This window comes from Culex quinquefasciatus, chromosome 1 (genome assembly GCF_015732765.1).
Source record: "Culex quinquefasciatus strain JHB chromosome 1, VPISU_Cqui_1.0_pri_paternal, whole genome shotgun sequence".
NCBI classification, from domain to species: Eukaryota; Metazoa; Arthropoda; class Insecta; order Diptera; family Culicidae; genus Culex; species Culex quinquefasciatus.
In genome coordinates, this window is record NC_051861.1 from 1,992,886 (window position 1) to 2,551,704 (window position 558,819).

General features: G+C 37.1%; 12 protein-coding genes across 16 annotated transcripts; 6 read left to right on the forward strand and 6 right to left on the reverse strand.

Annotated features, from left to right (window-relative positions):
- Positions 1–5,826: 5,826 nt before the first annotated feature.
- On the reverse strand, positions 5,827–10,689 carry LOC119765053 (transmembrane protease serine 9-like). The gene is made up of 5 exons (XM_038248138.1): positions 9,946–10,689; positions 7,040–7,135; positions 6,586–6,799; positions 6,345–6,526; positions 5,827–6,279 (listed from the first exon to the last, which is right to left on the reverse strand). The coding sequence occupies exons 1-5, from the start codon at positions 10,583–10,585 to the stop codon at positions 5,876–5,878; spliced, it is 1,536 nt and encodes a 511-aa protein (XP_038104066.1). The 5' UTR covers positions 10,586–10,689; the 3' UTR covers positions 5,827–5,875.
- Positions 10,690–19,824: 9,135 nt separating this feature from the next.
- LOC6035169 (nucleolysin TIA-1) lies at positions 19,825–271,039 on the reverse strand. The gene is given in 11 exon segments (XM_038257767.1): positions 19,825–22,670; positions 24,363–24,510; positions 24,576–24,899; positions 24,974–25,166; positions 45,413–45,515; positions 72,607–72,682; positions 117,489–117,576; positions 241,058–241,198; positions 269,189–269,461; positions 269,464–269,488; positions 269,491–271,039. Coding segments are annotated over 11 exon segments (1,467 nt in total). The 5' UTR covers positions 269,545–271,039; the 3' UTR covers positions 19,825–22,628.
- LOC119767907 lies at positions 34,925–36,002 on the reverse strand. The gene is made up of 2 exons (XM_038257827.1): positions 35,792–36,002; positions 34,925–35,732 (listed from the first exon to the last, which is right to left on the reverse strand). Exons 1-2 carry the CDS (start codon positions 35,937–35,939, stop codon positions 35,458–35,460), a joined length of 423 nt encoding a protein of 140 aa, XP_038113755.1. The 5' UTR covers positions 35,940–36,002; the 3' UTR covers positions 34,925–35,457.
- LOC119767910 (elongation factor 1-alpha-like) lies at positions 38,276–38,891 on the forward strand. The gene has a single exon (XM_038257835.1). It carries the CDS (start codon positions 38,285–38,287, stop codon positions 38,621–38,623), a length of 339 nt encoding a protein of 112 aa, XP_038113763.1. The 5' UTR covers positions 38,276–38,284; the 3' UTR covers positions 38,624–38,891.
- LOC6035171 (serine protease grass) lies at positions 75,630–76,767 on the forward strand. Its single transcript, XM_038257778.1, has 3 exons — positions 75,630–75,974; positions 76,032–76,222; positions 76,279–76,767. The coding sequence occupies exons 1-3, from the start codon at positions 75,655–75,657 to the stop codon at positions 76,689–76,691; spliced, it is 924 nt and encodes a 307-aa protein (XP_038113706.1). The 5' UTR covers positions 75,630–75,654; the 3' UTR covers positions 76,692–76,767.
- On the forward strand, positions 91,205–92,357 carry LOC119767898 (CLIP domain-containing serine protease 14D-like). The gene is made up of 3 exons (XM_038257787.1): positions 91,205–91,353; positions 91,406–91,613; positions 91,672–92,357. Exons 1-3 carry the CDS (start codon positions 91,344–91,346, stop codon positions 92,228–92,230), a joined length of 777 nt encoding a protein of 258 aa, XP_038113715.1. The 5' UTR covers positions 91,205–91,343; the 3' UTR covers positions 92,231–92,357.
- On the forward strand, positions 92,982–94,015 carry LOC6035172 (phenoloxidase-activating factor 3). Of its 4 annotated transcripts, none has more exons than XM_038257798.1 (3): positions 92,982–93,122; positions 93,175–93,382; positions 93,443–94,015. In XM_038257798.1, the coding sequence occupies exons 1-3, from the start codon at positions 93,113–93,115 to the stop codon at positions 93,996–93,998; spliced, it is 774 nt and encodes a 257-aa protein (XP_038113726.1). In that variant the 5' UTR covers positions 92,982–93,112; the 3' UTR covers positions 93,999–94,015. The 4 variants fall into 4 exon arrangements, with proteins under 4 accessions (XP_038113726.1, XP_038113727.1, XP_038113730.1 ...); XM_038257799.1 differs by having other exon boundaries at positions 93,181–93,382; XM_038257802.1 differs by having other exon boundaries at positions 93,193–93,382.
- Positions 271,040–286,705: 15,666 nt separating the features above from the next.
- On the reverse strand, positions 286,706–293,406 carry LOC6035175 (prostasin). The gene is made up of 5 exons (XM_038266806.1): positions 293,289–293,406; positions 287,757–288,446; positions 287,464–287,680; positions 287,209–287,396; positions 286,706–287,135 (listed from the first exon to the last, which is right to left on the reverse strand). Exons 1-5 carry the CDS (start codon positions 293,404–293,406, stop codon positions 286,735–286,737), a joined length of 1,614 nt encoding a protein of 537 aa, XP_038122734.1. The 3' UTR covers positions 286,706–286,734.
- Positions 293,407–325,239: 31,833 nt separating this feature from the next.
- Positions 325,240–327,093, reverse strand: LOC6035176 (serine protease easter). Its single transcript, XM_038266817.1, has 3 exons — positions 325,940–327,093; positions 325,692–325,882; positions 325,240–325,637 (listed from the first exon to the last, which is right to left on the reverse strand). The coding sequence occupies exons 1-3, from the start codon at positions 327,034–327,036 to the stop codon at positions 325,240–325,242; spliced, it is 1,686 nt and encodes a 561-aa protein (XP_038122745.1). The 5' UTR covers positions 327,037–327,093.
- Positions 327,094–418,432: 91,339 nt separating this feature from the next.
- On the reverse strand, positions 418,433–421,080 carry LOC6035178 (polyserase-2). Its single transcript, XM_038257759.1, has 5 exons — positions 420,392–421,080; positions 420,106–420,336; positions 419,978–420,051; positions 419,835–419,926; positions 418,433–419,782 (listed from the first exon to the last, which is right to left on the reverse strand). The coding sequence occupies exons 1-5, from the start codon at positions 421,044–421,046 to the stop codon at positions 419,170–419,172; spliced, it is 1,665 nt and encodes a 554-aa protein (XP_038113687.1). The 5' UTR covers positions 421,047–421,080; the 3' UTR covers positions 418,433–419,169.
- Positions 421,081–421,183: 103 nt separating this feature from the next.
- Positions 421,184–422,751, forward strand: LOC6035179 (serine protease grass). 2 transcript variants are annotated; one of them, XR_005277774.1, is made up of 3 exons: positions 421,184–421,953; positions 422,011–422,277; positions 422,332–422,413. XR_005277774.1 is itself a non-coding variant. In XM_038257773.1 (2 exons), the coding sequence occupies exons 1-2, from the start codon at positions 422,153–422,155 to the stop codon at positions 422,723–422,725; spliced, it is 519 nt and encodes a 172-aa protein (XP_038113701.1). In that variant the 5' UTR covers positions 422,023–422,152; the 3' UTR covers positions 422,726–422,751. The 2 variants fall into 2 exon arrangements, 1 of the variants encoding a protein (XP_038113701.1); XM_038257773.1 differs by lacking the exon at positions 421,184–421,953 and having other exon boundaries at positions 422,023–422,277; positions 422,332–422,751.
- A 40,343-nt stretch (positions 422,752–463,094) lies between these two features.
- LOC6035180 (phenoloxidase-activating factor 1) lies at positions 463,095–465,196 on the forward strand. The gene is made up of 3 exons (XM_038266892.1): positions 463,095–463,954; positions 464,005–464,434; positions 464,492–465,196. The coding sequence occupies exons 1-3, from the start codon at positions 463,159–463,161 to the stop codon at positions 465,078–465,080; spliced, it is 1,815 nt and encodes a 604-aa protein (XP_038122820.1). The 5' UTR covers positions 463,095–463,158; the 3' UTR covers positions 465,081–465,196.
- Positions 465,197–558,819: the final 93,623 nt, after the last annotated feature.

A 558,819-nucleotide genomic window follows, 5' to 3' on the forward strand; every position in this document is an offset into this window, starting at 1 on the left:
AATCCATCAAAATATTAATAAATCTGGGTTTTGATAACGGCTTGCTGAGCGTTTTGTTGTCTTGGGCAAAGTTATAGAAAGTGATAGGAAAAGTTTCCAAAAATATATTTACTCTCATTTGTATTGAATTTTTTGATACTTATGTTTTCAAAATAAAAAAAAAGTATTCATTTTTTTCTGTATTCGGTTTTTTAGAGTTTTAGGAAACGAAAAAAGAATAGTTTAAATTATTGCGAATATCCGGAAAAAACTTCCCTTTTTTGCATTTGAAGTGCAACGCTTCAAAATTTTAGTTTGTTGAGAAAAGTTAAATGTTGCGCATTTTCAAAAAACAGAGCTAATCTCTACAATTATTATTATGTTGTTGACTAGACAGCTGGTTCGCTAATTAGATTATTCGCTTTTTTAACGGACGATGTCATAACAACTATTCTACGATCACATAGTGAATCACATAGTGTGTGAAATTTGATTTGAGCCCATTTCAAAAGGCTTTATGGTGTGTAAAGGTAAGAAAAGAAATTGAACAATTATTCAATAATATTTGTGTCCTTTCTACCCGAACTGAAAGACAAATGGGGAGAAAAAAAAAATACAATTGAAGAAAATCTATGTCTTTTATAACTATTTAAAAAATCAGGGTTATAAGGGTTAAAATTCTTCAATATTTTTTTTTAAGTTATCAAGCAACTCAGATTTTAATGAAATCTGGATAATTGAAATGTTAAATACTGCTTCTGTTCGCATAAATGTCTTATATGCAAGATTTTGTGAAAATGTGAAAATGATAGATTAATTCATAAGCCTTTGCAATGAGGGGGTATTTTCAACTTTTTGTACACTAAAAATGTTTAAACTTTTCTGAGACTCGATTATTACAGTAATTTCTGTTCTGCAAATTCATTCTAGATAATATATGCTACGAATCTTTGCGAAAAGTTTAGATTAAAAATGCTAAAAAAAATTTAAGAAGAATTTTGAAAAAATGATATGGAAAATCCCAATTTTGGTGTTATTATCGAAACTGACGACCGAGATAAACATTATTCTATGATGTAGGATACTAGAGGCATATGCAGGAAACTCGGAACTTATGTTTTGATGAAATAACATCAAAAAACATCTTTATTTCAGCGATTTATTTGAAACTTTTTCGAAATTTTAGCTTAAATTTATTGAGCAAATACTTCAAAATGAGTTAAAACCAATTTTTACCGATAGAAGATTTTGATAAACAGTTTCCCTGACACGGGACAGCCCCCCAAATAAGCTCCATGGTAAATAAGCGAGGTTCATTCAAGTTTTATAAAAATAACCTTTAGACAAGCCGTGATTATGTTTAGATATTTGCTAGTTTTTACAGAAAACATTTTTGTTGATCCTAGAATATTATTTTTTAACCACATAAATCGAATCTTTTTCTTATTTAATTTTTTAAGTTCTATACAGTTGTACTGTACAACACTTTTTTCTATTGATAGTTGTTAGTTATACTTTTGCGAATTGTTTGATGAACGTTCTTGAGTATTAAAACATGTTTGTATAATGCTCAATTTTGTTCAAAAAAGCAATCCAAAATTATGCTATCCAAAGCAACGATCTACAAAAGCGTCTGAAAATTACATCGGATTCTAGATTCAGCGGGGCAAATTTTTTTTTCGTTTGGGTAAATTTACGTTATTTTCATCGGAAATTTACACGATTGCAGAAAAATTTTCTTAGGCACATTTACGTCGGATGAAACCTAAATTTCCAATGAAAATAATGTAAATTAGCATCATTAATGAGATGCACTTTTGGTACATCATAAATGATGTAAATTTACCGGATTTTTTTTTCTGTGCAGTAGTACCTTAATTTATTTCAGTCCTTGTTTTTTTCAAGTATTGAAATTGTTATGGGTAAATTATCTTTAAAAACATTTTTTGTTACACATCAAAAGAGCTTTTGCACCAAGATTTTGGTTACACAAATTTTCGTATCTTCAAAACAACGGGAACTATCGATATAATTTTTCATTCATCCCCTTAACTACTGCCTACAAAATAATTTACAACAAAGTTTGAATGTTTCAACAATCAGTTTTTTGCAGGATTGGGTTCGTAAGTTTTACAATTTTGGAGTAAGAAGACAACAACTTTCTTGGTTGCTGTGCATCCCTAACGATTAATTATTATTTTTTTATAAAAAGTTCTACAAATTTTGAGTCGTTTATTTTTATCTGTTCACGAAAAAGTGTTTAAAAAAAAACACATATTTCACCAGTCTATAACAAGATAGAAGTCAAAGTGGCGCTTGCTTGGATCGTTTCTGTGCGCGCACATATTGTTGCATTTGGCCGTCGCCATCGCTGCTGCACGATAATTTTTAATATCGCGGAACGATATCGCGCGGCCTGCCCCGTTCGCGTTATCCTGCCTGGGCATGGCATGCTTTTCCGTGACTTTTTCCTTTTGCCAGCCCCACCACACGTGTGTGGATTAATGGCGGTGGGCGCGCGATATAAGGTTGGGGGGTTGTTCCTTTTTCTTGGTTTATTTCGGAGATGTGGTGTTTCGTAGGAAAATATTAGTTTTTTTTCTTTTCGTAGGAAAATGGATTAAACGATGGCATCTTCGTGACCGAATGTTGGGCGAAAGAGTCATTTCGTGCAGATACGAAATTAGTGGGATTTGTTTGAGCAACGTGATAATGGTGCAATATTAGACAGATTTTTAAAGTGTATTGATTTGTTTTAACAACAAAATAATCAAATTTATTGAAATCAAACGAAGACAAATACATCCGAACATAATAAAGGTTAAATACATTTCAAAGCTTGTCAAAACTGTTGGCGGAATGATAAATGTTTCCGACTGAGCGGGGCAGGGCGACATCTATTTATTATCTTCCGGAGGCATGTCCGTCTGTCGTTTAGTCGTTCTACACCGCTGGAGTTTAGTTTTGTTCTCGTCGATGCAGACAGAAAGTGCAAGAAGTGAAGGTTTCGATCAGATGTCATCATTCGTAACTGCAGGCGGATTTCGAACGAATCTGGAACCAGAAATTGGCTTTTACTGGCCTCAATTCAAGTTTGATTAGTTTTTCTGAACGAAAATTTGTTTGTTTTTGATAAAAAAAATATTAATCATATTAATTATTTAATCTAAAAATCGAACAACTGAACAAAACAACATATTTTTCCAAAAAATTCTCACCAGCATAAATTCTAAATCAACCCAATCAACAGCCATCACACAACAGCACTCCCTCAGCGCTGACGAGGACAACGATGACACGCATTGCCATCGGACCTGCTATTCCGAACTCTGTCCTGCACTGACGATGACCTGCCATCAGGCTAATTCCGAAACGACATGCCGGCCCTCTCGTGGCCAACTCCACTGTCAGCAGCACAGCGAAGATAAGAGAATAAATATGCAATCACACTGTTAGGCATCATTACCGATTCGGATGATGAACTCCCCCCTCCCTCCCTTTCCTTAATCAAAATTTTGGAACTGACATGAGCAGCAGCAGATAGGTAGTTCCTCTGGCAAAATAATTATGTCCACTTTTTGGCCCAAATCAAGTCCGCAGCAGCTGATGATTGCTCACATCGCAACCAAAATTCGTCTACCTGCGGGGCAGAAAGGGTTGTTTGCAGCGGAATTGAGGCATCTCCAGTAATCTCGTGATGCCGATGGTCATTTAAATAAGCTCATTCTGATTGCAATTAGTGTATGGCAAACGGAGAAACCTTCATATTTTAATTAAAATACATCACTTGATGAGCATCAAAGGATGTCGTGCCATGCTCACATGCTTAGTTCGGGTGTTGTTTTGTTCTGATCGAAGCAGGCTTTGGTACAGTTTTAAAGGGCAGAATGGAGAACTAGTTGCTTTAAATTGCCTTTACTTTTATTCACGGTCTGATGTACTAGCGTTATTATTGTACCGAGATGGAAAACCCAGTGGAGCTCCACTGTCCGATGTGCACGAATAACAAAACTTTTTATAAATAACATAAAGTTTTATCGGTATAATTGAATAAAAAAAAATTCCTTAGTTATGTCCTTTATTTATTATTCCGTTTTATTTTGCTACCTATAAAATCCCATAAATAGATTTTTTTTTATCAATATTTGTGTTATTTTTGTCTGAATCTTCTATGGACTGACGTAAATTTCATAATCACGAAACGAAAACTCCTTGCCACCATACGGAACGTAGCAAACACCGTGCAATCGTGAAACCTTTCCTAAAGTATGCACCCTAGAGTGTAACAAAAATGACTTTTTGGCGGGCATTCAAGGGTTTGTTCCGGTGGGCATACTAAGCCCAAATCCAAAATATGAGGTTGATATCCAAATCCAAAATATCCGACGCCATTTGATTTTGCCGGGCCCATTGCCATGAAGCAGTTGGGTTAGTATCCGCTGATTTTTCGGGTAGTTTTTACCCAAGTAACCGCGAGGCACTAAATAGCGGTATTAAATCAGCATTATATTGGCATTTATTACCAGCAAATAATGCTTCAAAACATTTAATCAGCACTTTTCCCTCGAGAAATATTTCAAGTGGCGCACAGTGATGCCGATTTAATGCCTCACCGAAAGCTCGAACGAAAATAAACTACTTTATCGTCGTCAAGGCCAGTTGTAATGCTGCGCAGTTTTGGTACTTTGAGGCATTCGCAAAGCTTATTTACTACTTCAAAGTATTCCAGTGCTGATTTGGTTACTTGGGTACACTGTAAAAATTTCAAAATTCAATCAGTTTTTTGATAATCATTTTCAAAAATCATTACAAAAAATCTCTCGATTTGTAGCTTGATTTTTTCATTGAGCGCTGATTTTAATTCAAAATCTGATTTTCCAAATGTTTTGTTAGCTGTACTGCTCAATGTACAATGCAAAGTGGTCCAGATCGCAAAATTAAGTGGAAATGAAATTTCCGAAAAATGGTGAAGTGATGTTCAGCGTACTTTTAAAGATCTAAAAAACAAACATTTCAATTAATTGACAATTAAATTTGGACTTAAGGGTCAAAAGTTATATCCATTTTAAGCTAAAAAGTTGAAAATTTAAAACTTAAATATCTCGAAAAAGCGCAGGCCAAATTTTAAGCGCCAGGTTGCTTTCGAGATAGCTTCATTTGACACTGTCCAATTTTCACACTAATGAAATTCGAAAATTGTCCAAACATATGTGTACTTTCAGATGCTTTGTTTGGTTTTCTCCAAAATGCAAAAAATCCCAAAAAAGCCTCAAATTTGTTTGCTGTAATCGCCAAAAATGTGTAGTTTTATGTTAACAACAGAACACAGTATGCCGCCAAAATGCTAACCTTTTGAGTTATAACCAAAGAAGTGCCTTCTCGACCCATTTTAGCAAAAATGGCGTATATCTCGTGTAGATCAAGAGCTAGAAATCTGGCATCTTCGACAAAGTTTCATGATTTTTTCTCCTCTGCAACTTTGCCAACACATCGAAGCTTTAACGTCATCCAACAATGTTAGATTTTAGTTGACACCCTAGAAGGTCATCACCCTGTAAGTAAATAATTATTAAATTATTATTATTATTATTCGCTCGAAGAGATTTTTTTTTTCAACCTTGACTGTTATTAAACCCTTATGCAAAAGTGGATTTTTCAAGAAGATTCGATAAGACTTTCTGTTATTGTAACAGTATTTGTTATTGAAATGGCATGAATTTTGTTATTACCATCTGCCCGGGTCTGTCAGCCTTTTAAATTTAATCTTAATTCAGTGTTTAGTAGTTGCATTCTTTTATATTGATTAACATAAAAATCTCGATTTTGCTTAGGGAGGGATGGGGTTAAACATATTTTTCTGATCCATTGACTTTTATTTCAATTTATAAATTTTTATTCACGGTCTCAGATTGGCCAGTATCCAGTCCATGTACCTAGGCACATATGTAATGATTGACGGCAGGGTCTCACATCCGAATATAGAAGTGATCCCGTATTGGACAAATCGCACCCCACTCTCGTTGTACCGCGTTGGATAACCCAGCGGAGCGCCGTCTTCCCACTCGCACATGTTGGCCGTTCCGTTGCTCCCAACGCAAATGACATCCCGGCCGATGTAAAAACGATCGTCACTTTTATCCTCGCACTCGGATCGGTTCGTGACTTGGACGGATGCCTTTTGCAGGATGTTGGGATAGTCTTCGTCCCAGGTGGTTCTTCCCCAGCCGGCGACGATGTACTCTGAATGTGTTTGCTCTTTCAACGACTCGGTCACCGGGAGGCAAATTGGCTGAATGTTGTCTGGAAATGTGAAATTAGGTAAGTTTGAAGTATTGTACTAAAATGGAAAACTTAATTTGACCCACCCTCGAATTCGACGTTACGGTTAAGACGGACCAGAGCGATATTATTCCGAAATGTGTCGGAGTTAAACTTTGAATGGGCAGTGATGCTGGAAATGCCAGCAAACCGAGGTTGTGGGATACAATCACTGGCGTTAACGTAAACGTTACAATTGGTGTCGTATTCTCCCATGTAGATTTGATCACTGTTGATTTGAAATAAACGTTTTGTTATGAAACTCACCGCACCGAAGGCATAACTTACGGCTTGTAGTTCTCAGGGACACAATCCACGCTGGTCAGAACGTAACGTTTGTTTATCAGCGACCCGTGGCAGCCACGGAAGCGCTCGCCAGTTGTTTTATTTGTGTACACTAGGCGAACTACCCACGGGAATTCGTACAGTTCAGCTTTTGTTCCACGGAAAATCCGGTTCACTAAGTATTTTCCACAGTCCGCGGGAAGTAGGGCGATACTTTCTGGAATTGTACAAACTGGCGTTAATTTTATTTGTAATCCTTTGAGTCTCCAAATGTAGATTTTTTCGAATTCAATGGCACTTTTCTTCCAAATCGTTAGCAATTTGCTCGAAATCGATGCAAGTGTTTTTAAAATTGGCAACATTGCAAACGATTTTAAGAAAAATATCATCGATACGGATTCTCTCACACAGTTTCTTTCCATTTAAAAAATGTCCTAAACATGGAACAGTTACATACCTTCTTTGGAAATGGTAACATTAATTGGCTCCGGAGTCTTGAGAGTCAAATCTGGGGTAGGATTGGCAGATATTTTCTCTGGTGTGCTTTCCTTACCTAAGAAAAAAAATAAGACCTACTGAAACCTAAACTAAACTATATATTTGCGTTTTTGTGATGTGCCCGAAAAACGAACTTTTTGCTCCTTGAAGTGAATGAATTGGTACAAATTTAAGTTTTTGCCAGCCATTTCTTACAATTCTGACACCTTAGGGCGTGCGACCTATGGAATGTTAACTTTCGCACTAACAACAATAGTTGAGTAAAAATTGCCGCTGAATCCGCTTGGTAAATGCCGGCCCCGATACTCTTCAAATGTGCTCCTCTTTGGGAAACTGGGAAAGATTTACTTATTTACTTTGCGTAACAGGAAAACGACAGGAGCAGATCTAAGAAAAAATCTCTCGTTCCGCTTTTTTGGATTTTTTTTAGATTGAGTTATGAAAACGCGTTTAAATTATGTTGCATTTTTCAAATCCAAAAAAATCAAATCAAAATCAAATTATTCGTTCTACAGCATTGCCTTGCCGTTCTCGATTGCGAGATTCCTACTCGAAACTAGGTATTCGATTGCTTGATTGTTGAGGCAATTGCAAACCTCTTTTTACACCTTAGCTTCCATCCACCCCGGGATTCGAACTGACGACCTTTGGATTGTTAGTCCAACTGCCTACCAGCGACTCCACCGAGACAGTACCCAGGGAGACGACTCCTACACCTGGACTGAGCTAACTACCTAACCTTTTTTTTTAGGTTAGTCCGGGGCCAACATTTACTTCCCGTCCGAAGGAAGGCGTGATCAGACAAATCTCGTCTCGAAAAATGCCACCGGGACCTTCTGGGATCAAACCCAGGTCGACTGGGTGAGAGGCAATCACGCTTACCCCTACACCACGGTTCCCGTTTCAAATCCAAATGAAAATTAAAAATCTTTCATATAAAAAACACATTAAAAATTGAAGAAGTGAAATCGTGATCGTATCGTATCATTAACATCGAGCGTGACCTTAAGTCATCTTTGATTTGCCAAACATTTCTAGTGATTTGTATCCGGCAGCTCCTTATGAAAGGATCTATCGTAAAACGATGGAACATAAACTCTCGATTCTCCTCCCACGTCCAACCGCAAATTTTAACAGATCAATTCAAAAAATCTGCGGCTTAAATCTATACACAATTCAAACCAAAGAGTCATCCGCATGCTTGAGCACTGAGTTGAAAAAAAATCATCAAGAAAATTTGAATTGTCAAGCTATCTGAATCACAGATTGCTTGATATTTTTATTTGAACGCGAATTTCTTGCAAAAAAAAAAATGGTCAAAACGACCAAAATGACCAAAATGACCAAGACCAAAATGACCAACATGACCAAAATGACCAAAATGACCAAAATGACCAAAATGACCAAAATGACCAAAATGACCAAAAAGTCCTAAGGAATGATTTTTTTTAATTTTTAAAAAAGTTTCAAGTTTCATTGAACCGACAACTCAGCAGATATGTGTATTGGTGAAAGGTTGCAGATCGCTGACAGCTGACTGACCAAAATTACCAAATTACTAAAATTATCTAAATTACCGAAATTATCGAAATGACTAAAAATACCAGATTAACAAGATGATCAAAATTACAAAAATGATTAAATGGCTTAGATTACCAAAATGTCAAAATGACCAAAATTACCAAAATGAAGAATGGGTAATTCTCTACCAACTCACACGAAATCGGGAAAAGTTGCCCCGACCTCTCTTCGATTTGCGTGAAACTTTGTCCTAAGGGGTAACTTTTGTCCCTGATCACGAATCCGAGGTCCGTTTTTTGATATCTCGAAACGGAGGGGCGGTACGACCCCTTCCATTTTTGAACATGCGCAAAAAGAGGTGTTTTTCAATAATTTGCAGCCTGAAACGGTGATGAGATAGAAATTTGGTGTCAAAGGGACTTTTATGTAAAATTAGACGCCCGATTTGATGGCGTACCAAGAATTCCGAAAAAACGTATTTTTCATCGAAAAATACACTAAAAAAGTTTTAAAAATTCTCCCATTTTCCGTTACTCGACTGTGAAAAATGTTGGATCATGTCAATTTATGGGAAATTTAATGTACTTTTCGAATCTACATTGACCCAGAAGGGTCATTTTTTCATTTAGAACAAAATTTTTCATTTTAAAATTTCGTGTTTTTTCTAACTTTGCAGGGTTATTTTTTAGAGTGTAACAATGTTCTACAAAGTTGTTGAGCAGACAATTACAAAAATTTTGATATATAGACATAAGGAGTTTGCTTATAAACATCACGAGTTATCGCGATTTTACGAAAAAAAGTTTTGAAAAAGTTGGTCGTCATCGATCATGGCCGTTCATGGTCACCCGCGACAGACACGGACGACGAAACAAAAAGAAACGCAAAAAGTAACTTTTTCAAAACTTTTACGCCATCAAATCGGGCGTCTAATTTCACATAAAAGTCCCTTTGACACCAAATTTCTATCTCATCACCGTTTCAGGCTGCAAATTATTGAAAAACGCCTCTTTTTTCGCATGTTCAAAAATGGAAGGGGTCGTACTGTCCCTCCGTTACGAGATATCAAAAAACGGACCTCGGATTCGTGATCAGGGACAAAAGTTACCCCTTAGGACAAAGTTTCACGCAAATCGAAAAGGGGTCGGGGCAACTGCTGTGTGAGTTGGCGTAGAATTACCCGAATACAAACGTAAACACTCAAAAAGAAGACCATATCCAGCCGTCCCGTCCCAGCTGGCGACGATTCTAAATTGTAACATGCACAAATGTGGAGCAACATTTGAAAATGGGGGCCAGCTATTGTTTTATACTTCCAGTTTTGTTGGTACTGATCATATTTACCTGCACTCTCGTCCTCAAGACCAAGTCCAGTAACTTTACGAATCCATGGTAAAAAGTGATGCACATCGGTGAATCCAGCGTACCAAACTCCGTTTCTTTCAAAGTGAAGACCTCCTCCGCTATCGCCATTACAAACGGTGGTTCCGTTTAAATATCCAGCACAGAAGATACCACTGCCCAGCACTGGTCTTAATTTGCCATCATTACTTTCAAGGCATTTGTTTGTACTGATTACCGGCATTCGTTGACTTTTTAAAATCGGTGATGTTTCGTTAGTTTCGTCGACACCCCAACCAACAGCGGTTCCAAACTGACGAGTCAGATCTTCTTCTTGGTTCACACAAGCAGGTTGAACGTATTTAGTAAATTCAATCACTGTTGCCAACTCAAGTATCGCGATATCATTCTTTAGCTGATCTTTACCCTTGTAGGTCAGTATTTTGTCAACTTTATGTTGTTGAAATTTTCTCGGGTTCAAATCTCGCAGATAGTGTAATCCGAGTCGAACCAAAACTCTTTTATTAGAAAGCACAGCCTCATTGTTATCTCTCACGCAATGATCGGCAGTTAGGACATACAGTTCACTGATCACAGTTCCACCACATACATAATTTTCCGAAGAATCATCCAAGTGCCGCATGTCATGGCGGTGTTCATCGTTTGAATGGGAATTAAATCCAGAAATTTTGGAGAAAGTCACTTTTATTTTACGAAATTGGGTATAAATTTGCTTATATTGGACCAAAATTGATACTTTTCTCTGCTTATATTGATCCAAAATTGATACTTTTTGTATGGAAATTGTTCAGAAAACTGTTCTCTACAATGTGATTGATTCGAAAATGCTTTAAATCATTTTAGTGTTGTATGGCAGAGGATTGAAAAGAAAAAAAATGGGAACCTTTTGGGTAATAAATAGCTTTTAAATGAAATACTCTAAATTTAGCAATGGTTTAAGCTCGAATTTGTATCCAAGCAATCTGTTGCTGTATTTTTATGACAAATTGTACAAAGAAAAGATTTTTATTTGGTCGTTTTGAGGTTTCCAGCTTGGATATTGGGGTTATTTCAGAGAAAGCTAGAAATCTGGTAAATTTGGGTTGGAAACTTTTGATTTGAGGTCAAATATGTAATTTAAAGTCTCTTGAGGCACATTCATAAGAAATTTTATGGATATAAACATGAACCCATAGATTTCTATCGATTTTTCTGAAGAAAAATCCTATGAAATCGAAAAAAAATCTTCAAAAAAAAAGTTGCTCTAGACCCCCCGACGAATAATAAAAAAGAGCCCTTCTTTCATGGTGCCAAATTTCAGACTTGCCGATTTTTTTATCTTTAGTTTGTTCTATGAAACACACCGTGAGGGGTATTCAAAACACCCGAAAAACTAAAGACTGAACATTGTGTTGATTGAAACCTTTTAAAAAACTATTTTAATCCACCTATGTGGTTGATGCCTTCCTCATTTTGAATATAAGTGATTTGCTAGCTATTTTTTTTAGATCCAGAAAAATAATTACACAGATATAAATTAAGTGGTCATAACTCGAGACATGGTTGCCAGATCATCAATGTTGTGGACTCGTTGGAAAAGTCTCTCGATTACCTAACCAACGATGGGTCGGATGATGGATCCGGACAGCGTTTACATACATTTAAGTGAGATCCGGCTTCAAAAAAGTACATAAATATCACTTAAGTGGTCATAATTCGAGACAGGGTTGCCAGATCTTCAATGTTGTGGACTCGTTGGAAAAGTCTCTCGATTACCTAACCAACGATGGGTCGCATGATGGATCCGGACAGCGTTTACATACATTTAAGTGAGATCCGGCTTCAAAATAGTACATAAATATCACTTAAGTGGTCATAACTCGAGACAGGGTTGCCAGATCTTCAATGTTGTGGACTCGTTGGAAAGGTCTCTCGATTACCTAACCAACGATGGGTCGGATGATCGATCCGGACAACGTTTACATACATTTAAGTGAGATCCGGCTTCAAAAAAGTACATAAATATCACTTAAGTGGACATAACTCGAGACAGGATTGCCAGATCATCAATGTTGTGGACTCGTTGGAAAGTTCTCTCGATTACCTAACCAACGAGGGGTCGGATGATGGATCCAGACATCGTTTTCAAACATTTAAGTGAGATCCGGCTTCAAAAAAGTACATAAATATCACTTAAGTGGTCATAACTCGAGACAGGGTTGCCAGATCTTCAATGTTGTGGACTCGTTGGAGAGGTCTCTCAATTACCTAACCAACGATGGGTCGGATGATGGATCCGGACAGCGTTTACATACATTTAAGTGAGATCCGGCTTCAAAAAAGTACATAAATATCACTTAAGTGGTCATAACTCGAGACAGGGTTGCCAGATCTTCAATGTTGTGGACTCGTTGGAAAAGTCTCTCGATTACCTAACCAACGATGGGTCGCATGATGGATCCGGACAGCGTTTACATACATTTAAGTGAGATCCGGCTTCAAAAAAGTACATAAATATCACTTAAGTGGTCATAACTCGAGACAGGGTTGCCAGATCTTCAATGTTGTGGACTCGTTGGAAAGGTCTCTCGATTACCTAACCAACGATGGGTCGGATGATGGATCCGGACATCGTTTACATGCATATAAATGAGATCCGGATATATATGAAAACACATTTTTATACATAACTTTTGAACTAGTTATCGAAACTTCAAACAATTCAATAGCGATGTATGGGACCATGAACCAAGTCGAATGCAACCGGTTTGATCAAAATCGGTTCAGCTAGTGCTGAGAAAACTCAGTGAGAATTTTGGTCACATACATACATACACACACACATACACACACACATACACACACACACATACATACACACATACACACACACAGACATTTGTTCAGTTTTCGATTCTGAGTGGATATGTATACATGAAGGTGGGTCTTTGAGCTTTTAATAAAAAGTTCATTTTTAGAGCAGGATTATAGCCTTACCTCAGTGAGGAAGGCAAAAAGGGGGGCTGTCATCAAAGTAGGTATCGATAAGAAGGTGGAAACCGGGTTTTTTTTTGTTTACCATGTTTATTGATAATTTTTCTTTTCATATATAACGTTATTACTAATATATTTTTGTCTGCATTTTTTTGTTCTTCTTACTTCTGTTACAATAATTGTATCGTCATCAATCTCATTTTTGCTTAACCTTTTCATTGTTTATTTTTTCTGTCTTCACATACTACTACTGCTTCTTGCCTATGATTAAACCCATATCTTTTTTGTGTGTCAATTCAAATCATACAGCACGGCTTGTTTTTTTTTGTTAGTGGCGGTGTTTTATTTTTAAACATTTTTTTTCGCTTCTTCTGGCGCAGCGTATGCTGCAATCGCTGTTTTTGTTTTCTCGGTTAAACAATAGTAAAATGTAAATTTTTCACTCATTTTATTTCTCAACGATTTTTTGGTTTTTTAAACACTCTCTGTTTGATTTCATTTTTTCTTGCGTTGTTCTCTTTTCTTCCAATCTTGTTTGCTTTTTTCGATTTTAGCGTGTGTGTGTTTTTGTGTTTTTTGTTGTGTTTATAATTTATCTTCTTCCTCCGCCTGTGGCGACGCGTACGTGCAACTATACTTCCGGGGGGCGTTCACGCGTTTGGTTTTTATCAAATTTTATCAAAATGGTAAAAAATCGTTCATTTTTGGAAAAAATATGGTTACCACTATCAAAAAACGGTTTATATTCTGTCTTTTCCCATGTGTTCTCTCCTTTTGATTTTGTGTTTCAAGTTTGCGCACCGCGGCGCGACCAACTGTCAACGCTACCACGTGCGCGCGCACACGTGAATCGAAGCAGGCGCGCGCGCACATCCACGTGGCAGAAGTTTGACGTTTCGTCGCCCGTTTTTTGCGTGTTGGTTGTGGGTGCGCGACTTGAGTTATTTTTTTTTTTGTTTGTTTGTTTGCCACCCCCGCCGCCTGCCGTTCGCTGACGTTCGCCCTTCGTTCGGAAGAAAAGTTTTTAAACAAAACACCGTTCGTAAACCACAGCCTACTAAATGTAGAGTTTTTAATAATTTTCCCAATCTTTTTGTTGTTTGATCTTTTTTTTTTTTGCTCTTTTTGGTATCATTTGGGATTTTTGTTTCTTTTTTCGTGTTTAGTGTTTTGTTTGTCAAATTTACATACGCTTCTTGTGGTTTGCTGCGTGTTTCTGTCTTTTTTTAAGTGTGCTGCACGATGCCGCTATGATAGTTTCGCATTACGCTCAATTTTCGACCTTCTCGTTTCTTCCACTTGTGTGTTTTCTTTTTATAACAATTTTTATGTTTAATCATTGTTTTTGTTTGTTGGTGCTTCTACATCTATAGTGTGCAAATGTTGTAATTTTTCCCACTTATGTCAATACTTTTTTTTGTTTTTGTTTAATTCACTTGCTTTTCTATTACCGTCATCAGGGGTGACATTGGGTCTGGGGGGTGAAATTGGGTCATACAAAAATGCTGAAATTTGTATGACCCAATCTCACCCCCCAGACCCAATGTCACCCCTGATGACGGTACTTGCTAACTTGTTTTTTTTCTTCTTCTCCATTCTCTGGCTTAGATATTTTTTTGGGAGTGTTTGTGTGTCTGTGAGTGTGTGTGTGTTTGCGTTTCGAAAGAGGCGCTTTGGCGGGTGACGAAAACCGATAAACAAACGAAACAAGATGGCCACCCATCGTCGTCGGGGCATTAAGGGGAAGCGGGGTTTCTTGGTTAGTGTTGTTGTTGGGTGTGTTTGTTTGTGTGTATTTGTTGGGGTGTTTGTGTGTGTGTGTTTTCTTTTTGCTGCTGCAATAATTGTATGCTATTGACTATGGTCTCGTTTAACTGTACTTGGTTGTTTACTTACTTTGTTTTATTTATAAATATAGTATGTTTTTTTTTTTGGTTTTTGCTTTCGTCAAAATAATCAATTTATGCTTGTATATAATTCCTTTACTTATTCACATTTTGTTTTTGTTCATTTATTTAATTTTAATTTCGTTATTTTTGCGTACTTTTCTTCCAGTTTGTTATGCCATTTCCATGCTCATAATATATATTTTATATGTGTGTTGTGTATATATATTGGTTTGTCCTTTTTCTTGTTTTTTTTTTGTCTGGTAAAAAATGCCTTACATTCAATTCATATATTATTTTCATTATATAGTTATTTACCTTTTCTTGTTTAATGTATATATAATAAATTTATATTTTCATATCAGTTATGTTGTTATTTCAAGTATAACACTATAAATAAATTCATTTTACTAATATATGTTTTTTCCTTTTTCCTTACCTTTCACTTTAATATATTTTCATTAAAAATATTTATCCACATTTTGTTCCATTAATGATAATTGCCTCAAAGAGTGTGGTGGAACAAACCAAAAAAACAAGAGGTCAACCAAGAAAGTAGTTGGGACAGAAGAAAACGGGACAAAGTTTAGATTTTGAATCTACACCGGAGTGAGTGAGAGGAAAAACACAACGCGCACGTCCCAGTCGTTAACGTAAACAAACAAACGTCAAAAGAAAACAAATCATAGCCGTAACCAACAGCCAACAGTAGTTTTATTCCTCATTTCTCATGTTTATGTTTTTTTTTTGCACTAATTTCAGCTAAAATCACAGGATAGTAAGTGTGAGTGTGTGTAATGTTCTTGGAATGTGAGATTTTTTTTGCTTTCTTTCGCTATTTTGCTTGTTTTTCCACCACGTTTTTTTTTCTTCGTTTATTAATTTCTTTTTGCCTAGATACAAAAACCAAAACTTAACACGACCTTGGAACACAGAGGAGAGACACACCAATAGAGAATCAATAATCAATAGGTTTTAACAGGGACACAAGAACAAACCATGTGTGACTTTTACATTCCTTTTTGGGGGGGAGGGGTTTTGCTTTAAGTATATTTAATGTTGCTTTCCGTTTTCTGGTTGTTTCTCTTTGCTTCACCTTTCCTAGTTTGCTGAGTTTATTGCTGCAAATCAATTCTTGAGTATTGAGTGATTGATTATTTTTCGTCATTGTTTAAATTTACTTTGTCTTGAGTCTTTTTTATTGTAGCGTGTACAACAATTGCCTCGATTGCCATTAATTTATTTCATGTTTTTTTGCTAGTGTGTTTTTTTGCATGTGAACATTTTTCCTAACTTTGATACTTTGACCTTCGCACTCTGCTCCCACTAAATTTGAATAGTCAACTCAAGGGGTAGTGAAGTATTTTTTTGGGATATTTTGATTTCTACATTCCTAAAAAAAACTCAACCAATAAAGTTTCTGGTATAAAATAGACTCCTCCTTGACGAATGGATTTGATTTCTGTGTTTTCCTCCTGGAAAATAAAGTTTTTGCATTCACGACGATTTCTTCTTTACTTTTTCGTTTAAATACACTCGCGCAGGAGGTTGTTCCAGTCACAACCAAAACTTGTAAACGTATGTGTTGTTGTTTCTAATGTTTGTGTCTGTGTGTTTTTCTTAACAATCCTATGTTTTGTTTCTTCCGCTCTGAAGCTGCTGCTGCTGCTATTCCAATAGTGTTTGATTATACTGTTTTGTTTATTAGTTTAGTTGTTGCTGTTTTGTTGTTGTTTTGATTTTCTGTTGTATTTACACTGCTGCTGTTACTTTTGTTGTCTTTTGATTTGCGGTTTGATTTGCTGCTTGAGAAAAGCTACCAGAGTGTTGGGCAAAGTGTCGTAAGTGCCAAATTGAGCAAATTTAGTTGATTTTCGATGATAAATTGTTCAAAGCACATTTTTCTCATAATACAGAGTTCAGGGATGGAATAATCGCAAAAAAAAATCGAACTTTCTTCACCCGCGAAAGAGAGAGAAGGCAAATCATGAAAAAGAAAATCACTCCCGAACTTCTCCAAAAAAATTAATCTGCTGATGATTTTTTGTGAATTACCTTGTCAGCACCACTTAAAAATATTTATTTCACTTTGTTTACACACATTGCCCATCTACAAAATGTGACAGGTAATTGGTCGACGTGTGACGTTACACTTGCAAGTGCAGTAGTGAAAAAGATGATCCGCTGAATAATCAAGATGATGATTTTTTTAGATTCCTATTACCGATCTATGGTGCGCGAGAGAGGAGAGTCATGATCCCTTTGGATTTTTCTCTTGATAAACGTCCAATGATTTTCTTTTGATGATGATTATTCCATCGCTGACAGAGTTTATTCGTTAATTCAAAAGGAACTCCCTTCGAGTAAGCGCATCCGCATTCGCTAATTGAACAACTGACAGCTGTCAAAAGCACGAAACCACGTGCTTGGAAAAGTCTGACAACTCAGTTTTGACGTTTGTGTGCTTTTTAATTCGAATATGTTAGAATTAGCAAGCATTCGAACTAACGAATTCGCTCTGTACTTATAAGGTTGAAATCAATCAAAACGATTTAAATATGCCAGTGTGAATTTGTGAATAAAAATGCAACACGGAAAGAGCTTACGCAGAATTTTCGGCAGAATCCCATATTTTTTTGCATCAAAATAAACAGTACTGGAAGCTGTGACAGACGAAACATGATAAATATCAGTAAAGCGGAATGATTTTACATGTAATGGTATTTCTCATCGGGTAAAACTTTGTTGGAAACATTTTTAAAACCCAATTTTGTAAGTGTTAACCTGGGTGATGAATAGAGAGAATGCGTAACGTGATTTTCGAATGATCCCACATTGTTTACATCTACAAAGTAGGAGGCTGTTCAAGCACAAGCATGACTTTTTTCTTACTGGTAAATGAGCTGTTTTGTGGTATTTGTTTTATTTTGTCACATTTGACATTTTTTTGCTGGAAAATTGTGTGTTTTCAAGTTTCGATCAGTAAAAGAGGTTTTTTTTTTTCTTTTTTACGGGTGTTGAAGAACTGCGGCAAGAGTGTCATTCTGCGATGTCGCAGATAAATTCTCTGACAGATTTTGGAATCTTGCAGCTCTTCCTGATCCAGCGAAAAAACATCGCTTATTCTAGCAAAGCTGATCCAACAAACAGAGAAAATTTTTACCAGTAGTTTTTTTTTCAATAATTTTAATGATCGATAACAATACTTGCTACTTTTGGCGAACAGTAAATTGGTTCCACTTTGACAGTTCAAAATTGAGGCCGTTTTGCGAACCACTATTCAGCACCCAGGTGTAAACAAGTTGGCAAACAAATTTCCCCTTCACAGTACTGGTTCTAGGTTTTTGGTTACTTTAGCGTTGGAATTGCTGACTTTTTGATTAACCAGCACTATTCGAACATTGTGGTTAAATTGAGTGATCAATTCCACACAAATGATGCTTCTATTTTTTCCATAAACTTTTTGAGTTCTGTCAATAAAACTGAGGTGAGCATGATGACAACTGTCACTTCTGCAAAAAAGCATGAAAATTGCTAGATTTTGTGCTGTCAGATATTTTTGGCAGTAATTAGCGAACACAAAATAAGTTGCTGGTTTTGGCAAAATATTTCGCTGAATCAGCGATTTTTTTTTTACAAATACCAGGAAAATCTTTCAACCAATATAGCGATGGATGCCCTTTCCGTGCATCATTCTAATTCTTCATGTAAGCATTCATTGACGTTAGACATCATTCATTTTTTTTTTTGCTTGAAATAAAAATATATAATAAGTATGGTCTTGTTTGAGGTTATGAATGCAAATTTGAAACATTAATTCACTAGAATTTACTGTAAAAGTAGTTTACAGTGCTTTGGATCGCGCAAGGAATCTCCGGTTATTTGGCATTTGATTTCGCCCAATTACCTAAATCGCTTTGAGAAGGTATGGCGGATATTTTCCCCCAAAAAAATGGTAAGGGATGCGAATTTTGAACGTTACTTTCAGAATAGCAAATAATCGACCATTTTTTCAGTTTTAATCTAGTTTTTCATCGTTTTTTGAAACGATTTTTAGCATCCTTAACCAGGACAAAAAAAATGATAGGTCACTGAAAGAGATTGTCTCATATATGACAGAGCTTGTCAGCTATCAGCATCGACCAGATTGCGTCGGTCATGATCGTTAATTGTATGCGACCGTCAGTTGACACACACAAAGTTGATACGAAAGAATGCCGAGCTCAACACTCTTAAAGCCGGCTGAGACGACGGCACATGCATTCTTTTTTTTCCGTTTTCCTATGTCATTCTCGTTTGTGTGGTGACAGCAATCATTTGAATGCAGTGATGGCCCAAGTGATTGCTCAGCGCGAATGAGAGAAATGGCGAGAGTCAAATGACTGTGTGAGTGAATTTGTGTTGCGCTCATTTTTTGGATGGTATCGAAGTCTGGCGGACGTAGCGAAAATAAATGCCGGACTCTGACAACTGTCACAAAACTTAAAATATCCGGTGGAATTTATTTCTTAAACAATTTTCGAAACTTCTTTGACACTTACGTAACTTTGCCACTCATAGTAAAAAACAGACGCTGAGCAATGGTCCAATCGCAGTAGTCTAGGAGATTTATCTCTCAGACTACCAAGTATTTTTGCTTGTGTTTTGTGAAAATTCGCGTCCTGCGCTTGCTTGGATGCAAACGTGGTTGGCATGTTTATGTTTGTTTTATTTTTCCTTTGATTAGTTTCCAACATGTTTAACCAACTAACTCGCTCTAATCTCTTTCTTTCTTGTTTCTTCTCTCGCTAAAAAACGTCCTAATAATATCATTGTTTTACTTAGTCGCGGGGGGCGGGGGGAAGTGGTTCGCTTCTGCCGCCCCAATTTAGTCTAGGTTGCTAAGCTTGCTGCGATTCCCCAACTGCTGCGATTCGTTTATCAATATAATTGTGTGTTAGTGTGCGTAGGTTTGGTTTTTTAAATGTTAGTTTAGTTTAGTTTTTTGCTGATAACTCTTCTGTTTTTGGGGGGTGCGATTAACTCAGCTCCAGCAACGAAACGGTTCAACTCAACTGGTATATATTTATTTGTATGGTTGTGTGTGTTAGTGTTTTTTTTGTTTTGTGTTTGTGCACACTGTTTTTTTTCGCTTTCTTTAGATTTGCGCGATTTTCGCGACTGAAACTGATAATTAGTATAATATTTCAGCTACCACACCACGATCGCCTGTCTAATTTTACCTCTTTCACTATGTATATATAAAGATATGGTTGCCTCCTTTCAAAAAATCTGGGAGTGATTTTCAATAATGTTTTTTTTTGCCGCACTTGCGCTCGCGCCCCGTTTCGTCCACATTTCTGTTTACACTTTTAATGTTTTTGTTTTCTGTGTGTGTGTGTATTTTTCTTTTTTCGTTAGAAGACTTGTTTACATGGCTTGCTTCGATTTGGATCTTCCGTTCGCTTGCTGTGTTTTTTTTCTAAGGGTACGGAAAAGAGAGTGTCAACGTCTACTGCGCAACGCACTACAAGCTGGGAACACTGGGTTTAAAGGGGGGGAAAACGGGACGGCCTACCTTGTGTTGTGATGATTTGCGTCTATAAACATACAAAACGGTTGAATTTGTGTCAAAACCAAACGCGATTCGCCTGTCAAAACAGACAGAACGGAACAAACACTACGGCACTACGAACGGCTACATTTTGCGCGAATCGTTTTGAGAGTTTTTTTTCCAGCTGTCAAAAGTAGCAATGTGAGCGGGGGGGGGAAAGGGGAGGAAGAGGTTCAGGGTTAGGAAAAGGGAATCAGCACTTACATCGCTCCCTAGAGAAACGAATAAACGTAACGGTCGCCATTTTGCTTTCCACCATCTTGTTCGCCGCACCAAGCGCTGTTGTTGTTGTTTTGAAGAACGGGTTGTCAAAAAAGAAATACACTAAAATCATGTGCACGCGCGTGTGCGCGGCCTACTACGAGTCGTTTCTACGAGTTTTGCTTTCTTTGCTTAGTTTGCTTTTGACTACTTTCAACATAGCTTTGGGTTAGTTTTGTTTAGTGTTTGTTTGTGGGTGAGAGTGTGTACGTGTGTGTGTTTGCTCTTGCTTTAGGTATATACTTGTTTTTTGTTCGATAATTGTAATTCAAGTTACTATATGCTTTAAACATACGTTGGTTGTTTTGCTTCCATTAGGATTAATTGTTTCTTTGTTTATTTTTTGTTTACTTTCTCTAGGTAATTGCTTCGTGGTTTTATGTGTGTGTTTGTGTTTTTTGTGTTGTGTCGCTCTCTGTGAGTAGGTTAATAATTGTCTATTCACTAACTTGTTTGGTTGCCATTTACTTTCGGCAGAGATCTTTTCCACTCTAGTTCGTCTATTGTTTGTCTGAATGTTAGTGTGACAGGTGTGAGTGTGTGTGCGTGAGTAGAAATTGTTTGTCTCTTTCACGAGTATTCGTTTAAAATAATTCCTATCTATGTTGCTTGTTCATTTTGTATATGTATAAGAGTGTTATCATATTGTTTATTTTCTGCTTCTGAGCCGCGAGCCTGCTCAATCAATTCTTTTCACTAAACTTATTTGGTTAAATATTAGAGTAATTGTTCGCTCCCACCCGCTTTCCACCCTCCGCAGAGGGCTGATATCGCGCTCACTTTGCTTTTCAATAAAAAGGGGCTGGTTGTCTCTTTTGTTGGCAAAAAAGTAAAGTAGAAAGAAGAAAATCGGTGTAAAATTCCACAAAAATCAAACAACGGGCTGATTGTATCGCGTACGGGGTACTTTGCACTGCTTTTGTTTTTTTTTTCTTTTTATTTTGACATTTCTGCTGTTTCGCCAGAGTTTCGGACTAAAAGGTAACGTCGAAAAATAATTGCTGTCGTTGTTTTCATTTTCTGTTTTAAAAATCGTCGAAAATATACAGAGACCAAAAACAGTTTGGTACCGAAATTATCAGATTTTCTTTTGGTTGGTAATACTTTAATCGTGATGGCCATTAGTTTTTGGGAATGGGAATGTGTTCTGTGAGTGTGTGAGTGAGTGCATTCGAGTCGAAGTTGAAATCGATCCAAGTGTGCGCGGGGTTTTGCGGAAATTACAGCACGCCATGACCATTCGCTGCGCGCCAATACGCTTGATGTTTGGGTAACTCTCTGTGTGTGTGTGTAACTTTGATCACGGGTTGCTTTGTTTTTTTTGTTTGTTTTTTGTTAATAATCACTCTCTAGATTGGGTTTGCTTTGGACGATTCAGAGCTGTTTGTGTGTGAGTCTGTGTTTTGTTGTATGTGAATGATGCTAGTAGTTGTTTCCTTACTTGCTACTGTTTTTCATCCTCTGCTTCTCTCAGAATAAGATTGATATCAATTGCTGCTTGTTTGCTTGTTTTAAACTCCAATATTTTGTTTTTTTTTTCTTCATTTTTTTTATCACTATTTACAAACGTCATTAACTCTACAGCTTTCATTGTTACTATCTAAGTGTGTGTGTATTTCTTAACCCCTAATATCAATATATATATGCCTTGTGTTTGTGTTTTTTTGTTTTTTTTTTGCTTTTTTTCTTTGGTACAAATACCAAAACTGTTTTTTTCTACTTTGCGCAACTCATGTTTTTTTTGTGTGTTTGTATTTTCATATAATACTTGGATTTTATCCAACGCCACCCATTTTCTTTTCAAGTAGATTTAGTTCCGTTCCCTGGCGTTTGCCGTCGTCGTCAAATTTCGGAACGATTGATGGCGGATGATTTTTTTGTGATTACTTGTGGTGATGTTGCTGCGGCTGGGACGGCACACAACCGCACAGGGACGATGGCCATCAAGGGAGCTACACTAACAGGCTGGGCGCCAGCCATTCATCGTCAGCTAACTGAAATGATCGGAAGAAAAAAAAAGGGGGTGGAAATCGGGTCAGAACTTTGCTCTTTTAATTTATTTTCAAAATGACAAAAAAACTTGTAATGAAAAAAAAAAGATAAATTTGTTTTTTAAGTCCAAATTTGAACATGTCCGGGCTTTAAATTTTTTGGAAATTTGCAATATTCCAGTTTTGAATTTCAAAATGATTTTTCTGATTTTTCATTAAAAAAAACATATTTTTTTTGGTTTTCAACATAAGTATTTTTTTTAATTGACTTTTTTCTAAATTTTTGAATTCCTTAATTTTATTTTAATATTAAATTTGATATTTGTTTTGAATTTTCAAAATGATAAAATTTTTGATTTTCATATTCACATTCATATAAAAACAATAAAAAATATTTTTATAATTTATGAATTTAAGATTTCATTATTTTTAGGAATGCATATAATTTGGCGTTTTCCGAATTTTCAGTGTTCTTTACAAATTTTCAAATATTAAAATTCAAATAATTTCAAATTGCAAAATCTTTCTATTTTTGTTTTTTTTTCAAATACTAAATCTTTAGAATTTGTTAATTTATTCATTTTAAAATCCCAATTTTTTAATTTTAGAATTAAAAAATGACGAATTTTCAATAAAATTTATTCATTTAAAAAAATAATGTTTTTATTGTAAATTTTTATGTTTTGAAATTCAAATTTTTTTTTGATTTTTATTTTTCATAAAATTTATGGATATTTGGACTTTTTTTTTAATTTTCAAATAATTGATTTTTTTTTTGTTTTAAAATCCAAAATTTTCAACTTTTCGAATTTTTAAATTTAAATTTACTAATGTTTGACATTCTTGGATCTTTGGATTTGAAATGGTTTGAATATTTTAACTTTTATGTTTTTGATTGTCCAAATAAGTTTGTTTTGTTTTCGAATTTCTGATTTTTCCAAATGAATTATTGTATTTTGGATTTTTTTTTTAATATTTGAAGGGTCGAATTTTCAAATTCTTTTTTCTTTCAAAATAAAAAATGAATTTTTCAATTTATGATTTTTATAAAAAAAATATGGTTTTTAAATTGCTAAATTCTCAAATTTTCAAACCATAATATTTAAAAAAAAATCGATTTTTTAATTTTGGAACATACTTTTTTCTAATTTTTGTATTGTTGAATAAAAATTCAAAAAATAAGAATTCAAAAATTTTAAAATAAAAAATATTTAAAAGAAATATAAGCTGAAATTACTTTTCATTAATTTGGCTTTTTATTATTATTTTGCTTGCATATTTTTATTTTTGAATTTTTATATTCTTTAATATGTTTTTGCATATATTCGAATTTTAAAATTTTATGATTTTTATATATTTAAATATTCAAATTCAAAATTTTTAGAACTTCGGTTTTTTTTGTAGTTTTCAACATTTGCATTTTAGAATTTTTTTTGTTATTCCTAAATGAAATATGTTTATAATTTTTGATACTCATATTTTTATTTATTTATTTATTTATTTATTTATTTATTGAGCATGTTCGGGCACGTTCGAAAACATTTCTAATTTTTGTGAAATTCCAATGTACAGTACAGCAAGAAGTTTTTGTTTCACTTAAAAAAAATTATGATGCCTAAAATGTTAAGAAATTTCTGAATTCTGTTTTAAACACACATAAAATTTCTCAATGGAACATTTTCTAAGATAACTCACCTGAAACTGCTGCATCGGATAGGCGACCACTCCGGCGGCCTGCGGCAGAGCGCCACCGACTCCGGCCTGCGCCAGCTGCTGTGCCGTGGCCGGAATCTGGGCCTGGGTTGGTACTCCGGGCCACGCTCCGGGCAGTTGCATTCCCATTCTGTAATCGAAGTCGTGCAATTAGTTTTCGATCAATTTTCCTCTTCCGCAAATGGTTCATCTTACCCCATGTAGCCCTGCTGGTAGCCGGCAAACTGGCCGTACGTGTAGCCCTGCATGCCCTGCAGGAACTGACCCTGCAGCGGAGCCGCAGCTGGGGCCGGCGTGGTCGGATAGGTCGGTGCCGGCGGGTACCAGTAACCGGCCACCTGCTGGCCGTACGCCGTGTTGAACGGGAATCCGGCCTGGCTCAGGGCCTGACTGGCCAGCGAGGGCGCGTTGTTCGGATCGCCACTTTCCTTGCCCCACGAGCACTTGACCGTCTGGGCGTTGATCTCCGAGTTGTGGACGGCCACGATGGCGTGGGTCGCCGCCTCCTTTGTCGAAAATCTGTCACAAAATAAAGAGAAAAAAACGCCCTTCAGAAACCATCCTTCAACCAGCAGGACTTAATTAAAACTCACCTCACGAACGCGTAGCCCTTGTCCTTGAACACGCGAATCTCCTGGATGGTTCCGAACGGCGAGAACGTCTTCTGCAGGATCTCTTCGCTCAGGCCGCCGGCCAGGGTGCCGCCGACGCCGCCGCAGTACACGGTGCAGTTGGTTGGGCTGCTCTGGTTGTACACCTCGTCGAAGGTGAGCGGTTTGGCGTTCACTGAAAAGGGGGCCGTTCATGTCACGGGGTTAGTTTGGTTTGGTTTATTTTTTTCGAGTTGAGTTTTGAAGAAATTTTGCTTAAAGAAAAAAAAATTGTCATTGAGCGAAAATGTGAGACGTTGGAAAAAAGGACTTCAAAATGAATTTAATTAGAAAATTACGCCAATGAAAGTATACTTTTAGCATGTGTTTTCATTGCACTTTCACTGGAGCAGATGTTGATGGAGGAAGATTTACTAATATTTTAAGAAAACTAGTTGTAAAATTAGACTTGAAAAATAGTAACAAATTTCACCCACAAGCCTCGAAAGCAGCAAGTCATAGCTTTGCTTTTGGTTGATTGTTTGTCAAAAGCGCCTTTTGCATGGTCTTTGTTCGAAACTGTTGAGCTGATTAGCACGAAATTTGAGTTGAAATCTACTTTTTTTTTTGCTGGATATCAGGTGATTTATTTTGATTTTTTTTTTTAATTATTTACTAAGAGAATTACCCAGAGGTTGAGTTTTTTGTTCAGTACATTCAATAGTAGCAATTATGTTCGATATCAGGTCTGAAAACGGCACTATGTTTATATTTATGTACTGAGATTAAATACGCGCCTAGAAACTTTTTCGAATAAATTTTGTATTGTAATTTAAAATTTAAAAAATCTGAAAAGGCCTCTAACCAAATTTTCTAAATAAATTATTTTAAACTCGATATAGCGTGTCACGCTTGATCTGTCTGAGTAATGAAATTAGGATTTTAAAATTGATTCTAGGACACAATTTAGTGATTCACAGTTATGAAATCAGAAAAGCAAAGATTTGTAAAAAATGTAAAGGTCAGCTTTCCGTCTAGTATGGGTTTAGATTCAGTAATCTAACTAGCCAATATCAATCAAATTTATCAAAAATTATTCTATTCCACGCCATCTAAGATCCAAATTTAGATTATTCTCTATTAGATGTTTCGAGCAAATTTGGATCTCTGAAAAATCAAACTTAAAATTTCAGAATACTTTAAAAATTGTAAAAGTTACAACAAATAAAACAAATATTTCGGATTCTCTTAAGGCAGTTCTGAGAGAAGTTATTTTTTAAGGCTCCAATTTTCCTGATTTCAACTTTTCCAGGTCTGATGGTCTGATTTTCAAAATCAGCCTATATTTTTTGTATTCCCTTAAAAATAATTTTCCCATCAATATTAAAAAAAAAAAAACAAAATTAAAAATGCAGACCTAAAAGAGTCAAAGGGTAAAGTTTAAGGACCACCCGAATCAAATTTGAATATTCCTTAACTTTTGCTTATGTTTATTCTTTGTAATTTTCAGCATTAAACAGTTTAATGAAAAAAATCGAAGAGGACGTAGGGATAAACAATTTCAAGCATTTCTCATTTTTTTTTTGAAGTTTTTTTTTAAATAGCGTCCCTAAGTTTAAAAAAGCGCTCTCATAACTGAATACAGTTAAATTTACTGAATTATGCTCTTCTGAAATTTTCTGAAATTTTTGTAATAATTGACAGTTAGGTTTTTTAGTATTCAGTTTTCAATCAAGGTTCGTGGAAGATCTTTTTAATTTTATTTTTTGGTATTCAAGACCCCAGACTCAAGGCGGTTTCAAATCATCCAGAAAGTGAAAAATAAGAATCAATCAAAAATCAAAATCACAGTTAAAATTCGAAAATCGCAGTTTTAATCTGAGGCAATCCATTAACCACGTGGCAACTTTTTTTGGAATTTTAGACCCCCACGCCTTGTGGACTATTGTTCATTTTTTTTGTATGGGCGTGGACAATCGCTAACCTCCCTTTGTCACGTGGTTTATGGTTGACCCACTAACAAACTCGTCAATTGTGCACACTCAAAAAAATGAGTTCGCGTAACAGAGATTTAATGCCACCGGGAACCAGGAAGAAAACTGTTCAACGTTTATAGTGCATTGCACCATTAAAGTGAACAGTTTTCTTCCTGGTTCCCGTTGGCATGAACTCTGTTCACGTTTACGCGACCTCATTTTTTTTGAGTGCACTGATTTTACAAACGCCTACTTTGGTTCTTGTCCTGTTAATTCCAAAATGAATCAGCATGTGCCGGTTGTTGCCTTCTTGAAGCCACTGAAGGAATTTTTGGTCTATATAAAATTTGTTTTAAAATTTATATAATTTTGTGGTACAGCCATTGACGTCCTAGTTGGCACTCATTGATTAACATTCCAACGCCCAAGGCTCTAAAAAAGTTGGAACGGTAACTTCAACTCGCTGGTTCTCGGGCATAACTCACCCAATCAAGACAATTCTTTTTTCTAGTGATTTGTTAGGATGTCTAGATGATTCTAGAACTTTGCAGAACTTAATTTGATCAAACATGTAATTTTAGCGATCAAAAACATCGTTCCAACTTTTTTTTCGCGTGTAAAAAAAAATTCGCCAAAAATTCCGCGGAGGCAGTCGTTTTGAAAAAAGGTGGAACGATGTTTTCGGTCGCAGAAACTACAGATTTGATCAAATTAGGTTCTTCAAAGTTCTAAGATCATCTAGACATTCTCACAAATAACTGGAAAAAAGAATCACCTTGATTGGTTGAGTTATGCCCGAGAACCAGCGAGTTGAAGTTACCGTTCCAACTTTTTTGGGAGGCTTGGGCGTCCGTGTAAGTTGGACATGCGTTGGGCGTTCCAGTGTTAATGACAATTTCCATAACTTTACAAGGAATGGGATAATCGTTACCAAAAAGTATCAGCCTGTATAGGGCACTATTCTAAACATCTTGTAGAAGGAATTTCGTCATAAAGTTGATAGGGACGCAAAATTTATATCTTTGAAGGAAAAATCATGGCAATGATGCAAGTCTTCACGTTAAAGCTTTAGAGGAAATCCTGAACAACTATTTTTTCTGGAGTTTTTTTTTTAGAAAAGGGTCAACAAATTTTCCAAATTTTGCTTTTTGGGTGTAATTTTGTTTATTGGACCTCAAATATTTGTTTTTTGTCAGGGTTTCGGATAATAAAGTTTGAACTTTAATACAAAATAAAAAAAATAACAAGAGTGAAATGTACACATAATTTCTAGAAATGAGTTTATCTCAGTTGTTGGTACTTAGTTGGAATTTCAATGGAGACGCATGATGTTTCATACTTCAGTCTGGACATATGGCGCATCCATCAATTTATTAAGTCATTATTATTTTTTAATTTTCACGAAACAACATGCTGATCAATTATCTTACAAAGTTTCATCAAGCCAAAGGAATGAGGGAGGCATTCTCTACCAGTCACACGTACTTGAACCACATCGATAGAAAAAGGCACACGCACACAAACAGACATACACACAGACAAACACAGAAAGAGACAAAGAGAGAGAAAGGGGGAGAGAGATAGTAACATCAATTACGGTTAATCTATATGTACAACAAATCCCCCCCGTGCGCGAATCACCACAATCAGGTAGTTATTGTTTTATTCATTTTTTACGCGATTTCAGCCGGCGTCGTCGTCGTCGTCGTCGAATTGGTTAGGAAATTATGCCTTAATAGGATGATTAAATAAAGTAGAGAAGGGAAAAAACGAAAAAAAGAAAAATTCAACGGGGCAATTGAGCAATTTGAGAAAGGAAAAAAAAGTGGAAAGCAATACAAAGTAGTAGCGAATGAGAGGTAGGTTGGAATTAAAATAAATTGGAAGGAAAAACTTTGTAGGAATTGTAATTAATTTGAGGTAAGAGATTGATTTAAAATGAAAGAAAAAGACAGACAAAGATAAAGAGATAGAGAGAGAGAGAGATAGTGAGTGAGTGAGCGGTAACATGCACCGTTAAACTTACATAAAGCATTATTCTGGCCGCGCGCAGGTAAAGAGGTCTACGGATTTTTGTTTTTCTAGGTTTTTGATTGATTTTTTGTTTGTTTCGTTTTGAAATTGTTTGAATGTGTGTGGTGGATTCAACTGAAGCAGTTAAGCTCTACTGCAAAAAGGCGTGGGTAACATAAACAATGTCAGAATTAGTTTTAGTATTCTCCCTCTTATTTTTATTTATTTAATTGTTGTTTTTTTTTTGTTTGGGGAAAAATTGTATTTAGACACATTTCAGGGACAAACACAAAGTCACAACGTACACACACATATAAAGATAGAGAAGAGAGGGGCGATGGTTAAGCAAAACAAGTCAGTGTTTTAACGTATTCACCACAGACTAACAGAAAAGGGGGCATAAAACGATTGCATCAAACTCGAAACTGGGGAACACTTGATTTTTTCTAATAAATTTCCCCCGCATCTCTCCGCCATTGCCAACGGAGTGTCAAGTTGGGAAACATGGCCCGTAGAAGAAAAAAAAAAAAAGACATGGAAGGGATTCCGAAAATGTTACCCCGATGAATAGCTGTCGTCCACAAACGTACACACATACACACACGTACACATTTCTCACGAAGATAGATTGACAGAGACAAACAGACATGGAAGCGAAACGGAAGGACGACACTCTGTTTTTTTTTCTGTTTGGGGTGGGGGTTCCCCTCGAGGGGTCGAAAGTGGACAGAGAAAGAGAGTTACATCAACAAGATTTATGTGTAGTTCTGAATTTTGCATGAAGTGCACACAAACAAACACACACACACACACACACACAAATGTGATCGTCTTTACTTTGAAGGGCTTTTTTTTGGGGGGTCAAAGGGGAGGGGAGGAAAACGATAGTTGGTAGTTGTTGTTGATTTTGTTGATGGAGACACATGGAATAAAAGTCCTTTTTTCACTCGGTTTTTTTTTGTGGAGCTTGGAGATCACTTGGAGCACAATGGATCGTCACACACACACGGGGTTGTAAATCCCACTCACAAAACACACACACACACACAAGGACGGAAGGCTGGTTGAGCTGGTTGCTGGGTGGCAATAGAGAGCAATTATTTGAAATTGGAACGGGAGTTCGAGGAGGTCGAGAGCAAGCAATGTGTGCTTTGGGCATTAAAATTTTAACAATGTTACTTTGGTCGTAATGAACTTTATGGAACACAGCATTATTGACCCTGTTTTTGGGTGTTTTACAGTTTTGGAGGCTTGCGTTGCCTCAAATTGAATTGGAGAAATCATATTAATGCTTTACTTTGAAAATATTATTTTTATGGCAGAAAAAAATACAGTTTTTATGAATTAAAAATTTAAAAAATTATTCCTTAAAAAATTATCTATTTAAATCATGTTTGAAACCGCATCTTAGTATTTTTTATTAATAGAAAATGATTTAATTCATTCAATCTTGTTGTTTTATGAAGATCTTCATTTTGATGATTCAATGATAAATACATCAACATAAATAGTTCCTCAAATGTTGGTACAAAAATCATTGAACACGATGGAAATGTTTTTCGTTTTGTGAAGGTCAAACATTTATCTCTAAAATGTTTTTGTAAATTTATTTTTTCTCAAACAATCCCGCTTTTTTTCTGCGCATTTTTCCATTTTAATAATGAGCAATTTTCCCAATTTATTACCATAATTTCAAACGCTTTTTTTTGTTTTTCAATTCCCGCAAACATTTTTTTGTAAGTGTTTTTCTTGATAGTTGTAATATTTGTGTGAGTTTTTCCATTCTTTCAATCATGCAAACAGAAGTTCTTTTGAATGACTCCAAAAATATTTTTGCGAGTTTTTCTATTCTCGAAAAAGAAACTAAATTACCTTTTCTTGACTGTCGTAAAAATTTGGTTACCGTAAACTGGAGTCAATCGGGACACATGGGGCGAATTGGGACAGCAGTTTTAACCATGTGGGAGCACAATATTTTGATTTTTCTGGTTGGTTTTGGCAAGAACAGACTCAGACCAACAAAATGTGTACATCCATTTCAAAATTTTAAAGCTTTAAGTGCTCTAAAAACTGCTGTCCCTATTCAGACTGAAGTCTCGATTCACCCCATGTTACGGAAGTTTTTTCATTCTTTCAAATATGCTAGGTTCTTTAAAGAAGTCGCATTTCTATTTTTTGTGATTTTTTCCATTCCAAAACAAACAATATTTTTGCCAGTTATATTGTGCAATTCTCACTAACTTGGAATTCGCACTAAATTATTGCTATCGATCGCACTATTGCGACTTGTCAAACTGGCTTGGGAAATTTTAATTTTCTCAAAAAATTATCAAAGCGAGCCGACGTTGCTCACCTGTCAATCGTAATTTTAAAGTGTGAATGTCCAGTTTGGTGGAAACTGCGACTGAAAATGAAAATAAACAACTTCTGGTTGCCTAGTTTTTGGAAATTTTGTTGTCAAAAGTGCGAGAGAAAAGTGCGGGCTAAATCCAAGTTACAGTGCAAGGATCAATAATATTTTTAAGAGTTTTTCCATTTTTTAAAAATAAGAGCAGTTTCTTACAAAAAATTGTACTTATAAAATTTTTAGTGATTTTTTCCATTCTTAAACAAAAACTAATCTGGCTTGTTGTAATTTTTTTGTGAGTTTTGCCAAAAAAGTTCAAAAAAGTTCAAATTTTCAATTAAAATTGAGGTGCAATCAACTGAAATCAATTTGATCATTTTTAAGCATGTTTGGGATGATTGAAAATCTTTTGAATTTTATTGAATTTTCGATGTACAAAACAAAAAAAAAAGATTTATTGTAGCAATTTTTTTTCGTCAAATCTTACATTTTTTTTTTGAAAAAAATGATTGTATATCAACTGTACGGGTGTATAATGCATTTCACAATGTTTTTTTTTCATTGAAATGTTTAAATTCTGGCTTGTAGTTTGAATTATTATTTTTTTTTTTAAATTTTTACCCTTTGAAAAATATTTGGATCGGCCGAATAAAAACAATCTAAGCATGATTGTCGTTATAAATTTGTGAGTTTATCCATTCTTTAAAAATAACTCTGTTTGATGGTTGGAACATTTTTGGGTTTTTCCCATTCTTTAAAAAATAAGAAATTCCTAAAAAACAAGTAGGAGTTCCTTTTTTAATCCATTTTTTATAAAAAATCTATTCTTTGCATCAAAAAATCAGAGGACAAAAAAATCCAAATTTGTATCGAAAATATTAAAGATAAATGATTTAAATCAATATAAAATAAAATAACAAACCTCGTGACTTGTAGTTTGTCTCATTTTTGGCTAGTGTTTTGCCTTTTGCTGCATGCTAGTGTCGAATATCTATTCGTTACAATTTGAAAAACGGCGTAGTTTGCGAAACGAAACTTTGATGTCTTTGACAAAGTTGCTTGGTAAGTCCAACAACTTTCTAGGAGACATCCAAATTTCCTAATTATCCTGAAAAGTTAAACTCACAAAATCACCCTAATCGTGAACCACCCTTATTTTGTCACCAAACCAACCTCCTTTTTATTCGCAATAACTTTCTTTTTGAAAATCCATTTTCCACTTAATTTTGCGATCTGGACCACTGTGCACTGGTCGACACTTGGACACTTGCAATGCAAAGGTCTTCGGTTTGAACCTCGGAGAGGTGTGAAAGTGGATTTGATTGTCTAACTTAGCAATTCTCAACGGGGGTACCGGGCCTACTTGGCCCACTGGTCTAACCAGTCATGCCTTCGAACGTGCAAAAAAAAAACAACAACTTTGGTTCACGTCCCATCTAGCCTAATCTCATGGCATCCTAAGACCATTAACTCAAGTTGAAGATTTCACGTTTTGTTATTAAAAAGCGTTTCATACTGAAATCTAGCTTGTTTTGATCACCCTTTTTGCAAATATTATATTTATTGTTGTCAAATTTGACTAAAACTTACCACAAGAAAAGATAACACTTGGTTATATCTTTTCTTGTGTTTGGCGTATGGAAACAAATTCTACTGCAAGTATGTCTTATCAAATGAATTTATTCTTGGAAATTCGAGTTCTAAAAATATGAGAATTTCTCATGCAGCTGTAACATCCAGTTCTGAGTTGATAACGGCTGGGCTCAGTTCAAAGAAAGCAGTCAAGCCGAGCGATGTCATTTCTGCGGGTCTGTGCCATAGTCTGCGCGATTCTCGTCGATTCCGCCGAACCGTTCGAGTGTGGCATCCGGAAGGTTAGAACCACCGAGGTGATTGTGAACGGGCACGAGAGTTCGCCGGGAAAATGGCCCTGGCACGCGGCCATCTACTACCGGGAGGATCGTAGAACAAACAAGTACGTCTGCGGAGGCACACTGATCAGCCGGAACTTTGTCCTGACGGCCAAGCACTGCGTTGTGGGTTCGAATGGGAACGTGCTCGGGAGGCGTAGTTTGATGATCTGGCTGGGAATGCACAGCTTGGACGTTATGAACCCGCGGATCATGCAGCAAAATGACGTGCGTAAGATCCACTGCGTTGGGAACGATGGCTCGGGGAAGAAGAATGACGTCGCGCTGCTGGAGTTGATGACGGAGGTCCGCCTGACCAGCTACATCCAACCGGCTTGCGTGAATCAGGTCGTGGACCTGTCCGATAAGGTGGGAACCGTCGTCGGGTGGGGTGTCACTGAGCATGACGAGCTTTCGCTTGTGCTGAAGGAGTCGCAAATGCCGGTCATTGATACGAGAATCTGCATCGAAAGCAATCGGGCTGTGTTTGGACAGGTTTTGGATAGCAGCGTTTTCTGTGCAGGGTTCACCAACGGAACGACGGTCTGCAACGGTGACAGCGGAGGTGGATTGTTCTTCCAGAGAAGCGACGTTTGGTACGTGGGTGGGATCGTTTCGTTTACGGAGCAACGGAAAGGAAGCCAGCTCTGTCAAACCACAGGCTATGCCGGATTCACCGATTTGAGTGGGCTTCTATCGTGGATAAAGAATGTTACGGAGTTGGGCTACTTGCTGGAGCAGGACGAGGATCGAGTTGGTAGGGGTTCTGAAGATGATGATGATGATTCTACACCTACGGCAATCAATCTACTGCCAAAGCAGTGCGGTATTTATACTGTGAACAGGATAGTGGGAGGTCAAAATGCAAACCTCTACGAGTTTCCCTGGATGGCCATTTTGCTTTACAACGATGACGTTTTTCGTGCCACGGGATCGCTCATTAGCAAGCGTTACGTCCTGACGATTGCACTGTGCAAATACCCCAATAAACCGTAAGTTTCGCCAGCTGGGTTCTTCAAATGCTAAATTTCTATGTTTTCAGTGTTCAAGTCAGGCTGGGGGACCACGTGCGAGACCAGTACAAGGATTGCAGCCCTAACGACGCTACCTTTTGTACGCCTCCTGTCCGTGATTACGACATTGAAAAGTGTGAACAGCACATAACCTTCAAAAGTAGAACCACAACTGCAATGTACGACATCGGGTTGCTACGATTGAATAGAGATGTGGTCTTTGAAGGTAATTCCAGAACTTTGTAATCACAATTAAAATTTCATGAGAGCTTGAACATCTCAATTTCAGACCACATTCAACCGATCTGTCTTCCGGTTACGGACGCCTTAAGGTGAAATCGGATCAAAATATATTTGTGCTTCTTCTTCTTAATCTTCTTCTTCATAATCATCATTGAAATCATTAATCATTTACATTGCCTTTGTGTTGGTAAGATCATTTCACACACCATCACTATCCTGGCAATGTTTACAAACACAGATGAAACACAAATGTGTTTGTTTTGTTTGATGAAAAATGTAAACATTTTACAAAAGATTAATTCATCTAGCAGTGTTTTTTTCGGTGTTAAACCGTGGCATAGAATGATTTAATAAGTGCGTTTTTCAGAATTTCAGCGTGAAATGCTATCTTGCTATTTTCATAGGTTAGTGTTGCATGTACATTAGAGGTTAAAATTTGTACTAATTGAAATTTTGAACAAATATCGAAAAAAAAAATTCGCAATCAGAAATCAAAATCAACTTGATTCGTTTTGTGCCTTTTAGAGCTTGAAATTGAAAATAAAATAACTTGCCGTTTACTTCCGCGTCCCATTGATCATCGGCTGGAAACTCAAACTCGGAGTCACCACTCTCGGACCTCTGGCCGGAAGCTGCATCTGCGACGTTCTGCGATAGATAGTCGTCCGCGGAACGCAGACCTGAAGATCCAAATGGGGCGCACAGCGTTTCATTTTCGAATACTTCAAAAATTGGTTGTCCAAGTCGGGAGAAGATAGAAATACCGCATTCGGAACTTAAGCCGGAAGCTGCACCTTTGACATTCTGCGATGAATCGTCCTCCGCCGACTGCTGGCCAGACGATCCATTTCCGACTCGTGAAGCCGGAGGCACCGTTTGATGCAGATTAATCACTTGGGTTGAAGGGACGAAGTAGGCGTTCCCGCTTGGGGCCTTGGGCTGGAAGCTAATCCAGCGATGCTCAAATCCGGTATGAAAATTTCCGTCAGATAGGTTGAAGATGCTGCAAAGAAGTTGCTGTTGTTGTTCGTGGTACATTCCGGCATCTGGATTTCCGCAAGATAAATTGGCAATCCGTCGGGAAGCCCTCATCCACGGTGCTCGATTCGGACACTGAGCCTCTGACGTTCAAACCCGGTTCTTGGATATCCGGAGGCGAAAAACACAAAGCTGGAGAGTGTCGCAACTGGTCAATCGTGTGCTCCTCATTTTCGTTGGTCATTTGTGACGGATTAGAATCGCCGGATTGTCGCAGACAGGCTGTGGAGGAATAAAAAGTATCGTAAAAACAAATCGCGTCGATTATGATTTCAACCTACCTGACATGTTGATATGTTCCTTTCTTGCATTCCAGGGGTTAGTAATGGTCCACGCTAATGGATCCGGTAACGATTCGATTTGTTTCGCGATTTTTTTCTTGCTTTCACGCAAAATAGCAGCTCGACGTTGCTTGTTTACACGAGGCATTTTCAAGAATTGAATGGAAGAATCTAAACGTCAAACTACCAGGCAAGGTTTTTGATATGCGAAGGTATGGCAGATTTATTTCTTCGTAACAAAGTAAATGCGGAATTGGAATTTTGCCTGATAATTTGAAAGAAAAAATATAATTTACCATTTTCTCAACAAATAAATTTAGATTATTTGTTTCCAACATAAAAAAACAACTCCAAACCATGTGTCAATAAAAAATAAAAGTTTTTTTCTTTTTTTGCAAAACAGAAACTGTCACACCTTATTTAATCTATCAACTTGCTAAGCAGTGTCACCGGCTTCAACACTGCATTCGATGTAATATTCCAAAAGGTCATAACAAACTCTTTAGAAAATGTTTTTTGCTGTAAAATCAATCAATTGTCTTTAAAACAACATTTGTAAAATTAGTTAATATACTAAAATTACTCAATTATTATTTAATTAGTCTTAACCACTTAAAACTTCAAATATTTAACCAAAAAAGTGTGTTTTATGCTTAAGCAGTTACGACCTTTTCAAAAGTGGATGATGAAATTATCAATACTCACACCATGATGTGTGTTGTGTCTGTACACTTTTGAATACCAAGACAGTTTTAGTTGGACAAGTTCGATAGCAATCAAAATTGGCCAGTTTAGAGAAGAAAATTGATTTTTTTCGAGCCAAAACTATAATCAATGTGAAGATTTCATGAATAATTGACGTCTTATGCAATGTGTGGATCAGCCGTGGAATAACCGTGACGAAATCGAGTGATGAATAGAAGTGGTAATTATGTGCGAAGAAGAGTGCTAAAAACGATGAAGAAGAAAACATCAATGCCAGAATTTTGTGATCTGTGCTCTATAAGTAGTTTTCGGGAAAATTAAGCCAAAAAGCCCTTCAAAAGTTAGTGAAAATTATAAATAGTGTCACTATTATGCTGGAGATTAAATTTGCAAAAGGTAGGTGCAGTAATATTGGAACAATGTCAATTTTTCTGGTAACGAGTGACGATCAACGGGATTGTCTAAGGTAGCAACACAAATCATTGATGAAAATTAAGGGCAAATGACGGCCGCCTTTTCGGCCATTTTTTTGATATCGACGAATTTCACCTTAAGACAACTAAAGCTGTCGAGCTACATCATCGCCGGCTGGGGCAGCACAAGAGCTGAAACCGCGACCTTGGTTCTGAAAAAGGCAACCGTTCCAGCGGCGAGCTGTTCCACCTACCAAGCGAACTGGAAGTGGTCGGATTCACTGACAATGACGCGTTGCTGTGCGCTGGCGGTAAGGGAACGGCCACCTGCTCGAGGGACACCGGAGGACCGCTGGGAAACCTAGTTCAGCACAACGGAATGCGCTTCGTGCAGTTCGGGATTGCGTCGTTTTCGTCCAAAATCTGCGGCGTTCTTCCCTCCGTGTACATCAGTGTGTCCCACCACATGGACTGGATTCTGGCGATCGTAGAGCCTTGATCCAGGTGATTTGGACTACCTTCAACGGAATAAACCAAACAAACAATGTCCTTGTTGCACTAAATCCATTACCGACAGATTTAAAACTTATTTCAAACTCCCAGTTAAAGAAGTATAAGCCACAAATGGAAACTGTTAGCCAAGCTTTCCCTGCTGTGAAAATGCAAACAGACACAATCCCTTCCAAAGATGGTGGCTCAGCACACTCATACACATGTGAACTTGTGCTCGCGCGCTTCCCCGAGCTTGTACAACTTTTCTCATCAAACTTTTTTGTTTCTTCACCGCGTGCGCCTAGAAAATGAAGAAAAACTAACGCCGCTGGTGAACCCCACTGAGTGAAGAAGGGGAAAAAAAACTCAACTCACTAAACCAAGGGGTAAGACACAGAGTAACTGAGTGACTCAATTTCACAAAATTACTCATTGTGGCTCAAAGTTACTCAGAGTTACTCAATCTTCCCCATGATTTTTTTTTCACCGAGTTGCGGAATTTGTGAATAAACCTGTGTTTGACAGAGCTTGACAGAAAAGCGTGTTTACAGTTTAGTTAGAAATATTTTAACGCCACGATGCTGCTAAAGTTTCCATAGTCATCATTCAACGAAACCCGGAACAATCTATTCCGCCTGTACCGGTGAATTCAAGGCCCAAGAGAATGCCCTGCTCGTCTTCACCCCCCGGTGTCAAACAGCTGATCGTCGATGTCAACAAGATGGAATCGTACGAGGCCCCTTTCGAGAAAATCAAGATGGAAGTGTCGTCCTATATCAAGAAGATCGGCAACAACCCGGCCGCCGTCGCTATCATGCCCATCTCCGGATGGCATGGAGAACAACATGTGGGAACCGTCTAGCAAGATTTACTAGTTCAAGGGATGGGCCATCGAGCGCAAGAGGGCAAAGCTGACGGCAAGTGCCTGTTTGTGACTATGGATGGCATCCTGACGCCGACCCGCCCCACCGACAAGCCCATGCATCTGCACCTAAAGGACGTCAACAAAATCGGTGGCAAGGGAACGGAAACCGATGTGAACAAGCTCGATATCGCCATCGTATTCGCCCCGGTCAAGTCCGTCGAAATGCACCAAAAAGCCATGCCGGAGGCCGTGTCCGGAAACAACGTCAAGAACGTGTCTGTCGAGGAGTGCGTTGTGGTACGTCGCCGACTCAAAGAACTTACCGCCCAGGTCATCGTGCTGAACCACCCCGGTTAAATCTCCAACGTATACATCCCAGTGCTGGCTTGCCACACCGCAAGTCCACCAAGGATCATCCAAAGTCTATCGAGTCTGGTGATGCCGCTATCGTCTTCCGGGTCCCACCCAATCCTCTTTGCGTGGTAGCCGCAAAGGCCACCAATCAACATTCGATACTAGCGACCGCGAGGACAGTTCTCTTGAGTGAACCAGAAGACGACTTCCGTTTATTTCCTGCGGGTACTTGAATTCAGCTATTTTCAAAGGAGTCAATCAAAACTAATAAATAAAAGTGTTTATTTTTGCTTGGTTTTTTTTAATGCGGTCGGTTTCGATACCTTTGGCGGCCGATGGCCTGGTTGAGCAGGTTCTTGGCGCCGTGACTTAGGAACGTGTCACACTGATTTGAAACCATGTTCCGAATCGCCCACGAACCGTTCCGCTGAATAAACTTTCTGGCCGTATGGATTTTCATAGTTTGGGCGATCGTCTCGGTGATGCCGGTTCGAAGAGCGATTATTGTCACGCAGGCGACGGCGTGGGCCTCCATCCGGATGTTGTCGTCCAGGATGAGGAAGCGGAACAGAGAGGAAACAGGCGTGCTTTTAAGACCCTTAAAATGCTTCAACACGCGAACATCGTCAGATCGCGTGGCGATTCATCTCGTAAAGGCAGGCCTTTGCAACCATTGCACATAATTAGGTTTTACGCCGACTCGATTTGGAGGTTAGAATGGAGTGCACTGTTTACATGGACTTAGCACAGTTCGATGCGCTCGTCGATTTTGTTCGGGGAAATTCGTCGACAATCGACGAAGACCATGTAAACAGTGCACACCAGCTGTCAAATTACGTCACGGTGTAAAACCTAATGGCACGATCTTTCGACTCGGACTACAGCAATTTGATTTGTGGGTTTTACAAGCTTGTGGTACGTATCACAAGTGAAGATCGAAAACGGCTGCCAGTAGTCGCGGGACAGTACGGGGAACTTGATTTTATACTAATCCACTAGCGCCCTACACACATTTAGATCATCCTCCTCCAGATGACGATCCGGAGACGTCCTGCAGCTGCTCAGCGCAAAACAAAATATTTCGTGTGTGAAATGCCGAATTTTTTTACGCTCCACGTTGTTTCTGATCAGGCTTGGTTTTTGTGTCTGTCAGTCGTCTCTGGTGCTAAATGTCAGTGTCAAAATTCGTTACGTCGTTTGGGAGTATTGAAAAACTTTGAGTGGCTCAATGTTACTCAAAATTATTCAGACTTTCTCAATATAACTCTCTGTCCTACCCCTTGCTCTAAACGAAACACACACACAGGAATTGTACAATGCAAGATGGGTTTCTTTTTTTTTTTGCTCAAACGACTTCTTTTCAGTCTTCTTCCTTGTGTTGCGTTTCTTGAACTTTTGCACAGAGGAAAAGCTTGTCTTCTATTCTTTTATTAATGTAGTGTGGTGCCGTGAGACTCACATTCCCTTCCCCTTTTTCACCCAACCAACCAAGAAGTCTCTGTTTACCCATTTTCTTTCGTTTTTCTTTTAAAAAAAAATTCGCAGTGCTTTGTTAACATTATGATTTCCTTGTTCCTCTCTCCGCTTCTCCCTGTGGTTAATCCTCGACGGCCCACTTTTTTTGCCCCCACCAACCAACCAACCAACGCCGCTGTGGGAAATTAAAACTAGTTTCAGTTGTTTTCACAATTTATGGCAAGTTTCCTCCTTTTCCCTCCCAGCTTTACTTTCCGAGCAAGTTCCTCGCTGTTGGCGCGCGCAAGTTTTTACACATTTTTTCCTTTCTTTTCTTTTCCCAAGGTTCTGTGATTTGTTTTTCCCAGCGCGGCTTAGGATCTGCGCTGCGGGATCTACGCCACATGCTGCAGTTTGGTGCAGCGATTTGATTGAGGGATTTACAAGTTTTGCGGGGACTCTGATTAGGGGGAAATTGAAAAACTGTCATCATTTTAAAAAGATTTCAAAGAGTGAAATGCTCTCGATTTTGTGTGATTTTGACATGCTCTCAACGTGAGAGCAAAATCCTCTCATTTGTCTTGTTGAACTCAAAAATTCACGATATCTTTTAAGCTATAATCAATCAAAATTATCAAAAGACGAGCCTTTAATGCGTGACTCAGCTTAAAATCTTACCTAATTTTAGTCACATTAACAAAACGAACTAGTTTTTCACCCCTCTTGCCAGCACTCGCCATCAAAAAACGATGACACAAAGACAAAATTTTGATTAATTTATATTTACTGCTAACACGCTCATTTTCTCCGAAGCTTTGTCCTTTCCCTCCCCCAGGGGACCTATTCGTCACCCCCTTCCTCCCCTTCAACGTCGTCACGCTCAACTGACGCGGACGTGAGCAAAATTCCGATAATTAAAATTTAATTAGGCAAGTCTCGTTTTGAAGACAGTCCATCCATTCGCTGCTCCCGTTTTTGCGCGTCGAGTGTCTAATCACCCCCAAAATTTGAGCCCAAGGCGGAAACCCCTCTCCCTCCCCCCTTCTTCGTCCCGATATTCAAATCAAATTGGTAATAAATCATGCCGTGATTATTGTTTTATGTAACTAATAAATCACAACCAGTAAAATTAATATTTTCGCTTGATGGCAGGATCTTTGGGATTTGCGTGCCTTCTTCCCCGTCGTAAAAGTTGCTCCTCTTCCGTGGACAAAAAGGGGGAAGGTGGGAGGGGGCGTCGCGACGCCCAAAGCTACCCATATCCCCCTTACTTATTGGTTGACATTCAGGGAGGGAAGAAATTTCCCGGAGTCCACACAAGACAAGACGTGAAGCAAGTTATTGTGTTTTCACAGAAAAGTTGATGATATTATGTTTATTATTCACAACACGCAACGCGGGTTGCGAAATATGTGCTGTGGAGGAGGCCTCTTGGTGAGCTGTTGGCCTTTCCGCGAAACCGTGGGGAAGATCAAATCGGGGTGACTTGGTTGGGGAATTCATCGGTTTGACCGATATTCAGCAGGGCTTTTCGAATATGTACGAGACAACTTAAAACTAACTTTTAAACGACAGACGTTTCGGCGATAACTTTTCAAATAGCGCATATCAATACGCTTTGTCAAAGGAGAGACTGGTTAAGACAAATTCATGAATCGAATGAAATTTGTGTTGCATCTATTTGATTTGCCCTAATGATTGTTGATATTTAAAAAAAAATCTATAATAAAAAATTAAAAACAGCAGCTGTCGCCAGCAAATATGTTCCTAATTGGATAGGTTTAGGGGTAGAGTTAATGTTTTCAAGGAAATTTTTGAAAAACCGTATTTTTTTCCGGAAAGTATTAATAGAGTTTATTTTTTTTCAAAGAGTGAGTTTTTAATAAAAAAAATAAACGCTTTACAATTTTGTCGAAGAGTGCAAAGCGATCCAAGTTGGCCGTGAAAAGTTATTAGCGATTTAGAAAGGACGTTAAAAAGGACATTCTTCAGCAGTTCGTAAATCTTAACCGATTTGTCCCAACATTTTGCCTAGAGAATTAAGCAAATCATGTTGTTTGTTGTCATCCTAATATACTTTTGTAGAATGAATCTACGGAGACGCTTTATCTCGGATAACATGGCAAGACAACTTTTGTGTTAAAAAAGATGGAATTTCAAAACAGAAAGTGATGAAAATTTCATCAGCAATCATCTTTTAATTATTTCAAATTAATTTGATTTAAAATACAAAAAGGGCGAATTATCACTATTTTTCAAAATCGAAAAACTCCAAATATTTGGCTAAAATTAAATTAAATTTTCGGTGGATAAGAGATCGAAGTAAGCCATGCGCACGGTCGGACGCGATTTTTCTGACGTTGTAATTTTTTATTTCAATATTTTACTTTGAATTAACCGAAAATTTAATTAATTTCGAAGAATAACTTCCGGAAGTGACCAGTTATAACGATTGCAATGGAAGTGTACGAAGGCAAAGTTGCAGACAAGTGAAAACAGCAGTCTTGGACGCCGGGAGTATTGATCCTGAGGTCACGCGTCCCGTTTTATTCAAGAATCTCCAGCCCAAGGCGCTAGCGATCCTGCTGTTTTTGGCATGTTTCCGGAAGTTCAGCAGAAAACAGTTTTCTCAAGACTGAAGCTTGGAGTTTTCGATGCGATAGAAATGAAGAATAATCTGGATATTTGGTACATGGTGAGATCTTTCCATTTTATCATTTTTATTTATTTATTCTTTCATATTTGTATTTGTTGAATGATCTACGCACTACTTCATTCGTCGGTGAAGTATCCCATCAATCCCTTTCCCCTTCCAAATCCGGATATCTTGGAGGTCGTCTAAGTTCTTAGGCATCTCTATAGGGTATCCAATCATCAAATCCCTCCCCCACTTCCCCCGTTGATCGTGAGGAGTCGACCAAAAGGAAAAATGAATGGTAATGTGTCATTCGGCACATTCCTGACGCATTTATTTTCCTTATCGGCGCCAACCTAGCTTTTGCGAGCTTTTTGCTCGGCTAGAGTACGGTCAACCAAGCTAAGCTAAGCTAAGCTAAATTAAATTTTCGGTGGATAAATCTTGAAAACGGGGCACTTTAATCCAAAATCTGTAGAGCACTTTTTGATTGCAAATTCAATTTTACATAAAAAATAGGAAAAAAAATATGTATGAAATTTCGATTTTTTCCCAAAAACTACTTTTTTCAAAAAATCATAACATTTTTCATTACACCCTTTTGAAATATAAGTCTTGATTTGAAAATTTTGAAAATATTGTTTTCGAAATGATCGGAAAATTTCACGAATGTTTCATAATTTAACATTGAAAATCGGACTGCTGAGATATCGACATTAGAAAATGGTGGGTTTTTTGGGTGAGACTTAGATAACATCAATTTTCCTGATTTTAAACCTTTGCATGGCAATATCTCAGCAACTAAGGGTCGTATCAACAATGTTCAAAAAAGCAAAATATAGCGAATTTTCTCAGCTATTCAAAAATATATTTTTTCAAGAATGGGCAAACATGGGTACTAATTTAAAAAAAATAATAACTGCTACTTTTTTTTTAAAAAAAAAAGTTACCTAAAAATGGCTATAACTTGAAAACGGTGCACTTTATCAAAGTTTCACTAAGGTACTTTTTGATTGCAAATTTGATGTTACATCAAAAAATGAAGTTAACAAATTTTTGCAACCAATATTTCGATTTTTTGAAAAAATCTGTATTGATTCAAAAAATCATAACTCGGTCAAAGATTTTTTGACCTTTCTAGAAATTTCTGAAAAGTTGGCATTTGATGTCCTATAAAACATATCAGAAAATAAAAAAAAAATAAAAATAGTGTTTTTTTTTTGCAAATCAAGTTTTAGCGACAAAAAATGAAATTAAAAATCACAAAAAAAAAAATTTACCGTGTATCATTTTTTTTCACTGTAGTCCCTATCCATACCTACAACTTTGCCAACAACACCAAATCGATAAAAAATCGTCAAATCCTTCAAAAGATACAGATTTTTGAATTTTGACGTATCATTTTTGTATGGACAGCTGCTAAATTTGTATGGAAAATTATACGAACGAACTAATGATGCAAAATTGCTTCTTTGGGCATACCGAATGCACCAAAAAAGTTTCAGCCGGATTAAAAAATACCAAAAATTCGAATGACCTAAATCTCAACGAATTGCTCAGCTGCCGAAATTGAATGGGTATGGAACAACCATTGACACAAAACAATTCATTTGGTCATAGAGAAGGCTTCCACAGAGTTTGAGCCAAATAAAAAAAAATACAAAAAATAAAAATGGTCGAAATCGGCTGATTTGAAAAAAATACAAAAATATTACAGGGCCTTGAACTTATTATTTTCAAAAAAAAAATGTTGGATGTAAAACAATTTCAAACTTAATTTCAAAAATCTTCCCATGTTTGAAAGAAAAGAAAAACTTTTAAAAGATTACGAAATCAAAACTAATTATATTGAGAGAATGGAAGATGAATCAAAAAAAGTAAGGAAGGAATACCAAAAAGATAATTTTTAAATTATTGTTTGAAAATCGCTCCCAATATTCCATTTGAAAAACGACCTAAAACGCTTCAAAATGGGTCGAAACCCATTCCCACTGCTAAACCATCTAGCCTGCTTTGTTTGGCCATCAATTTGTGATGATGTACCTGTCCAAACACAAACTCACACACACACACACACACACACACACGCCAGGCCAGCTCAACCGGAAGCACAAAACAAATCCCTTCCTCCATCACCTAAACTCACTCAAACTCATCCAACACACACGCACACACATTCCGACACAACAAGTAAACAAACAGAAACAATAGCGCTTGCAAGAGGGTGGTGGTGAGGGGGGCGGTATTCAAACAGTTTATCGAAAGAGAAGGGAGGGGGGGGGGGGTCGATTCAAAAACATCACACTCACACAAAACTAAAAGTCAGTTCACAGAGTGAGGGAGAGAGGTAGTGGGGGGTGGTGGCGGGACAGAACGAGACAACACTCAACAGTTTGAACAGTTTTGTTTGGTTTTGCTTTGTTTTTTTTTTCAGTTTTATAGGGTGAGCGGGGGTAGGTATAGATTTCCAGTTTGGTTTGTTTACTTTTGACGGGCAGCTTCATTACACCGCCGCAGCACTGGGCCAAATTTTCGTCACAGAAAACATCGACACACGTCAACAGAAAAGAAGATCTTTATTTTTGGGCGGGAGTGGGAACCGGGAAGAGTGTGTTTGTGTGAGAGAGAGACAGAGATAGATGGATAGAGACAGAGAGCAACTATTGGGTTTCGTGTCTGGAGGGTTAAACGGGGACACTTACATTCAGCCTTGGTCGCCGGGGGTTTTCTGGTGGCCCAGTTTGTCCTAATGGATCTCGATCCGAGCCATTGTCCATTCATGGCAGCAATTGCATTTTCCGCTTCCTGGAAGAGAGAAAGAGACAGAGAAGGAAAAGAAGGGTAAATTTCATGAACTCTGGATGAGGATCAGTTTTTGGAGGCAGTGAACGTCAAGCGTCGGTCATGAATTCAACCAAAACATTTGTTTCAGTCACCAATCGCAGTAGAGTTATCTAAGCCAGATCTCACGCACACTAGCTTACCATTTGATTTTGCTGGCGACCACAAATTTTAACCTAAAAATCCATCGTGTACGTACACGCAATACATGCGCACGTAGATAGCTCTGTAGGCGCGCTGCTAAAAAAAACCTTGCTACACTGAAAAAAGTCAACACATCGTACTCATGGTTGAAAACCACTGGCCGTTCCGGTAAGTTTACTGCCTAATGGGACACCGACCATGGGACGAAGAGGAGAGAAATCACAAAAGTGCACCGGGACCAAAGATGAGCAGAGAGTTCCTGCCGGCTGGGTGTCACGATGGCATCACAAAAGCTGATGACCTGGCACTTGACACAGACTCGACTCTGGCTGGGAGCATTTCTTCGTACTGGTCGTGGTGGCAGGACAAAACTTCCTCTCTGCGGAAGCGGAACACCATTTAATATTAAAGTGCATCGCTCATCTCGTCAGCAGTTCGTCCTCCTCCAACTCCTCGTCTCATCGCACAAGTGTGAGAAGTGAGTGTTATTGAGAGATCTCCTGCTGCGTGTGTCCCCACCCCACATCTCAAACCGGGACTCCGGACACCGAGAGATTGAAGCGGCAAAAAGTGACAATATTGTGACAAATTCTTTTCCTGGAAGAGCTCTGCCACTGTCTCACACCCCGGCCATTCAGCGTCGCTTCAACTGTGGTTTGCGGACCTGTCGTTCTCAGGGTGTCGTCGTCATCATCGTCGTCGGTGGTTTTCCAGGAAATTGAATCAAATTGAAGGACGGTGGCGGTGGCGACAGGGGGGGGGGGAGCTTCTTTTGATTTAATGCTATCAATGGCGGTGTTCGTGATGATTGTTTGATGACTCGTTCGGGAAGGGAAGCGATTTCCAGATAATAAAGCAGATTATTGATGTTGCGTTGTTTCTTGCTCGTCTTGCTCGCCCGCAGGGCAGGCGGGGTCTGGTCTTGAAGGGTCAATCGGGCGCGGCTTGTGGCTTGTGTGTTTTTCCGGATGAGATTTTCGTCTGATTCGATTTTCGAGTTTCTTTGAAGCGACGAAATCCGTTGGAATTGGATGATACTTTTGGGGTGAGATTTTGGAGCAGTGCAAGCTGTTGAAAGGGCAGCAGGCCATGACTACGATTTTTGGGTTGTGTGACACACTTCACTGGTAAAATTATTTCAACCAATTTGGAAAAAAATATTGTTTTTTGCCTTTTGGGTGTTTTTGAAATCGCATGATCATATTAAAAAAAACCCCCAAAAAAGCAAAAAAAAAAGGTTAATTGTACCTTTAAAACCTCAGGAAATGAGTTGGTAATTAATCCATTCTTTTTAATTTATTTAATTATATTTTTTATTTTATAAGGAAATTAAATTAAAACAAAATAACAGTGATCTTTTATTGACTTTTTGCTTTATAAATAACAATAAGGTGGGATTCGTGGAATTAATTAATTTTAAAAATGCAATTTTAAATCTTTTTTTTTATTCATAACAATCCACAGTAAATGTTGAACATTTTAAGATATTTAAGATTTCAGCACTGAAATGGGTGCTGAAAAGTTGAACTTTTCAGCACTTGTTTCGAAAAGTAACACTTTTCAATATTTTTTTGATTTAAACGATTTATTGACAAAATACATGAAAATTTTACTTAAAATTTCACTCAATGGGTGTTTTTCGGAATTGCAAAAAATGTTGTATGGAACTCGTTGCAAAACTTGATTTATTCAACACTCGTTGTATTTATCCAACTCGGTGAACCTCGTTGGATAAATGTACGACTCGTGCCGAAAAAATCCTCTTTTTGCAACTTGTTGCATAAGCTACTATTATGATCATTTAGTTCTGCTTTGTGGCATTATTTTAGTTTTTCTCACAGCAACTCTTTGAATTGCTTTACGATGAAAACAAAAAAACTGATTCCAGCTTTATTTCAATGAAGTCTCTATTATCTAAATTTATGATATTTGTCATATTTAAAATGAATAAATTGTTCTTGTTCACTATATTTATGATTATTTTTATGTACAAGTATGAAATTCAATAAAGCAATTACTCATGAAAACAGCATGATTAGAAAAAATGAGGCTCAAAATTGGACTTGGGATTCCTTGGCCAAAATAATTAGACCCGTATTATTTTTTTGTTCGGCCCTTAGGATAACCTAAGCTGTGTTAGGGTGGTCTAAAAAATGACAGTTTCCGCAAAAACCACATTTTTCAAAAAATCATAGCTCTCTAGATGCAAATGAAAGATGTTGAGGTAGGCTTTTTAAGATTTTTTTAAAGTTTTAAAAATCTAGCTTTATATCTGTAAAAAATCTTAGAATGCGGTTTTTATTGGATTCCTTAAACCATTTTACATAACATATCAAATAAAAGTACAGTTTCATTAACAGGATTTGGAGGTATCTTTAAAAAAAATAAAAACTGGGTTTTCGACGCACTCAAAAACGGGATAATGAAGGAAATGAGAAAAAAATCAACTTTGTTCATTAAAATTGCGATAACTTCAAAATATAAGCAATGTCCTGATTTTTTGGATACCAAAAGTTGCGTCTTTCAATTACGAAAATATTAGTACCCAAAAATGTATAGGTCATCGCTTAAATTTTAATTTTTGACCTTAAAAATGATCATAAGGATTAGGAAATTTTAAATTAAAGATGGCTTCCAAAATGGCGGTAATGAAATGTTGAGAAAATACATTTTTCAATGTAACCACGCAAAATTGACTAAAATGGGGTCGCAGAGGACGAATGTAATGTTAAGTTTCCGAAGTCTTCTCAGATAACTTAATAAAATATTTGGTCATTCAATTTGTGTGGCAAGCTACTTAAAATTTCCTTCCCAAGCATAGCTATAGATTTAATAACAATTATATTTCTTCAAAATTCTGTCTTCAAAATTTGTACTTTAAAGTTCAGGATATATAAAAAAAGATCTACTTTTCTGGAAAGAATTTCCCATCTGCTGGTCAAGAACCCATTTCCGTCGCTTTTGTGTGCAGAGTTGAAAGCGTTCCAGAGGTGTCATTTTCTTTGGCCCTTTGTAAAGTAAAGCGCTCGTTTGCACGACGTGTGACACAAGTACCAGCTATCGTTTGCATGGTCACGAACACAAAACACGCTGATGTACATCAGAGAAAGTTTCTTTGTTCCGGGACGTTTCGTGTTCAGCTCGGGCGTCCTTGCCAAACACTACATTTTCGAGCATCCCCAAACGCGCTCCACCATCACCATATCAAAGTCCTAAAGTCCTCGATCCGTTGACGTCGAAAACTGCACTTTATGGCCCATTGTTGCACTCTTTGTCCTGTTTTGCGGCTGATGCAATTCGTCCCGGCAAACAGCCCTCGAGGGTCTGTCCCCCACTCCCCTCAGCTTCCCCTTAACTCCTCAATTTTCCAATCCAAGCATGCCACGACGAAATTGGCGCGCTGTTGTTGTGAATGGCGAATCGATAGCAAATAAAATTCTCCTCGTCCTCGTCGTCGCCTGCTTCGATCGCATCCGGTTTCAGGGTTCACTTGGATTGAAAAGTCGTTCTTTTGTTGGAGAGTCAACCGATCAGTTTCGGCGGCGGTGCCTTTTTCCGACTTCTTCTTTTTCTTCTCCCCATTGAAAGCCAATCCGACGACGACGAACGACAATGGCCGGGGTTGGGAATTACAAGCCAGCACAGAGCTCCCAGGAATGCAAGATAAATGTAGAAAAACTCAATAAAAGCCGGATATTGTTAAATGAAAAGTTTTCTGTTAAGTTTGTTTATTATATAGCTTATTTTGAAAGTTGGTCTTTTCTGGTTTGGGTGGTGGTCCCTTTTTTCGGCGGGGGCCACCCCTCTGACAGATACCGGAAGTGCTGTCTATTCTGACTGGTTGAAGTTTAAGCCCTTCTTGACCCCCCCCCCTTTCTCAGCCACAACAGCAACCGGAAGGAGCCCCGGCTCGGTTGAGATATTTTCACTGGCAAGTGTTGAAATTCTGTTTGTAAGTGAAATGATCCTTGGCCGGGGACGAAGGGGGTCTGTAGTCCCTCCATCTTCTCTTTCAAGTGGTCGAGGCGAAAACATTTGCAACTCCACTTGAGAGATTGGTTCCTGGTTCAAAGAAGAAAGGGGGGACGGAAGGGGGTGCACTACCATGAATAAGTGATGGTTGTTTGAAACCATTTTCGGTACGTTTTTTTTGCTGCTGCTGCTGCTTCGGTGTTGCCACCAATTTTCTTCTGAACAGATAGTTTCGGAAAGTGGGAAAAGCGTTTCAGAGTTGGCAGCCGGCAAGCAGTTTGTCGAGGTTTTGTGAAAGAGAAACTGTTTTGGTGCAGTTTTAAAGTGTGTTTATTCGGTGAAACATTAAGTGTTGGCAAATATTTGCCTTTCAATTACGCCTGAGGTGATTTTTTTATTGGATTTTTTTTATTTTGTGAATGACGATCAAGATGGCGATGGCAGCTTGCTATGATTGTAGATTTTCTAATGAGCTTTCAAAAATGGAATCTGGAATCTAAAGTGAAGTAAATAGTTTGGACCAGAGGCAATGAATGTTCTCCTTTAACTTCAATATTGATTCAAACAGACTTGTATTAGTTTGTTCCAATTTGTCACACAGCAGGCCAGATAAACCAGACGGTCATATTTGGACCGGGATTTTGGTTACAAACTTCCCCCTTCCCAACACCTCGACTCAATGCCCGTCCCAAAACCCCCCACAATTGTGTGAAACTTAATTCCGAACGCATACGCAATTTGTGCACCACCACCGCCAGAAACGACAGCGCAAATTAATAATTTAAAGCCCGCCGGAATAATTCATGTAAAGTTTATGGACAATCCAAACCGAACACGGCTCATTTGCCATTCTAAATGCCAGGTAACGACAACGGCGGCGCTCGCCGGCCACCAATAAAAACCTTCGTGGACACACCATACGCACCACCGCACAATATTGGATTGCACTTCTGGTCGCGAAAAGACACACAGTGAAAAAAGTCCGGTGAAATTGGCAACCCGGCGAAACGCTTTTGACAGCTACGCCGGGTCGCTAAACCCCCTCCTCCCAATTCGCAGGTGACAAGTGACCTTCCCTTAAGTCACGCGGAAGGTAGCGCGACCGGACATTTTACGACCTTTCGGGATAAATATTTTACCCCCGATGTCAAGCTGTACGGTCAACCCACCACGGCACTGCGATGTGTGACAGTTGCGATTTCAAAATGGCGCGCACACTTCAAAGCGAGCGCGGACGAGGTAGCAGGCCATGACCGGAGCTTAGTCGCAACACGGGGCTCAATATTGAGCTGGAACGACGACCAGAGGACCGGGGCAATCTTGTGGCCAGCAGTGCTGGCAGTTTTAATTGGATTACGGTGGTTAAGAATTCCCTTTTAGTTTTTTTTCTGGAAATGAATTACGACAGTGCTGACAGAAGACTCATTTCTACGGGAATACTTGAAATTCCAACATACTGGCAACCCTGCCAACCCTTTGAAACGGCTCAGGTGGACTTTGCGGGGACGCCGCGCGAATCTCCGCCGCAGGCCGGACAAACGAAGAAGCCTCGTCGGCGCCTGGCCAAATGCCGGCCAAATGCCGGGGGTTTTCCCGTTCGCGCGTGATATTTCCGCAATTCAGCCTCGGAAATTATCATTTGAATATTCTAGAACGCTTTGCGCGTCCGACGGCCGTTATAAACATGCGTCGACAGTGGTGCCATCCATCCATCCGCCGGGTCGGTCGTTCCGTCGCCGGGTTCTCTCTCCGGGTGTGTTTCGCGTTTTCAATTATTTACAGTTTCAATAATGAATCTCGTATGCAAATGCAGCCCCGGGAACGCAGCAGAACCCGTTGACGAGCCTACGTCGTCGACGCATCGCAGCAACCATTGCTCGTTGCGTTTTCCCGTGTACCTGCAGCAGCAGCAGCAGCAGTCCGGTCGGTCGTCGGTGATTGTGCACACACGTGGCCGCCTACTACGATGGGACCCAAGCCCCGCTTTCGCAACACATGATTGAATCAGAAAATGAAACATGAACCATTTAAAATTGGATTCTGGCCCGGCGAGGCGAGGCCTCTTCTGATGGGTTCCGGGACTGGGTCTTCAGAAATTAAGGGGAATTCTCACGCGCTGCACCCTCAATATGTTTTCGGACCGACAATACGGACTACCTCTCCAAGAGGCTTCCCAGCAGCAGCAAATTAGAGCACACGATCGCAATGCAAACTGTTTGAGTGAAATTAGCAAACGAACGGGTTTCGAATGGAATCCTGCCGCGGAGAAGTCCGGGTTCATACGACTGTAGGGGTCCGGAATGATGATGATGATTTTAGTGCGTGAGCGTTACGAGCTGAAAATTTGAAATTATTAGCGCTTTCTGGAAAGCACTAATTGAGGATTATTAGTGGGCTCCCGCGAATCGAGGAATGAATCGATGGTTTGGCCAACATTTCTGGCGAGGAATCATTGCTGCGATTTTTACAAGAGAATATGATTTTAAAAAAATAGTTGCACAAAATATCAACAGATTCTTTTTTGTATAATTAGCTTAAAATTTCTATTAACTTTAACAATATGAAATTGGTTACAAGTTGTAATTTTCGTATTTTTGTTTTTTTGTCATTTTTTGTCATTTTTGTCATTTTTGTCATTTTTGTCATTTTTGTCATTTTTGTCATTTTTGTCATTTTTGTCATTTTTGTCATTTTTGTCATTTTTGTCATTTTTGTCATTTTTGTCATTTTTGTCATTTTTGTCATTTTTGTCATTTTTGTCATTTTTGTCATTTTTGTCATTTTTGTCATTTTTGTCATTTTTGTCATTTTTGTCATTTTTGTCATTTTTGTCATTTTTGTCATTTTTGTAATTTTTGTAATTTTTGTAATTTTTGTCATTTTTGTAATTTTTGTCATTTTTGTAATTTTTGTCATTTTTGTCATTTTTGTCATTTTTGTCATTTTTGTCATTTTTGTCATTTTTGTCATTTTTGTCATTTTTGTCATTTTTGTCATTTTTGTCATTTTTGTCATTTTGTCATTTTGTCATTTTGTCATTTTTGTCATTTTTGTCATTTTTGTCATTTTTGTCATTTTTGTCATTTTGTCATTTTTGTCATTTTTGTCATTTTGTCATTTTTGTCATTTTTGTCATTTTTGTCATTTTTGTCATTTTTGTCATTTTTGTCATTTTTGTCATTTTTGTCATTTTTGTCATTTTTGTCATTTTTGTCATTTTTGTCATTTTTGTCATTTTTGTCATTTTTGTCATTTTTGTCATTTTTGTCATTTTTGTCATTTTTGTCATTTTTGTCATTTTTGTCATTTTTGTCATTTTTGTCATTTTTGTCATTTTTGTCATTGTTGTATTTTTGTATTTTTGTATTTTTGTATTTTTGTATTTTTGTATTTTTGTATTTTTGTATTTTTGTATTTTTGTATTTTTGTCATTGTTGTATTTTTGTATTTTTGTATTTTTGTATTTTTGTATTTTTGTATTTTTGTATTTTTGTATTTTTGTATTTTTGTATTTTTGTATTTTTGTATTTTTGTATTTTTGTATTTTTGTATTTTTGTATTTTTGTATTTTTGTATTTTTGTATTTTGTATTTTTGTATTTTTGTATTTTGTATTTTTGTATTTTTGTATTTTTGTATTTTGTATTTTGTATTTTTGTATTTTTGTATTTTTGTATTTTTGTATTTTGTATTTTTGTATTTTGTATTTTTGTATTTTTGTATTTTTGTATTTTTGTATTTTTGTATTTTTGTATTTTTGTATTTTTGTATTTTTGTATTTTTGTATTTTTGTATTTTTGTATTTTTGTATTTTTGTATTTTTGTATTTTAGTATTTTTGTATTTTTGTATTTATGTATTTTTGTATTTTTATGTTTTCTTTTCTAACATGAGTAAAAATTAGTTCCAAGAGTCATTTGAAAATGAAAAACTGTTATCCTAAAAAGATAGCTTTTGTGACTACCGACAGCCATGATTAATTCTCAGTTCATCAAAGTTGGCTTGGCGATTCAAACCACATTCAACCAATTTCTCAAGCCGTTCATCAACCGAGATCTGGGTCATCTTCCCGAAAGAAGTTTTATGTAGTGAGCAAACAACACTTGGTTGCCAATTCGTTGCAAATTCTAACAACCTCGAAAAACGGTTTTGCGAAAATGCGCACCAAGAGGCAAACATTTGCCCCTTTTTTCGCCCCATTGCCCCTCTCTTCTTTGGGGCTGACCATCCCCAAAAGAGAAACCGCTTTCGTACGTACACACTGCAGCAAAATTCTCAAGTGGTGTAATCTAAATTATAGATCGTTTATTTTGCTCGATTTGTGTGTGTGTGTGTGTGTTCGCTAGCTTTAAGAGCATAGAAAGAAAGCACTATTAGCCTTCTTTTCGTCGGACGAACCTCCCTCCTCCCCCAGGACTTCGTCCTGGTCCTTGAGTCCAAAGTGCCTCCTGATTCCTGGTCTGATGGTCTTTTGCAGTGCCCCCTCCCCTCCTCCCGCCCCGAAAAGTCGTTCCCAAGAAGGAGAAAATGGAGAAGAAGAAGGAGAAGAAGGGTAATCAAGATTCCACTCCATGCTCACTAGCACTCACTCAACTTTGTCGGATTGAAGACGGACTCCTCGTTTCGATGGCCGGGGTCAAAACCATGGGTGTCCTTGTAGAAGGAAGAAAAGGGGGGGGGGGGGGCTTTTCTCTGGAAAGCAACTGATGATGATGCACTATAAGTGGCGTTCTCTCCTTTGCCATAAACACACACACTCACACATGTCTTTATCTTCCTAAGGATGTAGGATTTTGCTCTCATGCTGGCACTAAGGATGCTGCTGCTGCTGTATTTCGAGATTTATATACGGCGGCGTTACAGAGGGCTAGAGGCCAGAGTCTAGAGTCTGCTGCATCACACGAAGAAGGCCCTTATTTGCTGAAGCACGTCAAACATAAATAACACTATTTGCAATCCAATAACGTACAGAAAACAGCCTAGATTCTTATGCAAATACACAAATAAAGATATTTATTCGAATATATGAGATGTTTGCCCATCGAAGGATTATACGCTATACATTTCTCCGTGGGGGTTGAGGAACGGAGAATGCTGGTTGAGCTTGTTTTCGGCACCCAGCAAGAGAGAGTCCTTCCGAACTTTGATATGCTCACTCAACACCCACGGAGTTGGTGGTGGCTCTAAGCAGGACTAAACTGCACGGAGGAAAGTGCAGATTTTGGGCTGATGACAGGATCTTTTAGTTTTTCCTGAACTCAATTCGCCAATATGGCGTCATCCATAAAGTACGTCACGCTTTAGGGGGGGAGGGGGGGTTGTCGCAAGCGTGACAAAAGTGTGACAAGGGGGAGAGGGGGGTCCGTGAGACCGTGACGTCACGGTAGACTTTTTCCTGAATACTAAAAAATTCAGTCAGAGATTATATCTAAAAAAAGTTTTTTTTTGATAAAATTAAGAAACAGAGTTTTCGATGATAGATTTAATATGATTAAATCATTAGATTTTCAAAAAAACTGTTGATTATGATTTATATCACTACAACATTCAACAAAATAAAAATAAAAATCTAAACACAACCTGCAAAAATTAAAAACTTTCTCGAATGAACTCCGAATTGATAAATAATCCTATTTATAAATCATGTAAAAATTATTCAAAAAATCAATATGGAGGGGGGGGGGGAGCCAACAGAATGTGACGTACTTTTCGAAGGGGGGTTGGAGCCAGCGTGACAAAGTGTGACATAGGGGGGAGGGGGGGTTAATTTTGGCCGATTTTAGCGTGACATACTTTATGGATGACGCCTATCTACAATTTTGTCGAAGCGAGTCTAAAACCCGTTTCTCAATCTTATCTAATCTTATCTAATCTTATCTAATCTTATCTAATCTTATCTAATCTTATCTAATCTTATCTAATCTTATCTAATCTTATCTAATCTTATCTAATCTTATCTACTCTTATTAATCTTATCTAATCAAATATTATTTTATCTAATCTAGTCTCAACCACGTGTAGTGTCATTGAATACTTTAAAAACTAGAAAAGGAAAATTTGATAAAAAAATTGAAAAATAAATTCTTTAAAAAAATGTAAAAAAAATCTCAAGTTTGGTGCTGATTGGACCATCTCTCTATGTTTGGCACCGCCCTCTTTTTTGACGATTTTCTAAAAAACTTTTTTTTCTTCTTTTAATCATAACTTTTCAACTATATGAGCAAAAGACTTTCTACAGGTTGCATTTTATAGAAATTTGTCCAAGGAATTCAATAAAAATAAAATTTTAACCCTTAAATGCCCACTAATATTATATTTTTACGTTTTAAGTAATAAAATGCCGTTTTGACCAATTCTTTATATTTTAATTTGTTTTATTTTATCACCATCGTGTTCCCCGGACAATTTTACATAATAATCAATGTAGACCTCAAACTAAAATGAACTATTGGCGAGATACAGCGATTTTACTGAAAAAAGTTTGATTTTGCGCAGCACTCGGAAGTACATGGTGTACTTTTCAACAAAAAGGGATGAATTCCGCATAGTTCGGTTTTTATATGTGAGAAACTTATTTCGAATTTGAATTCATAGGACAGAGTGCAGCGCAAAATCAACCTTTTTTTAGTAAAATCGCTGTATCACGCCAATAGTTCATTTTAGTTTGAGGTCTACATTGATTATTATGTAAAATTGTCCAGGAAACACGATGGTGATAAAAAAAAAACAAATAAAAATATAAGGAATTGGTCAAAACTGAATTTTAATACTTAAAACGTTAAAATATAATGTTAGTGGGCATTTAAGGGTTAAAATTTTATTTTTATCGAATTCCTTGGACAATTTTCTATAAAATGCAACCTGTAGAAAGTCTTTTGCTCATATAATTGCAAAGTTATGATTAAAAGAAAAAAAGTTGTTTATATCTTTTTTTATAAATCGTCAAAAAAGAGGGCGGTGCCAAATATAGAGGGATGGTCCAATCAGCACCAAACTTAGGATTTCTGTTAACTATCGATAGATGAACGTTCCCTCCAAGTTTGGTCCAAATCGGTGAAGGTCGAGTCCAAAAGTGTACTCAGTTGACATGGAATGACATACATTGAAATAAATTCTAAATAACCAATTTTTTTTAGTTAACATTTTGCAGCAAAAATATTTTAAAAATAAACGAACAATTAAAATTTTCCACCGTGCATGGAAAGAACAAGCCAGCTCGTCCAGGAGCAAGCCAACACGACCAAGGACGAAATGAAACGGATTGCTGGCCGCAGACGAGTACACAAAGCCTCCCCTCCTCTTCAAAATCCTCGCTAACCAAAATTCTCTCCCCCTCCACTCTTTCCCTCTCGTATGTTCATTTGGAATTTTCCCGGAATGCGACTGCAAATACTCGAGTGTCAGATTTAATAGTTATCGAGTACTGGCGTACACACCCACATTGGCTGGAAACATACTTTGGCCAAGGGAGGCAAACTCGAAGAGTTGCTGCTGTGAATACATAAAAATCGTGATCTACGAATCGGAGGGAAAATTGGAGCAAGCAGAATCAGTCAAGTCGTTATGTTTATGGAATTTCGCCTTGCTTTTTTTTCGAAAGGAAAGGGTGGTGTTGGTAAGTAGTGCGGGCTGATTTATTAGGGGAATATCATAAACACTTTTTCGACCATCACTTTTGTCGCAATTTGTTCTTGTCAAAAAAAAGCTTGAATTTAAAAAAAAAATGTGGATCTTAAAGCAGTCATGAAACGAAAAAAAAAAAACAATCAAAACGAGAATTGATTGCGGCATTTTTCCAGCCCCACCGTAAAATGTTCCACTTTTCTCCACCACACCAAGGAAAGAAAAGCACGAGAAAGTGCGGCGCGTAAAAGGCAACCTTGAAGAAAAGGAAACAACAACTGGAAAACTGCTTTTCCGCCGCGACACGCCGGTTAGTGCTCACTTGATCAAATTATCAATTTATATTACGACCAGTCACGCACGCAGCCAGCGCACCGTAAATAAAACAAGAAAAGCTTGCCATGACTTACTGACTATTTTGTGTGTTTTCCACACTTTTCCCACCAACCCGAAGAAATTCCAGCCCCGCCTACTGCGACCACACTTTCCTCCCCGCTTGGCTCCTAATTTGTTTATTCGAGTTTTATATTCTCGCGCCAAGTTGTGTTCGGCGTGGCGTGGCGCGGCTTGCTTTGATGGACTGCCATCGTTTTCACTCCCACTCCCACGCAATTTCCAACCATATTAATTCAATAGCCATCAATTTTCTTTCTATTTGCTCGTGTCGGTCGGTTGGTTGGTTTGTTTCAGCTGGAGTGTCGAACGAGGAAATTTATTGGTTTTTTGGGAAATGGAGGAAGGGAAACTCGCAGCATCTTAGGTTGGCATGGCGCGAAAAAGGAAAAGTCTGGAGGAAAAACATCAACACCATTTGAGAGAGAGCTTTTTCGGGGGGAGTTCATTTGGAGCAGTTGTCGCGAAATTGTTGGATTTTTTTTTGCATTTTGATGGTATTGAAATTTAGAAAAGTGAGTGTTTATGATAGTAATGATAACATTTAGAGATTGTTTGCTCAGATTTCATACTAATTGCATCAATTTTAAATGACTACAATTGCTACACTGAAAGTAATTCAGAATTCAAAACATTGTGTCATATATCTTTCCCCAACTTGTTAGCAACTCGTTACATTTTGATACTCCCATTCACCACCAGGGGTGCACTCAGAAGCAATTGTGTGGCCCGACCAAAACCAGACCATGCTTTCACACTTGTTTAAAAACTAATTAACAATTTCGTTCCAGGTCATCTACACAAGTGTGTGTGTGTGTATGTGTGTTTGTTCGCTCGAGCACCAGTAACATTATGTAAAACATTATGAATGACAAAAAGGAAAACATCACCCGAGTTATGTTTGGGCTATTGATTTCGTTGTTTTTCGCCACGTGTGCAGACCCTACACACACACAAGCAGTTCACACGTTTGTCTCTATTTGTTCGCATTGCATACATTCAGGCGTGGTGGCGTACAAAACGCACGTGACGTGACTATGCAGCTGGTCGATCTCATATGAGCTGTGAATAATTTTATTTGAGAGGTGTCGTTACTCATGTAGATTGCCGCCCGCTTTTCCCCCCACACCGTGTCCCACTTCAGATATTTTAATTTGTACAGGGTGGACAGGGTTTCCAAAACATATTTTTTTTTGCAAAACACAAAATTATAACAAAAAAAAAATCAGAGTAAAAATAAAGACAGTGAAAAAATCTGTCAGCTCAAAATTTATCCGAAAAATCTGGCAACCCTGAGCGAGGTGCGGACAATTCGTACACACAGCTCGGAAAACACAAACAGACAGAAGCAATTTTCGTGTGCGTAACGAGCTGTTAACATTCGTGTTGCATTGTTGCAAGTAGTTGTTGTTGTTGCTGTTGGGATTGTATAAATAATGTGAATGGACTTTTTCCTGTGGGTTTGCTACTTGGGTTTTTTGGGGGCAGAGGGTTTCCCTGAATTATGTTGTCGGACAGGATTTTTCACCATGTAATTGCGAGACAGAGAGAGAGAGGATATGTGGTCATTTGTGTGCACGTTGTAACGAGGTTTTATTAACTGATGGTGGTTTGGTGGTGAAAATATTGCTCATTAAATGTTATTCAATAAGGTCCGTTCTCGAAAACGTCAAAAATAGCATTCAATTTTCTTAATGACGAAATCGTTTAAAATCCTTTAATAAAGAATATATAATTGTGATTTTTAAATCCTCCTTTGTGAATACCTATCGACTCTTTCATCCTATTTACTTAAATTATGTTGATTATTACTATATAAGCAAATTATTGACAAATCTTTGCAAAGAACCTTGATGGCTATCATCTTTTAAATATTTTTTTTACATAATTTCAGCTGAAAATTCTTCAAGAACCTGTGATCGAATATCAATGCTCCCATGGACAACAAAATTATCCCGATGAAATTATATTTTTTATCGCTGAGCAATACTGTATGAAATTTGGCTTTATGAAATTGTAATTTTTGTAGTTTTTATTCTGGCTGGAACATTTGGGTTGCCTTTCCCATACAAACTGTTTATACAACAAATAGCATTTGAAAATTCAAAAATCTTATTTTTATCAATTTGATGTCTTTGGCATGGATAAGTATTACATGCAAAAAAATGACACACGGAGATTTTTCTGAATTTTTTGTCACTGAAAATTGATTTCCAATAAACACTATTTTAAATATTTTTCATATGTTCTACGGGACATAAGAAGCCAGTTCCAGAAAATTCAAGAAAGGGCAAAAAAATTATGTCTTAATAACGTTGTTTTTATTGAAAAAATTGTAATTTAAAAAAAATCTTAAAATAGGCAATTAAAAATTGACTTCGGGTACTTTAGGCCAAATTTAACCCCCCCCCCCCCCACCCCCATAGTGGTCGGAAACGCAAATTTAGCAGGAGTAATTTATTTCCGCTTCAGGAATGCATTTTCGAGCTTCGGTGTCTAAGAAGCATTTGTTAAAAATGAAATTCTACATGTTTTGGTCAAAACGATATTAGGGTGGTCCAACAATTTCTAATATTTTCAAAAACTATCTTCGCTTCTAGATGAGATAGAGGTATATTTTCTTCGGCAGTATTGTAGTACTAGCCATTTCAAACAACTTTGTCCAAGACACCAAATCTCTATCTCTTAAACTGAAAATTCTACAGCATTTTATATGGAAAGCATTAGGGTGGCCCATCAAAAAGTGTTTTTGTTGCGTATCTTTTTTGTATTATTTTTGGCAGTTTTGGTGTCTTCGGGACATATTACACCCAAAACTGGCAGCGCTAGTCCGAGAGAATTATGGTCTCGAGTCGAGAGAATAGTGGTACCATTCACGGACGCAGAGAACACAGCTGGAGATGGGCGATAGAACTATTCTCTCGAGGTTCATTTGCAAAAAAAGTTCATCCGTCAAACAAAAAACCAAAAATGTCGACAACGGGAATCGAACCAGAGACCTTTGATAAACCAATCCAATGACTTAGCTGCCTCGGCCACCACAACTTGGTGACCAACGAGAAGTCAGAAGTCGATGTATGACACTTGTTGGAGATTTATTGATTCAACTAACGAATGAACTCATTTGTTATGATGGTGTGAGTTGGTACCATTATTCGATCGATTTTGGCACTGAGCCCTCAATAAATTTTGAGAGAACGATTATATCGACTCTGAATTTTAGGTGTAAGAGCATAAAAATACGCGTCTTTTGAAATGTCAACGAAGTCGCTAGGTTGATTTGGTTACAGTGTTTTTAAAGTTTTTAATGGGCCTTTTTCAAATGTTTGTATCTTTTCGAGGGGGAAACAAAAAAATACACTCCGCGGTGCATCTGAAATCTTAAAACTTCTTCTTTAATATGAATATAACAGCTCAAAAGGGTTTTTCTTAAACCCAAGTTACAGCAATTTAAAAATGGTCATTTTATGAGATTTTGTACCATTCTCTATGAGAAAATTTACATGAATGTCGCATAAATCAGTATCAAAACTGTCCTTAATGAGCTCAAATACAGGTAAAATTGGTTTGTGGACAAACGTGGTCGAACCTGGTTTTTATGGCAACTAGGGTGGTCTTAGATGATCTAGGGTGGTTCATATTCGTTCACACTTATAAGATATGATTTTTTTAATTCGCATAGAAAGAAAAATAAAAAAAAAACATTTAACAAAATTCAAATACATAACCTCTTTTAATTTGTTAAGCAGCTGAGGATATGATATCTGATTAGGGTGGCTCAAATTAATTATAAAATAAAAAGATTAAAGATTCAAAATTTTATTTGTTAGAAAATGTATTTTAAGATATTAGTATTTGTCTACGTTTTCGTAAATCGACTTTTATTTGTATTTTTTTAATAGGATACAACTTTCCATGCATTTCCTTTGTTAAAAGGTGCCATTTTGTATTATTAGTATGCCAATACGAGGATCCTTTTCCGATTTATATCTTTTTACCTAAAAATGCAAATAATGATAACGGTGCATTCAATCAAAAAAAGTTAGTACCTGGTTTGACAACAAAACACTAGCCAAAAAGATGTTTCCTAACAAACAAAATTTTTGATTTTCCCAAAACCAAAGCTAACAGTCGCGCACGTTCATTCGAGTTCGGGAAATCTGTTTGCTTTTTGCCTTTAGCATTTTCAACAAACAGGTTATTAAATAAATACTGAATTTTGGTAATTTTAACTTAAAATTGGCAGTAACAAGTACGTTTTTGTTAAAATTTACGAAAGTAAAATCATCAATTTTAATTGTTAAAATTTCTTAGCACAGTCTCTCCGTGTAGTTAAACATTTTTAAAAAATCTTGCAAACTAGAGCTTAAACTTAAAAATTTTTGCAGGATAAAAAAAAATAGACATTAACAAAAAAAACCTACAAAACATGCCACGAAACTGTGCTGCAAATTCCATGGCAACTCCGATAGAGCAAGGTTGTCAAATTGAGCAACAAAAAAAAAAACATTCTTTCGAGACAGCAGCCACAGTCGTTGAAAATCGATTGAAGTGTGACAACATTAACAACCCTTCCATTTTCCATCATCGCTCGCGTTGCCCTGGTGGCGGCTGGCAGTCGAGTTAATCCACTTATTTTTCCGACATCCATTTGTCACCGCAAAACGATGCGACACACACAAACACAAACACACCCTCATAAAAACACTTTATGTACACACATATTCGACTCTGTGTGTGTGTGTGCTCTTTGTGTGCCGGGAGACTCAATTGGAAAACCGCGCATTACCTCATATTTTTGTGCAAAATAATTCAATTCATTAGCGCCACCGCCATCACCCCCTTAAGGGGGCGGGGGAGGAGGTGGCTTCAAACCACTCGGAAAATCCGGAACAGTCAGCCAACCAACCAGCTAGCCAGCCAGGTAAGGTTATGTTCCGGTGGCACAGGCAGGGCAGAGCAAATTCCCAACGGGAAAAAGGCTCTGCTTCGCGTGTCAATGTTTTCGGCACACCTCATAAATTTGACAAATTAAATTTTCATTATGCGCGCACCTTTTAGCCGAGCGCGCGCGCGATACCCACACCTGTGTGTGTGTGTTTGTGTGATGGCATATGACAACACTTTGCAGTGCCGCCCCCACCACTGCTGACGGCTCAATTTTGCTCGGGTGGTGGCTTTTAGTTCTGGCCTGGCCTGAGAGTATTCCCAGTAGGCCGTGACCGACGACGACGACAACGAGCCTTTCAACGCGCGCGCCGGCTTCTACTGTTTTAATGCCTTTTGTATGAGTAAGTGGGTGCGTGTGTGTGTGTGTGTTCACGGTGGGGGAGGAGGCCTAATCGGGAGTTGGCTTTGATGGAAATTGGGAATTATGACGCTTTCAACAGGCCGCACAAAAGCTTAAAACCAAATGATGGTGAATGATGAGTTGTGTGTGTGTGCGGCGGGCTTATGCGTCACTAGTTCACCACTCAATGGTGTGCGATAATGACGCGGAAAGGGTTGTGGCATTTGATGGAATTAGAGGCTTAGTAATCCTGAATGAGGTCTTATTTAAATTTTTGAGAATACAAACATGCAATTTACTTTTTGGCCACAACTTGTCTTTTCCTTCAAAAACAAAAAAAAATTAAACACATTTATAAGGCAATGTTTGAAAATAAAATTGAATGGCATAAATAATATCAAAATTATACTTGTAAACCATTGGAACAACATTTGCATGAAAAAACTTTTGAAATGCATTACAATTTGTATGAAAAACTGTTTTAAAATTACTGTAAAAATATATGTGTAATGACGACATTTTTTATAATATTTTCTTTCCGCCATACCGTGCAATAACTGTACATCGGAATTTCACAAAAAAAAATAGTTAAAAAAATAATCGTTACCGATCATGGTAAATATGATTCTCAACGCAGGGAAATGCATTTTGAAATGCTTCCAATTGATTGCAAAAAATGTTTGGCCGAAACAAGCTTTTTTTCAATTACATACATAAAAACGTTACTTAATCCACCTTTAGGTTGTTGGTGCCTTCCTCATATTCATAAAGTCAATACATTCAGTAAAAATAGCAACATTCCCCCTTAACATGTTTAACAAATCAACTTTATTACTCATTTCTTTTGATATGGTTCGCAGATCATCAATATTTCTGGCTCATCGGCAAGGTCTGATAAAAAAAAAACCTATCCAACGATAGTTCGCATGGAAGATTCAGACAATATTTGTATCACAATATCTGAAATCAAACCTCTAAAAAGTGTATAAATAACACTTAAGTGCCAATAACTTTTAATAGGGTTGTCAGATCCTTGATGTTTTAGGCTCATTTGAAAGGTCTTTTTAATAACTTTCTGAAAATGTATAACATGACAGGGTTTCTTACAAAAACCACCCTTTTTACAATCTTCCGGACATACGCCAAAATCGTTTTTTTAGCATAACTTTTGAAGTACTTTACTAAACTTCATAATTTTCAATAGGGACTTATGGGACCCCAAGACGAATCGAATGAGACCAAAATGGTCCAAATCGGTTAAGCCAGTGCAGAGATAATCGAGTGCATATTTTTTGGTGCACAGACCCACATCCCTACACACACACACACACACACACACACACACACACACACACACACACACACACACACACACACACACACACACACACACACACACACACACACACACACACACACACACACACACAGACATTTGCTCAGAATTTGATTCTGAGTCGATAGGTATACGTGAAGGTGGGTCTATGAGGTCAAATTAAGAAGTTCATTTTTCGAGTGATTTTATAGCCTTTCCTCAGTAAGGTGAGGAAGGCAAAACGGAATTGGACAAAGAATCATGTTTGGATGTTTTATTGATTGGAAATGTAAGCTTTGTCATCAGGGCCGCGATTCTTTGAACATATCGTCGCTTGTGTGCTATCTTGTGACACGTATGACGTAAAAAGATAGGACGTGTCACAAGATAGCACACAACCGACGATACAGTTATTTTCCGAAAACGTCTAAAGTTTTATTTTTTACTTAATAATCAGGTAAAGAATCAAAGTTAAACCCATCCTCAAAGAACTTGACTGTATAAAATAGTAGTTTATGCAAAAATTGCAAAAAGAATTTTTTTTCAGCACGAGTCTTACAACAAGGTTTACCGAGTTGGAATAATACGATGAATGATGAAAAAAAAACCAGTATTGCAACATTTTTTTGGAATTCTGAAAAAACTCTTTTTGAATAGAAGTAAATTTGGGACCATCCATAAACCACGTGGACACTTTTTTAAGCATTCTCAACCCCCTTCGTGGACAATTGTTCATACAAAAATCTTTTTGTATGGAGCGTGGACAATCGCCATACAATCACCCCCTCCCCCTAAGGTGTCCACGTGGTTTGTGGATGGTCCCTTTACCGCTCAAAGCAAAAAAAAAAATGAAAATGTTACTTTTCGAAACTAGTGCTGAAAAATAATGTATAAATTTTCCTTCCGGTAATTTTTGGTAGTGCAAAGTAGGCCGTTTCGTCGCGCGAGAATGACAGGAAAAGTATGTAGTATCGCAATGGAGTTTAGAAAACTTTTCCAAAAGGTATGTGTGCCATAGGGTTCGTTTGTTGATAGGACCTTTTGATTAAGTTAGCTAGCAATATTTATTTAATGACTTTGAATTTGAAGTGTTGATAGGTGAGCAGTTCTCTACGGAATCGGTCTTATTTCTTTAATTTTAATTTTTGTATTTTTTAATCCAGCTGAAACTTTTTTGGTGCCTTTGGTATGCCCAAAGAAGCCATTTTGCATCATTAGTTTGTTATATAATATAATATAATTTTCCATACAAATTTGGCAGCTGTCCATACAAAAATGATGTATGAAAATTAAAAAATCTGTATCTTTTGAAGGAATTTTTTGATCGATTTGGTGTCTTCAGCAAAGTTGTAGGTATGGATATGGACTAGACTGAAAAAAATGGTACACGGTAAAAAAAAATTGGTGATTTTTAATTTCACTTTTTATCACTAAAACGTTATCTGCAAAAAAAAAACTATTTTTATTTTTTTTTATTTTTTGATATGTTTTAGAGGACATTAAATGCCAACTTTCCAGAAATTTCCAGAATGGACAACAAATCTTTGACCGAGTTATGATTTTTTGAATCAATACAGATTTTTTCAAAAAATCGAAATATTCGTCGCAAAAATTTTTCAACTTCATTTTTCGATCTAAAATCGAATTTGCAATCAAAAAGTACTTTAGTGAAATTTTGATAAAGTGCACCGTTTTCAAGTTATAGCCATTTTTGGGTAATTTTTTTTGAAAATAGTCGCTGTATTTTATGTTGAAAGTATCTAAACAACTATTGCAAAGTATTTCAAGTACAAATATTTCAAATATTTATAAAGTCCAGAAATATATAAATTTTAGAATAAAATAAATGAACTCATTTGATTATTGATAACATGTTTATTAAATTCTAAAAAGTATACAACTTCAAAAATCGCATGGTTCCTTACATTTTCGAATTTTGATTCTAGTTTTAAATACGCAAATGTAAAGGGAAAACTAGCATGTTATTACACATTTATTTTGAAAAAAAAAAAAAAACGAGTTCGCTACAGATAAAATATTATGGAATACTCAATGGAATACTTCCTGAATTATTCATAAAGAATAATTACAATTCTATTCTAATCGAGAAAAAAACAAATGGATTTTTTTTGCAACAGTTCCACCTCAAACCAGAATGATCCCGATCAAAATTGGTCAAATTTGGCATTCAAGTTCTTTGCTCAAATAATCAGACCCGTATTTTTTTTATTTGGCAATTAGGTCCTATCAGAAATAGGGTGGTCCAAAAGTTGCATCTGAATGAATTTTCGCAGAATCTAAATTAGAAAAAAAAAACATAACTCCGGAACACCTGAACAAACTTCAACTCACCACGTTGTGAAAGAAAGGTGATTATTTGGGATTTTAATGAAAAATTCTAAAATATTCTTAAAACATAGCTGAATACATTCATAGAACAAATGAAAACGTTATCGGATTTCAATCGAACTGAAATTACCATGCTTTTTCAACGCAACAAGTTCTGAGTCAATTTTGTTGGAGACGCATGGTGCTTTATGTTCGGTAAATATTCTGAACATCAAAATAAAAAAAAAATCAAATCTCAGAATCATATTGTTATTGAGCTTATTTTCTGATCATCAGCTATAAGGGTCTTGAAAAGTCATTAATTAAGATGTTTTCACAAATCCTTCCAAATCAAATTTTATTTATTATTTTATGTATTTATCCATTTTCATAAGAAAGTCTTTACATTTACGTGCATACGTCTCTTTTAAATATTTTTTTTGCAATTCCGTCGTGAAACTACTTACATTTTCTGTCATTCTTGAACGACGAAATAGCCTACTTTTCTGTACCAAAAATAACAGAATCGAATAGCAACACTTTTCAAAATAAATGCTGAAAAGTTCTACTTTTCAGCACTGAAATGGGTGCTGAAAAGTTGAACTTTTCAGCACTTGTTTCGAAAAGTAACACTTTTCAACTTTTTTTTGATTTAAGCGATTTATTGACAAAATACAAGAAAATTTGACTTAAAATTTCACTCAATGGGTGTTTTTCGGAATTGCAAAAAATGTTGTATGGAACTCGTTGCAAAACTTGATTTTTTCAGCACTCGTCGTATTTATCCAACTCGGTGAACCTCGTTGGATAAATGTACGACTCGTGCTGAAAAAATCCTCTTTTTGCAACTTGTTGCATAAACTACTATTTTGAAACCCTGCTACACCAAAAACGTAATCCACATGACAGCAACACTAATGAATTTTCAATCACAGTTCAAAGTTCTCCGGGGGTGAGCTCAACGGCTTCAACACAAACGTGCAAATTGCATTGCACACCTGTGTTCACCAACACATTCCAACCGCGAGTCTAATTTGAGGTTCCGGGCAGGTATTATCTTGTTGCGTCCATCACGACCATCCAGACCAGCAGCAGTCTGGTTCTAGCGAGATCAAAAAAACTTTTTCACACTCTGGCACACACACACACAACTCACAGGCTAGTCAGTTTAATTAATTTTGCTCCTTTTGTTTACTCACATATCATTAAACCGACCGAGCACACGTGGAAAATCAACGAGGTCGGGAGGCGGGATGATTCCCGGGGTTTTTTGGAGGTACCCCATTGGGACATGACCGCGTGGCAGACCTGATGAGGGCCATCTGTGGCCATTATTGTGGCCATTGTGTCTGCTCTGTGTGTTTGTTTGGCTTGGCTTGGCCTGGCCCCGGTCACATCAAACATGTCGTTGGGCTCGACCCCGGCGGCGGCGGTCTGATGGCCTCTTGTGGGAATAAATGTAAATATCGCGCGCGCGCTCGTTCCAAACCACAATTTGTGTCATCATCCGGCATTATCCGGAACGACGACGACGACGACCGAACGTCAGTGTCCCAGCTTAAGCTGGTGGGAATTGCTGGCTTCGAAGAAATCGTATTTTTTTTCTTGCGAAACAGAAAAAGAAACCATTTAATTAGATGGAGTCACACCGAAGAGGCGCCAAAACCAGCCAAAAACGATCGTCTCAAAGCTTGAAAATGAGCTTGGTCGTCGTCGACGTCCCCAAGCGGATCGCAGCATGCCAAGCGTCTTCACAGCATCCTAGCAGGCGGCCGCGTGGGTGGTGGGTGTTGGAAAAACACAACAAACGAAACATCATTACACAGCTTAGATACAATATTGAAAGGAATCTCGTTTCGCTCCCGGCTTGCTTAGATCGTTTCAGCTTCTGGAAGAGTGGCGGTGGAAATTGAAAGGGATTTTCCCCGGCGCGGATTTTCCCACTCAATGATGGCGGTAATAGTAGAGAAGGAGGGTGCAGGGAGAGATTTAAACGATTTTCATCATGAGTACCAAAAGATGAGCGGGAAAACACAGAGAACGCCAGTCAAGATGTGTGAGTTTGAAGAGTGGCAACGGGCAAAGTGGAACAACATTGTCGACGATTGAAGCCGTTAACTCGATTCTAGGGTTTCTCTGCTAGACTTCTTGGTAGGTATATTTGGTATACTTTGATCAATTTCGAAAAAAAAAATGTTATCAATCCGATTTATTTTTTGAGTTGGAAAAAAAAGAATTTCTGTTAACAATTTTACTAATCAGCAAAGAAAAAAGAATGTCTGACAACACATGTAATTTTTCGAAACATTTTAAAATAAACATAATTGTATCTTTTCGTTAAAACAAATAAATGTAACTGGCAACACTGCTGTCAATAATCTTAGTTGTTAGTATTTCCTTGATGAATATATTCGAAACTCAAATAAAGTTGATTCTTCTTGATGGATTTAACAAAATACAAATTTAAAGTAAAAATAAAGGTTAACTTGCAACACTGCCGTCAAATCGTCCAACCCTCAACAAAAACAATCTTTTCCCCAAGAAAAGATCCAGAGTTTTTTTTGAAAAGGACCAATAAACTATTGTCTTTCATATGTTTATAGGACCTAATCAAAAAAAACTCTAGAGATTAACTCAAAGCAACCCTAACCCCAATCTAAGAGTGCCATGAATGAAAGTGTGAACCACGGTCCCGAGAAGAGCCGTGGCCATTCATTCCGGGGCCGGGTTGCCAGCGTTCTCTTTTTTCTTCTTCCATTCACTCTTCTTTTCTTCTACTCTGGCGGGGAGGGGGATGGGAAAATGAGCAAAATTGCGCACAGATTATTATTAGAGAAAGCGGTGGCAGACTGGCAGAGTGTGTTCGGTTCGCTTATAGACAGTGCCAACACAGAGTGAATGGACCGTCGTCGTTCACTTTGGCTTCATTCTGCCGCCGTCGCCGCCGGCGGCTCCTTTATTTTATCTATCAGAATAAATCTTGTAATCTTCTGCTTCTTGGCAGGGGTTTCTTTTCCGTTGGCTTTCTTTATTGGGATTTTTCTTTTGGGTCGTGGTAATGGTCAGTTTGGGCTCGAATTGAGCGAAAGTGGTCTTACGTTTCTGTAAAATGCATTTTTTTATTTTTCAAAACAAAATTGTTTTTATCAATTTTATTCTGAATATTTTAATGATGATCTCATAATATAATTAATTATGAAATTAATAAAAGATGCTGAATTGACTTCCCCACTTAATCAAAAGTTAATGTTTATTTTTGCGAGAAAGAAAGAAAATTCGGCAACTCTTTTGGCAAACACTGATTTCAATGTTCGATACATTTAATAGTTATGTAGAAAATCAATCTTGAAGCAACATAATTGTATATTATCGTCGTAACAAATATTCGTCGTTAAATAATTTTCAAAATAAATAACAAATACTGGCATCACTGTTGTCTCTAAATCTTCAGAAAAGAATATTTCTTTAACTAAGAATAGATTCAATCGGGTTAACTAGTTTTCGATCGCGTAATGTCACATATCTTTTGTTTCCTAAAGGGGAAAAGATAAAATTGTTGGCAACACTGCTGTAAATTAATATTGTTTTTGAATGTTTTCTAGTTGAACTTATTCCTTATTCAAATATAAATCAATCTTGTCACTGCATAATAAAAAATGAATTTATTTCAAGAAAAAAGTAGAAATATCTTGTTTCACTTACTTACTATTATGTTTTATGATAGAGCAATTCCAGCTCAAATCAGGAATTTTTCTGGTACTTTTGTACCCGACCCTATCAGATTTCAATGAAACTTTGTAGACATGTTATCCTAGCCCTATATAAGCCATTTTTGTGTATATGGAGCAAATAGCACTCGAAAATAACATTTGAGAAGGGTGCAAGGTTTTTAAATATTTTTGTATTTTGCAATTTAAAAATAACTGTATCTCGAAGCCGTTGCATCGTATCAAAAAGTGGTCAAAGACAAATTTGTAGGAAATTGGACGGGCTTTCTGAAAAAATACACTAAACCAAAAATACACGCCACTTCTATGAGATTTTATGATTTTTAAGTTTAAAAGTTAAATTTCAAGGTGATGTCACGATTTTTTTTCGCTAAAAATTTATGAGGAAATAGCCTAAAATGTTACAAAAAGACTGACGAAAAATGCAGGATGGTATGTCTCTCCTAAAAAAATAAAAAAATCATTTACTGAAACCGTTTTTTTTGCAAAGTGGTCTAAACGTCAAAATTTTAAAAAACCGATAGTGAGAATCGATTCCCCAGACAATTTTACATAAAGGTCTTCATATTGACCATTGTCCTAAGTCCAATCCATGGGAAGATACAGCGGTTTTAAAAATAAAAATGATGAAAAAACTGGTTTTTTGGTGGTTTTTGGCAATTTCTATATGACAGACTTGGTTTTTCAGTCTCGTAAATATTTTTACCGGAAAGCTCGTCCAATTTCCCATACCATTCATTGAAATCGGAGAGGGTCGGGTACAAAAGTACCAGAAAAATTCCTGATTTGAGCTGGAATTGCTCGATAATGATCATTTTCTCTCCACAGGGTTGCCAGAGTTTAGAATTTAAATTCCCGTTATAAATTTAAAGGAAGTTTTTTTTACTTTGCATCAAAAATCATGACTATATTAATTTTTCACATATGAGAAACAATTGATTTTTGATTTTTTTTAAATTAATTTAAGCTTGCCAGGTTATCACACTTCGTGCCTGGGAAACGGGGTTTCGAATCGATTTGGTGTCTTCGGCAAAAGTGTTTGTTTCGATGAGGAAAATTTGGGAAAGAATAGTAACACTTAAAATATATACAAAACTTTTTCATAGAAAAAACGGAATTGCAACTTATCAGTTAAAGCACATGACGATAAACATTCATTTGGCAGTGCTGCCAGTTCTAGACTAAATTAACGTTAAGAAAAAAAAAAACAATAAAACAAATGTAAGAAAGTAAACAGTGATTTACATGAGAAAGCCACATTAAAATATATTTTTATGTAAAATCCTTAAACATTGCTACGTCATTTGTGGATGACAACTAAGCGGGTCCAACATGGCAGACCAAAGAACTTAAATAAAAAAAGGTTTTGTGAATTTTACAAACTTCTTACAGAAACGGCTTTTCAGAAGTTTTTTTAAAATTATTTTTAAATAATTTAAAAATCCCTCTTAAGTGACTCAATCCAATTTTTTCCCTCAACTCGCTTCATTCTCCGGTGCGGGCCCTTTGTTCATATCCGCTTGATTATTTGTTTTATCTGTACAACACTGGGAGCCTTCATCGCGCTAGATATCTGCTGCTTATGTCTGAAGCAACCAAAGAGAGTGTGTCCTTTTCAGTTCAGCACCCTGGCCCAGGCTGCCAACTCTCCTTTTGCCGGTGAGGGTGAAAGTGGATCAAAGGAGCAGCAAGCGTGGAATGCAGGGGTTGGGGGCAAAAACGAGGCACTTTATTTCCTTTTCGACCGTCTGGGGGTCAACTATTGAAGTTGGCAGGGTTGCCAGAAACTAGATTTTTTTGTTTGATCTTAAAAAATGATTTCAAAATCTTAAAATTGTAATGTTTGAGATTTGCCCAAGACAAAACAGGTTGAAAAAATATTTTGATTGTGGCAACCCTGAAAAGTCATGACCTGCTACGCTGCCTCGATCGTGGCAAGGACCCAGCCAGTCTGCCAGCCCGGAACGACACGGTTTGTATTTCGTTTTAATAGAATGGACGGATAAAGTGTTATGTGTTCATCATTGCATCTCACTGTATCACAATCCAATGATTAGAAGAAATTCGGTCTGTAATTTGATTCCTTCCCCGCACAACCCTGAGGCTTCCCTTCCTGCCTATTTGGGTTGAGCCTTTCCGGGAAAATTATGAGCACCATGCATGACCGAGCAGTGAATTTCCCTCCCTTCTTTTTTTCTTCATTTTCTTCATGCCAACTGCCAGAGCAAATATGATTGAAGGAGCTTGGTGATTCCGCCACTTACCGATTTCTTCACGAACGACACAAAGCCATAGCCTTTGGATTTCAGCGTTTGTGGATCTCGAACGACGCGGCAATCTCTGCAAAGGAAAAAAAAATCACATGAGAACGTGAATCTGTGCGTGACACATGTGTGGGAAATGTTTGTGAAAAGGTGAAAGACGGTGTGTATCAGCGCGCCTTCGTGCGATTTGTCGGAAATAAATCCACGTGGAGGGTGTTTAGAAAAGGGCTCATGAGCTTTTCGGCGGGGGAGAGTTACGTGCTGTATTATTGTGATTTATTTTAATCCCGAGCGACACGGTTTTGAGCCTGCTGGATTTGATGTGATTTACTGGGATTTGAGCTTTGGAGAAAAAATAATTGATAAAGTGGGGTGGGACTCGAACTTGGGACCTTTAGATCACTAGCTACGAGCGCTCAAAGCTGTAATCACCATTTGCGCTGTAGCGTCAAGTCTGCACTACATCTGCACTGTTGTTCATTCATTTTAAAAATATTCTAAAAAGAATTGCTGGTTCGATTTTAAGCAAGGAGGAATGATTCCCAAATCAATTCTCCATGAACAACAGATTTCGCTCACCAATTTCCATTAAAATTTTCACCCCAACAAATAAAAACAGCTTTTCATCCACTTATTCCCTCCCATTTAGTACAAGCTGACCTCGCAAATCGCAGCCAATTGCGCCCGCTTGATCTACGCCCGCGCTAATGATAATTCAATAAACAACCAAACGAGGCAAAAAAAAAACTATTAAAGCACTCAAGATTTTAAATCTTGGCAACACATCCATTTATCAGCGTCGTCGTCGTCCCGGTCGTCCAGCGATGGCGCCACCGGATCACCGGGTGTAATTCAATTGTTTCCGGATTTTATTTATCTTGCACGATGACAAAGCGGTCCTCCGCTGGAAACCATCGCATTGGGGGAGAGGTTGTAAAGCAATTGAGCTCGAAAAGAAGGAAACAATCTTAAATAAATGAATTCTTGAGGGGATAGTTTCGTTTCGGTTGTGCGAACTTGTGCCGGGGTAGCTTGCGCGGAAAAGTATTGCGATTTTGGCGCGAAATGAGCCTAAGCTGTTGGTATCAATGAATCGTCGTTGCGATTAACCTGACGTGGTAGGGCTGGCCAACTTTGTCCTCTCTCTACTCTCTCGTAATTGTACAAAGCAACGAACGCATGGATTGCTTTCAAAACTTGGTAAAAACGCTAGGATTGAAAGTAGATTTGATTGGCCAGCCCTACCTTGTATTTTTGACCGCATGGACATTTCTTTGATTTTATTCTGTTTCAACCATGATAAATTTAAAAATAACTCAAACTTCCCCAAAAACTATTCCCCCAATAGATGGAAGCAAATTTCCTCCGTTGCAACCCCTTGGGCAGCACAAAGAATTCCCCAACTTTCCCATCGTAAAATAACCCTGCTAGCGGAAAGAATCCCCCGCGCTTGCTGCTCCAAGGTCTGGTGCATAGTTTCGAGTGCTTCGTATACCAATTTCACATCTGTTGGTTTTCTGCCGCCGCCGTCGAGAATAATAAAGCGCAAAAAACGCTCAGTTCCAACAACTTTTTCTCTCCGCCGGCAGCAGCAGCAGCATTCCCGGATTCGGTTCGTTGCTTTCGGCACGGGCCAAGAGGCCACCACCCCCGCACACAGACTCCCAGGGATGCACTTGAACGTTTATTGTTTAAGTGGGTATTATTTTCTTGGTCTGATTCTTTTTTTCGGGGGGGCGAAAGAAAAATGCAATTTCTCTCCGTGCTCCGCACGGACAGACTCCCTAAACGAAGTGCATGAATTTGGGGGAGCAATTTTTTTTCGGTGCACCGCCGGTGTAACTCATACGTGGCCTGCCTCGATGGAGGCAGGCAAGAGCGGCGTTGAGATGCGCCTTGATAAATTGTATCTTGATCTTCTCGCCGACAACGACAACAACAACAACAACAAAGCAGGCACTGACGACAGTAAGGAAGCTCAGGCAGGCAGCCTGCTTCGTTGCGAGGTTAGGGCAAACGTGTTGATCTCTGAACGAGTTATTCCAGAAATTACACTCTGGATGACATTATCCGTCGTTCGTCGTCGAGCGGGGGTTTGAACTGGGAAGGTAGGTTGATGGTGGTGGTGGTGGTGATGATGATGACGATGCCAACAACCGGTAAAGTGGGAGGTGTGTAACAAATTGCCTCCGGGATTTAGCGCGCTACGGGGCTGCATCCGGCGGCAACAGCTACGGCAAACGGTTGGAACCGATGTTTGGGGAATTTCCCCGGGAGTAATTGGAACAGTGAACGATTGAGTACCGGGTGTTGTTACAAGTCAGCACGTCACGTTGATGGGTGCTTTGGGAGACACCGAACGGGTAGGAAAACGGTCCGTGATCGATGGGGGTTCGGTGATTGTTTGTCTCGGGAAGGGAGTCGTTTTGGGTAGGGAGGAAGTCTGTCTTTGTGGCATCGTGTGACAGCTAGATTTAGAATAACACCAAAATAAATTATCATCAAATTCGTATCTATTAGCTATTTTTCAAAACACGGCTGCCATCTGCAGTTTACGGAGATCAAGCGAATCCGATTCCAGGTCTTCAAAAAGATCCTCCGACTCCGATATCAACTTTAACACAAACATCCAGACCATTTTTTTTTCAACTCTGAATCTGACTCCGACTCCGACTTCAAACTCGTCTTTAAAAATAACCGACTCCAGTGACTCCAGTTCCAACTCTACAGCTCGACTATAAATTGATGCTTATTGATAACATTTAAATTCAAGCAATTTTCAAGATCCAGCTCTGCGTCAAACGCGACGCAGTGGGCCTGGCTAATACAAAGCTAACGGAACGGTTTGAAGTAAGGCCTACTGAGCAGCTTTCGCCGGAGATTGTTAGGAACAAGTTTGACGACCAGTGTTCAGAGATTGTGTTATCACGCCTTTCAGGGAATTCCTTGATCAGCTACAAAAAACATAAACTAATGCACACTCTTCTTGATAGGAGCGAGGTTCGAATCAGTTTCAGTTGGAACTTCACCGTGGTCAGTTCACTGAAAATGGCACATTTGGCGGTTCTTATCATCCTGGGGTTGCTCCAGTATACTCAGCAGCTACCGACCGAACAAGTGCAGGTCAAGCAGGGAAGTGAAGTGGATCCAGCGAGGGAGCTGAACTTGGATCTTCTACCAAGTACCACATGTGGCCGCTACATCCAGAACCGGATCGTGGGCGGACAAAACGCCTCCCTGATGGAGTTCCCCTGGATGGCGCTGTTGGGCTATGTTGGACCAGCGGGGACAGACCTGCACTGCATGGGAACGCTAATCAGCGCGCGTTACGTTCTGACGGGAGCAACTTGCGTGTTTAGGAAAGTGCCGTAAGTGCTTAGGTTAGGTTGGTTTGACTTTGGGGTAAAATCATGAATATTTTCAAGAAATTTCGTTCGATTGGGCGAGCACACCATCGGCCCAGATAAGGATTGCAACGTGAACGACGCAAGCGACTGTGCTCCACCAGTGCAGGATCTTGACATTGAGTACATTGTACGCCACCAGAGTTACAATCTGCGCCCGAATCAGAATGATATAGCGTTGATTCGACTAAAGGAGGAGGTCACATTCGAAGGTATTTGTAAGACTTTTCTTAGAAAAGGTTTGATTTAAGCTAAATTCCAAATCCAGATCACATCCAACCTGTCTGCCTCCCGGTGACATCGGAACTTCGAACCAACAATCCTGCCGAGTACATCATAGCCGGATGGGGTCAAACGGATCATTTGATTGGTGAGATAACTGAGACCCTACAGAAGGCAACGGTTCCAGCGGTTCCGGATCGCGACGAGTGTCAGCGGGAGTTTGGAAATTCCAGTCGAGTAAACATCACCGATGGACATCTCTGCGCCGGAGAACGCGGTGGAGCGGATACCTGCAACGGGGACAGTGGTGGCCCATTGGGATATCCAGCTCAGTTGAACGGGATTCGCTTCGTTCAGTACGGCATAACTTCATTTGGTCGTATTTGTGGCAGAGGACCGTCAGTTTACACAAACATTGCCAAGTATATCGATTGGATCGTGGCCAACATGGAGCCATGACAAAGCTCAATAAAAATTTAGATCCGTTCAAAGTGCTGTTTCAATCTAGTAGTCTGCCAGAAGTACCATCCCGGGGCCTTCTTTGATCCTGCACGCTAAAATAAACCCCCCCCTCACAACTCCCGTGTTCGACATTTCTGTAACTGCTCCACTGCATACGTAATTATGGTCCTTCCATTCAATTTGAGTCCAATTTCGTATGTTAAAATCGGCACTCCACGCCGGTCCGGACCACGCCCGGCGGCAACACCTCAATTGATCGGTAAAATGCAAACGACTACGTCGTTCCGCAAAAAAGCTCGTCCAAACGAACGCCTTTTTCTAGCGGTAATTTAAATTGTACAAACGGCGGAAAGGACCAACTTCTTCTTTCGTTTCACCCCGCCGCCGTTCCCCGCCCCGCACCCCAAGAAACAAGTCCATTTGTATGGCATATTTTAAACCGACATCGCCGAAACGGAAAGCCGTACAAGCTCTCGGTAATTTGCAGCTCTCCTCAACAGAAGCTCGAGAGCGCAATATATTTAAATTTCCATTTTAATTTAGTTTTTTTTTTTGCTGCCCGGACTTTATTTTCTTTCCGCAATGCTTCTATTAGACGCTCTCATCTTTGTTTCGTCCTGCAGGTTTTCCCCCGCCTACTTCGACCCACTTGGATCCTTCCACCTTTCCAGGTGTTCCGCGCGCGCGATGGTCGCATGTGCTGCGCGCTCGGGAAATTTACATAACCATAAGATCTTTTTTTCCTCTTCTTCTTCTTCTTTCCAGGGAAAAATACACTTCCACCGTGTGGAGCGGGATGAACAATAACAAGCGCTGCAGCGGAGGAAATGAGGGAAAAAAGTGCACGCCTAGCAGGAATTTTCCCCGGGAAGTCACACACACAGCTGCACTAATTCACCTAAATGTGGTTTTTATCCAGGGGAAAAGTTTGTTTACGGAAAATGTAATTGAAGCGATTTCATCGTTTTTCTTTTCTTTTTTTCTCTAGAGAAAAGATACAAAAATCGCAAACGAGAAAAAAGCATAATGTTTATTAAAAAGATTCCGCAGCTGGTGAGTAATTGTGTTATGAACTTTCCACACGTTTTCCACGTGGTCATAATTGTGTGTGTACCGAGAGAGACACAACCGACCACGGATTCGCGGCACCTTTTTTTTCATTTAAACTTGCTCTTGTCGGGGCCCTTATTTTGTTGGTCCGACTCCGTGCTCACGTGACCATGTGAAAAATTAAGAAAAGAACTCGCTTCACGAAGGGTCACTGCACGGCACGGAGGGAAAAAATTAGATTAAAATTAAAAGTAATAAAAGTGTGAATAAAAGTCGTTTCCCGCCCTGAGTAGGCCATGCCAAAGTGACAGCGTCGAAACGACCCTGGCTTGATGGCCGTCGTCGTTGTTCTCGGTCGGTCGTCCAAGGCGGCGCTTGCTGAGATTGAATGGGTTTAGTGTGTTCACGGGCGAAACTATTGGGGAGTAGTACCCATTTATAGGCAAACAGGCGCCAAAATCGTTCGCGAAAGTGTGCGACTTTTTATGGTTCTGGGCGTGAAGCACAGAGAGCGTTTTAGTGATGAGAATGGACGATTTAAGCTGTGCAAATGTGAAATAGTGCAGTATGTGAATGTCGTGTGAGTTGGTAAACCATATTCTGAAGATGATTCAAATAAAATTATATAGCAATTCTCCATGATAACAGCATGATTCGAATAAAAGTTCTCCGATCGAGCTCAAAATTTGTCTGAGGGATCCTTGGCTGATATAATTTGACCCGTATTTTTTTGTTTGGCCATTAGGGTGACCTACGCCGTGTTAGGGTGGTTCGAATAATGGCAATTTTCGTCGATTTTCGCAAAAACCACTTTTTACAAACAATCTTATCTTTAAGCCATTTTATCCGATTTTAGCTGTCCTAAACGCAAAAGAAAGATGATTAGTTTGGCTATTTGGGAAAAATAGTAAGAAGTTTCAAAAATCTAGCTTAACATTTGAAAAGGTCGTATGAAAACTTAAAATGCTGTTTTGAAGGTCTCGAGACCAAAGAGCCTATGTCTGAAAATATTTTTATCGGATTCATCGGAAAATTTCACATAACATATCAAAAAATGGTGAAGTTATGTTTTCGATACTCTGAGATACGATTTTTTGAAAATAAAAACTGGGTTTTTCGTCGCGCCACGCGCAAAAATGGGAAAATGACGAAAACGAAGGTCTTGGTCTTGGCGGTACAGTCCAGACTCGATCATTCGAATCCGATTATTTTTTTGTTTACGATTTCAAAACCAAAAAATATTGTAATAGCTTTATTTTGTTAGTTAGGCTAAAAGTAAATCCTTCTGTAAATTGATCGGGACCAGTGTCATTTTTTTTAAAGGCTCGTTCATGGTCTGGACTATGAATAAAGAAAGGAATGAGTGATGAAATTGTAAATAAACAAGTTTTCAAAGTTCGAAATAGGTATTCACCCTTTTTTCAGGTTTTTTTTCCCTCTCAGTAGGTTAATCAAATAGATGAAACTTTTGATCAAAACTCTCAATCGTTACGGAAATTGGGAATGAAAATGTAAGCTATTCGATATACTCAATCAGGTTTTTTTCAAGTCTTAGAATATAGATTATGAGAATTCAACTATTGTGAAACAAGAAGTTCATTTTAAAAATAAGTATTTTTTTTAATTTGGGAGAAATAAAAAAAAATCTCATGAAATCGGTTGATTTTAAGGTTACTCATCTGCACTAATAATTTTAATTTTAATTTAATTTTTTCATCTCAGAAGTGGTTACATGCAGGTTAATATGTATGTTTTGGTTTGCACTAATATTTAATTTTTTTTATATGTCAGAGTACTTATCTGTCATTTAAAACTAGGGGAAGTTGCTGATTTTTGTTGAAGCAATATGAGCAGTTCTCTAGGATTTCGGTCATTCTTTTTTTTTGTATTTTTTTATCCGGCTGAAACTTTTTTGGTGCCTTCGGTATGCCCAAAGAAGCCATTTTGCATCATTAGTTTGTCCATATAATTTTCCATACAAATTTGGCAGCTGTCCATACAAAAATGATGAATGAAAATTCAAAAATCTGTATCTTTTGAAGGAATTTTTTGATCGATTTGGTGTCTTGGGCAAAGTTGTAGGTATGGATACGGACTACACTGGAAAAAAATGATACACGGTAAAAAAATTTGGTGATTTTTTTATTTAACTTTTTATCACCAAAACTTGATTTGCAAAAAAACACTATTTTTATTTTTTTTTATTTTTTGATATGTTTTAGAGGACATAAATGCCAACTTTTCAGAAATTTCCAGGTTGTGCAAAAAATCATTGAGCGAGTTATGAATTTTTGAATCAATACTGATTTTAAAAAAAAATCGAAATAATGGTCGCAAAAATTTTTCAACTTCATTTTTCGATGTAAAATCAAATTTGCAATCAAAAAGTACTTAAGTGAAATTTTGATAAAGTGCACCGTTTTCAGGTTAAATCCATTTTTATGTAACTTTTTTGAAAATAGTCGCAGTTTTTCATTTTTTTAAATTAGTGCACATGTTTGCCCACTTTTGAAAAAAATATTTTTGCAAAGCTGAGAAAATTCTCTATATTTTGCTTATTCGGACTTTGTCGATACGACCTTTAGTTGCTGAGATATTGCAATGCAAAGGTTTAAAAACAGGAAAATTGATGTTTTCTAAGTCTCACCCAAACAGCCCACCATTTTTCAATGTCGATATCTCAGCAATTTATGGTCCGATTTTCAATGTTAATATATGAAACATTTGTGAAATTTTCCGATCTTTTCGGAAACAATATTTTCAAAATTTTCAAATCAAGACTAACAATTCAAAAGGGCGTAATATTTGATGTCCTCTTAAACATATCAAAAAATAAAAAAAAATAAAAATAGTGTTTTTTTGCAAATCAAGTTTTAGTGATAAAAATTTAAATAAAAAAATCACCAAATTTTTTTTACCGTGTATCATTTTTTTCCAGTGTAGTCCGTATCCATACCTACAACTTTGCCTAAGACACCAAATCGATCAAAAAATTCCTTCAAAAGATACAGATTTTTGAATTTTCATACATCATTTTTGTATGGACAGCTGCCAAATTTGTATGGAAAATTATATGGACAAACTAATGATGCAAAATGGCTTCTTTGGGCATACCGAAGGCACCAAAAAAGTTTCAGATTAAAAAATACAAAAATTAAAATTGAAGAAAAAAGACCGATTTCGTAGAGAATTGCTCATATAATAAATCCGATTTCATATTCAACCAGTCTTACAGTACAAAAAAATATACCCAATTATCCAAAGAACCACAATCCCCCAAAAATCGCATGTCCCAGTTCAATATAACTCCCTATGGGTTTCGCCAAATTATTGCCGTCCCCCTGCGCAGCTGGCCAGCTGACGCGGCCGTCCCAACACCAAGCCACACGCTGAAAATTGTCCCAATTCACGCCACTCGCACCCCAAACTCACACCCAAAAGTCAACCAACCTTGGATTAGCGTGCTAATTAACCAAGAACAACAGCGCCGATTTTCAGCACCGTGTAGAAAGGGGGGGTACACTGGAGGGAGGTAAGGTAATATTTCACCGATGCGGCATCACTACCACCAGTAAATCAGCACTGCGTCATTGATTGCGTGATTGCGTGCGTGTGACAATTCACACTCGGAATCAATACGGCGGAGGACAGCAGGTGAGCGCGAGCCTGCCGAGTGTGTGAAATTAATTTTAATTCATTCCGGCAAATGAAGGTTCGAACCCTTTCACCCCACTGCGATCCCTAATTGATGGATCATAATTAGATAATTTATGTTTATTTGTTCACAATGATTAAATTTAATACGAATTTATTGTTTCTTTAATGATCGAACACGGTCGGGCCGAGATTTGCAAGGGGGGTTGTGGGTGGGGGTCAATCGGATGCCATTATCTTCACGACGACCCCCGTTTACTAGCGCCACCTGGACACCGCATCGTTCACGCAAAACGGTCGTCTAATAATAATGAGGCTCCCACCGCCATGTTCCATGGTTTTGCGGGTGATTAGCCTGAAACCGGACACGTTGAAGGAAGATGGGAGGGGACGATAAATATTCCGTGTATCGACGCACATCTGCAGCGGCCAGCCTGTCCACCTTCCCAGGACTCCTCTCCGTGGACCGTCTTGAGTTATGCTTCGACACTGTTGTATCAATTTAATTTAATTAATATCCTTCCGGTCACATTTGCCACCACACCTTGTCGGTGCACCACCTTGCACCCTGTCGCCATCGTGGCGCGGCCTACCTGGATTGATTCGATGTCTCTTCGTGACACCGAGAACATGAAGTTTCGTGTAACAGTTGGCAAAACTTTCTTGCCAGCAACAACAATAGATTATTAAGAGTAATGGCGTCGACAATAATTGAGACACAATAAAATGTCCGTTTCGACAGATATTATGCATTTGGCAAGGACGACGACTTGATCCTGGCTGGTCAAAGCGACAGCTGCCAGAGTCGAGGCCCCTACACCAAGTCTGGGGAGTCTCCGCTCTTCGGAAGGACAATATTTTGTATAAATTATGCATATGCGTTTTCGTTCACTCCGGAGCACCGAGGTTCTGCTCCCTTCGGAATAGTGGCCTACTGTGCTCAACGCACACTGAGATTCGTCATCGTCCTTGCTGTTGTTATTGTTGCTGGACAAGATAAGACCGCCCTCCCTCCCTGCCTGAGTTGATCCCGAAGGTTGGCAACACTGCTGGCTGGCGCACATCTCAATCTGCTATAGTTTATGAATATTTAATGCAGCAAATAGGATGTTACAGAGGATGTCATAAAACAAACTGAAATATGTAAAGTGAGGTGAGGCTCACTCATATCTGAGCGGGAGGGGGGGAGGGGGGGCACTGATTTGGCCTCCGCTCGGAGAAAGCCCCCCGAACGTCCAGCAGGAGGTCACCGGTGGGGGAGGGAGGGCAAGAGCATTAATCAATTATCCATGATATTTATGGCGATCTGATTGGCTAATGGATTCCGAATGGGAGCTTCCTGCAGGTTGCAACAGCAGCAGCACCAGTTCAATTTTGGGCGGAAATTGAAGCTGAGAGGGTGGTTTTGAGGGGGGCGGGGGCTCACTTTTTTTTTCGGGGGCTCACTCGGAGTTGATCAATTACTGCAACCTGCGCTCTGCTAGTGCAGGTGGAAAACTGAGTTGTGTATGAATTATGTATAGGCTTGCGACTTTTTGGGTGAAGCACTATTTGTTGGATCAATTTTAGAACAGTTTTTGTTTTGTGGTTGGAATTGGAAAACCCATATTTTTTTTATTTCATGGGAGCAAATTGGAGGAGTGACTCAAGGCCAACATGATTTTTTTTTCTATTTTTGCAGATATCTCAGAAAAGATAAATATTTGGTCGTCGTCGATCATGGCCGTTCATCGTCACCCGCGACAGACACGGACGACGAAACAAGGAGAAACGCAAAAAGTAACTTTTTCAAAAAAAAATTCGTAAAATCGCGATAACTCGTGATGTTTATAAGCAAACCCCTTATGTCTATACATCAAAATTTTTGTAACTGTCTGCTCTACAACTTTGTACAACATTGTTACACTCTTAAATAGAACCCTGCAAAGTTAGAAAGAACACGAAATCTTAAAATGAAAAATTTTGTTCTAAATGAAAAAATGACCCTTCTGGGACAATGTAGATTCGAAAAGTACATTAAATTTCCCATAAAATGACAAGTTCCAAAATTTTTTAGAGTTGAGTAACGGAAAATGGCAGAATTTAAAAAAAATGTGTTTTTTTCGATGAAAAATACGTTTTTTTTCGGAATTCTGAGTACGCCATCAAATCGGGCGTCTAATTTTACATAAAAGTCCCTTTGACACCAAATTTCTATCTCATCACCGTTTCAGGCTGCAAATTATTGAAAAGCACCTCTTTTTTCGCATGTTCAAAAATGGAAGGGGTCGTACCGCCCCTCCGTCAAGAGATATCAAAAAACGGACTTCGGATTCGTGATCAGGGAAAAAAGTTACCCCTTAGGACAAAGTTTCACGCAAATCGAAGAGGGGTCGGGGCAACTGCTGTGTGAGTTGGCGGAGAATTACCCAATTACAAATGTTCACAGTAGTCTAACCTGTACGTGCGTCAAACGCATCCTGATCTGAAATCACTTTGGCCAATTGTCACACTTACATCAATTTTCAGGGAGTGATAAGATAGCACGACAAGATTGAAACTTCTTTCATATGAGAAGTGACAAAAATGCACGGAGTTCTTTCGGCTTTTGTTGAATATCTCAGGATTGAAATCGAATTTTGGGGATCTGTGAAGGTCAAAAGGTGAGGCATTGTGAACTGCACAAAATGGCGTTCTTAACTCAATTTGGCCCAAAATGCACGTACGACAAGTTAGCACGATGGCGATGTTCTGAGACAACAAAACCGGAAAACTTGCTGCAAGTGCGACAACTGGCCAAAGACAATTTAGTCTGAGGACGTTTTGTCACACGTGCTTGCCCTACTACTGTGATCATTTTTAATTTTAACTCGGGGCTCCGGAGTCCAAATTTAATCAAACTTCGAGACAATGCACAGTAGGTTATTTACTAACAAAAGTTTGTTATTGTTAACATTGCGTGCTCTAGTTTTTGTTTATCATTAAGAAAAACACAGGAAAAATGTTATTGGCTAGAAATTCTTATGTTTTTCGTCTAATTAAAGGCATAATCGGTATTTAAGCTCAGAATACCTATAAAATTAGTTTCTTCAATGGACGACGTAAAGTCAAGCTTGAACCACCTTTGTTCATAAATTTAAGATCTTTTAGCTATAATTGAAACTATTAAATGGCAAAGTTCCCGAACCAAACCACACTGCCAACAGTAAATCAAACCCGGCAAACTTAACAGTTTGCACCAAACTACCTCCTCAAACAAATAGACGAGACACACAAAGTCTCTTACAAATAATCTTCCCCGAACAACTCATAAGTCCTGCTCACAGTCGAGTCTGTGGAGCCACGTGGTCCTTTCTTGACTTGCACCCACAAACCCCCACCAAAAACCGGGAAAGTTTGAACAAACGGCGTACTCGCTCCACCCCAGCCCTGCGGAAGCTGGGGATAATCCCACTTCAAAGGAAAACAAAAAGACTATCAATTACAACTCCCAACGAAGAGCGCGCTACCTTACATTGTAGGGCGGTTGAAGAAAATTGTTCGCCGACTGCAATAAAGCCACCAAACTTGGGCCAATTTCACGAGCGTCGACGGCGCCTCAAAGTGAAGAGTGCAAAACTTTCCGCAAGAGCAATTATATTCAAATCAGTTTTAACTACGTGAATTTTAAGCATCGTAAAATATTTTCCACCGAGCGTCTTTACAGACCAAATTTGCTGGAAAAGCGCGCCCGCGACCAGCTCAGGAAAACTTTTGCGTTTATTGGACCAGTCAGGCTCAACTCAGCACTCTCTGCAGCAGGTGGGTTGCGAGCATCCTTCAAAAGGAGAGCACTCCAGAAGCCGATTCATCTGGAATTAATAAGACACCACCGCCGAAGGCGGGAAGGGGAGAAAGGGCTCTCGATTACTTCTTTCGGGGTGGGGGCGACGTTGTTTTACATCAGTTCTCTAGTTACAGAGTGTACAATGCTCACTGAAAAGCTCGAGTTCTCGCGCGCGCGCCAATCATCAGCTTTTTCGCATTAGAGGAAAAATTTGCATATCGTATCAATTTAGACTTAAATTATTCATTCTCGAATTTTTGGGAAAGAGGGGGGGGGGGGGGAGACGGTTAGGTGGGTGCAATTTGAATATTACCAAACCCCCTTCCATCGTTACTAAGGGAGAGATACACTCGCGAGTGTTCGTTTTCCCGGGTGTAATTTTCATTTCGGAATTGCTGGCTTTTATCTTTTCGCGAGGAGCGCCTTTTTTTGGCTGCCTAGCGAGGTTGGTTGGTGGCGAAACGTTAATGGGTTGAATTTGGAAGTAATTTATGTATCAATAGCGGACGGGAACGATAGTTTTAATTTTGGGAAGCAGATGTTTGAAGGGTGTTTTAGGCGGAGAGAAGCCGGTTGAAGAATTGTGTATTTTTAAGTGTTGCTTTCTAAAATTAAATGAAAAGTAGTATTTTAAAAATTGAAATCAACTCATGCAATTTTGAAGAAATGACTTGTTCTTTGCAAAACAATTAATAATTCTAATTCTAATGACAAACAATCAAATTAATTAAAATAACAATTATACATTACTTTGTTTGTTTTCAAAATACATTTTTGACTAATTTTATACTTGCAAATAACATTAGAAAGATAAACATCTCAACTTTGTACATATTTTTGAGTTAAATGACTAGATTTGATTTATATGATTGAGTCATGAGCATGGTTGCTTGTAGGGCATCCAATTTTCCCGGGTTAAGAATTTCCCGGGAAACGGGAAAAATATTGTAGGTCCCGGGAAATTTTTGAAACAGTCATAACTCTATGTTTTCATTATATTTGTTATGGTTTTCAAGCTAAAAATCATACAATAGTTCAATACTAATAATTGGTGATGATCTACACTTCAATCTAAACAAGGACGACAATTTTTAGATCACTTGAAAGAAATTAAAAACTTGTTTTTTTTTTGTTCTTTGTTGTGCACTGGATTTTAAATTAACCACAATTTTTTATCAAATATGATTCAAATTAAGTAAGTCTTCAGAAATCAATTCCTTTATATATTTTTTAATGTGAAATTACTAGAAAAGCTTAAAAATGAAAATGTCAAAAAATAATAAGCGACAAAAAATAAAATGATACCAGTCAATGTAAAAATTAAAAATGTTTCTAATTTTATGTTTTATGTAAAACATATTATCTTAAAGTTCAGTCTGAATAAGTACAAGAGATTTTAGAGCAGTAAATTTGGAAATCGGGGTAGTATTTTTTATGTTCTGTTCCTGTTTTAACCAAAGTCAATCAAAACATTATGCAAACGAATTGATTTAAATAGCTGTCATTTGTCCTTATTTGCCCCAGATGCCTGAGTTTTATGAAAATCAACTTTATGTGATATTTTTTTCAAAATTTGGAAAAATATCGTAAATAAATAAAAGAGATTAATTTTAAAGCACAAGGCATTTTGCAGATCTGCAAACTAAAATTATAACAAATTTTCCTAACAAGCCAAAATGCAGAATGTAAATTTTAATGCTGAATTTATTGACTAAAAAGTATTCAACTGTTCATCTTTTTCCATAACCAAATCTGAATTTCCAGACCAATATTGTAATTTTTTCAATTTCGGAAATTCCCGAGACAAATTATGAAAAATCCCGGGATTCGAGAATTCCCGGTTTTTTGAGAAATCCCGGGAATTTTGTCCCGGGAATTCCCGGGATGGACGCACTAGTTGCTTGTCTTGATTTTTATGATTGAGCCAAGATTTTTTTTTATAAAATGTCAATTTTGATTGTAAACTTGAGCTTTTTACAACAAAACAATAGAATCTCGATAAAATGACTAAAATAGCCGTTTATGCAAAAATTAAAAAAAATGATGTTTTTTTTCAACGCGAATCGTACTCTATCAAAAGAGGCTCTTCCGAGTTAGAACAATACAACGAGTGATGAAAAAATCAAGTTTTGCAACGAGTTGCATAACACTTTTGAACAGGATTTTTTAGTGAAATTTTCTATTCTGGCGCCTCTGAGTTTGGTCTACTCAAAAACCAAAACAGTGTCGAAAAGTATAACTTTTCGATACAAATGTCGCAAACACTCAAGTGAGTGCCATAATGTAATTTTTGCAATTCCGTCGTGAAACTACTTACTTTTCCTGTCATTCTTGAACGACGAAATAGCCTACTTTTCTGTACCAAAAATAACAGAATCGAATAGCAACACTTTTCAAAATAAATTCTGAAAAGTTCTACTTTTCAGCACTGAAATGGGTTCTAAAAAGTTGAACTTTTCAGCACTTGTATCACTTTTCAACATTTTTTTGATTTAAACGATTTATTGACAAAATACATGAAAATTTGACTCAAAACTTCACTCAATGGGTGTTTTTCGGAATTGCAAAAAATGTTGTATGGAACTCGTTGCAAAACTTGATTTTTTCAGCACTCTTCATATTTATTCAACTCGGTGCATCTAGTTGGATAAATGTACGACTCGTGCTTAAAAAATCCTCTTTTTGCAACTTGTTGCATAAACTACTATTTCAGGACTGTTATTTCTAGTGATTATTATTATTATAGATTTTTTTTTCAATCGAAATAGCGAAAAAATCAAAATTGCAGAACGTATACAAATTAATGGTTATGCTTTGAGGAAACAAATTTTGGTCGAGTTTAATCCTTTGAGAATGAAAAGTATTAATTAGAAGTAAATAAATGCTACACAAATCAATGCATATTCAACAGTAACACTTTACAAATTATAAAGCTTAACATGTATTCAAAACAGTAATTTTTTTTTATTTGGCTAAATATCCAGCGTATACCAAAAAAATGACATTGTTATGTGCTTACTAGGATATTCTTCCAAGTTTGGGTCTACTACTTGCAGACTTCATCAGTGTTCTGTTCTCGACTAGTTACACTGATGAAGTCTGCAAGTTCTGTTCTCGACTAGTTACACTGATGAAGTCTGCAAGTAGTAGACGATATACGTATCTGTCAAGATATTAAAAATATATAGCGGAATTAAAAGGAACAACTCGTCTTTTTGTATTCATAGTAAACCAAGCTAGTCAAAATCGGAGCAAAAATTTAAATTTTCTAAAATAATTCCAGAGAAAGTTCCTCCTCAAAACCATCCCTCCTTTCTTGAGGCTCTAATTTACTAATCAAATAATGCACATCAACAGACATATCCGGAAAATCCAAGTGAAAGCCTTTCCGGTTTCGGAACTCCCTTCTCCCTCACCATAATTCTAATGGTTCCGGAGTTTTCACTTCGAAACCAACTCGTTTGCCGATAGAAACCAGACCTCTCTGGTGCAGCAGCACAGCATCCCGGCCCAGGCCGGAAAGGGTCCCGCTGGCGCAGAGATGAGAATATTCAACTCTCATCTCAATTATGTTTATAATTCATTATGATTCCTTTCCTTGTCTTGTCTGTTTGCCACCAGGATCGAAGCCTGGGCTGGTTGGTGGAAAATTTATATTTCCCTTTTCATCGCCTAATTTGGTCCTGGCGGAAGGGAGGGGGCAGGGTTGCACTTGGCAGCGGCAATAAAAACTTTCAAATTATCCTGCCCCCCCTGGAAAGTCGCAAATTGTGGCCTGCTGCGATTGGAACAAATGTGGCACCGCAAAGGTGGCCCATAAACAACATATTAAATTGCTTGCGGAAGTCGTCGCATTGTTTCCACCAAATAAACGCCCGAAAAATTAATCCAATTGTCCAGCGATCAATATGCTATCGAGATTTATCGTCACATTTTCCGAAAAAGGGCAAATCCTTATAAGCTTTGCTGACCTCCTTTTCGATTCTTCAAAAAAGGAGGGAAAAACTTTCGCATATGGCGGCGGCAAAAGTCACCCACAAAACACTCAACCAGAGCCAAAAATCGTCTGGAACGCTAAAAAGTGGGGGAGAGATTCCAAGAAAAAATCCTTTTAACATGTAAATTTATTTATCCACCTGTTCCTGGCCCCATGGAGAACGATTTGGCTTGTGGCGGTAGAGCGAAAAAAAAAAACTCCTCGGAAAGGAAAATTAAACCACTTTTCATAATTCCATTTCCTTGGCGGTACTTTTTCGGGGGTTTCCCTTCCCTCACACACACACACACACACACACACACACACACACACACACACACACACACACACACACACACACACACACACACACACACACATATATATAGACTCAGGTTGAACTTGTGCGAAATTTTTCGTCCGGGAGGCAATCGTCTGTGGCTGAGCAAAAAAAAAACCCCACCCGGAAGCAAAAAGATCGAGAAAGAGCAAAAGTTTGCTCTAAATCAACGTATTTAACATATTTCTTTTATCGTTTTGGCCGAGCGTCGTCATCGTCGTCGTCGCCGTAGCAGGCGCTGGGTAAAACTTTTTCCTCTTTTCGTCGTCCGGAAAAGTGCGCGACCAGTGTGCGAAGGTGGCCACCCTCAAACATTCACCTCAAGGGACAATAAATTTCCGGTTTTCCACCGACCGCCACGGGGGACTCGAGGCAAGTGTCGCCAATGTCCCCGGATGTTTTCATTGTAATTGGATTTGAACTTTCTCCACTTTTGAACTTTTGCCGAAAATGGCTGCGAGGACCGCGGTAAGATCTTGTGGGTGGGGGGGGGGGGCCTACTACGATTGGTGCGACTATTCTACGGGACGGGTTCGGTTACAGAGTTTTCGAGATTTCAAGATTTTCTGATTTCTCAGCGGTTGCTCAGTTGGTGTGTGGAAGGGTTGCCAGATTGTTGATTTCTATTCTATTTTTTCCGATAAAAAAAATTCTTTCTAAATCATAAATTAAAACTGTTTCAATTTTTGACTCAAATAATATTTTTTTAGTCAAAAGTTTGGCAACACTGCCCAAATCTGTCTTACAAAGGGCCAACAATCAAAAACTATCCCAAACTCCTCCAAAACCTGAAGATTGGCTGTTGTCCGTCGTGACAGTCTACTTCGATGTGTCCCGCCGAAATAGTCTACTTCACCAAAGTAGCCGCCTGCAAGCTCACTTGAAGTTTGCGCCAGCCAATTTCCAGCGCGCTTGCTGAGACGTTACAAGAAAAAGTTTTGGATATAAATAAGAGCGGGATTTTTTTTTTTTTTTAATGTTTATCCAACAAACCCAACTTCAAGTCGGAGGGGTACTTGGAAAATGGAGCTCATGTGGAAAATTCTACAGATTGCTTTTTTTTTGCCTAGCTTACGCCGTGGGGAGTCAGTCAACTTGCGCGCGCGGGAAGTGGGAGGAGTTAATTTTTACGAGAAAAGCCACAAACCACACACGTGGCGTTTTTCTTGGATATCTTTATTTTTTGGTTGGGTGGGAAGGGAGGGAGGGGGAGGGGCTCAAGTTACGCGTTACGGTTTGATGGTAGCAAAACATAAAATATTTTTCGTTATTGTTATGCAAATTAATCTGTGGGAAATATTTTCTTGTGAGGTTGTTCCACTTTGGAGTTTTACGAAAAGTGGTGGGATACCACACCTTGGGGAGGACTTTATGGACGGTTGGCAAAATTAGAAATAGGCACGAAATTGGGGGGAGTTTCCGTTTCTTGAAGTGCCATCATGAGGTGTAGTTTATGTCATAATTGTTAGCGGGAATTGAGTTATTTTTGTTGATGATTTCTTGGAAAGTGTTGTGAATTCGAAGAAACCGCACTCTATAATCAACAAAACAGCATTTGTTTACTCAAACATGACAAAAACATTCAACAATTCTATCTGAATCCTTGAGAATTTCCTGTTTGGCTTGGAAAAGATTGCGCTAGCAAAATGAGGTTCAGTTTAAGCTCAACTGTTGGTCATGGAGAACGTAAAAAGCTTTAATCGATTGATCGAGGATGAAGATCAGCCGCATAACAAGTACCGTTTTTGGTCAAAAGTTGATCGGAAAGTGATATTTATTGCTGCAAGTGCAGCAATCAGTGCAATCCTGGTAGTTTTGTTAATAATGTTTGCAGGTTTGTTGTGATAAATTCTTCAATGAAAGTTACGTTAATATGAAATGTTTAGTTCAAGGCTCCATCCCAACTAATAAGCCCAAAGTTATTTCAACGTTATCTTGTGGTCAACGTCCAGGTGCATTCCAAAGGCCTTGGATAGCAGAAGTTTACTTCCGGAGAGAATCGTCTTGGTCGCGCCCGAATATAATGGGGGTCATCCTTAGCTCACGATACATTCTAACTCCAGCTTCCGCATACAGTTATTACTATTTTTTTGGGTAAGAAACCATTTCGTAAATAGTTGATCGAGTTTCAATTTGAGTTTTTATTCAACAGTGTCCGAGTTCTTTTCGGCGAAATCAACCATCCTCACACGGCAGAAGATTCGTACTTTGCAAATCGAACTTATCGCGACGTAATGAACGCCAATTCGGTTATTCACGAAAATTTTGTTTTTGGCGCCAGTAGTAAGTTCAATCTTGCTTTGTTACGTTTCGACAAGGACATTGATTTCAACGATCGCATCCAGCCAATGTGCCTGCCGAATGTGCGTCCAGAACCGCCGAAAGTATTCACAATCTTGCCGGATGTGGTTGACGTGAACTCCACCGTGACCAGGGTGGACTTTGGTCGTTGTTCGGCAATATGGCAGCGGTATAGTTTTCGCGGTAATCTGGAGTTTTCCGAGAGTCACACGTGTGTAAAACTGGAGCGTGAGCATGACGACTGTAACGGAATTGAGGGATCGCCCCTGCTGGGGAGCTTTGTGGATCATGGAGTGGAACGATTTGTTCAGTATGGGTTCAAGTACTGTGACAATTGTACGGTTGGACTGCAGATCTATACCAATGTGAGCTATCATTTGGATTGGATTTTGGAGAAGATTAAATCGTGATGGTTAACAATAAGTGATGAGGCTTAATTAAACCATAAAACCTGGTAAGAAACTTAAATTAAGATTGCATTTTTATACAATACATCATCTGAAAGTAATATCTAAACTTTAAAGTGAATAGCAAAAGTCCGAATTCATTGCTAAATATCACGTAACCCAATTCGTTCGTATTTTTTCAAACATGCATATGATGACACCCTAAAAACATTTCACTGGTTGATTCCCTATAAAGAGTTAATCGCAATGTTTTTTTTCTTTTAATTACAAAAATTTAGTAGGGTAGAGTAGTCATCAATGAGACACGGGGAACAGTGATAAAATTGCTCTAACAAATCGTAGTTTTATCCCCACTGGGCCCCACCATTGATTGGCAAAAAAAGCTTTGGGAATCAGTGTTGTCCGACATGGCACTTGACAAAAAAGTGCCGAAATAATAACAACGGTTGTGCCAATAATAGAAATTGCATTCTTCTAAAATGCTTGTAGAAGGAACTGAAATAATTTTTAAGTAAAAAAATAAATAAACAGAAATGTTCCCAAAAAGCTGTGAAAGGCGCACCTTGGGGAGGACTGTATGGACGGTGTAACGAGTTCAAAGAAACAAAACAACGTTTGTTTACTGAAACACGTCAATATTAATCAAACATTTCTATCTGAATTCTTGGGAATTACCCGTTTGGCTTATAAACGGTTGCGCTAGCAAAGTAAGGCTCAGTTTAATCTTAACTGTTGATCATAGTGAACGGAAAAATGTTTAATCGATTGATTGAGGATGGCGATCAGCAGCTCCAGAAGCATCGCTTTTGGTCAAAACTAGATCGGAGACTGATATTAATTGCTGCTAGTGCAGCATTGAGTGCCATTCTCGTACTTTTGATAATAATGTTTGCAGGTTTGTTGAAGTAAAATCTTCATTGAAAGTGAGTTATACTTGAATATTTCAGTTCAAGGATCTACCCCAGCTAATAAACTCAAAGTTATTTCAACGTTATCGTGTGGTCGTCGTCCAGGTGCATTCCAAAGGCCTTGGTTAGCGGAAGTCTACTTTCGGAAAGACTCAACTTGGGAACGCCCGAACATAATGGGGGTCATCCTTAGCCCGCGATACATTCTAACTCCGGCGCACGAGTACAGCATTTACTCCGAGTTTGGGTAAGAAATCAGTTTAAAAAAAGTTGATCGAATTTTAATTAGAGTTTTTTTTTTCAACAGTGTCCGTGTTCTTTTCGGCGAAATCAACCATCCTCACTCGGTAGAAGATTCGTACTTTGCAAATCGAACTTATCGGGACGTAATTAACGCCGAGTCCGAAGTTCACGAAAACTTCAAGCTTGGCGTCAGAAGGTTCAACCTTGGCCTGCTGCGTTTAGACACGGACGTCGAGTTCACTGACCGCATCCAGCCAATCTGCCTGCCGGATGTTCGTCCTGAACCGCCGGAGCGGTTCACAATCCTGCCGGATGTGGTTAACGGGAGCTCCACCGTGACTAGGGTGGACTTTGGTCGTTGTTCGAGCGAATGGCGACGGTATGGATTCCACGATAGACCGGAGTTTTCCGAAAGTCACGCGTGTGTCAAACTGGAGCGCGAGCATGACGACTGTTACGGAATTGAGGGATCGCCCCTGCTGGGGCGTTTTGAGGACCACGGTGTGGAACGATTTGTGCAGTATGGGTTCAAATACTTTGGCGATTGTACGGACGGGTTGCAGATCTATACCAATGTGAGCTTTCATTTGGAGTGGATTTTGGAGAGGATAAGGGTTTGAACTTTAAAGTACCAAAATATAGTTGTATGTATGTATGTATGTATTAGCACCCCCGTCTTGGCAGGACTTGGCCGTGACCACAGTATGTTTCAACTGAGACGGTACCAAAAGTACCAAAATATAGTTGCAAATAAACACCAATGCCGATTGTTTAAAATCGCTACATTTAACGATCACATACAACCGATTTGTCTTCCGACGATTAACATTGGAAACCTGGATTATATCACTGCCAGTTGGGGGGCATCTGCCTTTGGTGAAGCAGATTCCGGAATTTTAAAGAAAGCGACAGCTCCTGCCATGAGTCTCTCGGAATGCAAGCAACAATATGATAACTTCAGCAAAGTTTACGTTGGTGAGGGAGTTATATGCACTGGAGCGGCCGAAACTCCAAACACGTGCGAAGGCGACAATGGTACCAGTATCCGGACAATAGTGTGCGGTTTGTGCAGTACGGGATCACGTCGGTTATATGGTGTGGCGAAGGTCCGTCGATCTACTCAGTGTTTCTCAACCGGTGAGGAATTCCCCCCTGGGGGGGGGGGGGCGTTCTAAGTGGGGGAATTAGGGTTCAATAGAAATTCAATGACTTAAATCATTATCTGACACATTCTTTTCAACTTTCAGTTTCTTTGATAGAAATAACAACATTTGTTTTTTCTCAAAAAATAATTATTAAAGTTTCAATTTTTTAGAATTTTGACATTTCTCGAAACAATAAAATGATTTTTTAAATATTTCTCAGGCATTTGATTTTTTTTTTTGACACAAGCAGATTTTTTTTTGCTGGGGCCTATGAGATTTTTCTAAAATTTTTAACAAATACAATTTTTGAAAAATAACTGGAAATTGGAAAAAAAGTTTTTTAAATAATATGTAAGATTGTTTGCATTCTTCACATTTTTGAGAGTAATCTATCTTCTGCCGCAGATAATTATTATATAATTGTATTTATTTATTGTAATTTAAACAAAAAAAAAAGCCTTGAATAGTGGCTTTTCTTGTTCAAAAAAAAAAAAAGATCAAATAAAATAATCAATCAAAATCAAACCTGTGTTGTATGTATTTTTTTTTCAATTCAATTCAATTCGGTTTTATTGGTGAATTGTCAATATACAATAAGTTCTTTTGGAATACATAACAGTGTTTTGGAGTTCCTTTCAGCTGTGTGTTACATCATAATCCATTTTGGAACAGTTGTTGCTTGTAGTTAAGGGGTTACCGAAAGTAAGAAAAAAATAAGAAAAAAAAAAACTTACTAATGTGTTGTATGTAAATTTTATTAAATTAAAATAAAACGTTTTCAAATACCTACTACAGTTTATTGCATAATTTACACTTTAATTTGATATGAAAATTTTAATCTTAAAAAAAATGTAATTATATTTGTGCATTGATACCAGTAAATAAAAAATAAGGGGGAGGGGGGGGGGGATGACGTTCTAGCAAATCAGTCAAGGGGGGAATGGATCGCAAAAGGTTGAGAAGCACTGATCTACATCGATGTGGCCTACTATACTGCCCACCATTGAAAAAACGGCTCATATCCACTTTTGGCAAAAACGAGATATTTGCACAAGGTAATAGGGGATGTTCCAACGCATCTTCTGGAACATGAATTTCACTGAAATAGTGCTTAGACTTGGCTGCCGATGCGAAAAACCAAACGGCTAATATGCCACTCTTATGGGAATTTGCCTTGACGGAGATTTTGTGACAAACACTAAAACGTGTTTTCTCGGAATACTTGATTTGGCATAATAGCCGAATTTTCAATTATGGGCAGTATATGAATTGGATATTGGTGAATGTTAGCCTTGAATAATAATCAAATATCACAATAACTAAACTAAGCATTATTTTTGCTAATATTTGTGGTGCTGATTCTCAATTCAGTGTGGCTACCCGGAGTATTTCTAATACATTTCTTTACTTACTAAAGCTGCTTTTGATTTTCTGTGAAACAAGCATGTTCAACTTACCTGGAAAGAAAGAAAAAATAAGAGTTAGATTGGTAGATGATTTTTGTAAAGCAAGCACTTTGATCTCGACACAAACTCTTATGATTCATCCACACAAACTGCGCCTCTCGGCGTCACTCCATTTCCAGAGAATTTACATTTCTTGCGAACTACACCAACTGACAGATTTGCTCACAACAATTGATAAGCCAGCGTGTTCGAGCCAAGTGAGCTCAGAATAGTTCCGCGCGCCAAACGACTCAGTCCCAGATATGCACGAACAATTGCTAGACGACGCCGACTACGCTCATGCGGTCAAATCTTGGTGGCTCAACGCGAACAAAACCAAGATTTTAATCGCATCCGGAGCAGCGATCTTCGCCACAATTCTCGTCATATTGATTGTAATTCTCGCTGGTTCAGCGGACGATGTGGAACCTCCGGGGACTCCGCTACCGCGAAAGTGTGGCCAGCGAACCGCCGCATCCGACTGGCCCTGGACGGTGGAGATCTATGCGCGGGACGCGGATTCCGACGGCCTACGAACTAAGGAGGTTCGAGGGTAGCGGGTAAGTTCCAAGATGTGTTTTTTGAGTTTTTTTTTGTGACTTTCTTTAATTATAATTTCAGTCTCAGAGCATTGTTGAGGGAAACCACGTTTGTTCACATAGTTGAAGATTCCTACTTCGAAAATCGCGTGTATCGAGAAATCGTCAAAAAAGAATTTATCAGCCGCGACTCCTCCGAATTTGATGCAAGTATTAACATGGTCCTGCTTCGAATGGACAAAGAAGTTAAATTTAGTGAACGAATCCAGCCGATTTGTCTTCCGTGGGTACATCCAGAGATTCCGCAACAGCTCACGATCTTGCCGGACGAAAAGGACAAACTGTTCAGTTCTTCAGCGCACTTGGTAGATTATCAGAACTGCTTTATGGCTTGGTTTTCCCATGGATTTGCTGGGGATCGCGGATCGAAAATTATTCATTTGTGCGCCAAGCAATCAAACAGTAGTGAGCACTGTTACGCCCTTCGTGGATCGCCCTTGCTGGGAGTGTTTGATGACAGCGGGAAAGCCCGATTTGTTCAGTACGGTATCAAACACTACGGAGATTGTACCAAAGGATTGCAGATTTACACGAATGTCACCCACAAAATGGAATGGATTCGAGAGGTTGTCAATCGAAAAGAAGAAAATCAGCAAGAAAAGCAATAAACAAAATTCTGAATGAAATTTTGACTCAAACTGACTCTTAAAAAAAGTTCAACCCAGGTCATGTTTTCCCGCCGTAACTGTTGTACTCCCCCAGAACCTTTCGTGTGTATTTATATGAATGTTTACTCTAAGCTTTTTGTGTGCGGTGGGTTAAATTTTTAAAATATCGTCCACATGCACATAAAATGCGCTACCTGCGCAGCACAAAAACCGGCCTGCAAAAGAGCAACCAAACAAGGGTGGTACAAACCAGAGGAAGGGGGGGGGGGGGATAAAAACAACCACCCTGCCAGCAAAATATGCAAAAATCAACAGCATGCATCCCACATTTGAATTTTCGCAAATGCCAGCTCGAATGGGTGGGTAACCGCACTGCCCCCCCTTCTCTCTGCTACGCCTATGGTTTTTGTACGGTTGGCCAGAAGTGAGAAAATAAATAGAGCTAGAAAATTGTTACCTTTGCAGAAAAGTGCTGCCAGGCTGGCGAGAGAAAAAAAGGCTGCAAATGCAAACACATGGTGAGGACAACAGCAGTTTTTTTTTTTCGTTTTCGGGAGAGGAATATTTCACCGGAAATGGTGCCTCGATTTTGGCTGGGAGTTTGATCGCCACTGGTTATCGGTCCGCATAAATCGTGCCCGGCTGATGGATGGTCGATTTTTTTTTTTTGTGGGGGAGGCTGAATGTTTGATATTGTGATTTATAGTTTTTAAAAGCGATTGTTATTTTAAAATCGCTGAAAATATTGGTTTTCTGCTTGGCGAAGAAAAATAAAGGTGCGCTTCCCAAACACGGACGTCGAAGTCGAGGTACCTCAAGCTGATGGAATGATTCTTTTCTGGTGAATGAAAAGTGAAGTGAAGTGTTGATTCCGGATCATGGGTAAGTACATCTGTCAAATCTGTCAATGCTGTCAAAATTTAAGGTTAGGTCACTGAAATCTCCTAAAGAGTAGAATTCGGTTAGATTCTTCAGCCTCCAATCTTTGCTCCCGAACAAAGCAAGCCATGTATGCATTCCGGCTTGCTTTGACCAAAACTCTCCCCGCCCTCCGGCAAACATGGCCACATTCCGGGAAAGCTCGCGCGCGATGGTTCCGCACTAAACACAAAGTGTATTTGCTTTCATCCTGAATGAGCTTCCCGGGTGAAAACATGCGGTCCAAGACTGCTGCCGCCGCTTCCTGGAGGTGTGGGGAGAACCATTCATGGCCGGCCACCAGCCACGTGAATTCGGAACCGGGTAGAGTGCAGGAAAAATAGCTTAGGTGTGCACGAAAAGAGGGAATTCGGCTGCTGCTACCTCTTTGTGTCTGGAGGTGTAGCTGAGTGTGTGTTTATTTTTTTAAAAGTCTACCTCGTTTTCGGATTTTCGGTTGCCGGCGCTCCGGAATGTCGATGCATACACCGGTCTCAAAGCAGACGAAAGCGGTACACAGCAGTGGATCGCCTCGAGCCAGAACGCTACTGGTTTCGGTCCTCGTCGTCAGAATCCACAATCCGAAGCGACGTCCGGAATGTTTGGCAGCAATGGAAATGGATTGTTGAATCTCGCAATCAGCCCGGGAGGAATGTTGATTGTTGGCAGATATTGGTTTGAATTTGGAAAATGCATTTACCCCAGACCAGCACCAAAGAGGACGTGGCCCACTTCCGCCTCCGGGCGGGACACGGCAGAGCGAACTGATAACAATAACAGTTTTCAATTTTTGCCACCTGAATTGAAGGAGACGACTTTTTTTGCAGTGTGCGCATAGTTTGTGTGATCAAAGTAGGCCGACGCGTACGAAGCTGTTGCTTCGGGCGGTGGCCGTGCCCTGATGGGAATCGGTACCAGAGGCATTTTGACGTCGCAGTTGGCGATTCGTTGACAGTCGGGTTGATCGAAACTTGTATTGTGGTGGCCTTTGGGGTCGTTGCGGGCTAAAAGTGATTCTAAAGCAGATTAGGGGAAATTCCCATAATTCTAAGTGGTGGTGTCTGACTGGTGCTCGATAAAAAGAGGCGTGCCTTGAAATATTCTAAAAACAGTACACTAACTAGTAGAGCAGCTCTTTGTGAACATTTTTGTTTAATTTGACTTTTACCAAAAGATATTCCTATTTCTTTCACAAGCATTTTACAAATATTTTTAAAGTCTATTCTAGTCAGTCGAGAACGCACTAGAGCCCACAAAATTTCTATCGTCGACCGAGTTCTTTTTTCTTTCAGCGCACTACTTTGCATGGAAATTTGGTTTGAGTCGAAGTCGCTGAAAAAGTTGCTCAATTCCGCATAACATGTTATGGAAACAAAACATATCTGAATCAGGCGTCAAATTCTTAGGTCAAAAAAACCCTGAAATGTTCGACTAAATGAGCTTTTGGAGGCGCCTTAGGATCAAACAAGCCCTAAATCAAATCACCATAATTCCCGTCATATTCATGACACATTTTTTCCTCCTATTGTTGACAAATTCACTGCCTCCGGGGGTTCGATCCCAAATTCCGCGAACCCGAAAAAAAAAAACGATAAACCATCACATTTATCCCGTGACAAATTGGGCCATCTTGTCTCTCCGGAGGGGCTACAAGAAAAATGAAATCGTCTCCCGGATATTATCGTCATATCCTCTCCCGGAAAGGGAACCCCGAAGAAGATGAAGAAAAAAATTAGCCGCCCTTCTCTCATCTCCTGTCACCCAGCTCCGTGACATGCCACAAAGCGTAGCAAAAAATCTGCCGACAAAGCTCTAATCTTCGATTTCGCTCCATTTTCGCACACACGCGAAAAAGAAACCTTTTGGCAGTTTCATCACATTCGTCGCCGTCGCCGAATCTTGATCGCACAGTGCTGCCAAAAACGAGGTGTCATTTTTCTGTGCTCGAAAAGTGCTCGAAAATTTGTGCGCGATTCCGCCGCGATACAAATGATGATTTCTATTTAATTTGTTTCGCCGGGTTGCCAGATAAAAACAGAATGTAGTAGGCCACGTGACAGGAGTCGCGAGCGATTCTGCGGTTCTTTTGTGTGTGTCTGTGTGTCACGGACCGCAATTCGCTCGCGCACACGTACGCACAAACATAATCACACCGACAGAAGCAACCCTGCGGTGGTATATTATTTCGCGTAACAACATAATTTTGAATCAATTTATTTTTCATTCAATATCACATCAGGAGCCAAGCGGAAGGAAAAGCAGGCGTTGTAGAGGGGGTCACACCCAGCCTACTTTGCCAAAGACATACACGCACACACACACACGCACAAGGAAGAGGAATGTGCGCGCGGTTAGAGGTATTAGTAATATATACGGAATATACATTTGGCGCTATATTTACGGCACCAGCAATACGAGATAATGATAATTTATTGCTGAAATAAATTTATTAATCCGTGCGCTCTTTGGTTCCATCTGACAGGCCGGCAGCGACTGTGTGTGCGTACGAATAAGCTTCTTACACGCAGCGGCAGCGCCTCCTGTGCGATGGTCAAACTATAAAGAAGCTCGAAGGATGACAACGGCGAGGTCGAAGCAGGCGACGAAGCGCCCGAAGGGCGTACGAGCATTAGTTTTTGACACGACTGCATGACAGTTTGCCGCAAGTACTCGAAAAAATTAGCCAAGGGCACGCCACGCCACTTTTTTTCGGGAGGGGTTTGCCGAGAGAAAAACACTGCTTTGGCTCGTAAAAAGCTCCATAAAAATGGCCATCAATGGCGCGAAGGACACACAGCAGGCGTTGCCCGGAATGGTGCTGTAAAAATGGGCACTTTTTTGGCAACGAAGCGATAATAGAGTGAGTAATTGAACGGTTCCCTAACAAGGATTTATTAATCAGGTTGCAGAGTTATGATCGGGAGAACTCTGAGTGAGTACAAGGTCCTGTCACTGCTGTCAACTCTGTCATTCCGTTGGAAACGGTGAGGTTAGGTTCCGCACCTCAATTAAGGTTCACATAACCTAAACCTTTCAACCAACTCTTTCTAACCTCGAAAAAATGCACAGAAATAGCCCCAAAACAAAACACTAAACCACTATCATCCAGGTGTGGTCTGTCGGTGTGCTTTCTGTCATCAGATGCATTGCGGTTTCGGCCTCCGTCCCAACCCTGCAGCCTACCCCGGAGGAACCTCCCGGAGCAAGATTAGCTCCCAGAATGTCCCGTCCTCGCTTAAGCCAGAGAAAGAAAATTTGTTTAGCCATTTTCGGGCTGGCCGGACCCAGCCGGAAAACCAAACCCCACTAAATCTGGCATTCGTTGAAGCTTTTTCCGGGTTCGGCCCTCCCCTGGCGCGTTGGTTTGTTCTAATTCGCACTGTTGGTCCGGAAAGTTTCATTCCCTTCCCGCGATCTTCGAGCCCCGCTCCGCCCTGCGGGAACCCACGTCGACGACATCGTTGAAAACAAATTTAGATAGCCCGAAAACCGCAGAAACCACTTTGTTGATGATACTATAGGTGATTTTTGTGTGCTGGCAGCCCTGCGATAACACAACGCTGGCAGTTTGGTTTGACCCGTTCGATTGGGTGAGTTTGTAACGCTTGCTTCTCGATTGCGGACTTCAGAATTAAGGTACCTTGCGGTAGGTTTCTTCTAGAAAAGTTAAGTGAAAGTTGCAGCTCATCGGTAAGTACATCTGTCAAAACTGTCAAAACTGTCAATTCTGTCAATTCTGCCAATTCTGTCAAAACTGTCAATTCTGTCAATCAGCTTGTCTCAAACTCACCCACGGGGATGCTTCGGCTGTCATCTGCATACAATGTCACTGAAGCCTAAAAAGTACCAAAGTTTTGGTGTCTAGTGTCAAAATTATGGGGAGTAACATGACGAAAAGGGCGCAAAATCGAATGAACGAAAATATTTTTTTTCTTTATTTTTGTTTCGTTAGTTAAAATGAAATTAAATGTGTACTATTATCCGGGGCAAATCGAGACACATGGGGTGAATTGAGAAGTGATTTTAGCAATGTTTTTGCACAATATTTGAATATTTTTTTATTTGTTTCAGTAGGTATAGACACAAAACAAAAAAAATAGTTTCTAAATTTGAACTTTTATGTCTAAAAACAGCTGTTCTGGCTTTCTTGTCGAAAATTTACCAACACATTTGTTTGTTTGACTCAAAAACATGCTTTTTGGTAAAGCCCCACAACGTCCCTAACAATGGGCTATGCCCTGTTCGTGGACTCGCTCTTAAGGTTTCCCAACAACATGGTTGAGCTCAACCGCCTCAAATTGTAGATTTAAATTAACATTATGATGATCTGTAAGTTCATTGGCCAAATAAGAATTTTGCGGAAGACATTTCAGAGGATTTGAAAAAGACACCTGCTGGGAAGCTTTGCCTGAGACCTGATGCTAAACATATCTTGACTTTTTTTTGATAAGGTCCTATAAACAAATGTAAACATTGAGTGTATCCCTTTCACACCTTATGTCAAAGTCCATCGGAGTAAGCGGGATACACTCAATGTTTACATTTGTTTATAGGACCTTATCAAAAAAAAGTCAAGATATATTGTTGTTGGCGGCATTTATGGTTTATTTTAATGAAAAGAATCAATATGAGCAGCTACAGGATTATTTTCCAAAAAATTAAATAAGACTTATTATATTTTGATTTGTGACCCTCTGAAATGTTATTCCCGAAACAGCGCCACCAAACATTTGGTGGCGGCTTCAGCAAGCTACGTCAGTATCACGGGCCTGAACTCACCCCACTCGTCGGTAAACAGACAAACTGTTCTGCATCCTAGTAGTCGTTTACTCCGAAACCATTTTCCTCCTCCCAGTAAGTGCCCATCAACGAAGAAGAAGGATCATGGTGGCGACGCCAACTTGGATGGGTCGTATTATTACATCGTCGTCGACGACGACGACGACTTCTTTTTCCACTTCACCACAGCTGGCGTGTCGATTTGTGCCCGGCAGTGCCTACTAGATGATGGCTGCTGCGATGCGAGGGAGTGTTCGTTGTGTATTTAAATGGCCGGGGCCCAAGTCAAGGGCGAAAGATCGAAGCCCGAAATCAACGCCTGCTTGGATTGCCGTTTGGACCGTTTTTTTTCCTCGCTTCTCGCTTCTTCGAGTTTTGTTTCGCGTTTGCTTCTGTTTCATTAAGTATCTTGTTTTACTGGAGCCCGGCTAGATTGGGGGATATTATCTACTGCTGATGGTCTTTTGGCTTCTGGAGGCACATCATCTCGGAATGATGGTCTCTCTGGGAGGGATGGTGGGGTTGGTGGTGCCGCCAACAATGGGCAAATTGACCGCTAAATCATTTGAATTTATGACCGCAGAGTGGCGCTGCAGAGTTCCCCGGAGTGCGGTCCTCCCCAGGGGAGTGCTGGCAGGATTAGGACAAGCGGATTTCACGAAACACGGATTTGTGAGTTGGGATTTTGACCCTTTGGATTTTCGCTTGAGCGTTTGATAACCCTTCACGGTTTGGAGTGTTGAGATAATGCGATGATGTTTTTAAAATCAGTTGATTAAGTGGAAAAGTTTGCGGACTTTTATCTTGCTGGCATTGGAATTAATGAGTTGTGGCATCAATACAAATCATCAGATAATTAGAAATAACGATATCATCAACAAAAATAATGTTACTCTCGATATCAAGCTAACTATTTATTAAATAAAAAATGCTCTTCAAACATATTAAACCGGAAATGTTCAACTTTCCAGAATCCACGCCTCATTAAAATTATCAAAATTAATTAGCGCTCAATAATCGCTCAATCCAACATACGAAATTTCCCCAAATTTCCACGGAAACATCCTTTTAATGAATCCTTCATCGAATTTCCCAGACTTTCAATCGTTTTCCACGCAAACCGGGCTCGCACTCACACTCGATTGCGGCTCGAATTCCCACTTTTGTCCCCCAGGTTAATTGAAATGACTTTAGCAGCAGCCCCGAATCGACTTGATATCGCGCGCTCGGAGCAGCCCAATTTGCATTTCCGTCCCCGGCAGCGGCTTCAATTTCGGTTTTGAGTCAGAACCGCTCGGGAAAACGTTGAAATATTAATTCAATTATGTTCACATCAATAACACAACTTTCGGAAGGATCCGGAAAACGTGGACGGGGAGTGTGGGGCCGAAAAAAAAACAAAAGATGAAATCAACTGCGGCGAATTTTGATTGATGGCAAACATAATTTGGAAAACAAAAACCCCCGGCCCGAAGGAGAAAAACAAGGCAAAAATCCCTTCAGGCCTGTGTCAGATCTAAATTTTCCAAAACCGAACGAGAGACGAGTGAACGCTTCTGCATATCTAACAATCCATCTTCGGGCCCAAACACGGGCTACAACATCGCCCGCCAAAAAGAAAACTAAGCGGGAAAAACTTCCAGTGAAAATTGCCATCTCTTGGGACACATCCGGAAATGGCACAAGTTTTTTGTTCGGTCTGTCCCACCCCGTCCCCCCGGTTGGTCACCGCTGGTCTCTCCACCTCAAAAAAAAAAAAAAACCCCGACCAAAAAAGGTCTGTTCCGTGTCTCGTTTTGCCCCACTTCTCGTCGGCCGAAAAGAACAATCGATAGAGATGATGAAGAGGTGGTGGGACGGCCCCCTCTTTTCGGCGAATCGCCGTCGTCGTTTGGCCTAGACAAATAGTGCAGTGTGTTGGGAGAACAACCAACAACAGACTCCCGGGGTTATTACGAGAAAAAAAAGGAAAGGGGTGAGACCAGACATCACAATCGTCGTCGTCCCGTTGCTTTCAACTGGGAGTGGTGGGACGGAGGCGCGCGCGGCGGTGACGCTATTAGGGAGAACTTCTTTTTTGCTGGACCATCGCTCTGATGCCTGATGGTGTGTTCTGGTGTGCCATTTCTTCTCGGGCTGACCTCCCTATTGGATTTGGCCGGGACGGCCTTTCTGGATTGCTTTGGCCCGCTTTGGTGAATTTGTTCGTTTCGCTCGTGGATTGTTTTTGCGATGCTGGGACGGCGTGCCAAGATTGAACTATTTCACAAAAAAATATTGATTTTGTTGATAAGAGACTCAGAATCAACAAAGACTTGGTCAAAAAAAAGTTCTTTTAAATCACCCAAGAATGTTCCACCGAGCACAAAAATTCCCCAAAATTGCACAAATTCATCCACCACCTCAAAACCCCAACAAAAAGAAAGAGTGATACACATTGGTCAACCCACCGCTGGAGAACGAGCCATGTTCGTTCCGTCCTCGCTGCACAACTTCCTCTTTCGTCATCTTCATCAAAATGAAACGAATTAAAATTCTGACAATAAAGAAATAGATTTGGCCGTCCCACCACCCCCCACAAACACGATTGCACCAAGGATAAAACCCCCTCTCGCTGACCCGAGAAAGCCCTAATCGAAAATTGAGCTGAAATTGAGCGAGCCTGGCCGGAATAAAAACGAGAAAGCACCACAAAAAAAATAACTTTATAGAACAGCACTATGCAATCAACTTTTAAATGTTTACCGTTTTTAATTTCAACCACCACCGCTCACCTGAGACAGGTTTTCGAAATGACGACGCCGATTTCTAGCTAGGCTGTGGGGGGAAAATTAGTTTTCGTGTCCTTCCTGGCGAGCACGAGCAGCAAAAAATCCACACGAAAACCTTTATAATTGCAAGAACACGATATTCAACCACAACAGAGTAGCAGCAGCGGTGGTGGGACGACCGCGTTGAAATGGCCCCAAATGGTGCACCTTCGAGGGGACGTCGTTCGGCGACGGCGCGATGTCCAAGAGTGGGGCTTAAGTTAAACCCCATGTTTTGCTTACATTATTATTATCGTGTGACCCTCCCCAGCGCATACACGTGACACACATCTCACACGGAAAAGGAGAGGTCGTCGTCGTGACCGGTGGTTGACATTACTGCAGTTTTACCCCCTCCCGCAATGATCCTTCTGTTTAAGAGGGGCTTCTGGGAAGGTGGCTTTTAGTCTCGCTAGGGTAGGTGGTGTGTTGTTGGTCACGGAATTGTACGGTGTTTACGCTTGCAACTTGTTTGCAACCTCTGTGCAACATATTAGAAACCTTAATTCAACATGTCAACATTCTGCTTCAAATGGTTTTCTTTAAATTTTGTTCGTTTTACAAATTTTTCATTTGAAATTTATTTGCAACTTTTGTGCAACATATTTGTAACTTCAATCAAACATCTTGAAAACAAAATTTGTTTTATCAATGTTACAATTAAAATTTATTTTTAAACTTTTTGGAACATTTTTGAAAAATAATTTTATTTAAAACGTACATTACAATTTTCCATGTGAAATGTCAGTTACAATATGTTACAAGATTGTTACTTAATCGGTTTCAAAAACAATTAAGCAACTTGTTTGAAATTTAATTCTAAAATTGCTTCTACTACCGATTTCAAACCAGTTAAGAACGTGTAAAAAGCAGAAAAGGAGCAGCAAAAAAAAATGAGAGCGCAAACATTAATTTACATACAATTTACATGCATAAATATTGCCATAAGTATAATTAAAATATTTCAATAATTTATGTGTACACGGGCTGGATGCCAGTGGCATCGTGGAAAAGAAGGGAGTGGGGGCAAACTTAAGGGCTAAGTGAACCGGTGAATCGTTGCAGCTCAATGTACAAACACACACAAACACGCTTTCCTGTTTATGGTGCTTAAGGGGATGCAATTTAAATTAAAGTACAGCTTGTTTGGCTTTTGGGGAGGGTGTGTGTGCACCGGCTGTGTTAAGGGAGAGTGCGCACACGTGTGTAAACGAAACTTATTGGGGCTGGGGCTTCGCGTTACAAAGGTGCTTTGGCGATTCTTGGAACAAGGATGAGCTGAGGAATTGTTTAAGGAAAATTTCTTGGCTTCAAAATTTTCATGCAATAACTTTATATCTAATCTTATTGTTATATTCATACAATATATTTCAAATGCATAACACTCTAAAAACTAAATATAAAATCCGAATTTTAACAAAAAATTAAAAAAAAACAGGGCAGGATTGCCATGTTTTCAATCTTTTTGCAAATTTATAAAGTAATCTCATTTAAAATTTGAAGCATCTGGTTTGCAAAAGATTAAAATTCATTTTTTAGCCTTCGGGAAATTTCCATTAAATTTTCAATAAAATGATGTTTAATTAAACGATTTTACCTGTTATTAATATATGAATTCATGTCATAAGGTTTTCTAATCCTCTCAATATTATCTTAAATCAGGATTGCCAGACTGACGGTATTTTTTAGGTACATTTTCATGTAAACAAAAATATTTGTACTCAATCCTCCATCTTATTTTTTTTCTTCAATTTTTACTATTTTGTGGTAATATAGTGTTGCCAGTTCATCCAAATTTTATTTCGATTATTTTTTCAAATGTTAAATGGTGTATAGAAAAGTGCTTTGGGAATATATTTTTTCCCAAATTCTTAGAATCGTATTAAATCACGATTTCTGCTGCCAAATTTTTAGACTTCAAAAATTACAAGAAATACATATTAAATAATGTTAACAAGGTTTTTTGTGAGCCATTTTCAATTAAGTTTTTTAAATGATACTTAAGTTATTATATCTTAGTGTTTTCAGATCAACAAACTTTCTAACTTATCGAAATGTTTTTATATAATCAATTCAGCAATTTAGAGGAAATTCACTCTGATTAGTAACATTCAACAAGATTTTTATATAAATGAAGAAAAAAAACATTCGAATCATTTCAAATCTATCCTCAATGATAAAAAAGCCGAACAAAAACCATTAATTTTAATTATTTTTTATTTTGAAATTTTAAGTTTCATATGAATTTTTTTTTCATTTCTGAAAAAAGTGTCTAGAAAATCAGGTTTACTAATATTCATAAATTATAAAGGAAATTGTCAATTCAAACAAAGACAGTCTATGGTCAAATTCTTGAAAGTTGTTTCATTTAGTTTAAAGATTGCCACAAATCACACAACAATATTGCACTTTTTGAATTCTTTGAAAACTCAAGAAGGTTATATAAAGCAATGCAGCTTTATGTTAAAATCTAAAACATTTTGAAATTTTTAAAAATTCAAGCAGCTTTAAGCTTTAAATATTTCAATAAAATAAATTTCGAAATTCAATTCCAATCTCATCCAAGTCTTGAATTCCCTCCCACTCCCAATCCAAATGAATGCAATTGTAAGCCACACACAAAAACTGCTTATGCTAATTAATTTCACTTTCAGAACTCATTCAATTTCATAACCTTTTGAAGAGAGAGAGAGAGTGAGCGCGCGCGCCAAAGAAAGTACATAATTGCGCGCACGTTCGCGACTCCATCAGTTAGATTAATGAACTTAAAACAGAGAACCCCTCCCCCACACCCCAAACTCGATTTTCCAGAGTGAAAATTTCTTTTGAAGACACGAAAAAAAAAAATCGAAAACGAGACTCAACTCGACTGATTGCCGAAATTTAATAATCCTTTCCTCTCTCACACAAACACACACACGCATTAGTAAGTACTTTTGGCTTCTTTTCCCCCCTTCCACACATTTTCCACTTGGCAAAAGTTTTCCCACTTTTCCCGAGTTGGAGAAAAATATCAAAATCAAGTTAAAACACTCAAATGGCGCACACAAACACACACACACTCTCTTACCATGTGGGTAAAACTTCACCAATGTGCCAAAACCCTTTTAAGGAGCCAACTCTAACTTTACCATCTCACGATACTTTACGATTATTAATTTGTCGTTTGCCCAGGTCGAAGCAACCCTTGGCAGAATAAATCCACCCCCCCACCAAACACAGGCTAAAAGTGAATCATACACCTGACTGCGGCTGGTTGGAAAGGAAACTACTTCCATGGCATACTACCGGGGTGTCTCATCTGTGGCCTACTGAGACTATGGCAGTCGGAAATTTGGCCAAAAAACACAAACACACAGGCTCACACGAGCTGTTGGGATCCAGTTTATAAAAAAGGAGAGTTTATAAAAATGGAAAACATAAACGAAATCAATACACCCCACCGATAGCGCGCGCTCGGCTTGCTGCGTTTGATGGGAAGATTTTCCTTTGGGCAACCTTGGGCGGGTGGAAGTGAAAAACCGGTTCGGCTTCAAAGTGCCTCTTTTTTGTTGTTGTCGACGAACGAAATCTGGCTCTTTGGTGTTCTTTACACCGCGCGCCCCGAAGGAAGGCGAAATCCTCCCCCAGTCGAAATATATGTACACGAAAACATATCATAACGTAAATATAAATAAAATAACGGGGCGATTTGGGAAGGGGGGAAGCAGGTAGGAGTACGTGGGGAGGTTGAAAAATTGGGCGAAATGTCTACAGGGGGGGCGACTACCAACCAACAGGGTGTATGATGATGATGGGTTCTGGCAGAATTTTTGGGAAGGTCTTACGGGCGAAGGAATGGAAAGAAACGAGGTCTGTAACAACAACAACGGCAATGAAGGTGTGTGAATCTTGATCATTCTCGTCGTTTGAGGAGCCACGTGAGGTGCAGCTTAAAAAGAAGGCGGTGAGAATTTCCGGGAAATTATGATTGGGTGAAGAAATTGTTGTGGAAAAATTGTGGTGGGAAACTTTTCAGTGGAGGTTGTTTATAAGGATTTAGGGGTAAAAATACATAATAAAATTTTACTTTAAAATAAAAACAAGATTAAATTCTTTAAAATGTTTAAAAAATAACTTCACCTGTAAATCGTAAATCGGAATATTCAACACAATAAATTAAATTTGAGCGCGACCAAATTGGTAAAATATTGAAGAACTGGCAACTCGATCTTAAGGGGTTACATACATGTAGAAAATCACAAAATGTCATATTACAGAAAATTTATTAAATCCACTTAAAAGATGAATTTCAATCACTCCTGAAAGTTTCATGAAGATATTTCATGATTTAACTGAGTTAGAGACGATTTAAGCTTGAATTTTGCCATGCGCAAAGCAAACTATCTAACTACAGTAGTTGTTCGGTAACTGGGCTGAGAACGTAGCCCAGTCACCGAATGTTGCTCGTTAACTTGGCTGAACAAAAAATAACGAGGGGACCACCGATGCATAATATTTTCCAGATGAAATATAAGAATAAAAGTTACTCAAATTTATTTACAATGCTTACTTTTCATTTTTCTTTAATTGTAACTTGAAATGGAACAAAAGTTTGTAAAAAGTTTTTTTATTTATTGAATATGATTTTTGCATCCATTAACCCCTCGGTCATTTTGCTTTGTTTTGGTTTTTTGACGTTTGTCTGCTTTTTAACTGGGCTACGGCCCAGTTATCGAGCGCCCAGTTAAAAAGCAGCCCAGTTAAACAACGCCCAGTTACCGAACAACTACTGTATTTGAACGTTTTTCTCTAAACACTTAGTTGATTTACGGGTGCCACGATATCTCGAGATGGGACGGACGAAATTGGCTGAAATTTTGGGTGAAGACTCCTAAGACATATCCCGTGTGCATGACGAAGCCCAATGTTGAAATTATGAATTTGCCAAAAATAAAAAAAATCAAAAACTTTTGTTTTTTTATGAAAAACCGAAAAAAATATCTATTTTTTAAATAAACTTTTCGAAAATCGGCCTTCGTCATGCACACGGGACCGGTTTGACGAGTCTTCACCAAAATTTTGAGCCGATTTGGTCGAAGCAATGTTGAGATATTGTGGCACCCGTTTTTTTGAAACTGCTAACTTCAAATAGCTATATCTCGGCAATGATACAACCAAATGACATCAAATTTGTTGTGTTAATAGATGAAAATGTATATTTTAATGCCCTCAAAACAGATTTTAAAAAAAAATTTAGTGTGTGCTAAAACCAACCTCTGACATTTTTGCCGATTTACATGTATGTAACCCCTTAATTTATACAAACATTAGTGATAAATAAAAAAGACCAGATATTTTCTCTTTTTAAGTGAAAATACCTTCAAACATTCAACATCATAACATTGGTTGATATTGTAACTTTATATAGAAATGAGCTTGTTCACCTTTTCCTATATGAACTGTTCAAACTTTGTAAAAAAAAATCTGGCAACCCTACAGTTCATGTGACTGGAACAATCCATGTGTTGATTTCAGAACTTTTTTAGAAGGTTCTGGAATTATTCTATTAAACAATACATAATTTGAAAAATCATACAATTCACGATTTCTTCAGCTTTGGGTTAAGATTTTTTGAAATGTCATTTAGTTTTTTTTCTTCAGAATTTTATGGATTATTTCTGAATCATTAAATTTGTTAAGGAAATGGTCAGCAAAAAAAAATTTGATACTATTTAGCATAAAAATGGTTTGTGTGCGAGCTGAGATTTAAACTCAAACTTGAATTAAAAAATCACATTTTCTCAAAAAAATATATAATTTTCAGATTTCAAGTACTACCTTTAATTTGTTCAAGCAAAAAATATCATTAAATGCTTTATGCATTGTTACAGTTCTGCTAGGTACTAAAGTAAATTTGCGAAATATCAATAACTTTATGAACAAATTTTGTCCTATGTTTTATTTCATTTTACGTTCTGGATCCAAAATTCAAAATTTAAAAAAGTCTAAAAGTGAAAAATATTTTTTATAAAATTTATATAAGAAAGTTTGCAATCAATTTTCAGCAGAAATCATTAATTATTGGCCTTATTTTTTAGGGGAACATAAACTTGAAATTAAATTTGTAATGGCCTAAAATCTAAGAAAACAAAAAACAGATATAAACTTATCATAGATTTTAGGCTAAATTTCTAAATTTCAGGATCTGGTAACTCTGTAATTCATTAAAAAAAATGCAATGAAATTTAGAGCAGAAAAGATCATGGGGGACTTTGGGAAGACTTTCATAAGTTCGATAGTTGATATTCGAAAAACAATTGTTGAATGTGAATTTAGAAGATCTGGCAAACCTGCTCTAAGTCATTTGTTTAATCTTGAAAATAAATTGAAGTTTTTCAAAATCTCACTCAAACAACCAATATCCCAGTCCAATTTTCAAAACATTTGTGAAATTTTCTTATCTATTCGAATAAATTATTAATAAAATTTTGAAATCGAGACTAATTTTTCAAAAAGGCGTAATATTAAATAGTTGGCCTATTTTGCAGAGAATTGCACTCCTGTGAAGTACAAGTGTATAGAAATATAAAAATGAAATTCTTCTCATCTGAGAACACTGCCTGGTAAAAAAAGATAAATTTTCAAATATAACGTCATATAATTGTTAGAAGGAAACAATCATCTTATAATGGATAAAGTTACTCAATTCTATACGATTATAATTTTATTCAGAAAAGTAAAAAAACAGGATTTGAAGCTTTCAAAAGTTGTTTATTTGGAAACCTTTAAGACTTTAAAAATCTACTCCACAATCTACCGTCCTTTGAAGCAGCAACATTTTCTTCCTGGCAGGTTGCCACCGGCTGGTTCCCTGTACCAATTCAACCAACCTGGTTACCTCAATCCAATCGGCACCCTTCTTCCTACTTCCAATTTCTTTCAATGAAAAAAAAACCCTCGTTCCCCAACCCAGAAACCGAGCAAAAAAAAAAAGAACCTTAAAGCCCAACACCTTCCCAAGAGGTGGAACAAAATTGTGGCAAATATAAAAGACGGGATTTTCTCGAGGCTTTTTTTTGGCTTTACCCCGTGAGGTGAAATATTCACGCGAAATGGTTATAACACTAATATACCTGCTGGGTTGTTTTCTGTTTTTTTTTGTGTACCCGTCGCGAACCAAATTTTGTAGAAATGCAAGAAAATACTGCTTGTTTATCTTAATTTGTCAGCCGTCAATTTCAAGCAGTTTACGTAATTTAAGACATTAGTCTAATAACTTTCATCAAGAATCTCAATCATCAAGATCTCACTCAAGTTGCCAGAAGTTCTGGACCCAATCTAGCACCAGCAAATTATATTACCAAGCTTACGCGGGTTGCTTTGATCGCACACCCGTACGCCGCACCGTCACGTGTCCCAAATTGATTCGTCACCGCCTACTATATATAATTTGCCGATCCACACAAACACACACACACACACACACACCAACTCGTACACTCATTACCATCAAACAGAGTGCCAAGGGGCTAATTGTTGCCCATAATCCCTCGCCGTAATCTAATTAGGAGCCAAAGTATTCCCCAGGCAAACATTCATCATCGTTCGGTTCAGGCAACAAACACTTTTGCTTCTTCATCCCTTCGCCATTGTCACCAGAGTGTCATCAGCGCCGGGGTATGACACAGGGTGGCGGGCGACGACTGTAAAAGGGATGAGTTTCCCTCACTCTCCAAAACCCCAAACCCGAACCATCAGAAGAACTTGCTTGCCGTATAGTTCGCCAAACTCAATTTTCTTGTTTATCTTGGAAGCGAGGCGAAACCACCCCTTATTTGCGATTTCGGTTGATAAATCAGCATTCATTTGCTGTGGGGCACACCAACTTGCTGGCGAATTTCGTGTGTGTCATCGTTGTCGTGCATTGTTCTCGTGCAAAGTTGAAGAACCGACCCTCTTTTAAAAGTCGTCAACCAGAAAGCCAGGATAATCCTGCTTCTTCAAAGGGGGGAACCATCCAGAGGCAACGAGCGCAGATAACAACATTCCTAACCTCGAAAAATTATCGGTAACTAGGCTACCGCAAAGCAGGCTATAAAGACGTCGTCATAATACAAACACACATCATATATTCCTCAAAATTTGAAAGGATAATCCATCTTAGGAGGCTGCGCTGTGGTGCTCGTATATGTATTTGTTTTATTACAACAAGCATTACCACACCACCCCTCCCCTCGCTGGCGAGGAAAATCTAAGGTAACTGCGATGAGTCTTTTGCGGGTGCGGATTCCAACCGAGAGGGCAACGACGACGTTGCCAGGATTGGCCCAAGGATTGCTAGGATCAACTCGCTCGTCACACGACCTAATCCCGCTCTGTCATGTGCTGCCGGGGTTGCCTGCCACCAGGGAAGGGCAGAAAACGTGTATCAAGATGTATGGCTGATGATAAGTGTGATGAAAACTAATTCAATAACAAAACTAAAACAAAAGGGCGCGCGCGCACACATCTGTCCCAAACTTTTGCGGGGTTGGGAGATGGATCACACGGTCAGGTCGTGTCACAAACGCCCTAGAAAGAGGTCGCGCCGTGTCTCGTGTCGAACGGAGATTTGATTAACACTCACTGATTTTGGGGCGGGCTAATTTTTGTCGTGTCTAATCACAAATTCGTCGTGAGGGGGGAACCTCGAACGGGGCCAGAACAGATAACATCGCGGAACAACGACGAGGACGAGCCACAGAGATAACCTCGAAAATGGGAAAACATTCAAAAATCGTGTTTTTCGGGGCTCGGGAATTGTTTGTTGGAATTGCTTTTCCGTGATGAGGGGGGAAAACGAGCAGGACGAGACATTTACGGAATGACTTGGGGTTGGGTTTTATTGTCTCTGGCTTTTGATCCAAATTAAGGGTTGGAAATCAGGGGCAAAACATTCATGGGAGATGTTTGATTGTGGGAGATAATATGCATATTGAAATCGTTACTAATTTGACAGAAGTTTTGGAATGATATTCAAATTGTGTATCGATCAAACCTTACAGTTAGAATTGCTCGTTAAATAAGCTTTACAGTTTTTTGGTTGTGTCACAGTCAGTTTGAAATTTAGATTTAGAATTTCAAACTATTTGTTTCTGGTTTATGATGCAAAAAGTTTCATACTTTCATTTCTAGATTAAATTTTCAAAACAACCTATCCCTCATGGGTTTCCTATGCAGATAGGTCCTTTTGAAAATTTAATCGAGATTTGAGCAACTATATTTAAAAAGTTTTCAGTATTTGAATTGATTTCTGCTTCTAATTTTACTTTTAATCCATAGATAAAAATTACAAAAAAAATCTGGTTTTTGCGACATTGGATGGCTATTTTTTTTTTGTTGCACAGTTTGGTGTTGTTTAGTGCAATAACGATTCTGGTTTTTGGTTGCGTGAAATGACACAAAAAGTAAAATGAGGTTTTCAAATTTAGTTTTTTTTTATCCTTTTATTTCAGTAAACTATTTAGAATAATTTTTGAAAAACCCTTTTTTTTTGTTAGATAAAATTATGTTTATTTACTAAAGTTTTATGTTCATGAATTCAATTTACAGTTTGTGTAGCATTTTGATTTTATTTAAAAAATTAACACAATTCTAAAAATTTAAATTTATTTAAAAAATCTTGATTTCGAATTGCACCCAATTGCTGATATCCTAGCAAAGAAAACTCAAGATTATCAATTGTAAAACGCACGAATTGAAATCTCTATTTCCATTTATAAATGATTGACTTTTTTGGAAGATTTCTAATTCACAAGAATTCGAATCATAAAAGAATATCTGATTAATTTGCGAAAAAAATCCGAATAAATAAACTCGAAGCATTTAATAATAGTTCACCTCAATCGTTTGCAGGTTTGATAAACAGATACAAAAGGTGAGGAAAAAAAGGGTTTCGAAATTACTCTATCAAATAAAAGTTTTCTGGAAATTCAAAAAGAAATGAAAAAGAACTTTGTGACAAAAAAAAACTTGTTGTGGTATTGTTCATCAAAATTTTGCAAAAAATCTAAATATGTTTAAACTGGTTCAATCATGCTTTTCTAAATATGTTAAAACTGGTTCATGAAAATGAATTGTATATTGTTTTCAGTTAACTGCAACTTTGAAATTTCGAAATTTTTTGAAAAAAATAAATATTATTTTGACACCTGATTTTCGGATTGAAAAACAAACAAAAGCAAAACATGAAAATGTGATTTGTTTGACTTGAAAAAAAAAAAACTCCAGAATTTGATTTCTATGGCATGGCATTAAATAATGGATTTTGAATCATTATATTTTTTATATATTGCTAAGTTAACTAAATACTGCCATTTGAAATGGGCTATTATTGATTTTTTTTTGAAGAAATATTACTTTTTATTCAGTGAATTTAGGCTGGTACAAATATTTTTAAAAGTTTTTGTCACCCCCCCCCCTCCCCCCCCCCTTCAAAATTGGCCCGAAGAATCAGGGGGCAAAAAAAATATTTTTACAATAAACTTCAAAATTTCAATGAAAATTCAAGTGCAACCAATTGAAATCAAATTTAAATACATTCTCCTGCGTTTAAAATCATTTTTAGCATGATTGGGTTTATTAAAAAATCTTGAGATTTTTTGAAAATTTTCGATGCAATTTTTTTTTTTCGATACAATTTTTGTTTTTGTCAGATCTTAGATTTTTTGAAAACTAATGATTGCAAAACAACTAAACTAGTGTAAAATGCATTTTAAAACACTTTTTTCATTTAAATGTGAAGACTATGGCTTGTTATTTAAATTTTAATATTTTTTTATTTTTTTGACAAAATAAAATACAGAAAAATGCGGTATCACATTCAGTTTTATAAATCGGGAATAACCAGAGATTAAAATATATCGAATAATCAATATGGATAATAATTTAATTTTTGCACAAAAAAAACCTCGATTTCCTTTCTCCACTTAAAAGGATGATTTCAATAAATTATGTAATGATCTACTATAAAGTCAAAGAATTTTGCAGAAATAATAAATATGAATTGTCAGTACAAACAAGTTTATATGACAGATGAAGAAAAGTACACAAAAACTTGTTGTTGACAATTCTCTCAAAGTTGTTTATTGTATTGAATGTAATTTTCAGTAACAGCTGACAATTCCATAGCAAATGCTCAATTTAGATTTCCATTTCGCACAATCGCGCGCTCGATCAGTCCAGTCAATTTCCCGTTTTCGATACTCACAGATAATAACAGGACGGGTCCGATTCCCCCCTTAAACTCGCAATAACTTCATCAAGTAGAAGTCACTCCATCGATCGGCCGGCCACATTCCTACCCGGAATTAGGATTCCCAAAAAATCGAATTCAAACTCCCCCTCAACAAAAAAAAAAGGTCAGAACTTTTGCACTATCTGAAACGGCTCGATCTAAACTAGTGGCTCTTTCCGCGCGCAGAGTGAAACTAATAATCTCCCCTTGATCGGGAAAAACACTCACAAAGCGGAAATCATCCACTCGAGTGGGTGGGGGGAAAGGGATTTTGGACATTTCCATTCCGTTGGGGGAATGCAAAAGTTGACCCGCTCTCTCTCTCTCTCTCGCTCTAACAAAGCTGATTTTTATCACGAAAATTAGTCGTCCCAAAGTTTTTCCCGGTTTTTCTTTTTTTCCCTCCTCCTCCTCCGACAATCGTAGTAGGTTGACTTTTGCAGGCGAGCTCTCGCCCACTTGGATTTGGCCGCTCAAGGACGAACGAAAACGTCACACGGCAGTTGGCGTGTAGTAAAAGGTGAGTGCTTCATGGCATGCTATACTTACGATATATCCCCAAAAGGAGCGAAGGCATCTTTGAGTGTCTGCGTTTCGATTTCCGGACTGAGATCACCGACAAATATGTGATAATGCTCTGTAAGAGAAAAAGAAGAGAAGAGGAAAAAGTTAAAGGATGAGAAATAAATTAAATTAATCTCTATCGTCTGCTCAGGATTGCCCGGGAGCTGGACGTCGACGTCTGGTTTGGTCAGCCACTTGGACCACGAACCGACGTAAACGACGACGACGACGACGACGAGGGGAGAGAAGATTGAGTGTAACGAGAAACACGAAGGAAAATTAGGATTTTCGCCCCCCAAACACTCTTTTCACAGCTTGCTCTGTTTTCCACCCGGGGTTGACCAGGCGAAGGTTTGGCGTAAAAACAAAAAAAAAAAAAGCAACTTCCATCGAAGGGTGAGAAACCGTGTCGTAATATCCTTTCGATTGACTGTCCCGATAAAGGACGGTTTTGGTTTGGTTGGTTGGAGGTGTTGAAGAATTTTCCGGGATCCCGGGTTGGGATCGGGGTTTTTTTTCTGTCTGTGTGTCGGGATGATACGAGCGGGTAGGGGGGAGAAAACCCGCAGTAAATAAAACAAGCCAACCGCGCCGTTTGTGGGAAATACGAGAAAATAAAATAAAAGAGCACACACACACGGATCTAATCGGCACGGTGGAAAATGAGCGGGTAGAATTACATGGAATGGTGTGTAAATTTACTTGAAGCTATAAATTTGTAAATTGTTTGAGTAAGCCATTTGTCTTATTTAAAAAATGTCAAAATCTTATTGATTACGTGGGAATGGAAGCTTCACGTAAGTTTACGTGAAATTTTATGTACCGTAAAACGGGGTGACTTTGATAGCCGGGGTGACTTTGATAGGTTTGCGATTTTTCCGCAAAATGAAGAGTACAATTAAAATACGTAAGGAATGGTTTAGAAACATACTGACCGTGGTAGAAAAGTGTTCAAAGTACCTCAAGAAGAACTTTTCATAAAATGTTGACAAGTTTTAAAAGTTAGTTAACTATAGTTAAGAAAATGTTGATGAAAGTAATTATTTTAAACTTCTCAAAGTGTCATGATTTTCTCAATGAACATGATTTTTAATCGGAAAACGGAATGCATTTTCGGATTCTTTGGACAATTTTCCACTAGGAGAAGGTTAAAAAAGTTTGTAAATAATAAATAATATGTGTTTTTGAAACACAATTAAAAAAATCTTCAAATTTGTAGGCAATTTCAGTTGAACAAATTTCATGTAAAATGTGAAAACTTGTGATTTGTGCTTCGAATTCAGTATAAAATGCAATATAAATCGATAATTTTATAAACATAACTAGTTTTAACAAATTTCAGGCAAAATTCCGACTTTTTAACATTTTTACTTAAAATTTATATGTATTTTGCTAAAAAGCTTATAAACTTAGTTAACTAAATATAAACATTGATTTTTTTTCTTAAAAACTATATCAGCTACTTTAGTGATGGTACATTCAACGTACAAATACACACAAATAAAGTTTGAACATCTTAATTATGATTTTAACAAGAAAAACTATGACTATCAAAGTCACCCCGGAATTAAAACTAAGAATTTTTAACGTAACTATTTTTCTAAACATTATTGAAAAAACTTTTTTTCCGAAATAGCGCTAGACTTTGTGTGGCCTACTCCAGTACATGTTTTAAAAATAATAATGTTGAGTAAAACCTTACCTGTTGGAAAATATTCCAAAAACAAATTGAAATCATATCAAAGTCACCCCGGTTTACGGTATGATCAAAATGAATCAAAATCTAATTGCCATTAAACATCCATTTTTTTTAAATTGTTGGGTTGCTTTAAAGCATAATTTCTGAATAGTTCAAAGACTGCAGTGTTTCAAATCTAATCAACCTTCAACCTGAATTTACATGCAATTTGATGTATGGTTACATATATTTTATGTATGACCAAAATGTATCAAAATCAAATTCTAACAGAAGATTTCGTTTTTTGGAATGCTTTGAAGTGTAATTTCTGAATAGTTCAAAAACTACGTTTCAAATCGCATCAATTTTCAACGTAAATTTACATGCAATTCGACGTATGATTTTCTCAGCCCTCCTGTTTTTTGCAAACTCAGAGGTAATCAAAATCGCAAAACATCTCCCTCGAAAAAGTGTTATTCCTAGCTAGCACTGTTTACCTTTCATTTTGGCGCACCAAATCGAATTATTTTACATTAATTTCCACGTAATTTTCCACCAGTGCAGGTTCACCATAAAATCGCGCTCGCGCTCTTTTTGTTATCATTCCGGGTTTTTGTGTTATTGGTTTGTGCGGCACAGCAAAAAAAAAGAAAAGCTGCGGCTCTGCTGCAGGGAAACCGGTGGAAAACAGGTGCACCTGGTGAGGCAAGAAGTGGTAAAACAACACAGAACGGGAATCGTTTCCCGGAAAATGCCACCGGCGTGGGTGGAGGAGGGGGGGGAGCTCGGAATTGGTATTCGGTTCGGTGGAACGTGGAGTGCACACACACACACAGATACAGACAGCGGCGCGCGGGGTGGCGGGCTTTTAGGCGGGAAAATAAATTGAACGACGACGATATGTTCAATTTGTATTTAGATTAAACAATAACAAACAATAAATGTGAATGAATGGTTCGACGGTGCGCTCTTTCTCTCGCTTTCTGTGAATGTGTATGTGTGTGTGTGAATTGGAGTGTGTGGGTGTGGGAATGTGTACCTGTGGCGTTTTACTTTGATGGTGTTGGCGAGGGGTTGGAGGTTGGTTTTGTGTGCTGGATCGTTCGGAACGATTGTCGGAGTGATATTTCAAAGGAACATCCCGGCTGTGCACAATCGAGCTGGGGTTAGATACCGGAATTGATACCGGGTCGGAGATTAATTGCTCTTTAATTGGAAATTGATAGTAAAAGTGTTTAAAATTTATCGATTCGGCTCGAGTGGAATGCTGGAATGGAATCGTTCTGGGAACATCAGATCAAAAGTTATCCCTTTTTAACAAGGACTTCAAAGTGAAGCGTAGAATGTAAGAGACATTGACATAGTAGGCTTTTGTATAAGACTTAATTACATTGATTTTGATCAAGTTGTGCTGTGCTGAAGTTCGTATGTAATTGTAATCAAAATGAATAAGAAGCTTAAAAAGATTTTTCTGTGAAAGAGCTTTAAATAAAATGAGCAAGATATTTCAACCTTTATGCGATGATTGTATGAATAATCGTCTGATAAAAAAGTGCTGACATTTCCCAATTTATTGCCACAGCGATTAAGCACCTCTGAGCTATTTATATATAAAAAGCCGGATAAATTTATCATATCCGACCATTCGATGAAATATTCGCGGCTCATTTGTTCGTTGATAACCTCCGGTCAAGACGCAGAAAAAAGCCCACCCATGAGTGTAGTAAAAGCTCATCACTTTATCCCAACACTTCTGGCTTTTTCAATGCCAACTTCCGCCACTGCTTCCTTTTCCTCGAGGCCGAATTTCCCCAACCAAAAAAAGTGGACAATATTTTTGCAATCCCCAGAACACCGAATTAACAGCTTGAGTCCCCCCCTTTTCACCCACTGCACTGCACTGTCCCGTCGTGTTTCGCTTTGGTGCCATCGTTAGCGAATCATGAAGCGTGAAGAATCGTCCATTTCAGCCGTCGCGGCGCGGCCCTCAAACGTCAACCAACCCCGCCAGCCTACTTGGACCGGACGACACTCTTGGATCATCCCGCGAAGCTCCCCCGAGAGAGAGAGAAAGACCGGCCTGCTAGTGTTGCTGTTCTGATGAAAAATTCTTTTCATCGCCCACTGCCGCTGGGGGATCAGCTCCCATCCTCCTCCTCCTCTTTGCTGGCCTACGGGTAGGTCCGAGCCCCGAAAATTCCTGATGCGTGCGAAATTCTCGCAATATTACCCCATAACGCACCATCGGTCAAGCAGGTCTTCGATTTTTTGTTTGGTTTCGAGTGGGAGCTCGAATCCCCTTTAGGGGATGGAGGGTGAAGGGCGGTGGGATTGGGAGCAACTTTATGTGGCACTCGGTGATCAGGCGGATTGAAGTGATTTTGGACGGAATTTGAATATCGTGAAAAATCGTTTTTTACTATTTTAAAATAGTAGTTTATGCAACAAGTTGCAAAAAGAGGATTTTTTCAGCACGAGTCGTACATTTATCCAACTAGGTTCACCGAGTTGGATAAATACGACGAGTGCTGAAAAAATCAAGTTTTGCAACGAGTTCCATACAACATTTTTTGTGTTTCGAAAAACACCCATTGAGTGAAATTTTAAGTCAAATTTTCATGTATTTTGTCAATAAATCGTTAAAATCAAAAAAAAAAATGTTGAAAAGTGATACTTTTCGAAACAATGCTGAAAAGTTCAACTTTTCAGCACTCATTTCAGTGCTGAAAAGTAGAACTTTTCAGAATTTATTTTGAAAACTGTTACTATTCGATTCTGTTATTTTTAGTACAGAAAAGTAGGCTGTTTCGTCGTTCAAGAATGACAGGAAAAGGAAGTATTTTCACGACGGAATTGCAAAAACATATTTTGTTACTTTATTGCTGCTTTCAAAATTCCAACAAATATATTTGTTTATGTATATGTTTTTCTTTTTTTATTTTGATTGTATTTAAACAAGCCAAAGTAGTTGTCTTTTTAAATGAAAGCATGACATTGTTTTTTATAGTTTTTTTTGTGCACGGAAAAAGTCAATTCTCTAAATCCTGAGTTGTGTTCATGAATTTGAGAACCATTAAGGAATATATTCACGTTAATTGCGCAAATGCACCATACTCATGAATTAACTCATTCGTGGTTCTTAAATTCATGAACACAACTCACGATTACGGAAATTGTTTTTTTTTTTGTGTGAGCTGTTTTAAAACTTTTAAAACCCACAACTGAACAGAGCTCGTCCACAGAGAACACAGTTCAAGATGGTGGAGAGAAGGTTCTTTTGCAAAACAAGTAAAAACAAAAAAAAACAAAAACTGTCGACTACGGGAATCGAACCAGAGACCTTTGATGAGCTAACCCAATGACTAAACTGCTTCGGCTACCAGAGCTTGGTGGCCAAAGAGTGGTCTTGTCTTGTTGGAGATTTATTGAATGAACACATTTGTTTTGATGGTGTGAGTTGGTTTTCTTTCGATTTTGGCACTGATCCCTCAATACACTTTGAGGGAACGATTCTCTCGACTCTGAATTGTGGGTGTACGAGTTTCAAATCTAGAGTTTACTTTGCAAGAATTTACATCAGCGTTCTTTGAATAGAAAACAGTTTCTTATTTACTTTAAAATATAGGTAAGAATTTGGAAAAATCAATTTAATTCAGCTTGCATGAAAAAAGCATTTACCTGTTGTTTCATGATTTTCTCCATCATTCTGAAGAATCGTAAACATCATTTTGCAACCTTAATTTAATTATTATACTTTAAACGATGACGTAAATGGCAGTTCATTTTTTCAAATAAAACAAATTTTTTTTTGTGTTTTCAATCAAAGCAGTGGATTTTTTGTGTATTTTTAATACGTTGAAACTCTGTGAGTATTTTCTCATAGACCAAAGAACGAATTTTACAAAATAAGATCGTCAATACAGATCGTCTCCATACAGTGTAGTAGATGTCCATACACAAGAATTACACAGATGTTCAAAAATCTGTATTCCAAAACGGGTTTTTATCGATTTGATGTCTTCGGAAAAGTTAGAATCCGGAAAAATAGTTGCAATTTACCATCTAACGAAATAATATTTTTGATAAATCACCCCTCAATTTTTAATTAAAAATATTTCATTTTTAGACGTAAAATAAGATTTGCAATCGAAAAGTAGATTACATGATTTTTAATATTGTGCATCGTTTGCAAGTGTCTATTTGACTGTAGTCATAACTAGGCTTAGTGATTTTTCACGCTCAAAAATAGCAAATTTCACGGGGACCTCAATTTCAAAACACCAAATTTCACGCAAATTTCGCGGAACGTGAAGAATGTTAAAATAACTCTGAAAATCTATTGTTCAAATCACATAAACTATTTTTATGCTCATAATTTTCAAAAAAAGTTACCACCTGGATTATGGATGAGCTCTATTTTTTATTTAAAACAAAATGTAGGACATGCGTATTATCAAAAAAAAAAAAACATTTTACATTTTATTGAATTTCATTTCAAAGCAAGATTCAACAATCTTGTCCAGTCAAAATGAGTAAAAAAGTTTGAATTTTCTGCGACATTTAGCCCTCTCTTACTGTCGATCTTCTCGATATAAATATTGCTCCAGTTGTCAAAAAAATGTCAGTCCATTCATGAAGATTGCTTGGATTTTTCGTTCTATAATTTGATAACTCCTTCTCTCGACGGTCCCTTCAATATCAACAACGAAAGAATCCACTGTTATTTTTAAGGATTTCATCTCTCTTTTCAAAAAACTAAATTTAAAATTATTATGTAAAAATAAAACAATTCGTAACGAAATCGAAATTTTTATTCAAATTGAGAACAGAAAATAATAAAAGGTGGCATTTTTTAACTTTCTTGGGAAATGTTTTTCAAAGGTGATTTTAAAGATAAAAAATACTCTGCATTTAATTTTGGATAAAACAAAGCTTATTTCTCATAATTTCTTTTGAAATTTTACATTTCAAATAAAATAGTAGTAAAATTTTTATTAAAGCAAAAAAAAATATCACTAAATTTTGTTAGTTCATTAGAAAAACTGAAAAATCTGAACAATTCTTCAAATGGTTCATATGAAGCTATTCAATTGAAAACTTATAAAATTTACTTAAATAGTCTTTATGGTTAAAATATTGAAATAATTTGAAGAAAAAAATGATTTCCAGAATTTCACACCGTCCGCGAAATCATCAAAATTCACTAACACAATATAAGTAATTGAACAATGGTATCGTTACAGTTTCACACAAACATAAAATTTCACTGGATATCGGTGAAAAAGATAAATTTCGTGGATTTCACGCTGTCCGAGAAATCGTGAAATTCCACTAACCCTAGTCATAACCTATACGGTGTTTTCTTTGGCAACATTTAGATACCTTAAAAATAAAATAATTTCCATGGTTTTTAATGAATTTCTCTACTGAAAGCAGCTTTAAAAATTGCACTCAAAATCAAAAACATCATCTTGTAAACAACTTGTGACACCCTAATGACCAAGCTTCATCACTTCTGCGCGTTACTTTTCAAAACGTCTTAAACAATTCACTTTGGACTTTTTTAAAGTAGAAACTTTATTGAAACTTTTGAAAAAAAAATTGTCGAAAAGATTGGCAAATTTCACCAGCTTTTCATTTTTTTACTTTTAGAATCGCAATAGTTGCAAAGTCATTGTTGCCTGAATATTGGATGCTATTTTGTTGGCTCTCTGAAATCATATTTTTCCTATTTGTTTTTTGTTTTTATCTAATTTCTTATTGATTCTAAAAATTTAATCGCATTTTTTTCGAAGTTTTCGAAAATTATTTTTTTTTATTGGCAATACTGCCTAATGAATTATAATCATCTGAAAAGTCCTAAGCAATAATTTGCTACGAAAACCCCAAATTCAAGATCCTGAACTGTCCAAATTTGATACAGATTTCGGAGGTTGAAAATCAGTTCAGCCATATTCTAACATTTTGTGAAACAGTAGAGGCGAATATTATAAGCTACATTTTATGTCAAAAATGTATGATCGTTTTCCACAAAAAAATTCAATTCAATTCGTTTTATTTGATCTTTAGCTGTTCAACGGAATTTCATAAAATTCAAACTTGTGTTGACATAGTTTTTAACGAATTTCATTATAACTCAGCTAAAATGTGATTATTATTTAACTGAAATTAATTGTTTATATACCAGGGGAAATCGATATGGATTGTTTAAGATATTTGAAAAAAAAAAACTGTTCTATATTGTCTACATTTGAATTATTAAACATTTTATTAATTCAATTCAAGAGAGTGTAAAGAGTGAAATGACCATTATGTTAAAGCCACTCCACATTACGGCCACCGTATCCCATTTTTATTGGTCCCGCTGCCAAATTTAACTGTTTTCATTAATCGGAACTATCCAATGGCCACTTTTTTGTGTGTGCTGATGTTGCTACTGCTGCAGTGTTATTTTCAATTCCCGTGCGCCATTGTTCCGGCTCTCCTCACGCAGTGGAAACTTTATCCACTTGATTATCCATTTGAAAGGGTTTCGCGAAAAAATATAATTGAAAAACATGCCACGTGGGATGCCCCCGGAACTACTACTCTTCTAGTGATGCAGCGCGCGATAGCCGGATCAAATTCCGGTGGCCGGGAGCCGCGGCTTGCATGTTGATTCGTGGTTCGACTTTTTTTTTCCCCTCTCGATGCATTATTATTTTGCACTGGCATTCAACACACGTTTGAACAGCCTCGGGCACAATTGGTTTTTCGCGTATTGTTTAATTTTACCCCCCCCCCTCCCACCTCTCACAATAAACAACAAAAAAAAAAACTGGGGGGAGCGAATCGGTCAGCTAAAAACAAAGCTCCTCGTCCAGAATGAAAACAGCGTGGCGCGCGAAAACGCAACACAAACCCTCAAAGGATGCTGTATTATTAACACACACACAGCAAACACACGCTTCAATGGGTGCACCACCCCCACCCACACCTCCCAAAACAACTCCACAATGGACTGTTATCGCGTTATGATGAAGTTCGGATAGAGTGGGAGGGGGAGGGGGCGCGGAGCAGAACCCACCTCGGTCGAGCAAACATTCCGCGAGAAGCTTTTTCGGATGAAAAAGCAGCAAGAAAAAAAAATAGCCAGTACGCAAAACTCACTCAAGCCAGAACCGGGGCCCCGAAAAAAGCCTCCAGTGTTTTATTTTTGCTCAAACAATTGCGTTAAAATCCACCCTGCCAAACACACACAAAATAACACACACACATCGGCGGTGGTCAAATTCCGTATGCACAACCAGTTTTTCCCGCTCACAATCGATTTGGTCGACCAGCGAAAAAAAAAAAAAACGATGAAGCAAATAAAACCATGCGAAATGACAAGTGGTTACATTTATTTTCATATATTTAATTTCGATGCGTGTCGCCGCGGCATCACGTGCGTTTTTTTTTTTTGCTCTTGTTCAAACTGTTTTTGTGTCCACTTTTGGTGCAGCGATTTATTTGCTCAAATTGCGGACAAATGGGTTTGCAAGTGGTCATCAATGGGAGGTAGGGGGAGGAGGGGGGTAGTTTTGTTGAGGTAGGTTTTTTGGAACAATTTTGGGACTGTGAACGGTTCGGTTTAGATGTTGATTAAGCGATTTTTGTTTGGGGCCATCCACAAATGGCATGGCACATTTTCGTCAATTTTCTTCCTTAGCTTGTAGCCATAGAGTTTGAGTTATTTTCCTTTTAAAAAAATGTTAAAAAGTTACCCAATACAGTTCAGACTCGATTATCCGAAGTCCACGAAAAAAAAATAACATTGGATTATGGAATCATGTAAAATGAACACCCAAAAATGCTATAAAAAAATTCCAAAATTTTAAATCCAAATCTTAAATGGCGGCCAAAATGGAGGTGAAGAAAGCACAGAGCTTATGGGATGGCAGTTTTCTATAAATCTATGAAAAAATATCAAAACTTCTAAAATACAGTGCTTTGGAAACGAGGTGATGTAAGCAGACTATTGCAATCAAAATAACATGAAAATTTTCTCTTATTGGTTTTTTTTTCCTGTATTTTTACAAATAAATATTTCTCGAAAAATATAGTAACGTAATTTAGAATATCAAAGGATCGAAACAAATATTTATTTCGAAATATTTTTTCTGATTAAATTACTCAATATTTTTGAAAAAAATCATGTATTTTTGAAAAAGTACTCAAACAAATATTTTTCATATTCTGGGTATCACATGTGTGTGTGTGTGTGCAACCAACCAAACGGAGCCACGCGGCCACTTCTTACAAATTGAGTTGTTTCCATGTATTTTAGATTTACATTCTATACATGGGTCTCGTGGCGCAGGGGTAGCGGCTTCGGCTGCCGATCCCGATGATGCTATGAGACGCGGGTTCGATTCCCGCCTTATCCACTGAGCTTCTATCGGATGGTGAAGTAAAACGTCGGTCCCGGTTTCTCCTGTCTCGTCAGAGGCGCTGGAGCAGAAATCCCACGTTAGAGGAAGGCCATGCCCCGGGGGGCGTAGTGCCAATAGTTTCGTTTTTTACATGCAAATAACTCGCATAGGCATTTGGAAAGTGTTAGCTCTGTCGAGCTTCGGTGACCCATTTCTACGCAGGCTAGCCGTGCGCGAGGTACCTCAGCTTGAACCGACAAGCCCCGCCCTAAAGAACGTTTGCATCAATCGGATTCAAACGTTATTCAGAACTTCCGGATCCTTGCCAAATGGGCAAAAACCCAGCGCGTATTTAGTTGGTAGTAATAGTTTTCCTAATTCCAGTCAAAGCTCACCAAGCTGTGATGGCGCAGTGGTTAGCATTTTTGCTTACCAATCCATAGAACGGGGGATCGAACCCCGCCTCAAGCGACTTTGATTTTTAGTTCATATTACGTATTTCAAATATTTTTAAGTCTTAAACTTTTTCGTTGGGAGCAGATGGGCATCGAACCCAGGACCATTCGCTTACAAAGCGAACACCGTTACCAGTCAGCCACGGCCACTCCCAAATTTTTGTCCGTTCCGTTCCGTGAAAATTAAACGAAGATCCAAAAAGGAAAGAGCTCACCGGGATAGGACAAAACGATCCAGGACGAAACATAGAGACAAATCCAAATCATTGACTCGATCATCTCGACCATCATTCAGCATCAATCGCTTCCGACAGCACCGAAATTTCCACCAGCAGCTTCAAAATGTTCTGCTTCTAGCTAGGGCAAGCTCACCCTCGAAGGTTTACGTTTTCCAGTTTACGAATCACACTTCTCTTTGACTTCCATTTTGAAATTCCGTCGCTCAGCACTCGAAATCCGATTATGAACCTCCCGGGCAATCAAAATATTAAACTTAAAATTCACTTAGAAAACTATAATAATCGAAATAAGAAACGAAAAAAAAAACGTGGAGCAAAAATTCTAAACGTCACGACCTTTTCATATTCTGGGTATCACATGAATTCAAAATCTCTATACATTTCAAAAGCAATTTTTTAATACTTCTTTTTTTTTCAAAACTACGAATTTACGAAAAAAAATATGTTCGTTATTGCAAAATGGGTATCAATTGATCGGGATTATGTCATTTATTTCGTAAGTAATGATTCTCAATTTCACAAAACTACGTATTTTTGAAAAAAAAATTACAGAGAATTTTAGATGCTTTTATTAGAAGTATCAAATTATCAGGAATTTCACATTTCTTTCAAAAGTAAAAATATTTTTATTAAATTCTCAAAACTTTCTCAAAACTACTGATCTTTGAAAAAAATAAAAATGTTAGATATTGAAGTATGGGCATTTCATGATTTTGATTTTTCATACATTCCAAAAGAAATTATTCCATTTTCATTTTAAAATTTTCACAAAACTAAGTATTTCGAAAAAAACTTATATAGGGGCAAAATGATCGGTAAATGTTCATACAATTTGAAAGTTATTTTAAAAATGTTTAGAAATACTCAACATTCGAAAAAAATATCAAGACATGATTATCTTAAATTCCTAGATACTTTCTGATAATCGAATTTTGAATAATCTGGACTGGCCTGGACTGAAAGTAAAACGGTTCGGTAAATCTCTTCGCAATTTATCGAGGAACTCTCAATTTTCTGAGTTCAAGTCATTTTTTAAAATTCTCTTTTAGAACAGGTATCTGTTTATAATTGTATTTCCGAAATCTTCTACCAATATTTGTGTTGTTTACCTTGCATGCATATAAATATGAAAAAAATATTATTTTATATTTTATTGTTAATGTAAACATCAAATTTTGTTGTGTCTCATCAATGGACGCGTTACAAATTGAAAATGAAGAATCACTATACGCAGCATCCTTAAGGGGAGACCTACCAACAGTTACCTCCCTGCTGGAACTCGTTACCACAGTTGATTGGACGTCAAAATACTCCGGCATCACCCCGCTCATAGCGGCTTCCGCGAAAGGTCACGCCGGGATCGTCAAACTATTGCTCCAAAAGGGCGCCAACGTCGACAAACTGTGCGACTCGCTGGGCTTGAGCGCACTTCATTGGGCCGTTTTCGGTGGAAGTTTGGACACTGTGGCCGTACTGCTCGAGCACGGTGCCACAGTTGATACGGCTTCACCTGATAATGGAAGCACTCCGTTGATAGCGGCATCGCTGAGTGGTTACGTCGAAATCGTTAAATTGTTACTTGAGAAGGATGCAAATTTACACGCAAAGACGAAAAGTGGCGTCACGGCACTGCACGGTGCTGTGCGGTTGAACTACTCGGAAATTGTTGAGTTGTTGGTTGAAAAGAGTTATCAACTGTGAACATTGTGGGAATAAACTTTTTTTGAACCCCAAACAAAGAAAATTCACTGTTTTAATCAAAACTTCACAGCAAAAAATCCGATGGTAAAATCGCATGCAAAAGCATGCACATCACCTTCGTCAAAATAAACACTTAATTTTACACGCTGCATGTACAATTTTTGTAAACACAAAAAAAAGTTGCAACCGACGGGATTCAAACCCAGCACCTACAGTAAGGACTGGCGCCTTAGTCCGCTCGGCCATCAGACCGATGAAAAATGTAAAGGATAAACGTATATGTGAGCTCCACATTTCGGTCATGTAGGTTTCCCATACTAATGGGCTACATATTTCAGGGTGTAATATTACACAGAATCTCATAGAATAATGCAAAATTTATTTTACACCCAGGCCTTTTACACGCAGCTGGATTACTACTTTATTTGCTGTGTTGAACAAACCCTAAAAATGTCTCATTTCCTCATGGAACCATAAACTCTCCTCTATAAATCTGTAAACTATAATTCATGGTCCCCAAACCGTTCCCAATCCCACAGGATAACCTTCGCCAGTTTCTATTGTTCCCTCGCACACTGTAAAGTAAGTTTCCATGCCGGGTGTTTTTTTTTCCTCTTCTCCCATCGTGACGACATTCGAAAAGATTGCTGCAACATTCCATAAAATCACGACAACATGTGCTCACTTCCGGACTGCAGCACGGCCTACTACTGCTCAGTGCCATACCTTATTTACGATGTAATATTGTTCTGTTCCGCTCACCACCGCCATCAACCTGGCCCCAGCCTGCTTTGTTCGACGACGCGTCCTCCCAAAAGGCATTTCTTGAGCTTTTGTTCGGTTCAGTGGAGTTGGTTTCTTTTTGCCTTTTTTTGGGGGGATTCTTTTTTACTCTCTGTGGATTAACTTGTTCAATTTGCCTACCGTTTGCTGCGTTCGGACTTTGGACAGAAGAGTGGTGAGGTTATGTTATGCATACTCACAACCTCTTTTCTTTTCTTTTTTGAGTTTTCCTTTTTTGTGTGCAGAAAAGAAATTTCGTTCCTTTTTTTTGGGGACGGGAGTGCGGGGTGAAATGCTACCGCCAAGGGATGATTTTATGCCCTGTCTCTATTTATTCTTGAGGGGGTCAGAGCAGAGATTGTTATCAAATTTATATCCGACTAAAAGGGTTGGATTATACGGTTCCATTCTCTTTTCGGGGTCCGGAGTTACAACTTTTGGCGCATGAAACGAAACGAAACGAAGCTTTCTTTATCTTATCTTTCGGTTTCTCCGGACCAGCAGCGCGGCGCACACAAATCTGGAAGGAAACTCTGGCCGTCTCTCGAGGAAATCGCTTTCCACCACCCAGTGCTGGGAAATTCTTTGTGAGTTTCGAGCTTCAACATTTTCTTGTTTCATTGCAAAAAGCTGCACGGAGAAAAATCAGGTTTCCTAAACAGTGAACAAGTGTTCATGAAATTCGTAACCGCGGAAAAGTCTTTAAAGTGCATGGTCATGTCAAAGGTTTGTGTCTTATCTAGTTTGCCACCAAACTCTCCCGAAAAGGAATATCACCTTAAGGAAAACCTACCGTGCCCAACCTTTGACGACCGTCGCAGCCTGCTGCGATCGGAAAGAAATCGAATCACCCTCACCCGCACACACACACACACATGTGCTCTTCAACGGAAATGACTCCTTGGTGTTTTCCATCATTTTTACGATACAGTCCCCAAATCTGGCTCGTCATTTGAATAACGTGAGTGCGGGCTGGCACGCACGGAGGGAAAAAACGACCATGGTCGTCGGCGTCACATCGGAAAGCCCTAAAATTTTAGTTCTCCCCGGGGAGTAAAATTTATGGGATAAATCAAAGCTTTCACATCGTTATCTGGCTCTCGGTATCTCTGTGTGTGCATGTGTGTGAGGACACATAATGCAATTCGGGCTGGATTCGGGCATGTTTGAGCACACAGAGAATAATTATGATTATTATTCAACGTATTATTTTGCCCTCCCCGCTATCCGAATAAGGCGATTTGGTTTGCATATACAAACACAGAAAGAGAGAGAGAGAGAGGAATGAATTATTTAAAATTCATTTTATCGGATTTTGCGTTCAGTCTGTACTTGTGTGCGTGTGGATCAATAATTAGGACACGGAGGGAAGTCGGGATGGGGGGGAATTTGCAAATGCTGAATGCGATTATGTCGTGCCAAGCAAAATCGTAATTCATAAAGTGCGTGTCGCGTTTTCAAGCTTCGTTCCGTTTTAAAAACATGCCATTCTGGTGAAAATTTATGTGACTCGGTGGAGACTTCAACGACAAAAACGACGCTAGTTTAAACGAGTTTATCGATTAAAGAAATTAAAAACATTTGTTTAAATCGAATTACCACAGTTTATTTCAAGACTCTTTTCCACCAACTCCGTTACAATCTCAGAATAACCAAACCTCACCGCGGCGTGCAACGCCGTCAATCCGTCCTTGGTCAACCCATGAATATCCGCTCCCTTCTCAAGAAGCAACCTCACCACCCCCAAGTGACCACTCAGTGCTGCCATCATCAGCGGAGTGCTCCCATTATCAGGCGAAGCGGCATCAACTGTGGCACCGGCGTCCAGCAAAAGTGCCACGGTCTCCGGATTCCCTCCGAACGCCGCCCAGTGCAGTGCTGTCAGACCGAAGGTTTTCGAAAAGACGTTCAAGCTGGCACCCCTTTCCAAGAGAAGTTTAGCGATCTCCGTGTGGCCTTTTATGGATGCTCCCATTAGCGGGGTGATGCCGGTGCAGGGTCGTGCGATATCAACTGTGGTACCCTTTTCGAGTAGAGATTTAACAACTGTCAAGTCGCCGTCCAGTGCTGCCGAATGGAGGAGTTCGTCGGAGCATTTGGGTTCCGGCGTGGTGGTGATGAAATCCATTGTATTCTTTATATATTTAACTATTTAATTCTTTAATTGATGCTTTGAGTTGCAAAACTGTTAATGACTTCATTCAATCAGGCCTACTTATATGAAGCCATGGTAGATAAATTGACAGCTTTAAAATTAACTTACCTTTTGACAGGTAAACATGAGGTTCTGCACTTCTCGCCTACTTGATCAGTTTTTTTTGTGTTTTAGTGTAACTCTTGAAAAGCTTTATCAAACTTTGTAATTTTCATTTGAGACCCGAAACTGGACCAAATGGAATAAATCTGGCCAAAATTCGTTCTGCCATTGTCGAGAAATCAAGTGCATATTTTTTATCAACATCGTCACAGACTTTGCTTAAAATTTGATTCACAGTCGATTTGTATAACTTAAAATCTCTCTCAAAACACCAACTTTACTGCACCACGACTCCCGGATTTCGCACTTTAAAAAGCGCACGATTCCTTCACGCAAAACCGTTTACACTTTCAGAGATTTTGATTACCATCGGGCCATCAAGAGTGGCCACTGTCGACACCACCACCACCATCACCCAAGTGAAAGTCAAATAGAACCACGTACACGTGCAAACAAACGCAAAACCCCCTATTCTCTGAAGCAGTGGTGAGGCAAGCTCCACCTGCAGGTACGAGAGACGGTTCGTCGAATAATGTTTCACTTTATGGCCACTCATTTATCCAGCCAGGACTGTAAACGACGGACTTGGATGGACGAAGAGAGCCTGGCCGCCACCGAGATCAGGGTTATATCTAAACATCACCGCGCCATTATGAGGGTATGGTCAATCCTTTTTTTTCCTCGTTGGTTTCGTCCTTTTTTCCAGGATGGTCTGATGGTCGATTACCTGTGGCTGGGACCCCCTCGTCCTCGTCCGGAACCCCTCTTGAAACCATTTTCTTCCGACCAAACGGACCAAATTAAACCGATCGTAAATATTCAAATGTGTTACACGGTTCGTCGGTTGATGGGACCACTTTTTTTCTGCAAAACAAGGTGGGGACCAGGGGCGCCGACTAGTCCAAAATGTTGGGGGGGCACGGTTGTTTTCCGAAATCGATAGGTAAGAGTGGCGATTAGATGTTAAAGTGTCTTGTATATCACGAATTTTAAAAAAAAATATTACGATGTGATACGATTTTTTTTATCCGGAATCCATTTTTTTTTAGAAATAGATTTCTAAATTATCGTGATTGAGAATGTTAATTGGGGGAAATTTTTATATGTTTGGAAGGCAAATTCCTTCTCATTGGCATATTCTCACTTATTTTCTAGAAGTAACAGTCAATAATAAAAATAATCAGATATTTAAAAATTCAACAATACAAATATTCTAAAAATAAAAACAAAAGTAAAAAGCAAAAAATTAAAACATCATAAATTTAAAAATACAAATACACAACACATTGAAAAAACATCCATTTTTTTTAAATCTGCAATTTAGAAAAAAATAACAGATACACAAAATTCAATATTCCAAAATAAAAAAAATCAAAAGAATTAAAAATTCTAAGGTAAAAAAAACTCATGGCTTGAAAATGTTAAGAAATCAAAAGCAAAAATTCAGAAATTTAAACAATCAGAAACTCAGAAATAACAATAAAATTCAATGTTTAAAAAATCGATAATTTCAAAATTATGATACATCAGAATTAAAGAATTTAAGAATTTAAGAAGTTAAGAATTTAAGAATTTAAGAATTTAAGAATTTAAGAATTTAAGAATTTAAGAATTTAAGAATTTAAGAATTTAAGAATTTAAGAATTTAAGAATTTAAGAATTTAAGAATTTAAGAATTTAAGAATTTAAGAATTTAAGAATTTAAGAATTTAAAATTTAAGAATTTAAGAATTTAAGAATTTAAGAATTTAAGAATTTAAGAATTTAAGAATTTAAGAATTTAAGAATTTAAGAATTTAAGAATTTAAGAATTTAAGAATTTAAGAATTTAAGAATTTAAGAATTTAAGAATTTAAGAATTTAAGAATTTAAGAATTTAAGAATTTAAGAATTTAAGAATTTAAGAATTTAAGAATTTAAGAATTTAAAAATTTAAGAATTTAAGAATTTAAGAATTTAAGAATTTAAGAATTTATGAATTTAAGAATTTAAGAATTTTAGAATTTAAGAATTTAAGAATTTAAATTTAAGAATTTAAGAATTTAAGAATTTAAGAATTTAAGAATTTAAGAATTTAAGAATTTAAGAATTTAAGAATTTAAGAATTTAAGAATTTAAGAATTTAAGAATTTAAGAATTTAAGAATTTAAGAATTTAAGAATTTAAGAATTTAAGAATTTAAGAATTTAAGAATTTAAGAATTTAAGAATTTAAGAATTTAAGAATTTAAGAATTTAAGAATTTAAGAATTTAAGAATTTAAGAATTTAAGAATTTAAGAATTTAAGAATTTAAGAATTTAAGAATTTAAGAATTTAAGAATTTAAGAATTTAAGAATTTAAGAATTTAAGAATTTAAGAATTTAAGAATTTAAGAATTTAAGAATTTAAGAATTTAAGAATTTAAGAATTTAAGAATTTAAGAATTTAAGAATTTAAGAATTTAAGAATTTAAGAATTTAAGAATTTAAGAATTTAAGAATTTAAGAATTTAAGAATTTAAGAATTTAAGAATTTAAGAATTTAAGAATTTAAGAATTTAAGAATTTAAGAATTTAAGAATTTAAGAATTTAAGAATTTAAGAATTTAAGAATTTAAGAATTTAAGAATTTAGAATTTAAGAATTTAAGAATTTAAGAATTTAAGAATTTAAGAATTTAAGAATTTAAGAATTTAAGAATTTAAGAATTTAAGAATTTAAGAATTTAAGAATTTAAGAATTTAAGAATTTAAGAATTTAAGAATTTAAGAATTTAAGAATTTAAGAATTTAAGAATTTAAGAATTTAAGAATTTAAGAATTTAAGAATTTAAGAATTTAAGAATTAAGAATTTAAGAATTTAGAATTTAAATTTAAGAATTTAAGAATTTAAGAATTTAAGAATTTAAGAATTTAAGAATTTAAGAATTTAAGAATTTAAGAATTTAAGAATTTAAGAATTTAAGAATTTAAGAATTTAAGAATTTAAGAATTTAAGAATTTAAGAATTTAAGAATTTAAGAATTTAAGAATTTAAGAATTTAAGAATTTAAGAATTTAAGAATTTAAGAATTTAAGAATTTAAGAATTTAAGAATTTAAGAATTTAAGAATTTAAGAATTTAAGAATTTAAGAATTTAAGAATTTAAGAATTTAAGAATTTAAGAATTTAAGAATTTAAGAATTTAAGAATTTAAGAATTTAAGAATTTAAGAATTTAAGAATTTAAGAATTTAAGAATTTAAGAATTTAAGAATTTAAGAATTTAAGAATTTAAGAATTTAAGAATTTAAGAATTTAAGAATTTAAGAATTTAAGAATTTAAGAATTTAAGAATTTAAATTTAAGAATTTAAGAATTTAAGAATTTAAGAATTTAAGAATTTAAGAATTTAAGAATTTAAGAATTTAAGAATTTAAGAATTTAAGAATTTAAGAATTTAAGAATTTAAGAATTTAAGAATTTAAGAATTTAAGAATTTAAGAATTTAAGAATTTAAGAATTTAAGAATTTAAGAATTTAAGAATTTAAGAATTTAAGAATTTAAGAATTTAAGAATTTAAGAATTTAAGAATTTAAGAATTTAAGAATTTAAGAATTTAAGAATTTAAGAATTTAAGAATTTAAGAATTTAAGAATTTAAGAATTTAAGAATTTAAGAATTTAAGAATTTAAGAATTTAAGAATTTAAGAATTTAAGAATTTAAGAATTTGACGTTTTAAAATGGAATCCCAATACTCAATAATGCTGATTTCCTGTCTTTTTTTCGGCATATTTTTTGAGGGTGCAGTTAAAATTTCTACAGCCTTTTTATTTTTTTTAAATCGAACATAAATGGCAGAAGGCGATACACTTGTGTTTTGTAAGATTATAATGTGAAATTGTCTCAGATTTGGTTTTAATTTGTCTGTTTCTCAGTAAAGCGGCGCGCTAGTTTTCAAAAAATTACTTTTTTTGAAACAATTGTATTTTTCGGCTAAAATTGGTATAGAACGGTTAGCGGTTAACAAATGTATTTGAAATCTTTTCAAATCGTTCAAATTATCGAATTTATCAGCATTTTTATAAATGTAAAGCAGTCAACAAATGACCATTTTGAAAAGTGTTTCAGTTTATATTCGCTAAATCCTTATCTACAATGGCAAATCGCTGAATGTTGCGTTTGAAAACATGATGATTGTTTTCTCAAGAGTTTGCGTAAGATTGATTGTAGATGAAGTGCTATGGAAAAAGTACATTGGTTTTGTTTTTGAAACAACATGCACAGATAGAAATCTTATGAGCAAATCCGTTAAATCTATGTTGACGACATCTCTCAAATCATTTACCGATGACTCTGTGCTCTTGTACTAAGCTTACTGATTTGCCCTAGAGAGCACAGTGGTATAGATAAAATGTTGTCGACATAGAATAAAAATGCATCTAAATCCAGAAAATTGTAAACGATTTTGTTCAAAAAATTTCAGCGATTTCGGAAACAACAAATGTTTTTGAACTATTTTACGGATTCGCTTACAAGAATTCTATCCGTGTGTACAAACAATGTTCCATTTAGGTTTTAGATATTATTTTCAATTATTTCTGTGATTTTTTTATATTTGATATAAGAAAATTTTTCTTCCAAAATTTCTGGGGGGGCACAATGTATGGGGTGCCCCCCCAGCCAAATTTTAGGGGGGGCAAAAAGTACCGTGCCCCCCCAGAGTCGGCGCCCCTGGTGGGGACTATTTGTTCAGCGATTGCCCGGTGTCCTCGACTTTCCCCTGGGGGACTCCCGTCCCCACCCCAGCTAGGACACTAGTTAGTTAGCGAGAGACCAAAAGTGCTAGGTCAACATCAGCACGACCCCAAGAAGAAAAAAAACCACCCAACAAATAACAACAGTAATAAAAAAAACTTTTCTATCACCCCTTTTTTTTAATATTCATCTCATGTTCCCGTGTAATGTGGAAACGTCATAACGGTCATATTTATGGCTGCAAAGTGGCTCGGGAAAGCCGGGCCATGCCATGCTGCGGCGGTTGTTTGGTGTGTTGGCTGGTTTGGGCTGCTTACGGGGAAGTCTCAGCAGCAGCGACACTAACCCGGAGTAGTAGGCGACGACTGACGACGGTGGCGGTCACATCGGGCCTTGGTGCAAAAATGGGAGAAAAAAGAGTTACAAAGTAGGCGATGGGGGGCACGGAGGGAACAGATCGGAAGTTGAGTTTATTAAATCGTTCCCAAATTTTTTTTTTAGCTTTTAAATAGAATTGAGAATTAAAATGAGAAAAGATACATTGCAATTGAAAGGAAAATATCCGAAATATTTTTTAAAGTCTACTTGTTTCAAAAAATTTTCAGTTTGTAAAAATAACTGACATTTTATTAAGTTTCTTAACAGTGAAAAAAAAAAATTTATCTGAAAAAATAATTCTATTTTTTTATGTGCAAATTAAAATTTCAATAATATTTTCCCACAATAATTGCGGTGAATTTGCATAAAAAGAGGTCGTTTTTTATAAAGTTGGAAATTGCTAAGATTATGATATGTGATCATTTGTAGCATATTCTTGAAACGTCAAAAGAATACGGTTACACATTTTGTTATTATTGAAAACAATAGCAATTTTGAAAAAACAAATGCGAAAACATTAAAAAAAAAATGTTAAGTTTCATGTATTTTTAATACTTTAGCTGTTTTGTGTTTTTTTTACGAGTGTTTACTTTTTTTTAAGTTCCGAGGGAAGTCCAAATTATACATTTTTAAACTTTTGTCACAAGGATATTTTAAAATAAAAAAATATATAACTGAAATGACAAAAAATGACATGGTTTAAACATTTTAATAAAAAAAAGGTTTGTGAAATGTCCATCCAAATCAAATATTTTGCGTTACGTAATAAATGAACGCTCCTTTACCAAGGCAGAAAAATGCGTTTTAAATAGTTTTCAGTGCATTGAAAAATATATTAATTGAAATTTCAAAGTTATTTTTATTATTTTTTTGCCTTCTGATTTTTTTTGCAACGTCCAATTCCAAAAACTGTTATATTGAGTTTTTGAAAATAATGCTTAGAATAAAAAACTAGTGTTTTTCATCAAGAAGACAGTAAGACATAAATTAAAATTGAAGTGGATTTTTGTTTCAGTGAAACGATTGTTTACCCACTTGAATGTTATTTGCCATCAAGTTAACCCTCCACAACCTAACCCCGCCTTTAGACGGGCTTCGATCTAAAAAATCGTCAAAAATCAATTTTCCAACCCATTTTTGATCTTTAAAAAGCATTGGAAAGAAGAACTCTTAAAATTTTAGAAAATTCCAGTTTAACTTGTTTTATGTGACTTTGCCAATGTTTTTTTAAAATGTCATTTTTTTAGGGGTCAACTTTGGCTGTGTTTTTACTAACATTTCCTATATTTTTAGTAAAATGAAGTATGCAGTAATTTTTTCTAGTGCCCAGACTATGCCTCTACGTATTTATTTACAATTTAAATGACAATGGTGCCATTTAATAGCAGAAATTGTGAAAAACATGCAAAAAATGGAAAGGTGACTGTAAAAACGTGAAAAAATTAGATAGGCAAAATGTAATTATATTAGGTGTCAGAATAGGCCAAAAACTATCAAAAACAAACATAAACTAAACAAAATAAATGCAAATTAAAATACTAAAAATAGAACAAGAAAAACATAAAACAAGAGAAGTAAAGTTTTTCGTAGAACAAAAGTTGCTCAAAATGACCTCCTGAACACGGAAAAATAAATATTTTCGAAAAAAAAATTTGGGCAGTAGAGGGTTAACTGTCAATCTCGAAAACAGCATCGAAAAGTATAACTTTAAGATACAAGTGCTGAAAAGCTGAACTTCTCAGCATTAAAATAAATGCTAGAAAGTTGTACTTCTCAGCACTAAACTAAACGCTGAAAAGATTTGTTTGCATTCCATTGTGAAACTATTTACTTTTCAGCACTTGTTTCGAAAAGTAATACTTTTCGACATTTTTTTTAATTGAACGGTTAATTGACAAAATACATGAACATTGATCATATAATTCCACTCCAAGGGTGTTTTCGGAATTGCAAAAATGTTGCATGGAACTTGTTTCAAAACTTGATTTTTTCAGCGCTCGTCGTACGCATCCAACTCAGTGAACCCCAACTCGTGCTGAAAAAATCTTTTTTTTGCAACTTGTTGCATAAACTACTATTGTACTGTTATTTTTCGTGATGAAAAGTAGGCCGTTTCTTCATTCGTCGTCAGAAAAGATAAAAAATAAATAGTTTCACGACGGAATTTCAAAAAAGATTTATCGAAAACACAATAGTTTTTAAAAGAAAATCGAAAATATAAACCAGAAATCAAAATTGCTACGGTTGAAGTTTTTTTTTAGAAATATTCTTATTAATTTATATCAATTTAAGCAAAACTAAACAAGTCATGAACCAAATTCGACCACCCTCCCACTATTTTCCCTCCGTGCCAGGATAGCAACCGCAAGTGGGTGCGAATATGCGCGAGAGGGGTGCCGTCCGCCATGGCTTACTACGACCTGACTCTGCTGCATACCAAAAACCCAACCAGGCAAGTCAACCCAACCCAAGCCAAGAGAGCAGCAGGCCGGCTTGACTCCCAAAAGGTGCTGCGCCTGAATGTATGCCAGGCCGGTGGTGGCGCACTCTGGCGGTGAAAGTGGTGGCGTCGCGTTGCGGAGGGAAATGAGAGTCATTAATATTTTCCTCATTAGCAATTCTAGCGGCGAAAAAAAATGGGAATGGGGTGGGAAACGAAAGAGGGGGTCGACGGAATATCTTGCCTTTTTTCTGCTCAACCACACTTTGGGCGCGCGCGTTCCGGAACCTGGCCGCTGGGGAGCGTGAAACAAGGGAAAAAAATCGGACCTTTCTCGGCAGGGTCGGTCTGTTTTGGGTTGGGGGAGTCGAAAGAGGTAAACACGTCGTCGTGGCTGGTGGTGGTGTGGTTTTGTTGTGATTTAAATTAATTAATTGTGCTCTTTTTTCTATTTTAGAGTTCGTGCTTGGGTTAGATGAGTGAAAACGAGCGCCAAGGCTGCACTACTGGACGGAACTTACGGGGGGAGAGAAAATGTAGAAGGGGTTGAAGCGAAAAAAAAAGAAACTTTGCTTTTTACAGGTCGGATGGTTCAGTTTTTCTTCGCGAGGGGATATCGATTTGCCGCAAAGTAAAAGGGCAGTAAATATTTATCATGCTCCAGCGCACCTGGCCGCAATTTTCGCCTTTTGCCCCAAAACACGAAATCAGGGTGGCTTAATGCAGTCGTTTTCTATCTTAGCTGTCCAGAAAGGTGGGAAGTTAGTCCTTGAGGTGCAAGAAACAAACCACCTCTGGGTAGTTGGGCAAAAAAAAAAAAAATAAACACCACAGAGCAAAACCCAGAGAAGAAGTTTTAAAATGTACATTACATAAATATTCATTTAAAATTTCGGACGGGGTTGGGAAAAAAAAGTCCCGAAACGTTTTGCACTTTGCACTGCGGCAGTAGGCGGCCAAAAGTGATAGAGCAGGGCTAAAAAATGCAGAGGCATGGCAAGCTGTGTGTGTGTTAATCTGCTGTAAGTCCACAGCAGCAACAGTTTCCAGGGCGAGGTATTATTTGCTCGGAGGAATTAAAACTGACTTAATTTTGCAACAGTTTGCAACAGTTTAGTTTTTTTTTGCAAATGATAGGCTTACCGGAATGCAAATGCATTTTGTTTACAGGCTGTGATAAGAAAATGTAAACGTCAAGATGTATGCACATGAATTATAATTTAAACGCCTGAAGTTATACTTCCACTGAAAATACTTTAGAGTTTGCTTTGACACTTCAATTATGGACTTTAGACCATTTCTTAACGTGTTGAACTTTGTTATATTTTATTTGCAAAATATGATTTTCCCCTCGAATTTCTCGGAACTGGAAGAACGGACTTGACTGAGTCTGTTTCATTCGATCCGGTTTGGGGTCCCATAAATCCCTAATAAAAATTATTAAGTTTGGTTAAGTGTTTTAAAAGTTATACTGAAAAAATGCATGATGTGATTTTTTTAAATTTCTTCAAGACAATCTAATTAAGTGAACATTTCTTTTGAATTTTTTATCTATTGAAAATTTTGAAAGGCTGTGAAATCATTCGAAAAAATATGTTTTAATTAGACCTGTTAAAAAATAAAATTCTCGATTGAATTTTCAAAAGGCCCTATCTGCATAGGAAATCCATGAGGGATAGGTTGTTTTGAAAATTTAGTCTAGAATTAAGTGCTTCATCTTCTCGGCAAAGGCTGAACGAATTTTGTCCGGATTTGTCCCTTTTTGTCCAGTTTTGGATCCTATAGCTTAGTATTGAAAATCATAAGGTTTGATAAAGTCAAGGGTGTTTTTAAAAGAAAATGTCAGGGATTTGAAAGAGGCAAGTTTTTTAACAAAAAAAAAATGAACATTTTAGAGAAGCATGAAAGATATTCCCATATTTTTGTAAATTAAGGTGAGATTCCAAAATATTAAATAGGAATTATAAATAAGATTTTTGAAACACTTAGGATTTTCTGAGTTAGGTTAAGTTAATTTTAAAGCTGACATATTATGCTACCTTTGCTTTGTATAAGTAGGCAAGATTGAAGAAAGTTATTAACAGTATCGATCCTCGAAGCTTCAACGAGAATTAAATAGATAATGAATACAATGGATATCATCAACATCACGCGCGGACCAAATTACCCCGACGATCTTCTCTATTTGGCAGCACTGAAAGGCGACTTGACAGCTGTCAAATTCCTGCTTGAAAAGGGTACCACAGTTGACTTTGCTGAACCCTAGAGTTATCTAAGTGCGCATGTATTGCGTGTACGTACACGAAAAAGATTGAGGTTAAATTTTGTACCGGCCAGCAAAACAAATGGCGTGTTAGTGTGCGTGAGAGCGGGCTTAGATAACTCTCTTGACCGGCATGACCCCTCTGTTGGGAGCGTCCTTAAAGGGCCACACCGAGATCGTCCGCCTACTGGTGGAAAGGGGTGCCAGCTTGGAGGTCTTTTCAGAAACCTTCCGTATGACAGCACTGCACTTTGCGGTGCTTGGAAGAAATCCTGAGACTGTGGCACTTTTGTTGGACGCCGGTGCCACAGTTGATGCCGCTTATCCTGATAAAGGGAGCACTCCATTGATAATTGCTGCACGAAGTGGGCACTTGGGAGTGGTGAGGTTGCTTCTTGGGAAGGGAGCGGACATTCATGCGTTTAAAGACGACGGATTGACGGCGTTGCACGTCGCGGTGGAGTTTGTACATTCGGAGATTGTAGCGGAGTTGGTGGAAAAGAGTCTTAAAATAAACTGTGGTAATTAAAATTGTACAAATCTTTCTTTTTTTAATTGAAAAACTCATAGGCGTCGTTTTTACATGTGAATGCTATGAAATCAGTCGAAAAAAATATGTTTTTGACATATTTTGCTTCCTATTAGTAGGCCAGAATGAGGAATGTTATTAACCGTATCGATCCTCAAAGCTTCAACGAGAATTTAATAGTTGAATACATAAAGAATACAATGTATTTCACCACCACGCTCGGATTTCCGAAAAAATGTGTTTGTAAAAATATAACGAAACTAAAAAAGTGTCCTTTCAAACAATATAAATCTAAATTACAATTCAACGAACCCTTATGCTTTTAATCTTGCTTCATTACAAACAACAAATTTTCATATTGAAAAATCTGATTATTGAATTTTAAGTAGCCTTCAGTTAAATTTTCAAGTTAAGAATTTGTATGACATTTTTCAAGCTGGGAAGGTGCTTTTAGTCGAATATTGCAAAATTGATAAGAAAAATAAAGTTAAAAGGGCAAATTTTCAAAATAAATGTCGTCCCTTGACTTTGCGACGCTGCGATCCTGAAATGTTTGGGAGACTTTTCAGAAAAAAAAATCCAAACGACTTTAAAAAAATATAAAGGAAGGCTTAGAAGATTTAACCAAGAACTTGATGCAAGCGCTTTTGTGATTAAAAAAATGTTTAGTTAAAATATTTTTCTTCATAAATGTGAAATTTGCCATTTTTCATAAAACTGTTTTTCAAGATAATCCAAGACAATAAATACGGCCTATAAATGCCGAAGTAAAAAACAAGCTTGTTTAACTTTCTTTTAATTTTCCCAATCATATTTCATGATGTTTTTAGCTGTAGAATTGCTTTTTATAAATGGTATAAAAAAGTGCATCATCCCAGGATCACAGAACAAACCGAAACTGAGTGTATTTGTAATTTTGATAAACGCCAAAAAGTATGCAACTACGAGACGTTATTTCAACGCCTAAATTTATACCATAGTGTGAAGCTATTTCAGTGAACGCTGCGACATCTCAAGTACGGACTTCAAGTCACATGTTATCAAGTTAGTCGATTCAGTGTTTCGATGTGATTTTTTTGCGGTAAGTACTATATTGTGTAAAAGTACAGTGATTTTGTGCAGTTGTGGAATTCAATCGGTAAGTACATTTTATTCTTAACAACATTCTGTCAACAGTCAAATGCTCAATCTGCTTTCAATCTCTGAACTGTTTTTTAGATATTTGAAAGTCAGAGCCAGAGCGTCAATTTTCATTTTAAGCTTTTTACTAACCAAAATACCTCGCATGTAACTACAACTGTCAACCAGTTTTCGTTTACATCGCCACACCTGCTCTCGATTGATCGTTGGCTCGTCAACCCGATTCCCAAGGTGAGCCAAAAAAAAAAAAGGCGCACACTTGCACAAAGCCACAGTCGCTGCCTGGCCTGCTGAAAAATTTAAAATTTCGGTGTTGCACCCCGAGCGAGCACACGACCACGTCGCCGCCGCCGCCGCTGCAAATGCAATGGGCTTCTCGGTTCGTTGCATCTTTTATGCATCAGCCGCATATAATTTTTCATGTATGGATGACTGGAAAAAGCACATCTAAAATTAATATCATCATCTACGGCCACGGTTTGCGCTGGCTGGGTTGGCTGGTCCTGGTCCACGTTCTGCACCAGAATTCCGGCATGTTCCGGCCAATGGCCACTTGTGTATAGCACTTTCGCTCTAGTCTCCAGCAGCAGCAGTTTGGCGACCAACGACCAACAACTAGTTTTTCCCCCCGTTGGTACTACCACCCTCTCCTGTGAAGTGGAGGATTAGTGTGTGACTCCATCGTTCGGAAGTACCGACTAGTCGCCAGAGTCGATATTAGCTGGCAGTGGCACCTTGTGCAATTTTTAGTCTGCATTTGGACGGGGCCGAGGGTCCGAGCAGCAGCACATAATCGCTTTGCCGAGAGAGGTGAGGTGTGCACTCAAGCCGCAGCTCAGCCGGTCCTCAGACCACCCACGGATGCACTTGGCTACTGGGTGCAGTTGGTCGTTTCGGGGTGCTACAGCACGAAGGATTCCGGAATAAATGTTGTAGGTGCTACCGTGGCATACATAAAACAAAAATTCTGAGGTGAGTGGAATGTGAATTTTATTTCGGGCAACAGGATCAAATTTGGGTTGCATTTCCTGCTTTTTAAATCTTGAAAAGGCGATTTAAATCAATTTGAAAGAATAAAAGCTGTTGGATCTGCCCTAGGCAAGTGATGCGACCAGCAAAGAAATTCCTGTATTTGAATTTCAATTTGAACCTTCAACCCAGCAAAAAAGCAGACCAACCTGTGACTCTTTGAATCCATCTCTCCCCCTTTCAAGCAAAGGAATAAAGGTGTCACATTCAACTGGATTGCCCCCCCCCCCCCTGCTCTCCTTCCATTTCCCGTCACGTCTGTTGCTGATGGTTTTCTGATACTTTTTGCTCTGCACTGAATCTCGCTGCAAAAGTGCAGCATCCATCCTGGACCATCGCGCTGGAAATCTCTGGCCAAAGATGGTTGATCTTGTTTCTCCGAGGCAAGCAACGGCAAAAAAAAAACGGGAAGCCATTCCCGGGCGGAATATATTACTTTCGGGGAAGAAAATATCACTTCCTGGAGGAAATAAAATTGTTTAAAACGGAAATGCTTGATCCGGTATCGCGCGCGGTCTCCTGAACCTCTCAGAAGAAGGAGCAGAAAAAAGTCGAGGCAAATCTCGGCTCCCGGAAGCAACGGTAAGATAACGACCTGGGGTTTTCGTTTTTTTTTTCTTCTGGAGCCCAGGCAGTAAGTAACCATCAACGGTTTTTGGGTGGGTGAAATCTGAGTCTAAGGAGGTTTTCGGTGTGGTTTCTTGTGTTTTACATAATGGTACTTTATGCCGACTCTTAATGTGTTTCTGGCCGGGAAAAGATACACTGCGGTAGCTGGTGCTGCTGCAAGAATAATAAACAAAATTTACAATAAGCTTGCGGGTCGCCAGCGGTGGACGACCAGTAATATACGGTGAGAGTTGGTTTTTAAATATTCATAAAGCGAGCTTTGGCGAGGAAAGTTGTGGGATTGAAAAGTGCAGCAGCGAGCTGATGTTGGACATCAACTAGGTGCTTTTGGCGACAAGAAAATGCTTTAACTGAATGCAAATTGGTTAGTAGACTTAATCCTAAAATTGACGCAATTACCAACTAACAATAATCCGAAAAGCAGTTCAGAAACAGTAGTGCTAATGCATTTGACAGTTGGCAGAGTGTTAATGAAAAAATGAAAACAATACTTACCGATTACAACACCTTCATCACATTCTTATATCGATACAACCAATTTGACTATCTTCGGTTTGAAGTCCGTACTTGAGATCTAACAAATCAAATCAGTTTAATTTTGAGTGGAATAACTTTAGGCGTATTTAACAAAAATAGAATTGCAGCTTTGCTTTGTCCGTATTTGAGATGCAAAAAAATGGTGGTTTTCAGATTTTGTGGAATAACTTTAGGCACATTCAAAATACATAACATCCCAGTTGAGCCTAGAACACAAAATTAGCTGTTATCTTGCCCCCGCAGTTTGCACACTTTATCCGGGTCCTTCGCTGCTCATCAAAGCAGCCTTTTTCCAAAACTGTTAAAATATTCAACATTTACGACTACATCCCTACTTCCAGCGAGCAGCACCTCAAACAGACAAACTTTGAGTACTTTCAATCCACTATTCACCTTTTACTAGATTTATCTAACTCGATTACGGTACGTTTTTACACACGCCGAAAGGGTTCACACTCGCACTTGGCCCACCTTATCCGGGGTTGGAAACCGTAAATCATAACGAGGACCAGAATCCCCCCTCCCAACCTCCTTCCTCCAAAGTGATTTACGATGCGCCCTCCGCAGTCACTCATCTCTCTGCACTCTCGTCGGAGTAACTGATATTTTACGATTTAATTAAAAGAAGACTCTGGCCTAGGAGGTAACTGGGTCCCCTCGAAAAAAGACTGCTTTTTAATGACAATCACGATGAGCAAAAAAAAAAATAGGTTCCCTATAAAACCGTGTTCTCGAGGGTGCATAAATCCGCGCGGTACCCGACAAATTTGGGTCGAGATTTTTCAGAGGCACCTGGAAGTTCCGCCAGTCGGCCTCGTAACAGAGACATCAAAGAGTGCTTTGCGTCGCTGCGCGACGACGACGACGCCAGAATGTCGTGGCCTACTATAATGAAAGATAATATAGCTTTATCATAAAATCATTTTGCAGTTTTGGGCTCGCCCCTGGCATGGCTTGCTGTGTGGTGCTAGTTCTACCCTACTCGTAGGGTAGCCGGCCTCTGATGGGGAATAGAAAATGGGTACTACACTCTCCTCCGGCGAGCCCCTCGTCCGGCTTTTTTACGACGACACGAATCTCTGGCTGGTGGCCTCGAACACAATGGGATTTCCCCTGGTCCCATGAAAAACTAAGATTCGGGGTCTCGCTGGCTGTAGAGTATCATATTTTTGCCCGGTTGGCTCTTATATTAGAAGAGATTTCCGTTGCAAAATAACCATGAAAACGGAAATGAGTATAAAGATTAGTGGTGGATAAAAGGAAGGAAACCGGTCAAGAGGGTGGTCTGGGGGGGGGGACTGAAAAATCACCTCGGAAGCGTCCCAGAGAGCTCCGGAAGCCGGTCACACACACACAGACACAGAGAGGCAGAAACTCCGAGTGGAAAATCATTCATAATGTTTGTAAAACGAATATGTCAGTTTGGATTGTTGTTTGCATGGATATTTTTCCTCTTCCACGCTCTATCTTTTTGGCATACGGGTTGGTTGGTCGGCCCAGGCCAGACAGATGATGATGGTCCTGCTGGAAAATTGTTCACATATTCCCTCGGAGAGATACAGTCGGACAGACAGCTAGCCAGCCAGCACCAGTGGAAAGCGGTCTTTTTCCGGCAAATTGCATCTCAAAAACATGGGCGTTGAACGGGAGACCGAGCGAGATTGAGGGTATTTTTATGCCATTTTTCCTAGAATTGATTTTTTGTTGGGTCTATTCTGGCTTTCGGTTCGATTGGATGGGTTCCAGTGCGGTGGAAAAAGAGGAGATCAGCAAGCCATGAGTCAAATTGGGATTTTCGGGTTGCCAGGACACCCGGCAATCAAAGTGGGCTCGGAATCAAATGCCACAGATACAGATTATCCTTGTGATCTTTCTGAATTGATAGCAGATAAATTTCTTCGCCCGGATTTATACTTCCAACATTACAGTTCAAACTGGAAAACGCCTAAACTTATGTAGAAAGGTCTTTTTCAAAATTACTTGATGTGCATTTCAAGTACGGACTTCAAACCACAGCTAAGCAATTTAGTGTCTACACAATTTTGAAAGAGGTAAGTACAGTTGTTCGAGTTTGTCAAAATGCAGATTTCTTGGTAAGTACATTATTGTTAATACTAATCTGTCAACTGTCAATGCTGAAGCGATTTTTCCGAACTGTTTTTCGGTTAAAATTCTGCAAAAGCGTCAATTTTAGGCTTAAGGCTAACTCTACCTATCTTCAACACAAACAAAATTAATTCCACCCACGTGCCCGCCATATTATTCCTCATCATTCACTTTTACACTTTTTGTTATCAAATAAAAACCCCCCTCTCAACATAATCCAAACACGGCACCAATCCATTCAAATTGAATGGACGCCACTGTTTTTTTTTACGGGGTTCGAGCAGCTTAAGGGCATAAAATTTACAACTCGCCACATTCACCGACAAAACAAAGACTTATTCCTTCAAACGATGGCACTAAGAATGCACTTTTCGCCACCATTGTGGTCATTTCATGGGATGAACCCCCCTCGACTTCAGTGCCTACTATGGGGCGCAAAAATAAAATAAAAAATATAAAAGAAGGAAGATAGATATTCTTAATCTCGCGAAATATATATAAAATCAATGAAATTTTATTGCCTCGACGGATAAAACCCGCGTGTGCATATCATAATCGGGCGGAGGATCTTCCGGCCTGAAGAACCTCGTAAAATCGATAACTGCCGGGCGATAAAAAACGAGAATCTCGTCGAGTGTGGGTATCAATTTTCCGCGTCCTGAATATCGCGCGGCCAAGAAGGCAAATAAATCGCCGGATCACGTATGATTTTTTCAGCTCTTCAGTAAATATGAACATATTTTGAATTTTTTGCGGGTTCGAATAACAGTCAAAGGTGGCGCTGGCTTTGCCTACACGCTGAATTAAAAACATCCCATAATTAGGTTGATATGTTTGCGGTGCGGTTTGTTTTTGTTGGTCAAAATTCATTACGATATGAGTGGCCTGATTAAATTTGATTTCGCTGATTGAAACTCTAACAATGCAAATTTGCGAAATTGGCGCGATTAGACCAACACAAACACGTGTGCACACATACACACATGTGTGATGGTACGTGACGGAGGAGATTTAATTTGTGGTCGTGTTATTATAATATGGCCAATAATGGGAAACAGTTTTGCGTTGGTAGGTGTGCGTAAACTTTCCCGGGAGCAGTGTGATCAGATTGATTAATTGCAAATATTTTGCCAGAATTAATTTCCAAGTGCCTCGCGGATTCTCGACGAGCTTCCGGCTAATCGCCACAGGATTGTGTGTGATTTTGAAATGACGCACAAATGGGCCGCGATTAGATCATGTTTTTTTGCAATTAGAGAATTTTAATTGCTATTCGGAACAATACTTTTGCTGTAAAAATATTCGAGCAAGTATTGAACACAAATTGAACATAAAATCACACAGAATCAGACAAAATCACACAAAATCACACAGAACCACACAAAGTCACACAGAATCATACAAAATCACACAGAAGCACGCAAAGTCACACAGAATCATACAAAATCACACAGAACCACACAAAGTCACACAATATCACACAAAATCACACAGAACCACACAAAATCACACAGAACCACACAAAGTCACACAGAATCACACAGAATCACACAAAATCACACAGAATCATACAAAATCACACAGAACCGTACAAAATCACACATACTCACTCAAATGCCCACAAAATTACTTTAAAATTAGAAAACCAAAGATCATCTAAAGAACACGCCACGTGACGAACTCCTGAAGAGTGACTCCATCGCAATCATGGCACTTGTGCCAGAGTTGCCAACAGAAGGGATGCCAGACAGCCAGCAGTTGAGTGCTCAACCGAGGGCACCTGGTGCTGCTGCTGCCAGCCACTTAACTATTGCACAATGTAGCAGCACACACCTTCAGAAGTATGTAATACATTATGGACGCCGGCGTTGCCTGCATTCAGGGGCCGGCTTTTTTAAAGACAGCTCCCACTTTAAAATTGAGTCTAACCCTGAAACAAACGACGTCATAACGCAGACCAGATATGGAATGTGCACTCTGCTTTTTTTTCTAGTTTTTTCACCTTGGCACCCAGGATAAAAAGAGAGCAAACCTATTTTGCATTTTGCAGCAGCAGCAGCCGAGTTTGTGCCCTACCTGGGGACAGAAAAACAGCTCGAATTTTTTTCTGTGTTGTTTTTTGCGAATTTTCCCCCTCTTTCAAAACACCACACTTTGATAGTGAGGACGACAACGCAAGCTCAAACTTAATTCCAACCGTAGACACTCGGACAAAAAAGGACCCCCCTTCCACTTTTGGTCATCATCAGCATCCCAAACATCCTCGGAATTTTCAGTGTGATGCAGTTTCAAGTTGCAGTGCGCAGTTCCGATGATGTTTCGCAGCAAAAAAAAAGCGCCGGGCAGGACGGCAGCAAAAAATGAATAATAAGGAAAATATGCAAATTGCTATTCGAAATATTTCCACTCTTCAAAAGAGATAGGGGAGGGAGGGGAAAAAGCTCGAAACTTCCCATGAGAGGCGAACTCTTTTTTTTTGTTGTTGCGATTCAGCTTGTCAGCTTGCGTTCGGCACACTTTAATTTCGACATCTGCAGCGCTACAAAGTGTTACAAACTCACTTTGCAAGCCGTGACCGAAATTTGAACCCACCGCGTCCGAGACAAAGTAGGCCCACCAGTCTGTGCGCGAGTTACGCGGCCAGACTCGCAAAAAGCAACCCCAGTTGGCCATGGTGTCGTCTCTGTTTTGTTGTGTCACACGCGCGGTTGGCATTAGCGTGCACTAGCGCCACCACCGGATGACCTCCGCAACTGTGCGGACGGCGCCGGCTGTCAACTGCAGAACTGTGTCGAAAGCGGTTTGGAACCGAGTAAAGTGGCTCATCTTCCGCTGGGGCTGTGGTGGCTCTCTCCTCTCTGTTTGGAAGGGTGAAATTCAATTTAGTGTTTTTGTTTGAAATATAAAGCACTTTGTAGTACTGGGAGCTTCAGTTGGGGTGAAGCAACGAGCGAAAAGTGGAGTAATGAGCAAAAGATGAAACGACTTCTCGATTACGGACTTCAAGATGTACTTAAGTGAGCTGGATGACTGCAGCTACCATTGTAGTTCCAAATTTCAGAGTAAGTACGTATGTGTGAACGATGATTCCGGATTAAACTGGTAAGTACCGATAAAAGGTTAAGTGAACTGTCAAAAACTGTCAATGTCAAATTCTGTCAATAACAGTCTGAAAACTCTCAGACGACGTCATTGTGAACTCTGTGCACGCTGTTTTTTTTTTATTTTTTTACTGAAAAGTGCAAAGCAAGGCCTACTGCATGACAATTCGTAGCAAAAATCCGTGCTCTCACGCGAATATTTTCGGGATAATTTCGCCTGTAATTTAATTAAAATCGCGATAAAGAAACGGAAACAATTATGCGATGTGAATTTAAAACGGGGACAAAAAATGTGCGCGGAAAACAAAGCAGAGCGCGAAAAAAAGCGAGTCGAACATGTGTGAGAACGGTCGACCTCGGGATTTTAAATAGCAGAAATATTGGTTTTATAATTAATTTTAAAAAGCACACACACATGATCAACAAAAGGTGATGCTGGAGTGGTGCGGTGATGGTGGTGATGTGCATCCGGTTCGATGGAGTCGGAGTTTATCGTTCGGTTCCGGCGGTTTTTCTATCATGTGTGTTTGTGTGTGTGCGCTCTTGTTGATTATCTTTTTTGCGGGCATCGCTTTGTGGTTGCAGTGTGAATGGGCCTGGTGCACTTTTGTGGATTGGTTAGTGTAATGTTTGGTGTGATTGAACCATTCACGGATCATTAGAGCTTGTTTTAGCAGGGAAAATATTAAAGTTCAAATATTTGCATATTGCCAGGCGATTTAGCGCGCGGTAATCGCCCGAAGTTAGGCAAAAGCTTTAAAAAATTCCATCAGGAAAAATCGCTGAAATCGTTTCAAGCAAAGAATCACTACAATTTTCTCAGCTATCTTGTAAACATGTGCAATCTAAACACGCACACACACGCCCAAAGAGAATTACTCTTTCACCGGCTTTTCACACTTTCCAGACCATCTCCAGACCAGCTCTCAAACCCAGCACTGAAGTCGTTGCAAAAGCTCGAGTGTGTGCGGCAGAGGGACTCCCGCCGTGACACAGAGATGACAACCATGATGATGCTTTGAGAGGATGCTATAATCTTCTTATGAGAGTATCAACAGCATTTTAAGTGCAACATTTTTCTCCGCTTTTCCGCTTATTTTAAGCGCATCGTGGTAAGGGTGGCAACATCATCGTTGAAGTCCAGCATCCCGGGCTTGGGTTTGCTGTCGTGTTGTTGTTGCTGCTGGTTGGAAGCCCTTCCATAAATAGACACCTTTGGCATCACACGACCGACAGCGGCAGGGCGGAGAAGGACATCGTGAAGAGTAAAACGATGCTTGATCACTTGCTGTTTTTACTTTTAAAAGCTTCTCAACACGCTCTGCGGCACCGGCACCGGCACAAAACTCTCACTTGGGTGGTTGAGCCGGGGTGGGCATGGCAAAAGTTTGAACGTTTCGATTACGGACTTCAAGGTGTACTTCAGTGAGTTTTTGTCACATCTTTTATAGTGGTTCCAGATTGATTCGGTAAGTACAGTATAGTGAAGTAGTGGTTCCGGAATTTACTGGTAAGTACAAATAGAAGTCAAAAAAGTAAACTTTCAAGCTTTGTCAATGTCACATTCTGTCAATACAAGTCTGAAATTCCTCAGACGACTGTTTGCTCCTTAGGCACTCCGTGCACGCCATTTTTTTGCAAACTTCTCGATTACGGACTTCAAGGTGTACTTAAGTGACTCATCAGAAAAAAAATTTCAAACGACATCTCGATTACGGACTTCAAGTTGTACTTCAGTAAGCTTGGTGTATGCAGTTTTGATCGTGGTTCCAGATTGATTTGGTAAGTACAACATAGTGAAAAAAGTGGTTCCTGATTAAACTGGTAAGTACAAATCAACTGTCAAACTCTGTCAATGTCAAATTCTGTCAACAAAATTCTGAAATTCCCAGTGCACTCCGTCCACGCCAAATTTCGCCGTGCCCAGCTTCCCTCCAGAGATGCCGGAGCACTCTCGAAAAAGGATGCTGCTCTCGAGGGCCCTTCTCCCACCACCTTGTGCGCATCTCCACGTTCTGCTTCACTCCACTTGAGCCGCTACTGGATGTTGCGCTTGTACAAATAATGCAATACAAAATGATATTATCTTCAAGAGAGAGAGAGAGGACGAACGAGTGCACCTCACAACCTGGAACGAAAGGATGCCACCTAGCGAACCGTAACCGTGTAGAAAGGGAGTGTGGGAAGAGAGTGCAATACTGTTGAATCATTCAACAATGATTTAATTTTTCCCAGGCATCTCCCGCTATCATTGCATTTTTGCTTTCGCCGGGATTCGTGACGGCGTCGTCGACGACGACGTTGAGGTCGTTCTACTAGCAATTACTGCTACTACCTCTGCTCGAGTGGGTGGAAAAGTGCAAGAGTTGCACGAGGAGGATTCTTGTGGATGCCAGGATGGTGAAGAAAACGTGTGAAAACGAAGTGCGGCAATGGGTCGGCTTTTGCCACCTGTTTGATGGAGGAGGAAAAATCTGATTTGCAAAAGTGAGCTTTAGTGGGTGGTTTTACTTGGAGAAGGCGGAGATGTGGGTTTAATGTTGTGCATTTGCAATTTAAATAATTGTTTTCTGGAAGGGGAAGAATGGAAATTAAGATCATGATCACGTGTGATTACCTGATTCAATCTTCTTAAAAGAAACATAATAAATGACTTTGATTTTTGATTTTGATTTTTTTCTGAATCTGCAAAAACAAAATCGTTTCTTAAGCTTTTTTATTCCCAAAATTGTAGTTTAAATTATTTACGAATCTTGATTCGCAATGAGTGATTTTTCAAAAGTTACACAAACTTGTTATTAGATTTTTGTAAAAAAATAGCTAATATATAATTTTCCAGTATCGTGAAACTTGCAATATGATAAACAACGACTCAAAACAACAAATAAAACTGTTTTTTTTTTGTAACTTTTAAGGTCAACTGTAAATATTCATAAAAGAAATTTTTCCAGTTATCAGGAAAATCAATTTTTTCGAAAAAAACTAGATTATGAGGATTGCTAAGCTCGAGAGAAGATATGGCAATTGAACTTAACTCTTTAAAATAACTGCTAAATATTTTTAAAGGTAATCTGCTAAACATTTTTTAAGGTAAATTTTGGGGTTCAATTTTTTTGGCTTCTCTCAATTATAGTTTTTGAAATTCTTGACAAGTTAAAATTTACAGTTTCTGAATAAGAAGATTAGAGAAGCATTGGGTTAATCGAACTTGAACATCGAACATTGTACATTCAACGTTCAAAACAATTTGGAATTTTCCAAATGTGTTTTTTGATTAGTTTCTATAAATTTGCTTCGATATAAGTTCAAGATTTCCCGGAAGTCTCGACCAAATTTCCCGGGAGTCAAGAGGTTTAAAAATGGTCGAATTCCCGCTCGTAACCCTCTAATAACAACTAAGCTATTGATCTTCATAATTTAGACAAGTTATGTTAACTTGTTTTTAATTTTCACTTGAAGTTTTAGTGTATCAAAGTATAACAATGGTCCAGACAAAGACTCTCAATGGTCACTTCAACTGCGGACTTCAAATTGTATGTGAGTTAATGGTTTTGATAGTATTAAAATATGTAAGTTATTGTTCGACAGCTCAGGTCTCTAATGTTAACGAATTGAAGGAGAAAGTTTAACTATATAATGAACTCTTCAATTACGGACTTCAAGCTAAAGCTCAGCCCAAACTGTCAAGAGTTTTTGAGTGGGTAAGTACTTGCGTGAATAGTGTAAATTTGTTGTCAAACATCCTGTGAAGTTTGATGATAAACTGTTGCCGTGTTCCAGTAAACTTGTGTAAGTATACATTCAATGCTGTCAACTGTCAATCAATAGTCAGTAAGCTGTGTTTGCCTCCATAGAAGTTTAATTAACTTTCACACAAATCATCAAAAATGTATAACTTTGTCGTCACTTTTCCCCAATCAGGACGTCCCAAAAAAACATAATTTCAATCAACCAGTGTGTGTGTGTGTGTGTGTGTGCATGTGGGTGAATATTTGCACTTTCAGCACTAGTTCGCTCGAAAAACAAATACCATTTTCGCCCCCCACACCAAATAAATACAGGATGAAAAGTAAATGGGAGTGTTTTGATTGCATCTCCCCCCAAAAGTTGCTCTGCAGCTTCACAATGTGCAACTGGTGTGCTGCTGCTGCTTGTGCAACAACACAGGGGTTGAATTTTTAAGTAGGTTTACCTTACACATTGTAACACACTGTGACTTGGTAGGTTGTTTGCTTCCGCTTTTTTTATTCTTTCTTTCTTTTTTGCCATTTCCGGTACCAATTAGTGTGGAAGTGCTTCTCTTCGTTCTTCAAACAGAGCAGCTGTTTTTTTCTGTTCAGTGTTTTCGCAAGCCAGGCTAGATAAACAGATGTAGTTATTAAAAATCTAATACTTTTTTATCGCCGCACTCCCACTTTCGCTCCGAAACTATACGTGATCGTGTCGGGGGGAAGTGGAACAAAAAATTAAAAAAATACAGAGTGCCAGAAGAAAAACACAACCATAAGCCACTTGCTCCGGAAAAGTTTTCCCGTTGAAGGAAGCAATGAGATGAAATATTAATGTGCTTTTTCCACCACGCTCCCCCCCTCTCAACAGCGCCATCTTTCTCTCATGTGTGTTTTCCCTGCGATGACTGCTCGGGAAAAAAAGCAGGGCTGTGCTTCATAACAACACACAAGCAACACCGGCGCGCGTCCTCGTGTGAGTATTTTTCACAGATCGTGAATAATTTATCACGAAACATGCAGCGCCCAGTGCCGTCACACACGCGCGCTCGGTGTGTGTTGTGTATTTGTGTAAAGAACGCTCTCCGTTCCAGAACATCACACCCCTACTCCGAAAAAAAAACAGCAGGTCTGGAAAAATTGCTTTTCTTTTTACCCGCAACCACCAGCTCGCGAGCTCACAATAGATTTTTATGTGTATTAACATGTTGTCAAACACATGTTACTGAGGGCTTTTCTCAGCTCGTTTTCCGCACCGGCAGCTGCTACCTCCCACACCTTTGCCCCCTCTCACCTATAAAGGCACTTTGTCCGAGATGATGATGACGCTGCGGAAGATGCTGCGAAGTAGGCCGAAAAAGAAAATGGGCCTACGTCAGCAGGTCAGAAGGATCAAAGGTGGCTTTGGAAGAAAATCAGAGTGGGCCCCATCCAAAACAGGACCGGGAAAAGTAGGCCGATGGGTGTTATTAGCGCAAAAGTGCTCTGGAGGGCGCGTTTCTCAATGCAAATTTCATGGAATGGACTGATTTGAAGGTGGAAATCAGTTGGAAGGGGGATTGCGGGGAGAAACGGGCTGTTTTTATCTTTTGGGAGGTGTGAAACCTTAGAAATGTTAAAACACACTTCTTAATTACGGACTTCAAGCAGTACTAACAAGTTAAGCAAAAGTAGCGTCAAAAGACTGAAAAAATACATTTGACATAAGCCCTGTTGTAGAGTACTGACCAAAAAAATCATAAAAAGACTGCATTAAATTCAAGAAATTTGTCATTTTTGTAATTTTTGTAATTTTTGTAATTTTTGTAATTTTTGTAATTTTTGTAATTTTTGTAATTTTTGTAATTTTTGTATTTTTTGTAATTTTTGGAATTTTTTGAATTTTTGTAAATTTTGTAAATTTTGTAAATTTTGTAAATTTTGTAAATTTAGTAAATTTTGTAAATTTTGTAAATTTTGTAAATTTTGTAAATTTTGTAAATTTTGTAAATTTTGTAAATTTTGTAAATTTTGTAAATTTTGTAAATTTTGTAAATTTTGTAAATTTTGTAAATTTTGTAAATTTTGTAAATTTTGTAAATTTTGTAAATTTTGTAAATTTTGTAAATTTTGTAAATTTTGTAAATTTTGTAAATTTTGTAAATTTTGTAAATTTTGTAAATTTTGTAAATTTTGTAAATTTTGTAAATTTTGTAAATTTTGTAAATTTTGTAAATTTTGTAAATTTTGTAAATTTTGTAAATTTTGTAAATTTTGTAAATTTTGTCAATTTTGTCAATTTTGTCAATTTTGTCAATTTTGTCAATTTTGTCAATTTTGTCAATTTTGTCAATTTTGTCAATTTTGTTAATTTTGTCAATTTTGTCAATTTTGTCAATTTTGTCAATTTTGTCAATTTTGTCAATTTTGTCAATTTTGTCAATTTTGTCAATTTTGTCAATTTTGTCAATTTTGTCAATTTTGTCAATTTTGACAATTTTGTTAATTTTGTCAATTTTGCCAATTTTGTCAATTTTGTCATTTTTGTCAATTTTGTCAATTTTGCCAATTTTGTCAATTTTGTCAATTTTGTCAATTTTGTCAATTTTGTCAATTTTGTCAATTTTGTCAATTTTGTCAATTTTGTCAATTTTGTCAATTTTGTCAATTTTGTCAATTTTGTCAATTTTGTCAATTTTGTCAATTTTGTCAATTTTGTCAATTTTGTCAATTTTGTCAATTTTGTCAATTTTGTCAATTTTGTCAATTTTGTCAATTTTGTCAATTTTGTCAATTTTGTCAATTTTGTCAATTTTGTCAATTTTGTCAATTTTGTCAATTTTGTCAATTTGTCAATTTTGTCAATTTTGTCAATTTTGTCAATTTTGTCAATTTTGTCAATTTTGTCAATTTTGTCAATTTTGTCAATTTTGTCAATTTTGTCAATTTTGTCAATTTTGTCAATTTTGTCAATTTTGTCAATTTTGTCAATTTTGTCAATTTTGTCAATTTTGTCAATTTTGTCAATTTTGTCAATTTTGTCAATTTTGTCAATTTTGTCAATTTTGTCATTTTTGTCATTTTTGTCATTTTTGTCATTTTTGTCATTTTTGTCAATTTTGTCAATTTTGTCATTTTTGTCATTTTTGTCATTTTTGTCATTTTTGTCATTTTTGTCATTTTTGTCATTTTTGTCATTTTGGCATTTTGTCATTTTTGTCATTTTTGTCATTTTTGTCATTTTTGTCATTTTTGTCATTTTTGTCATTTTTGTATTTTTTGTATTTTTTGTAATTTTTGTAATTTTTGTCTTTTTTGTCATTTTTGTCATTTTTGTCATTTTTGTCATTTTTGTCATTTTGGCATTTTGTCATTTTTGTCATTTTTGTCATTTTTAGTCTTTTTAGTCTTTTTAGTCTTTTTAGTCTTTTTAGTCTTTTTAGTCTTTTTAGTCTTTTTAGTCTTTTTAGTCTTTTTAGTCTTTTTAGTCTTTCTAGTCTTTTTAGTCTTTTTAGTCTTTTTAGTCTTTTTAGTCTTTTTAGTCTTTTTAGTCTTTTTAGTCTTTTTAGTCTTTTTAGTCTTTTTAGTCTATTTTAGTCTTTTTAGTCTTTTTAGTCTTTTTAGTCTTTTTAGTCTTTTTAGTCTTTTTAGTCTTTTTAGTCTTTTTAGTCTTTTTAGTCTTTTTAGTCTTTTTAGTCTTTTTAGTCTTTTTAGTCTTTTTAGTCTTTTTAGTCTTTTTAGTCTTTTTAGTCTTTTTAGTCTTTTAGTCTTTTTAGTCTTTTTAGTCTTTTTAGTCTTTTTAGTCTTTTTAGTCTTTTAGTCTTTTTAGTCTTTTTAGTCTTTTTAGTCTTTTTAGTCTTTTTAGTCTTTTTAGTCTTTTTAGTCTTTTTAGTCTTTTTAGTCTTTTTAGTCTTTTTAGTCTTTTTAGTCTTTTTAGTCTTTTAGTCTTTTTAGTCTTTTAGTCTTTTTAGTCTTTTTAGTCTTTTTAGTCTTTTTAGTCTTTTTAGTCTTTTTAGTCTTTTTAGTCTTTTTAGTCTTTTTAGTCTTTTTAGTCTTTTAGTCTTTTTAGTCTTTTTAGTCTTTTTAGTCTTTTTAGTCTTTTTAGTCTTTTTAGTCTTTTTAGTCTTTTTAGTCTTTTTAGTCTTTTTAGTCTTTTTAGTCTTTTTAGTCTTTTTAGTCTTTTAGTCTTTTTAGTCTTTTAGTCTTTTTAGCCTTTTTAGTCTTTTTAGTTTTTTTAGTCTTTTTAGTCTTTTAGTCTTTTTAGTCTTTTTAGTCTTTTTAGTCTTTTTAGTCTTTTTAGTCTTTTTAGTCTTTTTAGTCTTTTTAGTCTTTTTAGTCTTTTTAGTCTTTTTAGTCTTTTTAGTCTTTTTAGTCTTTTTAGTCTTTTTAGTCTTTTTAGTCTTTTTAGTCTTTTTAGTCTTTTTAGTCTTTTTAGTCTTTTTAGTCTTTTAGTCTTTTTAGTCTTTTTAGTCTTTTTAGTCTTTTTAGTCTTTTTAGTTTTTTTAGTCTTTTTAGTCTTTTAGTCTTTTTAGTCTTTTAGTCTTTTTAGCCTTTTTAGTCTTTTTAGTCTTTTTAGTCTTTTTAGTCTTTTTAGTCTTTTTAGTCTTTTTAGTCTTTTTAGTCTTTTTAGTCTTTTTAGTCTTTTTAGTCTTTTTAGTCTTTTTAGTTTTTTTAGTCTTTTTAGTCTTTTTAGTCTTTTTAGTCTTTTTAGTCTTTTTAGTCTTTTTAGTCTTTTTAGTCTTTTTAGTCTTTTTAGTCTTTTAGTCTTTTTAGTCTTTTAGTCTTTTTAGCCTTTTTAGTCTTTTTAGTCTTTTTAGTCTTTCTAGTCTTTTTAGTCTTTTTAGTTTTTTTAGTCTTTTTAGTCTTTTAGTCTTTTTAGCCTTTTTAGTCTTTTTAGCCTTTTTAGTCTTTTTAGTCTTTTTAGTCTTTTTAGTCTTTTAGTCTTTTTAGTCTTTTTAGTCTTTTTAGTCTTTTTAGTCTTTTTAGTCTTTTTAGTCTTTTTAGTCTTTTTAGTCTTTTTAGTCTTTTTAGTCTTTTTAGTCTTTTTAGTCTTTTTAGTCTTTTTAGTCTTTTTAGTCTTTTTAGTCTTTTTAGTCTTTTTAGTCTTTTTAGTCTTTTAGTCTTTTTAGTCTTTTAGTCTTTTTAGTCTTTTTAGTCTTTTTAGTCTTTTTAGTCTTTTTAGTCTTTTTAGTCTTTTTAGTCTTTTTAGTCTTTTTAGTCTTTTTAGTCTTTTGAGTCTTTTAGTCTTTTTAGTCTTTTAGTCTTTTTAGCCTTTTTAGTCTTTTTAGTCTTTTTAGTCTTTTTAGTCTTTTTAGTCTTTTTAGTCTTTTTAGTCTTTTTAGTCTTTTTAGTCTTTTAGTCTTTTTAGTTTTTAGTCTTTTTAGTCTTTTAGTCTTTTTAGTCTTTTTAGTCTTTTTAGTCTTTTTAGTCTTTTTAGTCTTTTTAGTCTTTTTAGTCTTTTAGTCTTTTTAGTCTTTTAGTCTTTTTAGCCTTTTTAGTCTTTTTAGTCTTTTTAGTCTTTTTAGTCTTTTTAGTCTTTTTAGTCTTTTTAGTCTTTTAGTCTTTTTAGCCTTTTTAGTCTTTTTAGCCTTTTTAGTCTTTTTAGTCTTTTTAGTCTTTTTAGTCTTTTTAGTCTTTTAGTCTTTTTAGTCTTTTTAGTCTTTTTAGTCTTTTTAGTCTTTTTAGTCTTTTTAGTCTTTTTAGTCTTTTTAGTCTTTTTAGTCTTTTTAGTCTTTTTAGTCTTTTTAGTCTTTTTAGTCTTTTTAGTCTTTTTAGTCTTTTTAGTCTTTTTAGTCTTTTTAGTCTTTTTAGTCTTTTTAGTCTTTTTAGTATTTTTAGTCTTTTTAGTTTTTTTAGTCTTTTTAGTCTTTTTAGTCTTTTAGTCTTTTTAGCCTTTTTAGTCTTTTTAGTCTTTTTAGTCTTTTTAGTCTTTTTAGTCTTTTAGTCTTTTTAGTCTTTTAGTCTTTTTAGCCTTTTTAGTCTTTTTAGTTTTTTTAGTCTTTTTAGTCTTTTAGTCTTTTTAGTCTTTTTAGTCTTTTTAGTCTTTTTAGTCTTTCTAGTCTTTTTAGTCTTTTTAGTCTTTTTAGTCTTTTAAGTCAAAACTAAAAGTCTTTTAGTATCAGAATCTTTGTTTACTCTATTTTTAAGGCTTGCCTTATTCCATCAATCAACCAAATTTTCACCAAACACATTCTCGCTGTCATTCAAGCCCGTTCTGCTTTAACATTTCCATTCATTTGCTTCAATTTTTCAACAACCATCGACTTCGTTCACACACTTACACTTTTCCCTTCCTCAATCCCACGAGGGAGTAGAAAAATTCACACTCCAGACGCCAATCTGCAGGAAGTGAAGCAAAACAACCTGCTCGCCCTCGTCACGGTCCTCCCTCCCGCAGCCCATTTTCGCTTTTCCCATAATCAAAACAGAAGAAAGCAACAGCAAAATCACTTTGGTTTGCCTTCGCCTTCCAACGACGACGAGCTTCAACCGAGATAGACAGAGCAACTTATTGGCAATGATTAATGACAGCCAATTTCGCACCGTCGTCGTCGGGTATGTGTGCGTGCACACATACACACTAACGCATCCGTGATTTCCCTTTTCCTCGTGAATGTGTGTGTATTTAGGTTAACACACTAGTCCCAAACAGTCTAGCTAAAGCAGACAGCTTCCTGTTGCATGTGTGTTATACTTTTTTGTTGCCTACTTTCGGGGGTCGCACGCGCAAATCCTACTGCTCGTCCGAGAAAACGACGTGAGGTCATCGGATTCGTCCGGGAAAGCCGAAAAAAGGCAGGCAACAGCCTGCCAACGCAATCCGACATTCCTTCGGGACCAAACTCGATCCCTTGACCACCCCCCTCTCCCTTCTGAGAAGAAGAAGAAGAAGAAGAAAAAAATTGATGTGTTGTCTTTATCCCGAATTGTCGGGCCTATTAATTATTTGCGCTGCGATAATGGACAGATTGTGCTCGTGACATTTTCCCGGGAAAGTGAGTGGCTTTTTTGCGTTTGCTTCTACTTCGCGAAAGGTCCTGATCTCTGGCGCGGTGGAGGCCAGTCAGTCAGTCAGTCGGCCAGGGCAGAAGATTTGTTCTGAGGTTGATTTTTTTTTTGGTTGGCCACAGATGGACGATGAAACGATGTGGTTCCGGCTGGGTTGGGGTTGATTGATAGTGGCTTTTCGCCGTTGAGTTGAGCCCCGGTGTTTTTACGGTTTGCTTTCTGATGGGTGGTTTGTTTTTGAGGGAATAGGAATTCGTGTAAATTAGGCGTGTTGGAGCTGACTGTTCTTGATAGGAGGTGAAGGAATTGTGTTTTTTTTCTCGTGGTCAAACCGTGTTTCTCGTTCACTGGAATTGTCGTTGAATCAAATGGAAAGGCACTCACCTGGAAAGAGAGAGAAAAAATAATTATTAAAAAATAATATTATATTTAAAAAATATTATTGTATCCATAACAATCTATTTGCTTTTGGTTTTCTATGTAGATAAGGACCTTTATAAAAATCATACTAGATCAGATAATATTAGATTAGATTATACTAAGTCATAACTATGTTTCCATTCTCAACTCCACTTACACTATTGCTCCGATGATTTCCAAACCATTATTTTCAAACAAAGGGGTATAAACGAAAAAGTTGCAATCGACTATGATTGTTCAAGCTCAAATTTTGTTTGGCTGTTGTTTTTTGTTTTTTTGTTTTTTTCTCGGAATACATGATCTGACATAATCGACGAATGTTCAAATATAAACAATTACTTCAAGTCGCTTATAAACGTTTTTTCAGATTGTTTAAGGTCTTAATCATTCTCATGTTTTCATAAACAAAAGTAAATTTATTCGGTGAAAGATACAAAAATAAAACTTTAAATTTCTGTAGAAAAAAGTTTTCAACCTCACAGAATCAAAACCCCTGTCTGTGCAAACAGTTTGCTGAGATGATATGTTTTAGGTGTAAGATATAACGCTGACGTAGTCACGGTAGTACCTCTTTGTGCTCCCTTCGGGAGTGCCAACAAGCCAGTTTACCCAGCTCCGATTCTGCAACTCTTTCGGGAAGTAAAGAACAGGCCCAGCTCTTTGCTTAAAGTATATAATAAAATAAATACCCTTATTATACTTCCGCATCTTTATCGCACCAACTCCATCTCTACCAGTTAGTTAGTTTGGTTGATTCTTCAGGGGGGGCAGAGAAAACGATCGGTCCTCCGTTTTTCTCTAACGAGGATGTGAAACTAGCCCTAAAAAGTCCACGTGCACGAGTTTGCTGACGACGGCTAATGGTCGTTCCCAGAGTGTTCAAAAATCTCACGAGAAAACCCCGCTTTCTTCAAGTTTTTGCCGTCGTCGTCGACCGGAGAAAAAGGGTTGTGTGGTGAACGTGAGGTATCAAGTCTCTGGAAGAACGGGGGTTGGGGGACAATTTTCCAGAAAACCATGCTCTCCAGTCTTGTTTGACAAACTGCTTCAAGTTTTCATTATACGCTTTGAAAGTCAAAAATCTTGGCCGAGAGTAAGATAATAAATTCTATTACGACAACAGTGGCACAGACGACCGGAACCTCGGCACGGCACGGAACACAGAAGTCGGATGGAATGGTTTTAGTCCTACTAAAAAAGGGAGGGTGAGGGTAGAAGGACACGATGCTTAGCAGAGTTTTTAAGAAAAACAGAGCATCGTTTCTGTCTGATATGATTCAATTCATAAATTACACAGAGACCATAAAAAACTTGGTCCCCCCGCAGCGAAAAACGACAAAAGAACAACAACAAGGTCCTTTTCCCCCCGTACCACTCTAACATTCCCTCCTCCTTCCACCAAAAAGAAAAGGGAAGCAAGGACGACCACATGACACAGAGCCCTCGAATGATGAAGTCGGAGAACTTTCGCAGTCGTCGGTCGTCATTTCATTCGGTCGTGCATTATAATTTAAAGGGAACTGTTTATTTTTCTAACCGAAAATTAAATGATAATATTTGGAATTCAAATTTGTGCCGGCGACTGTGACCGACGACGACGTTCTACGACTCTGAGCAGGCCATGGCACAGAGCATTTGCGTTGCGATGCTGGAAATCGTCAAAACCGGGCTCCTGCTGCTTCTTCAAACGGAGTAGGCACTGACTTTATCGCACAAGAGTCGGCGTGTTTTCATTTGGACATTATTGTTCTTTTGTTAATTTCGATGGAATGTCAGCCTAGCCAACCTAGTAGGCCGGGAACATTTCGGCCAGATCTCTTCGGTCTTCGGAGCACAATTTTCCAGTGGTAACTTGGATCGTTAGAGTAGGGGGAGAAAGTTGATTATTCAAAGCGTTTCGTCGTCATTTTTGGAATTTTGATGCTGGTGGATCGAGGTTAGGTTTTTCGAAAATGAACAGCAGTGGGGCCAAATGCATCGAATACTTGTGTCTAATTGTGTGCGGTTTGAGACCGTAATTTCGGTGGAAACGGCCACTGGGAAATGTATGCTATGGGAAAAGCACTTTATGGCTAGAGTTGGTCTATGATATGCTTTGCGGGAAGTATCAATATTGTTCGACACACTTAGAATAACAGTCGTTATATTTGTCGTACGAACAAATTATGGACTGTACAGAAACTTTGGAAGAGTGAGGAAACTTTGTCACGAAAGCAATTTGATATCGAAGCAGTTGACAAAACTTCCACACTTTTTAATGTTTTGATATTATGAATGATATTATTCTCAAGGAAATTTTGTTTCAGATGCCTCTCCACGGGAAGTTTTCTTATAGTTTTAAAAATGTCAACGAAAAGATGACTTCATCAAAATTTATTAAACTGCCGCTCAAACCAAATACGTCCCATATGTAATTTTGTCAATATTGGGTTAAAGATGCAGTTTGGTTCGAAATCCCCAAAAACTAATAAACTGTAGTACTTTGTTCCACAAAACCGTTAAAAAATCACTTTTTCGTGAAATTTTAACACGTAACCGTATGGGCGGGACAAATTTGTCTTCCTTTTTTTTCGGCTTGCTGTTTTTACATATGGGACGGACTCGATTGAAGCGGCAGTAAAGTGCTTCGAAAGGTTTGTCAAAATATCAATTTTAGCTAGAATAAGGAAGTTTAAAAAAGTCCATACTTAATTAATCGAAGGCCTTGGAAAAAAAATCGAATCAAATTTTTTCACCCCTAAACTACCCTTAAGTGATTTATAATTTTTAAATTCAAGATGGTGGTTAAAATAAAGTTGATGAAATATTGAGGAAATGCATTTGGTCGCAGAGCTCGAATTTGACCAAAGTAAGCAAGAAAAAAGATTTTTTTTTGTTAATTATTCGATTTTTCAAGGTCCCATACAAGTATTTGGATAATCGAAACTTAGGATTAATAAGGCTGGTTAATATTGGCTAATATTGAAAATCTGCCAACCTTTTCTTATTTTAAAAGTACTTAAATGAAATTTTCATAGCACTTAGATTCAGATTTTTTGATTTTTTTTTATGAAAATGAATCCGGAATCATGTGTCCAAGCATTTTTTTAACAGAAACTTGTAAAAAAAACCTGTTCGATAAATCAAAATCACTGAAGAACTGGCAACCTTGTCAATAAAAATCGTAAAAAAAACATTTTGAAGACTACTTTAGAAACTTTTTTTTATAACCTTCAAAACTATCAAAAAGAAACATTTTAATCATTAATTTTGAATATCTGGCATTTTTGATAAGAAATATCGCAATTTAAAGACAATTTACTAAGCACCCTGGGATAGGATTTTTTTAGATTTACCAAAGAATCATAAAGGTTGATGATCTGGCAACATTGCCAAGAAAATTCTCCCTTTAAGAGTGATTTATTATACTTTTCATGGTCAACAAGAAATGTTAGGTACATATTTCGATCATGACATGATTTGAAATCCCATCCAATGTGTCTAAAAAATTAAAGATCTGGCATCTTGACCGCCAACTAATTAAAATTTGAAGAATTTTCAAGGTATGACATTTTTATAGATTAAATAAAGAATTTAGAAAATTTGAACGAGTAACTTAGAACATTCTATTTGGACTTATTTTAAATAAAATATTTGAAGAAGATATATAACTCAGTTTGTAAATCTGGTATCACTGTCATGGGATATCTGAAAAATTTAATTGGATTAACAAAAAAACATCTTTTTTCATGATTTTGTTCTACGAGGTAAGGTAAAAAAGGTTTGTTTAATTTTTATTTCGTTGTTTCATTTTCATTTATTTATTATTACTTTAACATGACCTTTAATCATATTTAAGAACCTAACAGATAGAGAGCTTACGGAAATAATGTACTTAAATCAACAATTCAAAAAATCTCTAAGTCGCTCTAATAACACAACGATACACCAGATTTCAACACAATTTTTCCCCAACAAATCTTCACCAAACATCCGGAGCCCATGTCATAGAGCTTGATTTATTCATGAAACGCAAATGATACCCACCCACATTTTTTCATCCTTTCCACACATTCTCTCTTTCTGTCCGGAAACTAATCTGCTTAGCACAATTCTACGCTTCGCTTGCGTCTGGCAGTCATATTTTGAAAGGATTCAATTTGCCTCCGATATTGCTTGCTCTGCCGCCGACGGAACCAACTTTAATACACACAAACGCACGCACGCAAATCCACTTGAAAAACATCCATCCCAAATCACCACCAGCACACAAAAACTACACTCAAACATACACACACACTTTTTTTAGAAAATTTTCACACACAAACAGAGAGCGAAAGAGTGTCCCGTAATCCCTTCCTGTTTATTTTGTCTCACAATCTTCCGCCCCGGCACGCTCAAATAACTTTCCCCCCTTCCATATCCATCGTTGTCCCGCTTCACCCCACCTTCCCGCAACGCAAGAAAAACTTCACACTCCCACACGCACCCACAGAGTTTTCAGGAAGAGCAAGCAGCCAGAAACTTTGTGCTTGGCTGGCATGGCCAATGACTTGGTTTGCTTTTTGGCTCCTTAGCATATCCCACAACCCACCGACTCTTCCGTCCCGTCCAACCCATCAAGAAGAACCCCGAAAACTTTTGCCGACCAAGACTTGAAAGTGGAAAAGTGTACACATTTAGCACCTCTCTTTCTCTCTCTCTTAGCTACCTCCTTCCCCGAATCATCATCAGCGTCGACGTCGTGGTCTTTGCATACCAGAGGAAAAATACAGTCAATACCCGAAAATTTCACCCAAGTGTGAAACGTGTAGAATGTGGGTGTGTGTGTCTACTCGCTGGGTGTCTTCAAATAGGGGAAGTGGGGTTAACTGGAAAGCTAAAAAAATTGATTTGATGAAGTTTGATTAGCACCATTACAAAATATTCATCTCTATTACGGACTTCAAGATGTACTTCACTTCATTTGATCTTAGAGAATGTTTGAAGTGAAGTGTGATGAAATAATGAAGATTGTGGCAGTGATATACAAGGTAAGTACTGTATAAAAGTGCTGTGAACTTTACTGTGAAGAAGTGTGAAGCTAGCTGTGACATTTCAAGTAAGTTTAATACTAAAATAAAAATCTAAATTATAATAAGTCAATTGTCACTGTCAATAAACATATCAAACCCTAATTCTGTTATTGTCGGTTAGATCAGTCAGATTAGCAGAAGAAACTGTGCGAGATTTTTTCAGGCATCGAAAATTCATAGGATTAGCTCATTCAATTTATCGCAATTTTGAACAGAAGTTAAAAAAACATTGCTATCGCTCTTTCTCAAACAGATTTCAAAAATAACATGAAAAATTAAAAGCTCTAAAATAGGTGAAAATAGTTGAGCATTTCCTTATTCAAAGTTATTATAATTTGATACTGAATTTGAGCAACTGATTTGAAGCTATTGCAATTTAAGAAAAAAATCAACAATGTTATGGAATTCAAGTTCTACTTAGGCTAATTTGATCTTCAATAAGGCAATTGAGGCAGAGTTTAAGGTATTACCTAACCTTGTACTGTGAAGTAGTGTGAAGCTTTCAAAAAAGTGTCTAAGAATAACGTTGAGTTTTTAGTGATAAATCAATCTGTATGAATACAATACGTCAATTTCTAATAAGTCAACTGTCACTGTCAATAAAAAAAAAAATTCTAAATCTTTGATTGTAGAAGTTTGAATTACCGTCATCAGGGGTGACATTGGGTCTGGGGGTGAGATTGAGTCATACAACTTTTCAGAGTATCATCAGAGTAGAACTCATTGGTTAAGAGGAAACTTTACGAGTTGTGTTTTAGCGTAAAATATTCCATCATTTCAATTACAGACTTCAAGTCTATATTCAAAGCTTTGAGACAGTTTGAGCATCAGATGCATTTGCTATAATTTGCTCTTTTAAGGTAAATCTATTTGAAACTGGATTTTACCAAACGTCATTTTAATTACGGACTTGAAGTATCAATTCAAAGCTCTTAAATAGTTGGAGAATAAGTGAAATAAGTTAGAATTTGCTCGTTCGAAGTTAAAACAAGTTGAAAGTGATTTGAATTCTAACAGTTTGAGGATAATAGAAGTCAGTTATAATTAGCTCTTTTCGAGTTAAATCAATTTGAGGCTGAATTTGAAAAAAATATAATTCGGCATTTCAATTACGAACTTCAAGTATTAACTTAAAGCTTTAAAATTGTTCAAGGATTAAAGAAATCAGTTAAAATTTGCTCATTCAAAGTTTTATAGATTTGAAACTGAACTGAAATCAAACTGAAATATCAATTCGAAGCAAAAAAAAAAAAAACAGTTTGAGGAAAAGTTAAATTGAAGAGGATTTGATCGTTTAAGGGTGCACAGCGACCAAGGAAGTTGTTGTCTTCTTATTCCAAAATTGTCAAACTTACGGACCTGCAAGAATCTGATTGTAAAAATAGTTAAACTTTGTTGTAAATAACATTGAAGACAGTAATATAGGGAATGAATAAAAAATCATATCGATAGTACTCGTAGTTTTGAAGATACTAAAATGTCTGTAACAGAAATCTGGGTGCAAAAGCTATGGTTGATGTGTACCGTTAAAGATGAATAGATTTGAAACTAAATTTTAACAAAAAAATATTTCGTCATTTCAATTACGGACTTCAAGTCTATTTCAGCAAAATTCTAAAAAAGCTTCAAAATAATTAAAGGATAAGTGAACATTGTTGAGATTTGCTTACTCATAGTTGTTTTGAATTGGAAGCGAATTGCAACAAAAAAATATTTCGTCACTTCAATTACGGACTTCAAGTGTCACCTAAGCAAAACTCAACTCAAGGTAAAATTTGAAGTGAAGTGAACAAGTGGTTGCAGGTCATCAAGGTAAATACAATGGGAGTGTTAAATGTTGTGAATCATTCAGTGATTCCTGTAAAAAGGTGGTTAAGTTCTTGCAGTAATTCATGTGAGTAAAGTCTAAAAAAGAACACAAAATAGCCAACATGTCAACTGTCACTGTCAATAAAATTTAAAAATATAAAAACTCAAGCGACTCATTGCACCCCACATTCCACCCAGACCATCCAAGCGCAAAATAAGTGTACGGAGTCTTGGAACATCCCCCCCCCCTTCCCGATCCCCATTAGAGCCCCCCCCCCCCCCTGGTCTGTTTGATTTTATTTAGATGTAGCGCAAAAACCAAATATCTTTGCCGCTTCGTTTGCCCGGAAGGTGCTTTTCCCAGCCCCAGCTCAACGACCGAGACTTAACTTTGCTGCTGCTGGTGGTGGTCCTTCCAGGAAATTTCCCTCTACCAAGGGTGTTGTGGTTGTGCTTTCCGAGGAAAACATCCTCAGCCCACACGCACGTATCGCTTTTTATCGCTGTATAACTAAGATCCCAAAGTTTATTGACGGCTGACACGTTAGGAGATGATGGAGTCTGGTGCGGGGGCCATGCGTGTGTGACTCGCTTTCCTTTGATAATATTTAGTGAATAAATATTTTATGCTTGAATGATATTTCGGTGATAAGCAGAAGGAGCAGCCTAATTCCGGGCAAATAGTCGAAAGCTGGTTCGCAAACAGAAAAAAAGGAAAACATTTGTGGGAAGGGGGGTCGAGCAAACCGCAACGTTCCCCCTTTTCCGATCCGATTAAGATGTGTAAGCAAACTGATTGAAGCGTACTCCTCTCCTCGCAGCAAACCCCCCTGGTGGTGGATATAAATATTTTAGTTGTGTGCTGATCCCACGTTTAATCCTCTAATAATAAGCTGGATCCAGAACTCCAATCCAAGCAGGCTGACTTTTCGACCAAGTAGGCCGGTGGTGAGGTTTTTTTTTGTTCTCACAAGAACTTTGCACAAAGCAAGCTGCGACGACCAAGAAGGGGGGGAGAGGGCGTTCGAAAGTTGTTTGCGAAAGAACGGAAATTAGTGCCACGAGAAAACGATTTCCGGAGGGGGATTATTACGCTGATTAGGTCGATAATGGGGTGCTTTCTTGAACAAAAGAAGAGGCGAACAAAAAAAGAAGGAAGCTTAAGAGACTTGATTGTGGCGGATTTTGGCACGCTCAAGTCAGTTTTACCCGCGGCGGGGGAGGTGGTTCCACTGGAATCGGAGAAGATTATCTTTTCCGGTGGGAGTTTAAACTGGGCGATGAAAGTTTTGTGATTTTCTCGCCTTAAGTCTTAAAGTAGAGGATGAGTTTGATAGTTTGTGAGTCTCTTCGATTGCGGACGTCAGGGTCGAGCAGATACATCGTAAAAAACTGACTTTATGAGGTTTGGAAGCTGTTTGAATCAATTGATTTCAAGCAATTATAGTTTGAACGAAATATGAGATCGTCACCTCTATTACGTACTTCAAGTCGCACTTAAGTAAGTCTGATTTCAGAGAGAGGTTTGAAGTGAAGTGATGTGTGCAGTGACAATTTCGCTAAAGAAGTGCAAGGTAAGTACTACAGTGAAGTCATGTGAAGTGAAGTTTACTGTGAAGCTGTCTATGAAGTGTCTTATGAAAGAAGCTTGAAACCATGTAAGTACAGAACATATAAAAAATTCGCAAAGAAAAGTTTGATGTGAAGTGTTGTGATACAATCAAGTTTATTGTAGAGATTGATCAGGTATGTACTAAAGTGGTGTGTTGTTGATTGTGTTAAATGTGAAGTACATGATTTGGTGATTCGACTGGATCATGGTCATTAAATGTAAGTAAAAGTGAGCTGTTTTATATTTTTCAAATTTCTCGTTACATGTAAACGATGAAAAAAACAGGGAAGTACTCCAGTAATTTAGAATCCATATCATCAACTGTCAACCGTGCTTTACAGTGTCATTTTTATATCTTCAAATTCCACACATCGTAAACCGTGATAAAACATGAAATTTTATAATTTTCCTATACCGCGCGAGCACCACCAAAAAGATATGACCTGCCACAGGCCATCTCATTTCACCTTTTTAATTTACGACACTCCTTTTTCGACATTCATCACCGCTGTTATTCCCGCCACACCAAACGAGTCCTTCCAATCTTCAAACGACGACCTGGTGGTGGTACCACATGGCGTCACGAGGTTGAAAAATACTTGTTATTTTCGACCGGCGACGACACTTTTCCCGCCCGAAAATCAGCCTCATTTATTACCCTGTGATCCGCCGCCACCCCTCCCCGTTTCATTTTTTTCACCGGATTTCATCCACCAGCGAAAAAAAAAACAGTCCGGAAATTGCCCCCCATTAATCCCTTATCGCAGTGTTGTCGCAGTCATCAAAAAAGTGCCATAATAAGCGGGAAGCAGAAAATAAAATCCATAATAAAGCTTCCCCTAGTCGCCGCTGTCGGCGGAAAAAAGTGTTAGTCGGGATTGTGAATGATCCAACTTGCCTAGACTTTTCTAGCTCCAGAAAAAACGCAAGCATACCCTGAATGGAAAACAGAGAAAAAAGTCGAGTGTCGAAAAGCACTTGTAGAACAGCAGCAGCAGTAGCAGCGAAAAAAACACGAAAATATGCTCATTCACACTCTTTGCAGCCACTTTTCCACCAGTGTGATCACTCTGAAAACAGAATTGCTCTAGAGCGAGAGTGTGTTAAGAGAGATGAAAAGTGTTGGAGGAAAAAGCACAGCCAAACCAAGGTGAAGAGGGGCGGCTGGGTCAAAACTTTTAACCCTCGACTGATCGGGATGGGATTAGAGCATTAGCAGTGAGGGCTCTCTCATCGGAAAACATCGAAAAGTTTATCCGGTGTGGCGCGGGATGGAGTCGATTCGTTTCGGGAAATGATGGGTTTTCACTTCGAGTACGGACTTCAAGCCGCAGTTAAGCGCGGTTGATTTCGTGGTGAAGTTGAATGATTTTGCAGGTAAGTTTTTTGATGTAATGGAAGAGAAATTTTAGAATTTGGATCTCAACGAAATGTTTGAAGTGCAGAGCATCAAGGTAAGTACAACAGTGAAGTGAAATTTTTTTTACTGAAAAGTGTCTAACGAAATAAAAACAAATCATATTTATACAATATGAAACAAGAAGCAAATATCTAACAAGTCAACTGTCACTGTCAATAAAAAAAAACAAGTCCTAATTGTTCGATGGTAGAAATTTTAACAAATTAAATCAGCTAGATGAGATGAACCCATTGTTTAAGAGAACCATTTCTCATGTGTTGAGAACATTTAGGAATTGCAGCTCCAAAGTCATTTTTAAGTACAAGCTATAGTAGGGAATTTATAAAACAGAGAAATGAAGTTTTTTTCTGCCAAATAATGCCAAAATCAATATTAATTGAAAAATTGTGTTCAATAAATCAAATCAACATTTGAAACAATTCTCATCTATTGAAGTTGATGAACTGTAACAATCGGTGCGAAAAAAGCATTAATTCAACTCAATTCAATTAGTGTTTATTAGTAAATAATCAATTTACAATTTAGTGTTTCTTGTAACCAAATAGAGTTTTGGAGTTCCTTTCAACTATGGTTTACACTATAATTCATTTAGATGTAATTGGATGTTCTAACAATGGATTTTTCAAGAGAAGGAAAAAAAAAGACCTTCGAGATTTGCTAAGGAAAAGGATAGAAATAGGAAAAGCTTAAAACTGAATCACAGTTTGTATTGTCTGTTGACGTCGAAAAACTTCGCTGCACAAGGCAGCTTATCCGTTGTAGATGTACTTCATCATCAGCTCACTGAGAGCTTGGAATTGTTCTGCCTTGTTTCGGCAGGCACGAAAGCGCGTGAGCATCTCTCCAGCAAGGGCGAAAAACTCAGGAAGCGTGAAGAGATCATCACCAGTAACATCAGCTTGTCCCGGGGGAGTACCGACGCCAGAAGCGGCTACTCTAGCGTATGAACCTCCCCAACCGGGAGGGAACGCTGGTTTGGTCGATGGAACCGCTCCGCCGCCAGCTGCTGCAGCGTTCGAGCTCAAAGTCTTCGGAGGTTGGCGGGACGCTGGCGCTTTCTTCTTCTTGTCCTGCTCCTCGAGGTACTTTTTCCGCGCGGCACAGCCACGGAAATTCGCCGTGTGGTTTCCACCACAGTTCGCGCACTTGACGCGCGCTTTGTGCTGCTGGGCGTTTTCCCCCAGCTGGTCTTTCCGCGGAAGATTGCACCTTTCGGTGAAGTGGGTCTCACCGCACTTTACGCACCGGGCGGAAGATTGCAGTTTCTTGAACCGTGTCCGAACTTTTGACAGCGGTGGAATTGGGCTGCGTCGGCGGGATTCTTCATGTAGAATCGCCACGTCACAAAGAATCCGTCCAGTGCTTTGATCCGCCGAAGGTCCTGAATTTTGACGGACCCACGATCGAAGTACAGGAGGTACAATGTGTACGTACCTGTCACCGTTATCGTCTTTGAGAGCACCTTAATCTCTCGAGGCTTAACCTTGATGCCCGATAGGTGTTCTTCCAGGTCGGAGATCGGGCGGTCCGGATATCCCTGAAGGACGATCTTCACTGGGACCTTCTCTGCAGGGTCAAATGTAAAAACTTGAAGTTTCGCAACTTCAACTTCTTCACCACCATGTCGAAATTCAGTTTGTTATGTGTAATAACTTGCACTGACGTTTTACCTATTTTCAGACAATATTGGAGGCCCTCAAGCAACTCGTCAACATCGTCGGTGGAGGTGGACGTCGTTCCTTCGGAGAGTTACATTTTTTCTTCTTTTCTTGCTTGCGCGCAAGTTCATCATCGTCATCGTCGTCGCTAGCACTGCTGCTGTCACTGGCGGTGTTGTTTTCTTCTCCACTCAGCATCTCAAATTCGTTGCTGGTGGGAACGTTGGAAGTGGTTGTTGTCGTAGTGCTGGTGGACTGCTGCTGCTGCTGCTGCTGGCCGGAAGTGCTTCCGGATGCCCGGGTCGATTGTCTCGTCCGTACCGGGGACTCACGTGGACGGTATGACACGTGTAAAAATGAAGGATCGGTGACGTCACCGGGCACGCTCCCGTGCGCGATGGCGGTCGATGCGGCATTGTTGTGTTTACCTTTCTGCACTCTGCCGGTAGATGAGCTTCGCGGGTTTTTCGAGGCCGCACTCGAACTGCCACGGCCACGGCCGGCCCTTGGCATGCTGGAGCAGCAAACTCGCGGGTAATCACGGTAAATTACGGCGAAAAAATCGAAAAGTTTGAAGAGCTCCGAACACTTGACTGTTGCTGGCTGGTGTTGCCAGTCCCGATGAAAAAAAAAAAAAAAGCATTAAAATTTAAGCGTGTATTTATTTTTTTTTTCGACACTAAAAGATTTGTGAAATTTTCTGATTTTTTTTTTTTTGAAAACTTTTTTTTATGTTTAAGTCAACTCTAATATTCTTAAAGGGTGTATTATAGGATATTTGACCTTTTTGAAATGTTAGTCTTGACTTCTTATTTTTTTTTAAATATTTTTTTCGAAGAGATAAAAGAATCATAAATGTTTCATTTTTCAACATTGAAAATGAGACCATTAGTTTCTAAGATATCAGTACTAAAAAATAAAAGGCTGTTTGACCACAATTTTCTGATTTCTTTTTCTTTTATTCGTTGAATTTAAGCAACCAGAGGTCAATGTCTCTTAGGCAATTTTATAGTTGGATAAATACGACGAATGCTGAAAGAATCAAGTTTTGCAATGAGTTTCTCTCAATATTTTTTGCAATTCCGAGAAAAGCTTTTAGAATGGAATTTTATGTCAAACATTCATGTGTTAAGTAAATTCACCGTTAAAAGCAAAACAATATTGACAAATTTTACTTTTCGAAACAAGTGCTGAAAAATTCAACTTTTCAATACCATTTCAGTGCTGAAAAGTAGGACTTTTCTGCACTGGTATTTAAATGTATTGATTTTCGAATCTGTTATTTTTGGAAGTTAAAAGTAGGCCGTTTCGATTCTCCAGAAGGACAGGAAAAAAATGGTAGTTTAACTGCGGCATTGCAAAAAAAAAAAATTAGGATTGGAAAACCTTGAAAACGATGTGACGGTATCAAAAAATCTGTAAAGTATTTTTCTATTGCAAATTTTAAACTATATTCCAAACAGAAATCATAACAAAAAACCGAAAAAATTTCCCATATTTTCCATAGTTTTCTAAGGCTCAAAAGTTTTTTTGTCCCGTTTTTTTGTCCCGTAAAACATCTTAAAAAAGTTCAATGAATAAAAATAAGTATTTTGAGATATTTTTTGTAAAAAACTGTTTATGAAAAAAATCCGTGTACCATTTTGTTTTCTTGATAGTTCACATCACTACCTACAACTTTGCCGAAACGTACCAAACCGATCAGAAAATTCCTTCAAAAGATGATGATTCTCAAATTTTTACGTACCATTTTGGTATAGACGTCTGTCAAAATTGTATGAAGCCTTGCATGAGTGAACCAATGACACAAACGGCCTTTTTGGTCATAGGGAAGGCCCTCAACAATTTTAGGCCAAATCATGAAATACAAAAAAAAAAAATAAAAAAAAAACTCAAATCGGTGGATTGGGTAGAAAATTGGTTTAAATTTAAAATTAGCAACATTTTCTTAAAGTTCCTTGAAATTTTGATTTTTTAGTTTCAGATTGCAAAAAATACGTTAAAATTTATGAATATTTTCTAAACGAAATCATAATGAATTCATTTGATGCCATGTGTCTTGCAGGGGTGGAATAATCGCAAAAAAATCAATTTCGCCTGCGAACTTTCTTCACCCGCGAAAAAGAGAGGAGGCAAATCACGCAAAAGAAAATCGCTCCCGAAATTCTCCAAGAAAATCAATCTGCTGATGATTTTTTGTGAATTTCCTTGTCAGCACCACTAAATAATATTTATTTCACTTTGTTTGCACACATTGCCCATCTACAAAATGTGACAGGTCATTTCTCGACGTAACGTCACACGTCACACGAGATCACTTGCAAGTGTAGTAGTGAAAAGGATATTCCACCGAATAATCAAGATGATGATTTTTTTAGATTCTTTTTACCGATCTTTTGTGAGCGAGAGAGGAGAGCCATGCTCCTTTCGGATTTTTTCTCTTGATGAACGTCCAGAGATTTTCTTTTGATGATGATTATTCCATCGCTGGTCTTGATAGGAAATTAAAATTGCTTGAAATAAATTTTTAATGTCTCTAATTTTTGATAATCAGAAAAATTGCATATCAGTTTGATTCTAAAGCAAACTAGAGCCAACAATGATAATTTCGTTGGGTATGTCAAAAACTTTTCAAAAGTGTTCTTTATTTTTCCAAATTCATGTTAAAAATCTTGTTCCATTCTAAGTGTTCACTTTTTCATGAAATGTTAAATGAAATTTCTTCGCAGATGTAAGTTTGAAAAAATATTTTGAAGTTTTTTTTTACTTTAAAGCCGATTCCGAAACTTAGATTCAGGAGCCACTCTGATTAAGATTTTTTTTAGATTTCAATTTGTATAACACACAGAAAAAAAAAAGTTGAATTTTTGAAGGTTGAAAATTTGGTTGATTGAATATAACCGCTTTTTTGAAAAATTTTGCCTAAAAAATGTGTAAAAATGTGAACCTGATGAAAATGCATAAAAAATCATTAGTTTTTTTTATGACACATTTTTTTTCACTTTTCTGATAAATATTATCATCATTTTTTTCCTAAAGAAGACAAATCCATTCAATTTAAAAAAAATCATATTGTAACATCAAATAATTAATGAAACGAAATTTCAATCCGTTGTCCCAAAATTCCCAAACTGTAAAATAAATAAAAATTCTGTATTTGATCAAAATGCTCGGAAAACGTAATAAAATGTGTTCTTCATAGTTAACAATCGGGTTTAAAAGTTTTTTCAACAAAAATTATATTGTTAAGTAATTTTTTTTTAATTTGATAGGGGGAGGGGGGGGGGGGGGGTAGGAGTTTCAGAAATTGAACCTAACATTTCAAAAGGGCAAATAAATTTTTAAACAAAGAACCCCTTTACCCAAGAAAAGAAGATGTTTCAGACAAGTTTGGTAAGTTTTTTGTTTTTATATATTCTGTCACTTTTCCATGTCAACATATTTGAGTTTTTTGAGCATGTAATAGCAAAAATCAAATTTCCAAGCCTAAAAACCCTAGAAGGTTAAGTGCTAACTCACAGCTATTTTTTTCTTCCACGTGTCAGCACCAGTTAGTCTGCACAACAAAACTGCAATTGCATCATGCTCCGGCATCGTCGCCGTCGTCGTTTTCGTCATCAACGTCGTCAACAGCAGTGCAGAGTCATTTGGCGCGAGATATCATCTTTTGCCGCAGTTTTTGACCTGTACGAAAAGCGCCGTGCGGCTCCACCAAATTGAAAAAAAAACCCGAGTGCCGGACCGGAGCAAGTGGCAGCTGGTTCGCTGCGCAAACACTGAGCAAATTTCACACATTCTAATCACGTGAGATCACTTTCGACGACTCGGTGTGTGTGTGTGTGTGAGTGTGTGCTTGCAGCACGATAAACAGGCATCCAACACATCGTTCTGCGACGAAGACGTGCCAATTCGGAATCTGTGATTTTCCCATCTCAAATGTGTGTTTGTGAGGAGCAAAAAAAAAAGAAGGTACAACTTGGATGCAGAAAAGCGTAAAATGCATTCTCGTTTTTCCTTAGATTTTCTTCACGTCCTCTTTCTCCAGTGTGGCAATACCGGGCAATCTTCTCCAGCGCACAATCACACACTACACAGAGGGAGTGTTCCCAACCAACCAACTATCACACAAAGAAAACAAATCGAATCATAAATCAATACAATAGTTTCGGAAGGCAGGGAAGGGAAAGGGAGCAAGGGACGATGGTGTGATGCGATAGAAATGTTGATGAAAAGAATCGTTGAAACGTACATGACTTTTCGTCCTTAAAGGAGGTTGGTGGGGGAAAAGTGGGTGAGGGGGGGGGGGGTCTCACGGGGAATCAGAGACCAACAATGTTGAACAATAGACGAAATAAAAAGAACAGGATCGGTAGAGGAAGAGGAATAGGGCAAAGAAGGTAGATTTTCTTTTACTTTGCTGATGCTGGAATTTCACACCCCAGTGGGTTTTCCCTTAAGGTTCGACTGTTGCACCAGCTCTTTATATGGGAAAGCTTATGTAGGCAAAGAAGGGATTTTTGTTCGATTTCTTTCGATTTAAGGTTTTATGTTTGCCGTTGTAATAGAGTTTGGCCAGTCAGGACACACTGTAATTTATGTTTCTGCTTTTGTACATTTCTATTCAATTATGGGGAAGTGCTCAAATTTGTTGAAATTTCCAAAAACTATTAATTTTAAACCACTTTTTAATTTTAAATAAAACTTTTGAACTGAATTTGGCTGAGTTATTAATTAATTTTAATTATTGTTATTATTTTAATCAATTTTCAGTAAAATATTACTACTTTTCGTTATGAATGAAATCTAGTAAACCCTTTACCCCCCATTTGTCATTTTTTTTTACCGGAACCCCGGTAATTTTGAGCAACTCTTGTTCAACAAAAAACTTTACTTCTTTTGTTTGATGATTTCCTTCATCCATTATTAGTATTTTTATTTGTATTCATCTTGTCACAACAAAGTATGTTTACACATAATCTAGGACAAAACAAAAATTACTGCATACTTATTTTGACACAAAAAAGATGTACTATTTATTCTAAACACGGCAAAAGTTGACCCAGCACTTTTTTTTAAACATTAACAAAATCTCATAAAACAAGTGAATTTATCAAACCTAAAAAAAAATCTACAAAACATAGATTTTTTCTTTCAAATACTTAAAAAAAAAACAAACACAATTGTTTTAAACATTTATTTTTTGATTTTTTGTTAGTAGCCTGTCAAGGGTTAAATTAACAAAAATCAGTAAAATTAATCAATTCAAAAAATCCTTTAACAAATCAATTTATGAAACAAAAACATTCAGTTAAAGTTGGTAATTTTTTTACGAAAGAATTTGTCCCTAAGCTACTGTTAAAAGGTATTAGACTACGACAAACAAACAAACTGGCATTTTTTCGTGTTAGACAGTTCGCTAAACTCGCAAACATGTTTGCGGCAAACTAACAAAGCAGGAAAACTGTCAAACCGTCAAAAAGCGCGAGCTCGTTTGTTTGTTTGTTATAGTCTAATACCTCCTTTACAGTCGAGGGGGTGAGGACAATTTTTTTTTAATCGAAATTTAAGTCAAATTTAAAAATACAAAGAACATCACAAAATGTTTTGAACATCATAAAATTGCAAATTATCAAAGCGATATTTTTTTTTGTCCTGATGTCTTTTTCCGAACTGTGTTCAAAGATTTTATTGTTTCTTGATTTTTAAAGAAATCATATTTGCGTCGGCCAAATGCTTTAAAATTCGTATATTCTTACTTGAATTAACGTAACTAAGGGAAAACAAATAATCATTATAGGAAAATTGACTTTACTCTTTAAGGCCTGTGTTTTTAAATATTTTTGTATATCGATGCATAAATAGGTCCATACGAAAATTATAATTATGGACTAGTTAACAAAGCTTACATTTTTTTAAAATTTAGGTTTATTAAACTTGTCCTGAAATTCTGTTTGGGCCAAGAATTTTGGTCCGTGAAATGCCGCAACATTTTGGATATTTGATATCAAATTGCTGTCTGGTACTTTAAATATTCTCTCTCTCTCTCTCTCTCTCTCTCTCTCTCTCTCTCTCTCTCTCTCTCTCTCTTTCTCTTCTCTTTCCAATTTCTATTTAGGCAGCGTTCATAGCAGCCCGAGACGGAAAAATATCAAAAATTCACTGGTAAAATAATCTTCATCAAAAGACTTTCTCTGAGCCCTCACTGAGAGAGAAACCCGTATGAGACCGAACCGCTCTTCTCTCTTGCGAGATTTCGGTCAAAAAAGATCTGTGAGAGATTTTTGGAAGAAATTTCAACCTCTCTAATACAGACACAGGTGAAACGTCAAACGATTCTGAGTTGACACTTTTCAAGCAAGACAAATGATTGAAATTTTGAAAAAAGCAGTCATGGCAATCTTTTTTGTGTGAGTTGTTTTTCAATCAAGTGAAGTAGGCCATGCAAGGTGTTGCCTGGTTAAGGTCAGTTGCTAATTTTTATTTGACACTTTTTTGAAAATGTTTATGTGTTCAACATTTATGTTGGATTATTTTGAGATATTTTTAAGCAACTTCCCAAAATGTTACAGATCTCCATTCCCACAGTGCACCAAACCCGAAAAATAACCCTAATTTCCTCTCAAAGAAAAAAAAAAACCCGTTCGTCGATGGTTAGCCGCACATATGTTCGCCCCGGGGAAATCTCATCAGACGGCGTTGGCGGCCAATCCGGAATCCGGCAGTGCCCTTCCGTCTGGATCCCACCCGACTGTTTTTTATTCTTTTCACACTCCGGATTTGCCGGACCAGAACCACCACCACGTGGCAAAATAAATCCCAACCATCACTTACGACAAGTTTGTGGAAGGGTGGGCGAAGTGGGGTAAAACCAAACCTATTGATTTCCTCGAGATCACCCGCTCTGCCATAAAAAAAGTGGAAGAACCGCTGCTGCAGTCTGCTATAAAATGGTCGAATTTTATTAGCGCAAGGGCGAAATTTCATTTAAATTCTTTTCCAGTGTCGGGATAGAGAGGTTTCGAGGTTGCTTTTTTTTTGTGCTGCGCGCCGTTGATTGCACTGCTCCACCGGAATCAACGGGAATCGTTTAACCGTATGAATGCGGACCAGTCGTTGGTTCTGGGGAGTATCTCCGAGGCGAGCGGAGAGCCCTTTTTTCGGGGGTTTTATTTCTTTATTTAACAGCACCCTTCTTTTTGTGAGGGGGGATTTCCCTCCTCAAAAAAGAGAGAGCAATAAGTGAGTGTGGGATCTTTTTCAACCACTTTTCATGTTCTCTGTATAGGTTGGTGTGTGTGTGTGAATACACGTTTGGAACCCTTTTGAGCACGTGGGTGGACCCCATCTTGATCTGCTCTAACGATGACAATTCCGGCAGAAGAGGGCCCCCGACTCAGGTCAAAAGGGCGTAAGTGAATTTCGTGTGATGGCTTGGAATTGTTTCCATTATTGAGATCGAGTGAGTGAAGGTAATTGAGACTTCTTGCTTACATTGTACTTGTATCACAAATGTGCTTACAGAGAGACATTTTCCCATTCCCTTTATCAGTTGAATGGAGCGAGAGAATTCGTCGAAAGTCATCAGAATGCTATCACATTCCGAAAGTCAATGTTTACCGAAACCATTGTTGGGGGATGGCAATCAACTGATCAAACAGCTGCAGAGATGCAGTTGGGAGTATTCTCACGTGTGTGGCAAATGGTTGGGAAAATTCGAAGATTTGCCTTTTTAAAAATGTGATTTTCAGATCAACTTACGATAATATTTACTGTTAAGGTGGCGAAACTTACCTGGAAAGAGAGAAAAAAGAAAGAAAATGTTAGATACAACGTGCTCTACATTAAGTCTACATTCAGGCGCATTTCAAAAATTGATAATAGATGGCGCTCTTTAAAATCTTTAAATCAACACGTTTTTCGAAACATCATCAATCTGCGCCCTCAAACGGTTCGATTTTCCGCACACTTTAAAGCAGATCGAGCAGCAAGTTCCGCAACTCATTCGTCTCAATTCAAAATCGGGGTGTCATCGTCATCAACAACAACAACAACAATGACGCCCACCACTTGCTGGAAGAAGAAGCAGAAGAAACTTCACATTTTAAGGGGTGGTCGTTTAAACTTAAGGGGAGACGATGGAAGGACGTTGATATCTGATTGATGGCCAACTGCAAGATAGTCATCAACGACCGGAACGAAGAGAGAACCCCCGCGGCCGGAGTCGTCGTCCATTCAACCTACCGATTTCTATAGGGCATTAAGGGGAGAATAGGACCTCCTTCCCCGCTACTCACTCCCCCTAATGGCTCAACAGGAAAGGAATAAATATTCATCGATCAGTTCCCATGATTGAAGTCATTAATTTTCCTTTGAAATTTATAATCAAATTGAAACACTTTTCATTCAAACCTTACCCCCTTTTTCCTTCCCTTCCCAGCCCTTCCGGTAGCCAGCAGACCGAAAACTTAAATCCCCGCTCATCAACCGGGACCGGGGGTTTTCCCATTGATTATGGTTCCATTTAATGGTAATATTTTTCATCTTCAATCAAGTATCAAGGAGCACATTATTCTCCCCGGCTCTCGTCTCGATTCGTTGCTCACGAGCCAGCCAGCCAGCATGCGGCGGCAGTGGCGGATCTGACCCACTTTTAAGCGTTAAATAATACATCTGTCTGCAGGGCTCTTCCGGGCCGGGCCGGGATTTTCCACATCCTCCCCCCCCCCCCCCCCAGCACACAACTTTTCCAAAGTCGTGCGGAGCAGGTTTTCGCTGCGGTGGGTTAGGGTGGTCACTTGTCACATTATTCTGTTGAATGTTTATTTATAATATTGCAAAAAATAAGCTTTTTATTAAGGTATTAAGGTTTCGTATGTACATAGGACCTTTTGAAAAAGTAAGCGAGATTTGTTTTGTCTCTAGGCTTTGGTCCAAGTTACAAAAAAAATAAATTTCAAGCTTAATTTGCAATATATTGAATCAAAAGTACCACAAAACGCTTTTTTGTGCAGCCACATAAATAAATTTCGGTGAATCGATCTGTGAACCGAAATTAACATTTTTATTTAATTCAAACAGTGCCTTAAAAATTGAATACCAAAAAACTTTCACAAAATAATATAAAAAGTTTACAATCGCTTGTACCAGTTTAACCAAGCTCCTTTTAATTTAAATCAAAAAAAAATGTTGGTCACAGTTTTTTTTTCGAGGACTTGAATTTGAAATAAAATATTTGCATTGGAACATTAAAAATCAATTAAAAATTCTGATTCAGTTGTCTGTTTTGACCATTTCGCTGTCCTGGTGATCTGGTTTTATAAAATAAAATATATTAATGCTTCTAGGAAAAACACCAACCTTGTTTTTATTTCATACGTTTTCACGATATAGATGTTTTTGTTTTTATAATATATCAAAAATTGTGTGTCTTTTTTTGTGATAAATATTCAAAATTTCATTAAAAAATGTTTATGATCCAAAATAAATCAATAATGGGAAATGTTTGATACTCAAATTCCTTATTGCGAAATTTTAAGAATATAAAATTTAAAAATTGTATTTTGTAAAAAAAAAAAACATTTTAAAAAGTACAACGCATAAATTTCTTCTATACAAATTTGAAATTCAGTTTTATTCTTCTTAAAGGTTTTTCGGTTCAGAAATTTAAAATTTGTCCATAGTCTAAAAGGTCAATTTTGACATTAAAATAGTAGTTTATGCAACAAGTTGCAAAAAGATGATTTTTTCAGCACGAGTCGTACATTTATCCAACGAGGTTCACCGAGTTGGATAAATACGAAGAATGCTGAAAAAATCAAGTTTTGCAACGAGTTCCATACAACATTTTTTGCAATTCCGAAAAACACACATTGAGTGAAATTTTAAGTCAAATTTTCATGTATTTTGTCAATAAATCGTTTAAATAAAAAAATGTTGGAAAGTGTTATTTTTCAAAACAAGTGCTGAAAAGTTCAACTTTTCAGCACCCATTTCAGTGCTGAAAAGTAGAACTTTTCAGCATTTATTTTGAAAAGTGTTGCTATTCGATTCTGTTATTTTTGGTACAGAAAAGTAGGCTATTTCGTCGTTCAAGAATGACAGGAAATGTAAGTAGTTTCACGACGGAATTGCAAAATAGTAGTTTATGCAACATGTTGCAAAAGAGGATTTTTTCAACACGAGTCGTACATTTATCCAGCGAGGTTCACCGAGTTGGATAAATACGACGAGTGATTAAACTTATCAGCATCCATTTCAGTGCTGAAAAGTAGAACTTTTCAGCATTTATTTTGAAAAGGGTTACTATTCGATTCTGTTATTTTTGGTAGAGAAAAGTAGGCTGTTTCGTCGTTCCAGAATGATAGGAAAAGTAAGGAGTTTAACGACGGAACTGCAAAAAATGTAATTCTAAACGTATACAGTCCAGACTCGATTATCCGAAGGCCTCGGATAAATTTCACTTCGGATAATCGAATCACGATTTTTTTACTTTGTCTTATTTTTTATTGTCGAGCTTAAGTATGACCCCTAAACTACGTTAAAGTGATTTAAAACTTTTAAATCCAAGATGGCGGCCAATATGGCGGTGTTGAAATATTGAAAAAATGCATTTTATTATAGAATAGGCAATCAATTATTCAAATTTGACTAAAATGGGGTCGCAATTTGATGTTTAAAACAAGAAAACGAAAAAAATTGTTCGTTATTCGATTATCCGAAGTCCTATACAAACCTTCGGATAATCGAACTTCTGATTATCGAAACTTCGGACAATGGAAACTTAGGATAATCGAGTCTGGACCTTTTTAAATTTTTGCAGGAACTTTAAGAAGAACGAAAAATCATTAAATAAATTTATTTTTAACATAACGATAATTTTATAGATTTCAACTTTTCAATCCACGACAAAAATTTAAAGAACATCCAAAATTTCGTTTGAATTGATGTAAGCCCGGCTATGAAATTATCAGAAATATTGTCTCGTTAATTCAAGGAGAAATTTGAAAATATTTTTTTTAATTAACCCTATGAAGCAAAAGAAAAAATAATAAAAATACAATAATTGATAAGGTAATAAATTGCAGTTATATTCATTTTTTTTTTCATTCTGGCAGGCAAAGATTTTTCCATTTTGACATTTTCTGCCAATTTCGAATAGCTTAATGATTAAAATTGTCGAATTTTATCAATCATAAAAATACTTGAAAACATTATTTATATATAATTAAAAAGTTAAAGTATTAAAATTCAAGACAGCTGTATATGACTTTAACATGAGGAGTGTATATAAATACATCAAATTGAAAAAGATAACTTTAAACAAGAAAAGTCAAGTTTTCCATAGAAACAAAGTGATTTCCTCTGAAACATTAGAAAACTAAAATACTAAAATAATTTTGCAATTTAAAAAAAGTTTTCTAGACAATCGAATGGATCATCTTAATATTTAAGTAAAAGCTTGAAAAGAGTTGGAAAAAAAATAAATATAACTTTTTTATATGGATATTATGATGAAATACAGTTTATGATGGCACAGTTTGCTCACAACAAGTTTATTTTTTTTCCTTAAATTAAAATTTCTTTAAATCTGCATTTTAAACGCATTTATTCATAATTAATTAGTTATTTGTTTAAAATGTAGATTTCGAAAACGATTCTCTCAATTTTATCAAATCCATAAACTATCCTACTATTCAAGTGTGACAACCCTCACCGAAAAACCAATAAATTGCAGCCCTGTTCTCTCAAACTTTCCCGCCACCACCACCACCACCACCACCACCGTCGCAGCCACATCAATCCATCCAAGCAATCCGCCGGAAGCACATAACCACTTTGTTATAAAATTCGCATAGATCATTCCTCTCTCTCACTCCTCTCTCTCCCTCATGGCCCACTGCGCGTCTCACGCACTCACTCGCTCGCTCGCAATTCGCCCGGAATCCTTTGTTAAAGTTTGGTCGCACGACTACTACGATGCCACATTGAGACGAAAAAGAAGCAAAAATCGACTGTGATCGAAACTCGTCATTGAGGGAGGGGGGGACTTTTGTGAAAATGTTTATACATGCTGTTGAAAAGTATCGTTTTCCCCTCCCCACTTCTGCGCCTCTCATTCTCACAACATCATCATCATCACCGGCAGCATCGCGCCAAATATACACTTCCGGTTGGGCCAGGGAATAAAAAAACAACAACAATGAAGAAGGACCGTGGGAGAGGTGGGGCGGGGTGAAAATTTATGATTTTTAAAAAGCACGATGAAATATTATTGAAACTTCCTCTCTTGCTTCGCGTTTCCTCGCAGAAAAAGATTTTTTTTCCTGCTTTGTTTTGTTTCGGCACATCATATTTTTTGCCCACAATTCATCCCTTTTGAGTGGTGCGAAGCTTTTCATCATCATTGACGAAGCTGTTAAAGAGAGATTGAACAGAAAAAAACGAGCTATAACTTTCTCGATTCAGGAGAAACAAGGAGGGGGAACTACCTTTGTGTGCAACAAAAGGCACTTGTTTCAAACCGAAAAAAAAAACTCGAAACTATATTGCACATATCGTGTGTCCGATGTGTGAAAATCAGGCTTCGATCAAGAAAGTTTTTACCGCCGCTCTTGCATCGAGAAAAAAAACGAGTGCCAAAATTGACTCCAGCAACTTGGTTGGTGTTGGGTTAGAGAGAAGTTAAACGGAAGTACGGTCCGACGGTTTAGACTTCCGGAGGAGAGTCGCTTCGTGTGAGTTTCAGTCGATGGACTTTCAAATTGAGTTTTTTGCTTTCTTTTTGTGTGTGTGTGTGTGTGTGTGGACACGAAACATAAGAAAGCTAGACGGAACTGATTCAATTTTTAATTGTGATTTGAAAGGGGGATTTCATTTGGACGGATTAAAGGGGATGGATTTTTGAACTTTTATTAAAAGGTAATATAGATTTTTTTAAACAATATATTTTTCAGCTAAGCCATTGCAAATATTTGTTAGGGTTAATATTGCCCAAAATCAGGGGGTAAAAAAATATTTTTTTTTTTTTCAGAAGTCTTCAAAATTTTAATGGATAAAGAAGTCTAATCATCTGAAAGCAATTTGAAATACTTTTTTTTATCATCACATTTCGCATGATTGAGATTTCTATAAAAATATTTTGAATTTTAGGGAAATTCCGATCACAAAAGGTTTTCTTCGCAAAAAAATAATATTAAATTTGAGTTTTGAATGTAATATACATTTTTGTTTACAAAATATAATTTTTTTAAACACTCAAATTTTCATGATTTGAGATTTGGGTATCGTAATCGACGTAATGCTTGTACGAATTTAGTACACCCAAAACTTGGCAGCAATCGTTGAGAGAATTTACGAACACAGAGAATACGTAAGTAAGTTTCCTAAAAAAATAATTCATCCATCAAAACAAAAAGTGTTTCCTTCAGGAATCGAACCAGGGACCTTTGACAAACTAACTCAATAAGTATTTTTTGCCTCGGCCACCACAACTTGATGTCTGAAGTGTGGTTAGAATTCAATACTCGACACTTGTTGCAGATTCACTGTTTCACTTAACGAATGAACACATTTGTTTTGATTGTGTGAGTTGATTGGTCTTCCGATTTTGGGACTGAGCCCTCTAAACCTCTACCGCCCAAATTGTTTCGATTTTTTTAAATTTTCCCGTGTTTATTTTGAGCAACTTTTGTTCTACGAAAAACTTAACTTCTCTTGTTTTATGTTTTTCTTGTTTTATTTTTTGTATTTTAATTTGCGTTTATCTTGTCTAGTTTATCTTTGTTTTTGGTTGTACTTGGCCTATTCTACCACCTCCTATCATTACTTTTTGCCTTTTTAGTTTTTTCATGCTTTTACAGTATTTTTTTTTTCAATTTTTTGCATGTTTTTCACATTTTTCGCTTTAGAATTTATCATTATCATTTAAATTGTAAAAAATGCGTAGAGGCATAGTCTGGGACACTACAAAAATACTTCCTTTTTTACTTAAAATATAGGAAATGTTAGTAAAAACACAGCCACAGTTGACCCCTCAAAAAATGTCACATTTAAAAACATTGGCAAAGCCACATAAATCAAGTCCAAATTCCAAAATTTTATTTTCCAAAATTTAAGGGTTCTTCTTTCCAGTGCTTTTTAAACATCAAAAATTTATTGGAAACAGATTTTTAGCGATTTTTTAGATCGAAGCTCGTCTAAAGGCTGGGTAGGGTTGTAGAGGGTTAATACATTTTGAGGGCACGATTCTCTCGACCCTGAATTGTGGGTTTAGTACTTAGTCTATATTTTAAAATTAAATTTTCAATTATTTTGGTTAGTAAGTTTGATTACGATACTCGAGCATTTTTTTTTCAAGTTTAAAATAATTTAAAATCATGAAAAATCATATGACCAACTTATTTTGGACATTTCAAATGTTGGGCTGGATTTTGAAATTATTTTTATAAAAATGAGCAGGAAGTTTCAAATATGTTTAATTTTTAAACGTAAAAAATAAAACCATTCGATTGAATGATATCAAGAGAAAAAAATGGTTGGGTAATTTTCAAAGCTTTCCAAAAATAATTTTGCTGAGGTTATCAAAACTTATTTAAATTGCAAAAAAAATAATATTTTTTTTCGAAAATCTTCATTTACAACTTCCAAATGGTGCCTTACATTTAGTGATTTAGTGTATTTTTTTCCTGAAAAGTTCTAATCATAACGTATAACTTTGCCGAAGACACCAAATCAAGCAGAAAATCTTTTCTCAAGATACAGGTTTCGATAATTTGCTAAATTTCATCAAAACAAAAATCTCAAAAAAAAAATGCAAATTATTTGTTTGCAAAATTGATGGATAACTTTGTTTTTAAAATTGCAATTTTCAATTATTTTAGGCTTTTCCAAGTTATTGAGTTTAGTTACGCTACTTGAAAATATTTTTCAGTTCTTGATTTTAAAAAGTTTGTGTAACGGTTTTTTTTTCTAAATAACAGTGAACTATTTTATCTAACAGGAAATGTTTTGAAAGGTTATAAGAAAAGAAGTAAACTTCACAGAGCTGGAAACCCTGTCATAACCTTGTGATTATTTATTTCATAGAAATTTAGGATTTTAAAAGGCCGCGGTGGTGGTCAATTTTGATAAAAGTAGTAGTCCGACTAAATCGCATGTAATTGCACTCTTTTTTTTAAAGACAAAATTGAATTATGGAAATACAGTCAGAGATACCAATATATTGAAACAGTTTAAAGGTGGAAAAAGTTACAACTTTAAATGAAATTAAATGTAATATAATCCTTCAATCATTGGATAATAACGAACACTGAATTACAAAAAATAATCCCAAAATTACTTTAATCTAGAAATTTTGCCTCCTTTTCTTACTAAATAATTCGAAACCCCAATTTATAATTATGGAAAGAATGTAAAATGCATTGAAAAAAGGAATTTTGTATTATTTTTTTATTTCAGTGCAGGAGGATAATCTCATTTATATCTTTGGTATTTCTGCATTTTGGCTTTAGATTACAGTTGAAAAAAGTCAAGTCGATTAAAATTGAACATAGCTCTGAAAAAACTTTTATCATTGTTATGGCTAATATTTTTGTTTGCTCACATGAAAGTTCAAAGGGAATATTTCATTTCAAGAATATGAAATAAGCCAAGACTCAAAATAACAATATGATTTACCTATTGCACATTCAGTACGACCCAAACTGCAAATCAATAGGCCATTCATAACCGTTCTGTTAACTGCATCATTAAAACCAACTTCCTCAAGTAATTCCATCTAACAAGCTGACAACGACCTTTTCGTGCCAAAAACCATCATGCCAATAAAACTCTACAATACCGTCGTCGTCGTCGTCCTCCCCCCAGTAAAACAGTAAAATAGGTACCAACTGCCACTTCCTAGTCGCTTCCATCAATTGCATTCGATTACCATCATTTGAGTTCTGGTGCCAACTGATGAGAGCAAAAAAAAAAAGCAACTTTCGCTGCGACGAATTTCCCTCCGTTTTCCCCCTAAAGCTCAATAATTGATGCCACTCGAAGCTGTTTTCCCGGAAGTGTGAACTCTCTCGCTCTCTTTCACATATGCGAATCGCATAAAGTTCCCAATAACAGCGCTAACAGTCAGCTCTTAAAATGTATAAAACGTCCCATGCGTACCATAAACACAATTCGGTTTGCCCCGGAAGTTCGGTAACCCACGACGACGACCGTACCAGCAATTTGTAAATATTTCATTACATTTTACGATCTGCGCGACTGTGAGTGTGTCGATTTTTCGGAGTCAAACCAGTCAAACACCACACCACGTGGACGTCGTCTTGAACATGAAGGACCACGTGTTTCGCTGTTTTTTTTTTCGCGCATGAAAAATTAAACATTATTTTATGTGCACTTTTTTCCATACCTCCCCGCTGTAGTTATTGTGTGTTTGCGAAGCTTTCACCACCGTGAATTTTTGTTGATAACGGTGGCCCCCGCCCTTTTTAGCCTACAATTTTACGAGCACATTAGCATTTTTACGTTCTCGGACAAACATTCCGGCTGAAAGGTGGGGGGGAAGGGGGCAGGACCTCGACAACGTGGAGACCATTTTAATCAGATGCCAAAGACGACGACGCGCGAAACACCCAGCGAAAGCCACCAAATCGCCTCCTGTCACGGACATTTTAATCCATTATAACTTTAACATACACGCTATAGAGGGGAAGGGGGGTGTACGGTTGGTGGGAGGGTCAGGTTAAGGGGGGGGGGTTCGATCTGTCGAACACGGAACAAGACTTATGGCGTGCAGACATGGTCGGAGTGGGTGATTTTTGGGAGGGGAAATAAAGCAAAATGTCACGAAGAAGAAGAAAACAAAAAGGGCACAACATGGCTTACCCTTTTTGAAAAAAAAATATTTTAAATATTTCGTTTCACTCAAATCAAACCGTCACCAATCTGTTCGCACGTGTAGTCTTCAAACTTTACAAGCTTGTTTTCTCCTTCCTTTCCATCCAAATCCCCCACCTGTCACCTGTGCAGCTAACGGGATCAATCAGTCGTCCTCGCCCGATTTCCTTTCACCTAGTTATATTCACCACAAACGCTCCAGATGGCAGTTCCCTTTTGCGTAAAAACACGACATATTCCAATCATCATTACACCGAATCACGTTTTGCCAATTCATGAATAATTGATAATGCTCTCGTGTACTAGCGTCCCACCGTCTCCCTCACACCCTCAAACAAACCCACCTCTGGATAGTTGAGGTGGTGCCAGACCGTAGTCGTCGTCCTAGTCCTCTTAGTCTACCCAGAAAACCAGTAACAGCATCTTTTAATCATTCATTGTGTGACACATGGTACAGGTGTGTGTGTACCCGGGCAGACGGTGATAACAAAATTCATGCCATTCCAATAACAAATACTGTTAAAATAACAAAATGTGTTATGGAATCTTCTTGAAAAATCCATTTTTGCACAAGAGTTTAATAACAGTCTATGTTATCATCACCAAATTTGTCATTGGTTTGATATTGGTTCAAAATCGAAACAACTTGGAAATAACATTTTTTGATATGGAAGAATAACCCGAACAGACGGTAATAACTAAATTCATGCCATTTCAATAACAAATACTGTTAAAATAACAGAAAGTGTTATGGAATATTCTTGCAAAACCCATTTTAGCATAAGAGTTGAATAACAGTTTATGTTATCATAACAAAATTTGTTATTGGTCTGATATTGATTGAAAGCAAAAACAACTTGGGAATAACATTTTTTGTTATGGAAGAATACCGCCAACTGTTATTGGGATGATCGGATTAGTTGTTAAAATAACAAAAAATATTGTCATTACAATAACAATCCAATAACAAAAAAATAATGGCGACGAATAACAAATCTTGTTATGAATAACATAAAATGTTATTGGCCTAGTTTTTTTCAAAAATAAAAAATATATTCCCAAGTAATTTCCGTCTGCTCGGGTACGTGTGATTTTGTGTGACTTTGTGTGAGGTTGTGTGTTACCATTTTGTAATCTCGGCTAGCTTAAATCGATTCCGCTTAGTCCTGGTCACACACACAAACATATTCTCAGATAGACTGGCAACACTTGCCCGTTCTCCCCACCGCTAACAAGAGAACCGTTTGCGTTTGAGATAAAACGAGAGAACAGGAAACTTTTAATTAATACACATTAACGAGATTACACCTTTTGCTTTGGTGTCGTTGGATGTGTGTGTGTGTTTGTATTCCTGTTGCTTTTAGGTTGATGGCCCCACGACTACATTACACACGCCGCGTTCTGCTTAATCAAATTAAGTTCAAATAACTGTTGTGATTATTTGTCAATTAGATTCGTGCGTTGAGCAAACACAGATTGGCTTGGGAACTTGAGAAGGTGATTCACACTAACACATTGAAGATTGATAAATTATGAAATATTTTCGAACTCTTAATCCGTTTAATTTTTGATTTTTTAACGAAATTCAAGAAAAAAAAATGTTAATTTTCAAATCACAAAAACGGTTTATTTTGTCATTTTTTGGGATTCCGCTACCATCACTCCACAATCTCATCAACGATTTCGAATTAAAACCATCCTGCTTCCCACATTCCTCTCCAAATCCCCCCCAAAAAACTTTTCTATTCTGCTAAATTTGATGAAATAAAACGTCGAAACGCCCCAACTGACACACGGTGAAGCGGAACGAGTCATAAACAAAAAAAAAGCTGCTTTGCTCTCACGCCAAGCTGATGAGGATTTGCCCCCGAAATAAAAAGTATTCCCGAAAATAGGAAAAAAAAACTTTTAAACTAATCTTTCCTCCTCGAAAGTGTCTCCAATCCGCAAAATGTCTTTTTCTCCCCCCTTCCTGCCACTTCAAACCAACGCGCGGAAGCAGCTCCCTCGGAAATGCATTTAGATGAGATGAAATCACTTTCAGCGTGGCTGTGAAAGAAAAGGTTGCTTCTTTTTTTTTTTTTGATAAAGTTTTAGATTGATGCCGTGGAGATGGACGAGACAGTGACGATGAAATTGGAAAAGATTGTCAACCGGCGTGAATGACAGCGCTAAGAGCGTTTAATAGAAATAATGCGGACAGGACGACAGCGACGACGACGGTGATTTGAGCGTTCAATTTGGAAATGCTTTGAGATGAAAAGCAGTGGAAAATAATTAATTTTAGAGATTTCCACGAGTTTGAGATGGTGGAGAATTTCCCTTATCCCCTTAAAAAAGTGGAGCACCAACACTTCCTGTCTTCCAATTTCACTTTCCGTGTCTCGTGGAGTGTGGTCAAAACTGGAAAAACTCTTCACATGAGAATGAATACATTTAACTCAAAATATTTGTAATTTTACATTAAAAACCTTAAATGACATAACGACCCATCTGAAAATATGGACAGATAAAATTTACATATTTTCACATGTAAATCCACACATGAATAGAAAGATAAATTTACAACATTACATTTTACCCAACCTGGTTTATTAAATTTGGTTAAAAGTGCGAATCTGAAAGGTGTTAAATTTGATGGTTTGAAATTTGACGTACCTGAAATCGATTCCCACTTACACAAAATAGAAGACTAGTTTACATGCTGTTTGATGTAAAATTACACAATTGATTTTGTGAGAAAAAAGTTAATTCTACACAGCTAAAAAAATAGTAATCCAGCTGCATGTAAAAGGCCTGGGTGTAAAATAAATATTGCATTATTTTATGCAGTTTTATGTGATTTTACACCCTGAAAGATGTAGCCTATCAGTATGGAAAACCTACTTGACCGAAATGTCAAGCTCATATATGCGTTTATCCTTTCCATTCTTCATCGGTCTGATGGCCGAGTGGGCTAAGGTGCCAGTCCTAACTGTTGGTGCTGGGTTTGAATCCCGTCGGCTGCAACTTTTTTTTTGTGTTTGCAAAAATTGTACATGCAGTGTGTAGGGTAGGGTAGTCATCAATGAGACACTTTTGGTTTTCAACTTTCAACGATTTTTCTAATTTTTTCATCAGCATGTTTTAATGAGCTTTTGGTTGCATTATCATTCTTTTAATGTGTTCTAACATTGACAAAAATATGAGATCGATCCGACATCTACAGCCAGAGTTATTCAACTGTCTCATTGTAGACGCACTTGGCAGGAACAATGAGACAGCTGGGGAACAATGAGACACTCTACGAAAATCAACATTTTTCTAGCAAAACATCATGTTTTTGTATTGCTCCATTGCAGGTGACTTGCCTTGAACATTTTAGAACATTTTGCCAACATGAAACTTTTAATAACAAAAGTTACACTAAAAAGTATTTCAATTTTGTAAAATCCATATATTAATACCAAATAACTTTGTATTTTTGGTTAAATGAAGTTTAAACTCTATAAATATGCCAAAAATCACTTTTAATACATGTTTTGAAAGATTTCCATCGATTTTGAAAAGTTTATTGAAGAAAAATCAAAGTGTCTCATTGTTACCCATGGGCTGAAATGAGTGGGGAACAATGAGACAGCCCTGGATTCTGAGTATATTCTAAATTTTGGCCAAATCTAATGAAAGGACATTGTAGCCCAACTTAATCCTTATAGAACGTCGAAAGAAATTTTAAGAAATATTAGTTTTGGTGTAAATGGCAGCCTACGAGCGAAAAAGTATTTTTTGTCCATAATTTACTTTTACACCCCAGAATCAAACATTTATGAATTACTTTTCAAGGAAGCGTCCATAACCAAAGCCACTAATATGGCAGACGTGTATCTAGTAGACACACCTTTCCCCCAAATATGAGCCTGATTGGTTGAAACTACGACTTGTGAGAGCCATTTTATCATTGTTCCCCGTGTCTCATTGATGACTACTGTACCCTAATATTAAGTGTTTATTTTGACGAAGGTGATGTGCATGCTTTTGCATGCGATTGCACATCGATTTTTTTGCTGTGTAAGGTGCATTAAAAAAAATCATTAAATGTTAAATTCTATTAAAAAAATGCTTGCTAGAATGCCAGTTGTCATGAAGCAAACTGAGCTTTAGTTAACTGGCTGGCAGTCATGCCTCGGTTTTGCACGCCTCGGTTTTGCACTGCCCCGGTTTTGCACCGTTCAGCTGCCTCGGTTAAACACGGCCCAGTGCTTAACTGAATCACAGAGCTTATGGGATTTTGGCTATATGGGAGACATTGGCTTAAATCGTATGAAAAATCATGCAAACATCAAAATATTATAGTTTTTTGGAATCGGGATGATGTCAGCTATCCATTGAAATTATAATTTCATGAAAAATTTTCACAAAAATACGTTTTTTTCCTGTAATTTGAAAATACAATGTTTCTCGAAAAAATACTCAAAATTATTGTTATTGCAATATGGGTATCAAATGATTGGATTTTCTTTCATACATTTCGAATGTAAAATATTTTTTTGAAAACACTCAAAATTTTCACAAAATTTCAGTTTTTACAATATGGGTATCGAACGATTGGGATTTTTTTTTATAAATTTCGAATGTAATAACAACATATTTTGAAAACACTCAAAATTTTCACAAAACTACGTATCTTTGAAAAAAAAAAAATACTAAAAATTTCAGTGTTTACAATATGGGTATCAAACGATCAGGATTTTTTCATACATTTCGAAAGCAATAGGGTAGGGTAGTCATCAATGAGACACTTTTGGTTTTCAACTTTCAACAATTTTTCTAATTTTTCCATTAGCATGTTTTAATGAGCTTTTATTTGCATTATCTTTCTTTTAATGTGTTCTAACATTGACCAAAATATGAGATCGATCCGACATCTATAGCCAGAGTTATTCAACTGTCTCATTGTAGACGCACTTGGCAGGAACAATGAGACAGCTGGGGAACAATGAGACATTTTAGATCAATTTTGCCAACATGAAACTTTTAATAACAAAAGTTACACTAAAAAGTATTGAAATTTTGTAAAATCCATATATTAATACCAAATAACTTAGTATTTTTGGTTATATCAAGTTTAAACTCTATAAATATGCCAAAAATCACTTTTAATTCATGTTTTGAAAGATTTCCATCGATTTTGAAAAGTTTATTGAAGAAAAATCAAAGTGTCTCATTGTTACCCATGGGCTGAAATGAATGGGGAACAATGAGACAGCCCTGGATTCTGGGTATATTCTAAATTTTGGCCAAATCTTATGAAAGGACATTGTAGCCCAACTTAATCCCTATGGAACGTCGAAAGAAATTTGAAGAAATATTAGTTTTGGTGTAAATGGCAGCCTACGAGCGAAAAAGTATTTTTTGTCCATAATTTACTTTTACACCCCATAATCAAACATTTATGAATTACTTTTCAAGGGAGCGTCCATAACCAAAGCCACTAATATGGCAGAGGTGTATCCAGTAGACACACCTTTCCCTCAAATATGAGCCTGATTGGTTGAAACTACGACTTGTGAGAGCCATTTTATCATTGTTCCCCGTGTCTCATTGATGACTACTCTACCCTAACAATATTTTTTTGAAAATACTCAAAATTTTCACAAAACTACGTATTTTCGAAAAAATACTCAAAAATTTCCGTTTTTACAACGTGGGTATCAAACGATCGGGATTTTATCATATATTTCGAATGTTATAACAATATTTTTTGTAATTACTCAAAATTTTCACAAAACTACGTATTTTCGAAAAAAATACTCAAAATTTCCGTTTTATAATGTGGGTATCAAACGATCGGGATTTTTTCATACATTTTGAATGTTAAAACAACATTTTTTAAAAATACTCAAAATTTTCACAAAACTTCACAATTTCAGTTTTTACAATGTGGGTATCAAACGATCGAAATTTTTTCATACATTTCGAATGTAATAACAATATTTTATGAAAATACTCAAAATTTTCACAAAACTACGTATTATTGTAAAACTTTTCAAAATTTCATATTTTAACAATATGGATATCAAATAATCAAATCATTTTTTTTTTCAAAACGAGGTTCACCGAGTTGGATAAATACGACGAGTGCTGAAAAAATCAAGTTTTGCAACAAGTTCCATACAACATTTTTTTGCAATTTAGAAAAACACCCATTGAGTGAAATTTAAAGTCGAATTTTCATGTATTTTGTCAATAAATCGTTTAAATCAAAAAAATGTTGAAAAGTGTTACTTTTCGAAACAAGTGCTGAAAAGTTCAACTTTTCAGCACCCATTGGAGTGCTGAAAAGTAGAACTTTTCAGCATTTATTTTGAAAAGTGTTGCTATTCGATTCTGTTATTTTTGGTACAGAAAAGTAGGCTATTTCGTCGTTCAAGAATGACAGGAAAGGTTAGTAGTTTCACGACGGAATTGCAAAAATTAGTTTTTTGCAATTCCGTCGTGAAACGACTTACTTTTTCTAACACTAACACTTTTCAACATTTTTTTGATTGAAACGATTAATTGACAAAAACATGAAAATTTGACATAAAATTTCACTCAGTGTGTGTTTTTTGGAATTGCAAAAAATGTTGTATGGAACTCGTTGCAAAACTTGATTTTTTCAGCACTCTTCGTATTTATCTAACTAGGTGAACCTCGTTAGATAAATGTACAACTCGTGCTGAAAAAATCCTCTTTTTGCAACTTGTTGCATAAACTACTATTTTGAACCTCCCGCCTACAGAAATCGACTCAAAATCGTTCACATGTTTTATCACGACAATATTTCCAATTTCGAAATTGTATACATTTTTAACGATTCGATTTCTCGTTTCCGATATTTTCAATTCTTCTCTCTCTCCCCCACAAAAAGTCGACATTTACTATGGGTGTGTGTGTTTTTTTATCTCAACTTTCCTTCCCCACACACATATCGGCAGGAAAAATAATAAAAAAAATACCTGCTATCAATTCCGCCAGTTTAATCGTCAGTCAAAAAGTTCATTGCTTTCCTGCCTGTCTGCCTCCGCACGTCGATTTTCCCGCGGAAAATGTGCTGTGGCAAGCGCTTTCCCAACCATATCACCACACATCATCAGTTTGGTTTTTCGCCTCTTTTTTTTGCCTTTTGCTTCCGTTTTCTGGCTTTTTGGAAGGGGGTGGTGTAATTTTTACTGTTTTTTTTCGTTCAACATCGAAAAACGTGTGAATAAACGGTGAATTTTCGTTGTGGTGGGAAAATAAGGGTGTGCGACGCAAAGGGGTGTGAAGTGTATAAAAAATTACATCTGCATCGCATGTAATAGACTTACACATTGCGGTACTGTTAAGAGTTTTTCCCCACCAATTTTCCACACCAGTCATCGTCGTCAGTGGGAAGGGCAGCCAAGACTAGCCTCTTCGTCCTTCTTCTCTCAGTCTCGTTTTTTTTTCATCCAACTCGAAAACGGGGCCATTTTCTATTTGGGAAGGGCTCCCCCGAGAAAAAGGAGTGAAAAAAAGTCGAGTCCTGAAAGAAGAAGAGGAACACCCCTACCAAAACGGAACGAACGAACCAACTTTCGGGAAACAACAAGCTTATAAAATATTCATAAAATGTTCGCTTCATTCACGTGAGCTTGAGCTGCAAGCTGTTGTGGTATAAATATATGAACTAGAGAGGAGAAGGAGCAAAAAAACCGAACGAACATACTCAAATAGACACCACCACCCCCGCCGCGACCCCCCTCTATCAAACTTCTTCAGACACTTTTGCGTGTCTTTGGTGAAATACAATCTGTTTTCTTTGGAGCTTCTCATACTTGGTTGTTGCTATTGTGGCTCTGTCTTTCTTCCCTCCGGAGATCGACGTTTGAATGGCACGAGGATTTACGATTTGATTTACACCATCACGGATCGAACAACCGCTCCCCCCACCACCCCCTGGTTGGTTGGTGTAGATGTCATGATTTGACACAATGACATCAGACAGAGAGAAAAAAAAAAGAGGAAACTTTGGATTCGGGAAATGGATTGAACAAACAAGGAACAGAAACCAATGAAATTTGAATGCTTGGGATGAAGAATAACGTATTGTTTGTAAACTTCGTTCATCGGGCTGGAGAATAAGCTGAGAAAGAAATAACAAAAAAAAAATTCAAATATACAATTTTGGAACAGGTTTTTTTTCACAATTTTTAAAAACAATTTTTTGAGACAAATTTACCAAACTTACAATATCTTCCTCTGATTCAATAGATATTGTATTTTGTAGCTTAAAAATAATTTCAAAGGACTTCAAAACATTAAACGTAATTGAAAAAAAAAAACAAAAAAAAAACAAAATAATAGTTTGAACAATTCAAAAAACTAAAAGTTCTAGAACCATTTTTTTCATTACAATTTTTGTGAGAAAAAATAAGTTTGAGTTAAGCTCTTTGTATTCATAGATAATCTCGTTATCAGGATTTTTTTTGGTTTTTTGTAACCTTTCGAAGATACCAAAGTTTAACCATGCACGTTTTTTATTTTACTAAGATTTGATTTTATTTGTTCGGGACAATGAAGTTCGGTCAGAATGCATAAAAAATGGGTGTACTCAAACAATAAAATGAAAAAAAAAACTTTTTATTTTCCATAGAATAAACGTCCAATAATCTTAAAATTGATCAAAAATTGATTTTTGATAAGTCAGGAAAATACAGATTCGTTTAACGTCGAGTGCGACAGAAACAATAAAAAAAAAATCAAATTACGTTGAATAAATATATTTTTATCTTTCCACACGATTTTATTGAGGAATAACTAAGTCAATAACATTTTTCTGATCGAAACCCACAAATCAATGATGCAACATTAATGAAATTTAACAAAAATTGTGACTAGGGCTCAGGGATGGAATAATGAGCATGAGCATGAGCATGAGCATGAGCATGGTTGACTGCCAATGAGCTGCTACTCCGTTATTGACAGATCAGCTGAAGTTAAACAATGAATCAAAAATGATCAGTGGGAGCCAACCATCCGTTCACTGTTTAACCTCTGAAGACCCCGACTTTATTAGTCAATACCGGCGCCCTCCCAAGAAGCCTGCAGTTCAACAAAAGGGAGGAATGTTAGTCCGATAATTGAAGTTGCAGACTCATCAAGCACATAGTTTTTCGCTATATACTTGTTGATACCGCTTGAGACCGTTGAATCCACAGCATCTCCTTCAAGCATCACGTGATTATTTTTTTTTTTTTGGTTAGTAGGATAAGGTATTGGCTTTTCGATGCCTCCCGAGCTACGATGCTATGGAGAGGACTTTCATAACAAACCCGTCGGCGAGCCTTCCGAACAACGATGCTATGGGAAGGTCTTTCTAATTAGCACACCAAAACACTCGCGCACAGGTATTTAAATACTGAATAAATGTAATTTTTCATCACGATTACCCAGACGACATTGATGATATAGGAAGGACTTTTTTACAGTCATTTACAGTAATACTTAAACTTATTTTAATGCAACAATTCACACGACGTCGTGCCTCCCGATCAACGATGATATAGGAAGGACTTGAGCAAGCCAATCAGGATGAAACACGAAATAAAATTCTTTTCTTTTCACACACAATGCCACATAATTGACCGCGCGTCACCACCCAACAAATTGAACTGATTTTCTTCTGCTTGTGGGCAAGCCAACCAGGATGAAACACGAAATAAAATTCTTTTCTTTTCATACACAATGCCACATAATTGACCGCGCGTCACCACCCAACTAATTGAACTGATTTTCTTCTGCTTGTGAGCAAGCCAACCAGGATGAAACACGAAATAAAATTCTTTTCTTTTCACACACAATGCCACATAATTGACCGCGCGTCACCACCCAACTAATTGAGCTGATTTTCTTCTGCTTGTGGGCAAGCCAACCAGGATGAAACACGAAATAAAATTCTTTTCTTTTCACACACAATGCCACATAATTGACCGCGCGTCACCACCCAACTAATTGAACTCTAGGGCTCAGGGATGGAATAATCGCGAAAAAATCAATTTCGCTTGCGAACTTTCTTCACCCGCGAAAGAGAGAGAAGGCAAATCACGCAAAAGAAAATCGCTCTCGAAATTCTCCAAGAAAATCAGTTTGCTGATGTTTTTTTGCGAATTTCCTTGTCAGCACCATTTAACAATATTGATTTCACTTTGTTTACACACAATGCCCATCTACAAAATGTGACAAATCATTTTTCGACGTGTGACATTACAAGTGCACGTGTTGTAGTGAAAAAAATGTTCCGCCGAATAATCAAGATGATGATGATTTTTATTCTTTTTACCGATCTTTCGTGCGCGAGAGAGTAGAGCCATGCTCCCTTCGGATTTTCTCTCTTGATGAACATCCAAAGATTTTCTTTTGATGATGATTATTCCATCGCTGCTAGGGCTAGTATTTTTTTGCGATTTCGTGGAATCAGCGTAATCCGTGAAATTTGGTGAATATCGTTAGATGCCGCGAAATTTGAAATAGGGGAAAGTGGGGCAAGTGTAACAAGCTAAGGAAATGCTCGTTATAACCCATTAAAAAGTAAAAAAATCTGTCGGATTTTATTATAATCATCTTTGCCTAAGTCTTGACTAAGACTTTGTAAGAAATAATTTTTAAAAAATTCAGTTTTTTAATGTAAAAAAATGATTTCAAAATTTTTGATTTTCCGTACGTTCTACTCAACTAGTGAGGCAAGACGAACAACCGTTTGGGGCAAGAGGAACAATGCATGAAAAAACATGTTAATTTGCTAACAATTGAACTGTTATCACTTAGATACATCAGATTAGAATGTATTTGAAAGGTTTCTTCCATTTTTAGATTAAATAATAATATTTTACTAAGAATTTTATCGTTTTACGAAAAAAAAAATACTTAGATGAAAAATAGTAAATTTTCATAATATCACATTATTTTGTATGGACATTTTTTTTAACAATTGTTTATCAATTTTTAAGTAATATAAAGTATTTATTTCCCAGTAAAATATGTTGTTGCAGCAAATCGTATTTTTTCCATACTAAAAATCCATATGGTACACTTGCCCCACCTGAACAAGTTTTTTTAAAAGCTCTCAACAAAAATAACCAAAAGTTAAACCATACTTCGTAATAGGTGCATGTCATTGGTAGGGACACTACTGATCTAGGAAAAAAAGCATTTTGATAAAATGAGCCTTAAAACGAACCCTAAGCCTTATTTTGCACTTTCCAAATATTATATGAAAACAAAGTTTTTGAAAAAAAAAAACTTCACTAAATCTTATGCCCCGTGGCGTTTACGTCGTTTTGGCGGTTATGTGGTAGAAGAATCAGCTAATTGCATTGCTAGCAACAATTCCTCATACTGAAAATAATCAAAATTGTAAAAATTACTGCCGTACGAGCAATTGTTCCTCTTGCCCCATATGGTCGTCTTGCCCCACCTTCCCCTATGCAATAAAAATTCGCTTCTCCGTGCCTTTATTTTTTTTGTTTTATCAAAAACTTCATCAAATTTTTAACAAGCATTTAAGAAGCAAATTCTAATAGTGCATCCATCCCGAAAATTCCCGGAAACAAAATTCCCGGGATTTTTTCAAAACCGGGAATTCCCAATTCCCGTGACTTTTTGTGATATTTCCTGGAAATTCCCGAAAACGAAAAAAAAAATCAAATTTTAGTCTGGAAATTTAAAACTGGTTGTGGAAATAAAAGACATGTTGAATACTTAGTTAACGATAATAATTTAAAGGCATTAAAATTTGTATTCGGCATAACCAGCAATAATAAGGCTTATTCGGGAACATTGTTAAAATTTTAGTCCAGCGGTTCAAACATTAAATATATCTTCAAAAGATTGTGTATAATAATCACGTATGTTTATGAATTTAAATTTGAAAAAATATCATTCTCAATTATTTTTCATCGAGCGCCACATATGTATCGATTAAATACAGCTATTTAAGCTATTTTTAAGCATGATGTTTTTAATTGCTTCGGGTAAAACAGGAACAGAACAAAACAAATAGTACAGTGATTTGTAAATTTATTGCTCCAAAATCTCCTGTACCTATTCAGTCTGTCTGCCTTTGTGGATCAATCGGACCGCGCACTGGACTCACAATCCAGAGGTCGCCGGTTCGAATCCCGGGGCGGACGCAAAAAATTCTAAGTGTAAATATAGGTATTCGGTGCCCTCTCCCCGTGCCCATACCTTCACACTTAGGAGACCCGGGAGGCGGAGTCTTGTCGCAAAAAGAACGATACACGCCTGTGGATCCGTTGACGAAACCGCAAGGTTTAAGAGGGCCACATTATAAGGTGTTACGTCGATTCCGTTTTTTTTTTTATTCAGTCTGTAGTCCCGATTTTCTTGTTATTTTAAACCGTCTCTAAGAAATTTTTCAGAAATTTCTTGTCATGTCATATAAATTTTGTTCAAATTAATATTGGAATTAATAAGTCTTTTAGACTTGAAAAATACTTATTCAATTTGAAGAACATTGGATAAAAAATTTAAGATCATTCAAAGCACAACAAAGAACATAAAAAATATTTTCAATTTCTTTAGAGATATTTGAAAATTCTCGATGGAGGTGTAGATCATCATAAATTAATATAATGTAGCTTATTCTATGATTTAAGGCATGAAAAACAGAACAAATTAAATGAAAACATAGATTTTCTCACTGTTTCAAAAATTTCCCGGGATTCCAAAAATATTTTTCCCGCTTCCTGGTAAATTCAAAATCCGGAAAAATTGAACGCCCTAGAATCTAACAAATAATGAATGTCAGATTTTGAGCTATATTTTTAATAAGAATATTATAAGAAATTCAGAATATTAACTGCACATTTCCACGCAAAATGTCTGGAAAATTCATAAAAGATTGTAAAAGAGCATTATTCAAACACTACAATTAAATAAAATGACACATAAGATTATCTTATTGATTTATGATTTTTTTTATGAAAAAAATAATGAAAAAACGATGAACAATATAAATTAAGATTTTTATTCAAAATAATAAAAAAAAGTTTGAAATACTCAAATTAACCTTCTTTATAATTGGTGTCAGGGGTTTTTATTTTCTATCTTGAACTACTGCTATTTTTTCCGACTATTTTCTGTTAAAAATTATGCTAAAACACAATTTAACGTTTATTTTGAGAAGTTTTTTTTTTGTAATTGGCATGCCGTGAAATATCTTTTTCATGCCGTGAAAAATTGCTAGGGTAATATCGTAACGTAAAAATAATGATGTCATTTTTCTTCTAGATTTAGAACACGTACGCAGAAAAAAAGTTTAATTTTGAATGGTTGAAAATTCAACTGGTTGAATATAACCTCTTTTTTGTAATTTTACCAAAAAAAGGAGTAAATATGTGAACATGATAAAAATGCACAAGTTACACTTTTTATGACACAAAATCTTTTAATATTTCCTGATGAATATTTCCATCAGTTTTTCTGTAAGGTGTTTTAAACCTAATGTACAGATAAAATTGCTAACGCATTCCTTGAAAACATCAAAATTAAAAAATAAATCTTTGTTTTGAATACGCCTATCACAAAACACTTCAGCCACGATTACGAATACGAATGTTTTGTAAAATGTCTAAGAAATCGAGAAAAAACTTCTCATTTGATTAAAAATAAATAAAGATGTTTAAAAATAAGCAAGAACCATTGCTATTATGCTATTTCATCTTTCTAAACAATTCTAAATTGAAAAAAATTTCGCTGTTTTCATTCAAACAGCCACCCACCCAAAAAAAAAATCCCATCCACAAAATTCACCCCCACGCCATTCCACGCACGCCATCAAATCAAAGCCAGCTGCGATTTGGTTTGCAGTTTTTATTTCCCAATGATGACCTGGCCGCAGCAGCAGCGAATCCATTCAATTGACTGGCTGGTGAGTGCGGCAGTAAAAACCAAAGCCAACTGCGCTCCGTCCGTCCACGTGACGATCTCAAAGCTAGCGCTGTCATCAAATCGGTAGGGGGGTCGTAAAAAGTTTTATTTTTCACACGTAAATATTCGCGTTCGCGTTCGAAGAGGGGGTTTGACAAGCCCTTTTTAAAAGTGAGGCACGTTGGCTGGGTGGGGGTGTGTGGGTGAGAGGAATAATTCAACTCCGGCAGGACACAGGAATCGGTATCAGACATAACCCGGCGAACGACATGTATAATGACTTAGGGTAATAAATTATTAATATTTATCAATTTATATTTATATAAACATGCATTATATTTATTGCGCTTTTGGTTCATGCGGAACGAAGGGAAAAAAGGGGTTCCCTGAAAGGATGGTAGAGAGTGTGGGGTAAAATAAGGTGCTGTTTTGCCTTGGCACTCAATCGTGGTGGTGGTGGTGGTGGTACGACGACGACTACGACAACGAGGACAACGATACGCAATGCAGTATTTACAACCATCAGAAGCACTTTTCCGATAGGACGACCACCACCGAAAGGGGAGGAGGGGGCAAACGGGTTAAGAGCAGCAATATGGTTTGTGAGTTTGTGTGTTTGCGTTTGCATGGCCCCAACCAGGTCCGTAACGCCGAGGCTTTTATGTATCATCACGACTTTTCTCCTCTCTCCTGTGTGGAAAGGCCATTAATATGTCATATTTTTATGAGTTTATAATATGGGGAGAAATGATTGCGTGTGTGCACCAACTCTCGGGTTGTTGGAACACTGGGCCTGGCGTGTGTGTTTGGATGCACTTTGAACCTGGGTTTGGATTTGTTTGCGAAGGGGGATTAAAGTGAGGGCAACTTCAACAAAGGTCCAGCAGGTGGATTTCGAAAGGATTTAAATCATCTCGAACCATTGCAAAGGTAAACAAAGGTGTAGCTGGGGTAGAAACTGTTATTTCTCAGAATTAAAGAAAACACTAAAAACGACTAGCTAAGCAACAAGAATGTATTAAAATTAGAAATTGAATTGTTTATTTCAACTTCAACCCAACGCGACCTTTGATGTTAACTAAAAATTTCAATTCGTTTCAGAACATCAAAGCCTACTTCGACGCCCGGTGACCGATCACACACTTTTTATTTCCGCCAACCGCGAGGCACCCGGAAATCGAACTGACACCGAAATGTTAATCTCCGGAATTGATGAGTTTCCAACAGCAGCGCGGCTGTAGTGGCGTCGGCCTCACGCGGAATTGCGATCTGCACTTTTTTGCCGCAGCGGAAGGAACTGTACTCTCGGTGTACACACACACAGGTTGCCAGGAACTCATCAATAGCCAGAGCGCGACCTGCGTCGGTCGGTGTGTGACCGGAAAATGTTGGTGCCCGTGCAGGGGGACCGGGGACATGTGTCCATTTATTACGCATAAGGGACCAATAAATCGTATCGTGGTCACTTTCATCACTCACATGGTCCCTTCCGCCTGCCCCGGCGGTTGCCCCCGAAATTATGCATCCCGCGTCGTCGTCGTCGTCGACGACGTCAACGGAACGAGCCCACCGTTGGACCGGACCCGACTCGGGTAGTGGCCGATGTAAAACGTCTATAAATAAACATCCAATAACGGTTTGCGTTGAAGCGGGTTTGCGAGCAAGCCCCGGTCACTTGGGACGCAAAAGTGACAACAAACATATCGGCGCACGGTGCCCGGTGAATCGACCGTGTCGGTGGTTGGCCAAGGGACTGAAAGAGTGGTTCGGTATTTAAAAAGCGAACCCTGATGACTGGACATGCTCGGTAAAAGGGCCACTACTGGACGTCCGCTTTCGGAGGTGAGGATGGGAGGCCTCTTGCAATTTCACATTGAGTAAACAAGAAAAAGTGCATGGAACCAATGCTCGGACACACTCATGTTGGTTGATGGGAAGAGAGCTGAAGGTTTACTCGGAAAAATGAAATATGGAGGGTAAATATTAATATCTCATTCTCCCATACCCGTTCCCAGCCTGCTACGCGGTCGTGTCTAAATGATGCCGGATATTCCTAAATGTTCCTTGAAAATTTACTAAAATCCAGTACACCAACCAGTAGAGCAGCTTTTTGCGAACATTTTTGTTCAATTTGATTTTAATCAAAAGTTAACTTATTCCTTTTACGAGCATTTTACAAAAAAATGTCCGAAGTCTATTCTCGTCATACGAGAATACACTGGAGCAAACGCAATTTCTATTATCAGCAGCAGTTATTTTGGAGCTTTAATTGAGCTGAAGAACTGTCTTGTTTTCAAGCCAGACAAGAAAAAAAGTTTGCAATTCAGTTGCAATAATAATAATTCAAGGTAATATTATATAGTTAACTTCTTTATGAAATACACTTTTTGAACCAGATTAAAATTTCAGAAGGTAATCGAACACTGACATCACTTTATCATTGTTTGTGAATTTAAATCATGTGCATAGAGTAATAAAAAAGTTGAAAGTTCTTACGATTGCACTGATTTCCGTTTTTAATTTCCATTGCCAGGATATGAGACTTACCTGAAAGAAAAGAGAAAGATAAAATGGTTAGTTATTGTATTTAAAAATTCATTTTCTGATATTTAAGCTGTGATAAAATTTGTTGAAGTTTATTTGAAAATAGACTAAAGATCTGCAAAGTCATTTCATTTAAGAATTCACATAAAACCAATTTTATCTTAAATAAAATCTCGCACAACTCTCCAGCTGAACCATAAACAATCCAGCATCGCTGCACTGCACTGAAAAAAAAGCTCGAGTCTCATTTAAATAATAAAATTTATACCCTCGTTAAAAAGTAAACGCAAAACAACAACAACCGACCGTTTCTACGCTCTAAAGGAAAGCAACAACAACCAAAATCCGTCACTTTCAGCAAACGCAGCCACCCTCCCCCTTTTTCTCTCGTAATAAGCATAACCCGCAGATTTTCTCATCATCTCACCCCAATCTTCATTAAGCCCACCTCTCTTGTCTGTGTGCAAGGGCAAAAGGCCCACACTACTGAGGGGTTGAGGTGGGGTAGCTGCGCAAGGTGCAATTGTTTCATCATCCTGTCTTCTCCGCAAAACCGCACACAACGGCAGAAAAGAAGCAGAAGCCCGAAATCACAAAACAAACACCCTCCGGTGGCAGCGAAGCGGGCTGGAGTAAGTTTCGGAAAGGGCTTAACAAGAAACAAAACTCGAAAGTGTGTAAATTAAAGTTACATTAAGTATTTTTAGCAAAAAAAAAACTCATAATTTGGAAAAGCTCCCCCACGAAACAATAGAGCAAGGACATCGCACGCGATCGCAGGTAGTAGGCGGCGGCGACGACGGCGTTGATCCCCGGAATGAAGCAGTCTACTTTAAAATTATAAACAGTTCAGGGGCTCGAGCGAGCTGTCCGAGATTTGCCGTCGCCTGCTGCCAGGATCCAGCCGGAGTGCAACGTGAAGTTGCCAGAGCTGCTACATTTTGCATGGCCATCGTTAATGGTGGTGCCGCAGAAGCGAACCTTAAAAAAAAGATTCCAGAACAAAACCAAGAAGACAAAGCGTAAAAGAAGAAGACTAAGCGCGGCGTCAACAACAGCGGAGCTTACGGAGGGCATAACTGTGAACAAGAACGACAACAACAGCAGCGTTGAAGAAGAATTTTCTCACAAGAAGACATTTACTGCGGCGTGGCGCTGGCAACACTGCTCCAAAGTGGAACGAAAAGCGAGTGTGCATTAACCTTCTTCTGTTGTTTTGCCGATTCTTTGCTGGGTCGCGGCGCGCTCTGCTGAATGTATGCATTTCTGTCGTTGCTTTCTGGGTTGGGAAAAGTGTTGAATTGGTTTGTGGCCAAACGGTTACGTTTTGACTCACTGTTGTTCCGAAAACAGACTTTGAACTCATTTTCTAAATTAATTTCTATTTTGGGACTCAGATGGCACTTTTTCAATTTTAAAAACCATTTTTCTCTATGTCCAAACAAACTGGTTTGTCTCACTTTCAATTTTTGTCTCACTTTGTAGAGATGTGAAATTTTTATGACTAATTATCTTCAGTGACAGACTTTTTTGTCCACAACAAAAGTGTTTGTTTTGTCTAAACAAACTGTTTTGTCTCACTTTCAGTTTTTTGTCTCACTTTGTTGAGACATACCCATTTTAAGTACCGTTATCTTCAGTGCTGATTGGACATGAGCTCAATAACGCGATCTTTTGTTTTGTCCCACACTAAAAGTGTTTGAGACAGAGGGACTGATTATGGGACAGACAATGACATATGGACATGCAAGAAAAAATAATGCAAGATTCGTGTATTGCTTTCAATTCGAAGCATGTTCACAAGGGAGCAATTTTAAAATTGATTTGTCTGTAAGTCCAAACAGACTGTTTTGTCTCACTTTAATTTTTTGTCTCACTTTGTTGGGACATGAAACTTGTTTGTCTCATTATATTCAGTGCTCATTTGGGAAATCATGCACTCATTGACAAGATTTTTTTATGTCTAAGCCAATGTTGTTTGAGGGATTGTGGGACAGAAATGGCCAAATGGACACTGTCTGTCACAGCTTGGCCATAAGAGCCTTTTGTCCCGCTGTGCCATAATTTTGTTATGTCTTAAATAGTTTCGAAAATAACAAAAAATGTTTGAAAATAAATAATGATTACATCATGCCCAAAGGTTACGTTTTGTCTCAAAATTGACCTTTATCAGTTATTCTTTAAATTCCTACTAAGTGAACTGCAACTGTCCCTCCGTTCCAGCTTCTACAATCACCCCGTAAGTTTGCTGTTGTTCCAGCCAAGTCAGCCAACATGCCCTGTTCACCAACTCGCCCTAGTCGTCGTGGCTTGTTTTCCCCCCTCAACCAACTTCCCTCCGGGTCCGGGAAAAGTCTCTGCTGGAAAAACTGGTGGGACAACCGGTTGGTGGTGCATGCAAATAATGCCCAGCAATATAGTGGGTAAAAAGTTGCGAAAAATAATACACAAACACACACACACACACACACACACAAACGCGGTTTTGCGAAAGAGGTAGTGGAAAAAAAACGAAGAGATATTAAATATAGCCCAGAGAACCATCGTCGGTTGGTTTGGTTGGGGGTCGGGAAAAACAAAGTGTGCCACGACGGGCGGGGAGGAAGAAAAGCGCAACACAGCAGCAGGCCAAGTCGTCGACGACGACGCCGCCACCGGGCACTGAGTAGAGTGGATCTATTTTTCCCGGATTTTCCCATCCATGTTGTTCATTTCATCGCAGCAGGCGAGGACGACGAAGATCCAGGATTTGCCGCAAAGGCCTGCTTTGCATTACAGCGGAGAGACAGGCTGCGCCAGCTGGTGGGTTAGAGTTAGGGTAGAGTGCGCTATTGTGGACTCGGTTTCAGAACTTTGCCAGTACAGGTTCGTCACCCCTGTTCGTAGTAGGCTCCTGGTCCTGTTTGGGAAGAGCGTAGAGAAGCTCAAGTGAAGTTAAGCACCCCGGCTACTGCGATGCCGTCGTTGTCGTTGCAAAGCGATGAAGTTGTGTGTCTGCTCTTCTGGCTAGCTTCTTTCGCGAGAGTCGAGCTCCCACCGGGGGAAAAAGAGGGAAGCTGGCTGCAGCCAGCCAGCTGCTGTTGTTTGCGTACATATTTAGTTCTAGATTGTTAAGTTCTGCTCCTTTCTTGCTGTCGGAGGTTTTTCTGCGGAACGACGACGACGACACACACACGGAGTTCAACCTCATGTGCGCACATGAATTTATTCAGAGGGATAGTTCAAGATTCAATTTATTCATTATTACACGCTACATTATGCATACATATTCGGGGGGAGCAAAGCGTTTTGCCCGGATTCCGGACTCTGACTTTTGGCCCCCGGAAAGTTCGTTCGTCCGTGGAAACTGTACGTGGGGGGTGGCCAATTTGCACTCACTTTTCGGCAAGTGCTGCTGCGGTCGTGGCCTGCTGTGTGGGATTGTTGTTCCTCTGTGTACGGGGCATCGTTTAGGTGGGCCACTTGGATCGTAATCGGGCATGGAATTGCACTGGTCTCTTTTTTTGAGAGGGGAAAGGTGGTGTGGGTTTTATTTTCAATTTGCGGTCGGATTAAGCGGATCTTCGATTGGGCAGACAGTTGAAAGGGGATTTTTTTTGTTGTAAAGGAAGACATTTACATATTCACACTCGATTGGATACCGTTGTGACGCGGTTTAGTGAATTAGATGCGATTTGGCAGATTAAATTATAAAAAAAGACTTCAAATTGCTTTCAATTGACAGCTCAATTGACTTGAAAAAAAAAAACAAGATTTCGTTAGAAAAGAAATTCTATTAGTATGCAAATGATGACAATTTGTATACCTTCAGGCATATTTAAATTCAGTTGTCACTTTAGTTACAGACTTCAAATCATTAAACTTGAAGTGCGTCGACTCTTGAACTTCCTATACCGGAGTCTTGTCGATGGTACCCTATGAAATTTCAAATGAGTCGAAAGGGTAAGTAGTTCTTGAAATTTGTGTTAGTTTAACTCTGTCTGTCTGTTTAAAGGAGCCAATGAAGAAATGTAAACAAACAACTAGTGCTACTTGTTCTCAAAGTAAATATCAGGGTTGCCACTCATGTCAGGAAATCGTGAAAGTATCTAAAGTCCACAAAAAATCTGGAAAAAGTCGGAAATTTGAGTTCTTCGTCAAGAAGTCAGCTATATAAGCATTTTTGAATTTGTCTTTTTTTCTAACACTTGAATAAATTTGTAGTATTTTGTTCAATTATTTTGTTTTTCAAAAGGTAATTTTTAGCAAAAGCTTTTTGAGTTTTTTTAATATCCCTCCCGAGGGACGAGGGACAATGCGGTTTCAAGAATACCAAAAAATCACTTAATAATGTTTAGGGCAATTGAATCATAAAAAAACTTTAAGAATTTTTAAATTGATTTAGCTGAATGGATGTTGGGCAATTAATTTAAAATTTAGGGTTCCTTTCATTATTTTAATCTATCAGAGAATGAAAAGGCTTTAGAAGTCATTGAAAATCCTAATAAATAATGAATGATTGCATTTGTTTGGTGCAGATTTTCATAGTTATTTTTATTTCTATATTTTTAACGTTTATTTTTGAATGGGTTTATAACAAAAAGTTACAACAGCAACAAAGATAATGAAAATCCAAATTCAAAATTTAGCCTTATTTTAAAGATTACACGCACACTGAAAATAAACAAATTTTCAAAAATTTCTTAATGGGTAACAAATGAAGCGAAATTTGTCATGCATTTTCACATTTTTAGACTTTTTGAAAACAAAGTACAAACGTATTTAAAAAAACGTTACTTAATCCACCTTTAGGTGGTTGGTGCCTTCCTCATATTTAGGGTTAGTGAAATTTCACGATTTCGCGGACAGCGTGAAATCCGCGAAATTAGTCTTTTTCCGCGAAATCCCGTGAAATTTTATGTTTGTGTGAAACTGTAACGATTTATCTCAAAATATTTTATTATACTTAAACAGGAATAAACATAATTTTAAGAACTACTGTAGAATTGAGCGTTCCTTGTTCAATTACTAATACAGGGTTAGTGAATTTCGATGAATTTATAAAAAAATTCAAATCATTTTCAATATTTCATCCATAAAGACTATTTCTGTAAATTTTATAAGTTTTCAATTGAAAAGCTTAATATGAACCATTTGAAGAATTGTTTAGATTTTTCAGTTTTTTAGAAACAAACAAAATATAGTAATATTTTTTCGCTTTAGTAAAATTTTACTACAATTTTATTTAAAATGTAAAATTTCATAAAAAAAAATTAGAAGAAATAAGCTTTGTTTTATCCAAAATTATAGGAAGAGCATTTTTTATTTTTGAAAGCATTTCAGATTTTTTTTCGAAGCCCTGTTTAATTTTAACGATATTTGATTATTTTGGTGGATAATTCCCGTGAAAGTTCAATATGCCACTTGTTATAGGTTTTCTGTTCTCATTTACAAATTATATTTTTTTGCCTATTGATGTTAAATTTAGTTTTTGAACAGAGAGATGAAATCCTTAAAAATTATTTTGAATGGGCTGAATGTCGCAGAAAATTCAAACTATTTTACTCATTTTGGCTGGACAAGATTGTTGAATCTTGCTGTGATATGAAATTCAATAAACTGTAAACTGATAAAACAGAAGCAAATCAGCGAAAACGTTTTTGCTTTATTAGTCGAATATTAAAAAAGTAGTTCATTAAATGACATTTTGTTTGAAAATATAAATAAAGCTCATCTATTGACCAGGTGGAAATATTTTTGAAAATTACTAATTTTTTTTTGTGTCAGGTTCAAATTTAGTGAAGATTTATTTAGTTTATTGAATGAAGTATAAATAGTAATTTCTGTGATTAAAACAAAAGATTTTCAGAGTTATTTTAGCATTTTTCACGTTCCGCGAAATTTGCGTGAAATTTAGTGTTTTGAAATTGAGGTCCCCGTGAAATTAGCTATTTTCGAGCGTGAAAAATCACTAAGCCTACTCATATTCATAAAGTCAATACATTCAGTAAAAATAGCAACATTCCCCCTTAACATGTTTAACAAATCAACTTTATTACTCATTTCTTTTGATATGGTTCGCAGACCATCAATATTTCTGGCTCATCGGCAAGGTCTGATAAAAAATACCTATCCAACGATAGTTCGCATGGAAGATTCAGACAATATTTTTATCACAATATCTGAAATCAAACCTCTAAAAAGTGTATAAATAACACTTAAGTGCCAATAACTTTTAATAGGGTTGTCAGATCCTTGATGTTTTAGGCTCATTTGAAAGGTCTTTTGATAATCTAACTAACGATGGGTCGCATGATAGACCCGGACATCATTTTTACTGAAATATCTGAGATCCGGCCTCCAAAAAGTGTATAAATAACACTTAAGTGTCAATAACTTTTGATAGGTTTGTCAGATCCTTGATGTTTTAGGCTCATTTGAAAGGTATTTCGATTATCTAACTAACGATGGGTCGCATGATGGACCCGGACATCATTTTCATTGAAATATCTGAGATCCAGCCACCAAAAAGTGTATAAATAACACTTAAGTGCTAATAACTTTTGATAGGATTGTCAGATCCTTGATGTTTTAGGCTCATTTGAAAGGTCTTTCGATTATCTAACTAACGATGGGTCGCATGATAGACCCGGACATCATTTTTACTGAAATATCTGAGATCCGGCCTCCAAAAAGTGTATAAATAACACTTAAGTGCCAATAACTTTTAATAGGGTTGTCAGATCCTTGATGTTTTAGGCTCATTTGAAAGGTATTTCGATTATCTAACTAACGATGGGTCGCATGATAGACCCGGACAACATTTTTACTGAAATATCTGAGATCCGGCTTCCAAAAAGTGTATAAATAACACTTAAGTGCCAATAACTTTTGATAGGATTGTTAGATCCTTGATGTTCTATGCTCATTTGAAAGGTCTTTCGATTATCTAACTAACGATGGGTTGCATGATGGACCCAGACATCATTGTCATTGAAATATCTGAGATCCGGCCTCCAAAAAGTGTATAAATAACACTTAAGTGCTAATAACTTTTGATAGGATTGTCAGATCCTTGATGTTTTAGGCTCATTGGAAAAGTCTTTTTAATACCTTTCTGAAAATGTATAACATGACAGGGTTTCTTACAAAAACCACCCTTTTTACAATCGCCATACGCCAAAATCGTTTTTTTAGCAAAACTTTTGAAGTACTTTACTAAACTTCATAATTTTCAATAGGGACTTATGGGACCCCAAGACGAATCGAATGAGACCAAAACGGTCCAAATCGGTTAAGCCAGTGCTGAGATAATCGAGTGCATATTTTTTGGTGCACAGACCCACATCCCTACACACACACACACACACACACACACACACACACACACACACACACACACACACACACACACACACACACACACACACACACACAGACATTTGCTCAGAATTTGATTCTGAGTCGATAGGTATACGTGAAGGTGGGTCTACGAGGTCAAATTAAGAAGTTCATTTTTCGAGTGATTTTATAGCCTTTCCTCAGTAAGGTGAGGAAGGCAAAACACTTTAATTTTCATAGTTTGCAATACCGGTATCAAACGAGGTAAAATTAATTATGAAACACACACAAAATTTTAATGTATGTATGAAGCATACAAAAAATCGCTCCGATTGATATCCATATTGCATTTTTTTTTTAAATTTGAGTATTTTCGAAAAAAAAACGGTTAAAGGAAATAAAAACGATCTTACAAAAAAAAACTTTCATTAAATTGGAAAACGCGTGAAAATTCGGAAAGTTTGAGTATTTTCGAAAAAATACTCTATTTTCTGAAAGTTTTGTTTGAAAAAAGTCTAATAAATATAATAATAAAGCAAACTGAATTATGCAAAGTTTGATAAAGCTTTTAAAGTTTTGCCTATAAAAAATTAAGATAATTTGAGAATTTAGAATTTAGAAAAAAAACGGTATTTTGTTAAAAATGTAATTTAAAAAAAACCCTAATAAATCTAAAAAACATAAAAGGCAAAAAACATAAAAAAATGTTAAATTTGATAGCCATATTTTTTTAAATATTTAATAATTTTAGAGAAAAATACGGTATTTTGTGAAAATTTTAGAATTAAAAAAAAATCTTATTAAATTAGAAGCATTTAAAAATGTTGCTTCATTTGATTCCCATATTGAAAACTTAAAAAATTATAGTATTTTTGAAAAATTACAGAAATTTTATAAAATTTCAAATAGAATTTTCTTAAACTTAACAGGATATGGTTGGATTTATCAATTGAAGAAAGGTTGAAAAATGAGTCATTGTCTTTTATCGGCCGTTAAAATTATCGCCAATGGAATAATCGATTTAAATAAAAATTTCGAATTAACTAAAAACATTTTGAAATACATTTTCTTGCGTTGATAATTCCATTTAGCATGTTTGGGCTCATTAAAATTATATTGATTTTTTTAATGAAATTTCAATGTACAGTACCGGAAAAAGTATTTTTTGTTAAAAAAAATGTTTTTCTCATCATAAAATTTATATTTTGAAAATTGATGATTAAAAATCTTATATATTGGCGAAAATTGCATTTTAATACTCTTTGACATTATTTGAAAAGGAACCTGAAAATTGCATTGACTGTAATTTTTTTTATTGTTTCAAATTTTTCTTCAATGGATGCTATTGTTTCTATTAGATATATTTTTAACCCAACTTTTGTACCCAAAGAATGATTTTCTTTGGGTAGGAAATAACTAGTCTAATCAGATCTAATCTAATCAGACCCTAGCGCAGCCAATCTTTCGAAGGGATCCTGGAGAGTGCCTTAGGTTAGATGACGCCTAGCACTCTTCTTGTCATTTATTAACATTTGTAGTGCGCCATTGCATTGAAATGCGTTGAAACATTACAAGCGTTAAAGCGGCCAGGCCTACTGCGTAAAGCCGTATCGCAGAGATGACTCGTAATTGGGTTGAGTTTGAGCACTGAGTGTTCGAACAACAACACAATTCTGAATCGACAGGAGGAAGAAGCGTGGGGACACACCACCATACGCTCCGAGATTTTGGTTGTATTCGTTGGGAGCACCATGCTAAGAAGGTTTGGTACTCCGGGACCCTCTGGGATGGGACATTGTATTTCCACGAATGCCCTGGACACTATTTGCCGTGGTTAAAGCGCCACAACTCGCTCTCTGTAACAGTATTCCTAATTCCAGTCCACGCTCACCAAGTCGTCATGGCCTAGTGGTTAGCATTTTTGCTTACCAATCCAAAGGACGGGGGATCGAACCCCGCCTCGAGCGACTTTGATTTTTCGTTCATATTTATCATTTCAAATTCATGTGTTCTTAACTTTCTCGTTGGGAGCAGATGGGCATCGAACCCAGAACCATTCGCTTAAAAAGCGAACACCGTAACCAGTCAGCCACGGCCGCTCCTTTGGGTAGGAAATAACTAGTGAAAAGTAAAAAAAGTTGAAAATTTCAAAATTGGATTTGAGTGGCCACCCTGTAAACATCAACTGACGTTTCTTGAGTAGACTTTAGAGCCAAAAATCTGTTATTTTTCCCAACAGCTAATTTTGATGAATTTTGTCATTTATCAGTTTTAACTTCTCTAATACGAAATAAATACGGACCTCACACCAGTTAAAGCTATGTGATTTAAATGTAATTTAAAGTGCGTCGAACAAAGAAAAGTTTTCCTAAAAATTACGTAAGTCCAAAATTGTTAATTTTTATTCTCTATTACGGACATCAAGTCGCAGCTAAGTGATGACACCGTGTAAAGTGTGCATCTCATAAAGGTAAGTTTTTGAATGTGGTGTTCAAATCAGTGCTGCAACAAAGATGGTAAGTTTTTCTTTAAAATATTTGTATCTGCCTCTGTCAATTGTCAGTCTGTCACAAGTCAATCTGTTAATTTTAAACAGTCAAAGTGTAATTAAGATGGAATGATTTCGTGACAATATTTGTGAAGTGGCCATAAGATAACCTAATCAAACTTTGTCCCCTTCAATTCCAAAACAGTAGCAACAAGTGTCCTTCTCGTTCATTATTCAAGTGATTGATTTCAACAATTATTAAGCGCCCATTTCCATTGCAAACATGTCATTACAGCACACTCCATCATTTATTGTCACCTTATGCTTTTATTTCGACTCACTTCCCCAACTCATCAAACTCCAGCAAAAGAGCACTTTCATTAACAAGCAACAGTTCGTTCTCTTCGCCCCACGATTACAGACCTGTCACCGGCTTGTCCTGCCCAGGGTCCCCCCCCCCCCCTCCATCCCTCCCGTGACTATCGTCAGACTTATAATTGATGACAGTGCGTTTGACAAGCCAGGCTAAGGACCGGCTCAAAGTCACCCCCCTGCACCCACAAGCCAAGAGCACACTCCGTCAAAGTACATAGTTGTAAGCGTTAATTAAAACTTTTTTTCCTTCGCCCTCAGTTCTTCGATCTACTCTGTTTCTGCCAGTTACACGTGCAATTAAGTGGCACAAAATTATTACCTCCTGGCTGGACTGCTGCTACTGCCAAGCACGACAAACGACACTCTCCACGTGAGGGCAAAGTTTCCAAAGTGGAGGAGAGACGAAAAAAAATCCCCGAAACCGAGGGAAAAATTTTGTTAAGGATGGAAATTTATGTGAACAATTTATCTGTTTATTGTTTCAATTACATCATGTTCATATAATAACAATAAATATCCAATTTCGAAACCCCGAATTCATAATGGATATTTTTATTTCATTTTCTAACTGCTGTTGTTCTTTCGCTTGTCTCGTTGCGCCCAATTTAGAGTTTTTCTTTTTTTTCGGTGGCGAGTGACTCCTCGAAACGATCAAACGTTAAAGTTTATAAATTATTCATAGACACCCTCGCGTTTCGTCTTCGTCTTCTTGGCTAAGCTACAAATTTGCTACTTGAGCCTGGAGCCTCGCCGAAACCACGAGAAAAGTGATGGCGCGAACGATCCACCTAACGGGAGTCAGATTGCATACATTTGGGCGTTTTTAAAGTTGACACCTCGATTACGGACTTCAAGGTGTAGCTAAGCTGTTGTATTCTTAGTCTAAATGAAGTGTTTTATTACGGTGCAGAGTGTGAATGGGTCAAAAGGTAAGTTTTCTTTATTAGAATTAAATTAGTTAAAGGTCTGTCAATCTGTCATTTTGTCAATCTGTCTAATTTTTAATTTTTTTAAAGACTTAGCCACGCTCTTCTCTTTAAAAAGAAAGACAAAAAACGGAAACAAAAACAATGCCAGCAGCGGGGTAAAAATTGGCTATTGAGGCACAATTTGGCAACATTTAATACATGAACTCGGCATGGCATCCAGTGGAGTTTCCCCCTCCAGGACTCGAAACGCCTTCTAGGGGGCATAAAACAAATTCACAACAAACCAGAGTGGGGCGCAGCATAAGCTCGGCCATTATTGCCTCCTAACAATGTTTGATAATAAATTGCTGGCGTTTTTTTTTTTTTCTTAAAAAAAACACGCTCTTCGAGGCAAGACTGGTGTTTTTTTATACATAAGGTTGCTGTTTTTGTCGTTGCGGAAGGCGTTAAACTGCCCTAAAACTTGAAACACGAAGCAAAATTGCCAAAAGTCATGAACAAATCCAATTTCGGGCGAGCTCGAGCCGATTTTCTTTTTTCTTTTGGTTCGGTGCACGTTTTGTCTCGTGAGCAGTCGAAAACGGCTGGAGAGCGTGGGAATAGCGTGGATTGATTGGAAGGGGGTTTCGTTCCTGGTTTGCTTCCGGACGATCATGAACGATGTGGTGATTCGTGACCGGTTTATTGGGGGAAATCTAAAATAGTGAGGCTGAAACAAGTGTTTGAAATGTGAAGAGAAATTGGAAAAACAAAATAATTTGATTTTAAATTGCATACATTCAGGATTTTTAGAAAAAAAAACACTCTAATACGGACTTCAAAGAATAATTAAGCATTGTCAATGTAAAATATTCTGCGGAATGTTCAATTTTAATTCAACAAGCATGACCCTTCTATTACGAACTTCAAGATTATGCTAAGCATAGTCAATAGAATATACTTCTGATGATAAAACAGGGAAAAAGTAAGCGAAAAATGCATATTTCGAAACCCCGAATACAATGACAGGCATACTTTCAGGGGTTTAAACAGTCAACGCACAACTGAATAGTATACTTTCAGGCGTTTGCGTCAGTCTTTTCAATTACAGACTTCAAGATGCACCTAAACGTGTTTGATTTTAGACGAAATGCTTCAGATTTAAATAACGTCTCAATTACGGACTTCAAGTTAGACTTAAGCAGTATTAATAAACTGAGGATCGAAGTGTTTTAGCAGGTAAGTGTTTGTTAGTGTTACGAAGTGTTTAGAATTGTAATGCTCCAGTTAAGTGAACGGAAGTGAAGTTGATTCAAGCAGAATAAGGTAAGTGTTTTGAGTGGTTCCAGTCATCAACTGTCATTCTGTCAATCTGTCAACAGTCAAATAAGTTTCAATGGAAAAGGGACCAGCATTACCTTCATCTGTCGCGATTTAGAAATTGTTTCAACTAAACTTCCCTGCCCAAACTTTGTTCGCAATCACCTTTCCATCGCTCAAGTTAACTCAATTTGGCGCACCTTCCCCGAGTTCGTCCCAGCATTATCAAAAACTGCCACACCACCTGCTGCTAACGGTCGGAAAACAAAGCTCCTGCGAAGAAATAGTGCTGGAAAATTGATTCCCTAACAACATCACCGTCGTCGTCGTCGTCTAAGTTTCACACCTCGGCAGCGCCAAGCTGCCACGCGCCATCCCACAGCAAAAGGTAATATATATTTCGAGACACCTTTTTTCTGTCCTGGAGCGAGAGGCGAAAAAGCAGTTGGAAATATTTCACAATTCCCGGACTCGGGACTGATGAAAATTTATACCCACTCATAAAATAAATCGCTGCGAATTTGAAGGCAATCCAAACCGGCAGGACAGAAAACACAAAAAGTTTTACCCAGTTTAAGCACCCCTCTTGCGCTGATTTAGAAATATGGAATCACCGGAAACTTTGAGCTTTCCTGTCCTTTCTTCTTTTTTGCGGGTGAGGGCGCAAAGCGACTTGAAGTGCGCTTAAATTCAATCTATTCAAGTCGTTTCCACTGTTGCCGCCGACTTGCCAATTGAGTCGATTGAGGGAAAGGAAATATCGAGGAAAATCGAACAATTCCCCTGTTCCCTCCGTGCGCGTCCATGTCGCACGCTGATTTCCCAGATTTCGCTCGAAAGTAAAAGCGCAGAAGAAAAACCCTCTCCTCTTCGTGCAGTAAAGATTATTTTTATGTGCCAGCAACGATTGTGTTTACAATGAAGCAAAGTTGGCTGCAACGAATTGAACCTCTGGTTCTGGTTTGGCTGGTTTGTGCAGGAAAAAAAAGTGACAGAACCGATTGAAAAGTGTCTTATCGACTTTCTCGAGCTTGTTGAGGGAGAAAAGGAAAGTTGCACCACTGGGAACGCGCTCTTGCTATAAAACTTTCAACTTATTGTGCACGAAGGAAAAGTTTCCCCTTCTTTTCCTTTTGTTGTTGCATTGTTTTTCGCGTGCTTCAATTGTTTCAGTCTTCTTAGCGAGAGCGAGTGTGTGTGTGTGTGTGTTCATTATTTACGAATCGAAGTTTTGATTCGCTGAACAGATTAGACCAAGCTGCTTGTTTGTACTCTAAACTGAATTCGAGGCACAGGACACGATACACACACACAGAATCCTGTCAGCACAAAGGATGATAAAGTGTGGAAAATCTTTTGTTCGAGCAAGAAAGTGTTATCTGGTGGAAAAACGATTTGCTCTCATTACGTCGAGCTTTTGGGACAGAGCTTTCTTTTTTTTGTATTTTTGGTACTGAACGATAAATAATCGACTGTGAACTGTGAGTGTTGAGAACGTGATAAGGGTAAGCTCGCTGGGGACTTGACAAAGACCTCAAAGAACTAGATGTGCGCTGGAGTGGAGCTGAGATAGTTGGAATGTACAATATTTGTACTGCTGATTGCCGTTGGTATAACTACAGCAAAAGTGTACTGAAAAGCATACTTTCAGGGGCTTTAATTTAAAAAATGCAATCAACACATCAACGGGTAGTATACATTCAGGTGAGACTGACTTCTCAATTACGGACATCAACGAGCAGCTTAGCTAGTTCGGATTTGACATTAGAGCTAACGGTTCAAATAACATCACAATTACGGACTTCAAGTCGCACTTAAGCAATGTTGAAAAATGAACAATCGAAGTCGTCCAGCAGGTAAGTGTTTTCTAACAATCAGTAGTGTTTAGAAGTGTAATGCTCCAGAGAAGTGTGCCGAACGTGATAAAAGGTAAGTTTTCCCACCAGGGTAATTCTCCGCCAACTCACACAGCAGTTGCCCCGACCCCTCTTCGATTTGCGTGAAACTTTGTCCTAAGGGGTAACTTTTGTCCCTGATCACGAATCCGAGGTCCGTTTTTTGATATCTCGTGACGGAGGGGCGGTACGACCCCTTCCATTTTTGAACATGCGAAAAAGAGGTGTTTTCAATAATTTGCAGCCTGAAACGGTGATGAGATAGAAATTTGGTGTCAAAGGGACTTTTATGTAAAATTAGACGCCCGATTTGTATTTTCATCGAAAAACACTAAAAAGTTTTAAAAATTCTCCCATTTTCCGTTACTCGACTGTAAAATTTTGGAACATGTCATTTTATGGGAAATTTAATGTACTTTTCGAATCTACATTGTCCCAGAAGGGTCATTTTTCATTTAGAACAAATTTTTCATTTTAAAATTTCGTGTTTTTCTAACTTTGCAGGGTTATTTTTTAGAGTGTAACAATGTTCTACAAAGTTGTAGAGCAGACAATTACAAAAATTTTAATATATATACATAAGGGTTTTGCTTATAAACATCACAAGTTATCACGATTTTACGAAAAAAAGTTTTAAAAAAGTTGGTCGTCATCGATCATGGCCGTTCATGGTCACCCGCGACAGACACGGACGACGAAACAAAGAGAAACGCAAAAAGTAACTTTTTCAAAACTTTTTTTCGTAAAATCGCGATAACTTGTGATGTTTATAAGCAAACCCCTTATGTCTATATATCAAATTTTTGTAATTGTCTGCTCTACAACTTTGTAGAACATTGTTACACTCTAAAAATAACCCTGCAAAGTTAGAAAAACACGAAATTTTAAAATGAAAAATTTTGTTCTAAATGAAAAATGACCCTTCTGGGACAATGTAGATTCGAAAAGTACATTAAATTTCCCATAAAATGACATGTTTCAAAATTTTTACAGTCGAGTAACGGAAAATGGGAGAATTTTAAAACTTTTTAGTGTTTTTTCGATGAAAATACGTTTTTTCGGAATTCTGAGTACGCCATCAAATCGGGCGTCTAATTTTACATAAAAGTCCCTTTGACACCAAATTTCTATCTCATCACCGTTTCAGGCTGCAAATTATTGAAAATACCTCTTTTTCGCATGTTCAAAATTGAAGGGTTGTACCGCCCTCCGTTACGAGATATCAAAACGGACCTCGGATTCGTGATCAGGGACAAAAGTTACCCCTTAGGACAAAGTTTCACGCAAATCGAAGAGGGGTCGGGGCAACTTTTCCCGATTTCGTGTGAGTTGGTAGAGAATTACCCACCAACTATCAAGCGTAGTGCAACCCTGTCAACTGTCAACTCTGTCAAGATCCTTTTAAAGGGTTTGCCCAGCTGCACGGTTTGGGCAAGCCAAAAAGCGATCATTTTCGTCCTCCTCGAAAGGCTATTACGATAGTCAAGTCATAAATTTCGGCGAGAGACAGACTGGTGCCGGGGCATTGTTTGTGTTTTCGTCCCGAAAAACGCTTAAACAAACTCCGGATTCAGCTGAAAATTTGCATTGCCCGTCCTTCCGGCTCCTGTCTTGAGGCTCAAACCGGGCAGCACCAACCGAGCCAAATGGATCGAATGCACCTTTGTAAGCCTTCTCCAAATTTATGACCCATAAATTCGATAGTTTTCGGATCCTCCCATTCGGTTCGATACATCGTTAGGATCACATTTTAAAAAGATCCCCTCTCATCCCAGCTTCTTATCCCCTTCAAGGACTCCCTCCTCGTATCGTCTCGGCAAAGAGAAAGAAAAGTGTCGCATGGGTTTTGAGAAAAACTGTGCACCGCTCAGCATTTTCAATTTCTGCTAGTGCATCCATAAAATTTAACTTCTTATCATGAAAATGAAACTGCTCGAGAGGAAGAATGTTCGCTCTGGCTTGGTCTGAGGCGCTGAGCTGCCTCTGCTGTGCAGAGAAATAAGTCATAATGTCCTTCTACTCCTTCAAAACGACTCCTTTGACGTTGCCGTCGACGTCGATGTTCTTATTCTCTGTAGCCGAAACCCACACACCGCACACACACGAACTATATATGCGAAGATTGCTCTGCTCTGATGGGTATCCTGCTGCGTTGCTCTGTGTCTGGGAATGTGTTTCCGTTTTCTTCAAATATATTCATCTTGAGAATTCCGAAACAGTTTCCACAAAGCGAACCCTGCTCTTCCCCTGCTGAGCCGAGGCAACCACCACCGACCGCACCGTACACAATTTTGCACAAAACGACACATCATATGAATTATACTAAACCAATTTCTTCCCCAGGAGAATTCCGATATCAAAACGCTTTCGGTGCTGGGCAAACTTTCTTACCCGGGCGCCCCCCTGCTGCCGGCTTCCGGGCTTCATTCCGGCGGACATGGTGGCAAAATTGATGAAAAATAAAGAAGTTTTTGCTTGCAGCTTTAGTGCTGAATTAGTGCTAGTAAATGCTTAATTTTGGATGTATAGTGCTGAATTAGTGCTTTTTAGTGCACTTGTTAAAGCATTCATTCGGAAACATTTTTGTTTTAAAGTCGAACAGGATGTTCAATAAAATGCAATAAAGATATCAATAAATAGTATACATTCAGGCGTATAAAACTATCATCTCAATTACGGACTTCAAGTTGCACTTAAGTAATTTTGAATATATGTAATTTCGATATTTTCAGGTAAGTTTTTGCTAGTGTTAAGTTGTGTTTTGACGCTGAAGGTTCCAGAAAAGTGTGTCCCAAATGATTAAAGGTAAGTTTTTCCACACTGTCAAGTATAGTGCAAACCTGTCAACTGTTTTAGACCAGAATAATAATATAATTACGTACTTTAAGTTGTACATAAGCTAGATTGAACAGTGAGCAATCAAAATTTTCTAGAACAAGATATTCTTTTGTACAATGTTTAGTTAAAATAAGCAATTTCAAAAGACTCATCAAGTCGCTACCCTGTCCCCACACAGAAGACAAGCTTCTGGCAGCTTTGCAAGTTATAATTTTCTTTCTTTGATTCAGCAACCCTCCCCCCATGGTACCGCCCCACCCCTTTTCTAGGTGAATCTGTTTGCTAAATAGACTCTGTCTCCTCTCTGGTTGGGGAAGCAGCGTACCGATAAGGTGCGAAAGGGATCTGAGATTCTTTGGACGGTGGCACGGGTAGTCCGAAGTAGGTGTGAGAAGACCACACTGCTGGAAGACCACACACCGGCACGTTGTCAGCGTCGTTAAGGCCAATGCAGCATCCGAGTGAAATACCAAAACCTACACAAACACTCGCACACACATGCCTCGGAAATGTGGGCACGGAGACACACGAAGGATATCCTTGTCACAGTGTGGTTAATTACGATTTTAAGCCCGGAAAATCCTGAGCCGGTTGGCAAGATCAAATTTGCGTTCAGCTTTGTCATAAGACGGTAAACAATGCTATTTGTCCGGGTTGTGCAATTTGAGTTTGATTTTTGGAATGAAAGTTGACAGAAGAATCTTCAATGTTTAAACGAAGTATACATTCAGGCGCTTGAAAACTAAATTGGGTTCTTCAATTACGAAATTCAAAAATAACCAATAATGTTCACGGTTGCCTCACGTTTTTAGTGGATATTGAAAAACGTGGCTTGAGCACTTCTATTACGGACTTCAAGTTGCACCTAACCAATTGCAGTAAGCTAACAGACGAAGTGAAGTGAATAGTGTTTTTTTTGTGTTTGATTTTTGGAATTAATTTTGACCATTTCCATGAAAATACAGGAAACATTCACAGAAAAATCATTAATATTTTAATGTAGTATACATTCAGGTGTTTAAACTAAATTGAATTCTTCAAATACAGACTTCAAAAATAACCAATTAAGTTCTCGGTTGCCTTACAAGAAGCATAAATTTAGGCGTTTTTAGTGAAAACTGAAAAACGTGACTTGAGCACTTCTATTACGGACTTCAGGTTGCACCTAAGCAATTACAGCGAACTTGCAGACGAAGTGAAGTGAATAATTTTAAGGAAGAATCAAGGTAAGTGTTTAAAAAGTGTAAAATCAAAGTGAATACTGTATAGTGAAAGGTACTCAACTAAATAAACGGTAAGTTTCCAATAAACAAAAACCCAATAAAAATCTGTCACCTGTCAATCTGTCAACTAAATAAATACTCCATAAATCCGTCCCCTTTCGCACCTCCCTGTAACTTCCCAGCACGAAAAGTGAGCTCACAGACAGCACAAACCACACACATTCACCGTCGTCGTCGTCGTCGGCATGACTTTGTGTTATTTAGTGAACATTTTCCTTATAACGGGCCCCCGGTATCATTGTGGAGCTGGCTTATCTCGTTCTCGTTCTGCGGCTTGGCTTTGACCAACTTTCCTCCTCGACTGGAAGTGGGACTGCTTGGAGGACGTCCGGAACAATTCCAGCATGGACGAGAACCAACGAGAACACCAGCTGGACAAGGTGTACGAGTTTGTGTTTCTGTGTGGTGGAATTTAAGATTGAAACTTTATACGATTTGTGGCAATTGGGAAATTGAATCACGATTCGTTGAAATTGATACCGGAGCACCGGTGCTGAAAGTTGAACGATTTTTGGGCCCAATTATTGGCGAATTAGTATTCACCACCGGAACGTGGCTGGGAAAATGAAAAATCATTGATTTAATGTGGTTTTGCTGGAACTCTGGTTGTCTCGCCAATTTTAAAGCTAAAGCTAATTTTTAAGTAACTTTTGTTTACATTTAATCTTAAGCGATAAACTACGATTAGTGACCCCCTCTTTGTGCCCTTCGAACCCCCTCCTAGCCAAACAATACCGGAAGCAACTTGCATCCATGTGTAATACTTTCCGGGCAAGTTCATCCTTAAACCACCATTTGCCGAACGACGCATCGCAGCAGGCCAGCGCTGAACACATTCTTCCGCAAATTTCCGCAGCATCGTCACGAACGATCGGCATCGCAGCAACCTTCGCCAGCCAGCGTGCTATCGCTCGCGCTAGATCTCTCGGCTCGGTTCGGTCGTTTGCCTGGTGTTCGCTCCAGGCCTGCTTTGTTCCTTGGGATGAAACGACTTTTACATGGAAACGTGGAGGAACACACACACGTGTGCGCACGGAAAATGTTCCGAAAGTTGGTCTGATGCGCTACCGCTTCTTGGTTTTATTATGCTCCGGAGTGCATCTAAATATGCTGGCTGCGGGGCTTCGGTGGTTAGGAGACACAAAAAGATGGAGTGATTCAGGTAGCAGGGTTGAGGTGGTTTTCTTGCTTTCTCAACTCAACTCAACTCAACTCAACTCAACTCAACTCAACTCAACTCAACTCAACTCAACTCAACTCAACTCAACTCAACTCAACTCAACTCAACTCAACTCAACTCAACTCAACTCAACTCAACTCAACTCAACTCAACTCAACTCAACTCAACTCAACTCAACTCAACTCAACTCAACTCAACTCAACTCAACTCAACTCAACTCAACTCAACTCAACTCAACTCAACTCAACTCAACTCAACTCAACTCAACTCAACTCAACTCAACTCAACTCAACTCAACTCAACTCAACTCAACTCAACTCAACTCAACTCAACTCAACTCAACTCAACTCAACTCAACTCAACTCAACTCAACTCAACTCAACTCAACTCAACTCAACTCAACTCAACTCAACTCAACTCAACTCAACTCAACTCAACTCAACTCAACTCAACTCAACTCAACTCAACTCAACTCAACTCAACTCAACTCAACTCAACTCAACTCAACTCAACTCAACTCAACTCAACTCCTTGTAAAAATGGCCAGCCCCACCTCGTTAAGTTTGCCGCTATAATTATTCATTGAATATGATTCAAATATTCATGAAAACGTTTAAAATTCTTCCAAAGAACAGCAAAGCAGCAACCAAGGTAAACTTTCGGCGGGGACCAACCCGGTAATAACGCGTCCTCTGCCGGGATAATCTTTATAGTCGGTCGTCGCGGAAGATGAAGCTCCGGTCGTCCGGTTATATCCTTCCGGCATGTGTTGGTGGCAGGGACGGGGAACGTCTCTGCGCTAATATCCGTCCAGCGAAGGATTGTTTTCTGCTGCAGGAAGGACGGAAGGAAGCGCAAGGACAACAAACGACCCCCACCACCGATGCTCTCCGGAGGGAGCCGAAACGGATAAAAATGGCTCTTAAAGGATCTATTATCAGGATCGTAATTTATGAACAACTTCCTGGTGTATAAATTTTATATTCGCTATTTGTTTTGCCTTTGTTAATGATTGTACTACATACCCAAAGACACAAACTCGCTCACACGGAGCAGGGGAGGGGGAGAGAACCCAGATGCTAAGCTCGGTCCTCGTTTCTTGGCAAAAAGGACGACGACGCCGCTTGTTACTGCAAGAAACACAAAGAACTTTTCGGCAGATGAGATTGGAGGGAAGAGGGTCGGAAGCTTGCTCCGGGATAGACACGTTTGCCTTCCTGAACTGGTTTCGGATCGAAGAGAATGTGTTTCCAAAACCACCAAAGTAGCATCAGTGGAAGCCATGTTCCAACCACCCTCCCCCACCAACTTCTTCAACTTCTTCCTCGAGGGGTGAAAACTTGGCCAAACAAGAACCGTGTCAATTTGCCTGCCTCAATGAATTGGCCGTGTACCGCAGGCACACACACACACACACACACACGTGCACACAAACGTACATATGAAGAAGCTGTGCTAAAGTCGAAACCTGCTAGCAGAAGGTTAGGCAGTTAAGGGCACTGCGGTAAGGGTACCGGATGATTGGATTTAAATTTGGGAAAGTTATGAACTTTTTTGGAAAAATGATAAAACTTAAAGATGATAACACTAGTTTCCTACAAGGTTTTGTTTTTCAGTGTTCTTAAACGAACTGAACTTTTTTTTCTAAAAATATTTTTTTATTGAAAATACAATTTCATTTCCAAATTTGAGTCTTCAGTTCAGATTTTAATGTTATCCAATTTAAAAATAACTAATATTCAAATGAAAATTCAGTTTGAAATTTTTTTAAACAAAATAAAATAATTAAAAAATATACAGTTATTTTTAAAAAATTGACACTGTCGGTTTTTTTGAGCTAATTTCATAGCAATGTTTAAATCAAAAATATTGATAAATTTTTGAAACATGTTCTTATAATGTTAATCAAATGAAAAATCGCTCAAAAGCGATAAAAAATTTCTATTTTGTCACACAATGTTCTGCACCACTTGAAAAAATAAACGATTTTATGAAAAAATCAGCAAAGGAAGTAGATAAAAAATAAATAAAGGAAAAATAATTTAAAAATCCGTTTTTTTGCTAGTGCATTTTTGATCATTTTAGTCTTGAATTTATAACCTTTTACTCAAATCATAATTAATTTAAGTGAAATTAAAACAACTAGTTCCCATTCAGTAACGACGCAACGATTTGTTATAAAATTGTTGAAAAAAATCAATTTGGATACAATTTATTACGAAAATAAATCAAAATTTATAGCTGGAAATCACGAAACAAATTGTCAAATTTAATATTTTGAAAAAGTACTATGTATCTAATTTAAACTTGATGTTGAATAAAGTTGTCATTTTCTTTGTTTCACAATCCAGAATACAAAAATTGAATTTTGGCAAACTTAAAAATTAAATTGTTGAATATTACCTCTTATTCGATGTTATTTTACCTCAACCCGAGCAGACGGAAATAACTTGGGAATAACATTTTTTTTATATTTGAAAATATTAGGCCAATAAAATTTTATGTTATTTATAACAAGATTTGTTATTGGTCGTTATGATCTTTTTGATAACATTTTTAATAACATTTTTAGTTATTCTTCGAACAAATCTTTGTTATTATTTTTTGTTATTTTAACAACTAATCCGATCATCCCAATAACAGTTGGAGTTATTCTTCCATAGCAAAAAAATGTTATTTTCGAGTTGTTTTGGCGTTCAACCAATATCAGACCAATAACAAATGTTGTGATGATAACATAAACTGTTATTAAATCCTTATTCAAAAATGGATTTTTGGAGAAGATTTCATAACACTTTTTGTTATTTTGACAATATTTGTTTTTGAAATGGCATGGATTTTGTTATTACCGTCTGCCCGGGAATGTAAAATGATGTAATTTTACACATTTTTAAAAGCACCATTGACACAAAAAGGGTACACAATCTAGATGAAATATTATATTTTTTTAACCGTTCAAAGAAGAATTAATCTTTCTCAAAAATAAACTATTTATCGATTTTGAAAACCATAAATCACAGCCTGTGGCCAAAAACGGGAAGGCATATGTGTGAAGGCAATTTTGTCTGTCAAAATTAAATTAAAAGAAGGTTTTATAAAAAAAAGTATTACAAAGAATTTTGAGGAAATTTTATTTGCTTTGTGTTTGCAACCGTATTTAACCGTAATTTTTGTTTAAGGCATTTGTTTACTATTATTTTAGTTTTTTCAAGGAGCTTATTGTTTTGTGAATAGATTGTAACAAGCTGTGAAAATTAACTCAATAATCATAGATCAGTGACAAATTCATTTTTTACGTTATTTATTACCATGCCTTAGTTTCGTAGTATATGGACACTCCCTGCAAACGTCTTTCATTCACGCGCGTTTTTTTTCTTTTTATCTCACTTTTCATTCACTCTGTATCCGAGTGCTGAGCAATACCATCGTGTCAATAAACGCTAGTATGTCAAATTAATCAAACTTATATCAATTGACTATCAAATAAAAATATTTTTATTTTGAAGAATTCATGGTAAGTAGAATTAAATGTTAAAAAAGTTATTGTTAATTATTTTTAACAAAGTTATAAATATTTGCAAATCTTGATAAGTATTTCTAAAAAAACTATTTTTTTTTTGCGAAAAGCAATTGGTTTTTAAAAAAATACTAAGAATTTAACAGTATCCAACTCATTACAAAAGAGCTTAGTTTCAAGTAAGAATAATTACAGGCATTTTTTGCATTCCTACTAACCATAGATTGAAAAAAAAATCATAGAATCATAGAAGTTTTTTTGTTTGAAAGAGTTTTTTATTTTTGGATTAGACCAATGCAAATATTTTTTAAAATTTTTGAACCTCGGCGAGGGGGATTTTTTTTCATAAAAGGGGGGGGGGATTATAAATATTGAAATTACAAGCCATAGTTTCAACATTTGCACGGAAAAAACAAAGAATACCTACACCTGGTTAGTTGTTTTGCGATCACTAGTTTTCAAAAAATGTAAGATTTGACGAAAACAAAAATAAACGACAAAACAAACTCTTCGCTATAGTAAACATCGAAAAATTTCAATAATTATAGAGATTTTTAAATTAACCATTACATGCTTAAAAATGATTCAAATAACAGGGGAGTACATTTGAAATTGATTTCCGCTGATTTCACATATATTTCCATTGATATTTAGAAGTTTTTAGAAAAAAAAAGTTTGCCCTTTGAATTTTCCGGCCAGCTTTGAAGTGAGGGGGGCGGCGGGGGAGAGGCGTTGTGAGACCAAAACTTTAAATAAAATTTGTACCAGCCTTATGAAAATCAAACAATTTTTTGCTAAAGTTACGACACAGAAAAAAAGTAAAATTAATTGTTTAGAAAGTTTTGAAGAATAAAAGTATGCTACTTTAAAAGTTTTTGTAACATTTCCGAATGGCCTAAAATATATTTTAGTACAGTGTTAGAAATAAACCTTTAGAAATGTACAAAAAGATAACAAAAAAAGTTCAACTTCAACCCTTAACAACCCTAGTTAAATGTCACAAAAAATCTGCTTTTTAAAATAAATTTGAGTTGTTCTAATGCTTTAAACTTAAAATTTTCTGCGAACCAAAACACTTTTCCTCAAATCAAACCCCCGTCAACTCCCCCAAATAAGAGGGGTTGTTTTCCTCTCCCCAGCCAAAAAGGGAAGGAAGAAGCGCTCCAAAACCGCTAAATGGCTGATTGGAAGGCACAAAGCTCCCACTCACTCACTCGATGAGGAAGAGTTGAGTGTTCGCTCGTGCCGCCGCCTACTTTGACTGGGACGGGGACTGGGACGACGATGACGATAGAGCCAATGTTTTTGATAACAAACCGGGTCTTGTCGGTTCTAATAAGGCCTGGCAAAAGGGGGGTTTCTGTGTGTGTGTGTGTGTGGGTGGGTTTTGAGAGTGCTGTTATGATCTGCTACTGCCTCTTTTGTTGAAGTAACAGTGAAGAAAAATATGATAATTTTCTTCGAAAAGGAACGTATTTCTTACGATTTTTCTTAAAAGATTTTTCACGGTGCTCCCAGCCGTCGTTGGTTGTTTGTTGTCAATGGGAAGGTAGACACGGATACACATTAATTGATGCTGATAATAAGACCCCTCTTATAGGGATGAAAAGGGGTGAGAAGTAGTGAGGGTTGGAGTAGGCGGTTTTAATAGCAAACCCGGAAACCGGAGCAAGGCTTTCTTGGATTGTAGGACGAGTTATGTTATGAGTGTTGAAAAGACCCTCATAAAGAGAGACACAGGCTCACTTGGATGAAATCAGCTGACTAATCATATTTGCCAGGATCAAGATGCCCCCTTCTAAAGGTTGTGTGTTTGAAGTGTCTTATTCAAGGGGTAGGATGTATTGTCTTCTTTGGAACTAAAGTGTGTCTTTTTATGAACTTTAATTCAGTAAAGCTGGCGCTGCCCTAAATTTAGCAACTTCCCTAATGAATTCCAAATTGCTAGTTTGCAAATTGAATTTTAAAAATCGCACTCCCTCGACGTCGCCAACTTTGACGCTAATTAAATCCGTCGCCACCGTCGTCGTCACAGTCGTCGTCACCGGAATCCAAGCTTTCAAATTGCTTTCAAATTCTTGACCGTTTGCGCAATTCGCACTTGGCTCAACTGTCCGGCAATAATTAAAACTCTATTAACTATGAACCACTGCGGCAGCAGCGTGCCAGCATCAGCTGCAAGAAAGCCCAGCTAAGAAAAACTTCTTCGCCAAGTTCCCATTTTACCCCCTGCTCAAGTCACTTGCCAACACAAGACAAACAATGAAAAGTTGAGGCGAGGACCCCCCCCTCCCCCCTGTGGGGTGGTGTGGAAAACACAAAAAAGAAGAAGAAAATAAGAAAGAAAAAAGCTCCTCAAGAGGTTTCCGCTTTTCTCTTAACATCAGCACTTCTTGCTTCCCTGACATCACTTTGTAACCCACCTTGCCCCCCCCCCCCTCTTTCCTACCCAACATTTCTTTAAAAATTTCAAAACCTCCCCAGTTTTCTTCAAGCTCAGTTCGTTTGTTCCGCCAAAAGGCACTTGCGAAATAGTTGCGAGCGAACTTTTCAACTCTTTCTTTCGTGCGCTTTCAGAAGCTGGGCTCAGTTTGCGTGCAGTTTCTTGAAAGAAAAGAAAAAAAAAGTGCAAGCGCCCCCTCTCGCCATAATTAGGGAAAGGAAAATCATAAATTTTCGTATAAATAATTTTAAAACTTTTCGGGGCGAAAATTAAATTGCTCGTACAGAGAACGTGGGTTGTTGGCTAACGATGAATTTGAGTGTGTTGTTTTCCCCTTAAAAATATTTGAGGATTTTTAAATTTTAAGCCTTTATAAACTTTTTATCTTCTCATGATAACAGTCGAAATTGTTATCGTTTTTTCATATTGAATTGATTATTGCAAACATTTTTCAATGTTTATGTCGCCCCCTCCCTTCAAAATCGGTTCAAAAACTCAGTGGGCAAAAAAAATATATTTAAAAAAAAAACATCAAAATTTTAAAGCAAATGGAAGTCTAACCAACTAAAAACAATTAGAAAAAACCATTTTCCTGCGTTTAAAATTATATGTAAAATTATGTGTATACGATCAAAAATATTTTAAAGTATTTTTTCGGCGAAAAAAAAGTCTCTTCAATACATAGATATTTTGAAAATTAATGATTGCAAAACAACTGGGGCTTTTTCATACGAATGTTGGGACCATGGCTTGTTATTTATATGTTATTAACTTCAAAAAATATTTGCAACGGCCTAATTAAATTAGACAAGTTTTGCACTCAAATTAATGCTTTTTGGAGTGATGAACAGTACTAATTAATTTACAAAAAACTTTTTTTTTCTGCAATCAAACTCAAAAACATTTTTCTAACCCACTTCCATATAAAATCGGAAAATTACCATCCTTTTAGTTTTTTTGACAGTTGTTTGGTGAAACCATTTTCTAAATTGATAATAAAAATAATTTTCAATAAAAAAACATTTTTTCGAAGGCCGTGTTAAGCTCCGTACAAAATTTGTTAAATTCTATGGAAATTTTGTTACGGTTCAAACATCATTTTTTTTGCGTTATGAAATAAAAAAACGATCCCAATCAGTTTTTACCATTTTTGTAAAATTTCATGGATATTGTGTTTTAAAGGAGGATGGAGGATCAATTTTTAAGCGTTACGTAATAAAAGAACGCTCCCCAACCAGTTTGTTACGTGATGCGTTTGAAGCGGTAAATAAATATTTGTTAATATTTTCAAAATTTTCCTTGCTTTTTGTTGGCCTATTGAGAATTGAGAGAAATCGAAAGTAAATTAGAATGAACACAAATTCTTTCTTATTATTTCCCTCTCATATTTGTGAAACCATTATTAATAAAAACATAAAAGTGTCATAATCTTTTTTTTATCTCGACAAAAAATGGAGAAGCTGAATTGTCCTAAAATCAATTTAATTTATTTCAGAATTAATAATAAAAGCTTGCTTAAAAACCATATCAAGGTATAAAAATCAAAATTGTAAAAAAATTTAAAAAAAACAACATTTTATCAGCAGAAAATTGAAACAAAATTGCTTGCAAAAGTGAGTCGATCGTTTTTCCCAAGAACAACATTCAAATTCAGCTTTTGAAATGTGTAAAAAAATGAAGTTATCAATTATTCTATTATTGATATAAGAAACTATTTTTTGAAATTTTATTTATTTGATTCCACACCTAGACTGAATTGTCTGAAAAATCACAAAATTCCTTTTTACCAAATTTTGAATACTCAAAGAGCACTCTTTACTCTTTACTCTTTACTCTTTACTCTTTACTCTTTACTCTTTACTCTTTACTTTTTACTCTTTACTCTTTACTCTTTACTCTTTACTCTTTACTCTTTACTCTTTACTCTTTACTCTTTACTCTTTACTCTTTACTCTTTACTCTTTACTCTTTACTCTTTACTCTTTACTCTTTACTCTTTACTCTTTACTCTTTACTCTTTACTCTTTACTTTACTTTACTCTTTACTCTTTACTCTTTACTCTTTACTCTTTACTCTTTACTCTTTACTCTTTACTCTTTACTCTTTACTCTTTACTCTTTACTCTTTACTCTTTACTCTTTACTTTCTTTACTCTTTACTCTTTACTCTTTACTCTTTACTCTTTACTCTTTACTCTTTACTCTTTACTCTTTACTCTTTACTCTTTACTCTTTACTCTTTACTCTTTACTCTTTACTCTTTACTCTTTACTCTTTACTCTTTACTCTTTACTCTTTACTCTTTACTCTTTACTCAACCGCTACATTTTAAGAATATCTTTGATTTGATGATTTTGTCTGTTTCCTGGGACTTTGGAAATGTTAGGAAAACAAAATCCTCGATCAGCTTTGGCCGTACTTTTAACTAATAACCCTTCATTTTTGTCAAATTTTATGTTATGTTATATTATGTCAAGTTTATGTTTTGACTTTGTTGCGAATGAAAAGATAATGTTAAAAAAAATTAAGAAAAAATGTGACAAACACAAAAAAAGAAAATGTCAAACAAGTTGTAGAATGGGCCTTAAACAAAAAGTCAAAGAAGTTAACTGAAAATGAGTAAAGATGCCAAAAAACAAATGAAGTCAAGGATTCTTAGGACAATAAAAAAATGTTCCAAATTACCTATCAATGGCATTTTTGGGAAAAAACTAAGCTTTAAAAGGGCAAAAGGAAATGGGACACTTAAAGGATTAAAAACACAATTTATCGACCTTAATATGCATTTTTTTTTATGCATGAAAATTCGTTTCAAAAGTGATATTGATTATACAAGATTTGTTCGACGTAAGAGTCATTTTGAAGAAACAAAACACATTTCATCCTTTTGATTTTTGAGAATATTTTGATAAACAGGGGACAATCATTTTTAATAAAATTGATTAAATCGAGATAAACTCAGGTTTTTCAAACAACACCTAAAATATTTTGAACCCATCAGCCCAAAACAAACAGCAGGGATGGAGGCAAAGTAGGCCAAGATTGCAGCGCCGCTAAAAATTCGTTCCCAGACGTTATTTTTTTCCTCAACTCGCCAACCGTCGTATAAAAGTAGTTTTCGCAGTGGTTCAGGGGATGAACCAAGCCCGGGAAAGAAGGGGTGAGAACAATAATAGAGCTCCGACCTTTTCATTTTTAAAGGCATTGTACATTTTCGTTATTGCTGAAATAAAAACAAGACAGCCATTAACTACGACGAGATAGTGCTTTTCTGGTGTGGCTGTGTGTGTGTGCTTGGGCAGCAGAATTTAAGTTTTTCTTGCTTCGCTTTTTTTACTGCCAAGCGACTATAACTAAAACGAAAACTATCGTCTTCTTGGGTCGTCGTCGTCGTCGTCGTTCTCAGAACAGAAACAGGTGTCGAGCAAAGCTGAAGGGATCCTCCTAGTGTGCCATGTGGTTGTTCCAAGGCACACTGCGATGAGACACGACAAGCACACAGGAAGATATGACCATTATAAACTGCGCTGCCGGGCGAGTGGCTGGGAAGAAGAAGAAGCACGAAGAAGATATGTGGTAATGATAAATATTAAAATCTTTACAGCATGCTCCTTTTTCCGTGTTTCATTTCGTAGAGTGTATCTGTGGCACAGTGTGCACCTTTTGCCCGCCCTCGTCCGCCCAACCTGGGGCAGCACACTTCCTTCCACCAGTGCAGGGAGAAACCTAAACCCGAAGGAGGAATGCAGTTTTTCGGGGGGTGTTTTTTTTAAATTTATTCTTTATGGAATTTGTGAGCTTCCTCCTTCTTGCGCCGAGTGCTAAGCTTAATTGAAATTCACTTTATCTGAGAGCACTCTGGGAGACTAACGGCGTTGGTTGGTTGGCGGTGACGGTGGAGATGCTCTTAGTTTGCTTCTACGACTAGTTCAGACGGGGCCCAGGAACCGGGGTTGAGTCTGAGCTGTATTTGCATTCATATTTGAATTCCGTTGGGTAATTGCCGGAATGGGTAAATTTGTTTCGTAAATTAATGAAAGCTTGGGCACGGGAGAAGAGTCTTTCGAGTTTGTTTAAACATTAAAGCTTCTGGTTAAGGGTTGTGAATTTGAAGCGATGCACTTGTCTGAGATAAGATACTGCTTGAAACAAGGATTGAAAGTGACATGCAATTTGCCAGGGCTAGAATCATGATCGGTTTGATGTTATCTTAATGATTTTTAGTCCAATTTAATTTTAACATGGTAAGCAATTCAATTTAATACAAGTCTTGATTCCAAATCATCCTGTAATAAGTGTATGGTCGGTATTTATTTTCTTTTTTATTACCGTCAGTGGGGGTGACTATGAGTCAAAAAAACAAACGTAACACCTCTCGTAATTTCTTATTAACAAAAACAATTTAAATAACATCGAAAATCTTTCAACGTAGATAGTTTACTAACATTTTCCCAACATATGTTGGATTTTGATGAACACTACCTTAAATGCCAATAATTTGAAAATTGACCCAATCTCACCCCTTAGAGGGGGTGACATTGGGTAAAATGAAACAAAAATGATGCTCAAATACAACGATATGATAAAAACAAGTCATCCAACAGTGTTTCTTGTTCGAGGGAATCGTATTGACATGCTACAATATTTGAAGTAATTATTTTCAAACATTTGGGTAATTTTCGAGCAAATCCAACAAAAATATTAAAAAAATGATTTTTTGATAAGCATTTTTGGCCAAAAACGTACCTCAACTTTAGACAGTTGCCAAAATAACAGGAATTGTTCTAAGAACGAGCTTTTTTTCAGCAAAGTCGTCTTAAGATGTCCCCTACACAACCTTTTAATAGAATTTACTTTCACTGAGAATAACCTGAGCAATGGTAAAATCCGTAAAAAATCACTTTGACCCAATCTCACCGCCCAGACCCAATGTCACCCCCACTGACGGTATTATTTTATTATTGATTTTTATTCAATGGCAGATTAGAAATTATTTTCTGAACACTTATAATAAAGTAATGACGATAGTTTCGTCATTTTCCATTGGAAACTACTTTAAATTACCAAGAAAAGGTGATATGATACGTTATTTAGGAAACTTTAAACTTTATAAATAATAAAAATAATAAAAATAAAGTACAGAAGGATTGATTTCTTCCAATCCAAGAGCATTCGGTCCATAAATGTTACAAACACTTAGTTAGATATTTTTTCAAGTTCAAATGTCACATCGCAAGGTGGCCAGATTTTTAAAATAAAACTTCTTAATTCCAATAATCAGCCAGTCTCAAAAAATATATTAAAATCTTAAAATTTTATTATTATAGGACTAAGTACAGAGGGGCGAATCGAAATATGATTATTATGCAACATTTAGAAAAAAAGATGAAAGTTTATATTTTTTCACATATTTTTTTTTTTGCCTGAAAGAGTTGATTTAATTACTTCTAATTTAACAACCAATAATGACAGTTATAACGATCTTGGAAGCAATATTAATTTAGATTTGTAAACCCATCCCTCTCCGTACCAAAATGTTCATAAGGCTTCATCCATAAAGTACGTCACGCCAAAATCAGTCAAAATTTACCCCCCCCCCTCCCCCCCTCCTTTGTCACGCTTTTCCTATACTTATAACACGCAATGTCACACTTTTCGAATCTCATGATTTTTCTAATGTTTTTTTTAGAAAGACATTTTAACAATAAAAAAAGATTATTTGGAAAGAAATTAAGAAAATTTATTGCGTGATGGGAAGTTATAATTATTTTTTTTTTCAGAATTGCCAGGATTTTTGAAAATCTTTATGATTTAAAATTGTTTTTTTTTGTGTAACCCGATTCTCAAAAATCTGTAGAATCTGTAAAAAAAATGATTTGGCAACCCTTCCTATGAGCTTAACAACTCATTTTCAAAATTTATTAGAATAGTTCTTGAAAAGTGGCATTCATTTAGCATTTAGCATAAAGCTTGTGAAAAGGTTGCCAGACTTTGAAAGTTACAAATTTTCTAACTTTTCAAAACGGATTTAAGAAACGTTCTTAACAATACAATCAAATGATATTGGAAGAGATTTTAATCAAAAATGCGAAATCTAAACAGTTAAAGCAAAACCCTAAAAGTTGCAGGGTTGCCAAAATAATATTTTTTTTTTGTGGAAAGGTTGGATTTTTAAATTTTTCAATGAATATTATGAATAGTTCAGTTGTAATTTGTATTAACGTATGAATACTTTCTGCTCGATATAATTCTGATAATTTCACATAAGTGATAATTTGGTTAGACAGGGTTGCCAGATTTTCTTAAAATTTTATTCGTATTTTTTTAAGAAGTTAAAAGGTTTTTTAGGAATTGAATAATTATTCAAATAGAAATTTTGTAAACCCTTCTTTCTTCAGATTATTAAAGTAAACGTTTAATTAACATTCAAATCAACATTAATTCCCTGCTCTTCCTGAATTACAAAGGGAAAAACCCACTATCACATCGTTCCATCAACACGATTCTCATTATTCCCGGCTCCATAAACGTTGCTCTATTTGCAAGTCATTTCACTGAACGAATCTTCTGCTGGTATGTCAAGAAATTATGCCACAAGAAATATTGTAATGAGTTTCGCCACCATGCTACCATCCCACTTCGCGCCAATTCTAATAAAAGATACATTTAATTACACCCACCCCCTCCAGGAGCCTCAATTTAATGGTTGCATCGACTGCCAACGAGCCGGGACCGGGTCGTCGAATGCAAATAACCATATTGATACCATCCCACTCTGGGTTTGCCCGAGGAGCAGAAAAGTCACAAGACAAGACGAGAAATGTTGCTTAAATATTCAGCACCACTTTGCTCAAATTGTGACAGCGAGAGGGGTGGAGGTTTGGGGAAGGGGTTGGCAAATTAAAAAAAATCCCGCCTTTGCGAAGCGCATAAAAAGAAAGGGGTTAAAATTCATTTCCATCTTTCTCCTCCTCGCAAAAACTGGGGGAAGTTTGCTCTGACGCGCGAGCTCGCGAACTGAGATTTAACCTCTCAGTTCTAGTTTTAGGGTGGGGATCAACTACTACTACACCTTTAAGTAGCTAGTTGATGAAAGTTGTTCTTTCGGCAAGGATTAGGGGTGTCTGTAGAAAAGAGAGCGAACGAAACTCTCTTGAAAGATTGAAAATTATTTTGCTCTCGATTTGTGAGCAAATTACTCTTGAATCGCAGTATTAATGCTTTAGCTTAAGTGTTAAAGTTACAGGTCCAAAGTGGCGAGCAAAGTAGGCGCGCAATCAAATCCCACTGGCTTCAAATTTTTTTTCGCTGAATTTCAGAAACAAAATAGTGAACTTTAAATTCATTCCATCTGCGACTGTCATGAATATTTAAGTGACTTTAAATTTTCTCAATAACCATTTCCTTAATTCCACTTCTTTCGGAAAAAATGTCAGCAACCCTACTTTTGAATCCCGTTTCCCCTTTTTCCCGCCAACTTGGATCTGCCAGAGTTGGAGCGACGTCGGCAGGCAGGCACTTCACTTAATTAGAAAATTTGAATTCAAATATTTACCTAAGTTCTCATTAGAACCGTGGTGTCGCACCGTCGTGGCCGCCGTCGTCGTCGTCATCGTCGACGTCTTCCAGGGCAGCTTGACGACGTTGCCACCGTTGCTGGCCGGGGGCAAGTGCCAGTGGTACGAGGATGACATTTCTACGAGAGTTTTTTTAAATTCATTTGTTTTTGTTTCGTGAGTGAGATTTAAAGTTCGTCATCAACGCCGTTTCGTGAAACATGAGAGAGAAAAAGAGAGAAAGAGAAAGAAAGTTCCAGAATAGTTTGTTTATCTTTTTGTTATGTTCGCTGAGCTAGTTCGTTAGTGCTTCGCCAGCGGAAGCTCCTCCCCGTTTTTTCGACGTGAATGAATTTAATTTCAAGAATCCAAAATCATTTTCAAATTAACTTAAAACCAACAAAAAATCACCACTTACCTCACCGCGAAAACAACAAACAGAAAAAAACGTAACATGGCCACCGAAAATCAGCGATCTGTCAAACGAAGAAGACAACAACAAAGCGCGAAATGAACATGCCAATCGCGGCTGAGCCGCTCAGCCAGCGCGCTTGAGTGTGTGTGCGTTCAGTTTTAACGAGACTCAACAGCAACAAAAAAGAAAGAAGACACAAAAACCGATGTTATCTCTAATGAACATCGGCCGAACAGTAGGCCATGAAGAAGGCCGGTCTGGTCCGGGTCGGTCAGGTCAGCCGCCGGGATCAAGTGAGGCTTGGTTGAATGACTGACTATTGGCAGGTTCTGGGCTTTGGTTGGTTGTGCTGTGTGTGTGTGTGTGTGTGTGTGTACGACGATGATGACACGGACCAGAGTAGTAGGCGTGGAATTGCCGTTCTCTTTCTCTCTGTTTGAATGGTGCGGCGGGTCAGTGTGGGTGTGGTCACACTGGGATTGAATGAGCGATTTGGATGGTGGTCTGATGGAGGTTGAAACTTCAAAATGGTTTGATTATTTTGGAAGGCATGGTTCCATCCAATGAGAGCAAGGTGATGAAATCTAGATGGTTTCAACTATATTTGAAACGTAATAAATTTTATTTCCAACTCTAGAAACTTTGAAAAGAAAAAATAAAAAAGCTTAAATTAACAATAAAAGCAAAAAAAAAAACATTTTGGATTTCCAATTTGGATTGAATGAAATTGATATCATTCGAATGAAAATTTTTCTTCAATTTGTATAACTTCTCCCTTTCCAAAATTTTTGAAATTTCATTCAAATTTGGGTAATTCTCCGCCAACTCACACAGCAGTTGCCCCGACCCCTCTTCGATTTGCGTGAAACTTTGTCCTAAGGGGTTACTTTTGTCCCTGATCACAAATCCGAGTTACTTTTTGCGTTTCTCTTTGTTTCGTCGTCCGTGTCTGTCGCGGGTGACCATGAATGGCCATGATCGATGACGACCAACTTTTTCAAAACTTTTTTTCGTAAAATCGCGATAACTCGTGATGTTTATAAGCAAACCCCTTATGTCTATATATCAAATTTGTAGAACATTGTTACACTCTAAAAAATAACCCTGCAAAGTTAGAAAAAACACGAAATTTTAAAATGAAAAATTTTGTTCTAAATGAAAAAATGACCCTTCTGGGACAATGTAGATTCGAAAAGTACATTAAATTTCCCATAAAATGACATGTTCCAAAATTTTTTACAGTCGAGTAACGGAAAATGGGAGAATTTTTAAAACTTTTTTAGTGTTTTTTTCGATGAAAAATACGTTTATTCGGAATTCTGAGTACGCCATCAAATCGGGCGTCTAATTTTACACAAAAGTCCCTTTGACACCAAATTTCTATCTCATCACCGTTTCAGGCTGCAAATTACTGAAAAACACCTCTTTTTCACATGTTCAAAAATGGAAGGGGTCGTACCGCCCCTCCGTCACGAGATATCAAAAAACGGACCTCGGATTCGTGATCAGGGACAAAAGTTACCCCTTAGGACAAAGTTTCACGCAAATCGAAGAGGGGTCGGGGCAACTTTTCCCGATTTCGTGTGAGTTGGTAGAGAATTGCCCATTTAGTTTAATTTATTAATTGTGCAAGAGACTCTTCTTTATTCTCGTTTTTTGTTAACATTTTTAAGCTTTGATTTTGTTTGTAATTAGACCATGTTGACATTACAGTCCAGACTCGTAAATTCGAAGCCTCGATCATCTTTAGCAGGCCTGCCCAACGCCCTGCCCGCGGGCCGGATCTGGCACGGCTTTTCAAAATAATTAATGCAATCAAATTTTGCTAATTCAATTTTTTTTATTTTGCACTTTTTTTGTTTTGAAATATAAACATTCGTTATGTTAAATTTAATTCTTATCATTTCTATATTGATATTTTCAGAATCAATGATTTAAATGAAAAATGGCGCAAGAAAACATAAATTTTCAATTTCGTAAATTGTAAAATATATGAAAAAACTGGATTGTTATCTAAAAATGAACAAAAAGACACAAAATTTAAATTCTTACAGTTTTTACACTGTTTACTTCAAATTGAAGTTTTTCTTTTCTGGGGAACTTGAATCAAATTGATATTTTAATAGATTATTGAGCTAAATTATGTTATTTTTTTCAGGACAACTTTTCAGTTGTAAAAGTTGGATTGAAAAAAAATCTTTTAAAAGCAAATTAAACATACTGAAAATGCTGCAATTTTTTTATTTATTCAAATGAAAATGATTGTAAATGAACCATGAAATCAAGGAGCAAAAACATGTTCTTTCAAAAACATCAATAGTTTTAAAAAAAATCGGAGTAATTCGAAAGAAAACGAATTGACACTGATAAGATATACTTTTTTTTAATGCTTTTTAATTTTTTGTAAAATATTTCAATAAAGGTGCTTAACAACGAAAAAAGTGTTTTTTGGTAAAAGAGATTTGGATCAAAATGATGTTTCAATGAATTTAATGATGTTTTTTTCTTTTAAAAATTTTGGTGTATTGAGAAAATTTAACTTAAAAAGAAACTTGCATTGCCTTATGAAATTTGATTTTTAAGTTAAGTATTTAATTGCAATCGACAATAACAAATACAAAACAAAACTAAATTTACATAAATCAAATAAACACTTTTTTTAAAGTTATATTTGTTTTTCTTTTTTAGAATGTATTAGAGGTGGGCAAAAAAAGAGCGAACCGCTCAAAGAGCCGGCTCACAAAAAAAGAACCACGGTTCTTTTTTAAACTCCGCTCTTTTGAAAGAACTGTTTCAATATGGAATGATTTTTGTTATAAATATAATTTATTGAATTTCCCAAAATTGTAGTATTAAATTTGTTTTTGAGAATTGAAAATGCAATTTCAAAAATTGCAATGCTTATAAAAATTAATCCCAAACGTAAACGATTTTCTAAACAAAATGAAATAAACTTTTCAGTGTGCAACTGATTGTTCATTAAACTAAAAAACTTTCAAATTTCAATGAAAATGTCCACTGAAAACAATTAAAAAGCATATTGGGAACGATCAAAAATTATTGATTTTTGGTGAAATTCCGTTGCACAGTACCTAATGCAAAAGTTTTTTTTTCGGTTTAAAAAAAGTTCATCAATACTTCGATATTTTAAAAACTGATGATTGCAAAACAACTGGGGATGTGTAAAATGCATTTTTAAACTCTTTTTTCATTAAAATGTCTTACTTTTATTTTTTTGTGACTTTGGCCAGAGTTGAGGGACATAAACTTCAAAAAATATTCGGTATGACCAAATTTATAAAAGTCCAATGAGAAATAACTTATAAAATCACACGATTCTTGAAAAACCTCTATGTTTCAAATTTTGAAAAAAGAGCGAAAGAGCCGTTCAAAAAAGCGGTTCTTTTTAAAGAGCGAACAAAAATGAGCGGCTCCTAAAAAAGAGCGGTTTTGCCCACCTCTAAAGTATATACCTTATATGAATCTTATTTGAAACATTAGTTTATCAATTGGTTTTCTTGAAAAGAACCTTATTGAAAAAATTTAATAATTTTTTTTACTCTATCAAATTTTATCACACAAAGTTTGTTTATCCGAAACTACGCGTAATCCAATCATGAAAAAAATATTTTGTTTCTAAATATTAACTTCTCTCTTTATTAACACCTAAACTGCCAAGCTCGAGAAAAAAAGGGGGAATTTATATGGAAATTCCCCATTTTGCTCGAGCTTGGGAGTTTAGGTGTAAATGTATATTTTTTTTGATGAAGTTATAATTTATCGAACCAGATTATCTGATAAATTTGAATATTCTCAACAGTCCTTCGCCGCCATATTGGCCGCCATCTTGGGTAACATATTTTTCATAAATTAATCACCAAAACAAGAACTTTTGTTTTTCAATTATTCGTAGATCCGATTATCTGAAGAGATACGGTTTTTCAAAGGATTAAGGTAAGCCAGATATTTCGAAAATTCTTTAAATCACAATTGAAATTACAAAATAATAATTATACGCAGAAAGCGGTTCCAAAGGTCGTTTTTCTCAAAATTTATTACGAAAGTTCAATTGAAATCTTTTTATGGCTGATGTCTTACGACAGTGTTGCCAGATTTTCAAATTTCTGTCCAATGACGTGCAGTTTCGTCAAGGTATGATAGATTTGGGCTCCTTAAACACGCTTCAATTGACAGAATTGACTTTAAGTGAATTTTCTGCCAGTTAATAAAATTGTTAATTCTGTTATAAATGCTCTGAGCCTCTAGTGACAGTTTACGTTAAGTAAAGGGGTATATGCTGTTTGTTTACAAGTATGGTTTCGTCCTTTTGAAAAATTACTACTGAATTAATAACAATGAAAACGGTTTTTGATCTAATAGAATTCAAATTTCAAATAAATCAAGCCGAAATAATTTTTTTATTCATAACATAAACGATCAAACAATGATGATTACAGGAAGACACACCGTTGAAGACCGTTGAAATAGTTTGTAAAAATCATTTTTTTTCTCCAAAATCTAAAATTTCACCCACTATCCAGCATTGAATTAAGCATTCCATCACGAACCCGGGGCCAGCCATTTCGCTGCCAATCTGCTCCATTAATTCTGACCATAATTAAAGCGACACATCTCGGCCTTCATCGTCCAGAACCTCAGGTCCAGTTCCTCCTTCTCTGGTGTCGTCCTGGTGGATCGCGTCCATCCAGAAAAAGAGGACTTTTTCTGTCTCCTCTCCTTCTGTTTGTTCCATTTCTCCGGACCACCACCAAAGACCAAGTAATGAAGAGATTTCGATCTACCCATCTTAATTACTAATTATTTTCGAGTGTACATACTTAATTATTTATAATAGAATATTAAATGTTCCGTGCCTCATCTCGAGAGCAGTGCTGTGCTGTATCTTTCGAGGTGAGCAGACGAGACAGCTTGTTTACACAAGGTTTTCCCTCCCCCTGATGTACAGTGAAACTGCGGTTGTTTGACAAAATCGTTTAATTTGACTCGTTTAGAGGGAGATTTTTCAAAATGTCTACCTACCAGGGTTTCACCGTAGCTTCCCAGAGAGTTGCCTCCGCTTAGTCGCTTCATTCGATATTCCTCTTCCGGTTTTCCGGCGTGTTCATCCCCCCCGGCAGAGTCGACTTCTTGGAATTTGACTTTCGTGCACCCACCGACCGGTGGGAGAAGAAAATTCCAAAAGTTGAAACAACAACAAAAAGACAAAAAATAAAGAAAGCAACACAATTGCCCGTTATTTGCATGAAGCTGCATAAATTTTAAATGCGAATCAACTGCATATTTTATGAGGTTCCTCGCTGCTCGTTTCCCCGTTTTAAAAATGGGAACTCCATTCCACAGGAGGAGGAGAAGCAAAAAAAAAAAGGTTAAGGGTGCACCAAACAAGACTAACTGCGGGGAGAGAGCGCAACAGTTTAACCTCGCGATTTATTGATTGGCAATTGGGCTCCGCTCGCTCGCTCAATCAAAGTAGTCGGGGGAAAGGCCGGGCAATTATTGTAATGGGGTTTTTACCCGGGGAGAAAGTGTGGGAACAGAGAGTGAGATGTAATCTTTGTAATTGATTCGAAGATGGATTCGAGGGCTTACCTCGGTTGGCACCCGCCAGCGGGGTGAAATGAGGGTGTAAAACAATGGGATTTTGGTTTTGTTTTGAGATTTTTAAGGAGGGGGGAGAGAGTTGAGAAGGGCCCCCAGGCCCCGTCACTCACTCTGACAGAAGGGAAGTGAAATTGGGGTGAAAGTGAGGGAGGAATGAAGTATTTTTAGGATGGCAAGTCAGCCGATTTGAGCAATTAGGTCGCGGAAAAAGGTGACCATAATCAATGGATTAAAAAAGGTATGGTTTCTTTTTGGGATTAAGGAAATGCGATCAAAAGTTAATTGGATCTAAGATGAATCCAGAATAAGCTATTATGTCTTAAGATTTTCAACTAAGTACAAAATTCACGAAGATTCCAAACTAATGCTTTGAATGATTTTATCAGTTTTTTTTTATTAAAGTTTTTCAATACCAGTGAGATCTGGTATTTGTTGGACCTGTTACGGAAATTTCTGACCAGATCTTAAATTATTTATAACAGGGCAGCCAATACTTGACACGAACAAGTTCTTTTTATCATTCACAGATAAATTGTTATTGCTATCTTAAAATGTTTTAAAAACGTATTTTCGCCCGTTTAATTTCACCCAATTTTGATAAATTCTAAACCCATGTTTGCCTCAACTAAATCATTTCCTTAATAATTTATACGGATGATTTTTTTCATTCAAAGATCAAATTATTAATTTATTGATTTTGGAAAACGTTAGAATTTGTATTCAGAATGCATAAACCAAAAAAAAATCAACGTATTGCTTATAGTATGGTGGCCATTCAACTCCCATTTTAGAATAGCCGAATTTTCCAGACCATTCAATAAAAGGAATTTCATAACTAAAGAATTATTTTAAATTGAAACTATTTATGGATAAGTCAATATCAATCATCTAACAAAAAAAAAACAATTTTTCAGTAACATAAAAACTAATGACAACTGTACTAAAAAAAACATAACAATATACATCGAAAAAAATACAAACAAAAAATATTTTAAAATCAAAAAAAAAATTAAATGTATTATAAAAAATTGACAAACATCAAATATTCGGATTTAACTGGAAATGAAGAAGGAACGGAAAAAGTTACAAATATCTACATTTAAATATCATTCCTGATTTTATTATTTTTATAAAATAATGATTAAAACATGATTGCAGTTATTTTTCTTTCAAAACAGTTTTTGATATCACAACTTTGATGATATATTTTTAAATTCAGTGTTGGTTTATTGAATTGTCAGTATAGAAATGTTCATTTTTTTTCAAATAAATATTCTATTAAGGGTGCACAGCCACCAAGGAAGTTGTTGTCTTTTTATTCCAAAATTTACTAACTTACGGACCCAAACCCAAAAAAAGGGAATTTTGTTGTGAATCGCTCAGTAGACAGTATTTAGAAAATGATTTAAAAAAATTAAAACAAATGATTTACTACTCAGAGTGCAAAATGTTTCAAGAAAAAAACTCTATAATGCTTTCATACATTTTTTAATAATTTTCGCAAGTAATTTTTTCAGACTAACTTTAGGTTTTATTTTAAACTTAATGATTTCCAATAAATGAAAACAAGAATCAAAACTTTTGACAAACAAAATTTAATTAACTACAGTCCAGACTTCGGATAATCGAATCATGATTTTTTTTTTTTGTTGTCTTGTTTTCGATGGTTGAGCCCATAAACTATTCTAAAATGATTTAAAATTTAAAATACAAGATGGCGGCAAAAATGGCAGTGATAAAATATTGAAAAATTGTAATGTTTAATTTAAAAGGCAACAAGTTTTCATATTTGACTAAAATGGGGTAGCAAAACTCGAATTTAACTCGAGGTTTAAAGTAAGAAAATAAAAAAATAGGAAAAAAAACATTTTTTGATTATTCGATGTCCCATAGAAACCTCCGAATAATCGAGTCTGGACTGTATATGAATTTAGTTATAACTTTTAAAATATATGCCGCTAAAAATGCCATATTCAAATTAAAATTGATTTTTCGAATATAAAAGCAATGTGAAAAAATGTGAAAAAATTAAACAAAATGATAGCTTTACGCTGGTCAGAATCGATGAAATTAAACTATTTCCAAATAGGATATCTTATAAATTTGTTGTAGTTTAAAGTTTACTGCTTCCTTTTTTTATAAAATTAGTTAAAAATATATTTAAATCTTTTACAAACCTTTGATTTCTTTTGCCATTCAAAAAAAACCTGTTTTAGATTAATTTGGTGACAAGAATTGAAAAATTCTGGAGTTTTTTTTTGAACTTAATTTTATTTATTGCATCTGGAAAATATTTCAAAATTTTTCAAGAGTTTGAACATAGTTTTCAAACAACTTAAGATTCCTAATTTTTCAAGACATTTGGAAAAAAACAAAAATATTTGACTTTTTCCCAACATTTTGCGGATTTTGGCAATTCCCGGCTTGCCCGATTGCCATTAACGAATCGAGATTTTAAATTTATTTTAATTTAATACCTGATTCTCCAAATTGAAAAAAAACTGTGTTCAGAACCATTTTTGGTAGATTGGGCTTCAAAATAAATGACTTCTTTTAAATCCTTTGAAAACCAATTATAATTTTGGGACTGCAATTTGAAGAAAAATATTATAAAAGATTTTAGAATTATTTACAATAAAAAATACCATAGTGAAATAATATAAAAAAATACAAACAAAAGAAAACGTAATAAAAAAAGTTTAAGAATTCTATATGCAAACTTATTACTACAGCAAATAAAAATCGATAAGTTGGTCTTCAGGAAGGATCAGCTTAAACAAGTTAAAGATGATTTTTAATTGTATCCAATTATTGTTAACAAATTTGACAACACAGAGTTCCCAGAAAAGGTCCGTAGCCCAAAACTGTTAAAGTTGAAAACAAATCCGAATGATTTCAATCAGAATGGATTCCGATTCTGACAAACTTTGACCGATTTGCGGGATTTTTTTTTCTTAATTATTTTGCAGTCATTTTGAAGTGCAATTAATGCTTTACCAAAGGGTCTAACAATTCATTCACTCTGCTAAATTCAAACATTATGATTTTTTTTTCAATTTTATTCTAACTTTGTCATACATTTTCATTTCAGGAAAAAATAATAACGAACAACTCTTTTCATCCCTTAATGTGTTCAAATTGAAAAGCCTTCACCTAACTTTCGCAATGAATTCATCTAGCACTTCAACGACCTTTTCCGCCCGAAGGGAAAGTCCCTCCTCCACCCCAAACAACTCCCCAGTTGATATTCAAAGTTGAAGTCCTTTGTCGGTCATTTATTATTCATATACCATCGCCCAAAGTGGCCATTCCCGGGGTTCCGAGCAGAAAGACCCCGTCGAATCTATCATCATCGTTTCTGGTCGTCCGGAGGTTGATCTTTTTTTTCGGCCTGCTCGTGCTCATTTTTTGTCCAAAGTCAATTGAGCACGAAGCTAATTCATCCTAATTGAAAACTATTACACCCTAATAGACCCAATTTCGATGCCAAAACGTCAGCCACTGCGGGTTTTCCCTCCCCGTCCTTAAGGGGAAAATGGGGGAGGGGGTCGGAAAATATCTTCATCTTGCAGCGCCACACGTTTCGCAAACAAATGATGAATGAATGAAGGAATTCTTTTCTCTTTTTTTCCACACACCGCGCCAATGATAGAGCAAGCATCCTTTTTTCTCCGAGGGTTTTTCGCAAAGGGTGAAAATAATAGACCTCACACGAGCCAGGCAGTAGGCCATGACTCTGCGACGGCGAAAGATGAGCACCATATGAGAAGCAGCAGCGCCACGTGACACGTGTGCGGACGACGAAGAGCGTCTCGAGGAAAAGCGATCCAAGCAGGCTGGCTGGCTGGCTGCCCTCGAAGCCCCCAGGACCCGGTGGAAAAAAATATGAAAAGGATACGGCTGCATATGAAATTTGATAATCCTTGGCTGGCTGGCAGTGAAAAGCGAGAGCCGAGGGTAAAGATGATGATATTTTCCTCGGGTTTCTTCTTTTTCTTCGTTTTTTCGTGTTGGTGGGGGCTCGCCCCTTGCATACTTCCTTCCGTCCTTCCTTCCTTGATCCTTTTCCGAAAAGGAGGTGGTGGGAAAAGTTAGTGAGGAAAGGCGCGGGGGGAGAGGTCGATGGTTAGTGAGGTTGAGGACGTGACTAGATCTCGTCTTTTCCACACTTGCTTGCTCAGGATCACCTTCTATTTTCTTTTTCATTTTCCTTCATTTTTGTGTGCCTTCTGATGCTGTCAGGCAGGACCTGGCCACGGTCGGTCGGTCGGTGGGGAATTGGCTTAAATGTGTTTGCTTGTGCGTGGCTGTGTGGAAGTGACATGGGTTTCGGGGGCAATGTGGCTGCTAGATTGCTAAATATTTTTTACCATTTTTTTGATAATTTTGATCACTTTGATATTCTTCAACATTTTTAGGAATCAGGCAAAATTAACCAAAGTAAATGAAAACATAAATTTGAACATCTTCAAAATTCTAATAAGCCAAAGGTCAAATTTATTTAAAAAAAAACGTTACTTAATCCACCTTAAGGTGGTTAGTGCCTTCCTCGCATTCATGTTGTATTTTAGGTGGTATTTACAAATTAATTTAAGAGTTTTTTTTTATTTTTTTTTCATTTGTTTTTTTTTTAATTATTGATTTTACTTGAACAGCAATTTTCAATTCTTTTTTTTACCAACTCTTCAAAATAAAGGTGAAAAGTCTCATGAGTTATATATTTCAGTAAAAAGTTCGTGTAAATCTTTGTCGAGACAAATGCAGCAACATAATTAATACAGATTTTATCCAGAAGAGACGCAGACACTACTTAAGCGATGTGGCAACCGGGCGATACGCATGCAAGGGGGTGTGGCTACCAATCCCCCGCGTGGTCAAAAAGTCTAAAAAGCAAAAAGACCCGACCTTTGAGGTTATGCAAAAATCACCATTTTTTGCAGCTACAAAAAAACTTTTTCTTGGCATAACTTTAAAAGTACTTCACTAAACAGAATAAAATTTAATAGGGTCTTAGGGGACCCCAAAACGAACAGAATAAGGCGGATCCGGCCAAAATCGGTACAGCCAGTTCTGAGATAATCGTGTGGAAAAAAAATCATGTCTACACACATCCCCACAGACATTTGTTCAGATTTTGATTCTGAGTCGATAGGTATACGTGAAGGTGTATCTTGGAGTCGTATTTAAGAAGTTCATTTTTCGAGTGATTTTATAGCCTTGCCTTAGTGAGGTGAGGAAGGCAAAAACACAGTTAAATTTTTAAACTATTCACTTTTTTATAACAAATCATTTAAATCTGAATCCATAAGGGAGACTTGGATGATTCTAACCTGTTTTAAAAACAGAAAATCTGAAAAGTAATCAAAATAAGTATCTTCAAACTAATTTAGGTTTGCCCTGGCTCGGTAAAACAAAAAATAAATGAAATTGAAAATAATTCCATTAAATTTAAGTAAAAGAGCCATATTTGTAATATCTTGAATCGTTTCTAAATTATATTCGTTGAGGAGGAACATATATTTTGAAATTTTGTATTATATATTTTACAGGGCTTCGTTATTTTTATTAATGGTAATAGCATATTAATTTGACTGTTATTTAATTTATATTGGTAATTTATTAAACAAATGAGCAGTTCTCTTAGATTTCGGTCATTTGATTTTTTTGTATATTTTAATCCGACTGAAACTTTTTTTGTGCCTTTGGTATGCCCAAAGAATCCATTTTATATCATTAGTTTGTCTATATAATTTTCCATAAAAATTTGGCAGCTGTTCATACAAAAATGACGTATGAAAATTCAAAAATCTGTATCTTTTGAAGGAATTTTTTGATCGATTTGGTGTCTTCGGCAAAGTTGTAGGTATGGATATGGACTACACTGGAAAAAAATGACGATAAAAAAATTTTGGTGATTTTTAATTTAAATTTTTGTCACTAAAACTGAATTTGCAAAAAAATCACAATTTTTATTTTTTTTTTATTTTTTGATATGTTTTAGAGGACATCAAATGCCAACTTTTCACAAATTTCCAGGTTGTGCAAAAAATCTTTGAGCGAGTTATGAATTTTTGAATCAATACTGATTTTAAATACATTTTTAGGTGACCTTTTTGAAAATAATCGCAGTTTTTCATTTTTTTAAATTAGTGCACATGTTTGCCCACCTTTGAAAAAAAATATTTTTGAAGAGCTGAGAAAATTCTCTATATTTTGCATTTTTGAACTTTGTTGATACGACCCTTAATTGCTGAGATATTGCCATGCAAAGGTTTGAAAAGCAGGAAAATTGATGTTTTCTAAGTCCCACCCAAACAACACGCCATTTTCTAATGACGATATCTCAGCAACTAATGCTCTGATTTTCAATGTTTAAAATGAAACATTCGTGGAATTTTCCGATCTTTTCGAAAAAAATATTTTCAATTTTTTTAAACCAAGACTTACAATTCAAAAGGACCAAACATTCAATATTACGCCCTTTAAAATTTTTCTCAAACTTCAAACAATAAAAAAATTCAAATTGATGAAAGGCTCTTAGCAAGTTTCCTTAATCAAATTTATATCAACTAAAAAAATCAGAAAAACCATATTTTAAATTTGTTTATAAAGGTTTTTTTAAGGCCTGAGAAATCTCTTAAATGAAAAGTTCAAAAAATGTCATATTTTTTTCCAACTATCCAAAAAAAATTGGAATGTGGCATAAATGTTTAGGGACCATCCATAAACCACGTGGACACTTTTTTGGTAATCTCAACCCCCCCCCCCTCGTGGACAATTGTCCATACAAAAAAAATCTTTTTTGTATGGAGCGTGGACAATCGTCATACAGCCCCTCACCACCCGCCCCCCTAAATGTCCACGTGGTTTATGGATGGTCCCTTAAGAGACAGAATCATTTTAAGATTTTTGTTATTCGTTTTTCATGAAAATCTGAAAAAAAATAAATTAACCATGAAAAATTGTTTTACAAGAAAATAATAAAATCAAACCATTTATCGTGTGTATGTATCACGTAAATATATACTTATTAAAAGATCGTAGCTCCAAATTTGCATGAACGTGAATTCAATGAGAAACTTTGTGTAACTTTTTTTGTAGCTAAACTTTTCCAGTTTCCATTATATTGCCAAAAATAACAGTACTGAAAAGTTTTTTCCATGTGATTTTTTTTGTAGTTTACTTTTTGCAAAACATGATTTTTTCAACAATCTTTGTATTAAATGTACAACTCGTTATTAAAAATCTCTCTTTTCAACTTTTTGCATAGACTTTTTTGATTTCTGAGCCACGAATAATTAGGCTTATATTCGATTTTTTAATGAACAAAAATTTCAAATTAGTATAGCATTTTTAGATCTTTTTTATTCAAAGAATGTGAAAAAAGAATCAAGTGATTTTTGAAGATTAAGTGCAAATTTTAAAATTTTTGATTTATGCAGCATACAACATTTGATAACCTGAACTTGCAAGCTAGAGATAAAGGAAGAGTTTGTTTGGAATTTCCACCTTTTTCTCGAGCTTAGAAATGTGGAAATTTATATCGCAAATTCTTGACCCTCTCTTTGTGCCTCTCAGCGTTAAATTTCATCAAACTAAACTTTCTAAAGTTCCTACAATGTCGTTTTTGTACAGTCAAAATGCCAATTAAACTTAGAAAGCACAATAACAAACTTATTTAGATGCACATTATTTATTTTATCGTGGGTCTCGTGGCGCAGGGGTAGCGGCTTCGGCTGCCGATCCCGATGATGCTATGAGACGCGGGTTCGATTCCCGCCTTATCCACTGAGCTTCTATCGGATGGTGAAGTAAAACGTCGGTCCCGGTTTCTCCTGTCTCGTCAGAGGCGCTGGAGCAGAAATCCCACGTTAGAGGAAGGCCATGCCCCGGGGGGCGTAGTGCCAATAGTTTCGTTTCGTTTTTATTTATTTTTTGATAACGCAAACTTTAGTTCATTTTTTTCTTGAGTTAGGTGAGGAATGTAGTACTCACATAAGTTTTTAAGGTTTAAGAAATAGTAACAAAAAATTACCAAAATTTTCAAAAAATTTGGGATCTATGAAATTTGAATTCATGCTATTTTTCTGTTTCTCTGCACGTTAGCAGTTGCATCCAGTCCATAAAACACAAAAAAAACTTCTCTAAGTACTACATTCCTCACCTCACACAAGAAAAAAAAAACGAACTCAAACTGACATCTCACCAACCAACCACAAACAAGAAGAAAGTTAGACTTCCTCACCAAGTTAGTCGTCATATCCACAGCCACCATATCCTCACTCTCTTCTGTCAAAATTAGATTTTTGTTAGCTCAAGGCAAACACCACGGTTAAGTCGTCGTCTTCGCTGTCTGTCCCGAGATCCGACTTTTCCGCCTCTCTGCTGAAGAAAAAGTCGTGAGCAATCAAGGGTTCAGCGTCGTCGTGCCAACTCTTTCGCCTTGCACGAGTCATGGCCTGCTGCTGTGGTTAGGATCAATTATTGAATTACAGATATTTGGATTATGATGCACTGTCCGTGGCGTGGCAACAGCATCAGGCTCCCCCCCGAAAAAGAAAAGCGAGTGCACAAGAAAGATAATAAATTATCACGTATGACCGAAAATGTGGTTATATAAACAAGCGGCACGCGTCGTGGGTATAAATAACGGTGGTGGCGCGCCCGATGCTAGGCTACACCGGAGCAGCAGCTGGAACATAATTAGTTTTCTTCGGTGGGCTTCCTAACTACAAGTCATCTGAGGGAAGGCAGGATGGGAGGAAAAAAGTTGTGTGGAAAGAAAGAAAAAGATGCCAGAGAGTGAGGAGACACATGGTGAATTTTTGGTGGTTTTTTTTCCGAGCAGGTTCCAACAAAAGAAAACGGGGCTGGGCCGGGGGTTTATGAAAGGGAAAAATATGAGCAGGTCGAAAGTGTTTTGCAGGTTAATAAATTATTTTCTAGACTTTTTCTCTTCTTTGGGTGTTTTTTTTTTTCCTCTTTGGGGTGAATTAGTAAGTGTACGTGTGCGTAGTTTCGCTATGACGTGTGACTACACACACACACAATTGGCACGGTCTTTCACGCGTTCACTCATTGCATGAAATGATGAAAAGAAGAAGACGACGGAGCCTCACTGAAGTGATTGCTTTTGGGAGTGAATGAAGTAGGAATCAGAATCAGAGAGAGGGTGTGAGAAGGAACCCAGGGGCCAGTTAATGAATATTTCAGGGCGTTGCGAGAATTGGATTAGTAGGCCGTGAAAATGGCGTGAAGCTGAAGGCTGACCGGCTGGGTGGTGTGCGCGGCTGCGGTTGCTGAGATGTGTTTTATGTTATTGCACCAGACGGTGCGCTGAAAGGAGCTTCACCACTGCTGGGGTAATCTGAGCGGTGTTTGTGTGTGAAGGAGAGTAAATTAATCTCAGTGTGCGGGGTGAAGATTGGCTGTGAACGTTTCTGGAAGTGTTTTGCTAAGTTGTTAAGGGAAAATGTACCGATTTTGGGCCTATTTATGACATATCGACGTCGCCGTGCTATCTTGTCGCAACCGCCATTTCGACGATCCGAGAAAAACGCGTTTTAATGTAAACAATAACAAACACGTTTTGTTTGGCTGATCATTATGTGCATTGTCCCGAAGTTTGGTTGAAATTGGTTGCTGGAGTCCAGAGTTATAATTAAAAATGTTTACGGTAGTCTAACTTGTACGTGCGTCAAACGCGTTCTGACCTGATATCCCTTTGGCCAGCTGTCGCACTTACATCAATTTTCAGGGAGTGACAAGATAGCACGACAAGCTTGAATCCTCTTTCATATGAAAGTGACAAAAAATGCATGGAGTTTTTTCGGTTATTATTTAATATCTTAGTATTAAAATCGAATTTTGGGGAAAAAAGGCCATTGACTTAATTTGGCCCTAAATGCACGTACGACAAGTTAGCACAACGGTGACGATATATTTGTTTTGCATTTTCTCAAATACAGTTAACGAATTTACAATTGTTTATGGTTTAACTTTTTTTTCAGTTTGCTACTGCAGCCAAATAAGCAAACAAATAGTTTACCGATGTATTTTCGACTTAAGGGTGCACAGCAACGAAGGAAGTTTTTGTCTTTTTATTCCAAAAAAGTCAAAGTTACGGACCCAATCCTGCAACAACGGGGTTGTAAAATTAGTCAAACTTTGTTGTAAATTACTTTGTGGGCAGCACTTTAGAGGATGAATACAAACATATTTCGATAGTACCCGTAGTTTTGAAAATACTAAAATGTCTGTAACAAAAAATCTGGGTGCTAAAGCTCTCGTTGATGTGCACCGTTAAAGAACATAATTTTGACCCCTTGACACCAATCATCAGCTCTAAAACAGTGTTTCTCAACAGGGAGAAAATTTTTGCTGGGAAGAAGGTTGGTAGAGCATTTTTGTTTCTAGCAATTATGATTTATTTGTAGAATCAAACTACTTTATTTTAATGATTTTAGCTCCACTTTAAGAAAACACAATTATTCGCTCCACCGACTTTCCCCCCAGTTGGCTCAGCGTCTTAATAGCCCACTTCACCGCTCACCGCCAGAAGTGACCTTCATTTCCGATCCTCGGGAAATCCATCCAAGTTGGCGAGGAAAATCGTCCCATTTTCTCAATATTCTCATTGACCTCTCCCAAGTGACAACCAGCAAAGACATAAACCGTAGCCCGCTTTTCATCGCCTACTTTGAGAGCTTGTTGTTTTTTGTCTTAATTTTCATTACACAATCATAATTAAGCCGAGGGCAAATGTGCACCCACCACAATAAGAGATCGAGAGAAAATTTAATTCGCCCAGCTTCGGCAGTGTTGCCAGCTTTTCTTGGGTGGTGGGGTGGCGGCCCATTTTTAGACTCATTTTCAGTAATAACGATAATAATAGGGACAATAATAGCCCCCACTTGGCTTCGGGGGCCTTGGAACAGACAGTCGGAATGGTCGTCGTCGTTGTGGTGTCGTTACGTCGACACACCGACACCCATGTTCCTTCGTCTAATTGTCCTTTTGGTCTGGCGTGGAATAGAAATCCTCAAAACGCGCGCGCGCCCGCCATAATAGCCTTAATTAAATCAAATTTAATTAAATGTGATAATGAGTAATCAGGGCGAATAATAATTAAACGGTAAATTTATTTCCTTGTTTGTGGCGCGGGGCACCGTCTCGGGGTCGGAATTAAAAGCGAATATTTTAATTAGGAAAAGTGCAAAATTCAGGAGGGGGGCGCAAAAGTAAACGCATTTGTCATTTGTGACTTCATGTCGCCGGGAGTGCTTGGTGTTGACCCCGAATGGGTTTGTGAAATTTTGGAGGGAAAGTAAATTAAGGTAAGACTTTCATTTATTTTAGAGCTTGAAACGTAAAAAATAGTGATAATTTTTGTGTCGTTTAGAAAATATTACTAAAATTAAAAAAAAAAAACAAAGTTTTCAGTGCCCACAATGTCAAAAATACTTTTTTGCAATTCGGTCGTGAAACTACTTACTTTTCCTGTCATTCTTGAGCGACGAAATAGCCTACTTTTCTGTACCAAAAATAACAGAATCGAATAGCAACACTTTTCAAAATAAATGCTGAAAAGTTCTACTTTTCAGCACTCAAATGGGTGCTGAAAAGTTGAACTTTTCAGCACTTGTTTCGAAAAGTAACACTTTTCAACATGTTTTTGATTTAAACGATTTATTGACAAAATACATGAAAATTTGACATAACATTTCACTCAGTGTGTGTTTTTTGGAATTGCAAAAAATGTTGTATGGAACTCGTTGCAAAACTTGATTTTTTCAGCACTCTTCGTATTTATCCAACTCGGTGAACCTCGTTGGATAAATGTACGACTCGTGCTGAAAAAATCCTCTTTTTGCAACTTGTTGCAAAAACTACTATTGAAAAATGTGGCAAAGTGTACAAATAATTTTCAGGTGGAATGATTGACGCAGAAGAGGCAAACTTTCATTTTTAACGCTCTTATCGGGTTCTTCATAGTCATGATTCTGGATAAACCCATTTCTTTAAATATTTTGCTTATAATATTAGGCAAAAATAAATTTGATAAGTTTTACGTTACGTAACAATCTGTCAAAAACAAACAGTTTTTTTCTTCGGAAAAAACTCTCCTCGCAATTCAAGCGACAGCTAATTTTCACCGTGGCGCAGACAACTCAATCAAGCGAAAATATATTATCATATTTCATCCGTAATAACAATCTGAAACTCGTTGGAGGCAAAATCACGCTTCTTTATCTAGCTGCAGAGTTCCCACTTCCGCTTCCCTCCAAACCTTCCCTCTCTCCCCCTTTGCCAGCCCATAAGATAAGCATAAAAATCCAAATAAATGCACTTAATGTTAGGCAAATAAATCATTCCTCGTTTTTCGCATTTCAAAAACTTGTGCTGCACCACTCGTCGTCGTCGTCGGATTCAGAAAGTTTCTGTTCTTCTTGCCACCGAATCCAAAAGCTCGGCCGGGAAAATTTCTAGAAGAGAGCAGCACACTTTTTTTCTTTTTTGGTTGCCTACAAACGCGACGATGACGACTTCTTCTTTTCTCTTTTTGCTTCGATTTTCTCTGTTTTTCTTCAAATATTCTCAACAACTTTGCCTTGGTGTCCTTTTTTCAGTTCCAACAGCAGCAGCAGGGCAAGAAACACTCATGAATTTCAAAATAGTTTTTCACAATTAGAGTTTATTTTAAATTATTTTATGGATTTCCATCTCGACGATGCTCAAAGTCGTTTCGTTTCTTTATTGATTTTCACAATCGTCCTTCTTTTGCCGTGGCGGCAGTGTCAGTGTACATTTCCCCATTCACGCTACAGTTATCCCACATATTCGGAACACCCACAAATTCGGAACACTTTTATGATAATTTGTCAATAGCATGCCAAAAGTAGCTTTTCTGTCGACCCTACTATTTTTAGAACCTTCATTTGGACATTATCTTGCTATTTCACTAGTAAAAGTAGTACTTTTTGAACAAAAAACTTCATTCCAAGACTATTTTGTCCAGAGCAGCAAAACACTGCCTCCAAATGGACTGTTTTATAATTGTGGGATGTTATTGTGCCTCCCACTATTGTGGAACACCTGAATTCAACTGATATTTTCACAAAAAAGTTATCAGACCATAGATAAAACATCACTAAGCTTGAGTTTCACTGGTTTCAGTGTGTGAAGTCATTTTTTTGTTACAAATATGTACTCCTGGAGAGATCCAAATTTTGTTTACATTCGTAAGAAAAAAGTGTTCCGAATTTGTGGATTTCAAGGGTCAAAGTAATTCTTCAAAAACTTCATATAAAAGTTAAAATTTGAAGATGTTCGATACAGCATTCGAAAGATCGCAAGAAAAGCTTTCAAATGAAGGTAAAAGCGAATCATTAAGTTCAATTACCGATTTGCTATGACTTTTTGAACATTGGCCGATCTGGAAACCGTTCCGAATATGTGGGATGACTGTACAACAATTCCGACGGCAGCAGCAAATAAAAAAAAATCCAAAACTTTTCATAAACTTGTCGTGCCACACTAACAGAGCGAAAGAGTTTTGTTATTGAGCGAAAAAGAAGAAGAAAAAGCCAAAAAAAAAAACGAAACGAATCCAAGCAAACTATGCGCCAATTGGCATTCGTCGCGATCGTCGTCGTCAAAGTCGCGTGATAGATAGCAGGCCATGCCATCATCCGAAAATCCATCGCGAGTGAGCGAGCGAGCGAGCGAGTGCTTTGTGTTCGTTAGTGAGTGAGCCGCGAACGAATCGCGGGACGCGAAGAGAGTTTGGGAGTGAGGAGCAAAATAATTGTTATTAGTTTAATTTTCTGGCTGGCGAGCGGATCGTCGTCGTGTTGAGTCCCAATTGTGTGGAGCGTGTGAATGTATGAATGAAATAACGGAGCCTGGCGAGTGTTAGAACTGGTGGGGAGACAAAAAAAAGCAGACCAGAGGAGAACAGAACGGAGCTAGCCCAAAGTGCGATTGCAGAGCCAATTTGGGACCATAATAATCAAATGAAGGCTGCGTTGTTGGGGATTTTTTTTCTCTCTGACGCGGATTGGATTATTCTTTTTCTGTGTTGGTTTTATTTTTAAGCGTATGGAAATTTCTCGTTTGGCCTATGAAATAATGAAATTTTGCAATTATTAATTTGAATATCTTGTTTATTTTAACGGATTTAGTGGTCTGATTGATATTCCATCATTTTGATGTTCATGAAGAGAAAAATAACAAAAAATCGCTGTCTCCGACCGTGGTCATTGGAATTTTTTTTAATCTTAAGGTAATTTGAAAAGTTACGGCTTGGTTGATTTAAATCAACACTTTCAATTCAGGCATAACCAAATACAAACATGAAGCTTTTGTTATTGGTTTTGTGAGGAAGGCAGCATTAGGGCGTCCAATTTTCCCGGGTTTTGAATTTCCCGGGAAACGGGAAAAATATTTTTCAAATCCCGGGAATTCCCGGGATTCCGGGAATTTTTTTTTAACAGTCATAAAATCTATTTTTTCATTTAATTTGTTATGTTTTTAAAGCTTACAATCATAGAATTAGCTCAATACTGTTAATTGGTGATAATCTTTACTTCAATCTGAACAAAAATAGCAGTTTTGAGGTAGTTTAAAAAATATTAAAAATGTTTGTTTATTGTTCTTTGTAATGCTTTGGATTTTTTATGAATCATAATTTTTAATCCAATGTGATTCAAATTATTTCATATTAATAATCACAAAATTCTTCTAAATATATTTCCCTATTTTTAATATGAAATTACTACAAAAGCTAAACAAATTTCATTGAAACTGTAAAAAAAAACAAGAAACGATAACAAATAAAATGAATCCATTCAATGTAAAATTTTAGAAAAGTTTAGAATTTCATGTATTATATAAAACATATTTTACAAACTATCTTCAAGTCACTACCGCCAACTGGGGGAAATCGGGACTGCAGTCTGAATAGGTGCAGGATTTTTAGAGCAATAAATTTGAAAATTTGTGTAATAATTGTTATGTTAAATAAAAAAAATATCAGAACATTATGCTGTCTTAATTTGTTACTATTGTCCTAAATTGCTCCAGATGCCAGATGTTTGATGAAAAATAATAAAATATGATTTTTTTTCAAGTTTAAAATCATCATTAAAAATAAATATTTAAAAAATAAATAAAATTTAATGAAAAATAAAATTTTAATAATTTTCCCTTATAAGCCAAATAAATGTTGATATATGCCGAATACAAATTTGCTAATGTTTTAAAAATGTTATCCATTACTAAGTACCGTATACCGGGATGACTTTGATAGGATTTCAATTTATTTTTGGAATATTTCCCAACTGGAAAGGTTTTTCTCAAGATAATTATTTTTAAAACATGTACTGGGGTAGGCCACACAAATTTTATGCACTATTTCTTGAAAAAGTTATTTTTCTATAATGCTCAGAAAAATAGTTACGTTAAAAATTCTCATTTTAAATTCCGGGGTGACATAGTTTTTCTAGATAAAATCAGATTATAGGTGTTCAAACTTCATTTTTACGTTAAATGAACCATCACTAAAGTTGATAATATAGTTTTCAAGAAAAAAATCAATGTTTATATTAAGTTAACTAAGTTTTAAGGCTTTTTCACAAAATACATAGAAATTATAGGTAAAGTTGTTAAAAAGTCGGAATTGTGCCTGAAATTCGTTAAATCTAGTATTGTTCATAAAATTATCGATTTATATTACATTTTAAACTGAATTCGAAGCACGAATCACAAGTTTTCACATTTCATATGAAATTAGTTCAATTGAAATTGCCTATAAATTTGGAGATTTTTTTGAATATTGTTTCAAAAACGCATATTATTTAATATTTACAAAATTAGTTTACCTTCTCCTAGTGGAAAATTGTCCAAAGAATCCGAAAATGTATTCCATTTTCCGATTCAAAATCATGTTCTTTGAGAAAATCATGACACTTTGAGGAGTTTGAAATAATGCCTTTCATCAACATTTTCTTAATAATAGTTAACTAACTTTTTAAACCTTTCAAAATGTTATGAAAAGTTCTTCTTGAGGTACTTTGAATACTTCTCTACCATGGTCAGTTTGATTCTAAACCATTCCGTACGTATTTAATTTGTACTCTTCATTTTGCGGAAAAATCTCAAACCTATCAAAGTCACCCCGTTTTACGGTATTCAACTGTTCATCTATTCCCACAACCAAATCTGAGTTTCCTGACCAAAAAAATGATTTTTTTTTCAATTTCGGGAATTCCCGGGACAAAATATAAAAAATCCCGGGATTCGGAAATTCCCAGTTTAGGGAAAATCCCGGGATTTTTGTCCCGGGAATTCCAGGGATGGACGCACTAGCAGCAATCATTAAGGAGATTTGAAAAAGTTGTTTTATTTATCTCTGTTTTTGAGTATAAAATTGGTGTTTCAATTTTCGTTAAGATGTTTGATCTGAACTAATTTGACAATTTTTCTTATCAGTTGCAATTTTTGACCAAATCTGCGCCAGATATATATCAGATTTTGAAATTGTTCATGGTTGATCTTATTGAATTTGAACAGATCTCAGTTTGAAGCAGCTTTCATTTTATTAATTCATCGCATAATTTGGTGTTAAAAATTTACTTGGAAATTGATTACATTCAAAAACGTAAATGATGTTGTAATGTAAAATACAAGATGATGGGTGAATTTTTTAGTTAGGTCTTTTAGAGAAAACTTGGAGTACCACACACACAAACCAAATATAAAGTAAAAGTTTTCCGTTACTAATGTCAGATTTAAATTTAACTTTGGCGAAGTTTTCTTTATACAACTATGGATGTTTGAAACCTCTACGTCTGAAAATAAAAAAAAATGATCGCTTTTTCTTTGACGGTTTTCAAAACTTTTTCGATTTATTGAAAAAAAAGTATTATCAAATTAGAAACCTATGTTTTCCAAATTGAAATGCCTAATCTAACTGAATTGCTCTTTTTTATTTCGAATGGTAAACCAAGATTAATACTGTTGTTTTGTAATCATTAGTTTTAAAAATAAAAATAAATATTGACGAAATTTTTTTTACGAGAAAAAAGGTATTTTTGATCCAGCCCAAACTTGCTAACCAAGGCAAAAAAATGCATTTTAGATTGTTTTCAGTTGATTCGACTTCTTTTTCATAAAAATTTTGAAGTTCTTTGAAAAACATATTTTTTGCCGCCTGATTTTTCGGACAAATTTTGAGGACATAAACATTGAAAAATATTTGCAACAGCCATAAATAAACTAAATTTTTCAAAGCTTGACTCTCTAGCAATCAGACTCCACAATTCTTTAAAAAAATAAACATTTCTTCCCTAAACATTTTTTATTAGCAGAAAAGCTTATTTTACCGTAGATCTGCCACAATTAAATATTTATTTATTGAATTCAAAGTTCTGTTGAGGTACTTTGACCAGGGTTAAAACAAATTTTACGTCAGTGTTTCCAAACCAATTTGAAATAAAATGTGCTGATTTGATAAATAAAACGACTTTCTTCGAATTAAATTATCGAAAAATCACTGTCAAATCCAAGCATCTCACGTCAATAAAGTTGCTAGAATAACAAATCACATCAAAAACATCTTTGAACAAAAAATTTCAACATAAACATTAGCTTAAATATTTAATATTTTGACGGTGAAGCCTACTGAGCAGCGATTAAAAAAAATCCTCAAAAAAAGTTACATTTAGCACTCACCAAGAGTGAACCACAAAAAAGTTCTTGCGTCAAAAATTGGAAAAAATCAGACAGTTAAAATAAATTCCTGGTTTTTCGGGACGGATTTTCTCTTTAAAGCATTCGAGGTTCAATCTCAGACGCCACCAACTGTGCTGAAATTGGGATGGCCATGATAGCTTTCCAATACAAAATTAGCAACATTTCCGCTAAAATTATCAACAACAAGCCTTACCCGACAAACTTCATTCTGCTTTTTTTTCGTATTTTGACGTTTTTAGCTTGTTTGCTTATTCAGCCTCCTGCGATCAAAATTTTATGTTACGCAACTTTCCCCATGCAATCTGCAGATTTTCCGGAATAGGTTCCAGGGTGCCCAAAGTTGTCACTTTTTGGCGTAAGAACCTTCCCTGGACTTGTACGAACCCAACGTAACAAAGAGCACCTCGATCCGACGCTCCGTTTTGAACTGATTCGCGTTCGAACAAAACCGTCGAAATTGTATATATATGTGGATAGATATGACTCAAATACAAAGAAGCGTATCAACAAAACAAATTAAACCCTGAGTTGCAAATTGATTTTCCCACGAAGCTTATCTAATTGAGCCAGCTCGATTATCCCTCCCCAAAGTGACGAATTTCCCACACGAACACACACACACCGCATCCCTTGGAGAACCTTTTCCTTTGTTTGCCAACACCTCCTCCCATTGTTGTTATCAGCTGCCGCTAATCACCTGCACAAACACACGCACGCACACACTCATTATGGAAGGAATCAATTTTCCCAGACTAGCGAGACAGTTGAACCATAAATTACACGGCTTTTAATCTGCGTGCTACCAGGCTGGTGTTGAGTTCGTAGAAGTGATCCAAGTAGGTTTGCGGCTGCCTTTTCTGGCGTTCCAACGGAGTGACTGGTTGCGGTCAGTAGGTGATCATAGCATGCTTGTACTCGTACTTGTTGACTTCAGGGTCACATTCAAACTTGATTTGAATTTGAAACATTAAAAATTCTAAATTTGCGACTAGAACAAAGTTTCAAAAATGACCCTCTTCAACCGACGGGGGGGGGGGCCTATCTATCTGCGAGGATCCTCCTCGGTGACCAGCGGATTGTCCCCCCGGTTGGCGGACACACGACAACGAGGTTCCTCGCAGCGCCACCACCACCACCAGTCCACCAACACCAGTCATTAAAAGTGATATATTGCCGCTTTGCATGAGTGGTGGAGTTTTGTTTTAGCCCCAAAGTCCCTTCAAACTGTGCGGTGTATGTGTGTGGAGGGGGGATCCGGGTCTTCTGGAAGGAGATTTTTTCCGGACAAATCGTCGTCGTTGGTGAGTGTGCGTTTTTTTCCACTCTGCAAAGGATAATTTTGCGCTGCGCGAATAATTTACAGCGCGATGAGTTATGGGCTGACCTGGTTGGCCAAAGTCGATTCCCGTAGCGAGTAGCCAGGGCAGGCAGAGAGTTTTGGGAAGCCGGAGGTCAACGATGATGTTGCCTCGATTTAGGGGGCAGAAGTGGAGGTTGGGGAATGTTTTGTTTGTTTTATTTCTGGCAGCGAGAGGAAGTAACGGCTTTTTTCCTCGCTCGAAACACACAGCAGTTCATTTTAATGACTGGATTGTGTTTTGCTTTGAAATTGGCAGGGCGCGGGAAGATTTATTGTACGCGAGTCGTCTCTTCTGCTTTTTTTTGTGTCGTTTCTCCAAAATTGGAACGAACACGCAAAAACACAACCAATTTTGTTTTGAAGGTAGGTAAAACTTGAGCTATAATTTCGAAACGAAAGGCAACGCAGGACATTAAAATTAATTGGATAACCAAATAACTTTGGAAAATGTTAAGCCGTTAGAGAAATTTCATGGGAAGAAACAGCAAAGTTTTACTAAGAAAGTTGGAATCAGACTAAACAAATATTTTATTTTAATTCAGTATACAAAATATACAAAATAAAATTTTGATTGCTTTTTAATCAAAAATCATGTAAAAAATATGTTTGCAGTTCTACAGCAAAATTTTAAACATATTTTGTTTTGCACTCGTAATCATTCAAATTCAAATCAGCTTCAATGGCAAAAAAATAACTGTTAAAATTGTAAAATGATGCTACTGCACAAATTACAACTGATGCATCATCCATTTCAACTCTAGCTTGGTAGAATAATGTTTTTCACAGATACAAATAGCTAATTTACGGGTCTCGTGATACAGACCAAAATATTTTTTTTTAATTTGAGAATTTTGGTGATGAACATCTGAAAACGAAAAAATATTAGCACTAAATTGTGTTTTTCATGTTGAGATTGAAGCTTATATGAACGTTTAACAGGGTGGAACCTAAAAAAACGTCATTTCCTACTCAAATGATGGTTGCAAATCAACAAAAACTGTTCATAATTAAGTCAATATCCACCATGGGTTTTGAATTTACTATAAATGCTCAAAAATATATTCTATTTGAATCTGTTGGCAAAAATACAAAAAAATGTCATATTAATTTTAAAATGATACTCCATAAATTAAAATAGAAAAAAAACTGTCAAAAAATATCACGGTTTATATAAATTACAAAGTTGTTAGATTTTGGCCAGGGGAAAATATGAAACAGGCTCAAAACATGATTTCTGTTTTAATTATATAGCCAAAAAAAATCTGTAGGCTCATTAAATACAAATGTGTAGAAATGTGCTGTCATAATCTTTAAAAAAAAACAATATGCTTTTTGATTACCTTTTCATTCTGCAGTAGTTTGAAATAGTTAAAGGAAAATATAATTTCAGTTTAAGCACTTCAGATGACTTGATAATTTTAGATATAAAATATTAAAAAAATCCTGACTTTTTTATTATTTTTTTAGATTTTGGCAAATTCCCGACTTTTTCGACTAAGTATTTTTGGTTTTATTAAACTTAATTGATTTTTGTTTTTTTTTTTTTCCTGTTAAAAAAGGCCCATTCTACAATCTTCGATATTTTAATAAAATAGTTTTGCTAGTTTCTCTATTTTTTATATTAGTAAGTAAGTCGTAATAACTATTTTCAACCATTTTTTATAACATAACAAAATTCAATACGTACTAGGATGTAACAAAACGAGTCTATTTTGGTGGATAGCAAGGGAAATGCTGATTAAAATATCTGCTTATTTAAAATTAGAGGAGAATAAAGTGATATGTAGGATACATTAGTCAGTTTAAATTCAAATTGGATTTCATTAATCAAAATTTCAAAGGTTTATTAAATTCATGACAGATCCAAACCAAGAGACACAACAAAAAATCAGAAAAAGTGGATTGAAAATTCAAAATTTCACTTGGATCTCAAAAACAATCTTTCGAAATCTACCGAAAACGAACAGTAATACCAGAAAAACTCGTTTTTATCTACATATTTGAAGTATTTATTTATTTATTCCAACAAAAAAAATTCTGTAAAACATCACCTTATTGTTGAAGTTTCTGGAAACCGAAAATAACATGAAAATTACAATGAAATTTATTTTCCAATATTCTCTGAAATTGTATCTTGGAATGTTCTGAAAATGCAGGTTTACCAGATTGCCAGATAAATTTAAAATATGCTTGTTTTTTGGATAACAGGCTGATAAAAGAATGAACTCTAAAAAACATTGGAAAATTTTGCAAGATACTCCAGAAAGGTTTTTAAAACGTATGAAATCAAATGAAGAGACCGTTTTTGGAGCATTTTTTGTGTTTTGAATCTAAATCATTTTGGAAATTGGCCTGACAGATTTTTCAACAAATTGCAAATTTTATAATTAAATCAAATAATAAAATGTAAAATAATATAATTTTGAATAAAATGCTTGGAATCATACACAATCTTAATATTACGATTTTCACTCTAGTTCTATTAAAAAAGTATTTATTGTTCACGTGAAAGAAGAAATGCAATTTTAAGCAAACTATGAAGATTTTTAAAGAATTTTTATGTTTGTTGTTTTTATGTTTTTAACCCAGAAAGATTGCAAGTTTGATTGAACGTTGAATAAAAACACCTGAACTATTTTGTAATTTGATTGTAATTGATTAGTTAAAATAAATTGTTAAATCTGACAATCAAAAATGGATAAAACGATATTTGAGTATTTTTAGTCTTAAGATTTTTTATCGTCTTATTCAATCAAATCAAACTTGTTGGGGCCCAACGTTTAGTTTATTTCAAATATCGAAATAAAAATGTTTATTAGGAACGATCAAAAAATTACAAAATAACAAAATCGGCATTTTCTGCCTTAAAAAATAAAATTCATTCATTTCGTCGCCGTGGAGGAACATCCCTAGCTCAACATCCCTCGGTAACACAACCCAACACAGCACAGTACTAGGCAGTAGGCCATGAGCACTCACCCTGCTTGACGGTCGCGGCCAGCTGCTGCTGCAATTGCTGCTGTTGCTGTGCTGCGGCGGCCTGCTGCTGGGCGGCAATCTGGGACGCCGCCGCCTGCTGCTGCTGCTGTTGTTGAACGGCCGCCGCCTGCTGCTGGGCGGCTTGCTGTTGCGCGGCCTGTTGTTGGGCGGCCGCCTGCTGCTGCTGGTGCTGGTGCAGCTGATGCTGGGGGGTGGTTTGCGACTGGGAGTGGGCCGCGGCCGGGTGGATCGTCAGCAGCTTCGTTTCCGGGGCTTGTGCGGGCCAACGGTCAGCTGGGGGCGGCACTCAGGGCCATCGTCGGTGCGGGCATCATTAGTGTTGACATTGCCAACATCTTACGGCTCTGGGGCGCGCGTGCGGTACTTCCGGCTTTACTGCCTGCCTGCTTTCGATCAAGGTCAACGCAAGGATACGCGCTCGCACTCTCTGTTTGTCTGTCTCTGTTTTCAGTTCAGTACGCGTCTGTCGTCGCAACCGACATGTATAATTGACTACTTCCCGTACACTGCTGGCTGGTCCAGGATCCCGGATTCCGGATCGTTAGCACTCGTTCGCTCGTTTGTTTAATGAAAGTAATTATTTCCAAACAACACAACTTGGCAACACTGCGCTTTGTTTTCCTTCTTGGGATATTCGTTTCAACTTGTTCCTCAACTGGGACTGTATCCCTGGGCCTCAAGAGAGAAAAAAAAGTAGCAAACCTGGAGTGAGTGAAGCTATTAAAACGAAATGAAATGTAAATAATATCTCTGCACGATATGCACACGATTATGCGGCGCTTTTTTCCTCACTTTTTTCAGGCTGCTTCATGCGAATGATAATAGGGAAAAAAAGGTCGACTCCTCGGTGTGTGAAGGGGGGAGGGTCCTGCGCGCCACGCGACCTGTTATGACGGGGTCGTCGTAGGAGGCGCTGCTTCCTGCTTTTTCGCCAGACACTTTTCAACTTTATTTTTTTTGCGCGTTCACTCGCCTCTTATCGCACGTGGCCTACTACGCTTTCTCCTTAAGTCAACGGCTCTCTTGCCTTTTATGACCGACCCGGCTCCGGGACTCCGTGCTATGATTTTTTATGTACTAGTTTTTTTATGATTCGCCCTTTTTCGCTCCCTTTATTATCCGCCGTTCCGGACGAGTCGCGGGGCGCGACTTAATATTGACGTGTTCCGGGTTTTCTGCAGGGAAATTACCGCCAGTGGCGTCCGCGGGGAGCTGTCACCGAGCTAAACACAAATGGACGGCTTTCGCGAGACACTTACACGAGACACCGACGACCGGATATCGAGAAACAGTCCGCTTAGTTGTCCTCCTGTGTGATTGGTTGTTGTTCAAATTGCTTTTGGGCTGCTTGGATTGAGAAAGAAGGAAAGGAACGCACAGAACAATAGACACCTTTTCGCCACCTGTCACCGGAGGACAAGTGGTCCGCCTAATTGAGATTCTTCAGCTGCTGCTGCTGCTTCTTCTTATTCTTCTTCCTTTGTGACACAACACGCACGAGACACGGGTTTTTTTCTTCTCTCTCCACACGTTGTTGTGTTGTTGCTTTTCTATTATTTTTTGCGTCAGACGAACACACACACGCACGAGACACCGAGCACAAAGCCTACAACACAAGCCGCAGCTGCTGTTTGTTCCGGATTTCTTTCGGTTGTGTGTTTTTAATCTGGTTACAATATTCTATAAACATGTGTGTGAGTTTTTTTTGTTGTGTATATGTATATAGGTATAAATTTTTATTAACGTACAGGAACTATACAGCCAAAAGCACACAGGGTCCTAACTAAATCGTACTAACCGTAAGGCGACACTGCTCTAACTAAAGCTCGCCGACTGGCCGCAGACAAAAGAAACCTGCCGCCGTCGCCGGAAACGTCGTCCCGAATCGGCTCACGGTCGGCTTTTCTCGGGCCACGCTTGCGCACCCGGGCGCGGCCATCGTCGGGCCCGCGTGGGGCGCCAAAACAACAAACAGTCCCAGTAGGCTCGGCCGAACCGGTTCGCGAGCGAGAACAAAGAAACCCACCCGAACGAAGCAGCAGCCTACTTCGCTCTCGTGGGCTCGAGCAGCTCACCATACGTCACCGATGATGACGATGATGATGGCGATGACTTTTGCCGACCAAAAAAAAACGGAAAAACGTACACAAAATTCTTTTGCGGTGATTTTCTTGGCGCTCACACATGGAATAGTGCGAAGTTGAAGGAAAATTTCGAGTTTTTCTTTTTGCCACTTTAGGCGGCACTCAGCTTCTGCTGTGTGTCGGTTTGAGGTGGCTGTGTGTGCTCTTTTATGGGCTGCTGTGTCGACGTCTTGTGTGTTGTTTTTGACAAATATCGATTTTTGGATTTCGGTCGTGCTTGTGTCTTTTGATGGTTTTCTTTTCTCGTTTGTAGTTTTGTGAAACATCGGATGAGATGGGAAAATGTTGACCCTGAAGGTTTCTGACGATCTATGCGAATAGATTGTTATCAGTATTCTCATTGACCTGATGAGTTAATGTAACCTGAATATTTCTTATGTTTTGCCTTTTTTTACTTTAATTAATACAGATAATAATAAGCGAACAATATTATCCTTGAATACTTGAATTAATACAGGTAGTACACCACGCTCTTACCCAATGTATCTAATCTAACCTAATCCAACTCAAGCGCAGCCAGCCCGAAGAAAGCACCCTGGAAGAACTTGCAGTTAGTTTACACCTCAAGTCTTTTCTTGTCAATATTGATGATTGCAGTACATCCTAGTAACCCCTCATGCGTTGCATTAACCGATGAAACAGACCACATTTAACAGAATTAACAGGGGAGGAAGGATACGTGGACATACCGTACCAAACGCTCCGAATCAGGTGCGGTGTGTTAGTATAAATTAATCAGAAACAAACAGCCTGATGGAGTCCGGACCATCAGATCCTAGATTCTTCCCATAAGGCAGGCTGCATATTCCCGAATGGTTCGCTAGTTCTAACAAAGAAGTTATAATTCTGGCCTGTTTTGGAAACTGCAGAAGGATCTTTTCACACGAAATACTAAACTTTTTACAATCAACGGAAGGTTCCCCAGGGGCACTTCGAACTGTCAAAAATCGTGGCAATGAGAGGCGATCTTTTGTCAATTTAAATTACTCGACAGGATGTTTCAGCGAACAAATGAACACAATTTAATAGTGGTGTGCATGCAAGAGAATTATTCGCCAGCCTTTGCAAACTATTCTCTCTAAAATAGTTTTTTTTATTCTGTCAATAAGACTTTCAAAGGAGAAGAAAGTGCATAATTATTTACCATCAAAAAACAATTTAAATATTAACGTAAATTTAAAAACAGGCTGGAAATATTTACTCAAACATAATCGAGTCTTCAGTCTTCAATTTCATTAAAATTGACGATAAATAAGAACTTCATAAATTTTCGCTTCAATTATCGTAACCAATGTATTTTTCACACACTGAAATGATTTACGCATGATAATTTTATATTTTATTAGATTTGAAAGATATTTTGTGTCGCATGTTTGTGATACATGGCGGCATGAAAGTATAGCAGAATCTGCATGAAATCTGTCCTTATGCATTTTTTTTTTTTTTTTGCGATTTAGAGATATGACATTTTAGCCCGTTACCGACAATTATCGACATTACCGACGGCTGAAAAAAACATCTTAGCAGAACAAGGATTGAACCATCGACTTCTTGGTTGTTGATATGACACGCTACCACAGCGCCATGGACGCTTGAAGAATTGAGTGGAACAGAGCACCAACATATTCTTTTCTTTGAAGTGTTGCTCGTGGACGCGCCAGAATTATATGTGTTGGTGAGAACTGCAGATCGCTGACATGTTTTCAAGCGGGCAAAAATTAACTATGAGCTTGCTGCAAAAAACTGTTTTAAAATATAACATTTCCTGCAGCAAATCCACTGTTGCAGATTTTGATACAGTCGAATCTCTGGTTGTCAATATCCAAGGGACCGTCGAGGAAGAGAAGCATCAGTTTACAGAACGCTGCAAAATGAAGACTTGATTGAAATTTGTTTTTTCTTGCTAACCAGCTATGGGAGAGAAACATGGCAACGTCCAGCAAACAAAAACAAAGAAATGTCAAACACCCTTCAAAGCTTCGTTTCTCAAAGGAAAATGTCTACGCAAGCCATGAGAAAGTGAAACTATTGGTAACCGAAATAAATGTTTAAAGCAAATTGAATCCAAGGGACCGTCGAGGAAGAGATTCTTCAAGCAAGAGAAAATATCGAGGAATAAAGACAATCGAAGTATGCAGTTTGAAAGGACTGAAGAATTCATCGGTACATGGAGCAATATTGATATCGAGAAGATCGACAGCCAGAGAGTCGACTGTATTTATTTTTCCTTTGGATGTATGTATGCATGATGCTGTGTGTAAATTCTTATGAAAGTTATCGTAAAGTACCCAGTGCTAAATCGTCCAAAATGAGGATTATAATTTCCACGGTTTCTTTTCTGCCAGCTCACTTCAAAGGCATAACAATTAAAGTTTCCCTAAAAACGTCCCTTTCGCGAGCACCCAAATCCACGCGATCCATATTCCGCAAAGAAATTATCAAATCCCACTCAATCTTCACTGCCAAGGCCTACCCCCTACACTAAAGGAAAAGCTTTCTCCAAGTGTCGCACCGTCACGCGAAAAACCCATGGCCTACTAAGCGAACTCACACACGCACGCACGAACGCACGCAGAACAGAGGCTCGACTCTCGTCAAGCCCTCGTCCGTCAACAAACAAAAACAAAGAAGCCTCGCTCCTCACCGCTTGCTTTGATACGGGAACAAAAGAAAGCCGACCAAAATCCGATACATCGTTCAAATTGGGCTGCTTTGTTTTTGCTTGCCTCTCTTTCGCTCTCCCTCACTCGCTCTCTCTGACTCGGTCGCCGATTTGCCGATTCCGGTTCCGAAATTTTCGAGCCCCCCGCACGAAAAAAGCACGTTTCTTTTATTGTCACTTTTTTTTATGCTGTGGCACACACACACCCCCAACACACCACAAAACAACAACTTCAAAAGTACAACACAGAAGCCGAGCAAGTAGAAAAAAATCCTTCAAAGTCTCATCAACGAAAATTTTCGTTTCATTCGCTCGCGTTCGGGCGTGAGTATGTGTGTGTCTCGCTCTCATTCATCGGCAGTGGCACGCGATGATTGTTGAAAAGAGAGGGGGAGTGGAGGTGGGGGGCAAGGAGACGCTTTTCTCATTTTCCCGTTATGGTCACATTTTTCGCCACACACAAACACACACACTCGCCGCTTTGTGCTGGGTTTGTTATTGTTGTTGTTTTTCCACTCGGGTTCGTTTCGGTAATTTGCGTGAACTCGCGCGATTGCTTTGCTCTCTCTCTCCCTCTCTCACGTTTTGTTCGCTCTCGCAAAGTCGGCGCCCCCCTTTAGAAGGGTGGTTTGCCAGTCGTGGCTTGCTTTGTGCGAAACCGGTTTTTTCCGTGAGGGGGGAATGGGTTGGTGAGTGAACTTTTTTTGTCGGTTGGAAATTTGGCTGAGAGAGCGAGAGAGGACGGAAGCTTTCGAGAGAGAGAGGAAAATTCTGTACGGTGGTGTGGGAAGGGTGATCGTGCGGTGAACCGGTTCAAACGATAAAGGAGGATGGTGTCGGAAGGGATGGAGGAAAAAGCTTTCTGGTTGTTGAACCGGTTGGAGCTTTCGACGTTGGGTGGTTACCAGCTTGGTAAAGAGCATCAAGTCGCTGCAAGAAGAAAAATGTTTTGTTTAGTTTTATCAATTAATAGGGTAGAGGACCCAGAAATCGCCCACTTTATAGTGGCAATCTAGGAAATTTGATGAGAATTTGATGACAATTTATGGTTTTTGGTTCTATTGGTTGTAGAACGTTCATAAACTATTTGATTTTAAGTTTCCACAAGGTTTTTATCATTTACATGTTCATTTTTTATAAAATTTTGCGTTTTAATAAAGTGCTCTGAAGAGCCTATTTTCGCCCCCCTAAATCCAATTTTCGCCCACCCTTGGAACCAGTTTTCGCCCACGACAAAAATCAATAAATCAAATGAAATTATGACACAAAGCTAAGCAAATATGGTCACTTATTGATACACAACATGTTCCCGAAGCTAAATTTCATTGATGTGCACATATTTTGACGTACATATTATAAATTGAGGTTCAAAAAATCCTAGGAGTTTTTTTTTCAGATATTATCCTACTTATTTTGAGATTCTCTGTCTATTACAACTAAAACCAAAACATGTTCTCACTCTCATTAAAAAAAATATGACTGAATCAAAATTTGTGATAGAACTCATGTGTCCCTGTTCCCACAAGATAAGGGCACACAGTTACAATTAGCTCCATGTTGTTGTGGATTTTGTTAGGGGAGCTTTAACCTTATGGGTCATTTGCTCTCGAATTGACTCAATATAAAACATCGAGTACCTCTTAATAAAAATATTAAAGCACATGTGTAACTACTTCTCCATCCTCTGCTTAATTTGTTCTCCTATGTACCAGTAAACTTTTACAACATTTGAACCAAAACCCTTATGAATGAAAGTAATTAAAATGATTATTTAACCTTTAAAAATAATCTAGAATGTTCCAAATATATTTTCAAGCACATTTCACTGCGATCAGATTCGTTTTTATGGTAAACGAAAACTGGTTCTAGATAAAATCTGAAAACACAATACTAGATTTCGCCCTGGGCGAAAATTGGATCTCATGTTTTTTCATGACCCCAGAATTCGCCCTCTTTATTTTATTGAAATAACCTTTGGTAAACGTTTAAAACAGGTAAATCACTAGATTTTCATGAAATTCAGACATACAGTGAACTAATGAATTATTCATTTGCATTATTTTCGGACAAAATGAGTTGTTTTCCCTCATTAACATTATTACCCGCTGTAGTCTAAATTGACAAAAATATGGCGGCTGCAGTAAGGCTTTTTTGAAAAGCTTATAAAAACATAATAAACAAAAGATATTCATTAGGAAAGTTTCAATTAGTACTAGAAATGAATGAATATGTAAACCTGCATTATAAATTCAACCAAAAAACGGTATGAGTTTGCTAAATACAGATTAAATCCAGTAGGTGGGCGAAAACTGGAGCAGGGCGAAAACTGGGTCCTCTACCCTATAATAAGATGAGTAGAAGAAGCTAAATTTTAATGCTTAAGTAACATGCGTCTCCACTGAAATATAAAAGTACAAAAATTCCTTTGTTCTAGGAATTTTGCCTCCTTTCCTCATTTATTAATTGGGCTTTTCGAAATACAGTCCAGACTCGATTATCCGCCTTGGCAAAATTTCACTTCGGATAATCGAATCACGAAAAAAAAATTTTTTTTCGATGTCTTATTTTTAATTGTTGAGTTTTTAAACATCGTGATTTAGAATTTTAAAATCGAAGATGACGGCCAAAATGACTTAAATAAAAAAACTAAAAAAAATTCCATTTTTTTATTATTTTACAGGCAATTAACCATTGAAGTTTGACTAAAATGGGGTAAGAAAATAAAAAAAATACGATTTTTTTTATCGTGATTCCATTATCCGAAGTCCCATACAAACCATTGGATAATCAAGGCTTAGGATAATCGAGTCTTAACTGTACTAAATAAAGCATTCCTAGAATATAGGAATTTTGTATTTTTTTTAAAGTATCAAAAGAAAAGTCTGGAGCAATAAGGTTTGTCTGAAAAGCCGAGTTTTATTTGTTTTGAACAGGAATTTTTACCTTTAATATTCAGTTCTGTTCTAGTCTTAAACGTTTTTCAATCGATTCTCGTCCAATTTACAAATAATAAAAATTTGGATCGTTCTAGAGAAAATATTAAAAATATGTCTGAGGTCGAGCTGTCTGTTGTTTTGTAAATCACCCAAGATTTGTTTCGGTTCTTATTTTGATAAATATATGTTATCAATTGAGTGAAGCAGTTCTAAGGATAATTTTGCATATTTGAAAAAAAAACTTTATTTTATTGAAAATGTGTCAACAAATGTCGAATCATTTGTTCTCAATAGTTTACAATCGATCAAACAAGATTTCTCAATTGAAATTTTTTATTAGGGCAATCTTTTTTAACTGCATCATTTTTTTAGGAAGAGTTTTCAAAAGAGGGGAAGACAAAAAATTTAAATAGTATTGCATTAATCTTACTTCAAAAAACCAAATCAACCATTTTTTATTTCTTTCTAATTTCGAACAGTTTTTTGAATATAAGTTTAAAATATGGAATATTTTCTTCAAATTTTTAACAAGCTTTTTTTGTACAGAAAAATACCAAAAGTTATTAGAATTTTAAGATTTTTTTCGATTTTTTTTTTTGCTTAGCACTCTTAAATTATCTTATAATTTTAATTTTTTGAACGTTAATTTAGTTTCTATAAGAATAAATTTAAGAAAAATGGGTTTCTTTGAGTGTTACCTATGCATCATTCAATATTTTACGATATTTCGGGAAAGTGTTTGAATCTGGAATTTTTTTTGAAAAGGTCCAATAAATCAAGTTTCAAGTTTGTGATTTTTTGGTGTTTTTGAAACCACCTTGAGTCAGGGGTTTTAAAAAACACCCTAAAAGCAAAAACTGAAAATTTGGTTCGCTGGACCTTTTCAAAAAACTACAGAAATGTACTGTTCTTTTTATTGAATTCAATCAATAAAAAAATACATTTTTGGCTCCGTCCATGTGACTTATAAAACCGTAATACAACGGATTAGGGAAGTATCAAATTATTGAACGAAAAATCAAAGCTTTCAATATGTCAGAATAGATAGTTAGTATGAAACCCGGATTTTGTATGTAGATTTTTTTGAAAATTTGACCATTTTCCGGGCAAATTTCACCGGATTTTTTTCTGTGAGGTAGTTAAGCCAATTTGATCCAAAGCACGGTTTTAAAACAAAAAATATTTTTCCAAAAAATAAATTCAACTAAACGCGTTTTTCGGTTTAGTTTGGCATGCTAAACAACCTCACAGAAAAAAATCCGATGAGTTTTGCCCGGAAAATGGTCAAATTTTCACTTTTCTGAAAATCTCCAAATAAAATCCGGGTTTCGTGCTAAATATTTTGCTGGCTGAGAATTCCCGCCTTACATTAACTAATCTACATTCCTTGCTTATTGACAGCTGAAGCAATATTGATATTGAGAAGATCGACAGCAAGAGAGTCGACTGTATTTCTTTCAATTTATTAGATAGCTTTTGGAGTTCAATATGAGTTTCATTAGAGACTTACCGATATTAAAAAAAACAACTATTAAAAAAAATTAAAAGCACCGAAACCACATTTTGCATCGTTGTAAAAAAATCATTTCTTTATAATTCAATATGTAAAATAGAATAATTTTGTTTTCCTAAAAATTTCTACCAGCTGCCAATGTTTCACTAAGACAACGGATTGAGTTTCAGTGAAAAGTCGCTGCAACACAAATTTCTTCTAAGTTTTGCAACGAGCTGAGCACAACATTTTTGCAATTATGATCATCAAAGTGAGTGTCAAACGACAAAACAATAAAATTTTAACTTTTCAATAATGTTATTTTTCGCAGGAAAATGGGCCGTTCATCGTTCGAGAATGCATAAAAATAGTTTGTTATTTCACAACGAAATTGCAGAAAAAAACTTATTTCTTAATTAAACAACATCTGCCTCGAACATAAAGAATGTTTGTTTGAAAACAAATGTTTAAATAAGTAATAAAATTAAAATTTTGTAAAATCGCAAAAAACACAATTTACGTTCCCAAATGGTTTTATGAATGAGCATTCAACTAAAGTGAACTAATTGAGTGCAAATGCCTTTCATAAAACAAACTCGAGAGCTTTTCCTCCAAACTACCCCCACCCACTCCACTCAAAATGCATCATCACAGTAAGCGTCGCTCGCCACTCCAGTGTGTTGCATCCTTACACCACCCAACATCACATGGTACACATGGCCTGCCACGATGCCACCGGCGAGTTGGTTCGTTCGTTCCCTTCTCATGAATGAATCGCACAGTTGCTCCCGAAGTTCGGTCGGTCGCTTTTATTACTACAAGTACCTTCGGTTCGTTTGTTTTTCGTCCTTTTTTTTCTCTTCTCTTATTTTTTTTCATTTTCCGAACGCGCGCGCTCTCGTTTGGGCCGTTACTTTTGCTCACTCTCTCTCGGTCGTTTACTCGTTCAAAATGAATGGCGTTTGTAACACAGCGTGACGGCGCGTTACATCAGACGCTTCTTCGTTTAACGGGTGCTTTTACGTCCGTTTGTTACACGCGTTCGTCCTCGTTTTTTTTACGATGCACCAATAAATATGTGCGAATGTCGGTGAGAGTCGTTTGAGTCTGACTGCTTCTTCTTCGAATGCTACTTCTCCTTCTTCGCAGGATTCGATTTCGATAATTTATTGGTGATGATGACGGCACTTTTCCACTGAAAGTCGTCAAAGGCACAGATGGAGCGAAGCACGCACTGATGATGATGTTTATGCGATTTTCTTGCAGTGTGTTGAGCGATTGTTTTGAGACGAGTGCAATCGAAATGTGTGAGGGCAAGAATGTCCCAAAAGTCTAGTGTTTTTAATGCACAAATTGAACTAAGATAATAAAATTACACACCCACACGCATAAGGCAGGCATATAAGACAATTATGCAATCACAAACAAACAAAATCCATCAGTTTTTATGACCAAACCATCCCTTCTTGCCTATCTGACTCTCTGACCGACATCCTTCCAAGAGGGAAAGCCGGAAGCTGTAAATGGGATGCTAAAGGTACGGTAAATGGGACGCATCCCGGGAGGAAAAGTCGACGGGTCGGGGGAGCCATAGGGTGAATGAGAAAAGTAATAAAATAAAAAAATAGGAAAATCCGCACCTTCTTCAAATGCATCGTAAACCGTCACACCATGAATGGGGAACGTGACGCTGGGATGAGGTTGAGCAAAGTTGGGTATTCAAATATTGAACAAAAATATCTGGAGTTTTTTTTTTTTTTTTTTTTTTTGAAAAGGTCCAATCAACCAAATTTTATTTTTTTTGCTTTTTGGGTGTTTTTAATATGGGTCTCGTGGCGCAGGGGTAGCGGCTTCGGCTGCCGATCCCGATGATGCTATGAGACGCGGGTTCGATTCCCGCCTTATCCACTGAGCTTCTATCGGATGGTGAAGTAAAACGTCGGTCCCGGTTTCTCCTGTCTCGTCAGAGGCGCTGGAGCAGAAATCCCACGTTAGAGGAAGGCCATGCCCCGGGGGGCGTAGTGCCAATAGTTTCGTTTTTTCGTGTTTTTAATACCCCTGACTCAAGGCAGTTTCAAAAACACCCAAATAGCAAAAACTGGAAATTTGGTTTATTGGACCTTTAAAAAACAACTCCAGATACCACGACACACAGTTGCTTAGTATTTTATTTTGAGCAAATTTTTGAGATCGGTCTTGGAGGGAAATTAAAGAAGATTTTTTTTCGAGCGATTTTATAGCCATTCCTCAATGTGTTTCATCAGTTCAAGATAACAAGAAAGAAGATGGTATTAGCTATTTATTTGTTGAGCAATTCTCTACCAAAACTGGAAATGGATTTTATTCGTATTTTTTGACTTGGCTCAAACTTTGTGGGGGCCTTCCCTATGACCAAATAAACTATTTTGTGTGATTGGTTCATCCATACAAGTCTCCATACAATTTTGGCTGCTGTCCATACAAAAATGGTATGTAAATATTCAAACAGCTGTAACTTTTGAGTGAATTTTCTGATCAATTTGGTGTCTTCGGCAAAATTGTAGGTATTGTTGAGGACTATTGAGTACACAGAAAAACAAATTTGCAGATTTTTTAATCAACTTTTTTTTTACTAAAACTCAATTTCCCAAAATATGTGTTTTTTGATTTTCGAGATTTTTTGATGTGTTTTAGGGGACAAAAATCCGCAATTTTTGAGCCATATAGAAACATGGTCAAAAAATCTGCCGCCGAGTTATGAATTTTTGAAAAAATAATGATTTATGGAAAAAATCGAAGTTTCATACAAAAACAAGTTTGACATTATTTTTTAATGCAAAATTGAATTTGCAATCGAAAAGTACTTTACAGATTTTGACAAAGAACTTTGTCCTAAGGTTTCTATACGTGGTGTCAATCCAAAATTTTCGCGAAGCGAAAACGTTACGTGACGAATTCCCCTCTCGGCAAATTTCCCCTCTTTTTGGTGCACGCTGGTTGGATGAACGAACGTTTCCCAATCAGTCAATCGAGAGACGTGAGATTGATGTATCTAAAATCACCCCCACTCCACCTCATAATTTTCGGATCGTCGACGAGCCAACAAAACTCGGCTCGGTCGGTCCTAAAAATTCATTCTATTGCTGGACGTCGACGAGAACACATCAGAAGCAGATGGCCTGGTGGCCCGGTAGCAGACGGCCTGGAGGTCTGGGAGCAGATGGCTTGGAGGCAAGGACCAGCTAAGACATGGTAGTCGCGGGAGTCGATCATTGGAACTGGCCACCACCTGGACTGGAGTGGCCGGAGACCCCAGGGATGTTCCGATGGGGGGACATTTTCCGGACCGTAAGAGTTGGGGCAATATGGGTATCAAACTTTATGGTTTTTGCTACTGGACATGAAATTTGACATTTCGGCAGTAGTGGCCACAATCTGGAGTGGCCGGAGGCCCCGCGGATGTTCCGATGGGGGGACATTTGCCGGACCGTAAGAGTTGGGGCAATATGGGTATCAAACTTTATGGTTTTTGCTACTGGACATGAAATTTGACATTTCGGCAGTAGTGGCCACAATCTGGAGTGGCCGGAGGCCCCGCGGATGTTCCGGTAGGGGGACATTTGCCGGGCCGTAAGAGTTGGGGCAATTTGGGTATCAAACTTTATGGTTTTTGCTACTGGACATGAAATTTGACATTTCGGCAGTAGTGGCCACAATCCGGAGTGGCCGGAGGCCCCGCGGATGTTCCGATGGGGGGACATTTGCCGGACCGTAAGAGTTGGGGCAATATGGGTATCAAACTTTATGGTTTTTGCTACTGGACATGAAATTTGACATTTCGGCAGTAGTGGCCACAATCCGGAGTGGCCGGAGGCCCCGCGGATGTTCCGGTAGGGGGACATTTGCCGGGCCGTAAGAGTTGGGGCAATATGGGTATCAAACTTTATGGTTTTTGCCAAGCTTCCCATGCGCCAGTGCCAACGCACACCGCGGGTTTGGTTTTCTAGCTTCGGTACGTGCCTGAACCCATTTTTGTATTGGTATCTTGGTACATCGTTCCAGCGCACCACGACACTCTCGGCTCGCCCCATCGGTTTTGTGTCTGGCACTCACCCATGGCATGAACACAGCGTGCCGTGGTACGTGTCGTGGTATTGAACCCGTTTTGTACCGCCAGTGCGTACCACGGCACGTACCTCGGCTCGTAACGAGTGAAGCACCTTGGCTCATATACCGGGTTCATGCCATGGGTGAGTGCCAGACACAAAACCGACGCGGCAAACCGAGAGTGTCGTGGTGCGCTGGTACGATGAACCAAAATACCCTCGGTTCGTGTGAGTCGGGTACGGGTGTAAACCGAACAAAGCAGGCGCAAAGCAAACCCGAGGTACAGTTGAACCGCGTGTACCGCACGGTGCAGGGAAGCTTGGTTTTTGCTACTGGACATGAAATTTGACATTTCGGCAGTAGTGGCCACAGTCCGGAGTGGCCGGAGGCCCCGCGGATGTTCCGGTAGGGGGACATTTGCCGGACCGTAAGAGTTGGGACAATATGGGTATCAAACTTTATGGTTTTTGATACTGGACATGAAATTTGACACTTCGGCAGTAGTGGCCACAATCCGGACTGGCCGGAGGCCGCGGATGTTCCGGTAGGGGACATTTGCCGGGCCGTAAGAGTTGGGGCAATATGGGTATCAAACTTTATGGTTTTGCTACTGGACATGAAATTTGACATTTCGGCAGTAGTGGCCACAATCCGGAGTGGCCGGAGGCCCCGCGGATGTTCCGATGGGGGGACATTTGCCGAACCATAAGAGTTGGGGCAATATGGGTATCAAACTTTATGGTTTTTGCTACTGGACATGAAATTTGACATTTCGGCAGTAGTGGCCACAATCCGGAGTGGCCGAAGGCCCCGCGGATGTTCCGAGGGGGGGACATTTGCCGGACCGTAAGAGTTGGGGCAATATGGGTGTCAAACTTTATGGTTTTTGATACTGGATATGAAATTTGACATTTCGGCAGTAGTGGTCACAATCCGGAGTGGCCGGAGGCCCCGGGGATGTTCCGATGGGAGGACATTTGCCGAACCATAAGAGTAGGGGCAATATGGGTATCAAACTTTATGGTTTTTGATACTGGATATGAAATTTGACATTTCGGCAGTAGTGACCACAATCCGGAGTGGCCGGAGGCCCCTCGGATGTTTCGATGGGGGGACATTTGCCGGACCGTAAGAGTTGGGGCAATATGGGTGTCAAACTTTATGGTTTTTGATACTGGATATGAAATTTGACATTTCGGCAGTAGTGGTCACAATCCGGAGTGGCCGGAGGCCCCGGGGATGTTCCGATGGGAGGACATTTGCCGAACCATAAGAGTTGGGGCAATATGGGTATCAAACTTTATGGTTTTTGATACTGGACATGAAATTTGACATTTCGGCAGTAGTGGCCACAATCCGGAGTGGCCGAAGGCCCCGCGGATGTTTCGATGGGGGGACATTTGCCGGACCGTAAGAGTTGGGACAATATGGGTATCAAACTTTATGGTTTTTGATACTGGACATGAAATTTGACACTTCGGCAGTAGTGGCCACAATCCGGACTGGCCGGAGGCCCCGCGGATGTTCCGGTAGGGGGACATTTGCCGGGCCGTAAGAGTTGGGGCAATTTGGGTATCAAACTTTATGGTTTTTGCTACTGGACATGAAATTTGACATTTCGGCAGTAGTGGCCACAGTCCGGAGTGGCCGGAGGCCCCGCGGATGTTCCGGTAGGGGGACATTTGCCGGACCGTAAGAGTTGGGACAATATGGGTATCAAACTTTATGGTTTTTGATACTGGACATGAAATTTGACACTTCGGCAGTAGTGGCCACAATCCGGACTGGCCGGAGGCCCCGCGGATGTTCCGGTAGGGGGACATTTGCCGGGCCGTAAGAGTTGGGGCAATATGGGTATCAAACTTTATGGTTTTTGCTACTGGACATGAAATTTGACATTTCGGCAGTAGTGGCCACAATCCGGAGTGGCCGGAGGCCCCGCGGATGTTCCGATGGGGGGACATTTGCCGAACCATAAGAGTTGGGGCAATATGGGTATCAAACTTTATGGTTTTTGCTACTGGACATGAAATTTGACATTTCGGCAGTAGTGGCCACAATCCGGAGTGGCCGGAGGCCCCGCGGATGTTCCGATGGGGGGACATTTGCCGGACCGTAAGAGTTGGGGCAATATGGGTGTCAAACTTTATGGTTTTTGATACTGGATATGAAATTTGACATTTCGGCAGTAGTGGTCACAATCCGGAGTGGCCGGAGGCCCCGGGGATGTTCCGATGGGAGGACATTTGCCGAACCATAAGAGTAGGGGCAATATGGGTATCAAACTTTATGGTTTTTGATACTGGATATGAAATTTGACATTTCGGCAGTAGTGACCACAATCCGGAGTGGCCGGAGGCCCCTCGGATGTTTCGATGGGGGGACATTTGCCGGACCGTAAGAGTTGGGGCAATATGGGTGTCAAACTTTATGGTTTTTGATACTGGATATGAAATTTGACATTTCGGCAGTAGTGGTCACAATCCGGAGTGGCCGGAGGCCCCGGGGATGTTCCGATGGGAGGACATTTGCCGAACCATAAGAGTTGGGGCAATATGGGTATCAAACTTTATGGTTTTTGATACTGGACATGAAATTTGACATTTCGGCAGTAGTGGCCACAATCCGGAGTGGCCGGAGGCCCCTCGGATGTTCCGATGGGAGGACATTTGCCGAACCATAAGAGTAGGGGCAAAATGGGTATCAAACTTTATGGTAATTATGAATCTAGTGAATCTTGGGAAATTTGGACCAGACAATGTAATCGAAAATTTCAACAACCATCTTGCAAAGTTCTTTGTCATACTGGTCATGTGTAACATAACCACCTGCACCTTTTTTTATAAAGGGCTCCGTTTTCAAGATATAGACACCGAAAGTTTGATTTTAGCGAAATATTTGCAGTTTTTCAATTTTTAAAAATAGTGATCATGAGTGACCATTTCTAAAATTATTTTTTTTGAAAAGTTCAAAAAATTTGCTATGAAATTGTCTAAGAGACATTGAAGATTGGACCTCCGGTTGCTGAGATAGAGCCGCTTTAAGAAAAAGAAACACGAAAATTGAAGTTTTCTAAGTCTCACCCAATCAGCCCACCATTTTCTAATGACGATATCTCAGCAATTAATGATCCAATTGTCAATGTTAATATATGAAACATTCGTGAAATTTTTCGATCTCTTCGAAAAAAATATTTTGAAAATTTTTAAATCAAGACTAGCATTTAAAATGGGCGTAATATTCAATATTTGGCCCTTTTAAAATGTTAGTTTTGATTTAAAAATTTTCAAAGTATTTTTTCGAAAAGATCGGAAAATTTCACGAATGTTTTATATTTTAACATTGAAAATCGGACGATTAATTGCTGAGATATCGTCATTAGAAAAAGGTGGGTTGTTTTGGTGAGATTTAGAAAACTTCAATTTTCGTGTTTCTTTTTCTTAAAGCGGCTCTATCTCAGCAACCCGAGGTCCAATCTTCAATGTCTCTTAGACAATTTTACAGCAAATTTTCTGAACTTTTCAAAAAAAATATTTTTGAAAATGGTCACTCATGGTCACTATTTTCAAAAATCGAAAAACTGCAAATATTTCGTCAAAATCAAACTTTCGGTGGCTATATCTTGAAAACGGAGCTCTTTATCAAAAAATCTGTAAAGTACTTTTCGATTGCAAATTCAATTTTGCATTAAAAAATCATGTCAAACTTGTTTTTGCATGAAATTTCGATTTTTTCCAAAAATCACTATTTTTTCAAAAAATCATAACTCGGCGGCAGATTTTTTGACCATGTTGTCCCCTAAAACATGTCAAAAAATCGCGAAAATCAAAAAATACGTATTTTTGGAAATTGAGTTTCAGTGAAAAAAAAGTTGATTAAAAAATCTGCAAATTTTTTTTCCGTGTACCTATTTTTTTCTCAAAAGTCCTCAACAATACCTACAACTTTGCCGAAGACACCAAATTGATCAGAAAATCCACTCAAAAGTTACAGCTGTTTGAATATTTACATACCATTTTTGTATGGACAGCAGCCAAAATTGTATGGAGACTTGTATGGGTGAACCAATGACGCAAAATAGCTTATTTGGTCATAGGGAAGGCCCCCACAAAGTTTATGTCAAATCAAAAAATACAAAAAATAAAAAAGGTCGAAATCGGCCGATTTCGTAGAGAGTTGCTCATGTTTCTAATTTATTTGTCATATCACGGCCTTAAGTTGGCCAGAATCCAGTCCACATAGTTTGGAAGGAAGGTGATTTTCGATGGGTTTCGTTCACATCCATTGATCGATGTGATTCCAAACTGTACAAATCGAACGCGATCGTTGTACCGCGATGGATAACCCAGCGGGGCTCCATTGTCCCATGTGCACGTGTTGGGATGTCCACTTCCTCCAGTGCATATGACGTCTTCGCCAATGTCGTAACGAATTTGGAAAATTTCTTGGCACTCATATTGAGCTAACACGGGAACGGTTGCCTTTTGCAGGACATTAGGAAAGTCTTGCTTGTACTTGAGCCTTCCCCAACCGGCGACGATGTACTGTTGATGTCTTAGCTGTTTTAATGGTTGAGTCAGCGGAAGGCAAATTGGGTGAATATTATCTAGAAAATAAATTTATATATTTATGAAACGTTATGGATCTTGGTATCAAATAAAAACGTTATTTGAACTCACCATCCAGTACTACATCACGATCAAGACGAACCAAGGCAATGTCGTCCCGTAAGTAACTGCCATACTGCGGATGGGCAGTGATACTCTCAATGCCAACTCTTTGCACTGGTGGGGCACAATCGCTGGCGTCGTTCACGTTGCAGTCTTGATCCCGACTGTCGTCGTATTCTCCCAACTCAATTTGAGCACTGTAAATATAATTGCAAAAATCTGCTATCAAATTCGTATCTAATTGAATTCGTACCGTTTTCTTACGGTTTATTGTTAACATCCAGGGCACAGTCCGCACTGGTTAGAATGTAACGTTTGTTGATCAGCGATCCATGGCAGCCGCGTAAACCCGTAGTATTGTTTGTATGTAACAATCGAACTAGCCACGGGAATTCGTACAACTTGGCATTCGATCCACCGTATATCCGGTCGACCAGATATCGGCCGCAATCCGCAGGCAGTTGGTCATTCCCTTCTGTAACTGTATTCAACAGCTCATATTTATTTATGTTCTTGAACATGACTAAAGTAACTTTTGATCAGGGTCTAGATATTACCTGCACTTTCTTCCACAAAATCCAGCCCAGTTACACTCCGAAGCCAAGGCAAAAAGTACTGCACATCCGTGAATCCAGCGTAACTCTCCAAATGACATCGATTTCTAGCGTCCCGTCTAGCGGTAAAGGAAACTATCCCGCCAACGTACCAAACGCCGTTTCTTTCAAAGTGAATCCCTCCACCACTGTCGCCGTTACAAACGGTAGTCCCGTTCGTGTACCCAGCACAGAATATACTTCTATCCAAAATTTGCCTAAAAGCTCCATCATTGTTTTCGATGCATTGTATCGTGCTGACGACTGGCATTCGCTGGCTTTTCAAGTCCGGAGATATTTTGTCCGTTTCATCGGCACCCCACCCAACGGCGGTTCCAAACTGGCCAGTCAAGTCTTCCACCAAATTCAAACACGCTGGCTGCACGTAATCGGTGAATGTTGCCTGCGTCGCCAGCTCCAAAATCGCAATATCATTTTTGCGATTATTTGAAACGTTGTACTCATGGATTTGATAAACATTGTGCTGCTGGAAGGTTTGCGGGTTGAGATTCTCCAAATTGTGTAAACCCAATCGAACGAAAATCTTTCTTTTCGAGACCACATATCCGTTTTCGCCCCGAATGCAGTGATTTGCAGTGAGCACAAAGTTTTTACTAATCAAAGTGCCACCACAGGTATAATTGTAGGTTAATTATCCTCTATGGTAAATGGCCACATGCCACGGCCAGTCTCCGTGGGATGTCGGTTGTCCATGAACGATAGCATCGTTAATTGTCAATTTCCGTACACCGCACTCGAACGATGTAGTTGCACTTATTTGTTGTATAAACACTATTAATAACACAAACCGCATTCTAACCTTTTTTTGAACCAAAATTCCTCTTTAAAGTTGAGTATAAGGCGACGTTTCACGACCAACTTCTCGATGTGTTCTGTCCATGTCTGTTTATAAGTGCTGACATTTGAATGTTTATATTATAGTCTGTTATCAGTTAACATTGAGTCTAATCTCTCTCGGTGGCTGAATCAACGGAGAACTGGACAATACAAGAAGGGGTTTTTTAGTGCGATTAAGGTGTTCAACCTCATCAATTTTTCGGCACTGAAAGCATGATTCTAGGGACCATTCAGTGTGTGCTGTCCTTTATCTTGCACTTTTTACCAAACCTAGTTTACTCAACACTAGTTTATTTCCTCACTGTTTTGTTCAATAGCTTAGTGTGTTAGAGGATACCCCAGAATTTCTAATGCAAGCATCTTTATGGTTTTTTATTGGGTTTAGTCATCAACTTGCTGCGATCAAGATCCAATCTTGCCCCTTTACTGCCAGCAGTCATGGGTTGTTACAATCATCGACAGCACTCTTGACGAATGACAGCTAGTCGTGGCAATTTGAGAATAAAGATTATTCTCAGCAGTCTTATTCGTGGGGTGTAACATGCAGCGAATAATCGCAAAATTAATCATAGTCGCCAGATTTTCAACACTGTTTTTTATGCTACAGTCATCTCACATATACGGAACACCCATCAATTCGGAACACTTTTGTGATAATTTGTCAATAGCATGCCAAATGCAGCTATTATGTCGACCCTACTATTTTAAGGACCTTTACTTGGACATTCTCTTGCTATTTCTCTAGTAAAAGTAGTACTTTAAAAAAAACAAAAAAACCTAATTTAAAGACTTTTTTATCCAGATCAGCAAAACACTGTCTCCAAATTGCCTGTTCCATAATTGTAGGATGTTGTTGTGCCTCCCACAATTGCGAAACACCTGAATTTTACTAATATATTCACAAAAAAACGTTATCAGACCATGTATAAAACGTCACTAAGCTTGAATTTAATTGGTTTCAGTGCATGAAGTAATTATTTTGTAAAAAATATGTAGCGGAAATGTACCCATTTTAATCACACTAAGCCGTTCGACCAATTCTCATCACTTTTGCCATTTTCCGCTATTAAATCAACATTTTCAGATGTATCAACAATGGAGAGTTGCTTGCTCACTTTTATTTGAGCTATTTATTACTTTGGAGCAGTCAAAACCACTTCAATTAAGCTGTAATTTATGATCAAAGTGCTGATAGGCCCATAATAGAAATAGACTGAGAAAGGGTATAGTTCCCCTGCTCATGGAGAAACCCAAAGTTTGCTTACATCCGTAAGAAAAAAGTGTTCCAAATTTGTGGATTTCAACGGTCAAAGTTCTTCTTCAAAAACTTGATGTAAAAGTTAAAATTTCCAGTAGTTCGACACAGCATTCGAAAGATCGCAAGAAAAACTTTCAAATGAAGGTAAAAGCGAATCATTATGTTCAATTAACGATTTTCTGTGATTTTTTCAACATTGGCCGATCTGTAAACTGAATATGAGGGATAACTGTATTGAAAAAAATATGCCTCAACGCGATTATGGTTCAAGTCTGGAAGATTATAAACAGGATCAACAGACATCAGATTATGGTTTGTTTGGAATTGACATTGGATTGAAAATAGAAAAGAATCATTGAAGAAACAGTGAAAAGACAGTGACAAGAAGCAACAAATTCATTGACATTTATTTGCATAGCTAAGCCAATTATTTTTAAACGCTTTCAATATGACCACATTTCGAAAAAAACAAATTTCCAAAAAAAAAGTTATTGGATTGATTCGTTTAATAACCGGTATTCTTTATATTTAAAGTGAACTATCGTTTAAATCTATTTTAGACACATCATTTAATGCTAGCGAAATGTTTCGCTATTTTCAAGTAAGGAAAAACGAAACTATTGGCACTACGCCCCCCGGGGCATGGCCTTCCTCTAACGTGGGATTTCTGCTCCAGCGCCTCTGACGAGACAGAAGAAACCGGGACCGACGTTTTACTTCACCATCCGATAGAAGCTCAGTGGATAAGGCGGGAATCGAACCCGCGTCTCATAGCATCATCGGGATCGGCAGCCGAAGCCGCTACCCCTGCGCCACGAGAAGGGTAAGGGTTGGGCGGGTTTTCCAGCTGTCAAAATTGTTAGTTAGCACGAGACCTGGATTTTATATAGAGATTTTCAGAAAAATGAAAATTTGACCATTTTCCGGGCAAATTTCGCCGGATTTTTTTTCGGTAGAGTTATCAATCTGAACCGAAATACGCTCTTGAAAAAAAAAATTCAAAAAAATAAATTCAGCAAAACGCGTTTTTCTGTTCAGTTTGACATGATTAACTATTTTGACAGCAGGGAAGTCCCAACTTACCTTATCTAATCTACATATCTGTAGGTTAGCTGCAGAAATGACAGTTATCATTCTCATCTCACGGTTGGTTGACGGAACTCAACCATGGCTCCGTCACGACTGTCATCCACATATAAAGCGAGTGAAGTCAAAATCGAACCAAGTTTTTGGCACGTGGCTTTTGAAAATGTCGTATGCGCATCGAACATAAACAACAAAAATAAAAACTTTTTTGCGTTTTTTTTTTTGTCTTTTTTACTTTTAACCTCATGGGGCAACTAGAGGAACAGCATTTAATTCCGTCAAGCACCTAATGTTTGCATATCAGCATTGTGGTGTTCAGTGACAGCTAGTTTGAAGCTTTTTTGACTCACGCAGAAAAATGTTTTGTAGAATCAGCCTGTACGAGGTTTGTTTCAACAAAATTTTTGTTGAATATAATCAACGCCGATTTTGTGTTGAAACAAACCTTGATTTTCTCAATTCCACAAAAGTCTTTTGTTGTTTTCAAAAAGTTGCTTTGACGTTTAGCGTTGATTCAACAAACATCTTGATTTTCAAATAAACAAAATGTTTTGTTGATTCAAATATGCCTTATTTTTCTGCGTGCTGAAATAAACTAAATAATCAATTCATTTTAAACCAACGGTCAGGAAGAATCAAACTTATTTTATTTTATTTCAAGGTAACTGAAGCTATTAAGATTTTTAGTTTAGTTAAGTGAGTTTGGTTGTATTGTATCGTCAAGTAGAACTTTGTTTTATTGATCTAATAAACGTAAAATGTGGAAAAATTTACGTAATAATTGTAATTAGCTCGCAAATATATGGAAAAGAAAAAAAAACATGCAAAAAAAAATAATTTGGGAAAAAAATTTATGTATTTATTTCATACGAACTTTTCAAAAACCACACGTAAACAATATTGACAGCGCCTCTAGCGGGGACTTCAGGAAACTGCATGCGTGTCAGATCCCTGAACTCAACAAGCTTTTGAAACCAGAGCCGTATATTGACAGATTTCGGTAGATCAGCGGTGGAATTTCTTGAAATAATTCATTGTCATCAATCTGTCATAAATCAATTAAATAATATTTTTTTCTTTTTTGATATCACAAAAAACTGTGGTAGTAATGTTTTTACCGGTTTTTGACAGTTCGACGTCAACAAAATATTTCAAGAAAAGCTTCCACGGTAGCGAATACCATCGAATAAAAAAACCAGACGTCAACGAAATAAAACGCAGAATCAGTGCAAAAAAAAACGCTGATCCAGCGAAAGAATCCGCTGAATTTTGATTAAAATTGAGCACCTTTGTTGTGCTTTGGTTATTTAAAGTAAATGTATTTTTATTTATTTAAAACTGCTTAAGACTAAATCTAATTGTTAAAATAGTGACGTTTAACAAGCAGCTCATTAATATTCTTAAAATTCACGATTTTTTATTTCATGGCTAAAAATGTGTAAAAATGTGACGATGTTAGTAATACGGATAGAGAACAATATTAAAGCACCAAATTTCATCGAAAGACCAAAATTTCACGAGTTCCGTGAAATAGTGAAAATTTACTAAACTTAAGCCATTTTCCAATGCATTGCAATGGTCAATTCAATATCATTAGACAACTTTATTGCTGTCAGGTTCAAAAAAAATAAATAAAAAAAATACTGAGATATGATATTAAATATTAAAAAAACTCTCCATTGATGATATTTCTGCACATCATTCATAGAATAATGACCAACGATTTTCATGAATGAATTCTCGATATCATCTCTTCGAAAAAAAATAAAGTCAATCGTCCCAGTCACTTGAACGACCCATTCACACTTGCTCTCCCTTTCCTCGGGACTGCATTTTCCAGACAAACGCCCTGCCCTCCCACACATTTAACCGAATCAATCAATCTCGGCCAACTTGGATCGTCGTCGTCGTCCATTCTTGATTCCCAATCTGCTGATTCCGAGAGCCAGCCATTCAATCAAGCAACTTCCCCTTAAAGCACACACGTGGGTGTGTGATTGTGTGTGTTTTTGAGCTCATTTCCTTTCTTCTTTAAATCAAACAAATTCACTCTGCTCTCGGTGATATCACTCGTCTCTGCTGCTGCAGTGTGATGTATCATCTCATCGATTCGAATCTCAAAACTGCTGCTGCTGCTTTTGCTCCACTCTTGTCGAGACTTTTCTGCAAGGAGCTCAGACCAAAAAGTACACTCGCTTCTGCTCTGAACTGCACCGGTTTCGTCTATTTATAATAGTAAAGCAGATATTCGATTGCATCCCCTTCAACTGCTACTTCTTCAGATTCTTCCCTACCGGCATTGGATCGCGTGCTCTTGTTGCAGCTGCCGGCGAGCTGCTCAAGTGCCTTCTTGAATGGACCCTGGCCAACTCCGGTCACACACCAGGCCAGGACATTCAGAAAAAGCTGCATTGTGGCATGTGTGTGTGTGAACCTATGTGGCCACTTCACTTCCGAGGTCTCACACTTGGAGTCCGTTTTTTGTGCTATTTCTCCTTCTACTCCTGCTGCTGGTTCCAATGAATGACCATCGGGGCCTTTTCCTTCTCATCTTATTTAATTTTCAAACCATATTGCAAACGATAAACGATGTGTGTACACACAAATGCTATTGCGTTGTTGTGCCACATTTTCTGCATGAAATCGAGTCGCAAGAAGAGCACAAACCCAACAAGAAAAAGCGAGGTTATGTTAATGCATTTTCTCCTTCTTCCACCGGGGGGGAGGGGGGGAAGGCCAGGAGAGTGCTTTGACTGCAAAAAGGGATTTTTGTTTTCCGCCTCCCCCTCACCCCCGGGAAGACCGGCAAAATGGTGAGTAAGTGAGTGTGCAAACCATGCCAAGAATGGCCCCGGTTTTATGGCCTCCCGGAACGTCGTCGTCGTCGGAGAAGAGTTGCTTTGGTGGTTTGGTGAGTGGCATAACTCTGGGTTGGCCACCGCCAGGAGGAGGGAGAACAGGACAGTCCGAAGTCGGTTGATGAGCATGAGAAAATTGATGGGTAATTTAATTACTGAACATCTTTGAAAAAAATCAATATCATAAACTTATTTAAAACAAGTGATGTTATAGCCTTTCCTCAGTAAGGTGAGGAAGGCAAAAATATTGAATGTAGCAACACCAGTTAGAGCATGTTTTCAATTCTTTTTCAGATATTTGAAAAAATATTATATTTTCAAGATAATCGATTATCTTCAATCTGCAAAATAGCTTCAGAAGTCAAACTGCTTATGTGCCCTTTTCAAGTGTTGCTGTATGGCTACAGAAAAGATTTAGTGGGGGTTTGAAAATTTGTCCAGGCTGGATGGATTTTCAATTTCAAACAATTCATGAAAAAGGTGTCCAAGTATTTATGGCTATTTTAAAGTATTTTTTTTAACAATGCCTAATTTGACGCTGTATAAGAGCAATTGCATGTCAATTAGGGAATCGGTTGTACCAGACCCTCTCCGATTTCAATGAAACTTTGTAGCTTATGCAAGCAATTTTTGTGTTCGTGGAGCCAGTTTCACTCGATAATGAAATTTGAGAAGGACGTAAGTGTTTTAAATATGTTTATATTTTTTATTTAATTATTGCTGTATCTCGCCGTTGCATCGTATAAAAAAGTGGTCAAAAACAAACTTGTACGAGACTTTTATGTAAAATTGTCTGGAGAATCGATTCCCGTGTTTGGTTTATGATAATTTTAACGTTTAAAGCTCTTTTCAAAAAAGCAGTTTTAGAAAAATGATTTTTTGTATTTTTTAGAAGTAACTTTTTGTAACATCTTAGGCAATTTCCACAAAAATTTTGTACGAAAAAAAAATCGTGGACTCAGCTTCAAATTTGTCTTTTAAACTAAAAAATCAAAAAATCTCAGCAAAGTGGCGTGTTTTTTTCTTTCAGTGTATTTGTTTCGGAAATTCAGTCAAATTTCCTTATCAATTTAAAACCCTTTTATATTTTTAATTCTTGAGAAATTGAAGTACAATTTCCATTTTTAAAGGATTTTTGAACGATTTGAATTAAATTAGATTTAAACTAAACTTAATCCATTCATTCCCTGTGTCAAAAGAAGCAGGGATATTCTGATTGATTTAGTGTCTTCGGCAAACTTGTAGGTAATAACTAGGACTTTTCAGAAAAATAGGTACACGAAATTTTGTTGATTTGACTGTTTGTAAATAAAAGTTGAGTTCTCTAAATAAATACGTATTTTTAACCATCTCTTTTTTTGCATGGTTTAGGAAAATTAAAAAGTCATTTTTTGCGCTTTACGATGGTGCCAAATCTTAAACGGGAGAAATTAAAAAAATGATGTCTGGAAAATTAACAAACAGTATTTCAAATAATATTATTAAATGTAGAATTGAAATTAAAGTGGAACATGTCTTCTTTATTATTGTTTTAAATAAATGGCACCTCTTCAATTTATCCAGGTTTTTAAGGGAAGACAGCGTTCGAATTGTGAACGATCGAAATGTCAAAATCGCTCAGTAGCACCAACATTTAAAAAAATGTGGCTGTCATGCCATGGCACACTTTTTTCGTAATGTTGGTACCACTGCGTGACTTTGACATTTCGGGCGTTCATGATTCGAACGCCATCTTTGCTTAAAAATGTGAATAGGAATTTTGAATTGATTTTCAATCAGTGTTTACTTTTTCGCAATATAAAAAATTCTTTATGAAAGAAATACACCAATACAAAAAAATAGAATTAAAAACTAATAAAATTTCTTATAATATCCTTTTTCGACTTGCTTGACCAAACAGCTGGTTGCTGAGATGCAGCCTCTTAAAGTTTAAATTTTTTTTTCAGTGTCATCTAAGGCAGGTACAAATTTTATACAAAGTTTTTGTCTCTCTCCCTTTAAATCGGGCCGAAAATCAGGGGACAATGATTAGGTTTTCCCAAAATACTTTAAAATTTAAATGGAAATTTAGGTGCAACTACCTGAAATCAATGTAAAATGCATTCCCCTGAGTTTAAAATAATTTTCAAACATGTTTTGTTTATTAAAAAATCTTTAGATTTTTGAAAATATTGGATGTACAGCACTGACAATTTATTATTTTGCTATAATTTATGGTTTATGAAAGCTTATGATTGCAAAACCACTGAACTAATGTAAAATGCCTTTTGAAACATATTTTTCATTTATATGTTTAATTCTCTGAAACATTAATTTCCGGACCAAAAAATAAAAAAGAAAAAAACAAAAAAAAACAACTTTGAATTCTTAGATAATTGCTTTTTTTTTGCAAACAGCATATTTCTAATCGCAGTTATAACGTAATTTGTTATAGTTTTTTTGCAATCTATTATTTAAAGTTTTTTATTCGTAGAGATTATCCGTAGTCCTAGGAAAAAAATCACTTTGGATTATCAATTCTTCGGATAATCGAATCACGAAAAACTCTAATTTAGGTTGTATTGTTTTGGGTCATTGAGCTAAAACATGACCCTTAAAATGGAAATTTTAATTCCAAGATGGCGTCCAAAATGACGGTGATGGGGTCGCTAAATTCAAATTTGATATCAAAAAATGAGAAATGGATAAGAGTAGAAAGTTTTGATTGAACGTTATTCGATTATCCGATGTTCTTAAGAAACTTTCCGATAATCGATCTTCAAAACGAATCTTCTGTTAAGGGAGTCTCAACTGTAACAAGTCTTAAAACATTAAAATGAATACATTCAACCAATCTGTTACAAAATCTCAAAAAGAAGTTGTCAAATGTAAATGAAACGGTTAAATTTCCAAGGAAAAACAAATTCACTTTTTTTTACAATTTTTTAAAGAGTTTTCTTCAAGTTTCCTTTCCCATTTTAGTCGTGCCCACGTGCAACGCCGACTTCTCAACTGGAAAGAGACAACAAGACCACACGAACACACAATCTACTCTCTCTCTCGCAACGTCCAGCCTTTGTGACTCTTCCTTTTTATCTCCAAACATGCGAAAAGAAGCCATTTGGGCAGGAAGAAGTAGCCGTTGTTGCCCCTCCCCGCAAGCCTCCTCCCTTCATTCTGACCAACAGAATGGCGAGGCAGATATTTAAACGACTAGATCTTATATCAGAGTCAAAAACTGTGGAGTTCTTAAAGTGGTTAACCACTATAATATATTGGATTAGTGTGTGCAAGGAAAGTTGGCTCGAGAAGGAGGAGAGAGAGTTCGGTTGTCAAACGCGCAAGTCACGTCGTTTCGGGTTCCGCAAAAAAGTGGTTTCTATGGTGTACATGTTGTGAATTTCGGGTCGAAAATGGTCTTAATCGTTCGGTCGTGAAGTGTTCTTTCCGGGGATTATAAAATATTCTTTGTTTTTTTGAAGTTTTATGTAGATTCAGACCAATTTAATTCATGGTCGCTTCTTTTAATTTTGGCGTGGTTTGGCAAGTGAGAGAAAATATAACATCTCACACAAATACACACGTGAAAAGTGTAAGAGTGTAGTTGTTACCTTGCCGGAAGAGAAAAAGGAAAAATGCTCTCTGCCCCGGTGTTAAGAAGTGCTTGGAGTTTCAGCACGTTTCAGCTTGTGCGTGTTTTCTCTTTGGATTTGAGAAAAAGAGCTGACTTTTGAGAGAGAAAGTGAGAGGCTCGTGGTCTCGTGGTGTAGTGTTGGTGCAGCAAAGTCTTGGTTGTGTTTGCGTGTGAGCTGGTTGGTTCGCCGATGACATTTTTTTTTTTGTCGGAGCGCGCATCTTGCGACAGTGTTGTGCGTGTGTGCACTGCACACTGAGCAGTGAGGGGGGTTTGTGGGGCGGCTGACTGAAGTGAGCTAGATGTGGAGTGATTGTCCACATCAAGAAAGGCGGCTCCTCTCTCGGTTTCTATGTTGGTGGCTGCATTTGATGGTGCGGAAGCGAGACTGCGATGGCATCAGCGCCGATGGCAGCCCCGCGTGCTTGCTAAGAGGTGATGGAGTACGGTTCAACGCTCGTCCGTCGCCCAGAGAGAAGGAGGCAGCATCGATCATGTAAAAGGAAGGCGTCTGCGAAGCATGCTTTGCCCCGGGTGAGAGCGTTCTTTTTGTGTTGTGTGTTAATGCCCTACTTGATTTTGTTCGTATTCTATTGTGCTTTATTCTCATTCCAATCATGCAGCATTAGTTTTTAAATTTTTTATATTTTTCACAGCTTCCTGGAATCATATTTAAATTAACTGCTAATATTTATTTATCTATTCACTAAATGATTTATTTATATTGTTATGTCATTCCTTGTCCTATTCCTAATCCTTAATTATATCATTTCCCCATATATTATATATTCCAATTGCATAAACTATCGATACTATAAAAAACAGCCATCTGGAGCATTTGTTTTTAAATTATTGTTATTTTTTACAGCTTCTTGGAATTATTTTCAAATTTAATGTCGATATGTATCTTCATCTATTCACCATATGATTTATTTAAATGTTCAAATTATTCCTTATCTTATTCCTTTTCATGTATCTTACCATTTCCTCATATCATATATGATCAAATTGCATAAACTAGTGTCGTTAGTTTATAACTATAACAGGAAAGGAACCATCTGGAGCATTTGTATTTTAAATTATTGCTATTTTTTACAGCTTCCTGGAATCATTTAGATTATATATATTATCATCACTAAACTATATGCTTATTACATATTACACTACAGACTCACACTTACACTTACTAACTTCCAAAACATTTAATACTTTACGCATTCAACCATTTTCATCGGCCCGATGAAATTCCCCTAACCCCCATTCCAAACCTCCCAAAAATATTCCGTTCACTTTTAAAAGTCGCATGGGTTCCCTGCACTTTTGCCACTAGTGAACAACAAAACCATCCCCTCCCAAATCCCCACGGGACTGTATGGGCGTAGCCTTGGAGCACAGTGTGGAAATTTACTTTCTTAGATATTTTTGGTTGTACCGGGCATCAGTCAAATTGTCTAAGAATATTGAATTGACCATTGTGGCACCCCCTACAGCGTGGTGCAGACCCGTAATGCTATGCTATGCTATGCTATGCAAGGAAAGTTGGCTCGAGAAATGACCACCAACAGCAGGTCTCTGCGTTCGGCCTAGAGAGGCTTTAATGGTCCTGCCGGGAAAATGCAATTTTCAAGCAAACGAGGGTCGACCCTTTGGAATGCACTTTCAAGAGCAACGCGTTGTAACGAGCAATATTGTTTCGAACAACATTCCCCACAAACATCTTGAAAGTGTTTGTTTCACGGGCAAGCAAACATTCGTGCCCATTTCCGTGTGTGTGTGTTTGTTTGCAGAACAGAGCAACTTTCCAAAGGGAGCGGGCGCAAATGGGCTGGGCGAATCAATTACACTTTGGAGTTGGAAGTTATTGACAAACTAATTTCCCGGAAGCACTCGACTAGGTTCCGAATGTGGAATGAATTTTAGTTAGGAATTCAACAGAATTTTGCTGGTTTGAAGTAGTTGAATTCGTGACAAAGTAAATTTATATGAAAATTTCTTAAAAATAGAAACACGTTGTTTTCACTGAAAACCGCAAATGACAAAAACAAACATTCCAAGCAGCTTCATTGAAAATGTAGGAGAGTGTGGGGTATTTTTGACACCCTAAGGAAATTGCTCTGCCACGGGCTGTATGGATATTTTAAAAGAATGTGGATGACACCAGAGGAAAATAGAGACTATATTTTATGGAAAAATTTCATTTATGTCGATAAATTTTGATGAAAACCCCACTTTTATCGCAAAAATTACCCCATAGGGGTGTTCATATTGCCCCCACACAAAAATGAGGGGGTAATTTGGACATGCCTTGTGGGGTAGTATGACATACCTTGTGGGGTAATATGGACACCTTTTTTGGGGTAATTTGGACACATGTTGAAGAATAAGTTTACATTTGATTTTTTGAGCATGTTTTATATCCTTCAACCTGGTTTTGTAATTGCTTTTTATTTTAAAGTGTTTTTTGCTCACAATATTTCATAAAAGGTTTAAATAACGATGTTGTGATAGAATTATAATTCAATAGAAAGATAACAAATAGTTCAGTGTAGTTTACATAATTTAATCATTTCATTGATTCTGGTTTAGGCACAAATAAAGTTTATAGTGATTAAGGTATCGTTTAGATTTATCGAAATTAATCTTAATATTGAACTTATTAAACTGAAACTATCTTTTTTTCAATTTTAGATGCCGTAGCCCTATGTTATTATGAACCAGCATAAAGAATTAGAAATTAATTTAAAAAAATCTTCATTAGAGTTGAGATGAACTCCAAATGTGCAGTAATCAGATTTTCATCAATTCGAATATTAAAATAAATTTATCTAAATTAAAAAATAGGGGGTTTGTGAAAGTTCTCATTGCTCACATTCCTTTTTGTGTGTTTTGACATTTTAAATCCCCCTAAATTTATCTTAATCGCTTTGAAAACTCGACCAACCATGAAAGTTACTTTTTTGTTGCCTGACAGGTAGACATCCAGGTATGTCCAAATTACCCCCATAGCATGTTCTATCAAAAATTACAATTTTTGATTTTTAATGATAAAAATGGATAAAATTCACAATATTTATACGCACATATCTCAGGCATCGTCCAAGCAACCCCTTTAAACAAAAATTGTCCATTTTTTTGCCATATAATCCCTGCAAAACCTTATATCCCAACCCTCAAATATTAGAACTTAAGGCAGTGCCAACCTGCCTTTGCAAACTTTTACATATTATACCAACTTAAACTACTTAACCTATTCCAACTTTTTTGGTTTGTCCATTCTTCTAGGCCATTACTAGTACTAGCCTTATCACTTAAATTGCCATTTCCAAATTACCCCCACTGTCCATATTGCCCCAAACTCCCCTAATTATGTTTGTTTTCCAAAAGAGTGTCCACGTGGTTTATGGATGGTCCCCAAGATAAAAGATCAATAAACTTCTGAAATAAGAAAATGCAAAGCTCAAAATATCGTTGATGAGACACAAGAAATACAAGATTGAAGACATTATCGATAGGAGGAGTAGTATTGAGACAGATTAGATCGATGTAGAGTGACATTATTGATCGAGGGTTAAACATTACTTTTAAAGATGTGCCTATTTTTTACGAAATTCACACCCACCAAATGTTCCGATTCTATTAAAAATATCTAAAAAAAACCAATAAATTTCATCTACTTCTCCGTTTTATCGCAACCAACGCAACGCCAACTTGGATAGTTCGGCCCGGGGACACATTTGCGCTCGGCACTATTTTAACCCAATATATCATCGGATCTGCAAAGCCTGCTATGACATACAAACACCAGTCTGCTGTCGTGACACAACACCGGAAGAGCCGGTGGACCCGGGTCGTTTCTGTTTACTGGTCCGATTAGAAGTCCGCTCGTTTTTTTTTTTCAATATCCCCGCCACGTTGCGTGTTGTGGTGGCAGGGGGTGGTGAAGGACATCATGTGCGTTTTTTTACCGCTTCCTTGTCCCCTTTCACCCCACCCCTCTTGGTATCGAGCTCCGCCGATGGCATACCAGAGATCAGATGGTTATGTTTATATTGGTTGAGTGGCAAAATAATGAAAATTTATTGTGCTTTTTATGGAATGCCATTTCGGTTCGTTCCTGGCGCACTTTTTTTTCTGCCTCGCGGAAAATGTCAGGGAAAAAGGATATCGCCACAGAGAGGGGAGGAGAGGTCCCGGCGGGGAAAAAAAAGCGTATTTGAAAAGTGGATAAAACTATGTTTGCCTCGCTAGTTGCTGTCATCACACGCGCGTATTACCAACCCCCAACACCTAGACCAAAATGAAAGTGGGTGGAGGAGGGAGTGTGGGGAGGCGTTGGCGGTTTGTTACACAAAACACGTCACACCAACAAACACAAATACACACGCGTGCGTCGGAATTTAATGCTCATAGAAGCGTACTGCGTGCTGATGTCACCAGATTTCATCGTGTTCAACTCGTTGCGGTGGTGTGGTGTGGTAAGATTCTCCAAAAAGTGGGGGAGGAATTTCATTGTGGACCATGATGAACGTGTGTGTGTGTTTGTGTTCCAGATGGACACGCACCGGACACCAAACAAAACTCACTGGGTGAGATGAAAATTTATTTTCATTAAATCTTGGAGGGGTAAGAATTTTCGTTTCGCTTGTCTCCTGGATGACATCTGGGAAACCACTATGGAACGCGCAAGGATTGCAGATTGTTTTTAACATACAAGTTTTTATACACAGTTTCGTCGGTTCTGCAGAGTTGGCTATACTACACAGAAATGCAAAATTATACCACCTGGATACAGTGTTTTTTTTCTTATTCCGAAAATCGACCCTGAAATTTTCAATGCTTGTTTTTTTATATTTTTCATTCTAAAATTTTTGATCCTGAAAAAAATATTCTTAGTAATGCGCAATTTATTAAGCACAAAAGGATTGCATTCTTTTATCACGATTGAAACAAGGTTAAACCATCCGTTCTGATTCGCCTAAAGTTAAGAGAAATGTGATCAAAAATGTATGCTTGCTTTAAGATTCTTCAGTTTGAATGTCACATTAGTTGACTTTCCGACAGTAAAAGCTGTCCTTTTGCCAGCTTGTGCGGTGCAGAGTAAACAACCAGAGCACGCCCAGCACAGCTGCTCAAATCCTCCAAGGCATACCGGTCTACCTGGTCCAAATCAAACAACCAACCTGTTCCATTTACGGTGTGCGGTTGGCTTCAAAATGCTAACAAGAGGTAAAAACAAGCTCATCCTTTGCTCTTTTTTTTTTGCGCTTTTTTCACCATCCTAGAGCAGCTTCCTCCAGCAAGAATTCTCCAGTTCCGTCGTCCTGAATCAAATTAAAATATAAATAATAAATTCTCGCTCAACCGAATAACAGGTCACCCTCGCTCAGTGCAAACGCAGCTGGCCATGCCTCCCCCCACCTAGATGGCTCTGGAAGGGTGTCCTCCCAATACTTTACCGCGCCAGGGGTTCGCTTCGAACTCCATCATTCGCGAATTCTATTCCAAACCGCGAACTCGCAAAAAAAAAACATCAATCAAATTTAAATATTTCGCCGAGAGGTGTTTAAGCTTTCGACGAAGGGAAACATAAAAGTTTATAGAAGCAAACGCAGGAGGAGCAGAATTTCAACATCACACTTTGTCCCCGAGGGATCTCGCAAACCGCGGCAGTTCGAGAGAAGAAGTTAAAACCCCCACCTCGACCCTCACAGAAAACAACAAACCAAACTGAGGTTGTTCATTCTGCACTTTTCCTTTTCCCGCTTGTTTTGTTATTGTTGACCGCCACAACGTTTTTCGCGGGGTTTGGGGCGAAATTAGAAACATCGACAGGGAAGCGGACGCGGGGCAAAGTTCTGGAGCAGAAAATTGAAAAGAAAAGCCAGGAGCAACAATTTCGAACTTCTCCTCCTACTTCTAGGTTTTTCTAGGTTTGCAAATGGGAAAAGGTGAGCGATCAAAGAAGGCTACGTGGATGGGCAAAACTGCGATGATTGATTTACCTGATGGACGGGACCTGCGATGGGATGCGCTTGCTCCCTTACAGCCAGAAGACACCGCCTACTACGTGAAATGCAAATACTTGCTGGGGCTGGTTGGGGTCAAATTTTGTTGCAAGAAATTCGATGGAAACTTCTTCGATGATCGGTAATCGGCAATAAAAATTCAATTAAGTATTTTAAGAAAAAAATCCAAAATTCACCCCACACCACCCTCTCATCTCAACAACAGCCCACGTGGCCACTTCTAATACCCACCCATCACCAGGTAAGAGAAAGAGAGAGAGAGAGAGCGGCCGTGATACCTGCCTACTGCGCGCGCGGTCTCATTAATCAAAGTGAGCTTTGCGCGTTGCGTTTTTCGAAGTAGGTGGCTCATTCTTGGAAGGTAGCTTCACCTTGGCACCCGGAGGGGGAGTAGGTTACTTCTTGGCCACTGTTACTGCTGCTGCTGCGGGAATTCTGGGAATGCTTTTTCGGCAATACGACGAATTGCGTGTTTGCCGAACGACTTCGCAAAAAGATGATTGGGATGCTTTGCTGGGTTTGCTTTCATCGGAAAACTGACACTGTTTTCATTATGGAAATGTCAGACGCGAAATATTTGGACTGATAGAATGTGACTTTTGGAGTCGGTGAGTCGAGAGCAAATGAATGAATTTCCTTTGAACTCAGGGAAAAATTAACAAATTAGGCAAATAATTCGAGCTATTCGAATGGAGGGTAGTTACAAAGAGATGTCAAAGAAATTTCAAATTTAAGATTATATTCTGCCAGAATGGCCAATAGACTAGGCATCAGTGTAAAGAACCACTTATTCTTAACATTTTTGCAGTTTGAGTTTTTTTTTCTAGAAAATTGGATTTAAATATTTTTAAAGCAATTTAAAATAAATAATTTATCTTCTTATTCCAAGCTATCAAAACTATTTTAGGAAGCTTGCTGGTTCTAACTTTGGCAGGCCACAAATCTCTCACGAAAATAAAAGACTGCTGCTATGTTTCCACTTTTTCTTGTTTTCTTTAAATTTCCATGCTCATCATTGTCATTAAAACATAAAACATAAAACATAAAACATAAAACCTAAAACCTAAAACCTAAAACCTAAAACCTAAAACATAAAACATAAAACATAAAACATAAAACATAAAACATAAAACATAAAACATAAATCATAAAACATAAAACATAAAACATAAAACATAAAACATAAAACATAAAACATAAAACATAAAACATAAAACATAAAACATAAAACATAAAACATAAAACATAAAACATAAAACATAAAACATAAAACATAAAACATAAAACATAAAACATAAAACATAAAACATAAAACATAAAACATAAAACATAAAACATAAAACATAAAACATAAAACATAAAACATAAAACATAAAACATAAAACATAAAACATAAAAACATAAAACATAAAACATAAAACATAAAACATAAAACATAAAACATAAAACATAAAACATAAAACATAAAACATAAAACATAAAACATAAAACATAAAACATAAAACATAAAACATAAAACATAAAACATAAAACATAAAACATAAAACATAAAACATAAAACATAAAACATAAAACATAAAACATAAAACATAAAACATAAAACATAAAACATAAAACATAAAACATAAAACATAAAACATAAAACATAAAACATAAAACATAAAACATAAAACATAAAACATAAAACATAAAACATAAAACATAAAACATAAAACATAAAACATAAAACATAAAACATAAAACATAAAACATAAAACATAAAACATAAAACATAAAACATAAAACATAAAACATAAAACATAAAACATAAAACATAAAACATAAAACATAAAACATAAAACATAAAACATAAAACATAAAACATAAAACATAAAACATAAAACATAAAACATAAAACATAAAACATAAAACATAAAACATAAAACATAAAACATAAAACATAAAACATAAAACATAAAACATAAAACATAAAACATAAAACATAAAACATAAAACATAAAACATAAAACATAAAACATAAAACATAAAACATAAAACATAAAACATAAAACATAAATCGAAATGCTTTACGGGAAATTTGAAATTTAACAAAAATTATTCCGTTCCTGTTTCTGATTAAAATTTTGCAACAGAATTGTGTAGAACGGCAACTTTCATGGTCAAAATGAGTGTGAGGATCAAACCCTTAAGAAAACATTATAATTTTATTAGTTTTTTGCTGTCTTTAAATCGTACCAATTAAAAAAAAAATTAATAGCATTTTTTAATGAGAAATATTTTTTTAATCAAAGTTTTTTGACAGTAAAAATCATTGCTCCACAACAATAAAATTGCTTTTAAATTTGTCTCAGTGACCATAAAGTTGAATGAATAAAAAATCATGCAGAAATAATGTTTTTCATGGCTAATTACTCATTTCAGAACAAGTACTTTTAACTTGTCAATAAATAGATAATCATTGAATTTGCCTTAAAAATCTAATGTCTAGCGCTATTTAACATGAAACACTATTTCATGAAATCACAACTCAAAATTTTACAATATTTGGAGCGAGTTTTTGAAATATGGTTGCATTCTTTGGGTGAATTTCATATGATACAAAGTTGTTTTTTAATGATTATTAATGATTTCATTTATGGTTATATGGTTATTTAGCCTTATAAACTATTTAGATTAAAATAAAATTAAAATTTAAAATTTCCAGCTTCAAACATGTATTGTTCGAATACTTTTTTTTTTCTCGAAGAACTCTTTTTGAAAAAAATTATTATATCAATTCATCCAACTTGGTCAACTTGGTCAAGGTAATCAAAAATGATGAATATCTTATTTTCAAATGATATAATAAAAAATCGTTAAAATAGGTTGTCGAAAATAAAATAGGTAATATTCATTCCACAAAAGCGTAATTTTCATTGTACAACATATAAGCAAACAATATTCCTAGTTTCTGAATTAAATCTTGACATGAAATTTACAAACAAGCTGTATGCTTCCACTGGTATTTCGGGAAACGGGAAATTTTTTTTTCCGGGAAATCCCTGGAATTCCCGGGATATTTTTTTCATTGGGACGGAAAATTGGACGCTCTAGTGACTTTGTATGATTTTGTGTGATTGTGTGTAATTCAAATACAAAATATTTTAAAACTTGAGCAATCATGCTGAAAGTTATACTCAACACAGAAAAGTGCATTTTTAATTGTTTTCAGTTGGTTGTTTGTCTTATGACATTAAAATTGTGATTTTTCGAGCCAATAAGTGGAAAAACTTCACGAAGTCATTTTAAAAGCAATACTCTTTAAGAATATTATACAAATTTAAACATTTTCAGCCAATTTTCAACGTCGACTGAAACTGAGCTCGCAAACTTCAGTAAAACCTAATACAATGCAATAAATGCACTCCGTGGTGTTCCCCTCTCACCGGTCCCAAAACGCGTGCGTGCGTGCACAATCCCTGTGACAAACGCCCCGGCTGCTGGCCATTTCCGTTGCCCCGGGAATGATTTAGTTTGTGTTAGATAATTGAGCGAGAGATAATTATGAATAATGGAAACAGCAGCGTACCGATTCGCCGGCCCGGTCTGTCCCAACTTTCCCGCGGGGTCATCAGGCATCAGCGGTGACCTCCGCGGAACGACGTAGGTTGGAGGTCATTCCGCGGGGGAAAAAGTGCACCATGTGTGTGTTGGCGCACATTTCCGGCCGACGACGACCGGTGGATGACAAATTTTTCGGCGGGTACAAATTTATGACCCCGGTGGAGGATTTTTTTTAGCTGCGATGTTCGCCAGAGGAGGAGGACACAAATCCAGCCCGGACACGGCAGGCAACAACATCCGGAATAATGGCAAATGGATGAGAGTGAGGATCGGGCAGAATTTTATCTGATTTCCGCCGGAAGGAAAAAAAAATACGCGGGCTGATGTTGGATAGTTGCGCGAATGTGCGTGTGTGATTTGGATTTTTTTTTCTGGTTGATATCATTGTCCTTGGTAGTGCCATCAACTTGCTGTTTAGTTTTGTATGACTTTAATATTTGAAAATCATTTGAACTCAAACAGTCACACAAAACCTCACACAATCACACAAAGTCACACTCAACCAGGAAAACAAAAACTAATAGCAAACAATTCATAGTTGAACAAAACTAACAGAATTGACGATACTGTTCCCTTACAAAAGGACCATAGATTCAGCAGAGGCAACGGCCATAAATTACGAACCCATAGCGTCCAGTTCGAGCTTACTGTTGCTGCTGCATTCACTGATCAGCTCATCAATCAGCATAATGGGGTCGCCGTGGCCATAAAGTCAGCGGGAAGGTGCCCACGGAGGAAGTGAGAGGGGGGGTCGAAATTTATTCCCTTTCAGCGCTCGCTGTTTGCACCCGAATCGTAAACCATTGTAACACTCATTGATTTGATAGCGAATTTGCTGATGTATGGCAACTGCAGTTGCTAATTTATGACAACACGAGGCCGTCGTGATTGCAGCAGCTCCTGCGCCCAAAGAGGAGGAAGAAGGTTCGTTGCTTGCGAAGCGGATGACTTCATCGGCATGCTAACTTTTGGGGCCGGTCTGACCGACTGGAAGTGAAGCCATAAATTTCCCATCACATCAATCGCCGAGGCACCATCGACGACGAGGGCCACCTGACCAGGTCATTACGTCCTGTTGCTTCGCGAATGAGGCTATTGTTCGTTTTGGCTATCCAAGTTGGCCAGTTGAGTCTTCAGAAATCGTTTGAAGTTGGGATTGTAATCAAAAGTAACACAATTTTACATTAAATCAATTCTCTCAAATTTGCGTCATTCAATTTTTTGTTGTATTTTTTAATCCGGCTGAAACTTTTTTGCTGCCTTCGGTATATCCAAAGAAGCCATTTTGTATCATTATTTTGTCCATATAAATTTGCATACAAATTTGGCAGCTGTCCATACAAAAATGATATATGAAAATTCAAAAATCTGTATCTGTTGAAGGAATTTTTTGATCAATTTGGTGTTTTTGGCAAAGTTGTGGATATGGATAAGGTTTCAAAATCAGGAAAATTGAAGTTTTCTAAGTCTCACCCAAGCAACCCACCATTTTCTAACGTCGATATCTCAGCAACTAATGGTCCGATTTTCAAAGTTTGTGGATTGGATTGGTTATGTGTGGTGGATTGTTTATGTGAGGCTTAAAAAACATCAATTTTCCTGCTTTTGAAACCTTTGCATTACAATATCTAGCAACTCAAGATCCTATCTACAAAATTCAAAAAAGCAAAACATAGAGAATTTTCTCAGCCTTTCAAAAATATTTTTTTCAAAAGTGGGCAAACATGTGCACTAATTTAAAAAAAATGGAAAACTGTGACTATTTTCAAAACAGTTGCCTGAATATGGCTTTAACTTGAAAACGGTGCACTTTATGAAAATTTCACTAAAATACTATTTGATTGCAAATTTGATTTTACATCGAAAAATGAAGTTGAAAAATTTTTGCGACCAATATTTAGATATCAAGTTTTAGTGACAAAAAGTAAAATAAAAAATCACCAATTTTTTTTACCGTGTATCATTTTTTTTTCAGTGTAGTCCTCCTTCATGTATCATTTTTGTATGGACAGCTGCCAAATTTGTATGGAAATTTATATGGACTAGAGGTGGGCAAAAAAAGAGCGAGCCGCTCAAAGAGCCGGTTCATTAAAAAGAGCGAACGAACCATGGCTCACAAGAAAAGAACCGCGGATCTTTTTTAAACTCCGGTTTTTTGAAAGATCCGTTCCAAGAAGGAATAATTTTTAAACTTGTTTGAAACATAATTTATTGAATTTCCAACAAAATTCAGTACTGTAATATTTTTTTTTGAGAATTGAAAATACAATTTCAAATATTTTAATGCTAATAAAAAATAATCCCAACATTGTCCCTTGGTGTACTTTTTCAAGCACTCTATAATTAAAAACGGCTATTTCCCAACATTTTCAGAGCTGAATTGTTATATTTCATTGGGGTATCTATAGCAACTTTCTCATCTATTTATATATATATATATTGAAAGACTCTCAATAGCATTAATATCAATATTTGAAAAGCACCCAATAGTTTTCAACTGATCGTACATTTAAGTATCACTCGAATACAAATTTTAGTATTTCAAATTGCTTTTATTATTATCAAAAATCTACCTAATAGCTGAGAGATTTTGGAAAAAAAATTCTTTTGCTCGTAAACTTCAACGTTTACAGACTTTATCGATCAAATCAGAATGTAGAATAGAGTTAACAGAATATTTTCTCTAAATAAAATATCAGCATTAGTTCAATTTTGGCAGAAATAAACGTAATTTTCAAAAAAAATTGACATTTATCCAAAGTCTCCTCGATTTAAGTTTGGATGCCATTCAATCATTAAACCTTTAGGTTCAAGTAGAAATGTTGACATAGAGACCGCCAAGATTTATGGTTTTGAAGGGCTTCTTTTCGATTTTAGTTTTTTTTTCAAATAATTTATGTAATTCCAATGTGAAATAGCTTTGAAAATAATATATTTTTAAAAATATCCTTTTCATCCATATTTTGAAAAAGAGCGAAAGAGCCGTTCAAAAGAGGGGCTCTTTTTAATGAGCGAACGAAAATGAGCGGCTCCTAAAAAAGAGCGGTTTTGCCCACCTCTAATATGGACAAACTAATGATGCGAAATGGCTTCTTTGGGCAGACCGAAGGCACCAACAAATATATAGCCGGATTTAAAAATACAAAAATTAAAATTCAAAAACAAATGATCGATTTCGTAGAGAACTGCTCATTATTAAAATGGTTTGTCTGATTTTGTGTTATTTTTTGTTATTGTGTGTGATTTTTGTGTGAATCATGGTGGTCTTGAGGTGTTGTGTGTGATTTTGTGTGGTTTTGTGTGATTGTGTGTGATTTATAATAATTTTGCGAGACTGTGTGATTTTGTTTGATTCTGTGTTATTTTTTTTGATATTTAGTTACTTTGTTTGACTGTGTGTGATTTTTGGTGATTCATGGTGGTGTGTGATTTTGTGTGATTGTGTCCCGAGCATGGGTAAATAACAAGGGAAATACGTAATAATACCTTTCTCTGGTATCAATGTCTAATTTTGGTATTCTTAGACCCTTTAAAATTTGTCTTGAGGATTATGCAAGAGCAAAGTATGGTATCATACCAATTTAAGGTATTGTTTTGATATTGCAAAATTGCAGAATTTGTCAATGGTCGAACACCACATTTTGGTATTCTTTTGGTATTACAGTATTTAATCAAATTCCTCTGAAACTATGAGAAAATTTTGACCAATTTTGACAAAATAAATAATTTTGCGCTAAAATTGTGTCTCCAAGCGAATTCCTTTATTGAAAACCGGAAATTTCAAACTTGATTTTAAACATTTTTGATAAACCCCCTAAAGAAATTACTTGAAATTGTGGAAAATTTTCAAAGTCAGGATGTCACATGTTGGTATTATTTTGGTAATGAAGTGTTTCATCAAATTCCTCTGAAACTATGGGAATTTTTTTATAAATTTTGACGAGATAATTAATTTTGCGCTAAAATGACTTGAAACTTAAAAATGTTAAAGCTGATTTTTATTTTTTATATACCCACTAAGATTTGTTTTAAAATCGTTGAAATTTCTTTAAGTGGGGTTAACAAATACATTGAATAACGAGTCAATCGACAGATTATTGAATTTTGGTAAAATTCAATTTAGTTTCATTTTAATAACACTTATTTTTCAATCTTGTTGTTTTTCAGAAGCTTCAAGAACGTCAAGCACAAGCCGTTCATCATGACAAATGCATTCGATGTGGTGAAGAATATCACTAAGAACAACATGGAATCATCAGGTGAGTAGATTTGGCTGTTGCATATGGATGTTATCCACTTTTTCACAAACTGGAAGATAACAGGAATACCAAAATCTGATTTTCCAAGGGCGCGAGAATACCTAAAAATAAAACAATGTTAATACCAAGTTTTTGTATTCAAGCAATGTTCAAAAATTCAAAAGACCTCAACCTGGTATTGAATTGGTTTTATTTTGTGGTATTATTATGCTGGTTAACCCTTGGAATTACATGGTTTGGTATTGTTGTGCCCTTCCACATACAAGACTTTGGTATGATTTCAAGGTATTTTACCATCTATTACTGGGCAACCAAGAGCACATTTTGGTCGCTGGTATTTGCACAAGCAATATTAAAATTTGGTATTCCCGTGTTATTTACCCCTGCTCGGGGTGTGGTTTGTGTGATTGTGTGTGATTTAGAATAATGTTGTGCGACTGTGTGTGATATTGTTTGATTCGGTGTGATTTTGTTTGATATTAACTTGCTTTGTTTGACTGTGTGTGATTTTGTGTAATTGAGTATGATTTAGAGTGATTCCGTGTGTTTTTATGTCGTTGAGTATGGTTTTGTGTGTATCATTTTGAACTTCAATATTAAGCATTCAATCCTCTAGACTTCATTTCAGTACCACTTTGAAAATAAAGTTAAAACGTCGCATGACCTGCCAGGATATCTTATCGCCCGTTTATGACCACGGTCGCGCACCAGATTCAACAAATTCCCAAAATTCGCAAAGTCAATTACCCCGAGAGCGATTTATGGTCCACAAACGAGAGCAATGTTCCCTCCTCCTAGGAGGATAAAACCAGCACAAAGAAAAAAATAATATCATAACGACACGACGCCAGCACCAGATTTTCCGAAGGCTTTTCCCGAACATCACGGGCCGGCTATTCCTCGTGTTTGTAGCGAGAGGAAAATGGATGGACGACGAGTTTGGCGAAACTTTGCGCCAAACTCCGAAACAGACAAGAATTGTTCTTCTTTGGTCGCTTGTCGCTTCTGTGTGCATGTGTGTATGTGTGTGTGTGCGGTGCAACAAGGTGATCCCCTCTCCCCCCCCTCCTGTTTGAATGTGGTGGTGCAATATAAGAATTTAATTTATTAAACGTGTTAGATCCAAAGATTTATAACTCAATTTAACCAAACAATGCAAATTTTCCACTACAACTGGTTCAAACGATCGCCGCACGAACACACACACACACACACACACACACACACACACACGTGGAGAAAACTTTTGCTGGCTTCTTTCTCTATTATAATAGACCCCGTTGGTATGTGTGTGTGTGCATGTTACGCCACCCTTCAACTCGAACATGCATTTCGGGCGAATCTCTGGTGTGTCTGTGTGACACAATCATCCGTGTGTGTGTGTGTGTGAGTTTTTGTGAGTGTGGGGTTTCGTGTGTGCACTTTTCATTCAGCTCCGGACTGAATGAGCCCGCGACCATGTGACAGCGAGGTTTATTTTACTCCACGTGGTCACACACACACAAACTAACTCACTTCATCAAAGCAGCCCGGAGTGCACTTGACTCTCTCTCTCGCTCCTTTCCTCTTTTTATTAGCGCGTTATAGCTAACGATGTAAAACGACTATCACTTTAGCAACTTCCGCTTTCGTGTGTGGGTGTGTGCGTCAATAGGGACTTCCGGGACCGGACCAAGGACCAAAGCAGATAATCTATTCACAGGAAAACTTGTACAAACTGTGGTTATTTGTTCGTCCAGGAATGGCAAAGGACGTGGGCAAGCGGGCCCACATAAATTTCATTGTTTAAAATAAATTGTGCAAACGCTAAACTACTTGACTAGAAGCTCATAAAAGAGTGAGAGAGTTCCCGCTTTCTTATCGGTGTTCATTATCCCTGCACTCACTTTGGTGAGAAAAGGACGACGATGACGAAGTGGGATGGCGAAATGCAAATCGAATTGTTCAAATTCCTGAAACTCAATTTTCCCCCGATTTCACCGATTTCATTATAATGAAAAGGGGGTTGGGTTGGTGTAATTGGCAGGATATCACCTTTACCATTGTGCATTCCACCGGAAAACAATGGAAAGTGTCGTCACTCTTTGCACCGCATTTCAGTGGTTTGGTGGATGAGAGCTCACTTCTCAGTTCCGTTTGGCTTGCTTTCAAAAAGTTATTTTCTTTTGTTGGCTGTTTAATTAAACTGTATTGAAAGTATTTGATTTCAAGGCTTGAAATATACACATTTTTCTCTGTGAAAAATACCAGCTTCTATTATGCTTGAATCGAAACATTCAAGAAAAATAAACTATTTCACCGTACTCTTCCAGGACCAACCTCCAGCCACTTCTTTAATCACCTCAACTAGCCATTTAAAACATTCCAGCGAGCATACTTCCACGGACACAAACCCACCCCAACTCCACACTATTGAAAGGCAAACTTAACATAAATTAATTCTCGTTTTTCTCTCACCCCTTCAATCCTCCTCGTTACCGTAATGAAGCGCAAAGTGAGTGTGTGCGAGAACAGTTCGTCCAGACCAAGAAAGTTATAAAAAAAAAGAAAAACTTCAACTAGTGTAAAAACTTTTTTTTTTCGAAAAACGTGCAAAATGCGGTTGCAAATAGCGCGAGACTTTCCAGGGGGGGTTTGCCTCTCTGGTCAAGTGCTAAACGACGGCATTTTCCCTCCGTTTTTTTTTTCGCTCTTCCTTTTCAGAGTTTTGGCGCGCCACCACGCGAAAAGTGGAAAATAATTAAACGCCTTTAATGACTCCAATAAATCATCGGGGTTGTTTGCGTTTTCTTGGGAAGCGAACGAACGAAAAAACGCAGTAGTCGAGGAGTCTTGTAAATTTTCTCACATTTCGTCGATATTAACTGTTTCGAATTAAGTAGCAGTAACAGCAGCTTCGGCTGGACGTGGAGATATTCGGTCAAAGTTGGCGCGCTGGTTGTAACTGAGAAGAGTTGGCCATGATGAGCTGGGTTTGTTATTGGCTTTATTGGTAATGGGTGGGGCCGAAGGAAGCAAGGGGGGGGGTGGGGTAACCAGGTATTAAATTGTAATCTGACCAGATTTACAGCTTAGCAAGCCTTGTTCCAGCAGCTGCTTGCAAGCCATCCATTATGGAGTGGCCTACTACGATGTGCGTTGGGTGGCGCTGTGTAGGAAATGGATTTTTCTGAATGCCTCAAAATTGTGAATATGGTTATTTCCAATTTGAAAAAGAACAACACATTGAAAAAATAATATTCTAAGCAAAATAAATAAGTCCATCCGCTTGTACTCAAAAAATATATTTTCAGTACTCTACTAAATACTAAATAAAAATGTAAACTTCAATGGGTAATGTTTTCTCAAGAATTCATCATGGCCGTTAAATCCGTAAAATATTCGTTTGACCATGAATTTCGAACAAACAAACAAATAATCAAAATAACTTATAATGTTTTTTTTCTTAAGGCACTCCACAAAAATGTTGAAGGCAGACTTTATATAATTTTATACACAATATATTACTAAAAGCAAATCAAAAGTTTAAAGTTTTAGCAAATTATTCTTGATGCAACCAAGAGTGAATGGACCTTGGGAATTTTAAGCATTCAATAATTGTGTGACCATTTTTTCATGGTAACTGAAATCTTCAAAAAGTTTATGATATAATGTAAAATAAAATTTCAACAAACAGAACAGAGCATATCAGTGTGAAATTTTGTTGAAAAAGGTTGATTTTTTTAAGCTCAATTTGAATAAAATGTCACATTTTTTATTTCAGCAATCTTGGTATATTTCTCTGAAAGTTATGATCGATTAGTAAAATTTTAGGTGTTGACATATTGTTCAAATAAAAAAAAACAGCTCATAACATAAATACATAAAAAGTATCAGAGCGCCAAGAAAATAAATTTAAATTATGAGATAAGTCCTTTGATTGGGAACATGGGAAAACTGAAATAAAAAAAAACCCAAACGAACAACTTGCTTATTTTCAAAAAAAAATATCCCATTAAGAGTCAAGCTTTAATTTGCATCTGTCACTATTTTTAGCTGAACTCTTTGGAAATATTGATGTCTTTTATATTGTGTTAATTTGAAGAATTTTTATGAAAATATCTCTGAAAAATAATTATGTTACACATTTTTTTGTAAATAAATATATTTATTTACAAGGGGGATTGCATTTTATCGCAAAATGCATCTAAAATGTTTACAGTTTATGGTACTTTCAAAAATTAGCAAAATATCAATGAATTCATGAAAACATTCTTTTCCTAAAGTGTTCTGTATGATGCCAATCTGTGATAACATAATTCAAATGCTCAGAAGTGCCCAGTGCAAGTTTTTTTGCTTCCTAATTTATAGGAAATTTTTAACATCAAATTATAACAAAATATCTGTCAGTTATTGAATTTTGATTTTTTTTTCATTTTCTTACATATATTAAAGCAGTTTTTCTCATCAGTGATAAGTGAATTCCAAATTCCAAAAAAACCCTATTAAATTTAAAAATAAAATGAATAAACGTTTCCCAATATATTCTTCATAATTTACAATATTGAACAAGTTTTTTCAATGAAAATATCCCTTAGGCTTCATCCATAAAGTACGTCACGCAAAAATCAGCCAAAATTTATCCCCCTTTGTCACGCTTTTCCTATACTTATAACATGCAATGTCACACTCGCTCAGACCCCCTCCCCCTAGAGCGTGACATACTTTATGGATGACGCCTTAGAAGCATTTTTCGTCTTCTGAATTACGATATACCTCAAGTATTTTTTTTTTAATTCGGCTTAAAATGTATCAATATAAACAAGTGTTTTCAATGAAACATTCCTATTTTAATTTAACCGATTTAGACGGTGAAATCTCTAATAGCGACGCTTTAGCAGAGATTTTTCGCTAAATTGACAGACAATTTTGTTAGATTTGATCCAAAATCGACGAACATTGTATTTGTTCTTGTCGGCGTAAGCCACCCTAATGGCCAAACAAAAAAAGGGTCTAATTATTTCGGCCAAGGAAAGTCCACAACAATTTCGGGCCTGACCGAACAACTTTTTTCGAATACAGTCATGCCTCGGTTTTGCACTGCCCCGGTTTTGCACCGTTCAGCTGCCTCGGTTAAGCACGGCCCAGTGCTTAACTGAAGCACAGAGCTTATGGGTTTTTAGCTATATGGGAGACATTGGCTTTAATCGTATGAAAAATCATGCAAATATCAAAAAATTATAGTGTTTTGGAATCGGGATGATGTCAGTTACCCATTAAAATTATTATTTCATGAAAATTTTCACAAAAAACGTATTTTTCCTGTATTTTGAAAATGCATTTTTTTTTTATATAAATCCAAAAATATATTGTTATTGGAATATGGGTATCAAATGATCAGGTTTTTTCATACATTTCGGATGTAATAACAATTTTTTTAGAAAATACTCCAAATTTTCACAAAACTACGTTTTTTCGAAAAAAATACTCAAAATTTCAATTTTTACAATATGGGTATCATACGATCGGGATTTTTCATACATTTCAAATGTAATAACAACATTTTAAGAAAATACTAAAAATTTTAACAAAACTACGTATTTTCGAATAAAACACTCAAAAACTCAATTTTTACAATATGGGTATTAAACGATCGAGATTTTTTCATACATTTCGAATGTAATAACAAAATTTTTAGAAAATACTCAAAATTTTCACAAAACTACGTATTTTCAAAAAAATACTCAAAATTTAAATTTTTACAATATGGATATTAAACGATCGGGATTTTTTCATGCATTTCAAATGTAATAACAACATTTTTAGGAAATACTCTAATTTTTCTCAAAACTACGTATTTTCGAATAAATTACTCAAAATTTTCGTTTTTACAATGTGGGTATCAAACGATCCGGATTTTTTCATACATTTCAAATGTAATAACAAATTTTTTTTTTTGAAAATGCTCAAAATTTTCACAAAACTTTGTTTTTTTGTAAAACTTTTCAAAATTTCAGTTTTTACAATATCAAATAATCAAATCATATTTTTTTTCAAAAATACGTAGTTTTGTGAAAATTTTGAGTATTTTCATTTTTTTAATAACCTTCAAAATGTATGAAAAAATCCCGATCGCTTGATACCCACATTGTAAAAACGGAAATTTCTAGTATTTTTTTTCGAAAAACGTAGTTTTGTGAAAATGTTTAGTATTTTCAAAAAATATTGTTATTACATTCGAAATGTATGAAAAATCCCGATCGTTCGATACCCACATTGTAAAAACGGAAATTTTGATTATTTTATTCGAAAATACGTAGTTTTGTGAAAATTTGGATATTTTCTAAAAATGTTGTTATTACATTCAAAATGTATGAAAAAATCCCGATCGTTTGATACCCATATTGTAACAATTTAAATTTGGAGTATTTTTCAAAAAGACGTATTTTTGTGAAAATTTTAAGTATTTTCTAAAAATGTTGTTATTACATCCAAAATGTATAAAAGAAACCTGATCATTTGATACCCATATTGCAAGAACAATATATTTTTGGTTTCTTTAGAGAAAAAAAAATCCATTTTCGAAATACAGGAAAAATACGTATTTTTGTGAAAAATTTTTATGAAATAATAATTTTAATGGATAGCTGACATCATTCCGATTTCAAAACACTATAATTTTTTGATGTTTGCATGATTTTTTGTACGATTAAAGCCAATGTCTCCCATATAGCCAAAATCCCATAAGCTCTGTGCCTCGGTAATGCACGCCTCGGTTTTGCATCCCCCATATGCGGTGCTAAACCGAGGCATGACTGTAATACTGTTTTCGTGGGAAATTGTTGTTTATTATGATTTTTGCAAATAAAAAAAAAATCTGTTTTAAATATATAGAAATTTCAAAATGTATGTTTCTCTTCATAACGCAACATCTTCATAAGTTAGTTTCAATCGAAATTATAACATCTCCTCAGGGCAGCCCCTGAAATTCAATAAGATTTAATCCTTGGAAAATCATTTCCCCATCTGCGTGGAAGAGAGCGTACGTTACGGTAAGCCGATAGTTTTTCCATCCCAAACAACACGGAAAAAAAAGGTTTCCGAAAATCATGCAAATCGTACCATGAAATCGTGAATATCGCGATTTTTGCTTTACGAATTTTTGAACTATGCATAATGGGCACGAATTATCCAGGAATCGTGAATAAATATGCATGACTTTCCATGACCGATTTCACTCGTAAACGTGAATAATATTCATGATTTCATGAAATGGATACATGAAGTCGTGAAAAATATTCACGATTTTATGAATAAAAATTCATGATTACGATCAAAAAAATATACCTCGTGAATTAAAATTCATGATTTCATGCATAAAATTCATGAAATCATGAATTTTATGCATGACTTCGTGCACAAAATTCATGAAATCTCGAATTATTTTTACGATTTGTAAATGAAGGCGTAAAAATATTCGCGATTTCATGCTCACAATTCATGAAAAATGTAAATAAATCATGAAATCGTGAATTTTATTCATGACTTCGTGCACAAAATTCATGAGTTCTGGAATATTTTTATGATTTATTTTTGAGGGCGTAAAAAATCGTGAAATCATGTATAAACTTCATGAAATCATGCATAAATTTCATGAATTCGTGATTTTTTTTTATGAAATCATGAATTTAATTCACGTTTACGAGTGTATTCGGGCATGTCTAATCATGCATATTTATTCACGGCTCCTGGCTTATTCGTGCCCAATATGCATAGTTCAAAATTCGTAAAGTAAAACTCGTAATATTCACGATTTCATGGTACGATTTTCACAATTTCCGGATTACTTTTTCTGTACATTTACCGTATCGTGCCACTGGGGCACATACCGGAATTGACAAGGAATCCTGTTTTGTGAAAAAAACGGAGCACATTTTATGTGATTCCAATGTACTATGGCCCCACCTGGCCACTTTGGAACCGGTCACCGGTTACCGGTGGTCACTGGGGACATTTCGGAATGTGCAAGGAACCCTGTCATGTGACATATCAAAATTCATGAAATTTAAAACTGTGGCCATTTTATGTGATGCCAATGTACTCTGGCCCCACCTGGCCACTATGGAACCGGTCACCGATTACCGGTGGTCACTGGGGACATTTCGGAATGTGCAAGGAACCCTGTCATGTGACATATCAAAATTCATGAAATTCAAATCTTTGGCCATTTTATGTGATGCCAATGAAATCTGGCCCCACCTGGCCACTTTGGAACCGGTCACCGGTTACCGGTGGTCACTGGGGACATTTCGGAATGTGCAAGGAACCCTGTCATGTGACATATCAAAATTCATGAAATTTAAAACTGTGGCCATTTTATGTGATGCCAATGTACTCTGGCCCCACCTGGCCACTATGGAACCGGTCACCGATTACCGGTGGTCACTGGGGACATTTCGGAATGTGCAAGGAACCCTGTCATGTGACATATCAAAATTCATGAAATTTAAAACTGTGGCCATTTAATGTGATGCCAATGTACTCTGGCCCTACCTGGCCACTATGGAACCGGTCACCGATTACCGGTGGTCACTGGGGACATTTCGGAATGTGCAAGGAACCCTGTCATGTGACATATCAAAATTCATGAAATTCAAATCTTTGGCCATTTTATGTGATGCCAATGAAATCTGGCCCCACCTGGCCACTTTGGAACCGGTCACCGGTTACCGGTGGTCACTGGGGACATTTCGGAATGTGCAAGGAACCCTGTCATGTGACATATCAAAATTCATGAAATTTAAAACTGTGGCCATTTAATGTGATGCCAATGTAATCTGGCCCCACCTGGCCACTTTGGAACCGGTCACCGGTTACCGGTGGTCACTGGGGACATTTCGGAATGTGCAAGGAACCCTGTCATGTGACATATCAAAATTCATGAAATTCAAATCTTTGGCCATTTTATGTGATGCCAATGAAATCTGGCCCCACCTGGCCACTTTGGAACCGGTCACCGGTTACCGGTGGTCACTGGGGACATTTCGGAATGTGGAAGGAACCCTGTCATGTGACATATCAAAATTCATGAAATTTAAAACTGTAGCCATTGTATGTGATGCCAATGTACTCAGGCTCCATCTAGCCACCTTGGAACCGATTACCGGTCACTGCGGAAGAATTCTGAATTTACAAAGGTCCCAGTTATGTGATGTTCAAAAATGCTTTAAATAAATTAAAAATACAATCATAAATTTAGTAAAACCAACATTCAAAAACTTGACATGAGCATTTCGGAAACGTTAATTGGGTACCGATCGTTACTATACAAAAATACAACGAAAACTTAAATTAAATACAAAAAGACCTAAGGGATTTCTTGTACAGTCCAGACTCGATTGTCTGATGAACTAATAATAGAATAATCGATAATTCGTATAATAAAGCCATAATTTTTTTTGTCTCATTAATAACTCCAATTACAATAAAGTGATTAATTACAATAAAAGGATTTATTTTAGTAAATGCAGATGATCAAACACTTTAATTTGACGCAAATAGAGTCATAGAGAGTTGAATTGAAAATTAAAAAAAAGCACCGAAATTCTAAAAATACTCAACAAAATAAAAATCTTTAAAAACTTCAAAAACTCAAACTATTTAAAATACGTAAAAAAAATTAAATACTTCACAAACTCAAAATAATTGAAATACGCAAAATACATAAAATAAATAAAATGCTCATAAAACTTAAAATACTTGAAATACCTAAAATACTTTTTTTGTATACTTTATTATAGAGTTTTAAACTGTTTACTTAAAGCAATTAAAATTCTTAGAATACTTAAAATACTTCAAATACTTCAAATACTTCAAATACTTCAAATACTTTAAATACTTTAAATAATTTAAATACTTTAAATACTTCAAATACTTTAAATACTTTAAATACTTTAAATACTTTAAATACTTTAAATACTTTAAATACTTTAAATTCTTTAAATTCTTTATATACTTTAAATACTTTAAATACTTTAAATACTTTAAATACTTTAAATAATTTAAATACTTTAAATACTTTAAAGACTTTAAATACTTTAAATACTTTAAATACTTTAAATACTTTAAATACTTTAAATACTTTAAATAATTTAAATAATTTAAATACTTTAAATACTTTAAATACTTTAAATACTTTAAATACTTTAAATACTTTAAATACTTTAAATACTTTAAATACTTTAAATACTTTAAATACTTTAAATACTTTCAATACTTAAAGTACTTTAAATACTTTAAATACTTTAAATACTTAAAAAGCTTTAAATAATTATAATACTTATAATACTGAAAAAAACTTAAAATACTTAATATACTTAATATACTTTAAATACTTTAAATACTCGAAATACTTTAAATACTTAAAATACTTTAAGCACTTTTAATATATAAAATACTTTAAAAAATTAAAATACTTTAAGCACTTTTAATATATAAAATACTTTAAATACTTTAAATACTTTAAATACTTCAAATACTTTAAATACTTTGAATACTTTAAATACTTTAGATACTTGAAATAATTAAAATACTTTAACTACTTGAAATACTTAAAATACTTAAAATATTTAAAATACTTAAAATACTTAAAATACTTAAAATACTTAAAATACTTAAAATACTTAAAATACTTAAAATACTTGAAATACTTAAAATACTTAAAATACTTAAAATACTTAAAATACTTAAAATACTTAAAATACTTAAAATACTTAAAATACTTAAAATATTTAAAATACTAAAAATACTTAAAATACATAAAATACTTCAAATACTTAAAATACTTAAAATATTTAAAATACTTAAAATACTTAAAATACTTAAAATACTTAAAATACTTTAAATACTTAAAATACTTAAAATACTTAAAATACTTAAAAAACTTCAAATACTAAAAATACTAAAAATACTTAAAATACTTAAAATACTTAAAATACTTGAAATAGTTGAAATACTTGAAATACTTAAAATACTTAAAATACCTAAAATACTTAAAATACTTAAAATACTGAGAATACTTAAAATTATTTAAATTCTTTAAATACTTTAAATATGTTAAAAACTTAAAAATACTTAAAATATTTCAAGTTCTTGAAATATTAAAATACCTATAAAAAATTAATTGCTTAAAATTATTTAAAAGCTTAACAAACTTTAAACACTTCAATTATTTCAAATACTTGAAATACTTGAAAACTTTAAAAACATTTAATATTAAAATACCTGAACAAACGAATATACTTAAAAAATAAATATTATGCTTAAAATTATTTCAACACTCAACAAACTCTAAACACTTGAAATATTTAAAATACTTGAAATACTTAGATACTTTTAAAGTCACAATATTAAAATTATTAAAATACGTTATTAACTTCAAATACTTTAAATATGTTAAATCCGCTGTACTTTAAAATAATATGCTTACAATATTAAAATCATTAAAATTATTAACATACTTTACCTATGTCCCCATTTCTAGCTCAAAACAAAGCACCGAAATGTCACTCAGCGCATCCACGAGAACCGATAAAAAACGGGATTTTTCGTTTCCAAAACCAAAACAAACCTCACTGTCTGTCACACGCGTAGAATGCTCCGGCAATTGAGAAAAAACCGAGATCCCTACGAGTCCACGACCAAGAAACTGTCACACGCGGAGATAAAACACGGGAACTGTCTTATGGACCATGTTCCCCTTGATTCGACAATCGAAACAAACTGGGAACTGTTCTGTCTCTTACCTTGTTACTCCTCTTGCCGCTCGGCCCTCCTCCTGCCGCCTGATCCTCCTCCCGCGCTCGTTCCTCCTCCTGCCACTCGGTCCTACTCTTGCTGCTCGGTCCTCCTCCTGCCATTCGGCCCTCCTCTTGCCACTCGGTCCTACTCTAGCCGCTCGGTCCTCCTCCTGCCGCCCGGTCATCCTCCCGCGCTCGGTTCTCCTACTGCCACTCGGTCCTCCTCCTGCAGCTCGGTCCTCTTCCTGCTAGCCCTTGGCTCCGTTGCCATTTCCAACGGAACGGCCGCAGATCTTTTCCCGGTTCCGGTGGACAGCACCTCCAAATCCCGGGTCCGCAAATCACGATCACTTTTACTGGCAAACACAACAGGACGCGACAAGTCACAACGCGATTGACTTCGTGGCTTATAAACACGCGGCTGAACTGGCAAGCGAAAAACAAACTTGACAGTTCAAACGAAACTGTTCTTGATTGATCAAGATCACTCGTCATAAACATGAATACAAATTCATAAACCCATGAATGTTATGCACGAATTCATGCATTTTATTCATGAAAACATGTAAACTTTCATGAAATCATGAAAAACATGATTCATAAATTCGCGAATAAAATTTTACGACGTAAAATTCAAGCATGCATAAATAATCGTAAAATCATGAATATTTTTCATGAATTCATGAAGTTTAGTCATGACTTCATGAAAATCAGTCATGAAATCATGAATAGTGATATGCATGATTTCATGAAGGAAAATTCATGAATATTCGTAAAAATATTTTTGCCATGAATTAAATTCATAAATTCGTGCATTTTTCTGCACGATTTCATGAATAAAATTCATGAAATCATGAAAGGTATCACGAAATCATGCACAAAATTATTCACGAATTCATGAATCGAAATTCACGATTTCTCGCACACTTTTTTTTCCGTGAATCATAAACACAAAACGCCACTGTAACCGATTCCGCAAAAGAGGGGCCCTAATCCATCCTGTTGCTCAACACCATCGAGCTCGAAGCTTGGCGTTTTGGTTGCGGGAGTTCGAATCCATCGACGACAACTGGCTTACTTACAGAACAATAGTTGGAAAAGGACGTCGGTGGGTGCTGGGAAGAGGCCTTAATAGCTGTATAATAGAGTTTACATCTTCTAGGATTCCGCCGACGCCAACTTCCCTCCCCGTTTGACCACCTTCCGGAAGTATCCGAAAACAATTATGTTCAAACGTGTCAGATTTAATGTTATTCGTTGCGTCGGTGGTGGCAGAACGGAACGGAACGGCGGCGGAACCGAACACGGGTTTGAGGCAAAGGCAAACTAAATCTACTCAACCAACACAAAACACACGATTTCTCGCTTGTTCAACACACTTGAGCTCGTTCGTACATACATACAGTCGCCTCACACGCATCGCAAATATTGCCCCGCAGGCAAAGCCCACCCCACAATCGTGCGTGAGTGAGTGAGGTTAAGGGTTGAGGAAATCTCGGAGCAACACACAAACACCCTGAAGTGGATGGAAGCCGAACCTCGCGCGGGCTCAGGCTAATCTACACATAATTCAATGCTAATCTGTTCGCAATTTAATGAATTTATGTCGGTTTACGCCTGCCCTGATGTATTTATGAGGTGTTTTTAGTGTGTGTTTGCGTGTGTGTGTGTGGGTTGTGCGCTTAAAAAGCGAATCTCCTCGCGGAAAATGGCTGCTGCTGCTGCGTCCATCGATCACGACGACGAGTCACGACGAGTAGTAACCCATGATGAGCGGGTTGCACCACCAGCCAGCAAAAGTATAGTAGGCTTTGGGCTGGTGATGATGCAGCTCAGATAACCAGGGCTTGTGGGGGCCTACTGAGCCTCGCGTGAGTTGTGTTGTGTGTGATGGAATTTTGGGAGGCAGGAGCTCGCAGTTTGCCATGCCGAGAAGGGGATTACTGTAAATAAATGTAATCGGGGACGATAAATTTGGGCCGCGAAAATCGTTTGTAACGTGACCTCGAGAAGCGACATGATGGCAACTGTAAAATTTACAACCTGTTCCAAATATTTTTAGCTATAGGGATGTGATATGAATGCTTGGAATTTCAATAATATCTATACTTAAAGTACCATATTTCCAATTATCCAATCTACATAATAAGCAACATTGGTATAGACCGAAGAACCATCACCGCATCCGTACAACGAAGTAATACCATACTGGACAAAGCGGACATCTTTGAGCAGAAACGGGAAGCCCATTGGACCACCAAGATCCTCTAGACAAGAACCGGCAGTTCCTTTCCGGTCGGCACACAGAACACCGGGTCCAACGTAGAATGACGGCTTGATCCCCGACTTGCACTCTTCAAGTGCGATCGAGGGCGTTACGGCTTTCTGAAGAACTCTGATCCACGTGTCCCTCCACTTGGTGTGCCCCCAACCGGTGACGATGTACTGACTTGGAGTTTTCTGCTTCAACGACTGAGTCAGCGGGAGACAAATCGGCTGGATGTGATCTACAAAGTTAGTCATGATCACTTTGCTGTCAACGAAATTATATCCTCTAATACCTTCAAATATGATCTCCTGCCGTAGTCGAATCAACGCGATATTGTTCTGAAGAGTCACTGCGTTAAACTGTGGATGTCGAATGGTGATTTCGATGTCCAGAGTTCGAACCGGCGGAGCACAGTCGCTGTCGTCGTTCAGGCTGCAATCCGGATCCTTCTCGCGGTTGTACTCGCCAAGTAGAACCTGGTATCTTTGAGAGAGAGTTATCAGAGCAGAGTGAGCTTAGTTAATGACGAACTTGTCTTACGATGAGTCTGAAGAGATGCAGCTTCCGGAGGTTAGCACGTAACGATTGCTGATCAGCGATCCCAGACAAGATCTTGAACTTGATTTGAGGGATTCGTTCTTGGATACTAATAAGACGACCCACGGGAACTCCATGAGTTTAGCCGTAGTACCTCGGACGATCTTGTTGACTAAATATCTTCCACAATCTTGTGGTAACAGCTTCGGACGTTGTCGTTCATGAGCAACAGCAGTTGGTCTTACAAACTTCTTCAGATATTCAAGTTGCGTAACGTTCTGTATCCAGGGCAAAAAGTGGTACACATTGGTGAATCCGGCGTAGCTTTTCGTTTGACATCGCAGACTTGAATCCCGTGGGGCCGTGAACGAAACAATACCTCCAACGTACCAAACTCCCTTCCGCTCAAAGTGAAGTCCACCTCCACTATCACCGTTGCAAACTGTGGTCCCATTCAAGTATCCAGCGCAAAAAACACTGCTGTCCAGCGTCAGCCTAAATCCACCGTTACTTTCCAAACACTGATTCGTACTGACGACCGGAATTTTCGCTGCTTTCAGCGCCGAAGACACCTCGTCATCCTCGGTAATTCCCCAACCAACGGCCGTCCCAAACTGATCCGTCAACTCTTTCACCAAATTAACGCAAGCCGGTTGAACGTGGCTCGTGAACTTGACCAGCGTGCTCAGCTCCAAAATTGCAATGTCATTCTTGAGTCCCATCGCGGCATCCTCGCACCGATGAACGTTCAGCAGCTCGTGCTGTTGCCAGGTCGAAAAGTCCGGAACTCGCAGGTTGTGCACCCCCAGCCGGACGAAGATCTTCCTACTCGTAAGCACGTAACCGTTGACACCCTCAACGCAGTGGACCGCCGTCAGCACGAACCGCTCACTCAAAAGTGTTCCGCCACACGCGTAACTGTCCGAAACTCCGCTCCGGTGGTAGATGGCCGCGTGCCAGGGCCAGTCCCCGGGGGATGTGTGCTGGCCGCGGACGATCACCTTGTTGATGGTTACTTTGCGAACGCCACACTCGAAGGATTCGGTTGATCTTAACAAAAAAGTGAGCACTACGACTAGAACGCGCACAAATTTCTTCATTTTGAGCAAATTTCAAAAATGATCTTGTCCATATTAATGAGAAAGAGGTCTGAGCGATCAGACAGTTTAAATCGTTCTGTTCAAGATAACTTCAATCTATTTCCAGGTAACTCGCTGAAGTCTTCACAATTACTTGTTATTTAAGAAAAAGATTGAATTCCCCTAACTATATAATTCAAACTGATTGAAATACCCTGCTGGGAGGATCTACAATTTGGCGTCCAAACCTGTTTCACACAGTTGGTGTTCCAAAATATGATACGAAACAGTCAAAGAAGATGCAAAATTAATTGTGAATTATCGTTTTCACATAGTACGGTAATTTCACCTTTGTTGACACTTAACAATTGTGTTTTTTATTACAATTTTAATACAACTATCAAGTATAACACAATTAACCGTTGATAAATTTCCAACAGGTTCACAACATAGCTACTTACCCTAGATTTGGAATCTCTTTAATCTCTCTTTTAATCGTCATTTCGGTTTCTTTCAAACCAGTTTAGCATCGTATAACGGATATCCAACATACATCGATCAATGCTTTAAACGACTCCCAGAGTTTTGATACGCAAATGAGTGCGGAAGTTTGGCTTAATCTGATAGTTTGAGCTTCTTGTTGTCATGAATATGCTTGTTTTTAGATCAATTTATTATTTTTTAAATCCACACTGATTTTATTTTGAAAGCAAATTCACACTATTTCTCCAAATTTAAACATATTTGCACCACCGAAACTCCCCCTACCAACCGCTGGTGACCCTTTCAGCAATCCAAAAGAGCGGAGGTTCTACCCATTCGCCAGAAAAAAATAGCGAAACATAAATTAATGCTTAATTCTACTGGGGAAGCGCCCTACCCCTACCTGCCATTGTTCCAACCACCACTATCAACAAGCAAGGGATTGAGTCCAAATACCAACAATAACAACCAAAAAAAAAAAACCGACGAGCGATGAGACAAAACGGTTGAAGGGAGCGACCGTAAATGACGTGGTCTGATTTTTTTAACTTAACTTTAAAACATAATTATTACTTTGAATCTGTTCTTTTGTTTTCTTTTCTGACTGAAAAAGCATTGAATTTACTTTTTTAAATTGAAGGCAGATAATAATGTTTTGGCAACACTTATTTGAAATTCTTCAACGGAAAAACATAAAATTTGTTGATCTGGCAACACTGTCAAGAGATAAATTTTAAATGTAAATATTGTTGAAGATAACTTCCAGACCCACCTTTTTGTGCATAATGTGTAGGGCGTCCAATTTTCCCGGGTTTTGAATTTCCCGGGAAACGAGAAAAATATTTTTGAAATCCCGGGAATTCCCGTTTTTTAAACGGTCATAAAATCTATATTTTCATTATATTTGTTATTTTTTCAAACTTAAAATCATAGAATCAGCTCAATTTTATTAATTGGTGATAATGTACATTCCAATCTTAACATAGAAGACAGCTTTTAAATAGCTTAAGGGGTTACATAAATGTAAATCGGCATAAATGTCAGAGGTTGGTATGAGAACACATTTAAACTTTTCTAAATTTATTTTCAAGACATTAAAATATATAAATTCATCTATCTACAAAATAAATTTGAAAACTTTTGGTTGAACCATTGCCGAGATATAACAATTTGAAGTTGGCAAAAAATGGGTGCCACGATATCTCAACACTGCTTTGACCACATCAGCTCATAATTTTGGTGAACACTCGTTAAACTGGTTCCGTGTGCCTGACGAAGGCCGATATTCTAAAAAGTTTATTTTTAAATGAGATAAATATATTTTTATGTTTTTCATAAAAAAGCTAGAGAGCTTTTGATTCTAGAATTTTTCATATATGCAAAATTCAAAAATCGGGCATTGTCATGCACACGGGAGGTCTTGTGAGTCTTCTCCCCAAATTTAGCCAAATTGGTCCATCCTATCTTGAGAAAAAAAATGTTCACAAAGTTTGACAGTTTGCTTTGCGCATGGCAAAATGTTGTGCTTAAATTGTCTCTTACTCAGTTTAATAATGAAATATCTTCATTAAACTTTCAGGAGTGATAATCTTTCAAGCGGCTTAGTAAATTTTCTTTAATAAGTCTTTTTTTTTGCATTTTCTACATGTATGCAACCCCTTAAAAGAAATTAAAAATATTTTTTTTTTGTTTTTATTCTGCTTTGACCAATTAGGGAAAACCGGGAAATAGAATAGATAAATATATTTTTTTCCAATTTTCAAAATTATTAATATTCAAAAATAAAATAAACAAGTCTTTTGAAAATATAGAGTGATAATTTGAAAAAAAATATAGCACTAGGAATTTTGTGAAAAATTTTGAGTTTGCTAATTTCAACAATTTTTACTAATAAGCCAAATTAATGCTGATATATGCCGAATACAAATTTTAATGCTTTTGAATTTTTATCGATTATTATGTATTCAATTATACAGCAATTCCATTTGAAAAGAGCCTAAACCGAAAAAAAGTTCTCCAATCGGGCTCAATTTTTTTTCTGGGGGTTCCTCGACCAAAATAATTAGACCCGTATTTTTTGTTTGGCCATTAGGGTGACCTACATCTTGCTAGGGTGGTTCGAAAAATGGCAATTTTCCTCATTTTTCGCAAAAATCACTTTTTTCGAAAAATCATATCTCCGCGCCATTTCATCCGATTTTAGCTGTCTTAGACGCAAAAGAAAGGTGATCAGTTTGGTTATTTGAGAAAAATAGTAAGAAGTTCCAAAAATCTAGCTTAACTATTGAAAAAGTCGTTTGAAAATTTAAAATGGCGTTTTGATCGTGTCTGGACCAAAGAGCCTATGTCTGAAAATATTTTTATCGGATTCCTCGAAAAATTTCACATAACTTATCAAAAAGTTGGCGATGTCGAACCGTACGTTTCGGAGATATGATTTTTTTGAAAATATAAACTAAGTTTTTTGACGCGCCGCGCGCAAAAACAGGAAAATGACGAAATCGGCAAAAAACAACTTTTTTCACTAAAACTGCGATAACTTAAAAAAATCAGCGATGACTTATACATGTCTGGGTATCAAAATTTTTGTAATTGAAAGACGCAACTTTTTTGATATGCTATGTGAAATTTTCCTAGGAATCCGATAAAAATATTTTCAGGCATAGGCTCTTTGGTCCAGACACGGTAAAAACACGATTTTAAGTTTTCATACGACTTTTTCAATAGTTAAGCTAGATTTTTGGAACTTCTTACTATTTTTCTCAAATAGCCAAACTCATCACCTTTCTTTTGCGTCTAAGACAGCTAAAATCGGATGAAATGGCGCGGAGATATGATTTTTCGAAAAAAGTGATTTTTGCGAAAAATGAGGAAAATTGCCATTTTTCGAACCACCCTAGCAAGATGTAGGTCACCCAATGGCCAAACAAAAAAAATACGAGTCTAATTATTTTGGCCGAGAAACTTCCAAAAAAATTTTGAGCCCGATTGGAGAACTTTTTTTTCGGTTTAGGCTCTTTTCAAATGGAATTGCTGTATAAATGTATTTCAGCAAAAAAAAAATCCGGGCAAAATTTGATTTATTTTTTTCAGTTTCGGGAATTCCCGGGACAAATTATAAAAAAATGTCCCTAGAATTCCCGGGATGGACGCACTAATAATTTGATAGACGTTTGAATGACATTTTCTTAAAACAAAATTATGATCTGGCAACACTGCCATAAAATATGTTTCGATAAATTGATGTTATCTATAACAAGGTGTATTACGAAAGTATTTTTTAATTAGAACTCCGAAATCATTAAAAATCTTAATATTCTACGTAATTCACGAATGTCACGCCCTTTTCTAGGTGGACTGGGAGCGGGGAAACGAAAAAAAAAATCGGTTCCCAAGCGCGCAAAAATCTGCATACAAATAACATGTACAGATCGCTCAGCAGTAGGGACGAAGAAGGTGGGGGGCTCAGCAGTTGACTTTTATTTATTCCACATGAGCTTAAAAAAATAAGCAGCTGAAAAAAAGACAAAAACTTTTTGTCTCTCCCCCTCCCACCCCTCCCCTTTTTTGGGTGAGTTGTTCATGTAAACAAAATTTTTAACAGTTTGATTTATTGTGAGAATGTACCTACTAGGCGGGGTTCGGGGTTTGGGGAATGGGGAAAAACGGCAGTGTTGCCAAGGAGAGGAGGGGGGTTTTTGATGTGGGCTGTGATTTTGCACTGAAAACAGCAGATGGTGAAGAGATAATTGTGCGCTCTTGCGACATTTTTTTTTTAAATGTTTGAGGGGGTGGGAGATTATGTCACGCGAGCAGCTGTCAGAGAGCTAATTTGATAATAGAAATTATCCTAGTGAGGTTGTCTAGCGGCACTGTATACTATTTGGACAGTTTAGATAGTGAAAAAAGTTGGTGATCGTAGAGGGGATTGTTTCAAAACATTATGTCACTCTATAATTAGCTGATTTGGGATTTGGTTTGAACAGGTTCAGGGAGCATTAGTACAATCAACTAAAAGGAAAATGTATACAAGTTAAGTTTTTTTTATATTAATTGTACAAACTTTGCAATATTTATATAAACTTTCTGTTATGTACTCTAGTTCCATGTGGAAAAGGATCATCGATCTACACAAATCGATCAAATTTCATGGTACGTTTTTCAAAATCGTACCATGGGATTTGAACACTTTGTTCGAGGTTCCCATTTTCATGAACGCTTGTTCACGATTTTGGGAACTCTTTTTAATCCGTGTAGTCTTCGTTTTGATCTAGACGGCAAATTAGTGCTTTCGGACCGAAAATTGTCTTTATGTTAACTGTTGAATTTATCCGGGCACCAGACAGATATTGATTGCTACTCTACTATCAATTAGATAAAATATAAAAACATTCACAAATAAAGTCATGACTAAATGGAAAATGTTTGTTATCTTCAAACAGAACAAAGTATTTCACTCTTTGCCGTGATTGTATTCAATTTATCAACTCCACACATTATGCTTCACCTTCAACCTACTTAACCTACTCAAACAAACCGATTGCAGTGCGGCAACAATTCTTCATTAAGCCCCCCCTCTCAAATTTCCTCCATAACCAGGGGGTGTACATTGCACACACACTCACACACTTTGCAGGATAATGAACGGCCAGCCAGCAACAACTATCAGCACATAGAGGCGAAACGAAAAAAAATACCCCGTTAATAAGCTTATAAATTACACCTGGCACTGCAGATCGTTATCCCCCGGTGCGCGATGCCACCCCCTCCCTCGAAATTCACCACGTAATACTGCAGCAACAACCACCACCACCATTGTTGAATTGGTGAACTGTGTGTGTGTACTGCGGAGGGTATAACTTGCAGGCGCAAAAGGCAGCAACAATTAAAAATATAATTACACTCTCGCACACAGACACACACTCAACTCGTTCTACTTCCCTCTTGGAAAGAGTTTTTTGTTGTTGTTGTTGTTATTTTTCCCAGAGAGAGACTTGCGGTGGAGGAAATTAAAACGGAAATAAATATTTTCATGCATGCATTATTAATTATTTATTGCAATTGCTGGGGGAATCGTTTGCTTGTGAGGTGATGTTTTCGCTCAGAGCAATTTATTTGAGAAAAAATATTCTTATCAGGAGATTTTCACACTGTTAGAAATTTTAAACAAATCAAAAACTCTGACATCTAGTGGTTACTAGTCAAAACCAGTAATAATCAACTTGCTTGCAAGCCAAAGGCACAGAACTTCTCGTCTTGCATACAAGTACTACCTAGCGATACACCGCCATCTAGTAGTCAGTAGCAAAATTACTTCAAATAGACGAAAAACCTTTCATTTAGCGTAAAATACAAAGCACGCAAGTCCTCACTAACCATCGATGCATTAAGGTAAGGTTAACTTTTTATTCAGTGTGTCCGCAACGCAAGGCCTACTGCGATGTCGATCTCTAAATTAAGGTCCTCCTTCGACTACCGCCAACAAGGGGAGCCCCAACTCCTTTGCCTTATCAGTGTATGCGTTTTCCGGGAAATACTTTGCGTACCTCATCAAACAAAGGAAGGAAAACGTCGAGTCCTTTAGCTGCCCGACAATGATGATGGAGAGATTCGGTCCGGCGTACAAAGGCCTCTCGTTTTTCTCGGTTTTATTTCCCGGTCCATAATTACAGTTGCATAAAATCCTTCGCCCGAACGGACGGGGGGAGGTCGACCGACCAGTACAGTAACTAATTGCGAAAAAATGTAAATCAGCTGAGGGAAAATGTTGCTTCTTTTAACGTTATTTTTGCGAGAAAAAAACCGTAGAGGCAGAATGTGTTGAGTTTATTTTTTTCGCGACCGAAGGAGGATCCTTCCGCACAATTTGAGCCCCCCTCGGCACACTTTGACCCGGGATGATAATTTTCTATCTTTTGTAGTACATGCAAAACCCGGAGCCAAAAAGGGACACCCTAATAAAAATTCAAATTAAACGCGCAACTAGCCCAAGTCAAGAAGTCGTTTTCGGGATGTTGTTTCCCTCGGAGCAGCAGTACTTTTGAAAGAAAATTTGCATGCTAAATGCTGCGAGGTTGGTGAAATTTTGAAGTGGTTCAATTTCCGGCTGCTCAACATTGATCAATGATAGTCTTTTGCAGAGTTTTTTTGCAGAGCAGGGGACAGAAAAAAACTCCCAGAAAAAAGCGAATCAGTCTACTTCTCATTTAAATTGCAAACAAAATTCAAGGGTTGGATGAAAAATATTTGCCAGTTTAAAAAAAAACGCAAAAAGCACAAAAGGACCGGGCATAAATAATTCAGCAGATTCCGATGGTGCCTCGGATTTTTTGCATTTTCCACTAAACATTATCGCTGGCTGTTGCTTCGCGAAAAAGGTTGGCATTGCGGTGAAATTATTCCGAGAGTTCGGATTCATCAATTTAAGCACGATGACAATAAATAAACGTTGAAAAATTGTTGATTTATTCCATAGTTCTACAACGGATTGCGGCAAAAAAGTCCCACAAATTTGTAAATCAAATCGATGTAAGTGCACCGATCCGTGACACTGTGCTACAATTGTTCCCGAACTGTGAGAAAGTGACCAGCTTGACTAGCCAATTCTCGAAACTGTCTGAATTCCAATTAAATCGAAACGGCAAAAAAAGCATCGAGTCCGGGAAAAAGCCACAATTGAAGGATCGCTCTATTAGAAGAGTGACATTGCATTGGGAACAAGGGACTAACCAACCAACAAAAAAAAAACAGAAGAGCAAAAGGATCAAACTGCGTAAATCTCGGTCTTTGGCTGTCGACGTAAACAAACTTGGTTGGCGAGTGTGCATGTGTCCATAAAAAAAGATATATTTGCAAAACATTCCAGCCAGATGGGACCCCGGAACTCTTTCGCAGCTCTTTTGCAATTCATTTTCGCATGCGGGACAGCAATCGCCCTTTGCAAATTGTTGCAGAGACATCTAGCGGCGAGTAGCAAAAAAATCAACTTGCATGCAAGAGCCATTGTACAGTACATCACCATCTGGTGGTGAGTAGCAAAATTAAATGTTGAAACAAAGAAACAGTTTAGTTTTAATCAAAAATAGTCCACAACAGTTCAATCTCAACCGTGTCATCACACAAAAAATGCCATCATTCACTCAAACCCCACGAAAAAAAAGTTCAACTTCGTAGCTGCGGCACGCTTTCAATCAGCTGTAAAAACGTTGTCCAATTCCGTTTTCCACTCTCACTCAACCGAAAAAAGAAGAAGAAAATTGTGTCCTAAACAACAGCTCATCCATCCCCGAAAAAAGAGGCAAGTCGGACGTGGAGAGCCGGGAAAAGGGGGGTGTTTTTAGTTAAAATCGATACCCCAGCTGAATGCCAAAAAGGGTTGGAACACTTTTGCACTGATTGCCCAGATATTCGTCTTTGCCGGCACGGCGCTCTTCGCTTTTTCCCATTTTCAGCTTTTTAGTAGTAGTGACCCCTTCGTCCGCGGCCGCCGGTTTTCCCGGTCATCATCTTTTTCGGGAGGGGAGAAAGCAAGACGTACTCGGCCATATGAGACGCTTCCATGCAAAGCTGTCGTAAAAATGTCATTCCGCATGAGACCGGGTATCATGAAAAATAACGAAATTTATATTTATAAACACACACACGCAAACATTTTCACCCGAAAACACACACAACTTTTTCCCGGCAGCCTTGCCGTCTGTGCCGTTTAGCATCGGAAAATCTTTCAGTTGTTAGCTTTTGTGAAATTTTTACTCTTTGCATAGATTTGGACAGGGTGGTAACCCTTGAATGCCGAGAATACTCGTCGCCAACGGGATTTGAACACAAAAAAAAGACAAAAATGATAAAAATGACAAAAATGACAAAAATGACAAAAATGACAAAAATGACAAAAATGACAAAAATGTCAAAAATGACAAAAATGACAAAAATGACAAAAATGACAAAAATGACAAAAATGACAAAAATGACAAAAATGACAAAAATGACAAAAATGACAAAATGACAAAATGACAAAATGACAAAATGACAAAATGACAAAATGAAAAATGACAAAAATAAAATGACAAAATGACAAAATGACAAAAATGACAAAATGACAAAAATGACAAAATGACAAAAATGACAAATATGACAAAATGACAAAATGACAAAATGACAGAAATGACAATATGACAAAAATGACAAAAATGACAAAATGACAAAATGACAAAATGACAAAATGACAAAATGACAAAATGACAAAATGACAAAAATGACAAAAATGACAAAATGACAAAAATGACAAAATGACAAAAATGACAAAATGTTAAAAATGACAAAAATGATAAAAATGACAAAATGACAAAATGACAAAAATGACAAAATGACAAAATGACAAAATGACAAAATGACAAAATGACAAAAATGACAAAAATGACAAAATGACAAAAATGACAAAATGACAAAATGACAAAATGACAAAATGACAAAATGACAAAATGATAAAAATGAAAAATAATAAAATGATAAAATGAAAAATGACAAAAATGACAAAATGAAAAATGACAAAAATGAAAAATGACAAAAATGACAAAATGACAAAATGACAAAATTACAAAATGACAAAAATTACAAAATTACAAAATGAAAAATGACAAAATGATAAAATGACAAAAATGACAAAATGACAAAAATGACAAAAATGACAAAATGACAAAATGACAAAAATGACAAAATGACAAAATGACAAAATGACAAAATGACAAATGACAAAAATGACAAAAATGACAAAAATGACAAAAATGACAAAATGATAAAAATGACAAAATGACAAAAATGACAAAATGACAAAAATGACAAAATGACAAAATGACAAAATGACAAAATGAAAAATGACAAAAATGACAAAATGACAAAAATGACAAAAATGGAAAATGGACAAAATTATAAAATTATAAAATTACAAAATTACAAAATTACAAAATTACAAAAATTACAAAATTACAAAATTACAAAATTACAAAATTACAAAATTACAAAATTACAAAATTACAAAATTACAAAATTACAAAATTACAAAAATTACAAAATTACAAAATTACAAAAATTACAAAATTAAAATTACAAAATTACAAAATTACAAAATTATTAAAATTACAAAATTACAAAATTACAAAATTACAAAATTACAAATATTACAAAAATAACAAAATAACAAAACAACAAAAATTACAAAAATTACAAAAATTACAAAAATGATAAAAATTACAAAAATTACAAAAATTACAAAAATTGCAAAAATTACAAAAATAACAAAAATTACAAAAATTACAAAAATTACAAAAATTACAAAAATTACAAAAAATACAAAAAGCATGAGCATGAGCATGAGCATGAGAGATCACCCATGGTTGCCCCTCCGTTGCTGAACAGAACCGTAATATCCTTTCAGCACTACTGATCATAGGCTTCGACGATCTAGTGGTGTTTCCCTTATCAACAGCATGTATTAATGCGCCGAAAAGATAAAACACCATGATTGCTAAAACTAGATCAGTTGCGAATAGGTAACAGTCATTGGCCACCAACGGCGCCCGCCATGTCAGTTTGTAGACCTCGATTTTAAGGGACGGGAATGTTAGTTAGCGCAGGTTGCTACTAGGGCAGCTGATTTACTCTGTGCTTACACCCCACGAGCGCCAGGAACCTGAAAACTTGTTAGTAGGATAGGGTGTTTGGTCAGGATTCACCATAGAAGATGATGATGCGACCCAAAATCATAGTGTTTGTTGAAAGGTATTATATATTATTCTCAAGGCAAGCAATCGGATGCGGCGGATGAGACTTTTCCCGTTTATTGGTTGTTAAATTTTAAATGAAATGGTTTAATCTTAGACAGCCGACTGTGGAAAGATAGAACCAAAATCATTTATAATTATGGAATGAAGGATTAAACAGTGTAACTTTTAAATTGAATTTTAAATGATTGATGTTTAGTGAGGTACTGATTAACGAAGCGAACGACGAGTTACGATGTGTATCGTTTTATTCTCAAGGCAAACAATCGGGTGCTGCTGTAGAAACTGTTTTAATTTAGCCTGTTGGATTTTTAAAATTTACTTTAGATCCTTTCTTAGAACAAAAATTACAAAAAATACAAAAAATACAAAAATTACAAAAATAACAAAAATAACAAAAATTACAAAAATTACAAAAATTACAAAAAGACAAATCCGATTGAGAGGCTTTTGCTCTCATTTCAAGAACGAAATGGCTTCTAACGGTTAAGGGTTAGCACGATCTTAAGAGGCAAACGTCTTTCGTCACTGTTTTTTTTTCTCTCCCAGCGACGTCCATCAGCCGAAAGGAAAACGCACGGGGACCCTTTGCTATATTAGAGGCTGAATAATTCATGAGGAAGAACGTTATTAGATATGTTTAAACAACACCAACCGACAAGTGCATGGGCGTACGCAAATCTCGGTTGAGGGGCTTGCATTTTGCTTCGTAGAATCGTCCCGAATGAAGACGTGCGGTTTACGAGTTGCGATATTTGCTACGATTTACCGCTACAACAAAAAAGGATAGCACTTGGCGAAAATTCATGTCTCAATCGGACCCAGTACCGCAGCTCCCTGCTCTAGGATAATATTAGCATTTATGGATGAACGGACATTTCACTCACGGTTGATGACTTTGTTTCGACTTTCTCGGGTTTTTTTATTCGCGGTGATGGATGAGAGTTTTATGATCGGAAAATAAACAGCCACTCGATAGAGGTCGATTTGAACAGGCCCAGATTTTTACTGCCCGGGTACTCGCACTTTTTTTTGTTGCGTGAAACGCTCGGTAGCAAAAATGGTTACGATAATTTAATTCATCTAGTCGTAACGCAGGAGCGGTGAAATGAGAGCGTGGATTGATTGGTTGTAAGGGCAGCGATGATGATGAGTTATGGTTACAACCGATTTCGGTTACGACTTTGATTGCGATATGGGCGCTTTTTGATGTGCGATCGGGCAATAAGGTATAGAATCGATTTTTGTTGGAATTTTCATTATGGAATATTGAGAGTTATAATATGAAAAATTTGATTACTATGACTCAAATAGATTTACATTTAAAAATACAATCAAACACAACCTCACAAAATCTTACACAACTTCACACACAATCACAAACTTAAACGCATTTTGTTTTTTTGTATGCTTGTTGTAATTAATAGAAAGACAGTTTTGGAAATAATTTTCTTAGAATGTCAGTCAGGAAAATTTAAATGTGTTTTCAAATGGCTCTTATTGAAACGTTCAACCTAAATTATTCTGACATCCAGCGATCACTTTCACCCAACATAAGCAATCCGTATGAACTTTAAACCAAACACGCCAAAACAAAGCAACCCGTTAAAATCACTCATTTCCGCTAATTTCAACCCACAATCCCGCTTTTTGCAACCCTAAACCCAACAATTTGGCCTACTGTGACCGACAAAGCCTGCTCCTGCTCGCGTGACGAGCGACTTCTGACTTTCGAAGGCAACATTTTGATGGCTGCGGTCAACCTTTGTTTCGTTTAGCTCTAGTTTTATCTTACACACTCTGCCGCTAATTTGTTCGAGCTTATTTGCTTACGAGCAGCAAATTTGAAGCCATTTGCCAACGATTTTCCTGCTTCTTTTTTTCCTGGAGGCAGTTGTTGTTGTTTCGCTTTTGGGAAATGGGCCAAACTAATGACTTAAATTCGTGAAAAGCGCGCGCGCGAGCGCTATAAAAAAATAATTTTAACGATTGCAAAGTTTGGCAATTTAGAAGGCGTTTTATTTGGTTCATGTTGGAAGCTTCTTCTTTTTTTTCGTGCGGGGGGTTCGTCGTCGTTTTTTTGTTCGAGTCAGGAGTGGAAATTTCCAACTATTTGCAACCTGACCCAAAACGCCCACTGCACCCACCGAACCCGGTGGGTGGGGAAAACTTTGGTCTTCGTCTTTGCTCGTGCTCCTAGATAAACATTAAACAGCCACTTATAGAGAAGAGTCAAAATGGGTAAATGTGGCCTGTGGAAGCTGGGCAGGGAGAGAGAGTCCCTCGAGCTGAGGTGGAAAAGCCATTAAAAGAAAATGAGCAAATTGCGGAGCCCGAGTAGTTAAAAGAAAAACAATTCCGCCCCGAGAGCCCGAAGTGAAAAGTTATTTCGCCAGTTCTACCTTCCGGTTCTGTTTTCTGTCGAGGAAGGTGCAGAGTGGGTGCAAACAAAAGTTGTTTTCGGAAGACCCGTTCGACCCTGCAGCGCCCCCCTTTCTCCGCTTTCGATGTCACAGAAGACGCTCGGTAATCAAACATCGCAAATTAAATTGTAATTAATAAATTAAAACGCATTTAGGGCAGGTAAGTAAGCTTGAAGTTGGCTGCCTGCCCTTTTTGTGGCACTTTGCCACTTTGTCCGGGTTTTTGTTTGCCTCTCTCGAGAAAATCAACTTCTTTTAGTACGAAACGATAACCGCTCTATGCAATCTTGCTAAAACGACTCCAAATTGATTTTATTTCTGTTGTAGGTAAACAGCACCCCCTCGTCTTGAAAAAAAGAAAGAAAGGAAAAGCACTCTCTCCGGAAGCGAATCACCAAGTCAACCGGAAGACAAACACACATTCCGGCGGAGCTCTAACAGGTGGGATAATGTTTCACTTTGATTTATTTGCCCCGGCGCCGCCAACACCGCCACCACACTTGAACCCCCTAAAAGAAAACCCATTTTCCTATGGGCCAAGAGAGTGATGGTACCAGTAAGCACACGAACTCAGGGCAGCACATTTCCGGATGCTTTTCCTGGTACTCTTTTTTTTTTGCTTCCTTTTTGCCAAAGGTGTATTAAACGGGTCGAAACCTGTGTAAAAGTGTACTATCTCTTCATCTATTGGCGGTTTTGCAGGGAGTAGGGAGGGGGAAGAAAGTACGCGGTTTATTTGCTTCAGCGTTTTGGCTTCGCGAAATGCTAACCGGGAGCAGGGTGGGTTTAAAAAAATACAAAATGAGTGTAAAGTACTCATGTACTCATGTACCCAAGTACTCAAGAACTCAAGTACTCAAGAACTCAAGTACTCAAGTACTCAAGTACTCAAGTACTCAAGTACTCAAGTACTCAAGTACTCAAGTACTCAAGTACTCAAGTACTCAAGTACTCAAGTACTCAAGTACTCAAGTACTCAAGTACTCAAGTACTCAAGTACTCAAGTACTCAAGTACTCAAGTACTCAAGTACTCAAGTACTCAAGTACTCAAGTACTCAAGTACTCAAGTACTCAAGTACTCAAGTACTCAAGTACTCAAGTACTCAAGTACACAAGTACTTAAGTACGCAGTACTCGAGTTCACAAAAAATCCAACAATCTCAAGAAGACCTCCAGAATTTTTTCAAAGGTTCTATAAACATATGAAACATCTAAACAACACACATTTTCGAGAAAAAAAATCTAGACCTGAAAATTTAAGTTTTGTATTTTTGTCATTTTTGTCATTTTTGTCATTTTTGTCATTTTTGTCATTTTTGTCATTTTTGTAATTTTTGTAATTTTTGTAATTTTTGTAATTTTTGTAATTTTTGTAATTTTTGTAATTTTTGTAATTTTTGTAATTTTTGTAATTTTTGTAATCTTTGTAATTTTTGTAATTTTTGTAATTTTGTAATTTTTGTAATTTTGTAATTTTGTAATTTTTGTAATTTTGTAATTTTGTAATTTTTGTAATTTTTGTAATTTTTGTAATTTTGTAATTTTTGTAATTTTGTAATTTTGTAATTTTTGTAATTTTGTAATTTTTGTAATTTTTGTAATTTTGTAATTTTTGTAATTTTTGTAATTTTGTAATTTTTGTAATTTTGTAATTTTGTAATTTTTGTAATTTTGTAATTTTTGTAATTTTTGTAATTTTGTAATTTTGTAATTTTTGTAATTTTTGTAATTTTGTAATTTTTGTAATTTTTGTAATTTTTGTAATTTTTGTAATTTTTGTAATTTTTGTAATTTTTGTAATTTTTGTAATTTTTGTAATTTTTGTAATTTTTGTAATTTTTGTAATTTTTGTAATTTTTGTAATTTTTGTAATTTTGTAATTTTTGTAATTTTTGTAATTTTTGTAATTTTGTAATTTTGTAATTTTTGTAATTTTGTAATTTTTGTAATTTTTGTAATTTTTGTAATTTTGTAATTTTGTAATTTTTGTAATTTTTGTAATTTTGTAATTTTGTAATTTTTGTAATTTTGTAATTTTTGTAATTTTGTAATTTTGTAATTTTGTAATTTTTGTAATTTTTGTAATTTTTGTAATTTTTGTAATTTTTGTAATTTTTGTAATTTTTGTAATTTTTGTAATTTTTGTAATTTTTGTAATTTTTGTAATTTTTTTTTGTAATTTTTGTAATTTTTGTAATTTTTGTAATTTTTGTAATTTTTGTAATTTTTGTAATTTTTGTAATTTTTGTAATTTTTGTAATTTTTGTAATTTTTGTAATTTTTGTAATTTTGTAATTTTGTAATTTTGTAATTTTTGTAATTTTGTAATTTTTGTAATTTTGTAATTTTGTAATTTTGTAATTTTGTAATTTTGTAATTTTTGTAATTTTTGTAATTTTTGTAATTTTTGTAATTTTTGTAATTTTTGTAATTTTTGTAATTTTTGTAATTTTTGTAATTTTTGTAATTTTTGTAATTTTTGTAATTTTTGTAATTTTTGTAATTTTTGTAATTTTGTAATTTTGTAATTTTTGTAATTTTGTAATTTTTGTAATTTTTGTAATTTTTGTAATTTTGTAATTTTGTAATTTTGTAATTTTGTAATTTTGTAATTTTGTAATTTTGTAATTTTGTAATTTTGTAATTTTGTAATTTTGTAATTTTGTAATTTTTGTAATTTTGTAATTTTTGTAATTTTGTAATTTTGTAATTTTTGTAATTTTTGTAATTTTTGTAATTTTTGTAATTTTGTAATTTTGTAATTTTGTAATTTTTGTAATTTTGTAATTTTTGTAATTTTTGTAATTTTGTAATTTTTGTAATTTTTGTAATTTTGTAATTTTGTAATTTTGTAATTTTGTAATTTTGTAATTTTTGTAATTTTGTAATTTTGTAATTTTTGTAATTTTTGTAATTTTTGTAATTTTTGTAATTTTGTAATTTTGTAATTTTGTAATTTTGTAATTTTTGTAATTTTGTAATTTTGTAATTTTGTAATTTTGTAATTTTGTAATTTTTGTAATTTTTGTAATTTTGTAATTTTTGTAATTTTTGTAATTTTGTAATTTTGTAATTTTGTAATTTTGTAATTTTTGTAATTTTTGTAATTTTTGTAATTTTTGTAATTTTTGTAATTTTTGTAATTTTTGTAATTTTTGTAATTTTTGTAATTTTTGTAATTTTTGTAATTTTTGTAATTTTTGTAATTTTTGTAATTTTTGTAATTTTTGTAATTTTTGTAATTTTTGTAATTTTTGTAATTTTTGTAATTTTTGTAATTTTTGTAATTTTTGTAATTTTTGTAATTTTTGTAATTTTTGTAATTTTTGTAATTTTTGTAATTTTTGTAATTTTTGTAATTTTTGTAATTTTTGTAATTTTTGTAATTTTTGTAATTTTTGTAATTTTTGTAATTTTTGTAATTTTTGTAATTTTTGTAATTTTTAATTTTTGTAATTTTTGTAATTTTTGTAATTTTTGTAATTTTTGTAATTTTTGTAATTTTTGTAATTTTTGTAATTTTTGTAATTTTTGTAATTTTTGTAATTTTTGTAATTTTTGTAATTTTTGTAATTTTTGTAATTTTTGTAATTTTTGTAATTTTTGTAATTTTTGTAATTTTTGTAATTTTTGTAATTTTTGTAATTTTTGTAATTTTTGTAATTTTGTAATTTTGTAATTTTTGTAATTTTGTAATTTTTGTAATTTTGTAATTTTGTAATTTTTGTAATTTTGTAATTTTGTAATTTTGTAATTTTTGTAATTTTGTAATTTTGTAATTTTTGTAATTTTTGTAATTTTTGTAATTTTGTAATTTTGTAATTTTTGTAATTTTTGTAATTTTGTAATTTTGTAATTTTTGTAATTTTTGTAATTTTGTAATTTTGTAATTTTTGTAATTTTGTAATTTTGTATTTTTGTAATTTTGTAATTTTGTAATTTTTGTAATTTTGTAATTTTGTAATTTTTGTAATTTTTGTAATTTTGTAATTTTGTAATTTTTGTAATTTTTGTAATTTTGTAATTTTTGTAATTTTGTAATTTTGTAATTTTGTCTTTTTTGTAATATTTGTAATATTTGTCATTTTGTCATTTTGTAATTTTTGTCATTTTGTCATTTTGTCATTTTGTCATTTTGTCATTTTGTCATTTTTGTCATTTTTGTCATTTTTGTCATTTTTGTCATTTTTGTCATTTTTGTCATTTTTGTCATTTTTGTCATTTTTGTCATTTTTGTCATTTTTGTCATTTTTGTCATTTTGTCATTTTTGTCATTTTTGTCATTTTGTCATTTTGTCATTTTTGTCATTTTGTCATTTTGTCATTTTTGTCATTTTTGTCATTTTTGTCATCATTTTGTCATTTTTGTCATTTTTGTCATTTTTGTCATTTTGTCATTTTTGTCATTTTGTCATTTTTGTCATTTTGTCATTTTGTCATTTTGTCATTTTTGTCATTTTGTCATTTTTGTCATTTTGTCATTTTGTCATTTTGTCATTTTTGTCATTTTTGTCATTTTGTCATTTTTGTCATTTTGTCATTTTGTCATTTTGTCATTTTTGTCATTTTTGTCATTTTTGTCATTTTTGTCATTTTTGTCATTTTTGTCATTTTTGTCATTTTTGTCATTTTTGTCATTTTTGTCATTTTTGTCATTTTTGTCATTTTTGTCATTTTTGTCATTTTTGTCATTTTTTCAAATAAACCAGCAATCTCAAGAAGCCCTTTTGAGTTTTTTTGAAAAGGTCCTATAAACTTATGAAACACAATAAACAACAATCATTTTCGAAAAAAAACTCTATGCCTGAAAATTTAAGCTTTACAAGAGAAGATTAACTAAAATAATAATCATGTTATTAAAAACTATCTTTTTAACCACACCTTACACAAAAATCCGTTCTTTTTCCACTGCAAGAAAGTACCAAGAGGAAGAAAAAAATCCAAATGAAGTAGCAGCAAACGGAAAAAAAATCAACAAAACCCAACCCGAAGCACATTTAGCCGAAACAGATTTCCTCAAACGATATCACTTGCTCGAACCTGAGGAAAAAAGAGAGTTCTGCAGGCACCCCCCCCCCCCCTTCACCCACGAAGAAACAATTTCAAGAAAAGGGGTAAATCCAATCCAAGTTGCCTGCTCGGACGACGACGTCGACGGCGTGAGGGGGGTGCTTCGAATGGGTGTTTATCAATCAAAGTGGCCGAGAGTCACGAAGACTGGCTATGGCTCGCATGCTCACAACAACAATTTGAGCGATTGATGACGATAACGTCAAGCGATTCGAGGCTGAGTCTTTGCCGCTGCTACAACAAGGAAGAATCAAAGGAGGCTCCGGGCATGCCTTTTGTTCGATTTTCCACGGCATGCTACGCGGCAGAACCCCGTTGAGTTGGGGGCGGAAAAACGTTTCGAGCGTTGTGATTGTTGTTTAACAAGGTGGTGGAAAATGAAAGATAGATTAGTAGATTAGCGCGATTAGGGAAATGTCCTTGACAATTGGTCTGTTTGCCCTTTTTTGATTTGATTAGTCGGTTACGTGTTTGATGGGGGGTGAAAGTTTGATTGGTGAAGTTTTTTGTTTTTGTTTGTCAAGATTTCGTTAATCGAAATTGAAGTGAAATTGAATTTACAACAATATTGACACAAATATTGATTCAATTGTTAAATCGATAAAGTTGGATCTGTCACTTTACCGTTTGAGATAAATCAATTTTGATGAAAAGTAGGCTTAACATCAATTTCAGCGGATGCAATCAGACTTACCTGAAAAGAAAGAGAGAAAAAATCATTTAAGTGGAATCTCGACAACAATCGAACTAGAATTTCAAAAGTGTATAATTTTCATCACCAAAAGCAAGTTGACAGAATGATGAAAGCCCAAACTCGTTATCGTCATAAACCTTTAACAAGATGCATCATCCCCTGGGTCTGCAACTATTGCTGTCCCGTGGCCCGGATCAGTTCCGGCCTGGTGGCCATTTTCCGGAACCGGTCATTCCGTGGTGCACATTTGCTGCTGTGCCGTGCTCGTTGATTATATTTATTTCAGCTGGTGAGCAAAATCACTGCTCTGCCAAACTGTGCGAAACCCAGTAGGGAGAGCCGGAGCAGTGGCCTGGACGCCCCGGCGGGAGGGCCCATCTATAGCTGGGAAGTTCTCCTTCCCGAAAAAGCCTGCCATAAATTTTTTAGCATGTGACAGCTAAAAGCAGCTATAACTTGTATCGAATGAAAGCTGGGAAATATATGTGTGTGAGAGTGAGCGAGAGAGAGAAACGCACTTACTCATGTAAGTCTAGTTGTTGTTGTTGTTGTAGTTGGGAGGGTCCGGAATTTGGGATCGGATTGTCGGGGTCAGTCGGATGCAACCAGGACCAAGGAGAAGGACACTGGGCTCGCTGACTGATGTTCGGACAATTGGGGTTATGACGACCTACGTTGACTACTTCAGGAAAAACTAATACTAAAATAGTAATGACAGCAGCACCATGAGTGGCTCATCGACGAACTACGAACTGTCAAATTTGTTTACCTTTGATAACTCCTTCGAATAGCAGCTAGTTAAATAAATGCGAAATCAAGTTTAGCTTCACAGCCAACAGATGACTCCATTTTGATGATGATTGAGCTTTGTTCAGACATTTTACAAGTTGGCCATCTCATAAATTAGTATCTTTGCTTTTACTGGTTGTCCAACTCAAATTTTTTTTCATCAAATAACCAACTGTCAAATCTATGTATGCTCAATAACTTCTTAAATAAAGTATTTAATAAGAAAATCACCAAATGTGACAGTTTATCGGATCAATTTCCAGATGTCTCTGTTTTGTTTTTGTGTTTCAAAGGTTGGCCATCTTTTCATTAAGTATCTTTGCAAATACTGGTATTCTACAATTTTTTGTTCAAATGAATAAATTTAACCTCAATTTCAACTTTATGGTGTGTTTCATAGTCTTTCCAAAACATAACCTTAATCCCCAATTTAACCCCACACGCCCCAATCCATCACGCTGCTACAACGGGGTGAGGAAATAACTTCCCGACTCACTGTCCCTCGGCGTTTGTGCGAAATACAGCCGGAAAGTGCAAGAGTCCAAGTGACCTCCTCCTGCTGCGTTTTTTGAAGGAGGGTGGGGGGATCGGGGGATTCCCCGTTGCGTATGTTGGTTCGGCTATGGTCTCCAGCTGAGATGTATGGTTTTAAGGCACCCGGAGAAAAGTTTCTCGTGTGCAAAATGGCCAGTGTGTGTGTGTGGCCCCCGGATATACTTCATTTTACACACATTTTGACAAACTGGTCCAAAGTGCACCCGAGCGCACCGTGATGCGTAATGAGAGGGTTTATTCGGGGGTTTTGGAGTGAATAATTCGTTGTATTTTAAGTGGAGAGTTGGCTTAAAATTAGTTTCAAATCCCAAAAACGTTCTTCAAGACATCAAAGAAATTTTGTTTATAATTCACTGAAAGGTTCATAGCATTCTTTCCTTAAATTCTAAAAACAAACAATTATCTTTTACACCACAGCCGATTCATCAACTTTGTCGCAGTAGGCCATGGGTATGATAAAAAAAGGAAAACAAATACAGCAAAGGCTACTGCGTGCACGAAATTCTTCAACACCACACGCCTCGCGGACGTGGTCATCAGTTATCAAGTTAACTAAATAAATAGGCTCCTTAAAAAAAAATATTAAAAGTTCATAATTTACGGAAAATTATGATTTCCAGTTCAATTCAAACGTACAAATATAATATTCTACGGTTTTCAATCAAATGGAACACAATTTTCAAAAATTTAGCAGCCCCATTCCTCAAACAAAAAGAGGACGACTAGATGAAAAAGCAAACACAAACTAGTGGCCAACTCTGTTGCGGAACTAAGTAGCGGATGGCTGAGCGAGCAGCACATGCCCTGGCATGGCATACTACGATGTCCTCCCAGCGCTCTTGGGAGGGAGGAAAAAAGGCAGCCCCCCCCAGACATGGCCAACGCTGCGTGTTCTGGGGCGAAAATGGCCAACGAAACGAAAATATTTCACTAAAGCCATAAATCGTGCGACGCGTAGCCAGCTAGCCAAAGCCAGCTGCAGAACCACACACACATCGACATTCACACACTAGCGCAGTAATACGTAAACTATATTTTATTATTTTTTATGTTAATTCCACGAGTATTTCCTGGGAAAATCATCTTTTCCAGCGCGGCGCGCATTGCACACACTCGGAGGGGTTTTTTTTATTTTCACACTACAGCACTGACGTTTGGCGCTAGTTTTCGGGGAGATTCGACTTTTTTTGTTGCAGGCTGACTGTTCGTCTTGTTTGATCACGACGAGGCCAAACGGACTGACACGACGGGCGCACCAGCTGGACAATGGGTTTAATTTGGGTTAAGTGGTTAAATGATCGCCGGCTCGTTAATGTTTCAAATTCGACGTCGTCGTGCTATCTTGTCGCACCCGCCATTTCGACATTCCGAGAAAAACGCGTTTTAATGTGTTTGACCTTGAATAAACGAAAACGAAAGCACGCAATGTAAACAATAACAAACACGTTTTGTTAGGTTGACCATTCTGTGCATTGTCCCGAAGTTTGGTTGAATTTGGTTGCTGGAGTCCCGAGTTATGATTACAAATGTTCACGGTAGTCCAACTTGTACGTGCGTCAAACGCGTTCTGACATGAAATCCCTTTGGCCAGTTGTCACACTTACATCAATTTTTAGGGAGTGACAAGATAGCACGACAAGATTGAAACTACTTGCATATGTAAAGTGACAAAAATGCACGAAGTTTTTTTGGATTTCGTTGAATATCTCAGGACTGAAATCGATTTTTGGGGATCTGTGAAGGTCAAAAGGTGAGGCATTATGAACTGCACAAAATGGCGTTCTTAACCCAATTTGGCCCAAAATGCACGTACGACAAGTTAGCACGACGGCGACGAAATGTTTTTAAGAAATGTAAGTGCGACAACTGGCCAAAGGGATTTTAGGTCAAAACGCGTTTGACACTCGTACCTGCCCGACTTTCGAAAACATTTGTAATTTGGCACGCTGGCAACCAAATTCAACAAAACTTCAGGACAATGCACAGAATGGTCGGCCAAACAAAACGTGTTTGTTTTGGTTTGCATTGCATACTCTATTTTTTTGTTTATTCAAGGTCAAACATTTAAACACGTTTTCTTGAAACGTCAAAAGCGACGTGCGACAAGATAGTAACATGATTTCAGCTGTTTTGGGTGAGATTCATCGTCGCACGACCTCAGTCCATCCAAGTATCACAACACAAAAGGTTCTCGGTACAAGAAAAATGAAAAGTTTTAAGCTGTTTCCGTTGATAATGTTAAGTTTATTGGTTAGAAATAGCATTAGCACACCTATAGAGTGTGATAATTTCTGGTATAAGGAAGAAGGTTATTTTTGGTTTCATAATTTCATTTTTAATCATGAATACAAAACAGGCGATATACCGGCTGGTCGGTGGCCTTCGTACGTAACAATTTATCATCGCAACAACGGTGCGATTGATTACACCTGTGGGGGAACACTGATGAGCCACGAATACGCTCTAACTTCAAAACTTTGTGTCATCAACGAGAGCGGATTCCTCTTGAATGCAACTAACCTTTTAGTCCGAGTGGGAACTCATCGACAGAATGTTCTAAACTTTGGATTTGCTCAGTTTCGAGCAGTTTCGAAGATCAACCATCAACCATCAGATACCAGCAAGAACGAACTAGTGCTTTTAGAAGTGAAATTACAAATATTGTACAACAACTTAGTACATCCTGGCTGTATAAGAACTGATCACAAAGTTTCTATTAAACAAGAAGTCGGATGGGGTATCGAGGGGACCAGTGTTTCAGTGCAAATTGTCCTTAGGAATCCCGAGGATTGCTCTAGTTCTTTTAACTTGACTAAATGTTGCAGTAATGATCGTGGAAGTGCTGTCTATGAGAACGATGCTGGAACTTGGTACTTTAAAGGTATCATCAACTGCAGCAAACCATTTGCTACCATAACTTGTATAAAGAATTCAAATGGATTTATTGCCCTTGCACCGTATATGTCTTGAATATTCGAGATAACGAAATTAAATTATTTAAATTTTATTAGAAAAGGAAAAACTTTCGACCCAAACCAGGCATATCCTAGAATTTTACCTAAGAGAAATTGTGGGAATTTTCTCCTCGACCGTTCAAGTAATAGAAAAAGTGCTGCATTATTTGAATTTGGATGGATGGCTCGTATTGCTCATCGATTATATTATTTAGATACATATATAGATTGTGTTAGTAGTGGAACTCTCATCAGCCATCGCTACGTTTTGACTGCTGCTTTTTGTAATTGGCTTCTGGGTAGACCGTTTGTATCAATGAAAGCAATTAAATGGTAAAAATGTTAAGAGTTTTTCTATATTACAGAACATCCATGCTTCTACACCCAGAACTGAGCATCGGCATACGAGAGAATAAAGAGCACGATTCGGTAGTAAAATGGTACTGTGTGCGGACTAAGAGGATAAATCCCGAAATTACCGAGAGTACTTTACTCATGGGTTCATCTTCAAAAAAAGTTCATCTATAAAAAAAGTACCTTTACCGAGACTCGAACCTAAGACCTTCGGCATATTGAACCGTGACTTTGCCGTATGGGCCACCACGGTTCGGTGACTAAGTGGCGGTCATATGTCCATACAAGCCGCTCACTAGGATGAACTGTTCCAATGAACGAATGAACACGCGAGAGGACTATACTCTCGCAAAATAGCACTTTCCTCACGTTTCTTTTCGTGAGTACTATCCCCTCGTTCTTTAACTTTGGGTGTAGGGGATTATGATACCAACCAAAATCCAGATTGCAATGTGGAAGATATTTCAGAATGTGTCCCCAAAGTTCAAAATTATGATGTAGAATACGTTGTATTACACCAATATTATAACTTTGATATCAGAAACACTACGTATGATATAGCTTTGCTGCGAACTACGCAAGTTGTCTTGTATGACGGTATGTATAAAAAAGGAATTTAAACATGATCTTAATGCTTATCAAATTTTAGATCATATTCAGCCTATCTGCCTACCAGTCACCCCCGAGTTGAGACAGTTGGAGCTTTCGCACTTGGAACTTGGAACGGTAAATCTTCAGTTCTCCAGAGAATCAGTGCTGTTAGTGCCAACGAGTGCACAACTCAAAGTTCTCTAGATATGCACCTGTGTATAAGATCAGAGAGAAACGAATGTGAACATTTCGGTTCACCACTTGGTTATACCGTCCGGCATAATGGCATGAGATTTGTACAATTTGGCATGTCTGGAGATGATTGCTTCGGGAATGTTACTAAATACCTTAATATTTCTAATTTGGTTGATTGGATAGTGGCTAATTTAGATGAGTAATTGTAGACAACAGAGGTTGCAGATACAGCAAATCAAATTGATTTTAAAAAAATACAGATTTAGTCCGCCAACAAATGAGATGGAGCCTTTCTTACAAAATAGACGCTTAGTAAGATAGACATTTTAAAACATTACTAACAACTTCTAAACATATTTGAGAACTAATTCAGATTATATTGATTTTTTCGCTTGAGGTAGCCAAAATTTACAAGAAATTGTTTTTTTCCCCGTACTTGTCAAAAAAGAGCGAAATTTATGCACGAACTTTTGATAATTGAGTCTGGACTTAATCATAGATTTGTCTGATGAGGAGTTTGGTGATTATCAAACATGCAAAGATTCTAGATTAATAGTACTTTAAATTTCCACCTAAATCCCACTGTCCCTTTTCCCCCATCTCTTGATGTGGTGACCGGAAAAAAAGGGCGGCACAAATTTCCATTTCGCACCCCGAAAAGACAAAGAAGTGGCCCACAATGCTCTGCTCTCCAGGAAAGGAGAGAGAGAACCGGGGTACGACGATGAGTGCGAAATGAAATATCACATGAAATATGAAAATACCATAAATTAAAACTACACGCCATTCGTCTTTGTTCGCTCGTCCGGATCCGGAAGGAATCGTACGCTCTCATCCCTGAGCTTTCTTTTTTTTTAGCTTGCTTCCAGGGAGCCAGGAGGATGTGCCGCAGAGAATAATTGGAGAATTATAGTCCCAGAAAATGGCGACCGCAATGAGGTCACACACACACACTTGAACACTCTTGGGCGAAAATTGTGCGGAAAGTTCTGCAGCCGTTGACGTTGTCGACGACGGGATAATAAAACATTCGGACAAATAAAGCAGACCCCGTGCCCGGATCATCAATCCCGGAAGTCCGGAAGAGGTAATCGAAGTGGTTCGAGCAGCTGGCTGTCGTTTGTCATAACTAACGTCGGGTATAAATTCAGGGGTGATTTTAATAGGGAAAATTGACAGCTAGACAGGGGTTTGAGCTGACGTTGATTGGGAAAAGCTGGTTTGATCAAGTAGGCGTTGGCTGAAATTATTTGAAACCTTTCTATACCAGAAAAAGAATGTCAGATAAAATGTTTATGAGTTTAATGGGGTTTAAAAACATACACTCAAGTTGAGTTTCCCTCCCTTTCAGATGAAAGATTTGAGTAGGTTGCAAAAAGGCGTTTAAGACGTGTGCTATAACAGTTCGCAAAAGAGACAGCGTGGGAGTTTAATTAAGAATTAAAAGTAAAACCATTTGGAAGTCATTTTAGACCGTTTGTGAGGGCACGACGGTTGCTTTGATTAATTGATCGTTTTGCAGCCAGCTATGTTTGATGGATTTAGGAAGCTAATTAGAAGTGCTTTTGAAGAAGGATTTCATAACTGAATTAAAGAGTCCTTCGTCAAAATGTTGCTCTAATTTTGACTAATTTGAAAAATAGAGATAGAGGGAGAAAAAATCACACTTGAGCTAAAATCCAAATTCAACATTTGCCACAAACTTGCTGAATTTTCAGCAAATAGCACAAACAAATTTCGGTTATCAAACTAATCCTCTCGGAACACAACCGGCTTAAGTCTGATTATCGCGCCAGCCTGCACCAGTCAGCACGTGCTCGTGGGGGGGTGCAGGCTCCCGAATCCCACAGAGAAAACAAGCAAACCAGCGACCAAAAAAAAAGAAAACTCCGTAACGCAAACACGCGAAATGCAATAAAACCGAAATGAACAGCCGAAAAAAGCGCTATAAATTTAGGGTTTTTCTCGCCTTTTTCCCGACCAATGTGTGTAGGCACCTCCACGTACAAATTCGAAGGGATGACCAAAAAGCTGGACGACGAAGCGTGGTGGAAGGAAGGGGTCATAAATGTATCATGTTTATGGAATTAACGACTTGAATTCGCTGGGGACGCGTCAACACATATGCGGACTTGAGCTGGACTTGGACGACGCACGGTCGGACTCATCGCAGCAGGCTTGCGTCCAAAGGACGGTGACTGGGGGGAGGTGAAAAAAGCATGGGCAACCTGGATGGATTGGAGGGAGTTTGGGAGTGCGCGCGGGGTACTGCTGGCCCACTGGGGGCGAGGACTTCAGCGGGCGATGATGACGCGGAGATCGAAGTGTGTCATGATAATCTCGTCACACTGCGTGTGCGAAGTGATCTGACGTAGTGTGAAGGGTTTTGTAAGGGGTTACTGAAGGTTGCTGAACTTTTGGTTGAACATGAATCTTATGAATGATTTTTGACTAAAGTGCACCGGACCTAAAAAAAAACAGTTTGCAATTAATTTTTTCCTCAAATTTTAGTGAATTTGATCACTTTAAAGAGACAATGTGTAGAATAGCTTAAGTCGAGAAAAATGTGAATAAGTATTTTGAAAGTTTAAACTATTTTTCTCAGCTCCAAAGCTTCAATGTTTTAGATCCGTTACAAAAAATGTCGGATGACCCGGGCAGACGGTAATAACAAAATTAATAATATTTCAATAACAAATCCTGTTAAAATAACAAAAAGTGTTATTATTTTATCCTGAAGTTCAATTTCAAGAAGAAAAAATAATAACAGTTTCTGATAAAATAACAAAATTTGGTTTTGAAGTGATATTATATTGAAAATGTTTAACCTTCCTACGGTATTGGGGTCCTTTTCGGCCTTTTTGAAAATTTAATTTGCCATAACTTTTGCTATATACATGCTAAAGCCTTGAAATTTTCTGACATTAAATAAATAGTATAAATACACATTTCACAAAACAAACAAACCTTGGACGACCCTAGGGAGCGTCCATAAAAAGTTACTTTAAAGGTATTGGGGTCCTTTTCGACCCCAAACTTTAAAAATCATCAAAAATCCAGTTTTGACCGATTCCGGTTCTTTTGGTCACAAACGAAAGCTTAGAACGTCCCCTTTCCGAAACCGACCTGGAAAACCGGATTTGGTCACTGTGGCCACCGGGAATCGGCTACAACCGAAAAGGACCTTTTGAGACACCAACTTTGACGACCTGTATCTCCGGCAAATTTCAACCAATCAGGATGCTCCGGGTTGCATTCGACAGGTATTTACCTGTACTTTGACCACAAATATTAATATCAGGGCCAGGTGACCTACCGGTTCCGGAAATCCGGAACATCCGAAAAGTTCATGTTTTACTGTTTTTCACATATATGTGATACCAATACTCTCATGATAGTTGAAATTGATCCATAAAACTTACTTAAAACACAATACACGATTGCCAGAACTACAATGGAGTGTTAGTGGCCACTTCCGGGTAACCTGGAACCGGTTCCCGGGTACCCGATGAACGGCCAACTTGACTTTTTTGGTGAAAACCCATCATGTTGCACATCAAACTCCATGAAATTGAAAGATATGTCCATATTTGGTAATGCCGTTGTTCGCTGAGCCATCCTGGCCAATTTGGAACCGGTTACCGGTGGCCCCTTGGGGACATTTCCGGAATATGAGAGAAACCCTATCATCCGACATATCAAACTTCATGGAATTGAAAGAAATGTCAATTTACGGTCATGCCGTTGTTCGCTGACCCATTCTGGCCAATCTGGAGCCGGTTACCGGTGGCCCCTTGGGGACACTTCCGGAATATGAGAGAAACCCTATCATCCGACATATCAAACTTCATGAAATTGAAAGATATATCAATCTACGGTCATGCTGTTGTTCGCTGATCCATTCTGGCCAATCTGGAACCGGTTACCGGTGGCCCCTTGGGGACACTTCCGGAATATGAGAGAAACACTATCATCCGACATATCAAACTTCATGAAATTGAAAGATATGTCACGGTCATGCCGTTGTTCGCTGACCCATTCTGGCCAATCTGGAGCCGAATACCGGTGGCCCCTTGGGGACACTCTCGGAATATGAGAGAAACCCTATCATCCGACATATCAAACTTTATGAAATTGAAAGACATGTCAATCTACGGCCATGCCGTTGTTCGCTGATCCATTTTGGAAATGGTTCCCGGTGGCCCCTTGGGGACAATCCCGGAATATGAGAGAAACCCTATCATCCGACATATCAAACTTTATGAAATTGATAGATATGTCAAGTTACGGTCATGCCATTCTTTGCTTATGCATTCTGGCAATTCTGGAACAGGTTTCCGGTGGCCCCTTGGGGACACTCCCGAAATATGAGAGAAACCCTATTATCCGACGAATCAAACTTCATGAAATTTATGGATATGTCAACCAAAGGACCTCGGGGCCTCGTGGCGCGGTGGTTAGCGGCTTCGGCAGCCGATCCCTAAGTTGCTATGAGGCGCGGGTTCGATTCCCGCCTTATCCTCCTGGCCTTCTATCGGATGGGAAGTAAAACGTCGGTCCATTTGCGTAAAAGAGGTTTTGGGTGACTCACCACACATAACCTTCGGACGCCTAGAAATGAGCAGAATCTTGCAACAGAGCCCACAAAAGACCCGGGGGTCGTTAAGGTGGATTGCTTTGCTTTTTTTCAACCAAAGGTCAGCGAACAATTGCATGACCGTAGATTGACGTAGTTTTCAATTTCATGAAGTTTGATATGTCTGATGGTAGGGTAACTTTCATATTCCAGAAGTGTCCCCAAGGGGCCACTGGTAACCGGTTCCAAATTGGCCAGGATGTGTCAGCAAACAACAGCATGGCCGTAGATTGACATATCTTTCAATTTCATGATTTTTGATAGGTTTTTCTCATATTCCGGAAGTGTCCATAAGGGGCCACAGGTAACCGGTTCCATGATGGCCAGAATGGTTAGCGAACAACGGCATGTAAATTGACATATCTTTCAATTTCATGAAGTTTGATATGTCGGATGATGGGTTTCTCTCATATTCCGAGTGTCCCCAAGGGGCAAAGGGCCACCGGTAACCGGTTCCAAATTGGCCAGGATGGGTCAGCAAACAACAGCATGAGCGTAGATTGACATATCTTTCAATTTCATGAAGTTTGATATGTTGGATGATAGGTTTCTCTCATATTCCGAGAGTGTCCCCAAGGCCACCGGTAACCGGCTCCAGATTTGCCAGAATGGGTCAGCGAACAATGGCATGACCGTAAATTGACATATCTTTCAATTTCATGAAGTTTGATATGTCGGATGATAGTGTTTCTCTCATTTTCCGGAAATGTTCCCAAGGGGCCACCGGTAACCGGCTCCAGATTGGCCAGAATGGGTCAGCGAACAACGGCATAACCGTAAATTGACATATCTTTCAATTTCATGAAGTTTGATATGTCGGATGATAGGGTTTCTCTCATATTCCGGAAGTGTCCCCAAGGGGCCACAGGTAACCGGCTCCAGATTGGCCAGAATGGGTCAGCGAACAACGGCATGACCGTAAATTGACACATCTTTCAATTTTATGAAGTTTGATATGTCGGATGATAGGGTTTCTCTCATATTCCGGAAGTGTCCCCAAGGGGCCACCGGTAACCGGTTCCAGATTGGCCAGAATGGGTCAGCAAACAACAGCATGAGCGTAGATTGACATATCTTTCAATTTCATGAAGTTTGATATGTTGGATGATAGGGTTTCTCTCATATTCCGAGAGTGTCCCCAAGGGGCCACCGGTAACCGGCTCCAGATTTGCCAGAATGGGTCAGCGAACAACGGCATGACCGTAAATTGACATATCTTTCAATTTCATGAAGTTTGATATGTCGGATGATAGTGTTTCTCTCATTTTCCGGAAATGTCCCCAAGGGGCCACCGGTAACCAGCTCCAGATTGGCCAGAATGGGTCAGCGAACAACGGCATTACCAAATATGGACATATCTTTCAATTTCATGGAGTTTGATGTGCAACATGATAGGTTTTCACCAAAAAAGTCAAGTTGGCCGTTCATCGGGTACCCGGGAACCGGTTCCAGGTTACCCGGAAGTGGCCACTAACACTCCAGAGTGGTTCTGGCAATCGTGTATTGTGTTTTAAGTAAGTTTTATGGATCAATTTCAACTATCATGAGAGTATTGGTATCACATATATGTGAAAAACAGGAACACATGAACTTTTCGGATGTTCCGGATTTCCGGAACCGGTAGGTCACCTGGCCCTGATATTAATATTTGTGGTCAAAGTACAGGTAAATACCTGTCGAATGCAACCGGAGCATCCTGATTGGTTGAAATTTGCCGGAGATACAGGTCGTCAAAGTTGGTGTCTCAAAGGTCCTTTTTCGGTTGTAGCCGATTCCCGGTGGCCACAGTGACCAAATCCGGTTTTCCAGGTCGGTTTCGGAAAGGGGACGTTCTAAGCTTTCGTTTGTGACCAAAAGAACCGGAATCGGTCAAAAACTGGATTTTTGACGATTTTTTAAAGTTTGGGGTCGAAAAGGACCCCAATACCTTATGTGTGATTTTTTTTTAATACCAAGGGAAGGTTAATAACACGCTAATAAGAGAAAATGTTATACATTTCAAAAACTCTCCTAATAACAAAATTTGTTATTCGTTCGGTATACTGACATAGAAATAAAATTACCACAAATCGCACAAATGAAAAAAAATCTAAGTGTCCATAACACAATATGTTATTATTTTTTCTTTTGTTAAATATAAATAAATTTTGTCTAATTTCGTCGGGGTCATTATTTTGGCCATGAAATAGGGTCCTTAAGCTCAAATTATTCTGAAAAGTTGAAATTTTGAAAGTTGACTTTTTAAATTATTTGATATACCCCATAAAGGACTTTGTTTAAAATGGTTAGAACTATGGGATAATTTTGACCAATTTCGTCAGGGTCATTATTTTGGCCATGAAATGGGGTCCTTAAGCTAAAATTATTCTAAAAAGTTGACATTTTGAAAGTTGATTTTTTTAAGAGCGAGTCCACGAACAGGGCATACCCCTTTGTATGAGACGTCGTTTGGACCTCACCAATCTGCCTGAAATTTTCAGGGGTTGTTTGTACATATATAACTAGCATCTGGCCAAAATATGAGCACTCTAGGTCAACGGGAAGTGGGGCAAATCAGGGACACAAAGTTTGATGGTTCAAAAACGTCAAAATCTTAAAATGGCTATAACTTAGGCAAATTTAATTTAATTTCAAAATTCAAATGCATCTAAAGGGCTTGAAAAATGCAACAAAATGCAGGGTAGAGCATCTCATTTCTAAAGGAGTGGCATTTTAGTGAAAAAAAGCTCAAACTCAAATAAAAAGTGTTCCATCCAGATATCAACTCGGTTCGACCTGCAGCTTGTAGAGGACATCTGGGACTACCATCTGAGACTGAGAACGCTTTGGGTAAGGCAGTTTAACATAATAAATGGACACTTTTACTTTTAGTGATTTTTTTGGTTGAAAATTTTTGCTCGAGGGACCCCTTAGATCCCATTTTTTGGTGATAATTTTATCATATTCGTGTTCCTGAGACAATTTTACAATAGAAACATGTATAAAAAATGTATTTTCATCCATTGTAACCCTTTAAAAATAAAAGTTAAAAAAATTGAGAAGCTGATTTTCTGGTGTCATCTAGTATCCTTGAAACGAACTTGATTTTCAATAAATGTGAATCGAAGATTTTTTTTAACTTTTATTTTTTAAAGGGTTAAAATGGATGAAAATGAACATTTTTATACATGTTTCTATTGTGAAATTGTCTCAGGAACACGAATATGATAAAATTATCACCAAAAAATGGGATCTAAGGGGTCCCCCGAGCAAAAATTTACAACCAAAAAATCACTAAAAGTGTCCATTTAATATGTTGAACTGCCTTACTCAAAGCGTTCTCAGTCTCAGATGGTAGTCCCAGATGTCCCCACAAGCTGCAGGTCGAACCGAGTTGATATCTGGATGGAACACTTTTTATTTGAGTTTGAAAATTATGCTATTTTTTCACTAAAATGCCAATAACTCCCTTTAGAAATAACCAATTGAGATGCTCTACCCTGCATTTTGTTGCATTTTCAAGCCCTTTAGATGCATTTTGAATTTTGAAATTAAATTGAATTTTGCCTAAGTTATAGCCATTTAAGATTTTGACGTTTTTGAACCATCAAACTTTGTGTCCCGATTTGCCCCACTTCCCGTTGACCTAGAGTGCTCATATTTTTACCAGATGCTAGTTATATATGTACAAACAACCCCTGAAAATTTCAGGCAGATTGGTGAGGTCGATGCGAGATGGGTATGCTTTGCTCGTGGACTCGCTCTTAATTATTTGATATACCCCCTAAAGGACTTTGTTTAAAATGGTTAGAACTATGGGATAATTTTGACCAATTTCGTCAGGGTCATTATTTTGGCCATGAAATGGGGTCCTTAAGCTTAAATTATTCTAAAAAGTTGAAATTTTGAAAGCTGATTTTTTTAATTATTTGGGACTTTGCTAAAATTGGCTAGAACTATGGGATAATTTTGACCAATTTCGTCGGGATCATTATTTTGGCCATGAAATGGGGTCCTGAAGCTGAAATTATTCTGAAAAGTTGAAATTTTGGAAGCTGATTTTTTTAATTATTTGATATACCCCCTAAGGGTCTTTGCTAATATTGGCTAGAACTATGGGATTATTTTGACCAATTTTATCGGGGTCATTTATTTCACCTTGAAATGGGGTTTCAAGCTAAAATTAATCCTATAAAATTAACTCTTGAGAGTTTATTTTTTTTTTAATTTTGTTATATTCCCTAACGGAATTGATTTATTTATTGAGAATTTTTGAAGTGTGAATAACAAAAACTGTTATTATTTTCACAGAGCCAGGAAGTCGGAGCTGACGTTGAAGTTCGAGCTGGAGTGAGACCTCGGAGACTGCATCGGATTCAGCAAAATTTCAGCAACTTTTACTTGGAGTCGGAATATGTGAAGTCAGGTATTTTTGGAGAGCTGAAGTCGTCGTTGACGTCATATCCTGCATCCAGAGTCGGAGTAGTCTTCAAAGTATGGATTCAAAGTCGCTTGAAGGTACCCGACTCTGCAGCCCTGACTAGTACAGAGGAGTTATGGCAACTGCAGGTTTATTTGCAAATTACAAATAAACCAAAACAATAACTTTTTTTGTTATGGAGACATACCAGTTCAATAACATTTTTTGTTATTATGCTGCTCCACCTCTCTGCACAAAATAACAAATCTTGTTATTCCTTCATGATTCCTTCTGTGTTATTGGTTTGTTATTGCAATAACAACATAATAACAGTTTAAGTTATTCTTCGAACAAATCTTTGTTATTGATTTTTGTTATTTTAACAACTAATCCGATCATCCCAATAACATAATTCGATATTCTCACAATATCAAAAACTGACCTTCCCAAGTTATTTCCGTCTGCTCGGGCTACATTGTTTCTAGGCGTTGTGTTGCAAAATTAGAATTTATAAGTAAAATTTCAATTTATAAAAACATTACACCTGTTCCATCTCACACCTTAATCTTACATGCTCAAACAATTACAAACAATGAAATTCCTTCCGCTGCCGCTTCCGGTTAGACACAATATTACTTCAGCTTCATTTCAATTTCCGCCAGGTTTGCAAATTCCCTACTCCCAGGGCGGATAATCCCCAATCCCTGAGCGTGTGTGTGTTCGTCGTAAAATTGCTATTTTCCCAAGCAACAATGTGTAAACTTTTCAGCCGTTCGTTGGTTCGCTGGCTGGCTCGCAACTATTTGTCCAGGGACATTAGCCCAGCTGGCTGCAGAATTAGACAACCAACGACTCACCTGCCTGCCTGCAAGACAAAACCAACCAAAAACAGCCCGTGTGTGCCGGTTTAATTGCTTCTGATCCGAGGAAATCACCTACACACAATGTGTGTATTGGTTGAGGGGTTTTGGGGTTTTTTTTTGGAAAGGGTCTAAACCTCAAATGTTGTATTTTGATTATGTTTTGTAAGCTCTTTTGAAACGCTAGACAAGCCCACCAAGTCGTCGTTGGTTTGGTTTAGGAAAACAAGATTGCGCGGAAATGAAATAAAAACATGTGCCTCTTCTAGGCTCCCTCAACTTGTGCAGGTTGTCACGGGCCAGGGCATCATCCCGATCCTGGGAAAATAGCGAGCGAGCGAGCTTAAGCCTGGCACTTAATTCCAGATCCAGGACTAACAGGTACGGCTGCTGCCGCTGCAACGCTCCAAAGTGTTACGAAACATTCACATATTGGCCCCGAAAGGATCTCCACTAATATGTTGTAGGTGGCCTTACGGTCATCCCGAGCGCCGAGCGCCAAAAAGGTTCCAAACGTGGAGATGCTGATGATGGGGCCTTTGCTTTTATCGTTTGCCATTTTCATCCTGAGCCGGCTGAGTTGGCTGAGCCTGAGCCCGTCCCCGGGAGGCACAAAACAGCAGTCATAACCGTTATAATTCCGTGCGCGCTCGACGCACGTTCCAGACCGTCACAAGACCCCAAGCCTGGTCGGAAGACCTGGCCGTCCTGTCAACCCGAAAAGCGAAACAGAAACCTTTTAATTGTTTTGCCGAGTCTTGCTGTTGGCTGGACGACGACGAGTTCTAAATGAAAACTGTTGAAAGGTGGGAATAGAATATTTCTCTCGTGTCTGCTCACTGCTGACTGGTGGACTGCTGCTTCTACTAAACTGCACACAAAGAACGTGGAACGACACGACGACGACGACAGGATATTGTGTGCATTAAATTTCAAACGGATTCCGGAAGGAGAGAGGTTTCTAATGAGAATTGTTGGTTTTTTGGGCATTTTATTGTGATGAGGTTTTCAAGCTGAAGATATCAAATTTAATATTCAGACTTTTTTTTCTCTATTTCATTTTAAAAAAAATAATTATTTTCTATTGAATTCTTACAACTGAAAAATTCTCTGAGATTTCGGTCTTTCGATTTTGTTGTATTTTTGGTGCCTTCGGTATGCCCAAAGAAGCAATTTGCATCATTAGTTTGTCCATATAATTTGACAATTTTCATGATTTTCAAAAAATCATATCTCAAAATCCTGTTATTGAACTCTTTCCATTTTTTAGTATGTTATGCAAAATTGTCCGAGGAATCCGACAAAAATATTTCCAGACATGGGCTCTTTGGTCCAGTCACCGTCAAAGCGGCATTTTAAAGTTTCACACGGCCTTTTCATATGTTAGACTACATTTTTGAACCTTCTTGCTATTTTTCTTTGAAAGGCCAACTCAGCACCTTTCATTTGCGTGTAAGACATCTAAAATCGGTTAAAAAGGCGAGTTATGATTTTTTGAAAAAGTGTTTTTTTTGCCTTTCTTACAAAAGAAAGGTTTAAGGTTTGCTTTTGGAAAAACACTTTTTTCATAAATCTTAGAAAAAATCGTGCCCGACAAGGAGTCGTCCCAGAAAAAAAATCTGATTTTTGAGAGCTCTTTTTCTGAAATACTTTAGCGATGTCTGTATCCGCTCTTAAAAATTTGTGTCATTGGAAAACTGTTCGTAAAACCCACAATTTTCATATTTCAGATTTGTAGCCGTGGGGTCGGAGACGAACATTTTATTTTTCGATTCACAATTTTCGACCAATAAATGTGGTCTATTTTACAGATTTTACAGATAACACTATCAAATTACAAGAATTCAGTTTCAAGCCAAAAGCCATTCGAAAACATGCGCCATAAACTGCTTGGGCCCAAAATTTGAAGCTTTTCCAAAATGTGTATTCCAGAAATATAGCCATATTAGTGTTTTTCATCTTATTTTTACCCTATTTTTTCCTATTAAATTTTTGGTTTCATTCGACAAGTCGTCAAGTCGAAGCACAAACGCCAGCACATTTACGCTTGCGCGTTTTACGCTGCGCGTGAAAGTGTTCTTTTTGGCTTCTCATAATAGATCGACAAAGTGCAATAGCGATACATATTGTTTTAAGGTAATCATAGACTAACATTAAAGACTGAGTACCTTTTATATTTTTCTAATAATGTCAATCCAATATGTTTTTCTTAATTAAATTTTAATACCTTGCGACCCATATTGTACATCTAAAATTAAAAAAAAAATGTATTCGAGGTTTAGCCTAAAAATATTCGAAGCTTTAGGTCAAATTCTCACTGGGTGGTATCATTTTGTTTCTGAAAAATTAATTGCACTAATATATTTGTCGGAGTTTCATCATTTTGTAAGAAAGGCTATATTTCACCTCTGGTGATATTAAATCGGTTTTTTTTTGCGAAAATCGACCATTGCCATTTTTAGACCACCCTAACACGGCGTAAGTCACCCTAATGGCCAATCAAAAAAATCAGGGTCTAATTATTTCGACCAGGGAACCCCCAGAAAAATTTGGAGCTCAATCCGAGCACATTTGTTTTTTTCCATGCTGATTTCATGGGGAATTTCTGCATATTTTTATGCATTTTAAAGGGCAATCAACTCTTTAGATATTTCTAAAATGTGCAAAAAATCATCGACTGAGTTATGAATTTTGGAATCAATACTTTTTTTTGAAAAGAATCGAAATATTAGTCGTAAAAATGAAAAAAAAATATATGTTCAACTTCATTTTTCGATGTAAATCTAACTTGCAATCAAAAAAAAAACTTTAATGAAATTTTGATAAAGTGCACCGTTTTCAAGTTATAGCCATTTTTAGGTAACTTTGTTGCAAATAATAAATAACTGTGATTAATTTCTTAAAATTAAAGCACATGTTTGGCCACTTAAATTTTTTTTTTTTTTGAAGGGCTAAGAAAATTTTCTATATTTTGCTTTTCAAACTTTTAAAAACGGCACTTAGGGGAACTATGCCCTTTCTCAGCCTATTTCTATTATCGGCCTATCAGCACTTTGATCATGAATTACAGCTTTCATAAAGAGTTTTTGACTGTTCCAAAGTAACAAATAGCTCAAATAAAAGTGAGCAAGCAACTCTCCATTGTTGATGTATCTAAAAATGTTGATTTAGTAGCGGAAAATGCAAAAGTGATGAGAATTGGTCGAACGGCTTAGTGTGATTAAAATGGGTATATTTCCCCTATTTGCTGGGATACCATGCAAAGGTTTAAAAACATGAAAATTGATGTATTCCAAGTCTCACCAAAACATCCCACCATTTTCTAACGTCGATATCTCAGCAACTAATGGTCCGATTTTGAAAGTTAAAACATGAAACTTTCGTGAAATTTTCCGATCTTTTCGAAAACAATATTTTCAAAAAATTACTAACATTTCAAAATGCCCAAATATTCAATATGACGCCCTTTTGAAATGTTAGTCTTGATTTAAAAAAAATAAAATATTGTTTAAAGAAAGATCGGAAACTTCCAGAATGTTTCATATTTTAACATTGAAAATCGGATCATTTGTCGCTGAGATATCGAGATTTGAAATTGGTGGGTTGCTTGGATTAAACTTAGAAAACATCAATTTTCCTGTTTTTAAACCTTTGCATGGCAATATTTCAGACACTAAGGGTCGTATCCACAAAATTAAAAAAAAACAAAATATAGAGAATTTTCTCAGCTTTTTAATATTTTTTTTGAAAAGTGGGCAAACATGTGCACTAATTTAAAAAAAATGAATAAATGAGACTATTTCCAAAATAAAACACCTAAAAATGGATTTAACTTACGATGCACTTTATCAAAATTTCAATAAAGTACTTTTTGATTGCAAATTCGATTTTACATCGAAAAATTAAGTTGAAAATTTGTTGCATCCAATATTTCGATTGTTATTATTAACTTAGTATTGATTCAAAAATTTACAACTCAGATTTTTTGCACATTCTAGGAAATTCTGAAAATTTGATGTCTCTTAAAACGTAAACGTAAATAAAAATAGTGATTTTTTTGCAAATCATGTTTTAGTGACAAAAAGTGAAATTAAAAATCACAAAAAAATTTACCGTATAGAATTTTTTTCAGTGTAGTCCTTATCTATGCCTACAACTGTGCCGAAGACTCCAAATCTATCAAAAAATTTCTGGACAGCTGCTAAGTTTGTATGAAAAGTTATATGGACAATCTAATGATGCAAAATGGCTTCTTGAGGCATACCGAATATACTATTTGGGAAAAGTTATAACCATGATTAGAGTTGTTACTTTGAGAGTTGTTACTAATGATGCAAAATGGCTTCTTGAGGCATACCGAATATACTATTTGGGAAAAGTTATAACCATGATTAGAGTTGTTACTTTCTGTACTTTTGTTGTTCATGTAGATTAAACATTTCAAGTCTCGTGTAGTAATCTCTCAGCTTAACCAGCTGTAAATCCAACTACCATCATCATAATTTCCCTCCAGCATGCAATTAATTTCATTGGATTACTCCACAAAGGAAACTTTGTGTGTGCGTTTGTTCCATTTGTTTGTTGTTGTTGTTGCCTCAAAACGCCCCATCATCTGTCGTAATCTTACGGATTGCACTTTTCCCTTTTTTCCTCCCCTGTTGAATAAATGATCCCACTCCCCCTTATTTAAGATGCAAGCGAAGAAGTTCCCTTTGAAGTTTTGTCTACGCGTACCGAAAATTGCATTTCGCGTCGCGTGGCGTCATCTGTTGTTGCGCCCCAACTTGCGCGCACTAAAAAACTAATGAAATTATAGCACACTCGCGAACAAAAGCTCGGCAACGATTTCGGCAGAAACAACAACAACAGTTCTGAGGAGCCGGCATGTGGCACATCCCGCATGGCAAAAGTTTTCGCTTTTAATTTGTATAAACATAAACTTTCAAGAAATTTACAGTTTTATTATGCTGCAGTGCGGAGCGAGGGTTTTTTTTCCTCGTTTCTCCCAAATCCAATGGGAGTGGAAAGGTTTTTTTTTTTCGTAGCGGATTTTCCCAGCCACTTTTCCGCCCATTTTCCCAGCGCAAAAGCAGGTGGGAGAGCAGCCAGCGGTGGGAATTTTGGGACCACAGTTTTATGCAGATTTCGCCGCGATGCACTTTTGGTCCACGCCTTCAGCAAAGGTCGACCGCACTTTCAGGCGAAATTGAGTTTTAATTTAAAATTGTGTGTTTTTTTTTAAATTAGACTTGAAATCGCATTTGAGATTGTAGGATATTTCAAGAAAAATTCGCCCCTTTCAAAAGCCCCTCCAGCAATGTCACAACCAGCTGCCGTGTGGTGTGGCACATTGCAGAAATTAAGGGGAAAGGCTAATACGAAAACTTTTGTGCTGAAACTAAAGGTCGTCGTCGCCGGAGTCGTCGTCGTCGTCGTCGTCTGGTGCTGATGAGGGTTCTTTTCCCATATTCGGCTGACTTACCTATGTTCTACATGTCAGAAGCAAGCTTTTCACCTTGTGCAGTGAACTTTTGCTTCCGCGAGATTTTGCGGTAGATTCGCGTTCGTGCCAGGTCGAAAATGGTCCTTGCGGCAGTGTAAAAAGTCAGGACAAATGTTGCATGGAAATTTATGCTTGAATTTCTTAAATTTTCTTCGCAAAACTTTATATTACAAGCAAACCAATTAAAGCCTGCATACTTGCACTCAACTTCTACTCAACAAATATCAGAAACTTTTGACCACAGCCCAAACACATCAGCAATCTTTCCACATTGTAACACTTTGAAACAAACAGAGTTGCCCCAATTCCGTACGCAGAATATGTCTTTTCCGCACTTCTTTGCGAGAAAATTGCACGCCTTTTAATCCACATTCCTCAAACCCCAATTCCAAAACTGATGCACCCATTCTGCTGGCTCAACAATTTAAGGAACAGAAAAAAAAAGTTTCAACACTGCGTGTGTTGCACCACTTTTTATTCCACATTCTGCAAAACCACCAACCCCACCATTCTACCAGCAGCAGTTGGAGCAGTGTGGTCATGGGTGGAGCACAACTGTACAGTGTTGAAATTGTTTTATAACAAAATTCTATTAATGTAGATATATGGACTGCGGCAACAGCAGCAGCAGCAGCAGAGTCAGGAAACCACTTTGACGGCCTATATCTGGTTGTGGCCTTGGATTGAATGGAAAATTAAATAAAATGGAGACATTTTTCTGCATGCAATTGGAAAATGCGGAGAAAATTGAGGAGTTCATGCAAAAGCACTAAACGCCAACGACAACAAATTCATACAAATTGTAATAACTTCATTACAATTTTGTCTGAACTACAACGTTTTAGGCTATTTGGTTTTCCACAATTTTTTCATTCTTTTTAAAACAATCTTATTCTTTGTTTTTTTAAAGAAATAAAATCGACCAAAAAAGTTATATTTGTCAACAAAGAAATATTATAGAAACAAGAATTCTTTCTAAAGAATAATTTAGAATTCTTGATAACATATTCAAGTTCATAAAACATTTTAATTTAATTCTCATGTTGTAATAAGATCGGAAACAGAACATAAATGATTGAAAATACACAAAAATATTTAGGAAACAAGTTGAAATTATATTTTAATAATGTTAACTACTTTGAAATAAGTTCAACTAGAAAGCACAATGGAATGGAAAATTCCATAAATCCTTAACACCAAATTTCGCGGATTTTTTTCAAAATAACTTCGAAGATTTTGTGTTAAAAGCCTTTTTTGTACTCTATTTTCATAGAAATCTTCATTTAACATTGAATTTTCTTCACCTATTTTTGACGTGATACTACTAAAAAATCTCTACCTTTTTTGTTCTTTTCAGAAACATAAGGTTGTTCTTAACATGGAACTATCCACTTTATGAAGCTTAAAAGTTTTCGCTTGTTTGCTTTTTATCTCTTTTTTATTATTGAATTTAAAACCAATACAAGTTTTTACTGACTCCCCGAAATGAATAATACACATGAATTAAATTCGACATTTTCCAAAACTTTTGAAGCATTAAAAAAACCAACTCGTCTTCTAAATATTATGCACAAAGCTCCTAAAAAAAATCAGAAAACAAGAAGAAATTTTAGAAAAAGATATAGGGGTAATTCTCTACCAACTCACACGAAATCGGGAAAAGTTGCCCCGACCCCTCTTCGATTTGCGTGAAACTTTGTCCTAAGGGGTAACTTTTGTCCCTGATCACGAATCCGAGGTCCGTTTTTTGATATCTCGTGACGGAGGGGCAGTACGACCCCTTCCATTTTTGAACAAGCAAAAAAAGAGGTGTTTTTCAATAATTTGCAGCCTGAAATGGTGATGAGATAGAAATTTGGTGTCAAAATGACTTTTATGTAAAATTAGACGCCCGATTTGATGACGTACTCAGAATTCCGAAAAAAACGTATTTTTCATCGAAAAAAAAACACTTAAAAAGTTTTAAAAATTCTCCCATTTTCCGTTACTTGACTGTAAAAAATTTTAGAACGTGTCATTTTATGGGAAATTTCATGTACTTTTCGAATCTACACTGACCCAGAAGGGTCAATATTTCATTTAGAACAAAATTTTTCATTTTAAAATTTCGTGTTTTTTCTATTTTTGCAGGGAAATTTTTTAGAGTGTAACAATGTTCTACAAAGTTGTAGAGCAGACAATTACAAAAATTTTGATATGTAGACATAAGGGGTTTGCTTATAAACATCACGAGTAATCGCGATTTTACGAAAAAAAGTTTTGAAAAGTTACTTTTTACGTTTCTCTTAGTTTCGTCGTCCGTGTCTGTCGCAGGTGACCATGAACGGCCATGATCGATGAAGACCAACTTTTTCAAAACTTTTTTTTACTCGTTTATAAAACCCCTTATGTCTATATGTCAAAATTTTTGTAATTTTCTGTTCTACAACTTTTAGAACATTGTTATACTCTAAAAATTTCCTGCAAAGTTCGAAAACACGAAATTTTAAAATGAAAATTTTGTTCTAAATGAAAAATGACCCTTCTGGGTCAATGTAGATTCGTACATTAAATTTCCCATAAAATGACATGTTCAAAAAACAGTCGAGTAACGGAAAATGAAGAATTTTAAAATTTTCCGATGAAAACACGTTTTCGGAATTCTTACGCCATCAAATCGGGCGTCGTTACATAGAAGTCCCTTAGACACCAAATTTCTCATCACCGTTTCAGGCTGCAAATTAAAAACACCTTTCGCATGTTCAAAAATGGAATATCGCCCTCCGTCGATATCAAAAACAGACCTCGGATTCGATAAACAATAGTTACCCCTTAGGCAAAGTTTAACGCAAACCAGGGCCGCTTTCTGGAATTTCAGTTTTCGTTTTTTTTTTGTAATTTTTAAGCCGGTTGAATTTTTTATGGTGCCTTCGGTATGCCAAAAAAGCCATTTTGCATCATTAATTTGTTCATTTAATTTTCCACACAAATTAGGCAAATGCCCATACAAAAATTCAAAACTCTGTATCTTTTGAAAGTATTTTTTGATTGATTGATCTAACGTGTTTTAGGGGACATAAAATGCCAAATTTTCAGAAATTTCCAGAACGGACAAAAAATCTTTGAGCGAGTTATGATTTTTTGAACAAACACAGATTTTTTTCAAAAAATCGAAACATTGGTCGCGAATGTTTTCCAACTTAATTTTTCGATGTTAAATCGAATTTGCAATCAAACAGTACTGCGGTGAAATTTTGAAAAAGTGCACCGTTTTAAAGTTTAATCCATTTTTAGGTAACTTTTTTGAAAAAAGTCACAATTTTTCATTTTTTAAACTAGTGCACATAATTTCCCACCTTTGACAAAATATTACTAAAAAGCTGAGAAAAATCTTTATATTTTGCTTTTTTGAACTTTGTTGATACGACTCTGTGGGTCTCGTGGCGCAGGGGTAGCGGCTTCGGCTGCCGATCCCGATGATGCAATGAGACGTGGGTTCGATTCCCGCCTTATCCACTGAGCTTCTATCGGATGGTGAAGTAAAACGTCGGTCCCGGTTTCTCCTGTCTCGTCAGAAGCGCTGGAGCAGAAATCCCACGTTAGAGGAAGGCCATGCCCCGGGGGGCGTAGTGCCAATAGTTTCGTTTTCGTTTTTTGATACGACTCTTAGTTGCTGAGATATTGCCATGCAAAGGTTTAAAAACAGGAAAATTGAAGTTTTCTGAGTCTCACCCAAACATTTCAAAATCGATATGTCAGCGACTAATGGTCCGATTATCAATGTTAAAATATGAAACATTTGTGAAATTTTCCGATCTCTTTGAAAAATTAATTTTCAAAATTTTTAAATCAAGATTAACATTTCAAAAGGGCCAAACGTTCAATATTAAACCATATGAGAATTTTTTTCTCTCAGCTATTTTCAACACCAAATTGGGAATTACATGTTCACTGAAAATATAAAAAAATAATATTTGAGACGTCCAGTAGAACTGTCATAATCTGTGAAAGCAAACTAAAAACGTTATTTAATCCACCTTTAGGTGGTTGGTGCCTTCCTCGCATTCATAAAGTGAATATACCACACAGCCTCAAAAAATTGTATCAATAATACTTATTTTTATCAAAATATCTGAGAACCGGCCTCAAACTTTTGATAGGCTTGTCAGATCTTCAATCTTTTGGGCTTGTTGGAAAGGTCTTTTGATTAACTATCTAACGATGGGTCGCATGATAGATCTGGACAACTTTTTCATCAAAATATTTTAGATCCGGCCTAAAAAAAGTGTATAAATAACACTTAAGTGCTCATAACTTTTGATGGGGTTGTCAGATCTTCAATCTTTTGGACGCGTTGGAAAGGTCTTTCAAATACCTTTCTAACTATGTATAGCATGACGGGTTCTCGTGCAAAAACCACCCTTTTTACAATATTTCAAACTCTAGCCAAATCGTTTTTTTAGCATAACTTTTGAAGTACTTTTCCAAACTTCATAATATCAACTAGGGTCATGTGGGATCCCAAGACGGATCGAATGAGACCAAAACGGTTCAAATCGGTTCAGCCAGTCCGGAGATAATCGTGTGCATATTTTTCGGTGCACGGACTCACATCCAGACACACGCACCGACATTTGTTCAGAATTTGATTCTGAGTCGATAGGTATACGTGAAGGTGGATCTACGAGGTCGAATAAAGAAGTTCATTTTTCGAGTGATTGTAAAGCCTTTCCTCATTGAGTTGAGGAAGGCAAAAACCAATACATTAAAATTTCATTTACTTTACTGAAATATTATAACGTTTTGGTCTTTTTGGGGCCCATCCATTAACACCGTAAATCCTTTCTTAAGGGAAATCTTCCATTTGCAAAACAGTGATTTGTACTGAATAATTTTTCTATCAGCGAAAACGAAACAAATATCTATTTTCTGCTTAACTCAAAAAATCTAAAAAATTCTAGTAGATATTCCTTATAGCAAGCTGCACAATGTTCCACCAAGAATGCAAACAACATCTATCCCCACGATCCATCGTTTAATCTTCGGATCTTTTATTCCCAATTTCACAGCAGGATGCTTCCGCACACCACCAGCACATGTGCATCGTTTCGCGAAAGTGTTTTTTTTTTTTTTTTTGTTGCTTCCTTCCCGTGCGGTGACTTCCGGCGGTCGCGCGCGAAATTTTGACTCCCAAAAGTCGAGCTGTTCGATCTCCCCCCAGAAGAAGACACCGAGGCTTCCACCCGTCATTTTGTGTGTTTGGATTTTTAATATAAGCCACACACGACGACGCTGTAGCAAGTGCCGGCGCTCACATTATTTATGATTTTCATAGTGCGATTATTTCGAGTTTTTTCTCGGGTTTTTTTTTGCCCGCTGATACCAAATTGATAACGGATGAAATTTCGTTCGCTGTGCACCATCATCAAACGCTAGGATGCACACGGGTAGGCCACGTGGTGCTGGGGAATATGTTGAAAGCTTCCCGCGTGTGTGCTGCAATATTAAATGCATGAAATATAAAAATAATAAATGCACTGAATATATGAGAAATTCTGGCTGCATCACGCTTATGCTTATGAGATTGCTGCTGCTGAACAACAAACAGAAGCATCGCTCACAATGCATACGAGAGGAGCATTGGGGATGCATATTTTTTCGTTTATTTTGGAAACGACGTGCTCTGTTCTGCTTTTTAAAGGCAAGCTTTCTTTTGTGAAACTCCTTTTTCTGGAATTTTGGTTTTGCATACACAATTTAAACCAAGTCCTTCTAGAAATTTCCACTCTCTAAGCTAAATCTTCTATTATCGTCGTGTCAAACACTCGTGCAAGATTTAATTAGAGCGATAACACTCTCTTCGCTGCAGTCAACCTCTTCACTCGGGAAACCCGTCCGCGCGAAAAGCACTTAACCTCCTCGTCCTGTGAAGACTGACACCGCGCGGCCATCAAAAGTGACGAACCCCTCCTCAATATTCTTTGATCTATCGATACTCGCGTACTCCAGCACGAACGTTGCAGCACCTGATATCCAAGCAACCTTTGCGACATCACCGACGCCTCTTCAAGAGCCCCCCGTTGACAAGCGACACCAAAGTGAGAGGAATCCCTTCCACTCGGCCTACTTCGTCACCCCCATTCGACTTGTTCAGCATTGTTCAGATTCTTTAATCCCCTCCAACCCAGAAAAGGTAGGTCAGTGATGGCGGTGTGGAAGGGGGGGAGGTCCAATCACCAAAATCTGTGGGGCCAATCCTTTTTCATATGCAAATTTCGGTGCTGTCTCCGCCTCGTTGCCGTTTCGTTGCCGAGAGGACGCCCGGAAGGACTCCGAATCATGGCCTGCTTCGGTTAAAAGGATTTTCCCATCAGAATTTTATGACGGCGCATGCAAATGTCGTATTACTACACACTAATGCTGAAAGCTGAAACTAACACCTTCATTATGTCAATAAGTTTGGATTTGCCCGGGGGGCCTTCCGGGAAAGAGGGGCTTGTTCCGACAGGTTTGTGGTGGGAGCAGGTTGAGGTGCCCAGGTTAGGACGCTTTTATGCGTGAGTGAGTTGCGTTATAACTTCTGGGTACGGTTCGATCAAGATGACATTTGCTGGCACGGTGGGATTGTGGAGAGATTCTTGTGGTCAAAATTGCATTGAAATTTTTAACAAAACTTTAAATTAAACTAAAGACTACCGTTTTTTCGGCAAAATTTCAATACACTTGATCAAACGTGCGTGTGATTTGGCGTCCCTCGGAAAAGTTGAATTTTTTTGTGTATTTGGTAGGAACGAGTTATGGAAAATGTGGAAAAGTGTTCATTGAGTGTTGCTAAATCGGAATATCGTCAAGTTCGCAAAATTTAAAAACGAAAAGTGCGGATTTGAGCCAAAAAATGTGTTGCAATTTTCCTTCCCCTTTGATGTTTTTTTTTGCCTCGCCATAATGAGTTACCAGCTGAAAGGGAGGTGCAGAACACCTCGTACAGAAGACGTCAAAAGTGAGTTCCACCAGGAGGGTGGTACTGAGGGTGGTTCTGTTCGCCAAAAGTGAGAGTATTGTTATCGATCATTAAAAATTGTTTTTTTTCATGAATGAAACATTTGTGGTTTATGAGGATCTGGAGTCAAAGTCAAGAAAAATTTAAAAAGTTGAAGGCGAGATTGTGATTTTTTCATAATTATGAATGGAAGTTGTTTATGGAGTCGATGCGGTTGTATCCATCCAGAAGCTGTCTTAATCTTAATTTGATTCCGTTTGAAAACCTACTGGCTTAGTGAGAATCTTCTCTGTTTGTTGGATCAGCTTCGCTAGAATTAGCGATGTTTTCCACTGGACCAGAAAGAGCTGTAGGATTCCAAAATTAGCCAGAGAATTTATCAGCGACATTCCAGAATGACACTCTTGCCGCAGTTCCTCGTCATCCGTAAAAAAGAAAAACCTCTTCTAACCGATCAAACTTGAAAACACACACAACTTTCCAGCAAAAAATATCAAAAACTAGCCAAAATGAAACACAAACAACTAATTATAAAATAGCTCATTTACCAGTTAAAAAAGTCATGCTTGTGCTTGAACAGCTTCCTATTTTGTAGATGTAAACAAAGTGGGATCATTAAAAAATCACGTTACGCATTCGCTCTTTTCTTCACCCAGGTCTAAAGGTTTACTTCAGTTGACAAAAATTAGTTGAAAACAATTTCCCCTTCGCAGCAGTAACCGTCGCTAATCAAGTGGAAAAACTTTGTCCACCCAACATCTGCCCTGCCCCCGCTGCAACAGTTACAAATTTACGGTAACAATTTATTCAATCTCCGCTCGTTTCAAACTCCACATACTTGCATGCTCCCTTCAAAGTATCACTTTTCCCGTCGATTACACTTTTGCCAACGCCAACTACGACGACGACGGCGACGTCTTCTTCGCACTTTCCTCCTCGCACAAAAACTTTCCAAAACCATCAAGTGAGTTAATATAAAATAGTTGAAGAATTCCAGCCAACTTGGCCCGAAAAGTTTGTCCACTGTGGCTGGAGCAAGCCAGGCTAGAACCGGTGCCGGCCACTCGCTCCTGCAGGAACTTCTTGGCCGGTTTCACCGCACCTGAAGTGAGCCGAGCTACTCCAGTGCAATGATGCCGATGCCGATATCCTGATGATGGGAAAGTTGCGAAAGCCATGCATGCCGATACTCTGTACTTTATCAAACTCTCGAAATCAAATATCAAAGGACTTTGGACGAGAGAGGTGTGGTGTGGAAGTTTGTGTGCGGTGATGCGTTTTATCCGTGCCTAAGCACAGTTGGGTGGGGCTAGTTTGGGATTTTGTTAAATTAATGTCTGAATGTTTTAAAACGACATTCAAGCCTAAAGTTTATGCAACTCAATGTCAGCCAATTTGACGGTACGCCTAGAAGCAGCTAAGTATTCAAAGTGGACAACCGGAGAGCATCTCTCGACTTCGAAGACTCATGGCATCATAATTTGCATATGTTTCACCAGATAAATCGCTGCTTCTCGCCGCTCGGAGATTCTCCGACATTCCATAATCCGGTCGTCGAGAATCGTTGCGTGTGTGGCTTCTGTGTGCGGATACGAACGTATGAATATTAAAATGGTTCAATTTAACCTCAATAACTTTTCAGCACAAGTCTCCTCCGTTCCTTGATGGCCGGCCATGCCGAAGCTATCTATTTTATACCTCACCCCTTTCCTCAATCGTTACCTGAGGACCCTGTTAAGTGTGCAGAAAATCTCCAACAAACTCCCAGATCAATTCAGTGTTTGCTCGCTGCCTAAAGACAAGAGGGAGAATATTAAGTGATTATGGCGTCACATTTCAGAGGGAGATAGAATGAAAAGATGAGCCTGACTCCCGGCTTCCTTCCCACACGCTCACTTGTAGAATTATCAGAAATGAGTGAAGCCTGAAGAGCACGGAATACTCGCAGAAGCATTCGGCTAAGCTGGGAAAAAGCACTTAGGAGTCCGTTGGGGCGTTTAGTTGGGAAAATGTAGCATTTTTTTATTATTCAAAATGTTTTACTCAAGTAAATACCAAAACTTGCATTCTCAAATGGTAATAGATCAAATCGTTGAAATTGTTAACAAATGTCCAAGCTAAAAATCTTCTTTTTTGTAATTTTTAATTATAGTTATAGCACATTATTTAGTTCTAAAATTAAGTTATAAGTAGCTAATAAGTGAAAAGAACTTATCAAGCATATTATTCTTAAATCTTAAACTCAAAGTAATTTTTTAAATTAAAACTTAAGAGAATTAATTTTCACAAAAAATTGATTGTCCAATTTTTTTTTTTTTTTTTTGTTAAAATCAAAGCATTTATTTTAATCATTCATAAATTTACATTTACATTTTATCGGTATTTAGGCCATGGCCTCCGGTAATCTTCACCAGTACCACTTGCTTTAGTACTACTACTAGCTCCTGAACCATTGTTTGGCTTATTCAAAGCTACCAATACATTCGGATTTCCTTGCTCCTCTTCCACGATGGTTTTCTTTTCCTTATCACTCTTCTTGTTCAGTTCCTCTAATCCATTTTGGCCTTTTCCTTCTTGGTTGTTCGCACTTGAAGCACCCAATGCAACGATTGGTTGCGAAGTAGATGAACCGTTCGCGACAACTTGTGCAAAGGAGTTACTGTTTTGCTTTGACAAAGAAGCAGCTCCAACACCACTACGATTTGGACAATCTACTTTTAAATGGCCTTCTGTACCACAAACAAAACATTTGTCTTTAAAACCGTCGTAATACACTCGAGCCAGCTTTCCCTTGATCTTTATCTGTCCTGGTAAATCTTTACCCACTTCCATATATATACCACGCACACCATTGAATATTGGGAATCCCGATTCTACTGCATACCTTTCCCGACATAAATACTTCACATTTCCGTACTTATCCATTTCCTGCTGAATATCATCATCACCTATTTCCGGTGTCAATCCAAAAATCCTGACATATTCGATCGTCCCCCCAGCATCCATCACCATAGTCTCCGTTGTCGCTCCATCAGCATACCGAAACGTGGTTTTCGGTCCTAACCTCAAAAGCGCCTTCCACATAAAATCCATCGACCTAAACTTCACGTAAACACTGCGATCCTCTCGATACATGGCAGTCAGCTCTTCGTATTTCCATCCGTGTTCTTTGAAGAACTGAAAAACTTCTGCGTCCTTCAGTTTCCTTTGGCCAGCTCCGAAATGAATCCGGATAGTCAGCTCCTTCTTGGGTTCCATGACCTTGAACTGAGACACTATTTTGCTGCTGTCTTCACACACGTCCGTTTCCAAAGAAATCACTCCGTGAACTGGATTCAGAACTAATTTCAATTAAACAAATTTAAGAACATTCGTCAACAACGTTTAAAATACCTTTCTCATATTTTTTCCAAAAAAATCTTGCAAATTGTGAAACATTGCATCTTTTTATGGATTTTATACATTTTGTATTGATTCAATAAAATCTGTTTTTTTTTATAAACTAAGTATTACTTTTTAAATTTTCTTTTAATTAATCTTTAACAAAACTTTTGTAACGCCTCAGTTTGTTTTTTCTTGTTTTTTTTTTTTGACAATTGACAATGTTGCAAAATTTCAAATGAACTTGAGATAAAAAAAACATAAACAAAATGATCAAAAACTGGAGAAAGCTTGAATATTCTTAAAACCATCTTCAAACCAGAGAGAATCCTAATGAAAAATGTTAACTAGAGGATTTGGTATTAGTAACAAAAAAATATTATAATTTATAACCATGATTAACATTATTATGAAGACAATGTGTATAAACGATTATAGTTTTTTGAAAACATTAATTTCTAAATTCCATACAAAAAAGATTTTGTTTAGAAAACTTTTCGTTACATTGTACATAAATTTCACAAAATATTTTGAAATAAGCTGAGTAATTCTCTGAGACTTCGAAAAACGATAATGACCTGATTTTTTTTAATTGGTAAAGCAAAAAAACTATTAAAATATTCATAAATCGTTATACTGAGGACGGAATATCCGATCGATTTGTTGTCTTCGGCAAAGTTATAAGTAGGTATTGCTTAGGACTTCCCAGAAAAAAAATTATTGCACTCTTAAAAAATAATTGAAATTTAACATTGTATATTTTTTTTACCTTCCACAGGAAACAAAATGCTTAAAATTAAATTTTTGCAATTCCGTCGTGAAAATTCCAACTTTTAATCCGACTGAAACTTTTTTGGTACCTTCGGTATCCCCGAAGAAGACATTTTGCAACATTAGTTTGTCCATAGAATTTTCTATACAAATTTGGCGGCTGTCCATACAAAAATGATGTATTGAAAATCTGTATCTTTTGAAGGAATTTTTTGATCGATTTGGTGTCTTCGGCAAAGTTGTAGGTATGGATACGGACTAATACACGGTAAAAAAAATTTGTTGATTTCATAATTTAACTTTTTATAACTAAAACTTGATTTGCAAAAAAACACTATTTTTAACTTTTTTATTTTTTGATATGTTTTAGAGGACATAAAATGCCAACTTTTCTGAAATTTCCAGGTTGTGCACAAAATCATTGACCGAGTTATGATTTTTTTAATCAATACTGATTTTTTCAAAAAATCGAAATTTTGGTCGCAAAAATTTTTCAACTTCATTTTTCGATGTAAAATCAAATTTGCAATCAAAAAGTACTTCAGTGAAATTTTGATAAAGTGCACCGTTTTCAAGTTAAATCCATATTAAGGTGATTTTTTTGAAAATAGTCGAAGTTTTTCATTTTTTAAATTAGTGCTCATGTTTGCCCACTTTTGAAAAAAATATTTTTGAAAAGCTGAGAAAATTCTCTATATTTTGCTTTTTCGGACTTTGTTGATACAACCCATAGTTGCTGAGATATTGCCATGCAAAGGTTTAAAAAAAGGGCTTAATATTGAATGTTTGGCCCTTTTGAAATGTCAGTCTTGATTTGAAAATTTTGAAAATAATGTTTTCGAAAAGATCGGAAAATTTCACAAATGTTTCAAATATTAACATTGAAAATCGGACCATTAGTTGCTGAGATATCGACATTAGAAAATGGTGGGTTGTTTGGGTGAGACTTAGAAAACATCATTTTTTTTTGTTTTTAAACCTTTGCATGGCAATATCTCAGCAACTAAAGGTCGTATCAACAAAGTCCGAAAAAGCAAAATATAGAGAATTTTCTCAACTTTTCAAAAATATTTTTTTCAAAAGTGGGCAAACATGTGCACTAATTTAAAAAAAGAAAAACTGCGACTATTTTCAAAAAAGTCACCTCTATATGGATTTAACTTGAAAACGGTGCACTTTATCAAAATTTCACTAAAGTACTTTTTGATTGCAAATTTGATTTTACATCGAAAAATGAAGTTGAAAAATTTTTGCAACCAAAATTTCGATTTTTTGAAAAAATCATTATTGATTAAAAAAATTCATAACTCGGTCAATGATTTTTTGCACAACCTGGAAATTTCTGAAAAGTTGGCATTTTATGTCCTTTAAAACATATCAAAAAATAAAAAAAAATAAAAATAATGTTTTTTTGCAAATTAAGTTTTAGTGACAAAAAGTGAAATTAAAAATCACCAAAAATTTTATTACCGTGTATCATTTTTTTCAGTGTAGTCTATATCCATACCTACAACTTTGCCCAAGACACCAAATGGATCAGAAAATTCCATCAAAAGATACAGATTTTTGAATTTTCACATATCATTTTTGTATGGACAGCTGCCAAATTTGTTTGGAAAATTATATGGACAAACTAATGATGCAAAATGGCTTCTTTGGGCATACCGAAGGCACCAAAAAAGTTTCAGCCGGATTAAAGAAGACAAAAATTAAAATTAAAGAAAAATGACCGATTCCGTAGAGAACTGCTCAATAATAGCGTTAAACAGTTTCGTTTTAAAAATATACAGTTCATTAAATATCAAAAATTTAAAATAAAAAATCTTGAGGGCATTCCAAGCACCATTTGAAAATTTGAACTCTCAAGTGCCAGCTCAGCTGAGCCGAGATTGAGCCCCGGTCGATGACGGCTTCTTCGAGTGAGTCCCAGTCCCAGTGACAACCCAAAAGGTAAACCTCCTATATCTGACCAGTCATCTCCCCTTCGGACGAATGACATCGACGACGAGGACGATGATGACCTTCTCTTGCTGCTGCTGCTGCTGCAAGCCATCTAATCTCGAGACCAAAAGTCTAGATAACACATTCCGGTCCCGAACCCGGCCCGGTAGGATAAATCCAGGGGCTGATGACGACAAAAGGGACACACACACGAGGTTAGGTTAGTAGTAGTAAAAATTTAATTTATCACCAAATCAAGCATCAAATTACGCTGCTGACAAATTGTTATGCTTGTCATAATTCACATGTCTCATCCCAGCTTCAGTGTTGTGTGTATTGTCTTGCTCTGCTGCTGCTGGTGCTGGTCAACTCCAGGGGAAAAAGTGTCTGGTCAGAACTTTGAGCACAGACCAAGTGAAACGCGTACTTAGATTTTATGTCCGGCATGATGAGGAAGAGAGCGGTTCCGGAACTCCAACCCTCGCTCAGTCTCTAATACTAATTAATGAAGCACTTTGGCTCGTAAAGCACTGCTTAGTTATTGTTATGAGTGTTTTGTATGACCGCTGGCACCACCACCACCACCCTTCAAATCTCGTCGGTTTTCCTCTTTTATTTCCCATTTTCCCCCTCCCAGGCTGGAAGAGAATACTCAACGATGCGTTTCATTACGCCTCAATCGTCTTGGCAAATAAATTGTCCGATTTTCCCACGACGACGACGGCGAAGAAATCGGGCTGGACCTGACTTTATTAGGCGCGCCTCATGACTTAATTTCCGCGAGCAAGTTTATGGCTATCTTTTGGGAGTTTTATGCGCGTTAATTGATGGCCTCAAGGAGAAATTAAGGGGAGTTGGTCACTTTGAGTTGTGGCAATTGAATTCGGGAGAAATTGATTTGTTTCGTGAGATTTGTGGGTTTTCAGATCAAAATCAATAAAATCATATTTTGTAAACCTTAAAACTTAAATGAAAATATTGCGGTGAGCAAAACATACAAAATTTTAAACCAAAGTCATGATCATCGGTAAAGAGACGCATCGGTAGACTAAAAATTTTCATTGAATAGATCTTATGAGAGAATATTATAATAACAACTGAGAGTGTGGAATATGGAAAATTATTCAATCATTGATCGCGCTATTCATGTAATATTTCAAAATTCGAAAAATCATAATTTAATTTGTAATTATTTTTTATTGATGAATTTTACTTCCCCAATGGGATTCCCCAATTTGGACCAATTTTGTCAAGGACATTATTTTGACCATGAAATGTAGACTAAATACCATTTTTTCTAAGTGGAAAATTTGAAAGTTGGTTTTTCAATTTTTGATATGTTCTCTAGAAAATCAACCATTTGTTCGAAAACTTTCTAATTGTCCAAAACCCAACTTGCCATTTTTTTTTTAATTTTTTCTTAATATGACCAGAACTATGGGAAAATTTTGTCTAGGACATAATTTTAGCAATGAAATGTGGTCTTTGTACCAAAACTATTTTTATAATTGAAAAATGTGAAGGTTGTTATTGATATTGTAATATTCGTTTGATCAATAATTTGAAAAAAAAAATCCAATAGTTTGATCAAAAATAATGTGCATAACGAAATATGTATTGTTCATTTAAATATTTTGTCTGGTCTCTGTTGAATTTTAAATTTTTTCAAATTTTGAACACAATTAGTTAGTAGTCAGCCAATGTTTAGCATTTAAAAAAGAGTATTTTTTTTTGTTTAATGTGAAATATTCATTTTTTTACAAACTATCACTAAACTCTTCTGTTTTGAAAATCTAGACTAAATATTTCATTGTTTGCTACTCAAATTGTAAAATTCGAAAATTGGAGTTATTATTAATACGATACATTGTAAAAAATTACTGCAATTAATTTAGATTTTAGACATTGGGTTGGTGGGAATCTATGCAAATTTCGCATCGTAATGAATCATTAACTTTAAAAATATTTGCAGCGGCCTAAAATACTTTTTAAACCGCTTTCCAAGCCAAAATGAATTTCGCTTAAATATTTTTTTTATAAGGTCGAAATTGTCGAATTCTTGTTAAACAATAGCTTTTTAAATTTTATGATACAAAGTTTCAAACAATTTCAAATGATGTGATGGACTATTTAAAAAAAAAACATGAAAATATAAAAAAAAAAACAAACTAAAAATATTGTTATTCAGAGAAAAATAAGATCATGACCACAAAGCTGATAATTGTTGTTTACCAAAAATTTGAAAATGGCTTTGAGCTAAAAAATTATCTTTTATTCTAAATGTAACAAAAAATTCAGACTGCTTTCGTGCCTGTAAAAAACCCAAGATTAAGGCTCCCTAAAGAACCATTTTAAATAAAATATTGAAAAAAAAATTAAAACTCAATTTGAAAAAACTTTTTATGAAATTCTGATTTATTTGTTGAAATCCATTTGAATTGATCAATTTACTTTTGAGAAACTCTCTACGAAATCGGCTGATTTCGACCATTTTTATTTTTAGTATTTTTTTAATTGACTTAAACTTTGTGGGGGCCTTCCCTATGACCAAATAAGCTATTTTGCGTCATTGGTTCACCCATACAAGTCTCCGTACAATTTTGGCTGCTGTCCATACAAAAATGGTATGTAAATATTCAAACAGCTGTAAAGGTAAGAACAAGATTGTCCGTCAGGACTGAACGCAAACGCAAAATTTTGCGCCTGTCATCATAACCTGCCAGTCATCGACCATTGAACAAAGCAACCCCTGCAGATTGTTCGACTGACAGTTGATGGAAAAATCGAACTGGCACAGCGTTCTGCGTTCACCACTGCGTCGAACGGACAATCTTGCTCTTAGCTTAACTTTTGAGTGAATTTTCTGATCAATTTGGTGTCTTCGGCAAAATTTTAGATATTGTTGAGGACTTTTGAGAAAAAAATAGGCACACGGAAAAAAAATTTGCAGATTTTTTTATCAACTTTTTTTTTCACTAAAACTCAATTTCCCAAAATACGTATTTTTTGAATTTCGAGATTTTTTGATATGTTTTAGGGGACAAAAATCCGCAAAATGCCGCCGAGTTATGAATTTTTGAAAAAATAGTGATTTTTGGAAAAAAACGAAGTTTCATGCAAAAACAAGTTTGATTTTAGCGAATTATTTGCAGTTTTTCAATTTTGAAAAATAGTGACCATAAGTGACCATTTCTAAAAATATTTTTTTAGAAATTCAGAAAATTTGCTTTAATATTGTCTAAGAGACATTGAAGATTGGACCTCGGGTTGCTGAGATAGAGGCGCTTTAAGAAAAAGAAACACGAAAATTTAAGTTTTCTAAATCTCACCAAAATAACCCACCATATTCTAATGACGATATCTCAGCAACTAATGGTCCGATTATCAATGTTAACACATGAAACATTCGTGAAACATTTTAAAAGGGCCAAACATTGAATATTACGCCCACTATTTTTTCAAAATTCATTTTTAAACAAATACAAATAAAATCCATTTCCGGTTTTGGTAGAGAATTGCTCTTTTGCAAAACCCTTAAAGCTCATGCGAAAAATGATGAACTTTTGTTATTTAAATTCTGCACAGTCCTTCTCAAACTCCCAGTCACAAACCGGAAACTGTAAAACGAGGAACGAAAGCATCCACCCAACATTCCGGAACCAACTCCCACCGGCAGCTAATTCAAGGCAAAAACACGTGTGTATATGTGCTTGTGTGTGGCCCCAACCTGCTAGAAGATAAAACGTGAATATTTGATTGCGAGAAATTTGAAATTCTTTTTGTGCGCTCCCCCGAAATTGACACGTTTATTGAGAAAGGGAATAATTAATGTGATGTTGCTTCGCTCGTTCTCTTCTCCTTCCTCCTGACACACGTGTGTGTGTGTGTGTGTGTAGATCTAGCAGCCAGCAAAACACGTCGATTCCACCTCGCACACATTTGCAGATTGGCCCCCTTTTTGCGCCGGGGTTTGTGTTTCTTCCCCAACTCAGGTTGAACACGACTCCGACGTGGGTGTGTGTGTTCGTTTAGAGTGTAAGTCAGAGCTTGTTTGGATCCTTTTGTCAGACACGTGGAAACAACCCGCGCGAGGAACTCACCCACCCACATTCTCCCAGCTTGCTGAGGTAGCTGCAGATTTTGCAAACCATCAGGTAGAATATTAAAAACATGTGAGAAGAAGAAGACGAGGGGGGGGGGGGCAAAACGCATACATTTCAATTGAGTTGGACAGATAAAAGAGAAAAGGGAACTTTTCGCTTTTCAGGTGAGATTTTCCGACGGGCGCGACGACATGTGGGGGAGTTTTCAGATTTATACTCAATTTGAGAACTTGATTTTAAAGTAAGATATACTTACTGCTTGTGTCCACTTTGGAAACCATTGGAAATCCGTTCGGGGCCAGTCCCATCGCGGCCGTGGTTGTTTGCCAGCTGAAAGGTTTTGATTCCTGGAAAAAGAGAAACAAGAAACATAAAAAAGGTTCAACATTAGACTTATTAGCTGCAACGTGGGATATGGGTGGTGCAAAAAAAAAAAGAACGCAAAGGTAACAAGCCCGAAATCCTCAATCTTCGGGGAAAATTTTCATCTGCAGCTCCATTACACCTTCCTGGAAAGAATTGCTTTATGAGAAGTTGGAAGGGGGATAAGCAGAATGCGGATATTGAATTCCAGCGAAGAAATGGCTTCCATGTAGTTATTAAAATCTGTTTTCGTTAATTCAACCCTCTTCTGACATTTTTTTTCCTTTTTTGCTGTAAGGGAAACTTATCTTGTTTTGAATGTTTATTCAATTCAATTAGTGTTTTATGATAATTTAACAGTTCTGCTCCAGGGTTTAACGTTTGAAAACCAGAGCTTTGGAGAACCTTTCAATTGAGATCAATTCATAAGCCTTTATAGGGAGGTTACATATTGCTAAGTTTAGATTTTGGGTATCCTCGAGATGCCCTGGGTGGCCTACCAGGAATTATGCCGTAGGTGGCCCGCATTGGTTTCGTTCACATTTCTGAGCAACGAAGATTTCCGTAGGTCTACACCTGAACATGCTATTTGGGACAGTATGAACTTTAAACTGAAGCCGAAGGGTTGTTCTCCAAAATCACAAAAAATATAACAAACTGTAATGTTCTATATTGAAAAATGATGAAATAATTTTAAATGATTTTTATATTTTGTATTTTTTGTTATTAGAGTGGCCTAGAATGGTCCAAAAAATAGCAATTTTCGCCGATTTTCGCAAAAAACACATTTTTGAAAAAAAAAAAAAAAACATAATTCCGTACCATTTAAACCGATTTTAGCTGTCTTGGGTGCAAACGAGAGGGTATTAGATAGGCTTTTAAGGAAGAATAGTTCAAAGTTTCAAATCTAGTCTAACATTTGTAAAGGTCAAATGAAAATTTAAAATGCTTTTTGAGGGTTTCTGGACCAAAGAGCCTATGTCTGAAAATATTTTTATCAGATTCCTCGGAAAATTTTACGTAACATATCAAAAATTGGTAAAGTTATGTTTTCAATATTCCGAGATACGATTTTTTGAAAATAAAAACTGGGTTTTTCGACGCGCTAAAACTGCGATAATTTTAAAACTTCTGCGATGACCTATACATGTTTGGGTACCAAAAGATGCGTACTTCAATTTAAAAAAATCCCCTAACACGGCGTAGGTCACCCTAATGGTCAAACAAAAAATACAGGTCTAATTATTTCAGCCAAGGAACCCCCAGAAAATTTTTGCGCCCGATCGGAGAACTTTTTTTTCGAATCATGCTGTTTTCGTGGGGAATTGCTGTGTTTTTATGTTAGCAAAATTGGCGAAGTTCCTTTATTTTACTTCAAAAAATGCAAGCAATATTTTCCATCTTGTCGTCGGATATCTTAAAATGTAAGAAATAATTCGGCCTTGCTTTTTTGAACAGTTTAATCAGTGGATTAACGTAATAATCACAGTGAATCATGGAGGAAATTTCTGATTTCTAAAAATCTGTAAATCACTTAAAATCAACACAATGAACTTTATTCACAAATAAGATTTCTTTTGTTTTTTTTTCTGCTTTTGAAAATTCTATCAATTGATATTTTTTATCAGCCGTAGTTAAAAACAATTTCAAAACATTGCAAGTTGTAAATAGATTATGATTTTTTATCAATGCTAAGAACAATAAACAAACATGAATTGAGTAAATCATTCCCTAATAAAATCTGAAGGAGTTGGTTTGAACATTATAAAATAGTAGTTTATGCAACAAGTTGCAAAAGAGGATTATTTCAGCACGAGTCGTACATTTATCCAACGAGGTTCACCGAGTTGGATAAATACGACGAGTGCTGAAAAAATCAAGTTTTGTGGAACTCGTTGCAACATTTTGTTGCATTTCAGAAAAAAAGCCATTGAGTGAAATTATAAGTCAATTGTCATGTATTTTGTCAATAAATCGTATTAATCAAAAAAATGTTGAAAAGTATTACTTTTCGAAACAAGTGCTGAAATGTTCAACTTTTCAGCACCCATTTCAGTGCTGAAAAGTAGAACTTTCAGCATTTATTTTGAAAAGTGTTGCTATTCGTTTCTGTTATTTTTGGTACAGAAAAGTAGGCTATTTCGTCGTTCAAGAATGACAAGAAAAATAAGTAGTTCACGACGGAATCGCAAAAAAAAAATTAAGGAAAAATTATTTAAATTATTCAACAAATATATACTGCTGATTTATATCAAGACTATTATGAAAAGTGAATAAATTGAAACTTGATATTTTAAATTATTGATACACCCCCATATTTAATTTGTAGAAATTTTTTCTAAATGTGCATAGCGAACTATTTTTTTATCATTTTATATCAAACATTTTTTTCAAGTTCACTATTTTGGTTATTTGTTCACCTGAATATTTTGCCTTGCCTCTGTTAAAATTTACCTTTGTTTCCAAATGTTGAACAATATTTGTAAGCGGTCAGCCAATGTTTACTTATTTTATTCAACATATAAAAATATGTAGTATTGAATTGGAACAAACAATACCAAAATCAGCTTCTAACCATTGCAAAAACATATCTGACCAACACCAAATTGAATCCGTGGGAACATGTTTTTCTCTGTTATCGGATTATTTCGTAATAATTTTTGATTACAGAATGAGTTTTTTCAAGAGTTTTCGAACAAATCTCTAGTATTATTTTTTGTTATTTTAACGGTTAATCTGGATGTTTTATTAACAAATCTTGTCCTTCTGAACATTTCCAGTTATTTCCACCTGCTCGGGTAAACGTTGTGTTCCCAAAAATGTATTTTTTATTTTCAAAATAGTTGATTTACTGGGGGTCTAAAAAAGACATCTTTTGTTTTAGAGCAGCAATTCTCAGCGGGGTACCAGCCTAGAAAAATGTTGAGAATCACTGCTTTAGAGTATCAACCAGACATATTTTTTTCTTTGAAAAATATGTTGATTTTCGGAAAATATTCATATTATTGCCCAACCGAGATTAAAAAAACCATTTATAGATGCGAAATCAAATTTACAATTGAAAATATACTAATATAATTTTTGATAAAGCATTTTACTATGATCATGTTCAACATTATTTAACTCGCTTGAAAATTAGTACTTGAACTTGATGCGGATGTTTCATAATCAATGCGGCGTAAGCGCCGGAATAGTTTTAATTCAAATTGCTTGTTTAAAACTAGATTTTTATGCTGTCAAATTGATTTTAAAAAGTCAAATATCCAAATTTGAAAGTTCTCAGATCCAATCTAGAATGTTGCCAATTTTGTGGCTGTAAGAATTTGAAAATAATTTTAACATTTAAAAAAGCCAAACGCAACAAAAATAATCAACTGTAAAAATGCAACAATCCCACTGCTCGCCAGTGTGCAACACCTTGCTTCCGCCAGCACATAAATCGCTTTAAGAAAAAGCCAAATGAAGTTAAACCAGCACCGCCACGTTTACCCAAATTTGCAAAACAACCAACCCTCCGCGCGTGTGTGTTTGTGTGCATAAATCTAGTAGCCCGCCCGTTTGTGTGTAAGCAACAGCATTTTTGATGGTTTTTCCTAGAGCCCCGGTGAGAAAAATTTATGCTCTCCACACACTGCAGCATTTTTTTTTTTTTTTTTGGGAGGGAAGAAAGAGTGGCAAAAATTTCGGAATGTTGTAAACCACGCGCCTAAATGTATGCAAAACCTTTTCTTTTTCGGGACTGAATCACATACCTGTTGCTGGTTGAAGGGGTGGGGGGTTGGTGGTAAACAATGTAGCATTAACCGGTCCTGGTGTTGCGTACATTTTCCATTTTCCTAACAATGTTGGAAGGATTTTTCTTTTTTTTACGAGAGGGGAGGCGAAACCCAGTCATAACTCATCACAACAACGAAAAACAGGACGGGAAGGGTGCTGGTCGAAGAAGAAAAGAACCCCGAGAGTAGTGAATAATACAGTGCGGGGCTCATTTCATATCAATCAAATAGCGTGGTAAAAATGAAAAATTCCCGATCCACCCAGCAGGTGGTGTGGCGAAGTTGGGTGGGTTGCAGCAAAACGGGGGCAAGGAAAAAAAAAGCAACGACACGCCTTCGTTATCAACGCTGCTATACAATGAAGGTCTCCTCCTGGAGTAACCTTTGGTGAGGGGTTACTGCCTTAGGGCGACGAACGCAACGAATAAATCAAATTTCTCGAGAACCTTTTTCCTGAGTTTGTCTCGGAGAGTTGCAGAAGAGCAAAAAAAAAGAAGTAGGCTTTGCCAGAAGGCAGGTCGCGTACATAAATCGTGTCATAAGCTAATGACGTGATTGCCTCCATTCATCATGTATGCTAAATAAAGGCATTAGGAAAGCCTCCCCGTATAATACCACCTTCACGGCCTACTACTACTACACGTTGCGGTATAACGTCGTTAGGGGGTGCATTAGCAGGTACTTTAGTAAAGTTACGCATGCGACGACTCCCGGCACACGTGTGTTTGTGTGCATGTCAACGACGTAGTTGGCGTCGACTTGAGCCCTGCTAGCGTGTAATGAGCGGAGTCCTTTACACAGAGTAGGCCTGGAAACAGGGTCCTTTTTCATGCTTGTATACACACTGGGCTAACTGGCCTGCTGAGATTGCGATCGCACGAGCGCGCGGGGACGGGCGTAAGGTAAACTGACCTTCGAAAGGAGCCTGAATGTATGCATTAACGACGAGCAGGACGGCCATGTTTGCATTCGTAATGTGACCTCGCGAGAGCGATTGATAAGTGCACACGTGGCGGTGGCAGAGGTTGTGTTGTGGCGGTTGCAGAACTTCAGGGAATTGTTTTATTGTGAGTGCGTGCGCCTGCATTTATGGGTTGGGGGAGGCGGTTTTTACCACCGGCAGCACAGGTGTTGATGTCGCAGTGCGTTTCCGAGCCGGGTCAGGCTCGTGTAAGCCGATGCGCTGCGGTGACAAATGGGCAAGCACCGGAGCTGATGGCGGTTTTTAATCCTTGAACATAATTTGTGGCTTTCGCTTGCGAAATTCAGTAATGTTGATTTACCAACGCGGGCCCTCTCCAATTAGCAGCGAAACAAAATGCTCTGATTTCAGCTGTGATCCAAGCTTAAATTAAAAATGAATTAACATGCTATATTACTGCGGAAGTTACTGCTTGAAAGATAGCAAAATACCGCGACTTCAATGTAAATATAAGCAAATTTACTGTTAGTAATAGCTGTCACTACATTGTTGAATATTGTTTCATTAGCCAGAATGCATGATTCATTATTTATATAGCAAATTTAATTGATTTTTGAAAGTTTTAGCTATTTCTAAAGGAAAGGCCAACTTATACCATTTCATTTGCGTCCATGACACCAAAATTGGTTGAAATGGCACTGAGTTATGATTAAAAAAGGGCTTTAACGAAAATCTACAAAAATGACCATTTTATTAACCACCCTGACACGACGTAAGTCACCATAAGGGCCAAACGAAAAATAAGGTTCTAATTATTTCGGCCAAGGAACTCAGTGAAACATTTTGCGCCAGATTGGACAATTTTTTTAGAATCACATAGTTTTCGTGAGATTTATTTGTCATTTGTGTCATTGTTGTCATTTTTGTCATTTTTGTCATTTTTGTCATTTTTGTCATTTTTGTCATTTTTGTCATTTTTGTCATTTTTGTCATTTTTGTCATTTTTGTCATTTTTGTCATTTTTGTCATTTTTGTCATTTTTGTCATTTTTGTCATTTTTGTCATTTTTGTCATTTTGTCATTTTGTCATTTTTGTCATTTTGTCATTTTTGTCATTTTTGTCATTTTGTCATTTTTGTCATTTTTGTCATTTTGTCATTTTTGTCATTTTTGTCATTTTTGTCATTTTTGTCATTTTGTCATTTTGTCATTTTTTCATTTGTCATTTTTCATTTTTTAATTTTTTCATTTTTGTTTTTTCATTTTTGTCATTTTTGTCATTTTTGTCATTTTGTCATTTTTGTCATTTTTGTCATTTTTGTCATTTTGTCATTTTTGTCATTTTGTCATTTTGTCATTTTTGTCATTTTTGTCATTTTTGTCATTTTTGTCATTTTGTCATTTTTGTCATTTTGTCATTTTGTCATTTTGTCATTTTTGTCATTTTTGTCATTTTGTCATTTTGTCATTTTGTCATTTTGTCATTTTGTCATTTTGTCATTTTGTCATTTTGTCATTTTGTCATTTTGTCATTTTGTCATTTTGTCATTTTGTCATTTTGTCATTTTGTCATTTTTGTCATTTTGTCATTTTTGTCATTTTTGTCATTTTTGTCATTTTTGTCATTTTGTCATTTGTCATTTTTGTCATTTTGTCATTTTTGTCATTTTTGTCATTTTTGTCATTTTTGTCATTTTGTCATTTTTGTCATTTTGTCATTTTGTCATTTTTGTCATTTTTGTCATTTTTGTCATTTTTGTCATTTTGTCATTTTGTCATTTTGTCATTTTTGTCATTTTTGTCATTTTGTCATTTTGTCATTTTTGTCATTTTTGTCATTTTGTCATTTTGTCATTTTTGTCATTTTTGTCATTTTTGTCATTTTTGTCATTTTTGTTTTTGTCATTTTGTCATTTTTGTCATTTTTGTCATTTTTGTCATTTTTGTCATTTTGTCATTTTGTCATTTTGTCATTTTGTCATTTTGTCATTTTGTCATTTTTGTCATTTTTGTCATTTTGTCATTTTGTCATTTTTGTCATTTTTAATTTTTTCATTTTCTATTTTTTCATTTTTGTAATTTTTGTAATTTTTGTCATTTTTGTCATTTTGTCATTTTTGTCATTTTGTCATTTTTGTCATTTTTGTCATTTTTGTCATTTTGTCATTTTTGTCATTTTTGTCATTTTTGTCATTTTGTCATTTTTGTCATTTTTGTCATTTTGTCATTTTTGTCATTTTTGTCATTTTTGTCATTTTTGTCATTTTTGTCATTTTTGTCATTTTGTCATTTTGTCATTTTTGTCATTTTTGTCATTTTGTCATTTTTGTCATTTTTGTCATTTTGTCATTTTTGTCATTTTGTCATTTTTGTCATTTTTGTCATTTTTGTCATTTTTGTCATTTTTGTCATTTTTGTCATTTTTGTCATTTTTGTCATTTTTGTCATTTTTGTCATTTTTGTCATTTTTGTCATTTTTGTCATTTTTGTCATTTTTGTCATTTTTGTCATTTTTTTAATTTTTTTTCATTTTCTATTTTTTTCATTTTTGTAATTTTTGTCATTTTTGTCATTTTTGTCATTTATGTCATTTTTGTCATTTTGGTCTAAGTACCAAGTTAGTCCAATTAAGGTCCAGCCTCAAAATGAAAACCAATAAGAAATAAAAGCTAGCATAATTTTATAGCATCTTCCATTAATTTCAAAACAATCAATTCCCTCAACAAAAGTGCAATTGTCCCACTGCAAAAATCAATTACCGACATTACGACAACGACCAACAATCCCACCAGGGGCATAATCATAATCCTGAACGAGCAAAAGTTTATAGATTTTTCCCTCCCAAACCCGGAAAGCTTCCACCACAGCAGCAGTCCAAATAAAAAGTTACAATTACCATGGCGACGACGACGCCGCTTACTTCGCTCTGCACAGAGAGTTTGTTTCGCAATTAGAAAATTTCTGTAATTGTTCTAGCGCGCGCCAACCTTCTTCGCACACGTACGTGTTATTGTTTTTCATTCCGTTTCCGTTTCCTGCCCCGGCCAGAATTGCTGACGCCAGTGAACGCAACGTGTGTGACAGTTGGGTGGTGGGGGGGCGGTGTAGAAGAAAAAAAAGTCTGCTCAGCAGCATCCCCCCAAATGGCGTTCGTGGGACCACATTAAGAGCAATAATTCGAAGCGAGTTTCGGGTATAAATTTCACAAAGTATAACTGCTTAACTGTGGAACAAACCCCAGCTAGCGCCAAGGTCTCGCAAAGACAGAGAAGGAAAAAGTAGCAACGTTTCGCCATAATTTTCATTAGAAAATAAACAGAAATTGCTGTAATGGCGAGCACGGTGAAGGAAAAAGGCTGTTTGACACACTGCTGCTACTCTGATGGGGTGGGTATGGAGGTTGCAATCCAAGTTGGCCACGACACAAGATGATAAACAGAAGCTGGACGGCAAATTGGGGAAATTGGACCTGAAGGTGAGCATTTCCTGTTCATCGCAGCAAGCTTGGGGCACAGTGAGCATGTCAAGTACGGACTTCAAGTTGCAGTTAATGAAAGCTTGACCATACCAGATCATCTCAAGGTAAGTTAAGTGATTCAACGATCCTGATCCTAGTGGTAAGTATTGAAAACTGTCATCTGTCAACTGTCACCTGTCAAACTTTTTTTTATAGTGTAATGTTGTGACGCAGAAATTTCAGGGACTCATAACAAAAAAAAAGTTTTCATTTTGTCATTTTCTTCCACGCGACCACGTGACCACTTCCGCCACGTGGCCACGTGTGGCATATTTCGCAGCTGCTGTCCCTCAGACCTCCCCCCAAAACTTCGCCCGTTCGTTCTTTATTCATTATAATTAAAAATTCGTTTTTTCCGCCAGCTTCTGTTTTGTTTTATTACTCGCGCGGCACACTCTTTCTCTGTTTACTGTTATTGTCCTAAACTCGAGCGCCAAACCGAGTTGGTGAGTTTAGTAGTGTTAGTTTAGTGTGCACGCTTAAATTAATTTAGAAAGTTAATTGAATTTCTGTTTTTGCTCAAGCCGCGACCACGACGACGACGACGCGGCGCTTAAAAGCGTCCGAGTAATTTACGAATTAAGGCATTCTCTCTCGCTCTCTGGATTTGGATAGTTTTTCTTTAAGGGGAGGGTCGAAGACAGACATTTCCAGAAAGGATAACACTTTTAACTTGATTATTATGGCGTGCCGACCGAGGGTGTTTTTCGGGTGGGCCGAAAACTGTAGAACAACTTCTTTTTATTAGGGCGGCGATGAGGCGGTTATCTCGGTGCCCCGTGGTGGAACACGAAGTAGTTTTGACCGTTTGAGGTCGTATAATTGCTCGAAATTGAATCATGAATTTTACAGTGTAGTGTGGAATGTTTATTCATGGTAGTTGGGAGCTTATTTAGTAAAAACTTTGCCGTAGTAAATTAATTTTCGAAGGCGTGAACTGTTTCGAGAAGTGATCCAGTAGGCCACTCCATCGTAGTAGGCCTACGTGACCATAATAGAAATTCGTGTTGCCTAATGCGTAAAAAGCAGCATAATGATGCTTATTAGAAACAAATCAGACATTCAATTGCTCAAATTACCCTTCTTCAAAAAGCCATTAGTAAAAAGGGAAAGTGTCTAGAACGGTTAATGTACCCAGAAAAAGAGATTCAAATATTTGCCCAATAAAAAAAGGAACAGATTTCTTAGAAATCCTATTAGGTTCAGAAAGTTGATGAAAACGACAAGCAACATTGACGACGGAAACTAATTCATGGGCGTTTACATGGTAAATAAATAGAAATCAGTTACAGTGAGGGCCAAATGAATCAAGCCTTCTCGTTTCATTTATAATTTATAAATGCAAAAGTAAAATTTTTATCATAACTCAAGTAATTCATGAAATTTTGCGAAAATCCATACAAAATCTGTGAAATTTTTCGCTCATTATAATTTTTATGTTACTTTACAAAAAGAGTTTCGAGGACCTTCTATTGACAGAATCTTAGTAAAATTTGAACCAATTTCAATTTTATAAAAATATAAAACTCATAAAATTTGTTCATCTTGTAGAAACAAATAATGTTTCAAATTTAAAGCTCACGTTCAACATTTCAAAATAATTAAAATACTAAAATTAAGTTGATCCACAAGTACAAGTATAATTTAAAAGATGTTTAAATCTAAAACAAAAAAAATATTTTGCAAATCAGAACTAAACTTACATGAAATCGTCGTGTGCTGCTCACGAACACTTAGAAAAAAATTTCACTGTTTTCAATCAACAATTTAAAAAAAAAAAACTTCATCATCCCCTACCGGTCAGTATTCTCAGTGAGCAGACTGACTCTTCGAAGGGCAGACAGGAATCGAACTCATCACCTTCCGCTTGTAAGACGAAACCCGTAACCTCACGACCACGGTAGCTCGACATTAAAACAATTTATATCCAAAAGGAAATTTTATAAAATTGTATGAACTATTTTAAAATGGTTTTGGAAGACGAGAAAAAGTTTTCGAGTTTAAATAAAATTTTTGATAGAATTATGTTTTTTAATATGCGTTTTAATTTATTTTCAAAAAAAATCGTATGTACAGAAATTATTTCATCAAAGTGTGAGATACTCGGTCACAAAACGTGTTTTTTTTAAATTCCATACCGTAAACTGGGTGGCATCAATAAATTAAAGAATGTTGGGCAAAATATAAACAAATTAGATACAAGCATGCTACACCCAAACGGCGGTCGCATGATTGTGATGCATGGCGGCATGAAAGTATATCATAATCTGCATGAAAACTGTCCTCATGCATTTTTTGCGATATAGGGGTATGACATTTTTGCCCGTTACCGACAATTATCGACATTACCGACGGCTTTTTTGTTGAATTTCACAAAAAAAAACCCTTAACAGAACGAGAATTGAACCACCAACTTGTTAATTATTGATCCGACACGCTACCACCACGCCATGGACGCCTGATGAAATGTAAGTGAAAGAGCACCAACATATTCTTCTCTTTGGAGTGTTGCTCGGGGACGGGCCAGCATTATATGTGTTGGTGAGAACTGCAGATCGCTGACATGTTTACATGCGGGCAAAAATGATCTACGGGCTTGCTGCAAAAAATGTTATAAAATGTGACATTTTCTGCAGCAAATCCACTGTTGCAGATTTTGAGATATATTTTTCCTTTGGGTGTAGAAAATCGGTGACAACTATTTTTTTATGTGAAAGCAATCAATTTCTAATGAACTCTGAGGCTAAATCTTGTTAGAAACACAATGGCTTTCAAAGTCTCCCCTGTTTTAAAATACCAATTTCCAACTATTAAAAAAAATGAAAAAAATCTTTTTTGAAAAAAAACATACATGAAAATTATGGGGCCTACCCCAGCATTTGTTATAAAAATAAAAATACAAATGTCGAGACTGGTCTTACCGCTTTAATAATATTTGAAAAATTCATTTAAGTCCTTGCAATGTCACCCTGACTTACGGTATCGCTTAAATGAGTTGCTGGTCAACAAAATTTCTAGATTTTTTTGATTTTCACAAGGATTACTGTCCAATCAGATGATTCTGGCACAAAAATTCATTGCCAATTGATCCAAGTTTTTAAATATAGCCTAAATTGACAGCTGCCCATAAAAAAGACAAAAATCTGTTTCTGTATCTTGAACTCACCAGTTTTTTATTAATTTGGTTTTATTTATTTTTTTCATTTTTGACAAATATTGCTATCTATTGACCAATGGTAAAAATGAGTTCAAAGTAAGCAAATATGCGCCAAACAAACTCGCTTTTTTACGATAGTTTAGCAGTTTTCCAGCTTTGTTTGATTGCCCGCCCCTTCTTTTATTTGCAGAAACATCAGCATCCATACATTTTGCTTTTTTTTGCGAGTTTGGTAAACTGTCAAACACTAAAAGTGCGAGTTTGTTTGATTGTCAGAGTCTAATACCTGCTTAAGTTTTCCAATAATTTGAAAAGGCGAATAAACATTTTATTTTTGAAATCAAAGAGTGACAAATTTGGTCCCATACTGTAGCTACCTGACCAATTAGCAGGGTTCTGCCTTTCATCATCGAAACGGGCAGCCAAATGAGGGGAGGGGCTCAAGTGCCAACATTACGACTCGTTACATTGCTGTTAATTCATTATTTGATGGGAGAAAACTTTTCATCCCAGCACGGTCCTCGTCGGTGCTGCCCGATGGCTTCGGGCTTTATGAGCACCTTTCCAAACTACAACAACATTTAGTTCCATCATCATCAGCAAACCGAAGAGGAAACGGGGGGAGCAGTCAATATTTGCTGCCAACAAATAAATCTAATTAGGGTGGTACCTAAAGTGGTACCAAACCAGTCGGTGCGAATGGACCCTTCTCCGTTTTTCGTTCTGTTTTGAGGGATGTTTGAAGTAGTCAAACATTCCAAATTGGCTGAAATATGAAGGAATCAAATGAAGAGGGAGCAAACAACTTATCTAATGAGATTCAAATGAATTTCGGATGATGTGTGATGTGATGCTCTTTCTCGGTTTGAATTTCACTAACCTCCGGGCACATTTTTCCTCACCGGCAATTCGATTTATTATTGTCAAGAGGATATTCCCGCAGTTTGAGCTATTGATATGCAACCACATTTTATTTTCACCTTCCTCCGCCATTCACACTTTTTCAATCCTATTAGAATGGATCGCGTTCGATTGCGAGTCTGTGTTAAAGCGAGAGCGGGGGAGAAGATCTAATCTTCGGCTGACACCCCCCTTAGTTCAAATTCCGGAATGTCGCGCGAGCCTCACTCCATTCGTTCGCGGTTCCTGTGGCCAATCGCATAGTTGGAACGGGAACTCTTTTCACGACATTTTCCTTTTCCCTCTCCCCGGGAATCTCTCCCAAACTGCTGCTGCAGTGCACACATAGACACATGTGTGCTACATATTTTCAATAAGTCGAACCAGAGAAAAAAAAAGGAAATTGGATGATTTTTCGTTCGCTTTTTCGGCACCGCACTCTCTCTCGCACCCTTTTCTGAGGTTGGTCCAATTTTGGCTAGAGCAGAGGTCGTTCGTGAATGACGAAAATAAAACGATGTGTTTCTTTTTGCATCACTGTTGCTCGTTCCAGAGCTGCCGAGCGCAAATTTTGCAAAAACGAGCCACTTGTGAGCACCTCTGTTGATGTTTTGCATCACTGACACTCTTTTGCAGCACTGGTGCTCATTGAAAGCCTCACTAGCACGAGTAATTTGCGAGCTGTGGCTCTTTTTCCAACACTGCTGCTCGTTCAAGTCCTCACGAGTGCAAAATTGAGAAAAAGAGCCACTTGTGAGCAACATTTTCACTTTTGCTCATAAAAGAGCTTGTGAGAGCGAGTTTGCAGTGTTGTTCGTTCAAGAAATCTTACGAGCGTGTGTTTTGAGAGCTACATGCAAGCTTGTTCTTTTTGCTCTTTCGGGAGCTCATGAGTTTTAATTTATTAAAAAAAAAGAATACGTTTCCTATGGACGCTCCCTCCCCCACAAAAGTAGAAGAAGTCTACAACTTTGCCACCATCCGAATCGTCGTCGCAGTCGTTTTCCGATGGATGGTGGTTCTGCGGCAAGTCGAACTAAGTGTTTCTGTGGGTATAAGCCATTGCCATGCTCGATTTTGCCGGGACTTTGCTCTCACTCCTCCTGCTCATTTGAATACACGCAGTGCGACTCTACGGCAAAATGTAGAACATATCCACACCACACATATTGAAGCTGTCTGACTTCGTCTTCCTTTTTTCAATCCCCTCCCCGGAATCGCGCGAAACAAGTTTCGAAATTCGTCTCACCCTCTACGATCTCCCGCTAGAGAGTATGTTAAAGGTGTCTCAATTTAGTTTCATGACTAATGTCGCACGTCTCGTCTTGAATCGATTGATTTTTTTTTTCTTTAGGGAGCGCGACATCAATTTGAGCTGAATTTAGAAGTTTTGTATCGTGGCAGGAGGAATTGATTTTCAGGTTCTCGTTTAAATGTGAACGCGCGAGATTGTCTGGCGGCAGTTCGCGGGTCACGGTCGTAAGTTTTGGCCCCGAAGAGCGTGAACTTTGCAGACGAGCAAGTGGCTGCTACTAGAGATAGATGATCAAATTAAATGATAAGCAAATCGAACTGTCGATTTTTTGAGGAGGGAGAATTTTTATTCCTCAGTATTCTGTTTGATTGAAATTTTTATTTCGAGTGAGTTCTATCGATTCTTGATTGCAAAAAGACAGAATTTTCTGTTTTGCTCTCTGTGGAGAAAACTCACGTATTTTGCATACTTTTCGTTCAACGTTCAACCCTGCCTCTTTTTTAAAGTTGCTCTTTTTACCACACTGCTCCCCTATCTACAACACTGAATTTTAGCTTTTGCAACGATGTTGGTCTTTTAGATCCATTTGCAACACTGCTTCTATTGTAACAACACTGATTTATTTTTATTTTTTTTTTTTACAAAAGTCACAAGTGTTGCAAAATTAACTAAAAGAGCAACATTTTCAAAAGGAGAACCCGTGTTGCATCAAGAGTACCGGGGTTGCAAAAGGAGGAAAAAGAGCAACAGTTTCAAAAGGAGAGCTTGAGTTACATGAGGAGCACCAGTGTTGCAAAAGGAGCTGAAAGAGCAACAGTTTCAAAAGGAGAGCCCGAGTTGCGTGAGGAGCACTAGTGTTGTAGAAGGAGCTAAAAAAGCTTAAGTTTCAAAAAGAAAGCCCGTGTTGAAAGAGCAGCACCAGTGTTTTCAACACTGTTTTGTAGCAGAGCAACAATTTCAAAAAGAGAGCCCGTGCTGGAATGGAATCGAATGAGCACCAGTGTTGCAAAATGAGAAAAAAAAATAGCAAGGGTTTCAAAAGGAGAGTCCGAGCTGCGTGAGGAGTACCAGTGTTGCAACATCGAGATGCATGAAGAGCACCAGTGGTGCAAAATGAGAAAAAAAAACAAGAGTTTCAAAAGGAGAGTCCGAGCTGCGTGAGGAGTACCAGTGTTGCAAAAGGAGCCAAAAGAGCAAGAGTTTCAAAAAGAGAGCCCGAGTTGCGTGAGACGCACCAGTGTTGCAAAAAAAGCTTAAAGAGCAACAGTTTAAAATCGAGATCCCGTGTTGCATGAGGAGCACCAAAGTTGCAAAAGGAGTCAAAAGAGCAAGAGTTTCAAAAAGAAAGCCCGTGTTGCATGACAAGCACCAGTGTTGTAAAAGGAGCCAAAAAAGCAAAAGTTTCAAAAGGAGAACTCGAGTGGCGTGAGGAGCACCAGTATTGTAAAAAGGGCCTTAAAAGCAACAGATGCAAAAGAAGAACCCGAGTTGCATACGGAGAACTAGTGTTGCTGATGGAGCTAAAAAAGCTAAAGTTTCAAAAAGAGAGCCCGTGTTGAAAGAGGAGCACCAGTGTTTTAAAAAGAGCTGAAAGAGCAGCAATTTCAAAAGGAGAGCCCGTTCTGGAATGGAATCGAATGAGCACCAGTGTTGCAAAAGGTGCTTAAAAATAGCAACACATCGAGTTGCGTGAAGAGCACCAGTGGTGTAAAATGAAAAAAAATAGCAAGATTTTCAAAAGGAGAGCCCAAGCTGCATGAGGAGCACCAGTGTTGCAAAAGGAACCAAAAGAGCAAGAGTTTCAAAAAGAGAGCCCGTGTTGCATGAGGAGCAACAGTGTTGCAAAAGGAGCTAAAAAAAAGCAACAGTTTCAAAAGGAGAGCTTGAGTTGCGTGAGGAGCACCAGTGTTGCAAAAGGAGCCAAAAGAGCAAGAGTTTCAAAAAGAGAGCCCGTTTTGCATGAAAAGCTCCAGTGTTGTAAGGAAAACTCGAGTGGCGTGAGGAGCACAAGTGTTGTAAAAAGGGCCTAAAAAGCAACAGATTCAAAAGGAGAGCCCGAGTTGCATAAGGAGAAACAGTGTTGTAAAAGGAACTGAAAGAGCTAAAGTTTCAAAAAGAGAGCCCGTGCTGGAATGGAATGGAATGAGCACCAGTGTTGCAAAAGGTGCTAAAAATAGCAACACAATGAAAAGGAGAGCGTGAAGAGCACCAGTTGTGTAATATGAGAAAAAAAGCAAGAGTTTCAAAAGGAGAGCCCGAGCTGCACGAGGAGCACCAGTGTTGCAAAAGTTGCTAAAAGAGCAACAGTTTCAAAAAGAGATCCCGTGTTGTGTGAGGAGCACCAGTGTTGTACAAGGAGCAAAAAGAGTTTTATTATTGATTAAAAAGAACTCGTTTTGTGTAAGGATCATCAGTGATGTAAAAGGAGCCAAAAGAGCAAGAGTTTCAAAAGGAATGCTAAGAGCAACGATATTGCATGAAGTCAGTGCAAAAGAGCTTTCGAAAGATGTAACAAGTTTATGCTCGGAAAAAAATGAAGACAACATTCTTTCGGGGAAAAGATAGCAGTATTCACAAAAAATTAAGTTTTTTTTTAATCACGATATGAGTAATCTGATATCGGTAGAGCAAAAACTGTTCATCTGTAGTGGACGAGTTGCTCTCAGCATTTTTTCTGATTATTTTCGGAAACCGGAAATTTTCCACCCAATCTATTATTGATCTCGGACCTAAATTGAATCCTTTCACCTGATTAAGAGGCAAAAACTTCAAGATAATAACCTCCCGTGAAAATCCAAAGAGCGGCTCACCTTTCTTACCCAGATTTAAAACGCCTCGCAAGCAAGCAAGATGAAAAAAACTTTTCGATCATCCGCCTTCCGGTTTCTTGGCGTGCATTATCAAAGTTTTTTTTCCTCAGCTGCACTCATTTGATTCCGATGAAGGCTTCTGCTGTATAATTTAATTTATGACCGGGACACGAGTCTGACCCCCTTCCACCCGAAAAAAGGGGCCAAACTCCTTTGCATCGGCTCTCTCTCTCTCTCTCTCTTATTTGATCTAAATTATTCAGTTAAATGCTTCCCATGACTGTAATTAATTAGGACTTTTGGACTTTTTTTGTTCTGTTCATCTCCTTTTCCAGCCTCCGACTGCGTTAGTCTGATGAAAAAGTCGCGAGCCCGCGTTGGACCACCGTCGACCGGATGTTTGAAGAGGGATGGGGGCGGGGGGGAGGGGCTGGCTATCTTATTCACGGGGCTGTCATCATTCTTTTTTCATGACTTTTCCGGCGACGACGATGGCTCTGTGTGGAGAAACAAAAAGCCAAACTCGGTGAGGAGAGCAATAAAACCGACAAAAGGAAGGAAAAAGAGGAAAATGAGAACGTTCAATTTATTTCTCCAGTTTTCCACGGTTTATTTCGGATTTCGGGGAGCAAGAAGGGGAGAGAGCGGAGAGGCGTGGACCAGCTGGCCAATGACGACAGGAAAGAAGAAGCAAAACTGATTAAATATTTAAACTATTTGAAAGTCTTTTATTATTATTTCCTCCCAGTTTTAGAAGCAGCATTATTTTAAGCGGAAGTTTTAGGTCTATCCCTGCTCCGCAACATACAATCGTGCGCTGAGAGCTTCCGGTGGGAGACCCCCCCCCCCCATAAACCCCCCTGCAGAAACAATGGGTGCTAGCATATGCGCTCGTCTCCGAGTTTGAGTTGAAACTTTTTTTATGCTTCTTCTCTTTGGAAAAATAGAGACAGTCTCTCACATTCACACACACATACACACACGGAGCCGTGCAATTTTCCCTCAACGATGGGAGGGACGGAGAGACATGCTTAGAAATTTAGAACAATTTGATTTCTTTTTGGGGAGTTATTAGATTGAGCTAGATAAGAACCTTCAATCGAATAGTTAAAAAAAACAACAAGATACGTGAGAAGTACATTTTTTGCTTTGCGATTTCAGCAATTTTATAAAATTTCACAATACTTTTACAATTAATTCTCTTTTTTTTATTAAATTTTGTTCCTTTTTCCTTATTTTTAAGTTAGCTTTATTTCATAAATGATTTTTCCTCACAGATCTCCAAACAAATAAAGGCTGCCCATTAGTTTCCAAGATAACAATTGGGAATAGTGAATATCTTAATTTTCTTTTTTGGTAGGCTTTTTCGTTCATTCATAAAAATCATCTGAACATTTTTAAACTCTTAAAGGGTTACATTCATGTAAATCGACAAAAAAAAGTCAGAGGTTGGCGTGGCGTGAGATATCGTGGCATCCGTAAATCAACTCGGTGTTTCGAGAAAAACGCTCAGGAGCAACTCTCTACGAAATCGGCCGATTTCGACCATTTTTATTTTTTGTATTTTTGATTGTGCTCAAACTTTGTGGGAGCCTTCCCTATGGCCAAATAAGCTATTTTGTGTCATTGGTTCACCCATACAAGTCTCCACACAATTTTGGCTGCTGTCCATACAAAAATGGTATGCAAATATTCAAACAGCTGTAACTTTTGAGTCTGATCAATCTGATCAAAACTTTAAAAAATCGGTGTCTTCGGCAAAGTTGTAGGTATTGTTGAAGACTATTGAGGTACATGGAAAAAAAATTGCAAATTTTTTAATCAACTTTTTTCTTCACAAAAACTCTATTTCCCAAAACACGTATTTTTTTATTTTCAAGATTTTTTGAAATGTTTTAGGGGACAAAAATCCGCAACTTTTGAGCCATAGAGAAACATTGTCAAAAATAATGCCGCCGAGTTATATTTTTTTGAAAAAATAGTGATTTTTGGAAAAAATCGAAATTTAATGCAAAAACAAATTTGACGTTATATTTTAATGCAAAATTGAATTTGCAATCGAAAAGTACTAAAAAGATTTATTGATAAAAGGCTCCGTTTGCAAGATATAGCCACCGAAAGTTTGATTTTAGCGAAATATTTGCAGTTTTTTGATTTTTAAAAATAGTGACCATGAGTGACCATTTCTTGAAAATATTTTTTTAAGTTCTAAAAATTTGCTATAAAATTGTCTAAAAGACATTGAAGATTGCAATTCGGATTGCTGAGATACAGCCGCTTTTAGAAAAAGAAACACGAAAATGGAAGTTTTTTAAAGTTTCACCCAAACAACTCAACATTTTCTAATGTCGATATCTCAGCAACTAATGGTCCGATTTTCAATGTTAAAATATGAAACATTCGTGAAATTTTCCGATCTTTTCGAAAAAAATATTAAAAAAAAATTAAATCAAGTCTAGCATTTCAAATGGACGTAATATTCAATGTTTGGCCCTTTTAAATGTTAGTCTTGACTTAAAATTTTTCAAAATATTGTTATTATTATTATTAGTGGATTCAATAAATTTACTGTAATTTGAAATTTTATGATTTTCTACATGTATGTAACCCCTTTAACTTTGCACTTTAACAAATTTTGCAAATGAATTATAGATTTTTTTTATTTGGATTGTTTTTACAAACCTTTCAAACATTTACTATATTTTCCAAAAAATAAGTAACCAAACAAAATTCTAAAAACATAACAAAACTTAAAAAAATCGGCGTTTTTTCGTGTTCCCTAAAATGTCCAAATCATTTCGTCCTACAACTTTGCCCAGGACATCAAGTCAATAAGAAAATCCCTTTTGAGGATACGGATTTTTGGATACTTTTGTAGCTCTCAAATTTGTATGGAGAAAAGTCAATTTGCAAAAATATAGAAAATGGATTGAAAATAATCAATTGAAGTACAAAGTGGGTTATAAGTTTGAATTTTTTCATTTGACTTTTCCAAAACATGGCTTGTTGTTTTTGCGTTAACTTTGGCAATTATTCAAGTGAAAATTTGTGCAAGCAAAAAAACTATTCCAAATGTCAAGCCAAGTTTTCAAAATGTTATTGAAAAAATATCACGAAAATTATCACATATTCTCAACATAACAGAATTGAAGCAAAACAATATTTTTTTAAAGACTTTTTTTAGATATGTGGCCCTACTACAATAAACGTTATAAAATGTTTTTCATATAGATTACAATTATGTATTTGAATAATCATTGAATACACTCCATGCTCAAACTGAACCCATTTCAACGAATCGTCTCTGCGGTAAGCTTTACGCAGTAGGCCTGGCCGCTTAAACGTTTGTGGTGTTTCAGTGCATTCTAATGCAATGGCACAAAAAAATCAAATTATTCGCTCTACAGCATTGCCTTGGCGTTCTCGATTGCGAGATTCCTACTCGAAACTAGGTGTCCGAAGGCTTGATTGTTGAGGCAATTGCAAACCTCTTTTTACACCTTAGTTTCCATCCACCCCGGGATTCGAACTGACGACCTTTGGATTGTGAGTCCAACTGCCTACCAGCTACTCCACCGAGGCAGGACCCAGGGAAACGACGACTCCTGCACCTGGACTGAGCTAACGACCTAACCACTAGGTTAGACCGGGACCAACATTTACTTCCCTGTCCGACGGAAGGCGTGATCAGACAAATCTCGTCTCAAAATTTGCCACCGGGACTTTCTGGGATCAAACTCAGGACGACTGGGTGAGAGGCAACCACGGTCCCGGCTAATGCAATGGCACACTAAAATGCCAATAAATGACAAGAAAAAAGCTAGGCGTAATCTAACCTATACATTGGCTGCGCTAGGTTTTGATTAGATTAGATTAAATCAGGTAAGATGTATTTGAATAAACATTGAATAATAAAATATTACATAGTATATATAAAATTCAAATTTGAGGTGAAATGAGAGATTCCTGATATTTTAAGAAAAAATAAAATAAATTTGCAACAATTATTAAAGCATTTTGCTTTTCACAGAAACATTTCCAACTTTAATGACACTTTAACCGCCTCGGATATTTATCCCTGTCCAATTTAATTATTTATATTGCATCTTGAGGCATGGAAATAAAAACAGCTGCTCGAATTAATTATAAATTTGCATTCTTGATGCGTGTGAAAGTTACACAGAGAGGGACATTTTTTATCCATTTTCAAAAAGCCCATTTCCATTCCCAGCCCAGATCGATTGAGTGCCACCATCAAAATAATTTGCGTAATTACCCCCATATGGTCTATTAAACTTGCATTGTGTTTTTGCTGCTGCTGCCTGAATGTTTGCGTGTCTTTTTCACCTTCCCTCTCAAACACACGCTCAATTAGTGCATCCTAGCAAAACCCATCAAAATGCGCGTCAGATGCAAAATCCTTAACCGACAGGAATACAAGAGGCAGAGAACAACACACCAGGCCGGTGTGCGGTGTGAAATCCCGCTTTGAACTTTGCACGGTTAATTAAATTAAATGTTTTCCAACCGGCGGGGAGCGGCGGGGTTTGGAGCTTGTTTTAACCCTCCAACATCCCACGTGCCTCACGGCTCTGCCCCAAAAATGGAATCCACAAATAAACATCCCTGGATCCCATCCTCACCCGAAATAAAAAAAAACGTTCCCACAGGGGAATTCCGAGTACGTGTATCTTATGAATATGAATTACTTTTGGGCTCCAACCCCCTTTTGACCACCCACACCCAAAAAAAAGCCCAAACTGCACTTATTAAAATTATGGTTTATCCGCGGGATACTCCCCTCGACAACTCCCACGCGGGCGTGTGCTATTATTTCAACAATCAACTCTCGAAATAAATAATAAATTGCGCTTGAAAACAATGACGATTGAACCCGCCGCTTCCCCGCCCTTCTGCCCGCGAGGGATTCGACAGTTGTATCGAACCGCGCACATCAGAAACAGACAAAAGACCAAAAAAGAGCAAAAACAACAACAGCACCCGAAATGAACAACATTTATTTTAATCCAATGTTAATGCGAAGTAATTAAAAATCCAAATTAGTCTGTTAATTAAATATTAATGAATGAATTTCCCATTTTCATACGCGTTTATGTAAATTTTTCAGGCGCGCGTGAGAGACAGAAAGGCGAGCGCGCGGCTGTCAGCCCGCGTGAATCCGCGAGTGATCCAAGTGTGCCATGCCAAGTAGTAACCCAACCCGCAACGCAGACTTCCCAAATAAACCAGGCGGCTCGCGCGTGCGAATATTGATGACACCGCTCTGTCACCTACTGGGTGATGTGCAAAAAAAAATCATGACGTAAAGCTCATAATTCCTTCCAAGCCGCGCCCACGAGCAGGGCCGGGACAGGTTGGAACTGATATCGCATCATTATCGCACCCGTGGTTGTAACAGGTGGGAATTTGGTGTCATTATATTCGGGCTGAGGATTCGCTGAAACGGAAATGTTGTTTATGATTTACTAAAAAAAATCTAGTTGAAGTTTTAGGGGATTTTTTCTTCGTTTGACAGGTTAAGAATTCGGTTCAGTAAAATATCTGTCAAAATGAATAATTTTTTTACTGAAAAGCTTCCTTTGCTATTATTAATAATATTATTGTTTTTAATCACTTATTCATTAAATTTCTAGTCATACCACATTCTTATATCAACCCTTTAATTAAAACACAAAGAAAAAAAACACGTGAAAATTGTGTGCACTAAGTTAACCTATTTTCCGTCAACTCCAAAGTCCCGAACCTTACTTCCCAAAACACGTTGAATATTTCATCCTTTTGCACGTCACCATCAGAATCTGGCAGGAATCTTGAATCTCGAACCGACGACGGGCAACCTGCGACCTGCGACTAACCATTAAAAGCCAACATTTTCCGGAATGTCAGGTCGAGTCGAGTTCTTGCCTCTGTTCTTGCGTTGTTTGCGTTTCCCTTCTGTCCAAGTAGGCGAAAATGTTCCCGAGGGGCTCACCAACGTCATCATCAGTCTCCCGAAAACCCAGTTTTGTCAGGCTGCAAAGCAGGCGTCGACGACGCCCGACGATGATTAATTTATCAAAGGGAATTTTATAAAATGTTTTTCGATGAAATCCTTTTTTCCCCCTGGGTGAAAGAGTCACTCCCGTGCGCGAGCGCGCCCGCTTTCTCTCATTAAAATTTTAACACAATTCGCCCCCTCCGTGCTTGCTGTTTCTGTGAGTTTCGCCCTAGGACGAAGGCCAGGGACAGGGCGAATCCGGAGCAGGCCTTGCGCCTCGGAGGAGGATGTTGCCTTTTTTGGGTTTGCTGCGATGACAGCCCGAGCGCCCCGACGCAAAGTCACTCGAGGGGTATTACACACAGAGAGTTTCATATTTGCGCTCCAAAATTAACTGTCAGGAATTAAGCGCTTTTACTCTGCACAAACACACGCACACACACACAACAGTTCAAAGAAAACACAATAGAAACAATTTCTTTGGAGATTTCCGACGGTAAAATGTGTAGAGTGGGTGTTGCGAAGGGTCGACTTTCCAGCAGATTATCTCAAGTTTCATCTCTGCCACTGTCGCTGCACAGTGGCAAATTTCAGAAGTGGTCAAAACTTTATAATAATAATATCACTTTACGCCTAGTCTAGTGCCAACTAAAATTCAAAATTAATTATTTTCAAGTAAAATATAGGCCCAGTTTTGACCATCATTTGTCCCACAGTGCACCACCAACGTAGCTTTTATACGCAAAGCATTGTATGTTAACATTTTCCCAGCAATAATCCCAGAAGTATATTACCATAACGAAGTAGCTAATTTTTAGCATGCATAGATTTCCAGCGCTTAAGCTTCACGAACCAAAAGCTGCAGCACCGTTTAGCTTAAGGGACACCCCCCTCGTCCTTCCCATTTCAAAAAAAAAGTAACTGAATAAAAACAACCGAAAAAACATGCACAAATTTACTGTCGTTATTAAAAAAGATTACCGGGATAAAGTTTAGGATTTCGGTTGCCATTTCTTCGCAGCGTTGCACGCTCTCCCGTCGTCATCCTTATTGAAAACACGGCAACTGTTTGGGGTTTTCGGTGGACCCCCCGTCGAAACCGTAGTAGGCGAAAGCCAAATTTGTAGCATATTACACTTGTAGCTCATAATCATACTTGAACGCGTTAGGTCCAAGGCGGCGGGCGCCGCCAAAATGAGTATTTCTGGCAAAGCTGGATATTTATGCCAGCGTCGTCGTCGCAGTCGGCTGTGCAAATACGATTCCGAAACAAACTCGAGACTACTGCGATGGTCGTAAAAGTTGAACCTCGCGTGGAATTTTGGGGTCTCTAAATTTATGACCTCCCCATGTGAGGGGCGCGCATTTCCCCGGGTGTTGTTTATTGCGTAAATGTGTTATGCGGACCATGTGATGCGGGGAGTTGGGAAATCTCCCGGTGTGTATGCAGTTTGCCCGGCGGCAAAGTCGGATTTTGCAGTAGGTTTTCCACGTAAGCCCGGGATGTTTTTGTTTAATTGCTGTACTGCAGCGTGGGATAATCTTTCGCTGTGGGAAAAGGGGATTAACGTAACGTGATAGCAAAGTTTTGATTGGACTGTTACTAGTTTGATCTGATTACAATTTCAATAAATTAAAAAAAATATCATTGAAAATCAATAACTCCTAATTTTTAAAAAAGACTCATTTAACCTTTGAAAATAAAATAATTTGCAAAATTATAGAAGCATACACAGACAGAAGAATTTCCTTTTGTATAATAGCAAATTTAAATTTAAAGTGAAGCCGTTGATCATTTTCGCAGAAAATTGATCGTCGCTCTAAAATGCTCTGTATTGAATTCAATTTAACGAATTTCAGCACCAAAATGAATCAGCATGTGCCGGTTGTTGCCTTCTTGATGCTACTGAACGAATTTTCAGTCTAGATCAAATGTGTTTCAAAATTTATATAATTTTGTGGTACAATCATTGACGTCCTAGTTAGCAATCAGGAATTGTAGAAGGAATTTTGTCAAAATATTGATAGGAGCGCCAAATTTATATCTTTGAACGAAAAATCATGGCAATGATGGAAGTCTTCACGTTAAAGAGCGTGGATTTTTTTTAATATGACTTTGGATTTCTTCGATCTAGATAATTTATCATGTTTTTGTGAAACTATGTCAATTAGATTTGACTGCAAAAAAAAAAATCTTGTTTTACGCTCCAAATCAAAATTTAGCTTGATGTTATTTTGATGATTTGATGTATATTGTATTGTTAGATCGCTAAAGTCCTTTTGATGGATTATTATAGCATAGCGATTTTGCCCACCTCTCATGCTGCAAGTACTCTACAGTATTTATTTTTTTCAGATGCCGTTTCGTCGTTCGAGAATTGCAGGTGAATGATAGGTGGTTTTTAACGAACTCTTTCCAATTTCATTTAACATTTGCTTATTATTTTAACACTTTGTGATACACAAAGCTTTTCTATGAGGTCAAATCGAACCTAAAATGATGCTTAAAAAAAGAATAGGTTAAAATAAGTCAACCAGCAAGGTGACTTTTTTAAGGACATCGTATTGACATGTTGCAATATTGAAAGTAAAGTTTAGTAGTTTATGCAACAAAAAAACAATGCAACAAAAAGTAGAGTAGTAATAGATTCACCGAGTTGGATAAACACGACGAGTGCTGAAAAAAACAAGTTTTGCAACGAGTTCCATACAACATTTTTGCAACTCATATAACGTCATGATTCGAATTCCCGGCCACTTCGAAACGCGGACACCTCATCTTGTTTTATCGATTATTTGGATATATGCTCGCAGTAGGAATGTCATAACTGTGTTATTTGATGAATTCTAACATCAACTTTCATTTCAAGTTTGTTTGAACACTGTAGTTAATGCCAAACAATAAATATAATTAACCAAGCCTTACCTGATAAACTTCATCTTGTCTCCTTTTTGTATTTTGACGTTTTGAGCTTTTTGCTTATTCAGCCTCCTATGATCAACATTTGATTTTACGTAACTTTCTCCATACAATTTGCCGATGCTCCGGAATCGGTTCCAGAGTAGCCAAAGTGTCAATTAGTTAGCGTAAGAACCTTCCTTGGACTTATACGAACTCAACGCAACAAAGAGCACCTCGATCCGACGTTCCGTGTTCAACTGATTCGCGTTCGAACAAAACCATCGAAATTTTTTATATATATAGATAATAAGTTTACCAAAAATGTGAAACTAGAGCGTCCAATTTCTCGGGGTTACAAAATTCCCGGGAAACGGGAAATTTTTAACAAATTTTCCGGGAAATCCCGGGAATTCCCGGGAAATTTGAAATTTATCGAAAATTGATCTTATCCTGCTTCTGATTGATATTTGGCAACAAAATTGTATAGAACTGCAACTTTAATGTTCAAAATGAGTGTAGGGGTCAATTAATGGCTTGACTGCTTATAAAAATCATACAACCTTGTAAAAAAAATCTTATTATATCAATTGATTTTTTTGTTGTTAAGAAGTATTTTTTTTTTAAATAAAATATTGAATCAGTGAGTAAAATCCATGCTTCTTAACCATAAAAATGCTTTTAAATTTGTCTCTGTTACCATTTCAAAGGAATATGTTTAAGAATAACGTTGACTCATAAAACAAAAAAAAAATAAAAGCATGCAGAAATTATGTTCTTCATGGCAAATAACTTGTTCTAGACCATAATTTTATCAACAAAACTCATTGTAAGGATTTTTCGGCAAAATGTTGACTTTTTATCAATTTAACCAAAAATTTATAGGTATATTGTTAAAAAACTTGTTAAGTAAAATTTACACATTGATTTTCTTTTTCTTCTTAAAAACTTATCAGCAACCTTAGTGATTGTGTAAAATTTTAACACATTAAATCTGATTTTAACAACAAATATTTCGTACAAAGTCACCCCAATATGCTAAACACAATTTTCAACGCCACTAGTTTTCAAATACTATTGAAAAACATTTTTTTCCAACAATAGTGCATGGACCTTGTGTGGCCTACCCCAGTACATGTTTTACAAAATAATAATCTTGAGACAAACCTTACCAGTTGGAAAAAATATATAAAAAAAACAGAATGAAATCCTATCATTGATACCCCGTTTTTCTTATAAGTTCAATATGCACAGTAGATCAAAATTAATAAAATTAAGTTAGGTTCTCTCATTAATATTTTTTCAAATAAAAAAAATTAGGACCAAAAATAAGGAAAATGTATACTTCCGCTTGAATTTCGGGAATTCCCGGGAAATTTAAAAAAATCCCGGGAAACGGGAAATATTATTTTTCGGGAAATCCCGGGAATTCCCGGGAATTTTTTTTCCCGGGACGGGAAATTGGACGCTCTATGTGAAACATTTCACAGAAATATAGGCATCTGAAGTACCTGGAAGGCAAAGCAGAAATTTGTGGTATTGATTTCCTCAAATTCTAGCAAATTTTTATATAAAGTATCGATTGTTTTGATGTTGACAGCTTATTTGAGAACTAAAGAATGCCATTCACTAACATGTCAGTCCAAATTTGTGCGATTCATGAGCAAAATCGAAATGTCCGGAATTTGAAGCAAAAATGTCCGGATTTCGAATCAGCTTTTAACGAGTGTCCGGGATTTGAAGCACAACAAGTCATTTCAATTTTGAAATTCTAATGACAAATTGTAAGAAAAGATATATTTTGCATGCATTCTCTTAAAACTGACTGTTAATACTACATCCTGATAATATTTCTACATTTCCAACTTATTACATGTTTTTCTGTCAGCTATAACAAAAATAATATGCTACTAAGTGTCCGGATTTCAAATCATGACGTTAGGCTGTTTTGTTGTTCGAGAAGGACAGGCAAAGTAAGAATTTTCACAAAGGAATTGAAAAAAATATTTTAAGAGTTTGATTTATTCAACGTTACCTTTTGGCCAACAACGATTTTTAATTTCTGTTTAAATTCTCCAGCATTGTTAAGGGGGGATTAAGCATTCTGCAGATATTTGACAAATTGAATTAAATCCTAAGCATTCTAGAGTGATGGTCTAGGTAAGAGATGGTTGTCTTACTGGTTCAAAAATATGGATTGCATTCCTAGTCTTATTAAAAGAGCGCATTTAAACAGAGAAGCAGCAAAAGCTCAAATTTCCTTAACAAAACGAATTCCAAATTGTTTTAAATTACCCACAAAACGCCCAACCACACTGCTGCCTTGTCAGTTTTCCCCTCATTCAAAGTAAAAACAAAACATCTCGCGGCACATTTCCACCAACCGGCATACGGTTCGCTGCCCAAAATATGATAAAATATCCTCGGCGGCGGCATTCAGCCGCTTTCTCGCAGCAGCTGCGTCATTAAAATTTCAAATTGAGCGATAAAATCATCTTTTCCCGGCCTCGTCCGCCAGAGGGCAAACCGCTTTTTTGTTGTTGTTTCAATTTGTTGCTTATCAAGAGTCGGAGGAGTCGCGGGTTCGCTTCCAAAACCGGATGAAATGAAACAATTTAGATGATAGAAATAATAATTATAAGACACACACAAAATATACTGCAACAACACGGCTTCATCATAATTTCATCCGTCGTTCAAAAGACAAGCGCGCGACCAACCAGCCAGCCAGCCTCCGGATTGTTTTCCTTTTATTTTCCCAGGCCCACCACCCAAAAATTGGCCTCGCTTTTCCGTGTTTCGAGAGCAGCAGCAGCAGCAAAAAAAAAGTGCAGAAAGGAGAACATGTTTTTGCGGGCTATTAAAAGAACACGCTACATTAAGGAGAAGCCACACCATTATCGTCATGTAGCAGAAGAAATGCCCTGCGGTAAGTTTGCCTCCCAGCAGCAGATACAGCAACAGCAGCAGGCCATGACACTGCACCGTCCCAGTTGGCCATGGTCCGAAGACCGAAGAAGCCGGCTGCTCCTGGGATGAAATTTAAATTGCCATGAAATTTTTAAGACTGCTTCTTCCACTTTTTGTCATCAACCGACCTCAACACACTGACTCTTGACAAAATTTGTTACCAGGAATTACTTCATTATGTTACGGGCTATTCATTATGTTACATGACTGCCACTGCTGCCACTCTTGGATATGTTCGGGTGGTAGGGATAGGGGGAAGGTCCATTTTCTGCTGCTGTGTGCGGAATTTCCTCCTGACGCCGCCACCGCGCCTCCATCAAGGATCTAACGAGTAGAAAATGAGATTACACCATAAGCACCACCATAGTTGGCGGCGACCACCAACCGGCGGCAACCCCCACGCCATAATAAAGTAGGTTATATTTTGTATTACTTTATTGACCCAATCGTAGCAATCGTTGTCATGGCCGTCGTGGTAGGGCATAGCACACTATGATCGTTTCTCGGTGGGAAAACTTTGTCTTTTGGGCTTAAGGAGGAGGGCTAATCCAAACCATGCCTGCCAAGGCATGGCAATCTTTGATTTCTCTATTGACTTTTGTGGCGAGAAAATAAAAGAACGGGAGGGAAAAGTCACATTAGATTTCACCTGCCGAAGAAGCAATCGACATATTTCGACTCGGATAATTGATTTTGCGTCTATGAATGTCGTAATGCTGGGTATGGCTTTTTGGGGGGGTTAACCCTTGGTTGACGAGGGTGGAACAAATTTCAATCACGTTTCAAAATTACAAGCAATGTTTCAACAAGATCAATTTCAGGGGAATTTTCAAAGTTCCTATAAATATAAAAAATATACAAAATACCTTGTTGGAATTGTTTTAAAAAGGTAATTTTTAAATTAAATTAAATATCTAAATTAAATATGTTATTATCTTTGGAATTAATAATGAAAGCAAATCGATATAAAATTTTGAATGCTGAATTGAGGCTGAGGGTTAACTTTTACAAAAAGAACACACACAGGCAATTCCATTCCAATTCAATGGCTGGAAAACGAAAACCGCTGACGTCTTTAGATCGCTGTTTACCTTCAATTTTCCCAGCAACTTTTGCTCCAACAAAAAAAAAACGAAAACCAACTTCATCCTATGACAATGATCGTCATCATTGTTGACTCGGCGGGAGAGTTCGAAGTCAGGTTTCGTTCGAAATCATTATACGCTTACCTTGTGTTTTTATTTCCATTTTATTTCCCCCTTTTCCCCCAATTTCCCATCGCGCCCGCACCGCCTACTGTCACCCCCTCCAAAAGTGGGGCGATCCAGGTGTGCAAAACGAACGCACGCCCGCAGCCTGCTGCGACCCAACACAAAAAAAAGCAAACACAAGTCGTCCTCCTGCGACGAACGCCAAAAACCAACAACCCTCCGGAGCTCACTTTGAAAGCGATAGCCAAAGATTAGATTATTGTTCGGTAATAGAAACTTGATTGTGCGAAGTCGAGAGAGCGACTCCTGCCGAAATGGGTTGGAACTTTTGCCGGCGGAGCGAAAACTCCCGTTAGCCTTTACGATCCATTTGCGAGTTGGAGGAGGGGGCAGGTGGGGTGAGATGGGTTTGGGAAATATATTCAAAGAGGAGCAACGCCCCTCCCTGCGATGAGCCTGGATGAGCCGCGCCCACTTTCGTAGACCCACTCCTGGTGAGATGATAATTTGACTCCAGCGAAGAAGATCTACTGTTTGTTGATGAACACTATCTTGGACGGTGCATAGAAAGGACGATTTTTTTAGTCGACGACTGTGCAAGTCAGTTCTCAGTCAGTCAAAAAATACAAAAATACAAAAATACAAAAATACAAAAATACAAAAATACAAAAATACAAAAATACAAAAATACAAAAATACAAAAATACAAAAATACAAAAATACAAAAATACAAAAATACAAAAATACAAAAATACAAAAATACAAAAATACAAAAATACAAAAATACAAAAATACAAAAATACAAAAATACAAAAATACAAGAATACAAAAATACAAAAATACAAAAATACAAAAGTACAAAAGTACAAAATACAAAAATACAAAAATACAAAAATACAAAAATACAAAAATACAAAAATACAAAAATACAAAAATACAAAAGTACAAAAGTACAAAATACAAAAATACAAAAATACAAAAATACAAAAATACAAAAATACAAAAATACAAAAATACAAAAATACAAAAATACAAAAATACAAAAATACAAAAATACAAAAATACAAAAATACAAAATACAAAAATACAAAAATACAAAAATACAAAAATACAAAAATACAAAAATACAAAAATACAAAAATACAAAAATACAAAAATACAAAAATACAAAAATACAAAAATACAAAAATACAAAATACAAAAATACAAAAATACAAAAATACAAAAATACAAAAATACAAAAATACAAAAATACAAAAATACAAAAATACAAAAATACAAAAATACAAAATACAAAAATACAAAAATACAAAAATACAAAAATACAAAAATACAAAAATACAAAAATACAAAAATACAAAAATACAAAAATACAAAATACAAAAATACAAAAATACAAAAATACAAAAATACAAAAATACAAAAATACAAAAATACAAAAATACAAAAATACAAAAATACAAAAATACAAAAATACAAAAATACAAAAATACAAAAATACAAAAATACAAAATACAAAAATACAAAAATACAAAAATACAAAAATACAAAAATACAAAAATACAAAAATACAAAAATACAAAAATACAAAAATACAAAAATACAAAATACAAAAATACAAAAATACAAAATACAAAAATACAAAAATACAAAATACAAAATACAAAAATACAAAAATACAAAAATACAAAAATACAAAAATACAAAAATACAAAAATACAAAAATACAAAAATACAAAAATACAAAAATACAAAAATACAAAATACAAAAATACAAAAATACAAAATACAAAAATACAAAAATACAAAAATACAAAAATACAAAATACAAAAATACAAAAATACAAAAATACAAAAATACAAAAATACAAAAATACAAAAATACAAAAATACAAAAATACAAAAATACAAAAATACAAAAATACAAAAATACAAAAATACAAAAATACAAAATACAAAAATACAAAAATACAAAATACAAAAATACAAAAATACAAAAATACAAAAATACAAAAATACAAAAATACAAAAATACAAAAATACAAAAATACAAAAATACAAAAATACAAAAATACAAAAATACAAAAATACAAAATACAAAAATACAAAATACAAAAATACAAAAATACAAAAATACAAAAATACAAAAATACAAAATACAAAAATACAAAAATACAAAATACAAAAATACAAAAATACAAAAATACAAAAATACAAAAATACAAAAATACAAAAATACAAAAATACAAAAATACAAAATACAAAAATACAAAAATACAAAAATACAAAAATACAAAAATACAAAAATACAAAAATACAAAATACAAAAATACAAAAATACAAAAATACAAAAATACAAAATACAAAAATACAAAAATACAAAAATACAAAAATACAAAAATACAAAAATACAAAATACAAAAATACAAAAATACAAAAATACAAAAATACAAAAATACAAAAATACAAAAATACAAAATACAAAAATACAAAAATACAAAAATACAAAATACAAAAATACAAAAATACAAAAATACAAAATACAAAAATACAAAAATACAAAATACAAAAATACAAAATACAAAAATACAAAAATACAAAAATACAAAAAAAATACAAAATACAAAATACAAAAATACAAAAATACAAAAATACAAAAATACAAAAATACAAAAATACAAAATACAAAAATACAAAATACAAAAATACAAAAATACAAAAATACAAAAATACAAAAATACAAAAATACAAAAATACAAAAATACAAAAATACAAAAATACAAAATACAAAAATACAAAATACAAAAATACAAAAATACAAAAATACAAAAATACAAAAATACAAAATACAAAAATACAAAAATACAAAAATACAAAAATACAAAAATACAAAATACAAAAATACAAAAATACAAAAATACAAAAATACAAAAATACAAAATACAAAAATACAAAAATACAAAATACAAAAATACAAAAATACAAAAATACAAAAATACAAAAATACAAAAATACAAAAATACAAAAATACAAAATACAAAAATACAAAAATACAAAAATACAAAAATACAAAAATACAAAAATACAAAAATACAAAAATACAAAAATACAAAAATACAAAAATACAAAAATACAAAAATACAAAAATACAAAAATACAAAAATACAAAAATACAAAAATACAAAATACAAAAATACAAAAATACAAAAATACAAAAATACAAAAATACAAAATACAAAAATACAAAAATACAAAAATACAAAAATACAAAATACAAAAATACAAAAATACAAAATACAAAAATACAAAAATACAAAAATACAAAAATACAAAAATACAAAAATACAAAAATACAAAAATACAAAAATACAAAAATACAAAAATACAAAATACAAAAATACAAAATACAAAAATACAAAAATACAAAATACAAAAATACAAAAATACAAAAATACAAAAATACAAAAATACAAAAATACAAAAATACAAAAATACAAAAATACAAAAATACAAAAATACAAAAATACAAAAATACAAAAATACAAAAATACAAAAATACAAAAATACAAAAATACAAAAATACAAAAACACAAAAACACAAAAATACAAAAATACAAAAAAAAACAAAAATACAAAAATACAAAAAAAAACCTGTTTTGAAACACCGTTTTGAAACTACTGTAACGGAAAGAAGGTCACTTCTTCCCACGCATCACCAAACAATCCGGCAAAAAATCCGGGAAATCGGAACAGATCGAAGTGCACGGAAGGTGTTCCAAAACTTACTGTCCCAAGACCGAAGACGAGGACGACGAGCAGGGTAATAAAAATTGATATCATCTTTTGCGCTCACAAAACAGTAAAATGGCCTTCCCTGGCTTGGTTTGACAATCTTAAGAGCAGCAGCAGCACCGGTTCGTCCCATCGGAATGAGATTTCCGAGATTGAATGGTGCGTTCTTGCAGAAGGGACAAGCGCAAAACTATACCGTAAAAGTTGAATGCCTTTTTTTCCTAGGAGGAGGGCAGGGCATCGTGAAACTAAATTTTCCGAAGGCCGTAAAGTTCTGGAAGAAACTTGTGGGGTAAACTTGGAAATTGAAGATTTCATTCAACGGAAAATTAAAAAAAAAAATTTCACAGCTAAAATGTCTAACAATTGGCCACATACCCTATCTTTCCAAAGGCAAGTAAGCTAAATTAAGGGTTGAGGGAGCATTCTTGCGACACACCAAATGTCAGAAATTCTTGGTTCGCACCATTTGGAACCATTCCTCGAAGGTGCCACCGAGAGAAGGAAAGTCAGGTGTGCAAAAAATATTTGCAAAAGAAAAACATACGCCCCGCTCTGCCTCAAGTTTCCTTTTTTTTTTTTTTGTTGGTACAAGGTAGCGCCGGATGGAATTTGTGCCTGTGTCTGGATGTGTATTAATTTCATGCTTATGTGAAAATTCCTCTGTTCAGTACATTTACTTGAGGTTTTTCGTCGCTGCAAATGAAGAATTTGTGTGTGTGTGTGCTGTTTAGTTTGGAAAAGGTTGGCTTTCGGGTACTGCTTTTTCCACCAGTTACTTGTACTTGGGTGGTGTGGAATGTGCGAGTTATGTGAGCTCTTGACACTTGCGAGGTGGAGCTAGGACAAGCGAAAGGAAAATCTGATGAGTTTTGTTTTTTTCTTGATTTAGAATTTATTTTAGTCTTTTTTTTTTTGTTGATTAAATAGATTTGATGAACAACTTCAAAAATGTTTCAAAAAAGAGGTTGAATGATGATTTTGTACGATGTTGTGCGATTGTATGTGACTTTGTGTGTGATTTTGTGTAATTGTGGTTGGTGGTGTGGTGTGGGATTTTGTGTGAAATTGTGTGATTCGAAATTCCACGGAACTGTCAACAAAAACTGTCTAAAATTTAAATTGTTTAACACAACGCTCAGACATGTGTGAGTTTTTACCGTCAAGCAAAAAAAAAATCTAACGTCGGTGTCTCAGAAGAAAAGTAGGCTCGCTGTCAGATAAAAAGTAGACAAAAACAACATAAACTCACTAGACAAAAAGGCAAACGTTCAACGTCGTGATATCTTTTCTACGCTTCCGAAATCATAAAAAATGCCTGACTTTTTGAGCTCCTCTCAACCTGTCCTGAGACTAACATCCGCCGGAATAATTTATGACTTCAAATTTGGTGCATATTCTTCTCATTTTATATTTCATTATTGTTATTATTATCATCCACCTGAACAAAAAAACAAAGAGGTGTACCTTCTTCTCCCAAGATTCAACCAGCAGTCAACAAACGGCAGCACGTTGAGTGAAATGGAGCGCAAATGCTCTTCCAGCTGCAACCGGAGAAGGACGCGGGTCGTTCCTGTGGGGCGGACAAGGATTTGTGTATCCATATTTGGAATATTTTTCATATTTCCCCCCGAACTGAGATTTGAGACGGATGCGGAGGCAACCCTTTTCGCCACGCGACCTTCCTGGGAGTTTTTTTTTTTGTCCCCCTCCAAGCTCTTCATCATTTTCCAGCATCCCGCACACAGATGATGATGGTGATGGTACGAAGGACTTGTTGGATGGAATTTCCTCCCAACTGTGGTGCACTGCCTGGAAGCGTCGAACGAGACGAGATGCGGACTCGATGGAATGGAACGGAATCCCTTTTCTGCCGGAGGGGGGCAGGGCAGGGCAGCTCTGGGGACGGTAAAAGGTATGCAAAAAATCCGCAATCCCTGACAGGACTGATGGGGTGGACCACAGGGGAATACCACAACAGGAGAGAGAGACACTTCCGGGGTTGTAAGTGGCTAAGCACATTGCCTTGCCGACCATTGGCAGCTGACTTTTGAGAGATTTGGTTTTTTGCTAGGGGGAAAACTCATGTGTATTTAAGATTTAAGCTAAAGGAAATGCTTTCGCTAGTTGTCAGGAAAGTAGAAATCCTTCGAATAGCGCCAAGTTGTTGTGGCAATAGTAGGCTTTGCCCCTTTTTCAACAGCTAACGGAACTCCCCAAACCACGTGCTCGATCCAATCCAAGTAGGCTGTGACGCGAGAGAACACATTGCCTCCTTTGATGTTGCCTTGTAGATCCTTGGCCACTCCAATCTGGGTAAACATGCAGTTTCGAGTGTTGACCGTCTGCAACGGACCTCCAACGATGCCATTCCGGACACCCGTGTAGTGATCCGTGACGCAGAGTTCTTCCTTGGATGCTGCACCTTGACATTGCTCATTGGAGACTACCCGGCTATCAACGCTTTCGTAGAACTCTTTAGTCGTCGTACTTTGACCTCCAAATCCGGTCAACAGAAGAGTGTCGTACAGGTTCTCCGTAGCTCGATTTGCCAAACAAGCCGGTAAGAATCTTCTAGCAAACTTCAAAGGATTTGTCAACTCTAGCAGCATTATCAAATTGCTGGAAGAAATTTCGTCGTAGTTCGGATGCAGGTACTCCTGCTTGACTGGATTGTCGGCTTGACCTCCAAGACGCACCTTCAAGCGCTCCCAATCCACGTCCATCGTGATTTGTCTGTAAAAAGATCACCATAAAACAATGTCAACGACTACAACGTGATCCTCACTCTTTCAAACTGGGCGCCTTCGTCAGAACAAACTTCTCACTGATGATGCTTCCGCTAAGAACGTAACGCTGCTTGCTGTCGACGATCATGACCTGGAAAAATTACGATCAGTTTACGTCGATCATCAAGGTTAGTTTTCCTACCGTGTGCGGCGATCGCGCATTCATGCAAACTCCATTAGGCTGCTTCTCCGCGATCTTGGCGTACTCTTGGCACTCTGAAATGATCGAGCTTGATCGATGATCTTCCCCAAAATTCACAAACAACTCACTTATTTCACTGATCCTCTTCGGAACATCCACGTCCTGCTCTCCACCGCCCATGGTCAACCGCTTGATCCACCCGTAAAAGTGCGCCACGTTGGTGAACACCACGTACTTCTTCGTGTCGCAACTTCCCGTTTCGGACAACCCCGCAAAGGACGTGATCCCGCGTAGTTCCCAGCGATCACCAGCCAGGATGTACATTCCTCCACCGCTATCCCCGCGACACACACTGGTTCCTAAAAATGATCACCAATTACTCAAAGGATTCCCTAGCGATCATACCATACGAACCATTGCGATCACTCGCACAGAAAACTCCCGGCGATATAAACCGTCCAAACAGATCCGGATCATTTTGTACGCACTCGGTGTTGCTGACCACTGGCATCGAAGCCGTCTTCAGCTGGTTCGAAACAGCTCCATCCTCCGTTTCACCCCAGCCCACAACCCAACCCCGCTGATCGACCAGATCATCCCCACCCTGAATCCCCTCCAAGCATATCGGTATCACCAACTCCGAAAACGTCACCGTACTGCTCAGCACCAGCAACGCGATGTCGTTCCTGTTGCGCTCAAACTCCTCGTGAACGTGCACCTCACTGACCTTCACCGGCCGCGAACTCTCGCGAAGATCGTGCTTCCCCAGCTGAACCTCGATCCTCGCCGGTCGCAACGACCGCCGCTGGGAATCCACGACGCAGTGCGCCGACGTCAGCACATGTCGCTGGTCAATCAACGTCCCACCGCACTTGTAGCTCGACCCGTGGTAAATCGCCGCGTGCCACGGCCACTGACCCAGCTCGGCGGTACGACCGCGGAGGATCAGCTGAACACCGAATCGTTTCCGGATACCGCACCGAAACAGTGAGTTGGTGATCGACCCACCTTCATCGGCCGCGATCAGCTGGGACAGAAGAAGTGCGACCGCAACCGGGAAGAGACGCATCCTGACTGAGCTAATCAGCAGATGGGAATAACCTAACCGGTTAATCCGCGCGATCGCGTTCTTGCAACAAACCTTGACGTGTTTGTAAACAAGATCGCAATCGCAAACCCCCACTAATGTGTGCTCGTCTTAGCAGCTTCGCGATCAGTTCTACTCGAGATGTTGCGCCTCGCGGTGATCACGGCGTTGATCGCGGCGTTGATCGCGGCGACCTTACAGCAGACCAGTGAGTACAAGTTCAAGTGTGGCGTTCGGCAGTTCAACCTAACTGGGTTGGCCACAAGCCACGACTGGAGCGCGGCCGGCGATTGGCCGTGGCACGTGGCCGTTTTTGTCCAGCCGGAAGAGGTCGAAGGTCACGTGTGCAGCGGGGTGTTGATCAGTCTGAAGTTTGCGCTGACGACCGATGGCTGTGTGACTAATCGCGATGGAGTGCAGAGCTGGGCTAAACATACGACGCTTCAGTTGGGAAGGGAGACGATCGGCGAGCAAACTCAGCGGTACCAGGTGTTTAGCATCGAACGGTTTGGCGATCTAGCACTGTTGAAGTTCAACGATCTGGATTTTTTTACGTCGTATATTCAACCGATCTGTATCAATCAGGTCGCGAGTGGGAAAGGGAAGTTTGGAACTGTGGTTGGTTGGGACAAGGAGGATCGACTGACAGGGATCAAGCTTAAGCTCGTTGGCAATGATCAATGTGATGAAAAGTCCGACTCTGACGTGTTATGTCTCAAGAATGATCCTAATATTTGTGATGATGGTGAAATAGTCTACCTTCGACGGGGAAATTCCTGGTTCATGGGTGGTTTTATGTCCAACTTCTGCGGTACAAACGTTTTATTCAATGGTCTGCTCAAATACGTATCCTGGATCCGAAGGATCACCAAACTTCACTATCTGGAAGGTATAGCGCCGAGTGATCGCGTAATCCTCGATCCTTATAAGTTCATCTCAATTACAGAATCCGACGAAAGCTGCCAACCGATCGACGTAGAACCAGAGCCCTTCTACTACCTTTTGAGCCACTTCCCCTCGAGCTGCGGTAAGTACACCATCAACAAGATCGCCGGAGGACACGCCGCAAGCGTGTTCGAGTTCCCTGGATGGCGATCGTACTGTACCGGGAGGACGGTTCCGACAAGCTATCTCCGCTCTGCATGGGATCGCTGATCAATCAGCGCTACGTGATGACCACGGCGCAGTGCGCCAATGGAGATCCGTTCAAGCCGTGAGTTGACGACGATCTTTGAATCAACGGGATCTGATAATTTCCTCATTTCAGTTATCGAGTCAGACTCGGTGAACACACGATCGACCAGGAGGAGGACTGCAACGCCAACGGGGGTCGTAACGAGACTCGGCATCGGATGAAAAGCCTGCGCAAGGCGATCGTATCCTCAGTTGATGAGGCAAAGTGTCGAACTCAGTACGCACTGTTTGGGCTGACGCTGGCGGAGGATCAGTTTTGCGCTGAAGCCGGGGCTGGTTCCAGCGGAAGTAGCTGCCACGGAGATGTGGGAGCACCGCTGGGATACACGGCCGGGTACTATGGCACGCAACAGTTTGTCCAGTTTGGGATCGCGGCGTTCGGGACGTTCGGTTGCAGGGAGGCACCGTCGGTTTACACCAACGTGTCCGTGCACGTCGGGTGGATCATTGGGAATGTTAGACCGTAAGAGTTGGAATTTTCGAAATAAATTACTTTTTTTCATTTTGAGAAGTCAATTAAATATTGTCAGTAGCTTTCTTTGTGTGATCTTGTGGGTTTTTGTGTGATTGTGAGCGATTGTGAGACATTTTGTGTGATTATGTGGGACTTTGTTAGAACTCTGTGTGGTTTTGAGTGATGTTGTGTGATATTGTGAGTTCTTGTGTGATTATGAGTGATTATGAGGGATTGTGTGTGGTTATGTGGGATTTTGTGGGATTGTGTGTGATCTTGTGAGTTCTTGTGTGATTTTGTGGGATTGTATTGGATTTAGTGAGTTTGTGTTCTAGCGTTTTTGATAGTATTGTTGTAAGTGTGTATTTTTGAGGTGAGTTTCCACAGAATGATAATTTCCTGAAATAATCGTAATTTCTGGTTCACTTGTTTTTACTCAAGTTTAAGGGCCAAGGTAAACTCCACGCAACACTCCCCCAAAAACGTTCATTGTTTTCCCCAGCGTAACGTTAGCCATAAAATTAGTTGCGCTATCACAACAACCCAAACTTGGAAAGCTCGACACACTCAGCGCCTCCCGCTGATGCACCTGCCGAAAAGTGTAGGCACTTGGCAAACAGTTTTATCTCGCTAAAAATCTCAATAAAAACTCGCAAAATTGGCCCCCTTCAGCACAGCACACAACTTTCGCCAAAAAGCATCTAAATTTTCGCTCCAGAACATACTCGCACTTGTGTATACGTACGCTCGTACGAAACTTTGAACAATTCAACATTAAAACCGGAGAGGATGTCTTACGCCCCTAATATGTACCGACGAGGGCGGAAGTTTTGCCCGGTTTTACCGCGCGCTCCGCCCTCCACCCACCACCACAACGATTCGTCACGCAGTCTAGCAGAATAAGCCGTGTGTCGTTCGAGAATAACTTTTGCATAAAGCAAATACTCCTCCCTCTCTCTCTCTCTAGCTCGGAAAAAGCCAAGATATTTCAGTAGTACAGAGAACGAAACATAAACGCCCGGGATTATAATGAGAAATTATGTCAAGCATTAAGTCTTATGCGCTACCGAGAAGGGCTTTTTCAGTGGAAGAAAGGGAGGAAGGAGGTGCTACTGAACCACCCTAAGCCGGTGACGCTGGAATGTGTTTGGCGAGTGCTTTTATAAACATACACAGCGCCGAAACGTAAAACCGCTTGGAAATATTTCAGTTTCTTTCCTCCCGACCAACCTTTGTCCTCAATTTGAACGTTGTCTAAAGTCGGAAAGTGCTAGGAAAGTGCCCGGTTGAAGAGCAAACGCAACAATTCAGGCCTCTTGCAACAGTGGCGGCGCATAATTGGTGCGAAAAGAGACCTAACCTCTAAGCGAGTTCGCGTCCAGACGTCGACGAGAACGCACTGCCATTTGGCTGAGTCTAAGGTCAGGGTAGGCACTGAAATATGAACAAGTTAAGGTTTAAGGTCAGTCATGTTTAGTAAAAAATTGGTTTAAAAGTCAATGTAAACAAAATTAAAAAAATATTTTAAAAAAACCTTTACTATGACGACACCAGCCTAATACGACACAGTCGTTTCGAGCTGTTTCGTTTGAGGACTAGAACAAAATGCAAAGTCAAGCCGATTTAAGCTGCATAAGCTCTGTTGTGTGCAAACAACAAGAGCGGTGGCATTTGCCCTAATTTCAGTTGCAAAAACGTTGCACTTGTTAAAGTTTCATGACATTCGTGAAAAAAAAACTCAACAACAAGAATCACCCTTAAATCCTTCCTCTTCCGGGAGTCAAAACTCACCGTTCCAGTCTATGATTTATTGCTACACCTACGCAGGCTTCCTCCACGCTGAAATTGGCTACATTTCGTAAGCCTTTCCAAGAGACGCACTCGCGGATTCGATTCCCGTCGGCAATAAATAACACCCTAATAAGAAACAAATGAACTCGAAATGGCACAACACCTCCCGCCCTCCCCCGCACACGTTTTTTCCAACGATAAATCAACCTGTTGTTGTTGTTGTTGTACTCCTAGCTGTCTGCCTGCCTGTAATTGCCCCCCAAATCCCAGAGATTATACCGCGCTGTGCTGAAGAGTGCAGAATTTTAATTTTTTGAGCGCCATTTTTATGGACAGAAGAATGGAGCTCTTCTTTTTTTTCGGCTGCTTTATGGAACGTAATTTGGACGAGGAGCACACTCGTCCCGCGGGTTTTGTCCATTTTCTATTCATCATAACACCATCACACGGAACGCGCGAGGTCTAGCTGGAGTCAGAAAATCGGTTAGGAATAGGGAGCAGCGTTGGGTGGAGGACGACCATCGGCATCTATGGAAGATGGTAGGGTGACCGGAAATTTGAGGGGTTATGAAAAAACTATGTGAAATGTGCAAAATGCATTCAAGATCTAACGTCATCAAACAATTCACAAAAAAACACAATAAAAATTTAAAAAATAAAGGAAATTACATCAATTAAAACAAAATTCCACAAAACACTTCAAGCACCATATTTAGCTAAGTTTTCGACTCTGTTATTTCGGATCAATTCTTCACAAAGCCGTTTCGCCATTCTAGGATAATTTATCAGAAAAAAAAAAACAAAATATTTGGAAGTAACAACAAAGTTTCACCTGAATCATTGATTTTCAAAAATTTTCTCAAAGAATTGAAGTTGTATTGTATAAAAATAATATTTAAAAAAAATCTTGAAGCGATACAATTTCAAAAACATTTTTTACGTGAACCATTGTAATATTCAAGCAGTCCAAAAATTGCTCAATTCCAATATTTAAAAATTTAAAAATTTGGTCAAAACTCCACATTTTTTCAGAAAATTTCAATATTTTTTTTATTTTTTTTTTTTATATTTACAAAAAAATGGTTTTGGCATTATTTTTAAAGCAAAGGGGCATTAAAAAACATTGTTTTCGTTTCTCGCCAAAATATGTTTTTTGCTTAATAATTGTTAAACTACCTACTTTTCCTGTCTTTTCCAAATGACGATCAGCCTTCTTTTCTTCAACAAAAATAATAGAATCAAAACATATACTGAATAGGTCTACTTTTCATAATTTTCAGGAAACCTAAAAAAAAATACAATTTTAAAAACATTTTGCACGTGAACCACAGTAATAATGAAGCAGTCCAAAAAAAATTCCATTCCAATATTTGAAAAATTTCAAAAATTTTGTCAAAATTCCACTATTTTTCAGAAAATTTCAATAGTAAGTTTTTTAATTTATTTTTTTTATATTTACAAAAAATTGGGTTTGGCACTATTTTTAAAGCAAAGATCATTAAAAATCATTGTTTTCGTTTCTCGCCAAAATATGTTTTTTTGCTTAATAATTGTTAAACTACCTACTTTTCCTGTCTTTTCCAAATGACGATCGGCCTTCCTTTCTTTCAAAACATATACTGAAAAGGTCTACTTTTCAGAATTTTCAGAAAACTTCAAAAAAAAAATTAATGCTTTGCCCTGTTTTTTTCTGAAATTATGCAACGGCAATGTCATCCTTCAAAATGTATGTCAATGTTAACAATTTTAAATTCATTTCTTCATAATCAGCATGTTTCTGCTCGTTTGAACAGAATTTATTTTTGCAACAAAAAAACAAGGCTGGTGTAAAATGCATTTTAAAACACTTTTTTCATTCAAATTAGGAAAATTGGTTTTTCTCGGTGTAACCAAGTAAGCCCATTTTTTTGTGAATGACAAAATCATTGATAGATAAGATTTTGTACATAAAAAAATAACCCCTTGTGAAATTTTCTTCCCGAGCAGACGGAAATAACTTGGGAATAACATTTTTTGATATTTGAAAATACTAGGCCAATAACATATTTTGTTATTTATAGCAAGATTTGCTATTCGTCGTTATGTTTTTTTTTTTTTTTTTTTTTTTGTTATTGGATTGTTATTGTAATAACAGACTAATAACATTTTTAGTGATTCTACGAAAAAATCTTTGTTATTATTTTTTGTTATTTTAACAACTAATCCGATCATCCCAATAACAGTTGGAGTTATTCTTCCATAACAAAAAAATGTTATTTTTGTACAACCAATATCAGACCAATAACAAATGTTGTGATGATAACATAAACTGTTATTAAATCCTTATTCAAAAATGGATTTTTGAAGAAGATTCCATAACACTTTCTGTTATTTAACAGTATTTGTTATTGAAATGGCATGAATTTTGTTAGCACCGTCTGCCCGCGTTAACAGTTTCGAACAAATATTTTCATAATTTCAAAATCACGACTTTGAAATGTTTGTAGCCAAAATATTAATTTTAAGTCCTCACAAAGTGTTAGTCGTGATCTTGAAAATCCGAAAAAAAAATTATTTCAATAAGGTTAGAATATTTCACAATAGTTTCATTTTTCACATTAAATTTGCGATCAATTGTTCCAAAATATTGTAGATTTTAAAATTATGGCTTATTGAGCAACACATGCAATTTTTCCCCCGGATTTGCATTCTATGTGTAACAAAGATCGGATCACCAATTTAAAAAATTAAAATTGTAAAAAAAATCTCAGCTTAATGGAAATATATTTTTCAGAGATGCACTGGGAAGGACACAATTTTTAAATTTGAAAAACAACAAATATTTCGAAAAACATAACCCTAATAATGGTTAAAACAATGTTAAAGTATATTCGAATGCAAATTCAATTTTAAATTTAAAAGAATACCTCTGAATAACAAAAAGGAGTATATTTTCTAATCTTTAAAAAATCACATTTTGTTTATCAATTATAACTTGGCCGAAGTAAAAGAAGTCACGAAATGCTAGAGAGTAGCTCATTTACAGCAACTTTACTTTACTGGCGTCTAGTTACGCCACTTAATCAACTAAAAACTGTTCAAAATACATTTTTATGCGATGTCATTCAGAATAATTTTTAAATATTTAATTTTACAATTCATTATTATGCGTCAATTTCCAAAAATTGCCATGAATTTGGAAATATAAAAAAAAAATCTGAAATCTGAATCCCTGGCACGCAATTAACAGTTTGCAGCCTACATTGCAAATTATGAAACAATAGAACAAAAAAACAGATTCAAACAGAAATTGTAAGTTCAAACAGAAATTGTAAGTTCAAACAGGATTTTATTTGTTAATTTTTTGGGTTTTATTTACAGCGTATTAAAAACAGCCAAATTTTTATATGAATTTCCAAATTCCAGTTGATAAAAAAAACCAAAAACTAAAAAGTCACCCTACGCGAACCTTTCGGTGTATGGAAGCTGCCATAACATCGAACCCGACACCGACCACGGTGCGACGATGGGCCCCAGCATCCGAGGCAGCCGTGGTGGCAAAGCGCATAAAAACAAGAGGTCCATGAAGCTGATGCTCAACGGCTCTGGCTCGATGGCTGGAGTGACGCTTTGGTTCTATAAATCATAAAAACGAATGCCAGACGCTGCAGCAAAAGCATAAATAAAAAGCATAATTTGGAACGTCGTGTATTTTGCCACCCCCCACCTAACCATCACCGCCCCCTTCTTGAGCAAACATGATCCAAGAGCTTCGGAGATTGGCTGCGAAAATGGCAAAGTTTTTTTCCCCATTTTGAGGGTGGGGTATGGGAGGTCGTATCATGTGTGCCAGATATCCTAGGTAGAGGCTACACGGAAAAAAGTCACACATGCTTTTACGCACCAAAGAGGGAGGGGAGGGGAGCATAAAACCAACAAATGAAGAAGAATCGGTACCTCTTGGAAGATTTTGCCAGCATCGCACTGTGATACTGCTTGATAACCTTGGGGGAGAAAACTTTTCCACATGAATTTTAGAACAAAACTTGCGTCACGCCAAAGTTGGAGCTGCTGTGGGAACTGCTGCCATGCGTTTCCATTTTTCAGCACGAGAGGTGGAGGGTTAATTTACATTCATTTGAGGTTTTTAGGATTCAATAATATTTTGACACAATTTTCGGCAGAGACTTGGTGTTCGAAGAATCACTGTTGTTTGCGTTCGTGCAAGTAAACTTTGTACTAGGAAAATTTCCACAGCTTAACTCAAAATTTCTTGCTGATGTTATCTTGTAATTTCACCTATCCTTGACATTCAAAAAATAAAGCAAAACTTTGAAATCAAGCGAGGTTTCACCCAACAAGTTGTATAATCAGGCTTTATTGAATCATTTTAAATCCAAATAATTTTTATCTACCAGAAATTAAGTTTTTTGTTAGGTCCACCTTTCTGATCAGTTCAATTTTCTTCTGAAATAAACTTAAAGATACACATTTAAAAAACAAATTTAATTTTTGAGGGTTAAAAAATTCAATGGTTTCAAATTTGAAATTTCGATACAATTTTAGAGTTGATTTGTAAAATTCAAAGCAAACTTGTTGTTGGAATAACCAAAAAATTTCAATTTCATGATACATTCATGATTTATCATTTGATTTTGTAAATCGGAAGCAATGTTGGTGAGTGGTTGTCACTAAAAAAATCTTATTTTTTGGTGATGCAAAAAACCATTTGTTTCCTGTTTACATTTAGTTCAGACGCGTTATCTCAGCAACTATTGGTCCAATCTCAAATGTCTTTGAATCAAATTTGCAGGAAAATTTCTGAAAAAAAATTAATCAAATCTGATCAAGCTTGGACATGACTTCCACTAGATAAAAAAGTCACGTAACTTGATAACCGAGCCACGTAGCCCAGTGGTAACGCTTCCGCCTCGTAAGCGGTAGATCGGGGTTCAAATCCCGGCTCGTACCAACACAACTGGTGATCTTTTCTCTTCTGGAATCGATTGCTTAGTAAAGGGAAGGTAGTGTATCGTCACAAACTGGACCTTGTCACGACACCTTAGGGAGGCGACCTATGGATGTTAACATTAACCTTAACATGTTAACATTAAGTTGAGAATGCAACTGCCACTGAATCCGCTTTGTAAATTCCGGCCCCGATACTCTTCACGGGTGTTCCCCTCAGGAACTGGGAAAGATTTACTAACTTGATAACGATGTATAAATTTCTAATAAGTTCACAGAAAAAAATGATGGGTATATTCATCAGGAAATGGTGACAGATTTTGTGTCCAAAAAATGATTAATTTTACCCCAGAAAATGATGAATTTTCATCAGTGTTTGATAAATATTCATCAGGTTCACATTTTTACAATTTTTGCCTTCCTCACCTTACTGAGGAAGGGCTATAAAATCACTCGAAAACTGAACTTCTCAATTAGACCTCCTAGACCCACCTTCATGTATACCTATCGACTCAGAATCGTATTCTGAGCAAATGTCTGTGTGTGTGTGTGTGTGTAGGGATGTGGGTCTGTGCACCAAAAAATATGCACTCGATTATCTCAGCACTGGCTTAACCGATTTGGACCGTTTTGGTCTCATTCGATTCGTCTTGGGGTCCCATAAGTCCCTATTGAAAATTATGAAGTTTAGTAAAGTACTTCAAAAGTTATGCTAAAAACGATTTTGACTAAAGTCCGAAGATTGTAAAAGGGTGGTTTTTGTAAGAAACCCCAGCATGTTATACATTTTAGAAAGGTATTTAAAAGACCTTTCCAACGCGACCAATACATTGAAGATCTGACAACCCTATCAAAAGTTATTAGCAATTAAGTGTTATTTATGCACTTTTGGAAGCCGGATCTCAGATATCACGATGAAAACGTTGTCCGGATCTATCATGCAACCCGTCGTTGAACAGGTAATCAAAAGACCTTTCCAACGCGTCCAAAACATTGAAGATCTGACAACCCTATCAAAAGTTATAAGCACTTAAGAGTTATTTATACACTTTTTGGAGGCTAGTTCTCAGATATTTAGATGAAAACGTATTCCAAATATATCATGCGACCTATCTTTGGATAGGTAATTTAAAGACCTTCCCAAGAGCGTGTCTATTTTGGATAGCATTACCCTTTGAATGAGAGGAAGGCACCAACCACCTAAGGGTGGATTCAGTAACGTTTTTTATACAATATTACTCAAAAAAGAGGTAATATTCAACCTACCAAATTTCAACATTAAAAAATTCAACTTTTTTTCTGTGTTCTTAACAATTGCAAATTTAATACTTCATCCAAAATAATCTTGAAAAAATAATAATTGTAAACTTTCTTTTTCACAGTTTCTACCTAAGCAAAAAATAATTTTGAAATCACAGAGAAGTTTTCCTTTTTTTATTTTATTTTTTATTTATTGTTTCAGTAGCTGAAAGACAGCTATATAGGTCAAATTTTAGTTATCGCAATGTTGTGCAAAAGTTTGAATTTCAATTAAACTTTTGTGAAATGTTGTGCCCTTTTTATTGAAAATAATGACGAAGTTTTAAAATCAAACCAAGCAATTCAAAATTTTCCTTTCAATAAATTACTCAAAATTCTTAAATTTCAAATCTATTTTAAGGCCGTTGCAAATATTTTTTGAAGTTCATGTCCCTCGACTCTGACCAAAGTCGAGGGGGGGAGCAAAAAAATAAAAAAGTATAAAAATTTAAATTACTAACCATGGCAACAACATTTTAATGAAAAAGTCCGGTTGTGTTGCCATCATTAGATTCCAAAATATCCAAGAATTGACAAAAAAAATATTTTTTGCGAAAAATAATTTATTTGCGGTGCTGTACACTGGGATTTCATAAAAATTCAAAACATTTTTAAACCAGCCCAAACATGCTATATATGATTATCAATTTTGAAGTCTTTTCGAAAAATAATTTTTGCCCCCTGATTTTTCAGACCAATTTTTAAGGGAGGGGGGGGGGACATAAATTTTAAAAAATATTTGCAACGGCCTAAATGAAAAGAAATAAAAAATCAAAAAAATAATTTCCGAGACATAAAATCTTCAAATTGACAATTTGCGCGGGTAAAAAACACTGAAGCTGTATCGGCATTCTAATCTAATCGTAAAAACAAAGTAGTAGGAAATTTTCTCAACTTTAAAATTCAAATGATTCGGAAAATGGGAAATAACATATTTCGAAAAAATACTACAAAATGTAAACAATTTTTAAACGGTAAAAACTTTATAAAAACAAATTTAAAATGAGTTTCAATGGCAAATTTGAATCTGCATATTAAAGATATGTTTGTTTACAAAAATCTAAATAATTTTACAAAAACTCATATTACCAGCAAAGAAAACGAAAAAAAAGTAATTTGCAAATTCAACTTTCAGTGCTAAAAGAAAATCGTATTTTTTTCTGTGTACCGTCATCAGGGATGACATTGGGTCTAGGGGGTGAGATTGGGTTATACGAATTTCAGCATTTTTATATGACACCCCTTAGACGCAATGTCACCCCTGATGAAGATATCAACTATTTTGGAAAATTCGTTTTCATAACCATCAATCGATCAAAAAATACTTGCCCCAGATACAAAATTACTTTTATGACCAGCCCGCAAAATTGTATGAAAAAAAACTATTGATTCAGAATGGCTTTTATTGACATAGGATTTAGTAGATTCAAAATTCAAGCTCAAGTATTTAAAACATTATCTGAGTAATTCTCGCTGAAAGTGGACCACTATTTACACAAGGTGCTCAAAAATTAAAAGCAATGTACTTTTCCAATAGCCCCCACCAAGTTATGAAAGAAACCATGTTTGGTTGGTTGAATTTGTCCTCACCTCGGCGCCACGAAGCTAAAACATTTTTTTTAATTGGTAATTTTTTGACTTAGGCGCGTCTACAAAATTGCTAATAACTTTGCCAAGCTTCAACGAACCCTTGATGTTTAGGGGTGTTTTGGAAAGGAAATGAGCAGAGCTTTCGAATGCACTTGTCAGAAAAATACCGTTCCCCGGGCAGAAAGTTGCATCTTGGAAAAATCTACTCATGTTCGTAAAAACACGAACAAGTCAAGTTCACCCCAGGGTATGGTTAAGAGATAACCGAACATGGCCACGAACATAAATTGTTCGAGGCGTATCTGCGAAAAATCTTGTTGAGTTTATTTGACCAACAATGCCACATCAAGTTGAGTTTATAGTAGCAAACAACTGAAATCTTCCAAAAATCATATCAAGTTCATAAAGTAGATTTTGATCCCAAAAATAATTTTATTGGTTTTTAATGCACCCTGCCACAATTCAGACCCCCCTCTTCTTCCTCTTCACAAATATGAGTAATATTGCAGGAATATATGCACTCACATCAAAACAAGATTTTACAATGTTGAAAAATTATTTTACTTTAAAAACTCATTAAAAAATTGTGGAGAAAGCGTTGAATTGCCAAAATGTCACAATAATTTTCCAAATCACGAAAAATCCAAAGTCTCTATATTCCATTTTGTTTAAATTAAAAATAAAAGTTTATGAAAATATTCCTAAAATTGCATAAGTCCAAAAATCCACAGTGCCGGAACAATTTTTGTAGGGGGTATATCAATAATTATTAAACACCGACTTTCGAATTTCAAAATTTCAATGAAGACGTTTTTTTAGGGATATTATTTTAGGAACAAACTGATGTTTTTTCAAAAATCGGACTAACATTTCCTGTAATTTCGACGAATTTTCCGAAATTTTGGTTCAAAGCAAAAATAAACATCAAAATATTTTATCATGTTTCCAAATTCCCAAAAAATTTCTAAGTCCCAATTTTTTTTCGGTTTCCTCATCTCGAAAAATTTCTAAGTGTTGAAAATATTTTACTAGCCGAAAGCCAAAATTTTGCTAAGTCCAAAAAATCAAATAAATTCTACCAAAAATCTTGTCGTGATACGGATCCCGTAAATTTTCTAAGTGCCGGAACGATTTTTGTACGGGGTATATCAATAATTATTAAAAACCAACTTTCGAATTTCAAAATTTCAATGAAGACGTTTTGTTAGGGACATTATTTTAGGAACAAACTGATGTTTTTGTAAAAATCGGACGAAAATTTCCTGCAATTTCGACGATTTTTCCGAAATTTTGGTTCAAAGCAAAAATAAACATCAACATAATTTATCATGTTTCCAAACTCCCAAAATTTTCTAAGTCCCAAAAATGCTTTTTCTGTAAAAGTAAAGAATTGAAAAATATACGCAAAAATTTCAAAGTCCAGCATAAATAAAATCAAACTTTAAAATATCAGCTCATGAAAATTATTCTAAGTGTCGGGAATTGAAAATTATGTCAGTGACTGCTAATTTTTCTAAGTCCAGCATAAATTTGAAATAAAGTCAAATAATCATTTCATGATGTTCGGGTAGAATTTTGGAAAAATAAAATTTTCGAAATTTTTGCTAAGTCTAAAAAAACTACCACTAACAGCTCAATATCAACTGTAGAAAATGCAGTATGATCATGGAATATACTTTCCATGATACGCAATCGGTTTCAAAAGTCGTCATAACTCGAGGAGTTTACAGCAAGATGCGAATAAACAAGCCAAGATAGTTCGAAGTTATATCCACCAACTCACTTTCCGCCCGGGTCCATACATTTTTTAGCCATAAAACAACAATGTATTTTTAAAAGTCATTTTTGAAGGCCAGCGCCCCGCTTTATCGAAAAACTGACAAATCCATTCGAAAGCTGAGACGATTTCACATAAAGGACCAATAAATCTAAGGTGTATGTTCCTCCTATCTTTTTTAATCTTATTTTGATTCTGAGAGCGCAGCGCTCCGTTCGTATTTCGGGCGCCCAAAATGTTGTATTAGCTTGCCCCAATTTGAGGTTTTGTCAAACAATATAGGTGCTCACTTTTTAAATGATAGTTAATTATCCAAGGATCAAGATGCACTATCAATAATTGACCAATATTTAAGGTTTTGGGTTCTGCCAGGCAATTTAATGTCGAAAAATTGTTTTTGTTTACTTTTTTTGTTGTTAAATGCTTATTTACAATTGGGTGGACATTTTTACAGTAAAACTAATGAATGTAGCATGTAGGAAATTTCACTACGAACATTTTTCTAGAGGAGAAAACGTAATTTCGATACTCCAACGCAATGATATTTTAGTTTTAGTGAGAAAAAAGTGCCAATTTTACAAATTTACCAAAATTAACAAGCACGGCCTATTATTTACATTATTTAGGTAGCTGAGTTTGGATCTGCAATCAAATTTCAGATAAACAGTGAACAGTGATATTTGAGCCACGCCTAAATGTTATTTGCATGTAGTGAAAATGGTTGGGAGCGATTTTTCTATTCCTTGCAAAGTTCTGGAAATCGTCATTAATTAATGAATCCTTGAAAATTTAAAGTTTTCATTTATTTTTAAGTTTACATTAAAACCAGCCAAATCACAAAACGAGGTTTGCTGACATTCTCAAAACAATCAGAACTTGAAAAAAACATTCTTCATACAAAAATCCGTGAGTAAAATATCAATTAAAGGTGAGCAAAAGACGAAATGTGACCGAATTCACTAGCGATTAAAATTACAGCATATTACCGCAAATAACTTTTGGGTGTGGCTCGAAATTTCACTGTTTATCTGAAATTTGATTGCAGATCCGAACTCAGCTACCTAAATAACTGTAAGAAACCATACTTTGGCTTCCAAAACATATGCCGCATGTAAATAATAGGCCGTGCTTGTTAATTTTGGTAAATTTGTAAAATTGGCACTTTTTTCTCACTAAAACTAAAATATCATTGCGTTGGAGTATCGAAATTACGTTTTCTCCTCTAGAAAAATGTTCGTAGTGAAATTTCCTACATGCTACATTCATTAGTTTTACTGTAAAAATGTCCACCCAATTGTAAATAAGCATTTAATAACAAAAAAAGTAAACAAAAACAATTTTTCGACATTAAATTGCCTGGCAGAACCCAAAACCTTAAATGTTGGTCAATTATTGATAGTGCATCTTGATCCTTGGATAATTAACTATCATTTAAAAAGTGAGCACCTATATTGTTTGACAAAACCTCAAATTGGGGCAAGCTAATACAACATTTTGGGCGCCCGAAATACGAACGGAGCGCTGCGCTCTCAGAATCAAAATAAGATTAAAAAAGATAGGAGGAACATACACCTTAGATTTATTGGTCCTTTATGTGAAATCGTCTCAGCTTTCGAATGGATTTGTCAGTTTTTCGATAAAGCGGGGCGCCGGCCTTCAAAAATGACTTTTAAAAATACATTGTTGTTTTATGGCTAAAAAATGTATGGAACGGTATTTTTCTGACAAGTGCATTCGAAAGCTCTGCTCATTTCCTTTCCAAAACACCCCTAAACATCAAGGGTTCGTTGAAGCTTGGCAAAGTTATTAGCAATTTTGTAGACGCGCCTAAGTCAAAAATTACCAATTAAAAAAAATGTTTTAGCTTCGTGGCGCCGAGGTGAGGACAAATTCAACCAACCAAACATGGTTTCTTTCATAACTTGGTGGGGGCTATTGGAAAAGTACATTGCTTTTGATTTTTGAGCACCTTGTGTAAATAGTGGTCCACTTTCAGCGAGAATTACTCATCTTTTAATTTACTGACAATAGAAACAGAAAATATTTTTCTAATGAAATGTATAATCTCAAGCTTCAGAATCAAGATAAATCAACATTTCTCCACAATAAATAAAGCTCCAATTGATACCTGGCTTCCTAATCCAAACGATTAAAGTCTGCAGCACTTCCTGTGATATCCATTCCTCCGGCAACCGTACAGCGATAATTTATTCTCCCATTAGGCAGCCGTAATTCTACCACTTCTACCTTTTTAGCACTGCAGGTTCCATTTGTTTTGCTGCTCAGAAGCTCAAAGAGCCAAGGCTCACCAATCTTCCTGTCCCGTCCTGCCTCCCTTGCCGCAGAACACCCACCCCCGGATCATAACGCAGAGGTGCAATCCATCAAAAGTTGGTTGGTTTGTCTTTCCAGCAGATCATATGCCTTATTTTACATGCAGAGAGTGAGAACCGGGGGGTGGTTCTGCTCTATTTGATCTGCTGTGAACCTCTCTTTCCTTAGCAAGAAGGAAGCAATCTAGTCCGGAAGCGAGTGAGCGCAGCACAGCAGCATTCAATCCAACTGCTGATTTATTATTTATGGTGCAGCTCATAAAGCAGCTCCAGTAGGGTAAGCAAGCAACCTTTCTGTTCTACTTCGAATAGCAACACTCTAAATCTTCAAAACATTGCTCTTGCTTATCGTAACTATTTTATTACCAGGAAACACAAAGCTTAAAACAGTAGCAGCACAAACCCGGCAGTGGCGAGCACAGTACCGATGAAAAATATTCAAAATCCTTCAATTTCTCCCGTACCACCCTAAAACATCAACACGTTCCCCTCCAAACTACCCTACAGTCTAAGCATGCCTTGCTGCGGTGGCGGTTTTGACTCTTCTAACACACTCATCGCAGCAGGCTGTGTGGCAAAGCGCAGCAACTCAGTCAGTGAAGTAGCAAAAGCGAAACAGATCCGGAAATTGAATCTGAAAGGAGAAAATTAATCCGGAATCACTGATGAGTTTTCCTTTCTCGCCCAGCTCAACAGCACGAAAATGAACTCTTAATACACCGCCGGGTAAAACCCCTTTCGCCACATAGCAGCAATATAACTATGGGAAGGGAGGAGTGATTATGATACGAGCGACGAACCTGTTTTGGTTAGAGGGTTTCAAGCAGGAAGTGAACGATTGATGCGGTTGAGGGTTTGAGAAATTACTATGTTATGTCAGTTACATGATCTCCAAGTATGGAGTGTAATGAGTTTTTTTTATTTTTAAACTAATCCTCAGTCCTAACCTGGTCGTAGCACCTAAAAGGACCTAATAAAAATAAGTTATGAATAAAAAAAAAACAAAAGATGGAATTGCCTTAAAAAAATTGTAACAGAATAAATTTGTGGAAAATAAGATTTTTTCCCAGCTTTTTCCCAATTTTTATGACGTGTCCCAAGAGTGTACGATCATTTTGATGAGAAATTGGTCTATTTCACGAGTGTCAATTGCGATATCTGGATTGGTTTAAAGCATCTTGTAGTTGTAGAGAATAGGACAAATAGGAAAATAATTTAATATCAATATGATCATCAAAATTGATGTTGAAAAAGAATAAGGTTCGTTTGCAGACTTTTTAATTCATTCGGGTATTTCTGGCATCACTGCAATTGTTTGCGAGAGAAAATTTTGACGTTTGAGGAGAGTGAGCGGATGCGATAGCGTTTGACGTTTGCAGTCAGAGTGAGAGCGCGCCTCTCGCATGATTCATTCTGTTGGATAATTTTGTAGATGACGGATGTGTGATTGTTTCAAGTTCTTTGGAAGAGTTGAAAAGGCAATCTTTTGATTACAAGTTTACGTTTACTACATGACATAGTCGGTAGGTGGGTATACTGTATTGCGGAGTAATTGTGGTAATGTGAAGGGGCGAATTACCCAACCAGCTAAAGAGAGCTAACACTGAAAAAAAGGTTGACGAATGCCTCAACCAGCTAAAGAGAGCTTGAATGAAAAAAAGTTGGCGAATGCCCCAACTAGCTAAACAGAGCAAAAAAAGAAAAGAAAAAAAAAGTTGGTGAATGCCCCAACTTGTTGGCTTCACAAATATTATTTATGTGTAATTCACGAAAGGTTATTGGGCGTAAGTTCCCAACAACGCTGATCTTGAATTTAAAAAACGTCACCATTTACTCATTTTCGACCAAAATGGTCGTTGTCACAAGATAGCACACAACAGACCAACTATCTATTTCGGTTAGTAAGTTTTCTTCTAATTTGCTATGCCAATTGTTTCCTTGAATTAAAAAAAATGAATTCCATTCATTTGCTAGGTTTCTTTCTAGTGGGAAAATAAACGCTCGTATTCCCAAGTATTGGAACTTCATCGAGTTCACCCACCCTTGTTAATATCAATTACCCCTCTGTGAGATGAGCTTAGAATTTTACGAGCTCTTCAAAGTGGGGTTCCTGCCAAGGTGGGATATGCAAACGGACACTTACGTGCTTCATCTTCCCACTGTCCAGCATCGATGCCGCTGCTGCTGCTGCCGCCGAACTGGATAACTGCAATGGATCGAGAGAGGAAAAAAAACAAATACCGTAGGTATTAGAACGACAGGGGATGCAATCTATCTCTGTTTCTGGATGGGAAATAAAAATGTTGAGTGGAGATGAAAGCTTTCAAGCGTAAAAACCTTTCCATTCCTGGTGCTGCACCCGATCTCTGGTTATTTCTAATTATTTATTGAACGCTTAGGAATTATTGAAGGAAAAACAAATACAGGTTCAGAGTGTCCGGCTCTTCTCCTCTCTCTCATCATCGGAAGTGACGATGAAGCTAATGGAAGCTCCCTTCCCAGAACCGAGCGGGCTGACTCTAGTATCTGGAATCAATTATTTGCATTGACTGGAAGGTAAAGTGAACCCGATTCTCCGATACACGTGCCATGCCCACACATCCAACACATTTTTGTAAGGAAGGGGTGTTTGAAATGTTGAAAACTGGCCTCCCTGCTGGGAGGAATAATTTCTGCACCACATCGTTCGTCGTCATCGTTGAGTGCCAATATGGGTGGCTGGGGAAATTAGCACAGGTGGCGTTACAGGTATTGCCCATGTAGCAAAATATATTCCGACTTATAAAGGGGTAGGAGGCGGAAAGGGGGTTAGAGAAAAGTTAAGTGGTTTTTGTGTGAAAGGATTCCCATGATTAATGGCGCTCTTGGTGGTGGAGCGCTCGCAGTAGGCCTAGAGTTGATTGCTTTGCTTCTCAATGGCTTATTGAATATTCCAGATTCGATCCGAGCAGGCGATGGTTTTTATGTTTTCTCTGTATGTCATTGTTTTTATTCAATTACAGAGCTAGCACAGCACACTTGATTTCTACGAGATGAAATCATAATCGATCCCAGGTGGATTGACGCATGATTACTTTGATGATAAATAAAGAGAAAATAAATAATTATTCACAGTACATCAACCAAACTTCCCAGAGGATTAACATTTTCCGCAAAATTTCTTGCCATAATCATTTCCCGTAATTCATTTCCCACTTATCACCCACTCATGATCCTCCATCAGGAAAAACAAAAGACACCGAAAAAACGAATAAATTATCACACCGGATTGTGCGCCTATTTTCGGTACCTTTCATCATCTTTTCCCCGAACGTCGCCACCTCATCACCTTTCGAGCATCATTCATCCCAATTTCTCACAGCGAAGCTCATCCACTTGACATAATGACGGGCCGCCCTACCAGCGCGCATTTTAAAGTGATTATTTGATCCCTTACCACGCGCTCTCTGGTTTACAGAAAAAAGGGGATTAGATCTAATTTTAGGCATTTATCGGAAATGTATACAGAAAAAAGTGCGTTTAAGAGAGCAATGTTGCCAGGACTTGAATTAATATCATATTAATCATGTCCACGTGGTTTGCGGAGGCTTGATAAATTTTCAGAAGTACATTTTTTTTCAGAATCAAATGTCAAATATGTTTGCAATAATAATAGTGTTCCCCTATTTCAAAAACCCAAAATTCAGCCCTTCCCATCGAAGTAGGCTGAGGTCGCCCTTCAGTAGGGGATTATTAATCATAGCATGCGTGAGGGGGAGAAACTTGGCTAATATGCTGCTGGAAAATCTCCACCATCAAAGTAGGCTCTCCGCAAGAACAAAAACATCCCCCACCCTTCCTACCCTCCCCTCCCACTTCACGCAGAGAGATATTAAATTCTAAGGAAACGCTCAGGTTGATCCCGATGTTCTCGTTTACCGTACCCGATAGATGGCCCCGGGATCTTGATATTTTCTTGGCTCACAAAAGGTAGTGGTGCGTGTGTTCTCGTTATTAAATCTGTCCATACCTTACGCTCGGTGCTGGAGGCAAGGTAGGCCGGTCGGCCCGGTATGCAAAATCCGAGCAACCCCAGGTTTTCCACCCACCCCAGCCTACTGTGCGGCAAAAAAGATGGCGGCAACCAGCAACATTTCAGCAACAACAAAGTCTCGCCCCGGGGCCCGGCTGCTCTGCTCCGTTAGCTGATGTTCAGCGTTCTGTGTTTTGTTTATGCTGATCTCTCGCTTCATCTGGTCCCACTGGTTTTGTGAGTTAGCTTTGTGTCTTCATTGATTTAATTGAACATTATCCTGCTGGTGGTGCTTGTTGCTTTTTTGTTGCTTGTTAAAAGGTTTTTTTTTACTTCTTTGGGGCCCCCTTTTCGGGGATGCTCTTGTTTCGAGAAGAGGTCCTCGTTTTTCGGAGCACTCCGGATTTTTGCCGAACAAAGGTCACAGAAACTGGCGGCGGAAGCGACCGAAATACCTGGCAAGGTTTTGTTGTTTCACGCCCCCGGGGGAAGATTTGAGAACCACTCGACAGCTTAATAGACTGTTATTCAAAACACAATGTATCGAATTATGATTTGATAACGTCCGAAAATGCTGCTGGGAATATGATACAGGAGGTAAGAGCTGTTCGTTAAACAAGGTCTTTTCAAATTACCTGCCCTTAAGGGATTCGTATGAAATGCTTTTAAAACATTCCCCTTCTTGAAATTGATTAAAATCAATTACTCCTAGCTCTCTTCTCTGAAATTTTGTTTTTTTTTTTTGATCATATTGTCTTCTTGTCTTCTTGTCTTCTTGTCTTCTTGTCTTCTTGTCTTCTTGTCTTCTTGTCTTTTTGTCTTCTTGTCTTCTTGTCTTCTTGTCTTCTTGTCTTCTTGTCTTCTTGTCTTCTTGTCTTCTTGTCTTCTTGTCTTCTTGTCTTCTTGTCTTCTTGTCTTCTTGTCTTCTTGTCTTCTTGTCTTCTTGTCTTCTTGTCTTCTTGTCTTCTTGTCTTCTTGTCTTCTTGTCTTCTTGTCTTCTTGTCTTCTTGTCTTCTTGTCTTCTTGTCTTCTTGTCTTCTTGTCTTCTTGTCTTCTTGTCTTCTTGTCTTCTTGTCTTCTTGTCTTCTTGTCTTCTTGTCTTCTTGTCTTCTTGTCTTCTTGTCTTCTTGTCTTCTTGTCTTCTTGTCTTCTTGTCTTCTTGTCTTCTTGTTTTCTTGTTTTTTTGTCTTCTTGTCTTCTTGTCTTCTTGTCTTCTTGTCTTCTTGTCTTCTTGTCTTCTTGTCTTCTTGTCTTCTTGTCTTCTTGTCTTCTTGTCTTCTTGTCTTCTTGTCTTCTTGTCTTCTTGTCTTCTTGTCTTCTTGTCTTCTTGTCTTCTTGTCTTCTTGTCTTCTTGTCTTCTTGTCTTCTTGTCTTCTTGTCTTCTTGTCTTCTTGTCTTCTTGTCTTCTTGTCTTCTTGTCTTCTTGTTTTCTTGTTTTTTTTTGTCTTCTTGTCTTCTTGTCTTCTTGTCTTCTTGTCTTCTTGTCTTCTTGTCTTCTTGTCTTCTTGTCTTCTTGTCTTCTTGTCTTCTTGTCTTCTTGTCTTCTTGTCTTCTTGTCTTCTTGTCTTCTTGTCTTCTTGTCTTCTTGTCTTCTTGTCTTCTTGTCTTCTTGTCTTCTTGTCTTCTTGTCTTCTTGTCTTCTTGTCTTCTTGTCTTCTTGTCTTCTTGTCTTCTTGTCTTCTTGTTTTCTTGTTTTTTTTTGTCTTCTTGTCTTCTTGTCTTCTTGTCTTCTTGTCTTCTTGTCTTCTTGTCTTCTTGTCTTCTTGTCTTCTTGTCTTCTTGTCTTCTTGTCTTCTTGTCTTCTTGTCTTCTTGTCTTCTTGTCTTCTTGTCTTCTTGTCTTCTTGTCTTTTTGTCTTCTTGTCTTCTTGTCTTCTTGTCTTCTTGTCTTCTTGTCTTCTTGTCTTCTTGTCTTCTTGTCTTCTTGTCTTCTTGTCTTCTTGTCTTCTTGTCTTCTTGTCTTCTTGTCTTCTTGTCTTCTTGTCTTCTTGTCTTCTTGTCTTCTTGTCTTCTTGTCTTCTTGTCTTCTTGTCTTCTTGTCTTCTTGTCTTCTTGTCTTCTTGTCTTCTTGTCTTCTTGTCTTCTTGTCTTCTTGTCTTCTTGTCTTCTTGTCTTCTTGTCTTCTTGTCTTCTTGTCTTCTTGTCTTCTTGTTTTCTTGTTTTTTTTTGTCTTCTTGTCTTCTTGTCTTCTTGTCTTCTTGTCTTCTTGTCTTCTTGTCTTCTTGTCTTCTTGTCTTCTTGTCTTCTTGTCTTCTTGTCTTCTTGTCTTCTTGTCTTCTTGTCTTCTTGTCTTCTTGTCTTCTTGTCTTCTTGTCTTCTTGTCTTCTTGTCTTCTTGTCTTCTTGTCTTCTTGTCTTCTTGTCTTCTTGTCTTCTTGTCGTCTTGTCTTCTTGTCTTCTTGTCTTCTTGTCTTCTTGTCTTCTTGTCTTCTTGTCTTCTTGTCTTCTTGTTTTTTAGTTACAGATCTTATTTATCCAATGCATCACGCTCTGCAGCGTCCTCTTTCCAGCAAACGACCAACCTCCGTCGGTGACCGTGACGAGCACCGAAAAAAAGGGCCAGATGTCCTCGTCGAGTGCCCATCAGATCAACCCGGCCGGCCTGTTTGAGTATGAATGAAGAGTGCAAATGTGATACTGTTTGCAGGACATTTGCGCCCCAAAAGTATGCTGCTGCACAAAACCGGGCTCGGTTCCATTCCGGTTCTTGCCCCAAAAAGCGACAACTGTTAACTAGGTGTATCTCCGAGCACCCTCTCGCCGGTGGAGGTGGTCCGAATTTTCGATTGCCACCACCTCTCCGCACCAAGTGTCCGTGTCCTTTTCGTCCGACCAGCAGCATCAACCGGACCAGACCAGACCAGCGATGTGATCCAAATGTGAGGTCATCTGATATAAATTGCATAGCTTCTCTCACACTTCGTGACTGGAGTCCGGGGAAGTGCAGCTGAGTGCTTTTTTCCTAGGATCCGGATTCTACTGCTGATGTGTTTTGTAACACGATATTCTCGGCATCTGTGGCCTCTCAATCTCACCTAGAATTGTTGTCCTTTGCCTGCCTTGACGTTGGCAAACGGGGGTGGTTGTTTTAATTAAAAATTCAGCAATAATTACATACGTAAGTTGTTCAATAAATTACAGCACAAAACGTAATTAATGGCGTGTTGTTTTGGTAAATTAACACTGACTTATTTATTTTCTAATTTTTCTTGCCATTGCCACAGGAGTGTCTTTTGCGACCTGGTCCGGTGAGCAGGAACTCCGACCTCGGATACAGTCTAGAATGGGGCACCGCAAGGGAATTACATTTTCCGGGTTGGTTGGTCGGGCTCGGGCAAGGCAGTACGTCACCGGGCAAATGAATGGGCTATTCCGGCAACACTGTCACGGTTAAGTAATGCGGTTTTTTGGCAGAGCGAAGCCGAGAATAGTTGGTTTCGTTATCGTACCGCAGGTTTTTGAGAATATTGCAGGAAAGTTGCGTTCTAGTTAGGTTGTTTGAGCCTCAGTCTCAGTCTCAGTCTCAGTCTCAGTCTCAGTCTCAGTCTCAGTCTCAGTCTCAGTCTCAGTCTCAGTCTCAGTCTCAGTCTCAGTCTCAGTCTCAGTCTCAGTCTCAGTCTCAGTCTCAGTCTCAGTTTTAGTCTCTGTCTTATTCTTATTTTGAGACGTAGTTTTAGTCTCAGTTTCAGTCGCATTTTCAGTTCCAGTTTCTGTCTCCGTTTCTGCTGCACAACCATCGTAAATCGCGGGAGATTTCAACACAAAAACCAGCTGCAAAAACAAAGACAAGCACATCAAAAGCGCAAAAAAACAAACCGCCAAGGGGTCCATTTCCACTCCATCAGCTGCGCTGCCAAGTGTTGAGTGGCCAAAAATAATTTGATGATGTTTTTAATTACACAACCGAGGGGTCGTCCGTTTGTTTGTTTGGAAGCTGTGCAGGATACAGACAGACTGCGCGCTCGTGGGTGGATGCCAACTCGACTCGAGATAACACATAAAAAGGAGTGTGTGTGTGTGACTTCCGGTGAGCTTTCCAAAAACTATTCCATCCGTTCGCAAATAGTCCACCCAGGAATACCGGGGGTCCACGAAAGGGCCCACCGAGAAAGTCGTTAAGAAAAGCAATTAGCAGGAAAAAGCCTTTTCCGAACATTTTCGCCCAGCGAAGCAGGCGTTGCGAACGTATAAGCTGTGTGTGCGACGCTATCTCTCACGGCCTGCTAGGGTTTGGCTTTTCGCCCATTTTCCTGGAACTGTTGTTGATTTTGTTGCTGGCGGTGAAAAGATCGTCGTAGGTTGCTGCGATGGTTGTTTTTCCCCGGTTGTGTAAACTAGAGCAAAAGGACGAACACGGGCGCGCAAAACAACAGCAACAACAACAACAACATCAACCGACATCTACGAGGACGACTGCAAACAGAACAGCGCGCACACAAGGGCACAAGGCAAGTCATGTGAATTTTCGGGTTCGTGGTGGGTACAATCCTCTTTCGGCAAAATGCCATGCTCCGCCCACAGCCAATCAGAATATTATTATGTGTATACCGAGATGAATACGACGGCGACGGCGACGACGGCGACCGGGACCAGGACCAGGAAACCCAGAAAAAGGGAGGAAAAACCCCGGCGATGGAAAGTGGCCAAAAGCCAAAGCAGCAGCAGCAGCAGGCTCTGCCGTGTTTCGACCTTTTTTTGTCGCTGCCACTTGGATGTTGTTCCGTCTTCTCGGCCTGCTACGACGACGACGACGGCGACGACGCGACCTGGCCGATGTTCTCGTTCCTTGTTGTCCTGAAGGTATATTATCATCATGGCATGCTGCTGCTGTTTCTGTTGCTGCTAGTGTTCTTCTTCGCAGTCGCGCGGAAAATGGCTTTCGGTTGCTGGCTTTTGTGTGCAATTTCCTTTAAAGTTTTCGTCCACTTTTTTTTCTTTTCTTTTTTTCCCCGGGGTGGTTTTTGGCTTCGAGTCAGTTTGGGTCATAGTTTTGCACGGTGGGTTGAAAGTTGTCAAAAGAGCATATTTTATCCTCTACACAGAAAAAAAATGATGGTAATATTCATCAGGGTGACGGATTTTGTGTCGAAAAAAATGTGTAATATTACATCAGGAATTGGAAAATATTCATCAGTTTTTGATGTATTTTCATCAGGTTCACATTTTTACACATTTTTTATGTAATATTACCTGAAAAAAAGGTACTTTTGAAGCTAGCAAATTTTCAACCTTCCAAAGTTAATTTTTTCTGTGCATCAAATTTTAGCCATTAATTACTACACGCTAGGACTATTTTCCAATTGGACATTCCGAGGTTCATTCTTCAATGTCTCGTGATGGAAGGGCTCCGCACATTTGTTTACATTTAAAACAATGTTTGATGTCAATTAACAGTTCAAGTTCAATGGTAAGTTAAAAATTTGATGCAAACGGTAATGCCACCCGATTTGTGTAGACTACATTCCGGAAAAATGTTATTTGTTGTGAAAAAAATCTTTAAAGATCTTTTATTTTCCATTACTTTACTTTTACCGAAATCGACTCAGTTTCTGGAGAAGAAATGTTCCATATAATAAAGATCAGTAGTGCGGTGCCTGTGTGGACGCGCAGTCCGGTTTTTTTCGTGTTATTTTCCGTCTCTTTTGTGTCGCTGTTCGAGTGCATGGGGTGATTGGTCATTATAATTAAATAATGACATCAGTAGTGCGGTGCCTGTGAGTCCTGTTTTTTCGTGTTATTTTCCGTCTCTTTTGTGTCACTGTTCGGGTGAGTGCATAATTGGCAAAGGGCGTGGTAGTAAAAAAATATTCGGAGTGAAAAGTGATTTTTTTTGTGTGTGCCTTTTGTTTCGCATTTTTGTCGTGAATTGTGTGCTGCGAGGAGAAGATTACTCTCTGAAAATGCAGCGTCATCAGTGCATAATTGGCAAAGGGAGCACGTGATCGTAAAAAAATATTCAGAGTGAAAAGTGATGTTTTGTGATTTTCAAAGCCCTTCCTATATCATCGTTGATCGGAAGGCACGGCGTCGGGTGGACTGTATTTAAATTTTTCGAATAAGGTTTTATTTTTTTGCGGTGAAAAAGCTATTTCTATATAATGATCGAAAGACGCACTGACAATTTGGATCGTCGAGTTAATAGTGGAGCAAAATAACTGTGTGTGAGTGATTTTGTGTGTTAACCAGAAAGACCTTCCCATAGCATCGTTGCTCGGAAGGCTCGCCGACGGGTCTGTTATGAAAGTCCTCCCCATAGCGTCGTAGCTCGGGAGGCATCGAAAAGCCAATACCTTATCCTACTAACCAAAAAAAAATGATCACGTGATGCTTGAAGGAGATGCTGTGGATTCAACGGTCTCAAGCGGTATCAACAAGTATATAGCGAAAAACTATGTGCTTGATGAGTCTGCAACTTCAACTATCGGACTAACATTCCTCCCTTTCGTTGAACTGCAGGCTTCTTGGGAGGGCGCCGGTATTGACTAATAAAGTAGGGATCTTCAGAGGTTAAACAGTGAACGGATGGTTGGCTCCCACTGATCATTTTTGATTCATTGTTTAACTTCAGCTGATCCGTCAATAACGGAGTAGCAGCTCATTGGCAGTCAACCATGCTCATGCTCATGCTCATGCTCAAGAAATGTTCCATATAATAAAAGCTTTTAAGAGATTTCCATCGCTTTTTCATTAGCTTTATCTCAAAAGCCATCATCTTACCATGATTTGTTGAATCAATTTCATCCAGTTAAAATCCACTTAGGGGAAGGTGGGGCAAGACGTACGGCCGTAATTTTTACAACATTGATTATTTCCAGTATGAGGAATTGTTGCTAGCATTGCAATCAACTGATTCTACTAACACATAACTACCAAACCGACGTAAACGCCACGGGACATAAGATTTAATGAAGTTTTTTTCAAAACCTTTGTTTTCTAATAATATTTGGAAAGTACAAAATAAGGCTTAGGGTTCGTTTTAAGGCTCATTTTATCAAACTGCTATTTTTCCTAGATCAGTAGTGTCCCTACTAATGATTTCCACCTATTATAAAGTATGATTTAACTTTTGGTTATTTTTGTTGAGAGCTTTTAAAAATCTTGTTTAGGTGGGGCAAGTGTACCATATGGATTTTTAGTATGGAAAAAAATACGAATCGCTGCAACAACATATTTTATTGAGAAATAAATACATAACAGTATTTAAAAACTGATAAACAATTGTAAAAAAAATTGTCCATGCAAAATACAGTGATATTATGAAAATTTCCTTTTTTTCGTCAAAGCAATAATTTTTTTTCGTGAAAACGATCTAATTTTAAGCAAAATATTATTATTTGATCTAAAAATGGAAGGAACGTTTCAAATACATTCTAATCTAATGTATCCAAGTGATAACAGTTCAATTGTTAGCAAATTAACATGTTGTTTCATGCATTGTTCCTCTTGCCCCAACGGGTTGTTCGTCTTGCCCCACTAGTTGAGTAGAACGTACGGAAAATAAAATTTTTTAAAATCAATTTTTTACATTAAAAAACAGGATTTTTTAAAAACTCATTCTATCAAAGTCTTAGTCAAGACCTGGAATAAGATGATTATTAAAGAATCCGACAGATTTTTAACGTTTTTGATGGGTTTTAACGAGCATTTCCTTAGCTTGTTACACTTGCCCCACTTTCCCCTATGGCAACACTATGAATTTATCCCAAATTAATTCATCCATCTTATAAACATTTCCAAATATTGTTATCAATTAGGTGATTTTTCCCTAACTTTGATTTATATTTTTGTGTTTGAAATTGAAATTGAAAGGGTGTTTTATGAGCGTATCTTTTTTTCTCAATTATTTTCATTTTTTGAACTTTAGCTGATGACATAAAATTAATCATTAAATCACTAACAGATTTTAAAAATTTCAATAGACTTTTGGTATGGATAGCTGAACATTGAGCAATTCTTCCAGGGATAAGGCATATTTTTGGGCAATATTTTTTTGTTTTTTTTTTTATTTGGTGAAAGCTGAATGGATTTATTCTCTCTGTTAAGGACAATAATAATTTTTTTTATTTATTCAATTGTTTGTCCCCCTTCCAAAAATCAGGAGGCCAACAATATAATTATTATTAAAAATTAAACTTTTAAATATTAAAATACAATCGATTGTAAACTACTATATTAAATAGATTAACGTTTATTTGTGCATTTTAAATCAAACTGAGCACTTTTTGCCTTTTTACCAATTTTGAATTTTTGGGATCACCAATTTTGGAAATAAAGACGCAACATTTGAAGAAAAATTATATTTGCATGAATTTATTGATAATTTATATATGTTTGACAAAAAGCATTTTTGTGATACATTTTGTTTTAAAAAAATAGGCTTCAAATTAAAAATTTAGTTATTTATACTTCGACCAGAGCTATCGTTATACAAACAAGCTATAAAAATATTTTGAAAAAAATATCTTGAGAAGGATTTTCTGACCGATCAAGTTTCATCGACAAAGTTGTAAATACGACTAAGGATTCATCAAAACAAAACAGTTTCTTACTTAGAAATATACTCTTTTCTATGTCATCTTTTAACACACAAAATTAATCACGCAAAACAACCATTTTCCAAAAAGCCCAGTGTTTTAGATGCCAAAAAATCCCAGCTTGTGAGTAATAACACAGGAAAAATCATAGCTTTTCAAAAACATTTTAAGATGAGAAAAAAAATCTCAAATAATACTTTTTGCAATTTGCAAACTTCTACATTCTTTTTGTAACTTGTTTCTTAAATTGTTGTTACAAAAATTTTAATTTTGGGCATAGCCACTTAAAATAGACAACTTTTTTTATCTGTAAAGTCATAACAAAGCTTGACCATCTCAAAACATATTTCTTTGGAAAATACCAGCAAATTTCATAATAATTTCCTTTCGAGACATTAAAGATTGATCCAATTATTGCAGAGATATAGCCAATGGAAGCCAGAAAAACTATTAAGATATCAATATATCGGAAACTTTTGGATCGATTTTCAATTGAAAATAAAAAAAAAATTTGTTAATTTTGTACTATATCTGCTAAACAAACTATCCACCTTTTAAAACCAAGATTACTTCGAATTAAAATCACTTCAATTTGAACTTTGAAAGGTCAAAATAGCCTGGAGACTTGTTTGGCCAATTTAAAAATTCTATGTTGCGATTTATCACACCGTGTCCAGGTCTTCAATTTTTGCCATCATATTTTTCCTTTGTGTCCCACCTGTTCCTCCGAATAGCGCCCCCCCCCTCTAGCTCGAAAAAAAAATTCGATTTCGCCAAGCCACTCACCAAAAACTAAGATTATCGTTTTTACGATATGAATAAATATATTTTCCGGAACGCTCGCTGCTTCCTTCGGCAGCCTTTTTTATTTTTCCGTTCGCCTTTCTCCGGGATCAAAAAGAAGCCGGCTATACTGAGAGGATAAGAGACCACACCACAAAACAGGGCAGCTTAGAGGTAAATTTTCCCAAACCGCACTAAGCCCCCCCTCCCTCTCTGCTGGAGGTTGAGGGGTGGGTGGAAATCGTTTATTTCGGAAAATAATAATAATAAACGGTAATAACGGGTGCGGGAAGCATAATTTCCTGTGAAATTGCGAGTTAAAATATCGCTTAATTTCTACTTACTATTGTGGCCATAAGCTGCCAGCCCACCCTCCTTCGGCATAGAGAGAGCGAGTGTTTGTTTGCTTCTGCCAGCCAGCAAAGAGGTGGAAATTATAAGGAATTAGGCGGTGAGGGTGGTTGAGGAAAAGCGCAATGCTTATTGAAGGCATTAAAGTGAAATGGTGCCCAACAAAGAGGTGATTTCGAGCGTGGAAGAAAGTGGCACCATCTGTTTGCAAGTGACTACTTTTCGCAGCAATTGTGAGAGTTTTGCGAGTGCAGCAATTGCTCTAGGGGACCAAATCTGGCAGCCGCGTCGATATAATTTTCCACACAGCAAACTGCTTCGTTTAGCTTAAATTGGCTGGATGAAATGATAATATTGGATTTGGTGCTGAAATCTGATGCGTTTAGGAATGGATTAAGCCCGGAAGATACGTGTATCATTAGTGAAAATTGTCTTCCTCGATTTGTTTTTATCAAAGACCGCATACTGTCATTGCAAATAACTTTTAGCTGTATTTAAATTGAAGTATTTTGCTCACCATTTAAATTATTACCAAACCAAATTGACTTTTGTCATAAATTGACTGTCATTTCGAATTGTCGCTACATTTATGCTGTTCACTCGTAATTCTGCCAATTTGAGTAAATTATTCTCGAAAACCAATGAAATTTATAACCAAACACACAAATTTCAATCCCAAACCAACTGACAACGGCCACACAAACAGCCAATAAATCAGAATGCATTACCGGAATCGGACATTCAACATGCGCACTCAAAATCACACAAACATTTCAAAATGTGCAAATGTAATTCAATAGCGTTAACATGAAAATACCACAAATTATCACCACAAAACTGCCCTCAGCACCAAAGGGATTCACACACACAAACAGTTCATCATTATCGCACAAATGTGTGAACTGTCTCCACACACCCAACAACTCAACCCTGAACATCGGTTTGTTTGATCAAATTCTCTGAAAATATGTTTGCAACTGCCACTCAAATCGCTCGCGTTGTCGTCGTCGGCGCGTTAAAAATCAACACACACGACACCCGAACAACACACAACGCAAGCTGAGCGAAAACATATTTGCACGTGACCCCCCCAACCTCCCCCACCCCAAACGAAAATTTGAAACGGTTTTCAAAATATGAACCATAAATTCCAACCGCCGAACAAAAACATTGTCGAAGAGCAGCAGCAACAATCCGGGAAGAGTTCAGAAGGGGGAAAAAAACTCGCTTGCAAAACCAACAACCGAAACCCGCGCCGTGTTGGTTGTTTGATCCAAATTTTGATTTTATCCCCCCCCCCCCCTGCCCAGCTCACGAAAAGCTGATTCCGTTCGATGATGAATGCCTCCCCCCGTCCCCCACCCGACAGAGATACTTTATCATTACTGGCTCAGGGGCGCACTCCCCATCGAAAAATGGGTTCGCCAAAAAGAGCGCGGAAAACGATTTGGGAAGAAGAAGAAGGGGGAGGGGGAGGAGGTATGAGTTGACAATTTTTGGGCTTTCCATCATGCATTGCAAACATCACACAAGCGCGAAGCTAAGCTCTGGGTCTCGATCGTCGCCACCAACCGAGCAAGAACAACATCCCAGGCAGGAGTTGGTGAGTGCAGTGAGATGAGTTCAAAGTCAAGCCCGTCCCGAGTGGTGGGAAATTATCTGTTTTTGTTTTTCACTTTTAAAATTGTAATCCTCACTTTTCACTCTTAATCTTCTCAAACCTCATTCCTCAATCCTCATTATTCATTTTTTATTCATGTTATTCCTCATTTCTCATATCTTATCACTCATTTCTCGTTTCTCATTACTCATTACTCATAACTCATTACTCATTACTCATTACTCATTACTCATTACTCATTACTCATTACTCATTACTCATTACTCATTATTCATTACTCATTACTCATTACTCATTACTCATTACTCATTACTCATTACTCATTACTCATTACTCATTACTCATTACTCATTACTCATTACTCATTACTCATTACTCATTACTCATTACTCATTACTCATTACTCATTACTCATTACTCATTACTCATTACTCATTACTCATTGCTCATTACTCATTACTCATCACGCATTACTCATTACTCATTACTCATTACTCATTACTCATTACTCATTACTCATTACTCATTACTCATTACTTATTACTCATTACTCATTACTCATTACTCAATACTCATTACTCATTACTCATTACTTATTACTCATTACTTATTACTCATTACTCATTACTCATTACTCATTACACATTACTCATTACTCATTACTCATTACTCATTACTCATTACTCATTACTCACTACTCATTACTCATAACTCATTACTCATTACTCATTACTCATTACTCATTACTCATTACTCAGTACTCACAAAGGTCAAGTTGTTCTTCCCTCTTGCAAGGAATGTCGGTCAAATAAAAGCTCAAAATATCAATTTCAAAAGTTTTGCAAAAAAAAATTATTTAAATAAATTATCTATTTCTTTCCGCAGAATCAGCGAAATCATCTTTTTATCAACAATTAGAAAATTTATTGCATGTCTTTCATTTCACTTTTCACTTTAACACCTCGTAATGACCGTGAACGTATTTTGTTTTAAAAATATACTTAAAGTTTCAAGTCAATTTTTTTTTCAATTTTGAAACACATAGTCACATATTGCTTTAGGCTGATGCAAATATTTTTTAAAGTTTTTGTCCCTCGGCTCTGGCCGGAGTCTGGGGGGTTGGGGGGGGGGGAGGCAAAAAAATAAAAAATATATAAATATTAAAATAACATGTCATAGTTTCAACATTTGCATGGAAAAAGTGTTTTGAAATGTATTTTACACTAGTTCAGTTGTTTTGCAATAAAAGTTTTCAAAAAATGTAAAATTTGACGAAAACAAAAATTTTAGCGAAAAAAAAAACATTAGCGATAGTAGACATCGAAATTTTCAAAAATTCAAAAGATTTTTAAATCAACCCAAACATGCTAAAAATGATTCTAAACGCAGGGGAATTCATTTTAAATTGATTTTAACTGATTGCACTTAAATTTTAATAAAAATATTGAAGTTTTTTGAAAAAATATGTTTTTGCCCCCTGATTTTTCGGGCCAACTTTGAGGGGGGGGGGAAAAACTTTAAATAAAATTTGTACCAGCCTTATGAATTTCAAAGAAAAAAAATCCAAAGACTTGGTCCATTTTGGATCTGTGCTCCCAAAATTCAAAATTTTCAAAAATATTTTTGAAGTGCACTTTTTTGTTAAAATCACAAAAATAAACGTTGTATTATGCGTTTTTGAAAATTTCAAATCGATTGTAAAACTTTTTTTTAATGAAAATTTAAATTTTTAAGCAATTGCTTCCAAATTTTTGGAACAACGTTAAGGGTGGAAGGCACCAAAACCTGAAATAAAATTTGTATTGTCCTGAAAATAAATAACTTCGCGATAATTTTATGGAGCATGAAATGTGAAACCTAAAAAATCTTATGTATGAAATAAAACAAGAACTTTTTTTACGTCAATTTCAAATGTTTACAGAACTTATATAAATTACATACACGAACTGCAGTTTGTGAAAAAAAAACACTAAAATCTGGGGTTTTTTTAAATGTCAAATAATCAAAATTTTCTTACTATACAGCAATTCCATTTGAAAAAAGCCTATGCCAAAAAAAAAGTTTTCTTCCCGATCTTAAAATTTTTCTGGGGGTTCCTTGGAAAAAATAAGTAGACCAGTATTTTTTTGTTTTGCCATTAGGGTGATATACATCGTGCTAGGGTGGTTCAAAAATGGCAATTAGTGAAAAAAGTTGATTTTTTGCTAATTTTGTCATTTTCCAGTTTTTCCGCATGACTGTATAATAGAACTTATATAAAGAACTTTACGAACTGCAGTTAGTGAAAAAAATTGAAATCTGGAATTTGTCAAATAAAAAAAATTCTTACTATACATATTGGGTATTTTTGAAACCGCCTAACGTCAAGGTTGAACACCCAAAACACTCAAAAAAAAACAGAAACAAATATTGGAACTTTTCAAATAACACTAGAATATTGGAAAAAAGTTATGAAATTGGAGTCGCACAGGGCCACAGTTGATTAATCAATTGATATTTTATTTTTCGATATTTTCCACAATTTTTTTTAAAAAATATCAGAATTGGAGAAATTGTATATTTAGGATCCAACTATTACATCTTTTTCTCTCTTTTCTCATTCCTCAACCCTCTTACTTCAGTTTTCATTTACTCGGGTCTCACCCCTCGCTCGCGCGAAGGCTAACTGCCGGGAGTAATTAAACAATTTGACGTATACTCGTGTCAAAAGTTTTCGCTTTATCTCTGCTGCTGCTGCTGCTCGTCCTTGTTCAGCTCGTCATCGTGTGCCCTCTCTTCTGGTTGTTGTTTCTGTGCTGGATGTGGTGGTGGGGTGGTGGCGAGGACACTCTTCACGGAATAGATCCGGATTTTCCGAAAGAGTTTTCGCCCCGTGCACATAAATTTTCTAAATCTAAATATTTACTCAATGAATCAAACCGAAGCCAGGCGCACTGACGTTCGTCGTCCTGCGAGCAGAGAGTTTTGTGTGTGTTGGGTGAAATCGAAAAAACGGGGAACGCGGAAGGTGGTGGTGGATGGGGTGGGAGAGATCATACTTTTCCAGAAGGTGACAGTTTTTTTTCCAGGAAGGGTAGGGGGAAGAGGAGTGACAACAATAGGGTACACAGAGGGGATGGCTTTGGAAGTGTAATTAGAATAAATGATGGTGACGAGATGAGATTGAAAATTTATCGAATGACAGAAACACACTACAGATTGTGTTTGCACTCTTTCAGCAAAATAATCAAGCACTTTGGATAATTGTTCAATAAGATTTAAAATTCATGAGTGAGCAAAAGAGATATTCTTGAAAAATCGGGACAAAAATAACAGCAAAAAACGAGGTTGCTTGGCAACCGCTGGGTAACTTCCTCTATTGACAATCATCAACTCTTTATGGCCAATATACAGAAAGCGAAACTTTTCACTTGCACATATGGAGCATACAACATCAAACAGCACATGATTCATTATTACGGATTATACGGAGTCGTTCCGAGAAAGCTTAAAACTCTGATTGGCGTAGGACTGCGTTAAAAGATGTCGTATTATAATTGTTTGAGGATATTGTTTTTCAATTCAACACTGTTTAAACTGATTAAAAGACGAAAGTATTTATTTTTCATTTTTTTTAAATAATAAAAGTCTGACTTTAAATTTCTATGTGTATCAATAAAAAATCAACTTTAAACAAATGTTCATTTCACTTAGAAAATAAGTTGAGTAATGGTTACTAAGCTCTATTTTTAATTGCAACCACACAAAAAAGAAAATTTTGATGTAATTAATTAAGTCAAGGTCATATATTAATTACAACCTTTTCAAAAAGTAAATTTTAATGAAATTAGTTAGAAATCTTTGCAAAAAAAAACAAACTTAAATTCAATGAAAAATTAATTTTCATTATCGACAAACGTACAAATACATTCAAAGATACCGCCGTATACAAATTAAGGCTCATTAGTAGGATTAGTGAATTTTCACGATTTCGCAAACAGCGCGAATTTCGTGAAATTCAACAGTTTCCGCGAAATCCCGTGAAATCCAAGCATTTACCAAAATCAATCCTTTGAAGCAATTTTAACAAATGTGTATGCTTAAAATATCAATTTCCTCTGGAAAAACTAGCATTTTTTTACTTTTAAGCATATAAACGCATTTTTGAATTTTGGACCCAAAGATTGGAAATACTTGAGAAGTCCGGGATTTTTTGTGAAGGCTTCATTGGTATTTTGGATTTTTTTTATTTCACAGAAGCATGCAACTGTGAAAATGAAAATGGATTCTTATGCCAAAAATAAAAAAAAATGTTTAGAATTTAGGTACCAAACAAAATCATCTTCAAAATATTTAGAAATATTTAGTAAATACAGAAGTTCAATCAATTTAAAATAAACGTCTTTTCCTACTGTTATTATCACCATGAGCACGAATTGGCTTGTTCAAATCATTCTGAATAGTAGTGAAATGTCCAAGTAGAGTCCAGGATAATTGACAGATTCAAAAATCAGAAAAAGTGACAAATAAATTTCAAAAATATATTTTGTCAATTCAAAGAGACACAAAGAGAGTTGTTCCTTTTAATTTCGCTATATATTTTAGTATCTTTACAGATTCGTATTTTGTCTACTACGTGCAGACTTCATCAGTGTTCTGTTCTCGACTGGAACAACTCGTCTCTTTGTAATCACAGTAATTCATTCTGCACACATTTGTTTGTGTTTTGATGAAGTTTGCAAAACTGTTTAAGGCTTTTTTGTTCTTGTCTACAAATGTTTTTTAGGAATCTATCAAAAAATATCTCGTATTAATTTGTAAAAAGTCCTATCAGCTATAATGACATTCAGGGTTGTTGAGTTACTTAAAAAACGAATTTTTTTTTGATATTTTTTTAAGATCCAAAAACATAATAATCACTTTGTTGAACAAACTTAATCAATTGAAATTCAATGTTTGTATAAAAAATATTTATATTTTGAACTGGCTTTTATATTTATAATTATATCAAAAATTTTGGTTAATCCATCGAAGTCCTACGTCAAATGTATAATCTCCACGTTCCTGTTTGCAACGATATTTGTTAGTAATTCATGATTCGATTCCTGTACAAATAACATCAATGCATGCTATGAAGCAAGAATAAAAACACATTCCAGTGTAATAAGCCCTCCCAGCCCAGCTTACTTTGATCGCAGATCCAGTATGTGCCTCCAAGGCCACACAAATAGAGCGCAACATTTGAAGAGTCACCACGCACCCCCGCCTACTATTGCTGCTGCTGCTGCTGCAGGGGTAACTTTTTTTTCCAACCTCCAGAGTTAATCTCCCTCCAGAGGGGATTATGTGTGCGTGTGCGTGTGCGTGTGCGTGTACGTTTGGTTTTTCCTCCGCAGTGAAAAATCGGCTACTCCTCACATTCGAGCGTGTGTGTGTGTTTGCGGGTGCCTTGTTTAGTGGGTGGTGGTTTTGGACTGTTGAAGCAACTTTCAAATTATCTACCCCATTAAAAGGGAAAGTTATGGCAGGAATAAAAAATTATTCGCGCGCGCAGCAGCAACGGGGGACGTCGACGCCGGAAAAAGTTTTCACTTTTGGTGTGATTCGGCACTGTTGGTGGGGAAGTCAGCCAACAATTTATTTACGAGCGTCCGGAGGTTTGCTCAAATCGTCGACATATTCCAAAACAGCGCGCCAGAATATGCATGAATGGATATGGCGAAAGTTTTATACACTTTCTGAAAGGAAAAGAAGAGCGAAATTGTCTGTGGCCAAAGAGATTAGCTTCACTTTGTGAGGGGCAAGGGAACTCGCACCAGATGTGTCAGAAGGAGTCACGCCATGTTAGTTGATCAATTTTCCATCTTGACACCCCGTTTCTTTCCGAACCTCCCACCTTCAAAGTTTTCCACCTTGTGTCGAAGCAGTGCGAGAGCACACATGTGTTCGTTCGTTCGTTCGTTCGGGGATGCTGTGGGCACTCTGCGATGATGTGTGGTCTCCGTTGAGCCCTTTTTCTTCGCCTGAATTTAGAATTTTCTTATTCAATTTACATTTTTGTTCTGCTCCACTCCCAAAGCATCCCAAGTCTCAGCAACAGCACAGCAATGTATATTCTTTGACATAAAATAAAACTTTATTACCGCCTTTCAACATTTTGATTTATAATACAAAAGATAATAAAAATAAAATTGAAAGAAGCGACACATCTCAAGCAACTCGACTGTTCCGCTCCGAACTCCTGCTGCTGCCTCGGGGATCCCGGGGAATGGACTCGACTTTTGGCCTCGTCTTTTTCATATGGTGATACACCGAACCCCTTCTTCTTCTTCTTCTTGCAGCAGGACACTTCCCAGGAAAACATCAAGAATAGAACGAAACGATGATTCTTTCATTCAGAAAGCAGCAGGAATCTACGACGGAAAGGAAGTTGTGGCAGTAAAAATGCACTGGAGCAAAAGGAGTGTGGGGGAGGGGATGGGAATTTTCCATCGTGGACATTGGCACGGCCAATTCGGACCGCGTCAGGGGGTCCCCGAATGGGGAATGTGCCATTTCTGGAATGGCAGGTTGGAATGGGAGATTTCTTGGAGGTTGGAGTTACGGGATGCAATATCCAGTTGTCGTATTTTTTGGGACTGGTTGTATTGGAATAATAATGGAACATTAAAATCAACTTTTTGAACAAAATTTATGTTTTTCCCTTCGGCGCCCTTAACTACAAACAAATCAAAAAAACAATAAATAAAATTGGTCAGATTTTAAAATTAAACAGCTGATTCAGGTAGGGTTTTAGGGGTAGCTGAACTACCAACCTTAGTATGATTAAAGGTTTAAATCTAGAAGAACTGGGCATCGGCATACGAGAGGATAAAGAGCACGATTCGGTAGTAAAATAGTACTGTGTGCGGACGGAGAGAATAAATCCCGAAATTACCGAGAGTACTTCACTCATGGTTCATTTTCCAAAAAAGTTCATCTATCAAAAAAAAAGTACCGGTACCGAGACTCGAACCCAAGACCTTCGGCATATTGAACCGTGCCTTTGCTGTATGGGCCACCATGGTTCGGTGACTAAGTGGCGGTCGTTTGTCAATAGAAGCCACTCATAGGATGAACTGTTCCAATGAACGAATGAACACGCGAGAGGACTATACTCTCGCAATAGAGGAGAAAAGCAACTCGCGACAAAATTTTGAGGCTAGGAATTTTGACAGGTATGATTTTCATAAAGTATTCGCCTCGTTTTCTCTCCCACAGAAAACCTGGGAACGAGGTAGCTGTCAAACTAGGCCAAAATGTTAAAGTCACTCACAAAATGAACTTTGAGTGATTTGAGCTCATTTCTGACGTCACGATTTTTTCCTCTATATAGAGGAGTGGTGAAAATTCGAGTATTTAAAAAAGGTTAATAATGTGAAAATGCATAACAAATTTTGCACTGATTAATTCCATATTGCAAATTATGATGTAATGCACATTGTGAAAATTTTAGATAAAAAACTCTAATAAAGTGAAAAAGCATAAAAAATTCGCTTCACTTGCTACCCATTAGTGCGTCCATCCCGAGAATTCCCGGGAATTTTCCAAAACTGGGAATTCCCAAATCACGGGATTTTTTTTATATTTTGTCCCGGGAATTCCCGAAATCGAAAAATAAATAAATTTAGGTCTGGGAATTCCGATGTTGTTGTGGAAAACGAAGAACAGTTGAATACTTAGTAATTGATAAGAAGTTTAAAGCACTTGTATCCAGCATTTATCATTGGCATTGGTCTATTAGGAAAATTTGTTAAAATTTTCGTTTATAGACTCGCAAAATGACTTGCGCTTTAAAAAATATTTTCTGCTTACTTTTTTTTAAATGGTTTGGTATTATATTTACGAAGGTTTATGATTATTAACTTGGAAAAAATATCAAAAATAATAATTAATAATAAATAATAAATTATTATTTTTTTTTTTTTAAAAAAACGGCATCTGGAGCTAATTAGAACAAAAAAGTAGCACACCAATTTCCAAATTTATTGCCCTAAAATTTCCTGCACCTCTTCAGACTGCAGTTCCTATTTTCCCCAGTTTAGGATAGTGACTTTAAGATAATTTGTAAAATATGTTTTGTATAAAAATGACAATCTAAACTTATCGAAAATTTTACATTGTCTGGTATAATTTTCCCGGAAACTCTCGGGCTTCAAAAAATATTTTTTCTCGTTTCCCGAGAAATTTAAAACCCGGGAAAATTGGACGCCCTACTATCCATGTTTCAAACCAATAAATTTGAGTACTTTCGAAAAAGAACGAATTTTGCGAACAATTTTTAGTATTTAAACATTGACACTAACTACATTAAAAAATATTCTTAGTGAAAGCATTGAAAATTTAACATGAGATGGTCGAATATTGGAAAGATTTTAAAAACGAGTTTTTGTCCATTATCGTCCATAAGATTATCAACGATAAAATTATCTTAACAACGATAACGATAAATTATCTACTCTTAGATTTTTTTTCAGTTGAGTGGAAAATTTATTCTAAATTTTTTAAATAATTTTCATTGAAAAGTACAAAAAATTCCTCAAGTATTATTTTTTAACTTAGTAAATCAATCCATTAGTTTCTGAGACATTGCGATTAAAAATTGTGAGCTAGCTACACGACGCTGTAGTGCACTGAAAAAAACTTGCTTTTCCCTAAATTTAAACTAAAGGAGGATGTATCTCCGTAACCAGAGGTCCGACCAACAATACCAAAAAAAAATAGAATAATGAAAAATTTTCTCAGCTCTTTAAAAATATTGTTTGCATGCACCCTTGTCTTTTACGGAATATTTTATAACTGCAAATAAAAATTCAAGAGAACAACGTATCTTCAATGCATTTTGCCTTCCTCACTGAGGTAAGGCTATAATCCTGCTCTAAAAATGAACTTTTTATTAAAAGCACGAAGACCCATCTCCATATATACATATCGACTCAGAATCGAAAACTGAACAAATGTCTGTGTGTGTGTGTGTATGTGTGTGTGTGTATGTGTGTGTGTGTATGTGTGTGTGTGTGTGTATGTGTGTGTGTGTGTATGTATGTATGTGTTCAAAAATCTTGCCAAGTTTTCTCAGCACTGGCTGAACCGATTTTGGTCAAACCAAATGCATTCGACTTGGTTTAGGGTCCCATACATCGCTATTGAATTGTTTGAAGTTTCGATAAGTAGTTCAAAAGTTATGTATAAAAATGTGTTTTCACAATTATCCGGATCTCAATTATATGCATGTAAACGATGTCCGAATTCATCATTCGACCCATCGTTGGTTAGGTAATCAAGAGACCTTTCCAACGAATCCTTAATATTGAAGATCTGGCAACCCTGTCTCGAGTTATGACCACATAAGTGATATTTATGTACTTTTTTGAAGCCGGATCTCACTTAAATGTATGTAAACGATGTCCGGAACCATCATCCGACCCATCGTTGGTTAGGTAATCAAGAGACCTTTCCAACGAATCCTTAATATTGAAGATCTGGGAACCCTGTCTCGAGTTATGATCACTTAAGTGATATTTATGTACTTTTTTGAAGCCGGATCTTACTTAAATGTATGTTAACGATGTCCGGATCCATAATCCAACCCATCATTGGTTAGGTAATCAAGAGACCTTACCAACGAGTCCACAACATCGAAGATCTGGCAACCCTGTCTCGAGTTATGACCACTTAAGTGGTATTTATGTACTTTTTTGAAGGCGGATCTCACTTAAATGTATGTAAACGATGTCCGGATCCATAATCCGACCCATCATTGGTTAGGTAATCAAGAGACCTTTCCAACGAATCCACAACATTTAAGATCTGGCAACCCTGTCTCGAGTTATGACCACTTAAGTGATATTTATGTACTTTTTAGAAGCCGGATCTCACTTAAATGTATGTAAACGATGTCCGGAACCATCATCCGACCCATCGTTGGTTAGGTAATCAAGAGACCTTTTCAACGAGTCCACATAATTGAAAATCTGGCAACCCTGTCTCGAGTTATGACCGCTTAAGTGATATTTATGTACTTTTTTGAAGCCGGATCTTACTTAAATGTATGTTAACGATGTCCGGATCCATAATCCAACCCATCATTGGTTAGGTAATCAAGAGACCTTACCAACGAGTCCACAACATCGAAGATCTGGCAACCCTGTCTCGAGTTATGACCACTTAAGTGATATTTATGTACTTTTTTGAAGCCGGATCTCACTTAAATGTATGTAAACGATGTCCGGATCCATCATCCGACCCATCATTGGTTAGATAATTGAGAGACCTTACCAACAAGTCCACAACATCGAAAATCTGGCAACCCTGTCTCGAGTTATGACAACTTAAGTTATATCTGTGTACTTATTTTTCTGGACCTAAAAAAATAGCTGAAATATGTGTCCAAACCACTCATATTACCCATTGTTGTTAAAAAGTGAGGAAGGCATCAACCACATAGGTGGATTAAGTTAATTTTTATTATCAATGTTGTTTTTATTTGAATGATGAAAGACAGAAACCTGAAATTAAAATAACATTGGCATTACCAAAATAAAAATCTCAGATATAAACAGATATAATTTTTAATAAATATCTATCTATACCATAATCAGGGGTGACATTGGGTCGAAAAACACATCAAAAACTGTTAAGTTAAGCTACTATTTTTTTTTTTTTTGATTTCTTTGGGTTGTAATATTACATGACTTTATGGCTCATGTGACGTCTTTTCCAACTAGGTTCTTTTTTACCTTAAAATTAAATGTTTGGCAGAGAGTTGATTCCTTAATCTAGAATTCAATAATACTATTTTGACGTAAATTACGCATGTAAATAAGACCGTAAACAAACACAAGCCATCTTATAAAATCAATGATTCTGGAGAGGTAAAAAGTGTGTCCTGCACTTTTCTTTACCATAAATGTATTTATTTCAAATAATTGTGCGATATTTATTCCTCAATGCTATTTACACTGATACGATAGTTTTCTACTACGTAAACTCCATATGGAATTTCCTCCTAAACAAAGCAAAAAAATATATCAACGGCATAAAAACAGGTTTTGGGAATTCCCCACGTCACGAGGTACACGGAAAAAAACTTGATCGTTCAATTATGAATAATGTTCAAGAAATGGGGAACCACAAAAAATAATTCCCAAAATAAAGGGAATACTTCAAGATTCACAATTTAATTGATCTTATTAACGATTCCAAGACTTGATTTTTTTTCTGTGTATAATCATTGTCTGGTCTTCTTCGCGCTCAACCTAAAACTGGTTTGCGAACAGGTGATACATAAAATCGTTAGCTTTGATTGCGGCTTTGATCAGACTTGCGTGAGACGTTCGATCATTTGGATGTGAAACTAGACAAATAATCGTGTTTTTGTTTTTGTCTGAAAATGAAACAAATCATATCATTTTTAGTGATAGTGCTGACATTCCTCGCTAGTTCCACCAGTTCTTTCGAGTGCGGCCAGCGAAAGATCACCTTCTCCGGCTACTGGCCCTGGAAGGTGGCCGTTTACCATCGGAAAGGTTCCTCCCGGGACAGTTACACCTGCGGGGGAACTCTCATCAGTGAAACGTTCGTGCTGACGGCAGATCGGTGCGTTCAGAGTGAGGACGGCGACGGTCGTCAAATGTTCGTTCGTATGGGAGTTCGGAACCTGCAGGAACTGGATCCGAACGGCTTCCAGCAGCACGGAGTACGGGAGATTCATCGCGTTGATAGGGCTACCGGTTTGGGGAGTGACGTTGCACTGCTGGAGCTGGACTCGGAGGTGGAGTTCACGGAGTATGTTCAGCCAGTTTGTTTGAACTTGGCGGAGGAGTTGCTTGAGCAGGTGGGGAGTTTCGTGAGCTGGGGTGATGAATCTTCGGGTTTGAAGAGCTCGATATCCGAGGTAATCAGTGATGAAGAATGTCTTAGAAGTGATCTTCAAGTATATGAAAAAGTGCGGGGTAGTAGCATGTTTTGTGTTGGATTCAAGACTGAGACCACACTTTGTAACAGCGATGCTGGATCGGGAATTTATTTCAAAAGAAAGGGAGTCTGGTTCATGGGAGGAACGTTGTCAGCACGAGATTCCGGTTCTTCATGTAGCGCAAAAAGTAACGCTGCTTTCAACAATATTGAGAACTTTGTCCCATGGATTCGTAACGTGACCAAAATTCAGTATTCGACTGAGAAATTAGGTAAGATTCAGTCACATTGGTTGAATCCCAATAACTCAGATTGCTTCCAGATAGCATCCCATGCACGACTCCAACCAACAAGCCAGGAATGTGCGTCCGGATCGAACAGTGCCAAAACATCTACAAAATCATTACGAGTCCAACCCCACAGCCAAAGTACAAATACTACATCAAACAGGCAACCTGCACCCAACCGGGCGTTTCTCGAAGCATTTGTTGTCAACTCACGGAGATTGAATCAAAGCATTCAACTACGACCGTAACTATCCCAGAGCTTCTACCCCGCAATTGTGGCAAATATTTGACCAACAAAATCAGCCGGGGATCGAACGCAGATCTGATGGAGTTTCCCTGGATGGTCTGGTTGATCTGGAAGAACAAAACTAGCGGAAGGCAGTTTGTATTCTGTCATGGATCGCTGATCAACAAACGTTACGTCTTGAGTAGTGCCTGGTGTGTCAACGATGATTCTTCAATTCTGTAAGTTGAGAATTCACAAGATTTCAAGCATGATTTGAATGAAACTTCCCATCCCAGTCAACAGGTCAGACTTGGAGAGTACGATCGTCGCCAAGATCCGGACTGTAACGTGAACGATCCCAAAGATTGTGCTCCCCCGGTTCGAGATTACGACGTTGAAAGCTTCGTTGGACATCCGGATTTGGACGACGATGCAGCTAGGAATGATATCGCGTTGATTCGACTCAAGACCGACGTCACATTTGAGGATCACATCCAGCCGGTTTGCCTGCCGGATACCCAATCGAAACCAAACGAATACATCATATCCGGCTGGGGTGCAACGGTGAAAAACGGTGATTGGGCTAGAATTCTTCAGAAGGCTACGGTTCCTGCGGTAGATCATTCCGAATGTCGGACAGCGTTCGGAGCGAATCCGGAGTATCACATCGGACCGGGAGTTTTGTGCGCTGGCCGGAATGGAACCTCAAACGTATGCACGGATGATAACGGAAGTCCGCTGGGTTATCCGGTGCGGAGTGACGGGGGTATTCGGTTTGTCCAGTATGGGATTACGTCGGTTTTTTCTTGCGGAGCTAACTATCCATCGATCTATACTGATGTTAGCTTCTACATGGATTGGATTGTGGACAATATGGAGTTGTAGAATGAATTAAAACAAATTTTTAAACGTTAAACTCGCACAAAAAAGTACACTTTATTCGCACACTCAGTTTACTTGCCACGAATAAACTTGCGAATGTTTGCTGTTCCATTACTATAGCAGTTTGCACACTTTACTCGCTGTTTATGCTCTTCGATTACCCGTGCAATGTTTGAAGATCTTAACATGGATTGGATCTTGAATATAATTGAGTTGAAGACGCACCCGCGAAAGTTTGCTGTATCGTTACCATAGCAGTTCGCACACTTTACTCGTCGTTTTCCCATGCACTTGTCGTTTTATTCTGTTTGTACACATATTAACAATTCTTCACCCCTTGCCCAACCCTAATAAGCTGCATATCTTAGTGAGTGCAGAACAACTTTATCCCTCATTCCCAAAAGCTCCAGTCCTTAACCTAAAATAACCCATCACAAGATGCAAAACACAACAAACTCGGCTTCTCCATTTCTAGTGGGAAATCATTTCCGACATTCGAGTGTGCATTGGAGTGAGAAATATGAAACTTTCTCAGGGTTATTTCTTCCACTGCAACTTCCTTCCTTCCATCTTGAAGCCACGCCGACCCGGAATGGGGTGCAAAAGACCAACTTAATGCATAACTTTCAAGCCATAAAACGCTGCTGCTGCTGCTGACCGGGGTTGCACATAAATACAAAGTCTTCTTTCTTGGGAGAATGTGTGTGTGTGTGTGTGTGTGTGCTCTTTGCTTGTGCACCGGAAAACCAGCATGTTATCTTTTATGTGTTTTTGGGCCCGGTTCTCAAGGGTGCGTCCGATTATACGACCGAAAATGGTCCGGCAGCAAACCGGCCAGCTGGAAAGTTTGGGGACGATGATGTCAGTCGGAATCCTCCGAGGAGATGGCCAGAAATGTCCTAATATTAATTGGTTCCGAAGCGGAACTGATCAGAATTGGGTTTGTTGATGTGTGAAAATTAGCAAAAAAAAAAAAACTACACAAAAAGAGTAATGACCGAAGAAGGGTGACGAACTTTCGGCAGCAAATCAACCAAATGGAGCCGGAGCCGTTTTAATCCAATTTAACAGCACAGATTACGCGCGGGAGACACGTGACGAAAATCCATCAAAACTTTATTTTAAAAATATATCCCCCACATCCAACGAGCGGCAACAAAAGAGCGTCCTGTTCCCGGCCGTAAATCCCCTCGCATAATCAAGTCTCCCGCTGAATTATTCAATTCATTACAGGACTTTTTTATGCCCACGAGACACGCACGCACGGAACGCAAAATACAACCTCAATCACAAATCATATCCCGGGCCTTTTCAACTCCAACCGCCCAACCGAACCCCCCACCAAACCAACCAACAGTTGTGGGTGTGTGTGTGTGTGTGTGTCAGAGATCATCCCCCAAAAGCCCTAAAGTACCATCCGCAGTTTTTTTTATGTATTTCATTTCGAACCTGCTGTTTAAGGGAAGAAGTGGGGCGGTGAGGGGTGGGTAGAGGAGGGGGGATAAAAAGTTGACATCGACCCGCAACGGAAAACAAGTGGACAAAAAAACAGCACGACTCCCCGCGACTCAATCGTGACGACCCTTATTTTCGGGATCCCGAAGTTCAATGAGTGGCTCTTAAGTGGGATTTCCGATTGAGAAAATTGCAAAAAAATTGTTTCAATTTAATGTCTTAAAAAACTTCAATGTTGTAAAAATCCATGATTTGGAAACCCATATATCCAATTTTGATTTTTGTTGAAATTTAAACAGGTTTTGATTCGTTCAGCTGCATCATCATATTAACATCAATAAATTATAATGTTTTGGAATCGGGATAATGTCAGCTATCGGTTGCAATTATAATAACATAACAATTTTAACAAAAATACGTATTTTTCCTGTATTTTGAAAATGCAAAGTTTCTCGAAAAAATACTCAAAATTATTGTTATGGCAATGTGGGTATCAAATGAACGGGTTTTTCATACCTTTCGAATGTAATTTTTATTTTTTGAAAATACTTAAAATTTTTACAAAACTACGTATAACAAAAAAAGTCAAAATTTTAGGTTTTACAATACGTGTATCAAACGATCAGGATTTTTTCATAAATTTCAAAAGGTATAACACAAATTTTTGAAAAATCTATATTTTTTCACAAAACTACGTATTTTTGAAAAAAAAACAAAAAAAAAATATTTTTTTCAAATAATGGGTATTAAATGATTGGAATTTTTATACATTTCGAATGTAGTATCAACATTTTTTGAAAATACAACAAAATTACAAAATTACTTATTGTCGAAAAAATACTCAAAGTTTCATTTTTTAATACCCATATCAAATTATTCGGATTTTTTCACACATTTCGAATAAAGTATCATTTTTTGAAAATACTCAAAATTCTAACGAAACTACAAACTTTCTAAAAACAAAAACAATCAAAATTCAAGTTTTTTGACAAAATGGATATCAAACGATCGGGATTTTTCCATACATATCGAAAATTGTAACACATTTTTTTTAATACTAAAAATTTCCACAAATCTACGTATTTTCGAATAAATGCTCAAAATTTCAGGTTTTATCAAATGATCGAAATATTGTAATGATTTCGAAAGCTAATTTTTTTTAAATACTCAAAATTTTCAAAAAACTTATTTTCTAAAAAATATTCAAAATTTCTAAATTTCAAAACTTATTACATTCAAAATGTTTGAAAGAATTCCGATCATTTGTTACCAAACTGAAACTTTGAGTGCTTTTTTTTTGAAAATACGTAGTTTGGTAAAAATTATGAGTATTTTCAAAAAAGGTTATTAAATTCGAAATGAGTGAAAAAATTCGGATCATTTTATACCCATATTGTGAAAAACTGGAATTTTGCGTATTTTTTCCGAAAATTAGGCCGTTGCAAATATTTCTTGAAGTTTATATCCCTCGACTTTGAATAAAGTCAAGGGGGTGGGGGGCAAAGAAATATAAAAGTATAAAAAATAAAATTACGAGCCATGGCTTCAACATTTTAATGAAAAAAATGTTTTAAACATGCTTTATATGATTATTAATGCAAAAAATTGCATTTAAGATTGTATTCAGTTGATGAGATTTCATGGAAATTTTGAAGTTTTTTGGAAAAAAAAATTTTTGCCCCCTGATTTTTCAAACCAATTTTGAAGGGGGGCGACATGAACTTTGAAAAATATTTGCAACGGCCTAAGCCGTTCTGTGAAAATGTTTAGTATTTTCTAAAAATGTTGTTATTACATTCAAAATGCATGAAAAAATCCCAATCATTTTATACCAATATTGCAGAAAACTGAAATTTTGAGTTTTTTTTTTTTTTTTTTCAAAAAATACGAAGTTTTGTAAAAAATTTCGGTATTTAAAACAAAATTGCATGACATTCGAAAAACAAGATCATTTGATACCCATATTGCAATAACAAATATTTTGATGTTTTTTTTGTGTAATAAATAGCATTTTCAAAATACAGGAAAATACGGATTTTTGGATAGCTGTCATCATCCCGATTCCAAACACATTTTTTGATGTTTGAATGATATTTTATTCGATTATAGCCAATGTCTCCCATAAAGCCAAAATCCCATAAGCCAATGAGCATCCATAATAAACTGCGCGTCGGTTGATATTCATATCACTAATCATAAAAAAATAAGTACATTTCAGTTCAGTTTTTTATGAAAGATAATATTACAATTTGTTACTTTTGCAATGTATTACATCAAATTCATATTGAAACTGTTCCAGTTAAACATTTAATTAATGAATTTGATATGGAAAGGTGATAAAAATGGAAAGCTTAAAACTTGCTAATAATTTAAAATGTGTATTTTTTACAAAAAAAAAAACTTAAATATGGTAAAAACTCACCTTATTCAAATATGAGATTTAAAAACTCATAAACAAAGATGAAATAAAAGCGGATTTTTTCAGTTCGGAGAATTTTTGTATTGGACGCTTGACGCTTGAGACTTGACTTGACGCTTGAGAGTTGAGAGTTGAGAGTTGAGAGTTGAGAGTTGAGAGTTGAGAGTTGAGAGTTGAGAGTTGAGATGAGTTGAGTTGAGTTGAGTTGAATTGAGTTGAGTTGAGTTGAATTGAGAGTTGAGTTAAGTTGATAGCAACGAATGTGAGTTGCAAATCCAATCATATTTCATGTTTTTGATAATTTCCATAAAATTTTTACAATTTTTCAACCAAGCTTTCAAAATTGGCTCATTCATGTGCCAAACCCCATACAAGTGACTGTCGTCATTTTCCCCCCTTCCTCCCGAACGGATACCTCTTGAGCTGTGCGTATGTATGTCATTTTTTTTTGTTCAGTCCTTCCCAAAGGGACCCATTTCGGCAAACACTCTTACGATGACTGCAGACTTGTGTAGGTACCATTTCAACGAGGAACCCCCCCTGTGTGCGTCTCTCACTTCCATAACATGTCATAATATGTGTCGCTTAATGTCATCATTTAATAACCTGTCTTGTTCCGCCAATGATGTCGAACGCGCGAGAACCAGAACACAGAGCCGGAAAATGTGGCAGCCATTGTTTTTCTTTTCATTTTTTTCGGTTTTTGTACCAGGGGACTTTAATTATTCAAACGACGACAACGACAACGAGATGAGTTAATGTTGTGTCGCGTGAAACGAAAACGAGTTTCTTGCCCTGCTCGACGACATCGGAGGGGGGTTGGCGTTACTTTGAGGGGTTAGCAGGGCTTCATTTTTATGTTAAACAGGTGTCGAAGTGTTTTGTCGCTCTCTCTCTTTGCTGAAATCACTTAACTTTTACCTCTTTTTGTGCGAAGAATTGGCGCGAAAGACAGAACAAGTTTTCTTCGTAAGCTAAAATTTTCAATTTGCCGGCGAAAAGTCGAGATTTAAACGGCGTACCACCGGTCCCAGGTCGGTCCTTATAGGGCTCGCAACCTGATTAAAGGTTTCTCGGAGAAGACACACGAGTTTGAATTGAGAAGAAAGCAACAGCGCTTTTTTCCGCATAACGAAATGGAGATATACAAAAATCTAGCGAAACACTCGCAATGTAATTACTGTGAGCTACAAGTGGGTGAGGGGTTAGGGAAGGGCAGGGGACGCCTAATGAGAAATGTCACAAAGAATTACATCACAAAGATCACAGCATCAACAGCTTCTAGTATGACTCAAAAGAAACTTGAATAGTATTGGGTTTCTTGAAACGGTCTTCTTTTGTATGTCTCTTCCTTTTTGTCTGCACTTTCCACACTCACTCAGTTGTGAAATTCAAGTAATTACGTTAATTTGCTTCATTTGCCTTGATGGTTGCTCAAATAATGGCGCGGTGGTTCTATTGCAGGTGAGGGTGGGCGATACAAATATATTTACAAAACAACAACAACAAACTGTTGCAAAAGAGTTCACGAGTTCACAAGTGAACTACATAAACATTAGAGCTCAACAGATCATGATCAAACTAAAAGCAAATAATCCGAGAAACAAAACAAGTGTTTGGCAACCCTGCCTTCACCAGTCTTCCCAAGAAACTCGTAAAAACAAGTCCTGCAACCCTGTTTGCCAGCGCTCTCACCGCGGTATTTCTGTATCTCGCCGAGAACGCTTTCCTCTAAAACGCTAAACAATTTCAAGTATGAAATCGCGCTCCAGAGACACAAAGATGAAAATTTTAAGATGATAATTAAAAACATCACCCGTTTTTACGTGCACCACCACTTGCTGCCGCCAAACTCTCTTCAACGTCCAAAAAACGGCGAACCTCCCGAGCTGGAAAATTACTACCACCCCAACCTGAGTCGAGCAAAAAGAAAGGTTTAACAGAAATATGCAAATGTTCGAGTACTTTTCACGGTCGGTCTCTTATCACACCCCCACTTTTCTCGACCATCGCAGCAGTCCTTGCCATCATCATCGCCTACCGCGATCAACGGGCTGTGCGTTTGCCAGAGCAGTCTAACGACTTCTTCTTTTTCTTTGAACCCCTTTCGCTTCGGCGTCGCTTGCTGAGACAAAGTCTGGCCGACTTGACTTGCCCAAGTGAGCAAACTCATTCTCCACACCTCATTTCTCACTCTTGCACCGTCACCGTCGAGTCAAGATGAGTTGAAAAGACCCCCAACTAGTGCCATCACGAGATTGCGCTGGCAAACGTTCTCTCATCTAATTACATAAAGAGTGTAACGAAAGGGAGTCCCCTTTCATCCCACGTGGTGATGACGATGAAGGCGACTGGTCTTCAAACGTGTCGGCGCATCATAGCAGGCGGTGAGTTTTTCAAACACTTTATTGAACAATGATTCAAGTCATAGATCAAAGAAATCCCAATATTTTAAATAGACAAACAAATTTTGACCTGTATGTAAACAAAAGAACACTCATGACCTCACGTTCGAGAAAGTAAAATTCTCTTTTTTACTTAATTACTACTCAAAAATTTTCAAAATTAGGAGAAAATCATTATTTTAATTAATCATGTCATTAAACCTGATTTGGTTTTCGTTATTATTTATTGTGAAAAAAAACTTCTTGATCCATGACCCCCTTCCCAAATCCCAACCAAATCCAACACTGGAAAACCTGGCCCCGGAAAAATGCTCAACAACACCAGCACAAGCCATAATCCGAGCAGGCCTGCTACGACTCCTCCGGCTGGAGAACATCACTAATTAGCGTGGAGTCAATTTAAGCGTTTGTTTACATTGTGCAGCAGTACAACAGCGGCCAGGCCAGGTGAGAATCGCGCCTCCACGCCTACTCTTTCGCGCCGGAACAAGCCACCATTTTGCGTGTAGTTGTTGTTGATGTTGTTGGCGCGTTGCGGATGGTCATGTCGTGGGTGTGCGTGTGTGCGGCCGGGAGGATTAATGGCCTGCGGATGTCGAAAGATTATGGCTTTGAGTATGGGAGCGTGTGCATGACTTGTTTTGTTTTAATTTATTATTTTTAAATTGCAAAAAATAAGCACGTGTTGTTGTGTGCACGCGTAATTATAGTGCACATTGGTTGATGGCGCGCGATGGAGCGGCAATAAAATCAATTTTCATAATCACAGTAAATCAATTGATGACCGTGTTGTGTTTTCAGTGCTATTCATTGGTTAGCAATGTGTTGTTTCGCTCTGCCCGTGGGGGATTAGTGTCACTGCGGATACAATATGGCCGGTGGGCGAAGGTTGACGGACGACCGTTTGCGGTTATGCGGATTTGTCACGGGACGATGGTTTTGAGGGTGTTCTTTTTTTTCGTTATTATGAATCCTGCACAACTCCCCAGGTGTGCATCTCATTACAATCTGATCAAATTGATGTAAAATCAATGCCGCACCAGCTGGCACAAATGGTTTGAGGGGAGCTTAACAAATAGGGTAATATCAGTTACATTTCAAAATAAAAGAATCAATCCAACGATGAAACTTACAATTAAAAAAAACAGAGGGTATAACGGAATTACCACATAAACGCTAAAATTTACAACAATATCGAAATTAAAAAAAACTTGTTGAACCTACAAAATTTTAACATTTTTTAACGTAGGTGCTTTCTTGAGACATTGCAAACGACGATATCAGTTCTGAACCTGTTCTGTAATCGTTCCCCAATTTTTCCGAGATCTTAAATATTTTTTTACATGATATGATGCCAGTGATGACAAAGACTTTCCAGAAAAAGAAAAACGGGAAAAATCAAGAAAATGTGTATACTAGTTATTGCAATATTAACACTAAAAGTTGAATCACAAAATTCAGTTTTCCTTTTTTAAATTTTACTTTTCTATAGAATTTAAAAGACCAGAAATAATCTATGACTCTAGAGTTAAGGATGGTAACATTTGATACCAGGGTTAACCAAACCTTAAAAAATATTTGAATTTTGAAAATCTCCAATCACTCCAATCAATTTTAGTTAGATGTTGCGTCTTTTAATTACGGTATTACGTAACACGATGTTCAATCACAATCGTTTGCAACCGATATTTACATAAAAAAACAAATTTTGTGGGAATTTCGAATAACGAGAGGAATACATAAATTTCATAAAAAATTATAACCTTATGATTTCATGAAAAACTGTGATTGTTTTTAGAATATATATTAGGCTGGGTACGGATTTTGAAAAGTTCTCAGATCAAGTTCTGGTGTGGTTCCCCTTGTAGGGCATACCAAAAGGGACTCTCACACCAAATTTCAGCTCATTTGGTTGAAAACTAGCTTGTCTCAAGCGGGTTCAAGTTTACATGGAAATTACTATGGGAAATTTTGAATTTTCGTTCATTCGCTCCTACAGGCCTGGGGAAAACATGTAAAAACTTCTAGGATGGCCAGAAATGAGCGGAATCGTCTGGAGAACAACTTTCCTTAAGAGACCAGGTCGATTCGTTCAACCCCCATCGAGCTCAATGGCAATACATCCGGGGTTTTCGGAACCAACGGTTTTCTCCAGAAAAGCATCAAATTTTTCTTAGCATGCTATGAATGCTTGATGAACACCGCGACGCCACATGTCAAACAGCTACCACGTGGACTAGCTTAGCCTATAAAAATGACTTTTCATTGCTTTTTGAACTATACTTTTATTATTTATAGTGATCCTGATACTATTTAGCTGTATTCTAAACCTCCATATAAGAAAAATAACTGTTATGGTGCAAATTTTACAATCAATTTTGAAAATGAAAAAACTTTGACAACCATATTGCCTTGTCAAAAATTATTCAGAAATAATCCCGTAATTTGCCTTATTCCGGGTTTCACCGGAGTACCGAGAACCGGTCCCAAAGTGGCCAGATCGGTCCAAAGTGGTTTTAGGGATCATGGATAAGCTAAATTTTGAAAATGATGAACTTTGACATCCATATTGCCCTGTCAAAAAATATTCAGAAATAATCCCGTAAATTGCCATATTCCGGGTTCCACCGGAGTACCGGGAACCGGTCCCAAAGTGGCCAGATTGGTCCAAAAGTGGTTTTGGGGATGATGGATGAGCTAAATTTTGAAAATGATGAACTTTGTCATCCATATTGCCCAGTCAAGAATTGTTCAGAAATAATCCCATAATTTGCGTTATTCCGGGTTCACCGTAGTACCGGGAACCGGTCCCAAAGTGGCCAGATCGGTCCAAAAGTGGTTTTGGGGATCATAGATGAGCTTGATTTTGAAAATGATGAACTTTGACACCCATATTGCCATGATAGAAATAGTTTTATTTCTGACCGTCCCTTGACCGGTTCCCCCGCCCGCTCAATTCGGAACATCCACGGTGGTGCAAAATGCATGGTCAGTATTGTCTGTTGGTAGAACAAAGATCGTAACATGAAAAATTGTGTTTTTTTTTCCAAGATTTCTATTGACAAAATAGTGCGGGCCCCAAAAATGGCCATTTTTGACCCTGTTTGACCCAGTGACCCGCCGGAATATCTCCGGCCACCGAAACATTTCCGGGTTCTGCGGGTCATTTTCGGAAAATAGACATTCTAATGAGTCCAACTAATAAAGAACTGAGTTATGGCCATTATAGTGATTCCAATTTCACCCAGGCCTATACGGGATAAAAACTGGCAACACTGCTCTTACCTGAGCCATGTCGCAAAAGTTTCATATTCTTTAAACAGAATTCATCATGAACTTTTCCTGGAATACAAAACAGATCATTTTTTTTTTCCTCTATAAAATACATAGTTTTAGACCACTAACGTGTGAGTTGTTAAAAAAATGTTTATTTTTATGTCTAAAAAAATAAAGTTTGCTTGAGTTTTGCAAGGCATTTGCATTTTTTATTTCTTTTTAGTCGTCAAATCACTTCACAAGCTTTAAAAAATGTTATAATAAGATTCTAAAAAAACCTCCGCAACCCTGGCCCACCTCTTCTAAATCGTCTTGGATCTAACAAACATGCAAGAAGATATTTTACCATCAATTTGCAATCTCTTTAATGATTTATTTATTCGTCAAAAGCATGGGTTTTCCCCTATTTTATTTTGAGAATATACATAAATGCTACCTTAATTTGTTTCCATCTACTTTGAATTTTTTTGAAAAAATAACGATTTTTGGTCAATTTTGTGCTGGAGTTACGATGCAAAACTTATGTGTAAACTTAAAATTAGAGTGTATTATTTTTGGTAATATTTTAAGCGAATCGAAGTTCAATTCGGCAAAATCGACAATGTAACTAAAAAGCACAACATAACACCAGAAAAGGTAAGTTAATCTGAAGTTTCATCAAAGCTTAAAACCCCTTTTTTAACTTTTTAGAAGTGCTGTATAATGTGTCAGATTGCTCTTATCGATAGAAAACAAAAACTAAATTTCACAGTAGATCTGATCTTATATCTGATAACTTGTACTTGTTTCAAACTCGTTTTTCCAACCACTTAGTATCGTTTACCACAATCATAGTTTACTCTAGCCCACAGAATCCGCCCACCGCGCAACCATATTGATTATCCCGCCTAGAGCCACGTGGCATGCCATATAGTAAATTCATAATTGTGCCTTTAATAATTAAACTGCACAATCTATATCGCGGTGCATTTGTGAGCCATTATCATTTGCACCTCTATCTCTCTCGTCGCTGCTATCATAATGGGCCACACCGCCGGTGTGTTCCGGTCATTGAAAAAACATAACGTTTAATTGTAGCACAATTGTTAATGCGAATATCATAACCGATCAAAATGGGCTCCAATGTTCCTCCCCTCCCCTCCCACTCCTTCCGGACATGATTTCACCACCGCGGCCGATTATATCAATTCAGCACTGGGGGGAAATAAAATATCCTAATACCAATTACTGGTCAATATCCATCGACCACATCAATAAAGCAAAGGGCTGTTAAGTTGCGCCCCGCGGACGTACACGTGGCTGCATGCAGTGTTTCGCAGCAAAAGCAAACCAAACCAGAATTATCATATGTGTGTTGTGATGCTCTCGTGATGGAAGAGCACAAAAGTCCCATCAGGAAGCCACCGACCGTTGGATGACCGACGCCGCCGCCGCCGCCGCCGCTGGTCACAGTCCGTGACTCGACCCCTTCTCCAGTCTGGGCTCGAGAACCGACAGCCCCCCAACCGACAACCGAGACCTGATAGTAATTAATGTAAAGCATCACTAATAATTATCGTCATTATTATTATTATTGTACGCGCGCTCATGGCTGGTGTGTATGTGTGCACGTGTGTATGTAGGCATAAATATTTAGGCAATAATATTGCGTGTATGTTTTGATATAATTATATGATACCCCTGAGCTGTCATTATTAAAATAAAACAACACTCGCTGGCTGAGCCGAGCTGAGCCGGGGAGCAAAACGGACGAACCAAACGCCGTGTATAGTTCGCTCCCATTATGCGCCGACATGTGCGTGTTGTCCCGCGTGGCGACGGCCAACCTTCGACCTCCACACTCCCCCACTCTCATTAACCCTTGAACATCACACCCACACACACATACTGTGGTAAATCCCAAGGCGCGACGCGGCGGAAAATGTGTCGAACCGAGCGCTGGAAAAAAGAGAGTTATTAATATAAATTTTCGTTCATCTGCCGAAAATGGTTGCTCAACCCCCTTGACTGGGATTGTGGGTGTTAAGGGTGGCGGTAGGGGTTGTAGTAGGCGAGTAGGGTGGAACGAAGGCGTTCAACGCATCCCAGCAAACCTTACCGTTGGCACCGTTTCAAAATGAACATTTCAATTTTCACAAAATATATACTTCAACTATTGTTTAGCAATGAAAATACTTCAACAAAGGTCAACGTAGAAATTGTTCGTTCAATGGCTTCAATATTTGGCTGTCTATACGGTTGCTTTATCAAAAACACGTGAAACGTACGCAATTCATGTTAAAATTAGGCTCCGACAGAAAAATGTAAACTTATTTGCTGAAATATAAATTTTATACACCATATTGCTTGCAACTCGTTACTACACATGATTTTTCAAGCTATTGTTATAATTTTCCAACTCGGTAAACTTCGTCGGATAAATATTCGACACGTGCTGAAAATTCTTCTTTTTGAAACTAAACTGCTATTCCGATTGCTAATTACATTTTTCAACTAAAAAATTTGAATTAAAAAAATATTTTTATCAAAAATTAATGACTTGAGCAAACAAATTATTATCATCTAGCACAAGAAATGGCAATTTCGCCATTTCAAAAATGTGAGTAACTCTTTACCATTTTTATTTTATGTATTTTTTGGTTTGACTTAAACTTTGTGGGAGCCTTCCATATGACCAAATAAGCTATTATGCGTCATTGGTTCACCCATACAAGTCTCCATACAATTTTGGCTGCTGTTCATACAAAAACTGTAAGTAAATATTAAAAAAATTTAAGTTTTCTAAATCTCACCAAAACAACCCACCGTTTTCTAATGACTAATGGTCCGATTTTCAATGTTAAGGCATGAAACATTTGTGAAATCAAGACTAACATTTTAAAAGGGCCAAACATTGAGTATTACGCCCTTTTAAAATGCTAGTCTCAAAAAGATCGGAAAATTTTACGACTGTTTTATGTATTAACATTGAAAATCGGACCTGAGATATCGTCCTTAGAAAATGATGGGTTGTTTTGGTGAGATTTAGAAAACTTCAATTTTCGTGTTTCTTTTTCTTAAAGCATCTCTATCTAAGCAACTCAAGGTCCAATCTTCAATGTCTCTTAAACAATTTTATAGCAAATTTTCTGAACTTTTCGAAAAAAGTATTTTTAGAAATGGTCACTCATGGTCACTATTTTTAAAAATCGAAAAACTGCAAATATTTCGCTGATATCAAACTTTCGGTGGCCCGTTATCAAAAAATCTGTAGGGTACTTTTCGATTGCAAATTCAATTTTGCATTAAAAAATAATGTCAAATTAGTTTTTGCATGAAACTTCGATTTTTTTCCAAAAATCACTATTTATACAAAAATTCATAACTCGGCGGCAGATTTTTTGACCATGTTTCTCTATGGCTCAAAAGTTGCGGATTTTTGTCCCTTAAATTCTCGAAAATCAAAAAATATGTATTTTGAGAAATTGAGTTTTAGTGAAAAAAAAAGTTATTTAAAAAATCTGCATTTTTTCCGTGTACCTATTTTTTTCTCAAAATTCCTCAACAATACCTACAACTTTGCCGAAGACATCAAATTGATCAGAAAATTCGTTCAAAAGTTACAGTTGTTTGAATATTTACATACAATTTTTGTATGGACAGCAGCCAAAATTGTATTGAGACTTGTATGGGTGAACCAATGACGCAAAATAGCTTATTTGGTCATAGGGAAGGCCTCCACAAAGTTTGAGCCAAATCAAAAAATACAAATAAAATCCATTTCCGGTTTTGGTAGAGAATTGCTCATATAGACAATTTTTTTAGAGATTGAATTTATGCGTAATTTTAATTCTATTGTTAAAATGGAGTCGATTGTGGACGAAGGAACAGCACGCATGCCTTGCAGAATTATTAGTGTTTCGAGCGTCATTTTTTTTTCTTCAGTGATTAGTGCTAATTGTGTTGCCTGCTTCAGTCGATTGCCTTACAGAATTTACTAGTGTTTCGAGGGTCATTTTTTGAATTTTTGGTGTTAAAAAAGCTCTTCCTATATGATCGTTGATCAGAAGGCACGGCGTCGAGTAAATTGTACATTAATCTTTCCAATAATGTGTAAAATTTTCACGGTGAAAAAGTAATTTATATAGAATCGTTTATCAAAAGACACGCTGGCAGTTTAGATCGTCGAGTTAATAGTAAAGCAAAATTTTCATTTATTGGATAATAATCGTGTGTGAGTGTTCATGTGTGTTTACCACAAAGACCTTCCCATAGCATCATTGCTCGGAAGGCTAGCCGACGGATCTTTTATGAAAGTCCTCTCCAAAGCATCGTAGCTCGAGAGGCATCGAAAACCAATACCTTATCCAGTAAACAGAAAGACGTTGATGGTTGAGTTCTTCGGATGTGTCGCGTTACAAAATTATTTTGATTCAGCATAAACGTTGCGTGGAGCGCGAGTGCCTTTGTGTTAAAAAAGACCTCCCCATAGCATCGTAGCTCGGAAGGCATCGAAAAGCCATTACCTTATCCTACTAACCAAAAAAACTAATCACGTAATGCTTGAAGGAGAGGCTGTGGATTCAACGGTCTCAAGCGGTGTCAACAGCGAAAAACAATGTGCTTGATGAGTCAGCAACTTCAATTATCGTACTAACATTCCTCCCTTTCGTTGAACTTCAGGCTTCTTGGGAGGGCGCCGGTATTGACTAATAAAGTTGGGATTTTCTGGGGTTGTTTGTTAAAACGTGCAAGTGAAGTTTCAGATAATTAATAAACCAGAATATTTATTATTTCTCAAAATCATGAAAAAGGCTTTTCCCCGTGCACACTTTTGCCCCGTATTACTCTATATTCTAAATATTTTAAGTTTATAAGGCTTCTATTAAAAATAAAAAAAATATGTTTTTTGAAAAAATATGTATTTTGCCTCTGATTTATCAGGCCAAATTTAAGGGGGAGATGCCAACGGCCCAACCATAAAAAAAAAAACTCATGCCTAAACTCACAAAAAAACTAATTTCCTTAAAATTTTCGTTAGCTTGAAAGTTTAGGAGTTTATTTCAATTCTTAAAAAAAATAATTTGAAAAATGTAATGGGTATAAAAAAAATAACTTCGTAAGTGAGACTATTAAAAGATTCTATTATTAAGTTCTAATTTTGTTTTCTCACTATTAGAAAGAAACACCTTTTCACTCTTTTCAAAAGAATTTCTAGTATTTTCTTAATCAGCTTAAGGTAATAATTGATGCTTTTCAGAAAAAAAGATGCATGTAGAAATAACGTTACAATTAAAATTTGAATTCCTTAAAGAATGTTTTTAATCTTACATAATAAAATATTTTAATCAATTACGAAGACTAAAAAAAATCTCTTTAACTCTACAGTCTAGGATACTAGGATAGGATAGGGTGGGCAAACAAACCTAAAATTCAAATTTGATGCAATTACATGCGTTTAAAAGGGACGAAAGGCCGTAAGAGCAATGTCGTACCGGCCCCTTTCAAATGTTGCTCCAAAATTGTAACGGCAAGAAAATTTTACAAAAAAAATATTTAGAAATGTTAGAAAATATTTCTAAACATGATAAATGGCTTGTAACATATTTTTTGTCTGATTGTCTCAATATTTAGTTTTGTGAATTTAAATTAATGTCAACAAACTCAAGTGGAATTCCAGCTAGAACATGAACGGAATCTGAAAACCACCTTTAAACAACCCACATCCCCCAACGCCATTTCGCAACCAATTAAAGCCGAAAATTGTCCCCCACAGCAAAAGAAGCGGTTCACCTCTGCGCCCCCACCACCATCGGCCAGTCGACATGTCATCAAACTCGAAATTGTATTATGTTCCGAAGAGCCGGGGCTTTTCGAGTCACAGGCACCACCACCACCACCAACTCATCAAATCTGTTTACGATTTCTGTTTTATCTAACCCAGTTATCCCGAGGTTTGTGCGAGGAGGGTTGAGTGGTGGGGGGGCTAGCAAATTTGTACCCTTCATACACTGACAAATATGGCTGCCACCACCCACGCACGCAAACCAGACACAAAAGCCGCCCCTCTCCATTCGTTCCAAATTCTACGGACCTGAAAATTAATTTCGTTTTGGAACTAATTTCTCCAGGGGGGGATCTGCTTTTTTGTGCGATCTGTTGTGATTTGCTATTAGAGTGAGGAGGGGGCGGGGGGGACGCCCCCTGGTCACCACAGTTGCGTGGCAGGCCATGCGATTTTCATCGATCATTTCGAAAGTCAGGGGCGTAGGTAATAAAATTTGGTAAGGGAGGGGTGGGGGGCACTCCTCATTCGAGTAGGCGTTTGAAAGTTTAGTATCAATAAAATATTATTTCCTTGCGAACCTTTGTGGTGAACGGACACTAGAGCTGCGGTATTTTTTACTACCTAAGCTCAGAGTTATTTCAAAACAAAATTCACAGTCTTTTTAAAGACTACCTGAGTTATTTTCCAAAATTCTAAACAGTCTTTTCAAGACTAACCCCGCCTGAAATTTTGTTGTATTTAACAAACGAAGCCATCTTTTTAAGAGAACTTTGCTTGCAAAATGCGTCAAAACAAAGGTAAACGCAAATCTTCTGAAGATTTGATCGTTACGTCGGTGAAGCGTTTGAACGCTAAACCGGCTAACGGAAACAGAAAAAGAAAACAGCCTCTTCTGAGGTCTGATTCTGATTCTGAATGTGAGGTCAATCCTCCAATTCCATTGACAAACAGTTTCGGTGTTTTATCCGAAACTGATGACAAGGAACCTTCTCCTCGTACTGAGCCTTCTGCCGTCGAGAAACGAGTAAAGGCTCCGCCAATTGTAGTGACTTCCGTCTCCGATTTGGCCAGCTTTCGAACGCAACTGAAGAATTGCAAGGAAACTTGCAATTTGAAAGTTTCGTTCCAGCTTGGTCGAAGAGGAGAATGTCGCTTGTTGACGGAATCTTTACAAGATCACCAAACTTTTGTTGGTTATTTGAAAAACCACAAACACAATTTCTACACGTATGAGACCAAGAATGCTCGGCCATTCAAGGCGGTCTTGAAAGGTCTCTCCAACGACTTGTCGGTGGATGAGATCAAAAACGAACTTAAGGTGTTGCTTGGCTTTGCCCCATCCCAAGTAATACCAATGAAGAAAAATCAAACGGGAATATTTCTCGTTTTGGTTTGACTTCACAATTTTATCTGATTCATTTCAACAGAAATGAAATCAACAATTTGAAACTTTTGGACAAAGTTCAGTTTTTGTTCCATGTACGGGTAAAGTGGGAGCATTTTAAGAAACATGGCGGTAATGGCCAGAATCTGACCCAGTGCCGGCGTTGCCAGGCATTCGGTCACGGTACTGATCATTGCGCCATGGTTCCAAAATGCATGGTTTGCGGGGATTCTTCTCACGACAAGGACAATTGTCCCGTGAAAGAAGTCACCCAATTTAAATGTGCAAATTGTGGTGGAAATCACAAATCAAATTTCTGGGATTGCCCCATCAGAAAAAGGTTTTGGATTCTCGTGCTAAGCATCAGCCGAAATCCAAACCGAAATTTTCTCAAAGTCAGGTTGTACCTGCATCTTTAAATCAAACGTTCGTGCTGTCTCACTCGAACAATTCTAGAAATACCCCTACCGTGGAAAAGTTAGGTAACAACAATGGCATTTCTTATGCTAACGTCGTTTCGGGTTCGGGTTCATCCACGAATTTTAAATCCTCTACCAATTTTTCTGAAATTGGGCAGGTACCTCAAATCTCATTTGAAAATTTTTCTGCTGGCAACGCTTTGGGATCTTCTGATCTCGGCGATGTTACGTTTGAAAAAATGACTTTTTTGCAAAACTCACTGTTTGGTTTGATTCAAACAATGAGTAATACTACATCCATGATGGAAGCAATCCAGATTGGATTAAAATTTGCGAATGATGTTGTTCTTACCCTGAAGTTTAATCATGGATCTAAGTAATTCCATCAATATTATGAATTCTCTTTAAAAGCGAAAGAAAATGAATTTTTCAACTTTTTACGAGTTCATAACGTGCATGTTGCTGTTATAACCGAAACATTTTTAAAAACTGGCACTTATTTGAAAAGTGATCCAGATTATAAAGTTATAACTAATAACCGAATGAATCGAAATGGCGGTGGAGTTGCAATAGTTATCCACCGTAGTATGACTTATAGCACGTTACGTGACTTTAAGTTAAAAGTTATTGAAAGTTTGGGCATTGAACTTGAAACTTCTTTTGGGAAAATTATGATTGCAGCTGCATATTTGCCATTCCAATGCACTGGGGAAAATAAAAATTATTTCAAAGGGGATTTGAATAAACTTACTCGGCATAGATCTCGATTTTTGATCATCGGTGATTTTAATGCCAAACACCAATCTTGGAATAATTCAAAAGTAAATTCCAATGGTAAAATTCTGTTCAGAGATTGCACTTCTGGTCTTTATTCGGTTTTATACCCGAATGGGCCAACTTGCTTTTCTTCTGTTAGAAATCCATCAACAATTGATTTGGTGTTGACAAATCAAAGTCAGTATTGTGGTCCTTTAGTGACTCATGCTGATTTTGATTCTGATCATCTTCCAGTAACTTTTTCACTTTCTCATGAAGCAGTTACCAGACCCAATAGTTCTGTGTTTAATTACCACAAAGCTAATTGGGACAGGTATCAGCATCATATTGAGAATAATTTAAATCATGATTTTGTTTTAGAAACCAAAGCTGATATTGATTCAGCCTTGGAATCTTTAACTAATGCAATTTTGGATGCTAGGAATATTGCTATTCCTAAAGTCCAAGTCAAATTTGATTCTCCCATTATTGATGACGATCTTCAGCTTCTGATTCGTCTGAAAATGTTCGCCGAAGACAGTATCAACGTTCTCGTGATCCTGCACTGAAGCGAATTCAAAAGATTTGCAAAAGGTTATTGACCACAGATTCACTCTCCTGCGAAATGAAAAGTTCGCAAGAGATGTCGAACAAATTAAACCTTATTCCAAACCTTTTGGAAACTTTCAAAGGTTCTTAAGAAACCTCAAAACCCATCCCTTCTTTAAAAGATGGTGATAATATTCTATTAACTAATGGGGAAAAGCTCAAAAACTTGCTCAGCAGTTTGAGAGTGCTCATAATTTCAACTTGAATGTTTTGAGTCCTATTGAAAATCAAATTTCAATAGAATTTCAGAATATTGTTGAACAAGAATTTTCATCAGATGAAGTTTTTAATACGGATCTGAATGAAATAAAATCTATTATCAAAAATTTAAAAATATGAAAGCCCCTGGTGAGGATGGCATTTTTACATTTTAATTAAAAATTACCAGAAGCAACTTTAAGTTGCTTGGTCAAAATTTTCAACAAATGTTTTGATTTGGCATATTTTCCCAGTAGTTGGAAAAATGCCAAAGTAATTCCGATTTTGAAACCGGATAAAAATCCTGCTGAAGCCTCAAGCTATCGGCCCATTAGTTTGCTTTCATCTATTAGTAAATTATTCGAAAGAATAATTCTTAATAGAATGATGACGCACATTAATGAAAATTCAATTTTCGCTGATGAGCAGTTTGGATTTCGCCTTGGGCATTCAACTACTCATCAGTTGTTGAGAGTTTCAAATTTAATTCGAAGCAACAAATCTGAGGGCTATTCTACTGGCGCTGCTCTTCTAGACATAGAAAAAGCATTTGACAGTGTTTGGCATAAAGGTTTGATTGCGAAATTGAAAAGGTTTAATTTTCCGATTTATATCGTGAAAATTATTCAAAATTATTTGACGGATCGTACTCTGCAGGTATGTTATCAGAATAGCAAATCTGATCAACTACCTGTACGTGCTGGCGTCCCTCAAGGAAGCATTTTGGGTCCAATTTTATACAATATTTTTACTTCTGACTTGCCTGATTTGCCCCCAGGATGTCAGAAATCACTTTTTGCTGATGACACAAGCATCTCCGCCAAAGGCAGAAGCCTTCGTGTCATCACAAGAAGATTACAAAAAAGCTTGGATATTTTCAATTCTTATTTGAAAGAATGGAAAATTACTCCAAATGCTGCAAAACTCAACTTATTATTTTCCCTCACAAACCAAGGGCTGATTTTCTTAAACCAAAAAGTCATCACATTATAAAGATGAATGAGGTAAATTTAAAGTGGGAGGATCAAGTGAAATATCTTGGACTTGGTTTTGACAAAAACCTTACTTACAAGGATCACATTGAAAGTATCCAGGTTAAATGTAACAAATATATTAAATGTTTGTATCCACTTATAAACAGGAATTCTAGACTTTGTCTCAAGAATAAACTGTTAATTTATAAACAAATTTTCAGACCTGCCATGCTTTATGCTGTGCCGATCTGGACAAGCTGTTGCTTAACCAGGAAGAAAAAACTTCAGAGGATTCAGAACAAAATTCTGAAAATGATTCTGAAACTTCCTCCCTGGTTCAGCACCAGTGAACTTCATCAATTAGCCGAAGTTGACACTTTGGATGTTATGTCCAATAAGATAATTGATGCATTTCGACAAAAATCATTGCAGTCTTCAGCTGCATTGATCCGCTCTTTATATAGTTTATAAGTTAGTTTTAAGGTATCCCTTTTCCCTTTTGTACATGTAGGACCTCCTACATTTGAAATCACTGAATAGCGAAAGCTACAATATTTCATGAATAAATGAAAGTTGCTAGTATTTAAAATTGAGGTGAAAAGTCATCGTTTGTGATTGGACACTCAATAATATTTTAACTTAATGAATGTACATGGAAAAGAAATTTGAATAAATATAAATTAAAAAAAAAAAATAAAATATTATTTCATCAATCGGGGAAGGAAAAACATAGTTTGTCGGTGTTGAAGTGGGTGTTGAAAAGCCCGGCTCAGCCGGGGCTAAGCGAGTTCAAGTGCGCTCCCCACACCGGGTTTGAATGAGACACACCACCACCCCAAATGAATCAACTCTTTTTGATAAGCTTTTTGAAGTGCGGCGGGTGGATAGAACAAAAGCAGTGTGACGAAAAAAAACGTCGAGGTTCTAAATTTAATTAAAATTTGAAAAGGTGGGCAGCAAATTTTATAAACGACCACCACCCAAAGCTGCCTCAACTTGTTGGGTGGGGGCACTTCATTCAGGTTCGAGCCATGTGGCTCCCCAACGATAAAGGGGGACGAGGTTTGTGGAGAAAATATTTTTATTAAAATACAATAAAATAGTTTTCTTCCCCCACCGCCGTCGCGACCACAATTTTCGAGAGTTGCGTTTGCATGCTCGGCATTTCTCACCCCGGAGCGGTTCTCTAGCATTTCGCAAGATAATTATTTTAATTTATCTATTTTATATACAAACCTCATGTTTTCACAAAAATATAAATTCAAATTAAACACAAAATATTTAGCCTAATCAAAAACTCACAATGTCACGAAACCGTGAATTTTATTCATGAGCACGCAATTCATACGTTTAGAGAGAACATGTCTGGAGTTTTATTTATTTTTTTTTTAAGAGGTCCAATAAACCAAATTTTCAGTTTTTGCTTTTTGGGTGTTTTTTAATTCCCCTGACTTTAGGCGGTTTCAAGAACACCCGAAAAGCAAAAACTGGAAATTTGGTTTATTGGACCTTTAAAAAAAACTCCAGACGTCTTGAAGGCATTTGAAACATTCATGATTATGACCACAATTCATGAAATATTCAACCGAAATGTATTTCATGAACAAAATTCATGAAATCATGAACCAAATTCATAAAATCATGAACAAAATTCATGAAGTTATGAACAAAACTCATATTTCGTAAGTTTTAGTTCAAGTTCATGCTTTCGTGTCGTTTATTCATAATATTGAGTTTTCATCGCATGATTTCATGTTTTTATTTATTTTCACTTTGAAACTTAAAGACAAAAAAATATTTCAATTAAAAAATCACATTGCGAAACACCAGAGAATCGCTCCCCTTTCATCGTTAGAGGTAGGGTAAGGTGGTGCTTGCGTTATTTTATATGGCCTGGCAATTATAAAATAGCGCGCTCTGTTTTGATGAAGTGGTCCAGGGGCGTAGGACTGGGAACAGAGAGGGGAGGGGGCGGTTTTGAGCCTCTCCAATTGGGCGCTGCGAATGCGAATTAAGCAAACGATGATTGTGCTTTTGTGTATTTCATTATTGCTCGGGAAAACACACACACGCACACGCACACTTATTGGGAAATATGCTTTTGGGAGATGATTGTTCAAAAGCACGAATCTATGCTATTTTTTTTTTGTTTGATAGCCACACGAGGGTGCCAAACTGATTTGGTTTTGGACTATCCGGCAATTGATGGGAAGGATTTGGGGCTGACTAATTTGATTTTCAATTTAATTATTTGGGGAATGCAAACTCAGCGCGTTAATAAAATTGATTTAATCAATTTTGTTCGAAATTAAAACTCTTAAAACAGTTACTTTTGCTTAAAATAAAATGTAAAACACTCCACTCATCAGAGTGCAAACTGACATAATTCAGCATTACCGTCAGTGTGTTCTCATTATACCGGCACACAAAATTCTACCTCATTCGGCTGACCTAGAACATCTGGATGGCAAAGTTTCCGGGCCGGGATATCATTTGCCGCGCTAAGCCAGTCCATGTAGGGAAACTGGCATTTGTCACGAAAGAGCACAACCACCTCCCGGAAGGTGCTGCCGGTGACAAAAAATTGGGAATGAGAATTTATTAGACTTGTTAGGCCATGGAGGGGAAGGGTTAGGGTGGTTCGAGCTGTAACTGGTCGAAAAAACGGTGAATTATGATCTTGCATGTAATTCCTGAAAATGTGTGTTACTTCATAATTTGAAAAAGGGCAAAAAACATCACACAACATCAATTAATTAGTCAAAGTCAAACCCGGACCGGGTAGCACCAGTTTATAATAAATAAAAAGATTAAACATCGTAACGAAAAGGACAAAAAAAACTTTTCACCACGCACGTGAACGTCATTTCGCGGAAAGTATGCATCGTGTGGGTAATAAACAAAACCGTAAGCCAAACTTTGCTGTCATTATCGTGTACTCACGCATGATTACGTTAGCGGGCGCAGGACTTGGCGGCAGTAGGCTGTGAGAGAGCCGAGCTAGATCCACAGACAAGCGGGCGAACTCACCACGTTTGACAGTTGTAGTGCCCGCGTTCACAACTAGATGGCTAAATGTCAAACAATTTACGTCCATTTGTCTGTGCTGGAACTAAGCAGGCACTGCTTTTGGTGCGAGGATGGCTTTGTGGAAAATGGAAAATTTATGCTAATGCATCTCTCTTCTCACGCGCCCGCGACGTGGCTGCTCATCAAATAATGATTTTTACATATACTCACTCACACGCGGATTAGTGGGATCTGTGTGTGTGTGCGAGGGTTATTTCGGGGTATTTGTGGAGGGTTTAAAAGCTTGACAGTGACGATGATAGACACAGGTGGTGATGGGATGATAAGCTATGATATTTGTGCAGATTTTTTAATCTGCTTAAAATTTGAGTGATTTGAGAAGCAAAAAGTATGCATTTTAGTTTTTTTCTAACAAGCTATTTTTTATTCATTGTTTAAGACAATTTCTATCAATAATTTAATTTATTCATATTGAATTAAAATTGCATTATTCTTATAATCGGAACACACTAAACTTGCCTGGAAGTAAACCATCAGCGTAGCTGCGGTAGTTCGCTGTGCAATTTCCTTTGCAGTTCACGCATCTCACGCGCGACTGGCACTGCTTAGCGGTTTCTAATTTTCCTTTTCTATTTGTAGTTCCTAGTGGTGAATTTATCAATCTTTTAATTCAATCTATTTCAATGTGAGATAACTCAATTTGATCTCTATACAATAACAGAAACAATCTCCAAGCAAAACATCCTGTTCTTACTAATGTTTTTCAATTCCCCCATATGGCAATTTATCTTTCCGGAAAGCTCAAATTGATTCATAATACCCCTATCCCACACCTCGGACAACCCCCCTTCGTGCATGTTCATATTCCCGAATCAATTTCATCCCAATCAATAAAAGTACATCCGTCATTCGCTTCCCGTGACGCTTCCGGGCGGGTGCAAAAACCTTTCCCCCAAAAAAACGGCAACAAAAAAGCGAACTAACCCTTACTTTCAAGCCAACGTCAACCTCCGCCGAGAACGCTGCACGTGAAAGCTTCCGTTTCTGTGTTTTTCTTTTGCGATGTTCATAAATCTTTAAAATTAAATTTGTACTTTCTCGTGTGTCCACCGGAAAGAACAAAAATGCGCGGGAAAGTGACAGGAAGGTGGAGGGGGAGGGGGATCTCCCCAACGTCAACGCTGCAGCAGCAGCAGCATCCAACCGGAAAAGAAGTTAGCGCACAAAATCTAACATTTTCCAATATATTTCCCGTTTAGCAGCAACTCCCCAGAGTGAGTTGGGACTGCCATGGTTTCGCAACAGTCTAATGTGAGCGAAGCGGGGGGGTGCAGCCGTGACGAAAACGTTTAAATTGGGCTTTGCTAGAAAGGGAGGGAGGGGGAGGGGGGACTGTAACATATGTAAAACGGACCTAGCCCAGTTTTCGAGAGTGGGTTGGGGCGAAGAAAAATGTGGTTTCCCACAGTATTACATCTCCGAAGGAGAAAGAGAACGAAACTTGGTGGAAAAAACTGCAACGGATGTTCGTGTGCCCCTCCCACCGGAGGATGCTCCCCTTTTTACAGCAAATCCCCCCCAGCAGGACGTGTGTATGTGTGTGTGTTTGACATGGAGTCCAATTCCAATCGTCCAAGATATTTTAATCAAACCAACAGCGTAGGAGACGGTGGGCTGATTTGGATTTTCTTACAGTGTTTCCAGTTTTGAAAAACTCATCTCTCGTTTCTCATTTTTAATTTCTCATTTCTCAATTCTCATTTCTTATTTCTCATTTCTCATTTCTAATTCCTTATTTCGCATTTCTCATTTCTCATTTCTCATTTCTCATTTCTCATTTCTCATTTCTCATTTCTCATTTCTCGTTTCTCATTTCTCATTTTTCATTTCTCATTTCTCATTTCTTTTGTCTCATTTCTCATTTATCATTTCTCATTTCTCATTTCTCATTTCTCATTTTTCATTTCTCATTTCTCATTTCTCATTTCTCATTTCTCATTTATCATTTCTCATTTCTCATTCCTCATCCTCATTTCGCATTTCTCATGTCTCATGTCTCATTTCTCATTTCACATTTCCCATATCTCATTTCTCATTTCTTATTTCTCATTCCTCAGTCCTCATCACTAATTTAAAAACTTGTCTGTCGACGTCGAAAGTCTCCCCTGAACTACGTTAGTTGGCCGAGTTCTTACCATTGCATTTCGCGCATTTAACGTGGGGAAACACATCTGCTATTAAGCTTCATTTTGAACTTGTCTTTCCAAATTTTCTCTTTATTTATTTATTTTTATTTTTTGTTATTGTTGTTTTTAGTGACCAAACATAATCTTTTGGCAAACTACATTGAAATCTTGATTAGGAAACTTTAATCTCGTCGTGCCAAAAATTACAAATTCCTGGCAACTTCGACAAGCCCACCATTTCCTCCCCAGAAGCCACAAAATGAGTATCACGAACAACTGCGGAACCGCGTCTTCCTGCTCCGGTCCAAACTGTGTCCGACGCCGTCGCTTGATTGCGTTTTGATACATTGCCCTCCGTCCAGGCGTACCCCGTCCTCCCCTAGAACCATCTTCCGAGGCCAACAAAAAAAAAGCCAACGACGACGTCCTGGTCGATGCTGTTTTTGTCTCTCTCGCCTCCCTAGCTCCTCGTGAGACATGCGGTCTCGTTAAGTTCGTGAACAGGCCTCGACTGCCGGGAGCCACCACGGGAAAAAAACCCCATCCGTGTATGATTCACCCCCCGCTCCCCTACGTCACAACTTCACCCCTCCCAAAATCTTCCCCCCTTTCGACGAGTATCACATTATTCTTATTTCGTTTTATTTGCCAAATGTTGGCCAAGCAGCAAATTAACGACCCTGGAACGTGTTAAGAATTTTAAAGTCGCCCCTCCCTCCCCTATCCTTCCATCTCGCAGGCTACAACAAGAAATGAATATGTCGCAAAGTCCAAATTCCAAGTCGTTGTCGTCCGATCCGGCGATGTCTCCGCAGTGGAGCAAGCAGCAGCATCTGCGAAAATGTGGCTGGCCCGAAAATTTCACTTAAGCGATTTTTTTTTCTTCTTCCCTTCCGGAAAAAAGCAGCGCGCCACCACTAAATGCCGGTCTTTCTTCCCCTTCCCCGGTTCCCTCGCTAGGAGTCCATCGGAGCGGAACGATGGCGACGAACGGCCAGAAATTTTGAGGCCGTTTGTGGACGACCGCCGGGAGGAGATATCTTTGATTCTGGGACGTATGAGAATCGCAAATTCAGGATTTTTGCAACTTTTTTTTCTCGTCGATTGCAGCTGAATGCGAAAGTAGGCACGGATTTGGCCTGGCCCAGCTGGTGTTGAAATGCTGGAATCACTGGGAAGAGTCCATGAAGGGGTTTGAGATGGACTTTATGCAAGAAAATTAGAGTTATTTTGGTAAAATCATTCTACTTTTCTTAAATGGCGAATTAAATGGTGTGGCCTTCATTGAATCCGACAGTGTAGCCAGTTTTTGAAACTGAATATCTATCAATGTTCTGCAAATCATTTAACTTCCGGAACCATTTTTCGTTTCTTCATAAGATAGGCCTCTTGAGACATAAACATTCTAGATTTGCTAACACTGTTGTTTATTAATAAAAATCAAACAATTGCTAATGATTCAATCAATATTTTTAAAATTAAGTCAACATTTTTCTATTTTGAAAGATTTCCATCAATTTCGAATACCTTTACTTTCCTCTTTTTTGAATTCAGCTAGATCAATTGAAAATTATATCCCTTGACTCTGAACAAAACGAGGTTGGGATACAAAATAAATAAAAGTCATCTAAACATTTCAATGAGACAAGTTTTAAAAAATGCATTCTATACTAGTATTTGTTGGCAGAATTTGTTAAATCAAAATTTTGCAAAAAATCAAAATAATGTTAAACTATTTCAATTTTACATTTTCAGTTGTTTTAAGTTCATTGCACGGTAATTTCCATTGAAATTTTGAAGTTTATGAAAAAACATGTTTTTTTAGCAAATGTTGTAGGAGGGGCAACATAAACTTTTAACAATGAAAGCAACGACTTTTTGCATTTTTTTTATATTATTTTTCGAAAAAAACACTCAAAAATTAATTAAAAATCATTCTTAGATGTGAAATCAAAGAGAAAACATAATTGAAAAAAATATGGAAATGTCTTTTTTGAAATAAAAGTCATCGCTTAAATTTTGAAGTTACACCGTTTGAGTGAAAAAGATTGATTTTCCCGTTTGCTATCATTTTCCTGTTTCTGCCGACATTTTTTATTTTTCACTATTTTACTTGAAATTTCTCGAGGAATCCGATGAAAATATTTTTAGGCATAAGCCCTTTGGTCCAGACATCATCAAAACGGCATTTTAAAGTTTCATACGTCTTTTTCAAAGGTTAGGCTAGATTTTTTGAACATCCAACTATTTTTTCTTATAAGCCCAACTAGTGACCTTTCATTTGCGTCCAAGGTGATAAAATCAGTTGAGTCGGCGTTAGTTACGATGTTTTAAAAAATGTGGTTTTTTCCGAAAATCTACGAAAATATATTTTTTTCGATCGCCCTAACACGGGACCCCGTCCAAATTTGTTTTGGTTTGGTAAAAAAAGGAAAAACATGTTTAAAAATCATTTTAAAAGTCAAATCAAACGGAGCCATTTTTGAAAAAATATTTCTTTCATATTTCAAAAACTGTGTCTATTTATACAAGTTTCCAAAAACTTTTTTCTTGAAAATTTTCAATTCGATTTTTAATGTCAAAATGATAATCTTTTATAACTTTCGAAAAAAAAACAATTCAATTCAAGAAAATCTAATTTAAACCATGAAAGTTGACATTTTTACGAAAACATGTATTGACTTTTGTTATCTCACGATTTTCTTGAAGCGATTTTCAACGAAGATTCACTGCAGGTCAATTAGTCAAATTTATTGATGTCCTGGCAACACTGTCTGATGTTGTGAGAACTTAAGTAAAATTTGCAACACATTTCAATTATATAAATTGGAATGATTTCAGGAACTTTTTAGATTTATCAAACTTTTTAGGAAGTCAAGTTAAACAGAATGTAATTTTTGGCAGCGTTTGACTCTGCATCGACGGATAGTTTATTATGAAAAATGTTGGTAAATATATTCATGAAAATTTACCACCTTAAAAAGTGTTGTAGTTTCATGTCTATATGGGAGAATGGATCCTCCATTTTGACTGGCAACCCTGACATGGGATTTGGCACTTTTTTAAAGTTAACCATGTTTTCAAGGTGGTCGATTTAGATTTAGATTTTATTTATTTTTTCCCGTGTTCAGGTGGTCATGCTGAGCAACTTTTGTTCTACGAAAAACTATGCTTCTCTTGTTTCATGTTTCATTTCCATTTATAATATTTATATTTGCATTTATCTTGTTTGTTTCTGATAGTATTTAGCTAATACTACTACCTCTATCCTAATCTCTTGTATATTCAGTTTTTTCATGTTTTTACAACCACTTTTTCATTTTTTGCAAGTTTTTAATTTTTGTAACTCTAGTATGAAACCATTATCATTTAAATTACTAATAAGGCATAGTCTAGGACACTACAAAAATTACTGCAAACCTAATTTTACATATAACATAAAAAATATTGGTGAAAAACACAGTCAATTCCGCCTTGAAACGTCCTACTTTTCCTGTCATTCTCGCGTGACGAAACAGCCTACTTTTATCTACTAAAAATAACAGAATCGAATAGAAACACATTTCAAAACAAATGCTGAAAAGTTCTACTTTTCAGCACTGAAATGGATGCTCAAGTGAAAAATTTGAAATCGTCTCCATCAATATCAAACTAAACTGTGACGCTTTCAATAAAAAAACTCTCTCTCCCTCTCTAATCCCACCCAAATTGGCCTCCAAAACCACTGTTTTTCAAGCAACAGCCAAAAAGAAAATCGCTTCCTCTTTTTCCGTGAAATATGCCAAAATCGTTATTGTGGTCGCTCTTTTGCAATCGGAAGCGACAAAATGGCTTTTTCTAGAATCGTTTTTTTTTTTTTTCGCTCAATACGAAACCAGATTTTTTGTTATACTCCTCGTGCCCCTGCATGTATGCAGCAGCAGCAGCCGGGGTTGCAAACGATGCAAATTTGATGGGAAAGTGCAGCTTGTTTCGAATCGAATCGAACTGAATCGACACTGCTGGCTGGCTGGAAAGGAAGCGAGAGATCTCCGCAAAGCGATTGTGTGCGCTGCACAAAACTAGCAAATTTCCTGATTTTCGAGTGTGGAATAAATTTGCCGATTGGGGGCTTTATCGGTTGGCGTTTTTTTTTTTTTTTTTTGGTTTTGCGATGGGCTGTTTGAAAGACAGGATATCCGTTTTCATGTGAAGATTTCGGGGGACTTTGGTTTGTTAGATAAGTTGAATTCAAAGCGAAATAATTTGCAGTAAAATCTTTGATTTAGTGATTTCCCTTGTCATCGAGAAATATCTTTTAATTTGGAAACAATTCCAGTAATTTTTCGTCTCCAGCCAAAACCACAAAGAAAAGGAAGCCCCCTCAAGGAAGAAGGTCATCGGATAGCCTAGAGATAGAGAGATACAAAGTCGTCGTCGTGGTCGTCCACAACCGAAAAACCATGCTGACTTTCCGAGCGCGCGCTCCGCTCTGGTTGGTGTGTAGTTTTTCTTATTTTATTTTAATTATGAAAATGTATTCAAATGTGCAGAATATAAAACGAAATAATATTAAAAGAAATTTATGGCACTACATTCCGGGCTTGGGGTGCGCGCGGTTTGGCGACTTTCTTTTGCTCAGATTTGGGTTTGGAGAGGAGCGAGGTTCTTTCCGCTGGGCTCATCCGTTGTCTGTCCGGTGGATTTGTTCTTCTTGGTGGGTTTGTGGCCTTGTCTCGCCCATGAAAGGCGGCTGCCGTCAGCAGAAACACAAATTTCGAAGGGTGCTTTAATTTGAACTAAATGATATTTTTAAAACTGTTTATTGAAAATAACTGAGCTTTGTATAAGGTTTTGTGAGTTTTTGTGATTTTGTGTGGTTTTGTGTGATTTTGTGTGATTTTGTGTGATTTTGTGTGATTTTGTGTGATTTTGTGTGATTTTGTGTGATTTTGTGTGATTTTGTGTGATTTTGTGTGGTTTTGTGTGATTTTGTGTGAGTTTGTGAGTTTGTGTGAGAGCTTGCATGAACTAGTGTGATTGTGTGTTAGCTTTTGTGATTTTGTGTGAGTTTGTTTTATTCGAAACCAGACAGATTCTCAAACAACTTTAACCTTTGGTTATGGGACTGCAGACGAATAAAAAAAGAACTTTCTAGCAAATTAAAAATCCACTCTATTGCCATTGCTACAACACACAAATCAATGTTTTTGCAAAGCTCCAAAACTCCACAAAGCAAAAGCCCCGTTACAACACCAGTGACAGAGTCGTCTGCTGCTGTGTAACTTCCTTTATTGCATATAATTTTCTAAATTGGATCTGTTCCGGCAGTTGCTACTGCAACGGCAGCAACTCTATTCCGAAAAACCCCACCTTTTTCTCTAAGAGACACACTCTACACAAAATATAGCAAGATTGCACCAAAACACACACACACTCGCACTCACAAATTCACAAAAACCTATTGTTATTGTTATGCTTTGCGGGGTGAGTGCCTCTCGAACCATTGCGTTAGTGAGTAAGTGCAAGTGCAATGGTTTGTGTAGCGTTTTGCGAACGCAAAAATGAAACAATTCCACAAAATCCCCACCCTTCTTTTTTGCACGCACACACACACTCACACAAAACGAACAGAAATGCACAGAGCAAATGTAAACCATTTTATCTAAATAAATTCTTCACGGAGATGCAACTCTCTTTGGATGCTGCCTGCCAGCATCGAAGGTGTGGGAGGGGGGGCATCGACTCGACGGAACAGACGCACCGGAAATGCACCATGCAGATGCACTCAGTACATTACTTAATTGGATTTATTTAGTTCACACACAAACAGGGCACAGAAACACAAACGCATTCTCACAGTTTGGGTTCGGGTTGAAAGTGTTGCCCGGCGCTGCGGCGAAAATAGATCATTTTGCAAAAAAAAGTTGTTTTTTACCAAAATTAAAATACCGACATTTATGTTGGTGTACCTTGGAGATTTTCCCTTACCACCTTAAAAAAGTGAAGCATTAACACTTACCATCTTCCAAATCCCTTTCCTTGTCTCTAGTGCGCGGTGGAGATGGGAGCAGCCGGAATTTGACGGCTATCATGGTGTTGAGGTCCAATTAAGGTGGAATTGGTTTTAATCAGAACTATCAATCATCACATACATGACGAAATCCAGTCCGCAATCCGCTAAAATCACCGTCTTCAAGCGATGGGAAAATCAAAATTCTAACTATAAATGTCTTGTTTTGTCCTACAAAATGGAAATTCGAAGGGTATATTTCACGTCAAGCTAAGCCGACATCCGTGGGCCGGCTACGAAATTATGAATATCTAATACCTTACAACTGGCTACGAAATTATGGTCTGCCAAACCAAACCAAAATCAGTTGGCCAAATACGAATTTTTGAGATTCGTCCAATCCAATCTGCAACGGCCGGCAAAGAAATTATCGGAAACTTGTAACTTATATATCAGGGCGTCAGAAATTTTTGAACACATCTTATTTCCAGCATGCCGCCGACATCTGCTTCTTCTCCATTGGCAACAAAACACACCGAAAGGGAGTAGCTTGATGCACTGCACTCCTAATTCCAGGAACGCACAGGGTGACCCCCGAAGGGAGCTGGAGGTCGTAAGAGGGCATTGTTCATTATTATCAAAATATACGCTACTTGTAAGAGGGAAGATCTAAGAAACTCGCTTTTTGCATCTCGTTTTGCCGCTCCCCAACGACAAGAAGTGTGTGTGTGTGTGTGTGTGTTTGCTCTGAATGCGAAGGTTCCATCAGCGCAGTACATTTCAAATCCCCCGTTTCCGCTGGCAACCCTGCCCTGTTGGTTCTGTTGAAGGGAACCTATTCCAAGACTGTGGCGAGTCCTGAGGCTACACACTAACTGAATTCACCGGGGAGAGACCGATCGACGGCAAGAACAAGAAACCAACAGTAGCAAAACATACTCCCACACACACACAAACTCAAACAAGTAAACAAAATATATGGAGCATGAATTTAATTTAATTGATCTCGGTCTATAAACACATGTTGTTGGAAGGCAATTAATTTTCCTAGCATTCTGCCGCATGAGTGCCACGCGACAACATCATTTCGCAGCATGCCATGCGTCTTTCAGAACGCACAGCAGGCTGTGTGACCGTGTGGTGGTGGTGGCAGTTTCTAAACATCACACACCCCCCACACGCACTCACGCACATCTGCAGGCACTCAGGAGTAACTCAGGCGGAACGCGGTTGAACGTTTCACCTTGCGGTATTGTCGATCTCAGGTTGCTGCGATGACAAAAAAAATGACGAAAGCGAGATTTGAACTCACGCCTTTCCATTACTAATCTTGTCACGCATCGTCATCATCGCTTGCTCTCAACAAAGCGTTCAATAGCATTTTTGATTAATTTTGTTCCATTAAACTAATCTAAATGCATCAGGATCGATGTCACAAGCTTTCCGAAATGCACCCAGCTTAAAATTTCAAAAAAGGGATCAACCTGCACATCGTTGCTCCCCCCCTAAACCCATAAACAATTAAATTTCCCGGGAACTATTTGCGTGATGACCGTTAAACAATCACACTCAACCCCTCACTATTTGCATTTCCGAAGCTCTCCCCGAGCGTCATCGAGCCTAAAAACAAGCCCAACAAGCAAAAATTGTCCCCAAATCCTAACCCTCCCACCCCATTTTAGTGTTAGTTAGTGAGGAGTACTCGTGACCAGTTATGACCCCCCTGGTGTTGTTAGCACCTCACCTCTTTGACCACTTTACTGTGTGGAAGGGAGAGAGGAAGGAAACACCCGAATAACCGAACCAAATCTGGTGACCACCAGGATTACAAACCCACTTACCTCGTGTTATTTTGGGGCCCGCACCATGTGTTGGGTTTGGTCGGTTGGTTGTGTGAGCACTGTTTGTGTGCTGTGTTTCAATTTTATTCGGCACCAGATAGAGATCAACGAGACGGGCATTATCGGTGGTGATTGTTGATGGGGAATTGTAGGAATTGAGGGCAATTTCAAAAATATATAAATAATTAGAAACAAAGGTTTTGGAACAAATAGCACCAATTTTATAAAATTTAGATGAATTTAAGGGTGCACAGCAACCAGGGAAGTTGTTGTCTTCTTATTCCAAAATTGTCAAACTTACGGACCCAATTCTGCAAGAATCTGATTGTAAAAATAGTCAAACTTTGTTGTAAATAACTACAAAGACAGTAATTAAGGGGATGAATAAAAAATTATGTCAAAAGTTCCCGTAGTTTTGAAAATACTAAAATATCTGTAATAAAAATCTGGGTGCAAAAGCTATGGTTGACGTGTACCGTTAACGACAATTCCTAAAAAAAATGTCTCAAATAAAAAATAAAATGCAAATTTTCAAAAACATTTCCACGGCGATCAAATTTTGATCAATAGTTCAATGAACTTGACGAATGATGAAGCAGCAATATTTAGATTGCTGTAAAATTGAAAAAAATCAACAATCAACAATTCTCGGATTAGTTTTCAAAAAAGCCGTAAGAGCTATTGAGCATGAGCATGAGAGACCAGTTTTCAAAAAGCCGTAAGAGCCATTGGTGAACAAAGTCCTTTTGCCTTCCTCACTGAGGTAAGGCTATAATCCTGCTCTAAAAATGAACTTTTTATCAAAAGCTCAAAGACCCATCTTCATGTATACATATCGACTCGGAATCGAAAACTGAACAAATGTCTGTGTGTGTGTATGTGTGTGTGTATGTGTGTGTATGTGTGTGTATGTGTGTGTGTATGTATGTATGTGACTAAAATTCTCACTGAGTTTTCTCAGCACTGGCAGAACCGATATTGATCAAACCAGTTGCAATCGACTTGGTATAGGGTCCCATACATCGCTATTGAATTGTTTGAAGTTTCGATAACTAGTTCAAAAGTTATGTATAAAAATGTGTTTTCTCAAATATCCGGATCTCAATTATATGCATGTAAACGATGTCCGGATCCATCATCCAACCCATCGTTGGATAGGTAATTGAAAGACCTTTCCAACGAGTCCACAACATTGAAGATCTGGCAGCACTGTCTTGAGTTATGACCACATAAGTGATATTTATGTACTTTTTTGAAGCCGGATCTCACTTAAATGTATGTAAACGATGTCCGGATCCATCATCCAACCCATCGTTGGTTAGGTAATTGAAAGACCTTTCCAACGAGTCCAAAACATTGAAGATCTGGCAACCCTGTCTCGAGTTATGACCACATAAGTGATATTTATGTACTTTTTTGAAGCCGGATCTCACTTAAATGTATGTAAACGATGTCCGGATCCATCATCCAACCCATTGTTGGTTAGGTAATTCAAAGACCTTTCCAACGAGTCCACAACATTGAAGATCTGGCAACCCTGTCTCGAGTTATGAACACTTAAGTGATATTTATGTACTTTTTTGTAGCCGGATCTCACTTAAATGTATGTAAACGATGTCCGGATCCATCATCCAACCCATCGTTGATTAGGTAATTGAAAAACCTTTCCAACGAGTCCACAACATTGAAGATCTGGCAACACTGTCTCGAGTTATGACCACATAAGTGATATTTATGTACTTTTTTGAAGCCGGATCTCACTTAAATGTATGTAAACTATGTCCGGATCCATCATCCAACCCATCGTTGGATAGTTAATTGAAAGACCTTTCCAACGAGTCCAAAACATTGAAGATCTGGCAACCCTGTCTCGAGTTATGACCACATAAGTGATATTTATGTACTTTTTTGAAGCCGGATCTCACTTAAATGTATGTAAACGATGTCCGGATCCATCATCCGACCCATCGTTGGTTAGGGTATTGAAAGACCTTTCCAACGAGTCCACAACATTGAAGATCTGGCAACCCTGTCTCGAGTTATGAACACTTAAGTGATATTTATGCACTTTTTTGAAGCCGGATCTCACTTAAATGTATGTAAACTATGTCCGGATCCATCATCCAACCCATCGTTGGATAGGTAATTGAAAGACCTTTGCAACGAGTCCAAATTATTGAAGATCTGGCAACCCTGTCTCGAGTTATGACCACATAAGTGATATTTATGTACTTTTTTGAAGCCGGATCTCACTTAAATGTATGTAAACGATGTCCGGATCCATCATCCAACCCATCGTTGGATAGGTAATTGAAAGACCTTTGCAACGAGTCCACAACATTGAAGATCTGGCAACACTGTCTCGAATTATGACCACTTAAGTGATATTTGTGTACTTTTTTGAAGCCGGATCTCACTTAAATGTATGTAAACGATGTCCGGATCCATCATCCTGCCCATCGTTGATTAGGTAATTGAAAGACCTTTCCAACGAGTCCACAACATTGAAGATCTGGCAACCCTGTCTCGAGTTATGACCACATTAGTGATATTTATGTACTTTTTTGAAGCCGGATCTCACTTAAATGTATGTAAACGATGTCCGGATCCATCATCCGACCCATCGTTGATTAGGTAATTGAAAAAACTTTCCAACGAGTCCACAACATTGAAGATCTGGCAACCCTGTCTCGAGTTATGACCACTTAAGTTATATGTGAGTACTTATTTTTCTGGATCTAAAAAAATAGCTGAAATGTGTGTCCAAACCACCCATGGTTGGTTAAATGTGAGGAAGGCATCAACCACATAGGTGGATTAAGTTAGTTTTTTCATCAGTAGTCGACCTTCTTACGAAAAACCAATATCAAAAATGCTTGAGATTGTTCATCTACAGGTCCTTCAAGTGCCCCAAACTAAAAATAAATGAAATTTTGTCTAATTTCGGAGAAAAACGAAAATTACGGCTTTTTGAAAACTCACACGAGAATTGGAAAATGCAACTTGAACTTTGAAACAAAAATTGTTGTCTTATGTTAGTTGAAAATATTCAAATCTGTCTCCACCACATACCCGTAACTGAGATAAACTGTAACATAATCTCGCAAGTCAAATAAAAAAAATATACATTCCCATAATTTCACAGCCGGCCATAGAAAAGTGTGTAGAGGCAAATCTCTTCGATTTCGCGAACCAAATTTCGATAGTTTTTTTTTATTATTTCGATTAAAATATGATTCCTTATGACCACAAAATACATTTTATTGCTAACTTTACAACTAGAAAATAATGTTTGACAAAAAATTGCAAACTTTTGGAAAATTACTTTTTTTTCCAAAGCAAAAATAAGATGGCTCTCATTTTTCAACTCGCGATATCAAGGAAACTATTGATTCTATTTTCAATGTTAAAATATGAAAATATTTGAAAATTTTGGTAATTTATTTTTAAAAAATATTTTATTTTTTTATAATCAGAGAGAATTTTGGAAAAGACAAAAAACATTTATTAGGAAATTTTGAAATGTTGGGCAAGGATATCAAGTCAATAAATAAAAGTTTATTACATGACAATCAATTTTTCACAAAATTAAAATAAAAAAAATCAGAAATTTTCATACTCGATTTTGCACTACCCAACTAGAACAAAAGATGCCTCAAATTAAATTTGTAATGAAAAAATCAAAATTCGAAAAAAAATGTCGGAGAACTCAAAATCGATCAGAAAATCCCTAATCCAGTTACGGAGATCTGAACGTTTTCATAGCATTTTTGGATGGTTGGTAGGAGATGAAGACTTGCATGGAGAAATGAATGATGGTTTATTTGGACAAAAATAATCGATGGATAAAGTTTCATCCATGTAAAAAAAAACTAAACATCGGAAAAAAGTGTATCAAAACGCTAGAAAAATTCACATAAATAATTAAAGATGAATTCAATGTACTTTTCAAATAGTCAGTTACAAAAATTAACGAAAATTATTCAAAAAGCCTTCTTATATTTCTTACACTCAATAGTTTAGAAAATATCCCCTAGTTGCAAAGTGTTGACGGAATGCAAATCACGCAAACGTTTTCGAGGTTAATTTCTTGAATGGAAGGCACAATTTTGATAGAATTGCAACTAAACTAGAAAGTGACAAAAGCAGGGTAAATGTGCTAGTTCTTCAAAGAAGATATTTTTTCGAGAATAAATTTTTGGCAAATTCTTGAGTCAAATTTCTAGGGAAATCATGTAAATCAATTCTAAGATATTCAGAAAAGGTCTAAAGCTTCGTAGAAGGTATCAAATCTTTTCATGATTGTTATTTTTTTTTCGAGCTTGTATTTCATGACTTCAGCAAACAATAGGTAATATTTTTCAATTATTATATTATTTACAAACTGATTTTTACGTCAATAATAAAATCACAATACTAAATCAAAAAGTAATATAAAAAAACATCGTTTATTCCATAGAAATGCAAGAATGCACAGCTGGTTCTGGTTCTCTCACCTTTCCCATAAACACTCAAAGCTGACGAAATTTCTTCGTTCAAGAACTCCACCTTAAAAGTGTCTCATTTTACCTAAATTACTGGAATGACATCATCCCACCTGCCCCCCCAAAAAAACACAACACATTCAGCAACAACCCACCCACTGCAAAATACCACCCCCACAGCGAGCCCAACTTCAAACGGCAACTTGTCTTTCTCGCCCGTTTCAAATATCAACACCGCTCTCGAGTGTTGAAATTAAAAGAATTTCGTCTATCCCGAGCGCAGTTCAGTAATTTGCATCACCAGGTAAAACAGCTACACGTGTCCGACACATTCTGCAGCATCCTTTTTCCATGGAAGGAGAAAAAAAGGAAGCAAGAAGAAGCAGTAATTTTAAAACCGTTTTGAACCCAACTCAAGTTACTCGCATTATCGCGTATTTTTCCCGAGAAAGCGGAAAATCTCTTAAAAAGTAAAATCAAAACACGTGGAGACCTCCCGTGTTGGTCGGTCGAAACTAGTAGGCGACGCTTTCGAAGAAAGCTTTCAGGGAAACTGTTTCCGCTTTCCACCTGGGAAAGCAGCTGAAATATTTCACTCGAAAGCTCTTCCTAGCTTTGAAACATTTCAGCAAGGATAACGAAGCGTTTGCAGTGAAAGCGTTTTTCCTCTGGGAAGCCCCACTTTTCCTCAGCCTGCTTAGATCACCACCAACTTGGATGACTTGGACGACACGAAACCGGCGACGACGGTGACTGAAACAGAATGATAAAAGACTAAATTTGATTAGCAACTCCTCATTGCAATTCAACATAAATTAGCATTCATTTTGGATGTTTCCTCCCCCACTTTTTCTGCACGCATCCGTCTGTCATTTTGGTGGCAATCGTTTCTTTTTTGTCTTTTCCTCCCAGTGATCCAACCCAATTGCAATCACTCAACCTCGTCGACCCTTCCCCCTAACCAACGCCAGCCCCCATTATCAAAAAGGCAAGTCGGAAGTGTCGACAAAAGACAGGCGGCGAGGATTGTCAAACGCGGAAGGAGATGGCAGCACTGGTTGACGGTTATTGGTGCTTGAATTGCCTCCTCGTTGTTGCTCCCTGAAAGATGACAACTCGCGAAGACGAGGCAAGCATGGGGACAATTTGCGCGCTTCACGGTGCATTGTGATACAACTGTCAGACAGAGGAAAGAAGGGCGACGACAATCGGAGGACGAAGAAGACCGACACCGGAAATCGGAAGTTGGATGATTTGTGAGCCTTACATTTGGGAATGGGGGCGAAGAATAGGTTGGAAAGTGAGATGTAGGATTTTTTGAAAATGAAATCATGAATGAAACAAAAGGCAAATAAGGCCAATAAATATGTTTTGAAGTTTATGTTCCTGACTAAATAAAAAAAATACGGGCCATAGTTTTCACTTTTGAATAAAAACTGATTTATATTAATTAGTTTAAAATCAAATTAAATACCCTGATACCATTAACTTTTTAAAAGCATTCCAGTTTAATTGGTAGTTGCAAGTTTCTATAAGTTCAATTCCCTTCACTCAAAAATACAAAAAAAAAATCAGTGAGTCATGATATAATTTATTGAAGCGTAATTTGGATGCAAATCTTTTTTACAAAAACAACTTTTGCGTTGTTCTGCACCTTTACCAAAATATTTTAATAGTAGTTTATGCAACAAGTTGCAAAAAGAGGATTTTTTCAGCACGAGTCGTACATTTATCCAACGAGGTTCACCGAGTTGGATAAATACGAAGAGTGCTGAAAAAATCAAGTTTTGCAACGAGTTCCATACAACATTTTTTGCAATTCCAAAAAACGCACACTGAGTGAAATTTTAAGTCAAATTTTCATGTATTTTGTCAATAAATCGTTTAAATCAAAAACTGTTGAAAAGTGTTACTTTTCGAAACAATTGCTGGGTGCTGAAAAGTTGAACTTTTCAGCACTTGTTTCGAAAAGTAACACTTTTCAACATTTTTTTGATTTAATCGATTTATTGACAAAATACATGAAAATTTGACATAAAATTTCACTCAGTGTGCGTTTTTTGGAATTGCAAAAAATGTTGTATGGAACTCGTTGCAAAACTTAATTTTTTCAGCACTCTTCGTATTTATCCAACTCGGTGAACCTCGTTGGATACATGTACGACTCGTGCTGAAAAAATCCTCTTTTTGCAACTTGTTACATAAACTACTATTAAAAACACAAAATTTAAACAGTGTTGAAAAATATGTATTGATTACTTTTCATTTCGTTATTTTTTTAATTTCAAAGTTTATGAAAAAATACAGTGTTGCTCCTTGATTTCTTGACTTATTTTTGATTTTTTTAATGTTAATATTTTTTTGGAAATCAGTACAAATTGATACAAATTTAAATTAAATGAATTTCGGTACATTTTTAGACAACAATCCAAGTTTTTTGTTTCAAACAGATATTTTACATTTTTTAATTTCTTCTTGCGCCACTTTTTCAGTTTACTAATTGATTCTGAAAATATAAATCATAAAATTAATGAGGATTAAATTTAAACATAAAGATTGTTTGAATTTGAAATTTAAACTTAATGTTCCTAATTGAAATTTGATCTGAAACCATTTTTTAATTGGACACTGAAATTGTTTATTCAATATTTCATGAACAGCCTTAAGGTCCAACAACAATCAAAAACAGGTTGTTTTTAAAAATGGAAAAAATTAGCCATCAAGAAAAGTTTGTTTTTATAACGTCATGATTCGAAATCCGGACACTTAGTAGTTTATCATTTTCGTTATAGCCGACAAAAAATCATGTAATAAGTTGGAAATTAAGAAATATCATCAGAATGTAGTATTAACAGTCAGTTTTAAGAAAATAACTACATGCAAAATATGTCTTTTCTAACAATTTTTCATCAGAATTTGAAAATTAAAATTACTTGTTGTGCCTCGAATCCCGGACACTGAAAAGAGCTGATTCGAAATTCGGACACTTTTGCTTCGAAATTCGGAAACTCGTTTTTGCTAATGAATCGCACAAATTTGGACTGAAATGTTAGTGAATGGCATTCTTTAGTTCTCAAATAAGCTGTTAACATCAAAACAATAGATATTTTATATAAAAATTTGCTAGAATTTAAGGAAATCAAAACCATAAATTTCTGCTTTGCCTTCCCGGTGCTTCGGACGCCTATGAAATATTTCACGTGAAATGTTTCGCACTTTTGATAATCTTAAAATATTATTTTATTGTTTTGACATCAACAACACCGTTCAAACAAACTTTAAATAAAAGTTAATGTTAGAATTTATCAAATAACACAGTTTTGACATCCATAATGCGAACTTATATCCAAATAATTGATAAAACAAGATGAGGTGTCCGGGTTTCGAAGCGTCCGGGAATGCGAATCATAACGTTAGTCAGACTTTTTTCTTTATAAAAAAAACAGCTCATTTTTTAAAGAATGGCAAACACTCAAAAAATATAATGACAATCATGAAAAGGTAGTTTTAAACCAAAGAACAAACACAAAATTTTAGATGTCGAACATATTTTTTTTAAGAACTGCTTATGTTTGAAAGAATGGAACAACTCACAAAAATATTACGACAATCAAGAATTTGTTATTTTTTTAGTAGAACAATTACTTTCAACATATTTTATCAATTTGACTTTTTTTAAAGAACTCATCTAATGTTTAAAAGAATGGAAAACTCATTAAAAATATTACATAATTTTGTTTCACTTTTACCACATTCGATCATTAGTCCTATCGACATTTTGTCCATTCGACATAGGTCGATGGAAATCGATCTTTTGTCCATTCAATTTGCAGCTTGATTTTGCAGCTTTTTTAATTTGTTAATTAATTTAATTTTTAATTTTTTTTTCTCTAAGTATTTTGAGCAAATTTCCTAGAAGGTGACAATATAGACTGGCCGTTTGACTTTGACTTTTCACATTGAAAAAAAATAATAAAAACGAACGAAATTACTGGGACTGAAAAATCCATAACTTGGTAGTGAAGTGTTGAAACCACGAAAAATGGATTTACTTGAACACTTTTAATGCGATGTTATGTACTAAAAATAATTACGGCTTTCAAAGACACTCGGAGAAAAATTGTGCTTTCGAATTCCGTTTAAAAAATTTCAAATGATTATTATAACGCCTGGATTAGTTCATTTTTTTGTCACTTCAAATCTTTATAAAATAGATACTATTATTTTGCAGAATAAGCTATAACATTTGTAGCTCGTTTACTAAATGGAATTAAATCCACCAAAGCAAATCCATTCTCAACACTTCCCTATCAAATCTCGACCTCCCTGCTCCATGGCAGATAATCCGTTCCGCTCATAAAGTTTTATTTTATTAGCTGGAATTAGCACAATTCTTTAAATCCAATCTCATCTCTTGTTTTCTCACTAGTTCTCACAACATAATCTCACAGCCTTGAACCGCAAAACAAAACATAACACTCCAATCTCACCCTTGCTTTCCTTTCTTTTCGTTGTGAAACCACAGACACCTTAAGGTGAAGTCATTCTTCAGCCAATCCTTAAACCACACACGGACTCTGCCTCCGTGGAGAAGACGATTGCGATTTTTCCTTATCGTGGCTGCAGGTGTTGAAATGGTAAATATCTTTATTACCTTCAACCCCCTCTTCCCAAGGAGGGTGGGCAAAACCGATGGTTCTCACGTACCGATACACACACGTGAACCGACCGACAGTCAGGATGATAACGTGCACGTGGGAAGGATAACGTGCAAAAAGTGGAGGGAGAAAAACCTGATGTGTATTTTTGCAATAAAAGCTGCTACTTTTTTTTTCTCAGTCGCGAATGAAAAAAAAAACGAGGAAAAATTTCATCGCCGGAATGGTGATTTTCGCGGCTGGCTAACAAGAGGGGATTGTTTTATTATTTTTATGGTGCAAGGTGTGACTGTGTGTGTGTGGTGCTTTGTCTTTTTGCGGCACCGTATGTGTATGTGAGTATGTGTGTTTAAGTTTATTTTTGCGTTGAAGCTATTTATGCTGAATGGGCTTGCCCCGCCGCGACCGTCGCCGTTATGCACGTTATTCGGTGAGCATACAAAGTATAAAATATGAGTTATATCAGCTGGGTGGATATGCAAACAGAATATGACGATAAAGTAGCTTTAACATGTACCAGAAAGTCGATATTTTCAACATTTTATTACATATTTTTCAAGCTTGCGATTTTTTTTTTCAACAAACCTTGTAAATAATTTAAAATTTATTTTATGCAAAAGAAAATTTTTACTGTTACTAAATGTACAACTCACAGTTCCATTACATTTCATTCAACCCTGCTAGCATCTAACGTGTCAGTAGATGACATCCTGTCTCGATGTATCACACCACGGTTGCTGTCATCGAGCGTTAAACTCATTGCCACTGACTGGAGTCCTCTTCAGCGTCCCCTGAGCAGTGTAATACCATGCTCTTGTAGCAGCTTATTACACCGTCTGTCAATATTTTGTCGGTGCCAGAAAATTATTGAAATTATTAAATATTTGAATGTTAACACAATTCCAGAAAAAAAAACAATATTTTTTGAAGATATAAAATTATTTTTAAATTGATACCAAATTTTTAATCCTCCTTCTAAATTCCGTTTACAATAATTTTATATGCTTCTGGACTGTTACGTGATTTTAAATCTTTTAATATTCTACAAGCTAACCACGGGCTTCGATCTGCAAAATCAGCAAAAAAAGTTCAAGATGGTATGTCAGAGACATAACCGAAAGACATAGGACCAAACAGTTTGAATGTGTTTTTGGATTGCTAGTAAAATCTGAAATAAGATTATTTTATTTTGTTTCATAGATTTGTCGGCAAAATTGTCATAAATGTTCTCCCAAGGTGAACCTTCTATGAGGGCACCGGCAACTCCAGGTTGTGGCCACTACGGTCGAAATGTCAATTTTCATGTTCAGTATCAAAACCATGAATTTTGATACCAATATGCCACAACACGTATGGTTCTGTAAAAGTCCTCCGGGCCCCGGGAACCTGCTTTAAGGGCACCGGCCACTCCAGGTTGTGGCCACTACTGTCGAAATGGCCATTATGTTCAGTATCAAAACCATGAATTTTGATACCCATATTGCCACAACTCGTATGTTTCTGTAAATGTCCCCCAGGCCCCGGGGAACCTTCTTTGAGGGCACCGGCCACTCCAGGTTGTGGCCACTACTGTCGAAATGGCCATTATTATGTTCAGTATCAAAACCATGAATTTTGATACCCATATTGCCACAACTCGTATGTTTCTGTAAATGTCCCCCAGGCCCCGGGGAACCTTCTTTGAGGGCACCGGCCACTCCAGGTTGTGGCCACTACTGTCAAAATGGCCATTATTATGTTCAGTATAAAAACCATGAATTTTGATACCCATATTGCCACAACTCGTATGTTTCTGTAAATGTCCCCCCAGGCCCCGGGGAACCTTCTTTGAGGGCACCGGCCACTCCAGGTTGTGGCCACTACTGTCGAAATGGCCATTATTATGTTCAGTATCAAAAACCATGAATTTTGATACCCATATTGCCACAACTCGTATGTTTCTGTAAATGTCCCCCCAGGCCCCGGTGGAACCTTCTTTGAGGGCACCGGCCACTCCAGGTTGTGGCCACTACTGTCGAAATGGCCATTATTATGTTCAGTATCAAAAACCATGAATTTTGATACCCATACTGCCACAACTCGTATGTTTCTGTAAATGTCCCCCCAGGCCCCGGGGGAACCTTCTTTGAGGGCACCGGCCACTCCAGGTTGTGGCCACTACTGTCGAAATGGCCATTATTATGTTCAGTATAAAAAACCATGAATTTTGATACCCATATTGCCACAACTCGTATGTTTCTGTAAATGTCCCCCAGGCCCCGGGGAACCTTCTTTGAGGGCACCGGCCACTCCAGGTTGTGGCCACTACTGTCGAAATGGCCATTATTATGTTCAGTATCAAAACCATGAATTTTGATACCCATATTGCCACAACTCGTATGTTTCTGTAAATGTCCCCCAGGCCCCGGGGAACCTTCTTTGAGGGCACCGGCCACTCCAGGTTGTGGCCACTACTGTCGAAATGGCCATTATTATGTTCAGTATCAAAAACCATGAATTTTGATACCCATATTGCCACAACTCGTATGGTTCTGTAAATGTCCCCCCAGGCCCCGGAGGAACCTTCTTTGAGGGCACCGGCCACTCCAGGTTGTGGCCACTACTGTCAAAATGGCCATTATTATGTTCAGTATCAAAAACCATGAATTTTGATACCCATATTGCCACAACTCGTTTGTTTCTGTAAATGTCCCCCCAGGCCCCGGGGGAACCTTCTTTGAGGGCACCGGCCACTCCAGGTTGTGGCCACTACTGTCGAAATGGCCATTATTATGTTCAGTATCAAAAACCATGAATTTTGATACCCATATTGCCACAACTCGTATGTTTCTGTAAATGTCCCCCCAGGCCCCGGAGGAACCTTCTTTGAGGGCACCGGCCACTCCAGGTTGTGGCCACTACTGTCGAAATGGCCATTATTATGTTCAGTATCAAAACCATGAATTTTGATACCCATATTGCCACAACTCGTATGTTTCTGTAAATGTCCCCCAGGCCCCGGGAACCTTCTTTGAGGGCACCGGCCACTCCAGGTTGTGGCCACTACTGTCAAAATGGCCATTATTATGTTCAGTATAAAAACCATGAATTTTGATACCCATATTGCCACAACTCGTATGTTTCTGTAAATGTCCCCCAGGCCCCGGGGAACCTTCTTTGAGGGCACCGGCCACTCCAGGTTGTGGCCACTACTGTCGAAATGGCCATTATTATGTTCAGTATCAAAACCATGAATTTTGATACCCATATTGCCACAACTCGTATGTTTCTGTAAATGTCCCCCAGGCCCCGGGGAACCTTCTTTGAGGGCACCGGCCACTCCAGGTTGTGGCCACTACTGTCAAAATGGCCATTATTATGTTCAGTATAAAAAACCATGAATTTTGATACCCATACTGCCACAACTCGTATGTTTCTGTAAATGTCCCCCCAGGCCCCGGGGGAACCTTCTTTGAGGGCACCGGCCACTCCAGGTTGTGGCCACTACTGTCGAAATGGCCATTATTATGTTCAGTATAAAAACCATGAATTTTGATACCCATATTGCCACAACTCGTATGTTTCTGTAAATGTCCCCCAGGCCCCGGGAACCTTCTTTGAGGGCACCGGCCACTCCAGGTTGTGGCCACTACTGTCGAAATGGCCATTATTATGTTCAGTATCAAAACCATGAATTTTGATACCCATATTGCCACAACTCGTATGTTTCTGTAAATGTCCCCCAGGCCCCGGGGAACCTTCTTTGAGGGCACCGGCCACTCCAGGTTGTGGCCACTACTGTCGAAATGGCCATTATTATGTTCAGTATCAAAAACCATGAATTTTGATACCCATATTGCCACAACTCGTATGGTTCTGTAAATGTCCCCCCAGGCCCCGGAGGAACCTTCTTTGAGGGCACCGGCCACTCCAGGTTGTGGCCACTACTGTCAAAATGGCCATTATTATGTTCAGTATCAAAAACCATGAATTTTGATACCCATATTGCCACAACTCGTTTGTTTCTGTAAATGTCCCCCCAGGCCCCGGGGAACCTTCTTTGAGGGCACCGGCCACTCCAGGTTGTGGCCACTACTGTCGAAATGGCCATTATTATGTTCAGTATCAAAAACCATGAATTTTGATACCCATATTGCCACAACTCGTATGTTTCTGTAAATGTCCCCCCAGGCCCCGGAGGAACCTTCTTTGAGGGCACCGGCCACTCCAGGTTGTGGCCACTACTGTCGAAATGGCCATTATTATGTTCAGTATCAAAACCATGAATTTTGATACCCATATTGCCACAACTCGTATGTTTCTGTAAATGTCCCCCAGGCCCCGGGGAACCTTCTTTGAGGGCACCGGCCACTCCAGGTTGTGGCCACTACTGTCGAAATGGCCATTATTATGTTCAGTATAAAAACCATGAATTTTGATACCCATATTGCCACAACTCGTATGTTTCTGTAAATGTCCCCCAGGCCCCGGGGAACCTTCTTTGAGGGCACCGGCCACTCCAGGTTGTGGCCACTACTGTCAAAATGGCCATTATTATGTTCAGTATCAAAACCATGAATTTTGATACCCATATTGCCACAACTCGTATGTTTCTGTAAATGTCCCCCAAGCCCCGGGGAACCTTCTTTGAGGGCACCGGCCACTCCAGGTTGTGGCCACTACTGTCGAAATGGCCATTATTATGTTCAGTATCAAAACCATGAATTTTGATACCCATATTGCCACAACTCGTATGGTTCTGTAAATGTCCCCCAGGCCCCGGAGGAACCTTCTTTGAGGGCACCGGCCACTCCAGGTTGTGGCCACTACTGTCAAAATGGCCATTATTATGTTCAGTATCAAAACCATGAATTTTGATACCCATATTGCCACAACTCGTATGTTTCTGTAAATGTCCCCCAGGCCCCGGGGAACCTTCTTTGAGGGCACCGGCCACTCCAGGTTGTGGCCACTACTGTCGAAATGGCCATTATTATGTTCAGTATCAAAACCATGAATTTTGATACCCATATTGCCACAACTCGTATGTTTCTGTAAATGTCCCCCAAGCCCCGGGGAACCTTCTTTGAGGGCACCGGCCACTCCAGGTTGTGGCCACTACTGTCGAAATGGCCATTATTATGTTCAGTATCAAAAACCATGAATTTTGATACCAATATTGCCACAACTCGTATGTTTCTGTAAATGTCCCCCCAAGCCCCGGGGGAACCTTCTTTGAGGGCACCGGCCACTCCAGGTTGTGGCCACTACTGTCGAAATGGCCATTATCATGTTCAGTATCAAAAATCATGAATTTTGATACCCATATTGCCACAACTCGTATGTTTCTGTAAATGTCCCCCCAGGCCCCGAGGGAACCTTCTTTGAGGGCACCGGCCACTCCTGGTTTTGGCCACCACTGTCGAATTGGCCATTTTTCATGAGAACCGCCGCATCATAGCGACTTCCACGCCGTCCGCTTCGCTCGAATTTCCTCCTTCTGCTGCCGGTGGTTCTTCCTTCTGGTTGCTGGTCCTCTTCTTCTATTGGCCGCTGCTGCTGCTGCTCCGCGCCGGCCCGACGTGCACAGTTCGAGTGCTCGTTCCAAAGTGACTTGCTTTTGCGAAATTTTCTGCTTAAATAGCGGCACAGCCGGAGAACGGCACAAAGGGGCGCGGTCTCGAATGCATACGCTCGCTCTGATTGGTCATCTGTCCGATTTGTACTGAAAAATTACTCATTTTGATTGCATGTTTTAAGTGCTTTAACTATGTTTAGTCAGACTATCTATGTAGTTAAACAATAGCTGAAGTCTTCCTCTTTCGATTGGTGGTCCAACCGTCTGGATTGATTCACAGGGAAAAAAGATATAAGCGTTCAAAATGTCCCCTTTTTTAACGCTTAAAAGTGACGCTTTGGATCGAATTTCTGAACTGGCCCCCCAATATAGTAAGTAAAGACATAGTCCTATGTCAAAACCATGAATTTTGATACCCATATTGCCACAACTCGTATGTTTCTGTAAATGTCCCCCCAGGCCCCGAGGGAACCTTCTTTGAGGGCACCGGCCACTCCAGGTTGTGGCCACTACGGTCGAAATGTCAATTTTCATGTTCAGTATCAAAAACCATGAATTTTGATACCCATATTGCCACAACTCGTATGGTTCTGTAAATGTCCCCCCAGGCCCCGGGGGAACCTTCTTTGAGGGCACCGGCCACTCCAGGTTGTGGCCACTACTGTCGAAATGTCAATTTTCATGTTCAGTATCAAAAACCATGAATTTTGATACCCATATTGCCACAACTCGTATGTTTCTGTAAATGTCCCCCTAGGCCCCGAGGGAACCTTCTTTGAGGGCACCGGCCACTCCAGATTGTGGCTACTACACTCAACCCCCGGTGGTTGGTCACTTTTTCGTTTGACACTTTTTTAGTTTGTACCCCGTTGGTTGGTCAAAGTCAAACTAAAAAGTGACGAACTGTCACTTTTTAAACGGCGCTCACGCACACTATCAAAACAAACGTTTGGTAGTGTGTGTGAACTCCGTGTAAAAGGGGTGTCAAAATAAAACGTGACCCCGTTCGTTTGACAACAGTTGGTGTCAAACCATCGGGGTTTGAGTGTACTGTCGAAATGGCCATTATTATGTTCAGTATCAAAAACCATGAATTTTGATACCCATATTGCCACAACTCGTCTGGTTCTGTAAATGTCCCCCCAGGCCCCGGGGGAACCTTCTTTGAGGGCACCGGCCACTCCAGGTTGTGGCCACTACTGTCGAAATGGCCATTATTATGTTCAGTATCAAAAACCATGAATTTTGATACCCATATTGCCACAACTCGTATGGTTCTGTAAATGTCCCCCCAGGCCCCGGGGGAACCTTCTTTGAGGGCACCGGCCACTCCAGGTTGTGGCCACTACTGTCGAAATGGCCATTATTATGTTCAGTATCAAAAACCATGAATTTTGATACCCATATTGTCACAACTCGTATGTTTCTATAAATGTCCCCCCAGGCCCCGGGGGAACCTTCTTTGAGGGCACCGGCCACTCCAGGTTGTGGCCACTACTGTCGAAATGGCCATTATTATGTTCAGTATCAAAAACCATGAATTTTGATACCCATATTGCCACAACTCGTATGTTTCTGTAAATGTCCCCCCAAGCCCCGGGGGAACCTTCTTTGAGGGCACCGGCCACTCCAGGTTGTGGCCACTACTGTCGAAATGGCCATTATTAAGTTCAGTATCAAAAACCATGAATTTTGATACCCATATTGCCACAACTCGTATGGTTCTGTAAATGTCCCCCCGGGCCCCGAGGGAACCTTCTTTGAGGGCACCGGCCACTCCAGGTTGTGGCCACTACTGTCGAAATGGCCATTATTATGTTCAGTATCAAAAACCATGAATTTTGATACCCATATTGCCACAACTCGTATGGTTCTGTAAATGTCCCCCCAAGCCCCGAGGGAACCTTCTTTGAGGGCACCGGCCACTCCAGGTTGTGGCCACTACTGTCGAAATGGCCATTATTATGTTCAGTATCAAAAACCATGAATTTTGATACCCATATTGCCAAAACTCGTATGTTTCTGTAAATGTCCCCCCAAGCCCCGGGGGAACCTTCTTTGAGGGCACCGGCCACTCCAGGTTGTGGCCACTACTGTCGAAATGGCCATTATTAAGTTCAGTATCAAAAACCATGAATTTTGATACCCATATTGCCACAACTCGTATGTTTCTGTAAATGTCCCCCCAAGCCCCGGGGGAACCTTCTTTGAGGGTACCGGCCACTCCAGGTTGTGGCCACTACTGTCGAAATGGCCATTATTAAGTTCAGTATCAAAAACCATGAATTTTGATACCCATATTGCCACAACTCGTATGGTTCTGTAAATGTCCCCCCGGGCCCCGAGGGAACCTTCTTTGAGGGCACCGGCCACTCCAGGTTGTGGCCACTACTGTCGAAATGGCCATTATTATGTTCAGTATCAAAAACCATGAATTTTGATACCCATATTGCCAAAACTCGTATGTTTCTGTAAATGTCCCCCCAAGCCCCGGGGGAACCTTCTTTGAGGGCACCGGCCACTCCAGGTTGTGGCCACTACTGTCGAAATGGCCATTATTAAGTTCAGTATCAAAAACCATGAATTTTGATACCCATATTGCCACAACTCGTATGTTTCTGTAAATGTCCCCCCAAGCCCCGGGGGAACCTTCTTTGAGGGCACCGGCCACTCCAGGTTGTGGCCACTACTGTCGAAATGGCCATTATTATGTTCAGTATCAAAAACCATGAATTTTGATACCCATATTGCCACAACTCGTATGTTTCTGTAAATGTCCCCCCAGGCCCCGAGGGAACCTTCTTTGAGGGCACCGGCCACTCCAGGTTGTGGCCACTACTGTCGAAATGGCCATTATTAAGTTCAGTATCAAAAACCATGAATTTTGATACCCATATTGCCACAACTCGTATGTCTCTGTAAATGTCCCCCCAGGCCCCGGAGGAACCTTCTTTGAGGGCACCGGCCACTCCAGGTTGTGGCCACTACTGTCGAAATGGCCATTATTAAGTTCAGTATCAAAAACCATGAATTTTGATACCCATATTGCCACAACTCGTATGTTTCTGTAAATGTCCCCCCAAGCCCCGGGGGAACCTTCTTTGAGGGCACCGGCCACTCCAGGTTGTGGCCACTACTGTCGAAATGGCCATTATTATGTTCAGTATCAAAAACCATGAATTTTGATACCCATATTGCCACAACTCGTATGGTTCTATAAATGTCCCCCCGGGCCCCGAGGGAACCTTCTTTGAGGGCACCGGCCACTCCAGGTTGTGGCCACTACTGTCGAAATGGCCATTATTATGTTCAGTATCAAAAACCATGAATTTTGATACCCATATTGCCACAACTCGTATGGTTCTGTAAATGTCCCCCCGGGCCCCGAGGGAACCTTCTTTGAGGGCACCGGCCACTCCAGGTTGTGGCCACTACTGTCGAAATGGCCATTATTATGTTCAGTATCAAAAACCATGAATTTTGATACCCATATTGCCAAAACTCGTATGTTTCTGTAAATGTCCCCCCAAGCCCCGGGGGAACCTTCTTTGAGGGCACCGGCCACTCCAGGTTGTGGCCACTACTGTCGAAATGGCCATTATTATGTTCAGTATCAAAAACCATGAATTTTGATACCCATATTGCCACAACTCGTATGTTTCTGTAAATGTCCCCCCAAGCCCCGGGGGAACCTTCTTTGAGGGCACCGGCCACTCCAGGTTGTGGCCACTACTGTCGAAATGGCCATTATTAAGTTCAGTATCAAAAACCATGAATTTTGATACCCATATTGCCACAACTCGTATGTTTCTGTAAATGTCCCCCCAAGCCCCGGGGGAACCTTCTTTGAGGGCACCGGCCACTCCAGGTTGTGGCCACTACTGTCGAAATGGCCATTATTATGTTCAGTATCAAAAACCATGAATTTTGATACCCATATTGCCACAACTCGTATGGTTCTATAAATGGGGGGGGCCCCGGGGGAACCTTCTTTGAGGGCACCGGCCACTCCAGGTTGTGGCCACTACTGTCGAAATGGCCATTATTATGTTCAGTATCAAAAACCTGGCCACTCCAGGTTTTTTCCACCACCAATTCGAAATTTTTCATGAGAACCGCCGCATCATAGTGGCTTCAACGCGGTCCGCTTCACTCGAATTTCCTCCTTCTGCTGCTGGTGGTTCTTCCTTCTGGTTGCTGGTCCTCTTCTTCTATTGGCCGCTGCTGCTGCTGCTGCTCCGCGCCGGCCCGACGTGCACAGTCCGAGTGCTCGTTCCAAAGTGACTTGCTTTTGCGAAATTTTCTGCTTAAATAGCGGCACAGCCGGAGAACGGCACAAAAGGGGCGCGGTCTCGAATGCATACGCTCGCTCTGATTGGTCATCTGTCCGATTTGTACTGAAAAATTACTCATTTTGATTGCATGTTTTAAGTGCTTTAACTATGTTTAGTCAGACTATCTATGTAGTTAAACAATAGCTGAAGTCTTCCTCTTTCGATTGGTGGTACAACCATCTGGATTGATTCACAGGGAAAAAAGATATAAGCGTTCAAAATGTCCCCTTTTTTAACGCTTAAATGTGACGCTTTGGATCGAATTTCTGAACTGGCCCCCCAATATAGTAAGTAGAGACATAGTCCTATGTCAAAAAAATTTCAACCAATTTTTGATCTTTTAAAAGCATTGGAAAGAGGAACTCTTAAAATTTTAAAAAAAAATTCTAAGGATTTTTTAATAGGTCCTATTAATATTTGAAAGACAATAGTTTTCAAAAAAACTCTAAATTTTAGGGTTGAAAGTTTGACTCATTTTTATGTGACTTTGACTGTGTTTTTACTAACATTTCCTATATTTTAAGTAAAAAAAAATGCAGGTGCCATTTTAAAGCAGAAAATGTGAAAAACAAGCAACAAATTTAAAAAGTGACTGCAAAAAATGAAAAAATTAGACAGGAAAAAAGTAATGATAGGTGGTAGCAGAATAGGCCAAATACCTCCAAAAACTAAAAAAAAACTAAACAAGATATGAGCAAATCAAAATTTTAAAAATGAAATAACAAAAACACAAAACATGAAAAGTAAAGTTTTTCGTATAACAAAAGTTGCTCAAAATGACCTACTGAACAAGAGAAAAATAAAAATTCCCGAAAAAAAAATTTGGACAGTAGAGGAAACTAGACCAAAAAAGGTGCAGGTGGTTATGTTCTACATGACCAATATGACAAAGAACTTTGTACAAAACTCTTAAAAGTAAATCCATTTTTATTTATATTTTTAAATTCTTCGCCAATTTATTTAATCTTTAATAATTAATTCTAATTTAATATTTTCAATAATTGGCACCTCTGTGGAAACAAATTGCCAAAAAACGAAAATATTGCCAAAACAAGCATGTTTCGGAAAACTCGGGAGAACCTTCCCTCAGGGCAATGGCCACTCCGGGTGTGGCCAATCCTGTCATAATGTCCATTTTCATTACCAGTATCAAAAACCATGAATTTTGATACCCATATTGCCCAAATCTGTATGGTTCCGTAAATGTCCTCCCGGGAGAACCTTTCCTCAGGGCAATGGCCACTCCGGGTGTGGCCAATCCTGTCAAAATAAACATTTTCATTACCAGTATCAAAAACCATGAATTTTGATACCCATATTGCCCAAATCTGTATGGTTCCGTAAATTTCCTCCCGAGAGAACCTTCCCTCAGGGCAATGGCCACTCCGGGTGTGGCCAATCCTGTCAAAATGGCCATTTTCATTACCAGTATCAAAAACCATAAATTTTGATACCCATATTGCCCCAATTTGTATGGTTCCGTAAATGTCCTCCCGGGAGAACCTTCCCTCAGGGCAATGGCCACTCCGGGTGTTGCCAATCTTGTCAAAATGGCCATTTTCATTACCAGTATCAAAAACCATAAATTTTGATACCTATATTGCCCAAATCTGTATGGTTCCGTAAATGTCCTCCCGGGAGAACCTTCCCTCAGGGCAATGGCCACTCCGGGTGTGGCCAATCTTATCAAATGGCCATTTGCATTACCAGTATCAAAAACCACAAATTTTGATACCCATATTGCCCAAATCTGTATGGTTCCGTAAATGTCCTTCGGGGAGAACCTTCCCTCAGGGCAATGGCCACTCCGGGTGTGGCCAATCTTGTCAAAATGGCCATTTTCATTACCAGTATCAAAAACCATGAATTTTGATACCCATATTGCCCAAATCTGTATGGTTCCGTAAATGTCCTCCCGGGAGAACCTTCCCTCAGGGCAATGGCCACTCCGGGTGTGGCCAATCCTGTCAAAATGGCCATTTTCATTACCAGTATCAAAAACCATAAATTTTGATACCCATATTGCCCCAATTTGTATGGTTCCGTAAATGTCCTCCCGGGAGAACCTTCCCTCAGGGCAATGGCCACTCCGGGTGTTGCCAATCTTGTCAAAATGGCCATTTTCATTACCAGTATCAAAAACCATAAATTTTGATACCTATATTGCCCCAATTTGTATGGTTCCGTAAATGTCCTCCCGGGAGAACCTTCCCTCAGGGCAATGGCCACTCCGGGTGTTGCCAATCTTGTCAAAATGGCCATTTTCATTACCAGTATCAAAAACCACAAATTTTGATACCCATATTGCCCAAATCTGTATGGTTCCGTAAATGTCCTTCCGGGAGAACCTTCCCTCAGGGCAATGGCCACTCCGGGTGTGGCCAATCTTGTCAAAATGGCCATTTTCATTACCAGTATCAAAAACCATGAATTTTGATACCCATATTGCCCAAATCTGTATGGTTCCGTAAATGTCCTCCCAGGAGAACCTTCCCTCAGGGCAATGGCCACTCCGGGTGTGGCCGATACTCTACCAATTTGTACCCAATCATTTCGGTATTCCGGTGACTCTGGCTCTGGCAACCGTCAATAACTTCTTGGACCTCCTCTCAAGTTCGTTCACCACCTGTTTCTTTCAACGTGTGCGTGTGTGTGTGAGCAATAAAAATCCCAACGTAAGGTCTGTCTTTGATGAAAGTCTGATGGACACTAAATCCTCCAGAGGCTAACTTTTAGCTTAAATAGTTGGCACGGCATCCACGCAACAGAAACAGAATGTCACGCCGAGGGCATGCGACGGTAACGCTACATTTTCGAAAAATTTTGCATTGACACCGCAGATAGAGCTTTAAGACAAAGTCCTTTGTCAAAAAATCATAATTAAAAAAAAAGAGAAAAAAAGAGATTTTTTTTTAATTTTCTGTCCAAAGGCAAAACAGAGGTGGGCAAAAAGTTATAGGGCATGTATTCAAAATTTGAATGAAAATAGTAGTTTATGCAACAAGTTGCAAAAAGAAGATTTTTTCAGCACGAGTTGTACATTTATCCAACGAGGTTTACCGAGTTGGACAAATAAGACGAGTGCTGAAAAAATCAATTTTTGCAACTTCGAAAAACACACACTGAGTGAAATTTTATGTCAAATTTTCATGTATTTTGTCAATAAATCGTTTAAATAAAAAAAATTGAAAGGTGTTACTTTTCGAAACAAGTTCTAAAAAGTTCAACTTTTCAGCACCCATTTGAGTGCTGAAAAGAAGAACTTTTCAGCATTTATTTTGAAAAGTATTGCTATTCGATTCTGTTATTTTTGGTACAAAAAAGTAGGCTATTTCGTCGTTCAAGAATGACAGGAAAAGTAAGTAGTTTCACGACGGAATTGCAAAAAAGTCTTTTAAAATGCATTTACATCCGTAAGACCGTCGCAAATATTTTTGCAAAGTTTAATTGCCCTACAAATCAAGGGACAAAAAAATGTTATCAAGAAACTGCAAAATTGAAAAAAAAAATGAATAGCATATTTGGCAGTTTGGGCACGTTTGAAAATATTTTGTTTTTTTAATGAAATTCACTAAAACTTGTTTTTGTCAAAAAAAAAATGAATATTTGCAACAAAAAACATTCTAGTGCAGTGAAAATCTTTACAAAATTTCGGATTATGAAAATTTTTGCATTTTAAGTAATGAAGTATTTTGTTAAAACTTGAGTTTTTTTACACTAAAATTTCTAATTCAGTAAAAATCTATAAAAAGTTTGAAACACATATTGCAAATATTGAAAAATTAAATATTTAAAAAACGGTATTTAGTAAGAATGTTAAGTATTTCACACATAGAATTACAGTTACAGCGTAAATCTTAACCAAATTTTGCGAAGTTATGTACCGTCATCAAGGGTGACATTGGGTCTTACAAATTTCAGCATGTTTGTATGACCCAATCTCAACCCCAGACCCAGTGTCACCTCTGATGACGGTAACAAAAATGATCCTTAGAAAAAACGTTTACAAGTTTTTATTTATTTTTTTTTTGTATTTTTAATTCCTTTAAAGATAAAACTAGGATTAAAAGTTTGTTTTCGATTTTAAACAGAAATATTGGTATCAAGTAAACAGTATTGAATAAAATTAGGTAAAAACCAAACTAGCTTAAGTTCTTCTGTAGAAACTAGCTTTTTCCGAAGGACAGTGTTATTGGCCTCATATACGAACACTGCAAGCCAAAACATACATGGTGGTGGCAACTGTGAGGGCAAACGACCAGCAAGAGGTAACTGAACAGCAATTTTTATATTGTACAAAACACAGTCAACACATTTTTCCCCTTAGCGCATGGTAGTCATCTTCACCTTCTTGCAACAGCAGCAGCACCATAAACAAATTTGGCTCATAAAGTAGGACTTTTATGGTATCAAATTATGAAGTTGACTTGCTCACTATCCTATCAGAAGAGAAGCTATAGCCAGGAATGAAAGTTATTCGAAGTTGTATCGACTAAACAAAAATGTTATCTGATGGAGGTGCTTGGTACTTAACCCTCAAATGTTCAGGTTAAGTGCCATGCGTCTCCTTTAAAATAAAATAATAAAATATAAAAAATAAAGAAAATCTTTCCCCTAAAGAAAGACTCTCTTCTAAAGAAATCGAATCCACTAAACGATTACACGTGATCCAATGAACTTGGCAAAGTAGAGCTATCCGGAACAAGTTGCACCATCGTCAAGCCAAAGAGGACAACTGGCACAAGTTTGCTACCATAACCTAATATACTTAATTATTCATCGCACAAGCAAGACTTTCGATGTTCTCCCCCTCCTTCCAACCGTCCCTTTTCCCCTCTAAAACATGGTTTTGAGCTCGCCGAAACGCCAAAACTTCGAGTGCCTACTTAAGCGTCATTAATCGTGTTATCAAAATGAAATCAACTTTCAAAAGTCGAGCTGCTCCTCGTCGAGACTGACTCGCTGTAGCTGGGGAGATTGATATAAATGAACTCTTGATGTGTCGTTTAATTTTATTTAATTTTTCATGCGAATTTACAGCAGCATCTGGTGTTGAGACAAACGAGAAACGGAGAGCAATGACAAATGCCAGAATGCGGCGCTGTCACAGTTGGGAGAGAGAAAAAGAAGGAGACTGCCTTCTTCTTGGGATGATTGACAAATACGAGGAGGGGAACCTGAAGTGGGACAAAAGTGGAGAATTATTTATCACTCTGAGACAAATAGGTTTGATTTGATGGCAGGAAGTGGAAATGGGTTGATTGTTTTACAAAGTGGTCCCCGCAACAAGAGGTGAATTGATTGGTGTGGTTATCTAATTTTATTTGAGAAGTTTCAACTTTGATTGCAGTGTTGCATAATAGAAGAGATTAAATAAAAATTAAAATAATGGTTTGTATCAAGCTTTCGAAATAATCTTAAAAGTATTAGTATGTTTATTTTGTTGACAGTCATCAAATCATCTGATAACTTACAAAAGAAGTCAAAATTTACAGTTATCACTAAACTAAACTACAATATATTATGACAGAGTTGCAAGATGATATTTTTAACTTCAATGTTTTCCAAATTTTCATCTAACTATGCATAATAGTCATTTCTAATACAAAATTTTATCGCAATTCACATAAAAACAATTGTTTGTGAAATTTGTTTTGACTTGGAATGGCTGTTATAATGGTCAAATTAGCCAGAATTTGAGACTTGCAAGATTATGTCCTCCCTACATCATCGATGATCGGAAGGCACACCGACACTGAAATTGTGGAGAACCGCATTGTAAGGAAATATAAAATAAACAAAATCCAAATTTTTAAGATCTTACCCATGTGTTACAGCTTCTTTTTTGTTTCATGCGTGCTTACCTGAAACAGAAGATAAAATACAATTTTATTATAAATAATTTCAGATTTGAATCATAAAATCTAAAACATGAATAGCATCAAAAATCATCTTTTTTAATAGATCAACCTACATTCCAATCCCTCCCACAATCTCTTAAATGAATCAATTAGTCAGCCCATTACTGCCAAAAGCGCTTCCCTTAGCTAATTCCTACCCGCAGGAATTCATCAAACCTTATCCACACCCCTAAATCACAAGTCCGAAACGAAACGAGTAAATAAAACTACCGGAACCGCTCAGCTGGAAAATTAACTAGCAAAAGGTTTAACCCTTTTTCCAGTCAACCCTCCTCCTCCCCTCACCGAAACCCTCACTCAACCTGTCTTTAGCATAAAACGACTTTAAAAATTTTCCCACCACGTGCATCGATTTTCCCTCGCAAAGGAAAAACTCCAACCCAAGCAAAACCAAAAAAAAGAAAGAAACACCAAATTCAAACCCAACCGAAAAACTCACTTACTCGCTCACCACCGGTGAGCGAGTGAAAGCTCTCTCTCTCTCTCAATCTCACTCTCACCAGCTCACTCTCTCACCCATTCTTATCACCGGCGGCCTGCTTCGACCACGCTGAGGTCGGGCGCGCGCTCAAACCGAATTCAAACGTCGTCGAGGTGCCATCTCACCTTGCTTGCTGCGATTCGGCGAATAAGTTGTTTTTCTTTGGAAAAAAAAGGCGGAAAGAAAAGTGGCCGCTCTTGTTTTTCTTTTCGTTTATTTGTTGTGAAATCGATATCGCTTCGTCAAAAATTGATCAAACATTTCGTCTGTTGTTTTTCTTGGGAATGTTTGTGTGTGTGAATGTGTTTTTCTCAAGTTGGTTTCAGTTTTCCCCAAATTTTAAGGTGCCAACGGCTGACAAATTCCAGTGCAGTGGAATGTGTTCCTTGATTTATTATTTTTCCCTTGAGTTTGGCTCAAATTTCCCACCGGAGCGATTATTTCCCTTCGTGTATTCCGTGTGAATGTGATTATTTTTCCTTCTTCTAGCAAATCGCCGTCGGAACAAGAATTTCCCTGATTTTTTTTTGCAGTTCTTCGGTGTGAAATAAAGAGAAAGAGGTGTGGCTTAGCAGAGCACACGGTGGTGATGCCAATAAAGTCAGTTTGGTTGATGCCAAGGCGAAAGGGAGGAGACTTTGGTTTGACTCTTTTTTTATTTTCTTCGAGGGATGCACATTGCACTCGGTTCCGGCGGTGAAAGACAATGGCGAGTGTCACGGACAGTGAATGATGTCTGATTGGCAAGAAAAAGTAGGTGAAAGTTAAGAACAGCGATAAAATGGTTTGCGTTCAAAAAAAAATGCATGAAATAATAGTTTTTGTTAACCAATAGCGACAAATCAGTAGGCATTACCTATTTAAAAAAATCAAGCAACCATAACCAGAAAAAGTGGGAATATTTTAAAATGATATTCCAAACTTTTCACAAAACATGAAAAAGTTTGGTTAAAACTCTCTTAAGGGTCGCTGCCACTATGGAACTTGTTGTCTTCATATTCCAAAATTGTTGAAGTTACGGACCCAAACCTGAAATATTTTGGTTATAAAAATTGACAAATTTTGCTGTCAATCTTTTTGGATATATAAGCTTAGGGAATGACTAAAAAATAAATCTCTGGTTGATGTGTACCGTTAAATGCTATTCATTAGTTCAACCTCCTCCATTGGTCCTCTCCTCGATCTTGAAAAAAGTGGTATATACAAATACAATAAAAATTAAATAATAAAAAATCAAAATTAACCAGTGTTCTTATTAAAGGAAATCATTCTAACGTTTATGAACAAAAAGTGAAATAAAAGCAGCTTCGATTTTTTCTTTCGAAAAATCCTTTCAAAAATAGTTAATAATTCTAGAGTTTATTTAAAAAAAAACATCCTAAAGCTATTGTGTTTCAAATGTTTATAGAACCTTTTCAGATTATTACACTATAACACTGATGACATATTCATAATATTTTTTGAAAGTTGTTATGAAGTTCTATTAAAAAATCTATTTTAAGATTTTCATTGAATTATAATAGAATTTTAGGAATGCATATTAGCACTTTATAAACAGCAAAGGAATTTTCCTTCTTATTTATGAAAAACATACTCCTATCAGATGCATCAAAATTTTCTTATCTGTTAGAAAGCAGTTGTGTCGTAAAAAGTTTCCATGAATTAAACAAAATTTGATATCAAATAATTTGAGAAGAACTCAAAATTACACATTGACAACAGTATAATTTTGGATGGTTTAAAAATGTTATAATTTAATATTACTTTTTATGTAGTTTTAGTTCAACTTATGTCGTATTCATAAATATAAAAGAGATATAAATTGAAACATTTTTCGATGTACACAGTAAAAAATAGTATACAATTTGAAGGGGTGATTTTGGAAGGTGGAATAATACCCCTTTTATAATGTAATTTTACCTTATTTTAGACTGAAAAAGTGACATTACATTAGAAAGGTGACAAAAGTACATGTTTTCAAAGGTAAAATTACACATTTTTTCATAAAATTCATTCCCTTCCCAGATGTAACATTATGTATCATAATTTTTTACTGTGTAATAAAACCCATATTTTTTTGACAGCAAATCTGCCATCATTCATATATTTACGTGTAGGACAAAATTTGTTCCATCTTCAAATCTTATTAGTTTTTTTAATCCAGGTTTTTTCAACATACAGTGAAAACTCTCGTTGTCGATATTATAGGGACCGTCGAGAATGGGAAAAATCAAAGCATGCTTCTTGAAGGAAATGAAAAATTTATTGACAGCTATAACAATATTGGTACCGAAAAGATCGACAGTCAGAGAGTCGACTGTATATTGTTTTTCAAGTTCGATTTTCTAAAACAAGCTGATAGGACCAAAATTCTTTTTTAAAGTAATTTTACCTCAATTTATGTACAATATGTGGAACTTACACATAAAAATATGTTAGTTTACACATTTTCAAGATTCACATTATTATCTGCCACAAAATTGGTAATAAACATGATTTAATTACTATGAACTTGTGTCACAGAATGCATGAAACATGTTTGCAGTTATGCTTAATGATTTCCTCGCATACAATTCTAATCCCAGCTAAGGTCTTTTAATATTGCCGTCCATTTTATTGGGTTTCTTTACGAATCTTAGGGATATTCTCGATTCTCCGCTGAAATGTTATTTGCCGTCAAGGTGAGTGTCGATCTTCAATACAAATTTTATTTCTTTTGAATACAAGTGCTGAAAAGTCGACCTTTTCATCGCTCAATTCGATGCTGAAAAGTACTTATCATAGCTGGCGATGAAGTAGGCCGTTTCGCCAACCGAGAATGATAGGAAAAGTAAAAAAATCTGCAGTAAAATTAGAATATCAACATCAAAATCTAAAGAAAGGTTAGAGAAGGAATTAGACTTAAAATCTTACAAAAGGTTCAATTGATATAAATTTATTTAAGCTTATTAACTTTTTAGTTAAACAAGCTAGGATTATATACTATATACTTGAATTTGCTCATCCCCTAGTAAATCTGGAAGAATCAATATTGAGGATGAAAATTTACAGAAAGTTGGTTGAATTTGTTTGTAAGTTTGGTTATGTACGTGATTTAATAGATTCAGAAAACTAATGCAACAATGCCATTCAGAGAACTTAAACTTATATGAACCGAAGATTCCTTAAAAATACAACAATTGATTTCAAACAAATAAGTAGCACATCAAACAAAAAATTAACCAAAAGATTCAAAACCAACAAAAATGCACTTTGTCGAGCCAATTCAAATTCACATTGAAATATCCAAGTGACAAAAAGCGCTCCCCCAATAAATCCCAAAACGAAAGTTCGGTCCACTTGAGCTGAAACTCGGAAAAAAAGGGCGAAAGGAGCAAACAGCAATTTTAGCAGATACAAATCTTTGACAATAGCGACAAAAAATTTCTTGCACCCTTCCTCCTCCACCCTCCCTAAAGTCACAAAACTCGGGGGGCAGACGAGGTTCGAAAACTGCTCGAAGGTTATCTGGCGCTTTAATTTGATTGTAATTGTTTAACAGCAATATTTCAAACCGGATTTCCGGTCCAGTGTCCCCGAAGGGGACCCCTCTTTCCAGAAGGACACAGCAGAAGAAGCTTGAAAAAAAGTCAGCATGGAAAGTGTCTGACGGCGACCATTTAGCGCCATTTTTCGCGGGGGCGTCCTCCCAGTTGGACACAATTGGAATAAAATAAGAAGAGTCCGCCGCGAGTCCAGAAGGCCAGAAACTGTACAGGCTACCGAGAGCAAAAAAACGTTTATATATTGCCAATGCAGAACTTTGTCACGGTTGGAACGGGGGTTGTGGATTTTCTCCGGTGAGCTGGTCATTCCAGGAACAGGTTTAGTGGGAGGGATGAGAGCAGATTAAGCCACATAACTCTTTGCAAAAGGATAAGAGAATAATGCTCTCGAGTTGAATTGAGAGAACTATCTTTTTAGTTTAGTAGTTGAGAATTTCTAATCTATTTATAAATTAAGTTTTTTATTTTTTGATGTATTTTTGTTATTTTTTGTATTTTTGTATTTTTGTATTTTTTGTATTTTTTGTATTTTTTGTATTTTTTGTATTTTTTGTATTTTTAGTATTTATAGTGTTTTAGTATTTTTAGTAATTTTAGTATTTTTAGTATTTTTAGTATTTTTAGTATTTTTAGTATTTTTAGTATTTTTAGTATTTTTAGTATTTTTAGTATTTTTAGTATTTTTAGTATTTTTAGTATTTTTAGTATTTTTAGTATTTTTAGTATTTTTAGTATTTTTAGTATTTTTAGTATTTTTAGTATTTTTAGTATTTTTAGTATTTTTAGTATTTTTAGTATTTTTAGTATTTTTAGTATTTTTAGTATTTTTAGTATTTTTAGTATTTTTAGTATTTTTAGTATTTTTAGTATTTTTAGTATTAGTAGTATTTTTAGTATTTTTAGTATTTTAGTATTTTTAGTATTTTTAGTATTTTTAGTATTTTTAGTATTTTTAGTATTTTTAGTATTTTTAGTATTTTTAGTATTTTTAGTATTTTTAGTATTTTTAGTATTTTTAGTATTTTTAGTATTTTTAGTATTTTTAGTATTTTTAGTATTTTAGTATATTTTAGTATTTTTAGTATTTTTAGTATTTTTAGTATTTTTAGTATTTTTAGTATTTTTAGTATTTTTAGTATTTTTAGTATTTTTAGTATTTTTAGTATTTTTAGTATTTTTAGTATTTTTAGTATTTTTAGTATTTTTAGTATTTTTAGTATTTTTAGTATTTTTAGTATTTTAGTATTTTTAGTATTTTAGTATTTTTAGTATTTTTAGTATTTTAGTATTTTTAGTATTTTTAGTATTTTTAGTATTTTTAGTATTTTTAGTATTTTTAGTATTTTTAGTATTTTTAGTATTTTTAGTATTTTTAGTATTTTTAGTATTTTTAGTATTTTTAGTATTTTAAGTATTTTTAGTATTTTTAGTATTTTTAGTATTTGTAGTATTTTTAGTATTTTTAGTATTTTTAGTATTTTTAGTATTTTTAGTATTTTTAGTATTTTTAGTAATTTTAGTATTTTAAGTATTTTTAGTAATTTTAGTATTTTTTGTATTTTTGGTATTTTTAGTATTTTTAGTATTTTTAGTATTTTTAGTATTTTTAGTATTTTTAGTATTTTTAGTATTTTTAGTATTTTTAGTATTTTTAGTATTTTTAGTATTTTTAGTATTTTTAGTATTTTTAGTATTTTTAGTATTTTTAGTATTTTTAGTATTTTAGTATTTTTAGTATTTTTAGTATTTTAGTATTTTTAGTATTTTTAGTATTTTTAGTATTTTTAGTATTTTAGTATTTTAGTATTTTTAGTATTTTTAGTATTTTTAGTATTTTTAGTATTTTTAGTATTTTTAGTATTTTTAGTATTTTTAGTATTTTTAGTATTTTTAGTATTTTTAGTATTTTTAGTATTTTTAGTATTTTTAGTATTTTTAGTATTTTTATTATTTTTAGTATTTTTAGTATTTTTAGTATTTCTAGTATTTTTAGTATTTTTAGTATTTTTAAATGCGCGCGTAAGACGATTGGAACCATTTTCCTTCCAATACTTTTCCAAAGACCAAAAGAAAGAGTTTGCCCAGTCCGTTTGCAGCAGAAATAAAAACGAAAAAGGGGCTTGCAACTAACAAATGGATATAAATAGCACCTTTTTTCGCAGCTTCTTCCGCAGGATTCTAAATTTGCATATCGTCCGTTTGTGCTTCATTTCCCCCTTTCCCATTTTATCCCATCATTCCCCCTCCCCGTCTAATGAGACTTTTATAAACACGCAGAAAAATATTTTGTAGAATCAGCCTGTACGAGGTTTGATTCAACAAAATTTTTGTTGAATATAATCAACGCCGATTTTGCGTTGAAACAAACCTTGATTTTCTCAATTCCACAAAAATCTTTTGTTGTTTTGAAAAAGTTGCTTTGACGTTTAGCGTTGATTCAACAAAAATCTTGATTTTCAAATCAACAAAACGTTTTGTTGATTCAAATATGCCTTATTTTTCTGCGTGAATGACTGTACGGTAGCAAATTTTCACTTTTGAAACGGAACGCGGTTTGCGTCCTGGATTTGTGGCCTCCACCTTTTTTATTTTTTCTTAAGACACTTTTTTTCTGTCCCCACCAGATGTACAAAGTGCGAAAATCGTCTCCGCTTTTCTTTCGATGCTTTCTCAGCTGGACCTTTTGGCCCGGCTTAAAGTGTCACCCCATGTCGCTGGGCGCGAAATTTCCGGACGCGCGAAAAGTGCAGCAAGGCGTTAAATATCTCAGGATTATGGTAATTTTGCAATGTCTCGGAAGTTTGTGCCGGCCAACCGACGACGAGACGCGACGCGGCCGAAATTCAACACCCAGATCCGGCTAGCGCGCGTCCGCGTCCGGTGGTTATCAAAGATTACACCTTCCCCTGACCACCGCTGAACCCGCTGAAGCCGGAGGAATGGCGGAATTTCCTGGAAGGATGTAAATGAATTTGGGGTTGAGGGGAATTTTCGGGGACTAAGCCAGCGTTAGACCGGAGGCGAGATTGAAATTTGCTTGTTGTTGATAGTGTTTCGAGTGGTTCAACGTGGGTGGAGTGGAGTTGTGACTTGTCTTGAATTACAAGAAGGTTTTGTGTTGTGTCAAATTTAAAGTTAGCTAAATTTGGATAAAAATATTAAGAAATAATGTCGATAACAATCTTACGAGTAAATCTTCAAAGATACCGCAATTTTTAAGTATTAATGTTTTTATTTGGATGAAAATTTGTCCATGCATTTCCGATGTTAAAAGAAGCCATTTTGCAATAATAGTTTTGGCATAATAGTGTCCATATGTTTGAGGCACAATGAGTATATAATTGTATGATATTTTGTATCTCAAGAAAAGATTTTCTGACCGATTTGGTGTCTTCGGCAAAGTTGTAGGTTATGATTAGGACTTTTCAGAAAAAATAAATACCAAGAAAACAAAAATTCATTTTTTATAGCAAAAATCAAAACTATTTGGGATTTCTTTTGAAAAAATGTACCGATTTAAAAGTATAGCTGCCTTCAAGTATGAATTCAATTTACTTTAAGTTTTGTTCTTTTTGCAATTTAAAAGTACTTCTTAAATGAAAAGCACGCACGAAATTATTTGATTTTGAAACAAAAATAACTTTCCTCCAATTTTCTCTCTGAAACTTTGAAATTTGGACAATTTATGAAATATTTTCAAAAAAAAGCACTCGCGATGTTTTTAAGGGGTGACATACATGTAGAAAATCACAAAATTTCATATTACAGAAAATTCAATAAATTCACTAAAAACATGATTTTTAATCACTCCTGAAAGTTTCATGAAGATGTTTCGTGACTGAACTGAGTAAGAGACGATTTAAGTTCACAATTTTGCCATGCGCAAAGCGAACTGTCACCATTGTGAACGTTTTTCTCTAAACACCGAGTTGATTTACGGGTGCCACGATATCTCGAGATGGGATGGACCAAATTGGCTGAAATTTAAGGTGAAGACTCCCAAGACATATCCCGTGTGCATGACGAAGCCCGATTTTAAAATTTTGCTTTTTTATAAAATACAAAAATCAAAAACTGTCGATTTTTTATATGAAAAATATAAAAATATTTTTAACTTTTTTAAAAATTAAGTTTTTGAAAATCGGGCTTCGTCATGTACACAGGTCCGGTTAAACGAGTCTTCACTAAAATTTTGAGCCGATTTGGTCAAAGCAGTGTTGAGATATCGTGGCACCCGTTTTTTGAAACTGCTAACATAAAATAGCTATATCTCGGCAAAGGTACATCCAAATGTCTTCATATTTATTTTTTTAACAGATGAAAATGTATATTTTAATGCCCTGTAGAAATATTAGGAAAAAAGTTTAAATGTGTGTCCATACCAACCTCTGACATTTTTGACGATTTACATGTATGTAACCCCTTAAGCTGAGCATTTTTTTTTCATTGAAACTTTGAAAATTGGACAATTAGAGATAAAATTGTGGGATTTTTTCCTAGCTTTAAACAAAATCGTGTGTGCGTTTTTCAGAAAATATTTTGAAAATTAAAAAACGAATGATACAAAATGAATTTTTAATTAACTTTATTTTGCAACGTGGAGAGCGAAAATCGTTTTTTTTATGGACAATGGTCCTCGACGGGGGTTGTTGAGATTTCCACCGGGGTTGGAGGGGGGCGGGTTTGAGTAATTATATCTTATGTTTTTTAAAATTAATTATAAGAATATCGAATAGAGACGAAACCGTTTCAAATTGATCGACTCAAAAGTTGTGTCCTTTTTAATGTTTTAAATAGTTTTTTTTTGCAATTCCGTCGTGAAACTATTTACTTTTCCTGTCATTCTTGAACGACGAAATAGCCTACTTTTCTGTACCAAAAATAACAGAATCGAATAGCAACATTTTTCAAAATAAATGCTGAAAAGTTCTACTTCTACTTCGAAAAGCAACACTTTTCAACATTTTTTTGATTTAAATGATTTATTGACAAAATACATGAAAAATTGACATAAAATTTCACTCAGTGTGTATTTTTTGGAATTGCAAAAAATGTTGTATGGAACTCGTTGCAAAACTTGATTTTTTCAGCACTCTTCGTTTTTAAATGTACGACTCGTGCTGAAAAAAACTTGTTGCATAAACTACTATTTTATTGATTTAGAGCATTTAGGGGTTAAACACAAACTACGCAGAAGACAAATCTGAGACAAATTGAGCACTGCCCACAAACTTTAATAATTTCGAGAAATCGAATTATTATGGCCTGATAAGCGAAAAATAACAGCAAGTGGCCAGTTTCACACCATTTAGCCCAATTATGAATGTTTTCTGAAATATCTTGTTTGCCGCACCTATAAGATACACTCTTATTGAAGGCAAATCACAGTCCAGACTCGATTATCTGAAGGCCTTGGCAAAATTTCACTTCGGATAATCGAATCACGAAAACGATTTCTTTTCTTTGTCTTATTTTTGATTGTTTAGCTGTAGTATGACCCCTACACTGCGCTAAATTGATTTAGAATTTTATAATCCAAGATGGCGGCCAAAATGGCGGTGATGTAATATTGAAAAAAATCATTTTAATTATTAAAATTTCACCAACATGGGGCACATAACTCGGATTTGATGCTATAAGAAAGAAAAAAAATACGAAAAACATTTTTTTGTTCATGATTTTATTATCCGAAGTCCCATACAAACCCTCGGATAATCAAATCTGGACCTGGACAGTATAATAAAAGCCTTCGTGCCCCATTTTGAGCATTTTTTTGTCTTCGTGCGTTTTCCGCTTTTACAAATATTATTTTAAGAAGGAAATAATGCGAAATCGATTGGTTACATTCTAAACCTCCACGACAATTGACGGAAGGAGTCGTTTTGGCCCCATTTACCCCGTTTACTAATTATTCTTCAGTATTCATGATTGCCGGCGATTTTCACAGTTTAAAAAAAATCTTGATGAAAATTAGTAATACGACTAATGAACCTGGAATATTGTTCATAATTATCTCCTATATGCTTGAAACAAAATCCTCCAAATTTTACTGATTCTTTATTAGAAGAGAAATGAAAACATTTAACTGTGAAGTCCCGTATCAAAAAGCAATAAATCCCACCGAATTTAAATTATTCATTTTTAATGATAAATAAATTTCCAAACTATGGAATTTCCAAGCTATCAACCCAGTGCACAATGCGCACTACTTTCCCAGCATCCCTGTAACAATTTCCCCCCCAAAACAAGGCACACTATCCACGTCCATCGCGCAACCAGAGCGCTTCATTTCCCGTGGAGCATCCCGCCATAAATTACTATTCATGTAGCTTTCACGACCAGCCAGCGCGACAATGAAAAATTTACAAGCTAATAAAATTGTGCAGCTCGCTTGTCCGCGTGCTTATCATTATTTTATACTTGGTTTTTCTCCCGGTCTTTTTCTCCTGAGGTCTGAGCGAAAAGTGCCCGCTGCCTGGCGGCCGCGGTGAGTGGAAAATAATTTAAAGATGTCCCGCCACAAGAAGATGATAATGTATTCTCATCCTGGGGCAGATGCGAAAGTCTGCTCTGCGGTCCGTCGAAGGGATGCTGCAAGGATAATAAAAGAAAAGCAAAGCAGCAGCCCGGAGGCCACAGAGCCCTATTACACATTCGCATCCCTGGAAAACCCCCCCTTTTTCTCTTAGCGCGGTGTTTTGAGCAGGATGGAAAATGAAAATTGTGTAGCGCAAGGGAAAGGGAAGAAAAAGAAAAGGAAGCTGGAGCAAAAAAAAGCGCGACACAATCTCTCGTTTCACGGGACCGCATCCTATTTATCTTCACTTTTGATCCCTAATTATTTTCTCTTCTATGACGGCGTCAATTCACCATTTTAGCTGTGAACCTTTTTTTTTACTTTGCTTTCACTCGGGAAATAAAAGTGATGCTAAAAAAAGGTCTGAAGAAAGATTTAGGATCAAAAATAAGACCATTCAGTTCAAATGTAAAAGAAAAACCAAATTTAGCATTTCAATTAGGGTGATAATACAAGGTAAATTTGAAGAAATTTGGAAAATTATGCCAATTGGAACATCTCCACCAACCGTGTAACAAATCTCAACCAACTTTACTCACTGTAACAATTCACCACCTCGCAATGTCTTCAATCCTTGGCTTCAAAGCCTATCCCAAACCCCAGCATCGCACTCTCTCTCTCTATCCCGTTTCAGTATTTACCTTTCCATTCATCTAGAACTAAAATAAATGAAAAGCAAACAGAGACAATGTACACATTTCGGCGAATATTTCATGCGAAACGCCAACGCCAACGACGGTTGCTGGAATCGTCGTCGTCCTCGAGTGGCCCGGTTTTGCCCCGAGGGACCATTTTCCCCCGTTTATTCCCGGTACACCCTCAACAGCAAGCCATGACGCCAGGGTTGCATGGTCCAGCGGGCGCAGCCCTGCTGCTGCGATGAATGCATCGATGTTGTGACGATCCTTCCTTCCTGCCATGGCATCCTGCGATGATCGGCGCGTTTGGGCCGTTCGGAAAATTGAACTTTGCGGAATGCAAACAATGCGACGATGCGGTGATGCTTTGATAAGGGTGTAATTGGGTTTCCCAACCCCCGAAAGGGGAGGGGGAGGGTGTAAAGGGTTAATTGCTTTGGCATCGGATGATTGAGTGGGACACGGATGGATAGTAAGAGTGGTGTTTTCATTGGGTGAGCACAATGCACTGGAGCTCGGAACGATACGGCATCAGGATGGCCTGAGATGACACAACTGTTGAATTATGAAGGTCTGGAACAGACTAAAGCTAGAAATTGAACCTTATCGAACTGTTTGGAACACACGATGCCAATATATATCATAAAACCAACAACACAAATCAATTCCACTGCATATTAAAAACTTGAAACAACAAGAAAATATTAATAAAATCCCCCCTCACTTCATCTCGCATTGATTGCAGCTTCTTCCCACACAGCACAGCACAACCTGAGGCACGCCAGAGAGTAGATTTTCAAGTATGGAAGTCTTTAACGAACTCAAACAAGCATAAATTTTCCCAGCTGACATCCAGCAGCACGATATTTATCTTATTGTGAAGTACCATCTTCTCCAAGCGCTCTCGTATGGCTTTTCCCTGGCATGCTGCAGCAGTGTTGCCAGCAAGGCGAAGAAGAAGAAGAAAAAGAAAAAAAGGCCTATAAAAAACTTTATGCATATATTGGCAAACGCTTTTTCCTGGGTGGATGCTCTTCGGCTCAGCTCGACTCAACGCTCAGCAGGTCTAAGTGAAGTCGTATTAACCTGGGAACCTCTCGAGGATGAGTTTTCGAAAAAAAAAAAAGTATGGAAAAATAAACGAGGAAACAGGATTTCGCATTATAGACGGGAGAGAGGGAGAGAAAGTACGTGTCTGCTTTGCTCACTAGCTTTACTCACTCCACCTGCTCGAAAGTCGTCTCGTATGTGACTCTTAAGAGGCTTAATGTAAAAGTTAAAAGTATCATAAATTCAATGATGTGTTATGGAGATTTGGAGCCCACAGAGCTGCCAAACTGGGCGAACGCTCTAGCATAAGGAAAATGCTTCTTTTTTATTTGCTTTGTCTGGCACAGTGTTATGGGAAAGTTCAGATATGTGGTGAGAGATGGACGGCACGGAAAGCAAAATATTTTCTTTTTTTAAAGGCTTCAAGATGTGTTTCCTAGAACAAACTTAAGGTGAAGCCGTTGATCATTTTCGAAGAAAATTGATCATCACTAGGCTTAGTGATTTTTCACGCTCGAAAATTGCAAATTTCACGGGGACCTCAATTTCAAAACATCATATTTCACGCAAATTTCGCGGAACGTAAAAAAAGGTCCAAATAACTCTGAAAATCTTATATTTAAATCACAGAAACTGCTTTTTGTGATTCATTCTATATTTTTTAAATAAACTAAAAACAATTTGAATAAATTTGAACCTGACACAAAAAAAAATCTCCTAATTTTCCAAAAATATTCCACCTGGTTTATGGATGGGCTCAATATACAGTATGTAAAAAAGTATTTACACCCCTTGGGCACTATGCACATATTGTGATGAAACATCTAAACAATTTAATGTTGACAGAAACCTAGTACTACGTTTTGTTCAGAAACTCATGCCAGACATTTTGCTACAAAAAACTCATGAAAAGATGATTTCTATAAAAGTTATATAACAAATACTATTACGAAACTAAAAGGTGCAAAAAGTTTGTACACCTTTCGAAAAATTAACATAAATAATGTTATTTGTTGACAAATCACCATAAATCCAGTCTCCCAACTTCAAATAGGCATCCTTGACTGAAAAAATAATTTGGATTGAATATAAAGTTTACTAACTACTTAGTATAAAAGTTTATATAACTCTGGAAATTCTATATAAAACTTATCTAAACTTAATTTTGCAAACTTTTAATTCAACTAAATGTCAATATATTACCATAGAATTGCTAAATAAACATTTTGGAGTGGGTATAACACCGTTTTGGGGTATTTGTATCGATAGAATAGATTTTCGTTGGAATTTCGTACCAACCCGGAATTACGTCGTCGGAAAATCCGCCGGCATCGAACCGGTCCACAATTCTTAAGTCAACCTATAAGGCATCGGAAAGGGCATAAAATTTCCGATCTTTTGATACCCATACATCTAGGTTTTCTATAAAACCCACGATTTTAAATACCTAGGTAAAAACGTTGTTATGGTTTTGTTTGAGCAATCTGCCAAAAATGTATGGAATTTCGTAATTTTTGTTCTCGTGGATCAAACTTACTTTTTGCCCAGGTATTTAAAAACGTGGGTTTTATAGAAAATCTGGATGTATGGGTATCAAAAGATCGGAAATTTTATGCCCTTTTCGATGCCTCATAGGTTGACTTAAGAATTGTGGACCGGTTCGGATGCCGGCGGATTTTCCGACGACGTAATTCCGGGTTGGTACGAAATTCCAACGAAAAATCTATTCTATCGATACAAATACCCCCAAAACGGTGTTATACCCACTCCAAAATGTTTATTTAGCAATTCTATGGTAATATATTGACATTTAGTTGAATTAAAAGTTTGCAAAATTAAGTTTAGATAAGTTTTATATAGAATTTCCAGAGTTATATAAACTTTTATACTAAGTAGTTAGTAAACTTTATATTCAATCCAAATTCATTTTTTAATCAGTCAAGGATGCCTATTTGGAGTTGAGAGACTGGATTTATGGTGATTTGTCAACAAATAACATTATTTATGTTAATTTTTCGAAAGGTGTACAAACTTTTTTTGCACCTTTTTTATTTTCGTAATAGTATTTGTTATATAACTTTTTATAGAAATCATCTTTTCATGAGCTGTTTGTAGCAAAATGTTTGGCATGAGTTTCTGAACAAAACGTAGTACTAGGTTCCTGTCAAACTTTAAATTTTTTACATGTTTCATCACAAAATGTGCATAGTGCTCAAGGGGTGTAAATACTTTTTTTACATACTGTATATTTTCAAACAAAGTGTAGGGTATGCGTATTCTCATTTATTGAACTTTTTATTTAAATATTTGACTAATAAAGCTAAAAAGTTTTCGCGAATTTGCTTCATTTTACTGAATTTCATATCACAGCAAGATTCAACAATCTTGTCCAGCCAAAATAAGTTCAATAATTTGAATTTTTTGCGACATTTAGCACATTAAAAATAATTTTAAATTTTTTATTAAAAATGAAATTTTAAGCTTTTTTATTTTCCTTGCTCAGTGCATTTTGTTATAAACATAATTGTTCTAAAATGGATTATGATGCAACACACAGCTGAAAGAAACTCCAAAACTCTGTTATGAATTGCAAAAGAACTGATTCACGGGTCCCCCACAGACCGTTATTATGAAAAAAAAAATTCCACCTAAACCAATGATTGAACATGGTTCCTGGGACCATTCTGCACCTCTGGGCCGAGTTTCAAAATATTTGCCGGCAGAAATTTCGAATACGGTCAGTTTTAGTGTTTCGAGTAGAAATTAAGGAGAAATCACATGTAAAATGCGTAGGAAATGAGCAAAGTTTCAATGTTTCAACTCCAAAACATTAGTGGTCATGGTTTTACATTGTATTAACATGTAGCAGAATGATATAAAAACGATTTACAGCACTGACTTAGTTGGATTAAGCCTAAGTCAAGTGACTTAGGTATATAATTTACAAGTTTATACCTTAATATTGAAAAAAATTCTTACATCAAGGAATTTTAAGTCAAGGAAAACTAGATTGCAAAAAAATTACTTAAAATGAGGTGACTTTGAGCCTAGGGGTGACATTGTACCAATAAACGCATAAAGATTGCTTTGATAAGCTTGAATTTTATGTTAATTTATTTATTTGTAGATGGATTAATTTGATCTATTTATGTTCCCACAAAGAAATTTGAAGATATTGCTACGCAAATATGTTTGTTCTGATTTAAAATTAAATTAATTAAAATAAATTTAAAATCTTCTGGAATCCTCCTAATTTGGAAATAATGCTCACATCTTTCAGTTCTGAATCAATACCTACTGAAATCAAATAAAACAATCAAAATAATAGGGAAACAAATTTTTGTTACGTGGCAAGTTTGTGACATGGCAGTTACAAAAAAATTGTCTTTTTTGTTTTAAATCGTTCACAAATTTCAACCTTGCGAATGAAATCCGGAGAGTACTCCAGCCACTAGCGTGCCCAGCTCTTTGAGGAAGGTGGGGCAATAATATGCACGTTTTGAAAAATACGTCATTTGTGGATACACCCTGACCAAATTTAGAACAAATTTCTGTGGATGGTGGGGCAGTTGCCCCATGTTGCCCCACCCTGTGCACGCTAGTGACACCAGCTATCATTTAGCTCATATATTTTGTTGTCCTGTGTAATGATTATACTTAGCAAAAGTTTAATGACACAGGATTAATATTTCAAACCAACCAATTATTTTCCAACATTGCAGTTATCGTCATAAAATAATTGATTCACTCATAGTTAGGATTCAATAAAACATAATATTAATAATCAAGAACGTTCACTAATAATGTATTCATCAAAACAAATCCTACTTCTGCCCAATGTGAAAACACAACAAATCTTTTAACAAGCTTGGCATATCTTATGAAAACATGAAAATAGTACAGTTAAATATCAAATCAAATCAAATTGTTCGCTTTACAACATTACCAGCCAAACTGGGGTGAGAGGCAACCACGTTCAACACTCTAACACCGAAACCGGTATAGTCAAGTATGTACAGGCGATGTAAGTTTTCAATGTGACTTGTGTCCTAAACCCTTGGCGGGGTCAAACGGTAAGGCTTAAAGCTTTATCTATTTTTAGTGTTTCTTAGTTATTGAACTTTTATGCCAGAGGACAATCTTAGAACAATATTTGCAACGATTATACTTTGCAATTCAAGCTTATCAAGCTTGTTGTTAAGCTATCTGGCTATTATAAAATCGTTAAATTTGGTACAATGTCACCCCTAGGCTCAAAGTCACCCCATTTTAAGTTATTTTTGTGAAATCTAGTTTTCATTGACTTAAAATTCCTTGATGTAGGAGTTTTTTTTTTAATATTAAGGTATAAACTTGTAAATTATATACCTAAGTCACTTGACTTAGGCTTAATCCGGCTAAGTCAGTGCTGTAAATCGTTTTTATATCATTCTGCTACATGTTAATACAATGTAAAACCATGACCACTAATGTTTTGGAGTTAAAACATTGAAACTTTGCTCATTTCCTACGCATTTTACATGTGATTTCTCCTTAATTTCTACTCGAAACACTAAAACTGACCGTATTCGAAATATCTGCCGGCAAATATTTTGAAACTCGGCCCAGAGGTGCAGAATGGTCCCAGGAACCATGTCCAATCATTGGTTTGGGTGGAATTTTTTTTTTCATAATAACGGTCTGTGGGGGACCCGTGTGATTGTATCTTGATTATTCACCAATAAATCCAAATTGATTTGAAAAAAAAAACAAAATGAAAACAAAAACAAAAAAAGTAGTACTTTTAAACTGTCACGGGAATTATCCACGCAAATAATCAAATATCGTTAAAATTAAACAGGACTCAGAAAAATCAGAAAAGTTTTTAAAAGAAAAATGCCCTTCAATTTAATTTGAATTAAACAAAGCTTGATTCTTTTAATTTCTTATGAAACTATACCTTTCAAATAAAATAGCAGTAAAATTTTTATTACAGCGAATGAAAGTATTACTAAACTAACCTAAAATAACCATCACAAAGTCCTTCCTTAATCTGATACAAAGTGTTATACTAACAGGCTATCGTTTCCAATAAATTACAAATTACTAAACTTAGTAAGTCACTTAAAAAAATAAAAATTTGAACAATTCTTCAAATGGTTCATATCAAGCATATCAATTGTAAACTAATAAAATTTACCTCTTCCGGACAATCCGGAAGGTGCAAAAACAGACGGAGGAGAAAAGTAACCGTCTGATTTTGACATTCCACATTGGTCGGAAGATGCAAACACGCTTTCTTTCAACAGGATATACGAAACTGGTTCCCGGAACACTATGGGGACGGTCGGAACTGGTTTGCAGAACGGACATGAGGGAAGGGGTTATGGTTTATCCTCCCCACTCGGTGGTGTTCAAACGTTGGCACGACTGATGCTGCAACTGTATGGGTAAAATATTTATAATGTTGTTATTTTGAAAAAAAAAATATTTGAGAAAATTGATAAATTTTACGCTACGCCGTCTTCGAAATCGTCAAAAATCACTAACCTTATGCTAGGGTATTCACTCGCTTATTTCTACAGTATTTTATAAGATTATTTTTATTCTTATATTAGTTTGATAAATAATTTTGAGAAAAATAGTTACAGTTTCACACAAACATAAAATTTCACGGAATTTCGCGGAAAAAGCCAGATTTCACGGATTTCACGCTGTCCGCGAAATTGTGAAATTTCACTAACCCTAATCATCACCATAAAATATTCTGTATTAAATTCAATTTAACGAATTTCTGCACCAAAATGAATCAGCATGTGCCGGTTGTTGCCTTCTTGAAGCCACTGAAGGAATTTTTGATGTAAAGCAACTGTGTTTCAAAATTTATATAATTTTGTGGTACAATCATTGACGTCCTGGTTGGCAATCATTGATTAATGTCGATTTCCATAACTTTACAAGGAATGGGATGATCGTTACCAAAAGTAATCAGCATGTGTAGGGCACTTTTCTAAACAACTTGTTGAAGGAATTTTGTCAAAATATTGAAAGCGACGCAAAATTTATATAGATCTTTGAACGAAAAATCATGATAATGATGGAAGTCTTCACGTTAAGATAAAAAAAAAATCGGCAGGTCTGATTTTTGGCACCATGAAAAAAGGGCTCTTTCCCGACATTTAGCAAGGCCCGGCAAAATATTTCGTCAGGGGTCTAGAACAACTTTTTTTTAAGATTTTTTTTCGTTTTATAAGTTTTTTCTTCACATAAGTCGATGGGTTCATCTTCATATCCATCAAATTTCTCATGAATGTGCCTCAAGAGACTCTAAATTACATATTTGACCTCAAATAAAAAAATTACTATCCAAATTTACCAGATTTTCAGCTTTCCTTGAAATAAACTCAACATCCAAGTTGGAATCCTCAAAACGACGGAATAAAAATCTTTTCTTTGTACAATTTGTCATAAAAATACAACAACAGATTGCCCGCAAACAAATTCGACCTTTAAACATTGCTAAGCTTGAAGTATTTCATTTAAAAGCTATTATTACCAAAAAGGTTCCCAGTATTATTTTTTTCAATCTTCTGCAGAACAACACTATAATATTTTAAAACTTTTTCGAATCAATCACATTGTAGAGAACAGTTTCTGAAAATTTCCATAAAAATGTTTCAATTTTGGTTTAATAAAAGCAGAGATATACACAATTTCGTAAAAAAAGTGTTATTTGTTTTTTTCAATCTTCTGCCGTACAACACTATAATATTTCAAATCATTTTCGAATCAATCACATTGTAGAGAACAGTTTTCTGAACAATTTCCATAAAAAAGTATCAATTTTGGTTTAATAAAAGCAGAGATATACACAATTTCGTAAAAAAAAGTGACATTCTTCAAAATTTCTGGATTTAATTCCCATTCAAATTATGAACACCCCCTATTGAGTTTTTTTATGATTTTAATAAAATAATTTCCATATATTAAATCAAAATTTTATTTATGTTTTTTTTCAGCAAAATGTTTACATCCTTGAAAATGTCATAGTTGGTAGTGTTCATCGTTTGAATGGGAATTAAATCCACAAATTTTGAAGAACGTCACTTTTTATTTTACGAAATTTTGTAAATCTCTGCTTATAATAAATATATTGAACCAAAATTGATACTTTTTTATGGAAATTGTTTAGAAAACTGTTCTCTGCAATGTGATTGATTTGAATATGTTTTAAATTATTATAGTAGTGTATGGCAGAGGATTGAAAAAATAATGTTGGGACCCTTTTGGGTAATAAACAGCTTTTAAATGAAATACTCTAAGTTTAGCAAAGTTTTATGCTCGATTTTGTACCCGGGCAATCAGTTGCTGTATTTTCATGACAAATTGTGCATAGAAAAGATTTTTATTTAGTCGTTTTGAGGATTCTAGCTTGGATTTTGGGGTTATTTCAAAGAAAGCTAGAAGTCTTGGGTTGCAAACTTTTTTATTTGAGGTCAAATATGTAATTTAGAGTCTCGTGAGGCACATTCATAAGAAATTCGATGAATATGAATAGGGTTAGTGAAATTTCACAATTTCGCGGACAGCGTTAACATTTGTGAAATTTGGCTTTTTCCGCGAAATCCCGTGAAATGTTATGTTTGTGTGAAACTGTTACGATTTTTCTCAAAATGATTTGTCTAACTCAAATAAGAATAAATATAATCTTATGAACTACTGTAGATTTAAGTGAGTGAATACCCTTGTTCAATTACTAACATAGGGTTAGTGATTTTTGACGATTCCGTGGACGGAGTGTAGTTCGAGAAATTTATCAATTTTCTCAAATCATGTTTGTTTTTGACATAGGACTATGTCTTTACTTACTATATTGGGGGGCCAGTTCAGAAATTCGATTCAAAGCGTCACTTTTAAGCGTTAAAAAGGGACATTTTGAACGCTTATATCTTTTTTCCCTGTGAATCAATCCAGATGGTTGGACCACCAATCGAAAGAGGAAGACTTCAGCTATTGTTTAACTACATAGATAGTCTGACTAAACATAGTTAAAGCACTTAAAACATGCAATCAAAATGAGTAATTTTTCAGTACAAATCGGACAAATGACCAATCAGAGCGAGCGTATGCATTCGAGACCGCGCCCCTTTTGTGCCGTTCTCCGGCTGTGCCGCTATTTAAGCAGAAAATTTCGCAAGAGCAAGTCACTTTGGAACGAGCACTCGAACTGTGCACGTCGGGCCGGCGCGAGCAGCAGCAGCAGCGGCCAATAGAAGAAGAGGACCAGCAACCAGAAGGAAGAACCACCGGCAGCAGAAGGAGGAAATTCGAGCGAAGCGGACGGCGTGGAAGTCGCTTTGATGCGGCGGTTCTCATGAAAAATGGCCTATTCGACAGTGGTGGCCAAAACCAGGAGTGGCCGGTGGCCTCAAAGAAGGTTCCCCCGGGGCCTGGGGGGACATTTACAGAAACATACGAGTTGTGGCAATATGGGTATCAAAATTCATGGTTTTTGATACTGAACATAATAATGGCCATTTCGACAGTAGTGGCCACAACCTGGAGTGGCCGGTGCCCTCAAAGAAGGTTCCCCCGGGGCCTGGGGGGACATTTACAGAAACATACGAGTTGTGGCAATATGGGTATCAAAATTCATGGTTTTTGATACTGAACATAATAATGGCCATTTTGACAGTAGTGGCCACAACCTGGAGTGGCCGGTGCCCTCAAAGAAGGTTCCCCGGGGCCTGGGGGGACATTTACAGAAACATACGAGTTGTGGCAATATGGGTATCAAAATTCATGGTTTTTGATACTGAACATAATAATGGCCATTTTGACAGTAGTGGCCACAACCTGGAGTGGCCGGTGCCCTCAAAGAAGGTTCCCCGGGGCCTGGGGGACATTTACAGAAACATACGAGTTGTGGCAATATGGGTATCAAAATTCATGGTTTTGATACTGAACATAATAATGGCCATTTCGACAGTAGTGGCCACAACCTGGAGTGGCCGGTGCCCTCAAAGAAGGTTCCCGGGGCCTGGGGGACATTTACAGAAACATACGAGTTGTGGCAATATGGGTATCAAAATTCATGGTTTTGATACTGAACATAATAATGGCCATTTTGACAGTAGTGGCCACAACCTGGAGTGGCCGGTGCCCTCAAAGAAGGTTCCCGGGGCCTGGGGGACATTTACAGAAACATACGAGTTGTGGCAATATGGGTATCAAAATTCATGGTTTTGATACTGAACATAATAATGGCCATTTTGACAGTAGTGGCCACAACCTGGAGTGGCCGGTGCCCTCAAAGAAGGTTCCCCGGGGCCTGGGGGACATTTACAGAAACATACGAGTTGTGGCAATATGGGTATCAAAATTCATGGTTTTGATACTGAACATAATAATGGCCATTTTGACAGTAGTGGCCACAACCTGGAGTGGCCGGTGCCCTCAAAGAAGGTTCCCCGGGGCCTGGGGGACATTTACAGAAACATACGAGTTGTGGCAATATGGGTATCAAAATTCATGGTTTTTGATACTGAACATAATAATGGCCATTTTGACAGTAGTGGCCACAACCTGGAGTGGCCGGTGCCCTCAAAGAAGGTTCCTCCGGGGCCTGGGGGGACATTTACAGAGACATACGAGTTGTGGCAATATGGGTATCAAAATTCATGGTTTTTGATACTGAACATAATAATGGCCATTTTGACAGTAGTGGCCACAACCTGGAGTGGCCGGTGCCCTCAAAGAAGGTTCCTCCGGGGCCTGGGGGGACATTTACAGAAACATACGAGTTGTGGCAATATGGGTATCAAAATTCATGGTTTTTGATACTGAACATGAAAATTGACATTTCGACCGTAGTGGCCACAACCTGGAGTTGCCGGGGCCCTCATAGAAGGTTCACCTTGGGAGAACATTTATGACAATTTTGCCGACAAATCGATGAAACAAAATAAAATAATCTTATTTCAGATTTCACTAGCAATCCAAAAACACATTAAAATTGTTTGGTCCTATGTCTTTCGGTTATGTCTCTGACATACCATCTTGAACTTTTTTTTTCTTTCAAAATAACAACAAAACAAATATTTCATCCATACATACTATTTAAGTTAATTTCATAAGTTTTCAATTGAAAAGCTTGATATGCAACACTTGAAGAATTGTTCAGATTTTTCAGTGTTTTTAGGAACTTACTAAGTTTAGTAGGCATTCGCTGTAGTAACAATTTTACTGCTATTTTATTTGAAAGGTAAAGTTTCAAAAGGAATTGACAGAATCATGATTTGTTTAATTAAAAATAAAACTTAAAAAAAGTCCTGTTTAATTTTAACGATATTTGATTATTTGGGTGGATAATTCCCGTGAATGTTTAAAAAAATACTTTTTTTATTGTTTTTGTTTTCATTTTGTATACGATATCGATTTCGTTAAAATTAAAGTATTTTTAACTTTTGATTTAAAATTCACAGTTTGAAAAGAGAGATAAACACCTTAAAGAAAATGTCAATTAGCTAAATGTCGCAAACAAATCAAATTATTTAACTTATTTTTGCTGGACAAGATTGTTAAATCTTGCTATGATGTGAAATTCAATAAAATGAAGCAAATCAGCGAAAACTTTTTAACTTTATAAGTCGAATATTAAAAAAAGCAGTTCAATAAATGAGAATACGCATGCCTTACATTTTATTTCAAAATATATTTAGAGCCCATCCAACAAGGTGGAATCTTTTTTGGAAATTAGGAGAATTTTGTTTGTGTCGCGTTCAAATTTACGATTTTTTTATGGTCATTGAAGAATAATATATAATGAAGCATGAAAAGTAGTTTCTTTGTTACTAACATAAGATTTTCAGAGTTATTTTAACATTTTTCACGGTCCGCGAAATTTGCGTGAAATTTTGTGTTTTGAAATTGAGGTCCCCGTGAAATTTGCAATTTTTGAGCGTGAAAAATCACTAAACCTAGATGTGAACATAAGCCCATCGATTTCTATCGACTTTTCTGAAGAAAAATCCTATAAAATTAAAAAAAAAATCTTCAAAAAAAAGTTGCTCTAGACCCCCCGACGAAATATTTCGCCGTACCCCGCAAAATGTCGGCAAAAAAAAGCCAGTAGTCAGTAGCCAGTAGCCAGTAGTCAGTAATCAGTAGTCAGTAGTCAGTAGTCGTAATTTTTTTGTAATCGTAATTGCGATTGTGTGTGATAATGTGTGATTTTTTTTTGTGATTGTGTGTGACTTTTTGATATTGTGTGTGATTTTTTTGTGATTGTTTGTGATTGTGTTTTCGGAGAATTTCCGTGTTTCACTACACCCCGCCAAAACATCATCGTCATCGTCGTGTGGTCGTTTTTTGTGGGGCACGCTGTACGATGTTTTAAGTATTGTTTTCACAAAAGCCTCTTCCACCCAAACACAACTAACAATACCGAGTGCGGAGTGAGGGCATGAGTTTCATCTTCTGCCCGACGACGACGACAGCGATAGCGTATAAGAATAGCACGGAGAAGGAAAGAGCGGGAAAAAGTGACACTCCCACCGAATGGGTTCATATTTGCAACACTTTCATCACACACTCACCATAATACACTATACACACTTCTGTGTGTCAGTTTAGTCTGAAGAACTTTGGACGGACGCAGGAAAAAAAGGATTCGGGGGTTGAGCGGGAAAAGTTATGAAAACTTTCGCCATTGTGCGGAGCGAAAAGTGTATAAAAGGTTTTGTGCCATTCCGGGCTCGTTTTATACACTCACACAACCACACTCAAAGTTCGCACCCACATGTCATAAGTGTTTTCCGTGTATTTCCTTCCGCGTGTTTCGTCTTTTCTTCGGTTTCGAAGTTGTGACATCCGGGCCCATAAACCAAAGTGATCTGGTCTGAGTGGGTGGGTGCTGGTAGTAGTAGGCTATGAAGTGCTTTTTGCGAGTTTTTTTTTGTGTTACAAATTGTCGAAAATCAGTTGCTGAACGCACGCTCGCGATATCAAAGCAGGCTGTGCGGATCAATTTCAATTAGGGTAAAAGGCACTTAGTGATGGGAAATTTAGATTGCTCTGCTGAGTGGTTTTTATGAAGCTTGAAGTTCGTCTGGATTGACTTCCCGACGACCTGACAATTTACAAGCTGAACGGGAAAATGTACGAACAACGAAGGTTTATTTCTTGGTGCAGTCCAACAGTAGGCAAGGAGCTGTCAAGCTGTAAAGGGCAGCATATTAAACTTTACTACCTTCGGGCGGAATTGTCCTGCAAGTCTGCACTGTGCAAACAATGGACCCACGTTTGCATACATTCTACCATCCTGTGTCACACATGTACACGAGAGATATGTTTAAAATATCATCTCAGAGATATTTATTATTATTAAAAGTTTCAAGTTGCTTGTTTCCATTCCGACATCAGCCCGGAGGAAGCACTCGTTATCAAACCGGCACCAAAACCTGGACACGAGAAGTTGCTTATGTTTTCTTTTGTCTTGCCGGATAAAACATGAACTCACCCGCACACCGGACCACAAAGCATGCCATGAATGTATCGGAGATGTCAGGGTTGCCATTTTGCGCTTTTGTCACTTTTCTGGAATTTTGCTGCAAAGTGTTCAACCGGTTTCACTTTTGAACCGATGGATTGAATCGAACTTATCAAGAAATTTGATAAGCAGGACGAGACGAGAAAGATTTTGAAGAAAATTTTAGAAAGCTACCCTGACTAGAATGAAAACTGAATCCCTGGCTTTAAACCCACTTTACATGACCACCATCGTGTGCGGTAGTGGTCATAGTAGCCTTGGCCACAATAACATTATTTTATCCTCTGTGCAGATCCAATCGTCACTACACCACATCGTAGTAGCCATTGTTTCACAGCGTCCTGGTCATGGCCTGCTTTCCGGCTTAACCCCTCCCGGACAGGAGTGCCGGAAACTTTTCGGTTATAGTGTTACCTCATCTCACAAGAGTCTTATTCGAGTTACGGTTTTGAGAAGATTAGGTTCGTTCCTGTGGTTTACCTATTGGATACAAGCTGACCCTTGGACCTCTCACCCCAGAAGATGAACACGTTTTGAGGTGATACTTGATACCTCTCTGGCACTAGTCGATTTGTGGTCAAATTGGGGGAAAGGCTAAACCGCAGGGCACACAGACAAGCTCTGATTAGTTGTACAAAAATCGATACCAGAATTGAAATGTGCAACCGACCGGAATCGGAATCACCTTAAATTTCAACCCAATGGTTTGCGTTATTTAATTTGGTCACATCTTTGATGCCATTTTATTCGGCTGTTAAAAGTCCCACTGGATAAATACCAAAAAATATGAACGCAATAAAAATGAGGCCAAACCCGCAATAATATTTCCGATAACGGTTGGCCTTTTTTCTGTTGTTGCACGACACTACATGTCGCTTCGGTACCTCCATAAATATTTTAAAAAATAAACAAATGTCTGCATCGAAGCAAGCCATTTTATTGGCACCGCCTCTTCCCCCCTCGCCTACTCTTTGGCTAGAGTCCCAAAAGTATCATTTTGTGTTGTGAATATTGAAGTGGTGTAATTTTTTTGTCGAATAAATTGACCTCTGGGGTAGTCCGTGAGCTACGTAGCAAAAGTTTACGGTTTGAAGTGAGCATTCCATTGAGGCACAATTTATGAACACGTCGATCAGTTTTGCTCAAATTTATGCCGCATAATCTGCGCTCATACACGCACTCACGCACTCCTGAATGTTCCGCGAAGTGGTATTTTCCGAGGGTTGAGTGAATGTGTTGCATTATTTAAATTCCAATCCATGATTATGGTGTATATCAAAGTATGAACAAGTGTACGAAATGGAGCAACATCCCCTCAACCCCTCCTCGTCATCGGTCAGCACCTGTGCTCGAAACACTGTGCCTCAAACGTCAAATAGTTGGGCAAGTGTTTTCATATAATCGAAAGTCAAATAGTGGATTTCATATGAAGATTTAAAAATTCACAAAAAAAACTGTTAAACATAATTTAAACGCTAGACGTAAAAAACATTTTTGACAGCTAAAAATTCCACCTTACCTTATATAATTCATCTACCTTGTTCTAAGACTGGATGACGCAGCCTTCTTTGACCACACACCAAATCCCACCGTGCGAACCCGTCAACGTGCTGAGTGATGAGCGTTCGCGAGGGAATTTGAAGTGGGCAAATTTAGGACCACGTGGCGTGGCCATGGCAGGATGGGGAGTGCTTCAATTTCAGACATTGTGAGTGATGACGCGACCCCAGAACGCGATTATGACACACATTAGGAATTCCATTTGAGCTGCTTCGAAAGCGATTGGCAAATTTAACGAGGGAATCCCTCGGAGGGATTTATAAGACAAATTTTGATAAAAAAAAAATAAAAAAGATTAGAAATAAGATTAGAGTTTTCATTGTGTGAAAATATCTCAAATTAAAGGTCCTCAAATTGTTCCACTTCATCACCACGGATAATGACTTCCCGATAACGGGATCAATAAAAACACTGAAAAACATCTTTCGCTCCTCTCATCCAGCAAAAAATAAAGCTCGTCATTGACAAAAGCTGCTCCCCGGGTTCGCCTGGATGCCAGCCAGCTGCCGTGATGATCTTATTACCCTTGTCACCTTGTTGTCAGCGAGTCATCGCTAACAATGGCCTGTCCTTTTTTCAACCTGACAAGGATCTGGCACGGAGGGAAAAAAGGGGCCGGCTCAATCAAATTTTACTACCATCGAGCAACTTTGTCCTTCTTCCCTTTAAAAAAAAAAGCGCAATAAAAACTTCTCACCCAAACAAAATTAAATTTAATAGCTCATCCACTTCAATTAACATTGAATCGAGAAGAATGCCACCCCCTCCCCATACCTCCCTAAACCTTCATGTGATGACTCTGTCGTGAGTCGTCTACTCATCACCACCGCCATCATCATCTCATCGAGGCTTCGACAAAGCCAGGCGCTTCGGCCTCAGCCAGAGAGGGAGAAAACGGAAATCACCGTAAAAAGCGATCCCACCCTCCCCTACACAGCGGAGAAAAAAGACAAGAGGACCAGGGTTCAAATGCGGGTCGTTCCGTCGTCATCGTCGTCGCCGTCCTCGTCAAAAAGATAAAAACATCTGTAAAACATCAAATTTAAAGAATCAATTTTGCCTCGTTCTACTATTATTTTCACAATTTTTATTTTGGAAGAGGGAGGGTAGTGTGGGGTATTCTGAGCCCGCTCCACTCTCTTTCGGGATGACAGGTGGGGTATTGCAGATTGCTTCTTCAATTTTTGTCCTGCAAAAACGGTGTACTCTGTTTTTATCATTTTTTTCGGCGACGTTGGTTCCAATCAACACCACATTGCCGGCTGGATAAGGGGAAATTTTTGGACGGATGAAATTCCTGAACGATTGAGAATGAATTAATGATTTGTACACGGAAAGAAATCCTGTTTGTCAGTTGATGCCAAACTCATGATGCATTTTTTTTAAATATATAAAAAAATGTGAACTGATCAAACTAAATGGGTATGTGAATATTCTAAAATTGTTAACTGCATAAGGAATTTTCCGAGCAATATTATAACCTTGGCAAAATGTTGGTTGTTATAAAACTTTTCAGAAAAAAATATCGGTGCTCGGTTGAAGTAATTCTCCATTTTTCGTCATTTTTTGTCATTAAATTTTTTAGGGATTTCAAAAGGCATGTTTTGCACTATACTTTGAAGGTGCAAAATCTGGTAGCAATCATATCGTTTCATAGAAAAAAAATATGATTTTTAGAAAAAAAATAACATTGCCAAACAATATTTTTAAAAGCATTTTAAATGAAAAATTAAATTTGTTCACGTGATTTATGGATGGTCCCTTTACAATTTTTTAACAAGGTTCACCGTTATTGGAAATTTTAGGCAACATTTTTCAAAAAATGTTATTTTTAAATACTTGGTGAAGGAAAATCACCCTTACAAAAAACATTTCATAATCTACAACTTTGCCGAAGACACTAAATCGAACTGAAAATACCTACGGCCAAAAATAAGAAGCTATGAAACAGCCTACTTTTCTCTACCAAAAATAACAAAATTGAATAGTAAAACATTTCAAAATAAATGCTGCCAGTTCCTACTTTTCAGCACTGAAATGGACCCTGAAAAGTTGTACTTTTCAGCACTTGCTAGAAAAAGTAATATTTTTCAACATTGTTATTATTTAATCAGTTGATTCAAAAAATGAATGTTTTTCGAAAATGCAAAAAAAAATGGAATTCATGTATGTATCCAACTCGGTGAACCTTATTTTTACAATTTTTTGCATAAAATACTACTTAGCTTTCATTTGAGTGTTTAAAAGTTTAACTTTTCAGCACTAGTATCGAAAAGTAATACTTTTCTACATTTTTTTGAGTTAGACACTAAACTTGACGAAAAGTAACAATCAAGCGGGGAAACAGAAGTTTCACAATATTTGATTACCCTCGTTGAAAATATATTTAATTTTGAATTTTTTCCTGAGATACTTACTAAATATTTTCTCAATAATGTAAAATTAAAAATGATTAGATATATATTTTGAAAATTTTGTTACGAGGGGGAGGGAGGGTCTATAAAACGTAAATAGGGTTGCGAAAAAAATTGCTCCTATAAAGAAAAAAAATCAATTCTCGTAATCGTGAATTCAGTTCACGAATGTGAGAACCACGAAGGAATTTATTCATGATCATGACCTATTTATCGTTTGCAATCGATTGTGCATTTTTTTGGGCAAATTTATATGCTTGCCATTTTTTTTGTTTTATACCATGACTTTTTTGAAAATAAGGATTTAGTCAAAAACTTCAAATAAAATTTGCAAAGCGTTTTCAAAAACAATCTGTTATGCAGACATTTTTAAATGCTTCGACATTAAATATTATTTTTTGCAATTCTGTCGTGAAACTACTTACTTTTCCTGTCATTTTTGAACGACGAAATAGCCTACTTTTCTGTACCAAAAATAACAGAATCAAATAGCAACACTTTTCAAAATAAATGCTGAAAAGTTCTACTTTTCAGCACTGAAATGAGTGCTGAAAAGTTAAACTTTTCAGCACTTTTTTCGAAAATTAACACTTTTCAACATTTTTTCGATTTAAACGATTTATTGACAAAATACATGAAAATTTGACTTTAAATTTCACTCAATGGGTGTTTTTCGGAATTGCAAAAAATGTTGTATGAAACTCGTTGCAAAACTTGATCTTTTCAGCACTCTTCGTATTTATCCAACTCGGTGAACCTCGTTGGATAAATGTACGACTCGTGCTGAAAAAATCCTCTTTTTGCAACTTGTTGCATAAACTACTATTATGCTTCCTTACAGATTTTGATCTATTTACAAATTATTTCATACAAAAAAACAACCATAAAACCAGATTGCATCTTTCACGGTTTAGTTCACGGTTGTGACGCTTGCTCTTTTTTTTTACAAATTTCATCGTGTATATTTTTTTGTGACTCTCCACCAGTGAAAACGACTTGTTTGTAAAATTATGGCACGTCAGTGAGTTTGTTGGTGTGTTTTCGAAACGAGCCGTATGTGATGCCATCACTTGCTGCAAGAAAAGCATCTGCAAAATTGCGCCTTTCGAGGGTTTTTTTTGAATTTGATAAATTATGGTAGGTTTTTGCTCCTCTTCTTCGTGTGCAGCACGAAATCACTATACTTTTCCACCAGAAGCTGACGGAACTAAAGAAATGGGGGAAAATATATTCACTCCAAACATCCGAAATCGTATTGTTTCAGCCGTGTCTCGAAAGGAACGAACAACTTTCGACATTCGTTTCGTCGAGAGTTTTCACTTTTGTTCGAGGAAAACCCCTGGCACACAAATTCAATCCTCATGGAAAAACGCGCGCTCGAACGCCTTGCTCTCTCTCATCTCTAAAATAAATATTTGTACAAGGGTTTTACATAAATTATTTTCCTAATGAATACCAAATTTCATTACGCTCCTTTACACTCTCCCTTGAAAATTCCCTGTGTGTGTGTGTGTGAGAGAGAGAGAGAGAGAGAGAGAGAGAGAGAGAGAGAGAGAGTTTGCTGCAGATTTTGGGAAGCAACAGCGGAAAACTTTCTTTTCAGTGCGAAAGGCATAACATTGCTACCTCACTCTCACTCCCCCCCCCCTTTTCCGTGCATGGCGCTAATGCCAATCATGGCCTGCTGTGCCAACAGTCAGTATCTCCGGCCAGGCCAGCTCGGAGCAGTTGGGGCAAAAGTTTGAAAACTACCACACCGCCTACTACGAGCAGCAAGCAAAACAATCTCCCACCTCCTGGCGCGGCCGGAATTTCTATTGTGTTTTCCGACCTCCTCCCCCCACCTTTACTTTGCGGTTTGTCACGTGAAAAGCTTCCATTAGGGGGGGGGGGGGAAATTAACATCAGACACCAGCCCAAGTTGGATAGGTGACCCTATTCGTCTCATGGAAGCCGGGAAAAAAGGGCGCATCTGCAACGTGTCTGAGCAGAAGGCGAATAGCCAGGGCAAGTGGGAATCATTCATTGGTGTTAATGAACTATTTTATGATGGTTGGAAAAAAGGACGAGCATGATCGTTAGAGAAATATGAATAAATGAGCCGAGATTTGCCGCAGGCTGAAAACTTTCAAAATATTAAAAAGCCAACTCTTTTCAAACAATACCGAAAAGGTTAAATCCCTCCTCGTCGAGTCGAGTGAATGTAATGGCAAACTTTTCAACAAAGTCCCCCCGAGGGGACATTCGTCAATAAAGAAAAGGAAATCTCCTTGTTAAAAAGTCTGAAACGAAAATTGGCCGAAATTGTCCCCCGCAAAATCCGTACCGGAAAATGGCAAATAAGGCAAAAAAATGCGCTCATAATTTCCCCTTTTTCCCTTTTCATTCTTTCTCATCCAACCAGACGAAGATAGATAAATTGAAAGATTGTGGTCGAGGCTCGACCTGAAAGGCAACATAATCCTTATGAAAACTTCAGAAAAACCGTCTCCATCGTGATTTGTTTGATGCCCCTTTAAGGCCGGTCCGGAACCATGTCCTGCCAGATATCACCCTCAAGGGGAAAAAAAAGAAAATTGCCATAAGGAAGTAAAAAAAAAATATGAAATATATGACAAAAGTCGCCCCCATCCTCCTCGCCGGGGGGCGTTTGACCTTCCCGAGCGTCCGGATATGGATTTAAGGACTGCTTCCTCTTTCCGGTGATTTTACCTTTCCCAACCGATCCATCAGCTCAGACAGAGCGGAGCAAAAAAAAAGGCAAGCAAGCAGGTGTAGCTTACCCACAACACGATGGGCAAGGATTTGGCAAAGAGGATTTGTGCGGACTTATCTGCCAAATGCCATGATGACATTATCAACACCGCGCATAGAAAAAGGGTGATGGGATGATGAGTAATGTTACGAAAATGTGATTTTATGAGGCCGATGTTTCATTTTGGCGATTTCAGGATATTTGCTTTGGATTCAGCTTGACGTCAAAGTTATAATATGATAGCACAAGATCAGTTCTCTACGAAAACGGTCTTTTTCGGTCATTTCATTTTTGTATTTTTAATCCGACTGAAACTTTTTGGTGCCTTCGGTATGCCCAAAGAAGCCATTTTGCATCATTAGTTTGTCCATAACATTTTCCATACAAATTTGGCAGCTGTCCATACAAAAATGATGTATGAAAATTCAAAAATCTGTATCTTTTGAAGGAATTTTTTGATCGATTTGGTGTCTTCGGCAAAGTTGTAGGTATGGATACAGACTACACTGAAAAAAAATGATACACTGTAAAAAAAAATTGGTGATTTTTTATTTAACTTTTTATCACTAAAACTTGATTTGCAAAAAAACACTATTTTTAATTTTTTTTAATTTTTGATATGTTTTAGAGGACATAAAATGCCAACTTTTCAGAAATTTCCAGGTTGTGCAAAAAATCTTTGAGCGAGTTATGAATTTTTGAATCAATACTGATTTTTTCAAAAAATCGAAATATTGGTCGCAAAAATTTTTCAACTTCATTTTTCGATGTAAAATCAAATTTGCAATCAAAAAGTACTTTAGTAAAATTTTGATAAAGTGCACCGTTTTCAAGTTAAATCCATATTTAGGTGACTTTTTTGAATATAGTCGCAGTTTTTCATTTTTTAAAATAAGTGCACATGTTTGCACACTTTTGAAAAGCCGAGAAAGTTCTCTATATTTTGCTTTTTGGGAATTTGTTGTAAGACGTTTAGTTGCTGAGATATTGCAATGCAAAGGTTTAAAAACAGGAAAATTGATGTTTTCTAAGTCTCACCCAAACAACCCACCATTTTTCAATGTCGATATCTCAGCAAGTAATGGTCCAATTTTCAATGTTGAAATATGAAACATTTGTGAAATTTTCCGATCTTTTCGAAAACAATATTTTCAAAATTTTCAAATCAAGACTAACATTTCAAAAGGGCCAAAAATTAAATATTTATAATTATTTCGAAAAAAAAAATAAATAATTATTTCGAAGGAACAAAGTTGATTCATTCATTCATTCATTAGAAATATCCACTAAACTCTAATTGTCTTGTTAGTGTATCGATATAGTTTCTCTTATGATTTTTATTGATGATTTGACTTGCTAACTAGTATTAAATTGAATATAAATTATTTTTGGTGCATATCTAGAATACTTTATGATTTGTGAATAACTATATTTTTTTGCAAATCACTACTCATCGCCTACAATTTTAGTGCATCGGGCATACGACAGCGGAAAAACTTCGAATCGCCGATTTTTCGTGAGACAGAGACTAAAAAGCATACCGATTAAAGCCGATCTTGTTTGGACCTTATTCCTGTCACCTTCCAAATTTCTGACGATTTCAATTCACTGCAAAAAATATTGAGAAAAAAATGTTTCCAGCATTCTTTTGGAAATTTGATTTTAATGATCAGATTTGCATGACTTTGAGTGAAATTCAGAACTCAGAATCAAACAGTAAAAAATCATAGTAATATTACTTGTGTCAAATTGTGTAATATTACATCAACAAATGAATAAATATTCATTCTTTTTGTGTTATTACATGTTTGCCTCAATTGAAGTAAAATGACTTCGAAAGAGATTATATTCAACCATCAAATTTTAAACCTTTCATTATTAAACTTTTTTTACTGTATCTAGTGAGTAGTGGAAAACTTGAAAATCACGTGCACGTAATGTGTAGCAGCACCTCCCCCTACCCCTTTCCCTAAACTCCAGACAGATATCCATTAAGAGCTTTTTCGCTCGACGCTTTTCCCTTGTCTGTATTTTTCCTGCTCTGTTTTCTTCGCAGCTCTGCGCTGCAGAATTGTGCTTTCTTCGTTTTTTTTTTTGTTGTATCGCTGCCACGCCGGGTTTATTTGTTTCCACAGCTTTTCCGGATCCCTCCTCACTCTACCCTCGAGTGACCTCCTCCACCCCTTTCGCAGGGATAAATTGTATCAACGATTCCGCGCTGGTTCTGTTTATTTTATACATAAACTGTAATACACATTACTGCCTTAGAGCGCACACACTGGCTTGGCGTGGCTTTTCTTTCGCCAAGCTAGAACCGGCCAAAGTTCGTTAGATTTTTCTTTTCGCTTTCCTCTTTTTTCTGCCCCAATTGCCAATTGCTTCACCAGAGGAGCAGCGGCAGCTGTTGGCTTTGGATGCAATTAGGTGTCTATCAAGTCGGACCAGAAAAGACGACAAAAAAACAGTTGCAACTTGAGTTGATTGGTCCGTTTTGCTTTTTGGGTGTTTTTCCCTTTTTTTCTGTTGTGTGATTTTTTTGTTTGTTCTTTTGGTGTACCCACCGCCCCACATGTTTCGCGTGTTCGTATTTGCTTTTAATCGAGTCAATCCGATTTTCTGAGCCAGCTAATGGACCTTGGGGTAAGTGGGGGGATGACTTTGATTGGCTTTGGAATTGGAAACAGCTGAAATCGGTTCCAATGTTGAAGATTTTTTTCCAGGTGTCTGAATGTTCTCAACCAAAAATAAAACGGCTACAAAAATAAGTAAATGCCTCGAAATTAAAAAATCATAAAAAAAAAACAAAATGCGTATCTTTGTTGAATTTGGTGGGACCAGCAAAAAGAGAAGCTTTCAAAACACTTTCCCAAAATGCCAATAATGGTGGGTTTCCACGCAACCGAACTTGGGAGAAGCGTGGTCACCTGATTTTGATTTTCAAATCATCACAAAGTTTTTCAATTTGACCCAAGTATAAAAATCTTGTTTGGATGTATACATGTGATACAGCACATTAAAAAAAATCATGGTAATATTACATGTTGGAAGGGGTGCATCTTTTATGTCATGAAAAATATGTAATTTTACCTCTGAAAATGTGTAATTTCAACACTTTTCTGATGTATTGTCACTTTTTGAGTTTAAACTGACGCAAAATTACATCATAAAAGAGGTTAGATTCAATCTTCCAAATTCACACAATTTTATACTGTGAAATTAATATTTAAATTTCTCAAGATAGCTTTCAATCGAAATTCTATCATATTTCCATAAAGTTATGGATTTGTCATTTCCATGCCCTTCGGCTTTTCCAAACTCGTAGTCAAAAAAACTTCTTTGGTTTTAGAGATCAATATGCCTAATGTCAAGCCTGATTTGCGAAATATCGAAACAAAAAGCATCACAAAATGCTTTACACGTCATTACATTTATGATGCTACCAAAAATTCAATCAAAAGAAATATTAAAAATTTGTAAAAAAAAATTTAAGTCTCTATTTTAAAATTTAAAGTGCATGAAAAAGCTTTTTTGCAATTCCGTCGTGAAACTAATTACTTTTCCTGTCATTCTTGAACGACGAAATAGCCTACTTTTCTGTACCAAAAATAACAGAATCGAATAGCAACACTTTTCAGCACTTGTTTCGAAAAGTAACACTTTTCAACATTTTTTGATTTAAACGATTTATTGACAAAATACATGAAAATTTGACATAAAATATCACTCAGTGTGTGTTTTTTGGAATTGCAAAAAATGTTGTATGTAACTCGTTGCAAAACTAGATTTTTTCAGCACTCTTCGTATTTAACCAACTCGGTGAACCTCGTTGGATAAATGTACGATTCGTGCTGAAAAATCCTCTTTGCAACTTGTTGCATAAACTACTATTTTGCAATTCCGTCGTGAAACTATTTACTTTCCTGTCATTCTTGAACGACGAAATAGCCTACTTTTCTGTACCAAAAATAACAGAATCGAATAGCAACACTTTTCAAAATAAATGCTAAAAACTTCTACTTTTCAGTATTCAAATGGGTGCTGAAAAATAGAACTATTCAGCACTTGTTTCGAAAAGTAACACTTTTCAACATTTTTTTGATTTAAACGATTTATTGACAAAATACATGAAAATTTGACATAAAATTTCACTCAGTGTGTGTTTTTTGGAATTGCAAAAAATGTTGTAAGGGACTCGTTGCAAAACTAGATTTTTTCAGCACTCTTCGTATTTATCCAACTCGGTGAACCTTGTTGGATAAATGTACGACTCGTGCTGAAAAAATCCTCTTTTTGCAACTTGTTGCATAAACTACTATTTACAATATATTTAAAATTGTCTAAATGAAATTTTACAAGTTTATTAAACAAAATTTAACTTTAAGTCAAAAGCTTATTTTGGCCCCAAATATTAAATTAATGGTGAAAATATCTGAGCTTGCTTTCAGTCTTGATTCCTATCCATTTAACATGAGTAAGCACAGAGGCATCGATAAACTGTTGAATGTTTCATAATCAACTACTTCAAAAT

Bases quoted from the DNA above. Each gene is read 5' to 3' on its own strand.
- LOC119765053 (XM_038248138.1), bottom strand. From the start codon at position 10,585: ATGCGGCACTTGGATGATTCTTCGGAAAATTATGTATGTGGTGGAACT. The intron at 7,136-9,945 runs GTAAATATGATC...TTTTTTTCTTAG, and splicing joins TCTTGAGGACGAGAGTGCAG to GTAAGGAAAGCACACCAGAG. The intron at 6,527-6,585 runs GTAAGTTATGCC...TCAAATCAACAG, and splicing joins GTCCCTGAGAACTACAAGCC to TGATCAAATCTACATGGGAG.
- LOC119767907 (XM_038257827.1), bottom strand. From the start codon at position 35,939: ATGCCTCGTGTAAACAAGCAACGTCGAGCTGCTATTTTGCGTGAAAGC. The intron at 35,733-35,791 runs GTAGGTTGAAAT...ATTCCTCCACAG, and splicing joins GGAACATATCAACATGTCAG to CCTGTCTGCGACAATCCGGC.
- LOC119767910 (XM_038257835.1), top strand. From the start codon at position 38,285: ATGGGCCATCGAGCGCAAGAGGGCAAAGCTGACGGCAAGTGCCTGTTT.
- LOC6035171 (XM_038257778.1), top strand. From the start codon at position 75,655: ATGGCACATTTGGCGGTTCTTATCATCCTGGGGTTGCTCCAGTATACT. The intron at 75,975-76,031 runs GTAAGTGCTTAG...AATATTTTCAAG, and splicing joins TGCGTGTTTAGGAAAGTGCC to AAATTTCGTTCGATTGGGCG. The intron at 76,223-76,278 runs GTATTTGTAAGA...TTCCAAATCCAG, and splicing joins GGAGGAGGTCACATTCGAAG to ATCACATCCAACCTGTCTGC.
- LOC119767898 (XM_038257787.1), top strand. The intron at 91,614-91,671 runs GTAAGAAACCAT...TTTATTCAACAG, and splicing joins AGTTATTACTATTTTTTTGG to TGTCCGAGTTCTTTTCGGCG.
- LOC6035172 (XM_038257798.1), top strand. The intron at 93,383-93,442 runs GTAAGAAATCAG...TTTTTTCAACAG, and splicing joins AGCATTTACTCCGAGTTTGG to TGTCCGTGTTCTTTTCGGCG.
- LOC6035175 (XM_038266806.1), bottom strand. From the start codon at position 293,406: ATGCAGCTTTTTCTGAATGTCCTGGCCTGGTGTGTGACCGGAGTTGGC. The intron at 287,397-287,463 runs GTAAGAAAACGG...TTATATTTACAG, and splicing joins CTGGATGTTAACAATAAACC to TGCTCAAATTGAGTTGGGAG. The intron at 287,136-287,208 runs GTGAGTTCAAAT...TTTATTTTCTAG, and splicing joins TCGTGATGTAGTACTGGATG to ATAATATTCACCCAATTTGC.
- LOC6035176 (XM_038266817.1), bottom strand. From the start codon at position 327,036: ATGAAGAAATTTGTGCGCGTTCTAGTCGTAGTGCTCACTTTTTTGTTA. The intron at 325,883-325,939 runs GTAAGACAAGTT...TCTCTCTCAAAG, and splicing joins TGCATCTCTTCAGACTCATC to ATACCAGGTTCTACTTGGCG. The intron at 325,638-325,691 runs GTATTAGAGGAT...CTAACTTTGTAG, and splicing joins GCAGGAGATCATATTTGAAG to ATCACATCCAGCCGATTTGT.
- LOC6035178 (XM_038257759.1), bottom strand. From the start codon at position 421,046: ATGCGTCTCTTCCCGGTTGCGGTCGCACTTCTTCTGTCCCAGCTGATC. The intron at 420,337-420,391 runs GTTCGTATGGTA...GATCATTTTTAG, and splicing joins CTGTGCGAGTGATCGCAATG to GAACCAGTGTGTGTCGCGGG. The intron at 419,783-419,834 runs GTGAGGATCACG...ATCTTTTTACAG, and splicing joins AAGGCGCCCAGTTTGAAAGA to ACAAATCACGATGGACGTGG.
- LOC6035179 (XM_038257773.1), top strand. From the start codon at position 422,153: ATGGCGATCGTACTGTACCGGGAGGACGGTTCCGACAAGCTATCTCCG. The intron at 422,278-422,331 runs GTGAGTTGACGA...TCCTCATTTCAG, and splicing joins AATGGAGATCCGTTCAAGCC to TTATCGAGTCAGACTCGGTG.
- LOC6035180 (XM_038266892.1), top strand. From the start codon at position 463,159: ATGAAACAAATCATATCATTTTTAGTGATAGTGCTGACATTCCTCGCT. The intron at 463,955-464,004 runs GTAAGATTCAGT...GATTGCTTCCAG, and splicing joins GTATTCGACTGAGAAATTAG to ATAGCATCCCATGCACGACT. The intron at 464,435-464,491 runs GTAAGTTGAGAA...TTCCCATCCCAG, and splicing joins AACGATGATTCTTCAATTCT to TCAACAGGTCAGACTTGGAG.